At 37.3% G+C, this 576,716-nt stretch overlaps 2 protein-coding genes, 3 long non-coding RNA genes and 1 other non-coding gene across 6 annotated transcripts; 5 read left to right on the plus strand and 1 right to left on the minus strand.

Moving 5' to 3' along the window:
- Positions 1–20,276: 20,276 nt before the first annotated feature.
- LOC138828628 (uncharacterized) lies at positions 20,277–36,075 on the plus strand. Its single transcript, XR_011372297.1, has 4 exons — positions 20,277–20,344; positions 31,679–31,833; positions 32,602–32,706; positions 35,809–36,075. It is a non-coding gene; the product is annotated as an uncharacterized lncRNA (long non-coding RNA).
- Positions 36,076–57,250: 21,175 nt separating this feature from the next.
- Positions 57,251–317,516, minus strand: Nyap2 (neuronal tyrosine-phosphorylated phosphoinositide-3-kinase adaptor 2). The gene is made up of 8 exons (XM_070015900.1): positions 317,042–317,516; positions 316,145–316,631; positions 303,895–304,130; positions 204,905–205,173; positions 161,785–162,999; positions 126,354–126,563; positions 103,435–103,538; positions 57,251–62,463 (listed from the first exon to the last, which is right to left on the minus strand). The coding sequence occupies exons 3-8, from the start codon at positions 304,113–304,115 to the stop codon at positions 62,236–62,238; spliced, it is 2,247 nt and encodes a 748-aa protein (XP_069872001.1). The 5' UTR covers positions 304,116–304,130; positions 316,145–316,631; positions 317,042–317,516; the 3' UTR covers positions 57,251–62,235.
- Positions 162,805–166,828, plus strand: LOC138822951 (uncharacterized). Its single transcript, XR_011370696.1, has 3 exons — positions 162,805–162,889; positions 163,367–163,665; positions 166,604–166,828. It is a non-coding gene; the product is annotated as an uncharacterized lncRNA (long non-coding RNA).
- Positions 317,517–389,687: 72,171 nt separating the features above from the next.
- On the plus strand, positions 389,688–395,259 carry LOC138803070 (protein rtoA-like). Its single transcript, XM_070015474.1, has 3 exons — positions 389,688–389,756; positions 394,547–394,749; positions 394,872–395,259. Exons 1-3 carry the CDS (start codon positions 389,688–389,690, stop codon positions 395,257–395,259), a joined length of 660 nt encoding a protein of 219 aa, XP_069871575.1.
- A 15,604-nt stretch (positions 395,260–410,863) lies between these two features.
- Positions 410,864–410,969, plus strand: LOC138834967 (U6 spliceosomal RNA). Its single transcript, XR_011374318.1, has one exon. It is a non-coding gene; the product is annotated as a U6 spliceosomal RNA (small nuclear RNA).
- Positions 410,970–434,471: 23,502 nt separating this feature from the next.
- Positions 434,472–444,979, plus strand: LOC138828701 (uncharacterized). Its single transcript, XR_011372337.1, has 3 exons — positions 434,472–434,529; positions 437,255–437,422; positions 444,894–444,979. It is a non-coding gene; the product is annotated as an uncharacterized lncRNA (long non-coding RNA).
- Positions 444,980–576,716: the final 131,737 nt, after the last annotated feature.

Consider the following 576,716-nt stretch of genomic DNA (forward strand, 5'->3'; position numbering starts at 1 on the left):
AAAGGCTGAGACCTGAGGATCATACTTCGAAGCCAGCCTGAGCAAGAAAATCATGAGACTCATCTCCAATTAGCCTCCAAAATATGCCAGAGGTGGAGTTGTGGGTCAAGTGGTAGAGTGCTAGCTTTGAGCAACAGAACTCAGGGACAAAGCCCAGGACCTGAGTTCAAGCTCCAGGGCCAGCATCTAACAAGAAAATACTTTTCAAATACACGAAAGGTACACCTGTCCATATTATTGCCATTTGGGAAGTGCGAACTTGAGCTTGGAGAAGCAAAAGGCTTGTCTGTAGGCATGTCAGTCAAGAGAGTCAGATCTGGAATTCCTCATCTCTTACTCCAAATTCTACATTCTTTCAGTTCTCTAAATCAGATCTTCCAATACTTGAGACAAACAGCACTATTTCTGAAATCAACTGTGGTCCTTCTGGGACTCCAAGTGTCCCTCCTGGTGTTATTTTATGACTTGCCTGTCTCTGCTCTACAGTGCAGATGGAGGTAGCTGTGTTGATGAATGCCAGACACCTCAGTCCCAAAGCCAAAACTATGTTCTGGATGAGAGAGGTTGTGCCTTCCACAGGGTAAAGCCTAAAGGAGTTAAACATTAAGGGGTTACGAGAGAAATGTCCTGAGAAATAGAAGGAATAGTAGTTGACCATAGCTTGTAAAGAAAGATCTTAATGTATTGAGGTTTCGGTGAGAATCAGGGAGATTTCAGCATTCAAAAAGAATATCCTGCAGCACCCAGCAGAGAAGGAGGCAGACTGGGCACTGTGAATGTAAAAAAGCATCAGTGAATGATGGTCTTGCATCAGGTGCCTTGAATTAGAATCCCATCACAACCATTCTGCCAGGTGATCTCAAGCAAATCATTCACCTTCTCTAATCCACAGGGCCTGCATCTACATAATTGAGGTAACAATAATATCTGATTTACCTAAGATATTAAAGTCATATGAGAATTAAATAAGGAGCTATTTCCATAAGAATTGCATATTCAATAGAGTTATTTCTGATGGATGTGGGTGATATTAAGTATTCATTAATGATTCTAATGTCATTTCAAATGAAAGTTGTTCAGCTTTCTAATGTTCAGCCAAAGTTTATCTTTTCAGAGTCTATCTGCTGAACTGTAACAAGAGTTTATTAATTAGACACATTGATATGTAAACAAATTTACTATAAAAATGTAATGATCAAAGAGCATTTGGTGAAGTATAAATCCCTGTACGATCATTTTCTGTCAAGCTTTTATTGATAACCTTTTATTACTCCTCTTAGCTCTACTTTATTTCTCAGTTTCTGATTTACTGAGAAAAATCACAAATTGGGATTATCAGAATTACATTAATCCCTAACTAGGAATTTATGGTTGGGGGAGGAGGGTTGTCAATAGTGAGAAATTTGGCAAATAATAATAAAAATCATATCTAATTTAGTAGCTGGGAGAATGTTTTCAAAAAACAATTCTTTGAGCAGGATCTTGTAGTTCATGTCTGCAGTCTCAACATGCAGGAGGCTGAGGCAAATATAATGTTCAATGACAATTATGATTTCATATCACATCTGAAGTCAGCCTGGGCCGAGATCCTCTCTTAAAATATATAAAAAAAAATGTGTTATGTTCTGATGGGTGGACTAGATCGTACTGTTTTCCAGGTGAAGAATTATTACCATAACAAACATTCTTTTTTATGTTTTTATTGTGAAAATACTGTACAGAGAGGTTACAGTTACCTGAGCAAGATAATGAGTACATTTCTTATCAAGCATTGTTGCCTCCTCCTTTGTTTTTCCCCTACCATCCCTGCCCCCCCACCTCCTCAACTAGACTCCCCCCCCCACCTAAATTGTAAAGTTCGTTTTCCAACATAGCATCTTGTACATCTCATTGTTGCAATGGGTCCACCTGTATCCCTATTTTAAACAATTTGTTTTTGCCCTTCCCCTCCCCAAATTATGCCAACATCAAATACAGTGAAAACAGGGGTTATACCGTGGGGGAGGGACATACAAAGCCACAAAAAATTCACATGGTACCTTATAAATACGTTAAAAACAATAACAAGAAAGAGAAAACCACTCGTCCCTAACTTGGGGTTCATTGCACTTAACATCATCTTATCTGGTCATTGTCTCTTATATACGTGGCACCCTGCCTTTTCAAAATCACAACACAATATGCTAACAGATCCATGACAGAGTGGTGATGTTTATATTGATGAAGACAAGGAACTCGTGGTCTGGTAGGTCAAGAAGCACTAATGGGGGAATAGACGATCTTACCTCCAGTGCATTCTCTGAAGAATTTGAATGTCACAGCTCGCTATTCAGTTTGAAGGCAGCAGTCCTATGCTATTTACCTGCATTCGCCAACACTTAACATGAAATTCTTGAGGAGCAGACAGGAAAAGATGACGGAAGGGTAACACTCAGAGCAGGACAATTTATGACTCCTGGCCTCTGGCAAAGCTGGTGGTGCTCACTCTCATGCTGACTGTACTCACACAGATACCACAAACATAGCCTTGCCCGTGGCACTTTTCCTGGATTTGTGATTAAGGCCAAGGAGAGGCTATGACAAAACCTGCTTCACAAGGAGAATGAACTTCTCAAGAAGATACATTTTTTTTGGGGGGGGGGCTGATCTTCCTATTCCTTGGTATAGTAGAATAAGTAATGGTGCCCTCAATGATAGATTACTGTCATAGTTCCAGAATCATGGGTGACATCTTAATGTACAAAGGTCTTCAGCTGAAATAAGTAAGAAGATTGACACAAGGTATCTTCCTAGATGATCTCAGTGGTCCTAAATAAAATGACAGGTGTCCTCAGAAGAGAAAAGGAAAGATGGATAGAACAGGCCATAAACATCTTTAGAGGAGGAAACGTGACTACAGAGGCAGAGATTGAAGTCAAGCAGCCACAAGCCAAGGAGTGCCACCAACCGTCACAAAGAGGAAAAGGTAAGGAAATGAGTTTTTCCCCTAAAGGCGCAGTGGGAGGTCAGTTCTACCAGCATGTTGAATTTGCACCCCTGGTCTCCAGAACTGTGGAGAAATACATTTTGTTACCCTGAGCCATCCAATACATGGTAGTTAGTTTCCGTGATCACAGGAAACTAGCACACGGGCTCATGTAATGGCTTCCCCTCATGGCAGCAACAATGTATTCTCCTTATAGAATAGCTGCTCTCTCAGAGTTTGTGATTCCCACCATCTGTAGCATAAGAGTTTTAAAGCAGCATTGCTTTTGCTATGCTTTGTTTTGTTTAGGACATGTCTGCTTGAATCACAAAAACTTTGTAAGACATTTGAAAAGGGGAGTCTTATTAATAGTAGTAAAAGTGATGATAGTATCTGGCACTTGCGCACACACACATTTCAGAATCCATTGCTACTTACATTTGTGGACATTTTATGTCACCTAATCTGTAATTGTAAGGTACTAGCCTTATTATTCAATCTAGTGAGTATGGAATCCCATTGTCTTACAACCTCTGAGAATACAAAGTTAGTTTTTTTATCCGTAATGAGTTCTCCGCCTTTCTCCCATCTCCTCATCTCTTGTACTTCTTTGAGAACATGCCAGTTACTTGAGAAGTAATGTTTCTGCTTTACACTCTACATCCCTCTTAACAGTATTACAGCTCTAGCCACAGCTTGAAGATAAAGTTAGGGTTAGCCAACTTGTCCAGGGAGTTAGGTGTAGAAAATAGTGTTTGGGATGAAGGTCAATATGGTGGGGAACAAGGAGACAGACCAAATCACCTCTCTTGAGCCATTCATCCCCCGAGGCAAGGCAGAAGCCAAATCCTCCCACTTTGATCTTGTGCTAAGAGGTGTGTGGTAGGGAATCCAAGCAGAAAGGAACTTATCTTCCAAGGAGAATGAGCCAATCAGGTCTCTGGTAGGCTGTGGCCATCACTTAACCAATCAAACCAAAGATGCACGTCCCCAGGAGGGAGAAGAAGGGAGACCATATTACTGGTGGGCTTAGGCTAAGTGATTACAAGTACCCTGCTCTGGTTTTCTCTTCTCCTTAGAGAATCCTGTTAGCTGCTTTTCTTTCTTTCCTTTCACTTTTATGTAAACTTAACTCTGTTTAAATACTTTCCTGCCCTTGTAATTCTCTAACTGGTAGGAAAAAAAATGAACGACCCTATTGAATAGATTCATTTCTTTTCTACAAAGATGCTTTAAGTAATGATTCTGGGAACTCGCTGTATCTTCCTGGGCTTTTAAAAGGGAACAGAGAGAGTGGAGTGTGCATTTGCCAGGCTCAGTCCTTGACTGTGCACCAAAAATGTAAGTTGGGACTAGTGTGGAAATACTTTGAAGTGACACAGAATAGCTTGAATGCCATGATTAAAGAGGACTTGTTTACAAAACAAACATCCAGATTATAGGAACACATCCTCCGTGAATTTTTAGGCCTTTGATTCAATGGATTGGGACCTTTTCTTCCTCCCATGGGGTGAAGCTGACCTAGACCACAATAGAGAGAGTTTAGCAGATAAGCTTGCCAACTCCATTGCAGGATACAATTAGTGGGAAACAAACTTCATCCTTTAAAGAGCAGGTGGAGAAACGAACGCAAACAAAATCAGGTTTTGGCCCTATCTCCCTTTTCTTTGACCATTCATAACTTTTGCAAACATCTAATTAAAGGGAAGAGTTCTTATTTTTCATCTGAGAGCTATAAATATGGCAGTACCAATCACAGAGATTTGGGGAGCAGGTGATAAAACTACATTTTCTAACCAAAGAAGAGATCCTTTGAATGTTAGATGGAGTTAAGACTTCCTCTCACTTCTGTTATTTTGGAGTTTTTACTTTTTAGCAAAAATACTTATCACTGAACCCACACTCTCCATTCTTGAGGCTACATAATGTTTTAAAGCTGTTCTTAGAATTCCACCAAGAAAGCTACCTAGCTCATCTATGTGTTTCCAGCCTCTAGTCCACAGTATGAAATTGCACTTGATTAAAAAGTTGACGCATAAATGAAAGAGAAAATTTAGGCTTTGTTTCACCTGACTTGTTTCTTAGTTCAGTCGTGGTTCTTCTTCATGGACTAAATGAAATGGAATTTGGAGAAAGCTGTGAAGAAGTGAATGGCCATGCTTCCTGTCATCATTTATGAAAGGATTTTCTAAGATGTCCCACTATGGTCTCCCTCTACCACTACCAAACACCACTGCACTTATTTGCCATTGAATTAATACTTTCCTTCCCTTTGCCATGCGTAGTACTATTGCCAATGGAACATTTAACGGCTGTTTCTACCTCTAGAATGCAAGATATTCAGTCCAAGTAGGCAGATGTGTATCTCTTATCCAGCATTTTCTATGCAGCTACCATACTATTGTCAGGCTCATAGCAAGAACTTTATAAGTGTTAGTTCAAAATAAATCAGTAAAAAAACCACAAGTGTTAAATAATAACAGTAATTATGAGTAATTGGCAAGCAAGCATTTATTGAATGCATTGTGTACAATGAAATATCCCTTGTATAGCTAATATATGCTAATAAAAGTCTGTCTACCTATATTTATATATATGTTTCCATATATAGGGATATTGTTTATTTATAACTTCAGAAAAACATTAAAAAGACATTTTTACTTTTCTTAAAACTATATGATATTTAATCTGTCCTTTTCTGTTTTTTTGTTTTGTTTTGTTTTTGGTTTTTGGTCTGGGGCTTGAACTCTGAGCCTGAACGCTGTCCCTCAGCTCTTCAGCCCAAGGCGAGTGCTCTACCACTTGAGCCACAGAACCACTTCCAGTTTTCTAGTGGTTTATTGGAGGTAAGAATCTCATGGACTTTCCTGCCTGGGCTGGCTTTGAACCGCGATCCTCAGATCTCAGCCTCCTGAGTAGCTAGGATTACAGGCGTGAGCCACCAGTGCCCGGCTTAACCTGTCCTTTTCTGAGCCTGCTTTGTCATTTCTTTCAATTCGCATGTCCTGACAACTTTCTAAACATTTTTTTTTTCGGTTGGGAAGCCTGAACTCTGGGCCTGGGCGCTGTCCCTCAGCTCTTCATTTCAAGGCTAGCGCTCTACCACTTGAACCACAGCACCACTTCTGGCATTTTCTGCTTGTGTGGTGCTGAGGAATCGAACCCAGGGCCTCATGCATGCAAGGCAAGCACTCTACCCCTAAGCCACCTTCCCAGCTCCAACTTCCTAAACTTTTAAGTTCTCGTTCCACTTTGCCATTCTTTTCGCCTTTCTTATATATTTCTCCTATTTAATCATATTTCAGGAGGACCAACTTTAACTTTTCGGTTTTTAATTTCAGCTTCATATCCAATTGCAGGGCTCCACTAACACTGGAGCATTAGCAAGTTCAGCCAACTTTCTTGCAAGTTCTTAGTGGCAATCTCCTTTCCTGCAGTTGTTAACAGGATCCTGATTCCTATCTGAGACCTCACTGCTACTGTCTTCATTGTCCAGATTTCTTTCAGTGTTCTGTTCATAAGCCTTAGATATTCTTTTAAAAGACTGAGGTTTTCTCCAGGGCTATCTTCCTCTGTGAAACCCCAATGGAATTACCGTTAGAATTCTACTAATTACCACAGAACCTTAAAAAAAAATAGAAACAAGAACAATGAAGCATTTATTTATAGCAGAATTTATAGTGAAATTACAATACATATACACACATTTTGTGAAGACAGTTGTTGAACACTTACCAACACAACCAACCAACTATTGTTTGAATAGTATATCTACCATTTTTCTACCTCAAAATTTCTTTTTTTTTAATTGTGAAAATACCATAAAGAGGGGTTACAATTACATGGGCAAGGTAATGAGTACATTTCTTATCAAGCATTGTTGCCTCCTCCTTTGTTTCCCCTTCCCATCTGTTCCCATCTCCCCTCCTCCCCCACTTCTTCCACTCCCCCTCCCACACCAAAGTTGTAAAGTTCACAGAGACATTTTCTGGCGGGTACCTCCCAATTCTCTAGCCTTCTCCTATTACCCAAGTCCAAAGCTAGTTCTCTGTTCGGGTGATTCCTACAACAATTTGCTACTTTTCACTACCAGTTTGTGTGTTCATCAATCTTGAGCTGTTCTACCTGAGCACCATAGATTACAAGGCTACTGTACAGATAGGAGCATGAAGAGGTAGAGATGGCATGTTAGCTGCAGATATTTGCATCTCCCCCAAATACCTACATTAAACTTCTTCCTCCCAGCGGATGGTCCTAAGTAATGGAGACATTGGTTCTTGATTAGGCCATGGGGGTTCTGCTCTCATGAAAGGTATTGCTACTTATATAAAAGAGATTCTTCACCTTTCTTTCTTGTGAGAACAGGCTATGCATGAATTAAGGAGTAAGTCCTTCTTGGATTGAATTATCTGCTGCCTTGATCTTCCCAACCTCTAAAATGGAAAATAAACAAATAAACTGTTGCTTATCATAATAGAGTAGTCCCTTCTAGAAACATGAATTTAATAAGATAGTGCATTATGATACATTAAACTTGACTATTCACCTAAATGATATATTTTATTTAAAATAATTACCTAACTAAAAGCTTTCCCATGGAATGGAGTTTCAATATTGTATCATCAAATCCTCTGTTGTCACTGTATTCAATTTTGGTACCCTGGGTATTGTATCTGTGTTTATCTGAACATATCTGGTGAGACAAAGGGGAACCTATGCAACAGCAATACTCACAAGACAATATGTTGGAAATGATCTGTCCAGCTTGCGGGGGAGGAGGTGGGGGGAGGGGGAAAATAGGGGAGTTAGACAAGAAATGTAGGATGGGGTAGCAATGTATTCATTACTCATATAACTGTAACCTCTCTAAACCCCTCGGTACATCATCTTGATAATAAGTTTAAATTTTTAAAATGTGTATGATTTCTCAAGCATCTTAGCAGTTGGAATTTGTAAAACTTACAGAAACAAATGAGATAAACTATTGTCAGTACTGGAGGAATTGTGGTGAGAATAGTAGTTAAAACTTTTCATGTATTCTGTTTCTTTTTTTTGGGGGGGGGTCCAGTCGTGGGGCCTGAACTCTGGGCCTGGGCGCTGTCCCTCAGCTTTTCAGCTCAAGGCTAGCGCTCTACCACTTGAGCCACAGCACCACTTCCAGCTTTTTTCTTTTTGCTTATGTGGTGCTGGGGAATTGAACCCAGGGCCTCAGGCATGCAAGGCAAGCGCTCTACTACGTGTTGAACAAAGGTCTTTCAATTCCACATGTCAGTTCATGAGCACAATGCATCTTGATCAACATCAGTCTTACCATCATTCCACCCCCATTTGTCACAACCGTTTTCACATAGGTACATAAAGTATTCTGACAATGTTTGTCTGCTTGTCCTCTCTACATCTCTCTTCCTTTCCTAAATTTGCCTTTATTTATACTCCCCATATTATTCCGTTTTGTTAAGTGACATGTGCAGTAATATTTAATATAATTCAAGCAAAATTATTCATTTTGGTTACATAAAGATCACTGCCATCCAGAACCTATCTGAGATAATAGAGAAACCTTAATCATTTTTTGCACATTCTGGTAGCTACTGGCAACTGGCAACTCTGGAACACTTAAACTGTAGTTAGAGAAACCCAGGACGTAAAGCTTAATTGCATTTTACTTTTTAATTTAACTTTTAAAACACATGGCTCTTGAATATATAGGGTCTCTTGAACATATAAGGTATGACCAGTGAAATAGGGAAAATACTTTTAATTTTCTCAAGTTAAGTTTAAATAGATACACAAGACCAGTAGTTGCCATATTGGGTGTATGGCTTAGAACTCTCTTCTCGGCTTTGTTTTCTGCCAAACTAACAACAGATCAGTCACTTAAAGGCCAGGGTACTGGCAGGTTGTCAATAGCTCAGTTCATCTGGTAAAAGGACTACAAATACCTTCTACCAAGTTACAGAGCAAATACTTCCTATACAAGATTGCCCATAATCTCTCTTTTCCTAATTTTTACACTAAAATTCTGTCTGGGATGAGAACACAGAGAGTCAAAGTAGGACTGATGTCTCAAGAGTGCAGTTGAGAGAGGAAATAACGGTATGAATGCCAAATAGGCCATGCCTGCAGCCACAGCTCTTTTACCAGACAAGAAGAGAGAGAGAGGGAATCAAAACAATGCTAATGAAACAGCTTTGTCCAGCTAGTTATGGAAAAAAAGATTTTATGTCAACAAGATACTCCAAAGTAGATAGGAATCATACCATATAGCCAACATACATGTTCTTAATTCAAAACTTTGGTGATTCTTTCCTATAAGAAAATAACATGGGGAATTCAATATTTTTAAAGCTGTTGAAAAGTTTGTTGTTTTTCTTTCTTTCTTTCCAGCAGACAAATCTAATACTTTAGCTTTCTGTAAGTCATAAGGCTTGGAACAGAACTTATTATATTTGAAATTGGAAAGACTTGAATTCCAGATTTCCTATTTTCTTTGATATCATTAATCATTTACTTAAACTAAAACTGAAATTAAATTTGTAGACTTCCCATAAGTATAAAGAAATGATTTGATTATAAAAGAATTCAACTCACCATCGAGTATATCAGCCCTCAGTTCAATTAATTTCCAGTTCATCCTACCATATCCCAGCAGATGTGACCTAGCCATGAACCATGCTTCAGAGATTTGTTTTGAGAAATACAAACATTTTGCAAAAAGAAATAAAAATACCTTTGAAGATCATTTTTATGATGAATATCTTTTCTTTCAGTTGATCTTCAGAACACCAAGTAATAGAAATAGAGCTGCTTACTACCATATAATATAATGTATCTGTACAGGCACACAGTGAGATCATCACCACAAAGGCCTGCTATCTCCACTCTGAGTTGTGTGTAATCTATGTGATGGAATCTTGTGGACCCAAGACAAATAGTGTATGCTCTATATCCTATTTTCATATGGTTAGTTATGTTAGAAATAACACAGTATGAGAAAGCTTTTAAAAAGACCTAAAACACAAATCAAGAAAAGGTAGATATCTCAAAAGGTCTAGAGCTTATTAAAGTTTATAAAGGAGTCTCTCATAGGTCAGCATCTGCCTAATTTATCTTCCAAGCTGAGACACATGTATTGAAAAATGAAAGATGGTGCTGGTAATACTTTAGTGACCCTTCCACACAAGCCAACACATGAGGCCATACTAATAGAAGTTTCACCTTTTCTGTCCACAATTCACTCCTCCTGATAACTCTCTAGTACCCAAGCACCATCTATTATTTTTCAAAGATTGTTCAATATCCTTAGGTTTTGAGACTTTCACAACTCCTAAGTATGCTTTGACTTTTCTCCTCTGTTCAAAAATAGTATTTATAATTTTATAATATAATCATATTTATAATCATTCTTCTTACACTGATAATCACTATTATTCATATTATACTTATTAATCACTGTTATTGCTCATGTTATATTAGTTTTATTTCTAAAACTAGACTTCAAGTTCCTGGACTAACGATCAGTATGTCATTACAAAGAAATTTCTCTGGGGCCTAAAACAATACCTTGTAAAGAGTTACAGCACAAGCAGTGCACTTTTAATTTAGTTAATACACTTTTACAACTTCATTCAGATGTCTCTTTTCTACTCAAAGCAAAGATATTTCTGTGGATATTGCTGGATCAAGTGACCAGCCTTGAACACAGTTTCATTTGTTGACACTAATTGAAACGTTTTTTACATAGTCCTTCTAGCTGGAAAAGATGGCATAAAGATGATAGAAAGCAGGAAAGCAACACGACAGGCACAAAAATGGGACCCCCAGCTACTAAGTGAGCAATAATGATTTTCTGATGATAGAACCTGTTCTTAGGGAGTTGGCCATGTCCCATTTTCATTGCCTCTCCAGCCAGAAGGTCTATATTGGTGGCTGTTCTTCTCCAGCTACTTTAGTCTTCTAAGCACTACTTTGATCTACTTAAAGAGGACGTAATGCTATCATCTGTCTTTTATGGTCATGGTAATCATTCAATTAATATAACATTTAGCGTGTTATCTGACAAACTCCCAAAACTGAAAAAAGTTAATTATTTTTGTCTAGCACTAATGTCAAAGGTCCATGAGGATCCTGTGAGCCTTTCAACTCTGGGGTCTACCAGCCTTGTTGCTGCTAACTTGTAGGTGCTAACACAATGTCACATTGCCCTTCACATTTAGGATATAACAAAAAACAAAGACCCTTTCTTTCTCAAATATTACCTCTAAATTTTAAGGCCTTATATGTACTACATACTATATATAGCATGTACAAGGAGATATGTAGACTTGTTTGAGATGCTAATATGTAAGCTAAAATCCAGATTCTATTTTAGAAGAAAAGATAGAAGAGCTGAGTATTATATTTAGCACTCTCCATCACAAGAAAATTAATCCATCAAGCATTTAATAAGTTAAAACTTTCTTCTAATTGCATGAGAGAAAATGCCAACCTGTTAGTTTAGGTAATACAATTATACAATATTCAAGTTTTAAAATTGTAGTTCTTTTTTAATTGTTTTTTAATGTGAAACTATTGTACAGAGGGGTTACATTTAAATGAGCAAAGTAATGAGTACATTTCTTATCAAGCATTGTTGCCTCCTCCTTTGTTTTTCCCCTACCATCCCTTCCCTCCCATCTTCTCAGCTACACTCCCCACCCCAACCCCACCCTTCACCCTGCCTAAATTTTAAAGTTTGTTTTTCAACATAGCATTTTGTACACCTCATTGTTGCAATGGGTCAACCTGTATCCCTATTTAAACAATTAGTTTGTTCCCTTCCCCTCCCCAAATTATACCAACATCAAATACAGTGAAAACAGGGGTTATACTGTGGGGGAGGGACATACAAAGCAATAAAAAAAATCACATGGTACCTTATAAATACATTAGAAAATATAGCAAGAAAGAAAAAACACTTGTGTTCCTATTTTGAGGTTCATTTCGCTTAACATCATCTTATCTGACCTTTTCTGCTTGTCCCAGACATATACTAGTTATTGCACATAAGGGAAACCATGGGACCTATGTTTCTTTGGGCCTGGCTTACTTCACTTAATATAATTTTTTCCAAGTCTTTCCATTTCCTAACAAATAGGGCAATGACATTATTTCTGATGGAGGCATAGAATTCCATTGTGTATATATACCACATTTCCTTGATTCATACATCTACTAAGGGGCATCTGGGTTGGTTCCATATCTTAGCTGTGGTAAATAATGCTGCAATAAACATAGTATGGTCTTGTTTGTGATCATTCAGGTAAATGCCCAAAAGTGGGATTGCTGGGTCATAGGGGAGCTCTATGTGGAGTCTTTTGAGGAACCTCCATACTGCTTTCCAAAGTGGTTGAACAAGTTTACACTCCCACCAACAATGCAGTAGGGTTCCCTTCTGGCCACATCCCCTCCAGCATCTGTTGTTATTAGAGTTCTTGATTATAGCTATTCTAACTGGAGTGAGGTGGTATCTCAATGTTGTTTTGATTTGCGTTTCTTTTATGGCTAGAGAGGTTGAGCATTTCTTCATGTGCCTATTGGCCATTCTTCTTTCCTCTTCAGAGAAATTTCTCTTTAAGTCTTTAGCCCACTTATTTATTTGGCAGTTGTTTTTGAGGATTTGTTGTTGGTAGATTTAATTTTTTGAGTTCCAAGTATATTTTATATATGAGAATCTTGTCTGTTGTATGGCTAGTGAAGATCTCCCAATCCGTGGGCTTTCTAAAGGTTTTATTCACTTTTGTTAGGACTTACATTGATGACAATTCTAATTTACTCAGCCAAGTTTGCTATAGGAAATTTATCACATAACATAGTGAAAAGAGTAACACAGCCTTGTTATTGCAAGTGTCATCAATAAAACATAAAACAAGACAAAAGCTTTGATTAAAGAAATCCAAAGCTTAAAATACATAATTTTTGTGTACAAATACAATGAAGTACAGTCCATCAGAAACAAACCATATGCAAGACAGATAAAGAAGATCTTTGAAAATTCAGGACTAGCCTTTTAACATCTAGAAGCAAGGGATCCAAGGAGAATTGTCTACAATATTTTAAATATAATATTATTGTTATTATTATTGAGCTGTTGTACAAAGGGTTTACCATTTTGCAATTTGGGTGATGCAGTCATTTCTCTTTGGAACCATGTCACCACTTTCTTGGCTTTCCCTCAGACTCCTCTTCCCATCCATGCCTACAAGTTGCTTAGTTCATTCCCCACATCATTTATATTAAATACCATGGCTGCAGAGTCTGTTCATAACGAGCACAAAGTAACAGACTTGAAATCCTTTAGGAAATTCACAACTGTTCGCTCAGGTAATTGTTTCTGCTCATTCACAAAGACACATAGAATGTCCTAAAACAAAGATTTTACTATTGAAACTCAAGATGCACAGGAATTAAATCAAACTCTTTATAATAAGGAACATACCATCACATGAAAAGGAATATGTAATTGTAACTGTAGTGTGAGGAATTATTTTATACCCTTCCAAGGATGTGCTAGAGGTGCTACCACCCCCAGTTTTCCATAGTTTTTCTAACCTAACTTCTCCATGAAGCCGGCCAGTCAAAACACCAAGTTACAGGAATGTGACTTTCAGATACACTACTAACACCTGGAGAGACGAACATTATTCTTCGTGTATTATCTTAACATAGACAAGGTTTCCATAACAGAAAACATCCAATTGGCCTGGTTTATTGTCCATGAGATTCTATTATTGAGGGATACACTTTACTAAATGCACGGTCAGCCCAGTATCCAAAGGTGTTCTGGATCATTACATGAGTTTCCAAAGAAAACAACTTGAGTAAAGAAATTACCCTGACACACAGTTACAGACTTTAAAAGTTTTCAGCATAAGAATTGTGAGGAAAAAATTGATGTTTTGAGAAACTGAGTACTTGGCTGTATGATAAAATGAAAATAGTTCAAAGCTGATCATCTTCAATTAGAGTTAGGAGATGTAACTTGTTACCCACCTCCAAATCCTTCCATTCTTCTCTGATATTTGAGTTATTAAATTGGAAGGACTGGCTGGTGGTTGGCCATCAAGTCCTACTTCGCTGGGCTCCCTGAATTGCCAATTGAAGAAAAGGTAAACGTGATGGTTTCTAGAATACTTTCGAATAAAAAGAACACTATTTCTTTTAACTTCAGTTAAAATTTAAGATGCAAAAAGCTAGAATAATGTTCTAGTAAGTATTCCAACTAAAAGTGTTAATAAAAGTGTTAATACATTAACACTTTTATGTTTATAGTGTAAAAGATTCATTTCTCCTCCTCCTTTTTCCTTTCCTTCCTATTCCTCTTCCCCCTGCCTCTCCTCCTCCTCCTTCTTTCTTTTCCTTCCTCTTCCTCCTCCTCCTCCTCCTCCTTCTTTCTTTTCCTTCCTCTTCTTTGTCTCTCCTTCCTCTCTGTGTCCTGTCTCTGTTTCTCCTCTCTTTCTTTCTCTCTGACTCTGTCTCTTTCTCTTTCTGACTTAACACTCACAATCAGTTTATGAAATGTTGGGTTTATAGTCAAACACAATAACCAGATTCAGCTTTTTGCCAGCTTCTTAAAATTAGTTTTTAATCTTTTCTTGCAAGTTTAAGGATATTGTTGGATATATTTTCCTGGGAGCACTACTCTTTGTAATATATATTCTGAAAGAGATAGTGTGCAGTCATTAAATTCTTTTAAGTTTATTTTTGAATCACTTGAATTACTTTAATTAAGTAATCAGTGGTTTTAAAGACTTAATCTACTGAATATATCCTTTGACATTTTTTTGACCCAATAGTATTTTTTATTGTGAAAATACCGTAAAGAGGGGTTACAATTACATGGACAAGGTAATGAGTATATTTCTTATCAAGCATTGTTGCCTCCTCCTTTGTTTCCCCTTCCCATCCTTTCCCATCCCTCCCCCCACCCCCTGCAAAGTTGTAAAGTTTGTTTTTCGACATAATGTTGCAATGGGTCCACCTGTATCCCTATTTAAACAATTTGTTTTTTTCCCTTCCCCTCCACAAAGTATACCAACATCAAATACAGTGAAAACAGGGGTTATACTGTGGGGCAGGGAGCATTATTTACCATAGCTAAGATATGGAACCAACCCAGTTGCCCCTCAGTAGATGAATGGGTCAAGAAAATGTGGTATATATACAAAATGGAATTCTATGCCTCCATCAGAAAGAGTGGCACCCCATTTGTTAGGAAATGGAAAGACTTGGAAAAAATTATATTAAGTGAAGTAAGCCAGGGCCAAAGAACATAGGTCCCATGCTTTTCCTTATTTGCAATATTCTTTGACATTTTATTTACTGTACTTATGCATTTCCTTAAGGTCTAATTTGTCCTTTATTTTTTTCTTTCTTTTGTATTATTTTTTCTTATTTGATTTTTATTTGAAATATTTTATCTCATTTTTATTTGCCTTGTGGTTGTTGTTGAGATAGAATTTATCTTTTTTAAGTTCACATTGACACCCAGAATCAAGTGCTCCTCCTGTCTTAACAATCCAGTCCCCAGTAGCTGAAACAAAAGACATGATCCTCTATGCCCAACTTATTTCTTTGTAGCCTTTTGATCTATTCAAACTGCTGTATTTTTTCTTTGCATAGATAGTTTCTTAATAATTTGTGTTAATGAGATTGTAAAGATTTATATTTATTGTCAATTTTTATATTTTTGCAATTAAATATAATAAATGGCTTTGTGTATGTTTCTAAGGAGTGTTCCATGAATTTCAGTTGCTCCAAACATAGCTTATAATTTCTAAATATAGAAATAATAATTTAATATCAATTTGGTATGCATAACAATTTATGGTATAAGCTTACCTGCTTAGAAGAAACAGTCTTCCTTTAAGAAGCCCATCATAGGCAGCCTTTATTCTACGTCAAGGGCATATTTCATATATATATATATGTATATATATATATATATATGTATATATATATGTATATGTTAAAGCATGTGCTGCTATTATGAACCTCAGGAAAGGCATTTCTATTTGACAATAGATACTGCCTAGTGAAACTTACTTGCTTTATAGATAGCTGATTAGTATTTCATCCAGTTATTAATGATAGCTGTGCTGTAAGAAGTTCTTCAGAAACATATTTTGTCTTACAGATATCTTCAGAACGTAATACTCACAATATTTGCAGTGACTTCCTGCCATAATAAATCTTGCACAGGGCTTGCCAGGCCTAGGAAACTCGAGTTAAGTTGGAAAGGAATAGATATCATTTGAAATATTCTCCCTGTTGATTCTAATGACCATTAAAATTTTACTTGGATTCTTGCTCTGAATTAAGATTTAGCATATGCTTTTAATATTTATAGGAATTTTCCTCTTTTCAAGCTTTTCTACTCTCTTCAATGCCCTACTTAAATTATGCTGCTTCTGCAAACTCATTTCTTATTCATACCTCTGAAATTATTCTAGCCATTTATGCTCCTAAGCACTTTGTTCAAAACCCCAAATGGCATAGTATATATTGGAATCTTTTGTTTACATGGACATTTCCTAGAGTAGCAGAAGCCCTGTTGTATTCATCTTTACATCATCAGCTTGCATCTCATCGCATTGCCCAAAATAGACTGTCAATGAATATTCATGAAGAAGTAAAAAGCAAGAAGGCAGGTGCAGGCAAATGTCTTGATACTGATGTTAAGAAATCAAAACACCATTTTTGGCCAACAGACACACACACACACACACACACACACACACACACACACACACCTACATAAGTAGAAGGAAAATTTCTTCTGACTGTTGTATCAAGAACTTTGTCTTTTACTAAACATAAATACTTGTGTGTCTTTGACATTATAATTTTTTTTAATTATAGCCACTTTGAATTGACATGTTTGGATAAATTGTGTATTTTTCACTGATAGAAAGCATCCAGTCTATAACAACATTTGGTAAAGGAAATATAGTTTCAGAAATTTATTTTAGAACAAGAGATCTGGGAATATTATTTTGGCTGTGAAACTTGGGGGATGAAACTTGAGCCCTTGCTCAGGTAAGCAGGTCAAAGGAATATTTTACAAATAACAGTTAAAAAATAAAAGCTTCTCAAACTCATTCACTTGTGGGTACTTTCCTCATCACCATGTAAGAGGTTTGCAAATTTGTTTGTATTGATTAAAGTCTACAAAGGAAACACATTTATTTCAATTGATTTTGAGCTGGCTGTGGTAATGGAATACTGAATTAACCACTTGGTTCGGTATTGGCCCTTAAAAATCAATTGCAGGACCCAGAGGCCATTATTTTTCCCTTGTAAACATGGGTTCTTTAACTTCCAAGGAGTGTCCTGTAAGTCAGAGTTTAAAGACAAGGCCAGTGCACTTAAAGAGAATATGACAGCACTTGCCTGTTTTGATTAGCTGGTTGCCATAAAACTGATACTGGCGCACTCTGAAATTTTCAGTTCTATTTGTTTTAGGAGAAAAACAAGGGCAGCTCGATTTCTATATTCACAATGGCTCTCACTTAGACATCAGATGATAATATATGAGTTTAAAGTCATTTCAAAGAAATGTGCATTCTGTGAACTATCATCGCCGGAGTGTTTTGGAGCTCAATAGTCCCTTTCCCTCCATGTGTGCTACTTGGCTGAAGCAAAAGAATGTCATGGTTTTGTGGAATCCGGTTTTAGCCTCTTATAGTCTAACCAACCTTCAATCACCCAGGTTTCAGTGGTACTTACTAGGTTCTTTCAAAACAGAGTTGTTCTTTTTCTGGGAAGACCGTTTATAATTATATCCAAGGAACAATGCTGAGAGTTTATTTTTAAAAAAGGAAGTACAGGTCAAGATTAAAGTGTAACTCCCAGGAAGTCTCCACTCAAAAATGTTCTAATTTTAAAGCCTTTTCATTTTAACCTCCTCAGAAAGCAAAGACCAATGGTGTCTGCTCTACAACACATGATGAGGAATTTAGGGCAGAAGACTGAAAATTCAAACATGAACTCTTAAAACTCTTTACATTTTTAAATAGGGATTAAAAAAAATCTCCAAAATCCATCATGTGTTTGTGAGAAGGATGGTTAGTAAGGAATGCATCTACATATTAGTATTTCCTACCCATAAGGAGGGAGAATTGGTTAAAAAATACAAAAGGAAAATAATGCTTTTAAATACTGCAGAGATGTTCTTTTCCCATAAGAAGGATTTATTACCCACCAATGATAAAGACAGAACCTGCAATTATTCAAGGCAATATCGTATACATTGTTGCATTTTATTTTGCCAATAGCCTTAGGACATAGGGACTTAACTAATTTAGTGAAGTCTCTGAATTTCCCATTCACCATTTATAAGACTGTGATCATGTATACCAATGGTCCTGGGTAATAGTTTGCAGTATAGAAATTTAAAAAAATGTTTTTCCCAACAAACAAATAAACTAATTAAATTAAAATTAATATTAATTTTTGTCCTCAATATAAAGTAACAATTTGGATTTTCAAATTATTTGTGACACATATATGTATAGATATATATGCATGTGTTTCATGTTTATCCTTGCATATTTAATCTCTTGAAAAAATATTTAAATAAATGAATGAAGAATATGCCATAAAATAACTCAAACACAAACAAGTAGATCTAGAGATAGACTGCAGATCAACCCATGCAGTAGGCAAACAAAACTGAGCAGGCTGAGTTGGTGCACCATACATCACTAAATGCAAAAGAAGTCATTCTTTAATCCTTACAAGACCCTGAGAAGCCCAACGTCAAGTCATGAATCATAATTCACAAAACAACGAAGTTGTCAGTGTGCATTGCTGTAAACTGCTATAAACTGGTAACTTCTGCACTATTAGATTCCATTGCAACTTCTGCACTACATGGAAAACTTATTCAGAGATCTACCATACTTTTCTTGATTTTGTTTCTTACATTGTGTTTATGTACCACATAAAATTTTAGTAACATCTCATTCATGGATATTAACTACATATAACTTTCTGCATACATGGAATATTTTTTCTAAGTAAATTCCCAGTAGCAAGATATTGTATTAAATATGCACCCATTAGTATATTATGGCTATAAAAATATATGTCCCAAGAGTATATAATTCTATGCACCTCTAACATGATGTGAAATTTTTCATTCTCCTGGTAGCATTTTATTGCTATTTTTCTGTGTTTAAAATGTTATTATAAGCCGGGCACCAGTGGCTCACGCCTGTAATCCTAGCTACTGAGGAGGCTGAGATCTGAGGATTGTGGTTCAAAGCCAGCCCAGGCAAAGAAAGTCCGTGAGACTCTTATCCCCAATAAACCACAAGAAAACCAGAAGTGGTGCTGTGGCTCAAGTGGTAGAGCACTCGCCTTGAGCTGAAGAGCTGAGGGACAGCGCCCAAGCCCAGAGTTCAAGCCCCATGACTGACCAAAAAGAAAATGTTATTATAATATTTTACAATTTTACCTTTTATGTTAATCTTTTAACACCCTGACAAGTCCAACTTATATTGATAAATAGTGTAAATTATATCAACAAAAAGTCATCTCAAATTATACAAGTAAGTGAATATACTCACTCAAAAGACCTAAAATAGCAAAGTGACTGAGTAACTATTCTGTTCTTGACAGATATGACTAAATCTATCTGTTCTGTTGAACCACACCTGTCTTCAAAAGAGAGCCTTATTGTTTTATGACTCTAGTGTCACTTTTAATAGCAATATAAGCAGAAATATCAAGCGGTGTTGATACATGTCAAACAAAACCGCAATTTTAGTGAGCCTTTTCACTAAGAACATAAAAATGCGGTGCATTTTCAGTGCACTTATCTTTTAAACTCCCAGAAAAAGAGAGAACAAAAGATTTTTGGATAAATGCCCAGAATTACTAATATGATAAGAATCTTCAGTACAAAAATAACATTTGTTGTAACACACCACTTGCACACAAAGCATTTTTTTCCTCTTTCACAGTATTTTTTTTTACTGCATCCATGGCCTTTTTTTCTCATTTAAGTCAGAAAATATCTGATTACAGTTTTTAAAACACAAGAAATTATGTCTGGACCACACATATCTTTTTTTCATAATAAAGAAAATGATTGAAAAATTTTCAGAAGAGAGAAGATGGTAGAGGAGAGGCATTACCTATTGTATTTTATAAAGACAATGCTCTGTGTAATAAGAGACAGCAATGACCTCCCCATTGTGACAGAACAGCAAGACAGACAAGACAGAGCCCTTAAGTCCATATATTCAGAGAAATGTATCCAGGTCCTATTTGAGGGAGAGCTTCCTGATCAAAACTGAGATACATAAGGTATCAGAAGAAATGAACAACAAGCAAGTAGGTATGGGGATACAGGCACACATGGGAGTTTGGAAGCCAAGGAACAGTCAGTAATGAGGGAGTTCTGAGATGCTCAACAAGTGTTTAGAGGGTCAGGTCTCAACTCAAGTGAGCTGAGAGAACTCAGCATATAAATAGTGAGTCAGCAGTCCCACTCTTCCTAGTAATGGCATCATTAATACAGGAGGGCTAGCTCTAGAAAACTAAGCAGCTATTCTCTTCTCATAACTGATATTACAAAGTTTATATTACCAGCTCACAAACAGCTGGAAGCCTGAGACTTTGAAACTGAGCCACTGTTTCAAGTGCTTGGAAATCAAGGAAAAGCTACTGATACAAAATAAAGCAACTTGTGATCACTAAATCTGCACTAGTCAAAGACATATTACAGACAGAAGAAGAAGATAAACATAATTATTAAAGCAGGGGAGAAAAAAATCTTACAAGTTGATAAGCAAATGAAGAATTCAGGAAAGAATCAAACACAACAAAATCAACAAAATGGCAGGAAATTCTGCATAACTTTCAATAATAACACTCAATAGTCATGGCTTTTTCTCTCTGTTCCAAAGGCATCAAATAATGAGTTTGATTAAAAAACAAGATGTCACCATTTATACCTACTAGAAATGCATCTTACTGATAAAAACATCAATCAAGTGAGCTACCACACCAGGCAAGTGTAGCTATACTCATATCTGAAAAAGTAAACTTTAAACCAAAATTAGTTCAAAGAGCCTAGAAAAGTCATATCTTACTAATAAAAGTAGCATTCTATCAAGGGAAAACAACTGTTAATTCTTATGCACCAAATGTAAATGAAATCAATTTTATTGATCAAACATTACTGGACCCAATTAGAATTATAGTGGAACATGTCAATAACCCATTTTTACCAATAGACAGGTCACCAGAAAAAATATTAGTAAAACATTTCAGAATTAATTGAAAATATAGAGCAAATGAACTTAATAGACATCAACAGAATTTTTCATCCAATAGTTGAACAGTACATATTCTTTTCAGCAGCACATTGAACTTTCTTCAAAACATAATATTTTAACACCTATAAGAGCTCTCATTAAATGTCATAAATGTCATAAAACTGAAATAACTCCCTGTACTCTATCAGACCACAGTGGAAAAAGACTAAAATTCAATACCAAAGAAACCATCAAATAGATTCAAACACATGGAGATTGAACAGCACAAGATAACTGTTTAACTTAGAAAAAGTGTACAATACAAAGAAAATGAAAACACAACCTACCACAACCTTTGGGATATAGTAAAGGCCATCCAAAGAGGAAAATTTATAGCTATGATCTAATACAAAACAAATCAGAACAAAAAATGAAATTTTAAATAATAGTCTAATGAGGCAGTAAAGATCCTAGGAAAGAAAGAACAAGCCAAACTTAAACAGATCAAAATAAAAGATTAGCCAGGAAATTAATGAAGACTAAAAATTATGAATGAACATACAATATTATATATATGAATATATGTGTATATATATATATATAATGTGAGCATGTTCTGTTAAAATCTACTTTGAATTATAATTCACTGAGCTTTAGAGAGACAAGAAAACAGAATACTTAGAGATCTAAGGAAGACTTAATGTGAACAATATGCTTAAACAGGTAGGTCAACCTCTAGGAACCATTGTTGTGTTTCCATTACAAAATTACTGTATTAACAACATAGCAAGACCTGGAAAAGAAAAAGGATATCAGCTTTCTATTATCAGTTCAACATTATGAATCAAAGAAACTAGAAAATTATTTAACTGATAGTAAAAGAACTTGATAGTAAATTGAAACCAAACTCTATGAATTTAATTAAATCACAAATTGCTAGCTAAAAATTAAAATGTTAGTAAGAATTTAGAATTTAAAATAGAAAACTTCCATATGTTGCTTAAAAGTAATACTCATTCCTATTATTAGAGATCTTCAGTATCAGCCACATGCCATCAAGAGACTAAAAAAGATCAAGACTTGGCATAAAATGTATTTTGGAAATTTATTATGGAAATATGTAGAATATATAAAACACAAAGAGCAACGTTCTAAAAAGTGATGAGCTACTGTAAGTAGCAGTAGTAACAACCATCTAATATATTACAAATTCAGAGTGAAAACCAGGAAAATGTTACTAACCAAAGGAAAATGGGTACTAACCAAAGACAGTGCTTGTGGAACACTTATACACTGAAACTGAAGAATGATGTAAGACCTCTGAGCAATTCTTTACAAGTATTAATAAGCATGGGCTGAATTTCAAACCAAAGAGAAAGACAGATATGACTCACATGCTTTTGTACAGAGAAGCTGGTAATTATGACATTTAGCCCAGTAACTACAATGATAAATAGAAAAATTTCCACTTCCAGAAAATCAGCCAATCTGATTTTTATTAAAATGGATATTCTATTATACTCTCATTGCATTGGCCATCTTACTTTTGTGTCTGATAAGTAGTAAAGCATTTTAGGATATCTCCATTTTGTTAAGTGTCAGTGTGGGAAGATGTACATGGGTTCTTGGATGTACAGAGGCAGGTAACTGAATGAATGAAGGACCGTTCTTCTCCCTCAAAATATATTTGCCTTCTACACTCATTTTTGTTAGTTTTGGTGGTGGGGCTTGTAATTGGGGCCTGGGCGCTGTCCCTGAGCAAGTTTTGCTCAAGGCCTGTGCTCTATCACTTTGAATCAGCAGACCACTTTCAGTTTTCTCGTGGCTAATTGAAGACAAGAGTCTCACAAACTTTCCTGTCTGGGTTGGCTTTGAACAGTGATCCTCAGTTCTCAGCCTCTTGGGTAGCTAGGTTCACAGAAATGCACTATCACCTTTGATAATAGAGGATTAATGCCTCTAAATTTAAAACATATATATTATTTCCAAGGAGAATATCATTTTTCAGCTTCTTTTATAGTTGGTTCATGATTTTAGACTAAGAATTAGATAAGTTCCTTCTCCTTATTTATTCTTTAATAATTAAGGTAGAAATACAAAGGTAAGACATAAAGCAATTCTAACCCACAGAAATCAACTAAAATCATTATAGTGTTACATTGCAATCCTTTCAGTAGTAACTTAGCCTAATAGAGAAAAGAAATGTGAGATATGAGAGTGGTAAGAAAATATATAAATGATGATGAGGATAATGATGTTGATGACAATATGCCATGAACTGAAGCCCCAGATGGAAAGTTTTACAAAATAAAATGAATGTTAAACATAAAATTTTATCTGATATTTATTATCAATACTGCATTATAAAATCAAATTTTAGAAAACAACTAAGATACGTTTTAAAAAAACAAATTATCTCAAGAAGGCAAGGATGGCTAAATCTGAAGTGATTCATGAACACATATTGACAAATAAAAGAAATTTTTAAAAGATATGTTAGAGAAGAGCAAGTTAAGAAGTTAGAAGCAGCCTTGGATTTGACTGTGTAAGAGGGGACAGGTGAAAACATAGAGATTATTTTTCCATAGCAAAAAAGAGAGTAAGAGGATTGGAATCAAGAAATCAGTGCCCAAGACAGCAAAAAACATGGAGAACAGAAGCCACAGAGAAAAGTAACAAACACTAAGTTTCTGGTTACTTGGGACTGGGAAGGAAAGCTAAAAGCAAAACTCCAAGCAAAATTAGATGACTATGATAACAGGTTTGCAATTTAAGCTGTATAATGAGTCCACAATTACATATGTCAGGCAGGTCCAAGGCTTGGCCTCTCAAATCATGTGACTTCCTAACCCTTCTCTCTCCCACCTCCAAGTTCACAAGTTAGTGAAGTGATGGGTACAATCTAAAAGCAGTGAGACTTTCAGAGTATCTGTATCTCTCCATTCTTCCCTCCACCCACCCCCCGGCCACACCCTGCCCTAGCCAGTGTAAAACCCTGGGCTCTGTTTGTGTCTTCCACTCTCATACATTCAGTAGTCATTCCTAGGCTGGAATATTTTATTCCCCTTAGGACAGAAACATGGATGCCTGTGGAGCAAGTGGAAACTGGACCAGCTTACAGATTGTAGAGATCTTAATGGTTCAATATATACAAAGAAGGGACTTTCTATAGTTAAAATGGTTTGAATACAAAACCCAACCCCTTCTACAACAGATTCCCACTAATTGTCCTTGGTTTGAACAGTTCTTTAGATTAGGCATAGTGCCCAGAACATATGGGCAAATGTTTGACTATTGAATCATATGTTATAGAAGTTATTCAATAATAACATATAATCCTGTCTACTACTCTGTAGTGCCTGAACACAGATAATATTTTAACTGGAAGACTATAGTTAAAACTTAAATAATATGACTTAATACATCCAATTTCAAAGAAGCAATAAAAGAAATATGATAAAAGGCAACATGCCTCCTCCAAATCACAACAAATATAGAGTAACAAATTCTAATGACAGTAATGCTGGAGAAATCACAAAGAATTAAAAAGTGATTATAAGAATTACCAACTAAATTAAAGAAAAATAAATTTATGTATAAATTTCTGAAAAATATCCAAATACTAAAGAAAGCAAAATGAAATAAAGAAGTCAATGCAGGATAGGATGTAATAGAGGAATTCAATAAAGGTACAAATTCTGGGGAAAAATGAAATTCTATGACATATATAGTTTAAGTCAAAAAGAAACCTTAGTTGAAGGTCACTAAATTCGAATGGTACAAAGTGAACACAGACTACAAAGGCTTGAAGAAAAAGTAGATCCAATAGAACATGCTGATAAAGTTAAAGAATTATGACTGATCTGAGAGCCAGTGGCCCAAACCTGTTAGCCTAGCTGATACTCAGGAGACTGAGATCTGAGAATCATGGTACAAAGCCAGGTTGGGCAAGAAAATCTGTGAGCTTTTCTCCAATTAACCAGCAAAAAGCCAGAAGTGAAGCTGTGGCTCAAGTGGTTGTGGAACAATACGCTTGAGAACAAAGCTCAGTGACAATGTTCAAGCCCCAGGGCAAGCACACACATATGCTCACACCTGCACATGCGTGCATGAGTGCACACACACACATGCACGCACACACACACACACACACACATATACACACACACAAATTATGAATGATATATGAAAGCTCTTAGGAGAACTGTTAAAGACCAAAACTACGAATGGTAAGCATAGAAGATAGTTCTACACTAGATGCATAGAAAACTTTTCTGAAAATTATTTTCAAAATATATTTCATTGTTATTGGAAAGGTGCTATACAAAAAGGTTACAGTTACATGAGTCAGGTATTGAGTACATTTCTTTTTTTTTTTGGCAGGGGGGGTCCGGTCGTGGCGCCTGAACTCTGAGCCTGGGTGCTGCCCCTCAGCTCTTCAGCTCAAGGCTAGCGCTCTACCACTTGAGCCATAGTGCCACATCCGGCTTTTTTTTTGCTTATGGGTGCTGAGGAATCGAACCCAGGGCCTCAAGCATGCCAGGCAAGCACTTTACCACTGAGCCACCTTCCCAGCCCCAAGTACACTTCTTTTTGAGCCATATCTCTCCTGCTTCCTCCCAGATTTTCCCTCCAATCCCCACCTACAAGATGTATAGTTTGTTTTTTACAGTGTGTAGTGAGTAGCACTATTGTATTTGTTCACCATTCGTTTCACCTTTTAGGTGCCCCTTTGCTCTCCTAAAGGTAAACAAGCTAGCAAACACGACAAAAAGAAAATTCAACAGAAACACAAAGGAAAAACCAAAAATCTCATTTCCTTTACTTGGAGTTCTTTTTGTAAAATATTATTTTATATGATCATATGCACATAGCCATTGAGGCTTTGTGGTCTGCTCTTATGCATATCCCCCTTTGGTCTTAATGTGTAAATGTCTAGAGACCTGTATAACTTATAATATCCTAATGTATTTTTTTAAACAATTCAGCATGTTAACTTGTAGATTTATAGGCACATTTTTGTTACCACAATTGACGAAAACCATGCAACCTCTGTTTCTTTGGATTTGGCTTACTTTGCTTAATATAGTTTTTTTTTCCCCAAGTCTTTCCTTTTCCTCATGGATGGGAAAATATTCTTTCTGATGGAAGCATAGAATCCCATTGTGTATATACCACATTTTCTTAATCCATTTGTCCAGTGAAGGACATCTGGATTGATTTCTATCTTGTCTGTGGTAAACATTGCTTCAATGGACCTGGCTGTGCTGGTCACATTAGTGTGGCATTTTTTTGTATGTTCTATTGGAATGGGCTTGCTAGATTTTAAGGAAGCTCTATGTATAGTCTTTGGAGGAACCTCCATACTGCTTTCCAGAGTAGTTGAACAAGGTTACATTCCCACCAGCAGTGTAATAGAGTTCCCTTTGGGCCACATCCATACCAGCATCTGTTATTATTAGTTTTCTTGATAATGGCCATTCTAACTGGGGTGATATGGAATCTAAATATTGTTTTCTTTGGCATTTCTTTTTGGCCACAGATATTGAACACTTGTTCATGACCATTCTTATTTCTTTCTCTGACAAATCTCTCTTTAAATCTTTATCTTATTTAATCATTAGGATGTTGAGTTTTTGAGGGTTTATTTGGGGGATGAGGAGTTTTTTGGAGCACTAAGTATATTTTAGATACGAGTTCCTTGTCGGTTGGTAGCTGGTAAAAGTCTCTTCCCATTCTGGGTGCTTCCTATATATCTTGTTATCTCTGTCCTTTCCCATGCAGAATCTTTTCAGTCTGATGCAATTCCATTTATCCAGTTTTTCTTTGATTTGCTCTGGTTCTGGACCTTCACTTAGGAAGTTTGACTTATGCCTAGGAGCTCTAGTGTTTCCTCCATGCCTTCCTATACTATTATCATGGTATTTGGCCTTGCATTTAGGTCTTTGATTCATTTAGAATTGATTCTGGTGCAGGGTTTTATATTAAATTCTAACTACAAAATATAGTTAATAAAATAAAATAAAACTCCCTAACTCTTAAAAATGGGATGACACAGGAGCACAGAAACTTCCTGTGTTATTTATTAAAAAATACTAGTCATACAGAACAAGAAAAAATAATGAATGTTACAAGAGACAAGCATTCAATCACAAATAGTTGTGACCCCATCAGAATAATGATAGATTTCTCACTAGAAAGCTTAAAGGCAAGAAGGAATCTAGTAGTGGATTTCAAGCCCTAGAACAAAATAGGCAGTAACTTAAATAACTATAAACTGAAAATTATTCATGATAATTGAAAGCAAGAACAACTTTACAGAATTTTAAAAATGTAGGCATAGCAATTTATGATCACTAAATTAGTGTTGTAGACGATGCTGAGAAGAGTCTAACATACTGAAGAGTATAAATGTGAACGTGAAAACACAGGAAAGGGTAAGTCTCACCCAATAAGCAGATGAGTAAATGATGTAGAAGGAAGGCTTCAAGACCAAACCACAGAAATTATTACGTGGCTTTCAATACTACCTCAGAATGTTAATAATTGAAAATATTACATCAAAAGAAACAGATTAATTGAAAAAGAAATCAGTAAACAAAATTAAGAAAATAATAGCTTCACTAGACAACCCTGGAAGTACAAGATTTCTATGATGAAAACTGTAGTTTGCCGAAGAGTGAAATTGAAGATCATAAAAGATAAAACAATTTCTTATAACTATGGATTGACAAAATTAATATTTTGAAATGACACTACTGGTTAAGAGACTCTACAGATGCAATGCACTCAAATGCACTTCAAATAGCAAGGTCATTTTTCAAAACAGAATAAGTAGTTCTAAAATTAATTTGGAAGCACAAAAGATGATGAATAGCAAAAGTAGTTCTGAAATAGAAGAGCCATGCTAATATTATCATAATATCTTGTTTCAAGCTATACTACAGAGCCGTAGAATTAAACCAGCATGGTAGTGGCCACATACAGAAGTCAATTAAATTGAGTAGAATAGCCATATGATTTTCAGCAAAGATGCCTCCCAAAAAGATGTTAGAAAAAATACAGTATAATATTGACTGTTCTGTCATATATAATCTTTAGTACATTCAGGCATAAATCTTCTATCCCTGATTTCTTCAGAGATACTGATTTTTGTCAAAGTAATTTTTGCCAGCTTAGTTGATTATATTGTTAATATCTTTGTTCATATTTTTATCAATGATTGTATTAATTGAGTTATGTATATTGAGCCATTCTTTTGTTCCTGGAATGTAGCCAATCTGATCATGTTGTTAAATTCAGTTTACAATGTTTTATTAGTTCTTTTTCATCAAAGCCTATCAAAGAAACTGTCCCATAAGTTTTTGCTTTTATCTAGACTTTATGTAATTTGGGTAACACTGGCTTCATTGAATGAGTTTAGAATTGTTGTTTTCTTTCATATGTATGGAATAAATTGAGAGGAATTTGTGTAATTTTTTTAAGTCTGGTAGAATTTATAATCATCCACTTACTCTTGGGCTTTCCTTATTGCCTGGGAGATTCATTGTCTTGATAAGAGTCTGTATCCTTAGTGGTTTGCTGATGCTCTCTGAAGCTTGGATTTCAATCAGCCATAGGCCCGAGACTTCTGTTGGCTATCAGTGAATGGGTGGATTTTTGGTTGATGACCTTCCACTGATAGTAATAACTAGTGTTCTGTCTGATTCCAAGACTTTAACATTCTTACAAATGGCAATAAAATGCAGATTTCTTGACTCTAACCAGAGATAGGTTTTAAACAAACAGGTTTGGCTCTGGGCAGGAAATCTGCCTTTGGAGCAGCTGGGCTGATTCTGCTATGGACAGCTTGAAGATAACTGATAACATGTGTCCCTGGGAGGAAGCCATGACAGGGCAGAATGGAATGCTGTTTCCTTCATCAGTCCTGAAATCATTCTCTAGAATTCCTAGTAAAATGATGACTTCTAGCCCTCATGTTGTCCAACAAGGAAGGCATGCTGGATTTGCATCCTAAACAAGGGAAAGAAAGTGCAACTATTAGGTTGTTAGGGATATAAAGTGGCAGATGGCATGTGGCTAATCATGGCACTTCATGTTGTTCTAGTGTCTGAGTTCTGGATCAAATGTGGATTTTTCCCATAATGCCCTTTCAGCCAGTAAAAAGAGCCAGGATGATACATACATGAGCCACCAAGTCATCAGCAAAAAGCCCAAGAAAGGGGCTTTCTGAGAGGATATCCCCTTGCTATTAAATCAAAACAACAACAACAAAACAGCCCTCCAAGCGGACTCCATAGAACAACACTTTGGAATCTCATCTACTTTCTCTTTGTGACATTCCTTTCACATTCAATTTAACTTGCTATAAAGAGCTCCCTGCCGTATAATTCTTTAATGGGCGGAGAATAAAGTGAATTCATACCCTAGATGGCATCACTAGTGCCACCATCAGTGCCAGGCACTGGGGGCTTTAGAAAGCAGAAATTTATTCTCTGTTGATAGCTCTGAAGGCTGAAATTTGAAATCAAGATGTTGCCAAGGTCCTGATCCCTCCTAAGTATGTAGGACATGGAGGATTCTTCCTGCCTTTTCCAGTTTTGACAGACTCACTCACCTCTGGCTTGTGGTGACATAACCATCTCCACTTGAGCCTTCACAGGAGGATCTTCCTCTTTGTCTGTCTCTGAACTCTTGGTCTTACGAGGACACCCGTCACAGTGGATTAAGGGCCCACCTTGGTAGAGTATGACCTCATCTTAAGTAATTATATCTGCAATGATAATCATTTCCAAATAAGGTTACATGCTGAGGTTCCTAGAAGCACATGAATTTTGGAATCCAGTATACAAGAAGTGAACTATATTCATGAGGCATTACCTTGAAATAACCATCATTTGTTTATAAAGAAAATGAGAAAAAGTCCCATCTCCCCAAAATGTTTTGACTTCACTGCATTTATCTTTAATTCCTGTGGTAATTCTTTTTTTGTTTTTTGTTCAGTTGTTTTCCCCTTGTCTGTTTGTCAGAACACATGGCCATCATTCACTTTGGAATTACCTCATTATTCTCTGCAAGATTTGGCATGTCCTCAGAAACAGGGGATCGCTTCAAGAACATGTCTGTGTGTACTTGTACATGGGGGAAAAGAGAATGAAAATTCTCTGGGGAAACTAATGCTCTCTTAACGTTTGGTTGCCAAAAGGAAAAAAAAAAGCCTTTTGCAATTGAGGGAAATGGCCTATGAGGGGGCTGAGAAATAAATCTCCATAATCTCTCTTTTTTTAATCATTCAAGGCAGAGAATCATTACTTGTCAGCCTTCACAGAGTAAGAAGTTGGCTTAAAAAACACAAGAAAGTATTTTTTGTTTTAGGTCGGAAAGGGAAACTCTTGAAATTCCAGACCAGTTTTATGACCCGTAGCAAACATATTGCGATGGATAGCACCAGTCTCAAAGAACCAAATTCACACAGTTTTTAGGGTAGAAAGAGTTATCACAGTGAAGAATACCATTAACAAATAAGGGCTCATACTTCCCTTGATCTTGTCTCATTCCCATATAGCCTTACACATTTCCTTTGTTTAAAACAATAAAGTTGATGTTTGTTGACACATTGGAATGACTCCAATGGTTTTAGATTTCTATAAGGCAGACTGATGCCTTTGTTCTCCAGGAATGTATCTCTGTATAAACTTCGGTGGAGTCCTCAGGACCACAGCTTGCTCAGAATATCTCAGTTGTTCTGTGTATAAAACATCACCATAAGAAATTAAGCCACCGAAGCCTAAAAAAATTGTCCAGAACGTCATTTTGAGTCAAGAGGAGGGAGGTACTCTCATTGAAAAGTTAGTTCCTAGAATATTCCAGATCCTTTTACTTTTAAAGGAGAGGAGAGGCACAGATTTGACTGCCATAATCCAGAATTTATAGAAAAGGGCTGTGCCCACACAAATTGTTCTTCATTATAATTTATCAACCTAGGCACTGAAATATCATCATAATGCTTTCCATGTTAGAAAGTTTAATAGTCATGATTCCTGAAACTAATCTCTCTACAGACAAGAATTTTCCATTTGTGAGTAAGAGAAGATGACTTGAAATGTGAATAATTCCTTTGATGAATCTTCTGCCAATGTTTTGAAACCAACTATGGTTTATAGTTGGATGTGGGTGTATTAATTTACCATGCCATTGAAATTGTGTACATACTTAGTTATTGTCAAATAGAAAATAATTGTTAAGCAGTTATGAACTGTGAATTGTTTCCACATGTTTTAGTGTGGTCTACAAAAGAGTCTGACAATTCTAACTTGATGCATATAGAACATTAAATCTATGGGTGCATGTGTGAAAACTGAGATATATAAATGCTTTGATAAAATGAAATGTGATATTTATGTTTCAGTTTCTAGGATGAGGAACTCTAAAATCGATTGTTTTAAAATCAACTGTGGATACCGCTCAGTATTCATAATGGACTACGAATGGGCTATTGATAGATGGGACACCCAGTCCCATCCCAGTTGTGACAGAATTCAGGCAAGGAAAAACTCTCCTTGGGTGAGTCCAATTCTAGGGTTAAAACAAAAACTTCAGTTGGGCACCAGAATCCCACACCTATAATCCTAGCTAAAGAGAGAGCTGAGATTTGAGGATCCCAGTTCAAAGCCACCCAGGCAAGAAAGCCTACGAGACTCTTATCTCCAATTAACTACCCAAAACAGCTGAAGTGGAGCTGAGCTCGAGTGGTATTGTACTCACCTTTAGCCAAAAAGACTAAGAGACAGTGCTCAGGCTCTGAGTTCAAGCCCCATTTCCAACACACACACACACACACACACACACACACACACACACACACACACACACACAAATACACACATACACACACTTTATTGGTTAATTTTGGAAGTTCCAATCCTTCTTGACTTATGGGATCATGATTGTATGCAATAAAAGATAGCTACCAACAACAAATAGAAGCATATAAACTGGTCAAATCAATGAACGGACATTATTTGTTCATGTTGTAGTTATGACCCAATACAATGGCCGGCTAACATTATTTTTCTGTAAAGATTACATCTTGTTATTTAACTTCATGCAGGATCATTGGTAGACATGAGTGATCTCTGGGAAATGCACCTTGGTACCCTTCAAAACTCATGTACTTCATGATAATATGCTTTTGGTTTGATTGATACTAAGATCTCTAGAGAAGTCACAAGTTTGATATAATTGCTCAAATATCTGAGGAAATTTCAGTTAAGTGGAAAGATATATTGTCTATTATTTTTAAAATATCACTATTCCCTTCTTTTTTCCTAGGCACTTTCATTGTAGTATGAGAGATGGAAGGTATTATTCCTCTCAGGACTAGAATCCAGTGGAACTATTAGCTGGTACCAATCATCTCTACAGCCAGGGAGAAAGGTAAAATATCCCTACTCTTATCCTTGGGCTTGTATTCTTTTCCTTCCATTTATCCTGCATTCAATGTATTCATCACATTAATATCTGATTGAATTTCCTAATCTGTAAATCTCTCCAAGTGACGTCCCAGTCTGAAATCATTACATAATGTCTCTTCATAGAGAGTAAGCATAAAAATTCAACATCTCTGCATCATCACTGGCTCTTACAGTAGCTTCCTTCCACTAAATCCTGCTTCCTGAACCCCTTCCTTCCTGTTCATTTAGGATTAACTGTTCACTGCATTGGAGGGAAAACAGAGTGGAAACTGAAGGATGTTTGGGCATATGCTACATTCTGTATTGAAAACCCAGTTGAGTGTGTTGACCTTCTGAGCAGGAAACCAGTGCTGTCACCAAGGGCCTACCCTTAATTTGCTTGACACTGTACCAATTGGATCTGATTTTTTTAGGGTGTGTCTCACTGTGAGGTTCAGGCTGGTCTTGAACTTTCAAGATAGCCCACTTTTGCACTGAACTTAATGATCATCCTGTCTCAGTCTCCTGAGTGCTGGGATTACAAGTGCGTGTCACCACATGGGCTTTTGAAATTCTTAGTCATTACATCTTGACTTTGTATTTTCTAAATAATGTCCAATGGAACAATAGTGCATATAAATAAGCCAATGAAAAATTGTACCCATGCACTTGAAGGACTTCTTCAAGGACTGACATACAGGCTCCAACCCAGGAGCAGTCCTGAGCAATCTTTAGTGGTTTTGCCATGATGTTATTTCTGCTTAAATCACCCTTCATATTAGCTAACTAATCTTCCATTTCCTAAATTTGTACAAAATCCTGTACATGCTCCAAGACTTAAATGAACTATCATTTCTTCTATGAAGACTTCTCCAAGTCTTGTAGCAAGACTCTTGGAATCACCTTCAATTCCAACTTCAATTGCTCTCCCTCGCAACTTGTATCACAAATATTGCAGACATCGTAGCACTTATAAAACCATAATTCCTTGTAGGAAATTATTCCTTTTACTCCTGACATTTAGTAGGCATAGGTATTACCCTGCCATTTTCTCCTGGTCAATGTTTATATGATGAACATTGCCAGCACTTACTGGCAATATGTTTCTGGCTAATTGGAGGTGAAGGTGGTCATGCCAGCACCTGTATTCAGAAGAGCTCAGTATATTTGGGGTTTCCTAGCCTTCCCCACTGTCCACCCACACCCAGCCTGAGGAAACCTGCCCTTGTCTAAAACAATGAACCCTTTCTCCCCATCTTCCATGTTTATTTTTTCCTTGACCCCTATTCTCAGTCTTTTTTATAAAAAAAAAACTAAATTTCTGAAATCCACTGGAGTAGGTTTTTAGCAGTTGATTGGGTTTAATATTTCAGTGTTTACTTTCTGGATTTTTGTTGAGTATTTAAATCCAGGTGTTTACAATGTGGGTTTCTTCTTTTGTAATTCTGCTCTTTTTCACAAGTGTATTTTCTGAGGCAGCTGGTGGCATATACATAAACAAAATCAAAATATTTGCTTAAATTTTTCTAAGGTTATGCCTCTACTGGACCTAATGACAGAATATGTTTATCCTAAGTCTGACTGTGAATGATGCAACCAAGATTGTATTGCTTGGGAAATTTTAAACAATTGAAGTAGGAGTTATTGAATGACATTAACTATTAAGCGTAATTGCTCTAATTTTTGTAATAATTGTTGGGGTAGTCATGAATAAAGCTTGAAATGTACTGATAAGAGATAGCCCACTATATTAAGGAACCTATTACACATTAGACAGTAATTTCAAACTCACAGAATATACTTTACATTTTTTGTGTGTTTGTAAAAACCAAGTACATACTTGAGATCAAATGGTAAATTTTTAAATTATGTAGACCTAGAACATCTAGTATATTCTCTATCTGATTTATCTTTGGTGAGATAAAACTTGAATCTTAAGTCAGGTGCCTGTGGCTCACGCCTTTAAATCCTAGCTACTGAGGAGGCTGAGATCTGAGGATCACAGTTCAAAGCCAGCTCAGGCAGAAAAGTCCATGAGTCTCTTATCTCCAATTAACCACTAGAAAACCAGAAGTGGCACTCTGGCTCAAGTGGTAGAGTGCTCGCCTTGAGCTGAAGAGCACAGAGTTCAAGTCCCACGACCGGAAAAAAAACAAAACACTTGAATCTTAAGTTAGTTCAAACTTCAATCTTCCTTTAAGGAAGACTATTTGGCTTAGTGGATGGATGGGGGTGGGCAAAGACTCACAGAAAGGATGTGTGCAGGCAGGGTGAGCATGGAGGAGGGTTTCTTGACCACTGACTGAACTCAGCACACCCATTAACTTCATGTATCATGAACCAAAGCAGTCTGGTACACAACGAAAGGGCCATGGCTTGTGTCTGTGAGAGGGTCACGACATTTAATAAACAATCAAAAAGCTCTGCCAAAAATTTGCTTCTGGGAATAATGATAGGACAGAAAGTTGTGAGATGCTATAAAACCTGGGCTGGAAGAAGTTGATGCAATATGGAAATCTAAATGAAGGTAGCAGATAAGGAAAGGTGTGTGTGTGTGTGTGTGTGTGTGTGTGAGAGAGAGAGAGAGAGAGAGAGAGAGAGAGAGAGAGAGAGAGAGAGAGAGAGAGAGAGAGAGAGAGAGAGAGAGAGAGGAAGGGAGGGAGGGAGGGAGAGGGAGAGGGAGAGACAGAGGGAGAGAGGGAGAGAGAGAAGTCTACAGGTTAAAAATACTGGACCAGGGGAATATATAAGATCAGACCTAGGGAGAGTCTGAGGCCCATGGGTCAGTTATTATGTGACACACTCGGGAGTTCTGCAGGCTAAGCTGGTTCAGTTAGGCAGAACAGGAAAAGTTTTTTTTTTGGCTATAGAATGGGAAAGAGCGTGGAGAAAAGAGGACAAAAGAGGTCTCTCTGCCACCATTGTTCTTCTAAAGGGCTCTGTTCTGAACCCATCCAATTGTACTAGGTCAACTCTATCATTGTGTGTGCATGTGTGTATGTATGCATGTATGTATGTATGTATGTATGTATACATATATATATATATATATATCATATTAACATTTCCCATTTGAATTCTCTAGAAACAGCCCACACCCACTCATCATTGGTGAAGAAAACATCCACACCTACAGTCTAAATGAAACTCCAGGGACATCAAGGCCAAGGTTTGATAAGGTCACACAGCTGTTTAGCAGAAGGTCTTTGTCCTATAGGCCATGGCCCCAGTATAAAAACATGAAATCAACAACTTAGATCTTTGTGTTCCTTGGTTAACCTTGTGGAGTCTGGCAGCTGTGCACAGGGTAGGGCAGCCAGCTTCAAGGAGTATCCTTGTGTGTCAAGGAATGTATGGAAGTAGAAGCCAGCTAAGAACTTGATGAGCCTTTGTAGATGCTGACTGTGGGAGTCCCTATCTCTGTGACTGCGTATTTGTGCTTGCTGCTAATCAAAACCACCTGAGTGGAGGAAACACAGAAGTCTTTTCCTAATTGAAAGCAGTTTTGGAATCTAAACACTGGGGCTGATCCACTCCCACCAGCCCTAATGAAGTACATGGAGTTTTCCCAGCATATGGAACAAATAGCGAACACATGATAACATTCTGCTAAGCTAACGGTCAATGTCAGGCTGATCAGGAAGGAAGCGACTCAGCCCTAACTCTGGATCGTGTGGAGGGGAAGCCAGCCTGCCTGTGATTAATTACTAAAAATGCTGATAAGTTCAATATAGGAACTCTTACAATAGCATTGATTGAGTTTTCTGGCATTAACATTCTATGCCCACAAAATAATTGCCACATTTGTCTACTGAGTTGTTTCTTTCAGCTTGTATCTCTCCTAGGTGGCACATGAAAAGACACAATCTTTGCTAGGCCTGGAGACACAAACATATGTGACATGTGGTTCTTGCCTTTAAGGGGCTCCTGAAATAATAACAAAGACAAACTGGTAAGCAAGTAGGAAATTTGATAGACTGAGGCACAAAAGAGAAATTTGAATGCTCTGTCTCAACAAGGTGAGCATCTATTATCTTCTGTTTTCAGTATCAATTGTTTTCCTTAGATAAATGGCCTTATTTAAAATGGGTGTCCTTGCAGTCCATCAAGGCTTTGTTTCCAAGAACCAGAAGAGCTCAGAGAACAGGAATAAAACAAACATCTGAAATTCCTTCTCTTTTTGTGCACAGCTATCAGTCTTGTTAGATTGCCTGAGCATCTATATCTACTCTAGGCAGTCTCGAATTCTTTTCATTCCCCAAAATTCAAGAGTAGCATTCATTAACACTGGAAAAAATTATTGTCACTGAAAGTAAATTTAGAGCATTCTCTTAAAATGTTATTGACTGGGGCTGGGAAGGTGGCTCAGTGGTATAGCGCTTGCCTTGCATGCCTGAGGCCCTGGGTTCCATTCCTCAGCACCACATAAGCAAAAAGAAAAAGCTGGAAGTGGCCCTGTGGCTCAAGTGGTAGAGCACTAGCCTTGAGCTGAAGAGCTGAGGGACAGCACCCAGGCCCAGAGTTCAGGCCCCACAACCGGACCCAAGAAAACAAAATGTTATTGATTGCAAGACTTTGTCTTAACACACAGTAGAGAAACTAATCTCTAATTTAACTCCTTACGTAATTATATTTGTATATTTTCATCTGTGTATTTATCCCTATACACAAGAAACAAGCAAATTGAATCATAGTCTCCTGCCTAAATCAGTACATATTTGTATTCATCACCATAAAAGCAGAATTGCAAATGAGTATCCACTCAAAACAGTGAAAAATAGTTCAAATATGGCCTATAAACATTACTTGGAAGTGAAACACAAATAATATAAATATTGATGTATAAATCAACATTAATATATAGTCTATGTGTATACATGCTATGTGTATATTTTTTAAATTAATGCTTTGATTCTCTGACCTTATGTTTCCACCTCACCTTCTATACACACAGAAATAAGAAGAAATTATCATTACTTCAGTCATAGCATCTTATTTACTGCTAATTGTCTATTTGGGTACAACCTGTGCGTTCCTACATTTACCTGCTGTTTTAATCCCAAATCCGACCTATTGTTCTGGGACCTTGAAGATGGAGGACATAAGGCCTAATGAATGATGTTACTATACTCTTCACATTAAGAAGATTCATCCTTAAATATAACCCTTATGGAAATAACAAAATGCTAATAAAATAAGGATACAGGTTGACCCATTGTAACAATGAGATGTACAAGACGCTATGTTGAAAACAAACTTTACACCTGGGTGGGGGGGTAGTTAGGTAGGTGGGGAGGGAAAGGATGGTAGGGGAAAAACAAAGGAGGAGGTAACAATGCTTGATAAGACTTATTACTTTATTCATGTAACTATAACCCCTCTGCAGAGTACTTTTATTACATATATATATATGAACCCCTATATTCAAGGAAACATTTTTAGTGCATGCCTCTTCAGCTAATTCAAGAAGCGCTTCTGAAGGAAACTAATACACAGACTGGCCAAAAGCAAAGCCGAGTGAGATGCTAGTAGGTCACTATGTTAGACACTTGCCCTGAGGTCTGTCTTATTTTGTGTAAATGTCTGGTTGATTTGTGCCAATATGATTAATTTCCACCACATTCTCTCTATTACAAAACTGTCTTTCTTTCTTTCCCTTAATTTTTAACAGTCTGTGCTTAAACAGGAAAGCACCTGCATTTCCCATGCAGGTGACAGAATGATTCATTTCCCAGGGATGTTTAGACCTCATTTATCATAAAGAAAAGAAAGCTTTGGAATTACTTTTAGACACTCACCTCTTTCCCTGCTCCAAACATTTAATTGCCTGTTGACAGTCTCAGAGAACTATCCGTCACCAAAGATTAGGCTGATGGGAGAAAGGGGAGTTGAAAGGAGCATATATGACTTAACCTTTTATAAGGACGAATAAAGGAACTAATGGAATGGTGCATATATATATACCTCTGTGTGTGTGTGATGCAGATAAATAGGAAACTATTTTTTTAAATAGGGAGAATCCAAATTAAGTTAATTATCTTTAAAAACTTTGTTCTCCCAACAGACCAATCATTTTCATTTTGTGTTTAATTACCCACCCACCCCCCCCAAAAATGGTACTGAAGAAAACTATCTTTAGAATGTGCTTAACATTGAAGTAGCCAATTCCTCCATGACATTGACTCTGGAAGCAAAAACATGTGGGAAAGTTACATTTCAAACTCCTCTACTGACATTTAACACACTCTCCCAGTAAACCCAGCTTTCTCCAATCAAGGAGGAAATCAAATAGTCCTAAAGGAGTAGAAATAATTTCTCTATTCTGTTTTAGATGTTAAATGTCCCCTAAAGGCCCATTTGGTAAACCTAAATTCAAAGTTCATGTGCTAGAAAACCCTTATAGCATCTGGTGAAAATTGTCTGTTGAGTCAGAACTCATGGGTATGTGTGGAGAAATATGAACGTGAATGTGATTCTTATGTCTGATAAATCGTAAAACTCCTGATTTTCAAATCCTGATTAAAATTCCTACCTAGTGTGCATCTGTACTTCTCTAATTCCTAGTTCACTCCAGTAAATAAGTGTGGAAAATCAGTGCCATTATCTCCTATTATTTGTTTTGAAGCAATATTTTCATTCTAATGACCCTCTTTCTCCAAGCCAGGGGAATGATAGAGGCGTCCTAGAAGGTCCTCTCTAAGCACCAGCAGAATGGAGCTGTGTATATTACAGAAAACTTTGAGGGTGGCCCAACTGTGCGCTTTTGTCTCTTTGGCAGCAATCCCATCAGTTTGCCTGACTGAAGTTTGTGCCTATATTTTAATGACTCATATTATCCTCCTGCCTTGTCCCATGAATCACTTGGAAGAATTTCTGCTGATTTGAAATATTACGTAGCAAAGGGACAAATACTAAGTTGCAGGTATTTTGAGAGCAGCAGATGCAAATGTCCCACCTGTTCAATTTTTCTGAAGGCCTCTCAGAATGACCAAATGTTGCCCTGTCTTCAATTTAAAGTTACAACACTGATTATTTTTTACTATCTAATATCAATGGTAACTTTTAAAATTTCCAAAACAAACTGATAAAGTGACAAATATAGCAGGCATACTAAGATTATAAATTTTCTATGTGCTTTGGGAAAGAAAGAAAAAAGAAGGAAAGAAAGAAAGAAAGAAAGAAGAAAGAAAGAAAGAAAGAAAGAAAGAAAGAAAGAAAGAAAGAAAGAAAGAAAGAAAGAAAGAAAGAAAGAAAGAAAGAAAATAGAAAGGAAGAAAGAAAGAAAGAAAGAAAGAAAGAAAGAAAGAAAGAAAGAAAGAAAGAAAGAAAGAAAGAAAGAAAGAAAGAAAGAAAGAAGGAGAGAGAAAGAAAAGAGGGAGGGAGAGAAATCTTACTTGTTTAGCTCACAACACTTACTACTGTTTGAATTCTGCCCTTCAGAAGCTCATCTTCTCTGGGTATGAGACCTTATTAAAGGTCTAGGTAAAGAATGTAAGATGTAAATTCCTTAGATCAAGGAGTCATGAAGAAGGTAAAAAGATAAAATCCTCAAGGTAAATGTATGACTAAGCTGCAAACATGTTAGTATTCGTCAAGTCCTTTTTGATGCAATACGAAATATCTCCGTCTTCCCACCCTAAACTCCTAGTTACAACACAAATAGTCCTTTCACCATCTCAGGTCAAGGGGCAAGGCCTAGAAGAGTGGCTGAGTAGAAAAAAATAAGCAATGCAGAGTATTTCAACCTTTCCTTGTGAAGAAGTAAAATCATCTGAAAGTTCATCTGAAGCACAACAGATCCAAATTTTACCCTTTGGAAGAGTGAAGTTGAGAAAGTCTACCTTAGTGCTCATTATTTCGGCACTACTGGACATTGGAGACAGATGCTCTCTGCTGGAAGGGCTGTCTGAGCGCTGTGGGATGTCTGGCAGCCTCCCTGGCCTCCTCTCTACATTCTGACAACAAAAAATGTGTCATTGTAGTGTCAAATATTACACAGGGGACTCAATTCCTCCCTTCTGAAAACCCAGGGCTCAGTGGATGGGGCTGCCTATATGTGACTGTGAGAAGTTACTCAGCTTCTGTCCAGCTTGCGTCCCCGACCTGTGGGAAATCGGCTTCCCAATGCAGTTCAGTCTTCATGGCTGTTGAACTCTAGCTTACATCTGTCTCCTTCTTGTTGCTATTTATAAGTAAAACTTCTTATTGAATGTTAGACCTTGTGGCAGGACACCACTAGCCTGTAATCCTAGATACTCAGGAAGCTGAAAATGGGTGGACTGCATTTCAAAGTTGGAGTGGGGTGGAGGAGTATAATCTGTGAGGTCCCCCATCTCCTTCCAAACAACCAGAAAATGCCAGACTGGGAGTGTGGTTCAAATTGTTCAGTGCCAGCTATGAGCATGAAAGCCAAATGACAGTCTGAAGCCCTCAGTTTGGTTATGTGCTTGATACTAGGACAGACAGACAAACAGACAGACAGACAGACACACACACACACACACACACACACACACACACACGTTAGACATTTTGAAATTTGTGCTATAATTCAGCACAATATATAGACCACATTAATATTGAAAACTTGATATCACAGTTAATTCCATGAATTGGCCAACTCCTCCATTGAGAATGTCTCACATTTTATCCTCCTTCTTTGTCTTTGATATTGCTTTCAGTCTCTTCTCTGGCTCACTCTTCTTTGTAGCACACTACCTCTATGTTTTCTTGTTACCACTATACACTTTTACAGGCCATTGTAGCTCCAAATTTCAAGCCTCTGGCTCTACCTGTATGAGATGTAGATAGATAATAAATGTTAGATGTCAGATGATAGAGGATGATATTAGATCAATAGATAATAGAGAGGTGATAGATACATACACACGTGTTAAAATGTATCTTTGGGAAAGATGCATGGCTGCCTATGCATGTTCACAGCAAAACCAGTTTTAATTTTAAAAAACACAAATAAATAAAGGGAATGACTCCTAATCTGCATTTCCAGTAAAATCAGCACAATGTTTTCTCAACATATCTTAGGCAAATATGCCAGAAGACATACATTTTCCTTCAAGCAGAGGGAACCTCAGGGATTAAGGAGCCAGGGTAGTTGCTCTTTATATATAATGGGATGGGTAGGTTTTTCTTTTCTTTCACTTTCTATGTTGAATGTGAAGCCACAATATGCCCAGGTTAAGTCAATACAAAAAAAACATAAAAATATTTTTATGATGTAGTTCAAGGAAGCAAGGGGAAGAGATGGTTGTTAATGTAATAACTAAGATCAATCCTCATTGTATGAAAATCTAACTGGCATTTACAACCTTTGAATGTAAGTCAGGCCATGAGACCATAAGAATACTTTTGACCACTTTCCTTCTTCTTAACAATATCTAAAGCATTACCTCTGTCTCTGTCCATGGGGCCGTAGCTTTAGACTGGACTAGGAAAACAGAAGCAAGAACTCACACAGAAGAAATACGGAGAAAATGTGTATAAAGTGTCCCTCTGAACCACAAAATAGCTGCAGTCTACTTTTCCTACTCAGATTATAGGCATGGAAACAAAACTCAGAGAAGTATAATAGAACACAAAGCATTGTTGGGTAGGAATACATTGCCTGAACATGAAGGAAAGCACTGATTAATCAGCCTTTACATTTTTACCAGCAGTACCACACCATTTTATTGAGAAAGATGAAACCGCTCCTTTTCATAATTAGGGTGTTATTTCTGGAATCACATCACAAACTTTATATTACACCTGGAAAATCTTAGGAATTTTCTCATACTATAATAAAATGTTCAAGAACTGGGGTCTGGTTGGCAATGCGAATACCGCATGTGACAAACTAAACTGAAAATTAAAGGGTTTTATTTTTGCACTACACCTATGATAAATCCTTTAAGGCTAGGTTTAATGAGATTACTCAGGTTTTATGGCATCTTAAATACTGTTTTATTTGAAAGGCTGCAGGACCTGACTGGAAGAATTTTCCCTCTTCAAAATAATAAAATGCATTCCCAATGTGAGTTGAGAAGGAAAGAAGGATGCCAAGGGATGGTATTAGTTGGTGCAGCTCTGCAGGTTAGTGTCATAACTAAGCTTGTGTTTTATGCTTATTTTATCTTTCCATCAGCAGATGACTTCACTGGAGTTCTAGGGGTTAGGACTTTGAAGGCCCAGATGTTCTCTTATCAGTGTTGGAGAGGAATCAAAACTATAATCAAGAGAATATCATAAGTAGGCTTTAGCTCAAAATAGTTCACAGTTAAGCCAAAACATTTTCCATATATAACTGTGTATGCATGCATATATGTATATGTAACATATATGTGCAATTATACGTATGTACACATATATTCATGCCTGTATATGTGTATGTCTTTCTATTTATATATACTTACTATACACTTACTTCACTCTTGTGGACATCACATTGTTCAAATGATGTGAAATCTGGAAAAGGTACACAAAGGTCTAGTATCCCCGTGAGAATAATTAACAATTCTATATGTTGGAGATAAGGGCTCAAGTCTTAGTGTGGTTTATAATAATGAGTTTTAAAATGAACTGCAGAAGTGACTTTGAGTGGGTAAGTATTAAGTATTGAAGACTCTTTCCTTTGATTTTTCCATTCTACTTTTACTTCTGTGGATCCACTTTGTTCTTCTTCTTCTTCTTTTTTTTTTTTTTTTGTCGGTCATGGGGCCTGAACTCTGGGCCTGGGCGCTGTCCCTCAGCTCTTCAGCTCAAGGCTAGCGCTCTACCACTTGAGCCACAGACCCACTTACAGCTTTTTCTGCTTATGTGGTGCTGAGGAATCGAACCCAGGGACTAATGCATGCAAGGCAAGTGCTCTACCACTGAGCCACCTTCCCAGGCTCACTTGGTTCATCTTTATGTTGGAAGTCAACCCTTCCTTCGCCTACCTCCTATTTTCCTCCAATTCTCCCATCCACCTGTAACACACAGCGTCACCAGAGTATTGCCAAAATGCATTCATAGTAGTTTCATGCTGCAGGACTGGGCACACACCTTTACTCCTGTGGCCCTCTTTCTCCAAAGACCACACCCCAATGTCAGCTACCTGAAGATATTTCTCATCACATATCTCCTGTTTTTATCTTCTAATGTGCACCATCATATCCTGGTATGTAATGTGTTTAATAAGGACAAGATGGAAACTATCTTCTACAAATTCCTGATCATCTCCTAGATATTCTGAAAGTTTAACCTTCCCCCCCCCCAGGAGAATTTCCTGCCTTGAAGAAAATTACTTCATTGATTTTTCAAGAACATTACTATTGTCCCTTCACCCATATTTCCTGTTGCTGCCGAATGCCATCTTAAAAATAAAAAACTAAAAAAAAACAAGCATCAATTATTCTCCTAAATAAACCTTTCAATGGTTAGAATGGTTAGAACCTAGATTCAGAGCCTTGGCTTTCTCCTTATTCCTCTAAATGCAAATGATACCCAAATTATTTTCCTAGTGAAACCACAGAAAAATCTAAATTATAGAGTGACTTCTTTGGTGCTTCTAACAGCAGAGATGCAAATCAAATATTTTACCAAAACAGTTTATACTTTTGCTACAGTCAATGTGGACCAGGAAAAAAGATTCTCGATTTGTCCTGATTTCTTCATTCTACCTTGTACGGTTCAGTTCTTGTTCTGTACTTCAGTTGACTCCCTATAGGAAGGTTTCTTTCACATTTCCCTCAGGTTGAATTTGGTGTTTTATGTTCTTGTTGCCTCCATATGTATACACTTTGCATTATATTACATAGTTGCAAGGAGATGTATTTATTACATTCAATAAGTTGCTTGTTTCTCCAGTAACTGTATGCTGTTAATTTTGCATGTGTCCCTCCCATTGCACAGTGGATAGTCAATGAATGTTTATGGAAGAAAAACATATTCTTGTTTTTATTCAGTTTTCCCATGGCTGGGCTGTAAATTAAAGACAATTTCTTATCAATGAAGTATGAATTACAGGCTAAATGCAGGGAATATTTTCCCAAGGCCACAGAATCCTATCATGTTGCAGACCCACATTCCAGCCAATGTCAATCTCAGAAAATAGTGTTTTTCTAACAATCTCTATCCAAGGCCAGGACATCCTGACATGTTCACACTCTACTTGGAAATCTGTCAAACACACACTCATAACTGGATTTTTGCCACACCTGTCTCATTTGGTATCTGGAGAATGATTTAAATTATTTGATATTCTATAAATCAAATGTAAATGGAATTATGAAATGTGTACCCAGGGAATTCCAGGAAACATTAGTTCTCAAACAGGTACAGGCAAAAATCTTTGGACTCAAAACCTATGGAAACTAAACAATCAAATCATGACAAACTAACTTTAAAGTTTTAATTATATTTATTTTTGTCTAAGTCTCTTCATAGAAAAATATGTATCATAAAACTTGGTCCTGACACCAAGAATATTTATCCTAATTTATGTTACAAGCACATCCCCAATTATCAGATATTTCAGAATCTTAAAATGAATAAAAAATACATAGGAATATATTGGTTTATATTTATTGTTTCATCTTACCATGAACTTAGGTCATTTTAATAACAGGACTTAATCTAATCCTACCATAAATATTCAACTGCCTTATTATGGTATAATGTTCTCCTGGAGGAGATTTTGAATCCATTATCAGACTGAAATCGCTACATAATCCATCTTTACATCATTTGCATATCTTTAAATTAAGAAGTAGCCAATTTAAGCTATTGCAAGTCAAATGGTAAAGGAAACAACAACATAACAACATAACATTAGAAAGTAAGAAGATAGGATCAAGAGAACCTGAATACTTATTGGGTTAGTAACTAGAGTGGATGGACCAAGGTTTCAATGTGCCAAGTCATGAATTGTTCCTGACCACTATCAGGATCTATGTATACTTTTCATTATGTGAATAAGTAGCTAAGGAATTTATAAAAATTCTTAGTCCATAGAAAATATATGCCACTTTGGCTTAAATTTAGCCTAAAACTTTTTGGAAATCATTAACTCTCACTAATCGTCCTGTTCCCTAATGACATATTTATTTAGTTAGTTATTTCATTAGTTAGTTAGTTGGTTGGTTGTCGTTCTTGAACTCAGGGCCTGGGTGTGTCCTTGAGCTCTTTTGCTCAAGGCTAGCTCTCTACCACCTTGAGCCACAGCACTACCTCTGGTTTTTGAGTGGTTAACTGGAGTTAAGGGTCTTATGGGCACTTTTCTGCCTGGGCTGGCTTCGAACCACAATTCTTAGATTGCAGCCTCCTGAGTGGCTAAGATTACAGGAATAAGCCACCATCTCCCAGTTCTAATGACTTATTTTGTCATCCATTAAGGCTTCCAAGTCACATCATTTATCTTTTGTCCAACAACAATTAATTATGTATCAGTTATTCCAAAAATAGGAATATTCTCAGGAAACAAAGGAGGAGGCAACAATGCTTGATCAGAAATGTACTCACTATCTTGCCCATGTAATTGTAACCCCTCTGTATGGTATTTTCACAATAATAATAAAAATAGAAAAAAATATAGGGAGTATCACAAAATACACATGGCTTGAAGATATGATTGTTGCGCTAAATATAGAGTACAATCTATTTAATTGGCAAGGTTAAAGTTAAAATAATCTCTAAATGTAAAAAAAAAATCCCAGAATCTTGTTCATTTGTACTAGAGAATCTGTGAGAAATGTTAGCACCTAAACCAACTCCTAAGCCTGCTTTAGCATACAGTCATTCTATAGAGATTGGTTCTAGTAGCTTGCAAATTCAAAATATACAAATTTGCCATTCCTTTATATAAAAATAGGACTTTGTAGCTAACCTATAGGCATCCTGCTATACACTTGGAAACAGCTCCAGGTTAGTTATACTACCTAGAACAAAGTAAATACAAAATAACCATACTAAAAAACACAAGTCTGCTGTACAGACATGAATTTCACTGAGTAATTCCCATTTAGGCTTGGTTGAACCCCTGATTCACAACCCAAAGATACTGAGGAACAAATTGTAAACAAAAAGTTGTGATCTTAGCTAGAAATAGACCTGAGCTATTAGCTTCCATTTCCCCTAGAAACAAGAAATAAATGTTAAATAAATGTGATCTTATATACTCATGGGGTCCACTGGTTTTGACAAATTTAATCACTCAGCCATTCAGCAGTATTCTTCAATTGACTTAGAAAGGATACCTGGATTTTAACACTATTAATGAATGTCACAATTCTCCAGCTCTAAGCAATTAGATTGCTATAGTATCTCTGTATAAGTCAATGACAAACATAGGCTCTGTAATTGAAATGAGTTGAACTCACTTGCATACCTAAAGTACAAGCTATTTTCAATAGCATCAACCCCATTCCCAATGTTCATACCTAAAGCTGGAAGCCATGGATCCACTACTGATGTCTTTGGTGAGGTACTACCAAAATTAATTTTAATATTGAAAGATGGAGGAAGAAAAATCAAAGAAAACCAGAAACCAGAAGCCAGTTCATATATTCCTCAAGCTTTTGATTCCTGGTTGGCCTGGAATTTTCCGATCTTCCTTTTCCATTTACTCATGTCTTCCCTACTGAGCTTCTTTCCTGCTCTTGTTGGATTCCACCCAGTACTATTCATCACCCTACATTAGCCACATACCTGCTTTAGATTGTCCTACCTTTCCTTTACAGTAATCTGTTTTTCCAGCATCCATGTTCACAGGTAATCAGACTAACGATCCTCTGCCACTCCCGGTGAGCTGGGATTCTTCATCTTGTTACTCAAATAAGAACACACAAAGGCACTTCTGGAAAGGAATGCCTTTAAAAGAGAAAATAAACTCTTCATGGTAAATTATAGTTGATAAAAGATTGCACACAGAGTTTTTATCTCAAACGTTGCATTAAAATCTCATCTAATCTAAGAATACCCAGACATTTGACTTAGTAGAGAGAGAAGTTTTAATTCTGACATGAGACAGCTCAAATATAGCTGGCAGTTATATTCAATTAACTGAGTTTAATAGGAGTTCTTGAGCTCAGAAACAACTTGTATTAATTAATCCACCCATTTAGCCATTCATGTATGAACTCATTCTACAATTATGTATATAGGGAAATTTCTGGGTGAAACTATATTGTAATCAAAATGGAAAACATGTAGGGAAATATTAGTTTTTGTTGCAAAATATTAGGCTTACATATCAAAGATTACAGATAAATAGACAAATAATACATATATGTATATACTAGGTTTTAATTTTTAATTTTAATGCTTCATCCAAGTTGCTTTTACTTGTTTCAGGTAGTTCTCCAGGATTGCTTATAAGTTTATGACCCATCACACTAGCCTATTCATTTTAGGTAACCTAGAATGAATTTTGTTCATTATATTCTAACTTTTCCATCTAAAAAGCATTCTCGCCTGTCATTTTTAAAAATCGGACCCATAGTCTAAAATTGATTATGAGAACAAATTGCCCACAACATGTGATGATAGATCTTTTCTAAAGGAGTACATATAAAGAGTAAGATAAGAGTCCCTTCATTCTTAATTCCCTCCAGTCTGCTCTTTATTTGTTCCTGGTACCAGTTTTTCCTCTTCTATGCCCTGTTTTTGCTCATTAGCTTTGTACTCAACCATGATAGAAACTCAGTGCATTTTGTTTCACAAACTTTACAAATTGCTTTTCATTCTGATTCCCTTTAGATCTAATGGTTGTTACCTCTGCAGTTTTTTAATAAGTTTTTTATTGTGAAAATACCATACAGAGGAGTTACAATTACATGAGCAAGGTAATGAGTACGTTTCTTATCTAGCATTGTTGCCTCCTCCTTTGTTTTCCCCCCACCATCCCTGTCCTCCCATCTCCACAACTACAGTTTGTAGTTTTTGATGATGTGTTTTTTTGTTATTCTTCAAATGATATCTACTTTTTTCTCATACTCAAAGTGGATGATTTAGCTTATCTTAATCCACCCATATTCTGAATGGTTGGCAGTTGTATGAATGTTCTTCAGTCTTATATTAACCATCTATGATATTAGCCATAAATGATCCACAGAATCCCAGTTGTTTGGTAAGATTTGTATGACATGTCTGGCCTTGATTCACTTCTGACAATTATGTTGTTTTTAAGCCCTCCCCTTACCTTATAAATAATCTCTACAGTTCCCAAGGTCTCTCAAGTCTTACCTAGCCAGTGACATTTTCCTGACCGTGACAGCTCCACAGTACATTTCTAGATGCTGATGATCTATGTCAGACATTGTGTGGTTTATTGTATTGTAGATTTGTATAGAAAAAGACCACAACAAAATATCTTCTGGTTTTGAATGTGATAAACTCTATGGGCATTTTATATCACAACCTCAATTAAAACTCAAGGTGGGAAGTACTAGTAGGGATTGGTATTTGACAATGAATTTTGACCAACGCTAAACCTCCACATTTCCTGAAGCAAAACTTAGGTAGGCAAAAATATTTTCAGTATTGAATCTGACTCAAATCTATACATCTCCCTGGTTGCACACTTCAATGGTTCAGTTCAAAATGGAATCTCTGTGATTTTCAACTTCATCTCATGTTTGAAGATGGAAATTGTCAGCTTCAGGTCTTCCATAGGTACCAGACTGTGGTGTTCATCTCTGCCTGCTCGGGATGTGTTGGATGAAGATTCTTTTTGGATAAAGAGGGAGCTTTGCTGCACAGGGGAAGTTGGCTTCCCATGAGTTGCTGGTCCAGTTTTCTATTAGTGCCTCTGAAAGTATGTTCAGATGGAGACTTAACTCTCAGGCATCTTGCACAGATTGTGCGCAGAAAGCTAGGATGAGAAGCATGTGCCACTGTACTCAGCTGTGTATTGAGAAGGTGTTCTCATTATTTTCTGCCTGGTCTAACCTCAAACCATAATCCTCCCATTCTGAGCCTCCCAAGTAGCTAGGGTTATAAGCATGACCACCCAGTCCCTGGCTATTAATTAGCTTTAATAGCTAGAATTCCACTTGTAAATATTAAATACCATAAAATTGCTGCTTTAATGATTTTTTAAGTAAGCGCATCAATAAAAAATCCAGCTATATTTCCTGAGCAATGATCATTTAACTGAAATGTGTCTGGATACAGTACATTCCCACTTACTTCTGAATGTTAAGGTTTTCCATTTCATCTGTGATACAGGATAAAAAAGTAAACAAGTAAACATGGGCCAAAATTTTCACGCTATAGACTTAATATGAAGAGTAATCAGGGTCTCCCTTATTTGCAATAACTAGCATATATCTGACACAAACAGAAATGGTCAAATAAGTTGATGTTAGGTGAAATGAACCCCAAGATAAGGACTCAAATGTTTTCATTTTCTTTCTTGTGATTGTTTCTAACATATTTTTAAGATGATTTCTTTGTTGCTTTGTATGTCCCTCCCCCACGGTATAACCCCTGCTTTCACTTTATTTGATGCTGGTATAATTAGTGGTGGGGAAGGGAAAAAACAAATTATTTAAATAGAGATACAGGTGAACCCATTGCAACAATGAGATGTACAAGACATTATGTCAAAAATGAACTTTACAACTTTGGCGGGTAGGGGGCGTGGTGGGAGACCAGAAGGGATGGGAAGGGGTAACAAAAGAGGAGGCAACAATGCTTGATAAGAAATGTACTCGTTATCTTGCTCATGTAATTGTAACCCCTCTGTACAGTATTTTCACAATAAAAAAAAGAGTAATCAATAAGAACAGTCAGTAAAGACATCAAATTCAAGTATAGCTTAAAAATCAGGACACATATCTATTTTGTTAACCATAGTTTTGATAACTGGATAGCACAGGAGTATAAAAGAAAAGAAAACAAGGAATCAATTAACAACCCTGGTGCCTAATGTCACCAGACAAATTTTATAAAGGTCTATTAAAGGTTCCCACAAATTAGGAATCAAGTTAAGCATTACAGAGTAAAAATAATTGTTCTAACCAGTTAAATGAGATGTGCACACATGAAATTTGAGCAATTATTGATAGAGAATTTTATGCATGAATTCTATTGGCTCATAAAGTATCCACATGTAAGGTCAAATATTATTCTTGGTGCTTCTTTGAAGGTAGTTTTGGATGGCATGGCATTAAATTGATAAACAGTAAAATACGTTGCCCTGGTTATGGATGCAACCTTAAGTCAAACAACAACTCTCACCTTGTCTCACATAAACAGGAATTCTTCCACTTCATTTTCTGTCAAGCTCAGACTGCTTTCCTCCTATTACTGGGCTCATGTAGAACATCAGATCCTCGCGGTGTCTCTCCTGTCTGCCTTTGGATCAGAGCTGCATCCATGGTGCTCCCGTGTCTCTAATCTGTCAACTCAACCGGGACATACTGAGACTCACTCATTTCTAGAATAGCATCCCCAGAGTCCTTGTAATACATATCCTCATACAGATATACTGTTGGTTTTATCAGTCTGGAGAATCTTGGCTAATTGAGTTCCCACTCACAGGCTTTTCATTCATATCATTTTAGCTTAATTCCCTGTGCCACTGGGTGTTTGCTGAAATGATGTCTCTCTATTGGAAAGAACAAATTAGGGGAAATGGATGGGTTTACAACTGGATATAAATACAAATCCTAATGCTATTACTAAATACAGAAGGCTATTGATAGCCAAACAACTAAAGAGTTAAGACTTATTTTATCCTTAAGTAGTTGTACAGTTTTTCAATTCAACATGTCAAGTTTGTTAGAAGAAACAATTTTGTACCTTTATAATTTTGTGCTTTTGTAATTCTCCATCTTTCCCAAACCACTTATCCTTCAAAGAAGTCCTTGAGATTGGAGAAATTATTCTATGATAGTTAACAATTCCGTGTATTAATGTGTGTGTGTGTGTGTGTGTGTGTGTGTGTGTGTCTGTGTATACTTGCGTGTATGTGCATGCACATGAAATGAATGCTCTAGAGAAGTTTCATTAATAACTCATTTTTAAGAAGTGAGAAGGCTACCAAAGGGAAAACAAAAACAAAACTAATTGCTAAAGTTCTGTAGTAAATTATATTATGGTCTGATAAGACTAAATGATAATAAGTCTTTCATCTGGGAATAGCTAATCCCACCTGGATTTCTTCAGGGAAACACACAAATATTTCATGTTACATATGAGGTATAGAGAGTAATCCACACAAATACTTCTTGTGAAGGGAAAGAGATATAGATAACATATTTTTATTGCTGCTATTGATCTCTTGACAAATTGTTCCACATTTGAAGAAGTAACAGAAGATTTGAGAATTTGCTTTTTAAGTGGTTTGTAATCCACCAAATAATGTATTGATATATTTCTACCATTCCATAGTTTTTATTTATTATATTTAGGTAGCTGTACTAATGGGGTTTCTATTCAACAAACCAGTTTATAAGTAGAATACATTTTGATCAATGCTATGTCTTCCATTTTTCTCCCTGAATTTCCCAACCTCAAGTTGCAGGGTTCTATTTTCACCTATGCACATTGAATATAGTTGTATCCACCACCACCCCATCCATATCTCAATTCATTTTCTCTCTCTTACTCCCCCCCCCCCACAGACAGACAAAACACGCTTGGCATCCTGGTCGATGTTTATCATGGAAGGTTTTTTATTTTTCTCTCCTTCATGAAGGATAGCTTCATTGGATGCAATAGTCTACATTGGCAGTTATTGTCCTTTAGAATTTGAATTGTATCTTTCCTGGTCCTCCTTTGAACTCAGTGTTTGCTTTTGAGAAGTCTACAGTTGTTCTCATGGGCCTCGTACGTCACTTTCCTATTTACTTTTGCTGCCTTCAGCATTATTTCCTTATCTGTGCATGTCATATACATAATAATATGGCTAAGAGTATTTCTTCTCTAGTCTCATATTTGGATTTCTGTATGTGCCCATCAGGTGACTGTAACTCTATTGAGCTTGGGAAACTTTTCTGCTATTATTTTGTTAAATGGGTTCCTATTTCCTCTTCTTTATCTATTCTCATTATATTTAGAGTTGTTCTTTTGACGGACTCACAAGAAGACTTGCAATTCCCCTGGTATCTTCTGAGTATTTTTGCCATGACTTTGACTATTTGATCTAGTTCTTTTTTATATTCAACCTCTATGCTCTTCAACTGTCTAGGCTCTCAACTGAGCTTTTTATCAGGTAATTTAGTATTTCACAGTTTCCATTTCCTTATTGAACACCTCTCTGATATCTGACATTTACTTCTTTAGTTCAGTTACCTGTTTTACCATTGCATTTTAAACAGAATTATATTTTATATTAAGTAAAAGTATCAGAATATCTCTCAAAAGACAATGTACCTTGTTAATAGTTTTTCTGTTTCAAAACTTGGTCAACATACATGACTATATATAGAGATATAAATGTATGTTTTCAAAATAACAGTAGACTATCAAATAAATGTTAAATACGCAGAGATCCATGTAACTTTTTAACTAAATAGAAACCTCAGGGCCCAGGAGAGACCTTGAAAGAATATATAGAGAATGAATGATGCCAATGGAAAACCCTGGTAATGTAATTACTTAGCCTTAGTGTGTTTGACCTTATGCAGTAATCCTGTCAAAAGACAAGAATGAGTGTCTGATGGTATTTATCTTACTGCTGCCTAGTGTTCCAAAGATGTTACCAAAGCTACTTACTTATTAAGTTCCTGTTATTCTGCTATCTCCCTCTCATAATGTGTTGTTTTGACTTGTTCACTTAATCTAACCCCAGGGATAGTCTGAGTCTATAAAAGGTTTTTTTTATCATATCTGTGGGTTAAACCCATTTCTTGTCCTGTGTTGGTCTTTTAAGATTGATTATTTAATATTAAAGCATTAAACACCACATATCACTTTACATGGGCATTTCCTTATCCATCACCCCAGTATCTGCTGGATGGAACTGGCATGTGTACATGTATCTTTCAATTTCTCCTGGAAAACTTCCTATTTCATTGTAGAAGTTCCTTCATTTCTAGAATTTCAAAAAAAGCATCAGTGTGCATTGCTCCAAAGGTTATGTATGTCCTTATAAATGAAAGGTGCATTGCATGTGTGAGTCAGTATCCGCATGTGAAACATGTCATTCTCAGATGGTAGCTATAGGAGCTGTCTGCAAGCACCCCCCGCTTCTCTTCTGGGGCAACTCAGTATAATGCTCTAAATTGGTGAATTTTCCTATGAGAAAACACAAAGTAGAGGGTTCTGCTGAGTTGTGTGTGAGGAAATAGTCACTTGTGGTTTAGTTCACTGAGATATTTTTAGGTCCTATATTAACACAACATACAAATATTGTTGGTACAACTTTTTTTTCATTTCCACCTTTCCCCTAAATAACTTCTTGTTTCTCACACATACAGCATGGTAGAAATATATCTACTTACAATTATATTTGACAAATATACCCATGATAAGTATTATGTCATGTCATTTTTAACAATGGCTGCCAAATGGGCCTTCTACCAATACTTTTAACAATGTCTATGATTAGACATACACACTGGCTCATAATGTAGCCAATATCATATATGAAAATTAGTCATTTTAGTTGTGCATGATTTGATGAGCTATAAATATCCACCAGTGATATTGAATTCACATATTTGAATATTTGGCTCTACTTTTGTGCATGTTGTTTGTATCTACTCTATTGAATTGCCTAGTGATATCCTATATCCATGTCTTATTACTTTGCTTTTTACATATTGATTTTTAAGAACAATTATCTGTTCAGTCTTCTATATACAGTACCAATAACTTCTATTAGACAACCTTTAGTTTTTTAATTTGTGGTGTCTTTGATTACATACTTTGTATTTTCTTACAATAAAATCTATCAATCTTCTTAAGAGATATGTAATGGAGTTCTAGTTTCCTTTAAGAACTCTTTTTCCAGTCAGAAAAGCATTATAAAATGAATTCCAGTTTGTTACAAACTTGTCTTTTTTATAAAATGCCACTAATTGGGAGGGGGGCTTACTCTATGTTTACTTTTAATTCCACTATCTATATAGTATATAACATCAACTCAAAGTACACTTTTGATTTTAATGAATCATGAACTACACCCACATTCTTTTTGCATAATCCTTTTCTTCTACTGGTTTGACATACATTCATTTCATAGATTTGTTTGGTAGTTGCTGTGCTATACTGTTATTTTGATGTCTCTTAACCTGTCCTTTCTCATAACATGAAACAATATTATTACATTTTAATAGTATATTTTAAAGTGTAGCAGAGCAAGATCGATGAGACTGTTTACTTGTTTTCACAGATCTTATTTTACACATCCAAATGTTAGTGGCAGCTGATGAAATTTGAGAGAGAATTTTATTGAATATTGAAGATTTGGATTAATGTGCTAGGGATTGAGAAGTTCATATCAACTCCAGCTGTGGGTAATCTGACAAAATATTAATGCTATAATCAATAATTAAGAGCACTGGACACTAATTGCCAAGCAATATTCAAAATGTTTTATGCAAATTGTGTTCTGTGGAACACTGGCCTCCTCAATGAGCGAATGGATAACCAATCACAGGGAACTGATTTAATGAAAATCTTTCTTTCCCCAGTCTTTTACTTTCAACCGTCAAGTAATTTTCCTGAAGAGAAAGATGAAAACGTGAGTGCTTATGTTTTTCTTTGTGTATAAAATGTTGTTGCTGGGACAAATGATACAATTTCCAATATACATTACAGAACGGTTCTCTGGTCTAGATTTCTCAGTACCAGTTGCATATTTTAATCTTGTGAGAGTTCAGGGAAAGAAAAGAGATGGATAAAAGAGCAAGAAAGCGAAGGGAAAAGGAAAGTTGGTTCTGATCCTCAGCTGATATGCTGATAAGAGTAACACTTTGGGGAACATAAATCATCAGAATGTCTTGTTGAAACAAATTCATGATCTTCAACCCTCAAAATCACCAGAAATGGAGCACCAAGGTTTGTACTTCTAATAATTCCTAAAATAATACTAATAAACCCCTGAGTTCCACCTTGAGTAACAGTGCTCAGGCAAATGGTTTGCAACAGTTCCCAAAACACAGTCAGAGAAGTCAATTGAAGATGCTGTTCAAGCGATCTATGCATCTTATAGAATCTGGCTGGAATTGCCAAACTCCAGACTTTATGGAACCAGAGTCTCTATGCTAACCAGATCATCACATTTTGGAAAAGAAAAACAAAAACATTGCTTTTATTCTCAAACTTGTGTTCACCTGTCACCTGGGATATGTGAGAAAGCTACTAAGGCCTTCATACTTACTTCAGGTTGCCTTCTATACCTGAGTGAATTTTAGAATTGTTCACGCCATGTTTCTGAGTTTGAGAACTTCTTCCCTAGAGGAAATACATTGATTGATGTGATGCAGGACTTTTTTCTAAAATTCTCTTCTAGTCTCCTGGTCTGTCACATTGCCTGATGGCCACACCTGTATGTTAGGCAGACTTCTCTGAAACACTCAGTGTATATAGTAGGAGGATGGGCATTGTTTTATCTGTCTCTCACCTCTGAAAGCACAAAACTGAAATTAGTGAGGGTTCAGATGATGAGAGAAACAATTTAAAATACAGTGCTCTTCTTGTCAGAGCCTGTGTGTATAGATTCTCACAGTCTTAACACCAGGGAGACAATGAGTGGTTATTTATTTGTTCACCTATGAGGTGAGTGACATACTGAACATGTAAGTAGCTACAGGATTGAGGCTAAACAGTACAATGTATTAGTTTGCTTTAAGAAATAAACATGAGGGGCTGGGAAGGTGGCTTAGTGGTAGAGCGCTTGCCTTGCATGCATGAGGCCCTGGGTTCGATTCCTCAGCACCACATAAGCAAAAAGAAAAAAGCCGGAAGTGGCCTTGTGGCTCAAGTGGTAGAGCGCTAGCCTTGAGCTGAAGAGCTGAGGGACAGCGCCCAGGCCCAGAGTTCAGGCCCATGACCGGACCCCCCCCAAAAAAATAAACATGAAAAGAATTAGGGAAAAAATTATAAATTTCTAATTATATTGAAATTGAATATTTGGATGAAAATATAAGTGGTTGAAAGGAGTCATTAAGGCATATTCTATTCTTAGAGTTACCTATTTTTTAAGATCATTGACTTCCTAAATCTTCTCATATATTTCAGATGGTAAATAGCACATTATTTATTGCTATCTCAGTAACATTAAACATACTCACCACTCCTAATTTAATTTAATCAAGGTAAATGCTAAAAATAATACTTATCCTGGATATATTTGTAAAATATAATTGTAAGTCTAGAATGAGTCTTGTATGAACTAGAACTTACTTTCTGTCATACAAGTACACTTGTAGAACTGTAGACGCTGAAAAAGATTCAGATATTTCTTGATGAAAGAATTTCTTTAAAATTGTTTCTTGATGAATACATACATGGAACAGCAGTCAATGAATTTAAACTATTGCTTTTATTATAAGTACACGGGAGCACAAATAAATAAGCACAAAAGTATCGTAAAATATTGTCAATGCACTAAAGAAATCAATCTGTTTTCAAACAACATCTGGTTACTTCAGTAGTATCAAAGTACATATATAATTACATGTTACCTAAAAAAATCAAGTACAAAAATTAAGAGACATTAAAACATCAATGTTTATATTATTATGTATATAGAAATGGCTAATAACACATGAAGAGAGAAATCTGTTACCTAATGCTTATTTTCACAACTTTTCAGGCACATACCTGACATTTCTAATGAGTAATGAAAATTCAGTATGACATTCAAATTTTCAGATACAGTAAACATGTTATGTTGGAATGGATGTTAAATGGATTTTCTTTAAAAACCCTGTCTTTGAAAAATTAGTGCCATTATTCACTAGAAAACATATTATTTTATAACTTTTTTCCATAGCTATTTGTTTCAATCATTTGAAAGAGCAAGAAAGTAAACATACAATTGCTAAATACGTAAACACATTTTTAGTGCAAGATAACAAGACCTGTGACTTTACTGTGCTTTGTCTTTTAATAATCACAGGGCACTTTACACAAATTGCTACACTATGAATGTGAAGGAATTCCAAACAAAAGAAGTGCATACCAAACACTTTCATATATATTATATACAGTCTGTTTTGTGTGAGGGTGTTTACATGTGTCTAAGAAGAAGCTTTCAGGGTTAGCGAACCCAGTAATCTTTAGGAACAATCAAACATGAGGATTTTCACATATGCTTGGTTGACATAAATCAAACAATAGCTCTTTAAAACTATTTCCCCTTCAATTTGCAACATCGTAGTATTTAAAGGGAAATGGAGTTTGACACTTTTTTTTCAAGATTGCACATATTTTCCTAATAGATCCACACATTTGTGCAATTTGCTAATTACACACATTGGTAATTGATTCAAATATTGAAGGGCTTTATATCATTCAAGTCCCAAGCCATAATGTTCAAGTGTTATCATCATGATTTTTGTAGACAGCAGTATTTGTGTGTGTGTACATACAGAGATTTATACATAAACATATTTTATAATTAGATATTAAAGTTGATGTCTTTCAAAATTTTATAGTAACTGAAAACTTAATGTGAAAACAAAGCAAATGCTATATTTAATCATGTAAGAGCTGTCGGGCTTATGAAATTGTTTATCTTCTTAGAAACAAGTGGATATATTTTGAAAATATTAGTGATTGCATAATTTAGCTCCTTGAAGACAAGGACTACACATTTTCCAAGTACTTCAGAAACTTTTTTAAATGGCTGATACGAAAGTAGTTCAATGATAAACTGTTAAAGAAAGGATATGTTGATAGCTACTTGTCCACATTCTACAGTCAGTAATCTAGTCTCCTCTGAAAGGAAAGACACAGTGAGAAAATCATACATATTCCATGTACCATTTTAATTTTATTTCCATTTAAATTTAGGACAAAATTAATAGTAAGCTACTAGTCTATTCTACCTATATTCCTTGACAACAGTGAAGTCCCTCATCTCAGAATATTTACTGCTTAATAGGAATCTTTTTCTAGTTTCACACATAATCCTAGTTAATTTACAAGCACTGCTTTAGGAAACTCAGTTACTGTAAATTGTGAATGATGTACAAACTATATTTATATGTGCACTCTTCTGGCATCTTGCTTCGGTAATTAGAACAGTAACCCAATAGAGTAGCTTGGTTTTATTAATTTTGTCAACAACTTGTTCAAAGTAGTCAAGCTGAAATCTGTGTGTAGGCAGGAATCAATCCTTTCCTAAAACATGGCAAGAGAAAAGTTTCACTTTTTTTTCTAGAGACATTCAAAGAAAACTATCGCTATTGTGAAAAGTGAACTGATATCCAGTTGTAGCCAGAAAATCGGCCTGTATTAGAATGTGTCCATTCATTAAAAGTACAATTCTAATTATGGAATGTTTGGTTGTACTCTTCCAGTTCTTTTGATTGGATGATGCAAATCCATCACTTCTTTTACTCAACAAGGTGGAAATGCTGTGTCTATGTGAAGTCCAACTATAAGGTCTCAGAAGATGCTGGCTTTTGAGAGATTGGGGAAAATGTGGTATGCCATTCCTCTATCATTTCTAAAGAAATTTCCTTCTTCTCTGCTAAGAAGTATTTCACATATAAAAAAGTTTTGCTGACAGCCAATTAAACTCGGTGTCTAGAAACTTTACTTGGAAAAGACCATTTTTCATAGGTATGAGCTTTCTCGACCAGATAATCATGCTACAGTGTGATGTGTTCTTTGGAGCTGCTAGAAATATGAGCTTTACCTTCTGACTAAATTCACACATTGAAATGCCTGATTTATCACTGAGAGACAGCTTGTTTTTCTCTCTTAAGATTTCTTATTCTCCATATAGAGAAATACTACAAAAAGAGGATATGGACGATAGAATGACCATCACCAAAGTGGATGATTTTATATTGTGCAGGCACAGAAATACAGTTCCTAAATCATATCTAAGAGAAGCCACATTTTCAGGTATTATAAATACTTCCTATGTAGGAAGATATTTGAAGAAATAAGTGAAAATCATTGTCAATGGTCAAAATTTCTGATGTTACTTTCTAAAAATAGTACACTTTTGTAAAGAAAAAAAGTGCATGAAATGCGGCAGTCATATAAGTAAAACAGAGAAGTAAGAATCTGACATGTCATTCCAGTACCTCTGTTTCCTTCTAGAAAAGTGACCAGGATGAAACATTAATTTCTGTCTACTTCAAAGACAGATAAGAAGGGTAGCATCTGAGAAGCATTCTTGTTACTTAGGTGATACATTGGTTTGTGACCTAAATATGAATTTCAAGAGAGGGCTACCATTACCCTACTGTGCCTGCAGATACATTGGTACCAAGATTATAAAGATGCTGAGAATTGATGTCTTGTGTTTGATTGACTGGCTTGAGTTTATCTCTCGTCACGATAACTTAAATGAGGATAACAACTTGGGCCATAAGCACCATTTATTTTAAATAGGATTTGATCTTAAAACGTTTTCATCTCTCCATTGTGCTCCATTGATTGTTATATTTGAAATGTTACCATTAGCTGGTGAAATATGGCAACAGAAGTCACTTAATTCATTTAAGATACCCCTGTGGTTTCCTGTGTTTATACTTCTGCTTTTTCACCAGCTCGTTCTACAAGCAAGATCTAAAATGTCAGTAAGCAATTTTGTGTAAATTCTTCCACTGTGTATTCACTCACACACACACACACACACACACACACACACACACAACATACGTACACATGCTCCCACTTATCTTTTTCCTTATTTTTTCAGAATTATAACTGGACATCAAAATATACATTAATTATAAAACATTAAAAAAATTACATTATAACATTTTAAAGGCTCTTGAAAGGAACTATTATTGATAAAGCATTACTAAGTTACTTTTTATTAATATAGATTACAAAAATTCCCTAACTCCTGTAATATTTGGTTTTATTGAGCAGCAGAACAATATTGCTGTCAATACCCTCACAAAGACAACTACTATGACAAGAACTTCAATCACACACGTTGTCTCTCAGAAATATAATACTAAATCAGTTATTAATGAAGAACCACATACTGTCAGTTTTAGGAAGCATAAATAGTCATTTAAATATACAAAATATATGTGATAGTTTCCTTTTTATTTATCCGTGGCAATATTTATATTCAACTACCAAGTTACTTTTTAAAAGATATATAGGATTCTTTGAAAACTTAAATTTCACCACCACATAAAGTTGATTCCACCCGACCCCTCTGTCCCCTGCATTTCCTGTTTCTTCCTTGAAACAAAATAAGATAAAGAAGTGGTCATAACTCTTTGGTCATGGTGCCATAATTAGTAAGAATGGGTGGGATGGTCATACAAGATTATGACCCCAAAATATCATGCCTAGCTTGATGAACATGAAGGATCAGTAAGATTCAATTCCATGGACTGTACATTTTGAGAAAGGTTGGCATGTAGTGTACTGAAATATGCAAGCTGGTCTAGTTGAAGGTTGACTTCTCATTTTTAAGGGAAAAATCAGACACATGAAAAGTTTCTTAAAATTAAAAAACAAGAACATGATGATGGTGGCTGCGATGCTATTGGTCTCACCTCTGTGAAGCTGTCCTGCTCTTGGAGCTTCTGATTCCTTGCTCTTCCCATTGTCACAGTGAACCCTGGTCTCCTCCAATCAGTCCATGATACAAGGACACACATCCCAAAGTCATTTCTGAAGGAAATGGGCTAGGCTGGGATCTCCAAATGTACCCTACTGATTCTCTCTCTGATCTCTGACTAACCATGATTAAGTATAAACATGACATTATAGAAGACAAATTCTTACAAAGCCTCTGTAGCAAAAATATTGGTGGATGTAAGAAGAACATCCAAAGGAACATCACACTTGCATTCACTTCCTGTCAAATCCTTAAAAACTTAAGGAAAAAACAGCAGAATCTTTTAAATAATGTTTAACTTTTACAATGCTAGCACCAGATCGTATCGTTTGTGGCTGAATATGATTTGTAGCTCTGAACTCTTGTGCAGAAGCCAACTGTGGTCAGAGAGAAACAAAGAAAACAACAACCAAAAATAAACATTTTAAATGCAAAAATTAATAATAAAAGGCATCCAAGGATTACATATAAAAGAGATAACAAATTGGTTAAAAACGAAATGACATCGTATCGTAAACACTTGATATTTCTGAAATTTAAATACATAAGAGTATGTATTATGTCAGATCTCCGCTCAGAACTCATATGTACAAACTTAATATCTTCTGGATTCAAAATAATCCGAGATCAATTAGTACGTCTTCATGGCAAGAACATATACTTTTTTTTCCTTGAACTGCCACAGTAAGGTCAGCTTCCTGTGGTGTTTCCTCTGGCAGAGAAAGTATGTCACAATGAATTACCATAGGACCAGCTTGGCCTCCCTCTTCGTATTAAGCAACATGGAGGTGGAGGTCATTCTTTAAGTATTCATATGGCCGTATCCCAGAATACCGTGTGCTGTTTAGAATAGGGCGGAGGGCTGTACTTCTTTGCACCTGCGTTCTTCTTCCAGCTGGGCAGGATAGGCATGCTATCCTGTTTGCAAAGGCCCTTTTCCGTTTTCTGTCTAGCCTTTATTTCCTTGCACAAGCACCGCTTTTTCTCAATCATCTCAAGCATTGTATGGTCTCCATGAAACCACGGCATGCATGCCACCTAGCAGAAAAGAAAGAGTGAATGCAGAAGGGGGAAAAATGGAACAAAAGCATATGTTTGCACTGCTAGTAGTCATTTAGAAGTCAGCTACTTCTTCATTTCCTTTGAACTTTCCTAACATGTCTAGAGAAATACAATAATTCTTACAAAGGAAAAATGAGAGCATGGAAACTAGAAATAAACTTCGTATTAAAAAAATGAACGTCATGATACTTTTTAATAAGACTTGGAGCGTAAATGCATCTGATGTGATTATAGAATCTACAATATGAAAAAAGTTTTTTTATATTTTTAAACAACTTACCCAATAGTTACCCTTTTATTTTTATGTTAGTCCACCAATTGATCTCAATATGTCTCCATTCAGTTTCTGGAATTACTTTCTAGTGCAAAATCACATCAATGTGGAAGTTTATATTTGTTTGAGAAATCTATTCTATGAGTTGAAGGTTTACTATAGTTCATGTGAAGTCAAAAAATCAGATATGACAAATTTTAAGATGAAAATCAAAGAAAACATTTATTAAATTCTCCCTCTATAATGAATCTTATTGTAAGATTTGTTACAACAATGGTGCTCAAAAAGAAATTATATAGCATTGCCCGTTGTGCTAAATGAAAGATTTAAAGAAAGTTGATAATTTCTGCAAATACAAACATCCAAAAAACAACAGAGACAATATTTAAACATGGGCTGATTTCCAATACCTTTGTCTTTTGTGACTGTGTTACACTGTCTCTCGATGTGTATAACTTGATGGAAAGACAGATGAGTCCAATTGCCTTTAACAGATAGATGAGGAAACTAAGACTTCAACAGGTTATCTATCTTGCTTCAAAACAGTCAGGTAGGTTTTGATAAGTAGAATTATTTTGATTCTGAGCCATTTAAGTAACCACCAAAATCTAAAGCTATAAAACATAAATTAAAATCCTAGATGTGTTCAATTTCCATGTCACTCAAGTTATCTATCTATCTCTCTCTGTCTCTGTCTCTGTCTCTCTCTTTCTCTCGTTTTTTTTTTTTTTTTTGGGGGGGGGGTCGGTTGTGAGGCTTGAACTCTGGGCCTGAGCGCTGTCCCTCAGCATTTCTGCTCAAGGCAAGTACTCTACCACTTGAGCCATGGCGCCACTTCCTGTTTTCTGGTGGTTAACTGTAGATTAAGAGTCTCATGGATGTTCCTGCCTGGGATGGCTTTGAACCATGATCCTCAGCTCTCAGCTTTTTGAGTTGCTAGGATTACAGGCATAAGCCACCGGCACTGAGCTTCTTTGTCTCTTTTTTATGAATACTTTAATTGATAACATCATACATTTTTAAGTTGATATGAGACTTAAATGAGATAGTGAAAGTCAGTTCATTTCAAAATCAGTACAACACTGTCTAACTCTTATTATTCTAGTACAGAAAACACCTATACTCTACCAGAAGTGTGCAAAGACCTATGTCCAGTGGTGGATAACACTCCCAGATGCACTGAGAATTAGGATTTACCTACCAACTACAAGTAGAAAAACATGTTTCAAGAAAAAATTACGTGCAGGTCACAATAAATAAGTGAAGCTGGACCTGTCTGACACTCAGATCAGATACTGTTGTCTATAACCCACTCCATCTTGTGAATTTCACTCTGAAATTACAATGCTATTTATTTTCCATATGCCTTACTATTTCTATATGCTACACAAATTCAAATACATATGTGATTCTTACTCTATCATATCTAATTTGGATTTGAATATGGAACCAAACCATATAACTTAGACATGTAACTTGTATGTGCTTAACTTGTACGAAATACCTTGAAAAATTAACAGCGTATAGATGCCTTTTGATGTGGTTTAGACCCTCTCTTAGGACCTTGGCCCAGGAGGTTCACAATTTCAACAAATTTCCAGCTATTTATTGAGGTATTTAATGAACATATTTGGTCACAAAGGAGATCACCAGCTGCTCAGCCATATTACAAAAGGCTTAGGATATTTTATAACATGATAATCTATGCAAAAAATACATTAACCCTACTTGGGTAGAAATATAAGCAAAATTCATTGAAACTCTCATAATGCAATTTATAACACAGAATCCCCAAGAGGAAAACCTTATTCTCATTTATCTTAGGAGCACTAACATGTAGAACAGAGAGTAGGCTCTTAGCAAATGCTGTATGAATTTTCTGAATTGAGCAGGTTTAGTCGCTATTCAAAAAGTTCTCCAGATAATTTACTTCATAAGATTTTTACTTTTTTATATGAACCATTTTAGTTGGGAAATCTCCAAATTCTTGAGGGCATAAACATTTCTTATAGATTTATTTGCACATTTGCTTTTGATTTACTTGTCTACATAAACATTAAATCATTTATTACCTAATTTTCTTTGATATATTTATGATGTGAATCAGCATGTCCAACTACAAAAGTTATTCAGGACTGTTTTGACAGCATTATCAGCGATACATTTTGTAGTTGCAATAACACTTCCTTGTATTATCCATGATGAATTTGTGGTTTATATAAAGTAAAAAATGTGTGTCTTGAGTCTGTGTATTCAGTGATTAAAAATTAACAAGTTTATCTTTAAATTAAAAAAATAGAGGTATAAGAACAAAGGATTAGAAAGCATGGCTATTCATGTTTCTCATATTTTTCCTTTAAAACAGTTTTATGTCCACTTGATTGATAGAATACTTTGTAATCTTAGTAGAAGAAAATCACCACCTCTTTTATGGACTAGTTTGAGGCTGAGTCTCTACTTTCAGTGTCCAGATGTATCATCAGTGAGAATGCGTTTCCCAATACATGGAATCCCATGGGAAAGCATTTCACAATACACAAATGAGGACTAGGGAGTGGGAGACAACTGAAGTACAGATTGTTGGAAGGTCGCCAATTCAAAATTTAGAAAGAATGGAATACATTCACAAAAATGTGGAATGCACAATATAGACTATTCTCATATTATGTCTGCTGTAATACAGACTTTTTTCTTACTGAAAATATCCAAGTAAATTATTTCTATGTGAAGATGAAGTGAATGAATGAATACAGAATGTGGCTCATTCATGAGAAGATAAATCTGCTTGCATATATACTTTAAATAGCATATGTTTGGGTGCAGATCTTTTTTTAGTGCTCAAATTGGAATTCAGTGTTACTACTATGGTAATGTATGTGCTCCAATCTCCCCAAAATCTGACTTAATATTATTTTCAGGCTGATAGTGAGACATAATGTGTTCATTCAATGTGTTCATTCAATATTTTGGCAATTATATGGAGTGTGTTAAGACACTATCTATAAAGAGTTCTTCACTTTTTCTGATTTCTGTTTTATCACAAAATTCTCTACAGCTTATTCAAGTAAAAAGTCCATTCTATCTCTCCTGGTAGTTGAAATAAATTTGAGGATAAAATTACAACTAATTTTAAACAAACCAGAAAATACATTCTCCTAGTTCTGTTATTAAGTGATCTGTTATTAAGTAATCCAGATATTATACATAAATATATACATATACATAAATATGAAAAATAAATATAGAAGCTGCTAACTACACATTGAGAAATAGTTATAAAGCATTTATTCAGTTATCATGAACACACATTTCTTGGATAAGATTTTTATAGCAGCATGATTCATCAGAGATTATTTATTGAGTAATAACTTCATGGAAATAAAATCAAATGAAGGAGATGAATCAAAAATCTCCACCTCTGTGTGCTCCACAGTCATTTTCAGTCAGTACATACACAGAAGCGATGGAACAGGTTTATGGAAGGGAATCCCTGTTCTGGGACCTGATCATGTGTGCTCTTTTAAAACTCGCCAATGGAGCCCCTAACTCCCAAGGTGACAGCAGTAAGAAATGAGACCTTCTGTCTTCTGATTAGCCTGTTTCACAAGAAATTATAATTTTCCTGTATAGATGCACCCTGAATAAAAGAAGTTGGAGTTGTCAAAGATCTCTGGACTTCCTTTATAATTCACAGCAAGATTCTCTTGTAGGACAAGGCTGGTGCCCATGAAGAAATTAGACAGTCTGTGGGAAGGCCAGAGGCTGTGGTTCAAGGTGCCTTCTTAAAGAATTATAGAAGGCAGCAAGACACTGACAAAAAATGTTCTACCTAGCCTTAGAGACTCTGAGGTCAGCTATATATTTTCTTACTGAACAAATCTTTCCTCTTCCAATTGAGTGGACAGAGGCTGATTTTTATCCATGAAGCATACTGGAAATAATAAAATGTGAATTTTAACACATAATTTCAAGATGGTGAGCTAGGGTTGGGGAACTATAACTCACCACTCAAATAGAACCAACTACCTGTTCTTGTACAGCTCATAAGCAAGATTGTTTGTGACTTTTTGAACAGATGAAAGCAAAAATTAAAGGGAGAATACTTGGTCACTGACACACAAAAATTACATGAAATTTAAATGACAGTGTATATAAATAAAGATTTGTTGGCATACAAACGTGCTTATTTGTTGGCATATTGTCTGTGATCTAGAGTTCAGGAGTTGAGACAGAAATCTTGGCAGTCACAAAGCCTAAAATCTTTATAATCTGGTGCTTTACATAAAAAATAATAATGAGAAGTCCCTGAGATACCATGAAAAATGAATGAGCTGGTCATGGAGATGTACACTTAGAATCCTAGTTACTCAGAGGTAAAGAGGAGAAAGAGGAACAAGATCAACCCAGGCAAAAGTACACAGAGACTTCATCTGAAAACCATTTGAAAGCAGAACCACTGGAGACAAGGGTTGAGTTGCTGAGTAGCCTTGAAAACATGAGGCCCAGTACAGATAAACATTACAAATAACTATTACAATAATAGCTAATCACTGCATTATGATGTATATAATAACTAAAAAGGTCAAGTATATTGCATGCAAAGCCTATCAATATGTTTGTGTTTTTATTAGCACAAGTTAATTGTATGAAGGAGTTCCATGTTGATCTTTACAAAATTATTATTTTTATGTATGGGTGCTGGCATTGGGACTTGAATGCAGGACCCTATTTTCTCACTATGCTGTGCTCTATCACTTGGGCCAGGCTTCTACTTTTAGCTTTTTAATGATTAATTTAGGATAAAAGTCATACAGTTTTATCTACCTGGACTGATTTCAAATCACAATCCTTATATTGCAGCCTCCAGAGTCACTAGGATTACATATATATATATAGGATTACATATATATATATATGTATATATATATATACATATATGTGTATATATATATATATATGTAATCCTAGTGATATATATATGAGCCACTGACATCTGTCACCATCATCATCATCATCATCATCATCATCATCATCATTTTATTATTATTATTGTTGTTGTATGTGTTAGTCTTGAGGCTTGAAGTAAGAGCATGGATTCTGTTCCTGAGCTTTCTAGCTCAAAGCTAATGCTTCTATTACTTCATGGTTAATTGAGGAATTATATGAACTTTTTCTGCCCAAGGCTGGTTGCCTTTGAACTACAATCCACAGCCTCCTGAGTAGCTAGGATTACAGGTATGAGTCACCAGCTAATGTTTTAACAACACTGTTTTCAATGGATGAATTAAAAAAGAAAATTTGTTAAATCTATACTTATTTGTTACTATCACATATGGTCATTTGATCCAAGTCCTGCTGTTTTGTCCTCATACTTTCTCAAATATTCATTCAACTAAGCAATTGGTCATTTGGGCCTTTTAATAAGTGTATATTAGAACCCTCAAGCAAAATATGTCAACATTGGCACTATAAAATGAATATAAAACAAAATTAAGAAAATTGATTCACATGAATTTGTAATATTTTTCTATATATTTTATATCGTTTGACTCATTATGTAGAGTGAAAATTAGGAGAACCAGATTCTAGCATTACTTTAGAGAAATTAGTTGGCCATGATGACACTACATTTTGAAACTCCATCCTTATAAGAAAAAGTAGAATACTGGAGTCAGAAGGTACGTAACATGATTTATACTCTCCAGACAAGCGATTTCATATTAGTCCAACCCTTTTTAAACCATCTAGTTGCTTGTGATGTATTTGTCACTCTAATGACTCCACCTGAAAACAAAACTTTATTTTGGAAACATTTCCTCCAAAGTCTAGTGAATTATATTTCTTGTGTCTTTTTCCCTGCTATAATTTAGAACAAAGCAATCAACTTCATAAAGCTTAGACAAAAGTGTAACTCCAAAATAGCTATTGGAATTGATATAGAGAAAGAAGAGTTATAATTGCCTGATTATCAACACTTATTCAAATATTCATCTATAAATCTCTCAGCTCTCAAAACATGTGAATATAACTTAGTGATTGTCTCCTCAGAGTGCTTAGCATTCACAAAAAGTTTGAATACCTATAGCTAGCTCTGTTTTCCTGATAAAATAATTTGCATTTTGGAAATATTAAAAGGTGGTCCAGACAGGCATCAGACTGAGATCTGAGGATCACGATTCAAAGCCAGCCCGGGCAGCAAAGTCCGTGAGACTCTTATCTCTAATAAACCACCAGAAAACAGGAAGTGGTATGGTGGCTCAAGTGGTAGAGTGCTAGCCTTTAGCTGAAGAGTGCAGGGACAGAGCCCAAGCCTAGAGTTGAGGCCCCATGACCGACAACAACAACAAATAAAGGTGGCCCAGCATCATGGTATTTTTACACTGTCATTAAAAGATGCAGTCAAGGCTGGGTACTAGTGCCTGTAATTCAAGCTCTCAGAAGGCTGAAATCTGATGTTTGAGGTTTGAAATCAGTCCAGCTAAAAAACTTTGGGTTACTCTTAGCACCAACTAAGCATCAAAATGCCAGAAATGGAGCTGTGGCTCAAGTGGTAGAGTACCAGCTTTGAACAAAACAAAACAAAACAAACACACAAAAAACAGTTCACAGGCCCTGAGTTCAAGAAACATTATTATCAACAAAAAAATAAGTCAAACAAAAAATCTAAAAAGTAAAAAGCAAAATCAAATAATTCAAATGGTTTTAGTTACTTATAAGCACTTTTTACACAACTTTATACTACAGCAAGTAGAGAGAATTTTCAATTCCATTGGCTTGAATTTGATCCTGGGCTTCCAATATTGCTTTGATGATGTTGAGAAAGCTATAATAGTTTTCTTTTTTGTTTAATAATGAGAATTGAATGTCTTTATTAAAATTTCATTTTTATGTTTCACAAAAAATTATGTCATATTCATGTATCCCACCAAAACTGTTGTACTACATCACAGTTCGTATGTTATTTATAAAGGCAATGCCACTCATGAAAAAAAGAATGAGAATTAAATATTTTACAGAAAAATGAATATAACTTTTTTCCATGGCTGTTCACCTGAGATTTTTTATTTCAATTTTAATTCTAATCTATGTACCGTGTTTCTTTCATTTTTCTCCTATAATTTTTTCATTTTTCATCATGTTGACTCAGAATATGTGTTTTATGAGAGAATTGAGCAAGCTTTCACCTGAGAGATGTACTGGAATTCTGGCAGCTTTTCCCATGTCTAAGTTTACTTTGGATATATGGATACACTGACAAAATGAGAGTTGCTTTCCAGTGCAAAATCAAAGGTATGAATTGCCTCCTTGCTTTCTTTTACTAGATCTGAACATCACACATGATATTTAATATCTGTCACTTAATAGAAAACATCACATGTTGTATTATAAATCACATGTGATGTTTGCTTTCATATATCTGTGCATGCCTATATCTAATCAAGTATATGGAATGTATGTATCAAAATATTATGAAGATATGAATCAATCTATATTTGCCCAATGTATGTCCAACCAGTTGATGTAACCAAACAAGCGTTTCAAGTTAACAGTCACTGGCCATTTTCCTTGCTTGTAAAATGAGGGAAAACAAAGTCTCCCTTCAATTCCGTAGTAATGTTCTTTAATGAAAAATATTACCACATGTTGCTTTTTGAGAAAAGAAGGGGTTCCAACTTCCATTTAAACAGCATTCAAGCTATTCTATGTTCTAACATGTTCTTTAATAACTGTCCTATTGTGGGGATGTCTGCGTGTTTGATTTTCTGTTTTCTTAGGAGGCAGTATAACGTGTATCAATCAATGGATGAGGAAAAAGGGTTTAGTATTCATTGTGTCTGAAATCTGTGACTAGTTATTTAATTTCTGTTAGAACTTGTTCAGCTGTAAAACTTTAAAAAAAATTGAGACTTGAAAGAATTGAGTATTTCTATTTGGCATTTCTTCAAAAGTGGACAGACAGCCTTCTCGGTACAGGTGGCTCACATCTATAATCTCAGCCTCTCAGTAGTCTGAGATCTGAGGACTGTGTCCAAAGCTAGCCAGGGCAGAAAAGCCTGTGGGACTCTTATCTACAATTAACCACCAAAAAGTGGAGTTGTGGTTTAAGTAATAAAGCAGTAGCCTTGAACACAAAGGCTCAAGAGCAATACCAAGCCCTAAATTTAAGCCTGGAGAGCAGCGATCAAGCGCACACGTGCATGCGCACTAGCGCACACGTGCACACACACACACACACACACACACACACACACACTGTAGACAGTTTAAAAAATTATGTATAATCCTTGAGGGCAAGAATGGTCTTGTAATTCATCGTGTCTGCCATCTCCATCTCATCTGACTAAGTGCTTCAAAAGGAACAGAAAAGTAAATACATTCTTGACTATACAGGTAACATTGACTGAGCATTTTTAGGAACATCAGTTTTGAAGTCTTAGATATAATGAATTACTTCATGTCACTTTGGCTCACTTGAATTCAACCATATCTCAAAATATACAAGATTTAAAAATATTTTCCTAGGATTTATAGATCACTGAAGGCACCTAGCCTGAAACTCCCTCTCAACTATGTATGTGTCACTCATTAACCTGTTGCTCTACAGCCAAGAACAACAGGTTCCAGACATCATTCTGGGCCCTTTGGCTTATGTTGAATGACAACCCAATGCTCCCTAAGCCTTTGCCTGGCTCTAGATTTGAATGATGTCAGGCAAAGACAGCCACAGTTTTGTCTGGTTTCCCTGGGCACTCTTATGGAGGGAGAGTCAGATGGATTATGGGATAAAAGTTCATAAAAGGTTTGCCCAAGTCAAAATGAAAGAAAAGCAAATTCTGGCCATTTCTATACTCCATCCATACATAACAGGGCTAATATATAAGTAATGGATAGAGATTTGGGAAGGAAGAATTAGACAAATTATTTTTGTTTGCTCTATTACAAATATATTTCACCCATGCAGTATGCATGTACATGTATTTATATTTACACATATGCATGAATATCATACACATGTAATTTATTATGGAAACTGTCTTTGGGTCAATTAGCTACTATGGTTTTTAGAAACTAAAATGACAAAAATACTACAGAAGAATACATGTGTTTATAGCATCACTTAAGAAAATATAGTGAAAAAGTTAACATGTTCCAGGTATTGGGATTCTTGATTGAGGTAAAGTCATGGACTCCCAATGTTCCTCAAGAATTTTGTAATACTTCAAAAACAAGTTGGAAAATTATATGTACAACTTGGGTGTGTGACTTTGGAGTGGAAGACTGTTACAATCTACATGATAGTTACGACATGATAAAGCAATCCTAGTACTCATGATCTGCTTCATATAAACATGTTTCAGGCACTCTTTGGTCACACAATGTATCCATTTCTTTAAGCTTCATAACTCTCTAAAATGCTTTATTGCTATTTTTAGATGGTAAAGGGTTGAAACAGGTGTTGTAACAGGTTGTAACAGATGTAATATAGTATGTCCAGCAGAAGGCAGCGTTGGAATTAGAACTCACAGTACTGTTTACAAATGCTAAAATTTTATCAGACTAAATTGGCTATTACGTTTTGAAGCCTAGTAGTTATTCAAGTTGTCAAAACTGGCCACACACTCTTTCACACATACAGAGTCCGTTGTTATGTTGTTAGGTAAAAATCAGTAAAAATCTATAGGATTTAAAACTTATCAAAACTTTGAAGGCGAGACCAAAGTTGGTGGGTTTTTTTTTTTTTTATGTTTCTTAATTGTCACCACTCTCATTCTTTCTTCTGCTTAGCAAGGTACTGCTCACGTGAACTACTGCACTTCACTGGGGCAAAGTACTATGTTGTCCCGTGCAAGACAGTAAATCTCCCTTATCAGTCTCAGGAGACAGACTCCACCCAGGCTGTGAAAAACCATGGTCAGCAGTGCAAAACACAGTAACCTCTCTCCTTCCAATTACACTCACCGCCTATTGCTCATTTCCTGAACAAGAATACACTCATAAGGCCCAGCATATTTGGCATTGATTATTTCAAGTACCTATGCCCAAATAAAATTGCAAAGGTAGCTTGTCTTTGCTCTGTTATCCCTCCTTTCTTGTTTTCCTTATAAAGGTATTATTACTAAAACAATAATAGATACCCTATCATGATCGAGGACATGTTCAAGGAGTGAATGATAATTCTGCTTCCTTCCCTTCCTTTCTTCCTCTCTTTTCTTTCTTTCTTTCTCTTCCTTCCTTCCTTCCCTCCTTCCCCCCCCCCCTCGCTCGCTCACAGTGTTTGGGCACTGTCTCTGAGCTTCTTTGTGCTCAAGGCTAGCACTCTACCACTTGAACCACAGGGCCACTTCTGGCTTTTCCAAGTAGTTTATCAGAGATAGTCTCAAAGACTTTCTTGCCCTTGCTGGCTTTGAAATGCAAACCTCACATCTCAGCCTCCTAGGCTGAGGATCCTAACTAGGATTACAGGTGTGAGCCACTGGAGCCTGACTAATGATATATATTTTGCTATAAAAATACTTACTTTCTGTTACCTAAGAATAGCTCCTTTTCAATTCACTCTCAAACCACTCACTCACTGGCAGTTGCTCTGGGTAATTGGGTACTGAAAAGGATGACTCTCAGAAAGTGGTTTTCTCATTAGCTGCTTTGTTCATTTCAATGATCTTTCCTCTCCAGTCTGATGGTAGTGATATTTTCATGCACATTTTTGTGTATCCAGCTGTACTCACAATTATGGTGAGATATTAGTGTCTTTTGAGCAAGTTACCCGAAAGTGTGAGCTGAAATACTAGAAAGTTCTGTGAATGACGTCATAGGACAGAAGGCCAGGGATGGATTTCATGCCAGGTTGAAGGAAAATACTGACTGCATCAAGCCATCATTTACAAACTCAGGAGTAGGAAGAAGGAAGGAAGTCATTTGGGCAAGTTATATGATCTAACCAAATTGTGGTTAAATAGAAGTAAGAAGTTCTGGGGTGCTATTGGACAGTGACATGAAATAGAGATGAAAATTATATACTGTATGTATCAAAAAGTGAGAAGGAAGACTAGTGAATGCTTCAAATGTCGTGAAAAACACCATGACTAAAGATACCGGTAAGCTCAATTGAAATTCAGTGTTAGAAATTGCACGCATATATAGAGATAGCATAGCAACCCATTATTAGTATGTGCACCTTTCGTTTCATTAGCTACCATTTTAAAAATAAATTAAAAAAAAAAACCTTTAGTAAATAACAGAAAAAATTCCAAGTGTATGAAATGTATCACATTTCATCTAACAAGATGGCAAGAGAATGCAAAGCCAGTGTGCTGAAGAGGTTGCTAATCCGTATACTTCAGAACAAATGTATCTGCATGGTTGGCCAGTGTCTCTCGTGAAAGATGAGGCTCAGACACACATCAGACTTAGCTATGCAACTTCCAAAGTTGAGTGACACAGCGTGAGCATCTCATACATGTCCACAGAGCGAACATGCCAATGAGATGAGACATAGCACATTGTTCTTTGAAGAACATTTAGAGGACATAACTTTATATCAATCAAGAATCCCTATATATGGGAAAGGTCAGGTCTTGCAGTAACGATAGCACATGAGAAGAAGGTTAATTGTGATTTAATTACTAAATGTCTGGAAATGGTTTTAAATGTTGATGTGCTGAAACCTGTATAAAGTCGTGAAGGACATCTAATATAAACATCAACGGCCTAGGAGAAAATAGATTCACATGGTACAATATGAGATGAAGGTTTTCTTGCCCATGTCAACAGATAGAGCCATGTGGTAAACTTATAAAAGAAACAATATATGATTTTTACAATGTTATGTTTGTAAAATGTTTGGTCTCAGAAAGTAAAAGTGGCTATTGACAAACTGTGAGGTATTTTTTTTCACAACCAAGAAGACACAAAATGTTTCTCAGCCATTGAACTTGATCATGACTACACAGACCATGTCAGCTGTTAACTGGTAAAGCTAATGACTTATAATAAAGACAGCAAAAACTCTGAGGTTTCAGAGTTCCTTTATATGTTTTTAAAGGAGCAAGAAGTGTAGCAGCAGAAAGCCTTAAAGAGATATTCTCCCAAGGTGCAGGCAGAAAAAGCCCAGACAAGAATGCCTGGATTATGGATTGCCTGGAAAATTAGAAAAACATGACATCCATTAATTAGAGGTAAGTTTGCTCTCTCTTTTTTTTTTTAATTATTTTTCTGTCAGTGGTAGGGCTTGAACTCTGGGCCCGGGTACTGTCCCTCAGCTCTTCAGATCAAGGCTAGCACTCTACCACTTGAGCTTCAGCACCACTTCCGGTTTTCTGGTGGTTTATTGGAGATAAGAGTCTCAAGGACTTTCCTGGCTTTGAATCTGAGATCTCAGCCTCCTGAGTAGCTACGATTACAGGCGTGAGCCACCAGCGCCTGGCAAATTTGCTCTCTTTAAACATGCTGATCTATCCTGGTGAGCCTCAGCCTCAGCATCATTGTAATCTCAATGCTGGTTCAAATTCACCATTTCTCATTCCACTCTGAATGAAACTTTCATAGCATTGGAAAATATGTTTCCTACTCTTGATTGTGTCATGGTAAGATAGTACTCATCTGCAGCGCCTCGCAGGCAGCTGTGAGCACTAAGTCTGTCCCCTGGCTATGGCATCTAAAAACACACTCCTCGAGTCTGTAATTCCAAGCCTGAGCCATATCAGCCTAAAGCTGGAGGCTTTAGATCTAACTCAAACCCAGCCCTGTTCCTCAAGGAATGCAAATAGCACTTGTAATTTTGCTTCTTCATTAATTGGACTTCCTCAAAATATACTGATGGTTTGTTTCCTCCTAATCAAATTCTTCCCGCCTCTGTATGGGGGTTAATATAGAAAGGCAAGAAAAGAGCATGGATTCATGAAAAATCCAAAGTCAGCTAACAATCAACAGCAGCTCACTCTACACCAATGATCTACCAGCACGAGTTAATAACCTAGCTTGTGTCCATGCAGCCTTAGTATTTTCCTGCTTCCTTTCTTTTCCTGTATCTCTTCTGCTCTGTGTTCCATTTACTTTATATCTAGAAGACATACCACTATCTAGCAGACATTCCTCAGAGCAGCTAAATATGAGACTCGCTTAATATGAGAAAGACATCAAGACAGAGACTGCCATTCAAGTCTCATTTGAAAATCTTCATGTCCAATTTCATTAATTGAAGGTTTTTATTGCTTATTCACCTGGTTCCCGGGAGGGCAATTTGTTTGCTCAAGTACAAATAACATGAACATACTTTATTAAATGGTGATTAAGGTTTTCGGTACTAAGCCTAAATAGTTCCTAAATTAATATTTACAAACAGCTGCTAAAGTTGTGACAGAAACTCTTTCAGCCTGAAAAATCACTTCCAGTTTTACCTAGAAAATGCCTCTGCGATTCCAGGCCTTCTCAGTATTGATTCGCAAAGAACTGACTGCAGTGATATTGTATCCATACATAAGGCACAGAAGACAATTCAAAGCTGGTATGCAATGGGGAGTTTATACTATCCTTTTATACAGTGCTGCTATTCTAGCCCCAAAACAGCCTCTGTTTTCCCATCATGGCACCCTCTGCCGAATGCTTCAGAAAGAGGAGAATCAACACAAAAATAATGTTGAAAGCAACAAGAAGAGCTTGGTTTCATCATCTCATAGGTATCTATATTTATATCTATAACTATATCTCAATAGATAGATAGATAGACAGACAGACAGACAGACAGACAGACAGACAGACAGACAGACAGACAGGCAGGCAGGCAGGCAGGCAGGCAGGCAGATACCTAGCTATGTCAGTGACCCTCGTAGTCAAGGCATTATGTCACATATCCTAAGTTGCTATTCAAACCTATCAGCATTTTAATTGAGCCTGCCTTTGTGATCTGATTCCCTAAAGGAAAGCAGTGTCTCTCTTAGGAGGAATGTGGGCTCTCTCTAGCTCCTGGAAGTCCACATCAGTTCTATCCCACACTGAATGATCATTGCTTTTGAGCAAGACTGGTACAACACCTTCCATGATGAGCCTTTCTTGACTCCGGACCATTTTCTAAGCAGCTGAAGAGGTGGCCAATAGACCTTGGCAAAGTCATGCTTTCATAAACCTTATAAGGTTTCACTATAGTGAAACACCTGTCCCTCTTCAGTGCTTAACCAAGATTCATGCTCATAAGCTAGATGAAAAGAAAATACAAGCAGGGAGATGTGAAAAGCAGGACACAGGAAAGGGCAGAGCTCATGGAAGGGTCATGAAACTCTGTAAGTTACAGACAGGTTCAATTAAAGGCAAATAAAATCTTTGTGCTCTCCTACATTTCACCTGTCTCTCCAATTCAGTGAATATTCTCATAGGTCTCTGTACCCACCAGAATAAAGATGATCCCAAAGGAAGTCACTGCATTCTGGTAAGAAAATTCATAGATTGTTTAAATTAAAAAGCCTTCTATTTTCTCATGGCTAGACTTGGGATCACACAGGAAAGCAAGAAAGAGCCTTAATTTTTTAATATTATTTCCATGGACTGCCTTTCTTAACATCAATATATAGTGAAATTGCTTTAATGATATAAATATGACTTAGTAGGTTTTCCAAGTAAGAACAGTATGTAAACTCAAGCCCCATACCCTGTCGTAGTTGAAGGGTTAGTCTCTTTCAGTAAGGGCCAACAAACAAGGAATAGGGCAGGGTACGTCTTTGCAATGGTAATAATCACAGGAGTGCTACAATAATAGAAAGTGATTGATTTGAGCATAACCTGGGCACCTACCATGTCTCTGGTGCTCATAGATTCCTCTTCAAACTACTTTTATAACGTCAGTGAGGATGCTCACAAGACAGATGAAGAATGAACTGCAAGCAAGAACCCCCCAAGTTTGAGGGGGGAAAAATAGTTGGGATGAAAATCTGAGCTCCGTGGCAGTCACTGTGCCGCCTCTGGTTTGAAGTGTACCATCCGGGGCTCTGGCAGCCTTGTGAGGACTGTGAGGTCACCCCGGCTCTGCACGGTGCCCGTGTCTCCCGCCCTTCCCAAGAAAACAGTGCCGGCCACACGAGTAGAGCTTTGATTTGCTTCTTAGTTGTTGGGCAGGTTGTTTCTTTTTTCCTCTTGCTGTTTTGTTTCTTTCTTACCACCTCACAAGTTAAGAAACCGAGAAGGAAGTGACATCATTTGAGCTAAATAATACGACAATAATAATTCCACTGGAGAGTCCATCACGCTCCACAACCCTCTGAAGGCTAGAGCCCCCGGGGCCAAGCACAAGATTCTAGATCCTTCAGGAACCATTTCTCTCTTTGCGTCATGGCTGAAATGTTCATTATGAGTTTATATCTTTGTTTTTTTTTTGGGGGGGTGCGGTCGTGGGGCCTGAACTCTGGGCCTGGGCGCTGTCCCTCAGCTCTTGAGCTCAGGCTAATGCTCTACCACTTGAGCCACAGCGCTACTTCTGGCTTTTTTTTCTGCTTTTGTGGTACTGAGGAATCGAACCCACGGCCTCATACATTCAAGGCAAGCGCTCTACCACTGAGACACTTTCCCAGCCCATGAGTTTATATCTATAACAATAACAGAATAATGACTTACTTTTTTAAGATGTATGTGGCCTCATGAAAATTCTGACTGAGTGTCTGTCCTGGGACAGATAGATAAAAAATCATCCATGTGTCATTTTCTTTCTTTATCCCTAGCATCTTTCTGTCAGCCTGATCTGATTGTTTTATATGGTTATGTTCAGATTTAAAGTAGACCTACTTAGAATGGTATTTTCCAATGATCTATACCCTATTTAAAAAATGTACAGATGGAATATCACACAATATAATTGAGGAACTCTATATATAATATATATTTTATAGTACATATAACTTGTATTTATATATGAATAGTGGTTTCAGAATTCAAAAATAGCCCACTCTTTGTGACAGAAAAACAGTTAATTTCTAGTTTTCAAGAAACACAGTTCTAGCCGGGTGCTGGTGGCTCAAACCTGTAATCCTAGCTACTCAGGAGGCTGAGATCTGAGGTTCAAAGCCAGCCCAGGCAGGAAAGTCCATGAGACTTTTATTTCTAACAAACCACTAGAAAACCAGAAGTGGCACTGTGGCTCAAGTGGTAGAGCGCTCGCCTTGAGCTGAAGAGCGCAGGGACAGCGTCCAGGCTCAGAGTTCAAGCCCCAGGACCGACAAAAAAAAAAAAAAAAAGGAAATACAATTATAGTGGAGAAGATAGTGAGGAAGTTGTAGACTGCTTCATCTTTCCACTTTATTATACAGACATATTTGTGTTGATCACAATTTGGCTGTATGAGTTCTCTAAGTATATCACAGCTTTATAATCAAGTTATGGAAATATCAGATGTCATGTCTGTCACTGTAACATTTATTCGTACCATAACATTTCTTTATTTTGATTTTAATTGTTATAGTTAAGGTGATATACAGAAGGGGGTGCAGTTACATACGTCAGGTAATGAATACATTTCTTTTTCAACAGTCTCACCTCTTCTTGACTATTGAATCAATGATAGAGTCACAGGCAAATTCAAATAGTGTAATTCTTAGAAAGCCAAAATCAAAGTTCACCAAAATAACACATCAGGAAGTGAGTACTGGAAAGGTGTGGGGTGGGGTAGGGTCAAGTGCAAAGGGGTAGAAAAGGATGAGGAGGAGAGGGGAAACCAAGAGTCCAATGTATGTCCTATAAAAGATGAGGGAGGGAGGGAGGGAGGGAGGGAAGGAGAGAAGAAGGGGTGACATTGATCAAGAGATACTGCATTCATACACTGCTTTGTTAAACGGCATCTCCTTTGCACAACTGCTTAAAGATAATAAGAAAAAGAAAAACTGAAGTTCAGTCCTAGAACTTCAGGGAAAATGAAAACTTATTGGCTGAAAGGTATAATCCAAAGTTAGATTTCTTACCTAGTATAACATAAGAAAATAAAAGAAGCAGTGTCGGTAGAATAAGGCAGATAACAGGACATTGTTTGCCAATGCAATCAGAACAGAATCTACTTTTTTTCTTAAGCTACAGACCTTTGCTAGGTGTCAGAAACCCCTTCATCCACTGCATACAATAATGTTCCACCAGTATTGTCTTTCAAGGCAGGGCCTTTAACAAGCATGGAGCTTCACCCATGTTTCTAAATTGAGTAATAGTTTAACTCTAGCCAGGATGTCTTTGCTCAACAACAGAGAGTCTTGTTTTGTTAAGCTGGATAGTAACAACTCTTAAAGCTTCTATTGGCAATACAACTGGAAACCTTGGAGCAGGGCTGTGTTGACTCAGGAGAGGCTTGCAAAAGGAGATACGCCAACAGGTAAATGGAGTCATCAGTTATGTTAAATATCATGTTAGCTGCCTGGCAAATTACTTCATGTAGTCCTATGTATTTATGTAATCATCCTTGATAAAGTAGTTAAGAATATCTCCCTATTAGGAGGCATGAAACTGAAATCCCGGAGCTGAATGGGAAGAAGCAGGAAGTGTCAGGCCAGACCAGATTGCTTCTAAAAGCTGCCATTTTTTATATGCCAACACATCCTTTCAGAGCAGAAAATAAAGACAAAAGTCGACAATAAGGTAGATTTTAAACAGAAATTTCAACCATTAGTGAAAGTATAATACCAGTGCAGTTGATTTAGGGAATATTTAAATGCTGTTTGAAACCACATTGGATGGTAAGTGAAATTATTTTAAGGTAACATGATGGATAAACACTTTACTGAACATCTTAGACAATTTTTTTTGGGGGGGGTCCGGTTGTGGGGCTTGAACTCTGGGCCTGGGCGCTGTCCCTCAGCTCTTCAGCTCAAGGCTAGTGCTCTACCACTTGAGCCACAGCGCCACTTCCGGCTTTTTTCTTTTTGCTTATATGGTGCTGAGGAATCGAACCCAGGGCCTCATGCATGCAAGGCAAGCGCTCTACCACTGAGCCACCTTCCCAGCCCCTTAGACAATTTTTTGAAGCATCAAAGTACTATCTGTAATGTATACATATGTATATATAATTAGTCTATATTGTAGATACTATGTATATAACTAATGCAAAATAGTTCACTTCTTGGTACCAACTTCTTCTAGGATCCTGATTTATTATTATATGCTGGTATTAATATTTTCTGTTCTACCTCTTTCCTCTGAAACCAAGTCCTTGCTTTCTTAAAGCATTCTTCAAGAGTGAGAACATGCTTCCAATTGTAATTGTGTCCATACTTGCTAAGCTACCCTCTTTTTTTATCCTGAGCAACAACTTGCCAAGTTTCTCAAACAGTATATCTAATAACTTTCTCTTTGCTAGAATAGACATAAAATAATTTATTCATTACCCTTTGAGGATTGAGCAATGATACAAAAACCAATGACGTTGTCAATGCATTTTATCTCAAGTTACCATTATCCTCTACTCTGTAGGACTATAATTACAGCTCCTCTTAATTGCTACCATTTTTCAGATAAGGCACCTGAGTCAGAGAGGTTAAATAATTTGTCCATGGAACTCAGCAAGGCGATAATTGAGTCAGGATTAAGCCTGCAGCCTCCACACATCTGCACATTTCCATTTAATCTCACTACTTGGTGAGCAATGTATTTCATAAATTAAAACAGTCCATCCAGCGTCCCTCTGGGCCCCCTCAAGCTTCCAGCTCACACCTTCTCATGCAATTCTAACAAATACTGCATGCAGGGGAGAAAAAAAGACAAACTGTTCATTTTCACTTTTACTACCTTGAATAAAATAATGCATATCGAAGGTTGAAAATTTTCTCCTTCTTGGGAAATGTTAGGGAAAGATCAGGAAAGTGACTTCCAAAGATTTGAGCATGAATTTGTTCTAAATTCTGAGGAGAGTAATAGGAACTCTTTCAATATTAATAAACAACAAGTAACAAAAATAGCTAACATAAAATGGATTATGAAAAATTGATTTTCGATGATGAGAGAAGGTAGCAGGGACTGTCATTTATTTTGCTACAAAAGTTAAAGAATCCCATCATTTCTTTCATGTGAACACATAGAACTGGATGTCTGCTTTTCACCTTTCTGACCCTTAATCTACTCTAGCACGTTATTGGGAATATGATTTCCAAATGGTGCCCCCTTTGTGAGTTCCCGGAATTCTGGTGACCTTTTGTACACTTGGCAAACTTCAGCCAATCTTCCTCACACTCCCTAAGTGACCTTCTCTTCTGTCTCAACACCCAATCTGTCAATAGGTCAGATATAGATATAGATATAGATATATATACACACACATATATACATATATATATATATATATGTCCTATGATTTTCCACTGCCAAATGATAAATACTGAGAGGCTTTCTGATCTCAAATTGCCTAAGGACAAAACTCAGCAGAGTTCACAGTAATAGTACCATGCTTTGGGTTTAAAGGCACTTGGTCTTGATTCACTTCTTTTCTGCATTTCTGGTGGGTATGATGCACCACAGTGCACATAGATGCCTCTAAATACAAACTAGTCCCCCCACACAAAGCAGCAAATACAAACATAGATGTTTCCTGTTAATTATCCATCCAGGTACACTGGCCCTTTCCACTGCTCAAAAGAGCTTCTAGAAGAGAAAAAAAGAGTTTCTAGGTCAAACCATAATAAACTCATCATAGGGCAACTAACAAATACATACTAATTTTACATTAGCTTCACCAAGCATTTCATTTGCAAATGCCAGGAAACATATCTCTTTCTAACATGGCATACTAGAACACATTTTCAACCCACTCCAAAAGAACAACATCTCCGTTGCAGCAAACTCTGTGTGGGTTAGACTCATGAAAAGCCCATGTCTCTTCATCAAAGTCTTGCTAGGAGACGGGAAAGGTTTTCATTTAGGTTTTTTTTTCCTAGCTTCTTTTCTCTGCCCACAGCTCTCATAGCAGAAAGCTAATGACAGCAACTCTCTTATAGACACAACTCAGGAGAACCAAGACTATGCTGGGCGAGTCACCTGACTTCCTCAGCTCTGAATGGGAACTCTGCTCACCACATGACACAATTTTTTTTTTTTTTTTTTGAGCTTTAGTCCTGCAGCTCAGCTGGGCCAGGAGAGGGAGCTTACTTGTCATTGTGCACAACACAAAAGGGAAACAGAAGTGTTGGGAGTGACTACAGAGAGGCCTGGAGACTCTTTTCATCCTCCTGCTAGAGAGAACAGTGGGTAGGAGGAGTCAGTGCTAGAGTCACTCTTCTCATTTCATTTCTCAGAGGAGACTCAGCCTTTCCAATGTCCTGGGGGCCTCATAATGGCTCATTACACTAGAATCCTAGTGCTCCATAGGTTCCATGACCATTCATTTGATTCACCAGTTGCCAAAGTAAGGACTCCATCAACTATCACTGCCTGCAACAAAAGGCTGCTTTATCATCTATGCACAGAATAATGCAGGGGGTGCACCTGTTTGTTCTGAAGAAGAGAAAAAATAGTCTTAAGAAATTTGAAGAGACGTTTTAATCCAAATCTCTATCATTCCCAAAGGAAGATAAAAAGGATGAATTATGGCTATTGCTTCCAAAATGAGTACTGAAAATCTATTGTAGATTTTGTTTTTTAGGAAACATACTGAAAGCATGTGTCCCAGGAAGGAAATAAAGTGATGCAACAGTACCACTTAGTGGTTTCATTCATGTATTACAACTGATAATGAAGACTTTTTTTTTACTATCCTAGAACAAGGACCGCATATCTAAAATATACTTAAGAGCTCAAAAAATTCACCCCACCCAATCAAATGCTCAAAGAAGCAACAACCTTATTAATAGTATAAAATCTTAAAGAAAGCCTTCTTTCTAGACAATAGACATATGAAGAAATGTTAAACATCACTGGTCATAAAATAAATGCAAATCAAACCAACATTTAGATTCCACCTCGCCCTAGTTAGAATGTCCATTATCAAGAAAACTAAAAATAATAGATGCTGGCAGGGATATGGCCAAAAGGGAATTCTATTACACTGCTGGTGGAAATATAAACTTGTTCAACCACTCTGGAAAGTAGTATGGAGGTTCCTTAAGAGACTAAACATACAGCTTCCTTAAGACCTAGCAATTCCAACCCAATAGAACACAAAAAACGCCACACTAATATGACTAGTACAGCAAGGTCCACTGCGGCATTGTTTACCACAGACAAGACAGAAATCAATCCAGGTGCCCTTCAGTGGATACGTGGATTAAGAGAATGTAGTATAAATACTATGGAATTCTATACTTCTATCAGAAAGAATGATGTTGTCCCATTCATTAGGACATGGAAAGACTTATTAAAAAAAACTATATTAAGCGAAGCAAGCTAGATCCAAAGAATCATATATTGCATGGTTTTCGTCAATTGTGGTAACAATAATGTGCCTATAAATCTACAAATAAACACACTGAATGGTTAAAAATACACTGGAAAATAATAAATTATACAGGTCTCTAGATATTTACACGTTAAGACCAAAGGAGCACAAAGGAGTAGACCACAAAGGCTCAATGGCTATGTGCATATGATCATATAAAATAATATTTTCCAAAATGAACTCCAAGTAAAGGAAATGAGATTTGTGTTTTTGTTGTTTGTGTTTCTGTTGAATCCTCTTTCTTTCTTTTTTTTTGGGGGGGGGTGGTCCGGTGGTGGGGCCTGAACTCTGGGCCTGGGCGCTGTCCCTCAGCTCTTCAGCTCAAGGCTAGCTCTACCATTTGAACCACAGCGCCACTTTTGCCTTTTTCTTTTTGCTTATGTGGTGCTGAGGAATCGAACCCAGGGCCTCAGGCATGCAAGGCAAGTGCTCTACCACTGAGCCACCTTTCCAGCCCCTCTGTTGAATTTTCTTTTTGTTATGTTTGTTAGCTTATTTATCTTTAGGAAGGAAAAGGGCACCTAAAAGGTGGAACAAATAGTGAACAAATACAATAATGCTACTCACTAGACACTGTAAAAAACAAACTATACATCTTGTAGGTGGGGATTGGAGAGAAAAACTGGGAGAGAGCAAGAGAAGGGGAGATAAGGCTCAAAAAGAAGTGTACTCAATACCCTGCCTCATGTAACTGTAACCTTTTTGTATAGCACCTCTCCAATAACAATGAAATATATTTTGAAAACAATTTTCAAAAAAGTTTCTATTTAAACATTTTGTTTTTTCCTTTCCCCTCCTGGTTGACCCACTGTAACAATGAGATGTACAAGACACTATGTTGAAAAACAAACTTTACAATTAAGGCCGGTAGAGGGTGTAGTTGTAGAGGTGGGCGGGAAGGGAGGGGAGGGGAAAAACAAAGGAGGCAGCAACAATGCAAGGTAATGTACTCACTACCTTGTGCATGTAACTGTAACCCCTCTGTACAGTATTTTCACAATAAAAAACTTATTTTAAAAAAGTTTTATAGGGCTGGGAAGGTGGCTCAGTGGTGGAATGCCTGCTTTGCATGCATGTGGCCCTGGGTTTGAATTCTCAGTACCACATAAGCAGAAAAAGCTGGAAGTGGCTCTGTGGCTCACGTGGTAGGGTGCTAGCCTTGAGCTTAAGAGCTGAGGGACAGTGACTAAAAGCCCAGAATTCAGGCCTCACAACTGACAAAAAAAAAAAAAGTTTTTAGCATAGACCTATTCTTCTATGCTTATCATCCATAGTTTTGGTCTTTAACAGGTTTCCTAAGAGCGTTCATGTATCATTCATGACGTGTGTGTGTGTGTGTGTGTGTGTGTGTGTGTATGTGTGTGCGTGCGTGCGTGTGTGTGTGTGTGTGTGTGTGTGTGTGTGTGTGTGTGTGTGTGTGTGTGTGTGTGTGTGTGTGTGTGTGTGTGTGTGTGTGTGTGTGTGTGTGTGTGTCCTGGGGATTGAAGTAAGCATTTGGACACTGTCCCTGAGCATTATTTTCTCAAGCCTGTTCTTCTACCAACCACTTGAGCCACAGCTCCACTTCTAGCCTTCTGCTTTGTTGCTCAAAGTTAGTATTCTGCCTTTTGAGCCACAGCTCTATCTGGCTTGTTGGTGGTTACTTAAGATTTAAGAGTCTGACAGACTTTTTTGCCAGGCCTGACTTTGAACTGCAAGTCTCAGATCTTGGCCTTCTGAATAACTGGAATTGCAGGCATGAACCACCAGCATCTGGCTTGAATCTGGTTCTTTGTTTTCTTGTTGTTGTTGTTTTGGTTTTTTTGTTTTTAAGAAAATCTTTCAAGCAAATGAAGGTTTTTGAATAATATAATCAGTTAATTTAATCCTTTCACCCTGTACATGCCATGTGACTATTATACAGACATGAAATAAAAAATTTTCCTTTATTCTTTACTAGCGTTAGTTTAGCATCATTATGCTAAACTATGAAGACTACATAGCATTTCTCTATTTTGACACATTAAATATTTGTTGCTTTTGTTATTCACTTTACCACTTCCCAATGGCTTTGTATTCCCCAAATACAAAACAAATGGAGCTCTTTCCAGTACATTCTGTTTTCATAGGGCTGTGTATCTTTTCTCTACCCACACTCACTAAATGATTCTTATCTTGTTATGACTTTTAGTGTGAACAATTAAACTATGGACTTGTACTTTTATTTCCAAATCGGATTTTTTTAGAATATATAATCAGTAGAAATTTATAAAAGTTACTTGTGCCCTGTTTTCAAAAAGATGAATTTAAACTTAGGAAGTTTCATTTGTGGTAAGAAAATGATGCTGCATGAAGACATCTATTTTAGGATTTTTAATTATAAAGCAACAGTGTGTTGTGTAAGCTTCATTTGCAATCTACATTTCATAATGACTTCTCACCTCTTCTCTAAATAAGAAGAGACAGACTCATGGACAGTAATAACTGTAGCCACTTCATAAGTATATGTGCCTCATGCTTTATTATAGCAGGAAGATGATATGATGATCGTCTCTCTAAAACCTGACAATGAATCAAAACTGCACTGGGCACCCATTCTGTAATTGGTTACTGTTCATATTTATATTCATATGATCAAATTTCTAGGCTGTGATTTCCAGCCATGTCAACTTTAGAGATACTCTTTCTCCCCCTCTAGCGGTGATATACTGCATAGGAAATTGGCAAATCTGTTCAACAATATTCTTATGACTTTTTTTCCCCTCCAATACTTCCCACATTAATTTTGTTTCTTCTACAATGCTGCATTTCTTGCATCTCACCAATAAATCATATTGTTTCAGACTCCTGTCTCCTTTCCAACTTCTGCCCCTAACGGTCATCTACTCTCTCTTGTTAAAAATGTCCATCAGATATCAGTAAAGTACTGCTTGACCACCGCCAGTGTCATCCCCAACACAAAGGGTGACTAACCCTCTCCCTTCTGTCTACACACTTCTGAATTGCACTCACTTGCACATATACACCACACACACACACACACACACACACACACACACACACACACACACACACAGAGCACAGCACAGATAAGATGTGGCCTCTCGACTCGGCTAAAGTTCCTTTGGATACAAGCAGTTTGAATCGACCATCTAGCAAACACGAGCATCTAGCAGAAGGGAAATGAACTTTTGTTGACCAACCATATGAAAGCAATTTGGAAAGTCTGAAGTACTAATGAGAATGACTGCTCATTGTTAAAGGTAGTGCTAAGTGAGAGTTATCAGTTGGTGTGCAAGATAAGGTAACCTGTCTAAATGAGGGCATGGAAATCAGGAGGTGAGTAGCTGCATAAGAGATGTGATTTTAAAAAAGGGAAGCTTTGAAGAGAAAACAGACGGTAAATATAAACTAGTCATTTGTCCCATACTCCCACATACTTGCTTCAAAAAGGTATGCTAGGAGGGCACTGACCTCTAGCAGCATCCTGAAGGGACTTCTGCTGCCTCCCATCTAGCCACTGCCCCCAGGACTCAGCTGCCAGGGGAGGGGCAGGCTGAGGAGGGACTAGGTTCATGAATTCCCCAACTCTGGGCTAGTCCCTGTGCCCAGACCCTCACTGCATTATGTCCTAGCTCTGAAAATTGTCACTCCTGCTTGGTCCTGTCTAGTATTCTCATCCCTGCTTAGAAAAGAAGAGCCAGGCTTTATGGTACACATCTTCAATCACAGCTACTCTTTGTTTACATAGGAGAATCGCAGTCTGAAGCCAGTGCAGGTGAAAGATCATATTGGAATAAAATATAAATGTAAAGTAAAACCACTGGGGTCTTGGGCTCTGATCAGAGAGTTCCTGCAAGCGGGAAACCCTACTCGGCCGCCTGAAATTAAAGAAACGATGTAGGGCAAGGTGAAGTGCTGCCCTCTCCTGGCAGTTTCTGCGATTCCTAGCACAGCTCTCAACCATCTGGTAAGAGAAAGCTGACAGTACTGCAGAGTGACACAGCACATTGTAGTTTACTAGTTTCACAGCCAACACCTGCTGGCCACTGTGAGTTCAGCTTTTGCCTATGGCAAAATGCCTACTGGCACCTGTGTAGAAGTATTTTTAGAAATTCTAAAGGCATGTAATAAATGGAAAGGACTGTAATAAATGCTGTCCTGTAATAAGTGCTAAGTCCTTCAGTAAGTGCCAAGTCATGTTATAAATGCTAAGCCATGTAATGAGTGCTAAGTAGTCATATAATAAGTGCTAAGCCATATAATAAGTGCTAAGTCATGTAATCAGTGCTAAGCCATGTAATAAGTGCTAAGCCACGCAATAAGTTCCAAGCCATGTAATAAGGGCCAAGTCATGTAATAAATGCTAAGCCATGTAAGGAGTGCTATCAGTGCTAAGTCATGTAATAATTGCTAACCCATGCAATAAGTGCTAAGTCATGCAGTAGGTGCTAAGCCAGCCAATAGGCTGTCATTCGTTTAAGTTGCATTCATTTAAGGCAACTTTCCAGCAAATGCAGGAGAGTCGAAAAAATGAGAGAAAAGAATGCAGTTTTAGTAAAACTGCATGAAAATTGTGTGAAAAATCCTCTAAACAGGAAATCTAAATAAAGCTAAGTAGACTTTATACAATGTGTATATTTGTGAGAATTTTTTTAAAGGGGAAAATCCAAAATTGATCGTTTTTTCCAGAGGAAAAAGCTTCATAGTCATTTCAGTTCTCAGTGACTCTGAAGGTCTTGATTTGCTTCAACTCAGAATTAATGCCCTAATCCCAACACATAATTATATTATTTAAATATATTCTTCTAGAATGGTTCCTATGATCTATAGTTTCTCTTTTTTAACAAAAAACCAAAGCTGTTTTTAAAAATGACTCAGTTTTTAGGAATAGGCTTAATAAGTATTTTACTTTCGGTAAGAATTCTAGTGTTAATCCCGTACCAGGGTCTCCCACATATAATCCTAGATAGTCAGGAGGCTGAGATCTTAGCACCATAGTTCGAAGCCAGCTTGGGCAGGAAAGTCCATGAGACTCATCTCCAATAAACTATTCAGAAAAAGCCAGAAGTGAGGCTGTGGCTCAAGTGATACAGCACTAGCCTTGAGTGGAAGAAGCTTAGAATTAGCACCCAGGCTCTGTCTTCAAGTTCCAGGATCAGAAAAAAAAAAAGGAGTCTAATGCTGTGTGAACCCTGAGGGCTGCTTGCATTTTGTTCTGTAAGTTTTCTTCTTATTCATAACACGAAATACATTTAATAATTAACTAACTACACAAAGGGGCCATACGTGATGGCTTACCCATCCAGAGCCATGTCTCCATCCATTATTACAGCCGCCTGTAGCATGTTTATCTGTTCCCACCATCACCACCACTATTCAGTCCTTCACCACGCATTGAAATAGAAAGAGATTTCCAGGTTGCAAAGATTCAAAAGAAATGCTCCTTGAAAAAATGAAAACATTAGAGCCACAATAAAATACATTGGTGAAATGTGGAAATCTCTCTTACATTTTCTCTCTTTCTCTGCCATTTTCAGTGTACATCCACAATCAAAAATCTCTGATAGCAAAGGAAGTTATTACACCTGACTTTCCCCAGGTTTATATTCCGGGTAAGAAAACAGAGGACAGCATCTCTTAATGTCCCTCCTTGATAGAGAAAAAAGATTATTTATGATTCCGACCAGCAAGCCCAGGGGGAAGAAGGAGGATGTGTGTTGTGGAGACCACACATGATTCTGGACTTGAAAGGATGAGTCAGAATTTGCCAATAGTTCAGCACCAAGGAAGAGATGCCAAGAAGGAAGAGATGGGGAAGTCCTGGAGGCATTTCTGGAAAATTCCACAGTGAGCAGGTGTGTGTGTTGGGTACAAGAAGTAGGTGTGAGTGTTGGGTACGAGAAGTAGGTGATGGATAATGAAAGCGAAGCCCGAAGACCAGCGTGCACAGGGCCTTAAAATTCACATCGTTCTCAGTTCTTTCCATTCTGCAGGCCAGGCAGAATCCTTCTAGAATTTTCTACAAGGCAGGTCCATGCACCATGATATTCTTGTTGGTGTGAAGAACAGTTTGGATGTAAAAGAGTGACATGGAAGACTGGCGTGGGAGAAATGCCTGTCTCGCTGTGCATGGTCTCCCCTGAACAACAGATTGGGATTGAAGGGAAAGAAAGCCAAATGATTAAGCTTTTATGTGATCCCAAGCCCTCCTGTGTTGCTCCCATTCTCAGAGGCCCTTCAAGATGAGAGACAGTGCCCCACCATGTGCAAACAAGGTGGAATAAATAGCTGAAAATAAGCATTTGCATTTGAACTATTCAGCCCTATATTATTTCAGAGGGATGTAGAAATCAAAGTACCTGGAATTCCCACAGAGTGGGAGACCTACCCTAGCTAGGGTGAGGACCTGAGCTTTCCGTGTGTCTTTTGACTTTTATGTTAGACAAGTCACTGCTCTACTAAGCTCTTTCTACAGTAGTCCTTCATTGACAGGTGACTTAAGCCTCCCGGACTTCTTCAGAAAAGTGTCTTTCATATGCCAAACTGATTGGGAGTGGTAGGGTTCCTCTCTCTATGTTTTTTGGTCCGTCCAATAAAGTCCTCATTTTCTAAGAACCAAGTCATTGAGTATAGCATGTTAAATACTAAGTACTTTCCTTGTCAGAATACCTGAGGAGCAGGCATTCTTTGTAAGGCACTGATTGTTTTTGAAAAGAAATGTTTTGAACTGACCATACAGCACAATGATCCCATTAAGTGTCCATTTATAGGACTTCTGGGGAAATCTGAAAGTCACATAAGCCTCAGTTATATTGGCTAAGTCTATATACACTAGCAGTAGGCATTTCCAGGTATGTGATAGTATTTTCTTTTTCTTTTCATTTTTTTCTCTTCTTTATTTCTGTCATTGATTGTGGGGCTTGAACTCAGGGCCTGGACACTGTCCTTGAGCTTTTGTGCTCAGGGCTATTGCTCTACCACTTTGAGCCACAGCTCTACTTCGTGTGTGTGTGTGTGTGTGTGTGTGTGTTTTGTGTGTGTGTGTGTGTGTGTGTGTGTGTGTGTATGATTAATTGGAGATAAGAGTTTCATTGACTTTCCTGCCCAGGCTGGCTTTGAACCTTGATCCTTGAAGGTCAGCCTCCTGAGTAGCCACCAGCACTAGGCAGTATTTTCTTCTCAAACTGTGGAAAGGGTCAGTATGATTTGTTTTCAAAAGCACAAACACTCACATACATGTGCACACACGCTTGTGACACTCTCGCAAGCACACAAGGCTTCTCAAAATGAGTCAGTCCACATTCCACAAGAGAATGGAGCTACATTTCATATTCTTTTCACTCATTCTAAGATATTTCATTCTGAAGTGGTATTCTGGTTAGTTGAAGTCCTAGTTAAAGTCACTGTTTCCTAAGAAATTGTTAGTCTAGAAAAGTCAAAAGGCACCCTAAGATATGTATTCAAATGTTTTTTTTTTCTTTCATGCGATTGTTTCTAACGCATTTATAAGATAATTTCTTTGTTGCTTTGTATGTCCCTGCCCCACAGTATAACCCCTGCTTTCACTGTATTTGATGTCGGTATAATTTGTGGAGGGGAAGGGGAAAAACAAGTCGTTTAACTAGGGATACAGGTGGACCCATTGCAACAAGGAGAAGTACAAGTCGTTATGTCGAAAACGAACTTTACAACTTTGGTGGGGGGGGGCGGGGAGGATTGAGTTGGGGGGCAGGGGAGGATGGGAAAGGAAGGGAAGGTGAAACAAAGGAGGAGGCTACAATGCTTGATAAGAAATGTACTCATTATCTCGCCCATGTAATTGTAACCCTTCTGTATAGTATTTTCACAATTAAAAAAATTTAAAATCAATTCTAAAAAAAAAAAAAAGAAAAGGCAAAAGGCAAAATCTGGGCAATGACAATAACTAAGTAAGTGGAGGAATGAATGCAAGGGAAGAAAGCAAATTCAGAGAGGAAGGTCTGCAGAAGACAGCCATGTCTGAGAGAGATGTTTAATGGATCGTTGCCTACATTTGTACCACATTCACAGGCCACTTACCAGCTAACAACCCTTCATCAAGTAATAGAAACCCTTTAACCTCAGTTTCCCCATGAATAGAAATACTATGCTGGATGGTGTGGATATGATAACTCAACATACTGACACTGTGGCAAGCATTATGGAAGTTTATTGTATGTGGGAGATGTTTTAAAACTGAAGCATGATGTTTGCTGTCAGCACACACACACACACATACACACACACACACACACACACATGTGGCAAGATGCTTAGCACACAGACTAGGAAGAAAAACTAAGATCTCTAATGTTTCCTCAGTAAGGCACACATCATTTGGAAGAATTTGCCATTCTGAGTAAACATGTCATGCAACTGTGAGTTGATATTCACCCACTGTACGCTCTTGCTGAAAGGATCCATCACATCCATCCCAGAGGATCACACAGAGGCAGACAGGCAGAGGAGAAAGATTATTACAAGGTTTATTAGAGGAGCCATATTTCCCCCAGAGAGAGAGCACATGGCAGCTTCCACTATCTAGGTAGCAGCAGGGTCTGGGGGTAGGAAGTGAAGTAGATGGGAGCTCAGGTGGGTCTGGGCAGAGAGAGGGAGGGGCCAGCTGTATGGTGGGAACTCCAGGGCAGGGAGGAGCTCAGGTCTGGGTGGAGCTGAGGACCAAAGGTGGGCATAATGCTTACACTTCCATTCAGTCCACTGTAACTACCCATGAGTTAGAAAGATGGCTTGCTTCCAGAAGGCATCATAACCTGTATGTTTTAAAGATGTTAAGGGAAAGCACAACAAAAAAAGCAAGAAGGGATTTTCCTTTAGCCAATTAATCTGTTTCTTCTTTTCATATTTTTACTTTGCAAAAGAAGAGTAATGGTCTTTCCTGAGGTCTGGGGTTAAAGAAGGTTTTTTTGAACACATAGAAGACGTCATAAATCCTAAATCCTAATGAGCACAAACATATATATTCATAAATACACATAAAACTCAGAGCTTACTGATGGCATTCACTATTTCCCAGAAACATTAAAAGGATATATTTAAAGTGGAGATACACAGTACATTTTCTGTGTCATCCAACAAACTGCAGATTACAGATTGCAATCTGCACTTCAGATGCTAGGGGGTGCCATGTACTCATTTACTATATTACTCTTTCCAAGCTCAACTGACCCGCCCCATCGGGAGTCTAACATTCATTTTGACAGTTATATCGACACATATTTATAATGTACATGCTTATGGGTAAGAAAACAAGACAGTTAAAGCTGCCACCTGGGGAATTGTTAAGTAAACGCTGATGTTGGTGGAAAAATAAATCTGTCCTGCATCTCTGCATCTTTTGTTCTGACACCCACAGATGAAAGCTCCCTCCGCTAAATAGACAGTGTTTCGTTGCACGGATTCCTACTTCAATTCAAATAGGACAGAGATGGTACTGGGACAGATCAGTGGGAATTTCTAAGGTGATACATGGAGTCAGCTTTTCCTTACTTTGAATGAACATCACATGTGAGACTTACAAGGTGAGAGGAAGAAGAAAGGAAAGCAGTTAGACATGCAATCCTTTTCGCATGGTAAAAAATGCTGAGTATCTGCTTTCTCATCTTACAGAGAGGAAATAATGAACAAAATCAGATCCGGTGATGCCCCATGTTTGGAGTGGGTAAAGCCCAGCTCCTCTAGAATTAGGTAAAACAGAAATGGATTGTCTGGTAGAGAATTTAAAATCAGTAATAAAACTAATCATAACTCTGTCCTCTTTCCTCCATTGTAAACTAACTACCAATTCTATCCAAGGATTTTTTTTTTAATATAACGCAGCAGATCCAATTATGCCTTCTGGACCTATCTTTATCAAAACATCACAGACTAGAATTTGTCTCCTTAGAATTTTCTAACATGCTAAAAACTTGGATTTTTTTAAGGAGAAAAATCTATAAGGGAAAGGGGAGGGAATTAATATTTTTCAGCAAGTCGTGTGTGACAAGATCTTTACATACACACACATAGTGTCTCATTAATCCCTGAGAAATGTAATAGCAGAAAAATAACTCCTACTCGCTCCCTAAAATTTTACAGATAAGAAAAAATTTAAGGCCATTAATTTTTGGAACTAGGTTTTACAAGAAATTGAAGCCCTTCTCTAAAAGTCAGATTCTTACCCAGCTGACAGTTTAGATTACAGACACTGACACTTAATAAGTACAAAAGTAGACAAAGACCACAACTCCTCTTTAGCTCCTCAGGTGTCAGTGCAGTGTAGGGGGCGGGAATAATTGGACCATATTTATGATGGAGCTGGACCAATGCCAGCATACCTGTGTGAACCCTGCACACAAAATAACACATCAGAGAAGACAATTAGTGGCTTCTGATTATTACTGCCCAAACCGCACCTAAGAATCTTGAACAACTTTCTGCCTTGTCATGCATTACAGAATGCTGGAGTGCATAGCTCAGCTTCTATACACTTGGCACTTAACCTGACCTCTTTGGCTAATGACATGAAGAAGACAAATAAGAATGGAGGGGAGCAGACACCCAAAGAACTCTTGAACCTAATCTCTACCCCTACTTGTCAATTGGTTTAAGAATTCCTAGGGGGCTGAGAAGGTGGCTCAGTGGTAGAGGGCTTGCCTTGCATGCATGAGGCCCTGGGTTCGATTCCTCAGCACCACATAAGCAAAAAAGAAAAAAGCCGGAAGTGGCGCTGTGGCTCAAGTGGTAGAGCGCTAGCCTTGAGCTGAAGAGCTGAGGGACATTGCCCAGGCCCTGAGTTCAGGCCCCATGACTGGACCCCCCCCCCCAATTTTTGTACTCCAAGACAATAGACATTCAGATTACGGAAGGCTGAGATAAATTCTCAAGAGAATGGTTCTGAGACCAGTAGCCTTTAGTTGATGCCCAAACCTTCTATGGCTTCCAATATACAGAATTTCAGTCACACACCAGTGGCTCACTCCTGTAATTCTAACTACTCAGAGTGTAAGGAAACGTCCACCTCGCAGACCTAATCACCCTTGATGTCAGTGCCTGCACAGTAGATGAGGCACAGCCTCATCTGGCCCCTGACCATATAAAAGGGGCCTCCAAGGAGCCAGCCCACGCCATTTTTTCCCTTTCCTCATGAGAACTTGGCCTTGTCAGCTCTGCTGGCAATACATCTTTCCTTCTACTTGACTTCTTTCCAAGTGGTCTTCTGGATTACTTTCTTTGAGGTTACTTTCTGCCTAGGTTACATTTTTTTTTCTTCAAGGAGAACCAATGTTTGAAGTCAGACCCAGCAGACTCTTATCTCCAACTAACCTGCAAAAAGCCAGAAGTGAAGACTGGCTCAAGTGGTAAAAAACCAACTTGGTGTGAAAAAGTTCCGGGAAGGCTCTCTGGATCTGAATTCGTGTCCCAGCACTGGCACATAAATGTATGAACATACAGTGGATAAACAATACATCAACTGTCCTCAGATCATACGACAGTTGTTTGCAAGCATTATCTGAATACGTGTAGAAATGGAGAAATCAAACAACCCCAAAATTTCATTTAGATTCAACTGCTGCTTACAGACAATATCAAGTCTTTGGCTTTTCTTTCTTTCCTTCTTTCTTTCTTTCTTTCTTTCTTTCTTTCTTTCTTTCTTTCTTTCTTTCTTTCTTTCTTCCTTCCTTCCTTCCTTCCTTCCTTTCCTTTTATTGATCATTGGGGGCTTGAACTCTGTGCTTTGGTGCTGTCCCTGAGTTCTTCAGTTTAAGATAAGTGCTCTACCACTTGAGCCACAGTGCTACTTCCAGTTTTCTGGTGGTTAATTGGAGATACGAATATCACATACTTTCCTTCCCCAGGCTGGCTTTGAACTATGATCCTCAGATCTCAGCCTCCTGAGTAGCTAGGATTACAGGCTTGAACAACCAGCACCTGGCTGGCTTTCTTTAAATAGGACATTAGTCAAAGAGCCACACCAAAAATTTGAAGCCTCACATTTTTATGAACCAACCTGGCAGGATTGTGAGTTAACACCTAATAAGGGTTTTTCCTACTTGCATTGCTTTAAATGTAATCAAAGTAGAGCACTAGAATTCTTATTTATAATAGGTATTCTTTATTTCATATGAAAGTTAGACCTAATACTCAATAATAGTGTAATAAGCTGACACCAGTGGCTCACGCCTATAATCCTAGTTACTCAGGAAGCTGAGATCTGAGAATCAGTATTCAAAGCCATCCTGGATAAGAAGATCTATAAGACTCTTATCTCCAATTAAAAACACCAAAAACCCAGGACCAGCGGTATGGCCCAAGAGGTAGAGTGCTAGCTTTGAGCAAAAATCTTTTTTCCAAAAAACTTAGAAATAGTGCCCAGAGCCTGAGTTCAAACCCCAGGAAAGGCCCCCAAACCCTCACAATCATTTTATAATAAATGTTTATGTACTCATCTCAGTTAATGTACCCATTTATCTTATCATTTAAAGTTAATGTAAGTAAATATTCCTTTAATTATATGGTGACTTTGTGAACTTAGAGGGTTTTCCATGTCCCCTTCTTGGGCTTTTTCATATCTGGAACCAAGTAACAGAATTCATTTGTAAAATCTACTGCACTCCCTGGAGGATCGCTGTGGTGGTAGAGAACTGTGTATTATTAATGATGTGGGCTCAGCTTTGGTTGGTGGACCACAGCTCTAATTCTGCTGTTCCTTGATTTCTTCAGAATAATGTAACTGGGAACATGTATTCAGATCAGCTTTGAAGAGGGACAATGAGAGAAACAATATTTTTTCAACTCAGGTCTGATAGGACAAATTGGAGCATCGTAGTCTTAAATGATGTTTATTCAACATTGGAGGACAGAATAGTAAGATACGGGTCCCCTCCTCAAATACAGTCAAGGTGACCCCTGCTCCCCAAGCATGTATTCAATGGTCTTCCCCTTTCCAACATGAAAGTTAGTTTTCTAGATTGGAAGCATCTAGAAATGGACTGCCTGATCATGCTTGTACTAGAGATGCCTTAGGTCTATGAGACATGGGACTGAAATAAAAGATGAACAACTTTAGCCAAACAAGTCACATCTAGGCCATCTCTGGTGCCCTAAGAATTCTAAAGAGGAAATGTGGTTGATCCTTCTCTGCCTTTAGCTTTCATGCTGTGTTTGATTTGATTTTTCTCAGAGCAGTTTTAACTTCCTAACAAAGTTGAGAGGAACAAAGAGAGATTGGGTCAATATTCTCCTTGATTTTGTTTTTAATGTTTCTACCAATTGGATTGAGGGTTAAACTGAATGAGTTCATATCCCCTGGGGTTCATAGAAGCATTGATGGATGAATTAGATTTCTCTTCCATGTACTAATTGTTTGGTGTTGTACCCATTCTGGATTGAATTTATGGCTTGGGTGTTGTCCCTGAGCTTTTGGGCTAGTGCTCTACCACTTGAGCCACAGCTCCACTTCCGACTTTCCTCATTTTATAGCCCAAAATATCCATCAATTTGATTTTTGCTTGTGTTTAGCTTCCCTCCTCCTTCCAGGCTCTGCATATGTTTTATGTGCCAATATCCAGACAATCAGGGAAGTTCAATGAAGCCCCCAAGTCACGGAGATACTGAGAAAGAACTGGAGGATCTTCTCAAAGCATTAAAGGAAAATGCTACAAGACTTGGGCTTTGGGTCAAGTGGACAAAGCCTTATGATCTGAAGGCATTCGGGGCAGAAGAGCAGGAGCAAAGTCAGATCAAGGCTACAAGAGAAAGGCATGTATAGAGGGAGCTATTATTTCAATTAAGGGTTAATGAAAGCATCACATAGTGCCAGACACTGAAAGAATGTCTTTGAACTAGACCACCTCCCTGTCAAGGAACTCAGACCTAAGTCTTTGACTTTGGTCTTCTTCTATATTGACCTTCAATCCCTATTCAGAGTGCTTATCTTTCTTTAAAACAAAGCACCTTGATTTAGAAAACCATTTTGACACATGTAGAAATACATGCTAGATGCACATCAAGCTATGGTGAAAGCAAAAAGAGTGTTTCTTTTTCTTTTTTCTGTATCCACAACTTCTGGCTGAATGCCTAAGCACCGAGAGCTCAGGAGCCCCCAGGGAAGCTGAACCATTCTGCCCCAGAGCAGCTTAGCATGGGGTGTGTGGGGGCGGGGAGGCATGTTTATTATGCTCAGGTCATCATCCAAAAGCTGCACAGACCTTGAGGGAGAGGCCAGAGGGCTGCTGTCACAAACAGCACTGGATAGGGAATCTCGAGAGGACATGTGGAGAAGCCCCGGGCTTACCCTGAATAACAGATCTGAAGGATTCAGAAGGCACTGACTACAAGTTCCGTCCTGTGGGGGGAAGACACGGGTATCATGGCACCAGAGGGCAGAGGACCAAGAAAGGGTGACTCCGAAAGTCCAGGCGCTGCTTGTGTATTTCTGAGGGGACAGAAGACCGTGATGGTTTGAAATGTCTGTCCAGAGGAAATGACACATGGCCTTCGCTGACCCCATCTCCAATCAGATATGATCAGAAGTGATCCAAGATTAACAGAAGAATAATAAAGGAAGGTTTGATGAAATACTTGAACAATGTATGAAATGGGTGTATTCATGAGTGAGTGAAGGTTTTGTGTGTGTGTGTGTGTGTGTGTGTGTGTGTGTGCGCGTGCGCACGCACGCATGCATAGCGGGGCATTTTGTTTGCCTTCTTTCCAAGGAAAACTAGCTCAAATAAGTTTTTCCTGGGAATACGTTTCCAAGGAGAGCTTCTCTATCTGTAGAAACACCCTAGGTGCTGCACTCCTTTTTAAATTTTTTTTTGGTGCCTGTACTGGGGTTTGAACCCAGGGCTGCATATTCTTGCTTTGCTATTTTGGTCAAGCCTGGTGCTCTACCACTTGAGCCACATCCCTACTTCCTAACTGCTCTCCTCTTGGAGGAAGCAGTTTGGGTTTATTTGCCGGGGCATCAGTTGTTACTCTGTCACTGGCCCTAGCAGGACTCTACCTGGTCCCATCCACTGAGGAGCACTCCAAGGATCAGGCAGAAATGGGAAGCACATAAATGCCATCTGTCATGCCCAAAGTGCCCACAGCTCTGTCTTGCATCTACTCTCTTCTCTCTTCTCTATCCCCGACAGAGCAAAGGGCAAGTAGCATATGCCTTAGATGGAGACTCAGTTCTATGACTAAGAAATTAACTTTCTAGCAGGCACAGAAATCCTGTCTGATTTCCAAACATTTGCATTATGACAAATGTTGAAGCATTGATTGCTCAGCTATGAATTTCTAGAAAAAAGTTCTTCATGTGTCATCTACTTTACTTAAGCATAAATTAAGGAATGGTTCAATCTAACCTTTATCTTGGTGTTTCATGGAATAATAGGAGTTGTGGAATAAAACTCAGGACTCTCGCCATGGTTTCCCAGTGTGAAGGTCTAGTCCGAGAAGTGGACAGATCTGTACACATCTTAGCCCTGTGCTAGTTATCTGAAGCCAAAGGAAAGTAACATTTTTTCAAATTCAATCAAACATTATCTTTACCTTTTTTCTGACACAAATGGTGCTGGCAGGCTGTCAATATTGGCCTCAGCATGGCTGAGGGTGGTTAATGATTATTGGTTCTTGGCTCCCAGGGCAGGAGCAGTCAGTATTAGCCCCCTCTCTACTGAAGCAATGTCTAGCCTTTCTAGCTGCCTCCACCTGTATCACTGCTCAGAAAGCTCAGCCTATGACATGATATGGGTGAGTGACTGAGAAGGAGCTGAGAAAACAGAGACAGAGAATGTGGATGACACTGTTGGGAAACGTGGGCCCTCCTGTAAGCGGAATGTCCCCACAATGGGTGTGGGGGGAGGACAAAGCCTTCTTAAAGAAGGCCAGATTCAACTAGTATATGTCTGAGTCAAGCAGAAAAGGTCAGATAAGTTGATGTTAGGGGAATGAACCCCAAGTTAAGTATTCAAATACTTTCTTTGTTTTTTTCCTTTCATACAATTGTTTCTATCATATTTATAAGATGATTTCTATGTTGCTTTGTATGTCCCTCCCCCACAGTATAACCCATACTTTCACTGTATTTGATGTCGGTATAATTTGTGGAGGGAAAGGGGAAAAACAAATCGTTTAACTAGGGATACATGTGGACCCATTGCAACAATAAGGTGTATAAGTCCTTATGTGGAAAAACGAACTTAACAATTTTGGTGGGGGGTGGGGGGAAGACCGGGTGGGGGGAGGGGAGGAATATGGGAAAGGATGGGAAGGGGAAACAACCAGGAGGCAACAATGCTTGATACGAAATGTACTCGTTATCTTGCCCATGTAATTGTAACTCCTCTGTACAGTATTCTCACAATAAAAAATAAATAAAAATAAAAATAAAAGAAGGCCAGATTCCTCAATGGATGAATACTCTGGAAATTGTCCTAGAGATTAGTGACTGGTTCTGTTTGTTTGAAACAGATCCCATGCATTTCCAAAGGCATTCTAGTATCTATTTATCTTCTCATGAAAACGCTGGGTTTTCAAAACGCTAGGGAATCTGAGCATTGGACAAATTGCTTTACAAGTCAGCAGGGTAGCTAGTTGATACCAATGTTTGATAAGGCTATATACCTTCCTTATCCTAGCTGGCAGTAGAGTCTTTACTCTTCTATGCAATGGTTAATGTCTTCATTGGCTTACACTCCCAAGCTCAAGATGGTGCCATACTGGTTGTAAATTAAAGAGCCAGCTTGATCAAGAGGCATGGATACCAGGAGTCTTCATGAAGCTCTGTTCCTTTTGCTTGTGTTCTAAGTCAGCAGCACTTAAGAGTAAAGCCATTATCACCCCTTTATCTCAGGGCACAGGGATAAAGCATGCTCTACAGCTCATCATAAACTGAAGAGAAAGTCTAGAAGGTCACAATGTAATCAACCGTCTCCACCACACACAGCCCATCTATGGTCTGGCAATGAGCTGAAATTTCTGTCCATAGGTAAGGCATTAACCAAATACAACATGAGTGAAGGATTTTTGTTTGTTTGTTTTTGCATATTTCGATCTTTTAGAGAAGACCATCCCTTCGGGCTAACAAAGCGTTGATACAAAGGAGGAAGGTGTATTATATGGTCTCTAATCTGGAAGACTATACTAGAACTCTGCTTTCAAGGAGAGTTGAAGAAACCCAGGAGAAACAGGCATAAAGTTAATTAGGAAAAATCCCAAAGGAGGACATGATAACCAAACCATTTCTGAGATACTAAGAGGAATGTAATGTACATGAAAAATGGATGGTGTTAATGTAATTCTCTGACAATTCACACCCGCGCCCCCGCCCCCCCAATCTCTCTCTTTTCTGAATCACCTGATTTTGTCAGTACCAAGGTTTGAATTCAGGGTCTTGCATTTGTTTGGCTGGTGCTCTGACATTTGACTTACTGCTTTAGTCAAGATTTTTCTGGTTATTTTGGAAATGGAGTCTCCAGGACTTTTCACCTCAGGATAGCAGCAGTTCTAAGCCAGGTGTGAACAATTAGGACTTAGTTCTACCCAATGTTTTCAATCTTTTTTTGTTGTTGTTGTTCAGTTCTGGGGGCTGAACTTTTGGCCTGGAAGCTGTACCTCTGCTCTTACGCTCAAAACTAGTGTCCTACCACTTGAGCCACACAGCCACTTCCAGATTTTTTCTGCTTATGCTGTGCTGCGAAATCGAACCCAGGGCCTCAGGCATGCGAGGCAAGCACGCTACCACTGAGTCACCTTCCCAGCCCCTCAAACTAAATATTTTTCATACAATATTTTGGAATTGCTTTAATTAGCTAGGATGGTAGCTTCTTTCAGTAAGAGTGTCTTACTATTTATTTATCAGTGCCCTACTATTTCTATAATTTTATATGCCAATGTGTTTAACATGGCCTTTGTTAGTTATAAAGGCCTTTCCTGTTTAAGACATGAGAAATCCTAAATGATACTTGTAATGCCCTTGAAAGAAACTATTGTGTTTGTACATGCCTCATTTATTCACAAATCAAACACTGAATATTTAAGCCAGGTAAAACTACCAGGAACAATGTCCCTCATTATTTAAAAAATGCAATTATTCTGCTTAGTTATGTTTTAAAAATAGCTGACATTTAAAATAATTGATGAATATGTAATTTGCTAATCAGTAATGGGTAGTTCCCAGGGAGTTATCACCATTAATTTCATAATTTACTGTTTCAGAGGAGTTTCTTGAATGCAAAGATTAAAGCCAGGAAGCAGAGAGAAATCACTCTAGAATGACATTATCCTATTAAATACCCATAATACTTAACAGCAACAACAATTAAACCTCCAAAATGAAGTCAATGTATCGACAAGCCATTGGATGAGTTACAGATAGGACGTTTACATGTTGCAATTTTCTCCATACTAAATTCCACATTCACAGCCATATACTCAAATGAACATCGGCATAAAATACTATACTGTAAAGAATTAAATTATATGTTAGCTTTTGCCTTTATTTCTTGTCACTTTTCTCCAAGTGTTAAGAGAGATCCCATTTACCATGCATCAACACTCTTTCTGAGAACATTTCTGATTTGTTGGTGTAGAAAGAAAAGCCATTTATTTAAAGATTGCCTTATTAACCTACAGCTTTTGTTAAATATCTAGATTATCTGGTCAGTCAATTTGTTTCTATGGCCTAAGAAAAAAAGAAATACTAGCTGCCTTATTCAATCCAAATGAGTTGGTATATGAATATTTATAAAGACATCATTATTCACAGTATCTTACAATCATGCTCCAAGCTAAATAAAAATAAAAGTAAACTGCCAGAAATATTACAGTATCATAGGAGAAGAGCTAAAAGATATGTACAAATTCATTGACAACATCTTTGCAAGTATTATGGACAAAACATTTAAAAAGAAATTTACATAAAACACAGTAAATAAATTTATCAAATGTTGATAAATTTTTAGAGACAGTATAAAAGTACACAAAACATGGAAGAGAGAAAGAATATTTTTTAAAATAACCACTATGCCGATACAGAGAATACATTGTTACGTTCATATTACAGAACGATGGAACCAGACACAAACAGCAAAGGAAGTTTTGCCAGTCACAGGAAGGAAAGACATTCCTTTTGGGATGGAAACACAGACTACCAGGCCTCATTCCCCCAACCCATACACACGTAGAAAAATAAAAGCAAATGCAAACGTTGTCTACAGCAACACATGACAGACAGAGGTGAGAAGCATTTGGCATGTTGCATCACAGGAAGTCAATCACGATTGGCTAACGCTGATGGTACCTGGCTCTGTTGCAGGTCACTGGTTTGCCTGAGAGGAGTCACTGATGGAGGAGGCACGCCTGATGTAGAAGCAGATCGGCCTAGTTTGCAGCTGACTTTAGGTTCTGTGGACAAGGCAAGAAGACAAGGCATTTGCTGAGCAACACAGACAGTGAGGAAAGCTTTTGTTTTGTGACACATTCCGGGAACCTGCAAAATGTTCCTGATGCTTGCTAATAATTTAGTAGGAATTAACATAACAATTGGCTTTAAAGGGTCTTTATTCATAAAGTACCTTCTGGGGAAAACAGAACGAATACCCTTTTCATTTTATCCAATTTGGGGTTCATTTCTATGCTATGATTACTGGAACAATCATACCCCATTAGGACAGAAAGCAAGTAACCAGATTAGTTTGATACTTTATTTTCATCTCTGGTCTATAGATTCCTACATCCTAAACTCTTATCTGAGCTTCTCCAAGTTTGTTTGTTCCTTCCTTCCCTCCTTCCTTTCTTCTTTCCTTCCTACTTTCCTTCCTTCCTTCCTTCCTTCCTTCCTTCCTTCCTTCCTTCCTTCCTTCCTTGCTTCCCTCCCTCTCTCCTTCCTTCCTTTCCTTCCTAGTTTCTTCCTTCCATGACTACACCCATCATGCTTTAAATGTAACAGTTTACAGCTTATGTCTAATTTATATAAATGTGATAAATGCTTTTTAAGACCTTTGTAGTGTTTCAAATATTGATGTTGTACATATTATTTGCAAAGGACTTGCCTTAAGAGAGCACAGTCTATAAGAAACACACATCCCAAACAAAAATGATTCACTGATAATGGGTACAATACGCTCTCTGCACACCCAGCTCTGCTTGCTTCCTTACAATGAAAATCCAGATGCAGCTTCTTTCCAGTGTCTTGGATCCCCCTGTTTTCCCAAGAGATAGAAGGAATATCTGCCCGATTTTTCTGGAAAGATCTTGTACATTTCCTTTTCCTTCCTTAATAAACTTAGACCTACTTCCAGTCTGCCTTTTCTTTGTGATGGCTCTTATATTCACACCAGCCCCATGTTTCAGAAACCTCTTTGATGTTCTTTCACAATCTCTTTGCTTAAAACCAACCAAAAAAAATTCCCAGTTGTGCCATATCTAATGTCATAAAAAGTTTAGATTCTGAGATCATGCACCCTTGGGTTCAGTCAATCCCATTTCCCATGGTTTGATAATGCACAAGGTAAATAAGCAAATCTCTGCTCTCAGAATCCTCTCTGGTCTGTGTCTTTTCATCACCCAAGTTGTTCTGCTTGACGTTTAACACACTAAAACTCCCCTGTAGTCTAAGATGTGATTCACGGTACACTTCTATTATGAAGCAGCCTCTGATCTTGATGTCCTCTTTCTCTCTCCCACACAGCCTTGGCATGTAACTGGTGCTTACACAACTTCCTGTGGTTTTGACTACTTCTTTCCTCATAGGGTCTACATGGTGAGTGAATTATGCTGTACTTTTCCTTCACTAAAGATATTCACAGTAATCTAGTACAGGCCAACACAACTGCTACAAACCAAGGCAATCAAGTAACACCCTCATTTTATTAGACCTGGATTCAAGTTCTGACTTTTGTTCTTCTTGAAGGGGTACTTCTTATGTAGACTCACACTTTAAGAAAACCCCCACTTACTTTTGTATAAGTGAAGCAACAATCTGCTTACCCATTCTTCAAAATACCACTGGATTCTCACTGAGGCTGTTTATGTATGATATAATGATATAGCTTAAATATTGCTTTTGGCAATTAACCAGTAGAAAGAAATACACACAGGCCTGAAGGAGTTATTCCTCATTACATACAGCAGCAAGCACAGTGTCCACTGGAATCTTGGTGGATAAGTCTTCAAGAAGAGCCATTATTTCCATAGGTTCTATCATTGGATCAGCACCTTTAGTCACACTGAGGATGCCAGTTCAGTACGTTTGCTTATCAAAAGATGCCACAGCGTGTTCATTTACTGTAAGGGTGTTTTTTTTTTCAAATTTATGCTGAAGTTTTTATCTGATGAAAAGAGGTTACCAGATAGATTTGCAGGCCTTTTATGGGGCCTAATGTGCCTAAGGATTATTTTCCACTGCTGAGTTTTCCAGTGAGACCCTGGCTTAATCATCATCTTTCAAATATAGACAAGGATATCTCTAATGTGCAGATTGAGCCTCAGTGAAAGCCAAACAAGCTCAAAATGTCATCGTGACTTGGAGAGCTTTGGTTACTCGCCTGGATATCAGTCCAGATAAAGTCTAGGCTTGTGATGCTCCCTTGGCATTGTCATATAAACCACTAGATAAATACCCCCATGGACTAGCTCTAGCATCTGATCACTGAGAGCCTAGAAGTTCCATCCTAGCATGCTCATATAGGTAGGTTCTGACTCTATAGACCTAGATTATCCCCATAAATATATTATGTACATACGCATATACAGGGAGATATCTGTCCATGCACACACACACACACACACACACACACACACACACACACACACACACACAGTAACATTTACGTTTAGCAGTATCATACATTAGGGGCATTCTTTTTTTAATTGTGGGATTTTCCCCTTCTCTTGCAATGTCATACGACTTATAACTCAAATGCATCTGGAATTTATTGTGGTGTTTGTGGCCAGGTTGATGATGATACAAATCATTATGTAGTTGTATCCACTAAAGTTTCTTTGGCCAAAAGGACCCTAGGGGTGAAAAAAAGCCAATAAATCTCAAGAAAAGATCCTAATAATGATTAAGCTCCTTGAAGATTCTCTAGACTGGTAACATCAAAGTTTAACTTCCCAGTTCACCAACCTCAGGAAATGTAGTCTCTCTCAGATTTGAACAGTGAAATTTAGAACCATGACATTGGACACACAAATTGCTGCCTTGTATTTTAATGTAAAATTTGCCTAAGAATGCGGAGGGCCAAAATAAATAGTGAGTCAAGTATTTACCCATTCCTGAAACTGTCTCAAAAGATATACAAGATAGAGCTTTCCTCCCCTAAGAAAATCCGTTTCATCAAGAGATGATTATGAAGCTGTAACACACCTGCTCTTCCTATATCCAAGAAAAAGCTTTCTTTTGAAAACTATCAATAACATTCTAGACACAGAAGATGCTACAGTGAAGACCTTGGGTGTGTAAACATTAATAAAAAGAAGAAGCAAGAGCAACGTAGTAAATATGGAAACAGAGACAGAAATGGAGATAGGGAGGAAGGAAGACAAAATCAGAATGGAGGAAGGAGGAAGGGAGAGAAAGGAGGAGGAGGAGGGAGGGAGGGAAAGATACTCCTTTTGATTCCTAGGATTAACTGTTACCAAGTCATCATTATGAGATGTTTCTGGATTCATAACTAATCATTATTCTTTTTATTAATTGTGTATTCTCTGAACTGTGTTCACTTTTGAGTTCATTTTCCTTTTTAATGGATGCAATCGTTCAGTGGTTTGTTTATAATGTCTATTTTTTAAGATAATCGTGTCTGTGCCCAGGACCAGAGTTCAAGTCCTGGACAAAAAAAAAAAGATAATCATTTCTCATCTTCCCTTTGGTGGATTTTTAGTGAATGTCTGTTCAGGTTTATGCTCCTCCTATTGTTACAGGATGGGCTCCAAGTTTCCTGCTATTCTGCTGGGTTCTCTTCACTTTTGGAAAGCACACAGATGACTATTTTTCCTTAGTGCATCTGCACAGTCATAAGAAAGAAGTGCATTTTCACCAAAAACAAAGCAACCCACTTTCATCTAGCCTCACAGTAACAAATTGGTCAAAATGGGTGTAGAGCTAGCTCTTCTCCATCCATTTCTTTTTTCAATACAGAGTATTTTTTAACTGTATTATCAGCGGTAGAGAATGTTCCCTAGATGAGTCATCCTGCCAACAGGTTTACATAATGATTCAGGGCTACACAGGGATAGGAGTAGGCCATTCTTCCCAGTGTATCAACATACATATATTCTAAACTTTAATTTGCAGGAAGGCGTTTTTCAAAATATGACTTACATTAGTTAAGATGAACTTGTATCTGATTAAAAAGCAGAAGCTTAGTTTTGCATAACTTAACTATAGTCTTAACTATAGTCAGGTAGTTAAAATTTTGTTTCAAAAACCTGGTGACCACAAATTTCCAACAACAAAATTTTCTGCAGTTTCTGAGCTAGCACCTAGGTCAAGAAAGAAGTTAGACCATGAGAACCTATTTATCAGACATATTTGTGGAGGTTTTTGAGGTGTTTCTTACCCTGTACCTTCCCTTTAAATGCCTTTTCTGAACAAATCTTGAGAAACCTCTAAAATTTAACAACACCAACAACAAAATGAATTTAAGTCCAAACTTCAAGCTAGGACCCATTCCTTGACAGTGGACAAAGGAGAAAACAACCATCCCAAACATCTTATCACTACTCAAGCCCAGGTTCTATCTATCATATGGATTGTGACTCCTGGGTAATCATTTAGGCATATCAATAAAATATTGTAACCACAGTTTGAGACAAATGCCCTGTAAGAAACAAAGAAAGGAAAGAAAACTTTTTATCACATATATAATAATCATACACTATACTAAATGATTTTTGAGGCTTTTGTATTTTTATCATTTTGCTTGGAAATAATTGAAGTATGAGGAATCCCATTACTTCATTATAGGCTATGATTGCTGGATAGTAATCATGCATACTGAGACGTTCTTTTAATTTTTCTTCTCAGTTTTATTGGTACAGGATCTCTCTATGTAGCCCAGGATGAGCTTAAATTCACAAGCCGTCTGCTTCAGCTCCTTAATACCTAGGATTACAGACATAAACCACCATACCTGATCCTGCATTCAGGAATTCTTAAAGTACTGACAATCTAGTCTAGAAAGTATTCTCAACTGCAGTGGCATTATTCAGATCATAAACTAGACAATTAAGTTCACCTCATCCATACAATCTGTACTCATTTTTAAATTTTCATTAGTGTCAGTCTCGTCATTTCTTTTAGATATTTTTACTACTCTTTTACTATTAAATATTTTTATAGAATTTAGAGTAGGTGACAGGATTTGATACGGTGAGTACAGTTCAAAGGTGATCAATCAAATCTGATAAACATGGATCATCTTGTGACTACTGAGAAAATATGGAGCAGACACATCTGGAAGACGCTGTTCCCACCCCTTCCCACTGAGTTTTGCTTTGAGGAAGCAGCAGAGACTCCTGAAGCTTTGAATGACTTCCCTCTCCTGCAGCTATGAACGGAAGTCCTAATGAAGCAGATGCTGGGGCCCACCTCTTCCAGGGACTCTGGGACAGCAGTTTAGGTACTGTTACAACAACGTTAAAAATAAGCTTTTATTATATCTTGTACCTGCCTTTCCCCCATCATCCCCCACTCATCAACTGTTAGTATGTTAGTCCTGGACCTTGAACTCAGGTCTGGATTCTGTCCCTGAGCTTTTGTGTCAATACTCTATCCTTTGAGCCACCACTCCATTTCTAGCTTCTTTTGGTAGCTAATTGGAGATAAGAGTCTTAGAGACTTTCCTGCCCAGGCTGGCTTTGTTTGAACTGAGATCCTCAGATCTCAGCCATCTGAGTAGCTAGGATTATAGACATAAGCTACCCAACACCCAGCAGACACCTCTTTTTATATTTACTTTGTTTTTTCTTTAAATGTACTGAGATGTGGGGGGCTGGGAGATTTATTTCCCTGGTGGACAAATGTCAGTCTTTCTTGGATTCCTGTTCACCTTGAGTGAAGGACAATGAGCCAGCCAGCCAGCCTACTAAAATAACTGCCACACCAGCATCGGTTCAGCTGCTCTGAACACTGCACGGGTACCCTGAAGGAAGCTGGGTGCAAACCACAGCTTGCTACGGAAGCACAACTACGGTTCCTGAAGGCACTGTCTCATCAAACAGGTTTGCACCAGATCCTTTGTCAACTCTAGTTGACTTGGCAGCCATTGTCACCCAGCCAGAGAGAGGAGCACGTGTCCGGTGGACCAGCAGCAAGCCTGTGACTGGTGCACACACATCCATCACTTTAATACCTGCTTTGATTTGCACAAGGCATCTTGGCACCATCCTGCTCCTGGCTTGATAAGCAGATTGCCCAGCCATGAGCAGCTGGCAGATGTCCTCTGGGATTGCCCTCTGGTGTTTCAACAGTCTTCCCTCAAGTGCTCTTTCTATTATTGTTATTATTCCTAATCTTAGTGGAGGAGCTAACTTGGTAACAGAAAGGAAATAAGAGAAACGGCAGGGATGGATGGCAGCAGCGGCAGCTAGAGAGAACCACGTGATACCTGCAGATGAGAGACTTGCTGCCATAGGTCCCAACCCCAACACAGGAGAGAACGCTGCTACTTCCTGTTGGAGTCTTGTCCTCTGGGAAAGGGGAGCAACAGTACTTGTCATTGTCAAGACAGTGCGTCACCTGTCACCTGTCATGGTTCACTCAGGGTGACAAAGCAAAACAAAATAACGCCAAAGGCCCAGAGTAACTTGGGGAGCTTCTCCTGGGCTACCCACAATTTCTGTCTGGATAGTGCCGGTGGGACACCTACAGCTGATTTTTGACACTAGCATTTCTGAAAGGTCAGATAACAAAATCAATTTTGCTGGAGTAAAGAGTAATTCTTCTCCAGGAGCTGGTGGCTCACCCCTGTAATCCTAACTACTCAGGAGGCTGAGATCTGAGGATCATGGTTCAAAGCCAGCCCCAGAAGGAAAGCTCATAAGACTTTTATCTCCAAGAACTAGCAAAAAGCCAGAAGCCCAGGTGTGGCTCACATAGTAAAGCATTAGCTTTGAACAAAAGAAGCTCAGGGACAAGGGCCAGGCCCTGAGTTCAAGCCTTAGGACTGGCACACAAAAATGAAATAAATAAAAGAAAACTTCTTCTTGGAATCCTGATGAGGACTTAAAAGCCAGAGCAAGGTAAAGGGTAGTCTGTGATCCAATGACATGCATAGAGAATGACAGAAGCCTTTGAATAGATGAAGAAACATCATACACGTGCTGGGTTAGGAGTTTCCACTCTTATCCTTCCTGTGCTCTGGAGGGAGAGGATGTCTCTTGAGGGCCCCATTCTTCTGGGGGAGAATGTAAATCAATCTACGACTTGTGGAGAACACTCTTCAATGCACGCCTGGCTTCTTACATGTAGTGTACCATTCACTTTACCTTTTTTAAAAAAATGAAAGTGTTTTTATTGTAATATACAATTTCTAAAGTGCCCTTAGGGTCTCTATCCCTTTAACTGAGTCTAAAAATGTGCTCTAATTTTAAAAACAAACATTTTATCCCTCATTAAAAGTAAATTGAAATATATTCATGACAAACAAAATATTCCATCTGTTTAACAAGTAAAATATGATCCTTGATTGTCTCCAAAATAAAAACCAACATATAAAACTCAAGAAAGAGATATGAAGATTTGTATTTAGATTAAATGAATATTAACCCAGCAGGAATTGTTCTTTGTGTGATAGCAGAAATGCAATAATGAAACTAACAAGACAGATCTTGATATTAGAAGTAAACACAAAGCAATGATCATTTGAACTATATAAAATGATGATGTTTTGTTACTAAGTTGCAAAATAAGAAGGAAGTAGCAGACAAATTACATATAGCATTCAGCTTGCTCATGTGAAAACTCTTCCCTTCTAATAAATTCCAATCAAAGCCAGTCCTAATAATGGGCACCATTTCCGCTCATATCATTGGTTTCTATAGTTCGCTAATGTGAAAACATCTGGAATGGAAAGACGAGCAGTTATAAAGTTTGCAGTCCTCATGAGCATGTCCCATTTTTATGGCCACATTCTACTTACTGCTGCTTGATACACATTTTATAATTGAAATTCTGGGGTTTCTAACACTCTGTGGGACCGCAAATGTACTATAAAATATTAAAAATGCTACGTAAGAAGCAGTTGGCCTTTTCTCTCTGTGTTGACCACCGAACTGCAAGTCTCCAAGCAATGGCTGCCTCTGCTGTAACCGCCGCACATCAGGCAGTGGCACCAAATGAGAACATGAACCATGAGCCTTCCACTGTCCTGTGCACAAGGGAGCGTGACCTGTGCTTCACTCAGGATGAATGAAATGGTCTGTTCTCTCAAGGAAGATAACTGACACTATGTGTCATCAATTTAAAAAAATATAGAAGGCCTTCACAGGAAGTTAAAATTTTGAAAAACTCGCCTCTATCACTATGAGCCTGTGAGCATTCTAACACTTAAGGCTTTTCTTATGAGCACTCACGGGTGGATAGTATCAGTGAATGCAATTTATTGGCTTTTACAATAAAACATGTCAAGATATGGATGATCTTCATGACTCAGTGAACTGATGGATTTTTTTTTCCTAAATGCATGATATCATAAACCATGCTGGTGTAAATTACATTTGATTTTTCAAGATAAATCAATGGATTTAGTGTGACAAAGGATGATGAAATTATTGATAGGCAACTAAGGTTGAAATTAATCTTTATAGACTACCATTTACTGAATTTCTGAAGGATATTAAAGAAGAGACGCCATTATATAAAAAGGCTCATTCAATAATTCTCTGTATATGTTCAGATTTCATATTTATAGGTATATATGTCTCTTTCTATATGTATCCAAAGCATCACATAGCAATTAATTGCATTTGAAGCAGATGTGAGAATCTATCTTTGTTCTATGGAACTAGTTATTCAGTAAAGTTTCCAAATATAAAACAAGTTCAGTTTGCTCAGTATTTGTTACAGCTTTGAAAAAGTATAGTTATTTGTATTAACATATAATGGATTTATACTTTTGAATGGACAGGTACATTTTAACATTTATAATTTTAATTTCAGATAGCATGAATAGTTTTAGACTGACTTTGGACAAAGTGCTTTGGAATTTTCAATCATTTTAAGAATAATAGTCCTGAGTCTAGAACTGAGAATGCTGCTTTATGAAGACTCTAACTCCATTTTAAGTTTATAAAGTTCTCTTGAAGTAATAATTTTTGAACAGTTGTTGATTATTTTACTAACAATCAAAACAGAAGAAAATATCATGTTTAAGAACAGCACAAATGGCAAAACCTTTGAAAACTTCAAGAGTTTGGTAGCTACTATCTGGAAGTAAGGCTCTAGACAATTCTGTAAAGAAAGTACGGGAGAAGTTACTATTTGGAGTGAGACTAAAGGAAATGATCCAAATTTTCAAGGCATCTTTCAATCACCTGTAAGAAGCCAGCTCTAAGTTTATTGCTGATACTTTAATATTAATAAATGAAATATGTTGAACTAATTGAACAAACTCTTGAAACGATACTTTTTTGTGTGAGTCTTGACCTCTGGGCCTGGGTACTGTCCCAGAGCTCTTCAGCTCAACACCAGCACTCCACCCCTTGAGCCACAGCACCACTTCTAGTGGTTAACTGGAGATCAAGAGTCTCAAAGCTGGCTTTGAACCACAATCCTCAGATCTCAGCCTCCTGTGTAGCCAGGATTAGAGGTATGAGCCACTGACACCTAGCTAAAAGATACTTTTTATTGATCACAAGCTAGTTTATTAAGGGCACTGTTTTATTCTTCATTGCTAGTCGGTGTTTTGTGTTTTGTTTTTGTAAGCATTATGATCAAAATAAAGCATAACACAAGTCTAGTATCTGCTAAATGTTTCTGAAACTATTGAGATATGTGTTGGTAGTAGGCAATTTTAAAAAACACAGAATTTATGTAGAAATAAACTTCACGAGTAGTAATGGTCATCTGTCATACTTGCTATTTAGAATCCATTTTTTAAAATACTTCTAGAACAGTAAGTGAGCTATTCCCTGGAGAACCATCCATTGAAGCGTTTGTTTTCCCAAAGTATGGACTGACCTCAGCTCTAGCTCCACCTGTTATCACGTGATGCAGATGTACCCTCTCTGTTTCATTGATTGGTTCATGGGTAGACATGTGACCTACCTAAGTCAACAAATCAGAGTTGCCTTCGTGCTTTTGCTAAAAAATAAATAAATAAATAAAGAAGCATATCCCTCCAGGACTGTTTCCAGGATGTCTGCTAAGCTTCAGCTGGATAATGAGGGACAATTTGCTTGACCTCTTTAACCTTCAGTGTGCTCACAGGTGAAGTGGAAGGAACAGAGGTGGCTGTTTCATAAGATTACTTCAGGCATTCAATCGAACAATAAATGCTAAGACTTTCCCATGGCAACCAACATGAAAGAAGACCTTAAGTCATATTTGCTCTCTTTATTCTTAAAAAGGAAATTTGACCTCTCAGTTATTTTGCTTGTTAATCCAAACTTTTCCCTTGCAGGGCACACGTGGGTCATCTTCACAGCTATTCTAACCGCTCAAGGCCTGCGCAGCCCCGCCTGGGCTCTGCAAAGCTGCACACCTTCTCTCCCTGTGGGGCTTAATCGTCCCACCCCTCAGTCTGCCTGCTCCTTCCCTCCATCTGCCTCTTCCTCCCTTATTAAACTCTAGGTTCTTGTAGAGCAGAGGCTGTGCCCACGGCTTCCCCTTTTGATTTCCGAAGTAACACGATAATTACTGACTTCTAATAAAGACTCATTAAGTATCTGCTGAATGAATTCTTTTGAAACATATTTTAAAGAACGAAGTCAGTCTGAAAGATGAATTATTTTGTAGCTCACATTTATAAAGAAATGATTTTAAAAATCTTTTTAAAAAAGTAGTTTTAAAAATAAACATTTCTTGATCTTCTCCATGTGTAACACAGCGGCGGGGGCTGGGGAGAAAGGCTTCAGTTCAGGGGGAGAGAGAAGGAAGAGGGGAGTGGAGAGACAGACCAGAGTTGGGATTGCAGTTCTTATCATGGACAGTAGATGGCAGTATGAATATTAGTTGATAGTATTCCAGAAGGATTACAAAGCTTCCAGAACTAAGTCTTTGTAAATGCCTAGCATGTCAGGCAAGGCCTTCTGTTTTGTAATGTCTTCTGTGGCTTTTCACAGAAACAGTAAAGGGCATTCTCCATGAGTGCAGTGAATCCACAGGGACTTCCAAAGAAAGCCAAATGCTACCAACAAGAGCTGTGTCAAAAGCTGAGCCCCCAGAGGGAGACCAGGAGGAGCCTGGAGCCCTGCAGGTTGCTGCTCTCTTACTCCAAAGTCAGCCTGCATATTGACACCATGGACCTCAAGCAGGATTGATCACTTATAGAGAGACAAGCAAGATGAACCACTTCTGCTTATGCCTGCTTGGCTAATTATTCTCTATAGAATCAAGTAAGAAGTAGCTAAAATTCAGAATCTTCTTAATAAGAATATAAATACTGACAACTTGTAGCTTTATAACAGTGTTCAAAATATTCATATAGGGTGCAATATCATGTCTTGTGTATATGTTTAACAGAAACGAAATTCAACTATATACATGCAGACACACATAAGAGGGAGAAAGAGATTGGTCATAGGTAGTTAATTGGCTACAGATCTGATAAGACTCTATTTTAAAACCCATAAACACACACACACACACACACACACACACACACACACACACACACACATATCCCCCACTTACTTGACTTCAGTCTGCTTCCATAACTGTAGTTTTCTACAAAAAATAATGGGAATAGGAATTGAAATGGTTTGGGGGAAATTCTACAAAACGCCTGGAAAACAAAGACCAGTGTTTGTTTTACTGAATCAGCTACAGCAATGTCTCTTGCAGCACTAATGTCCACTAATGTCCCCTGTCCTGGAGGACAAAGTGTATCTCTTCTTCTCCACACATCCTGCTGGGCCCACAGTTGGGCTCCAGGAGTAAATTATACAATTAAGAAAGCCTACATAATGTCACTGCTTTCTGGAAAAAATAAAAATAAAAACCCAAACACATGTGAAACATAGTGTCCCAGGTATCCAAAAATACATTTTTGATACACTAACACCACCCATCATAAATATCTTCCTATTAGTTAGAGGAACACAGACATTTTATAGGCAAAAGAGCAAAGAACACATTTCTTTGGATTTATGCAGCCGGTTATTTAGGGCAGTGTACTGATCTCCATAATTCTGTTTCCTCTGGTTTAAGAGGATAATAAATTAGCTGTTTCTGTATAATACATGATTGCATAAGCTCTGGGTTTAAATCCATAAAAGGCTTCCTGTCATTTTTAGGTAACACTCAAGCCACAAGACGCTTCAGCTTTCTGGCTGCCTTGCTAGTGTGCATCCTCATCTCCCAAGGTCATGACCTTGATACTGCTTCCTTTGCTATATCTTGAGATCTCCATTTCCAGGTCAGCAGATTGTCAGGTACCACATTTGAAATAGGAGTTTTATGTCCTCTACTCAGTGGTTTTGGTCACAGATTGTCACAGATTACAGCTTTCCTTGCACTGATCTAAAGGAAACAGTTGAATATGTGAATGGATGGTGAACACTGAGTAATTTCAGGGTCATGGAGTTGGAAACAATAGGGAAAGCCAACCTAATAAAATCGTAGGACAAGAGCTCTGCTGAAGGGTGGCAGATGCTTGAAGTGTCTATTCCTTGGTTTGAAGCTACTACTTAACAAAGTCTGGGCAATTTACTTCTTGTCTTGAGCTTTGGGTTATCACTGGAAAAGTTCACAAAGTCATAGCTGTCCATCAATGCTGACTTTGTGAAATACAAATGTAACCCTCTTTAATAGCTAATATATAGTGTTTACATAAAAAGCATTCTTTTCAGTGGGTCATCTGTAATGTCCAAATTAAACTTAAAAATGTATAAGTCAGATTATATATTTTCAATAATCTTAGAGCGAATTTTGCCACTACCCCAGGTTCTGTTTTCTTTATAGAGTATTGACATTTTCACTTGACTACGTGTGATATTGTACGCAATCAGAAAACCATGTCATTCTTCTCTCCCCAGAAACAAGGTCTCACCTTCTCTTGGTAACTAGATTTTTTTTTTGCTTAACATAAATCTTAGCAAATTATTTTTCAATTTTAAATGAAAAAATCCTTCAGTTTCTACAATTTAGTGAAATTATTAAAATAATATTTCACAATTTAGTGAAAGTATTATTGAATTTGCCACTTAAATGCCCAGTGACTTACACTAATCAAACTTTTGAGCTTTATTTCAAGAAACTGCTTCTCCCTGGCCCAGTGTGAGCACACACCTGGCACAGAGAGATGGGTTTCTCTCTCGTCTCCTGTCCTTGCTCTTCCTGCTCTGCTCCCAATCAGCTGCATGATGGCAGCTTACACTAGGGCAGTGGGAGAAAGGAGGAGAAGAGATGACAGACCTAGGATGAGATGGCATCTCTCCCTCTCTGTCTGCCCCATCTTTGTCAATGAAATTCTCACTTCTTGGGACGTTTTCCAGGACCTTAGAAGGCCTCCTATGAGTGGCTGTCTCTCATCTGGAGAATCCGTGTCTTTGCTATGCACTGGGTCTTTCCTTAAATGCCCCCTGGGAAATGGGAAACTCACTCCATGAAAAATTACTGCATGTACATAGAATGAGAAAGCATGCACATGCACATACACACACACACACTCACATATGCTAAAATCCTTTATAGTATCTATTTCGTATCTCTTTCTCTCAAACCACATTCCTAGGCTAGAGATGAGAGTTCAGTTAAGGACACCAGTATTCATTCTGTTCACCTCCTTTGCAAGTTGTGCTTCTTTGGCCTGGCTTTCGGGCTTGGGATGTGAGAGCAATTATCTCTGAGCATTTTGTAATTAGCCTTTTGCATTTTATACTCTGTTTATTTACATTCGAACTCTATTAAGGCACACTTTGGCTATTGAAAATGTACTGCTCACTCCCAGTTTTCCTCTTATGGTTCATTCTCAAAGCTGTACCGCCAGCATCAAGAGAAATACAGAGTGCCTTTTCTTTGGTGAGTACACATTCTAGGCAGCAGAAGCCAGAGATTTCCACTGAGAAATAAGTGGATCCATTGGGAATATCACTTCCATTAGTCTCCAAATGAGAAGCTCTCCAAATGAGAATTCTGTTCTGTGTTTGCTACTCGATTTCGAAAAGGGAGAGTTAAACTCTACAGTGGGAAAACAGAGAGCAGAACCAAGCAGCAGGATCTGACAAATGTTCCCCAAGGAAGTACCTAGGCACCCAATCAGAACTGGGAAGCAAAGCAGATAAAGGGAATCATCCTCGGTGCCTGAGCCCACAGTGCAGAATAGCAGCCTGGAGGGCCGTAGACACCAGTGCTCCCAGATGTCTGGGGCTCGAGAGAAACCAGACAGGAAGTTAGTCAACACGCTACAGAGGAACGCAAATTACAGCAAGCACTTCAACTCTACCAGACGGGTCTGGTGTTCCTGTTGTACAACAAAAATGAATATCATGGAGAGCTCTCGGTCCCTATCAATGTATCAATGATCAATGATCATTCAACACAAATCTCTGAAAAATAGGATAGGGAGGGAAAGGGTATGGCTCTGCATTTTCACTCTACCAACCATTTTAGACACTGGGCATATGAGAAATAACATACATTTTAAACATATTTTCTCATAATGACCTATGCCTTTAACCTTAGAGAATTTAGGTTAACAGTTGTGTTGCCTAATTTGTTATTATCCAGGTATTCACTCATTCCTATTGTTGCCAAGTATGGATTACAAGAATGAGGAGGACTTCTGGAAGTTTATCAGTGGTCAGCCATACTAGCATTAGCCAGGACAATATGTTACAGTATTTTTAAGATTTAAAAAATGTGATGTTCCAAACATACTCAGATTCATTATCATTATATCCCTAAATTTCCATTCTGTTACTTTGTATTAAATGTACTCCATCCTAACAGATCTTCTTCCCAACTCCCTGGTCTTAGCTATAGAATGACATGGTAACATCCTGGTGATTTCTCTAGTGTCCAGTACAATGAGCAGAACAAGACTCACGAGTACAAATGCAGTTTAAACCATAGTTGATGGGAGTCTGTGAAGTATCTGTTAAACTGAAGATCAGAATTTTGTTTCCCTCAAAACAATCCATGGGTCTTCAAGCTATCTAGCCTGCTGAGCTCTTTTTTATAAATAAGTTTTTTATTGTGAAAACACTGTACAGAAGAGGGGTTCCAGTTACATGAGCAAGGTAGTGAGTACATTTCTTATCCAGCATTGTTGTCTTTCCTTTGTTTCCCCCTACCATCCCTTCCCTCCCATCTCCACACCATCCCCCTCCCACCTAAATTTCAAAGTTCATTTTTTGATATAGCGTCTTGTACATCTCATTGTTGCAATGGGTCAACTTGCTGAGTTCTTTTGGTTTGCTTGTTTGTTTTACTTTGCTTTGCTTCACTTTGCTTTACTTTGTTTGGAGATACTGAGGTTTGAACTCAAGTTTTCATGCTTTCTAACCAGGCACTATACCACTTGAGCCATGCCTCTGACATTTATTTATCTAGTTATTTATGAAACCTGGCTTATTTGCCCAGATCAGCCTATTCTACAATTGTTCTATTTATGCTTTCTTCCATAGCCTAGATGACAGGCAAGTATCACCATGCGCAGCTTTAACTGTTGAGATGGGGATTCTCACAAACTCTTTTTGCCTAAGCAATCCTAGAACCACAATCTTCCCAAATGCAGCCTTCCACCCAACTGGGAAAAATAGGCAATGGCCACTAGTGGTTTGCATATCTTGAGGAGTTTTTTTGGGTTGTTGGTTGTAGAGGGTATTGTTGTTTCTATTGCTGTTACTTTGGGGGCCTTAATTCTGCTTATTTCAAAGCTAAGTTCAAAGGGCAGTGTTTATGGGAATCCTTGCCATTCTAAACCCTGCTCTACTAAACTCTGCTCTGATGTAAAGACATCTGGAAATATCCCAAGAATCATAGGAATAAGTAGTACTTATTTAAAATTCATTTTTCCAAAATAACATTTCATCTTTCAAATATATTTATGAATTAGATACTATTACCAATGTTTTATAAACATTCTCACCATTCAGAGGTAATATTAGATATTATTGTTGATATATTTTATAAACACAGCTTAGAGGCATGAAAGGACAGACTCAACATTATCACTAAAAACACGGAATTGCTATTTCTCCCCAAATTTTCTGCTTGCCCTGTTAGCCATGCATGCCTTTATAAAATGTATTCTACAAATGTAATATACAGGAAATATCAAACTTTTTTTCCTTAAAATAAAATTAAACCTATATCCAGTTTTTACCTGTCTGCACTTGTGGACACAGAATTTCCTTTGGATATGAGTGACAAAATCATAAGTAGTGGCAGAAAATGCTCCCTGGCAATGGGCACAGAAAGGTCCAGAACTCTTCTGCCTAGCATTGTTTTTTTTTTTTTTTTGTCCAAGCACAAAGATCCTCTTGAATCACAGAATTTCATATTTTCCAGTATGGAACCATAATACCTCAAGTGCAGCCTCATTCATAGCCACAACCGAACTTTTCCCCATCTGTCCTCTCTCCATCCAGAGATCTTAATATTTTGCCAAGGTGTTATGAAGGACTCAACTGTGGGTGTTCCTCTGTTCCTCTCATAGAATCAAAACTCTCTCTCCCTGCATGGCCATTTAAGACCAGTTGCTTCTCTTTCCTATTCACTGCTCTTCTAATAGAGCTTTCTCAGATGACTGGGGCTTCTAGAAAGCAAAAGTTATGTGTGAGAAGTCTCCACTCACATCCGGTGCTTCCTTTGTAACTCAGCCTTCCTCTATTGCAGAATCAAATCCGTGTCTGTACCTAAAAGTCATTCCTGAATTTGATATCAGAGTCATAGGGTAGCTCTATGTAGAGTCTTTTGAGGAACCTCCATACTACTTTTCCAAACTGGTTGAACAAGTTTATACTCCCACTAACAATGCAGTAAGGCTCCCTTCTGGCCACATCCCCTCCAGCATCTGTTGTTATTAGAGTTCTTGATTATAGCCATTCTACCTGGGGTGAGGTGGTATCTCAATGTTTTGCAATAACTAGTTATATGTCTGAGACAAGCAGAAAAGGTCAGATAAGATGATGTTAGGCGAAATGAACCCCAAGAGAAGGACACAAGTAGATTTTTCTTTCTTGCTATTGTTCCTAACGTATTTATAAGGTATTTTTGTGTTGTTTTGTATGTCCCTCCCCCACAGAATAAGCCCTGTTTTCACTGTATTTGATGTTGGTATAATTTGTGGAGGGGAAGGGAAAAAAATAGTTTAAATAGGGATACAGGTGGACCCATTGCAACAATGAGATGTACAAAACATTACGTTGAAAAACAAACTTTACAACTTTGGTGGGGGGGATGACGGCAGGGAGTGGGGGATGGGAAGGGATGGGAAGGGGAAACAAAGGAGGATGCAACAATGCTTGATAAGCAATGTACTCATTTCTTGCCCATGTAACTGTAACCCTTCTGTCCGGTATTTTCACAATGAAAAAAAAAAAAAAAAGAAATCAGGAAGCAAAAAAGGCTGACCATAGAGAAGCTGACAACATTTTTAAGATCCTCCCTTATTTGTACAGTTTTAATTTTGATCTATGTTTGCTGTTCTCTCTCCCTTTCTCTCTCTCCCCATCTCTGCCATATTCCCATATTCCCTTACTTCCCTCTTTCCCTTTGTCTTTCTCTCCCTATCACTGGGCTTATAATCAAACATGAGAGTTTATTTCCATAAATGCTTTATCATTAAGGCCAATCATCACAGGGTGACTTTTTTTTGGAAAGTTGTAGCCTGTCCTGGTCTATTATCTGTTCAATTGATGATGATGATAACAGCAATGATTTTTAAGAACAAATGACATAATCCTGGTTTAAGATTAAATGTGTCCTATGAACCCTTCCATCACTTTATGTCAGCACCAATTTTTTGTTGTTAAGATGGTTTTAAATGCAAACAATACATCATAATAAAATAATATATTTAATTACAACCTACATGATGTATTTTCAATAGAGCTACTGCATAATGAGTCAGAGGAAGATCTCTGAGAGGTTGAGACTCTAATTTATTCAGTCTATTGTGCATATGTGTGTGTATGTGTGTGTGCATCCTCACCTAAGAAATATACCAGAGTTTGGTAAGAGTTGTGAATAAATTGATTTCATGATTGAAATCTGAGTTTTTTGTTATTGTCACGTGTACTTACATAATTTCCCTAGCTTCTCCTGTTATTTCCACAAGTATTTAGGTCCCAGTTCTCCACTGTCTCCAGGAATCACCCTCTGGAGAATCTCTGATTTACTAAACAACCGTAACTTTAATAAACCATGGCAGTAACCAATGGCAATGTTAATTAGAATTGAAATCTCCTGACATGTGTGCTCCACTCCAGCAACTCCTCCATGCCTCAGAAGAGCCATTACGGAGCAACCATTGCAAGTGACTAAACTACTTTTGGTAAAGCAATCGTCTGTGACTGGTAAAAGATTTTGTGTGAACGACAGCCAGCCAGAGAGAGACAGCCAGAGAGAGAGAGACAGAGAGACTGAGAGAGAGAGAGAGAGAGAGAGAGAGAGAGAGAGAGAGAGAGAGAGAGAGAGCCCTTGCGTAGGGAAGGTGACAGAATATGTGCATAACTTTCATCTCTGCGTTAGTTGTAATGAAAGAATAAGGCTATAGATTACTGATCTGGAAGGGAGTTGCTAGTTCCAAGGTCCAGGAGCAAAGACATAATAATAGAGAAGCTTGAAGATGAAGGAGAAACTGTTAATAATGGCTCTTTCTCTTCTGCAAAACAGCAAATCCAGAATGTTCTCTTTATGGATCTCTCATTCATTGTGGACCATTTTCCCTCTTATGGGTGAAAATACTGTACATAACTGGTTTAAAACATACATTCTACCTGTAATCCTAGCTACTCAGGAGGTTGAGATATGAGGATCATGGTTCAAAGCCAGCCTAGGCAGAAAAGTCCGTGAGACTCTTATCTCCAATAAACCACCATAAAAACTAGAAGTGGTGCTGTGGCTCAAGTGGTAGAGCACTAGCCTTGAGCTGAAGAACTGAGGGGCAGCGCCCAGGCCCAGAGTTCAAGCCCCACGACTGACAAAAAAATGAAAAAGGTACATTCTATTCATAAACTGCTTTGTTAAATGGAAACTCCATTTGTATAACTATTCAAAGATGCTATTTTTTAAAAAGCTATAAACAGTATAACATATTTTTTAAAACAAAAATATTTAAAAGTGAGATCATTCACCTTGAGTGCATTCGGATCCTCAATTTTATACATATTTACCCTAAGGGGAACTGGGGCAGTCGTAGTACAGTCTACCTTTAAGGTATTTTTCTTCAGGAAAATAAGCACTGATACCACACAGTTTGGCCTTTTCTTCTTTTTTTTCTTTTCCTGAAAACATGATAGAATGGCAAACTAAAGGTCCAAGTAATAGCAATGCTCATGTGAATTGCACTGCCAGCTAAGAAATCCTGACTCACGTGACCCTCTCTTTGCCTCTACAATTGGCTTTTCTTTTAGTATTGCTATACAAATTTCATGATCAAATTGTTAACCAAAATCCTCTCTACTTCCACTTTAATATAATGAACTCTTTCAAACCCTAAACTGGAGACTCTAAGCAAGTGAAAATATTTACGCCATTCCTTCTAGCCAGTAGACAATTTTCTACTCTGTAAACAGCTGAATACTCAGGAGAGCAGGTTCAAGGTGCTGTAGTCCAAAATAGATGATTGTGGTATTTGAGGCAAAAGAAAGTGAAAATACAGTGTACATTCTGCTTACCTTCAGAATGCCAACAACAATTCATGTCAAAGTGTTAGCAACATAGTTTTTATAAAATTTACTGTGCTCAATAAGAATTCAGTGGTAGGACTATATAATTGTGTCACTTCCATTCATCTTCCAGAATCTTCTTTTTGGACCCACATTATAGAATATCACTATTCACCAAAGTCCCACCTCAATTTTCGTCTCTTATTAGCTTTTTTAATTTTTAGGCCCATTTAATCTATAGTTGTTACCAATCCAAAGGTCTCCACTCTCAATCTCCAGCTCTACAAAATCTCATTAACTCAAGACCTAAAATTCCAGATGTCTACTGGCTTCTCAATTAGATGTGTTAGAGAACTTCCAACTAAGCACAGACAAAATTTAAATCTCAACTTTCCCTTGTAAACCTTACTCCACATCATGTATCAGCATTGGCCTCCCTGGCCCTCAAGCTTAGACCCTTTGACAAAGTCATCTTTAGGTCATCCAGGATGTAAACCAAATTAAATTGTTTCCTATCTTTAAAGAAATGACTATCAAATGTTCATCTCATCATGTTCAGAATTTAACCAAGATGTGACAGCTAATGCTCATTGCTTCTGTATATCATTGCCCTCTCATTTCTTCAAAGAGATAGTCTTTTTGACTTATAGGGTGGGGAAAACCTTTGATAAACTCACAGAAACCCCATCCCTCTTTGTTCAGTGGTTTGTTACAGAGACATGTTTCCAATTAGCTGAAAGGGAGAGAAAATACTGGAGCATTGTGTGCCTAACTGTGGTTAGCTGCTGGTCATGGATATAAGCTTCAATTCTAGTGCAGAAGAATTAGCAGCTTTGATGACATCTATGAGCATCTGCAAAACACCTAAAGCTGCCTGCTTCCAGACTCGATGGAGAGAGCTAATAAAGTTCATCATTGTGTAAGACAATGTCAATCACAGCTCCATAGCTGCAGTTATTTCTAGTTAATATACAGACCTTCTTGATCACCGCTTACATTTATAGGCTCTCTCATCAATCTCCCCACACAAAATATGTTGAGTTGCCTCCCATAGATCTTTAGCATTCATCCAGGAAGCAGACATTTTTCTTCTCATTTTTCCTAGTGAGAAAATTCCTATGCTCCAAGTTGTAGCTCAAAACTTACCTCTTTTAGTGATGATTATTTTTCCCTGATTAGTTATTGCAAAAGAATATAATCTCTCCAGAAGAGTTCACTGATTTCTCCTCTCTGCATGCTATGCTTTTTGTATAACATGGATAATTTTATGTGACAACTTACTTTAGGTGTGTCTATGAAGGTATTTCTGAAAGACACCAATATTTGAATTGATAGATTATAGAAAGAAAACTACTTTCACCCGTGTTGGTGAGCCACATCTGGAACAGTGAGGCCACACCAGAACCAAGAGGAAGATGGAGAATGAATTCACTCTCTCTTTTTTGAGCTTAGGCATCCGTCTTCTCCTGCTCTTGGTACTGATGGTTGAACTTCTGAACTCAGATTGTGACTTGTGCATTGGCCATGAACTTGAACTAAATTCCACCACTGGCTTCTCTGATCTTGTAGAAAGCAGATCATGAAATTCCTAAGTTTTAAGCCAAATACTTACAAAGAATCTCTTTGTGTGTCTGTATATCTCTCTCTATATATATGTAGATCTATCTATTTATCTATCTGTCTGTCTGTCTGTCTACCTACATACCTACCTACCTATTTATATTCCATGACATTATTTTTATTTTTTGGTGGTACCTTGACTAAAACACACAATATATTGCGTTATCTATCTCTCCTATGCTAGATTTTATTCCAAGTACAAACGTATTTTATTCATTATATTCACACACCACAACAATGTCTGTTACAACACAGGCATTTAAATATTTCCTCTAATTTTATTAATATATCTGTGGTCACAATTTATTATATTACCCACACATTTTATATAGAACTGGTACAAATTCACTAATTCTTTAAAAAACACTAACAAGCCCCAAACTAATCACAAGTCACAATTGATAACCAAACAATAAGTATGTGTATGTGTTAACTACTATCTGATAGAATGAATAAAGAGTCCCTTTATATATGTCTTTAGTAATTTATACTAGAGCATAAAATGTCTTCTAAAATTTATTCTAAATGCACTTAATGTTTCTTCTGCTGGCTTTAAATGTATGTTGTAAGGTTGGGTCTGCCTAGGCTACATGATACAACTCCATCATCAGAGCCATACGTTGCATTTGGAGTCTGTGGAAACTCTTGTGGATCCTTTCCCAGAGAAGTGTCCTCCAAGCTTCCTGTCTCCAAGGGAAGTCACTCATTTTGTTAAAATTACCATGCCCCCTCCCGACATGTTTCTGTCAGGAACGAGAGCACTGGCTAAAATGATGCAAATTGCTTTCTCATATGAGTACCAATGTTGGGAAGAACACTGGAGGACAGGTCTTTTCCTCAGAGCCTCCCAGTACTGCAGAATCAAAATCTGAAAACAACAGGAGGCTCCCCAATTATTTGTGTATTTCAATTGAGTCCGGCGTGTAAATTAATCAGCTTAGAGCAAGCATATGCTGCTTTTAAAAATTGATGTTTAATAATATTTATCTATTCCCCTTACAAATTGCATGGCATATTTTAATTTCAAGATACGAAATTTAGATGTGCATAGATAATGTTTTTCTCCTTTGACTAGTTCTAGAAACTTAGCATGGTACCTGATGGATCAGTAACTGATAGCTCAGCTCACTACTTCAGATGACTCAAATTACTCAAATTATCTGTTCTTTCTACTACCTTCAGATCACCTTTGATATATTTCTGTTCTCCATTCCCCTTTTGATCAAATTTTACCAACTGCCTGAAATATTATGTAAAATAACACAAGCACATACACAAAGTTAGCCAAACTTCATAAATGAATATTCCCTTATCTGAAGTTACTGATATTTCTGAAAGGCTTCAGTGCAAAAATCTTTAAAATTATCCAGCTATTTCACTGCAGAGCTCTAAGAAGTGTCAATTTCTTACCTATCATCTTTATGCACAGTCATAGCAGAGTGCAGTCCAAAGCACTGTTGTACTCTTTTATGTGAAGAACTAGTTATGTGTTTTCTCTGAGTGGAGACAGATTCATCAGAGAGGTATGCTGTGTTAAGGGTTCATTGCATGAAGTAATTTCTAGATTTCTGTCTGGAAGACTGCAATCCTACTTACCTGAACCATGGTTTCCTGCCAACAAGGTGGGGCTCACCGAACATCTTCCCATTCTGCTGGTGACCACAGGTGGCCCCGGGGTTCCGTCCCATTCCTGAGCTTTGACAGGCTCTCTGGAGGAAGATGCCCCATGGTGCATTCTCTCTTTGCTGTCCAACTTTGGTAAAGGCTCCGTGCTGTGGCTGCGGATTTTCAGTTCCTCTGTGGATTCTGCATATGCAACAAATTACTTTCTGTTAAACAAGAGTTAATTCTTCCCCCAATTCCTTTTAAGAAATTAGAGTAATTTTTTCCTAAAATATTTTCAATAGAGAGTTAAACATTTAGACTTGTGTTAGAGAAGGTAACCTAGGGACACAAATCCCACGGTAACATTTTGTTTCTGCCCCCCTGCTATGTCCAAGTCAATGGAAATACTGTTTTCTCTTTGGAAAAAAGAATACCTCAATGAGTTTTGAGTCTTTTTTTTTATCTTTTCTGAGTTTATCTTTAAAGGAATTTTTTTAATTTTTTCAAATTTTTATTGTGATTAAGTGGTTACATAATTTCCCAAATTCCACAGTATTGTGGTATAGTGAAGCTTAGTTAAAATCACAAACACATTCTAACTTTCATGGAGCAAATTGTCTATCATGGTCTATAACATTTATGAGTTCTATGAGCTCTGCGATACAGTTATTTCTTCCACATTGGGTGATATGTACATTTCTTTTGTTTTGCATAGCATCAGCTATTCCCTCTTTCCCACTTGTTCCCTCCCATCGCTGCCATTGAGTTGCTTAGTTCATTTTGGTCAATGTCCAGTGCAGCTGATGGGTCCCGCTGTTTTATGTTTTTCCCTGATTCCCTCTAGTTCTGTGTCATCCTCCTAACTAGTTTCCCTCTGGTGTGCACATATATACCATATACGTGATCAGCAGCATGGGGTTATTTAGTAGTGATTCGACCAGATGAGTGGAAATCCTTTGTTTCTTAAGTGCTGTTAATTTTGTGATATCTCCTAACATTTTGGATTTAACATCCACTTATCAGGGAGACCATGTGCCATTTGTCTCTTTGCACTTGGCTTACCTCGCTTAACGTGATTTCTTCTAACTCCATACATTTCCCTGCAAATGCCATTATTTTGTCTTTAAAGGAGTTTTTGAAGACATAATTCACCTTTATCCTCTTAGCACATCTTTCATTTAGTTTATTCCTTATGCCAAATAAATTATACTGCATGTTCTAAAATCACCTGGTACTTTTTAGCTGACTAAGTTAATGACATATTTCAGCATTTGAAAACTCATCCATTACTCATTTTTCTATATGTTCAGTTCTTTTGTTTGACCTGATCATTAACCTTCTTGTGTTTTATTCTAGCTCTAAGCTCATATCGTATTTATGCCTTCTGCTCTTTGTGCATGCCTTGCACATTGTTTGTGTCCTTTCTTGTTTGCTTTTCATTTAATCCACAGGATTCAGCTAAAATTTATTGTGGGGGACTTGGAGGGTGGCTCAGTGGTAGAGTGCTTGTCTTGAATACAGGAGGCCCTGGGTTTGATTCCTCTGCACCACATAAGCAGAAAAAGCTAGAAGTGTTGCTGTTGCTCAAGTTGTAGCGTGCTAGCTTTGAGCTGAAGAGCTGAGGGACAATGCCCAGGCCCAGAGTTCAGGCCCCACAACCGACCAAAAAAAAAGTTATTGTGTTGTTAGTGATTTCTAAACATTTTATCTGAAGTGCGGACCATTCTCTTCAGCCTTAAATTCATTTACCCAGTGGCTGTCCCATGAATAGCATCATTTTAACATTTCAAATACTGAACTGGTGGTTTCTTCTACCAATCACTCATTCAACCAATCACTAGAACCTCATTCCTCCCTTAACTTAAGACTTCCTAAATCCATCAATCAGGAGACATTATTTCTGAAAACCTTAATTCTCCTTTCTCTTCTACTTTGGACCATGCTTCTTTCAGTCCCTCTGGTTCAATCAAATCTTGTACTTTGAATTTTTGCAATGTGTCATGGAGATTTTGTCTTTGACTCCCCCAAAGTACAAGATCTTTATATACCAATATCATCTATTCAGAAAGTAAATGTGATCATAGTTTATGCTTGAACAAAGTACTTCCATAAGCCTCTTGCTTATACACAGAGTAACATACAAGCTCCCCACCACAGACCTTAAGTATTGTTCCCATCTTATTTTTCCTTTCTTCTTTAGCTTCATTCCTCTCTGATGTCCACTGTACTCAAGGGGCAGCACCAGTAGTTAAACCTTTTGCATCTTATCTCACCCCAGGAAAACAATTCTGTCTGAAATACTCCCTCCTCTGATGTTCACCTTAAGACTTCTTTGCACATAGAACTCCACCCAACCCTGATTATAGAACTGAGCATCCCTAAAAACCATCCAATTGTAGCCAGTTGACTACTCTTACTTACTAAATATGTGAATTGACATTTTCCCTTTCTTTCTCTCCCCCATGTTGGGAAGTTCAAGATTAACCAAACTGGGCACCTCTCCCATTTTAACAATTTGATTTCCTAGCATCTAGCATATTGTTATGTAGGTATTTCACTTTATTTATTTACTCAGTAGCTTTCTCTATTCCTCCAGCATCTACCTGGAATGTACAGGAAATACAAAGCAATTATATCCTTGCTTGCTTACTCTTCTTCTTTTACTTTCTCATAGGTAAGAGTCCATCACAGCTCTTGGATACCATTCAATTGCAAAAATATGTGCCATGAATTATAGCATATTATGAGGTGATCTGAGGCCAGGAAAGACAGACTTTTGACAGTCTCTGAGATGTCTCAACTTTCTAAGTGAACCTGTTCAGACACTGAAATTCCAATTATCCTGAAATCAAATATAAGAACTAAAAACATCTTGAAGGTAGCAAGACATTCCAGCATAATCATAAGAGTGGGAGAATTTAGCCAACTTGCTTTTCAGTGCCCTGAGCCAAATGAAATGAAACCAGTATCAGAAAAGAACACCATAGCAGAATATTCAAAATATGAAAGAAAATGCTGAGCTAGTTCTTCAAAGTCACAGTCTCATAACCTAAGGGTTCACCTGCTTCACCCCACTTTATATTGCATATTTTAACCAAAACTGTGAGAGAGTTTGCTTTAGAACCTGTATTTATATTTTTCTTTCATGGTATAAATCAAGACTTTCCTTCTATTTTCTTTGTTCATTTGTCACACACAGAAAATTCTCTTCTATTGAAATTGTAACTAGCCAAAACGAAGCTCTCAAACTTAAACTGGGTCTGAAAATTGTTTTATATAGATTGTTTTTTTTCACATCTGAAAGGCAGGGATATATGTCAAAGCATCTCAGCCAAAGTCAGTGTCTTTATTCTCATTCAAATTACAAGGATTTACAAGTCAGAAATCAGTGGAGTGTCATTTAGACCTCAAGATTCTACTATATAAAAGCCCAATACAGCTTTGAAAATAAAAAGAAGCACTGTTGCCTTTTTTCTTGTTTCTTTGTTTTCAAATGCCAAAGTCTTTGTCTTCACCCCATTTGTCAGGTACATTTAGAGAAACCTGAACAAAAGAATTGAGCAAATTGTAGTGTTCAGACTTGTGCTTTGTACCTTGATGTCTAGTTCCTTAATAGAATGCATAGTTGAAAAACTGGTGAGAGTATCATAAATGTATGACTGGACATTTATTCATAAATCAATCTTGTTTTCTCACATAGATGCTCAAGAACTGCATCCCAATCAAATATTTATTCTATCTCAAATAAATACAAAAATTAACAAAATAGTTGTCGAAAGGACCATCAGGATAAGAAACATCATTAAGACATATTGAAGTTGGGTGTCAGCAGCTTGTATCTGAGATCCTAACTATTCTGGAGGCCAAGACTTCGAGGATTGTGGTTCAAAGCCAGCTCAAACAGAAAAACCCTGGAGATTCTATCTCCAAATAGACAGCAAACTGCTGGACTAGAGACATTGCTCAGGTAATATAATGCCAACAGAGGGTCAGAAAGCCAAGTTTCTTAGTGCTCTAGCACACGCGTGCACACACACACACAAACACACACACACACACACACAAACCAATTGAAAACTCAAAGAAATATATTCATAGTTACTCATTTCTATATTTCTCAATGTTGTTTTAACGTGGTCTGAAAAGAAAATTGATTTTAGTAACACTCACGATAGGTGTTTACAAGAAGATTAATCTTATATGCTAGGTAGTAGTTAGCCATGAGCCACTGAGAAATGTAAAGGGAACCTAAAATAGAATAAACTTTATAATTCAACTTGTCTCACACATCTAAGAATGAAAAAACCTAAGGTGGGCAACTGACAGGTCTCAGAATAATAGATTTCTAACTTACGTGCCTAGATGAATGCGCCATGGCTAAGAGGTTAAACATAACTCAATAAACCTCCTTCATTGTTTGGACAGTGACTTTTCCCTATGGGATAGTCCTGGAGAAGGACTTAATGTTCTGATTCCCTTATACTCCAGTATAAACTAAAGCCAGGATCAAAAGCATTGTCATCCCAACAGCCTTTCTTTAAACTTCCACTACATTTTGATCTTGCCTGCATTCTTCTCTCCTTGGACACAGGAGTAAGGGGACTGTGTTGTTGATTTCTGGTAGCATTACATAGCAGTTTCCTGTGGAAGCCCAATTTCTCTGTGCTCCTACTTACAGCACCCACTTGTTTCTCACAGTGCTACATGAATAGACTATGCTTCTCATGATCTGTTCATCAAATTGATGAGTGAATGTTGACTATTGCTCTATGAATAGATACTTCCATTAAAATTTAATCTCAGAGGTCTTATGAATACATATAAGTATACACATACACATATAATATCCATTGTATGTATATAATAAACATATATGTATATACATATGTACATATATTTATATAACGTATATTATCTGCATACTTTATATATACATATAATATACATGATATGTCTTTTCCAGATCACATTTTTATATCGCATTGCTTTAATATTTGTGTTTTTAACCTGAGAAAGAACAAAAGGACAAGAGATATGAGGTGCCCTTCCAGAATCAAACCTTCTCTCCCAGGAGCCAGAATATCAAAACTCCTGCAGCTAACTTGAAAGTTTCATCTCAATGTGTATCCATTTGTTCCTCCTTGGTAGCATTCTAGGGTGCTTGGCCTTCTGTCTTCTTCCCTAACCTTCCCTCCTCCCAACCCTGGCCCAGCAGTGAACCGTAGCCCAGCTCTCTTGGTTTGGATGGTGTTTATAATCAGATCTACCTTGTCAGACACTGGGTCTTATCCACATGTCTTATTCACTGTTTCCCAAATATACTTACTCATCAAATCTACAAAACCTAAAGATCCATCTTCAGTTCTACAGACAAATAAAATACAGTACTTGTGGATTTTTACATATGGTTTCAGGGCTGGGGATGGGTGAAACATATTAGAACTGCCAATAATACCCTCTCTCCAAACTTGTTTTATCCCTAGCTAAAATAGTTATAATCTTCAGTAAAACAAACTTGATTTCATATTTATGCCACACTAAGTATTTGCTACTTAACCGTAGTCAAAATTCTGTAACCTGCATTTTCACAAGTATAAGACGTCATCAGTCATTCTTACCAAGGTGGGGGAAAATGCAGACAAAAATCTAATGTACATCCTTCAAAATTAAGAAGTGTAAGGGAAGGGTGGGGGGAGGGATGGACAAGAGTGTTGAAAGGGGTGACAGTGATCAAGATATAATATATTCACAAACTATTATGTTAAATGACAACTCTTTTGTACAACTATGTAAAGATGGTAATTTTAAAACAGTAAACAAGACAATACATTTAAAATACTTACACTGGATTGGAAGTAACGATTTTAATTTTTCCAAGTGTTCCTTTTCATATCTTCCATTCATTTTCTTAAAGTTTCTAGCATAGCTCTACGTTTCTCCCCAGCAGAATTTTTAATTGTGGGGCTGATGAATTATTTTCTTTGTTATTGCTATTCCTTTGACTTGATATACCTATTCTCCTTGACAAAATGATTACCTAATCAATCATGTCTTCTTTGGAAATACTTAGCCAAGGCACAATTATTTCAGGAAGTCTTCTCCTAATTCCTTAATTCAAGGTATGAACATAAGGTTAATATCAAACTTGGGCTAATCTAATCCTCTCTCCAGAAGTGAATGAGCTTGAAGCTTGTCATCTTGCAGTATCTTAGCTTTAATGATTATAATCAAATACAAGTATTACATTGTCCCTGTCATGTTAAACATAAACTCCTGGTTTTATATTTTCGTTTGCACTTGGATAGATGGACCAACCACTAGGTCAACTGTGGGTCAATGTAACAAAAATAATAATGAAAAAATCTGTAGGAGCCAAGGTCATGATTCCACATTGGAGATGGGCGATGGATACCAGTGGTGTATGGCTATACTTCTAGCTACACAGGAGGTTGATATCTAAGGCTCAAGGTTCAAAGTCAATCCTGGTAGGCAGGTACATCTATCCCCAATTAACCAACAAAAGAAGCTTGAGGTATTGTTCAAGGAATAGAATTCCAGCCATGAATAAAAAAATATGATCAAGAGCATAAGGGCCTGAGTTCAAGACACATCACACACACACACACACACACACACACACACACACACACACACACACACACACACACACACACACACTAACACACACACACATTTCCACATTGCTGTTTGGTTCTCATTACAGCAGTTGTGAACCCTTTATGTGACAATTATACATATGGAAACGCAGGTCACACCTGTAAGGTACAGAGTAAACTACATTTCTATAGGCTAAGTAGTATACTAAAATCCTCTCTACTTGTTGCTCCATCCTAGGCTCCCTAAAATGCAGCACATATAGTGTGTGCCTTGTGTTCCTGTATAATGTATCTCTGGCATCACCTGTCACTTATAATTACTGCTTTATTATGCTGCCTACCCCCTACACCTGACTATAGCTCTTTCTGACTGATAATCCCTACGAAAGAGAGTCCTAAATGCAAACCTATAGGATGAATAAATGTATGCAGGACAGTTAGCTTATTAGCTTTCACATGGTCTCTACCTACACCAGTCTCATACCTTCCTCTCCAATCTCTCCTCCCATGACAGTCATAAACCAATGACTCATGAATGTGAGTTACAGAATGTGGAGAAAAATTATTTTTGTGTTAAATTATAAACACTTCTAATTTATGTGCTAATGATGCATCAAAAAACTAACAATTTTACTGGGGAAAAATAAGCAGCATCTAAACATATGACAATTCACAACATTTTCCTGAGGGATTATAGATTGCATTCTCCTCTTTTTAAAGGATTAATTTGCTATATTCCATTTAGTTATTTCTCTGGGCTGGTAGACAACTAAGAAATTCATACTCCTTAAAAGAAATCTGTTGATGCCACTGATGAGCATGGAAGCCATCTGGAAACATAAAGAAGTTTCCAGGACTGTGCCTTCATATTGGCATAGTCAATAGGATCAAAGTTACTGTATTCTGCTCTAACCATTGAACAACGGCAATAATCAAAGTGGTCCACATAGATTACTTAAGCAGAAAAGATAATGTATTTGAAATACTAAAAGAGGTGCTGGACCAAATTATACCACCTGATGAGTATTAGATTCCAACATCACAGTTTAGGCTCCAAGGGAACTTTGGATATCACTAACTACAACCAGCGACTCCAAATCCAAGGTCACCTCCATGTGAACACTGTGGTCTTCTTCAACATACAGGTAACTCCAGGATGCAGGAGTTCTCACCTCATCTGGAAACTTAGTTCAATGTTGAACTTCTCTAATCACTATAAAGCACTTAATCAGCTTCCTTCCAACAATCATTTATTAGTTGCTGCTACATATTTAATCTATCTCCAGCACTTCCAGCTTTAGATTATCTTTCATGTAGGGTCCCATTCTTGTTCCACATTCTCTTCCATCATAGGATGTAGATCCTCCTATGTTTCTCTTCACAGAGCAGGAGCCTCAGACATGTACCATCACCTCCAAACATGTTGGTTTTATATTGGGCTCGCCTTGAAATGTGATCGTTCTAATCTCTACCTCCTGAATGGGTAAGTGTACCACATCTTCACATGATATATAAGGTGGAAGGGGAAGAGATCACATGAGAGAGAGAGAAACCAGGCACTAGTGTTGCACATCTGTAATCCTAGCTACTCAGGAGGCTGAGATCTGAGGATCCCATATACAAGCCATCTTGGCAGGAAAGTCCATGATACTCCTGTCTCCTATATGCTACTTAGAAAAAGCCAGATGGCATGGTTGCTCAAATAGTAGAATGCTAGCCTAGCAGCCTTGAGCAAAATAATCTCAGGGACAGAGCCCGGGCACGGAGTTAAGTCCCAGGACAGGCAAAAATAAAAAACCCAGAAATTAAAAGAGAGAGACAGACAGATAGACAGAAACTCACTTGTGAGGTAACCAATCCATTTCTGTGATAGTAGCATGAATCCATTAACAAGTAAAGAGCACCAGGCACTGGTAGCTCATGCCTGTAATCCTAACTACTCAGGAGGCTGAGATTGAGGATTGTGGTTCAAAGCTAGCCCAGGCAAGGATATTTGTGAGCTTCTTATATCCAATTAACCACCAGAAAACCAGAAGTGGTACTGTGGCTCAAGTGGCATAGTGCTACTCTTGAGCTGAAGCGCTCAGGGACAGCACCCAGGCCCAGAATTCAAGACCCATGACCAAGAGAAAAAAGAAAGAAAGTAGTAAAGAGCTCTGATGGCCCAGTAAGTTGCATGAGGCCCTTCCCTCCGTAATGCTGCAGATTGGGAATTAAGTTTCCAACACATGAGCTCTGAGGTATACTTTTCATTCACAGCAGTATTCCTGATTCTGGACACCTCTGAACCAGTCTGCTTTTCAATATGCACCAGAGTGAAGTAGGCTTTCTCTCCTTGGCTATATTTTCAGAATAAAAATCTAGAACTGTCACTGTTCCAGCCACCCTGACTTCTTGGACTGAATGTCATATCATCTTTTAAAACTGTGCTCTGGGGAGCGGAACAGAGCTAGTCACACACAGAGAGTTTTCTACAGAGACTGGGTAGGCAGGCAGCTGGATCCCTCCAGAGTCTGGAGGAAAGAGGACACAATCTCTGGTGTCTCTTTCATGAAAGGGCACTGGAGCAGGCAGGGACAATTTTGCACAATCAATTATTCCTTCTCTCTCATGTGAGCTTTGCCATTTGGAGTCTGTTATGGCAGGTGTTTTGTTTTACTTCGTTGTGTTTATTTTTATTTATTTAGTTATTTTTTGCTAGTCCTGGGGCTTGGGCCTGAGAATTATCCCTGAACTACTTTTGCTCATGGCTAGCACTCTACCACTTGACCCATAGTGCTACTTCCAGCTTTTTACTGTTACTAATTGGAGATAAGAGTCTCTCAAGACTCTTATCCTGCCCTAGCTGACTTCAAACTGAGATCCTCAGATATTGGCCTTCTGAGTAGCTAGAATTACAGTTGTGAGCCACCGGTACTCAGCTGGCTATGACAGTTTCTAAGGACACCTTTTCTTCAGATTACCATGATTTACATAAATCAGAAAAGAAGTCTAGGTTTGTGTAAGCTGGTACATAGGGTAAAACCTTGGAACAAAAGCTGAGGCAGTCCGAATGGAAGAGAATATGTCATAAATTCAAATCCTTCACAGAAAAAAAAACAGTTCAGAGCCTTTACATAATTTGCTTAAGATCACAAAAATGGCAGAAGGCAATAATTTCCTGGCCACTTTTCGGGGGTCACTTCTCACTCATTGGCTCTCTCATACTGTCTTTCTTCCTGGTTGTGGGTAAAAACACTTTAATAGTTCTGCTTATTATCTCAATAAATTCTATTTATCATCCCACTTTGGTCCTTTAAAATTTCTCAACCAAATATGCATACCATTTAACTATTCACTTGTTAGCAAAGTATGTGACAGTTGTAGAGATATTGCCACCAAATAATTTCTACCTAAAATTCATTTCTTTAAGTCATCCAAAAATGCTTATCTATTGGAAGATTTTTAGAAATTCTATCAATAAATTCTAACATGGCAGGAAGACAGATATGATTTATTTGAAGAACACAAATTACATTTTCATTTGTCCTTCTGTTATGAAACCAAGAAGATTGGTATGCAGAGATGCAAATGGACCAAATCCTTTCTGGCTTTCTCACCAAGATGTCATATCCAACCATCTTTGCAGCAATCCGGTGCTTACAGAGAGGCACATAGTGGGCCTAGATACTACTATGAGAAGAGATAAAGACTGGCACATATGACTTCCAGATCTGTATCCTTATCTTTTTGCTTTCTGAGGCTGGAATTTGTGGAGCTACTGGGAGCTGGCAGAGGCTCTGGATGGAAACTTCCCATTAACAACCGGAGGAGAGCTCATCTTTCCTGAACTTTCAAACTGATTCTCACTTTGTCTGTAACAAAAATTTCGACTATGACATGACCCAAAGATAAATGGTTTCTAACAAACTCAAGGATCTGATACTCTGGCTGTGATGTAGCACAATGATAACATTTTGTGATAATACAATGACAATATTTTCATTGGATTATTGACATAACTTCAAGGTGAAGGAATCAATTAGGCTTCCCAGTATAGCTCAAAATTGTAACACAGATGCCTTTCTCTTAGCTCTATTTTAGGAAAATTCCTTTATAAAACTGATATTCCCACTGAACTTGCAAATTGATATATACATTAACTGGAAACTCCTTTGTACCACAACTGAAATATAATAAAGAACTTAAAAAGTAAAAGTAGATAGATAAACTGGCATCTAAAGTAGATAAACTGGCATCTGTACTGAGTATTCAATAAATATTTTAAATGTGATTATTTCAGGAATATCTACTGAATATATAATTGATGAACTTTTGTGATGATCAGTCAAACAGTTTATATATTTTGTTTATATTAATTTAATTATAATAGTTCTATGCAATCCTTTTCTTACTAGTTCCTGTAGGAATAGGGTTGGAACATAAAAGGAAAGAAAGGTCAAAGATTATTTTATATCAAGAACAGGGACCCAATTGTGGATTTCACTCTAAGTTCTCTAGTCACATTTCTTTAAGTGTATAACACTGTGCCTAGAACTACAAACAGCGCAAATAAAACAGATTCTCCTTGCCATAAAAGCACTAGCCAAAGCATGTGCACACAGAAAATATATGAATCCAAATGCAGCAATATCTAGCATGATCAAACAGCACAGCCAATATTTCAATAGAGAGATAAAGAGAAGCAAACTTCTAGGCTCCACACTAAGGTTACTCTCTTGTTGAAAGGAAAGCTCGGTAAGAGAAAGAATGAAATCTGAATTTACATAGAAGAGAGACTGAGGTAAGGCTCATTTTTCCAAACACCCTTATTTCTAGTCTCATCAAACCCACAGAACTCCAGGTACTACCACCTCAACTTTAGTCTTTCAGGTCTAAAATCATCATTTGAAAAGGCCATATAGACTTGGATACTAAAATGTGGAAGAATGAAATATTTATTAGTATATCATCTTTCTCAATACTTTTTAGAGTTTGCATCCAACGTTGCAAACATGAAATTTTCTAACAAGTGAAGACCTCTTTTTTACAAAAAAAATTTTCAAAATCAATCAACTGTTCAATGACAGGATAATCATTTTTTGTTAAGCAATTTCATTGTGTGGTATTAATCTGATGCCAAGATTCAAGGAGAGAAATACCAAGCAAGGTTGTATTGAAAATTCATTAACAAACTACTCTGAACATAGAGTCAATTCCTTGCATATTAAAAATGGAACATAATTATGGAAAGTGTCCTTATTGTTCAACAATCCTTTATACTTGAAAATAGTGCATAAAATGCAAATGCCAGCCTATAATTTGCCACATTAAATATTTATGCCCACAGTTCTCAGAGGCCCCTGTGATGGAAATGGTGGGCTCTTTTAGTCCTTTTCCATTGAAGACCTGACAGGACTCAAGTTCAGTCACATCCTCCTCATAGAAGCTCTTCCCCTTGATAGAAAAACAATGGATAAAAATCTCCGATGGGAGAAAATGTAATTTATTTCACTCTACAAACAGGATTGTAGGGTGGCAAAATCTTATTAATTTGATCAGACCCAAATGTTCACTGCATGTGCTTTTTTGTTGATCTTTAGACAAATTTCATAATTATAGATCAAAATCTATAGAAGATATGCCACTAAAACCATCCTGAAGTGAGACACAAGGCAGCGAAAAAGCTAACAGCCTCTTCTCTTGACAAAGAAAGGCTACAGGGACACATACCTGGGTGACCTTAGATTTATTCTCCTCTCCATTGTCGCAGACATAGTAATGCTGACTAGAATCTAGCAAGGTACAAAGACTTCCTTTTCATTTATTTTGTGTGTGTGTGTGTGTGTGTGTGTGTGTGTGTGTGTGTGTGTGTGTGTGTGTGTGTGTGTGTGTGTGTGTGTGTGTGTGTGTGTGTGTGTGTGTGTGTGTGTCAAGGTACAAAGACTTCCTTTTCATTTATTTGTGTGTGTGTGTGTGTGTGTGTGTGTGTGTGTGTGTGTGTGTGTGTGTGTTGGTACTAGGACTCAGAGCCTGAGCACTATCCTTGTGATTCTCTTGCTCAAGGCTAGCACCTTACCACTTGAGCCAGTTAATTCAACATTGGAACCTCATGGAGGTTCCTGCCCAGGCTGGCCAGGAGCCCAGATCCTCAGATCTCAGCCTCCTGAGTAGCTAGGATTATAGGAATGGGCCGCTGGTATGTAGCCTAAGATCTTGTTTTAACTATTCAGGAACCTCAGCTGTGTCAATGGTTCTGCCCTTATCTGTGACATTGACTACCTGTGTTCTTTCTCTGCCTTTCTGTATTCAATTTTTCAAGTAAAGGATTTAGACTATACCATCTCACAGATGTTTCCTGGATATGAAATTGATGGGGAAAAAACACAAACAGATCAAGATTTAAAGATCATATACTTCATTTCCTCCTTCTAAAATGAAATTTCTGTCATCCTATGTATATTGTGGAAGTGATGTCTCATCAGATTTTCTTCCTCTTTAACTCCTCTTTGAGATTTTTCAAAGCAGTTAATGATATTTTGCTATAGAACAGAAGGAGGATATTTTTCCATACAGAATATCTTTAGGTACCGCTAACATCATAAACAAAGGCACACCCAAAGCACAGAAGAAATGATGCCAGGTCTTAAGAACAGTAACAATGGTGTGAACGGACTAAAGTCGCCATGGTTATAATTTGAATTGCCCATTTATGAGAAATTCAAAGGGATATGGCTCCATGGGAGGAATCTGTGCTTACTAAAGCCATGGGGAAAATGGAGACCAATTATTTAGTGAATGCCAGGACTCCAAATTTACCTTTTTCTTCTATAGGAAAAAAAGGAGGAACTTTATCAATTTTTTTATCATTTCTCTTTTCATCTAGTTTTAAGTGGTAATGCCAGAATAATCCTTTGAATAACAGAAGAGAAATAGAAGGAGGAGAAAAGTTGGGGAAGTCGTCTATTAAAAAGACCTCTTATAGACTAGGAAGACTTTTTTCATGTAGAACACTTTTGTGTCTCCTCAAGATTGAGTTACTACATGTAAGAAACTGCTAGTAGGTATTTGTGGTTGAAATTTCTCATTGCATATGTTCATTTGATTAGAAATGACCTAGATATTTGAAGATGTGAAATTGGTACTAATAATACAATGCATGTTTTATATTATCAGCTTGGAAACAAGAAGAGATAGTTCATACAGCTAAAGAGTGTGATATGGAGAATACAGACTGTGGCATAATACAGTAAAATTATTGTATACAGTTGTCTGTCATCAGCCCGTGACTACTTGCAGAAAGTTAGCCCCTAATTAACTTTGAGGCCTTGAGGAAATCCTTACCCTTTGAAGCATGCATTTTTGTTTATCTGTAAATGAATCAGTTAAGACTCTAAAATCTTCCACTCTAGGATTCTAACAAGTACAATAATCAATGCTATATAAAATGTTCCTATTCCTGATTGCATATTCTTCACATGGAGAGCCATCAAAAAAATGCTCATGCCCAAATCACAATTAAATTAGAATTGCTCAGAACTGGGCTTTTGTATCAATAACTTCTAAAAGCTTCTGTTGTTTCTAAAATAAAGTATCAGAAACATTATTAATGTTATGAAAAATTTTGCAATATTCAATATGCTTTGGATTACTAATTTTGTAGTTTGCCCCAACCTCTTCTTATTGTGGATTTCCCCATTTTTAGACGAAAATATCTTAATTAGCTTCTTTTCCTAAAGACAATTAAAAAATAAAAATTAATATAAAGGCTTATTTATAATATATTTATTAGAAAGCATTGAACTATGCCATGGGTGGAAAAAATGATTAACCCTTGCATGTTTGCAGATGATCTCATTGTTTATTATTTTAGTCATAATCCCGCCTCCACCTTTGTAACTAAGGAAGAATTAGGCTGCTAAATCTAAGCAGCAACCAGTGTTGAATTTTGATTCCTTCCAGTTACATTCTTCAGTTAAGCTGTCTTACAAATGAAAAAATTATCAGTACTTTAAGAAAGATAATATTTTCTGTTATGTCAATGGCAGTCATTAGAAAAGAAAAGCTCATTGACCTAAGATACCAAAGAAATATCTCATCTAACGTTTTTCAATGTTATCTGTCTTGTATATGTATGATAGTTTTAAAGGTCAGAGTTCCCTCTTTTAATTGTTGAACAAAAGACAAGCTTCTAAGTGGGAAGTGTGTGGGTAGGTGGATGTATGCACAGGTGCAATCAATTTTAATTAAGACTCAAATCATTTTAGCAGACAGATGAAAATATGCTTCAATCTGAAAGAATCAGAGACATTCAGGCACTAAAAATATTAATGCATAAGCAGAAAAAATATCGCTTCCATCTTTCCTGAAAGATGTTATTCTGAAAATACATTCATAAATGTTTTTGAACCAAACACTAAGTGCTAGGAAGAATAAGTCCTTCATTATTCAGGATAATAAGAATATTTTAGTTTCTATCAAAGCAAATGTAAAATGTCGCATTATTGGAATCATAGCTACTAATAGCCGGATTTGAGCAAGATGAAGATGTCATACATATTAAAATTTCATATGAGAAGCAAGGCAAGGGTATTAACCTTTTCAGTAGAAAATAGCTGATGACTACAGTCATAAACGCACACAATAATGTATTTCTTACTGATTGCACTTTACTGACTCCAGAAAATACAGCTAGGGTGAGTAATAATATTCATGAACAATTGAGGCCAATATGGAATTTGTCATGGTATTCCAGGTGGGGGAATAAACATAAATAATTTGAAGGGAGGTACACTAGATTTGACTTTTGTCTCCAAAATGACATTTTGAATGGAGTTATTTAAGAAAAGAAAATCAAGGTAGGCAAAAAAATATCAGTAGGAATATACTTCAATGTTGAAAGGCTGTTAATATTTAGGGTATGTTTGGAATGAGGGTTCTATTTCTGATTGTAATGTTTTTGTTTTTGTTTTTAATGTAACACAGTCTCAAGCAATTAGGAATCTTGGATTTACGTTTGTATGCAATTCAAAGAAGTTATCATTATTAGTCTATGATTATTTCTAAGGCCAAGTGAAACATCTACTGGTCTTTGGCTATACTTCTTAGTTTAAGAATGGATAGTGGGGAGGCTCTGATCTTATTTCTTCCTTGTCTTCATGGAAGCCAATGGAAGTATCAGAGCTCTGTTTTTATTTTGGCAATACCTCTTCTCCTTTTTCTTTTTTTCTCGTTTTTTAATTTATTTTTCAGATGAATGAGTATCATTTATAGTCTAAATGACTGTCATCATCTTTTCTTTAAAATTATAACCTTCACATACAAACAACATACATGGAAAACCTGTGGAACCACAGACAACAGGAACAGTCATTGTTTACTTGTTATTTAGTGTTTTTGTTTACCTTTTATGAATTACATTTGTAAAATAGAAACCCAGAACCTGAGTAAAATGTTACTTCATATTTCTGATACTGTTATTTTTTAATTCATGTTGTGTATTGTTTCATAAATTACCTGGTATCAGACTTGCTTGTGGCAAAATCAATCTGACTGATAAATAAGACTGTAGAAAGTTCCAGCATCTGTTCTTTTATGTTAGGCTCACAGGCCAACAAAAGCTAGCAGAAAAAAATGGAAGAAAATCAACAATAGAAGTGAAGGAGTAGAAAGAGAATAAGAAAAGAGCAGTGGTTTCAATGCCAAATTTTTCAAATGAGGCTATGATAAAGCCCTAAATAAAAAGCATCCATTTCCTGAGAGCCACTAGATACAGCCTGCTGGAATGAATGTGCAGACATCTAGGACTTAGTGTGTGTCAGTCTAAATGACTGTTGATCCAGAAAGGTTCACTGCTGGACTTCTTTCTAAAGTAGTCCACTCTAAGTTTGCCTGTCTCCTTTAATACTGATATCTTTAAAACAATGCTTCTGGATGTCATGTCTTTCTTCAGAAAGAAATTTTGACATTATCAACTATTATTGATCTCCAATTTTTAGCTTTTAATGCCAGAGACTTCAAAATAAAAATTCCAGCACCTGGAATAGGGCCTGAAGCATTATATGTTCTACAAATGTTCATTATCTAAAGATCTAAAGTGGTACATATCCCATTAGTGCTTATGTACTTAATAATACCAAGAAGAGTAAAATACTTATGGATAAACTTAATCTAGAAAGGAAAATTGCATACTGAAGACTTCAAAGCACCACTGGAAAAAATTCCAGTAAACATAAACTTTCCTAAAAATAAAGTTTAATATTTAAAAGTATTGATATGGGAAAGGTCTACACACTATCCAAAACAATCTACTGATTAATGTAATCCCTGTCAAAATTTGATTTTTTTATTTTTGGAAAAATAACAAAATGGTTTACATAATTGATAAGGAATATCATGTAATATTGATAAGAATAGCAAAAATGATCTTAAAAAAAGAGTAAAATTGGGGCTGGGAAGGTGACTAAGTGCTAGAGTGCTTGCCTTGCATACATGAGGCCCTGAGTTTGATTCCTTAGCACCACATGAGCAGAAAAAGCCAGGTGTGGCACTGTGGCTCAAGTAATAGAGCGCCAGCCTTGAGCTGAAGAGCTGAGGGACAGCGCCCAGGCCCAGAGTTCAGGCCCCACAACTGACAAAAAAAAAAAAAAAGAATAAAATTGGATGTTTCAAACATACTTATCTCAAAACTTACTACTAACCTGCTGCAGTGTTCAAACAAATAGATGAATGAAACTAAAGTCTCAGAAATAAACTCTCAAAAATGAGTTCAAATGATTTTCATCAAGAGTGCCAAGCTCACCCACTTGAAGAAGAACTGCAAGTCTCCCTGTGAAACAATAGGAGAAAGTTACCTTGCATTCCTACACAAACAAGAAATCAGAATGCATAAAACTAAATATAAGAATGAGAACCATAAAATTCTTGGAAAGTGAAGTGGGAAGTTGTCCTGGTATTTTAAAATCATTTCCAACTATGACAACAAAGCACAGGCCAAAAATGTAAAATAAAGACAAATCAGAATAAATTAATATTTAAAAATGTATGGGTCAATGGATATTATCAATGGAATGTAAACACAACCTATGCTGTGGAAGATAATTTTTTCATATATCTCATAAGGGACTAATATTATACACTAATACTATATATTATATTAGTATATACTATATACTAATACTAAAACTTCTCTAGCTCAATGACAAAAATCCCCAAACAATACAATTTAAAAATGAGCAAATGACTTGGGCAGATGTTTCACTTCAAGATTTATGCAAATAGAAATTTATCATATGAACAGTTGAGAAACATTAATAATCATGGAAATATCAAGCAAAGCTATATCATGATAAAACTTCATGCCCATTAGAATTGCTATTTGAAAGAATATGTATTGTCAAAATGTAGACAAATGAGCACTACTGTACATAGCTGGTAGGAATAAAAATACTAGCCATTAAGGAAAACAGTATGGTTGAGAAAATAAATACAGAATTAGCATATTAGCATAACACTTTTATTTCTGTGTTTATATTCTAAAGAATTGAGAGTAAGATGTCAAATGTATTTATACATCCATGAAAATGCTAATCACTGCATTACTCAAAGTAGCCAGAAAGTGAAAACAATCCAAATATACATTGATGGGTAATTAAAATTTATTGTGCATATATTGACATATATTTAAATAATTATATATGCATATATGTGTATATTCTCTCTATCATTATTTTTAGCCCTAAAAAGGAAGAAACCCTAAAGTATGTGATAACATGAATGGGGTAACATGACCCATCCATAAATAGGTAACACAAATGGATCTAAGAAAAGATATAATAAAGCAAAATAAGCCAAATACTTTTAAGAGCTGCCTAATACAACCCAAAGACCCAGGACAGAAACAGGAATGGCATCAAGGAGAATGGGAATGTGTTGTTTTCATTCTTGAGGTGGAAGGTGCAGACGGTTGTATATGGTATGAAATCATTTACTTATGGTGAAGTATGTACATTCTATTATAGTAAAATACTTCTATATTGCTTTTGTTAAATTCTCGGGCTTCCATGAACAACAGGAAAGCAGGAATACCAATCTCTAGCTTGGATCACCCACTTGAACATAAGCTAGACTGAACTGTTCTTATAAAAGATGGCTGTGTAGGCGAGTTTACCTTACCTTCTTCCATCAGATTTCCAGGCTCATCCCTACTGTGGCTTAGTATTGCGGAACTTGGCATGAAGAAGGCTCTCTAGGGACAAGAGCTGAGTCCTCACTAACCCTTCATATGGCTGTGCAATGACGCTGAAAGGAGCGTCTTGCTCATCCATAGGAGCAAGCCTTGGGCCAGGTTTGGACACATCGTACTCTTGCATGTCCTGGTGACTATTGCTTGTCTGTGTTGCTCCTTACTCATGTCCTACAATGCATGAATCTAACAATAAACCAGTTTTCAATACAAGTTTGCATCATAACATGTTTCTGATTCCAAAGTCTTAGAATGTTAAATATTAGAAGATCATATACCAAAGGATTCAATTTTGCTTTATTCATGGAGTGCACTTGAATGGAAGGGGGGATTTATGACTTTTTTCAGTATCAGACGTAGATATTCCTATTCATTTGAATCCATTCCAGACGTAGCTGCTACATCCACTTACAATCCCTCAGGGGCACAGAACTGCTATGGCTGCACTTATCTGCTTCAGCAGTTTTCATAGCCATCTCTGTTTATAGGATGATAAAGAGGAAGAAAGGAGGCAAGGAAGGGAGGGAGGAAGGGAGGGAGGGAGGGAGGAAGGAAGGGAGGGAGGGAGGGAGGGAGGGAGGGAGGGAAGGAAGGAAGGAGGGAAGGAAGTAGGGAGGGAGGGAGGGAGGGATAGGAGAAAGACAGACAGACAGGGAGGGAAGCACATTTCACACCAACGTACACCAACTGACTTCCTTAAATGTCAGCTACTCAAGAGTCTTTTGAAGCCCTCCATTGATTTCATGGGGAAGTAGGTCAGAACTGCTTTTAACTGGAAAAGCCTCATGCCACATGTTTCATTTAACTGTGAGGAGTGCACATTAAAAATGGATGGGCAAAGCAAACCTCTGCTTAATTAGCACTGGGATAAAGACTTTACTAGAAAGCTAGGGAAGTTAATACAAAGATGAGAAAATGCACAAAGTATTTCTACACTGCTTTCCCTCATGAAGAATATTCTAGATGGTCACTTTTCATGCAGGTCATCTGTGTGTGGCAGCTAATCTACATTTAGAAGTTTAGCATTCCTTCCTTCTGTCTTTGTGGTTGCATATATACTTTTAAATAAAATTTTACTATATTATAACTTTTTTCTAATGCTCTATTTTTTTCTAATGCTAACCTTAACTTTTGTTTTCTTACAGCTTAAGTAATCACATTAATGGTAAACAAGATCCTATTTGAATGTTCATAAAACACTTCACAAAATTTGCTTTTAAAAGTCTTCCCTCTACATACTAAGTACTTTTATACATTAAGTGTTCACAAGGCATTTTGGTTTCTACCTAATAATTTGGATAATATGTAATATCTTCTCAAAAGCAAATGTTTTATTTTAAAGGCTAAATCACCTGTAACCAGAGAATCAAAACATTCAGTGAATGTGAGAAAAGCATCAGCTATTGAGTTGTAATCATTTTCTCTCCTTTGTGAGTAAATCACATTTCACAATCAGATTGTCAGGACGCTAAGCGTGTATATAATGCTTCTCCATTCTCAAAGCTGTTCTTTGCACAGAAAGGGGGCTTCATCAGTGTAATCACCCTCTGCCTTCAAGTCTTAGATTCTGTTCAGCAACCTCAGAGCAGCTTCCTCTCAGGGGACGAGAGAGAGAGAGAAAGAGAAAGAGAGAGAGACAGAGAGAGACAGAGAGAGACAGAGACAGAGACAGAGACAGAGAGAGACAGAGACAGAGACAGAGAGACAGAGACAGAGACAGACAGAGACAGAGAGACAGAGAGAGACAGAAAGAGAGACAGAGACAGAGAGGCCTACATCCTCTCCAGTTCTTTATGCTGCTGATATCTGGCACCTGGAAGATTTACTTAACAGGTCAAAGCCTTCCTCCAACCTCAACTGAAGAGAAAGTTGTGCAAAAAAACCAACATGGACTCTCTGAAAAAGTAATTCATTTTTTATTTTTTTCTAAGTTAAATATTTATTCTTTCCACATGTACCTTGGGGTCTAACAACCACCATTAGAGTTCTATCGCACTTAATATTTAACAAGATATTCTCCTGCATATGATTGCTTTGTGCTTTAAAACACATTGTAAGGTAAATATTTTAAAAGTTAAGTCTCAGAAAATTTGGCTGTCCCTAAAAGAATAGTTGGTAGATAACCAATATTTTCTGCATTAGGGCTTTAGACTTCATTTTTAAATTTTATTTATCTCTATCTATCTGTCTATCTATCTATCTATCTTAATCTATCAGTCTATATATCTATCCAACTGTCTATTCCATGGCTCTCTAGATCTATCTTCCATTATTTATAATGTGACTGTTTTTAAGCTGTCTAAACCAAGAGAATTTTGAAAACAAACACAGTAATGGAAATTAAGATAGATACTTATTGCTCTTGTTTTCTTGTTTATAGTGTTCTAGCCTGTGAAAATGGTTGAAAACTGTTGATACTTCAGTTGTTTCTTAGCAATTTTGAGCACAGCTGAACTTGACATGCTGTACAACACTCAAGTTATTATTACTACTTGGTAATCATATTGATTCTGTTGGAGTTTGCTATTTAAAAACTTTGTTGAAAAAGCCAGGCACAACTGGCTCATGCCCATAATCCTAGCTACTCAGGAGGCTGAGAACTGAGGATCATAGTTCAAAACCTGAGCAGGCAGGAAAGTCTGTGAGATTCTCATCTCCAATTAACCACCAAAAAGCTGAAAGTGGAGCTGTACCTCAAGTGGGAGAGTGCTACTCTTGAGCAAAAAAGCTTAGATCCAGCATCCAAACCCTGAATTCAAACCCCAGGATTAGCACAAACAAACAAACAACAACAACCAAGTGATGAATGATGAAAGAAAATAGGGTCCATATGTACCATAGATTATTACTTAGCCATAAAGGGAAAAATGTCATCTGTAGGAGAAAGGATTGAATTGGCAATCATGATGTTTAACAAGATGAACTAAGGTCAAAAAGCCAAATATCACAAATATGAAAATTATAATGTGATGATAATGATAGGACATGTAAAAGAGGGGCTTTCTGGTGGGGAGTGATCAGTAGGAGGATGTAAGGGGAAAAGGAAGGTATACTGAACCCCTTTTAAAATCGATTAAAGATAACTTTGAAAATGGGCAAAAACAGTGTTTGAGAAGAGAAGTTGAGGGAGCATATGGGGATTTAATAAACAGAATGAACTTGCTCAGAATACCCTGTCCATATGCATAGAATATCACAATGAAATTTCCTTATCTATTAACACATAGTAATTTTTTTTATGTTAGCTGTGGAAAAATTTAAATCTACAAATATAAATTTACACAAAATATACTCATGAGCATTATGAGTACTCAGGACAAAACATACAGTCTTTAGCCTCAAAAATGTGTCATGAACTTTAGTTTGGATACACCATCATTAGTTTAGTCATTTGATTTTGCAACAGATATCTACTAAATGTGCAGTTTATAATAGAAAATATTTTAGTTGATGCAATTTAAAAGAGTCCCTAGGTTGCTCTTCTGGGGGCACATACCTGTAATTCTAGTTACCCAAAAGAATAAGAAAAAAAATCATACTTTGAAGGCAGCCTGGGAAAAAAATACACAAAACTCCCTTGCCAAAATAACAAGAAAAAGCCAGGCTGGAGACATTGCCCAACCATTTGAGTGACAGTGAGAAGCAAGTTAGAGATGCATAAATTAAAGGATTAAGAAAAACTAACTTTTGTTTTGATGTATATAAGTAAAATGGTAGAGGTCCAAAATAGAAAGATGAGGACCAAAGGGGGGGGGGAGGAGGAGGAGGATGACAAAGACAAGAATACATAAAGGATTACTAATGAACATATCACACTGCATGGACTTAAAAGTCTTTCTATGGAGTAATCAGCAAGGGAAGATATCCCACAAATATTTAAAGGAGTCAAGAGCATAAAGAGTCCCAAGTCACAGACCAGTTCAGAAACCTTGTCAACTTTGCATGAAAAGAACTGAGATTGTAGGAATCAAATATGAAATGGAAGGGGCATGTAGTGCAGAAATATACTTAAGTCATTTGTCCATGCAAGCATTCTACATAGACCCATGTGGAATGAAGCTTTGGCTTCATTATTTTGTTCCAATTTATATTAAAAATCATAGCCTGTTTCAGAAGCTAAATGAATGTTTCAGGCTTCAATATTATCAATCAACCAAGGAAGGACTGCTATGATATAGCTGGTGCTTTTTTTTTCTTTTCAGTTATTAGGCTTGAAACTTCTTTTAGGCTATTTTGACACTGATGACAAGCTTAAATTATTTTGACAGCTCCCGCTTATTGGCAATCATTAATAAGCAGTTAATAACTAGTCAGTCAAAAGAATAAAGTTAGTATGCAGATATAGAGCAATTTTGATGTCCGGTATACAATAATTTAAATAGAGCAATGCTTCACTTCAGCACTGATGGTTCTTTTGGGAGCTAAATCCTATCCCAGCATTATACCTCTTGGAATTATTTTAGTGGTATCATGGAAACTAAAAGACAAGTAAAATATCTACTCAGAACTGTGGGGCAGATCTAAGGTCAGATCAAACAAGTATCCGAGTCCCTATTTGATGATTCTTTCTAGGTATGGTTTTCCTGTCTTTGTTTTTTCTTGTCAGATATACATACTATCTATCTGTAATAAGGTATAATAAAGGAAATAGAGAAATGTTATTACATACAACTAAGAAATGATCAGTAGAAAATGCAGGAGAGAGTTTTTCAGTCATCAATAATCCTATGTATTGGAATGCTTTCCTTATATTCAACTGTTCTGCTTATTTCTGGCTAGACTGTGTATGCTGCTTCTAACATCAATATTAATATCACTCCTTACTTTCTTTGGTTCTTTTTAATATTACTTTTCACTTTGATTGTCCAGTTGGTTGGCCAATCTTCTAGGAACAGAATATTTAATTTACCTAGGCTCCAGTCAGCAACAATAATATCTGTTTCAATCAAGAAAGAGCATGAGTCACTACAGACACCTTATTCAACTTAGGATTGCTGATTCTTTATAATATTCTGATAAACCATTTTTTTTAAATTAAGAAAGGTTTTTCAAATATTTCATAAGTAAAACTCATCTTTACCTGGCAACACCTAGATTCAACATCACCAATGACATCATAATAGCTTCCTGAATTATTTCAATGCTTTTTGTCCAGAAAGGTTAAATGACTTCCTGGAATAGGTTTTCATTCTAGTTACTATTTGACTTCAATGATGCATAATGGTAAACAGATTATAACTACTGTTATAAAGAGTTAGTTTCTTGCTTTCTTTTTAAAATATTGTACCTTCTAATTCCCAGAGAACAAAAAGGGATTGATTTTGAAAGCCCATTCATTTATACAAAAGCTAATGGTGATTTGACATGTGTGAAATGCTCTACATTGAGATGCTTAATGGCTATATTCTTTTTTACCTTTTTCTCTAATAAATCTAACTGAAACAGAATGGCCGTTATTTGAAACATGCCCCATCAGTGCAGAAGCGGAGAATTCTGCATGCCACATAGCTGCTGTGTGCTAAAATGGTAATATTGATTGTAACGGGAAACTTTCTGGCGCATAGAAACTGACAGGTCTTCATTTAATGGTCAGACCTTTCTCATATGACTTTCTTTCTCTCAATCTTGGGCACATTTCTCAATCACTATGTGAATTAAGTCACCAAGTCCAATACCTATTTATCAGGTTTTGACTTTGAGAAAGATGGTTTCAGGAACTAAGATGATGAGAACCTCCTGCCCTTGTCTTTCTTGTTCCTTTGTTTTGATGAGAAAGCAAAGCTTCCTGTCATTGCAGAAGAACAAAGGAAGAATTCAAAGAAGTATCAGCTGGACAACTGAATTAGGTCTTCACTAATAGACTGCCATTGTTTTACAGAATTTTTTTTGGGGGGGAAGGGGAAGCCCTTTTAGCATCAGAGAGAAAAACTCAAAAGCTGTACATTGTTTGAGGATTTACACATCCAGTTATTTACAGGGACATCAAACCAGGAAGCAGGGGAAGTTGTGTTTGGATACCTAATATTTTATTTAGAAAATTGAGAAAGCTAAGGCATTAAAAGGTGATCAGAAACTGTGTGTGGTGGTAAACACTTGTGGTCCCAGCTGTTCCAGAGACTGGAGATAAAGATAGGAAGATGACAGATAAGACCCTTCAAACAATATCAAAAACCAAACTAAAAGCACAAGGCTGGTGGTAAGGGATCAAGTGTTTAGAGTGTTTGCCTAGCAAACACAATGAGGCCACTGAGTTTAATCCCCTGTACTAACAATAATAATAATAATAATAATAATAATAATAATAATAATAATAATGTTATCCCATTAGTTATTTAATGAACTGACTTCTCCTAAGTTTCAAGGCTTGTTTATTGTGGAGCAAAGATACAGATCACTTTTGTGCCATCCAGACTTGTGTTAAACTTCTAGATGTTATATGGATAGAACATAAGCCACACAAAAAACGATCATGAGGTGGCCGATAGGAATCTCCTTGCTTAAACCTAGTATTTAATTAATCTCAGTTGGCAAAGTGTTGAGAATCTATTATAGCAAACAGAAGTCACAAATAAAATCTATTTCAACTAAAGCAAAAGGAGGCGAATAAATCATTTCCAGTGTATTTCACTTGTGTAAAAGTAAATACGATTGAGAGAAGCTTGTTTTGTTTTGTTTTTCTCCAACAGCCCAGTGTAGTTCTCTTTCTGAATTAAAAATGTCTCTGCATTTTATAAGCCTAAAGCGAGGGAGTGCTTAATGGAACTGATTAAATTGCTGACAAGAAACTGCACTTAAAGATTCAGAAACCAGACAATATAAACACAGGGGATAAACATGTCTGCCTGCATCAATCAAAGACAGCTGTGGTCTGCCCCCAGAAAGGTGAGCAATTATTTATGAAATTATGTCTCTTTCAATGATTTTATATTACTGTTCTAGGAGCACCTGAATAGAAACAGGGTGGGACCAACTAACTAAGGTGTCTCATGGATTTTCAAAATCAAGAGATTTTTACTTATACTGGGTGTAACCTCATCATTTTGACTGGATATTTCTTTAGCTTTAAGAAAAAAGAATAATTAAAAGGGCTAGAAATATATGTGTGTGTGTGTGTGTGTGTGTGTGTGTGTGTGTGTGTGTGTGTGTGTGTGTGTGTGTGTGTGTGTGTGTGTGTGTGTGTGTGTGTGTGTGTGTGTGTGTGTGTGTGTATAAAATTTCATTATGGTCTAAAGTGAAACAAAGTGGTACTTAGACACACAGGGGGAACACTTTATAATTTTTCTTTTCTGAGTCAGTTTCCAGATCAGTGCTGCAGTAATTCTCACTTCCATTCAGCACTGGCTGGGATTTTCATTAGGGGATTTTATTTAGTCTTTGGTAGCCATGGCCATGAAGCTCCTTTATATATAATTATGACCAAGATGCAAGCAGCTGAAATTTTTTTAAAAAGTCAGTTTATGAGGTAGAGTTTCGGAGGGGGCATGTCAGTTCTGAGACAAAAGACACCTGTACAAATATCCTTAAGTTTTTCCTCAAGACCTGGTGGTCTGCACTCAGATCTGTTTGTCTACATCATTTCATACTGTGGAGACCCAATGGGCAAAGGCAGACCCATACCTTTAGACACAGCTCAGTCCCAGGAATCAAAACCCACTGTGACACTGAAGCATTCCAAAGGCATTATAGGGGAGTATTGCAAAGATCTGATACCTCCTTTACCAAATGATGACCACTATTAATTGGTCCATGTCATTCAAGCAGTTACGGCCTCTTCTTATAAAGCAGATATCCTTGGGAGTGATAGCATGGCCTCTTAGAATTTTGGCAACAATCAATGTACAGCCTATGAGATATACGTATATGATATGTGATATGTGCACAGATAATAAATATATGTATACATATATATACATTTACATATATGTCAACTCCTAAAACTTTTGTTAATATCTGTATTATCTTTAAGACGTTGTACAAGGAGTTGCCATTCAACAAAGCAATTTATAGATATAATACACCCTGATCGATGCCACCTTTCAATAGTCTCACTGATTCCTCTCAACCCAGCCTTCCCTCACTTATCTTAATTTTCTATTATATACATTGGATTTTGACTGCATTTCCCCCCACTTCTCTTCATTCCTTTACCTCTCTGTGCCTGATCACATCCCACAACTTTCCCGCTCCCATTTCCCAATGTAATTCCTTAAAAAGGCAAAAATCATAATCTCCATGCACCCAGAAATCCTTCCCCAAGTCAACATGCTTCTCAGTGTACAGTTACAGGCTGTTGAGTCATGTAGTCTCTTTAAATAAGAAATTGACAATTGTTCACTCTCTCTGCTTTTCCTTTTGTTTTTAGCCTACCCAATCTTCATCAGCAGCTGTTTACACAAGGGGAAAAATAAGGGATTTTAAGTAGGCTAAACACAATATGTAGATTCTTCTAAAAATAAATATCATTACATACTTCTCTAGGCAGTTTATGTTTCAAGAAGTCGGCATTTCAGACCTCTTAGGTTCAAATCCAAGAACTCTATCCATGCCATTAAAAAGTAAGTTAAAATGGCTTTTGGAAGCTAAGTATAGAAAGTCCTTATATGGAAGGTCACTCTCTTGATTTAGATGACATGTTTTGGTATTTGGTTTGTTGGCCCACAGCTGATAGCTCATGTAATATTACAAAGAACAAAAGAGTTAAAAGAGGAAAGGAGAGTTTCAGGAAGCTAGAACCACTTGTCAAAACTACCTCTAAGAGCAAGAAGACAAGAAGAAACAGACATAAGTGAATTTAAATAGTAGAAGTAGACTACTTAGCTCTATTTCCTCAAGCTACCCTGGAGACTAACCTTGCAAGGTTAATAAGAAATTAATGCTGCATCACTGTCATTATAAATGGCTTGGAACCCTGATGGCTCTGGCGGGAAGGCCTTTCCTGTCTGGACCACCACGTGACTCATTACCTTTGTACAAAGACATCAATGAGAATCCCACCAATGGTTCTGAATTCCTTAGATAGCCAGGACATAATGGGAGACTCCTCACTTTTTGCTAAAATTTGGGAAATAAATAAATATATATATATATATATATGTACATACTGTGTGTACATACATATAAGTACAGTATGTACATATATATATATGTATATATATATATATATATATATATATATAAAGAACAAGAACAACATATATTTAAAGTATGTTTAAAAAGTATTTCTTCCAAATAATTACTTTGGGGGAGTGCCAGTTCTGGGACTGAACACTGTCCCTGATCTCTTTCTTTGTTCGAGGCTAATGTTTTACCACTTGAGCGACACTTCCATTTCCAGCTCTTTAGTGGTTAATTGCTGATACAAGTCTCATGGACTTTCCTGCCTGTGCTGGCTCTAAACCACAATCTTCAGATCCCAGCCTCCTGAGAAGTTAGGTTTTTAGATGTGACCTGTAAGTGCCTGGCTCCAAATCATTATTTTTTAAGTTTAAAAGTTCCTTTTATTTATTTGAAAGTTCTTTTTTGGAGTAATGGCTTTACTAAAAATGCCAAATACTGAGTTTTGGCAGATTAATTTCCATTGAAAAACTCTTGAGAGGCAGAGCCAGGGAGAGGCTATTCGCTCACGGAGCTCCACCCTTCAGAGTCAGTTAATGTCATTGGGAGTAGAGGTTACTCATTGTGGGCCTGTAAAAATGAGTTTGGCCCTCTGTTGCTATTTTGATTTCATCTTGCCTTGCTTATCTACCTTCTGCCTTCAGGATGATGATGTAACATGAAGCCCTTGCTAGATGCCTGTGGCACATTCTACGATTTCCTAGCTTCCAATAGCATGATCTAAATATGTAATTAAAAGAATTAATTTCCCAGTCTCAGGAATTTTATTTTAGCAGAACAAAGCGAACTAACATGGAGGAAAGTATTTCTTTTCCCTTTTTCATTTGGTCTAATTTCTATGATTCATGGCTAGTGATTTATAATAAAATAGTTACTTCATGACCTAGGTGTTCTATCAATTCAAGTCAAAAGCATAAAGAATAGATAAAATAAGAACATGTTTCTGGATTGGGAGTATTAACATCATGAAAATGGGAATACTTCCAAAAGCTATCTACAAATCCAATGCAATACTTATCAAATTCCAACAACATTCTTCAATGATATAGAAAAAGTATTCCAAAAAATAATATGTAATAATAGAAGAGTCCCTGAATAGCAAAAACAATCCTTAGCAGAAAGAACAGTCCTGGAGGAATATCAAAACCAAACTTCAAAGCCGTAGTCATAAGAACAGCTTGGTTCCCTTCTGTCCACATCCCCTCCAACATCTGTTGTTATTAGAGCTCTTGATTATAGCCATTCTAACTAGGGTGAGGTGGTATCTCAATATTGTTTTGATTTGCATTTCTTTTTTGGCTAGGGAGTTCGAGCATTTCTTCATGTGTCTATTGGCCATCCTTCTTTCCTCTTTAGAGAAGTTTCTCTTTAAGTCTTTAGCCCACTTATTTATTGGGCAGTTGTTTCTTTGAGGATTTCTCTTTGGGAAATTTAATTTTTTGAGTTCCAGGTATATTTTAGATATGAGACCCTTGTCCGTTGTATGGTTAGTGAAGATCTTCTCCCAATCTGTGGGCTTTCTATTGATCTTGCTAGCTATGTCCTTTGCCACGCAGAAGCTCTGCAACTTCATGCAATTCTTTGATTTGTTGTGTTTCTGGATATCTATTAAGAACCCTAATGCATTGTTGGTGGGAGTGTAAACTTGTTCAACCACTTTGGAAAGTAGTATGGAGGTTCCTCAAAAGACTCCACATAGAGTTCCCCTATGACCCAGCAATCCCACTTTTGGGCAGTTACCTGAATGATCACAAACAAGACCATACTAAAGCTACTGGTACAACGATGTTTATTGCAGCATTATTTACCATAGCTAAGATATGGAACCAACCCAGATGCCCCTCAGTAGATGAATGGATCAAGAAAATGTGATATATATATATACATATATATACATATATATGTATATACATGTATATACATATATATGTATATACATGTATATATATATACATACATACATACACACAGAGTGGAATTCTGTGCCTCCATCAGAAAGAATGACATTGCCTCATTTGTTAGGAAATGGAGAGACTTGGAAAAAAAATTAAGTGAAGTAAGCCAGGCCCAAAGAAACATAGGTCCCATGGTTTCCCTTATTTGCAGTAACTAGTATATGTCTGAGACAAGCCTAAGAGGTCAGACAAGTTGATGTTAGGGAAATGAACCCCAAGATAAGGACTCAAATGTTTATTCTTTCTTGCTATTTTTTCTAACATATTTATAAGATAATTTCTTTGTTGCTTTGTATGTCCCTCCCCCATGGTATAACCCCTGTTTTCACTATATTTGATGTTGTTGTAATTTGTGGAGGGGAAGGAAAAAAACAAATTGTTTTAATAGGGATACAGGTAGACCCATTGCAACAATGAGATGAACAAGACGTTATGTCAAAAAACAAACTTTACAACTTTGGTGGGGGGGTGGTGGAGGTGGGGGTGATGGGAAGGGATGGGAAGGGGAAACAAAGGAGGAGGCAACAATGCTTGATAAGAAATGTACTCATTACCTTGCTCATGTAATTGTAACCCCTCTGTACAATATTTTCACATTAAAAAAACTTATTAATTAAAAAAAGGACATCTTGGTACTAGCATATGAACAGGTCTTTGGACCAATGGAATAGAACTGAAGACCTAGAAATGACCCCACAGACCTGTAGCCACCTAATACTTGATAAGGTAGACAAAAGCACAGGATGGAAGAAAGACAGCCTCTGCAACATATGGTGCTGGCAGAATTGGTTACAGACATGTAATAAACTGAAGTAAGATCCTTATGTATCACTCTGTACCAGAATCAATTCCAAATGGATCGATGAATGCAATGTAAGACCAGATACCTTGAAAATATTATAGGAAGGGATAGGGGAAACCCTAGAGCTTCTTGCCACAGGTTGAAACTTGGTAAGTAAGGATTCAGAAACCCAACAAATCAAAGAAAGGTTGTATGAATGAGATTGCATTAAACTGAAGTTTTTGCATGGCAAAGGACATAACTAGCAGGATAAATAGTCCACAGATTGAGAAAAGATCTTTACTAGCTATACATCAGACAAGGGCCTCATATCTAAAATATACTCAGAGATCCGAAAATTTAACCCCCCCCCAAAAAAAAACAAATCCTCAAAGAAACAAAAAACCCACCAATAAGTAGTCTAAAGACTTAAAGAGAATCCAGGTGCGGGTGGCTTATGTCTGTAATCCTAGCTACTCAGGAAGCTGAGATCTGAGGATCACATTTCAGAGCCAGCTTAGACAGGAAAGTCTGTGAGACTCTTATCCCAAAAAACCACCAGAAAACCAAAAGTGGTGCTATGGCTCAAGTGGTAGAGTGCTTACCTTGAGCTAAAGAGCTGAGGGACAGCGCCCAGGCCCAGAGGTCAAGCCTCACGACTGACAAAACAACAACAACAACAAAGACTTAAAGAGAGAATTATCTGGAGAAGAAATAAGAATGGCCAAGAGACACATTAAGAAATGTTCAACATCTCTAGTCATAAAAGAAAAGCAAATCAAAATAACACTGAAATTCCACCTCACCCCAGTAAGAATGGCCATTATCAAGAAAGCTAATAATAACAAATGCTAGCAGGGATGTGATCCAAAGGGAATTATACTATATTGATGATGGGAAAGAAACCTTGTTCAACCACTGTGGAAAGCAGTATGGAAGTTCTTCAAAAGACTAAATATAGAGTTACCCTATGACCCAGTAATCCCACTCCTGGGCATTTCCCCAAATGACTAAAAACAAGCCTACACTAACGCCACCAGTACAACCATGTTTATTACAACACTATATACCATAGCTAAGATATGAAATCAACCCAGATGACCCTTGGTGGTCAAGAAAATATGGCATACATACACAATGCGATTCTACGCTTCCATCAGAAAGAATGGCATTGCCCCATTCATAAGAAAATGGAAGGACTTGGAAAAATGTATTAAATGAAGTAAGCCAGAACCAAAGAAACATAAGCTGAGTTCAATCATCACTACCACCAAAATATTGAAATAAATAAACAATGGACTCTAGTGGTGAACTAAAAGGAACAGGGAAAAAGAGAAACTGGTTTTCCTCTATCTTTGAAATGTGAAACAATTCTTATAAAAGTAATGAATTTCCTAAGTCCTGGATGCAATACTATTTCATGTCTCTTACTCTGTTTCAAAGGTAAGCATAAGATTAAAAGGAGAGTTACAGCATTATGTTATGACAGCACCAACAATCAGGTGACTGTGAATTTTATCTTGCATTACAAAATACAAAAAGGTATCTAAGACCTGTGGATTTTTTTTTCTTTTTAGCATCTGATAGTACATTTTTATTTCCCTCTAGAGTCAAAAGAAAGTAGCAATTTAATTATTCATTTGTACCATTTCCATTTTTCTCCCCTCCCATTTTTGTAAAGCCAAAGTGCCAAGGCTAATGCAACCCAGGGCATGCTTGTCCTCCGAAGGGTTGATGCAACCTTAATAACACAGGGAAAGGAATCCGATCTTTGGCTCCCTAAAATCTATAAAGAGCCTGTATCATTTTCGCATAGAAGAACTGTTTTAGAAGCACCCAAAGCTCATTTTGAAGTCAGGAGAGGAGTCTGTGACATACAGCACATAGACCGATTATAACAGATGCATTTCTCCTGAAATAACTTCATTAATCCTTTCTTTTACATACAGTTTTTATAGCTAATTGGCAGATCTGCCAGATGGAGCTGTTAAGAATCCTCTAAAGAAGTTGATAGGTAGGGAGGAAATCTGGAAGTTTCACCGACTCTTAAGATGAAACAGCTATATATTTTCAAAGAAAATATGTGGTGCATAGTTTTTCTTTTTTGTCAAAACCTTGCTTTATATGGGCCAAGTAATTAGGTGCATCATAGTAAGCTATTAGGCTGCATCCTGGTCTCTATGCAATAAATGTTAGAGGTACCCCAGTGATGTTTCTGGACTTTGTCAACCATCCATGGGGGAAAAATTGTCCTAGCTGAAAACAAGTGTTCTATGAAGAGGTTCTTCCTAATTCTTAAAGCTATAGAATATACTTTCTGATGTATGCCTAAATTACTAAAAAACCACTGCCTTTTTGTTAGGTACAAAAATGTTCGGCATTATTTCAGTGACTAATGCTTTCACAAATCTCTCTAGAAAAAGGGAGGGAATACTGGGAAAATGATTATTATCTAAAAATGTCACTGTCATCCTCATCATTGCAAATACTGAGGAATTTTAATTTTTTTCAATTATGCTTAGTGGTGCAACAGAGAAGTCATTTAACAAAGCAGTGTATGAGTGCAATGCCTCTTGATCAATGTCACTCCTTTCAATATTCTCACCCATCCCTTGCTAGCCACTCCTTCCCTTACTCTTCTTAATTTTGTAGGACATACGTTGAAGTCTTGACTATTTTCCTCTTCTCATCATTCATCTACCCCTTTCCTCTTGACCACACCGCACTCCTTTCAAGTACCCACTTCCTGGAGATGTTTTTGTTGAACTGTGACTTTGCCTGTCTAAGGAATTACATTTCTGAGCTCTCTTTGGAATCTGCCATATTTCAGTTAATACATTTTTCTACAGTTGTCTACCCCCCAATGTTATTTGAGTTCCTAAGATAAATCTAGCTTTCACATATAAGGGAAAATATGCATCCTTTGTCTCTCGGGCCCTAAACTGCTTCACTTAACATGATGTTTGCCAGGTCTTTCCATTGAGGAGCATTTGAGCTGATTTTATACCTTGGCTTCATTTTCATTTCAGGAACTTTCTTCATAGAGTATGACAGAAGTAGAAGGGAAAATGATCTGATACATGGACGATTGCTAGTTGAAGTACCTAAGGCTTTTTAAAGTTTTTCTTTGTGCCAGTGTTGGGGTTTCAACTCAGAGGATCAAGCTCATGGAATTACGCTACCATTTGAGCCACACTTTCACGTCTAGCTTTCTGCTGGTAAACTGGAGACACAATCTCATGAATTTCAGTGTCCTTGCTGGCTCTCAGTCCCCATCCTCAGAACTCAGCCTCCTAAATACCTAGGATTCCAGATGTGAGCAATCCAGAATCTGGCTACCTAAGACATGCTGTTTTTTGTGCTAGTCTGGGACTTGAACTCAGAGTCTGGGACACTGTCTCTGAGCTTTTTTGTTTAAGGCTAAAGCTCTACCATTTGAGCCACATCTCTACTGTCAGCTTTTTTGCCTCTGAATTGAAAGTCAAGAATTTCACAAACTTTCCAGCCCAAGCTGGCTTCAAACTTCAATCCTCAGATCTCAGCCTTCTGAGTAGCTAAGATTACAGATGTGAGTCACTAGTGTCCAGCTAACTAAGACATTTGTATTTCTAATTTAATTTTCATTTATTTATTTTTTGGTTATGGAGCTTGAACTCAGGGCCTAGGTGCTATCCATGAGCTCTTTTGCTCAAGGCTAGTGCTCTAACACTTCAAGCCACAGCACTATTTCTCGTTTTTCTGGTGGTTAATTGGAGATAAGAGTCTTAAAAGTCTTTTCTGCCCCCACTGATTTTAAGTAGCAATCCTCAGATTTCAGCCTCCTGAGGAGCTAGGATTGTAGGTGTGTGCCATCAGTGCCTGGTTAAGACATTTTTAAATGAAAGAAACTGATGTTATTTAATGGACTATATACAGAGGAAACAGACCTGGATCTATTTTGACTTCAGCATGTACAACTGTGAAGTAATGTATTTAGGGCATACAATGGTTCATCGCCGATACAGAGAAATCGCCTCATCTTTGAAACTCAATGGTGGAAAAAAGCGCTCACCGAGTTGATGATTTCTCATAACTTATGTATCAATCAATAGATCTAAAAAGAGTACCATAAAATAAGATACGAATTATAGTGAGAAATAGTAAGTCTACTTTAGTTCTCTGTGAAGGAAAGAATATTGCAGCATGAACTATGTGGAGAAAATTATTCCATATTATTCCAATTATGCATGTTGTAAAGATCCTCAGCTAACCAAATTGCTTTCTTTCCTGCAGAGCTTTTTAAATATTTTTTTCATAGAGACTTAGGTGAGCTGGTTTCTCTTCATATAAGTTAAGATAATTCTTTTTTTTTTTTTTTACTATTTAACAATTTTGCAGGTCAATATTTAGGTTCACCCCCTCCTTCCCCTAGAGCGTTCTGTTTATTAGTTTCTTTTCTGCTCGATTTTTCCAGGACCATTGTTAAGAATTCTTATTTTACATGTGCTGTCTCCTCCCCCAATAAAAGGAGATACTTTGAGTGGGGTGCCGCTTGCTATCTGTAATTACTGCCAGTGACATCCCCAATCCATCCTTTCCTTAGGAATGCATTGTGCCTTTGCCTTTTGAGGGCGCAGGGCTGAAGATCAAGCCCCCTCCAGGCCTTACCTGGGCGGTGGTCCCTGTCCTTACTTCAGATTTTTGAGCCCCACCCCCACCCCGTCGGGGCCCAGGCCAGGCCTGGCACACTCACTCTCGGCTGGCTCTTTGGACCTCCGGCCGCTGGAGGACTTCCTCAGTAGGCTGCGTCCCGAGGTGAAGAGGCTGGTGAGTTCTTCCAGGGGGCTGGTGGGCGTCCTGGCCCGGGAGCCGCTCTGCGCCGCCGCCGCCGCCCCATAGGTGTTGACCGCGGCGTTGACCATCCTGGCCCCGTCTTGGGACAGGGGCCTGGGGCCGGTGGCCGCGGCGTGCGTCCCGGGCGGCGGGCCGCGGGCCAGGCCGGCCGCCGAGTGCACGGCGGCGTCGTAGGCCGGGAGCCGCTTGAGGCTCAGGGGCGTCAGCGACCGGCCCATGCTCACGGGGGACGGGGACGGGGAGTGGCTCTTGGGGTACCCGTGGGGAGACTGGGCGCGGTACAGCGTGCAGGGGGGCGGCGGCGGCGGGGAGGAGGACGAGGACGACGACGACGACGACAGCACCACCGACGACGGGGCCATGGCCGAGGCGGAGGCGGAGGCCGCCGGGCCCGGCGCGGCCCCCGGCGGGTCCTTCTCGGGCTTGTGGGCCTGGGGCGCCGGCAGCGCGGAGGAGGGCGACGAGCCCGCGGCCTGCTTCAGGTAGGACACGTTCTCCAACACGGGGAGCTTGGTGACCTCCAGCGGGGTGAGCGGGGACTCGTCGGAGTTGGGGGAGCAGTGCGCGGGGGCCGGGGGGAACACCAGCAGCGGGGGCCGGTGCGACAGCAGGTTGGGGAAGGGCGGGGGGATGTCGCAGAGCGGCGCCTTGGGGGTGGCGCCCGGCGGGGGCCCCGCGGCGGCCCGGGCCGCGTCCACGTCGGGCACGGTGGGCGTGGCGCACTGGGAAGAGCAGCTGTGGCGCTCCGGGTCCCAGCGCGGGTCCCAGCGCGGGTCGTGGGCCGCGTCGTCGAACAGCGGGTACTTCATCTCCTCGTAGACGGCCTCGCTCGGCTCGTCGTCGTCCCGCCGGAAGTCTCGCAGGATGTTGCCCACCATCTCGATGTACACGGGCTCCTCCTCCTGGTCGGGGCCCTCCCCGCCCGCCGCCGGCGGGGGGCTGCCCACCTGCGACAGCGAGCACTCCCGCGGCAGCGAGGTCCTCCGCGGGCCCGGCCTCCGGATGTAGGTTTCGTCGAAGGAGGTGCTCAGCTGCGTGTTGGGGTTCCGCTTGGGCTTGGGAGGAGGGATCTTCTTGGAGTACTCATCACTGTGCGGTCTGGGTTTGGCGGACACTGAAAGAAAGGGGGGGAGGAGGAAAATGGATGAATAGGGTAGGAAAGGCGGCCACGAAGGCTTTGCCTGGGGCTCCTGCCACGTAGACCTGAGGCTTAGATTATATATATATGATATATATATATTATATGTTATGTTATATAATATTACATGATATATAGTACATGTATATCATATATGGCATATCATATATCATATATGATCATAGATCATATATGATATATATATATATGTGATCATATACCCTATATATATCTATATCTATATATATCAGCCTGGGCATCACACATTTCCTCTAGGAAATTCTGGTGACCAGACCAGGGGAATTCTCATTGCTAGTTGCACTAACCGATCTCGTGCTCATAGACTCCTGTTTTAAGTCAGAACTACCTACCCTTCTCTCCTGCCTGAGAGTTTCCTGTGACTGTGTGAAAGCCGTGGGCCTGAACTCAGAACCTCGCCCTCTCCCTGGCTTTCTTTGCTCAAAGCTGGCACTCTATCACTTGAGCCACTTCCGTGACTTCTGACTATCTTCCTTTGACTTCTGACTTCTGGATTTGAAGAGCTCTCAAATCTCAGCCTTCTGAGCTGCAAAGATGACAAGCATCACCCACCATTGCCCGGCTGCCTAAAAATTTCTCAATGGAAACTTCCGCAAACTTCAGGTAAATTAGCTTGTAGGAATTAAGTAACACATTGGGGGGGGGAGCATCTATTAGTCCAAATGTTCCCCAAGTGCCACGGAGACTGAGCTCTCTTACTAATGAGGCTGTCAGACATGACCAAATCTTGCTTTCATTTAGGATACAAATCCCTTAGCCTGCTAGGCATACTAAATCTCTGTCACGATTCAAATAAACACCTTCTATGATAATACATCTGATAGTTTGTGGTATATTGATGTTAATCTCTCAATCCACAGGATTGTTGATCAATTTGGTGTTTCTGTTTCTGTTTACAGGATACCTTGGGATAAATTTACTAGCTGTGTTCCACTGACACATAACTCCTTAGAGTTTTAAAAGAGAATACACTAAAGAATGATACAGACGCTTTGAGAATATCTGCTGGAAACTCAAAGCAGATACGTGTTTCAGTGCATCCCACTGCCCTGACTGGAAGGCCCCATTTGACAGAATATAACACCTGACACTATTCAGTAGGGTGGAACAAACAGACAAATGTCTTCATGTGAAATTCATCATTTAAAATGCAGGGAAAGTTCAGGAGTCTTGTTATTATCCCATTTTCTCATTGTGTTGATATATGATTATAACAATCATTACCATTATGCAACATGACATAATGTAGTTACTTAGGCTAGTTGGTAGCATACAATGTGATTTGACAGGGCAGCTTATTGGTACAAATCTTGAGGAAGTAATCAGCCTTCTTTATGATTTTTAGCCTAAAGAGAGGAATCTCCAGCACAAATTAGGAAACATCTATTTTTTTTTTTTTTTTACCATATAGCGTAACTTAATGACATACAAGCTTTTCAAAAATACCCTGCAGGAGAAGGAAGGTGGCTGCACTATTCATTAATCACACCTTCAACAAGGGGAAAACAATTATGTACTCTAGTAGCATATAATTCATTTTGCTATATATTTCATTTTTGCCAGGTGATTGGTGATTTCAAATACTCTGTTCCATTGTATGCATGATGGTAATTGTAGTCATCAAATAGCTTTTTGAAGAGAGGGTAAAAAATGCATCTCAATGATTCTTTTAACCCGTACTACAAAAAAACTGGATGCCATTTTCTCCTAAGGGCTACAGCAATGGAGTCCTATAGTGTTCAAAGTAAAAAGCCTGAGAACATAATGGGGCAAAAATTATCTAGATAATTCTTCTTTAGGAGTGTCTCAAACAGCCATTTGCCCTTCCCTCTACCGCCCAAGTAGGTATCAATGTTACTGATTTTAAAATAAATAAAACAACAGATTATGCCTCAAAGTGTGAGTTGGAATTGTGTATAACTATACACTAATGAACAAAGTTTCCTTAGGATTTAAAAGAGCAAAACCTCACTTAGCCAATTCTAAAAAATTTGTTTTTAGTCATCCTTAGCCACTTCACTAACTCACACTCTGAGAAAACGCTAACCACTGAATGCTGAGTTCAAGGAACTAAGTAGGATCCAGAATAGTTAGAGACTCTATGAGTGGAAATCAGAGCAGAAACCAATAGTTTTTCTTTGCTTACCATATAACATTTGGTAACCCAATGCAAATGTATTCAAATATCATATATGGTCAAGCTTACATATATAAGGGAAATTTTAAATTTTTAGGTAACCCTGTTCCATAATTTATTCCATGTTAATCTCAGTTATTGAGAATTTAAAAATATAGAAAAAATAATTTGAAAAATGTAATTTCTTTTCAAGGCACTCAAAATAGTCTTGAGCTTAGTATAGAAGCTGAAACATTGCTAATAAAAGACAAAGAATTGCAATTCAAATTTCCACATTGAACCATATTCAACCATAATAAAAATGGTGATTTTTTTATCACTGTTAAAAGAATTTCAAATTATTTCTAATAAGTCCAAAGATAGAAGCAATAATTCCTGTTCAGCTCCAGAACACAAATTTTGATCCTTAAAATAGTAAAATGACAGAAGCATCGAATAAGCAGCAAGTGACATTTTTGAAACGAGATATGTGAGCACAAAGGTTAGGCATAGCTTTCAGTCATGCCTAGCTGATCTGTCTTTCACAGTTAATTTTGGAAATTCACCATGTCCTTTGTCAACCTATCCTTCAGAAATACATTTTTCTTATTAAAAAAAAAAGTAATATCTGTCAATGTTCTTAACCTAAGGGGTGAAAAGGAAGCATAGCGGAGGCCAGCATTTCCTATCATGAAAACACTCAGTAGCTACACAGTCCCAGAACTGGAAGAACTGTTAAAGATTCTCCACCAAAATTGCCTAAATTATCAAGAAAACAAAGGAACTTTTGAAGTAAACTTGATCATTTCAATTAATCTTTATACCCTTTTGAACAAAGAACGCAATGGGCGATTATATGTTATCCATTATTTTGTACATAGTGTCAAGTAACATTCCAGGTTCTATTCTGAGCCCTTGCTATTGAGGCAGTACCATAGGTCTGTGTATCAAATTAGATGTTTATGATACGTGATAAACTGGGAAATGTGTGCCTGATGTAGGTAAATAATGTCCACATTGTGTGATTCCAAACTGGCTGGTTTTGAAGGTGACAGACACATTTCCCACTTTTAGCAGAATTGTGCTCACAATAACTCTTTTCACAATTCACAATTCAAGGCTTTGAGGGATATTTTTATTTTCACAGTCACAAGCTCCACAATACTATCCACATTTTAGATGTTTGTGAAGGAATGCAAATACTCTGAGTTTGTTTAAAGTAGGAACAAGAAAGTGCTATAATGTACAAAAAGGACCAGGTTTCAAGCTGCTGTAGATTTGGTAAAAGTTAAAGAAGAAGATTCAAAATAAATTTGAAAAGAAGAATACAAAGTCAGGTATAGAAGCTGCCTTTCAGGTATGCTCTGCCCTTAACTGTTTGGTGAATACTAAACAACCTCTTTCTTTTCCCCTTAAATCTTGCAGTTTTCTCTGTTTTTGAAATGCAGCCAGCTACCATGGAACAAGAAGTTAAACCTCTCAAGATCACCACATTTTGATGGAGCCCAGGCTAGCTCTGGTGAAACGAGTTATAACCAAAATCAATAAGGGAAAATAAAATTCCAGCCATATGTGCTCAGTGAAGCTGCCCCAGTCACTGTGACCCCAGTGGTTTGAGTCATACCAGATGACATTTTGAATAAATGAAAGACCATTCCTACTGTCTGCTCTTGAATTTGTTTCACAGAATTAGGAACAATATAACCATGGCTTTTCATATCTCTATTTTTTGAGATAATTCATTACTCAGTTACACATACTTCAAACAGGCACCACAAGTATGACAGTATAATTTTGTTTTGCAAATGTAATCTTTGGTGTCAACATGGAGATAAAGTGAAAACTGTCCTGTCACTTTGGCAAAATGGGAGAAGATGGTTGCGTATAGTGATGTCAAAATCCCAAGATATGTCTGATAAAGTTTTAGATCTACCTAAAGAGAGTTCCAGAAGAATGGGAAAGTATAAACCTGCTTGTTTTAGCTACATGCCATAAAGAATGCAATTGAAAGAGATACTGGAGAAGAAGTACTCAGTGCTCAAACAGAAATGAAGGCAAAGAGCCAAGGCAGTATTTCCCTAGATGCTTTCTCTGGACAGTAAATGATTTCTTTAAAAAAGCCTTGGGGAAAAGTCAAATCCAGATTCTTACCAGTAAAATGTGGCCTTGGGGTAAAAAAAAATCAAATTAAGTTTACAGCTATAAAATCATTATTGAGAACTCTGAAAGATTTCAGGTCATGAACCTGGTGCTTTTAAGAATCTTATAGGTATTTTATAATACCCTAACCATATTCCTAAGTACAAAGGAAACTGTCTCAAATAAATTCCTGGTTCTATCTTCTATATGATGAAATTGAATACAAATTGATTCATTGAAAGCCCACAGACTTATAAAGGTGGCATCAAACTTGAATGTGCCAGAGAGAGTCCAAAATTTAAACTGAGCAAACAAAAATAATTGGGTACCAGAAAATTACCTACAGAAAGCAGGTGGTACCATTCCTTATGGACCAAAAAGAGTGATTTGGAAAGCAGATTCCAGAGTCCAGGCACAAAAGTCAAGAACTGCAGACATCTACAACCCAAGATCAGAACTGGACTAACTCTTCATCAATTCAAGTCTTCAGCCCTCACTTTGGGGAGAATGGCCCACATGTGTCAAAAATGGACTTCTGTGTTGTTATTGGTCAGTAAATTCTGTGTTCTTTTCCTCCTTTGGGCCATAACTCTTTATTTCTTTGAGCAAGACTATCTATACATTGTAGATTTCTTGCTCATGATATGAAGTGTATGTTAGTCTTGTGCAGTGCGGATAAGTTGGTTTGTTATTCAGAGCTTTTGCATTTGAGAAACTACAAAGAAATTTCTGCCTAAGACTTCGAACCCAGGGAACTTCATTACATGTGGGCACCGTAGAAATAATGAAATCTCAGATCTCAAGCTAATGTAGTATGCAGTGAAAGTTCTAGGGAACTGAATGTTAAATTTTTACCAACTGGAAATATTGTAGGTAAAACAGCCATTTCTTCCTTCCTGTTCTGTATTCATTTTTTTGGTTGGTCGTGGGGCTTGAACTCTGGACCTGGGCGCTGTCCCTGAGCTCTTCAGCTCAAGGTGAGCGCTCTACCACTTAAGCCACAGTATCACTTCCAGTTTTCTGGTGGTTTATTGAAGAGAAGAGTTTCATGGACTTTCCTATCCGAGCTGGCTTTGCATCACGATCCTCATATCTCAGCCTCCTGAGTAGCTAGGATTACAGGTGTGAGCCACCAGTGCCTGGTTTCTATATGCTTTCTACTACTGTCTCACCCAGAATCAGAGAAAAAAAGGCCTTCTAACTTGCCTTGATCAACAGAATGTGCCAAAAGTAAAATACTCGATTTCAGTTTTTCTATCTTGAAAGCCAATTCATATATAAGACCCCTTAAATCCATATACTGTGAAGAAACCCAATCTAGTCCTCCAAAGTTGCCATATGGGAAAGAATGATGCCCCAGACACTGGCATTAAATGTTTATCAATGTTTCAACTGCCAGTGGAGTATAATTCTAACCAGTGTTGAATAGGGCAAAGGAACAGCCCATAGAAGCAAAATAACCTCATAGGGTAATGAGAAAAAATACCCTGTTGTGGTTTTAAGCTGTGGTCTTTTGGGTGGACTTTTTTTTAAATAAAAAATAACTGACAAAACTTTTCAAAATTAATTTCTGGTGCATGTGGCTATGTTGTAATGATCATATTTATGGAACTAGGATATACATTGTACCCTGAGGATACAAAAAGTATTCTTGCAGACTCTCAAAATTAAAGGAGCAAGATTATTCCTGAGTATTATAAGATCACCACAGGATGATTCAGCAAACAGATATAAAAAAGATTGACAAAGGACTGGTCCAAAGAACTGGCTTAAAATCAGAATCAGGATAATCAACACATATAAAGGAAGAGATATACTGAGTAGAGCTTGCTTGCTCAAAAAAAAAATGCAACACTAGTAGAATCACAGAGTTCGATGTGGTGGCCCTGACTTCTGACCCCAGGATCTCTGGTCATCTGTTACCACTATAATGTGGAAATGAGCTGAACATAGGAGGCTGAAAGAGCCTGAATCCATCACCTCTGTATTTTTTATGACATCAAATTCACCAAGAGATATTGTAATAATTTTGATTACCAAGACACATGAACAAGTGTCTCATTAGGATCTAGCAAGGTCGAATTGTGGCTTCATGCAACAGTTCTTTAGAGCTCGGTTGCAGTGACACCTGATAAGATGAAGTTTCTGGGTTTGTAGATTGAGGCCAGTGCTATCCCAGGGCAAATCAGAAATCTGTCCAAGTAGGCAGTTACCTTTCTCAAGAAAATACAATCCTCTATTCACAGTGTTTATTCCAACTTTCTAATTTTGGTATTTCCATGACAGCAAAGTACCTCATTTCCAAATCATTTTCCTGCTTTAGACACAGGAAACCTATTAGGTGTGACCTACTCTTGTATGGGACAGAAGTGATGGCAGTGTGCAGGCACTGGCTTGGCTATACTAGTGCAGGCTTTCAGGGTAAACCTGCCCTTGCATCCCTTGCTGAGATACAGAAGTAGCAGAGAAAAGAACTGGAGATAATGCGTCCATCCTGGAGAGAAGCCATTTTACAGGGGGCAATACCAGTTGGAGGGTGTGTTAAAATATTAGTTTCAATCACTGAAAAGATGTAAAAATTAGAGAATAAGTGGGAGAAAAATACCAAAGTGCAGTTAAGAGAGATTAAATTCTGCAATCAGAGAGATGGAAATTCTAGTCCTATCTAGTATGCTCAAACCATTGTTTCTTTTACAAGAAGGAAATGTTTATAGGTCTGATTATAAGAACTAAGTGTGAAAATGAATATGTTCATTTACAACTCTTAGCAAAATGGCTACTATTTGGAATGGTCTCAAAACAGGTTTCTTTTATTATTTCTCTGTTCTGTGTATCGCAAGTTTGTTCCTGCTACCAAGAATGATCATGTCCCCTCTATAACACTCCTAACCTCCTTACACTCCTAACACATAAGTAACCCCTTTGGGAGGGAAGGGATGGTAGGGGAAAAACAAAGGAGGAGGCAACAATGCTTGATAAGAAATGTACTCATTACCTTGTTCATGTAACTGTAACCTCTCTGTACAGTATTTTCACAATAAAAACATAAAAAATTGAAAATATCATAAGATCAAAGTGTGTTTATTACACCTAACCTACAAACAATGAAACTTAGCCAGACAGTATCCTATTATATATCCATCATTTCCCTCCTGACTGAATGGCTGATTGTGAATCATTGGTCCCTTACATTGCTAAGCATCACAAGACAGTTTTACATATCACTAGCTAGGGATAAGTTGACAGTTCAAGGTATGTTTTCTACTGAATGTTCAACAAAGTCACACTTTTATGGAGTGAACCAATCATAAGCCAACCAACCAGAGAGCTGGAGACCATCTCCAGCTCTCTGACTCCTTTGTGTTACTCAGATCTCAATAGGTATGCCCCCTCTTCATAGAAATCCTCCATACAAGTCATGGAAGAGTTCATGAGCTTATCAATCTTGGATAAGTTTCTTGCTTTCTTCTCATCTTGTTTATGTGAGCTTCTAGGGGACGGTGTCATTATTTTGCTTTTCCAAATTTAACTATAATCTTCATGGCAGCAGCGAGTAGTTCCTTGTCAGACTCAGTCTTTGCCAAATCATTGAGATAATCTGACTGGAAAATGACAGTCATGGTAGATATTTATTCCCTGATGAATGAATGGGAGATCTGTGATGTTCTTAGAATAGGTGTTAAGATTTTCAGTTATTTTCCACTGATTTAAAGAGCCATGAATGATTCCATAATGTGTCATTTCCTTAGGCAAATAAGGAAAGATAACATGAATGAGACTTGTGAAAAGTAGCAAAAAATTTTAAAAAAAAAAAAAACAAAGTTCGGGTAAGGCAAGCAGCCAATGAAAAAATAATAAAACTATCCAGATAGAGAAATCAAAGTGGATTAAATATTGTGCCTGCCAAAAGGAAGATCAGAAACATGAAAAATCTTCACCTTTAAGCTCCCTTTGACTCTGAAAAAAAATGAAGATCATGAAGCAACGGGAAAGGGGAAAATCACATTAGCTTGTACAATGAATCAAGCGCTCAAGGTCTAATGATTGTAAGCATTGTCTCAGTCCTTAAGTCAGAGTCTTAGACATCATTCCCAGGAGAAAACTCCCTTTGTTGACATAAAGTTTAATGTAACAATGACATTCAAAACAATGTCACCTACACAGGACTTAAGAAACCAGTAGATTCTAAAATGCCATTTAAACTCTCATCCTGCCTGTGTAGGTAGGATGCTGCTGCACTAGGCTCTTGCTTCAGTGTAAGGAACTAATACAATGAATGCCATAGCTAGTTTAAGGTTTACTTCTGTAATAGCATCCAGACCTCTAATCATCCTAGACATATTGAACACTTAGGAAGAGCTGAGTTATTACATCACTGCTTACAACTCTTTCTCACTCTGACCAAATATTTCAAAGCCCTCAGATAGTTATCTAAGTTCCTAATAGTTGTTGTTTATAGCATCTCTGCCTACTGAAGAAGGAAGTTATCAAGTAATTTGATTTCCTATCTTGAGAGAAAAAATGTAATAAGATGCAAGTGCCAACAGAATACAAATGGGGCTGAGCACCCTAAAGAAGCTTAGGTAATTTAGCTACTACCCAAGAGGACATTATATTAAGGAAAAGAAGTTGGAAGAAAAATCCGATTAACCATTAAAGCATTTCTCCTACCCCATGGGCAGTCAACCCTGCAGAAACTGAATTCCTGCAGTTCCCTAGATAACAGGCCACTGGCAATGATCTTTTGTCAGTGTCCTGGCTGTAAAGACAGAAATGTTTGTGATCTTTGGAAGAATCTGAGATCACAGAGGAAGCAGGACAAAATTCCAAAGCCATGCACCATTTTTCCCCCACACTAAAGTTGTATCGATATGTGCTAACTTCTTTAAAAGAGCTATAACTTCAATAATAAGGATATAATTGATTATTATTCTTATTACAATTTATTCTAACTATTATAGTTAGAACACAGTAATTATTTTATTATATATCAGACAATAGGTTCTAGGGGACTGTTTATGAAAGTTTCATGCATTGCTATACACAACACAATTATAGACTCTATTATTCAGATGATACCAATTAATTCTATAGAATTTGAACTATTTTTCCAAATCCAGAATCTTGTTGTAAACACAGGTTCTCTAATTCAAGTTACCATACTGTAAAAAATAATAATTTGTCGTATCATATATTTTTCTACAGTATTTGTTTTATAAATATATACTTGAGTGTTTTAAATTATTTTTTAACAAAATATTATGAATAGTCTTCCATGAATTACTTTAGTCTTAGTTCAATACTCATATTACTATTTGTGTAGTATTAAGAAAGTCAATCCTAACTTCATTAAGCCTCTCTGAATTCAAAATTCAGAATATACTGATTTTATTCACAGAATATTGTGAAAATTTTAAAGACTACAATAAGGCGAGCATATGGTCTGTGATATCTGAGGAGCTTAACACATAGAGGTAATAGTATTATCAATTATTGCCACCGTAAAAATTTCTTTGGCTACATTAAAAACCATAATGAGGACATATGATTTTATATACATTTCACAGTATTTAGCACAGAACTATAAAAATTAATGGTGCCAATACAAAAAAGCCACTAACTCTAGGAAATTGTAAAATGAATGATTGCCCAAATAAATATAGATTTTATGTTCATTGAACTGTGAGATCAATATTTTACTTTCTTTCTATATTAGGTTTATATACCATGTGTATCCATATAACTGAATGACTTAACTTTGAAAAATATAACTTATAAAAAAATCTTTTAGGTGTTGGAATTTTCTGGCTATTCAGTGTTGGAGTTTAGATTTGTAGTATAAATTTATTTTTAAAACATGCTTTTCACCGGGCGACAGTGGCTCATGCCTGTAATCCTAGCTACTCAGGAGGCTGAGATCTGAGGATCACAGTTCAAAGCCAGCCCACGCAGGAAAGTCCATGAGACTCTTATCTTCAATAAACCACTAGAAAACCAGAAGTAGCACTGTGGCTCAAGCAGTAGAGCGCTCGCCTTGAGCTGAAGAGCACAGGGACAGCGCCTAAGACCAGAGTTCAAGTCCCACGACTGAACAAAAACAAAAACAAAAAAAAAGGCTGTTCACTTAAAGAGAAACTGGCCAATAGACACATGAAGAAATGCTCAACTTCTATAGCCATAAAAGATATGCAAATCAAAACACCATTGAAATACCACCTCACACCAGTTAGAATGGCTATAATCAAGAACTCTAATAACAACAGATGCTGGAGGGGATGTGGTGAGAAGGGAATCCTACTGCATTGTTGGTCGGAGTGTAAACTTGTTCAACCACTTTGGAAAGCAGTATGGAGGTTCCTCAAAAGACTCCACTTAGAGCTCCCCTATGACCCAGCAATCCCACTTTTGGGCATTTACCCAAATGATCACAAACAAGACCATACTAAAGCTACCAGCACAACTATGCTTATTGCAGTATTATTTACCATAGCTAAGATATGGAACCAACCCAGATGCCCCTCAGTAGATGAATGGATCAAGAGAATGTGGTATATATACACAATGGAATTCTATGCCTCCATCAGAAAGAATGGCATTGCCCCATTCATTAGGAAATGGAAAGACTTGGAAAAATTATATTAAGTGAAGTAAGCCAGGCCCAAAGAAACATAGTTCCCATGGTTTCCCTTATTTGCAATAACTAGTATATGTCTGAGACAAGCAGAAACGTTCAGATAAGTTGATGTTAGGCGAAATGAACCCTAAGATAAAGACTCAAATGTTTTGTCTTTTTTGCTATTGTTTCTAATATATTATAAGATGATTTCTTTGTTGCTTTTTATGTCCCTCCTCCATGGTATAACCCCTGTTTTCACTGTATTTGATGTTGGTATAATTTGGTGAGGAGAAGGAAAAAAAACTGTTTAAATAGGGATACAAGTGGATCCATTGCAATAATGAGATGTAGAAGACACTATATTGAAAAATAAACTTTACAATTTAGGCATGGGCAGGGAGCGTAGTTGTGGAGATGGGAGGGAAGGGATGGTAGGGAAAAAGCAAAGGAGGCAACAATGCTTGATAAGAAATGTACTCATTACCTTGCTCATGTAATTTTACCCCCTCTGTTCAGTATTTTCACTATAAAAAACTTATTTTAAATAAATAAATAAATAAAAATAAAACATGTTTTCATTACATTAGTTTTAATTGTAAAATGCAATTTAAGTAAAATAAAAGAATGAAGGATGTATTTATGTGTGTCAATGTAGAAAATTCAATCATATAGGAGCCTCTTATTTTTGCTAATCAAAGACAATCCCCTTATCTTGAGAAATAACATTCCTCGAACTAAGGAAAAGTATAAGTAGGTTGCAAATACATACAGAAAATATTTCTTTTCAAAAATGAGTGGCTCATCTAAGAGCATTCTGAAATTTTCTTCCATGAGCATGTGACAGACATGTAGACTTTTTTGTTTATAATTCAATTTTTGATGTTATATAGTCTGTCATCCTTGTATAATGTACTCCACATTCCTGAATAGTTGGCTTGGGTAATGGAAAGGATTTTTCTGTTGTTGTTATCTTGCATAATTTTAATTTGTTCCCAGTAGCCAACTTATGACTGACTTATTCTACTAGTTTTGTTGTTGTTGTTTAACATCTAAACTCATTTCTACTCTATTTATTCAGAGGAGGAAAATAGTTTCATCCAGACCAAAGTGGCTTGATCCACATCAAAATCTCTGGAACTAAGAAGGGCTCATGTTGGCACGTTTTGAAGCTAAGATCTTAGCAGTCCCAAATCACAGGAAAAACAAAGGCCCCATTTGTCAATGGAAGAGTATAAACCTTTAATTTTAAGCCCAATGCCTCGTACCGATTTTATCTGCTTTTGCTTCTATTAATTAGAAGCCATGAATTACCAAAGTAATTTCAGAGAAAAATAGTTGAGATCAGGGCCTGGCATATGTCCTGAAGGGCAGACTGAAGCCGCATCTCCTCTCTGGGACTGAAGCCAGCCTTGCCTTAGGTGAAATCTTGGGACTGATGAATCTTGGACTTTCTTAATTAGAATAGTTTTGACAATGGTAGGGACTGTTATTTAGTTGTAGTTTTAAATTTATATTTATTTATCTATTTTGTTGGCGTGGATCTTGAACTCTGTTCCTGGGCACTGTTTCTCAGCTTTTCAGCTTGAATCTAGCACTTTACCACTTGAGCCACAGCGCCCCTTCTGGCTTTCTGGTGGTTAACTGGAGATAAGAGTCACAAGGACTGTCCTGCCCAGGCTGGCTTTGTATCACAATCCTCAGATCTCAGCCTCCTCAGCAGCTAGAATTACAGGTATGAGCCACCAACACTTGGCTTTTAAATTTATATTTAAATTAAATGAGAGGGACATTATGATTTACCCAGGCTGCGTCATTCTCAGATTCTTGTCCTCAGATTACTCCTTGTAAGTCTTTCCACCTCCCACGTCACCTCTTAAATATCTCACTCAGTATCAGACTGGAATTTTAACTAAAAAGTCAGACTTCCATTTATAGACACTGTGATTAATGATAATTTAGAGCAATGGTCTGATACCTAATTTCAAGTATACTTTCTAACTTAAATTTGAGTATACATTGATATATATTTGAGTATTTAAATGATGTATCAATGTACAAATATTCATATGTGCATAAATGTAAACCTCTATGTACATGTCTCTTTTATGTCCCAAAGTATCTGGCTTTTGGTCATTAGTGTAAATATCCCTTATAAAGTTGTAATGATTAAATATAATTAATTCTGACCATGTCATAAACACTCTTCATTTCCTAATCAAAGCTTGGCAAAGTCTTCTGCTATGCTTAGGAAGTTTCCTACAAAGACTGATGAATTGAAGGCTTGGCCACCAGCTCATGGCTGTATTTTAAGATTCTGGAATACTTTGGAAGCCAAGTGTAGAGGAAGGAGGACAGGCCAGTGGCCTAGACCATGAAGCAGGTTATCAGGACTCTAACCCTCCTATCTTTCTCTTTCTGGTGCATGCTCTTAGCATGATGTTGTCTACCAGCACACAACCAGAGTGAAAGGACCACATTACTAAGGACTGGACCTTATAAGGCAAACTACATCTGTCTTCCTTTAAGTTACTTGCCTCAGATACTTTGTCCTCCTGCTGGCAAACTGACTAGCACATACTCTCAGAGTTATCAAGATAAATCTTGGCATGTTCTGATCTCTCGTCATTCTCTTCAGCCAGATAGCACAGAGACAGCCTTTTCCTGTTTCTTACTTTTCTCTCTTTTGTTGTGCTGTTTTTCTCTTCATTTCTAAGTAATTCAAATGAAACAGTATTCTCCAATCAAGATTTCCCTACCAAATGTTTTTTTCCAAGCATCCTTCATTTCTCTGGCCTTTTCTTATTTAACTTTCAGGACTTGGCTTAATTTTCACTTAGTGATAACTTCCTTAGAAATTCATTTTGAAAATTATCTGTGCTGCAACCCCCACCCAGGTTATTTATTATTTATTTACTTACTTTTTTAAAATTAATTCATTTTGGCTACTGTGTCTGTATGGATGCATATGGTATTTTTGTATATATTTTTAAAATACTGTACGGAGGGGTTACAGTTACATGAGTAAGGTAATGAGCACATTTCCTATCGAGTGTTATTACCTCCTCCTTTGTTTTGCCCCTACCATCACTCCCTCTCCCCTTCCTAACTCCTTCCTCTCCCCCCAAAGTTGAAAAGTTCATTTTCAACATAGTGTCTTGTACATCTCATTGTTACAATGGGTCAAACTATATCCTTATTTCAGTATTTTGTTATTTCCCTTCCTTTCCCAAATTTGAAAAATGTATATACAAGATTCAGGGCACTGGAATCAAATACAGTGACAACAGGGGTTATAACATAGGGGGAAAAACATACAAAAGAAACAAAAAAATCACATGGTACATATAAGTACATTCAAAACAACAGCAAGAAAGATAAAACCACTTGTGTCTCTATCTTGGGGTTCATTCTGCTTAGCATCATCTTATATGGTCATATGTACATAGCTTTTGACCTTTTCTGCTTGTCCTAGACATATACTAGTTATTGAAAATAAGGGAAACCATGGGACCTATGATTCTTGGGGCCTGGCTTACTTTACTTAATATAATTTTCTCCAAGTCTTTCCATTTCCTAACAAATGGGGTGGTGTGGTTCTTTCTGATGGAGGCATAGAATTCCATTGTATAAATATACCACATTTCCTTGATCCATTCATCTACTGAGGGGCCTCTGGGTTGGTTCCATATCTTAGCAATGGTAAATAATTCTGCAATAAACACAGTTGTGCTGGTAGCTTGAGTATGGCCTTGTTTGTGATCATTTGGGTAAATGCCCTAAATTGGGATTTGCTGGGTCATAGGGGAGCTCTGTGTGGAGTCTTTTGAGGAACCTCCAGACTGCTTTCCAAAATGGCTGAACATGGAGCTCCAACTCTTAACTGGGTGCCTAAGAATAAAATTAAAAATTTGGCAAGTTATAAATAATAAGATGTAAACTTTCATACTGCCCTTTCATCCTAAACACTTGTTTATTACTCACATTTCAGAGATACTTTGCAAAGAGGTAAATGGAGACACCTTGTCTTATCAAATATCTTATCCAAACAGGAAAAGAATACTGCAGTTTAAGAAGGTACATAGAACTGTCACAAGTTAAATAAAAGGCTCGAAGAATACCTACGTTAAGCTGGCAATTTAGGGGCAGACAAAGAGCACAAAGGAAATGTGTGGCACTGGAAATGTACCAGAAGAAAGATGGTTCCTGAGAAGATATTAACCCCAGTGGGAGCGAGATCTGAGGTGGAGTTCAGGTGGCTCTGCAGATACAAACTCTATAGAACAAGCACTCGAGCTGATTGGGAACAATGCTGCTTCTTCCATTTGCTCTCTGAATGTCCTCAAGCAAATGTATCACCACAATGCTTTCCAAATAGCACAAAGACCCAAACAGGGCAGAGACAAATTGTTCTCAGCCAACAGGAATTTTAGTTACCTTGGAGATACGAATCCTCTACTATCAAACTCATGGCCTCAAATTTTTCCACAATCACCCGAGAGTATACAGAGCTTCAGAGCAGTGAATAAAAGCTTGACTAAAGTAAAGCCCAGAAAATGGCTTGAAAATAAGAACCGAAAATCTGGAAATCAGGGAATAAATGACACGTTGGATGTTTACTGTAAACGCTGTTTAGAGTAAGTAGGAGCGCACGTGCCCTGGGTTTCTAGAATTTCCTTCTGTATTTCTGTGAACAGATTCTATTGGGAAGAATTGTTTTCCTCATTTACGTATCATTTGTCATATGCCCACGCAAGGCAAGAGTAGAAACTGTTCTTTCCCCCCAGTGAATTTACCACTTAAAGGGGAAACAGAACACATAATTTCTAACTATTTACCAGCAAGTGAGACCCACAACTGACAAAACAAGAAGGAAAAGCACTAGTGAATTCAAATTGTATCTCCCACTCCTTCCGCCCTACTGTCTTCAGATTGCTCATGAGCTTGTCCCAACATTCTAGTCTTCTAAATTGTACTTAGGATCATAACTTTCAAAAGACCAGAAGAGAGGCCTTTTGTGAAGAATTTCTTGCTCATCATAATAGGTTCATTGCTATAAAATGAAGGAAGCAATTGAAAAGTTGTGACTTCTATCCCAGAAAACAGTATCCTGGGAGTGAACAAATGACTTAACATTTAATGTCAAGATATACTACACAGGCAAGCAATGATTTTGCGGACTATTGCAAGCAAATAACTAAATATTATACTAAAATGTATTTGTGATGTTTGTGTGTGTATATGTGTGAGTGCGTGTGTGCGTTTGTGCGTGTGTGCGTTTGTGTGTGTGTGCGTTTGTGTGTGTGTGTGTGTGTGTGTGTGTGTGTGTGTGTGTGTGTGTGTGTGTGTATTCTTGAATTTAGGGGCTGGGAGCTACCCCTAAGCTTTTTTTTTTTCTGAAGGATAACACTCTACCACTTTATCCACGGCCCCACTTCCAGCTTGTTGGTTGTAAACTGGAGGTAAGAGTCTCACAGATTTTCCTGCCTCCACTGGTTTTGAACAGTAATCCTTACATCTCAACCTCCTGACCAGGTTGAATTATAGGCATAAACCACCAGCACTTAGTTTGTATTAATTTTCATATTGGAACAATATAGATATTTCAGATAACATTCTTACTTCACTCATAGTAACAGGACTCAGGAAACTCTAATGTTTTCTGTTAGTCTGTTTTGTTTTGTTTTGTTTTTCTCTCTCTCTCTCCTGGGATGCTTGTACTATAACAGCCCAACCTGTCTTCCTCTCTTTTTCTTTGCCCAAAATCTAATCAGAGTCCTGGAATATAGAAGGAACTTTTATTAATATGATGAATGGATGAATAAATATGGTGACTCAAAATTACAAGGTATTTTGTTCTGCAGTTCTGAGTATTCACTAACTCCTATTTAATCTTCCTAACTTAACTCCTATTTAATCTTCCTAATTTCATCTTCCCTCCATCTCTCCCAGGTTCACACTGCAAAGCCACAAGAGACAGCCCCTGCAGCCTACCTCTCTATTCTTGCACTGACTTCAGAGCCTTTGCACCTGCCCATTCTGTTGAGTGTACTCTGTCCCCAGACATAGATCTGCGTGAATTCTATTATTTCTTTCAATTCTGACTTAATCATTCAGGGCTTCTCCTGATCATCCCATCCAAAATAGCTGTGCCTCTATCTTGCTCCTCCCCACTATTCACTCATTTATTTTCTTAGTATTTATCATGAATTGTCATCTTATTTTCTGATGTTTCCTGGCTTGTCATCTGCCTCCCTTTATGGAACATCAAGCGCATGGCGGTAGGCCCCTCAGGCATAATCACACTTCCAGGCTGGCAGCAGTGCCTGTTGCTTACTAGTTGCTCAATGAATATTTGTTGCATTTATGAATTCATGAAAAGCTACACACACCAAAACCCCCAATATTGTGAAGGTATTTTTTGGCCAACATCTGTGTCTTCTATAGTAAATTTATTTATACAAGCGGTAATGAGATAGGCTTACAGTTAAAGATAATCGAAACAAATTAAATTAGAAGAGGTCAAACAGAAACAACTAGAATTGAAACCATTTTCTCTTCCCATTGTCCACACACACACACACACACACACACACACACACACACACACACACACACACACACACACACCAAATCCTATACGTTTGGTGAGCCAAGCTACGTATATAAAAATTCTGAACACATCATCAATCTCCTTCCAGTTCTTGCTTGCCCAAGAGAGTTTCTGATCCAATTGAACAATTATAACCTCTAAAAATATGCCCAATCATCTGAATGCAAATTCAATATTTTATTGGTAGGAATGATAGCACTCAATTACCCACACTATAGCTAGATTTTGCTACCATTATGACTTTCTCAAAGAAACCATATTTTTTGGTGTGTTTCCAAGTTGTTGGGTTTTTTTCTTGGTGTATAACTTAGTATCTTGTAACAAATTTCTTGTAAACTGCCTTGACTTTGGAAGACTGCACTTACAAGCATGGAATGGAAGGAGACCTTCAGTGATGTCTGAATACATGCCAAAGGCTCTACATCATAGACGCTTCTTTCAAAGTAACTTAAAAACAACATAACTATATAACAAAAGCATTATATATTTCAATTATACAACATTTCTAACTCTATACTGCAGCATTCTATGATTATTATGTGATAACAAGCCAATTAACACAAACTGGTCATGATTTACAAAGTTACATTTTTATAGTATATGTGTACACTGCACATTGTTTGTATATGAGATGTCCTCCATAGGCGCTTGAGTTGAATGCTTAGTTCCCAGCTGGTAGTGCTGTTTGGGAGGTTCTGGAACCGTAGGAGGTAAGGCCCACTTGGGTGAAAGTAGGTGACTGGAGGTATGCCTTCCTTTGAAGGATACATATGGTGTCCTGTCCATTATAGCTCTCTACTTCCTGTCTACATGAGATGAAGAATCTCCTCTGACACATACTTCTGCTACAATGATTCTCTAAGTGCATGGGCCAAGAATCCAGGGACTAAGTGTTTTGAGACCATGAGTTTATAGAAATCTTTCTACCATTAAGTTGTTTCTAGCAAGTATTTGGTAACAGAGATTATAAAACTGATTGCTTCAGTAAGGGTTGGGGCTATTATGTGTGTGTGGTGTGTATGTATTTGTGTGTGTGTAAATACACAGATTTAAGCTGAAAAATGTTTTGTATAATTAACCAGGTACAGAATTACTATTCTTTATCATTTTTTTATATTTTCAAGTATTGATCATTTTTGTATATATATCATATTATAAATTTTGCATATTTGTATATGATTTTATTGGAATATTCATGTCACAATGAGGTTTCATTTTTAAAATTTACAATTATTTGGTGATAAAATTGGAGAAGAGATAAAACATACCCCTTCATTTTACATCATGCATTTCTAATGAGGTTAATATCTTGCTCAAGGAGGTGAATATCAGTTCTCGGGATAGAAACAAAATGTCCTTTTTTCAAATTTAAATTATAAACTTATGGCATGTAAGTAGATATTTATTATATCAATTTTGTTTTTTAATTTCATGAGGGATATTTTATCTCCTTCTAGGAATAATAATGAAAAAGTACCTGAAACTTTCTTCTATTCCAATCCAAATATCTAAATGTTTATTCATTTAAAATTATATTGGATCTAAAATATACTTAGAACTCAAAAACCTAAATCCCCCCAAAACCAATCCTCAGAGAAACAATTGCCAGATTAAGAAGTGGGCTAAAGTCTTAAAAAGAGATGTCTCTGAAGAGAAATAAGAATGGCAATAGATACATGAAGAAATGCTGAACTTCTCTGGCCATAAAAGAAATGCAAATCAAAACACTGAGATTCTATCCCACCCCAGTTAGAATGGCTATAATCAAGAAATCTGAGAATAACAGATGCTGGAAGGGATGTGGCCAAAGGGTACCCTACTGCATTTCTGCTGGGAGTGTATACTTGTTCAACCACTTTGGTAAGTTGTATAGATGTTCCTTAAATGACTCCACATAGAGCTCTCCTATGACCCAGCAATCCAACTTCTGGGCATTTGCCCGAATGATCACAAACAAGGCTGTACTAAAGCTACTAGTACATCTATGTTTATTGCAGCATTATTCACCATAGCTAAGATATGGAACTAACCCAGATGCTCCTCAGTAGTTGAATGAATCAAGAAAATGTGGTATACAATGGAATTCTATGCTTCCATCAGAAAAAAATGGACATCAACCAATTTGTTAGGAAATGGAAAGACTTGAAAACATTATATTAAGTGTATTAAGCCAGATGCAAAGAAACATAGGTCCCATGGTTTCCCTTATTTGCAATAACTAGTATATGTCTAGAATAATCTTACCAGACAAGTAGAAAACGTCAAAAGCTATGCACATGTGACCATACAAGAAGGTGCTAATAAGAAAAATGAACCCCAAAATATGGACATAAGAGATTTTTCTTCTTGTTGTGATTTTAACTATGTGATTTTTTGTTTCTTTTGTATGTTCTTCCCTCTATGATATACCCCCCTGTTATAACTGTATTTGATTTTTATACCCTATATCTTGTATATACATTTATCCAATTTGGGGAGGGGAATAGGAATAACAAAATGCTAAAACAAGGACACAAGATGATTCATTGCAACAATTATATTCATTAGACAGTATGTTGGAAATGAACTTGACAACTTCGGGGGTGGGGCAGTGGGAGCGGTGGGGGAGGAAAGTGATAGTAGGAGAAAAAGGAAGGGGTAACAATATTTGACAAGAAATGTACTCATTACTTTACTCATGTAACTGTAACCCCTCATACAGCAGCTTTACAATAAAATGAAATTTTAAAATATTATATTGAAATTTTTAAGTTCTTTCACCTGTATTGCATTTAGCTCCTCCTCATTTCCAATAAGTGCAAGACCAAATTGAACCATAAACTCCGAGGAGAGAGCCTTTCCATAAATTCATGAGGAATTTCTGGTAATAAATAACAGAAGGAGGTCACTGGATCACAAATGGCAGACAGCTTCATTCAGCTTTAGGGGAGAGTTAACATCAACATTCTGTAAGCCATTTCAAGCATCTCAAAGACAATCCTTAGAAATATGACTGCTTTTCTAATTGAGGTCAGACAATGGAAGCTTTTTCAAATCCCCAGATATAGCACTTTAAAAAAAATTGGCATTTATACAATGCCTTCATTTAAGATCTTCCTTAAAAGCATCCGTTCAGTGATAAATGAGCAAACGACAGGGCTGGCAAGCCTTTTCTTTACTGACACTCATATTTCAGAAAGTCAGGATTATGATTAGAGAAGCACAATATCAAAGACAAGCCTCAAATCAGTCCCCAGAGCAAGAGCAGCAGAAATTAGAATTATCACCAGTGTTTCCCCCCAGGTACAATTTGGAATCCATCAAAAGGACAGAAGGGGATGATACTAAAACATAAACAGAGCGCGCGCGCACGCGAGAGAGAGAGAGAGAGAGAGAGAGAGAGAGAGAGAGAGACAGAGAGACAGAGAGACAGAGAGACAGAGAGACAGAGAGACAGAGAGACAGAGAGACAGAGAGAGACAGAGAGAGACAGAGAGAGAGAGAGACAGAGAGAGAGAGAGATAGAGAGAGACAGAGAGAGAGAGACAGAGAGAGAGAGACAGAGAGAGAGACAGAGAGAGAGACAGAGAGAGAGAAGAGAGGGGGGAAGGAAAGGAAGGAGAAGGGAAGAAAGGACAGCCTCCACTTCTCAATATAATTTGAAAAAAAACAACAACTATTTCTCCAGCTTGTCATAAAACCTCCTCAAGTATGACTCAAATTCTAGCTACAAAAATCAAACAGGCGGGAGCTTTCCATTAACATATCAGAGAGTACTCAGCCCCCAGTTGTGTTGAGTTGTTGGTAAGAAGCTGAGTTACATGATCATGCTGAGAAAACATTTTTGTTTTCCTTGCTCATTTCCAGGAATCAGATTAGTCTCATATAGTGAAAGCTATAGTCATACATTTAAATAGAAGCTGTGGTAGGCAGAATACGACAACCTCCAAGGTATTTATTTATATCATACAACCTGGAACTCAGGAACATCTACGTAGCAAAGGAGACACTGCAGCACACATGTGATGTTTATGAAGCTCAAGGTGATCATCTGAGTGTGATTTATTCAGCTGAATCCACTCTAGTCACAGAAATCTTTAAAACTGAGAATCTGTTGTTTTAGCAGTAATCAGAGAAAGAGAAAATGGCTGTTCAGCAATGGAACTCTGAGGACCAAACCTCAGAACATGATAGTGGAAGTAGAGGCAGAAAGATGTGATGAGAAGAGAATTCTATTTTCCACTGCTGATCTTTGAAGATTGAGAAAGAAAGTTGTCCATCAGGTCCATATATGGTCCTCAGAAGCTGGAAAAGAGGGCCTCTTCTGTGGTCCCCGGAAAATAATGCAGTCATGCTGATACCTTGATTGTAATTTGGTAAGACTCATGTCAGACAGAATTACTAGACAATAACTTTGTGTTGTTTTAATCTGTTTAATTTGTGGTAGTTCCTTCAGTAAAGAGAAAGGATTTCAAAGCTACTCACTTTATCGTAGCCAGCACAGTAGGGACTGATTTGGGCTTTGAGGGACTGTGATTCTCTCATCATGGTAACGAGCCTTTCTAATCTTCTAAGAGGAAGTCTTGCCTACTCCATTGTGCATGGATGACTGAGTGGCAGGTACTACCTTTACAAGAAATGGCGTCCAAGCACCTTAAATGTTGGTTCATGACATCAGTCCTTCTGGGACAATCAAAACATGCTGTTGGAGGGTCATATTATGGTGTGAACTAGTCAGTACTTGTATTAATTACTTTTGTATTGTTATAATGAAATTCATAGGCTACTTTGGAAGAAAAGTGGTTTACTTAGTCCACAGCTTGGAAATTGAAGTCCTAGATTGGGCAGTCCCATTGGCTCAGTCTCTGATGGGGACCAACAGGCTGATAGAATCACAGCAGCAGGAGTGTGTATGTGTAAAAGACGTCACCTCTCGAAACAGGAAGCCACAGAGACACTCCTTGCCCCACTCTCTTGGGGGAGCAGCATCTCCACTGACTTAAACACCTCTCCTTGCTAGGGCTCACCATTTCCACATTCTCACTGAGGAGCAAACCTCTGAAAGAGGAGCCCTTGGGGATAAATTATATCCAAACCACAGCAGTAAAAGCAGTACAGACGACAGTCAAACTAGAGTACAAAAGAAATATTCCTGAGATGTTTTCCACAGATCACTTAAATTAGTACTAAAATGCAATAGTCGACACCATTCTACTTTATTTATTCAACTATGTCTTCGTTAGAAAAATAAGAGACCTTCAAACAATGCAGTTCCACCTAATCTTTAAATTACTGGACTTGGAAAAAATTATATTAAGTGAAGTAAGCCAGGCCCAAAGAAACATAGGTCCCATGGTTTCCCTTATTTGCAACAACTAGTATATGTCTGAGTCAAGCAGAAAAGGTCAGATAAGTTGATGTTAGTGGAATGAACCCCAAGATAAGTATTCAAATGTCTTTTTGTTTTTTTTTCCCTTCATGCAATTGTTTCTATCATATTTATAAGATTATTTCTATGTTGCTTTGTACGTCCCTTCCCCACAGTATAACCCATACTTTCACTGTATTTGATGTTGGTATAATTTGTGGAGGGGAAGGGAAAAAAACAAATCGTTTAACTAGGGATACAGGTGGACCCATTGTAACAATGAGATCTACAAGCCGTTATGTCGAAAAACGAACTTAACAGCTTTGGTGGGGGGTGAGGGGAGGATAAGGTAGGGGGAGGGGTGGAGTATGGGAAGGGATGGGAAGGGGAAACAATGAGGAGGCAACAATGCTTGATAAGAAATGTACTCGTTATCTTGCCCAAGTAATTGTAACTCCTCTGTACGGTATTCTCACAATAAAAAATAAATAAATAAATAACTGGGCAAGGGCTGGGAAGGTGGCTGAGTGGTAGAGTGCTTGCCTCGCATGCATGAGGCCCTGGGTTTGATTCCTCAGCACCACATAAGCAGAAAAAGTTGGAAGTAGCAAGTGGTAGAGCACTAGCCTTGAGCTGAAGAGTTGAGGGACAGCGCCCAGGCCCAGAGTTCAAGCCCCACGACTGACAAACAACAACAACAACAACAAAACTGGGCAATCAGCCCATTATGCTACTTAGTTCCTTTTGAATATACCTGATAACTTAAATATAATAAATAAATGCCAGCGCTAAACAAAGGCAGAAAGCCAACAGGATTTTTGGTATGGTGACCCCAATGAGAAATACCTATTTGCTTATATATACATGGCTGCTTTGTTCTCAGCTTGACTTTTGAGAAAGCCCTCCATGACCACCTCGTTAATGTCTCACCCCTTTTACTTTCTCATTTCACAATCTGGAACTGTATTTGTGTTTCAGCTCATGTGTCTCTATTCTCTGCAAAAATATAAGCCCTAGGAAATTAAGGATCTCCTTTACCTAGTTTATATTGCATTCAGCCACATTTTGTAAGTGATCCTTGACACATAGTAGGCAGATGCTAAGAATCTATTGAAAGAATAAATGAATGGATGAATGGATGGTGCAAGAGGCAATGGAAAAATAAAGTATTTGATATCTAGGACATAAAGAATTTTTTAAAGAAAGTGACAGTCCAGAATCTTCAGCGGGTAGCTATTACTTAGCTGGAGAGAAGCAAGACTTCCAAGCACCTTTCTCCATGAAGATAATAGCATTAATAAAAAACCAGAAAAAAGATTGTTTTTTGTAGCTCTGGTACTATCCTCTAAATAGTGGAGCAAAAAGGGAAAGTTGAGATGGTTGCAGATTGTGGCTCAACCATCTTTTTTTTTCTAGGAAGTGGTACTGAATTAAAAATAAATAAGATTAAAAATTGGTTTCAAGGGCCTTACCTGTGATCTGGGATTCTTTACCTTAATGAATCCTCTATTCTAAGAGGAAACCACTTAACATTCTATATTGCACTGAAATTCCATATTTGGCTGTTTTAAGCCTGGAGAGTGTGTAATTTTTCATGAGATATTCATTCTCTTTTACACTACGCCTACCATAAACAAATAAGCTACTTGATTCTTCCTTTTTTTTTAACTTGGTCACTCAATGTGCATTAGCCAATAAAATTAACATAGATCTATTCAATTCTGTATCTAATAAAGACATTAAGCAAATGTGGGTTGAATTGGCCTCCTGCAATCATCTTCATGAAGAAACCATAGCCCAAGCACTGTAAGTTGTTTAACCTATTTACTGGTGAAATATTTAGTGTATGAACTGATTAATAGTCTATGTCAAGCAAAGCCATTGTAATCACCTGCATTATTATTGTGTGTGTGTGTGTGTGTGTGTGTGTGTTCTGTGTCTGTGTCTATGTCTCTGTGTGTCTGTGTATGTGTGGCTTGAACTCAGGGCCTAGTCATTGTTTCTGAGCTTTTGGACTCAAGGCTAGGGCTCTACCAATTTGAACCATACTTCCACTTCCAGAATTTTGGTGGTTAATTGGAGATAAATCTTATGGATTTAAAACCTAAACCAGAGCAGGACAAAATTCTCAAAAAGAATGACTTTATACCATTTGTAAGGAAATGGAAAGTCTTTGAGGTAAATTATATTAAGTAAGCCAGGCTCGAAGAAACATAGATTACATGGTTTTCCTCATTTGTGGTAACTAGAATGTGTCCATAAGTCTACAAGTAAACAAAATGGATGATTAAAGAGAGAACATACACTGGGACGTGATCAATTATACAGGGCTCTAGGCATTCACACAGTGAGACCAAAGGAGGATCTTCTTAGGAAAGGATCACATAAATACTATAGCTATGTGCATATGATCATATAATATATATTTTATTTAATTTTTATTGTAAAAATAGTGTACAAACGAGTTACATGAGTAGTAATTGAGTAATGAGTACATTTGAGTAATGAGTAATTGAGTAATGAGTAATTGAGGTAATGAGTACGTTTCCTATGGAGCATTGTTACCCTCTCCTCTGTTTTTCTCCTACCATCCCTTCCCTCCCCACTTCCCCAACTCCTCCTTCTCCCCAGATAATGGAAACAAGAGGGATTTTTTCTTCTTTGTTGATGATTTTGTTTTCATTTCCTATTGTCTTGTTTGTTCATTTATGTGTCTTTGGGATACAAAGAAATGGTGGGACAAAGGGGAACAAATGCAGCAGTGATACTCATTGGATATCATGGTTAAAATGAACTATGTAATTTGTGGGTGGGAACGAGACAGAAAAGCTGGTTGAGAATGAGGGAAGGGATTATATTGTCAAAAAAAGATATGCACTCCTTACCTGACTTATGTAAGTATCGCCCCTCTGCATGTCACCTTTACAATAACAATAAATAAATTTTAAAACAAAGTTCTATGGACTTTCTTGCCTAGGCTAGTTTGGAACCATGTTCCCAAATCTCAGTCATCAGAGTAGCTAGCATTACAAGCATGAGTCATCGGTGCTCATCAACCTACATCATTATTATAGCAAAACCTTACTAACAGACCTAGTTGATGGAGGTACATGCCATAGACAAACTTGATTATGAACTGTAGTGGAACACCTTTCTGTGCTTAGGATGATGATTCTGGAGTTTGGAGCTTTGCAAATTATGCTTCTGGTTATTGGGTGATGTTCTTAGATTGTTGTAGTTGCAGGCAATAGAAAAAGGGAGAGACAGATATTGTTGCTTCCTGGCCTGTTTCTTGTTTTTCACAAGGGTCACATTTGTCCCCCTTTCCACATTTTTTCTAGAAATGCTCTAGCAGTATCACACCACAGAAGCAGTTGCAGCAATAAAGCAACAATAAGACAGCTTCAGAGACTCTCCCTTTAAGAATCGAGGTATAATCTGTTTCATTTGCTTTCAAAGAATGTCTGATTTAAAAAGTACTCTGGACCAAGTTGCTTATGAATAATAGAAGTTTATTTCTCTCAGTTCTGGATGGTAAAGGTGTGAGATCGAAGCCAGTTGTGGTAATGACCCTCATTTAGATTGCAAATGTCTATTCTTGGTGAAGAACGGAGAAAAAGAGGATGTATCCCCTCTTATTGTAAGGGTATTAATCCACTTAGCAAGCTCAAGACCTAATCACCACTAAAAGGCCACCCTCTCAGAACATTATCACTAAAGAGACTAGAATTTTAAGGTATGGATATTAGAAGGAACACAGACCCTTAGTGTAGGACAAGACAGCAGTTACTCCCTATGCCTACTATTTTTTGGTTAACCTGGGTCCTTGCTTTTTATTTCCAGTCCTTCAAATCTATTGAATTCTTCCATATAGGAAAGAGTCCATACAGGAAAGTTCCAGTAGTCAAAGTTCAATGTATATATTTCTGTATGTCTTCTATATTCCATAAATATAAAAGTTTAAAAAACGTGAAGGAATGGTGGCCAATATTATTAAATTGTACAAATGAGACAAAATTGTATAGGAAATGAGTGAAAATTTAAAAAAAAATGTTTATGGAATTGATTTTCAACTACTTTTAAAATTTTGTAACTATTAAAAATAAACTTTAGCTGGGTACTAGTAGCTCATGACTAAATCCTAGCTACTCAGGATGCTGAGATCTGAAATTTATCTTTCAATACCAGCTTGGGAAGGAAAGCCCATGAGACTTTTATCTTCAATTAACCTCCAAAAAGCCAAAGAGGAGTTGCAGCTCAAGTAGTAGAGATCTAGCTTTGAGCAAAAAAAACTCAGGACAATGTCCAGGCTTTAGGTTCAAGCCCAAGACTGGCAAAAATAAAATAAAATACATTTCTGTGAGCCAATGATAGTGTTTAGTGCTTGTTATTTTGACACTATTGGGTTTGAACGCAGGGCCTCATTCTGGTTGTACAGATAGATGCTCTATTGCTGAAAGACATCTTTAATGCACTTATGTGCTAGTTATTTTTTTTTAATGAGACAGGGCTCGTTCCTCCTCAAGAGTGCACCTGGACTGTGATCTGCTTATTTTAGATTTCCATTGCATCTGGAACTGTTTCAACTGAGTTGGAGTCACCAACTTCTTCAACTGAGTTGGAGTCTGACAAACAGACTTTTCTGCTAGGGGCTGACTAAGAACCACCATCCTACTGATCTCAGACTCCTATAAAGCTAAGAAGATATGCACATGTGACTAGAACCTGCCTTCTACTACTACTACCTTTTTATTTTATTTTTAAATGAAAGCTTAAGGACACAATAGAATAGGCTCTTACATAATGTCTATTTAAATTTATTCTGATGAGACAATCCCTTCTTAAAGAGAAAAATAAGCTTTACAAAATAAAAATGGGTAGATATTCATGCAGTGTCCCTTTCCCATTGTCTACTTTTTTCTCCTAAGAAGAACAAGGCAATTACAAATGATTTCTCCAAACTGTCAGCTTCCTGTGTGCAGTACAGAGTGGCTGAAAGATATTACACACAGTTACAATATTAGACGATTGGTGCTATCATCTGTTATAAACATGAATACAATTGCAGGCACATAACACTGGCCCCAAAATATTATAATGTCTTCCAGTTTCCATGAGAGTCTAACATTTTGTATTTTTTCAGAACTAACATTTAGCAGAAAACTCTGATTTGCTTAAGCAAAAAAGCAACATGTGATAGTAACCTCTGTAGAACCAGTGAACATTGCTTCTTCATTTGTATATTCTTGTCCTCTCTTCCACATTGAAATTGGCTTTGGTCATGTGACTTGCTTGGTCAATGCAACAATAGCATAGATCCCAGGTCCAGAGTTCTAGCCCAGGAACTGGCAAAAAGTAAAAGGGAAAGAAAGAAAAGAAGAAAGAATTTAAGAAAGGAAGAAAGAAGAAAGAAAGAAAGAAAGAAAGAAAGAAAGAAAGAAAGAAAGAAAGAAAGAAAGAAAGAAAGAAAGAAAGAAAGAAAGAAAGGAGGGAGGAAGGAAGGAAGGAAGGAAGGAAGAAGAAAGGAAGGAAGGAAGGAAGGAAGGAGAGAGACAGGGAGAGAGAAAGAAGGGAGGGAGGAAGAAGGAAGGAGGGGAGGAAGAAGGAGGGAGGAAGGGAAGGAAAGAAAGAAAAAAGAAAGGAAAGAAAAAGGAGAGAAGGAAGGAAGTAGGGAAGGAGGAAAGAAAGAAAGTAGAAAGAGAAATGAAAAGATCTAGGAAAAAATGTAAGGTAAATGAAATAAGTCAGGCTCAGAGAGACAAGGGATGCTTGCCCTTGTGTCAGCTAGAATTAACTTTTAAATATATAAGTAAACATTTTGGATGATATGCAAGTGTGTGCAAATGTATTAACTGAAATATGGTAGATTCAAAGGAAAACTCAAATAGTGTAATTCCTTAGAAAAGCAAAGTCAAAGTTTAACAACATAAACACCAAGAAGTGGATATTTGAAAGGGTGAGGACAAGGGGAGAGAGGTAGATGAATGAAGAGGAAAAGGGGGAGATGAGCCAAGAACTCAAGAAGTGTGAGGAGAGGGGTGAGTAGGTGAGGTTTGTGTGAGAATGTTAAAAGGGGTGACATTGATAAAGATGCATTGTGCTAATAAACTACCTTGTTAAATGGCACCTCCTTTGTATGACAACTTAAAGAAAAGAAAAAAGGAAAATATATGTAAAAAAAGAAATCCGAACTCTGTGGATAATGATTATCCACAGTGAGTACAACTCTGGTTACTTAGAAAGAGAATAGTGTCCTTCAGTCTTGCTAGGCACATTTTCTAGAGACAAAAGAGTTCCCATTCAGAAGCACGTACCTTTTCATTTTAAGACTTTCTATAAGAGATATTCCTAAAATGCCTTGCATCCTTGCTTTCAGCAGTTTAAGAAAATTCCCTTGACAAGCCATGTCTAACGGCTACTTTGGAAGAAATGCCCTTGGCCCTTGTTAACATACTTTGTACAGCTTTTTGAAAAGCACAATCCCTCCTCATTGCAGTAGATTTAATGATCAGTGTCCTGGATGTGTTGTAAAGACTTTGAAGGAAAGGTGTTGTTTCTCCACATTGTGATGCTCAGTAAATACTAACAGCATACTCACGAGCACTATTATGAACACTACAAACAATACAGGAGGTCATAACCTTGATCTTTCAAATGGGTGGTGCTCTTGGTCTTCCAACTAGGTGTGTATAATTTCCTCAAATTTAGTATTAGGTAGCAGCCTTTTTTTGTTCTTGATCTCATGCTTATTAGTTGTCTATAATACACTATGGGGTTAGAGGCTTGAAAATAATTTTAGCCAGGTAAAAATAATGAAAGCAAACAACTAAAGAAACTAAAATTCACAAGCTTGAGTGCAAGGAAACCTGGGCTTTTTAAAAATTTATTATTCTAAGCTTTGAGTTGTTCTGCTTAGATGAAGTTGTCAGAAAGCAGAGGTTTCTGAAGGATGATGTGTTTCTGTGTTCCACTCCATGTGGAATGTAATTTAATGCATATTAATAGCAGAAATAAATAAATAAGAGCCAGTATTAAATCACTGCCCTCTCACTTAACAAGGAAAAAAATCATCAAAAGCAATTCATATCATAGGAACTCCCTATACAGAGGCCATAAAATCAAAGTATTCATTCTGCTGTAAGTGTATGCTCCATTGAGGTCAATTAAAAGCAAGATTTATGGACATGTGCAGTCACTTGCCCTTAAAAAATGGCTCCAGACACTCTCCTATAAGAGAGTAAACTGAAGAACTACTCAAAAGCTGGATGCTTAGAAAACCTATCTTTAACTTCCCCTCTAAGAATGTGATAGAAACAGCTAAGAAGAATCCTGAAATATAGAGGCTTAGAAAACATTAAAACTAGCATTCAAAGGTCATTTATGGAAATGAAATCTGATTTCTACTTCACATCTCCACTGAGATTTCCTTTTCCTTATTGAAATGGCACACATCAAACATTATTTGACATACATCCTTCATATTCAACTAAAAAGTGCATGGGCAAGTGACTTTTTAGTTTATGGCCAGTCAGCAGTATTCTTTGCTGCCACCTCTAATTAAATTGTATGCTGATCAAGATTTAAAATTCCAAAGCATCTTAGGAAACATAAGGTTCTATAAAGCTAAAAGCAGACAACACAATCTCATCTTGTAAATCATGTGCAGTAGAGTGGAGTGGTTACTAGATCGTAAACAAGGCTAGGACTCAAGAGATTGATGGGGGAACAATGGAATTGTTCTGTGAGGGTTATGAATCCCCCTGGAATTCCTCAGACTCCAAATGCTTGAGCTTCTTTCTGCTTTAAAAATGCCTGAAAGCACATTAAGTCTTCATTGAAATTAGTCTCTTATGTTTGGAAAGCTTTGACTCATTTGGACACAAAAAGACAATCAAATATTTGGAATAAAATATAGTATCAAGTGTGATGGATTTACACAAAAACATTTAAATCAATCACAGAAATAAATGGACTTAAGTATTATTGTAGAAAAGGTAGCAGACAATCTTTGACCTTGTAGAAAGAATAGAAACTTTTCATAAAGAACTGATTTAGCAAAGATATTCCAGAAAAAGGAATTTCATGTGCTAGAGTAGAGAGGCAGGAAGAAGTTGGATTTGTCTAGTGAAAATGCAATAGTTGGAGTTTTCTGTGAGCAATAAATGATGGAGCTATAGTTCTCTGGACAGGTGAAAGCAGATGATAAGACATGCTAAATGAATTCACCTGTATCAGTTAAAGAATGAACAGCTAGGTGGCAAGATCTGATGCAATCATGAGAAGAATAGAGCTATAACCAAATGTCACTGAGACAAAAATCCTCTCTGTAATAAATGGGAGGACGTGTTTGGGAAGGTGAGACTGTGGGAAAGGAGAACAATTAGGCATTTCTGGAACTTTCCAGGAGGAAGTGACTATGTCCTGAGAAAAGAGAAAGAGTGCAAACAGATGGAGAGACTGAGCCATAGGAGGAGCAGGGTGGCTAGATTTGCTCTCTGGTGAGCCGTCAGGGTTGAAGTAAGGAGCACCATGGCTCCTTGTGGCTTTGCAACTGGAAGATCAAGAAAGGAAACGTGGAGTTAACGATGAGGTCAGTGTGGACATGAAGTCTGTGAACCAATCCGCTCCGGGGAGAGCTGAAGGTCAGAGATTGAGTCAGGGATCTAGAGAGGATGTACAAAGATTTATTCCAGAAAGATTAGAATGAAAGGAGAGGATAGTCAAAGTCAGAGTCGAGAGAGATCCTTATTTAATAACCCAGCAGAGCCAAAGCTCCTCTGAAAGAGGATATGGAGAAGTAAAAGAAAAAAGAAAAACAGCAGAGGGAGCAATGCATAAAGCATCAAAGGACAGAGGGCGAGGAAGAATGGGGGTTCAAAAGCCAAATTGCCACAAAGAAACAGCAAAGGGTACCTGCAGATAGGTACCACAGAGAGTCAAACCTGGCTTCAAGTCTGGGCATGGTAAGGGTAGAGTTCGATAGCAAGCATGGATAGAAAACTATCTAGAAGCCATTGCACAAGAAAGGAGAGGAAAAGATTGGGTTTGAGGGGTCCACAAGGTCAGGGATTGAATCTGAAATGTGTTACTCCCATTTCCAACATGATAGGAGAACTTGATCCAGTAGAAAGACTCTTTCCCAGTCTGGAGCCTGTGGCGCATGCCTATACTACTCAGGAGGCTGAGACCTGAGGAATCAAAGTTGGAAAGTCCAAGACAGCCTATTTCCAATTAACTAATAAATGACCAGACTGTGGTAGAATATCAACTGTGAGTGCAAAAGCCAAGCAAGTCATGTGGCCTTAAATTCACACCTCAGTATAGGCACAAAAGAAAAATGAAGACAAAGAAAAGATTCCCATGAGATGGAGAAAATAGGTATAAATATGAAGAGAGTTTCTTTACGTAAAAGTATATTTTAAAGATTTAGCAAAATATCAGAATGCTTTATGTAATCCACAAGGAAAACTTATTTTTTTGCTGTTGTTTTTAAATTTTCTTTTGCTGTAAAAGTCATGTACAGAGGGGTTACAGTTACATAAGTAAAGTAATGAGTACATTTCTTTTCAAACAGTGTTACTCCCTCCCCTAGTTTTAATGAGAAATATTTGCATAAAGACAGCAAAGGAGCTTCAAAAGAATGGACATGGCCCAGGTTAACTCGTAGAAAGCATGGCTGTATTTCTGAAGAGAATAGAGAAGTGAGAACTTTGTGGAAAACAAAGTTGAAGTAAGCAATGAAGTAAGTCATTAAGGGAGGCTATGGATTTGTTTCCTCCCATTTTCCATTTTAAAATGTTAGGAATTGTCAGTTCAACAATTTATTGTGTTATCCTCTAAATGTTTTAGTAATGATGCAAAGAACAGATAGATAAATCCCTAGCTAAGCATTAGGCCAGACAAAATAGAGATCATGGAGAAAATCACATGAAGGTTGTGTTTAGTATTCTCTCTCTTTGTCTCTTTGATTCATTTGATCTCAAGTGACTTTTTTTTGTCAGTTTTGGGACTTGAACTAGGGCCTGGCGGCTGTCCCTGAGCTCTTTTCGTCCAAAGCCAGTGCTCTATCACATTGAGCCACACCACCATTTCCAGGTGCAGTTTTCTCCTGAGTCAAGTCAGCACACTGGTCAGCAGAGTTGGCCAAACAGAAAATTCCTCAGTGAGAATTAAATACACTAATGCATATGCATACTGCAATTTTAATATATGCATAGCACAGTTTTAATGCTGGAACCATTTTAGTGTCCGTGTTTTACTTGGATTTTTATGTCCTAGAATTTCTTCAGCCTAGATGCTACTGAGTTAGTTGTATATTTTCTCATGTCTTTCATATAAGACTCAAGCCACAATTTTTTTTTCTGCTTTCTACCTAATAAAATGATCCAGGCTTAGACAGAGAGATGACATAAATTGAATAGAAAATAAGAAGTCAAAGAATGAAAGGAGGGGGAAACTATGCTATTAAGTTACTGAACCTTTAGACTGTCCTGCAATACTTTTATAGGATTATGGTTCTTACATTTCAAATTAACTTTCTGTACTGTTAAAGTATCAAGTAGACTGCTCAGTGATTTCTGGGAAAGCAATGTGTCCCTATTCTCTATATCACGTTGAATTTGTCAGCATTCTAGGCTGTCCCTGAAGACTCTTAGTCTCTGACACTCCACCCTGAGCATTTTTCTCTCTTAAATAACAAGCAGGACTAGATATATGATGAGAGCTCACACCTATGATTTAGTTCAGCATATGTTTCACTCCTGGACATTCATCCAGTATAACATACAAGACCCCACTAATGTTACCAGCACAACCATCTTCATTGCAGCACTGTTTATCATAGCCAATGTATGGAAACAATCCAGATGCTCCTAAGTGGAGTAATGGATCAAGAAAATGCGGTGCATATATACACAATGGAATTCTACTCTTCCACCAGAAAGAATGATATTGTAACATTCATAAGGAAATGGAAAGATGTGGAAAAAATTATATTAGGCAAAGTAACCCAGATCCAAAGAAACATAGGCTGCATGTTTTCCTTCATTTGTGGTAAGTAGAATATGGCTATAAATTTACAAGTAAAGACAATGGATGGTAAAAGAAAAAAATATACTGGGGCATGATCAATTATATATTTATACTCTATCTATCTATCTATCTATCTATCTATCTATCTATCTATCTATCTATCTATCTATCTATAAGCATTCACACAATGAGACCAAAGAAGGATCTTAGGTGAGGATCACCTAAGTACTATAGCTTAGCTATGTGCATCTGATTATATAAAATATTATTTTTCAAATGAACTTCAGTTAATGGAAACAAGACTATTTTTCTTTTATTGCTGCCTTTGTTTTCATTTCCTTTTGTCTTTTGCAGGTATAGAGGGCATAGAAATAGTAGGACAAAGAATGAACAAATGAACCAGTGATACTGAGTAGATACTATGTTGAAAATGAACAATACAACTTGTGGGTGGAATTGGGAGGGAAAAACAGAAAGAGTGAAGGTAGGGGTGGCATTGTTCAAAAAGAAATATACTCTATCTGACTTATGTAATTGTAACCCCTCTGTATATCACCTTTATAATAAAGGATACTTAAAAATAAAGTTTTACAGCTATAGCTAATATTCCTAACTAAGCTAGTTAACCCTTTGTTTACCAACACGAAGATTATCCATGTGTTTAGCCTGTGTTGCTCAGATGAGCTCTTTGATACAAGGTCAGGTCTCCCTGAAGACAGAGCTGTGCAGAGGATTCTCCCATCCTCCTTGAAGAAGCAAGCTACTATGTGTTTTACAATGGCAAGAAAATAAATACAACCCACATGAGCTGTGCAGACAACCCAGAGTTTCTAGCCCCTGCTGGCATTCAGCAGACTTCTGGCTAAAGGAAATAAACAAAATAAACAAATTCTTGACAATTAACCTATCACCGAGAAATAGAACAACCTCAAACTGAATGCCTCAATTACAGTAGACACTCTTTGGAGTTGTCGAACTCTCATGGAAGAAGCCAACAACATGGATCATGACACTGCTTAGGGTTCTAAAAGCAGAGACAGATTAGGCCCATGAGAGTCTCACCGGAAGAGGCTGGATTAGACCATTAAAGAGAAAGGTAGCTCTGTGGTAAGACCACAATCAAGGCAACCTCTGAGACTTTCTTCTTAAAAAGTGTACTACATAAGGATTTGATTTGTAAACTGTTTAAACTCATTAGCCTTGGGGCATATTTAGGGGGGGAAATCACACATGGTAGATGTTCAACCCCATTTCCATCTGAGCAGTGCCTGGGTAACAGATGGATTTTATAGTAGGAAGCCAACCAGCTTCTGATTCTGCCAATCTGGAAAGAGAAATCGAGGAATTCGGGCTTCCTCTGCATCCACTCTTCACAAATACATGCAAGAGGGGAGAGGGAGAGGTTTCCTGAGCCTGCTTAAGACTTTCTTGTGCTTTATTTCTGTAGTGCTAAATGTGGCTTTGAGCACTTCTGGGGAACCTGCTGGAAAGGACAAGTGCCACTTGTTATGTGAACAAAAAGCACTAAGTAGGCAAGTTGCACTTAGCTAGGGGAATCAATCAATCAGCTACTGGAAAAGCCCTGCTGCCTCCTTTGAAGGTTTGAAGACTGTTGGTTGAGAAACGAAGATCCCATTTTTAAAATTTTATTTTACTGTAAATAAATAAGGTAATGAGTACATTCTTGTTGAACTGTGTTACCCTCTGAGGGGAAAAATAAAGAACAAGTGAATTCAGAAAAAGCTAAACAGATCCCCAAAAGTCCTACAACTTGAACTTGGAGCCTAAGCTCTATCTCTGAATTTTTTTGCTCAAGGCTAGCCACAGCCTCATTCCCAGCCTTCTGGTTAATTGGAGATCAGAGTCTCACAAACTTCCCTGTGGCAAGCTGACTCCGTAAGGCTTTGAGTCCATTTTACTTGCCACATGCCTCTGAGATCCTGTTTTTCTACTATGTGTCTCTAAGTGGTAAAAGAAATCATGTTTTAAGAATTTTCCCTGTTTATCAGGGCTTTATCTGGATTGAGGTGGGCCCGTTGGAGGATTTTTGCCCTTTTCTCTCATTTACTACAATCCTCAGATCTTCTCAGCCTCCTAAATAGCTGGAATTTCAGTTGTGAGCCATGGACATCTGGCTGTTTTAACATTTCTTGAGGCTCCAACTTTCCATTTATTTTCAAAGTATAGCCAAGGAGTTCTAAGCAATGACTGTCTTCAACAGCCTCTTAGTATCTGAAAAAAAAAGCCCAACTCTTAAGTGAGAAAGAATAGGAGATCACAGAATACCTGCTACTTGCTACATTACCAAGCAGATGTACAAGCTGTAAAAATGGACATCACCTTACTTCTTGGTTAGATAGAATCATTTTAAATTGATGCTTAACTCATTTCACAGATCTAGGAGCTTAAAAATTAACTCCCTTTCTTAGATCACACTTCTGTAGATTAGAAGTCTGTAACATTCAGATCCCAGAACCTGGGTTGTCTGTCTAGTGATTGATGAGCTAGAGTCAAAGCGACAACCAGCCTGAATTCCTGGGTGGAATCTGTGGGGAAGAACTCACTTTGGAAGTCATTTTTCTCATTATACCAGGTTCCTGTACTGTTGCTGACTTTCAGTTAGGGGAATGCTGTGGATTCCATAAGGCTGTGAGGGCCGATAGTACTTGCCAAATGCCTCTGGCATCCTGTTTTTCTACCATGCCTCTCTGAGTGGTAAAAGAAATCATATTTGAAAGATTTTCCCCTTCATATCTGGACTATATATGGTGGACTGAGGTAGACCTGTTGGAGGATTTTTTACCTCCTCCCCTTCCCTTCCCCTCCCCTCCCCTTCCCTTTCCTCCTCCTCCTCCTCCTCTTCCTCCTCCTCCTCCTCCTCTTCCTCCTCCTCCTCGTCCTCCTCCTCCTCCTCCTCTTCCTCCTCCTCCTCGTCCTCTTCCTCCTCCTCCTCTTCCTCCTCCTCCTGCTCTTCCTCCTCCTCCTCTTCCTGCTCCTCTTCCTCTTTCTCCTTCTTTTTCTTCTTTTCATTTACTTATTTAAGTGGTCAAAATGAACAACATGAACAAAATGAACACTACTGCTATGTATTTTGGAATGGCTAAAATGAAATAAATATGTTCCAAAACTATTTCACATTTTTCTTCATTTCTTGATGAGAACACTTAAAATCTGTTCTCACTTATTTTCAAGAACACAGTATTTTGGGGTGCTGATGTCTCACACCTACTCAGAAGGCTGAGATCTGAGAATCATGGTTCTAAGCCAGCCCAAGCAGACAAATCTAACTCTTAGCTTCAAATTTAATTAGCAAAAAGCCAGAAGTGGAAATATGGCTCAAGTGGTAGAGTGCCAGCCTTAGGCCAAAAAGCCAAGCAAAAATGCAAGGTTCTGAGTTCGAGTCCCAAAACCAATTCATGTGTATGTGTGTATGTGCATGCATGTGTATGTGTGTGCGCACATGTGTGCACATACACAGAAGACAATGTATCATTAGTAATTTTAGTCACTATAATACACAATAATACCCTTAATTTAATTTTTTTAATCTTTTGAGCAGCTTCTCACCAGCTCCTAGTTCCTGGAAACCATCCTTCTAGATTCTAATTCTATAAGTTCAACTACTTTATATTCCATTTAAGGTCATGTGGTATTTGTCTTTCAGTGCTTGTTTCATTTCTCTTAATAAAACATACTCCAGATCCATCTATGTTATTGAAAATTATTTCATAGCATCAAAACTATTCCACTCTGTAGATATATACTTTGTCTATATTTACCATTGGTTAGATAGTTTATCTCTGTAATATCCAGGGGAGGCGTATATCTCTTTAACATGCTCATGTTGTTTCCTTGGGATAAACAACCAATAGTGGGATTGCTCAATCATATCAAAGTTTTATTTTTAATTCTTTGAGAATCCACCATGCTGCTTTCCTAATAGCTATATCAATTTACAATTTACATTCCCACCAAGAGTGTGCAGATTCATTTTTTTCTACATCCCCACCAAGTCTTCTATCTTTTTTTCTTCTTGATAGTATCTGTATGTACAAGTTTTGAGAAGATAAGCTTCTATCTTCTTGTTATCTATCTTGTGTATTTTTAAAAAATGTGCAGCACCAAACCAAAATACATGTTATTCAAGATGATTAACAGATGGAAACTGTGTATTTTAAATACATTAATATCTTTTTCTATAGCAATTTGTTTTGCTTTGGTTTGTTATTGTTATTAGCATTAGGTTTTTTTCAGAAATCTGAGCCTCATGCATGCTGGGCAAATGCTCTTCCTCTTGAACCACCCCCCAAGTCCCCTTTTCACTTTAGCTGTTTATCACATAGAGTTTAGAGGGTTTACCAAGGCTGTCCTCCCACCTCAACCACCTGATCTCCACCTCGAGAGTAACTGGGATTCCAGGTATCAACCACTTCAACTTGTCTAGCTATTTTCACTTCCTTGCCCTCATTATTGATAACAGTTAATTCGTTTTCCATATGCTGTGAAATGGGGAAGGCATATTTCATTTCTCAGGACTTTATAATCATCTGAGATATAGAGAAACAGTCTCAGTGGAAGGCTCTCCTAAAGGCAATATATACTTCTTGACTTTAAGGGCATTCACCTTTGCCTGACTCTAGGAGAGTCCCCTAAGCCTGCTCCACAAAGTGCCTACCAATGAGAGTACTGGTGAGTGGGTTCTGTTTTTCCATGAGGAACCACAAGGGCTGAGGGGCCAATTAAGGTGAGATTTCACAGCCACTTCATCAGCTGGATCTTCCACAAAAGGCAGAGCCTACGGGGCTGCCTGCTCTTATCTTATTTCATGTAATAGTTCTGCAAAATAAGTAGGTAGCACACTGAGCATTAGTAAAGAGTAATTAAAATATTTATAGGTTAGTGATTACATTTCTGCTCTCAACTGATAAATGTTCAAGGTGTGACTATTGTAGAAGACCTTCACTTATCAAAGAAGTAAACATATTTTTAGTATGATAGAATTGCACTTTTTAAGCACTGAATTGTATTTTTTCTTGGCATGTGATCTTTTTTTGTGTTTATTTTTCCTTTTCTACTTTTTTTTTTTTTACTTCTGAAAAGCCATCTTGCTGTAAGTCCAGTTCTTTTTACTTTTATCCACAGGGAATGCTTAATCCTCTACTTAAATAGGAGCCAGTTACCATGGAAATCATTCTAATACCACTGAATCAATATTTTGATTTTGCTGGCATTTAATGTAAAAAGAAAAGACGGGCTAAGATTTATAAAAGTCACTTTTTATCCCTATTATAATGTTGATAGCTACAAAATTGTAAGGAAAACACATGTCCTATTCTAAACTCCAGTTAGGATTATCAAGAACTAAAAATTCATAAAGGAATCATCTCTATGTTTACATAATTTGGGCTTTGAATATATGCATACACATTTGGACTCAAGACTCTGTTTCCCTATCTCATATTGGAGTCCTAATTCCATCCTATTATTATTCAGATAAGAACTTATTAGAAGTCATTTGAATGTGTCTAGTTTTATAATTCCCCTTTCCTCCACTGTTCCAAAGAGAATGTAAGATCACTTTTCTATAGTCTACCACTTATGCATCAGTCTGAATGCACATCGAGTCCACTTGAGACTCTCATAGAAGTCATCAGAGTTTTGAGCTTCCCAGTGGGCCCTTCAAGTTCCTCGTGAAGAAAACTTCTGAGTGGTCCTCATATCTTATCTTATATCTCCTTTCAGAAGATTCTGTTTTCACTTCTGCTTTTGAATCATTCCAGACTTCATTCAGTCCCTAAGCATGCAAGGATCATTGTTATATAATTGTTAATCTTTCTTTTACAAACAAATGAGTGTAAATGATGGTGTAGTTTCTGGTAGCAGACCAGGTGATGTCTGGAGATAGAATCACAGAGAGCGAAGAGAACAGAATGAGTATAACAATATGAGGAAAAGCAAACCTGAGGATATGGGTTTAAAATTTAGGAAAGCCATGTCTCTAAAGTATTTGGGTATCTTAATAAATAAACTGAACATCTATGTTGCTTTTAAAACCATTGCTGTGCTATTGTATTACAAAGTCAGGCACATACCTGTAACCCTGACCATGAGAAAAAGAATCTTATAATATACTCTAAAAATGTACAGAAACAATAGTCACTCTAAAGTATACAAAGACATACACATACCACACACACAAACTGTGGTACTATTCCTTCTACCTCAACAAATTAGAATCAATGTATTTAACGTATGGTAATATATTCCTGTAATATATACTATTTTCCATAAAATGGGTTTTCCTTGACAAATTGAAAGCCATGGAAATGGTGTCAATAGAGTAAATGGAACTATAGAATAGAAAACTTCATGCTCTATGATTTAATTTTGCAAATGTACACATGCATACAAGTCACTTCCAAGTTCACTACCTGACATGATACACAGAATGTGTTTTTACACATAAATACATACATATGTATGAACATATGTGCACATAGTATATTATGTGTATATATATATGTATATATATACATATATATATATACCCACACATAATGCGTAGGAGGAGAGTTGTCTTTGTAGAATCAGTGGATAGCTCTATCTCCAGGCATTTATTTGTATTATTACATAATACAAAGAAACTATTGTCTTTAGGCTAAAGTAAAGCTACTTAGGTACTAGTAAGCAAGAAAGGAGAAAGGGGAGTGAAGGCAGAAATGGCATATACCTCTTGGCACCTTAACTCCTGGACTGCATTTGAGCTTCTGTGAAAAGATTCAGTCCAGAAAGCAAGACAGATTTAATGAGGACATGGGTGCCCAAGTGGCAAAGAATTACGCTAAGCTGAGCAAAGGGCCCTTTGGCTTCCATTCCTAGTACTCCATGGGCCATGCATGCTTCTGTGGACAGGTCAGTAAGGAGCAGAGATAGAGAGAAGGACTATGAGGCCAGGTGGAACTTTGCTCTCACATCCGCTACTGGTAACATCTGGAAGATTGAAGTGTTTTTTACACCTGAAATATAAAAAGCTGATGGGCCTTGTGTAGTGGCCTGCACAAGTCCATTTTGGGACTGAATGTCCATATCCCTAAAGTTAAAATCTTGGAACTGTGGTCCCAATGTGATGGTAATTGGAGGTGTAGCTTTTGAGAGTTATTAAATACTTGAAAGTAGAACCCTCCTAAAGGGAATTAACACCCATAACTTTGTTCCAACCCTCTCCACCCATCATTTAAGGATAAAAGGAAGACAGCCCTGTAGACATGAATTGTATTTCTTAATAAGCCACACTAGCATACAATAACAGACCACTCGTAGCAACCCTCATGGAACACTACTTTTCCATGTAGCTCTCGGAGGAGCTCAGGAAGGCTGACACCTCATTTATTGGAATAAGGGCTAAACTGGTGAGATTCTGGGTTAATATGACCTAACTTATTTATATTCATAGGCCAGTAAGGAGGCTGCTATATATTTGACTTGTGTATTTCATAGCTAAGAGAAAATATAGGTTAAGAGAGAAATATGAAATATGAATTGGGAATGGGCATATCGACTATAGACACACACATGCATCCATTCTCATTTACTGGGAGGAACCACTGTTGAAAATGATTATTTCATAAAGCTTGAAGTGCAATTCCTCATTATTTCCCTACATCAAAACATGCTTCTTTCAATTATAGAAATAGCATAAAAATACCTAGAAAATACAAATTCTATTTCTATGCAAAATGTTTAAATGATTCAAGCCTGAAGTGGGTAATACAGCTTATATAGTGCCTTCTCTCTTTCTGATGCACAAATGAAGTACAGTCTTCTGGGTGTAATTCATCATCCCACTAACAATGAAACCTTTCCCTCCGAGTTATCTTTTCTGGGACTTTCGGATTGGAGGACAGGGCTGGCCAGAGAAAGCAGGCTCCATGCAAGGTGGAGAGACTTAACCTCCCACCCTCCCGGGGCCTTTCCCACTCTTACTGGCTGCTGCAGTGTTGACTGTCTCTGAAGAGGTGCTCAGCTTGGTGCTGGGGTCCCGCTTGGGCTTGGGTGGCGGTTGCCTCCTGGAGCCACAGCTGCTGTCGTCCTCGGTGCCCCCGACGGAGTGGAGGGACTGCGATCTCACGGTGAAGCCACTGGAGCAGGGGTGGGGGAGTCGGTCCTGAGGAGCAGGCATGGTCATGAATCCCATGCGGAAGTGTTTGCCCGGGTAGCCTGCGTCGTGGCCTCGCCCCACGTCTCCACCTATGCTGTAGGAGGAAGTAGACAGTTTGTGAAGAGGCCAGCGATCCAGGATACACACCTGCGCACAGAGGGTCTCTTTCGAATGGGGGTGAGCTTCAAATGTTACCTCTAGACCCCTGAGAAACGTGTCATTTTACAACACGCGGAGTTTTCTTTTTTTTTAATGGGACTTATTGTTGTTTGATACAAGTTTGGCTTTTAAATATATTCTTAATTTTTATTGTCTATTATCCCCTTCCATTACCCGATATTTCCCTTCACGGTTATAACTCCTATTCTATGATAATATTTTCCTTTTCTCTTGAGAATTAAAAAAAAAAAAAGAATGAAGCTGGGAGCTGGTGGCTCATTCATGTAATCCTAGCTACTCAGGAAGTAGAGATCTGAGGATGGTGGTTCAAAGCCAGCCTGGGCAGGAAAGTCCGTGAGACTCTTATCTCCAATAAACCACTAGAAAACCAGAAGTGGCACTGTGGCTCAAGTGGTAGAGCACTAGCCTTGAGCTGAAGAGCTGAGGGACGGTGCCCAGGCCCAGAGATCAAGCCCCACAACCCACAAAAAAAAAAAAAAAGAGCTCTTCAGATAATGCACTAACTATAGTTTGTAGTCAAGGTGGTTTGGACAGTTTAATGGGATGCCAAATTTTGTCTGGTCAGGAGTTCTTAGTGAAGCAAGTGAGTTCATAATTATTAAGCATATAAGTTGAATTTATTTGGCTGCTTTAAACAAGTGTTTTTTTACAATAACTATTTAATCTCTTTATCCTTCTCTAGTTTTTTTTTCAAAAGAGATAAAGTTCCTGAGTTGATCGTGTCTTTTCTGAAGATGGTTTTTGAAGGTGTCATTTTGAGCCAGGGCAGTTTTATTGGGCCTGATCAGCTTTGGGTCTATGCTTGTGCACACAGCAGCTCCAGACACAGTTGCTTTGTGGATGAATTCTCTTGTGCCAGTGGTCCCAGCATTATCCATGAACCATGCTGTGACTCTCAACAGGACTGCTCTCATGGACATGATGAAGACCCAGTAACTTTTTGTAAGTGGATTAATGTTGTGCTCCTTTACCTGTTCTATTTCATGAATTGCATTGCAACAGTCTTTGTTTATCTCAAGGTTTAGGAAGCTGAGAAATAAAATTGATGTTCTTTCTCTTAAACGTGGCTTTAAAAAAAAATCCTCCAAGTAGCCTGCAAGCATTCTGTGCTTTTGCATGAAAATAGAAAAGAGAAGCAAAAGTAATTTGATTATTGTCGGAAGTCTTAGCACATAATTCTAGGTAGCTTGATTATCCAGTTATGCTTAGTGTCCCCAAAGGGGAAAATACTGCTCAACACACTATCTTCAGTTGCTTTACACTGAGATAACACTTATTAGGGGCTTAAAAATAAACCAGGAATGGTGACAACAGCTCCTAGTGGCTTGGAAATGGACCACTGAGTTCAAGTATCGTCTTTCATGACTTCATGAAACCCCTCCTTAATTTATTTGTTCAATAATATTGTTCGGAATGAAATAAAACCACAGCAAAGCAGCTATTGCCAATCATTAGACAGGAGGAGAAGGGTGGGGAGAGAAGGTCAGGGGTAGAAAGGGTGGGAAGGGAAGGGAAGGGAAGGGAGGAAAAGGAAGGGAAAGGAAGGAAAGGAAGGGAAGGTAAAATTCGAGAGAAGAAAGAAAAGGATAAATACATTCTTAAATAGGTGAAGGACTTATTGACCTCTCTGTTTTCCAAAGACCTTCAGATACATTAGAAGTTCAGTTGTACTGCATTAGCAAGTCTTAGAGAATAAAACTATAACATCTAGTAAAGTGAAGTATCTACTTCTGAGATATTTCTATTCCCTTAATATTCATTATAGACAAAATTTCCTACTTAATTTTCTTAACTGTTGATTCACCTAGTAAAGTTTGAAAAACTATTTTAAATAGAATTGTCTCTAAGGTAGAATTTAGGAGATGGTTCTTAGGTGCTTTCTATGCTATTTACAGTGGTGATTATGAAGGAAAGGACTAGGAGTGGCTTTGAACTGCAAAAAAGGAGATTTTTTTTTTCTAGACTTTGCTCCATCTCTCAATTTCATTTGTCAGTAGCAAACAATAACAAAATCCTTACAAAGTATCTGACTGGATTTCTCAGACATGTATGAATGGGGAAAACATGGATATATGGATTATGGAAGCTTGTTGATTCTGCCTTTGAAGATAGATTTCATTCCACTCTTTTTAACTTCCTCTGCCTTCATAACATAGTATTCAAGAAAGATTTTTTTTTAATTCTCTTCATTGTGTCTTGTATATTATTACAATGTTTGCCACAAGCTTAAAATTCCAGTTGGAACAATAATGAGAAAATGAGCTATTTTCCCTCCTCAACTGGAGACTTATCACAATTATAGGTCCATCGTGGATAAAAGCAGAAAAGAGTCAGCAAGACCATTAGACTATGATTCTGGCATTTAATTCCCACGATCACTTTCCAGTGAATCAAACTTTCTTTTAAATCTGTCCATTTTTTTCTGAATGTTTGAGTTGAGGTTCAGACACTAAGCATATCATCTTTCTCCTTTTTTATTGTCAAGGTGACAGACTGAGGGGTTACAGTTACAGAAGTCAGGTAATAAGTATATTTCTTCTCAAACTTGTTAGCCCTTCCTTCATTTGTCTCCTACTTTCCCTCTCCTTAACCCCTATACTCTCAAGTTGTACAGACCATTACCAACATAGTGTCTTGTGTATATCATTGTTGCATTGGTTCTCCCCTAGTCCTTTGTCCACCATTCTGTCATTCCCCTTCCCTTCCCTAATTCAAATAAAAATATATACATTACCAAGGTACCAAAATCAAATACAGTGACCACAGGGGATATAAGTGGGGCTGGCAGTTCAATGCATGGAGCAAAGAGGTGGATAGCCAGGATGCCAGGAGCATGAAGGAAGTCAAAGTAATGGCTTTGACTCTGATGGGAACATTCCCATCAGAGCAGGAAGCAACGTGTCTGTGCAATGTTTCCATGCAATCAATCATTACATTTACATAAGGAGAAGTTTACCCAAATGAGCAGAAAATGATTCGGGATTTAAGGAGGGGATGGACAGTCTTGATGATGTGGGGAGCTTTCTCTTCTCGTTGTGATGACTCTGGCCTTAACGTTTCTCTCCTAGACAATGAAAGAACTGATTTTATCTGACTCTGCTTTCAATTATTTTTCATCCACCTGTCTTTTCCTCATTTCTATTAGATCACTGAACAATAGGTACCTGAAAGATTTAGACAGCTAGCTCATGCCACCTGGGGAGATCCATGCATGCATTAATGCACATAAGCATTTATCGGAGAACTACTAGAAATAATTGTAGCAGCAATTTTTCTGTTACTTTTGACCTAAATAGGTCCTGTACCTCTTCCCGGACAGATAATTAGCTCTGCAGCTCCATTTCAGAATTAGCTTTTTATCAGTACAAAACAATCTCATTTGACTCTATCTGCTTTTTGTTCATAAATGTACTTTCACACACACACACACATACACACACACTTCTTTTAAGAGAAAATTAATGTGTGCTTCAAACAATAGCAAGCCTAAGTACAAGTTCAGTTTGACCTGTCTAGCAATACAAGACAAGGACATTCAAGAGTTTGATACAGAAAAGCCACTGTTCAAGTCAAGGCCAAAAGTAAGCAGTAAAAATGGTGGCTTATGTAGATCCAAGGGAACAGGAAAGATGAGAGTCCAAAGCAAACTGTACTCTGTGAAATGAAGTCTACAATCAGTTTCTAAATTTGTAAAAAGACTTGTGGAGTTTTCAAAATGTAGAGATTACGGGATCCAGTAGTGAGGATAATTGATTTATGTCTGTTGAATCAGAAACACTTAAGTGTGGCCAATGAGTTTGTTTTCAAAACAGTATCCATTTGTTTCTGATACTATTAATCGAGAGCCCCCTCCCCAAAATGTTCAAGCAATAAGAACAGTCAGAAGATATAGTTATCAGGCGAGGTGCCACAAATAAGCATATCTGCACTGCTTCAGTCAGATCTTCTCTAGGTTACCACATAGTAACAAAACAATCTCTAGGCCCCAGTGTTTTATTACAACATGGAAGTATTTCCTGCTTTTATTTATTGTATGGCCTGTCCTACAGCTGTAATTCTGTTCCACATGTTGTTTTTATTCTAGGTCTTGTCTAAATGGGAGTATATTATTTCCCTGACAAAGAAAGAAAATCATGACAGAAATGCACAATGTCTCTTAAAACTTCTGTTCAGCTGTGGCATATAATCTGTTATTCACATTCTATTGACTACAACCAGTCTAAAAGTAAGAACTTATGATGGCTGACATGACAACCAATAACCTATTCAGGGACTTTGTGCCTCCAATCTGCTGTGATTTGAATGTGTCCCCACAAAAAACAGCATGTGTTGGAAGCCTGTTTCCCGCACAAGTGTATTTGGGAGACAGGACCTGAGGAGCTCACCTTTGTAAGTGGATTAATCCTGATTAGAAAGGAGCTTAAGTCTTCCATTTTATTCTTTTGGTCACTCTTGTCATGTGATACCTTACACTGTATTCTCAGGGAGTAAGAAGATTGGACGCAGTCCTTTGATCTTGAACTTCTCAATCTCCAAAATCTGTTGAGCCAAATCAAAGTCTCCAGTTTGTAAATAACTGGGATTACGCTCTTCTTTCACAGTCAGAAAAACTTGCCTGCCATACTGTCATATCATCCTGGGCTCTGCCTCATTAAAAGTCCTAATCCCACATATGACATACTTGTTCTTGAAAAACAGAGCAATTGTATGCACTGAGGGGAGAATCAGGAGATTACACTCTTTTTATATAAAGAACTCCAGGTGAGAAGGGGCATGGCCGTGGTGGAAGAGATTACTGATGTACATCAGAAGAAGCTACAGCCTCTTTCATGGTGAAAGAAACATGGAGTGGACTGGGGTGAGGTTCTTCAGTGCCTTTGACACCTCCTACCCAGTTGTGACTTCTAAAGGTCACAGAACAGCATGGTCCCAAGAAGGGTGTGGTTACCAAGGGTCCTAACTTCTTATGAAAGAGAGATTAGGCCCACCCTCAGTATTAATGTAGGGGAGGTGACTTTGGGCTGATGGAGGCAGGGGATATGGAGTATCAGCCACAGTATCCACGCGAATTAACTGGAGTGAGGACTACATTTTAGCACATTAACTGCACTCTTTTCAGTTTCCCCTCAGTTGGAGTTGGATGGAAACCAAATAAACAGCTAGTCTCCAAACAGGAACACATCAGCTGCACCCTGAGAGATCAGCCAGGGAGGTATATGGCTCAGATTGCCCTCAAGAGAGAATCATCTCTGAGAAGAGCAGTCGGCTGCCAGCTGCCAGCTGTACTCTTCAAAACCTACCGCTATCCATAGCCAACTCTTAGCTAGAAGATAGGTGCAAGGAAATATCACACCTGGCTAAACAGCAATCCTGATTGTTATATCACAGTCAGAAGCTCTTTCTGTTCAGTCGGCTTTCCTTTCTCCTGCCCTCTTACAGATTCCAGACCTAGGCTGTAACTGAAGATTTGTCTACCATCCCCGCAACGTTCCTTCATACTTTCCCCAACTGGCATCCCCAATAAGCCTTTCACTTTTTGAACTCTATCTTCTTGTCTGATTCCTGTAGACTTGGTTTAATATGAAAGGGAGAAATTATACAATGTATGAATTAAGAACTCCAAAAAAGCAGGAAAGGGGAAGTCTAGAAATAAGTGTGAGACCCCAGAGAGAAGAAATGCCTGTGGAAATAGGTCACTGTCCATCCTCAGACTGAACATTTACAAGGCAGTTGGGGAGTCAGGAACCAACTCTACTGTGGGAATACTTGGCGCAAATTGAAAGTTACGTGGGCAGAAGAAAGCAGAGTCTTTTTGCAATTACACTTTACCACTCAAGATAGATTAAGCCTGACACATCTCATGTTATAAAAATAAAAACAAGTTTCATAATCCTGAATTTAAACAAGCATGCTTTCTCTCACCCAATGAAAGTAACAGTAGAATATCAAGCTGTCTATTGGTGAGATTTTTCCATTATAGAACATAAAGAAGAAAAGTATTGCTGAAATAAAGGTTAGGCATATTTTTCAAGATGTAATTGATAATATATTTGTAAACTTCTCCCCACATCAAGTTATTGGCTAATGTACATGTTGTGCCCTATACTCATTCATTATAGGCTCTATAATTTAGAGCTACTGAATCCCTCAGGACAATTTCTTACTTGTTAATTTGTGGTATAAACCTTGTAAAATTGTCAATATTCCTTCATAGCACATATGAAACACTTGGTTCAGAGTTTTTGTTTTTGCTTTTTTCAAGTCCTGGGCCTTGAACTCAGGGCCTGGATGCTGTCCCCAAGTCTCTTTGTACTCGAGGCTAGCACTCTACCACTTGAACTTCAGCACCACGTCCAGTTTCTTCTGAGTGGTTTATTGGAGATAAGAGTCTCATGGGCTTTCCTTCCCTGGCTGGCTTTGACTGAAATCCTCACATTTCAGCCTCCCAAGTAGCTAAGATTACAGGTGTGAGCCACTGGCATCTTGGTTAGTTCAAACTTTGATATGTAACATGCAGTCAATGTCAATAATTTTAGTTTTCAAAGGCTGTTTATGGTAAAGCTTTTAATTTTGTTAAGAAAATCATCATGCATAAGTCCACACCTGTAAAGCAAGGCATATGGTACCAGTGAACAGAGCCTCAAAAAAGAATTCACACAAAGAAAAATCAAAACAAGTGTTATATTTAACTCCAAGAGACAAGATAAGCTAGACACATATAGCCTTTGTCTTCTAAACTTTCTTAAATACTTACTCTATTCTTTCAAGACATTCACTGATCAGATTGATAAAGAAAGGGAAAAAATAGCAACTATGAAATTCTACAGATGCTAGTCAACAAGGATGGTCTCACTGTCTTAGACATTTTGCTCCTGGCACTGGTGGCTAAGGCCTGTGATACGACCTCTCACTTTCTCTTTCTTACATTCATAAAGCTAAATAGGGATCCCTACTACCAACTGAGAAACCTCTGTGGCCCACCAACCTTGGAGATTCTTGCTTCAAAACTCCCTCTCTTCTGGATAAATATCCACTTAAGCCCATGTACACTTAAGGTAGTTGAGCATAGAGCCAAGAAACCAGAAGTTTACATATTTTTCTCCTAAACAGGTAATATTTTTCAACTAAATGTGCTAGTTTTAGGATAAATGTATAGTTCATTACAATGGAAGTGTTATGGAATGTCATCATCATCACACACTAGGCATCCTGCCCAGAGGTTATTCCCATTCATTCACTTGCATGAGAAACTCTTTTCCTCCATATCCTGCTCTGTGGTTATTGTCACTGGTTGTATAAAGTGCAAAAGAAAAAAAAAAAGAAAGCAAGTCCACTTTGTAGACAGCTAAATAATGAGCCTAGTTAGATAATGCTGTGGACACAGGCTAGTTTTCCTTCCCTTCTCCTAGCATGGAATGTCTATCAGATAATCAGTTTTCTCCCTGTCAAATGCTAGATCCTCCTGGGCACCATGACTGTTTTAAAGGCTGGCAAATGTTTCTAGTCAGATTAATCAGAGTGAACACCGAGCACTGTGTGCAAGTTGCATTGGTTTGAAGCCCAGCTTGTGCTTGACATTCTAAGAAGGAATTCATAGGATCAGGTCTTACACCATTGTACAAGATCAGGAGGAAGTTCTACCTGCACATAGAATAATCCCAGGACTCTTTAGGTACATCACCAAATTCTAGTTTGTAGGAGACAATTGTGGATGGGTTTTCCGATTTTTGTAATGGGAAAAGCCCCAACCAAGCCAATCAAATACTCTCCAGACAGCCATCTTGGAATAAAAGCTGGTGGCTGACTTGTCAGGAAAGATCTGGTGATGGGGGAGAACAAGAAATGTTCTTCTATTCATTTCTCATTTGGGAATATTTTTTGTTTTAGCATTCTGAATGGAAATAATTATCTACCTTATACATTTGCCTATGATCTTTTTCTAATCATGCATAACACTTGCCTGCAGAAAGTTGGCTCCAGAAAAATTAAACTAAGTTCATATTTTCTTCCAAATGGTTTGCTCACTATTAGCTTTAATGTCTTGCCTCAGCCCTACTTGCTCATGCAAGCAGGAATCTCCAGATTTCTTGCCTTAGGATCATTTGTTTTCACCATTTCATATCTTTTATGATATCTGTTTTCTACTTTTATGTTGCTAATGTCTGAACAATGTTAGATTTTTTTCAGACATCAATTTCCTGTGTCTGGCCTTTTACTGATGCTTCTTGAATGTTAAGGTCAAGTGTTAAAACATGCTTTTTATTCCTTTTTTATTAACTGTTACGGTGAACAACTTTTAAAACATAATAAAGCAACAGGTGAAAAGAAAGTAAAACCCTATTCCAAAGGGCAGAAACTCAGCTTCAATTTTGTTCCTGATATCATATGCCATATTATTAAGTATCAAAGGTCCTTAACAGGATATTTTTTAAGTATGCCTAAAATTCTGTATCTTAAAAAGAAGGAGAAATATATAACCAATCATTTACTCAGTAGCTGTCTAGTTGGGGTAGATCTTCATTTACTCCTCTTTATCTGAGGCAAAGTTCTCTTTTGTCTTTGATTGTTGTAATGCATGTACATGATGTAAGACATTTTAAAGTCACCTAGCAAGGTGGCAGATCAGAGATGCTACAGATGGAATGTTTGTTTCCCCCCACATTCATAGTTCAAATCCCCACCTACAAGTAGATGATACTTCCAGGTGATCCTTTGGATGATAATTAAATCAGAACAGGTCTTTTGGAAGTGGAATTAGCACCTTTAGGAAAGAAGATGGTCATCTATTGCGCTGGAAGCAGTCTATCAGCAAGCACTGTATCTTCTGGATCCATGATTGTGGATTTCTCATCCTCTCGAATAATGTAAAACAAGTGTCTGGAGCTTTTAAGCCACTAAATCTACAGTGTATTGTGTTCAGCACATGAGTAGACTAAGACAAAAGCCAATATAAGCATTATCTTCTTGATCTCTCTTCCTGGCTTGCCATGCAACACTGTAGCAATTGCTACCTTTCTGTTCCAGCTATAAAGTAGTAAATTCAATAATTACTGTTCACCCCAAAATATCATGAAAGAAAATATATTCCAGCGAATAGACATATTTTGCTTATTTTTATAAACAGATGAAAATTAGAGCCCAGAAGAATCTTGAATAAGGAGAAATGCTTGAAAAACAAACACACCCCAAAGTGTTTAGCACCAAGTGTTTGAGGTATTAGTGCAACATATTACTCTGAAGACCAGTCTTTATAAAAAAAAGTTAGAAGGCAATTAAAAAAAGTTAGAAGGCTAGATCAGGAGGTAGAGATATATTTTTAAGTCTCTATCAAAATTCTTTTTATTCATTTCTGAATGTCTAAAGATTCAGGACTGAAATTTAATGCTTATTAAAGTCAGAAGAAATTCTGTGGAGCATCTATAAGAGACTTAATTTTACTTAAAATATGACAAGTCATTTTGAGATTAACATATGTTATTAGTTTGGGGACTTTGTAACCTAAAATTAAAAGATTTCTTATTTATATATGCAAATAGCATTTCCTGACCCCTTGAAGTGCTATGGCTTGAAGAATAGAAAAGTATATGGAAAATAACTCAAATCATAATATTCAGGTTCAGTTTAGAACCTAGTTTATAGAAGTTCACACTGTGGGAGATAGCTTCCAAAAATTCAGCCAAGAAGGGGAAGTTCTGGAAAATGTATTTTATTTGTGTCTTCAAAACTGACATAAGCTTTGAATATGATTTGAGAACCTGCCAAGTTTAGCTAACCATATGTGATTCTCTTTTTTTTCTAATCTAGAAGTAGATGCTAGAAATACAGAGTGTTAACGTACAATGGCCTTGACTTCCTCAGCAGAAGGGGCTAACTGAAAACCCTAGAATAATAGTCTAAAGTTTCTAAGAGTATCATTTTAAAGTAGGACGAAATAGCTGTTGAAGAATTTAATTCAGTGATTCACTAGTTGCTGACACTGGTCTCTGACTTTTTGTTGGGCAGAGAGGAAAGGCAAAGAAATGTTCCATGTCAGGAAAGAATGACAGACTAAGACTAGTATGAATACAACACCCTGTGATCAGATTTTCTCTTAGAGATGTTTCTCTTAGAGGAAGAACGAGGAGACTACAATGGAAGACATTTTAACCACTGACAAGGGCTGGGAAATCCCAGAGAGGAAGTGCTTCTTCAGCTGATGTATAACCTGAGTAAGACTTCATCAGAGGAGAGAGAAACATGGATGGAAGAGGATCAGGATACTGACAGAGACGGAAAGAATTGAGAAATGAGATAGGCATATTCAAGGGGAACTCAATCAGATCTTGTTTTCTTCTGTTTCCAATGGCTGAAACAGAGCTTGGCCCCAAATAAGCAACTAATATGTAACCATTACATAAATGAATATATACCTTCAAGAATGATGTGTGGGTTTCTCAAGTGCCTGGGCAGATGGTCGTGTGATTTAATGATACTATGCTCAGTTTCTTCCTTTCTGTCCGTTATCATTTGCTCGGGTTATGATGAAGGACAAAGGGAAACTCTGTGAATACTGAGGCAGTTAATTATCTCTCTCTTTTAAAAGTCAGTCATTTGAATGCAGGGATCAGCTTAATCCCTCCATCTTCATCTCTCTTGCCCTGCTTTGGCTTTTAGGAGCTCATTGTCACTTGGCTGAATGAAAGCCATTGCCTCTTAGCTCATCTTTCTACCCAGTCCTGCCAGACTTATCCTTCCAAATGCAGAGTTGTTCATGTCACTGTCTGAATTAAAACCCTTTGAGAGCTTTTCTGGTTCTTTTAACCAATAATTCAAATTTTCATGTGATAGCTGAGGTATTTTTACTATCTACATGCCAGAACTCATCTGCACAATTTTTCCCTTTCTTAACCTTAAAATCCCATACAAAGATGGATTCCCTCAATAGTGTTCCAGGTTGTTGACTGAAAGACAGAATTTAAGAGCCACCATGTATCAGAAATGATGAGTCTTAAGGACAGAAAAACAGGTTAAGTCAGAGCCTCACGGAGTCACTCTGACTAAATGGTGTCATTACATGTCATCAGATTTGATTTTCTTTGAGGAAACTTTTCACATCAGTAGGCTTTCTCCAAGCTGAGCTCAAGGTCTCACTTTGGCCTGTCTTAAATTACATAACAATTACCTTCTTACATTACATAATGATGTGTTATTTTACCCTGTCCCAATGGCCAATTTGAAAACTTAGCGTATTGGCTTCCTTGGTCAGTTCTTTGACATTGAATGCATTGATTCCTTTAGTTTTATTTTCAACTCAAAATGGGGACTGTCAATATCTATCTGTCATATTATTTTGTGGACAGTTCAAATGCTCAACATGAAACAATGGAGACTCAGCAAATCTTCAATGAACAAATCCCTAGATTGGACTGCATTCTGTATTAGCTTTGTCAAACATTTTTATTTTTATTTTTTGGTCAGTCGTGGGCCTGAAATCTGGGCCTGAGCGCTTTCACTGAGCAATTCAGCTCAATGTTAGCACTCTACCACTTGAGCCACAGCGCCACTTCCAGCTTTTTTCTACTTATGTTGTGCTGAGGAATCAAACCCAGGGCCTCATGCATGCAAGGCAAGCGCTCTACCACTGAGCCACCTTCCCAGCCCTGAGCTTTGTCACACATTTTGAATAAAAGCCATGAATTCTGACCATCACAGGCAGGAGGTCATTCTCTGGTCTGCTGCCACACTTATGTTCTAGAGAAAGAATTATATACTTAGTAGAATTATGTTTGGTCTTAAACATTAAGGCAGGTTAGAAATTGGCCTTGGAGACTGAATGCTCACAAACTTTGGATTAAAAAAAAAAACAGAAACAATTCAGAAAAGTAACAGATGACGATGCTCTTTGGAACAGTTTCAGTATATTTTCTCATCTGAAATGTTTTATGCCTCTAATAATGCACCTCAGGATTTTCTAGAAGACAATCAGTGAGGTAGGATTTGAAACTGAGACCACCATTGAGTGTTTCCTTTATTGTTATTGCTTTGTGTGCAAAACTAGACAAATATGAATACTATTTTGAAGAACTGAGATTCTATATAGTTTTGGCAGACAAGAATAGGTATAACCCAAACATAGTTCTGTCTTCATTTTTCACAGCCAGAAAGAAAAGTTTTCTTGGAATTTATAAAGTTCCCAATTACACCGCCAGACGTCCGCTGACCTTCTAGTTGAGAGATGGTATGATTTGCCTTGCCAAACAAAAATCACACGTTTGGAATAAAAAACATGTTAATGTCAGCTCTGTCTTAAACATAAAGCATTCCTCCTTCCCAAACACTTAGAGTACATGCTTATTCTGATCATGGTGTCCTAAGATTCAATGGGTACTCTCAATTATTGGATAAAAATCACCTTCAACTACACAAACAGTATTTGGAGATTTAGAGAACTTGCATAAACATTTACTGACCATGTCTTTCTTTTCCATTATAGTCTTAACTACTATGGATAACCCTTTGAAAAAGTCCCAAAATGATGATCTCAATTCTAAGTAATTGTTCCACGAATCACTCTCTGTATGTCTTATCAAGATTCTACCACCAAAGAACCTCCTAAAATAGTTGTCTTAAAAGTGACCTCTTCCTATATGTGTGTGTGTGTTTATACACATATTTACATATGCACATATGTAAATGTATACATAGATAATAAACTATTAAAGGATCAAAAACCTCTTGAAGTTTGTCCTCAAAAGAATAATTCTAGAAAGGCAAAACAGGTTATACTAGAAATCTGGTTTGGCACTGAAGTGATACAAGAAATAATACATCACCCAGAAATTCCCAATTTCTAAGAAGAACTAAACAGCCAAGCTACTCTTTTTCCAGGAATTGCCTTCAAAGATGAATAATAATGTATTTCTGTGGGAAAAGACACAATTGATCTCAGTCTCTGTCTCTGTCTGTCTTTCTCTCACACATGCACACAACCAAACACAGCACACACATTTGTTCCCATAGTTCCATTCCATATAGAAAGCCCTTCTTCTAACTGTGTAACCACTTAGTAAATTCATTTTCCAGATAGATTCATTCATTCATCTATCAAATGGGGTAGTAGTTACTTATCCAATAATCCCTTAGGGTATTTGTGAGATTAAAATGAGAATGTAAAACCTGCAGTGCTTTTCATGCTTAACAACAAAAACATTTCACAAATCCTACTGTTGCTGAGAACCATACTGTCTTACATTTGTGGAATCCATTAAAAAAATAAAACCTCATGCCTATAATTCTAAAATCTAGGCCTTTATCCTTACCATCAGAGTGACATGTAAATATGAATGACGGGAAAGACTGCTTCCAAGCCAAATATCCATTCATGGATGCATTAGTTACTCTAAGTGCAGCACCCAATGTGCTGTCTTTATGCACAACAGGTTGCATATCTGCTTAATGCATTCAACTGTAATGATGTGATAGATTGAATTATAGATGTTGTAGACTGCCAGACCCTACTTGGAGGTTAGAGAGGCCTGGCCCCTCCTGTTTTCCAGCCTGTCTTTCCCAGAACATTTTGCCTGATTGGTTTCCTTCAGACACCACAATTGAATCTCACTCTCTGTCAATGTAAGCGCTTGGATTATTGGCTTTATTCTGTAGTCCTGAGAAGATCCAGGGTCTGATGTCAAAATTTGCCTTTGATCAGACCTCATCTTCTCCTACACATCTTTATTCATTACAAATTAAAAGCTTTTATTGCAACAGATTAACCAGTTTTCATGTTTACAGTGCATAAAATGGAACAATTTCTCCAGTCTAATAGATGCAGTATCTTACGTATTATAATGTTTATCAGTTATTATTTGTTACACACAAATAACAGGTTGTTACACACAACAGCACCAAGAACCAGTGCTGTACAACAGAGAAATATTTCTCTAAAGGATCTAGGGAAATATGACTTCATGGTTACCTTGTCCCAAAAGGGTTTCCTTACATACTACAGCAGTTTCCCTTCAAAAGGACAGTGAGCCTACTGCTTCTTTTAACAAATTTGTGTGTGAAGATGTTGTCATTTTTTGTTTGTTTTTTGTATTCTCGGTTGTGGGGCTTGAACTTTGGGCTTGGGTGCTGTCCCTGTGCTCTTCAGCTCAAGGCAAGCACTCTACCGCTTGAGCCACAGTGCCACTTCTGGTTTTTTAGTGCTTTATTGGAGATAAGTCTCATGGACTTTCCTGCCTGGGCTGGCTTTGAACTGTGATCCTCAGATCTCAGCCTTCTGAGTAGCTAGGATTATAGATGTGAGCCATCAGCACCCGGCATTGTTATGGTTGTTTTGTTTTTCTTTCTTTCTTTCTTTTTTTGCTTTTGCTTTTTACATCTAAAATGTCATTTGAAGGTGTCAGTTGCAGCTTTCTCTTTAGAGAGTTTGCAAATTTTGGAAAATACAGAATTTGAATCTATGAAGAAGAGCATCAAAAGTTTTCATCTTTATGATCCATTGCACTTATAAAAGAGAGATTAAAGTTTTTAAGTAGATGAATTTAGGAATATGTGAAAGCCCTCTGTTAAACATGTCTGTATTTCTTGGGAAACCAATTTCTTAAAACACTTCTTGGAGGTAATGTTTCTATTTCCTCTCATAATCACTGTTCTTTTCATCATCATGGGAACCTTTTACTTAAACTTTATTCCTTATCACATCCATCTGAAATATCTGTATTATTGACTCCCAGCCTTGTTTCCCCAGCTCATTTCCTCTGTTTAACTTTCCCTTGCCTTTGCAATTATTTGGAACCTCCTCTCCATGGCCCCTACAATCTCTTCTGCGCTTCTCAGTTACTATAAATCTTGTCTTTCCATCAGCAGGTGACATCTTTATGGTCAAGCATTACTATCATTTCTTGGCATCTACCCTTGACACCCTTGTCCTTCTACTAAGTGTTAATGGGATGGGTGCAGCTGTGTCAAATGCAGAGGTCGTGATCAGCCAGCTTGAAGTTCCTGCAGATGAGATTGTCACTGTCACATGCACAGATGACCTCAGCCACCAACCAGATTTGGTTTCGAGCCACCTCCACTCATCAATCTTCCATAGCCTTGCCAAGTCAGCTACTGAGAATCCATTGAAAGAGAACCTTCCCTTGCTCAGTTACTCAAGTAGCAATGCCTGCAAACTATTTCATCATGTGGCAATACTACATGGTCATTTCCAGTCCCTGCTGATCAAAGTCACAAACACGTGATTGCTTACTAAATTCCTCATTAATGTAACTCCTGGTTAGCTGTACTGCTAGTGTGCTGAGTCCTATTCATTCTACCAGAAAACAAGACCTTCTCTCCTCAAAGCTTGGAGAGTAGATGATTAACACTGATGCGGCAAAGAAAGTTGAGTAATGGGTAAGAGAAAACCAAGTACTTAAGACAGATGTGGGGAGGGGATGAGTAAGTGAATATCACATTCTTCTGACAGAAAATATAATTTCCACTTCTTTCCTTCTTCTCCTTAAGATATAAAGTAAATTTATCCTCTAGTAGATTCCACCTTGTTCCTATTGATGATAATTGTTCTCTAAACCTTTTTACTACTAAATCTCCAAAAGTGCAAATTGGACATATTTTCATTTCATGTCACGATTTTAGGACATGTCATTTCATGATTTAAAGTATTTGTTCCTGAATACTTTTTTCATATATACATATACACATACATATTTATTTATTTTTGTCTGTTGTGGGACATGAATTCTGGGCCTGGGCGCTGTCCCTCAGCTCTTCAGCTCAAAACTAGCACTCTACCACTTGAGCCATAGCACCACTTCTGCTTTTCTGGTGGTTTATTGGAGATAAGAGTCTCATGGATGTTCCTGCCTGGGCTGGCTTTGAACAGTGATCCTCAGATATCAGTCTCCTAGGTCGTTATTATTACAGGCATGAGCCACTGGTGCTTGGCTTATTTCTTTATACTTAATAGTTGTACAAAGTGGTTTCAATTCAACATGTCCTTTTATAACAGCAATATGTCTTGATTAGTGTCACCCCTTCCATCAATCTCCCCTCATGTATCCTAACTCAACTTTTTTTTCTTTCTAAGATGGAATATTCCCATATTGTCCAGGCTTCTCACAACTGGCCTGCTAGGATCACATGATTCTTCTGTCTCAGCTGAGTGCTGGAACCCCTGAAACATTCTGTACCCAAATAAAGTAAACATTATTGAGGCAAGTCTTTTTTTTCTTACAATTTGTGTTAACCCCAACAGGCTTCACAGTAGCCCTGAGTATTGAAAATGTTGTTTCAACAAGACAATTGGCCTATTAATATCCTGTTATAAATTATTAAAATATGTAAATTGTGACTTTTACAAAACAATGGAGTCACACAGCATGACAAATTAATTCAGCATGATACACAGATAAGATATTATTTGTATTTTTTCAAACTTTAAAGAGTTTATATAAAGTTAGTGATATAGTTTTTGGTTAGTATTACTAGTTTTTGCTACATTACACAGGAAGAACAGATATAAAGAACTATATGCATTTCTCAAGTCTTACACTTATCAGGTCTATGGAATCTGTGTTGCAAAGATCTTTGGATGGAGGTAAAAATCCAACTGCAATGGGTTCACAAGCTCTGTAAGCAGTCATCAATCTATCCCTCTCCCTGCCCCATCTCAGTCTCTAAAACATCAATTTGATCAAGTTTAGAAACGTCGAAAACACCAAACCACATCTCCAGATTTTCAAGGCATATGGAAGACCTATTTGCAAATCAATTCCTTTCAAACCTCTCTTGCATTCTAGCACCTAATTTTCTGAGGGTAGTAGAATGACATACCTGGTATCTGGTCTCTTCACTCAAAAGCCAGTATAGAGTCTGGAGCAGAAATCAATGGTTAATTGGGAGATGATGGTGAGTCCAGCAGAACTGGTGGTCACCTCAGAGTAAAGTGCAAGTGAGTGATCTTGCACTGTGGAGAGGACTTGATATGACTAACTGCAGAAAGGCAACTGATTCATTCCATTGTAAGTCATCTTCAAAGTCAAACAAAGCAATACTTCCCCTTTCCCTGCAGAGATATAAGGCTATTCATAGTAAGTCAGGTGACAGAAACTTTGGTTCACATCCAGTTTTGTGGAGAGACAGAGCCATTGAGTAATTTGTCTAGCTCAATGAAAGACAATGATCTATGTGTCACATTCTCTCACATTAAGGGAACTGCCAGTATTCTCACCAACTTAGATTTATAAAACGTGCCTTCAGAGTGCAGAGTACTTTCATAAATTATATGGTATGTTGCAAAAGACAAATTCTCATTTCACAAATTAAAAAATAGAATATGTGAAGAATATCAAACTAGCAAGGAATGTATAGAATGTAACAAGAAACATAAACTTCATTCAGGGCCATTTCAAGGATTATGACTTTGAGTGGCTCAGGAAGACATTGGAGATATTTTTATTTGGAGACTAGAGGTAGGTAATTCTAATTTGACAACGCTGCTCATCCGTATCTTTCCAGCTCTTGAAAGTGCTCTCGGTGTAAGTGTATTTACAACAAAAAGCAGCCAATGCTACTGAGAAGTTTCTGTTTTCCTATATAGATTTATAAATTTCCTTTATAAATTTTCCTTTGCCCTTATCATTTGTTTGCTAGATTGGAACAAGGGCAGTGTAAACCAAGTTCCAAAGTAATAATGACAACGGAGAATAACAGCATAGCTGGGGAGCTCAATGGGAGCAGGCTCAGTCACTGATGCAAATGGCACTGCCCTCCCCACCCGTGACTTAGACTTCTCTCCAAGACTGAGGTTATAAAGAATTTCCTTTGAAATCCCATGCCAGAAGCGACTTCATCAGTCTTTTGGGAGAGTACAGAAATTCACATACTTAGGTAAAGTCTCTCACTTTACCCTGGATTGGTCACTGTGCACACAAGATAAATAGAGTTTTGAGCACACTTCCCTCTCCAACTCCAGCCGATGCCCACTATGCCAGTTCAGGATTCTTGTTGAGATAGTAAACAATGGCATCTCTAGTGAGTGATCTGCATTTAAAGAATGCCTTTTAAGTATACTTTTGAAACTCTAAAACATTCCTTTAAAATGTTTCATTTCAGCAGAACCTACTTTACACTAAATAAATGAAGACAAAATAAAACACCACAGAAATGCCTATCAGGACCTCTTCCATTTCATTTAAAAAAATACTTTTACTCTTCTTGTAGCAGGTCTGTCACAAGGTCCTTATGAAGATTAAGAATATATGAAGGAATATGTAATATGAAGGAATAAATGCAATTGGATCTTTAGAACACAGAACCAGGTCTGGGATATTCCACTTCTAAAACCATCAACTACCATGTAGTATCCCAATTGGTTACACAGAACTTGGACAAGATATCCTAGATACTTGATGTAAGGGTTCGGCACAGTGCAAATATTAAATTACTCATAATAATAGTGACAGTGATACCACAATTACAGTCATCAATGTTTAAGGCTTCATCAAAAAGTGAATGATCTCTAACTGTTCTTATGAATAAGAAATTATTACTGTCTCTGTTTTGCAAAAGGGAACATGATTATAAAGGACCTAACTTGTCCTATTATGTTCTCATGACTTAAAATGGAGTTTGTTCTAAAACAGTTCAGTTTATCTCCACTGTGTTATGATGGGGTATATGAGGTTTACTTTAAAAGAAAAAAATCTATAGAGTCTTGGAATATAAATATAATACTGAATGTTTCTCAGATAAACAAGAATGATTTTTAAAAATAAAGAACAATAATAGCTCTGATGATCCTGATTTAGAGGTTATAAATAATAAACAGCAAAGGAATAGTCACATAGTCACATGTGGGTCTGTGATGACTTGGTTCTTCCTTCTATATATCAGCAAACATGAAACTTAGCCACTCAGGGACAACTCCCTTCCCTTGGCCTCCTCCACTCTAGTTCTCCACCTGACCCACACTTATTTGACCCATACCACTCCTTTTCTTTACTTCTAGTCATCATCTTCTATTTCCATAGTTGATTTCAAAATCTCTACTTCTGACTAATGTTTAGAATAATGAAATAAGGGAAGTAAGTAAATGATTAGAGTGGGAGTATTTACAGCCTGAACATCTCATATTGCTTTAGAGGAAGTGTTATGTAATCAATGGTTTTAGAGAGAGGATGAGAATTTCTGAGATCATAGCTGGCCTGGAAATGTCTCATGCCAAAAGTCAAGGATGTAAGCAACAGCAATAATTTGAAATGGCTGTCACTACAAAGCAAAGGTCTCCAGTCCAATGTGCAGGACAGATGTCACCTGAAACAGTTTCACAATACTAGTGCTGGGGGAGGGGAAAGCTACATTCTATCCAAAGACAAACATTGTAGCAAAAAAAAATGCAGAGCTTAAGGCTAAGAAAAGGTTTATAACAGTGACTATTGGTGAAATTGATTATGCAAGCACCTATCCTCCTTCATAATGGCAACATTGAAGACAAAATTGGGCAATCCCACATTTGAAGAAAGACCAAGGCATAGCCACATTTTAATTTATACAATCACTGATCTCCATCTTATGCATCTAGAGTTCTGTTTAGCCTCAGCCCCACATGGGAACCCTTTACTCTCTGGATTAGTCATCTTGTATTTGGATTGTTTAATCTTCATAAATCTCATCCCATTTCTAGACTCCCCAACATTTCTTTCACTAAGAAAACTTCACACACACACATACATATATACACACACACACACACACACACACACACACACATACACAAATTACAAAGAGAACCACAGAGATGTATATATAGCAATAAGGAAAAATCTCCAATTTTCCTCCAAGACGGTTTTTCCTTTCATTAGTAGCATGCATTTTAGCTGAATGATCCAAAATAGCATCTGTGGAAATGAATTGAAATTTTTCTTAAAGGGATACTGATTATGGGTCTTGTATCACTGCAAAAGAAGTCAAACAAAAGTCTTTATGTTGTAAGTAATTAAAGAGCTACCTTTGGGACACTATTGCATGCTGAATAGTAAAGAATAGAAGGGTATAGGATGGGATGGGATGGAAATTGAGTCTCTGAACAAGAAGCTACCGAAAGTCTCTAGGGTATTTGGTTTGGAGTGCACAAAAAGAAACTCTTTACATGGGCTGCATATGAGTTCAAGGAATCTCACCAAGTTATTTGAAAAAAGCTGAGATAAAATAACCCAGCAGGTTTCTACTGAGGGTTCTATTTAGGAATAAAATACTAATAAGTATTTTGAACCTGTAACATGTCAGTGTTCCTCAAGCAATCAGGTCTCACAGAGCTATTGATGTGATTTGGGAAACAGGCTTGGACATCGGTGCCTCTCACCCATAGCTTCACGTTGGATTTACTTTGAGAGATTATTTTTTAAAATTCTAGTCCTGGAACCCATCACCAGAGGGATCTATTATTTGGTCTAATTTAGAGTTCTCAGACAATGATGTTTAGATAATTCTGCAGGGCCTTGTATAGGACCGGTAGAGTGGAGAGTCCTTGCAGGTTGTGAGATCTATGTCCATATTTACAACATGAGGCCTTCCTGCTCTGCTTGCTAACAACCAGATCCTGGCTGCATGAACCCCTGTTACTGGGGAAAGTTGGAGACTTCATCAAAGGGAAATTATTTATATATTGTGCTTTTGTTTATAAAGAAAGGAAAACTAGAAAGTAATTATGCTTATTTTATGCATAATCTTCCAATTAATGATAAGTCTTAGAAAAAAAGGAGCTTGAAACATATGAGGAAAACATCTTCACAAATATAAGTGTGGTGCTTAGAGTGTGGAATAAATGGTCTGTGAGTGAGTAAGGCATTATTCCCACTGCAAGGTGACATCATCAGGCATTGAATCATTTTATGAATGAAATCAAAGCAGTTCTTTCCCTTGGAGCCTCAACAAAGCTGTGCTAGAACCATTCATTTCCTTACCTGGGTGGCATAGTTCCTGTTTATTGTATGGTTCTGAGCTGGCTTGTTCTTTGAGTGAAGTCTTTGTTTCAGTATAACTGATCATAGACATGTTGACCAATTTAGTGAAATTCATCTCATGACACTTTTCTCTTAGAGTTCTGTAGATTATTTTTTCAGAAATTAAAATCAGTATGTACTGGAGAGGAACAAAGAGGCAGCTGCATACTCAAAAATTTGGGGGGAAATAAAAGTCATATTAAAGAAATAAAGCTAAAATCATTAAGTTGACATGACTGGTTTATACAATGAGCAGCTCAACTTCTTTATATTTCTAAAAGGCCAAGGACTATCACTCTTGCTTAGCACTTGTGACCTCATTTGCAATATGTTGTCAATAGTGTGTGTTCTACAATTAAGATTTTTCCTCTGTCAATCCTTTCTCCAAGCAGCATCAGGATTATTAACTGAAAATACATAAATCTGACTAAACTACTAGGATAGTGATGGGATATGGTCCAAAGAAACTTGGGAGGACTAAAGGAGCCTTGTCAATGTTGAGTCTGAACATTATTCTAAAACCAGTGGAACCTTTCCTTTCCTCTTGTACAACATTTCAGCAGCTGTGATGAACAGATGTAGTGTGTACACACAAATAGTTGTGTGTTACCTCAAAAACATTTAAATGTCATCTGTGCAACTGTGTATATGTAGGTATATGGAAAATTTAGACAATAATGTCTAAAAAAATCTTAGGATCAAATGACCCAACAACAATACTATTCCTCCCTCAAATAGTGCAATTCCTTAGAAAAGTAAATCAAAGTTCATCCAAATAAAACACCAGGAAGCAAGAGCTTGAAAGAGTTGGGGGAGGTCAAGGAGAAAGGGGTTGACAAACAGCTGGGGAGTGTAGTTGTGGAGGTGGGAGGGAAGGGAGGGTAAGGGAAAAACAAAGGAGGAAGTAACAATGCTTAATAGGAAATGTACTCATGACCTTGCTCATGTAACTGTAACCCCTCTGTACAGTATTTTTACAATAAAAATGTATTTTAAAAAAAAGAAAGCAGAAAAACAGTTGAAAGCTAAAGCAGTGATCAAGTACTGCTGTTACCTTAGGGACCAGCATCTAGAATCATACCAGGTACATACATAGTCTGTTCTCTTCTTGCCCAATTAGGAATTGTGGCCAGGAGCAGGGCAGACATTATTGTCTTCTAGTGTAAAGTAGATACTGGGAAGATACTCTTTCCAAGGTAAGAAGTAAGTTGAGCCAAAAGAAACCAATTCAAGAGCATCAGGAGACTGGCACTTGAGACCAGACAACAGGCAGGAATTGGTCTACCTAAGATCTTAGAGGTGTTGATCATGTTGTCTCCTATCCTAGCAATGGTTCTCCCACAATCTTGGTTATCTTAAGGCCCCTTAATGGAAGGGCCCCTTCCATTAAAATAGTTACACATTTTTGACAGAGGGAATTTTAGGGAACCATCACAGCTCAGATATGGCTAGGGACTTAATGGCTGCAATCAGATAGTCCTCCAAAGTGGAGGACCAAGGGAGGTTAAGCTAGGAACAAAGGAAGCATTGAAATAGGAACAAGAGAGTAACCTAACAGAACCTGTCCTGGAGCCACTCACCTCCAAAGTGGGCCCTAGTGAGTTTCTTCTTCTATATTTTAAAATAATCATGATTGCTTTGACTATAGGGCAATGAATTTAGATGAGCCTTGCACAATAGAAACCCAGAGGTTATTTCAAAGGTTATTTATGAGAGGCAAATGGGTCCCAAGAGAAAGTCAGTGGCTTTTGGCAGCAGAGATCACTTCTCTCTAAGACCATAAGCCCAGCTCAGTAGCAGCAAGGCTGAGTGCCTGTGCCTGCTTGCTTGTGTCTGCACAGGCCTTCAGAGAATTCTCGGCAGCATCAGAGCTGGGAACATTTACCTCCCACAGAAACACTAATCGCTGGCAGTTTTCTTTGCAGCTCATCTACTTTCACAGTTCCCACCCTTGGCTATTCTTTCAAAGTGGACTATTTTCAGGAGCACAGGAGGGCTGAACATACTCTTGGCTTTGCCAACTATCTCATTTCTAGTTTATATTCCAAGAAGAACAATCAACTATCTCAAGATTCGGGGGTCTCTCCTTAGTACAGTCCTAAAGTAACATCCAGGAAAAATAAGTTACAAGAGGTATTGGCTACTCTGTGATCTTTGCCCCAAAGTAAGCTTGTGAGAAAGGATATAAACCATGTTCTAGGAGACTCACACATTCTCAACCAAACCATAGGCGGTCAAGTTTCTCTCCCCTCACCTGGACATTTCACAATGACGGTTGGTTCTTTATATTAAATAATCTTACATTTTTATCTGTTTGTTTATGTTGAGGTACTGGAGATTAAACTCAGGGCCTCACAGTTGCTACACATGTACTCTACCATTTGAGCCATGCCTCTAATCCACTCAGCTTAATTATTTCCAAATAAGGTCTTGTACTTTCTTGCTCGGGTTAGACTTAAATCTTATACCTCCTCATCTCTATCTCCAGTGCATTCTGGACTACAGGCCTGAGCCACAGTGCCTGGTCTGGCAATGTTTCTGATGATCACATCTCAGCCACTAGCACCCAGGGAGAACAGGTCAAGGATGCTTCTAAACAACTTTCCAAAATATACCACTAAGACTTACCCAGTCCCAAATATCACCCACTCTTCTGCTGAGAGACCTTGACCTAAATTTAGGTTTTTGAAAGTGTGCAAGGTAAAGACATATCCTATCCTGTGTTACTGGAATTTTTCATTTATTTGAGTAAGTGGAAAAATATCCACCACCCCCCTCCTTCCTCGTGTTGTCCTGAAAAATGTGGCTTTGGGATTCAATACATGGAGCGGAAGCCAAGTACATTCTTTGAACTGAACCAGCAAAATTACCATTCCAACCAAATACACACTGACTGCTTCTGGCCTTTGCCTGCCTTCTCCATAACCTTCTGCAAATACCAAAATGCCAGGGACTGAAGAGGAAAAAAGTAATTTTAGAGACATTGAGCCATGCTTTCCAAGTAATCCTTCCAAATCTTTCTGTTGGGTCAAAAAGAATACAAGGTTGACTCAGGAAACAAGTTACTGCAGTGTTTGGAAAGTCAATGGTCAACTCTTCTGCACAACTCCATACAAGTGTGAGTAGTCCCGAGAACCACAAAATCACCCTCTGACTTTGAGGAGGCTTACGGTTTCCATTCCTAGCTGGCTCCTTGAAGATGCTGATGTGGCTAGTTAGAGACCACACTCTTGAAATCTAATGGAGGCAGCCGATCAAGTTTAATTCTAAATATTGAAGCAGGAAAATGAACAGGATTTTAGAGTAGGGACCACAGAGAACTCTACCCCTCCTTCCCCTGGTGAGGAAATCCAAAATGAAAGCCAAGCAGTCTTAAGCAAGAGGACTGTGGTAGAGAAAGAACAAAGATATCTCATCAGAAAATGGGAAATGAAGAGGGCAGTTCCTTATTTCATGGGTTAGTTGAACCAAGTAGTTTTGGTAAGTCATTTAAGTTCTGATCCTCACATCTTCACTCATAATGGAGAAAATGCTTGCCTTGCCAATTTCATGGTATTATGGAGATTATTAAATGAGATTTTAAAAGTGATAAATGATATCTTAGAAATTGAGGCCAATTAATGTAACAATGCCTATTATTCAGTCTTTTGCCTGAAGCCACAGGTATAAGGGACCAAGCCACTAATATGGCCCTTAGCTAACAAGTACAATTCACTTGAGCTTTATTAACTGGGAAAACATTGCTGGAACACCGCCCTACTTACATTCTGACTGAATGTTCTGCTTACAGAGAGAAGGAAGCGGAGCAAAATGGACAAAGACATGCAATTGTGGTTGGCTTCTTAAAAACCTTACCCAAGTCTTCTAATAGCAGCATGGTGGAATTCCTCATATAGCACTGAGCTAAAAACCTGATTTTTATACATATTTTGTAATTATTGACTATGGTAGTAGAGGAAAATAATACCCCAAACTGACCCTAGACTCTTCAAACCTTCAAAATTTCTTGAAAACCACAACCCCAAAACACTTCTGGCAAGTGTGAGTTCTTCAATTTACAGAAGTTGCATTAATATATAGTTTTGTATGTATTCAGAAGTAAATTATCTGTATATCTTTATCATTTGTCCTGTTTAAATGAAAGAGAGACTTGGACCCTATGAACATTTAAAATAATTTAAGATATAATAAAGGAATTTTTCTTTGCCTAAAATACAAGGAAAGCTGTAACACTTCCATGTGTTAAATAATTATGTCTCCAAATTAATTCCTTAAAATCCTTTTGGGGGGAGACTCAATTATAAGCAAATTTCTTTTTCAGTTATCCTTTATAAGATTAAGAATGTATTTGTATTTTGAACATAAAGTTAAATATTAGAATCAATGCCTTCATATTCTACTATTTACATTATTGTTGTAATTAGTGCACATGATGTGTGTATGTATATGATTCATTTTTTTGTAAAAGTGACTCATCAAAATTACAAGTAATTATAAATGAAGATGTTTCGCTCCATATTTTACAGTGTTTACCATTTCTATCAAAAGCTCTCAAACTGAGTTAAAAGTCAATATTTGTCCTTTCTAAGGTTTCTGCACAAACCAGGATGAACATTTTAGATAATGGAAAACGTATATTGTCCAACTTTTTAATTTTTTATATATTTTGTTTATTTTTTTGTGCCAGGCTTAAACTTGAGTTCTGGAGCTGTCTCAGTGCTTTTATTCTCAAGGCTAGCACTGTGCCACTTGAGCCATAGCTCCATTTCGGCTTTTTGAGTGCTTAATTGGAGAAAAGAGTCTCACGTACTTTCCTGTCTGGGCTAGCTTTGAATTGTAATCCTCAGATCTCAGCCTCCTGATTAGCTTGATACCTGGCTTAAAATTTATCTTTTGACATTCAAAATGCTGAACATGTATGCCACACGATGTAAAGACATTAAGTAGTACCCCTCCACAGCTCTTATTTATTATCATTACAATTGTTTTGATAAGAATACTGACCTAAGATCTACCCTCTTAGCAAGTTTTTCAGTGTTGATCGAGCATTGTTAATTGTAGACATTATGCTGTTACTTAATTCTTTAAATAGTTTAATATAAGACAGCTTTCACCACATTCATCATCGACATTTAAATTACCAGTGCAGAAAATCCACACAGGTGCACTATAGCAACCTGTTTGTTAGAAAGGCACAAGGCACAGGCTCTCAGAAGGGAATAAGATATTTACCAGCTGTCTGAAGAAGTCCTGAACAATCCCTGAGACAATGGATCCACAGGTTTCACCCTTCCTCTAGTTCGTATTTTCTCCATTTCTTCCCTTCTGTTGTTTTGCCCATTTGGAAGAAGACTGCACACTTGTTTACCTAAGTCATTTGCTAGGACAGGGCTGGCTGGGGAGAAGAGCCACCTAGGGAATCCAGCTAAGGGACCTGGAGGAGAGAATCTGAAGAGCCAGATGAGGAAGAAGGAGGTGGCAATGGAAAGAACAGGCAGTGAAGCAGCAAGAACATAATAGAACATTCTGGAAATTCTCCTGTTCTGCTTCAGGGAAAAAAAGGGGGAATAAAAAAAAGGCTACCCGAGTGTATTACAGAACTATTGAGAATTCTCCATGATTTCTTTCCACTGAAATCACTCGTGTGTCCATCCTTAATAGCTATGCTTTTTTATAGTGATTAAAGTTAGTTCAAATAATAAAGCAGATGAGATAGGTTAAATTGTATGATATAGAATGTTGACAAACCAAGGTGAGAATAAGAGAAACTGCAAAAGAACAAGAAAGAAATTGAGATAAGACAATATTCATATAGCACACTAACATCAGAACTCTATTTTCAGTTCTTAGTAGTTTAGGATCAGTTTTCACAGACATTTATCAACATAGCACTTAAAGATAGACCAACAAAAACAGTCTAAAGTTTTATAATCAGAAGCAGATAGATGTTTGACTGTTTATGGAATATTTTCCCCTAAAATTTCAGGTTGGAGAAGATTTAAGGGACTTAACTTAGAAAAATCACTGATAGAATTTTATTGTTAAGAGAAAGAACATTATAGGAAGAATATTCTCATCATGCTTTCAGTGTACAAGTAAGTGATTTTAGTCTCCCTTTGTCTCTCTCACGCATATTCATACAGGTTAATATATTTATTAATCTATTTTTTTCAAAGTCAAACTGACTCAAAGGCACAACACATGACTCTAAAATGCAACCATTAGGAAGACTCACAGTCATAAAGCTTTGCAAGCTAGCAAAATCTGTCCATGCTTTTCCTTTAGCTTCTGACCACAAGACAAATTGCTCAAACCAAACTTAACAAGTTACAATTATAAGTACAGAGGAAACAAAACCCAGCTAAATTTACCATCATTGTGAATCTGATATAATTTGCATGAGAATGAAAATTTTTATTTTACTAAAACAGGTTATACTTCCTTGAAAATATGAATTGTCCTCAACTAGTATGGCTCATTTTATTCAAGTATGCCAACATGATATGCTTAGTAAATGACCTTAGAGAGAAGACTTAATGAAAAAATTCAGACAATTGGAACCACACTAAATGACCCATTGGGATAGTTAAAAGACTTTGCTCTTTATGCGTATCGGAAGTCCCTTAATAAAACAGTGTATCATGCCAAAAACAAACAACCAAACGCCAACAACACATTTCTGTGGGTACTCAAAATCCAGCCAATGTAATAACCTATAATAGCTTTTCTGAATCTATTCCAATGCAATAAAAGAATGCTTAGAATTCCAAAGTACAAATTTTTCCTTTTTTTCAAAATTCAACAGAAATTACCAAAGATAGTTTTCTTTCACAGTCACCTTGTATGTATTTTAGTATCATAAGGATTTCCTTAAGGGTAAGTTTCAGAAGATTCAGAGGTTAAATTTAGCTAGGTAGTTAGCATATGGAAAGCATCTCATTTTTTTTTTAGAATATGTAATTTCATCAAATTTTCCCCAATGTAATTTCTTTCCCTATCCTGTTTGCTATAAAGTATGTTTCAGAATGCAAAAATATGATTCCACTTCCATTTTTCCTCTCTTCCATTTCTAGTCAATCTCAAAGGAAAAAGAATATAAATTAAGAAATGTTAGTTCTTTAGCTTGCCTACTGACAAGCTTTGGATTTCACCAGCCTATGTAACTTTGGTAAAAAATAAAGCACTCAAAGTATGAATTACTTTATAAGGAACTCTTTCAAAGATTTATAATCTTAGCCTGGAAAATGATTTCTAACAGTCTAAGACATTCTAAATTATTAATTAAACTATTTTCTAAAGTTACAGTTTTCTAAAGATTTCAGCAGAAAATACAAGTATTTTAATGATGAATGAATATGGAGAAACTCTATAGATCAAGAGAAGATCATCAGACGAGGATAAATGTGCAATAGGGAGTAAGGTATGGAAATTCTAGTGTAAAATAAATGTACTAAATTTTTAACAGATAGATAAAGTAAATGTTCTTCCCATAAGTGGAAGCACACGGTGCACACAGAAGGATCAGAGATGGAGACCAAAGGGACCTTAGAGAATATTTTGTAGATGAAAGGGCATGGAAGGAATGTGTATTCTTAACAGGACAGGTAAAGTCTCTTCAGAAGAAGGGAAACACTGTGAAGGAATGTTGAGGAATAAGGATTCAGATTGGGTTAAAGGACAAGGGACTTTGTATGACTGGCACAGAAGGTATGTCATGAGCCTGAGTGTAAACCAAGGAAGATTGTGACACTTTAAAAAATGGCAAAATGCAACACTGAGAATATTTAACTAAGAGAAGTATAGAGAGATCAATGTTTATGAAGATGATTGAAAAATTGTTTCCTATGATTAAAACGAGAGAATAATTTGTTTTTTTCTATGTAGTTAAGTTTTCAAGTTTAAACAAGTTGTTTTTACAAAGAGTTGCTGTTCTTAGCTTACTGACATTTGCCAGGCATCAAGTTTCCATATTAATGCTTAAATTTGAGTAAACAACCATCGTGCATTTTTATAATAGCTTGTATGGAATTTTATGTCCTTTCCTGCATTTTTCCATTAAGTAATTTCATGTTACTCCTTTGAAATTTTAGAATAATTCATGTTCAATGGGGCAGAAACTTTGGAGGATGTTTATCAATATTTTAAAATGCCTTTAAATATCATTTTTATATGTAATTCATCATCTCTTGTGGATCAGGGTATTCATGTTCCTCTTTTAACTTTTTGTTCTAGATAGGCTTTTACCACTTGTCCCTAGTTTAGGACAAACAACCATTAAATTCAATCTGGTATTATCCAAATTCAATCTGATAGCACAAGATTGAATTTCTTAGAAACCTATCTATCAGCTCATAATACATGTGTAAAATATTTCATATATAGTTGAATTAGTATATATTTATATATAACTTAAATACATAAGTGTAAGTATACATTTGTACTAATGGCTTATGTCCTGTAATTGCCTATAGAATTAAAGTGTTCCAGGCTGATACTAAGCTCTGGTGGCTCATGCCTATAATCCTGTTTTCTCAGGAAGCTGAGATTTGAGGATCTAACTTCAAAACCAGCTTATGTAGAAAAGTCTATGAAACTCTATCTCTAATTAACCAGCAAAAGACCTGAACTGAAGGCATGGCTCATGTGGTAGAGTCCCAGCCATAAGTGTAAAAGGTGGATGCCTAAATAATTCAAATTCTTACGGTTTCAGAATCATTTTACACATATATTGCATACAAATCAAAGTGCTGAACAGGATGTGAACTATATATGATAGATGATGTGTTTAAAAATATGGTTCTTCAAACATATATGCAGAAGTGTACCAAAGCTGATTCAAACAGGTTAGTAAACACCACTTACTAAAGTTCCAACCATGGGGTTGGGAAGGTGGCTCAGTGGTAGAGGGCTTTCCTCGCATGCATGAGGCCTTGGGTCTGATTCCTCAACACTACATAAGCAGAAAAAGCCAGAAATGGTGCTGTGGCTCAAGTAGTAGAGCACTAGCCTTGAGCTGAAGAGCTGAGGGACAACACCTACACCCAGAGTTCAGGCCCCACAATTGACAAAAAAAAATCCAACCGTAACCATTTTTAAACATTAAACTATATAAATTGAGGATTCAATAAATGGTATCAGAAAAATGATAACAAACATGAACTTAATCACATGATTTTAATACTTATTTTTCTGTTGCTTGCATTTTATTAGGTCTTAGGGTGTGTAATGCTATACAATGCTACATAGATCTATTTTTTCCATGACATGTTTGGGAACACTATTTATTGCAATAGAATCATCAAAATCATTCACACCAAGGAAATCCATACAGTCTATACATTGAGGTTTGATTTAGGAAGATTATGGTGAAAATGATAACACAGATTAAACTTAAAATAGGTCACAAAGTATATATTTGCATATAAATCTGTTTTAAGGCCTGTTAAAAACATTTACCAGTATGCTGCTAGGAAAGGAAAAACAAAAACAAAAACATGGAATATCCACACAATGAGCAGAGAGACCTAGTGTAATCTTCATGTTGAAAAATGCCCAGACAAGTATTGAAACTTATCTTCTTTAAAAACTTTACTTAAAGTCCTTTACCCTGTACTCAGAATTTTCTTGGCATTTCAGTTCATCTTTTCTAGCACCAACAAATTATGTTATTCCATTAATAGGTTGAGACCTTCTGCATTTATTGGAAATTACCTAATTTCTCTGAACCTGGAAGCTCTCCAGGATTCTAGTGTTTTGCTATAAAATGAAGAATTTATATCCTGGAAGGTTTCATGCTCTTTGGAACTATTATCTGAGGAGAATGTAGATTCTTGAGACAGAAACAGCTGCCCTTCAGGTAGTCATGGGGAAAGCTCTTCAGATTTACAAGCATATACTCCAAAGCTGGAGTAGGGAACTTCATTTTGAAAAAAAAAGTTCTGGTTTACCCTCTACTTCTATGTAGTCAATGGCATGATAGCTAAATATATCTAAAAAGCTTCATTGATCTCCCAGGTAATTCATTTATTCAAGGAGTAAGTCTCACATCTAAATGACTAAATTTTCAGTCTTGGTTTGTGACAAGGGTAGACACACAGAAACATGCCAAAATATTATTATTAATTTTCAGATGTGGGCAGAATTGTGTTTTGTTTTTTCCCAGTGTGACTGTGAATTTTTACTCATCATGGTTAAAACAAAGGCAAGTTAGTTCCACTTATGTTCCTGGATTTTGTGCTGATGTTAACATTATAGGAAGAACTAAGTGTCATCAAAGGGTGAAGCAATGGAGGTGTCCTTAGGGACAGAATGCACCTCACCAGTGCACGGTGGGCCATTGAACACAGTTTGGCTTTGAATTTGGTCCGTAACAAAACAAAAAGGTGAAATACTGCCAGCTTGGATAAGAACATTTATCATAATGAGATACCTCCAAATAGTGAATGTATTTACTTCTTCTACTCATTTCTAATTCGTGCTCCTTATGCTCTAGCTATACTTTTCAAAGGTTCCTGCCGCAGAAGATAGGTACGGTGGCTCGCATATGCCATTTCCTCTACTCTAGAAGCAAAGAGTAGGAGGATCATGGTTTGAGGGCAGGCTGGCCCAAAGTTAAAGATATCTTCTCTTTCTCACTCAAGCTGGGGGCTGTGATGCACATTGTGATTCCAGCAGTGGGGGAAGCTACAAGAAGGAGGATCAGAGTCTGAGGCCCTGACACTGGCGAAAATGTGATACCTTCCCTGAAAAATGCAGCAGCAAAAGGAGTAGGGGCATGAATTCAGTGACAGAGTGCTTGCCTAGCAAGCATAGGAGCTTGTGTTAACTCTGCACAATACGGCCCCAAACAAAACTAAAAATGTTTTGTTCATAAGCATGTATATATTGAGTATTTAGAAAAAAATGTCAATAAAGGTTTCTCCTAAACAATAGGGTACTGAGCTATCTGAAAATGGAGTAGCTTGCCAGAGATTATAGCTGATGTGAGGGGGAATTCAACAGTTGTACAGACTCCCACACTCATACATATATTCAGAAAATAAGAAACTTCTGAAACAGGTGATGTTTTGAAAAACAAATGAATAATGGTGTATTTTTAAAGAGATAGTCCATTTTATTTCCTTCCATGAGTGTTTCCATGTGAGCCAAAATTTAAAAATATAATTTCTATTCAAATATAAATGCATCTCAAACTGACAAACTTACTTGGGTAGTTTTTGTTGCTGTTGTTTTTTAATAGCCCTTAGTGAACATAGCCCAATCACTGATTCCTCCTTTGGTTATTCAGGGATGTAATTAAGAGCACAGACATTGTACCATGTTTGAAAATACACTGATGTCTTTTGGGATTATTTAATGTTGAATGCTTCTTGCCTCTACACATCTGGTCACAGGGTACCACTGTATTCTCAGCCGCCAGCCAATTCCATTTACTTTCTTCTAGAGACCATCGGGCCTCTACCCCCTTGCCCCATCTCTCACCCTGTAATTGTTAGAATCATATTTGCTTCCATTTAAACAAGCCAAGGAAAAGGTGATATTATTTCCACAGAGAAGTGAGGAATCCGCCAAGTGAAAACTTGAGAGGTATGCATAATTCTCAAAGTACAGGACATCAAATTTGGCTATTTTTTTAAAAAAATAATTTCTTCTATTGAGGAGAGAGCAGGGATCTTTGTTGCTGGCTACAACGGGTTTAAATTCCATAGACAAGTGGCAGATCAGTCATTTCCTGTCCTTAATCCTTCATGCATTGATAGAGGGATACATAGTTCCCCTTATATGTGGAAGCTAGGTTTAGCTTAGAAATTAATATGTAAATATGTTGAGTGGTATGCAAGTAAACACGAAGGTGTTAACTGAAATACAATAGATTCAAGGATGATCTCAGATAGTGTAATTCCTTACAAAGGCCAAGTTAAATTCAGCAAAATAAAATACCAGGAGGCAGTTACTCAAAAGGAGTGTAGAAGGGTCAGGGGAAAAAGGATAAACAAATGAAGAAGAGAGTTGGGGGAACTGGGAAGGTGGCTCAGTGGTAGAGTGCTTGCCTCGCATGCATGGGCTCTGGGTTTGATTCCTCAGCACCACATAAGCAGAAAAAAGCCAGAAATGGCACTGTGGCCCAAGTGGTAAAGAGCTACTCTTGAGCTGAAGAGCCGAGGGACAGCACCTAGGCCCAGAGTTCAGGCCCAATGACCAACGAGGGAGAGGGAGAGGGAGAGAGGGAGAGGGAAGGAGAGGAAGAGGGAGAGGGAGAGAGAGAGAGAGGGACAGGGACAGGGAGAGAGAGGGAGAGGGAGAGAGAGGGAGGAGGGAGAGGGAGAGAGGGAAAGGGAGAGGGAGAGGGAAGGAGAGGGCGAGGGCGAGGGCGAGGGGGAGAGAGAGAGAGAGAGAGAGAGAGAGAGAGAGAGAGAGAGAGAGAGAGAGAGAGAGAGAGAGAGAGGTGGGCTATAGGGATGAAGAGAATGCAGTCAAGAATCCAATGTGTATATCCGACAAAGTTAAGAAGAGTGAGGGAAGAAGTGGGTAGTAGAAGGGGGGTAAGAATGTTGAAAGGGGTGACATTGATTAAAACATATTGTATTCACGATCTGCTTTGTTAAATAGCAACTCCCTTGTAAAACTACGTAAAGATAAGAAAAAATGTTAAAAAAAAAGAACACTAATATCACTTGTGAGAGTGTGAGGGGGGCTAGTGAGGTGACCCCACACACCCTCTGCAGAGAATGGAATACACACTCGTCCAGGGAAAGGCGTTGACATTCATTTTGGCCTATATTTAAATTGTGTATGCTAAAATGAACACTAGGCAATCCTGGGGCAGATGTAGTGCTGTGGCACAGTAGTAGAGTGGGCTTCATGGGGCAATCTAGCTGTTGCAGAGAGGAAGTTGAAGGTGGCTTTTAGGTAAACAGAACCAGGGCCACTTGTGGCCTTGTCAATTCATATTTCTACTTGTGAGAAACTCATCCTTTTTCAGCATGCATTCTCTGTGTAAAATAAAGTAAAGCAACTTTCTAATGGGTCCTATGAATGTTATATATGATAATGCCTGTAGGAAACATTTCGCCTAAGACAAAAACCCTGCAAAAAGATGCACTTCAAATATGTGCCTACACCAACATAGCCAAGCGATGTATGTATGGAGTTTCCACCGAAGCGAATTCAATTACTACCGTAATACACGTTCAGTTTTGTGACCTTCCCCCCATACTAGATTAAGCTAAATTATTCCAAAACCATATCTCCGTTTCTTTCCTGTTTGTAGAAGATAAAAAAGTATTAAATAGAAACTCTTTTTCAAAGTGTTGATCTTCTTTATTGTGAAGATTACTGTATTTCTTTATTTTTGTGTTTTATTGTAAAGATGCTGTACAGAGGGGTTACATGAGTAAGGTAATGAGTACATTCTTTGTCAAGCGTTGTTACCCTCTTCTTTGTTTTTTTCCTACTATCCCTTCCCTTCCTACCTCCCCACCACCCCCTCCTGATGTTGTAAAGATCACTTCCAACAAAGTGTCTTTTTTATAGCGTTTTTTAATTGTGCATGAATTTCACAAATATCACAGTACTGTGAGATAGTGATACTTAATGTCACAAACACATTCTAACCTTCATGGGGCAAATTGTCTTTATCGTGGTCTACAAAGTTTGTGAATTCTATGAGCTTTGACAATACAGTTATTTATTCCACATCATGTGATATGTACATTTCTTTCCTTTTGCTTAGTGTCAGCTGTTCCCTCTTTCCCACTTATTCCCTCCCTCCCATCGCTGCCATTGAGTTGCTTAGTTCATTTTGATCGATGTCCAGTGCAGCTGATGGGTCCTACTATTTTATCTTTTTCCGTTTCCATCTGTTTCTGTGTCCTCCTCTTAGTTTACCTCTGATGTGCACATATATACCATATATGTGGTCAACAGCATGGGATCGTTTAGTAATGATATGACTGGATGAGTGGAGGTCCTTTGTTTCTTGAGTCTTATGTACTTTGTCATATCTCCTTATGTTTTGGATTTAACATCTGCATATCAGGGAGACCATGTGCCATTTGTTGCTTTGCTCCTGGCTTACCTCACTCAAAATGATTTCTTTTTTTAGTTTCATCCATTTCCCTGTGAATGCTATTATTTTGTCCTTTCTAATGGCTGCATAATATTCCATTGTATATAGGTGCCACAATTTTTGGATCCATTCATCTGCAGTGGGGCATCTGGGTTGTTTCCATATCTTAGCTATTGTGAACAGTGCTGCAATGAACATGGAGGTGCATGTATCCTTGTATCCTCGTTCTTGTTGCCCAGGGTAGATGACTAGATATGGCTGGGTCATAGGGGAGTTCTATATTTAGCTTTCTGAGGACCCTCCAGACTGCTTTCCAAAGTGGTTATATTAGTGTCCATTCCCACCAGCAATGCAGTAGGGTTTCTCTTTCTCTGCATCCCCTCCAGCATTTGACTTTGGCTGAATTTAGGATGTGGACCATTCTGACTGGGGTAAGGTGGTATCTCAGGGTTGTTTTTATGTGCATTTCCTTTACAACCAAGGATGGTGAACATTTCCTCATGTGTTTCTTCTTTTGAGACAACTCTCTTTAGTTCCCTTGCCCATTTAGTAGTTGGTTTGTTAGGTTTGGGAGGGATTAGTTTCTTGAGTTCCCTGTATATATTGGATATTAGTTCCTTGTCTGATATATTGCTGGTAAATATTTTTTCCCAGTTAGTTGGTTGTCTTTCTAGTTTGGTTGCTATGCCTTTAGCTGTGCAGAAACTTTTTATTTTAAGGTAGTCCCATTTGTCAAGTCTCTCTCCAATTTGTTGTGACCCTGGAACTCTGTTCAGGAAGTTCCTGCCTGTGCCTATAAGTTCTAGTGTCTCTCCTACTCTGTCCTGCAATAGTTTCAGAGTCTCCGGTTTGATGTTAAAGTCTTTAATCCATTTTGAATTGATGTTAGTGTATGGTGACAAGCTGGTATCCACTTTTAGTCTTCTGCATGTGGCCGCCCAGTTTTTCCAGCACCAGTAGTTAAAGAGGCTATACTTCTTCCACTGTATGTCTTTCGCTCCTTTGTCAAATGTCAGTTGACTATAAGTGTGTGGTTTTAGTTCTGGATCTTCTAATCTATTCCATTGGTCTTCGGGTCTGTTTTTGAGCCTGTACCAAGCTGTCTTTGTTATTATGGCTCTATAGTAGAGTTTGAAGTCCAGCATTGAGATCCCTCCTGTGTTGTCCATTTGGCCTAGAATTGTTTTGGCTATTCTTGGTCTTTCGTTGTTCCATGTGAATTTTTGGACTGTTTTCTGTATTTCAGTAATGAACATCATTAGGAATTTAATGGGAATTGTGTTGAATTTGTGTATCAATTTTGGCAATATGGCCATTTTCATTATATTAAGTCTGGCTATCCAAGAATACAACATAGTGTCTTGTGAGTATCATTGTTGCAATGGGTCATCATGTCCTTGTTTCAGCATTTTGTTTTTCCCCTTCCCCTTCCCAAATTAGATAAATGTATATGCTGAGTTCATGATAAGAATAATATAAGCAAGGATTAAGGTCAATCAAATTCACAAAATATATGGTATTACTAAGCAGCCAGAAAATTACAAAATTATCTAAACTGCCCTGGTTCTTGTGAATTTATATATATATATATATATATATATATATATATACATATATACACACACATATATATAATACACATATTTACTTGTATATGTGTTTATACACATATACACATAGATACGTAAAGCTGTTCAGACTTAATTTAAAACTGACAGTTTCATTGTTGAGGGCCAATTGGGTGTATAGGACACTCAGTGAGGCAGACATGATTCTGTTAGACATTTTAAATAAGCACCATTGGCTGATGTCTATTTGATTTTCACAACAATAGAAGTTTGTTTAAATCTTTCTTCCTTACACTGAAGGTCAAGTCTAAGTGTTGCTTTCACTTAAATTGTGAGCAAATTTTCAAAACTTGAGACACACATTAATAGCAACTTGGTGTCATTTTTAGCATTATCATCTCAAAAGAAATATTTCATGAAAAATTCATGCAAGGTTATGCATATGTAACATCTTACATAATAATTTTTATAGTCCTGAATTTCAGGCCACAGCTATTTTATATTTTCCACTTTGGCTTTTATTTTTTATAACCACAGCCCTGAGAGTTGGTTACTAATATTTTATAAAGCAAATCAGGCTGAATGCGTTTTGTGGGCAAGGGGAATTTCTCAGTAGACATATGCTGAGCCCTCTTGGGATGTGTTTCCTCCATTTGCTTTCCACTCACCAGAAATACTGAGCAAACTATTTCTCAAGCGTGACATAATTTTAGAAAGACCAACAGAAATTCAAAAAAGCTTGTTTCATACACACACAGAATTTATTCTCTCCTGAAATTTGGGTCTCCAAATTGTTCCAATGAATAGGTCAATGTGATATCTCATTTGAATGTACTATTATTTCTAGTAACTAGGAGAGTGTGTGCACATAGGATTGCTTATACTATAAGAATGAGCAGGAGGGAAGAAAATAGGAAAAGACAAGTTTTATATAGTAATCTTTCAAGGCCAGTGTCGTACCACATCTATTACTTCAGGTGTATACACACACACACACACACACACACACACACACACACACACACACACACACACACACACACACACACACACACACACACACACACACACACACACACACACACCATACCTAAATAGGTTACAAGCTTAAGAAAACATCCAGTTTTCCAAACTTTGTGCACATTCTAATTGGAAAATGCAGAAGGCAATTATTTGCCTTTTATATGGGGCCTAACAGATAAGACAACCGCAATTATTATGAACTGTCAGAACAGCATTGCTAGAAAGTAGCTGTTACTTAACACTGTTTTCTTTGTGCTAGTCTACTAGAATCCATTTTGATGCTACCACCTCTTCAACTGATGGAGAAATCCATAGCAGAAAGGCTAGAATTCAAATAGTCTGAACTCTGAAGTTCACAGATCACACAGAAATAGTATTACAGCAAGAAGGAAAGAACTCTATTTGTCCTTTGTTCTTCAGTCATTTCTCTTTCTCTCTCTATTTCTCTCTCAACTTCCATTTTGTCCCATTTCTCTCCCATCACTCAGGTATATGTTCTCCAGTCTGTGAGAATAATTGGATTGGTGTGTCACTGCTAGCTTAATCTCATACAGGCCTCTTTTATCCAATCTCTTTTCCTCAATGATTTTCTGTTGTCTAGAACTCCACCTCATCATCTATCATCCATTTGTAACCTTAATCTGAATGCCAATTCCTTCTAGAATATATGGCCTATTTCAAGGGTACCAGCATTTTGAACGATCTTTTGCTCCCTCTTCTTGCTGTTTCTGTTGTTTCCTGTTTCTTCTTCCTTTCTTACTGGGCTGACTTTGATTCCATATTAGTTTCCTATGGCTGGTATAGGAACTATCACCAATGGGTAGCTTAAAATGACTGGGCTTTGTTCTCTGACAGTTCTAGAGGCTAGAAATTTGTCAGTATGGGGCCAACAGTAAAATACTCTCCCTGAAGCCCTAGAGGAGAATTGCATAGTTCTATATTACATAATACTTGATTGCATACTTTACTTCGGTGTACTGGCAATTCTTGTAGACACATCAGTCTGATCTCTGAGTCTATACGGCTATGTGTCCTCCATGTCTCATTGCCTATTATAAGGAAATTAGTCAGATTATGGCTCACCTAATTTATGGTGATCTTATATCAACTTGATCGTATCTGTAAACACTCTTTTTCTAATAATATATTATAGGCACTAAGGTTACTTTAACGTATCTTTTTGTAGGACACATTTTTAACCAAAAGTTGTCCCTTTTAAAATGATTAATATACTCATCTCTGTGGGCTCAGTATTCTGTCCAAACTCTACCAGGAAATATATTCTCAGTTTTCCATCTCAGTTGATTTTGAATATCTATAGTGACATGGTACAGTGGTTAACATGTTGGAGGAATTTAATAAGAATGTGTTAAATAAGCAATTGTACTCAAGTGATTGAAGTTATACTATATAATTTGGTTATTTTTATACACAATGGTAATATGCTAATTTCTTTTCAAAGGTGAATTACTTCTCTAAAACAGTTGTGAAGGACCCTAGTTTACCTGTTTCATGACAGACTCATAGACAAGTGTGGAAGTTTTACATAAATGGTTATCTGAAAAAATTATGTGCTAATTCATTGGCCTAGAAAAATGAGATTGGAAGGCAATAGTCTCCATTGATAGTTTATCAGAAATATTGTAAAACAAACCAAGAAAGCTGAATGGCTATTTCAGGCAGGGACTGGGTCTTTGGAGATTAAAGTAATGTCAAGTAGATGGGTGATTAATGTTGTGCTTACATCAAACACAATATCTCTAAATATTATAAAAGACTCCAGATAGCTGTCTGACCAGAATTGTTTACATTACCATCTAGAAATATCTTTAAACTTCAAGTTTTGATATTTTTTGAAAGTAGGCAGCTCTCTCCATTGCTATATTTAAGTGTATATGAACTGCGAAAGCACATTTGAAACAGGAAGAAGGCAGCCTCCGTCCTCACTTGGCATAACTCCTAATCAGTTTCACCATGGGGAGCAGAACAAGGCTCACACCTGGGGTTTTAAATATGACACAAACGTTTGAAATGAAAGAATTAAAGCATTTCTTTCTATTAATATGTACAGCTATTTAATCCTTTATCCTCCAAGTAGTCCACAAATGCTCATTTTCTTTTTTAAGAAATATAAATAATAACCTTTACTGTAAAAATCTCAAGGGTATTTGTGGTTATACACTTACCAAATTATTACTTTCAATAAAGAAAGATTGTAAATAGATGAAATAAAAAAGCTGAATATCAGATAAAATAAGTATATCTGAGTATGAGAAGCAATTTTTGTTTCCATTTTTCAAATATATATATATATATATTTATTTTTATTTTTTTTTTTTGTCGGTCATGGGGCTTGAATTCTGGGCTTGGGCGCTGTCCCTCAGCTCTTCAGCTCAAGGCCAGCGCTCTACCACTTGAGCTACAGCGCCACTTCCGGTTTTCTGGTAGTTTATTGGAGATAGGAGTCTCATGGTCTCTCCTGCCGGGGCTGGCTTTGAACCGCGATCCTCAGATCTCAGCCTCCTGAGTAGCTAGGATTACAGGCGTGAGCCACCAGCGCCCGGCTCAAATATATATTTTTTTATTTCTTTAACAATGCCTCTTTTTTTTAAATTCTGAAAATACCATACAGAGGGTTTAAAATTACACGGGCAAGGTAATGAGTGCATTTCTTATCAAGCTTTGTTGCCTCCTCCTTTGTTTCCCCTCCCCATCCCTTCCCATCTCCATCCCCCATCTCCTCCCACTCATGCCAAAGTTATAAAGTTCATTTTCGACATAACATCTTGCACATCTCATCGTTGCAATGGGTCCACCTGTATCCCTATTTTAACAATTTGTTTTTTCCCTTCCCCTCCACAAATTATACCAACATCAAATACAGGGAAAACAGGGATTATACCGTGGGGGAGGGACATACAAACCAAAAAAGATATATCTTGTAAATATGTTATACACTTGATCACAAACAAGGTTACACTAAAGCTACCACCACAACCGTGTTTATTGAAACATTTTTTACCATAGCCAAAATATGGAAACAGCTCAGATGCCCTTCAATGGATGAATGGATCGAGAACCACAACCGTGTTTATTGAAACATTTTTTACCATAGCCAAAATATGGAAACAGCTCAGATGCCCTTCAATGGATGAATGGATCGAGAAAATGTGATATATATTATATATAAGTGTACATATACATATATATGCATGTGTATATGTATGTATATGTGTGTATATCTATATTATATATATTTATATATATTATATTTTATATATATATATATCTATTTGCAGGATATATATATATCCTGCAAATAGAGTAGAGAAGCAAAGCACGCTCTGTCAAAAAGATGTAAATCTTCTTGAAGTACATCAGGAAATTCATTTTTGGGGAAGTGGTATATTTTGCAGAGATGGCAATCATTATATGTAGGCCACTTTGTTCAATTTGTTGTACTTTGATATCACACAAAGAGAGCTAGCTCCTCCCAAAGGATATAAAGCACTCAAGCCCTTAAAGAGGCTAGTTAGGGCCACCAGGAAAACTTTTGCATTGCAAATTAAGGAAACCACATGGTGCCTTCAATTGTAGGTAAGCTTTAATAAGCCTGCTGATTACTTCTTCAGAGTGAGGTTATTTATGCATAAGAAATAGATGAATCCTAGAGAAAATACAGCATTGGGAAGGGCTACACAAAGGACAGAACTTATTGAGTGTGGAAGAGAAAATACACTCATGGTTGTTGAAAAAAGAATTTAGCTTTTTGTCTTCTGAAATGCATTCATGGAACATCAGACATAGTTTTCAGCAATGCCTGCAACTACACAGAATTGTTTTGGAATGTGCATAATGCTATCACTGGGTAGTGACAGAAATTCATTCATGAGTTTGCCCTCAAAGCTAAAACTAAAACTGGATTTTAAATAGTAATCCCATGGAGTCAGCCATTGAAGAAAATTAGATCCAAAGGGTAACTTTACTCCCTCTGCTTCCTACCCATTTGCTATTGGAAATAGTTGCTTTCCACTTTGACGTCATTAAAATTACATCTTTCCATTCTATTATTCCAAAATGAGATGGAAATACTCCTAATTTTAGATAAATTAAATGACACCTCTTGAACTAGACATGGTTGCACATGCCTGTAATCCCAGCATTTGGGAGACTAAAGCAGAAAGAGCATGACTTCTGGGCCAGCCTGGGCTACTTTAGCAAGGCCCTGCCCCCCAAACACAAGCAAAAGTAAAACAAAACAAAACAAAACAAAAAAACTCAACTTCTACTGAGATTGCTGCACCAATTCCATTCCAAGCAAGCAGTAAAGAGAGAGAATAACAATACTGAAAGCTAGGGATCAAGTTGCCTGATTCCCTATGGACTCTTTCCTTTATAAAATGAGGGATATATATATCACATGGCCCATAGTTACTTTCCTTTGCAAACCACTGATGGCAAGGAAACTTTTTATTTTTGGTCGGTCATGGGGCTTGAACTCTGGGCCTGGGCGCTGTCCCTCAGCTCTTCAGCTCAAGGCTAGCATTCTACCACTTGAGTTAGAGTGCCACTTCCGGTTTTCTGGTGGTTTATTGGAGATAAGAGTTTCACAGACATTCCTGCCCAGGCTGGCTTTGAACTGGGATCCTCAGATCTCAGCCTCCTGAGTAGCTAGGATTACAGGTGTGAGCCACCAGCGCCCGGCTAAGGAAACATTTTTAAATCTAAAACAGATAACTAATGTTAACCTCTCTCCTTCTATATATTTTATAAGAATTACAAATGTCCATTTATTTATTAATGGGTCAATATCATTCTTTCTAATAGAAGTATAGAATTTCATTGTGTATATATACCACATTTTCTTGATCCATTTATCCACTGAGGGGCATCTGAGTTGATTCCTTATCTTGGCCATGGTTAAAAAGGCTGCAATGAACATAGTTGTGCTGGTAGCTTTTGAAGTGGCCTGGTTGGAAATGATAAATTAAACAGGACTCTAAACATTCACAACATGAGAACAAAGGAGGATATTCTTAGGAGAGGACCACAAGTGCTCAATAGCTGTGTGTCTATGATGACATAAAATGATGCTTATAGAAATGAACTCAAGGAAATGGAAACAAGAGCTTTTTGATTTTACTTTTTGTGTTTTTTCCCCTTTTAGGACACCGTTTTTTAATTTGTGTATCTTTTGTCTTGTATGTAAGCTTATCTGATTTGGGGAGGGTGAGAGGAAGCACAGCAATGGTGAACAAATGCAGCCGTGATTGAAACTAGACCATATGTTGAAAAGGAACTGTAGCAACTTGTGGGGGGTTGGGGAGGAAGGTCAAGAAGGGACACCTGGGAGAACACAAGGGAAGAGGTGACACTGTTCAAAAAGAAATGTACTTATTACCTGGTTTATGTAACTGCAATCCCTTTATCCATCATTTTTACAATAAAATTATTTTTAAAGAAGAATAAGAAACATCTATGAATAGTTGTTTAGCTTGTAATCTAAAAATTTTTGGGCAGCAATAGATGCTGAAACTTCTACCACAGTAAGACTGGAGCTTTGTGGCCTGTGACTGGGACCACAAGTTCTCCGGATCCATGAAGTTGGTACCTTTCACTATTGGCATTTGTGGACTCTTATATCATTCCTTCTTTCTTCCTGGCCCTTCAAGGTAATTCCTTGATCTAGAGATCTTGGCCTCAATCAATCCCTACATGTTGGAATATCCATAGTAATCAATAAGCCCAACTATTGAGCAGACATTTTTTTTTCTCAAAGGAGCTTCAGGCAGAAAATCTCTGTGAGCGCCATGTTTTCAAACGACTTTGCTTTGCCTTTTTCCTGAAATCTCATCTGATAAGATCTTTGGCCAGGCTCTTCTTTGTAGCTCACTAGCTGGTTTTGGTGCACGTGTTTTAAGGACCTCAGACTTCTGCAGGTACAGAGTCGCTGGGAGGGTTCCAGCTGTCAGTACCTATAAGCAGCCCCACCCCCAAGAGTCCCAATGAGGCACCCTGATCATGATACAAAGCAAATAAGTTGCCCTGCGTTCCTGCTATTCTCTACATCCTCTGAATGCATTCTACTTGTCCTGAAATAAACCTGGACAGGGGAACAAGTGAGATGGTGTGGAAGAAAATGACTACAAATGACTGCATTGAAAACATTTTGTCCATACAGAACAATTTGTCCAAACAATACAAGTCCAACATTGGTTAACACAGGATTAACAAGAAAATAAGCCCAGCATTTGTGGTTGGTAACTTTAGAGAACATTGGGAGCTGGTTCCCAGGTCATAAAGTGTTTACTGCTATAAACATAAGCGGAATAAGATGATGATGATGATGTGTGTGTGTGTGTGCGCATGTGTGTGTGTGTGTGTGTGTGTGTGTGTGTGTGTGTGTGTGTGTTTAAGGATCACCTGAATAACAGATCAGATGACTTACAAAGCAGTCACCCAGAACCCATCAATGTTAGAAACAGATAAAAGTATATGATTGAAGGATGGGTGAGTTATTCCATTTGATAAAATTATTTCTGTGCATTTGTGTACCATGAAATAATCTGCTGCAAAGAATTCCAACTTCCTGACACAGGAGTGAGCCTGATTGAATCTCAACCCTAACATATGGCTTTTACCTTAAGATGATGTCTAAACTCAAGTCCCAGGTGTGCTGACAGGTGCATGAGCCTCCCCTGAGCAATGCTCGTTTGTAGTTCCCACGTCACGAAATATTATACAGATAATATGTATGTGTGTATTTTTTATGGTTTGAGTCTAAGATGTCTGCAAAGACTCAGATCTTGAAGGTTTGATGTCAAGCTTGTGACACTATTGGGAGATGATTGTATCATTAGGGTGCTTCCTCCATTGAGGAGTTCATAGTTTAAGGGCTTTGAGGAGGTGTATCCTATTGGAGCAAGTAGTAACTGAAGATATGTCCCTGAAGTATATGCATTGCTCCTGACCCTTCCACTTGCTCTCTTTTTGCTTGATGAGGAGTCTAGCTTCCTCTGTCATATGCTGTCACTGTCAGCCATGATGTCCTGCCTTATCTCACCCCAGAGCACTGGAGCCTGTCCATCTTGACTGACACATCTGAAAACATGAGCCACAGCAAATATTTCCTTCTTTGAGGTGATTTCTTGGGTGTTTTGTCACCAGGACAGAAAATTGACTAACACATATATTATAATAGTGGAGAGTCAACTGAAAGATTGAAGGAGGTCAGTCTCCTCTAATCACCTCTCTCTACATATCCTGCTTACGTCCCTCTTGCCTGGTTGTTCACGCAAGTTCTCATGGGTTGTCTGACTTTGAATGTCCTGTTGCCAATCGTGAGCAAACAGGAGTCTGATAATGATAACCACATCAAAATGTATAAATCAGTAAGACTGGCTGGATGAAGCAATCCAAATCAGTAGTTTCCAATATTCTTAGGGTATTCTCTCATGCTACTGGAAGATGATGGGTCATTTTTTGTAAAATGTACCAATGATGCTCTTAATGGGGGTTTTAATGATAGTCTGATCTAACCAGAACTCAGAATTACTGAAAATACCGCTGTGTCTGACATGCTTATTATACTTTGTTCAGTCCATTCTCATTTGCAGAGTCAGGGGTTTTACTGTGGTTATGGGGATCACATTTCTTTGGCACTGGCCTGGAAATGTATGATCTAATAAGATCAAGAAGATGAATAGCGGACCTGCTTCTTCTCTGACCCATACATAACATCATCCAAGCTACAAAGCCACTCACTGGAATGGAAGAATTGGAAATCGGAGTCACTTAGTCTGGGTGGATGTGCATAGTCAGGAAACAGGTAAAAATTATCAAGACACAAAAGAAGGATGAACTCAGGTCTTGGGATGATGGGAAGAAGAGAGAGGCCTAAAGAAAATGCATAGAAAAAATGTGTTAAGAATGAGAAGGGAAGAGACAATTATCTCCTTCCATTCCATTCCTTAAATACAAATTTCGTTATTTGTACAGCTTGAACATTGAACTTTTTCTTCCTGTGTCTTGTAGCCATAACATGACATATTATTTACTTAGAAATATACGTAGACTAGAGAATCTAAAGAATTAAACTTAGTAAATATACCTCATGAAAATATACATAGAAATATGCACACAATACTCCTTTATAAGTACAAGTTTACTTAAGTAGATATATAGTTAACATGATGCATACAAATTTCAGGGAGGAATCTGTATAATTAGACTCAAGCATTTCTGAAATTTGCATTTCTAATTAATTAGTGTTGATGTTGAAATACCCATATTTAATTATACTTCAATCTGTGGCAGAAGAAACCCCGTGGTTTCATACAAATAAATATTAAAACCCAAGCATATATTGTCTCATTGTGTAACTTTTATGTTAATAACTTTTAACCTATAAAAATGGCTGCTATTATCAATATTCCATAGCCTAGGAAATCTTTGTCTAATATGTCTACTTGGTATTAATTATTTACTAAAACCATGAAGTTTTGCTTTTATCCATGAGCCTTTTCCAATCTTCAATCTATATAGAATAGTGCAATTGTGGGAGTAAGGTGGTAAGTTAAAGGATCATTGGATTCTATTTTTTTTTTGCCCTATCATTGTCCCTCAAATAAAAATACTATTGAAACTAAAAAGCAAGATGCAAAGCAGAGACATCTGGACCGAAAGAAGACAAATGAAGGTGGCATGGAATGAGACTAATTTATCTTCCAAATCCATTCAGTCCTCCATTCCTCTAAGCTTATTTTAATACGGACTTCTCTGTACAGATTCTGTATTTGGCAGTTAATTCTCATCTCTAAAATGTACTTCTCATATTTTGTCCAGTGTTAGAATGCCACTTTATGGGAAGTGATTGCATAAGGAGACAAGATGTATGTCCAGGACTGTGCATTTTAGTCTGAATAAAATTGTTGGTGCTGTACACTTAAGGAAAAATATGTTCCCCATTCCCTGAGAGTGTTCAACACAGGTGTATGTGGACCAGAATCTAAGATAGCTCAGGTAGGGAATTCTACCTACAGAATACATGGATGGGCAGAGTATATCAGGCATTTATACAGGGGACACTACCCTTTAACTTTAAGCAGACCATTTGTATGAGGCAGACAATGGAACACCTTCTACCATGCTGGTGTGCAAATGGTCATTGATGGTTTCTTTTATAAACAATCTTACTCTTTTTGCAAATGAACTAATCTCTTTATGAGTTACCTGAATAGATTTGTGTCTCTTAGCACTAAACACAGTGAATCCATGACACCAAAGCTACATTTTCATCTTCTTTGTAATTGTCAGCTTTCAGTTCCAAAGAGGTGGTCTACTGTAGAAAAACATCTTTCACCACTGGCAATCTTACTTCAGAAAGAAAATCAGACAGAACTGAAATAAATAAACTTAGATCATCCTTCCCAGTTGGAAAAAAATTAGAGAGCCTAGAGATATTGAGATTAAAACACTATAAACATATATGAAATTTGACTTTACTGCATGTGTCTTTCAATGAAATGAAATATATGTGTGTATAGATACATAGATGTATATGTATATATGAGTGTGTGAAGAAAATTGATAGATTGTAAGTACAGTGGTACATGAATATTTTTATTGAAGTAAGTCCATTAAAGTAATCTTCAGTTTACCAATGCTATAGACAATTGATCAAAAATGTGTCTGTATTATTGATTATTGATTATCTGTAAGGATAATAGTTTCCCTTTTGGAATATCTTAAGGGCTTATATATAGATGATAAACATTCATATACAAAAATATTGTCAGCTCTTTGGTTAGCTAACTGATTGGTTAGAGTCAACTTTATACCTAAAAAATGTTGAAGAGTAGACATTGTCATCCTGAATCTTTTCACCCATTTAAATTGTTATTACTTCCCAATTGCAACCATCTACTACAACTGCCTTACCAAAGCAGAAATATGAAAGGAGAATTTACCCGTCTCTCCTAAGTAATGTAGGTGTTCGTAACATCTTAATGTAGGTGTGCATGGTCATTTAATTTAAATTTAAATTTAATTTTAATTTAAATTACAAAGCCAGAAATAATTAGATGGAAGTTTATGCTAGCCTGAAGACATGCTTTGCCTACTGGTAGAGGAAGCTATTATTTTGTTACTTATCAGATACTTAGTGTTTTTAAAGAAAAACATACTGAGACAATGTCAGGTGGAAAAGTTACTATGTTAGATATTTGGAGGAACAAACTTGAGCACCTTGACTATCAGCATAACTCCAACCTTATTTTCACCATTACATTTGCATGAAAAGACAGTTGTCTTTACTTCTAAAGGATTAAAGGTAAACTAACATTGATTTGTTTAAAAGGTAATCTAATAAATCGTGTATATAGATTCTGATAGGCATTTATAAATATTAAACAAAGCTAAGAAGAATTTTTTAAACTACATTTACTTGGGTACTATATGATGACTCTGGGTCTCACACACTCTTTGCTTGATTATTCAGCTGGCACTGTCCCATTTGAGTCATGGCTCCAGCTCAGCTTTTTCTAATTATTTTTGGATGTGGAGTTTTTTAGACTTTCTTCTCACAGTAGGCTTAGAACCTCTGGATGTCAGCCTCCTGAGTAGTTTGAGAGTGACGACCCATCAGCACCCAATTATATATATATATATATATATTATATATATATATATATATATATATATTCTTAGATGATCCTTTAGCTGGATCACCTTGCTACCTTGGCTATTATATTTTTTCCTTAAGTATGAATGAAAACAAGACTGCTTACACATAACTAAGTAACTAAAGAAAAAATAGAGAGAACTAAAGACCAACAAATTAGCTTCCACAAATATTATCTTAGGAATGAGTCCAAATCATTTTTGCCTGATCAAACATTTTTGTGGTGGAAAACATTACCTTACTTATGAGCATTTTTCCCACTGTCTGCCTTTTGGGGGGAAGGAAGGTTGTTGTTTTCCCCTTGTGATGTTTAATTTAGTAAAGCAAATGTTTCATTAAAGCACTATCTTTTCCTACCTATCTACTATATGACCTTTGGTTTTGATTAACATAATAATGAATTGCATTTATCTCCACATATTCACAACTAACCTCTTGAGGCCAATAAAATGGCATATGGCATAATTGGGTCATCTGTTCAATCATAATTATTATTAGCTAAACACATCCAGCCTGGTGAAAATTGACACATGTTTCTTGTTTTCTGGACTCTGGGTTAAGATGTTTCACTGTTTCATGTTTTAGGTTTAATTACATTCAGATTTCCCTTCTTTTAAGTAACGACATGTATATTAGTGGCTTCTATAGTTCTAGCATTTGATTCTCAAAAATAATCACATTTGAAATTATGGGATGATTCCAAAGTGATTTTTGTTTTTCTTTTACAAGCAAGAGAACATTTTATTTCCACAAAATATTCTGGTAAAATTGTGTATGTTTTGCCAATAAACATTTCTAAACCTTCAAGTAATAAACTTGGTGGCTCTTTCAAAGAATATTGACCTTTGCTAAAGTATTTTCCTGTGATAGTTTCAAGGACAGTGTAGGAAAGCAAAGGGTATATATTCATTTATTCTAGAATAACATTTGACTAGTTCCTAGCATATAATAGGGATTTGTAAATTCATATTGAGTCAATAAGGGGAGCAACTAAATAATGAAAGGCAAAAGGTGACACAGGAATCAAAGCCAAATTCATATTGTGGGTCTCAGAGTAGAACCTGGTCACTAGTCAGGACAAATATCAAATTAGCATGGAGACAATCTGAAAAAGTAATAGTGAGACATTCTTCATCACATGTAGAAAAATCTGGGCAAGAATGATTGAATGACTAAGATTCATTCATTGGGTCATTTCTCATTGGTTACAAGCATTTTTTTTTTTTTTTTTTTTTTTTGGCTAGTCATGGGGCCTGAACTCTGGGCCTGGGTGCTGTCCCTCAGCTCTTCAGCTCAAGGCTAGCACTCTACCACTGGAGCCACAGCGCCACTTCTGGCTTTTTTCTTTTTGCTTATGTGGTGCTGAGGAATCGAACCCAGGACCTCATGCATACAAGGCAATCACTCTACCACTGAGCCACCTTCCTAGCCCCGGTTACAAGCATTTTTAAAAGAATATGATAAAGCCATTTTTAATTACTTGGTGGACTCATATGCAAATATATTTGTGACAACTTCCGGTGATCTGAGAACTTTTCACAAAAACTCTTGTGAATAATTCTTATCTGGTTATATTTGAAGACCAACCAGGATAGTGAATGGATATGGTAATTATTGCATTACAGTGTTCTAGCAATCCTGAACTATTCATGTGGTTTCTGATGACAAAAATGGCCCATCACAATACTCTAAAACTAATTTCCTAATGATAGGGTTATGTTAACCAACACTAAGATTTGAAGGGCTTTTCAATATTTTTTTAAAAGCTGAGTGACAGTTCAAACTTCTGTCAAAGTAATTAGCAATTAGTATCTCCAATATTTCTACCCCATAGCATTAGAACTACAGAAAGGGGTCAGTATGTTTTTCAAAAAGGAAATAGTGGCATGAGAAAAGCTTCCAACTCATCAATATTTTCTGTTTCTTCTTAAAATTCACATTCCTGTTGCATCTTCTTTATATAAACTCTACTTAAATATATTAAAGTAAGTATATAAAAGTAAATATATAAAATATATAAAAGTAAATATATAAAAATAAGCCAGGTGCCACTGGCTCCCACTTGTCATCCTACCTATTCATTGGCTGAAAACTGAGGATAGTAATTCAAACTTTGATCAGGAAAGTCCTCTAGATTCTTATCTTGAATTAACTAGCAATTAGCCACAAGTGAAGGCCTGTTTTGAGGGGTAGAATGCTAACCTTGAGCACAAAAAGCTTAGGGACAGCAAACCAGGACCTGAGTTCAAGTCCCAGGACCCCCACAAAAACTGAATCAGCAGTAGCAGCAGCAACATAGGAAATATAGTATGTAAATGCTCACTTTATGTACTCTTGACTTCTTGAGTAGAAGGTCATAGAGATTCTTCAGATTCTTCAGTTTCTGAACAAATCATCTGGCCAAATGCCAACAGTTATATGATTAATTATGAGGCAATCTTCATAGATAATGCACAGACAAGGTTTTCCAATCACTGTTTCTCACGTTGTTTAATATTGAGTTATCTTAAACATAGAGGGCAATGTCTAGGGTGAGGACATGAGTATTAAGATGAATACACATTAGAGTTGAACAATTCGGAACGTGTGATAGATAGAGTTCAAATCGTTATTCAGCAAGGGACAAATGTACTAGTTTCCTGTTGCTGCTATGACAAATGGCCACCAACTTAACAGCTTAAACAGAAATATAGCTCCTTACAGTTCTGGAGTATGGTCTAAAACTGGACATCTCTAAAACTAAGGCAATTAGCAGATTTTTTTTTTCCTGGAGGCTCAGGAAAATCTTTTTACTTGCTTCTCCAGTAAGGCTGCCTATACTCTGGTTCCTGGCCCCTTCCTTCATCTTCAAAATCAGCAATCTGCTCTCCTCTTCTCCATTAAATGACTTCAAGAATACCCACCAACCCAGGATAATCTCCACATTTTGCAGTCAGCTAATTAGAAAGCTTAATTCCCTCTGTAATCTCAGCTTCCCCATACTCTGTATCATAGCACAGTCACAAGTGTGAAGATTATGATGTGAACATATTTGGTGAGTCATTCATCAGTCTACCGAGCTATTATCACCATCAAAACTGAATTCCTCTAACATTAGAAAACATTTGTCATTTTTGCCCAAAAAAGCTTCTCATGGAGATTTATTGATAAAATATAATAATCACATCTTTAAAGTTTTACATCATAACACAAGGACAACAATCGGTCTCTAAAACTTGATAGAGACTTAACAGATTTGAACTATAGTTCTGCCTTTCTATGTGGGTTCTTTATATCCAAAGGAAGGATTTCATATTGTTCAAGAACGCATCACTTGGCAGCTAACAAAAGACAACAGAGTTTGGAGGTCAATCCCACTAAATTGGGATATTTACAATATTCCTAGCCAATGTCTTAGCAGAGTACATTCAGAGAAGCAATGATACAAAGAACAAAACAAACAAATCAGTCCCTTACTTAAAATAAAGATTTGTATTAGCTGTCAATATGTTACCCTGTTTGTTTAACTATTTGAAAGGCCTTCACTAATGTTGTGGTGCATGAAATTAACAGCTTTCATAATCATAGTTTTATTTGTGCAATGATGAATAAACATTTATATATCAAATCACTGGTAGAATTTTAATCTCTGAAGCCAGAAGAAGCTTTATATCCTGAGTTACATCTAGAATTTGTTTGCATTTGAAAATGAATATTCAGATGTAGCCATAAGGTTTGTCTTGTTTAATTACTGAACTAAGCATGCTTATTGAATATGAAAGTCTAAAAATTTTGTAAGGTTGATTATGTATAAATTTAGGAATCCCTAAATAGGAATTTTGCTACTCTACCTGTCAAGACCAAGAATAAAGAAAGCCAAAACTAACAAGTAGATTTTAGACATTCAAGTGTGTGTGTGTGTGTGTGTGTGTGTGTGTGTGTGTGTGTGTAAGAGTGATGTTACTGCCTTTTAACATTAAGTTGGAAAGAAAACAAATCCAAATAAACAATTAACATTGCATTCTAGGCTCTCTTGGGTTGATTAGCTTAGAACAAACAAAAGTTGCTGGTTATATTTAATTATTTGAAACATTGTCAAAGGCAAGCAGAATGATGGGTATACAATGAAGCCCTCGGGAGACAAACTGACACCTATGTAAAAAAGCTATGGAGAAATAATTTTATTTTTTCCCAAGAACTAATCTTCTGGCCATTAAAAAACTACATAAAGATAAAAAGGGCTGCTTTGGGAACCAAAGAAATATCATCTGTCTTTATTTGGTGTTTAGCTCTAGACAGAGGAAGCATTTGACATGAGCAATGCAAAGAACATTCCTTCAGCAAGACAACCTTGAGCTAGTACCTCCTGTGTGTCTGTACAGTACTACTTCAATCTTTAATACCTCTCTTTATTTCCTAACCCATTAAGATAGGGGTTCCTCTTTTCTCCATTTAAAACACAATGTGTTTTATGTAAGTGATGTGTGACAAAAGTGGAATTTGTATCCAAAAATGATCCTAGAGTTATGAACAGATTTTCACCTTCATCTCCTTCTCCACTGCTCAATGCTTCCTGGTAATTAGTGCTAAGTAACCTAATATTACTTTCATTTTAAAGAAAGGATCATTCTTTATGGGCCTTCCAAGTCATTCAATATTTAGTGATCACAGGTTGGGAATATATTTGTTGACAGTTAGAGGAGAATGTAAGGAGTTAGCACTCTCAATAGAATGGCTTTTTTTTTTTTTTTTTACTATCACTTGGTAACAGAGTTTGGAAACTAAGAAAGGCATTTTCTTGTCCATTTTTTAAATTTTATTTTATTTTTTTGTAAAGGTGTTCCATAATGTTAGCTAACTTTTCTTTTGATATATCCAATGCCACAGAGTAAAATGTGTAACAAAGGGAGGTGTTATATGGTTTGAAGTAGAATTAGCCAGCAACTTTTAGCAGTTATAAAGTTACTTTAAATTACAATTTCAGTAATGGTTTCTGTAAAGAATATAGATCATCTGCTGGGTCTGGAAAATGCATTCATCCTGTATTACATGCATATGGTTTTCAAGAAAGCAGAGTAATAATTTCCCCATCTAAATTATTCTTACAGGTAATGATGGTGTTTGCATTGTGCCAGATCTAAATCATCACAGTGTCATAAAAAAGAAAGAAAATCCTACTGCTCCTCTAGCTACAATAATAATAATAATAATAATAATAATAATAATTTTCCCTATAAAAAGGTTTGTTTCTGCTCCTCCATATGTATTTTCTAAGACAAGGAACATATAAATTTTGAAACGTCAAGCACATTGAGAAGGAAATAGAAGTTTTTGTCAGATATCATAGGTATAAACTGGAGAGCAGTTTCTTATCCTTGTGGCACCTGGCGGCTACACTGGGTCTTGTGCCGAAAGCTTTCTATATTTTGTTCACTTGTCTCCTCTGTCGCTGTGGATGGAACCTCTCCCAGACCCTTTCCCCCTCTTCCCCTTTCACTTTTACCTGCTCATTTCTCTCATTCTTGTTACAGCCTGAAGTAACAAAATTTCTTTTAATTGTTTTTGGGTTTGCTATGTTTTTTTTTTCTTTTGCAAATCTCTCCTCCTTGAACCTAAAAGGGGGGAGAGGGGAGAGAGTTCTGGGGCTTGAATTCAGGGCCTGGGCACTATCCCTGAGAGTTTATTTGTGCTCAAGTATAGGGCTTTATCACTTGAGCCACAGCTCTATTTATGGCTTTTTTGCAGGTTTATTAGAGAGGAGTCTCATGGACTTTACTGCCTTGGCTGGTTTTGATCCAAAGTCCTCAGATCTCTGCCTCTTGAGTAGTTAGAATTACAGACATGAGCCATCAGCACCCAGTCATGAGTATTCTCATAAGAGCATCTGTGCTTATTTTGATTTGGGCATATTCTGGTCATAGCAGTTAATTTAAGGAAGGCCAGACAGGTGTGACCCAAAGCAAGACATCCTTTCCTCTTAGCCCTCAAACTAGGAGGCTTTAGACACTCGTTGGTCCCTGAGAGATGGGAAGAAGTACCAGATCTAGAGAAAAACAGCGTCCTGGGAATCAGAGAGAACACTGTGAAGTGCCACAGGCTGGCAGTTTTGAATGCACTATATGCGTGTAAATACTGATCTGTTAGTCTTCAGGCTCCTACTTCCATTTAAAAACTAAGGAAATGGAGGCCTACAATGTTAAGGAATGATCAAGGACAAGCAGTTACAACAGTCACAAAGTAGCAGAGTTGTGGTGTGAACATGAGGTGTAACTCCCAGAAATGTGTGATCAGTGATCTTTCCTGCTGCCTCTTCAGGAGCAATCATTTGAGTCTGAAGCCAGTTCTTACGCTGTGACTTTCATTTGAGCTGAAAAAAAATTAAGTTCTAAGGATGAAACCAGTCCTGCTGGATAGTTGCTGATGACTCATGCCTATAATCCTTACTACTAAGGAAGCTGAGGTCTGAGGAGCCTAGTACTCAGGAGACTGAGGTCCAGAGGATTGTAGTTCAAAGCCAGTCTCAGTGGAAAAGAAATCTGCAAAATTCCACCTCCCAAATAACCGGAAAAATGCCAGCTGGGCAAGAGTCACATGGTAGAGTGCCAGGCTGTGGGCAAGAAAACAGCAGTGGCAGGGACTCAGAATTCAAGCCAGGTACCAAAAAGAAAAAGAAAGGAAGAAAAAGAAAGAAAAGAAAGTAAGAAGGAAGGAAGGAAGGAAGGAGAGAGAGAGAGAGAGAGAGAGAGAAAGAAAGAAAGAAAGAAAGAAAGAAAGAAAGAAAGAAAGAAAGAAAGAAAGAAAGAAAGAAAGAAAGAAAGAAAGAAAAGAAAAGAAAAGAAAAGAAAAGAAAAGAAAAGAAAAGAAAAAGATAAGCCAGGCACCCACGGCTCATGTCTGTAATCCTAGTTACTCAAGAGGTTGAGATCTGAGGATTGCAGTTTGAAGCCAACCCAGGCAGGAAAGACTGTGAGTCTCTTATCTCCAACTAATCACCAGAAAACCAGAAGTGGTGGAGCTGCAGCTCAAAGTGGTAGAGTGCTCGCCTTGAGCAAAGACCTCGGGCAAAGTGCCCAGACCCTGAATTCAAACACCAGGATGGACAAAAAAAAAAAAAAAAAGCCCACCACAACACCACCACCCAAAGCATATTTTATGTGTCTCTCTTCATATTTACTGCCTTTACAAATCATCTAATAACTTATGTTTTGCAGTTGAGAATTTTCTCCCGAAGCCACATTTTAAGCCTGAGGGCATTCTTATCCATTCCAGCTAGGAGTGCTACCTGACCTACACTCTTCCAAGCTAGGTCAAGTAACATTCTTGCTTGACAATGTAGAATTCTGTCTATTTGTCATCTTTTACCTAAATTAAATATTTGCCCTTAATAGAGGGATTAAGACCATGGATTATCTTTTTTTTTTATTCTGCAGATTCTCCCAACTATGAAACGATGCCTGATGAGTAATTTCTAGGTGTCAGATAAAATTACTTCATAATCCTTAGGGGGGGAAATCATGTGTATAGCTTAAGGGCTGTGAATGAATTTCCTTTCCTTGGATGCAAAGCAGAAGAGGAATCATATTTTACAATGAAAATGCACTTGTAAAAGACTTGTCTAGATTTTGTTTTGCTTTATGTTTAGATATTACCGATCTCATAATATTGTTCACGTTACATAATTGTTTTTGCTATCTCAAGATCTCAAAGTACTTAGTAAAGCTTTCCTGGGAGACAGGATCTCATATCACTAATGCTTATGAAGTCTTCATATTTGCATAGTACATGGTGAAGGAAGCTAGCATCAAAGATAAGTGACTGTTACTGAGTGGCCATCTAAACATTTCAGTGCAGTGTTTCCATACAGATACATGAGCGTCACACATTTCTATGGTTTTATTTCATGGTCCTGGGAATGCCAGTGAGTGGGTACTCAGAAAGACATATTTCTTTGACTCTTACATTTCCTACTCGTTAACAACATGGGCATTCATTTGTGTAGAATAACTCAATGTGCCATGGGGATGTTAAGATGAAGAGATGGTTTTGTGGTCCCTAGGAGTTCACGGTACACTTTTCACCCACCAGAGTGGGTGCAGTTCTCCATGTACACCGACCACGAGGGTAATGGACAGAAACGCAGCTCACAGTTTGCAAACTGATTTGAAAATTAACAACCTAAACTTAGAACTCACTCACTGAATCCCCGCTGGCTCATACTGATTGTGGAGCATAGCAAAACGATAGTGTGTCACCATTCAGTGCTTCTAAATAGCAATGATAATTTGAAACTTTTGGAATTTGCTGCTTAAACTGTTCATGCTCTGACAGTGTTAATGGTGATACTTAAACCTGGATGTGCTGTGTGCCCATCTACAGGAGGGGTAAATGCCACAATAGTGTGGTTCCAAAATCATTCATACCTTGGTATCATTGATTGAAGACTAATTGATCTCCATAGTTCTTTTTCAATCAACATGTAAAGAATAAGTATATCATATATTTCATTAAATACCGTGAAGTCTTTCTCCATCCACTCACTTATTATTTCTTAATATATTTTTTCATTTTCTTTACATAGTTGTATAAAGTAGTTGCCATCAAATGGAGCAGTTTATGAATACATTGCCTCTGGATTGATGTCTCACCCCTTTTAACATTCTCACCCATCCCTCCTACCCTACCCTCTCCCTCACTTTTCTTAATTTTTAAATTATATATTGAATTTTTTGCCATTTCAAAAAGATATGAATGTATATAGTACATCTTGATCTGGGTCATCTCTTCAATATCTTCACTCCCTCTTGGACCCACCCCTTCCCTTACTTTTCTCAGTTCTGTGGCACACACGATGCATTCTTGATTGCATTTTACTTATTTCCCCTATCCACCCTTCTACCCTTCGCCCATTGCTGCCCACCTTTCCAAATACCCATTTCCTGGTATTTGTTTTGTTGGGCTTTGACCTAGTCTTTCTGAAGAATCATATCATTTTCTCTCTGAATAGAGACTATTATAGTTCAGTTAATTTATAACCACTTGGGCACCACCCAGTGTGTTTACTTACAGATCTGTAGGCACATTCTAGCTCTCACAAATGAGGGAAACCATGCAAGCTATGTTTCTGTGGGTCTAGCTTACTTCACTTAATATAATTTTTCCAATTCTTTCCATTTCCTTAATAATGGTACAATACCATTATTTCTGATGGATGAGTAAAATTCCATTCTGTGTGTAAGTGTGTGTGTAGCTCTCATTTTTAAATTTTAATTTTATTGTCAAGGTGGTGTACAGAGGGGTTACAGTTACATATAAAAGGGAGTGAGTACATTTCTTGTCAAACATTGTTACCCTCTCCCTCATTCATCTCCCACTTTTCCTTCCCCCAATGCACCCCCCCCAAGTTGTAAAGTTTATTTCCAACATGTTGTCTTCTGTATATCTTACATATTTATTGTGTTATTAATTATTATAGCCAAGATATAGCATCATATGTCCCTCAATAGACAAATAGATCAAGAAAATATTGTATGTACCCACTTACTATTTCTATTTAAGTAAATCTCTGTTTTCTAGTCTTCCTCTAGTCTTCTTTAAGCCCCAAATTCCCCAATCATAACCATGTCCCTTTCTCTCGATCTGTAATGGTTATTGATATCTATCATTGAATTTTAGCTCTTGACTTCAAAAGAAGGAGGTGGTGTGAGAATTGGAAGACAAGGTTCTGTGTCCTCCACTTGCTCTTCTGCCTTTCTCTTTGTCTTCCTGCACACAGGCTTTCTTGACTCTGATTCCCTTAAGCTGACTCTCTTACCAGCCTTAGCCCTGGGCTTGTGTTTTGGCCAGCAGAGCTAGGAAGGCCAATCTCAGGTGGCAACACACTGAGACAGCTTCTAGGTTCATTTGCTTTTCGATCACAAGTACAATCTTCTTAAATTCCACTCCAAATAGAATCCCCACCTGAGTTCTTTTTAAACTAAAGATCAGACCCAAGAACATGAGGAACATTCACAAAAAAAAATGTATTTGTTTGAAGAGCTCTTTGGAAATGCTATAGCTATGTTCAGGGTCATCTGCTATGATATTTGGTCAGAGAGTTATAAGTTCAAATTGCTTGCATTATTGAATTAAGCATAAATGAGCTAGTGAAATGTTGAGGACATTGATTTTACCATTCCCCAGCCATTTCCAAGTTCTTGCACGTTAGTGCTTTGAGTACCATAGATTTACAACAGTTGATCTTTCTGCCTTTTAATCTAATCATCTGATACTTTCATCCATCCTATACTAATTTAAAGCATTTGACCATAGATTTGAAATTCTAACCACTAAGTTTCACATCTACTTGACATTATATTTGATTACATTTTCTTTATTTATATGTCCTTATCATTGCTACTGCCCTGTATTACAGTTAGGGTTTATAATTCAAATTATTTGGTTCATACACAATGCCTAATGCTTTAATATATAACTCACTAGGTATATGTGACAGAGCTGTTCTATACTTTGGGTTAGTATCAAGTATATTGCAATGTTTATAATAACCTATTGCATAATTCTAATGATTGATAGACATTATATTACAGTAAAGGGACAGTAATGAAACTTGAGAGGAGTAATGACTGTTACAGAAACCAAAGAATAATGGGGTACAATGCAGGGGAGGAGGCTGAATGACTGATTTCACATAAGCTATAAAAACAGAAGTGGATCACAATTCTTTGGACTCTTGACACCCTGAAAATTCTGCTAGATCAGAGAGAGGTCAGCCATCTCTTGATACGGCATCATGAGGTAGAATATAATCAACCTGTATTTTCCCACTCCCTGAAGCTATAGATACAGAATTCTTGTGAGTCTATAAAATGGCTTGATTTAAGTGCTGGTTTCTCAGTGAAGAAGATACTGCACGGTTGCTCACTTGAGCTCTTTGGAGATGCACTGGGAGGACCCAGAAAGCTAACACCACTGCGATCTTGCTTTTGTTGTCATTGTGAATAGCAAACTGTCTGAACCCAGTGAGGCTCATTTCTCTCCTCGATAGGAAATTGAACAGCTGCAAAATTAATCCTCATTGCCCTGTTAATCACCTAACTGCCATGTTCAGATGGTTTTGCCACTTACCAGGGAAATTTCAACTGCCTTGAAGTATATAATGTTTTTAATAAATCAGTAGTGCATAATTGGATTTTACAATGAATTTTAAGTTAACCAAAACAGATTACCATTTGTAAGTACTACAGTAGAGGGGCTTCCTGTTTTGACTTTCTTTGGTGGGTATACATTCTATGTGTCTCTGTATGACATTACCTTGAACAATGTATCTTTTTTAAATCACCTTTTTAACTGAATGGAAATAGTGATAGTTTCTTGCATCCTTTTTTTTATTATTGTGAAAACACCATACAATTACATGGGCAAGGTAATGAGTGCATTTCTTATCAAGCATTGTTGCCTTATACCCAATGAAATAATTGACACCAGAGTGGATTGTTTATTTAAGCAATCCAGATTCATTTTTGTGAGTAAGTTAGATGAGAGTAATTAATAAGTAACCTATTCCTAGCTAGGTTAGTAATGAGAATATAGATGTTTTCATTCAACATCATTTATGCTGATAGGGAAAGAGCAAATGAAATGGTCCCAGGGTTTCAGCGTGTCTTCCTTTAACTTTAGGTGAGACATTGATCCATAACAAAAACAAGTGGCATCTACTGACATTATTGTTAACATTTTTAACATTTCCAAAGTGGAATAGAGAAATATTTGAGTTTCTCAGGTACTTTGTTGTTTTAATAATTATATAAAATAGCAAACAAGTAGTTTGGGAGGTTAGATTGTCCCAGTTACCCCTGAATGAGCTCAGAAATACAATTCTCCCTTCTCACCATAACATAAATAACAAATGTTGCAGTGATGCTCACTATGTTGAAAATGAACTATACAACTTGTGGGGGAAGGGAATCAGAAGGAAAAAACTGTGAGAAAACAAGGGAAGAAGTGACATTGTTCAGAGAGAACTATAGATCACCTTTATAATAATATTTATGCATATATTATTTATATATCTATCTATATGTATAAATATATTTATATCTATCTATATTTACAGATAAATAGATTCTCCAAAACTTTCATTGCCAAAAAGAGAACCATATCTCACAGAACATTCTCTCCCGGCAAATGAATGAACACACATGGTTGCTTTAATTTTGATCCTTATCTTTTAAATTGCCAGGATGTACTAAAAAAACTTTAATAAATCACATATCACAGGAATATATAGGCTTCTCTGCAATTCTCTATGGAAAGATTTTACATCTTAATATATTCCTGTCATATCTAACTTTGCATTCCCACTGCAATCAGTTCAGATACAGATGGCATGTGTGAAAAGAAAAGAAAAAAACACAAACTCAGAATGAGCATAGTCTCTACTGAGCAGCTTATAATTTAACTTGCATTGTTTTTGCCTGTGTTGGTATAGGAAGTGTTAGCCCACATGCTGAGCGTCTATAGGAAATGCCAGTGCCATAATGAGGAGAAGAAACAAAGCTCTGTGGGAAATCAATGGCTTCTATAGCAATTCGTTCTTATGTGCTGGTATATGAAGATATACCATTTCGACCTTTAAAAATAATCCCAAGATTACCTGAAAAACACTGCAGCATCTGCGGGTAATTATTACTACATAGTTAATTCCTTCAGTATAGAAATGTCCAGAAATGTACTAGAGGTTATTAGCTTGACACAAGACCATACAAAGGAACATGAAAAGCTTCATGTTAGCCATAAATTACATCTCTGCAAATATTTGAGAATTTATTTGAGCCTGTGGTCAGTCACCCTTGCTTTTGAGTCTGAGCAATCATCTTGTAAACTTTAATAGAACAAAAGCAAAGGGAAACAACCATATGGAACAATATGCCAAAAGTTGTTTCTCAAAAAAAAGAAAAAAAAACAAATAAATTCAACATTCTATGTCTCACAGTTTATAATTCCAAGATATAAAATAATTGGTTAGGTGATTAACAGAGGTTTATTATTTTTCAGGTATTTTAAGTTGGTTGACCATAGTCTATTTCTTTCAATCCTTTGAAGATATCTATCTATCTAGATATAGATATCTAATTAGCAATGTATAGATAGATAGTATAGATAGGAGAGAGAAAGAGAGAGAGAGAGAGAGAGAGAGAGAGAGAGAGAGAGAGAGAGAGAGAGAGAGAGAGAGAGAGAGAGAGAGAGTCCAGACCAGTGGATTGCTTTTGGTTCTGTTCCAGCAAGAATTATTGATATACTGCCCAAAGAAACATAGGTCCCATGGTTTCCCTTATTTGCAATAACTAGTATATGTCTGAGTCAAGCAGAAATGGTCAGATAAGTTGATGTTAGGTGAAATGAACCCCAAGATAAATATTCAAATGTTTTTTTTTCTTTCTTGCGATCATCTCTAACATATTTATAAGATGATTTTTTTGTTGCTTTGTATGTCCCTCCCCCATGATATAACCCCTGTTTTCACTGCATTTGATATTGGTATAATTTGTGGAGGGAAAGGGAAAAAACAAATCGTTTAACTAGGGATACAGATGGACCCATTGCAACAATGAGATGTACAAGTCATTATGTCGAAAAACGAACTTTACAACTTTGGTTGGGGGGAGCGGGGAGGATCGGGTTGGGGGGGTGGGGAGAGTATGGGAAGGGATGGGAAGGGGAAATAAAGAGGAGGCAACAATGCTTGATAGGAAATATACTTGTTATCTTGCCCATGTAATTGTAACTCCTCTGTACGGTATTTTCACAATAAAAAAAAGAAATAGGGATACAGGTAGATCCATTGCAACAATGAGAAGTACAAGTCATTATGTCGAAAAACAAACTTTACAACTTTGGCCGAGAGGAGGTGGGGGGGGGGATATGGGAAGGGATTGGAAGGGGAATCAAAGGAGGAGGCTCGATAAAGAAATGTACTCATTATCTTGCCCCTCTGTACAGTATTTTCACAATAAAAAAGAAAGAAAGAAAGAAAGAAAGAAAGAAAGAAAGAAAGAAAGAAAGAAAGAAAGAAAGAAAGAAAGAAAGAAAGAAAGAAAAATAATTATTGATATACCAAGAAATCTCCATTTATATCACCAGCATAGTATCCTTTTCCTTTGAACCTTTTATTTCTAGGGATGTATCATTAGTTTGTTTTTGTTTTTTTTTAATGATGCCAATGTTACATCAAGAATACATCATCATCTCATTTAAACCTTGCTACAACTGTCAGAGTGGTCTCCAGAAACAGTTAGTAGATGTGGCAGACAAGCCCAGGGTTTTCTCCTTGGAGGAAGCATTTTCCAAACAGCAATATTGTTAGAATGCTGGTTGATCAACAATGATTAAGTTGAGAGACTACCTGAATCCAGGATAAAAATGGTTATCTCATACATGGTTTCTCAAAAGTCCTGGTGGTGGCCTATGCATCATGAATAGCAAAGATGAGATGGTATTTGGTACATTCTCCATACATGAAAAGCAGGGAGACTTTATAAATATGGACTATTCCTGAAGAACTAGTACTCCACAGAACACATTGGAAAAAAAATGCCATTTTTTTGTCTTGTAACAACAACCAGATGAATTTCCCCAATTAAACCTATGTGTACTCTGAGGTTATTTTGTTATGAGCAAGAAACTATACTAATCAGATTAGGCTTATACAATTACAAACTAGGTTATTATTACCTGTACCTGCTACTCATCTCTGCTTTTCTTGCCTGGATGCCAGCTTGTATAAGGATGCAAGCTTGTTCCTTTCCTTTATGGGATCTGAGTTCCTGCATACCCTATCTTGGTTGGGAGTCAGGGTAGACAAGGGTTAGCAAGTCTTTCTTTAAATTATTATTATCTTCAAGTACTTGTGCAAAGGGGTTGTCATTTAACAAAGCAGTTTATGAATACAGTGCATCTTGATCAATGTCACCCTTTGATCCCTGATCAAATAATCATTGGATTATTGTAGACATGTAATGAAGCTATCTATCTTTTCTCATTAAAGTCTCAGTCATAGTTTCACCTGATGCAATGACATTCAAGTCCTGTTATTTCATGCTGACCTTTGTTCCTGTTGTATTTCTGGTTCCTGGTTGTTTTTCAAAACATTTTCTCAGTAGCATTCAATAATTATGCCTTTGGGGTTCTTCCCTACCTTTAATCCATCATCATCTTTTGACTTAAGGTATGCTGAGTTCTCTTTCTCTAACCTTTAGCCAGACACTGACTGCATTCTTGATAGGGTCTTGCTAATTGCCCATCCCTCATTCATCCTCTAGCCTTAGATTCATTATGTGATCCTATCTCTCTGCCCTGTGTCTCCAAATCATTGTATCACAGGATTCTAATGCAAATATCATGCCTGTGGATTTTTTTGAGATTTTTCACTAATTGAAATACTTTTATTAGAGTGTAATATTTTACCACTAAACTGGCTTTTTAGTTTTTTTTAAAGAATGTATGTGTGATTAAAAAAAACTGTAGCTGCTTTATAAAGTACCTTGTCTGAGATAAGTCAGTTACTTCTCAGTGCCACCATTCCATACAGTATTATGGAAAGCATCTGTGCCATCTGTGGAGATACACATCTACTCTTAAAGAAGAATTGAGAAACTTGTATAGGAATTGTCTTTTAGCTACAAATGCTGGGCCAGGGTCTGACTAAATATTCCATCATCTTTTCTGAATTGACATTAGGTGAAGTCCACTCAGATATACTAATATTCCTCTTTTAAAAACTTTCTTGGCAGGAGCAACCCATTTACATGCCAGTTTTTTTAATGCAGTTCTTTAATCAAATCAGTATTCTATGCAAAAATATGGTAGACGGAACCTGTTGCTAGACATTAGTTGAGGGTTTTTTGTTTTTTGTTGTTTGTTTTTTCGGTTGTGGGGGTGGGTACTGAACTCTGGGCCTGATGCTGTCCCTCAGCTCTTCAGCTCAAGGTGAACACCCTACCATTTGAGCCACAGTGCCACTTCTGGCTTTTTCTGCTTAAGTGGTGCAGGGGAATTGAACCTAGGGCCTCATGCATGCAAGGCAAGCACTCTACCACTGAGCCACCTTCCCAGCCCCTACATGCCAGTTTGAAGAGAGATGCAAGTGGGTCATGAGCAAAAAGGACATTTGGGAAGGAATCGTAACACTGGATCAAGACATAAACATCAACTGCTTACATATATAATCTAAAAAAAAATCACAGGACAAACCTGGGACATAATTGAGAGCTCATACACATCCAAGTTGTAGAGTTGTACTAGAAATTTCTTAAGGAACATATAAAAATCCAGAAGGTCACTATCTCAGACAGGCTTGATGCTTAGCCAGATACATCCTCATAAGGTGGCCTGGGAAGGCTTGGTGAATTCAACCCAGTAAAGGGAAAGAATCTCTTTTATATGATTTATCTCCTAGAAGCAAACCCTATTTTCAGTGGGAAACTAGGCTACAAGTGATTCCCAAATACTGAAGCTGTAGTTGGGATTCAAAGCCTTCCTTCAACACAGGTATATTCCAGGCCTCTGGTGAAGGATCTTGTCCTCCTTGTAGAACTTTCAGATCCTAACATATTCATACACAGGAGTAAATTTGTCCCATAGACTGATGTATAAAATAAAGCAAACATCTTTATGACCCATCCTTCCCACAAACCAAAACAAAAATCCTACATACACCTTTACAGTAAAAACTAGAACTGCCAAAGAAGAAGAGAACTGCTTTCTACTCCCACACTAAGCCATCACCAGATGGGAGACAAATTGCCACTGGAATGAAGAGTTATATTAGTTTTCCATCACTTTGACCAAGTAATTGAGAAAGTCAAATTAACAGAAAAAGATGATGTACTTTTGTTCATCTTTTAAAAAATATTTTACTTTATTGTAAAGGTGATATACAGAGGGATTACAGTTACATAAGTAAGGTAATGAGTATATTTCTTGTTGAACACTGTTATCCCCTCCCTCATTTCCCCCCATTTTCCTTTACCCCTTCCCTCCCCTCCCCCTCCTTGCAAGTTGTAAAGTTCATTTCCAACATAGTGTCTTGTGACTGTCGCTCTGTTTGGTTCCCCCTTTAACCTTTGACTCACCATTTTGTTATTCCCGTTCCCTTCCACAAATCATATAAACATACATACAAGACACAGGGTACCAAAATAAAAAATAGTAACAACAGGGATCCCTTGTCCATTGTTTAAATGGTCTCTGGACTGTGGTAAGACAGAACATCGTGGAGGAAGGATATGGTGGAGTACAGCTTTCCAGCCCATTATGACCAGGAAGTTGAGAGAGAAAGGGCCAAATATAAGATACACCAAATACCCACCTCCTCCCTACACACGCTGACAAGGTGCCATCTCCACTAATTTCTACCATCTCTATCTACTGCCATCAAATTACAAAATCATCTGTAGATTAATTTCTTGATTGGTCAGAGCTCTCATGATCCAACCATCTTTCACAATCAATAGAATTTTTAGAAACTCGGAAGTGAAATAATCTTTATTTTCCTGTAAAGAATAGAATAGAAATCTAAGTAGCAATATAAGCAATTTGGAGATTGGCTTTCACTCTTTGCTGACCTCAGATTTTGATAATATTTCAATGGGTGATAGCAACATTTTCCTCTGTGCTCTAAGTGTTCAGTACTTAAATAGCTAATCAACTATTCTTATCACCATAGTCCTCTGTTTTGGAACAAATGTGAATTATTTCAATCAGTTTAAGGTCAAATCATACAGGCTATTTGATACTTTATGAGAATTTCTTAGCTCTGAACAGTTGAATGTTGACTTTAAAACATTGTCCGACAAAACCTTTATCTTCTTTATTTCTATGCCTATAGTCTTGGCTCCAAATGCTTTCTGGTTACTTTATTGATAAAAATGGTGGTTACATTATTGATAATGATGGTGGTGATAATAGCCTACAGAAATTACTAAATACTAGCCAGTGAGTTACATAGGTATAGATGGCATGGTATTCATAGCTTTTACAATTAATAATAAGTGGAGATTTAGGTTAACAAAATGGTCTATGATTATCTTATTATGCTGTTATACAGTTGGTTGCTAAAACAAGACTATCATACTGTGGAAGCAACATGTTATTCTAGTTAAACTCTATTGTGTCTTAAAAAAGATAAGCCAAAATTCCCATTGTGTCTTTTCCTCATTAAGGATTAGAGTTTGTTTATTGTATTATAAGCATTTATTCTATCATTGTCTTAGTTTTGTTTGTGAGATGTTGCACTATGGAGATAGAGACAGTTGACTAGGCATAAGTCTGTAGGAAAGGTCGCTGATTTGCAGATCTTCATATTTGCCTGTGTAGACATGCAAGACTTCTCCCCGGTTTACAGCAGTTCTCACTAACCTGATGCTTGGGCCTAGAATGACGATCACCCACATGGGATATGGTTGTGACACATTTGCATCACAAAAGGGATGTAGTGAGAAGATATCATTCATAGATCTGTATATATATATGAATGCATATACATATATATACATCTATATGAATACACACATATGTGTGATGACTGATTCATGGCAGAGCAGTATGATGTACATGACTCAGAGAGGGCAACACTGCCTATCAATATTCCTGGTCACCACTTTCCAGAAGTTTAGGCCAGGGAGTCTCCACTCTCAGCAGCCAGATCTTACTTGGTATCTCTCATAGAAGGAGTGTTTCATCTACTATCAAGTCAAATCACTCAATTCCATCTTGCTTGTTTCCACAGCTACTGCCCTAGATATAACTCTGCCACTCCAAAATAATGTCCTCATGTCCAAATGTTTTGTCATTCTACAAGTCTTTGCCTTACATCGTGCATTTCGATTTGTTCTCTTTCCTCCTTGACCTGGCCCTGACTTCACATCATAACTTTGACTCTGAACTCATTCTCTTCTGTACTCATTAATTGTGATAATCATAATGGTCTTCTGCATACTCTAATGCTTTACTGAAGACTGATGAATGCTCCTCAACCTTCAATGGCCACAGCTCTTCTGGGAGGCAGCCATTTTGTTATGTCATTCTGCTGAGATTTGAACCCAAACCATTATATTCCAGATTCTGCATGTTTCATCCCACATCATTTAGCCAGCCTTATTTGAAATCATCTGCAAATATTTTGTTGTATCAACCTTTCATTTGTATTCCTTCAGCCTCAAATGGAACCTCTTTTCTTAATCTACCCAAGGGGTACTCTCTTCTGGAAGTGGAATCCAATTTCTCTGCCTGCATAACGCTATGGCTAGGCACTTAGTACCCCAGCTTCACAGAAAGCAATGCTGATCCCTGGAGCTTTACAATACTGGCTTAGTTTTTCTTATTTTCATACTTCACCATTAATGGAATATAAAGTAAGTGGGACCCTTTCACTCTGAATCTTGCCATCATTCTGTGTATTGTCAGTGTCTAATGGATCCTGTTTCATACAATATTCTTGCATTTGATCTTACTGTACTCATTTCCCAGCAATACCTTCTTTTCTTTATATTCAGTGACCTACCTCGATAGCCCAAGCCCCTAATCTGTAGTGATCTCCAGCACCTAGAGGATAACTTTATGCACCTTATTCTGTTATTCATAATTCTGTGTCCTGTTAGTTTTTTAAATCTTTCCCTGTGTTCTACTACCTACCTTGTTCTTTAATCTCAGTGAACCTAATTGTAGGCTGTCTTTCTAAAGTCTCCCTTGTAAAGAGATCATTACTGGCTTAAGTTCCATAATCTCTGTTTTCAGCTATTCTATTTTTTGGATGGTTATCTTTCTTTCACCAAGTACACCTACCTTCTAATCTACTGTTCTTGAACCAAACATTTATTTGTGAGAGTCTTCTATTAGCCTAACCCAAGAAATCCTATTCATTGCTAGAAAGCCCATCAATTCAGAGACAATTTATCAAGATAATGTATTCAGGATTCCAAGTCTGATCTCAGTCCTCAGTAATGTCAAGGCTCGTTTTCACTGTTAAATAATTCTCACATTCTGTATACCAGCAAAATCAAATTTTCTCCACCATCCTCAACACATCAGATACCACCTGCCCACACTCCAGTGTCTTCTTTTTGGGTGGGGATATCAGTTATGAGTCTTGAACTTGGGAGCCTGGACACTGTTCCCTGAGCTTTTTTGCTCAAGGCTAGCATTCTACCACTTTGAGCCACAGGACCACTTACAGCTTTTCTGGTGGTTAGTTAGAGAGAAGACTCTCATGGCCTTTCCGGCTGGCTTTGAACATTGATCCTCAGATCTCAGCCTTCTAAGTAGCTAGGATTACAGGTGAGAGCTACCAGCACCCAGCTTCCAATATCTTTTAATATTGACATACAACTGTGTGCATCACATGACCACTGCTTTCTTCAGCAGACCTCAGTAATCTCGTACATTCTTCAACTTTTTTGAGTCTTAAGTAGACTATGTTTGGGGACCACTAAGTAGGCTTATCCCTTTAATCTAGAATATATTCTTATCCCAATTTTATGCTGGATAACTTGAAGTGATCATATAGGTTGTGATTTGCATATTGCTTCTCTGAGAAAACTTTCCGCTTTAGATGTACAAGCCACGTCCTTTCAAAACACGTCCATTTCACCAACATGATTCCAGGTGCAAAAAATAATGTTTGATGTGAAGGCACAATTGGCTGAGTGAATTATTAATAGATGGATGACTAAATCATTTAGATTGTATTCTTGTCTCATCTTTGTACTTCTGAGGGTATTAGTTGGAGTATACATTCCATCTTTATTTCTTAGTTATTTCATTTAAACATTGAGAAAGATATTATGTAAGTTACTAGCTACAGAAATATTCTGATCTTTGTGTCTCCACAAAGCAAATCAATACAAGTTCCCATAGAAAAGTGCCAGCCATTTGTTAATAATTGTTATACTACTTGCCAAAGAGAGCTTTTCAATCCCAGTCAAGAGCATGGAAGACGAGCTACCACTGTGGTGCTATAGCAGAGGTAATGTGGCGTGAAGCATGGGAGGATGTGTCTATCTGTGATAAAGCTAAGGCATTTATCAGAATTTTCAGTTTGTGACAGTCTGTTCAGACCATTGCAATAGCATTATAAATGTACCTAGGTTTATTAATGCGTTCTTAATGTGGTGATTTTTCAGGTGAAATTCATCTATACACAATGAAATTAAACATTCAGATGTAACAAGTAAGAGTTTTGACTACAATATACAGAGTACTGTGGTAGGAATGGTGGTGAAGTATACAGAAAACATATACCAAGATCAGATATGAGACTTGATATTAGGAAATACTTCAAAATGGAAACTTACAGCATAAAATAGCAAGTAAACATTCAAGCTCTAAGCCACAATAATTCAATAGTATAAGTTATGCAGTTCAGGGAGTAGGAGATAGAGAGATCATTATGAGTCAGCGTAAATAGAGATGTCTTGCCATCAATTAGTCCATGAACATTTGAATTGAAATCTCTAGCCTTGATTTGTTTCAAGATGAAGAGCTAAAATAATGCAGGAGTTAGAAAGGGCTCTGGAGTCCAATAGAATTAGATTTGATTCTATGGCTGAAATTAATTGGTTGGCATAGGGCACCCTACTTATTTGTTAAACCTCAGCTTCTTCATCTGAAAGAATCACAGAAGCATTAAAAACAAAACCTGAAAAACCATGTATCCCAGTCATCAAGGCAAATGAAGGATCTTATTCAGAATTGCAGATACATTGATCTCCATTTATTTGGCATGGTAAGCTAAGTATCCTTTTCTTTCTTAAAGAAATTCAAAAATTACCATATGGTGTGATTTTTACTCTGTTTAGCAGGCAGACAAGGAACAACATAATCAATAAGCTGTGCTCTGAGAACAGAGACGGTGACCACAAAATCCCCCCATGCTAGAGCCAGCTGTGAAGGATTTCATTTGTAGACGGACAGCCTGGCGATCACCTGGTTCATGCTGATGGTTCCCATTACTTCTTCTCTTCAGATTTTAACACACAGAAACAATCTCTCCTTTACCCTTTCACATACTGAGTCCTCCTACACTGTCCCCATATATATTACCATGAAGATCTTGAGATGGTCTTGCCATACCATCTTTGACAGAATCTCCTGCCCTTATTCTGGGAAACTAGATGCATAATAACAAGACTTCTAATGTCTACTATTCCTTGGGTCAGCTCATTTTTCTTTGGCATACCTCATTCCATTTGGCAATAGGTAGAATGACTTTCTGATTTAGCAGAAGTTAAGAAGAAAGAGAATTAAGAGGATACAATGCAGAAAGAATTGGTATTAGAACTATAAATACAGAAGAGCACTCTAACTTCTTTTTTCTTTACAAAAGATGGAAAGGCAGGAAACTATAATGAGGTTACAGAGTTGAGACAGGGACCAGATTGTGACTTTTAATTGTGTTGAATATTCCACATGAAACTTCCTGAATCAAGGAATTTATGTTGGAAGTGAGTTAAGTAATAAGTTATTATGAATTGAATTATGCCACCCCTAAGTTCATGTGTTAAAGTCATAACTCTTGGTACTTCCAAATATGACTTTATTTAGATATAGGATTTTTGAAGGTGTAATTGGTTAAGATGTGGTGATAGAAAAGGTTATGCCCCTAAGCCAATATAACTGATGTCCTGATGAGAGATTTAGACAGACACACAAGAAGCACAGTGTGCAAAGATATCAGAGTGATACTTGAAGAAACCAGAAATACCAGGGGTCTCCAGCAAAGCAATTTTAGCCAGGGAGGAGAAAGAAGACAGATTGTTCCTTAGTCCTCAGGAAGAGGTAACACTATCACTACTTCGATTGTTTAATTTTACCCTCCAGAATGGTGAGCCAATACATTTCCAGGGATCAAGTCATGGATTATGGCACTATGTTATGGCATCCTTTGAAACCACATTTGAGGTTGGAGTTAAGCATTGCTTGACCTTTGTTTTTTGGCAAAAAGAAAGAATACATCAGAGATGTTAACAAACCAGCAGGTTTAGCTGTCAAGTGTTGAATTGACTTAATATAAGACAAAGGGTCTAGAGAAAGGAAGATCAATAAGCTGTATACCTTATAGTATAAATCATAGTAGCTACTATCCAATCCATAGACAATTGCATCTTACATTTATGGACATTTCATATCTGGACGATTATGTCTTGCAACTGCTCCTTAAGGGAAATTATATTTCTTTTCTATAATCAAGCAAGCTGATAAACCAAAATGGCCAGCACTGAAGGCACAAATTAAATCTTGTTTCCTGTTTTAAAGGCTTTATATTATTTACCACTATCCAATATTTTCCTATAGTTAATACCTGTTTACTTGAATGAACTGAATGATTGTGTCTGCATTTGTGTGAATATGTATAAGTGAGAAATAAGGACAAGAAGGGTTACTGCTAACAAATGAAGCCATCATTCTATGATACTGAAGTGGATACTGCACGGAGAAATTCATGAGTAAAGAAACACCTAGAAGTATTTAAGAAAGTAGGAATTATATACAACTTATTTTCCTTACCTAAAATGAAATCCACTAAGTAGGCCATAGCTATAGGTATAAGGAAATATTTGAATCTTTGAGCAATCAAGTGCAAACTTAAAAAATGAAATCCACTTAAGTAAATCAGTTTTAAAATTAAATCCATTCCTTCTGACTACTTGTTTTGAAAACAAACTGATATTTAAAGCATCATTTGACTGACAAAAAAGTATCATTTCAACTCAGTCTCACTTGTATTCTAAACAGTTGAATTTGGGGAGATCTATGCCTTCTGTCTCTTTACATGGGTCATTTTATGTTAGCTAATATTTTCTTCCTTATGAACTGAAGAAAGTTCAGGAACACTGGTACTTAGTGAGCAGTGCCTTGGTTTGCTTTATTTTCAGTGCTTATTTGATTATTGGAGATCTTTGAGGGCGAATGACAACTCTCTGGGTAGTAAATTAGGAGAAGAAATGTCATGAAATCAAAGACCTGGGCTAGTAAACAAATTATAAATTATGACTAACTTTGAGTCAAGATACAGACAGAATAGTAAGGTGATATAAAATAACTTTGCCTCTCCCAGGACATACTTCATGATAGTCCCAGTGTACATACCCAGCAAATCGTACAACAGCTTTCAAGAACAATAGTGTCCTGTTAAAAATCTGGTGCAGATAGAAAAGTGTCATATCTGAAGTGTTATATCTGAAGGGTCTCAAGTTGTATCCGTTTTCCCATATTGAGGGCACATGTGTATGCATATAGCCTTGAATAATCTACACAATGTCATCACATATAGCTCTATTATGAAATAATAGTGTATAGTTTACAGGAGAGAAGTTTACAAGTTTTGAAGTATCACAAAATATTAGCTGGTACATTATAGCACATCCAATTTCATGTTATCATATTATATACCCCACTGTTTACCAGTAATTTTGGCACAGAATAGCAATTGATATTGGTGGAATGTGTGTGCATTTGCAAAAAGAAAAAATAAGTGATGTTTCCCATTCTGAAAACCCAAAGAATTAGTTTCCCCTCCCCCCAATTGTCTTTGCTTCTTGAATTCTAAGAACAGCTATGCTTTGCTTCCAACTGCTCAGATTTAAGCTAAATTCCACAAAGAAGGTTTATTCCTTCAATTTATATATAAACACTAATAGAAATTGACTAATGGAAAATTCTAAGCAGGTGTCAAGCTCTCTAAGATTCTATTATGGCTGAGGTCAGAGTGGCTGTCAGACAAAGCTGTCCTTGATGCTGGTCAGCAGCTCCCACCCCAAGCCTTGCATCAGCTCTCCTGCTAAGTCCTCCATGGTTTCAAGCAACACCAGTTACACCCCAGCAGACCTTGCCCATCCTCTTCCTTGACTGTTCTGATGGTAATATAGGAACTACTTTTATACAGCATTAAAAACACTCACAAAATCCTTTCCTGATCACTAGTAGGAGAAACTCACAAGCTGTTATGATGATCCTAGGTCACGCTGTTAAAATGCATTTGCCTGTGGTTTGCTAATTACAATGATATATGTGATCCTCATTTATTCTCTACATGGTCAAGAGCACATCCCGGAAACCCAGCCTAATAAAATGGCTGATGCCTTAACACATCAGCTGCTGAGAGTAACAATTTTTAAATCATTTATTTAAGACAATTTAAAGACACGGAAAGACCTCTATGCACTTACTTATGGAACTTTCTTATTTTACTCACACCAAGCAAGCTAAAATATTATAATAAACATTGCTGTTAATACAATAGTGTTCTAGATAATTTTAAAATATGTGAAAATTGTCTCTGAAAATATTTGACTTTTTATGTTTAATTTACCATGGATCATAGGTTTTCAGTAGATATTCATGTTCAATAGATTTGATGAAAGTAAAATGTCCAAAGTTAATATAGTTTTCAGAAGAAATGACTTTTTATGAGATTAAATGATTCACTTTTATGACAATAAATGATTACTCATCATGGATGCTATTAGATATTTGTTAAAGTTTTACTTATTTATTATCTCTAAGTGGTTGTACTACAGGGTTGGCATTTAATAAAATAGTTTATGAATACATGGGTAAGTTAATCAATGTCATCTCTTTAAGATTCTCAGCCATCCCTCTCTTATCCTCTCCTTCTCTTACTCTTCTTAATTTTGTAGGATATACATTAAATTATTAACTACATTCCCCCATATTCTCTTCTTCATTAAGTTTTATTTTACAGATATATATTGCTAATCTCAAATATTCTTTTAGGCATAGAGATACCCTCAGCACTGGACATTTTTTCCTACACTTAACAATAGCTGTAGAAGAAACTTTAAAGTCTCAATCAGTAACTATTTTCATGTCCAGCTAAACTTTCCTTTTTGCAGCTTTCCTTGAAGCTCATGTGTTAAGGAAAGGCTGTACAAGAACATGAGGAAGTCTGGAGGCAAACATGATAAAATGCCATCCTGGACTGTTCATGTTTCAACTATCATAGCTGTGATAAAGGAAGGAGTCTTATAACTATTTAAGTCAAGTTGTTTTTCCCTTTGCTGCAATTAAACTATCAACAAACAAACTATCAAGTAATAGTTTGTAAGCTATAAGAGTTGTATTATTGTGGGAGCCAGTGGCTCATGCCTGTTATCATAGTGACTCAGGAGCCAGCCTAGGCAGGAAAGTCTTGGAGACTCTTATGTCTAATAACTACTCCAGAAAAGCCAGAAGTGGCGTTGTAGCTTAAGTGGTAGAGTGCCAGCCTTGAGTACAAAGTGGCTCAGGGACAGCATTTCTTAGCTCAAGCCCCAGGACCAGCCAACACCCCCCCCCAACAAAACCCAGGATTGTATTAGATAAATTGTATATTATATTTAATATATGTAACTGTAATACATAATATATGTTATATAAACATAATACTTTTGTATTATATAATATGTAAATATCATATATTTCACATACTTTATATATGCATGATTATAACATATTACATATATATTTATTATATAGTATTATATTACACATATATCACACATATATTATATATGTGTAATATATATTATATATGGCATAGTTAATATAATGCATGTTACATATATGTGCATATGTGAATATGTATGCAATAACATATGTGTATGCATATTATATGCATATGTCTAATGTGTATGTGTATAATATATATACACATATTCACATATGTATGCAATATACATGCCATGTATTATATACATGTATTATATACATGTATATATATTATATACATGTATATAATGTATAATGCATGTATATACATGTATTATATACATGGCATGTATATAATATAAAATCCATATATATTTATATGTAATATATACATATATGTATTTGTATGTATGTACACAAATGTATGCACTTAATATACATACATTAATTTATATTTTGGTGTTTACATTACCCTTTAAACAAGTCTGAAATGTATGTATTACATAGTATAAATGCATATAAAAATCACTGAATAGTCCCAGGAGCCAAAACTTGTAAAAGGTATTATCATTATAAGTGATATAGCCACAATACACATAATACATGTTGAAGATATTATTTATTATCACACATTGTATGTAAATCCATTGGGTTTAAAAAAATCTATTGGGTTTGCTAAGTGATAGGAACATTTTGTGGTGAATACTTAGGATGTCTGACTCCTCAAGACTTCCTTTTCTTAGTGGATGCAACATGGTTTGCCTTGAATGTGGGCTTCTTAACGCACAAATGCATTTGCAAATGAGTTCCTGGAACATACTAATGACATTTGGTTCTGGATCATTTCCAAAATGGTTGCAAGTAAACAAGCTCATTTGAGAGAGAGACAGAGAGAGAGAGAGAGAGAGACAGAGAGAGAGAGAGAGAGAGAGAGACAGAGACAGAGAGACAGAGTCAGAGACAGAGACAGAGAGACAGAGACAGAGACTGATACAGAGACAGAGACAGAGAGACAGAGACAGAGACAGAGAGACAGAGAGAGACACACACACAGAGAAGACAGAGATATGGAGTTACTATAGAGTCAGACAATTATTCAATGACATAAATCATTTGCACATAAATGTGATTAGCTAGGAAAAATCACTGGAGTCTGATTGATTGACATCAAAAATTGAAAATGGGCTCCTTGAAGTTCAAAGCTTTATCAGAAATCACAAGAATCTTTAATTACACCACACAGGATCTTGGGAGTTGCCTGTTTGTAAAATCTTCTGCCGTTAGGTTCTTGAAGCTAAACTTGAAAAGCTGAATCCCAGCAAGAAGTGGAAAGTGGAATTTTGTTAATTAAACCAATATGTAAACAGAACAACTGAAAGAATGTTGGGGGATTCTGATTCCTTTATCTCAGCAGCATATGGAGATCATGTAAGTGTGATATGTTTAATTCAGGTGAGTTAAACCACTTTTAATCCACACTGTTTTTAAATAGCCTTTAAAAATGTGTCATCAGGTCCAAGAGGTAGAAATTATTTTTCATCACAGAGTTACAATATACTTGTTTAACTTAATTTGTACTTTATTTACCTTTGTTTTGGTTTCAAAGGATTAGTATCCTGGTTTTAGGTAACAACTTTAAGTTCACATTCCTGAGGTGTTGTTTACGAAGTAAAATCCTATACTTTGGTTTCTGTATGGATAGGATGGAGATGGTGGTAGTAACTACAGGTATTTCCTATTATGTTGATGTCTGAGCTAACAGTTGCACCTCACATTGTACAGTGTGATGCTAATAAGCCATCATAACAGAAGCTTCTTAAAGAAGCAAGTAGCAAGAATGAACATTTGATTAATTGTTTTTATTCACTTATCAAATAAGCTTGATGCTGTCAAAATAATGATTAAATAAAAATATCTATGAATTTGAAGAGAAACATCTACAAATGTTGCATAGATCTCAAAGATTTATGAATTTTCTGGCTTTTTTTCTCCATCTCTGCAAATGTTTCATGAGACTTATATACCAAGACAGTGATGACGAAACAAAAAACAAAATGTCCTGAATGTTGCAAAAACACTCAATTTCTTATTGTGGAGATTCTAATAAAAAGAATAATTTGAAGAAAAATATAACCTGGTAAGTAGCTTTCATCTATTGCAATCTCTCTCTAAATAAAGAATAAAAATCAGAAAGAGGGAGAGAGGAGAGGGAATGAAAGAGCCTCCCCCACCAAATAAAGAACAGATCAGAAAAAAAAAATCACAGGAGTCATGCTAACCCAGCATATCAGTTTACACTGACACATTTTCCTGGCAAAGGCTACTGATTACAGACAGGATCATGTGACCAGGTATATGAGTGAGTGAGTGAGTGAGTGAATGCGTGTGTGTGTGTGTGTGTGTGTGTGTTCTTAAGAGCCCATGGGTCTCTCTGGCTCCAGACTACTTTGTGTACCATGTGATGCTGAGGTTGCCATGGCAAATAGATAGTGTGCAACTGATTCCTTTTTTTCCGATATACTCGTCTGTCATTAATGCACCTGAATTCAAAATAATACTGAAAGGATTCCACTGCATTAGCAAGCTTTATGAGACTTTGCTTAAACATTCAGCACTTATGCATGGAATCATTGTAGCAAAATTCTGTAAACAAATACATTATATCCATATATTAGTTTACCATAAATAATCACTGGATTGTTAACAGACATATATAAACCAAAGACTCATTCTTTCCTCTTGTTGGATTAAATCTTACAGCAACAACTTTGTTTAGGACTCTGAGTATTAGAAGATAAGTTTTTAATTATCTCTCAAAAGAGGAATAAATTTCCCAGAGATTCAAGACATTCTAGTACTGAGCTTTGTTCTTTTTTTTTTTTTTTTGAAAATCTGAATACAACATTATACACTTGACCTAAAACCTGCCCTATAGGCCAGATCTTTTTATATGTTTTTATTGTAGAAATACTGTACAGAGGGGTTACAGTTACATGAGTAAGGTAAATGAGTACATTTCTTATAGAACATTGTTCCTCTTCCTTTGTTTTCCCCCTACCATCTATTCCCTCTCCACTTCCCTAACTCTTCCTTCTCACCCCCCAAGTTGTAAAGTTCATTTTCAAAATAGTGTCTTGCATTTCATTGTTACAATGGGTCAACCTGTATCCTTATTTCAACATTGTGTAATTTCCCTTACCCTCCCCAAATTAAAAAAAAATGTACATACAAGATGCAGGGCACCAGAATTAAATACAGTGACAACAGGGGCTATACCATGGGGGAAGAACATACAAATGAAACAAAAAAAAATCGCACAGTGCATTTTAAATACGTTAAAAACAATAGCAAGAAAGAAAAAAGCAGTTGTGTTCCTATCTTGGGGTTCATTTCACTTAACATCACCTTTTATGGTCATACGTACATAGCTTTTGACTTTTCCTGTTTGTTGTAGACAAATAAGGGAAATAAGGGAAACCATGGGACCTATGTTTCTTTGGGCCTGGCTTACTGCACTTTGGTTTGGCTTTCTGGATGCACTGGCTAGCCACAGTGTCACAAAATTAAAGAGAAGTATTTTATTTAGATAATAAATCTAGAATCTCACTAAAGTTTCATTTGTGATCTGCTTTAATCTGGCTTTGACTGAAGTAGAAGCAACTGAATATGTAGGCTATTGCATATACCAAAATGTTTCCCCTGAAATAATTCATTCTTCCACACTATTTTTTATCTCTGTTCTTTTTCAAAACTATTCTTTGGAATCAGATATACTGGAGCAATATCCCAAACCCTGCCACTCACTAACCCTGTGATTTGGCAAATTTCTTGCACTCGCTAAGTCTTAGCTCAACATAAAGCAAAGGATATCTACTTCAAGAAAATATTGTCTGGATTATGTAACTATAATCTGTGACATATTTCATGTTATGGATTGTAATAAGCACCAAATCAAAGTCAGATGCCCTGTTGGTTCTATCTTTTCTTCTTTATGCAACATCTTGAAAGCTAGCTATACTATAACCTCAAAAAGTAAGCCAGGCCCAAAGAAGCATAGGTCCCATGGTTTCCCTTAGTTGCAATAGCTAGTATATGTCTAAAACAAACAGAAAAGGTCAAAAGCTATATACATATGACCATATAAGATAATGGTAAGCAAAATGAACCCCAAGATAGACACAACTGTTTTTTTCTTTCTTGCTGTTGTTTTTAATGTATTTATTATGAACCATATATTTTTTTTGTTTCTTTTGTATGTTTTTCTCCCATGATATAACCCATGATATAACTGTATTTGATTCCAGTGCCCTGCATGTTGTAAACACATTTTTCAAATTTGGGGAGGGGAAGGGAAATAACAAAATGCTGAAATAAGGATACAGGTTGACCCATTGTAACAATGAGATGTATAAGATACTATGTTGAAAACAAACTTTACAAGCAACTTATCAAGCAACAATGCCTGATAAGAAATGTACTCATTACCTTGTCCATGTAATTGTAACCCCTCTGTACGGTATTTTCACAATAATAAAAAAAAGAAAACAAACTTTATAACTTGGCGGGGGTGGGGTTAGGGGAGCAAGGGAGGAGGAGATGGGGAGGTGGGGAGGGAAGGGATGGTAGAGGAAAAACAGAGGAGGTAACTATGTTTGATAGGAAATGTACTCATTATCTTACTCATGTAACTGTAGCCTCTCTATACAGTATTTTTACAATAAAAATATATACAAAAAAGAAAGTCTCTCATGTGTTCTTGACTTATTATTGTGCATCTGTATCAGCCATCCAACAAGAGACCGCAGCATCTAGTATAGTTCGACAGCCCAATTTCCTAGTGCATTCTCAAATAACACATATGTGAAAAGCAAAACATGTGAAACCCTTCTGAAGAATTCACCTGAGTAGTGATAATTAGGTCACTAAAAGGAATGACGTGACTACCAGGTGTCAGAAAACTGTCACTCATAGGCTGGCCTGGCCACCTGTTTTTAAAGTAATGTCTTATTGGAATAGATCCACATATTCATTCATTTAGGTGTTCTTGGGGGTGATTTCATACTACAAAAGCAGATTTTTTTCAGCACTGAATTTGAACTCAGTGCTTCATGCTTGCTAAAAAAGCACTCTACCCTCTGAGACATGACTCCAATCCCTTTATACTCTGGTAATTTCTTTTGAAGATAGGGTCTCCCTTTTATCCAGCCTAGCCTAGATTCACCTATTTACTCTTCCCACTGTAGCTGTGAGGACAAGCACAATGCAACAATACTAAGCATTTTCTGTTGAGATGAATATCTCATGAGTATATTTTATTCATAATTACATCAACCTTCCAAATAGCTAGGATTATAGGCTTGAGACACCCTTGAAACAATGTGTTCTCTCTATTTCTTAATATCATTTCTTTCTCAAAACTATCCCTCGACCTAGCCATGGTGGTTCATGCTTATAATCTCAGCTACAGAGGAAGCTGAAATCAAGGATCATGGTGTAAAGTGTGGCTCAAGTGGTAGAGCATCAGCTTTGAGCACAAAGAGGCTCAGGGACAATGCCCAGGCCCTGAATTCAAGCCCCAGGACTGGAAACAAACCAACAAACAACAAAATACCTATCCTTTGGAGTCAGGTACACCTGAACTCTATGCTAGATGTGGGCTCCAAAACAGAATTTAAGTAGCTATAACAGAAACCTTATGGAATACAAAACCTAAAGCAAACTTTGTCTTAAACTGTTTATTAGCCTTTTGAATAGAAGTTACCTGAGTAAGAAAATGCACCAAGAAGATTCTTTTTTTTCAGTTTGGAGGTTTTTTAATAAGTTTTTTTTTTGTTGTGAAAATACCATACAGAGGGGTTACAATTACATGAGCATTGTTGCCTCCTCCTTTGTTTCTCCTTACCATCTCTGCCCTCCCATCTCCACCCCTCCCCTCATCCCCCCCACCAAAGTTGTAAAGTTCGTTTTTCGACATAACGTCTTGTACATCTCATTGTTACAATGGGTCCACCTGTATCCCTATTTAAACAATTCGTTTTTTTCCCTTCTCCACAAATTATACCAACATCAAATACAGTGAAAACAGGGTTTATACCATGGGGGAGGGACATACAAAGCAACAAAGAAATCATCTTATAAATATGTTAGAAAGAATAGCAAGAAAGAAAAACAATTTGAGTCCTTATCTTGGGTTCATTTCGCCTAACATCAACTTATCTGACTATTTCTGCTTGTCTCAGACATATACTAGTTATTGCAAATAAGGGAAACCATGGGACCTGTTTCTTAAGTGAAGTATGCCAGGCCCAAAGAAGATTCTGAAAAGAGAAGGGCAGCTGAATACATTCACACCCCAAGTATTAAAATCTTTCTAGGGTTCATCTTGATGATCAAGACAAATGACAATCTAACATTGAAAAATGAGGAAGAGACCAAAATGACTGGACTAAAAATGGAGATTTTAAAATAGTGTACTTCTCTCCATTTCCAGAGGAAGAACAAAGATTTTCTTGCTAGGTTATCCACGCAGAGCTTTGGAACTTCAGACACTGAAGAAGAAAGAAAATCAACATCCCTTGTATCTACAGCAGACACACTGAGTCCAAAAAAGTAACTTTGATTTACCGAATCAAAGCCTAGCTAGAGAGAGGGGAGTGAAGGTAGCTTGTGGAGAGAGTGTCCTGAAGTGTGGATTATCAACACTTTGTCAGTGGTTGAGTTATTGTGCTGGGTCTTCAGAGCAAAATGCTCCTAAGGACAATTCCTCAACAGATGCCAGCAAACATCTGACTCACTTCACAAATACTTTAGGTCATTGACTTTGATTTGTTTGAATGGGATTCTATGCCAGGCTGTGGTCCAGTTTTAATTAGGACCAGAAATAATGACAAGAGACACATTATAATAAAGAATTGAGTTATGTAGAGAGTACTATGGAACAAAGAAAAGACAAATCATGGTGGATATGAAAAGCAGAGATGGTTTCAGAGAGATTCTACTTTGGCTGAATCTTATAGGAACCAGTAAAACCTGTCCAAGACATGGGTGGTGAGTGGTCAGAAGTCAGAAATGATCTACGACCCTATGGGGGTAACTCTATATCCCCTTTGAATGGAATGCTGACATCTCATCTAGCAACACGGACACTCTACTCACTTGGCACCAATATCTGGTTTTATAGATGAGGAGACATGAGATACTCCCTGAAGAAATTAATGCAATTAAAAGAACTTGATGGAATACCATTATTTGTATCTTATTATCACTTGCACAGGTTGACCTTGTGGTCAACAATTTCCTAAGTGTTGTCAACTGAATGGTGATTATCTTGGTAACATTGAACATTCAGGCCAATCTAGCCATTTGGGAATTGCTATCATCCATTTTGTTGTTGGTGGTGGTAGTCATGGGTCTTGAACTCTGGGTCGAGGCACTATCCCTGAGCTCTTCAGCTCAAGGCTAGCTCTCTACTACTTGAGCCACAGTGCCACCAGGGCCCCACTGCTATTATCCATTTTGAAGTTGGCGTAGAAAGAATCTTAGAAAGGAAAGTTTTTCTGTTCAATGACTTTTATAAAAACTTTCACACTTTTTTCTTTTACTCACAAGATTTCAGATATGATTGTCTGACTTATTTCTGTCTCCTACAAAAATTGTAAAAGGCTAATTTAAGTCAGTAATACCAGGAAACCAATCTTACCTTTTAAAATTTATCAGTGCTCTTTTACATGACCTAAGGGAATCACTTTTCCTAACTGGATAACATTTCATATTAATCCAAATCTGAGAAAATGTATGAAACAGGGGGTAGGTTTCAGTTCATGGCAGCTCTTTACATTTCACTTTTTTTCCTGCTTTTTGGAGGAACTGGGGATTGAAAGCAGGAACTTATGCTTGTAAGGCAAACACTCTACCATTTCAGCCACAGTTCAGTCATTTTACTTTTAGGTTGTTTATTGGATAGGATCTTGTACTATTGCTTGGAATGGCCTTGGACCATGATCCTCCTACCACTGCCTCTTAGTAGTCTCGTTACAGTCCTCTTGATACTATATACCTCAGTCTAAGCTATCTTCTCTCTTTTCATATGCACCTGTCAATAAGTACATGCACACACACACACACACACACACACACACACACACACACACACACACCCCACAAACTTTTTTCTTTCTCCTAATCTGGTCATCAAATGGAAATTAGGCCAATAGTAACAATTTCATTATTTGAAACAAATAGTTTGCCTTTGAAATTATCTTCACTAAAATGCCTGCTGGTTGTATAAACTCTAAATCTCAAGCAAAAACATCCATTTCTGTTGATTATGCTCTACAAAACAGCTACTTTCCATCCTATCACCGAGCATGAATATCTTAAGGAAAGGATTCACAAGCCGTAGGGATGTCCATTTTCATTCTGAAACTTGAGAAGAGAAAGTCCTCTTCAGATTTGCCATTCCAAGACTGTGCCAAGAATTTAATTGTAGCATGAAATTAACCAGTTATAAAATACTGTCCCTGTGCCCTTGCCTTCCAAAGCAATATGCACTAAATAATTTGCTTAATGGCTTCTAACATGAGACCTCAATTTAATAACCAAAGTGCCCTTACTTGTTGGATGAATTCCTGGTGAGAAATGCTCTGTGTGTAATCCATCAAAACATTAATGGATCACACACACACACACACACACACACACACACACACACACACACACACACACACACACACACACACACAAATAAAAACAAAAGCTCCGCTATGCCAAGATGAAAAATTTCAAGCAAACTTGTCTAGTAGATGAGCGTATCTTTGTGTGAATGCACCTATTTCCTTCTTCATAGCTGTGTGAAGTGTTATCACTGTGATTAAGTTAAGGGAGCGCACAGGACTGCTCTAAACATGAGATGGCCAGACGCCCTGCTATGTACCTGTCTTCCTTTATGGACATTGTCTTTTAAAACATCAATTTCTGCATTTTCTTCAGTCTTAATTGCCAGCATATATTAATATTTTAAACATGGTGGTGATGTTCACGCCTATGACCAGGTTGCAGTCACAGCAATACGTGTGGAAGCTTTTGGAGCACAGGTGAGCTGCACCAAGGAGACAAGCAACAAGTCCATGCTCTGCAGATTCACGCCTCCAGAGCTGATGTCCCAGCAGGCCTCATTGATGAGGTCCTTGGGAACCTCCAGCCCTTTCCTCAGGATGGAGCCCTGGGCCAAGCACGCCTTGAACAGAGTGGTGCATTCTCAACAACAACTACACTGATGAGGAGTGAGGCCTAGCTGGTTTAGGTGTCCCAGGTATCTGAACTAAGGCAGCAAACATGAGAATCTGAAAGTCTGGGCGGCAGCCTAGCCTGGGAAGATGGCTTAGTGGTACAGTGCTTGCCTAGCATCCATGAAGCCCTGGGTTTGATTCCTCAGTACCACATCAACAGGAAAAAAAACCAGAGTGGGCTGTGGCTCAAGTGGTAGAGTGCTAGCCTTGAGCAAAAAGAAGCTCAGGGGCAGTGCCCAGGCCCTGAGTTCAAGCTCCATGACTGTTAAAAATAAAATAAAATATCAGTGTTAATGGTTCTCAGTGCCAAACATTTGGCTTGTAGAAAAGCTACATCACATTGTGATTAATGGGTGACTTTTTTGGAAAACTTTTACAATAAGGGAAATAGAGTCAAAAGGTTTTGTGTTATTTTTTACTTTGTAAAATGTCAAGGGTTTCTTCTCATATTTACTCCTTAGAAGCATTTTGCAAACATGCACATTCAAAGACTAAGGAAGTGGTTTTATGGTAAACTGACTAAAATAGTTTAAGCCTTCCTCTCCTTATGTATTTTAATCTGAATTTTCAGTTTAATTTATTTCCACTCAGTGTTTTGGTTTTGTGAGGACTTAGGCACTCAGGATGGCAGAAAGGTTAATATAAAAGAGAAAATTATAATTTGAAGGATTTCTAACCCCTTAATTTGACCACTTTGTTTTTTACTTTTATACTTTAAAAACCTGAGAACAAGTGATTAAATTGTTCACCTATGTATAGTATTTATAGTGAAGATGATTAAATATAAAGATTTGATAATAGAACATAACTTGCACTCCGTATTTCAAAAGCAAATGTTCAAAAATTGTCTATTAATTTTTAAGCTGCAAAAAGTGGAAGGCTTTTTTTTGATGCATTTAAGCGATGTCTCATGCTATTCGTGTGGTAATTGACTGCCTAAATATGACAATTAGGGTTTGAATAATATAAATCAAGACTGTAGAATATTTTAAAAGGTTTGTAAATTAGGTATTTGATTAACTTGAATTACTTATACAGGAGAAGAAATATAATTTGATACCAAACTTTAATTATAATTAGTTCATTGCCCTGTTAACATTTTAAATGTTAAATTTTCTTGGTTCAGTTTTTCTTTTTCACTCCATCTTAATGAACATGAAAGTGATGAGGGGTAATACTCTCTTCTTTCCAAAGTTCAGTTATGTATACATATAACTTAAATAAAGTTTGTACTTTGCCCAATCTAGACTTAACCTTAAATGCAAGATATCATGTTTCATCAAGTTACCAAGAACTAGGTTATGCCCATGATGAATAGATCATCTCCTCATCTTCTCCTTGGAGAGCTTTGTACAAAAAGGGTGTGGCTCAAGTGGCAGAGCATGCACTTAGCATGTGTGAAGATTATAATGATAATGCCTTCAGAATTCATTTAGCAGAATGATGAATGTTTTATTCACCAAATTGCTCAAGGAGTTACAACTTGTAAATGTGTCTATTCCATATTATTCCTCATCTATTAAAATTCAATACAGTCTTGTCAGAAACTCACAAGAGAAGCTGGTTGTCCATAGGGATAGCCCTGTTCTGTCAGGTTCACTGTCACCTGTTCAGTGAATCAGAGTTTGATCTGTGTGACTGAGGTAACAAAGCATGCATCCATTATTGAAAGTCATGATTAAAAATAAATACATTCATGCATTTGCTTGGGAGAGCATCAAGAGGCAATAGGAAGGACTCATTCATTCCTCCTCATGCTCAATGAGACCATTTTATTTTTTTTCCTCCAGGTTATCTCTCCTACAATAGTTCATATATGCCATCCAGCCTGAAGTGAACTTTTCATTCAACTCCAGGGTGACAGAGGTCATTCTGTCTTCATGTTAACTAAATCACAGTCTGTTTCAAATCCATATTGCCAATTGTGCTGAATTAAAGATAGAGGTTCTTTGTTAAAGGCAATGCACACAGGGGACTATGTTGATACCTTTAAGCTGACTTTTCTGTAGAATTCTAAGTCGCATTGAAATGGAAAGACTTGGAATGATAGGCTCCCTGCATTAATGACAAATCCACAAGCGGCATTCCTTCTTAAAACCCAATACCAAACTAATCTTTCATTCTTCTACTTTAATGCAATAATATAACTGCCCAGGCTTAGTGTTTCCACCTCATTTCAAAATGCTCTGTTACATGTACACGATCTCCTTGGAGACTTCTAATCTTATAAGAAGTGACCACATACGTTCCCTTTGACTACGGGTTCAAAAGCAGGTCCTTTTATTTTCAGGTCGTATGTGAAACTGATGGACATCTTTAGAAAAATCATGAGGTGTCAATCTCAACCAGAGCCTCACAAAGGCATATTATCTCAAGTCTTTACAAAGAGTCTGTTTATCATAAGGAACGCTTCTGTCAGCTTGTCATTGGGAATGATATCATCATGGTACCCATCATTAAGGAGAATTGTTTGTGGTTATAAAACAGACTAAGACACTGTAATTAAAATATTCATGGAAGTATCTGGTTGTTGTGCTTACCCTTCCCTTGTATCGTCCTTCTGTTAGTCTCTGGCTTTTCCAAGTAATGGATATTATCTCTGCCCTGCAACAATGCACTACAGCTGAGCATTCCTGCGCTCTACCAACTACGTTTCTCCGATTTTATTTTTAGCTGACACACTTGGCCATGATGTTTAGTTGGATTGTTCTCTGCCAGTTTATTTTTGGTAGACTGGATCACAGCACCTTGTCTGTTGCTTCTCTCTCTAGTTATCTACCCTGCTATTTTATTATTTTGCTGTTGTCGGAGATGTTCATTCAGACAGACATAATCACTCTTCTCCTATACCTGTGTAGCCCATTCTTAGTTTGTGGAAAAACTTTACGTGAGTCAGGGGAAATGTAGCATAGCAAGTATTGCTTGTATTTTTATCTGAGTGGCAGCCGACTAACACTTAGAGGACAATTTATCTACCTGAATTGGAATAGACATCACTAATATACATGGCAGATTGATTGATTGCTCAGCTTTAGTGGACCTATTCTTTATTAATGAGATTCAGTATGATTTGCTAACAAGGTTTTACTGGCCAGTCATTCCCCACTTCCCCATCACTTTATCCCATTTAATCTCTTAGATTTTGTACCATGTTTTGAACATGTGTGTGTCTTTTCTGTTTTGACTTTAAACGAATGTGGGCTAACTGAAATAAATCAACACAATATTAAAATATAAAAAGAATTGAAATGGACAACAAAATATGCAAAGCCAGAAAATAAAATCCTTGAAAATGATTACCAAGTAAAAATTACACAGGAAGGAAGAAAGTAATCCAACAATAAAAAATGACATTTGAAAGAACTAGTTCTGGAAAGAATGTGTTTGTACTAACAAAAGCATCATGTGAGGTTTCTTCCAGACTTAAATATACTATTTTCGCTAATTTGATTGGAGTTGCATGGAGTTCAATCAGGGCACAACCAAATTCATGAGAAAAGTCATAAACTATATGTCTCTTAGTCTTTTGTTTCATTGCTCATTGGTCCATTTATGAAACATAATTCATTGATTATGGTCTTCTTCTCAATTAGTAGAAAGGAAATATAAAGAGTTATTTAAGGTACTAGCTTCATCCTGAACAAGTATCCCCTACTATAAAATGTCAGATTGAGTGTGAGAGAGAATCAAAGGAAATACTTTCCCTTCTCCATGTACTCACTATCGATACTTCCTTACCATTTGTCTTTTTAATTTCTCTAGTATTGTTCATTTATTGTAAATCACAAAACATTATTCCTCTTCTACAGAAAACACTAGCTGCTGAAAAAACCAACAATGTTCTCCTAATGATGACCTCAAAAACAATTTGATTGGCAAGTGATATCCAACCCCATTTTGTCCCTCATTTAAACACAGGGTTACAGTTTTGTATTATAAACAGACAGACAAACATGTTTTTAATCATATGTGAAATGACAACAAGCATCCCCATAAGTTAAGCTTTCCTCCAGGAAAATTGCTAAGAGCTCAAGTTTCCCCATGGAAGCCTGGCTCCCTTTGTAAAAGAGCTGGACATGCTTGAGTTATAATTACTGCATCATGGTGATTGAGACAGAAGAGGTCTTTCCCAAGCAAAGGGCAGCTGGAGTCCATCCGCCCAGCCTTCCCAGAGTCCCCCAAAGCCATACAAAAGAATTTACAGCATGATGCTAAACATGAATCGTTCTCTAGCACAGAAATCAAACTACAAAGAATCCAAAAAATGTTGGATTTTTAGCTCATGTAGACAGAAGATAGAGTCATTTTATCATTGTTTCAATATTTTTAATTCTCTTTGGCCCAAAAAAGTGACAGTAATTTAATGGGTAAGTTTCATAGAAAGAAAATTTTAAAATTAAATGTGTCAGAATAGAATACTTTCAAGGTATTTCCTTTTAAATATCTACAGGTCTGTTAGTCAATCATACTATAAATGTCACCTGCTCTAACAGTTTATTAACTGTTCCTTTGGCAAAACCATGCTCATGATACTGAATGTGAGGTAACAGCAATTTGGTTTGACAAGTGTTTGAAAACCTACTCTTCAGAAGAGAAAGTAACTTTGCACTTAGAAGCCAGTTTAATGGCTAAAAGCCCAAACTACCAATAATTATATTTTTTATTACCTTTTCTATTGTCAAGGTTATGTCCAGAGGGGTTACAGTTCCGCAAGTAAGGTAGTAAGTACATTTCCTGTCAAACTTGTTTCACATTCCCTCATTTTCTCCTACTCTTTTGGAATCTATTTATATTCAAAATTTTATCATATAGTTTTAATTATTTCAACACAAAGAATGAAATACGTGCTTGAGAAAATGAAATACAGTGATGAAGTACCCTCAGATGGAGGCTAGGTATGTGTGTCATTTGCAGATACTCACAGCAATCTCTCTCTCTCTCTCTCTCTTTCTCTCTCTCTCTCTCTCTCTCTCTCTCTCTCTCTCTCTCTCTCTCTCTCTCTCTCTCTCTCTCTCTCTCTTTCTCTCTCCCCCCCCCCTCTGTGAATGTGTAAGTAAGTATGTGTATGTGTGTGTGTGTGTGTGTCTTTAGCATGTGTGCCTGTGCATTTGTGTTTGATGGTTCTGCGGGCCTGTTGCTCTTGCTCAGCCTTTTTGCTCATGGCTGGCATTCTACCACTGGAGTTTCTTCTCCAGCTGGACCCTTTGCTGCTTAATTAGAGATAGCTTCTCACAGGTTTGTCTGCCTGGGCTAGTTTTGAAATTTGATCCTCAGTTCTTAAGCTTTCTGAGTAGCTAGTAAAACAGTCATGAGATACCAGTGCTGAGCTCCTTTTCCTTTCTTACACAGGTTTCTACCCTAGCTAAATTAGAACCTTTTGAACATGGAACCATCGGTCATTATGGTACCATGTCTCATAATGAAGAGAAACATTGCAACAGTGACAGTATAGGCAGAAATAGTAGCAATGCTAATAATATTATCACTTAACCAACTCAAACCCATATGTCGTCAATGCTATTGGCCAATGTGTCACATGTGTGGTGTTATTCTTTCTTTTAACAATTGAACAAATGAATATTAAGCTTGTACAAAACTGAACAAAATGAATTTAAGAGTTAAGGAAGTTTCACTAACACTAGCAAATGAAGCAAACAATTCCAGCTTGTATTCAGGTAATAAGATTTCTCTACTGCCAGTCTCTGTTCTTCACCACTCACAACCATAGAAGCACTCCAAAGTTCTTACAATGCAATAGCAATCTACTGGTTTATCAAAATAGCTTAAAATAGGAAAAGTATCCTATATGCATTATTTCACTAATTAGGTATGTCCCCATCATTTCCAAATGACCATGAGTAAATATTGCCAGTAATTGAATCTACTGTTATCAGAGATTTTCACCAGTGCACATGTCAAGCATGTGTAGATCCACATCGCTCTTTTATTTTGCTTCTTAAGTTTCAGTCTGGGACTGTTCGTTCTGAGCTACACTGGAAGTCCCCTAGTGTGTAGATCATAAAGGTATTAGAATCAAGATCTCTCACAGATCTGCTAGCTGCACAAAGGCTTTGTCCTCCAGGCAATTGTTCATTGGCTCTGATGAATATACGTGATTTCCCTCCATTTGCTATTCAGTGATAAGAAGTTTCAGTGACCCAAACAGAGGAAGTTCTAGACATCTGCTGAACGCATTGGGTTATTCATTTACAAGTTGTTAAGAGTGTAGATCGTGCATTTATTGTTTTGAAGAGAGCAAAAGCTCTCCTCAAATGTATATACATGTCTGCATGTAATATAGTTTTATGAGAGTATTTGAAATTTCTCTGTAGTTTTCAATTTCCTGTTTAAAAATCATTCCAAATGAACCACAAAACTCTAACAAATATTGTGAAATCTTCATACCTCTAATAGACACCTCAGACTTCATGTTTCTCCCAAACTAATTATGCTGCCTTCCCCATATCAGTTAATAGAAATACTGCTCTTAAACATTTCTCTCACAGTCCATATTCAATCTGTTACCAAATTCTGTCTATTTTACCTTTAAAATGACCTCTAATTCTACAACATCCCACACCTGTCGCCTTGTTATTGGGATCCAAGACACCGTCTTCCCTCGCCTTCGATGTTTCTACAGCCTCTGGATTCATGTGAGTATTTATGCACTTTTTAATCTCACAGAACAACCAGAAAGATCACTCTTCAAATTATAGTAATTAGATTATGCTGTTCTTCCTCCTCATATACTTCAATGGCCTCTTAACTCATCCCAATTTCACCTTTAAAATGAAGACCCTGTGGGTAACTTCCCTGGCCCTACAGGATTGGTCACCATTTCCTCTAATGTGTCATCTAATCTACACCTCATACTACTGCTCTGTTCTAGTCACACAGTGGGTCTTGATGTTCTTCCCATGTGCCATTCACAGCTCTCTTGTTAGTTTTCCTATTTCCTGGAAGTCTGTTATCTCAGAATACAGGGCTGCCTCCCTAATTTGTGTCAGGTTGTCACTCCAGTGTGACATTATCCCTGAGATCCCTTTAGCAATTGACTTTTTTTAATTTTAAAGGTGATATACAGAAGCATTACACAAGTCAGGTAATGGGTACATTTCCTTTTGAGCAGTGTCATCCCCTCCTACATTATGTTTTTCATCTCCCTACGTCCCTCCCCTCCCCCTGTTGCATAGTTCATTTCCAACATAGTATCCAGTGGCCTTTGCTGCTGAATTGCTTCACCCTTTGTCCCACTGTTTCTGTGTTTCCTTTTCCCCTCCTCAAATCAGACAAACTTATATGCAAGACACAGGGTACAGAAATAAAACACCACAGTGGCAGAGGGAATAAACGAAAGGGAAAAAAGAATGAAGAAAAGAAAAATAACCACAAACAGTGCAATAAAAATAAAACCTCTTACTTCCATTTCTTGGAGTTCGTTTGGATAAGCCTCATTTTATATGATTATGGACACGTAGCTACTGAGCCCTTGCAATCCTCACCTAAGAAAACCCTCCTTTGTTCTTAATAAGCTGCATGCTTTCCCTCAGTTGTCATAATTAGAATGTGCCTATAAACCTGCAAAGTAAACTCAATGAATAGTAAAAGACAAATAACTACACCTGGACCTGATTAATTAAGCAATGGACTTTGAATCGTACCATGTTCATGTCCCTAGCATTCAATGTCCCTAGTCAATTTTCTTCATACAACTTTGTACATTTTAACTTAGTCTGTACTCACATCTTTAAGTCTGTCTTCCCATACCTCTGTTCCCATACCTCTGTTTTACTATTTACTATTTTGCTGTTTTGTCACTGCTTTATTCTAGGCACCTGGAGAAATGCCTGTCATAATATAGACTCAATATATGCTTAAGGAGAAACTTCATATAGGAATAAAATAGCAATACCCAACCCATAAACATCAGCCTAACAGAAAATTAAATCTCCTTAGTAATGCTCTCCATTCAGTGCAGAACCACTTCATTTCTTATTCCAACATCAGAAATATGCTGAGTGGTGTACTTAGCTCTAAATCAGAGACTAAGTGCAATTTACTAATTAAAATAATGGATTTTAAATGCTGGTGTTTCATTTAAAAAAAAAGTTGGACATCTGACTGAAAGTGATTTTCTTTCAAGACAAAGAAAATGAAATATCCTTTTATTAATTTTTCTGCATCCTGGTGAGGGAGCAACACTCATATGTGCTATTTATCATGTAAGAGTACTCTGTGTGTATTTCCTCACATTAGCTTTGCTGAGAGTAACTTTTAACTAGAGTCATGTGTTTCAAGAAGGGACTCATTTCAGGGAGGGGGTACTGATTTGCCTTCTATCAATTTGTGATTAAAATTAATTTGAAAATAACTCATACATTTATAATGAAAATATTTTATTTAAGCAACCTCAGAGTTAGAAACCTTGGAGCAATTTTATTAGCATACTCAAGTTCTACTCCAGTGGTTTCATTTGGACATGATCTCTCTGATATCTATATCCATATCTGTCTATATATCATCATATATTCTTTGACTCAAACTTTGCTCTATAACAATTAGAAAAAGGCTTATTTAGATATTCATTAACAACATTAAGTCTCAGCACTAGCATGTTTTGTTTTGTTTTCAAAATTTCAGGATGGCCACCTTAGTTACAAGACTGAGAAAACCCACCAGCAATCTAAGCAGCATGAAACAACATCGTTAGACAAAACATCATACCTCAAATATCCATAAACATCTCTTCAGATCTGACACTCTATGAAAGTAAACAATATCTTCAATTTTCCAATGGAGTTCTTGAGAGTTATTCAGTTGTCTCGGGGCTGGGTCTTAGGAAGATCCATTCCTTGCTGTGATTTCTCCTGCACTGGAGAACTCGGATCGCATGCTGACTGACTGCCCATATGCCACTCTGTCCTGAAAAATCCCTTTCTCCTGCTAACATCTGTCTGTTTATTTCAGATATAGGTCAGCCATTGAGCTTCTTAAACCATAAAGCCAGTGCTAGATCCAGTATATAATTACAGCAAAATAACTAAAATATATAAGTTACTCTGGGAAAGCTACATGAGGAGATTCTTGGGGATGCTTAACTTTAACATGGCCCTTGGAAGGACCCTTCTTATAGTCTCTAATCTGGGTTAGCAGGTGACAAAGAAGCCCTCGGTCATGGCTGATACAAATATGAATGTAATGCAAATTGTAAACTGATGCTTTCTGAAGTTCATACTAATCATCTTAGGACAGCAGGTGACTCCTGAAAACAATGAACCAGAAGAACCAATGCCATTTGACTCACAAAGAATTGCCCTTAGATATACACTGAACAACATTAACTTTCTACACATGCATCAAAAGAATAGATAGAGCAACTTTACTAATTTAATTGACCTAGAGCCAAGCTGTAAAAGGAGTTGAGGGATGGCCAACGCAAGTTTCTGAATTTTTCTCTCCTAGTCTTACACTTCTATAAATTAAAAAAAAAACCACTACCCATGAGTTTGATATTCTAACCAAAATTACTGCCATGTCTGAATATCTTGTTTAGCTTTAAAAAAATCAATCTGGATGGCCAGTTTTAACATAGAAACAAGCAAAGCAGCTTGTTTTCCTCTGGAAAGTGATTGGAATTAATCACAAACACAAGAGGAAGCCAAAATTTGTGAGGGTTATTAAGATACTGTTTAATCTCCCCCCTTATCAACACATTAACCTTGTTTTCTCTGCCTGAGCACTAACTTCTACAGCAAAACTAGGTCAGAAACTCACAGCAGATCAGATCAGCAGATTCCCAGCCGTCAGACCCCCACACACGGCTGCTTTGAGATCATCGCTTCTACAGGCTATGGCTGAGGGCCTTTGTCCTGTGCTTCTCCATAGCACAGGCGCTATGGCTAACAAAGGAGATTTCTATGCTACCTGCAGATCATTTGTCTATACTCCCAGGCTATCTGTCAACTGTTCATTTTTCTGAACCTTTGTTCATTTACCTGTCTTGCTTCACTTGTATGATGATGCTTCAGCACACTTTGATATACAAATAGGGTTGTTCCTTTTTGTTCATTCCTTCAGTGAAAACAAATCCAGTGAGATGAGTTGCTTGTGACCAAAGTAGTTATTCACACCGTGTTGGGTTGGTGTATCATTTACTAAAATGCACATCATCCTAGTACTCAAGAGGCTAAGATCTGAGGATCACAGTTCAAAGCCAGCCCAGGCAGGAAAGTCTGTGAAACTTTTATCTCCATTTAAGCACCAGAAAACTCTGGGAGTGGAGTTATGGCTCTAGTGGTAGAGAACTAGTCTTGAGCAAAGAAGCTAAGAAAGTGCCCGGGTCCTGAGTTCAAGTTCCAGGACTCCCACTAAAAAAATAGTAATAATAAATGAAATGCACATCAATACATGTTCTTAGTATGATAAAGTCTTCTGTCACAAACTGTGTGTATGATACTAGATGTCATAGCCACACAAAGAGAATTCAAACAGCTGTTAATATTCTCTATTAATAACTCCCTGTGTAATTATGTATTTTTGGTAATCATCCAGAATATTAACCAACTCATACCTTGCTAGCATAAGCATTTGTTTGGGGGACAACAAAATGGTAGTAAAAAGAAAAGCAATTTGCATTTATATTTTTATTTCTCTTCTATAAACTTTGGTGTGTTTTTTTGGGTTCTCTTTGGATTATGGAAATTCTGAAACCCTGAAGTATAAATAGCTTTCAAGTGCACATACTAATATGCAATTGCAATTTTTTTACAGAGCTGTAAGTAATCTAATTCCATTTCTGACTGTCATTTTAAAAGAGGAAATATAACCTCATATAGATCCCTTGAGGGCATCCACAGGGAATAGAGACATTGCTAATCAGCCTAAGTAGTCCTTTGTGTCAGAACCACTTTGCTAAAATCCAGAGTTGTCTTCCAGACTCACAATGTTTAGGGAAATTTCACTAACATTGCATCTGTTTCATTAGGATTAAGAAAAGCCCCATCCTATAGTAGAAATTATGCTCGGAAAAACATGAACTGGGAATAAATTTTCTTGATGCTTTTTAATTTAGAAGATATATCTTACATTGTTTTGTAAGATGTTATGACTCTTAGCAAAATAAGAAAGAAACATTTGCTTAAAGGGTATCCTGGAGCCCAATTGTAACCTGATAGGGATTGGGATATAGGATAGTATTCTTTTAATTTATTTTATTATTATTTTTTGCTTATGTAGTACTAAGGAATTGAACTCAAGGCTTCATGCATGCTAGGCAAACACTCTATACCACTAAGCCACACTCCCAGCCCCTAGGGAAATATTTTGATTGCTCCTGTTTTCTGAGTCTCCATACTTGATGGCCTAACAAAGGGATTGCCTATAAATAGTGAATCTCCAAGGAAAGTTAAAGTTCAGAGGTACCAGCAGTTTCTGCCTTACAGAATGTATTACTGGTGATCCCTTACTGCCTTCTTATTGGAGGATCCTAGAGTCACATCAGTGGTTTAATACACTGACTCTCTACCTTTTCCCTTTTTCGTATGACATTTTAGGATTTTGCAACCTATCCAGGCTGAATTCACTTGTCAGAAGCTATAGGTTTTGCATGCTTGTTTTCCCATAGCCATTTTAATAAAAGAAAAGAAAATCTCATTTAACGACACCTGCACAAAACCATTAGAATTTAAAATAGCAGAAGAGAAGGAGCCACTGGAAGAATTCTTTCCTTCTTCATGACTTTTTCCTATTTAGATTTTTTTTCTCTCTTTTTCTCTCACCGAATGTTCTGGAAGCAGTTAAGGAAAACACTAACAGCATCACTTTTCATTTATTTAGTATGTTTCCACCCCACAAACCTTTAAAGGAAAATCCCAGGTGAGAAATGGATGTGAACGAACATGAGAGTGAATAGTGACAGGAGGCCTCAAGTTGCTTTAAAAATAAGGAACTGGGCTCAGAAAGCCTAAGTGCTGTGGATGACTGAGAAAGTCAGGAGACTATTCCTTTGCTAAGAGCTCAGTGTTTTAAGCTTTCCAGGCTTTAGCACAAAAGGCATTTCAGCAGCACATATGTGATCCAGAAGGTCAATCATATGAAATCCTATTTCCATTTTTTAAGCAATCTTTGGCAGCCTGCACATTTCTGAAATTGCAACTGGCATATTTCATAGAGAATTACCATCAATGCCTTTCCAAGGTCAAACACACTTTATGTTAAGAGCTTCAATATTTATATCCTATATATTAAATCACAGTATATAGTTAAGCAGGCAATCTTCGCACACATTAAGTAATTTTAATTAGCCTGTGTTCATTAATGCCCTTGTGAATTTTTTCTACTAGACATACATTGCATGATAAAAAAAATATTGGAATGTGGGTTAAAGTTAGATGTGGCTATTCTCTGTCACCATCCCGGGACCCCCTCCCCACCAAACACACGCAGGACTCGAATTTTGTTATGGGTTTTCTTAAAATACTAAAGAAACATATTTCTTATCAGGAAAGTTAAAGCAATTCCCTCCAAAATTGTGCTCTGATGAGAGAGTCTATTAATATCTATAAATTGTCAGAACCCCTGTGCACTGGACATCATATGAAAAAAATAAAACTGTATTTGGCTGGATGCTAGTGGCTTATGCTTATAATCCTAGCTACTCAGGAGGATGAAATCTGAGGATCACAGTGTGAAGTCAACTTGAGCAAAGAAAAAAAGTCAGTGAGACTCTTACCTCCAATTAACCAGTGAAAAGCTGAAGTGGAGATGTGGCTTACGGGGTAGAACATCAGCCTTGAGTGAGAAAGCCAAGTAAGCACTCAGGGCACTGAGTTAAAGTGCCAGGACCAGCACATGAATGTGCATTTAACCCCTGCCTCCAATAATAACTCTGCATTTGGACATTTGGTGCCAAGACAGGATCTCTTGAGATGGTACCCACTGTCATCTGCCACAGTGCAACGAGGGAGTGCTTTCATTTCCTCTGGTCTAGTGATCTCTTGTTTGGTTTTACACTTTTCTATTTCCCCCTTCTCTCTTGACAATATCTAGAGACATCTCTACTGTCATATTTTCAGAAAAGAACATATTAGGGAAGTTGCAACAACATTGGAAGCTCCATTGCTATTCTAGGTATCTACACACTGGGAATTAACTGTCTAGAAAATGGTGGGGGAGGGGAGGGAAAGAGAGGAACTGTTGAAAGTACCAGCACAAGAGACAAGGATACAATGTTGTTTAAGGTGTGATTGACCTTTTCTCCATGTTCACTAGATCCCACAAATGATTGTCACTAATATATACACTTGGTAATTTTCATTGTTATCATCTGAATGACTACCTGGCATTACTGAATTTATAAAACACAGACTCAAAGTTCAAGTGCTCAACACAAGCTGAAGTCAATCAGAAGAATTCCACAGAAAATTATTAATATATAATAGAAAGGAATCTTACAACATTATAGTTACATATATAAGTGTGAAAATGTTTACCAACTATACATTTCTATTTTAATAGTCCCAATGAAAAGCATGCACTCTCAAATCAGTGTTCTCAACTATTGTTTTCTGGTTTTGTTTATCTTTCTCACACACAAAATTACTTTCCTTTGAATTGTTGCATAGGGTGACATTACTTGGTTTCTTAATAAGCCTGAATAGTTCATAAGAATACTTTCTGTTCCTTAATATCACAACATTCACAGATAATAAGCAACAGTACAAAACAGATGAAAAATCTATAATGAGCTGTCAAAATGTCCAGTTATCCAGCAAATTGATATGAAACCATTTCCCATGATTTTACACCGTTGAAAATAGATTACAATGTAAAAGCAGGACCTCATCCAACCCAACATGCTTCCACCTGTATCACTAGAAAACACATGTGTGTGTGTGTGTGTGTGTGTGTGTGTGTGTGGGTGTGGGTGTGGGTGTGCGTGCACACCCACACACGCACACTGAAAACACTGCAACGCTTCTTTTGAAAAACCATGTGATGTTTACCCTTTTTAGGTGTTCATGCTCCAATAAATTTAACCTCCATTTGGAGGGCTGCAATCTAGGGCTGATTAGCTTGCAGCTGGTTTAGGTTTTGCATCATAAAAGTAATTTCCTTTGAACAAACCTGGAGCATTTGGTGCCAAACAAAAGACTTAATAACCATACAACTCTGCACTGAGAGCAAACACCACAATTCCACCTGCCTATAGCCTCACAGGCCTGTGATTATTGATGAATCTAGGTCAGATACTAGGAAGATGATGAACTTTATTTAAGGTAAGAACTAGAAGCCACAGCCATTGGTGAGTCATCAGACTTTGCCTATTAAAATCTATATACTCCTCTGTGCTTGAACCAAGATGTTGTTGAGCATGAGCCTTTATTTGCAGGAAATTAAATCCTGTCCCCAGCCCATTGGTAATCCCATACCTTCTCCTTATCAAGTCTAAAGGAATCTGACAAGACTCTGGTTGGCCAGGTGATCACATCACGGCCTCAGTCCCGCTCATGGATTTCTGAAAGTACAAAAGGCTCAGTGTTTTAATTTATTATACTCACCGCTTTATTGCTTCCTCTTGTCTTCGCCGTTTTTCGTTCTTCTCCTTCAGATAGGCCATGTTTGTTTCATTTCTCAAGCGATCATTCTCACGAGCAATGTCAGATGCATTCTGAATCACCAGGCCATCATAGGCCTTCATCCCCATGTCTTCAATGTACTGGAGAAAGCCCTCCAACGGGTCTTGCTCAGGGTTGGCATTCATCATCTTGGAGGGTATCATGTAGAGGGTCGCGTCCTGCAGAGCGAAAACACATCGTATACCTTTACCTAAGGTGAAGGATCACAGCAAGGTGACAGCTGTTATCTTTAATACTGGGTCGGTTGAAATCTCCAGAGAGTTAGTAGTGTGGTTAGGATGTATTTGGTCCTGCTGAGTTACAATATTTGTGTTCTAGTAAGCAATAGAAAGAAAGCCATTTACTGAAGATCATTATGGAAAATAATAATCAAAGGGGACTGTGTTTTATTCAAGATTTTATTAGAAATGAGTTTTTCCTGGGTGGCTGCTGAACTGTGCATCACTGGGCTAAGATTTATACATTTTAATTTAGATTCTCCAATTGGGGAAATGTCTCATTAGATATTACAGGCCCCATAGTACTTAAGGAAATATTAAACGGGTATTACCTGAACATCAAACTCCCTAAAAACAGCAAAAATATTAGAAAGACAAAAGACAAAAGTCCTGTTGTGAAAAATAATATGAAAGTACAATTGAAGTGCATGTGGAAAACTATCAGGCTTAAATAATTAATCATGAGTTTGTTTCACAAAAATGTGCTCTTTTATCCAGATTGAGCAGATCCGAGTTTCATCTATTTTTCATTGTCATGAAGATTCTTCTGTACATCTAAAAATGAGTGATGAAATTATTTTTAAACTCATTTGTATTGTCTGTATTCTCCTTAAAAATTTAAATGAAAATTGATTCATCTGAAGTACTCATAAAAATATAACACCAATTGAGGAGAGACACTTCTAATAAAATTTGCATAAAACGGAATCTTTGCAAACCTCATTATTTTCGATAATGGTCTTCTATAATGGCTTCATACTATACCTTGCAGTAACACAAATATTATAAATAATCAGGACAACATAAATCCTGAGCAGATTGGTAGTTCCAGCAGTGAGAAATTGTTATTTCATTGCAACATGGAGATTTAAAAATTCAAGCCAGAGAAGTAATTATTGAGAAATCAAAACCAAGTTAAAACAAGATGAAACAAAATTTATACACATGAGTGTATATCTTACTCTCAACTGTAAATTAGAGGCAGTACCTACTCCTCCATCCTACTGATGGGACAATTAAAAAGGGGTGCCAATCTACAGGAGTTTGAATACAGTTCAAAACTTGAATGCTCATAGAGGTAACTAATATCCAATAAAAATGAGATAAGAAGATGGGCAAGAGTAGTAATGGTGAGTGGATGCAAGTGGTTGGATGGGTGAATGGATGGATGGTTGGATGAATACATGGATGGATGAGTGGTTGGATGGATGAATGGATGGATGAATGAATGGGTGGACAAATAGGCCATGAAACTCATTATTCCTTGAAGTGCAAGTTTCCAAATTATTTAATACAGGGCTTAAAAAATATGCTTTACAATCCTCCTTTTGGGCATTTACCCAAATGATCACAAACAAGACCATACTAAAGTTACCAGCACAACGATGTTTATTGCAACATTATTTACCATAGCTAAGATATGGAACCAACCCAGATGCCCCTCAGTAGATGAATGGATCAAGAAAATATTGTATAAATACACAATGGAATTCTATGCCTCCATCAGAAAGAATGACATTGCCCCATTTGTTAGGAAATGGAAAGACTTGGAAAAAACTATAAAGTGAAGTAGGCCAGGCCCAAAGAAACATAGGTCCCATGGTTTCCCTTATTTGCAATAACTATGCAATAAATTTGCAATAATATATCTGAGAGAAGCAGAATAGGTCAGACAAGTTGATGTTAGGTGAAATGAACCCCAAGATAAGGACTCAGATGATTTCTTTGTTGCTTTGTATGTCCCTCTCCCATGGTATAACCCCTGTTTTCACTGTATTTGATGTTGGTATAATTTGTGGAGGAGAAGGGAAAAAACAAATTGTTTAAATAGGGTGTTTAAACAGGTGGATCCATTGCAACAATGAGATGTACAAGATGTTATGTCGAAAAACGAACTTTGCAACTTTGTCCTGGGGGAGGGTGGGAGGGCGGGGTGGGGAGTGGGGTGGGAGATGGGAAGGAATGGGGAGGGGAAACAAAGGAGGAGGCAACAATGCTTGATAAAAAAATGTACTCATTACCTTGTTCATGTAATTGTAACCCCTCTGTATATTTTCATAATTAAAAAAATTAAAAAAATTAAAATTAAAACGAAGTAAAACTGATTGCAGAAAAGACAAGTATATTTCTCTTCCAACTTAAAAAAGCTTTCTGTTTTCAATTGCACATTCTCTATCAGAAAGAAAATTGTAGCTTTAGTTAGTTTTAGTATGGCCTTGTTTGTGATCATTTGGGTAAATGCCCCAAAGTGGGATTTCTGGGTTATAGGAGAGCTCTATGTAGAGACTTTTCAGGAACCTCCATACTCTTTTCCAAAGTAGGTGAACAAGTTTACACTCCCACCAACAATGCAGTAGGTATCTCTTTTGGCCACATCCCCTCCAGCTTCTGTTGTTATTAAAGTTCTTGATTACAGCCATTCTAACTGGAGGAGGTGGAATCTCAATGTTGTTTTGATTGGCATTTCTTTTATGGCCAGAGAAGTTGAGCATTTCTTCATGTGTCTATTGGCCATTCTTATTTCCTCTTCAGAGAAGTCTCTCTTTAAGTCTTTAGCCCACTTATTAATCGGGTGGTTGTTTCTTTGAAGAACCAACCCAGATGCCCCTCGGTATATGAATGGATCAAGCAAATGTAACACACACACACACACACACACACACACATACACACACAATGGAATTCTATGCCTCCTTCAGAAAGAATGACATTGGCCCAATTTGTTAGGAAATGGAAAGACTTGGAAAAATTATATTAAGTGAAGTAAGCCAGGCCCAAAGAAACATAGATCCCATAGTTTCCCTTATTTTCAATAACTAGTATATGTCTACAACAAGCAGAAAAGTTCAAAAGTTATGTACATATGACCACAAAAGATGATGCTAAGTGAAATGAACCCCAAGTTAGGGACACAAGAGGTTTTATCTTTCTTGCTGTTGTTTTGAATTTATTTATAATGTACTATGTGATTTGTTTTGTTTCATTTGTATGTTCTTCCCCCATGGTATAACCCCTTGTTTTCACTGTATTTGATTCTGGTGTCCTGCATCTTGTATATACATTTTTCTAATTTGGGAGGGGAAGGGAAATAACAAAATGCTGAAATATACAGTTTGGCCCATTGTAATAATGAGATGTACAAGACACTATGTTGAAAATGAACTTTACAACTTCGGGGTGGGGGAGGGAGGAGTTGGGGAGGTTGGGAGGGAAGGGATGGTAGGGGACAAACAAAGGAGGGGGTAACAATGCTTGATAGGAAATGTACTCATTACCTTGCTCATGTAATTGTAAACCCTCCATACAGTATCTTTACAATAAAAAATATATAATAGAAAAAAAGAAAATTGTAATAATTGAGCCAGAAAGAAAAAGGGAAAGCAAAAGCAATTAACATTAGGAAAAATAGTATTTAAAGTTATAAAACTCCCCCTGCTAGGACTAATGAAATTCATATAAAAATATATATTGTTGGGCATGGTGGCTCACATCTCCGACAAGGAGCTCAAAGCCAGTCTGAGCTAGCTCTGGAGATTCACACATCCCTGTTGATCATGGAAAATCTAATCTCTCTTAATACAAACAAAACAAAACCAAAAGATCTAAATTATCATGCACCTTATACTTTCTTCCAAAGCTCAGAAATGTATTATGCAAATAATAAACTGTTGAACGTAAAAGTTCTAGCCTTTCATTCTTTTCAATTATAAATCATTACCATTCTGGCTTTTATAAGAATAATCATGATCTGAGCTACAGGTATGGGAATTTTACCACATGGTAGAGTTTATTGGCATTGCAGCAGTCAGTCCATGATTGAAACTCAGTGAAGAATCGCTACAATCCAACAAATCTTTGAAACTGGAGGCTTAGAAAGGGTTATTTGTTGATAGGAATTTTTGGTATGTTAAATTTTTTTATCATGCTTTGATTTTAAGCTCTAGTGGGTTTGAGATTAAATGGGTCTTTTCATTCTAGCTACCTAATGTAATTGAATTGTATTTTAATATTGGTCCATCTGATTAGATTCTTCAATGGTAGATCCGCAGAGGGATAGGAAATTACTGCTACAAATGATCTCTATTTAGGGGGAAAAGGATGAAAGAACCATAATTAAATTATTACCACAATCAGGAGTTTACTTCCATGGAGGACTTTAGCATTAGATGTGATTGGGTTAAAAACTTTATAGCAATTAATGTTGCCCAAAGTAGAGTAGCCAAGTCAATAATCAAAGATGCTAGAGATCATGCTTCAGGCAGGAAATTATTACACTCACTCTGTCCTCTAGCATAACTCCATATTTCCAAGTGACATAAGGCATTGTAATCCAAAGCCTTGCCAATTCTCCTTGAAGTGTTTTAATTTGGAAATACAATTCAAATGGTCTTTAATGATTAGCATAAAGTTTTTACAGCTATTTGTCAACAAGGTTTTTTTTAATCTTTGGATATTAATTAATTTTGAATCACTTTTTCAAAATGCCCACATTTTAAAATCTTCCTATTCTAAGAAAACAGTCAGTAGTATTATGGTGTCGTATTTAGGCTGTGGAAAGTTTTGCTTTTAAAGAAAAGTTTCAGGGGTTATACTGTGGGGGAGTTTGTGGAGGGGAAGGGGAAAAACAAATCATTGAAATAGGGATACAGGAGGACCCATTGCAACAATGAGATGTACAAGTCGTTATGTCGAAAACGAACTTTACAACTTTGGTGCGGGGAGGGGGGGCGGTGGGGGAGGAGGATTGGGTGGGGGGGTGGGGGGAGGATGGGAAGGGGAAACAAAGGAGGAGGCAACAATGCTTGATAAGAAATGTACTCATTATCTTGCCCATGTAATTGTTAACACCTCTGTACAGTATTTTCACAATAAAAAATAAAAATAAAAATAAAAGAAAAGTTTCATTGCCTGGCACTGGTGGCTCATTCCTGTAATCCTAGCAACTCAGGAGGCTGAGATCTGAAGATCATGGTTCAAAGCCAGCCTGGGAAGCAAAGTCTGTGAGACTCTTAGCTTCAATAAACCACCAGAAAACCTGAAGTGGATTGTGGCTCAAGTGGTAGAGCGCTAGTCTTGAGTTGAAGAGCTGGGGGACAGTGCCTGGGCCCAGAGTTCAGGCCCTACAACCGACCAAAAAAAGAAAAAAGAAAAGAAAAAGAAAAGTTTCACTTTTGTTTATCTAAGTGTCTAGTGTGTCTGGATCAGTCATTTCTTTCTTCATTCTCCCCCATCCCAACTGTTCCTTCCCCACAAACTCTTTTCACATTTACACACACACACACACACACACACACACACACACACACACACACACACACACACACACACACACAGAGTATTCTTGTATTTGTCCATGGCACCATTTTTCATTCATTCACCCCTTCTCATTAACCTTTACCTTTACAGTCTTAGTTCTGGTGTTTGTTTTGCTTAGTTATCTGTTGAGTCATACTTTGTTTTAGCTGAAAGAAATATTTTAGGTGAATCAAGCATAGAATGTAGTGAAAGTTTCATGGGATGAGCATGGGCAAATGCTTGGGTACTTGTGCACATTCCCTGGGTACTTGTGCACGTTCCCTGGGTACTTGTGCACGTCCCCCTGGGTGCTTGTGCATGTCCCCAGGGTACTTGTGCACATTCCCTGGTTTTAGAAATATGCTTAACTTTATTAGTAGTTATTAAACACCTGTTAGGAGCCAGGTAATAATAAAGATTAAATTATGACCTAGGTTCCATCCCACACTGGAAAAGCTAATAAGTAAAACAATTTCATAGTCTACGATTAGAGTCCTGATTATATCACATTTGGCATGTACCCTTCTTTTTCATCCTTGTTTGACTAAAAAAATTTAATAATTGTGTAAATCTTCAAAACTAGAGAACAGTAAATAGGGACTTGTCAATGTTGCCATGTCACACTATTTTGCTTACTTCTCCATTACAGAAGAACATTTAGAATGTAGGAGAAGTTCGGAGACCATCTTGCGAGGGCACAGGTAAGAAGTATTGCAGTTTGGCTAACAAGTCCCAACTAAGCAGCTTCTGGCTCAATCACTTGTGTAAGTTAAATAGCATCTTTAAGCCTCAGTTTTCACAATTTTAAAAAAGTGTTTGGAATAGACATGTCATATGGACTCAGAAAAACACATATGCATGGTTAACAAATCAGATGATAATGATTACTGAACACATTAATATTATCAGAATTAAGATATTAATGTTTTAAATTTACATTTATACTCAGGAGGCTGGGATCTGAGGATCGCGGTTCAAAGCTAGCGTCAGCAGGAAAGTCTGTGAAACTCTTATCTCCAGTTAACCACCAGAAAACCAGAAGTGGTGCTGTGGCTCTTATTGTAGAGCACTTGCTTTGAGCTGAAGAGCTCAGAGACAACACTCAGGCCCAGAGTTCAAGCCTCATGACCAACAACCCCCCCAAAAAAAACTAAACCCCCAAAATATTTGTAGTTAATACTATTAATATATCCATTAATCATAATATTAACTATTAATAATTCCCCAATTTTTCTATGTGAAAAAAGTAATATTTAACAAGATTATAACACCTTTTGTGTGCCAGGATCTATTTTTACTCAAGGATAGCACTCTGTGACTTGAGCTTTTTTCTGGATAGCTGGAGATAAGTGTCTCTCAGATTTGTCTGCCTGGGCTGGCTTCAAGCCTTGAACCTCACACCTTGGCCTCCTAAGTAGCTGGGATTACAAGCATGAGTCACCACAGAATACCCAGCTAAAATAACTTCTTGGCAAATATTACTTTACTTTGGAACAGATAAGTGTAATCTTTGAGACAGTTCATCTTCTTCAACAATAGATATGTAAACACAGGCCAAGTTAGGTGTCCACACCTTTTCCTGCTAACAAAAAATGATTATGAGGAGTCCTTATCTATTTTCCCCATTGTCTGCATCTGGGACTTAAAACCCTCACAATAAGCTAAAGAACATTTCACAGGCAACTGGACCATAGTTCAAACACACAGAAAACACATCCATGGCCTCACTGAAGAAAAGAGAACTTTGTTCATTATCTACTGCAGTGTACAACTGCATACATTTGATGCAAGGAGAATACACAGTGAAGTCAAATCATAAATTTCTTTGTCTTTCAGAAATGCACATTAGCGACTAAGATACATGTTGAATAAGGCATGCCCTATACCATCAAGTTTGGCCATTGAATATAAAATCAAATTCATTTCTGCTCCTTGAATGACAATCCTGTATATGATCATTTTTACAAAGGCTTGTCTTCAGTACCTCATTCTTCAGTTGGCACCTTAGAGATTGAGAGGAAAAGAAAGGCATTTCTTTCATGTAACACCTTTCCACACAACTCTATAATATTCTACTTTGTGACCTCTAATCAGTTTATGTGAGAGTGACTCCAGAGTTGGTGATTTGAAGGGGAACTTCTGCTTTGCTATGGGAAGTCCTTTTACTGAACTAATATAAAACTATAGCCATTTTTATTTTTTTTTTTTATTTTTGGGTCCAGTCGTGGGGCCTGAACTCTGGGCCTGGGCGCTGTCCCTCAGCTCTTCAGCTCAAGGCTAGCACTCTACCACTTGAGCCACAGTGCCACTTCCGGCTTTTTCTTTTTGCTTATATGGTGCTGAGGAATCGAACCCAGGGCCTCAGGCATGCAAGGCAAGCGCTCTATCACTGAGCCACCTTCCCAGCCCTATAGCCATTTTTATAAGGGACACTGAGGAAGAGGGAGGGGGGGAAGAAGGGAGGGAGAGGGAGAATGAGAATGATATTCTAGCCTTACATATCTATTACCTACTATCCAGAAACTTTGCTTGAAAGTTGGTATCTATGGTCATCATTTGAAAGGCAAATAAAGACATTTTTCAACTAAATGCATGGTACTGGGACACACAATGGAATATCATAGGTAGGCGAGTTTCTTGGAATTTATGCACAACACTCAAAATTCAGGTGAGGAATTCTTTTGGGAAAGTAGCAGACAACAGAATCAGAATCACCAGGCAATCAACAGATATTGATATGTTCCCCATTTAATACCTTTTTTCCCACTGCGGTATCCTGTATTCACCAGTGACTCCTTTTGTCTACATTTTAGATTACTGTGTCTAGAATCATGATCATTTCTATGAAAGGCACCTATGTTAGCTAAATATAACTGGATGACTAATTAGTCAGCTTTTTCTTTTAAGCTCTGTTCTTTTGTTACTTATATCCTGTTGGCTACACCCTTTATAAAAGTACTTGGTATAATGTAGTGCCATGTCTCAATTTTTTTAATTTCTTTCTATTAGCAAAGAGGCAACAATTTAAACTGGGGAAGTATTTATCATGCTGAAATTACTATACATTTAACTTCATATTGCATTTATTAACATTTTATTTTTTCCTTTTTGCAAAACTCTTATCATTCCTTACCAATGCTGAAACTAGAGCTGAAAGCAATATTAATTTTTCCTATAATTTCTCCTACAGAAATAATACTGTTCCCATACATATTTGGAACATAAATTAAGTATGTCCAAGTGGAATCCATAGACACATAAAGTAAGTGTTGTTTTTTCTGTTTTTCCTTTTAGTAGTTTCTTTGTCCAAGGGTCTCAAGCAGTTAAGAGACTCCTTAATGTTAAAAAAAAAAAAAAGCTAGGTAGAATTTTTCAGAAATAGGTGTATCTAACAAAATGAAGGTCAGACATTTCTGTGGATTATTTCTATTGTCCTTTAAGATATTGGGTTACAGAGGGTTTTTTAAGGTGGGCACAAATAAGTCAGATGGATATTCAGAATGCTTACTTCTCTTCAGGATATGTGTAAGTATTTTTATTTTCATTTGCTTAAAATTCAGAACAAGCTCCTTCTGTAGAATAATTTCATATGTTGTGCTACTAAACCACTCTAGCGCCCCAGGAGTGGCTGAGAAGAATGTGATACTGACCTGTCAGGCAGAGCCTACAATGACCTTGCATCTTCATTCACTTAAAACCAAGTTCTACAAGTCCTATTCATATCTGAGTAAAATATTCCATAAGCCTCAGGAGTATTCATTGCTTTGTAATTCTAAGGTCCTTATGGAAAAATTCCTGGAATAAAATCATTCTCCACTTACTTTGCATTTTCAATATAGAAAGTTGTGACCACTTCATTAACCAGAATTCTGAATAATATAGCAGAAATAGCTCTGTTTGGGGAGAGAATTACTCCTCAGTATTCCAAGTTTCCTGGGAAACTTTCTAAGTTTTAGATCACAGTGGTCCTTGCAAGAAAACCCAATAAGTAAGATTTATTTCTGTGTCATTTCTTATAATGCTATTTGTGATAATCAAGGAGATCATATTACAAAAATGGGAATTGCTTTCCTGGAGAATGTCTGGATATTTGACTGTTACTCCACAGTTATTTTCTTGCACTTCATTTGTTAATGGTAAAGCTTTTGAGTTTCTACCATTTATATGTTTTTGAAGTTTACAAATGACACCTGTATTAACATAGTAAAGACATTATGAGAATTTGAGTTACTATAATTTTGAGTTCCCTCATAATCTAGTCATTACATCTTGCCTGATATAGAGATCCTAGTAGTATTGATTCAATACATTTTTCCAAGACAATTTTGACTATTTTTAAATGTGTAAAAACGTTATAAACCTTTCACATTATTTACATACATTTAGGTCAATTTAAAAACACATTGTGTCTGAAAATGTGCTTCAAGCAGGATTCATATACACACACACACACATATATATATATATTCACTTATAACTTATGTATAAAATTGGTATTTAAATTTTTCTAATTTCCTGTAGTAGGACCAAATCAACAGATTAATTCATGTGGTTATAACCCATATCCCATGTAAGTCGAATTATGTTTCTGATAAAGCAAAAGCTTACAATCTATTAAACGTTAGTCCTATAATTTCACTTTGAATATGTTCAAAATCCTATCCCAACCTCACAAATGCTTGTGTTCACTTCTTTCATTCTCTGTGTGATCCCAATGCAGATGTGCTGCCCCAAATGGGAAATTTTGAAGCTACAAGCAAGACAGCTTTCTGGAAAGACTACAAAGACACTGATTGCTTTTTCTTTGGAAAGATTACTTTGCAGTTAGTTTTTTTGCACTATCTCTCTTTCCCCAAATGGCTAAAATTGATATAGATCATGTAAATGTAGTAGCACTGCAAATGAAGTATTTTCCTCAACTTTGTGGAGTCATGTGCTCTTTGCCTGTGGTCTGAAGAGATTGCACATTCCAACTCACATTAGAAGCTCATGCAAAGTGCCAGTCGAGCCTTGAACCAATTGGTTTCAGGTGCTTGCAAGGCAATATTTTCAAAGTATGCTCAGTTTAACAAATTGCTGACCATAGTTACAATAGAAAACATCTAATGGAATTGAGTGCTTTTCCAAACAATAACTGACCTTCCCTCGCTCTTTCTTATGTTTTTCTTTCTTTCTTTCTTTCTTTCTTTCTTTCTTTCTTTCTTTCTTTCTTTCTTTCTTTCTTTCTTTCTTCCTTCCTTCCTTCCTTTCCTTTCCTTTCCTTTCCTTCTTTCCTTTCCTTTCCTTCTTTCCTTTCCTTTCCTTTCCTTCCTTCCTTCCTTCCTTCCTTCCTTCCTTCCTTCCTTCCTTCCTTCTTTCTTTCTTTCTTTCTTTCTTTCTTTCTTTCTTTCTTTCTTTCTTTCTTTCTTTCTTTCTTTCCTCTTCTTCTCCCTCTAAACTGCATACTTATTTCAAATTGTTGGGCCTCCCTTTAGCACCTTATGAAGATTGTAGTGTTTTCTCGAGTTTGTCTCCACTAATTGCATGAATTGTTCCTGTTCTTCACAGAGTTCCTTTCTTTGATGAGTTGTGTAACATATGTTTTATTCCTATAAAACAACATAATTTCTACATAAGGGGCTAGCTTAGTTTTCTCATTCACTTATGCAATTGGCAATATATAAAAATAAATAACACCATTTGGAGTATTGTCTAAAATGTGAAACATTAGGAAGGGGGTTAATTTTCATACTTGCTCACTATTTATTATTCCATAATACTTAATTAGAAACTTTTTGCAATTTAAAGATGAGCAAAACTAAAACATGTACCTTTTTCAATTGGATGCCTTTATTGTTTAGTATATTTAGAAAATATACAGTGCCAAACAACTTTAGGAGTTCTCAATGAGGGAAATGAGACTCCATCATATTGTTTAAGGTAACAGCTCATCTGGGTGCAAAATATCTACATTGCTAGTATGTGAAATATTGCAATGTAGCTGGGGAAAATAGAAAGGAGATACTTCAACAGGACAGGACATGTCCCAAGTAAAACAAGTTCACCTAAAGTTCTGCAGGAGATAGTCATTCGGATGACAGTAAGGAAAGCTTCCTGCAATTGATAGATACTAAAATATATTTTTCCAAACAGTTTTATGTCTCATTAGTCAGAAAGAAGTGGTTTCAGCTTTGGTGGATCACTGGTAATTTGGCATTTTGGGGGTAGTATGTCTGGGGTTTATTTTTTTCTTAGTGCAAAATTGGGCTTTCGCTGTTAACACAGATGTGCCATGAGATAGTTGTAAAATATTTATGGTATGGAATTGTGGATAAATAGCTAGGTTGCACAACATGAATGCCAATTAATATCCTGGAAAATATTTCCAGGGTTTTTAATAATTCAACATGGCTTATTTTACTAATGAAAAAATCTAATTTAACCATTTCCATGGTAATGGAACTAAATGGGTAAAGGAGTAAAAATAGCCCGAGGCTTCCTCTAGCCCAGAATGCCATCCGTGTGGCTTTAATTCTGCTCCGCCTAATAAAACATGCAAACTTCAGCATTAAGTATCTTTAACTAAAATTCATTCCATGTCATAGCCAGATTGCTCGAGCTACTTTGTGCTGGATTCAATGAGCATGCTTAGAATATCTGGAAAAAAAAGAAATACATACCAAAAATGTAAGTCCCCAGAGAGAGCTAAGTGCAATAAATGAGAAGGTGACTTGTGTCAGTCAGAGCCCTCTCTCTCGGCTGACCGCAGGGCAGCTCCGGAGGAGCAATCCAGCACCATAAGAAACAGACTTGTAGTTCAGCTCAGGGTTTCTTCAGTTAAAGTGCATTGTATCTGGATGGGGAACGTGTCGAATCCCAGATTCTTCATCATTAGAGATCAGAGCATTCTTGATGTTCTTCCTATCAGATAAAATGGCCTTTAAAGTTTTCTGGGAGGATGCAGGAGCAGAAGACAGGTGCTTGCTTCCTTACAACGACATTCGGAGGAAAGAGGGCATCGCTAATGGGTGGGGATGCGCACACAGCCCCTCTCCTTCCAGGTCCAGCGGGGAAGAAATTGAATGATGTTACCTACTTTGCTATACAGATGATTACAAGACCCGAAGCAATCACCAGGCTGACTAGGGTGCCTCATTTGATTATATTCTGTGTAGACAAAAATGAATGAATACAAAAAATCAGAAACATCCCCTCTAAATGTCGCTTTTCGGCCAAAAAAAGATGCTCTTTCTCGTTGCCACTTATACACAGGAGGTTTGGAGCAGCCTAGCTTGTGTGTGGCATCGTCCCTCCGTGACAACCAGCTCTCTCTCTCTCTCTCTCTCTCTCTCTCTCTCTCTCTCTCTCTCTCTCTCTCTCTCTCTCTCTCTCTCTCTCTCTCTCTCTCTCTCTCTCTCTCTCTCTCTCTCTCTCTCTCTCTCTCTCTCTCTCTCTCTCTCCCTCCCTCCTCCCTGCTCCCGACTCCCTCCCTTCCTGCTTCTCTCTCTCCTCTCCAGCTGCCTTAGTCTGTTGATGCCGCTGATGATTAATCAGGGATTCTGAAACAAAGAACCTACCTTCGGAAATAAGCAGCAATCCCTCTCCTCTGCTTCTGCCATCCGTCTGCTTTTGAACGGCAAAGATGCCAGCTTCCTAGCACCTTGGAGAGTTCCTGCTCCCTGGGCCCATTGGAACCGGGAGAAGCAACTGAAGAAATGACAAGAAACCCGAAAACAGCATCTGCCGACTTGGAATTTGGGCTGGGGGTGGGGAAGGGGGACTCCCATTCTCACGAGGGCCTTACATTCCGGCCAACAGAACCTCTCTTTTATCTAACTGAGCTGAAGTCCGACTAGGAATAATAAAGATGATAAAAGAGTGACGAACCTCGCACCCCCACCTTTTTTTCTCTCTCTCTTACATCTGCTAAATAGCACTAATTCTGTCTTTGTGGAGAAGAAAAATACAAATCCATCAAAAATCTCTGCTCTTACCACCAAGGATGTTCAAGTTGTGGGCTGTTAACCCCTGGTGGAGCTAATAAAAATGAGCAACAACTTAAATGGAACATCCGGATCACAGTTGGAGAGCCTTATTTGATATCAGTTTTGGTCCCCTCCCCCCCCCCCCCCCAGCACAGCCCAGCCATGCACACAATTACTGCTGACGTACTTCAGGCTGCTGCTTGGGGAAGGAGGGGAGGAGCCTTTTAACCTCGTCAAAACAGCTTCGTGCCACCTGCTCCTGTGGCATGAGAATAAAACTAGTCCACTTGCAAAGAACAAGCACAGTGTACGCGTATATGGAACAAAGGTCTCACTCGGAGTGCCTGGGTAGTTGGGTTTTTTTAAAACTAAAATAAATGTAAAAAAAATTATGCCATATGTGCCCTTAACTCCTACAAACCCACAGCTGAAATTATTTAAAGTCCTTCTATTTTCTGCTTTTCTTAAAGACTCTCCGCATTCTGTTCTTAGAGCTGTGCTAAATATATCCCCTTGGCCCATGTAATATCACAATTTACAGATATGCCAGTGAACATGCGTGTTCATGCGTGCATTAAAATGTGTGCATATATGTGTGCATATGTGTGTATATATAGTTATCAATTTCTAAATTTTAATCAAGCCTGTTTTTCCACAGAAAAAAAGAGTAAAATATTGATTTTAAACATCCCAAATTTGCACAGTCATAGGAGAAGCAATTAACAGTAGTTCCCTGCGTAATTTGGGCTAACATATCAATTCTGAGAAGGAAATTCTGAGAGATTTCTACACTTCATTTTTCCCCCAACAACTCTTATTTTAAATGCCCCTTGCGTGGCAAGCTGATTCTCCTAAGAATTAAACTTCCAGATGCATAACTAATTTCTGAGAAAAAAATATGTTCTGTATATAAAGTACGTTTTCGTGCATAAACAGACCATAAAAATAGGAACCTTAAGTTTATGTTCCTAACTCTTAAATACCATCTGGGATTGTACTGTGACTTTTGTCAAATTTGTTTCTTTAACTTGTAAGTCTCTTGGGGAAGACAAAAATCAACACATTACATTACTCTAAGGTTTGACAGGCTCTGAAGTGTGTTTCTAATGCTCATTGCTTATTCCCTAATCTTCCTGTACCTAATATTCAACAGTTGAAGTGGAAGTTTTGCTTAATGTTATAAAATAGTCTGGAAGATTAGTTAGAAACAAAGAAGGAAGGAAAACATAACTGAGGAAGAGTCTCCTTTACATTTATTCTCCTCCCCCTCCTTTGTTTTCTTTTTCTTCTTTCTTAAAAAGTTTACCTCATGGCAAAAAGATTCTTCTTCAGATAACACCTACAATTTAGCAACAGCCACTAGACTGTGATCGAGAGCTTCACTAATGCATCATTTTTACTTTTATTTTTACAGTAGTAGGAATTGAACTCAGGGCTTCCTTGAACTCAGGGCCTTATGCTCACAGGGAATACTCCAATGCTTGAGCCATACTCTCAGTCCCTTTTGGTCTTGGTTATTTTCCAGGTAGGGTGTCACTTTATACCCAGGGGCATTGGACTGCAACTCCAGGTACACTCTACTGACTGAGCCTGACTATATGTGAGATAAAAAGACAGGAACATCTTATGCCTTTAACCATAGCCTCAATTGTCCACCTCCTAAGAGGCTTGGATTATAGGCTTGAGCTACCATACTCAGCTGTCGGTTTTTTATCAGTGAGGTTCTCAGTATTGTTATCTTTTGTCCTTTGATGAAGGGTTGGAAATATTGTCTATGGGAGAGCCATAGGAGAGACATTTTAGGAAGTAGAAGTATTACATCAGGACTGATTTTTCATGGGGTTAAAGTGATTATATTTTGAGCTATAGTAAGCTTTGAATAAATAAGAAGGTAACCTATTTCTGCACACGGGGAAAATAAAATGCAGATAAAGAAAATGACTTGTTTCTGGCCTCACACACAGTAGCTCATTAGGGTTAGGAACCAAGATCACTGTGTGAGCTACAAGTCCCACACGTGGCTCACACCATGACTCGTTGTTAGCCTTGACTCTGTGAACTAGAATAACTCAAAGTGAGGAGAGACGGACACAGAGTTGTCAAGTGTGAAAAAGACTTGGTGAGTTTTACCACAAAAACTCCAAAACTAAAAGATATTTTTTATTCCTAAAGAATATTTATATAAATGCTCTAATCTCCACTTTAAGGAATATATATATATATATGTATGTATATATATATATGTATATATATATATATATATATATATATATATAGTCATTTTACTCCTTGCCTCACACCTCACTGTCCTCTCTCCATCTGTGACTTACCTTCCTATTTCCTGCCTGTCTTCATCTTGCCTTCCCAATTTCCTTCTTTCTCCCCTCTTCTATCTGCTCCTCTCCCTATCTTCCTTCATATCACAGTACAAGGTGTAGGAACCATAATGTCTTCATCCCGGGCCTCATTGCCTGCTAATTGGTTAATTTCTTTTCCGGGGGTATAATGTGTAGTATTGTATGACACCCATGGGGCCTGGGGCTTAGGAATGTTTCTTCAGGTTCTACAAAGTAAAATAGAAGACTTTTCTCAATAATCTTAGAAGCAAATGCAGAGCCCATACCTATTCCTTTCAGTAGTAACTGAAGAAAACTACATTGAGCAAAATTAAAGTTGGAAATCCTTATATTGATAGTCAAGTGATAATAAAGAAGCAACAATTCAAATCATACTTATGATGTTGGCTTATTGCTTGCGTGTCATCATAAAAGTACAAATGTTTCTCTATAGGAAACAAGCCATTGCGAGGCTGCCTGGCTGATATATGTCTATTAAGTCAGGGTAAGTGTGCCTTTTTCTGCTATACCGATGAAAGGAATTGATGTCTTAGGGGGAGAGGTTAAACAGGTCTATTGTATGAAATCAGAGAGGAGATGCAGAGCCCTTGAATTGATTCTTGGACTATAAATCTATGGGGGGGGGTACTTTTGGTATAAAATTTATATAAATGAGAAAAGACTCAGCAGGGTGCATCTAGTTACCTAAATTTCAAAGCATTTATGCAAATTCAGCAAGAAGTAATCTCTAAAATCATTCCATAATTTAAAGCAAAGATTTTCTAGGTTTTTAAAAAGATTTGTAGTGATCTGTAATCTTTCTATTATTCACATTTATATGGAGGTAACTCCTGTTTTAATGAAATTATGTCACTAGGGAAAAATCTGATCTGTTTCTTATCCAATCAGGATGGCTAAACCGTCTGGCAACAGCATGAGATAAAAATCTTGGTACAATGTGCCTCATGATTATGTCTACAACAACATAGATGTGATCAGAGGTACACAGAGGACTTATTGGTTGTGCAACAGCAGATGGTGATATAGGTGCTTTAAGATCCAGAGTTCTCAGTGACCATGAAATGGATTTATGGACTAATTAGACATACAAATTGACCTTTGCAGTATTAGAGGCAAAATGAACAATGAATGACAAGAAACCTACTAAAAGACTCAAACATCCCTCATTTGTTTTGTCCAGAAATATTGACTTGTGATGGTTTCTGAAATATTACTATCTCAATACTCAAAAGAAGTTTGTAAGTTCTACTGAAGAGAGACCTGCACATTGAATGAATCAGACAGCCCCACTCCACCCAACCAGATCCATTCCATGAATGGATAATACCTTCCTCAAGTTTTAAACCTCAAAGCTTTTCTTATTGATTTGCTACAGTGAAAAGAGAGTGCTGGTTCTCTGTGTTAGGAAACAGCTAATAAATAATAAATAAAATCATTAGATATTCATTTTTTCATATTCTGTTGCCTAAGTCTATTTTGTCGTTCATATTGCTTGTGGAATTCTTCATTTGTTGTGTCATTTACTGGATACTGAACTATGTTTTGCCCACTCTGAACTTCTAAATGCTCAAATGCTACAGTATGTCAACTAAATGGGACAAGATAGTCTTATCTACGTTCACAGAGAGTTAAAAATATTTGAAAATAACCAGCAGTAATTAGAGAGAATAGTGGAAGAAACAAATAAAAGCTGCAGCCTACAATATATGTTCCTCCCAGACTATTTTTCTAACCTAATTTAGGAAATCCAAGTTTAGCTATGGAGAAAAGATGGAAGGAATGGAAACTAATCTCTTAAAACAAGAGATTTCCACATACTTTTTAAACAAGACAAGTGAGAAAAAATAATAAACTATGGGGATGGGAAGGTGGTAGAGCACCTGCCTTGCATGCATGAGGCCCTGGGTTCGATTCCTCAGCATCACATAAGCAGGGGGAAAAAAAGCTGGAAGTGGCGCTGTGGTTCAAGTGGTAGAGTGCTAGCCTTGAGCTGAAGAGCTGAGGGACAGCGCCCAGGCCTAGAGTTCAGACCCACAACCGGACCCCCCCAAAAAATAATAATAATAAACTCATGATTATGGTTCTAACTGCCTCTCCTCCTGAGGTTCTTCTAACTCTAAATTGATTATGCATTGAAACTTAAAGTATGTTTAGGTAGAGTTTCAATTGCTTGTACTCCTATAACCTCTCACCTATGTGTCCATCCTGCTGTCACTTTCATTCTGCCCAGCTGGCAGTGGATGGAGATTCACTTAGACTAGCAACTCATCTTTAGTTATTAGTGGTGTGTACTTCAACAATTATTGCCTTCTTTGAGGTTCAGAATACTCTCTGGGACAATTGTAATAGTGTCTCTCTTTTCATGTTGTGATAATTGAATGAATTAATATTTGCAAAGTGCAAATCCTTAGCTCCTATTGCCCTGTTTTATCATCTTTCATGTATTTTAATTATGAATTATTACATTAATAATGCATTTAGTTGTGAATGTATTGTTAGCCTTTGCTGTTACAAAAAAAATTCTGAGAGAGAAGAAAACTTGATTTTTTTTGTTGTCTAGTTTATAATTCCAAGTATCCAGAAGGTTTCTTCAGCAAACAGAAGGCCCTCAGGAAATACAAAAGTAACCATAGTTATTTTCTTTTTATGGGAGATTTTGGTGGGTGGTGAGGCTTCTGCAAACTCAACCTTATTTCTAACCACTGAATTAAGCTTTATTTTTGGAAAAGGAATGCCAGGCCCCAGTGCAGTGGATCTACTGCCAGGCAGGCATGCGTCTGCATGGGTGACCTGTGAAACTGGAAATGTCTTCCATCAAGGGATTATCCTTTCAGAATTACCTTCATTTCTGAAGTTCTGTTCCTTATTTCATTCCTCACTTAACTTCTGGCTATATCAGAATACTACTAAATGCCCACGCCAACTATTTGTGTTAATATAAGAGTAGATTCTGACTTTAACTTATCAAGCAACTTCATAGATGGATGGTTTTTGCACCATAAGTCAATCTCTCCCAACCAAAGTAAAAGTGTGTTTATAACTCCCAACTTTTGTACTTTGTAAGTATCTCCGCAGCCACACCAACAAAATGGTAGGAATGAGACATGGAAGGAGAATGATTTATTACTTTATCTATATGAAAGACTCCTTTTCTTGTTTTTATTTTTTTACTAGACATATTTGGCCATTTTTAATCAGCCTTTGGTGTAATAATCAAATAAATTTAAATGGTAACTAATTGAAACACAGCATGTTTAGACTACCTATCAAAACAATAATCCTTTTCTAAGAAAGGAATAATGAAAGCATGGTCAAAATCATGTTAAAAAATTTGGGTTCATTAGTCACTTGAATATGATTTTGTGGGTATGCTGGCAATATGTTGAAATATAAACCCATTAAATTTATATTTTAGAAAAGTTTATGTCTGAAACTAAAGAAAAATATCCATCAAGTACTACAATAGATTTTTTTTAGCCAGTCCTGGGGCTTGAAACCTGGGTCCTGTGCTGTCCTGGAGCTTCTTTGGCAAAAGGTTAGCACTCTATTACTTGAGCTACAGAGCCATTTCTGGCTTTTTCTAAGTAGTTTAGTGGAGATAAGAGTCTCACAGACTTTCCTGCCTGGACTGGCTTTGAACCGTGATCCTCAGAACTCAGCCTTTTGAGTGTCTAGGATTATAGGTGTGAGAAAATGGTGCCCAGCTATAAAAGATCTTTTAATGATATGTTTGTTTCTAACATTAAGGTTGTTGTTTGGGGGAAACATCTTTTCTCTTTAAACATATTGCATATTACATAATTTGTAGAGCAAAGTATGTGCTGTACAAACTAAGGGACCCATTTTGACACATGTCTCTCTCTGCCAGAGCTCTCCCAGAAAATAACAGTTTAGTAAGACAAAATCCATAGAAGTATGGAAGTTTACAAAGCCCATCCTGCCATCATTTTTTTCTAACAAAAAAGGTCACAATGAAAGAACGATCAGAATATAGAATGCTTGTGCATGACTGCATTGTTCTTGCTATATAATAGGAGTAAAACTAAGAAACACACATTGAAAATAACCTACTGGTGGAGACTCTTAGATTTCAAACAACAGGAAGTCTACCTGCTACTAAACATTGAAAGGAAATGTGACACAATGAACAGCAGGAGCAACAGATGATTAGGCCATTATGTCAGGTGAGAAGGTAGCACTAGAATAAGCCCAAGTCTATCTCCAATACAGCCATCCACCTAATAGCTTGGAAATCACTGTCAGTCTTCAAACTCACCCCATGTCTTTATCCTGGAACTTGTAGGACATAAAGGAATGTTTGACTAAGTCTCTTCCTTCCCTGCTAAGAGTGTTTCTCATATCCCTGGTCATCCTTAAAAGAGTTGAATTATAGACTCTCTGGGTTGAACTACACCAATTCATTTCACTGGAGTCCGAAGGTCATCTTCAACGAATCTGCAAGCACTTCCTGCTGTTACAGGTAGTTCTTCAAATGTCCTTGCCGTTGATATGTCCATATTCCATCCTAGGAGAGTCTTGTATCAGACCTCAACTTTATTTAAGACATCACGGTTTGCTGGGAAATGAGGTATGATCTCACCCTCTAACTTGTAAACAACTCCGACTTTGATTTCTGTAAACATGTCCAAAATATCTCTGTTTTTGAAAGGTTTTATTTTTTCCTTTCCTTTATGCCAGAGAGGAATTAATATGGAATAGAATGTCAAAGGGATCAAAGAATATAGAGAAAGCCTTGTCTTAGGAAATGAAATAAACTAGCTTTAGAGAAAAGCCCAAGATGAAAGCAAATCAGCTACTTTCTCAGCTAAGATCACAGTTGCCCTAAAATTTGAGAGAATAGCAACCTTAGTAGAATATCAGCACAAGCAAACACAACCATTGGAGGTAAGGAAAGGTGAACCACTACTTTTAGAAGGATAGAAACAAAGAAGTAACAAAATGAGTGTTTTCCAAAAGCCACAGATTTTAGAAAACATTCTTCAAAGAAAAACTATTTTGATATTGAAAATAAGGCTTTCCTTTCAAAGTATTTTATAACATATTTAACCAATTAAAATCAAGAAAATTTCATTTAACATCTTTTTTCAGGTTCATCCATTTCCCTTCAAAGGATATCATTCTTCCTAATGGATAAGTAAAATTCCATTGTATACATGTATAACAGATTTTCTTGATCCTTTTGTCCACTGAAGGGCATCTGAGTTCATAACTTGACCGTAGCGAATAGTGCAGCAATGTACATGGATGTGTAAGAATTCTTACTGTATCTTCAGGTATCATCTTTTGGAGACATGTCCAAGAGTGTATTGCAGGATCATAGGGTAGTTCTGTGTTTAGTTTTTTGAGGTATCTGCAAACTGCCTTTCATATTGGCTATAACAACTTATATTTCCACTAACAATTTATTAGGAAGATTGATGACTCTTCTTCCCGAGGTCAGACAGTTATGTTGAATTGATGCCTTTTTATAAAACTACTTAAAGATTATGTATGTGTGTGTGTGTGTGTATGTGTGTGTGTGTGTGTGTGTGTGTGTGTATAGTGTGTATTTTAGAAAACACTTATTTTCTTTCCTCTTTGTTTCAATCCTTCTAAAATCAGTATTTTACCTTTCCTTACCTTCAATGATTGTGTTTGCTTATGCTGATACTCTGTACTACATATATATGAATTTGAATCTAAGGCATCTCAAAAATATTCATCAGTATGGGAACATCCATCATGTGACCACAATGTTTACTAACAGAGATGTTTTTATTTTGTCTGCCTAAATACCTTTCACATGTAAAATCTGATGACTAATCCTCTATTTCACTTCCTATTGTATATTTTACTGGGAGAGGATGGTTGCTACACAGTGAAATTGGAAGCCTGGGTATTTTTAGTGTTTGGTGAAAAGACTTACATAAAGAGCAACTCTATCTACCCTATTGGGATTTTCTTATGTAAAAGGCCTGGCATGCATGGAAGGTATTATTATGACTGTAAAAGCTCCTCACGTTGCAATCATAGGAAAGGCAGTACTTATGGAGAATACCAGGCAGTTGCATGGCAACTGAATCCTAGTGGAGTTAGTTACCACGCAGAGGAGTTATTATGAGACCTTCAAAACAGGCCAGGGAAAGAGTGCCCAGACCACAAGCAGGTAAACACTCACCTGTTGCCCAAGAACATTTTCTCTGGTAAAGGCATTGAAAGGAAGGTGCAGTTTTGCTTCCTTGTTGCCAAATCAGAATACCAGTTAGGATGCTTTGCTCGACAGATTCCTAGCCATTTTTCCATTGTGTAAAAAAAGGGGGGGGAGGCGCATGTTGTAAAGTGTCAGCAACAGAGAAACATGCACAGCTACAGCTTGTGCCAAATCCAGATGTTTCTAGAAATGTAAATGCAATCTACCAATCCCTAACATCAACTCAGTCTTTCAAGGGTTTCTCTAGTTAACAAACAGAAACAAAATATAAGTGGATTTGGGGGGAAGATTATTACATTGTAGCCTGCCAGCTCACCATTTAGAATTAATAACAACTTACCCTAGGAGAACTACTCTTTCTTCCACTGATCCAAGTGTTTGCAAGACTGAATCCATTCTACCACACCAAAAGGCAAGCAATCCACCTCAACTAACTTCTTTTCCCGGGTAACATGAAATGGGTTCCTGTTTGAACAGATGACAAAGCTGTATAATGACATGGGTTCCGGGCATTGTGGAACAAGGAGCTTTGCTTCCGTGGGGCTGGCTTACACTGTTGATGGCTGAGCAGACAAGTGTGGTGGTCACCTTTGCTCCTTTGAACCAGCAGAGAGAAACCAGTAGAGGAATGTCCTAGAATGCAGAGCCACAGATGGAGACGACAGACTACCACCTACATCACCTGGACTCTTTTTTTGGGGGGGGGTTCGTATATATTTTTGATTGTAAAGATGCTGTATAGAGGGGTTACAGTTGCATGAGTAAGGTAATGAGTACAGTTCCTATCGAGCATTGAGTCTACTAGGATAAAAATGTCATCTTCAAACATTCTTAAAGACTTTGTCTTTTGATTTAAAACTAGTGTGGACTAAGTTTCTCTTTAGTACGCAATGAGAAACCTCACTACTAAGTTGTAGGCTGAGTTTGGGCTTTAGAATGTATACATATTTTCTGACTGTAGATAGCTATGTAATTTTGAGCAAGCTACACACTGTCTAGATGCTATAGTTTTTGATTTAAAAAATAAGCATCATGCTGGGCACTGGTGGGTCACACCTGTAATCCTACCTACTCAGAAGGCTGAGATCTGAAGATTGAAGTTCAAAGCCAGCCAAGGCAGGAAAGTCCATGAAACTCTTATCTCCAATAAATCACTAGAAAACTGGAAGTGGCGCTGTAGCTCAAGTGGTAAAGCGCTGGCCCAGCTCTTCAGCTGAGGGACAATGCTCAGGCCCAGAGTTCAAGCCCATGATGGGGGCGGGGGGGGGGCAGGGAGAGGCAGGGAGAGGCAGGGGGAAGGAAGACATTATATCTAGGTGTTGTTGATTCATGCCTACAATGCTAACTACTCAGGAGGCAGAGATCGGGAAGATCATAGTTTGAGGCTAGTACAGGCAAAATGTTCTGGAGCATTTGGTAGGGATCTCAGAAAATAGCCAGATATAGATGCATGCAGGAGGCTGAGACTGGGATTATTGAAGTTTCAGTCCCATTCAGGCAAAAAGGTTTGTGTGAAATCTGATCTCATCAGTAAAAATCTGGGTCTGATTGGTTTGTGCCAGAAAATATGAAATAGGAAGAATGCTATACAGGCCATTTTGGGGGGGAGGTGAAGGGTAATATCTCAAAAGTAGCCAGATCCAAAAATCTAACGGCATGACTTGAATGGTAGAGCACTTGTCTCCACAAATATGAAGCCTGAGTTCAAATCTACTTCTTCCAAAAGACAAAGTGAGCATATTAATGGTACTCTTACTCAGTATTGTTTGTGTTACATGGAACCATGATGGTGCAGAACTTAAGTGTCTTGCATAAAAGATGATCTCAGTATATAGTATGTATAGTTTGCAGAGGTCTCAGGGAAGTGAATGGAGTATTCAGGTATTCAGAGAACTTGATCCTGTTAGGGAAACCTTCATTCATTCCTGCTTTCTGAGCCATTCATTCTGGGAGTTCATTAGCCTAAGACATACTAGTTGGCTTTTAATCGGTTCTACAGTGTTCCTATGGTACCTACTTTTTTTGGAGCATGAAGGGGGCAGTGTAGACTATTTAGGGGAGCTAGAGAATATCAACTTTGTCCAGTAATTTGAATAACCCTGCCCCCATACAACTCAATCCTCTTTGCTGAAACAGCTGACATACTGTCCATCCTGAGAAGCTGTCTGTATAAGACTTTGTGCTCTTCCATGCAAAAATCTTTCCTGTAGAAATAAAACAGAAGGTGCCTGGATACATGTTTGGGAAGAGAATGAAGTAGGAGAAAAAAAAGACAAAAAGCACAAACCCCAAATTAACCTCTCATTATATTGTCCCCACAAATGTGGGTAATATTCACCAAGTTGTCACAACACTTGCTGCACTAAGCAAAAGCACTCAAACTTCCTTAGTTCTCGGAGCCCTTCTTAGTTCATTAATTTTTCAAGTGCCTGAGAGCCAAGAGAAGTATGCTACAGTCTTCTTGATCAAATAATGGGCTCCAACACCTAAGTAACTCTATTTTAACAGCTTGGTTGCCATTAGGGGGAAAAATGATACATACGTATCCGAACAAAGTATTTTTATTTATTATTCCAAGATATCCCAGTGACAAAAATTTGTGCCAATACCTAGCGTTCACTCAAAATGTTCCTCCTAGGAATTTTTGACAATACTCTGGAATACTTCAGCATAGTTTGGGAGCCAAGACATTAAGCCATTTCCAAGAGGTGCACTATGTTATCTTTAGAAAAATCCTATCAGGATAGGGACTTTAATTAATCAGCTTTTAAGAAAAGGAAACTAGGCTTTCAAGTTTACTAACTTGTTTAAGGGGTCAGCTAGAAGAGGGAGGGCAGGTACCTGATTAGGGATCTCCTGGTTCAGAAGTTCCTTCATGGTCAATTCTCTCCAATGACTAAAGTAAGGGGAAAATGTGTTCATCTCACATGACTGATTAATTGTATTCCTTCCATGAACACAAACTTTGTGCTCACTGCTGAGTCTGGAACTGGAAATCCAGAATGAATATTAGCTCAGAAAGCTTCAGGGAGAACTAAGGACTATAAAGTTTGTAAGTATGTTTCCTGTTGACTTTTAGAGCATGTATATCACATGACATACACCACCACAACCCTTTTCCCAATCATGAAAAGCCTTATAGAATATCTGAAGCTGGAGATAAAGAAGTGTCAAGCTATCACCACCCGGACTCTTCATAAAATACATCCTCCAGCAGCAGACAAAATTGAAAACATCTTAATTGTGCATGACAATCTCCACAGTGATATTTCCATACATGTATACAGTGTGCATTGATTATATCTATCCACTCTTCTTTTGCCCTTGACAGTCCCTTGCCTTATAATCACTATTCAACTTTAACGTCAGGGTTTTTAAGTTTCCATGCATGAGAGAGAACCTATGACCCTTGTACTTCTATGTCTAACTTATTCATCTGAAAGTGATATTGTTCCATTCCATTCCTTTGGTAGCAAGAGCCCCAATTTTACTAAATGAGCCGCAAGATGAATCTTAACAAATGGATCTTGTGACAGTTTGAGAAGCTCTCCCAAATTCTAGAACAAATTTAGAATTATAAATGCTTCGTGAATATTTTCTACATAACACAGAGACAACAACAAGCCTTTGGCTCCTGAGTTTCTATTTCCCAGAAATAATGCTCATCTGGGTAGTGAAAGCTGACATGTTGAAGCCCCTTAGTAAGATAACACTAAAAGCGAAAGGTATATCATAGAGTTCTTTTACCTTCTCACTTGCTTCAAGTAATAAACTTCCCTCAGTCCACTGCAGATTAACCTTGTTTGGGTTTTTAAAAACACACAAAATCTAACTTGGCCTATTTGGCCTTTATTGGAAGGTGGAGAAGAGATGACTGGACTTTTAATCCCAGTGTTTCCATGCTGATAATTTATAGACCAGGCTTTCAAATAACCTGCAGAACTAATAGGCATAACAATGAGTTTGCAACCTGAGATGCTCCTATTTAGTGTTGAACAGAAGCCCAAGTGACTTCAGTTAAAAATTCTGTCCAAAAGAAAAAAAACAAGCAGAGCCCAGCAGACAGGGTGGAGCTGAAATAAATATGTATGCCAAACTCTGCTTCAAGGGGAGACAAGGTTGTCTCTACTCAAGGGTACAATTGGCTCTGTTACAATTCAAACATATCATAAAAATGCTTAATGATGCATTTTCACCAACCATGCCCATCAAACTCCCCACGCGCCTGATCTTACAATTGCAATGCTAATGGACCTGGGTTTGGAGAAGATTTATTACCAAATTAATGGGGAAATGGTCATCTACTGATAATGCTTATAATATATTGAGCATTTATAATGCACTGAGACCTGTGTGAAATATTTTGCATGCATCTGCTCAACTCTCAAACATTTCTGAAGAGTAGATATTAGCAGTCTCAGTTTCACAGACAAGGATCTGAATTGCAGCTCATCACATTGTTATATATTGGCTAAATAAAGAAGTATGAGCTGGGCGCCAGTGGCTTACACCTGTAATCCTAGCTACTCAGGAGGCTGAGATCTGAGGATCAAGGTTCGAAGCCAGTCTTGACAGGAAAGTCTGTGAGACTCTTACTCCAATAAACAATTCAAAAAATCCAGAAGTGGTGCTGTGGCTCAAATGATAGTGTGTTCACCTTGAGCAAAATGAAGTTTAGGGGATAGCACCCAAGCCCAGAGTTCAAGCCTCAGGACTAGCAAAAAAGAAATGTGGTTAAACAAAAGCCCATGACCTTAGACAAGACTTCTCTTGCTTAAACAATCAACAATAAGACAATTTCCCACAAATTTTGTGCTCCCGTTTTAAACATGGTAGCAAGAGATTTCGGTGCTAAGATCTCAATGGAGCATTGATTTTCTTTTCCTTTCTTCCCCCCCTAGTATGAATTGAACCCAAAGCTTTGTGATTGCTAGACACATGCTTCTAGGTGTTTTCTGGAAGTACATGCTAACTACCTAAGCTCTCCTGAAACCAAAGTCTTCCTACCTCCACCTCGCACATACCTGAATAACGAGCATGTGTCACCAGCCCCAGCATCTTTGAAACATTGATTCTTTATTGAAGCAATAGTTTGGATGCCTTTATCAGTAGCCAGCACCATTGGATGAAAGAGAAGGCAAGCTGGCTTCTTTATGTTTTCCTGAAGTTCTCTACAATCCATCTCACAATAGTGGCTGTGATTAAGAATTCTTCATTTCAATGTGGCCTTCATTGAGGTTTTAGACACTTGAACTCTGAAATACTTCACTAAACTTAGATGGGAATGGATTCCTGGCCTCTTCTGTGTGATGAAATTATAATTAGCAAGCTGTTCTAATCTGCATTTCGTCAAGTCAAGCCCTTCAGATTGTAAGGACAGCAATAGTTTCACATAAAAAGGAAAGAAATAGAACAGCTGTATCTATTGTATTTGCATCATGAGAACTGAGAAACTGGGGCGGGGGGTAACCCAACAATTTAAGGTGAAAAATATGGTTTATAGCTCATGGCTACCGTGGTTTTAGTTCATAGTCTTGTCTCAGTGATGTTGGGCCTGTGGTGAGGTAGAACAGAAGAATCTTGGGAGCTTGGGACAGATGAGGTTGTTAGCATGCTTTCAAAGTCACACCCCTTGTTGTCTACTTCCCGCATCTTCCACAATTCCCATCACCTTCCTACACAATGCCACCGCTGAGGACCAACTATTCATCACGTGATCCCGTAAAGGAGATTCAATATTCAAATGATAGCAAATAAATAAACTACCTGTGAGGGAGAGTTAGGGAGAGACAAGGACTGGGTGCAGGTGACAATCCCTCCTCTTCCAGGGGACACAGGGAAAATGGAGACAATACATGGCGCCTGTCCCTCCTCCTCTTCCAAAAGGTGCTCATTGGTGCTTATATTCCCTGCTCTTGTAAAGTTGAAATATGGCTTTGAGAAAGCAAAGGCTTGGCTGTTCTGTAGAAGGTAAGGGTGAGGTTGGTGATGGGCTAACCAGATGACAGGAAGGTCAAGACTCAGCAAAACAACTGTACAAGGGGGACTGCATGAACCTACACAGAGCTTCTGAATTCCAGGATCTGATTCTTACTCTCTTAAGCTGAGAAATCTGTACTCTCCCCCTCGTCCTCCCTACCTTGGAAGCAGGTGGATAAGAACTCATATAGAAAAAAGTATTCCAACCTCATTCTTCAAGGAAATAGAAGAAGCAATCCAAAAATTCATATGAAACAATAAAAACCCCGAATAGCAAAAATGATCTGTAACAGAAAGAACAATTCTGGAGGAATAACAATACCAAATTTCAGACTCTACTACAAAGCCATAGTAATCAAAACAGCTTGGTACTGTCACAAGAACAGACCTCAGGACCAATGGAATAGAACTGAAAACAAGAAATGAACCCACAGACCTATAGCCATCTAATCTTCGATAAGGGAGCTAAAAAATTTAGAATGGAAGAAAGACAGCCTCTTCAGTAAATGGTGCTGACAAAATTGGTTAATCACCTGTAGAAAACTAAAGCTAGGTCCTTCTATAACACCCTGCACCAGAATCAACTCAAAATGGATCAAAGACCTCTGAGTCAAGGCACACACCGTGAAAACATTACAGGACAGAATAGGAGAAACCCTAGGTATCCTTGGCACAGGCCGAAATTTTCTTAATAGAGACCCAGAAACACAACAAATCAAAGAAAGGTTGGACAAATGGGATTGCATGAAATTGCAGAGCTTCTGCATGGCAAAGGACATAGCTAGCAAGATCAATAGAAAGTCCACGGGTTGGGAGAAGATCTTCACTAGCCATACAATGGACAAGGGTCTCATATCTAGAATATACCTGGAACTCAAAAAATTAAATCCCCCAAAAACAAATCTTCAAAGAAACAACTGCCGAATAAATAAGTAGACTAAAGACTTAAAGAGAAACTTCTCTGAAGAGGAAAGAAGGATGGACAATAGACACATGAAAAAATGCTCAACCTCCCTAGCCATAAAAGAAATGCAAATCAAAACAACACTGAGATACCACCTCACCCCAGTTAGAATGGCTATAATCAAAAACTCTAATAACAACAGATGCTGGAGGGGATGTGGCATTGTTGGTGGGAGTGTAAACTTTTTCAACCACTTTGGAAAGCAGTATGGAGGTTCCTCAAAAGACTCCACATAGAGCTCTCCTATGACCCAGCAATCCCACTTTTGGGCATTTACCCAAATGATCACAAACAAGACCATACTAAAGCTACCAGCACAACGATGTTTATTGCAGCATTATTTACCATAGCTAAGATATGGAACCAATCCAGATGCCTCTCAGTAGATGAATGGATCAAGAAAATGTGGTATATATACACAATGGAATTCTATGCTTCCATCAGAAAGAATGACATTGCCCCGTTTGTTAGGAAATGGAAAGGCTTGGAGAAATTCTATTAAATGAAGTAACCCAGGCCCAAAGAAACATAGGTCCCATGTTTTCCCTTATTTGCAATATCTAGTATATGTCTGAGATAAGCAGAAACGGTCAGACAAGTTGATGTTAGGCAAAATGAACCCCAAGATAAGGACTCAAATGTTTTTTCTTTCTTGCGATTGTTTCTAACATATTTATAAGATGATTTCTTTGTTGCTTTGTATGTCCCTCCCCCATGGTATAAGTCCTGTTTTTACTGTATTTGATGTTGATATAATTTGTGGAGAGGAAGGAAAAAAAGCAAATCATTTAAAGAGGGATACAGGTGGTCCCATTGCAACAATGAGATATACAAGACAGTATGTCGAAAAACAAACTTTACAACTTTGGAGTGGGGGTTGGGGAGAGATGGGAAGGGTTGAGAAGGGGAAACAAAGGAGGAGGCAATGATGCTTGATAAGAAATGCACTCATTACCTTGCTCACGTAATTGTAACCCCTCTCTCTGTACAGTAGTTTCACAATAAAAAAATAATAATAAAAAGTTGGTATCTGGAAAAAAAAAAAGAAAAGGTAGTCTTTCTGGTCAGGGGTCTAGGTTGGGGAATTACATCAACATGCCCATAGTTAGGAGGATTTTTCTCTGTTTCCATTGATGTCTTTTTCTTAATTTCAACCTTGTCTCTACTCCTACTCTTCCTGCCTTTTAATTCTTTGATCGACGCAGAAGAACCCAAGCCCTAAATGGTATCATATGCATTTTCACGTTTTGGTTACCATTTACATAAAATGTTAGGAAGCAACAGATTTTTGAGTTATCTTTGATGTTGTTTGTATGTCCATACAAATCTAAAACTGTCACAGCCTTGGCCAAGACATGCAATACTAAGTGACCTTTAAAATTAGGAAAAGAAAAATTAAAAAAACTTTATTATAACACTTATCAGCAGTGTTAAAGGCCTACCAGAATTTTCACTAGCCTGTTTTCCAAATGCTGCTAACGTTCTTCATAATTACGATTAAATAACATGGTGCTTACATTCCGTCATACAGAAAAATCCTACACTAAAGACTGAAATAAACTATGGATCAGAATATTCTTATAAATATCCAGGCATATGACATGTAAAGTAGGTATAAAGCTGTCTCAAGGAAATATGAAATATAATAAATAAAAATTGCTCTAAGAATTAAGTATTTTGTATTGATTCTGTGTGAATCTGCCCATCATGAGTAGAGTAGAATTACTGTTCATTCAATATTCAATCCTTTACTCTTATTTTGAGGTAGAATACTACTCTATTCTAATAACCTTGGGTTGAGCCAGGAAACTTGAATTGGTCTTTAGGCAGCAAATATGTTGTAAGCAGAGACTTTGTTCCTGTGAAGTGTGGCTTGTCTTCATGAAATTCTTGGATGGCCATAAGGAAAGATTATGCCTATAATCACTGCTTCTTTTCAGGAAAGAATGAATCTAAACATGTCTGGGTGTTACACAGGTTTCTAAAGTATCACTTTTCATGATGATTCCTATATTAATGACTGAACGGGTGCATGTTTTTGCATTGTGCTTTGGTTTGTGAAAAGGAATTGATGTGAATAACACCATATCTTATTTCCCAGTACATCTGAGAATTTATTCTAGGTGATGATCACAAACTCTATTTGATCAAGCCATTTGTGATGTCAAATTTTTATTTTTGTCTCTAGCCTATACAAAATTTCCACTTTGTAAATTTATCTCTATTGACAAGCTTTCTCTTCTTGTTTCTGTTTTCTTCAAATTTAACATAACTTGTGTGAGATCCTCACTTAGTAGGTAAAAGAGAGACTGGACAGTCTGTGTATGTGATTATCAGCATATCAGCATGGGCAGGGTTCAGATTTGATTCCATACAATTACCTCAGTTTACTGTCTCAAAGCCTCCCATCTCTAGTCTTGAATGCTAGATGGTTTAGATATTCAGGTCTTCTTACTGGCTCTCTGGTTTTGGTAACTTTACTTCTGTAGTTGATAGATTAGATAGTCTCCAGGTGCTAAATAAGCATCTACACTGCATTGCACTGTGAAGGTCTGGGTGATTGTTATATACCTAATATAGGGGTCTGCCTGTTTGCTCTATAACTACCGGATAAAATGTTCCAGGAACTCCCTTTAACTGGCTTTTTGGGGAGGATAAAAAAGCCATAAAACATTCCTGTAAAATATCTGTAGACTATCTTCTAGAGGAAAAGAAAATGTGAATACTTCAGAATCTTACTCTTCTCATAGATCACAAATAACATTAGAGTAAAGCCACCAGCACAACCACATTCATTGCATCACTATGCACCATATCCAAGATAGGGAATCAATTCAGATGCCCCTTAATGGATGAATAGATCAAGAAAAATTGTATGTGGAATTTTATTCATGTATTAGAAAGAATGATATTATACTATTCATAAAGAAATGGAAAGATTAGGAAAAATTATATTAAGTGAAAGAAGCCAGACCCAGAGAAACAATGGTGCATGGTTTCTCTCATTTGAGATAGCTGGAATGTAATTTTGTTGAGTAATATGCAAGTGGTTACAAATTAACTGAAACATAATAGACTATTGGAACTCAAATAGTATACATTTTTTTAGAAAGGCTAAATCAAAGCCCAACAAAATAACCATCAGGAAATTAGTATATGCAAAGGCGATGGGGCCAATATGAGAAGGGTAGACTAGTGACTCCAGGGAGGAAGAAAAATGCAGTTAAGCATTCATTGTGTTTACCACAAAACTAAGAAAAGTAAGGGAAGTGGTGGCCCAAAGGGGGTGAAAATGTTGACTGTGGTAACAATGATCCAGAGGCATTATACTCATAAACTGCTTTATTAAATGTCACCTCCTTTGTACAACTACTTAAAGATAATTCTTTTTTCCCTCACCATGCAGATGAAGTTTAATTTGCTTTAGATCTCTATTTTTTTGTATCCCATGTTCCTCATTCTCTTATTTTTTATTTTTATTTTTATTTTCAAGGTGTTATACAAAGGGGTTACAGGTATATAAGTAAGGTAATAAGCATATTTCTTGTCAAACTTGTTACCCCTTCCCTCATTTTTCTCCCTTTCCCTCCTCTTCATCCTCCCACCAAGTTGTACAGATCATTTCCAACATATTGTCTTGTGAAAATCACTGTTGCATTGGTTCCCACCTTTCCTTTCTCTTACCATTCTGTTGTTCCCCTTCCCTTCCCTAATTCATATATTTGTATATACAATACCAGGGTATCAAAATCAAATACAGTGACAACAGGGCACAAACCACTGGAAAAAGAACACACACACACACACACACACACACACACACACATACACACACACACAAAGAAATAACATAGTACATTACAAACAACAATAACAAAGAAAGATCTTTTGTGTTCATGTCTTGGAGTTCACTTCACTTACCATCATCTTATATGGTCATATGTATATAGCTATTGAGCTATTCTGCTCATCTGCTGAGATTATCTTAGACATATACTAATTATTGCAGATAAGAAAAACCATGGGACCTATGTTTCTTTGGGTCTGACTTCACTTAATATGATTTTTTTCTAAGTCTTTCCATTTCTTAACAAATGGGGCAGTGCCATTCTTTCTTTCTAATGGAAGCACAGAATTCACAAACACACACACACACACACACACACACACACACACGTGTCACATTTTCTTGGTCTGTTCATGTACTGAGGGCCACCTCATCCAAGTTAGAATGGCTACAATCAGGAAATCTAACAACAGATGCTGGAGGGGATGTGGGCAAAAAGGGGAACCCTACTGCACTGTTGGTGGGAGTGTAAACTTGTTCAATCACTCTGAAAAGCAGTATGGAGGTTCCTCAAAAGACTAAGCATAGAGCTCTCCTATGACCCAGCAATCCCACTTCTGGGCATTTACCCAAATGATCACAAACAAGGCCATACTAATGTTACCAGCACAACTATGTTTATTGCAGCATTATTCACCATAGCTAAGATATGAATAATTCTTTTTAACTATAAGAATAGACGGGGAGGGGAAAGATGGGAAGGACTGGTAAGGGGAAACAAAGGAGGAGCCAACAATGCTTGATAAGAAATATACTCGTTACCTTGCTCATGTGATTGTAACTCCTCTGTATGGTATTTTCACAATAAAAAATGTATATTAAAAAAGAATGGAACTCCTGATGAATTTCTCAGCTCAAATTTTTCACCAAGGAATTCTCCCACATTTACTCTAATAATTTCCCTCTTTGTTGTCCAGACAAGAAATTTCAACAAGGAAGATCAAGACTGGACCATTTCTGGGAGATTCTCAGGGATAATATCAAAATTTCAAGTCTCATTCTCTTCAAGAATGAATCTGGGGAGTCAGGTTCAGGAATGTAAAACTTAGAATGTAGAAAACATATGTATAGTAAATTAATACAGAATGTAGTGTTCCCAGTTGTTTTGTACAGCAGGTGGTTAGAGAAATAGAGGAAAGACTTAGCATACTATATTTGACATTGTTACCATGTTTTGCATAACTCCAACTTTCCTTTGAAGTGAATCAAACCAGAGAATAAATTTGACTGACAGTTTGGGTCTGAACTCCTGAGTGATTATCCACAGAATGTAAATTCTGTGAGAACAGGGACTTCATTTTACTCACTATAGTGAAACAGTATCATGAACTAAAAAATAACTTAAAGTATTAGTCAAGTGAAGTAACATGAATGTCAAAAGATGTTTTTCCAATTTCATTTTGATTTAGATATAAAAGAAACAGAGACAGCTTAAATATAAAAGCCTGGACATTACTTTTGTGGGTGTTTTTTTTTTAAATTTCAAAATTTTACCTAGGCAAATTCAAACTCTACACATTATTAGGGAAATGTAAAACAGTACATAAATTCCTCTATCTCCTTGTTATGCAAATCCTCACATTGTTTTTATTAAACATGGGTGTGAGTCTTATTAAAAATTAACATATCCATCATACTTAACAGTTTTTATTCATGAAAAACAAATAATCCATTTTCAGTAACCAAACTTACAAGGTTCCTCTTTCTTAACCAAACGAAATAAAATAAAATAAAAAATGCCTAAGCATTTGACATTAATTTGTCCATTCAATCACTTCACAATCTATGTACTGACTTAATTTTTACACAGGTTGGTTTGGGTTGAAAGCATTGGTTAATTTCTGATGGAAATAACAAAAAGTCTGTGGGAAGAGCAGATTGAAAAGGCAACTTTGTGGCCATTAAAAGGAAAAAATAGACTATTCAGACACTTTGGGAGACAAACATTCATATCAGTGACTAAGTTGAAAATACAGTCTGTCAAAGTCTTCTTTGAGCCTTTCATTTCTATCTCCATCCCATAAGCTCCAAAGATTACAGACCCCCTGGAGGAATGAAGGAAATCAAAACTCCTTTCAAATTCTTTCTTCATTCTTCTTGTACATATTAGCCCAAAACCTGGGTTGAAAAAAAGAAATACTAAATTCCAGCCATTTGAAAATTCAAAGTGGGTGAATAAAATGAGCTTATACCTAACTGCATGGGGCGAGAGAGTATAGACACACAGTTCTGGTTGGCATAGCACTCTACAAATGTGGGTGTCCCTCAAAGATATACTTGTCCCTACCAAATTGATTTATGTAGCTTTTCTCTATCAGCAAGATAATCGTAATGGCAAGTGACAGAAAACATCAACCTGAATCCGTTTTGACAACATCTGGTCTTGGTACATCACTGTAGGGAGGTAACCCTGACTGGTTCTCCTGTTCTTCTATATTGACTGTCTCCATGAGCAGAGACAAGCACTTTCAAGCATGATTTTCATAGTAGTCTGAAGGGACCACACAGATGTAGAGTATAGCCAATAGAAAGTCTTCAGTACTGGCCAGAACTACACTGGGCTCTCGGGCGTCCAAAAGTGCAATGCCAAGCCTGACCTAATGGTCCTTTTAAAAGCCGAAAACCCACCTCATTTGCTTGGGGTGGAAAGTCCCTAACAATTCTTTCATGTAGGTGCAAGCAAGTGCTTAGACAATGCTGTAAGCAAGCATGGAGCGAGGGCAACATGACCTGTTTCTATGATTATCTCTGATTGTTACCTAGAGATCAGAAATGAAACAGTGGACAATAGATACATGTGTCTTTAAATATCAGACTATAAGGAACTAGTCTCATGGGTGGGGGTGCACTCCATTCTTTAAGATGGAGTCACAAAAGCAAAATGGAGTTACAGGGGTTAAGAGTAAACTCTTAAGCCCTATCATGAGTCCCTTTTTGAAGATAGGATGTTCTCCTCCAAGTTCAACAAGAAATGTACTCACTATCTTACTTATGTAACCATAACCCCTCTGTATATCACCTTGAGAATACAATTTAAAAAAAAGAACAGGCTATTTAGTGCACAAAAAAATAAAAACATGTCCCCTGTAAGCAAAGAATAAGAATAATTACTGTCCTTCATAAAATTTGGGTTTCTCAAGCTAAGACATTGCCTGCTCTGTAATCCAAACAACAGTGAGAGCCTGAATCACATGGTCCTCTTCATATCAACCTTCAGGAACTAAGGGCTCAGGGAAATGGTGCAAATGTCAATAAGCGGGCAACTGGTAATGGGCTTAAGAATTAAATAACCATTTGCTATTTACTCAGAGATTTCATTCCCATCTCAATTTAAGACAGGTTAAGTTTCTGGTATATCCCAGGTCCTGAGACTGTCATAAAAGAAGAGTAAAATTAGAGTAGATTCAAATTTTCCAGGTCCTCTAACTACTTCTCTATGATTCTTCTTGTTATGTCTTGCTGTGGTGTGTTGGCTTTAGCCTAAGTATGGTGGTAAGGTGGCTATAGAAGTTCCAGAAGAATCAACAAAATAAGCAAAGTGCCTACCCAAAATAAGAGATGATGCATTTCTGTATAATTTTAAGGTGAGAACTAAAAAGGTCCCCCAGAAGAGAATTGCTTCACTATCCCTGAGTTGGCCATTTCTGGTACATTCATAAACAAAATGAAAACAGTAGAGAAAATAAGAATAGCCAATAGACACATGAAGAAATGCTCAACCTCTATAACCATAAAAGAAATGCAAATCAAAACGGGGGCAGGGGTGGGAGATGGGAAGGGATGGGAAGGGGAAACAAAGGAGGAGGCAACAATGCTTGATAAGAAATGTACTCATTATCTTGCCCGTGTAATTGTAACCCCTCTATATGGTATTTTCACAATAAAAAAATTATTCAAACAACAACCACAACATTGAGATACCACCTCACCCCAGTTAGAATGGCTATAATCAAGAACTCTAATAACAACAGATGCTGGAGGGGATGTGCCAGAAGGAAACCCTAAGGATACAGGTAGACCCATTGCAACAATGAGATGTGCAAGATGCTATGTTGAAAAATGAACTTTACAATATAGGTGGTGGGAGGGAGTGTAGTTGTGGAGATAGGAGGGAAGGGATGGTAGGGAAAAGGAGGAGGCAACAATGCTTGATAAGAAATGTACTCTTTACCTTGCTCATGTGATTGTAAGCCCTCTGTACAGTATTTTCACAATAAAAAATTATTTAAAAAATAAATAAAATAAAAGTCTGCTGCATACATTAAAAAAAAACAGTAGAGAAATAGCTCATTAGCTAGCAACAGTGCTGGAGAAAGCCACATACTCTTTCTAACAAATCATGTGAAACTCAGAGAGAGAGAGACAAAGAAGTGTGAACTTGGCTGGTTGACTTTCTGAGTGGTGCCAGTTTGGGAATGGAGAAGACAGAGATTCTTCTGAGCAGGAATACTATCCTTTGCTTTAATTGGGATAAAAATGGGATGGATTAAGACTAAGTCTATGACCCTTTTCTACAGCAGTGCCTTTGAACACTAAATATGAATTGATCTTGTTTTCAGTATTAGATATTAGGTTTTTGAACTTTTATATCCCCTCCCACAGGGGGAGATTTATAGAAGGTTAAAAATGATATGTAATTGATCACTTGTTGAAATACAGAGGAAATGTTTAAAAATAAGTATTTCTTTTTTAGAGTGTGATTTTTTTAATTCACAAGGTGATGTACAGAGTGATAACAGTTACATAATAAGGTAATAAGTACATTTCTTGTCAAACTTGTTACCCCTCTCTCATTTTTCTCTTACTTCCCCACTCCCAGTAGATGAATGGATGAAGAAAATATTAGATGTGTATATATATATATATATATGGAATTCTATGCTTCCATCAGAAAGAGTGACACCACTCCATTTGTAAGGACATGGAAAAATAAATATTTCAAAAAATATGCCATAGTGATTAATAATTTGTTTACAACTAGAATAAATGTACATTTGAAGATTTAGCTAACTTGTCTAGGTCAACAAATTGGGATGCATAGGAAGGGGTTAAGGAATTAGAAAATAAAAAGACCAAAATCCTTTGGTTATTATTATTATGTTAGAATGGAAATGACGTCTATTGAACAACTTTTCCAGAGTAGACATATATACAACTTCATCTCATTTCTTTTCTCTTACAATTTTTAATTAGCATATATTAGTTGCATAAAGGAGTTTCATTGTGATATTTCTGTACATGCATACAATGTACCCTCACCAAATTTACATCTTCTATCACTCCTCCTCATGTCCCTCCCCTGCTTCCTAAAACAGTTCCAACCAGTTTTCTTGTACTGATTCCACATATGTGTGCAAAGTACTTCAACCATATTTGCCTTCTTCACCTTATTATTTCACCCTCCCACATGCTACCTACAAACAGAACCTGTTTTTCATTCTTGTACTTTGGAAACATTACTTTGACCAGCACATAAATCATTTGCCTTCCTATTTACAGATCAGAAAAGTTGCAGACACATTTTGTCTTTTTGTCTTGCCTGTAGCCTAAATTTCCCACAATAATCTGCTTCTGTAAAACTAAAATGGAAGTGTTTTGTAATGGCTTATCTGCCAACATGACTTAAGTCCTCTGTCCAGATGGTTGATCACTCATTATTCTGTGTGTATCAGTGAAGTTGTCTCTATGTGAGAGTAAAAATTGAATTGTTATACTGATTAAAGCAGATCTCCCTTAATAATGTGGGTCCCATCTGATCAATTAAAGATTTGAGTAGAATCAGAAGGTTGGGTAAGAGGGATCTCTTCATATCTAGCTATTTGAACTAAGACTTTGATCTTTCTCAGCCTTCAGATTGAGATTGAAACATCAGCTCTTTGTGGTTTTCCAGCCAATTGGTTTTTGCACTGGCATTTACACGGTGGTCTCTCCCGGTTTTCAGGACTTTGGACTCAAGCCATAACTTAAACATAAGCTCCTCAAGTTCTCTAGCTAGCCAACTGTCAAGTAAAGTACTTGAATCTTTTCAGGCTCTATAATTGTCTGAGCAATTCCTTATCAGAAAGAAAAAGAACACACATGAACACATATGTGCATATGTGTGTGTGCGTAAATATTGTCTATGTGTGTACACTATAATTAATAAAATATACTTCTATGAAAGCTTTATGTAGTGCCTATACATGAATATTCAAAGAGTGTCAGTTACATAGTTGGCCACTTTGGAATTTATATCACTCATTACACCACTAATAGGATAATCAACATCATAAAACTGTCTTTAATATATCAGACACTCACTAGATAAGGCTATTTCCAATCACTTTAGAAATTTTTAAATTAACCAATAGTTAATACTCTGTCCCTTGGTTATACTAGCACATTTCAAATGTTCAGTAGTTTGTGGCTACAACCCTAGATAACATAAAAGCACAACATATGATTGAATGATCATAGAATGTTCCTTTTCATGGCACTGAGCTATTCAAATGGCATTTTTATTCTATTGGCAACTGAGATGATTTAAAAGAGCTGTGTGTCTGGAGTTGGGAATGAGTAGGGTATAGATTCTGGAATATATAAACTGCTTCAGTCAGATCTGAATTCTTCCTTATTCTTTAACACATCAGTTTCTCATTTTCTCTCCTAATCTTTTGCATTTGTTCTCTGTATAACACTCTGAAAATTCCTTACAAGTTCTTACTCCCTTCTCAACAACTCTTAATGTGTACTTTTACATAGACTTGTCAGTCTCTTGTAGGCAATCAGACACCCACCCTTCTACATTCTTATGGTCCATTTTCCTTTATCTTTTCCTAGCTAAATATTCATACACCACTCTGCAAATTCTGAAAGGCAAGAGGCATGTATGGGTCTCATTAAATCTTATGTTTCAGATCCTCAAACAATGACACATATATAATACTTTGAAAAAGAATAAATTAATGAGTGAATAAAAGAAAAAAAAGAATAAGAAATGGATGACAAAGAGAAAAAGTACCTACGCAAATCAATTATTCACTCAGTGAATAATTATACTCTGAGTAGAAGACATGAAATGCTATATGGATATCAGAAACCTCTTCTACTTTTTGCTGTCTCTGTGTTGATCAGATAACATTGTTTATAAAGAACAAAAATCTAACTCAAAGTGGAATGAGCATCTGAAGGTGATCTTAGCTCTTGTGCATGATAAGCTAGGAGTAGAAGCATGGGTATGGTTGGATCTAAATGAGTGACAGAAGTCCAACCAGCTCTTAGCTGCATATTCTAGACTGTTCTAGAAACGTTATCTGTGTGAAGACTTTCCAGCTCCAAGATGACATGTCACTGATCCACAAGTCCTCATGAGATGAAAGTCTCTTTTTCCCTATTGTGCCTGTTGAATTCAATGTGAGCCAGTCTTTGGGGCAGTGTAGACTATTTCCAGCTATATGGTATGGAGTGCGGGGTATACAATATTCTATTGTCCAGAGTCTGCAGGAATCTGCAAAAATGATTGATCTTCCTAGTAGAAGAGAGAGGATAATACACTGGAATACCAAAATGAATCATATGTCAAGTGTGACTTCTTTTTATTATGTTCCAGCTTCAAGATGAAGATATTGTGGTTCAATATCTGCCTTTGGTATATTCTTTTATGCAATTGCTTCCCCCATTGCTGTGTCCGTATCACAAGTCGCTAAATGAGAGCAAGGAAACAAGTGCCACTCCACTCATTGACATGTTCATGAACCTCCTACGCATCATTTGTCACATATGCTCATCAGGACACCACCGTTCTCCCAGCTCTAATCTACTATTACTCACCTATTAGGGTGGCCTATTCAGGAGGGTTGTCTCATTATTTCCCTTTTCTCATAGAGCAATGTACCTGTCAAATTTCTTTCCTCTCTTCTTTCTGATGGAACTCACCAAAATCCCTCCAAATGGGTTTTTCTCTTTTGCAGATTGTACTGAATGCATTAAATTAAGGTGAGATTTAAAGGGCGATGATTCACATGGTTAAAATCTTATTGGTTTTTTTAAATTTAATTTTATTGTCGAGGTGATGTACAGAGGGGTTACAGTTACATATGTAAGGCAGTACTGAGTACTCTCTTGTCAAACATTACTATTTCTCCCTCATTTTCTCCCACTTTTCCTCCACTTCAATGTTCCCCCCAAGCTGAAAAGTTCATTTCCAGCTTATTGTCTTGTGAGTTGAGTATCACTGTTACGTTGGTTCACCCTTTGTCCTTCATATCACCATTTTATTGTTCCCCTTCCCTAATGTCATTTGCAGGGAAATGGATGTACTTAGAACAAATCATGTTAGGTAAAATAAGCCAAGCTCAGAGAGACAACATTGCATGTGTTTCCTCCTGTGCAGAAGCTAGTTCTAAAATACACCAAGACACAATAAATTATACAAGTCTCTAGGCACTCACACACAATGAGACCAAAGGATACTCTTTGGAAAGGAACACAAAGGCACAATAGCTATGTGCATATGATTATACCAAATAATATTTATAAAAATGAACTCCAGGAAATGGAAATGAGTTTTTTTTATCTGTTTTTTTCCCCTTTCTTTTTGTTCTAAACAGAACTTTTTGGGGGGGGAGTATAACTTTGGGAGTATAAGGAGAGGCACAGAAATTGAGACACAAAGGGTGAGTAAATGCAGCAGTGGTACTCACTGGACACTATGTTGAAAATGAACTATACAACTTGTGGGTGGGAATGGTAGGGAAAAACAGGAAGAAAGTGAGGGACGGAAGGAGCGACATTGTCCAAAAAGAAATGTACTCTTACCGGACTCATGTCACCTTAGCCCCTCTGTACATCACCTTTATAATAACAATAAAAACTAAAGAAATGCTAATCTCTCTTATTATAGGTTCTGCATTCCTTTCTAATTGCATCACTCAGAAAATCTCCATTTGAATGTAGTATTTTCTTTAATATTTGCTTTACATTAACAAGAGCAAGTTCACTCAAATTCTTTAGCAGAGTCTGGTACCTCTTTGAAAATCAGCAATATCGTATGATTTTGTTACCTTTGGTTGTGCTGATAATATCTATGTGGGCCAAACAATGGGATAAATGATTAAAAAAATAAAAAATGTTTTTAAAATATACTTACAAATGAATTTGTATTTTTTTACTGAGCTACTTAAAATACAGAAGTATAACTACTGATGAGACAAATGTTGGTCTAATTTGAAGTAATTACAAGTCTTGGAAATGTTGGAAAGCTCCATTTAGAGTCTTAACTGGTTGATTTTGCTTATTACATTATTTGCTATCTAAAAGTAAAAGATTTTATGTTTCTAATTTTTTTTAGGACGGAGATGAAGACTGGGACTCAGTATCTGACACTTTTGTTTATTGGCGAGTACTCGATCACCTGAGTCACATCTACAACACCCCCAATTGTTTTTTTAAATATAATTTTATTGTAAGCTTCCAAATTGTTAAAGAATGTGTTTCAGTATACGGTAAATATAGAATGGCATATACATTAATATTTTAGTGGTGTGAATTTTAACATGAGGCCATGTTTTATTGAATCAGCAGGCAAGTGCCACCTGATTTATGTCAATTTCTACAGAGTTAACAGGGTAAGGTTCCTTCACACCAAAGTCTTACTGTTCAGTGTGAAATAGACAGTAAACCATATTTTCTGAGTTCCAAAATAACAACTCAGGACCACAGACATTGTCCTGAGCATCCAAACCATCAATTTTCCAAAATGAAGCTTAGGCAATCACAACTCTCATTGATTTAGCATGGATTGGGGCCACAGACATCAGATTAGGTGCAATCTGACAACCTTATTTATAGGAAAAATTCCAAATTCATGATAGAAACAACCTCTCCCTGGGAATAGCAAAGAGATGACAATATGTGACACACATTTTCCTAGATAATAAAAATGGATCAACCAAATGATGAGTCACTAGCTAAATACCTCGATCTCTTATAGTTCAAAATCATTCACTTTTCACTAAGGGCAATAGACTTCATAATTAAAGCTTACTGTATTTACACTCATACTTACAATTACTCACAAATATATGTTTTTATATTATCTATCATTTCCCTACTAGACTAAAGCAGTAAATTTTAAAGACTAATAATAAAAATAACTACAGTAATGGTTACACTGATAAGAAGAAACAGAGAGAAGTAAAACAATGAGTAATTCTCTGTCTGAGGCATTGTTTATTAGCACATATACTCTTTCAAATGTTAGCTGAAACAGGCAACATATTTCCAATCATTTCATTCTAGCTTTATTTTGGATTTACGACAATATCGTAAAGCTAAAAATTCCATGCAACTCTGTGAAATTAATGCACTTTACCATTCAGTACAAAATTATCTTGACATGGTTGAAACTAAATATAAAAAGGCAAGCTATGTTGTTACCTTTAACTAACTAGGGTTATAATAATAATTCTATTATTGACAGTAACTTTTCAATGATAGGCCTATATATCAATTTTCCACTAGATTCTGAAGATTAATGAAATTCACATTTGTAGTGTAAATTGATTCTTGAGAATCTAAATTCTAGATGTGCTCTTTCTCTCTCTCTCTCTCTGTTCTTTTCTAGCTCTCTCTGCTCTCTTGCTCTCTCTCTGCTCTCTCTTGCTGCTCTTTTCTAACTCTCTCTGTTAGCCCTCTCTCTCTGCTCTCTCTCTAGCTCTCTTGCTGCTTTTTTCTAGCTCTCTCTATCTCTCTCTCTGTTCTTTTCTAGCTCTTTCTACCTCTCTTGCTGTTCTTTTCTAGCTCTTTTCTCTTTCTTTTCTCTCTCTCTTTCCTCTCTCTCTTTCCCAGCGCTCTCTCTTTCCTAGGCCTTTCCCAGCCACGTGGAGTGCCAACCTTGCCTGGTCCCAGCAGGTCTACTGAATAAACCTACCCCTTACCTGAAAAAAAAAAATTCTAGAGGTGCATCAACTTTGGTTTGTTTTTTTGTTAGTTTGTTTAAAGAATTTGGCTTCCTTTGCAAATACACTCAAGCTTTGGCAACATAAATCACTAGTGGATTGCAGCAGTAATCATAGCTACTTAAGAGACTGAGCTTGAAATTATTATCTCAGTCTGAGCAGAAAACTGTAAAGTCTGCTCCTGGATGGCTAGCAGACTCCACCCTCCTCACAGTGAAGTCTCCACCCAGTACCTGTGTTACCTAGGCAACTGGGACACCTGCAAGAGGTCACATCTGCATCCGCTGAGATCACATCTGAATTTTATGTGGCCACACCTTTCTCTGCCCATATGCTAGATAAGGCCTAGCCCAGGCCCAGACTCTCTCTCTCTGCTCTTTTCTAGCTCTTTCTCAGCTCTTTTCCACCTTTCCCAGATGCTCTCTTTTCTAGCTTTTTTCTAGCTCTTTTCTAGCTCTTTCCCAGCTCGTTCCCAGCTCTCTCTATTTCCCAGCTCTCTTTCCCAAGCCTTTCCAGCCACGTGGAGGGCCAACCTTGCCTGGTCCCAGCAGGTCTACTGAATAAATCTACCCCTTACCTGAATACCATGTGCGTGGTGCTATTCTTCCTCAGCTACCTCTTTTTAAAAACCTAACATAAATGGTGCCGTGACTCGGAAAAAGGGCTTAAAGTCAGGATAGGTGGGATTCCTCTCTGGTTTTTTTCCTCTTTTTTCTTTTTCATTTGTTCTTCCCTTTTTGCTCTAAGAAATACCACAGTTCTGACAGCCTTTTGCAAACTGGTCTGTCTGCTGCGGACACAGCGCATTGATATCATTGCTGGCCTTCACATCCACGTCCACACCACTTCTCTACTCTGGTGAGTGAAACTTCTCTCTACAGCTCTCTGTTGCTCAGTCTCTGTCCAGATGTGGGGACATGCCAGAGAGCAACTAAGGCCTTTACCTAAAAGGTGGGAAACCTCTCAAGCCGATGACGCTTGGCTTTGGGGACTTGGCCATTTCTCTCTAGAGGGCTCTGGGGGAAGTCGGGACACCGCTTCTGCCTGGTCAGCTCTCCTTCACTCACCAGAATGACTCACCGACAGATTTAATGGAGTGCTGCAAATCACACCTGGGCGGTGAAACCCCTTTAAAATGCCTCCTGTGCTCCCTGGAAAGCCAGAGCACCTCATTTTTATGCCATTTTCAGATGTAGACAGTTTTTGCCACTGCAATGGTAAATGGTCAGAAGTCTGTTACTTTCAGGCTCTCTTTGCTCTCTCTCTGCCTTTCATGTCCAACTTTCCCTATCTCTTCCTTTCTCTTTTCCATATTTTGGCTTGTGCCCTGAAGAGTGTGATGCAGCCTGGGTCCCGGGGACCCCCCTCTAGGTTCCCTTCCAAAGGCTAGCCAATGTAGGCTTGATCTATTTGTTCAGGGATTCTTTGCATTTTTTTCAGAAATTCGCCATCTTGAGTTCACCATCTTGGCCACATGGTGGGTTAAGGGTTTGGCCCCATCTGACCCTTAACCTTCCACCAACATTACTATTCCATCCAGCTATTCTAAGGTGCCTTGCTAACAAGTTGCTCTTTTCAAAGGCCCTGGTAACTGAGGCCCAACCATGTGATGTGCTTTGTTAGCAAAGATGTCTAAACATTGTTGTCAAAATTTTAGGTTTTGGGTTTTGCCTTTTTTGTTTTGTGTTGTGTATTCTACTGACTACATGGTTCTAAAATACTGGGCATATCTGTGCTAAAATTCTCATCACATCTAATGTTTTGTCATTTCAGAATATTTGTCGATCAATTCTTGATAAGAACCAGGTAAGCTCTACTTATTCTACTTGATCTCCTTGTTGCTTTAATTGGAAATAATAAAAGACTTTTGTGGCAAAGATTTCAGTTCAAAGCCAACCCGGGCTGAAAAATCCCTAAGACTCCATCTCTCAACTAACCTGCAAAGAGCCAGGCTAGAAGCATGGCTCAAGACTCTTACCTCTAACCAGCCAAACTCTACAAGTGGTACTATACCTCAAAGTGGTTCAGTGCTGGCCTTGAGCAGAAGTGCTCAGGGATAGTGCCCAGGCCTTGAGTTCACTCCTTGAATACCAACTGGGACAAGCCATCCCAGCAACGAGCACCTAGATTCAGCCAGTCTGGGGAACGAGGGAACATGGAGAGGAGTAAGAGGAGATTATGTCACATCAGCCACTTTGTCCCTGGCCTTTCAAAATTAATCAGAGCCGGGAGGTCAGTAGAAGTAAGAAGCCTGCCCATCCAATGTCTATACCTGTCTACCTATTAACTGAACAGGAATTTATATTCTTGCCTTTGTCACCTGACTTCTCTACTTAGTCGCCAGATGTCAGAAGTAGCTAGGGACATTTCTACCAACATTTTCAGCCCCAAGTCCTTCCTCTTGCCATTTATTTGCTCTCTAGTATTTTTTTCCAGCCCCTTAATGCTCATAAGACTTCTCCAGACTTCATCTAAGGACTCACGCCACCAAGGGACAGCTGCTGCTCACTGCCTTCTCTGGGAGGGGACCAAATTCCAGCCTTTTACCCCTATTGTCGATGCCCCTTGTCAGCAGGAAGTAGCCAGAGAGAATCCCCACCCTATTTCATGATTATTAAAAGGCTGGAATGTAAGGTCCACTCCTGGATGGCTACGATGGCTAGCAGACTCCACCTCGCAGCGAAGTCTCCACCCAGTACCTGTGTTACCTAGGCAACTGGGACACCTGCAAGAGGTCACATCTGCATCTGCTGAGGTCACATCTGAATTTGATGTGGCCACACCTTTCTCCACCCATACCCTAGATAAGGCCTAGCCCAGGCCCAGACTCTCTCTCTCTGCTCTTTTCTAGCTTTTTCTCAACTCTTTCCCACCTTTCCCAGATGCTCTCTTTTCTAGTTTTTTTCTAGCTCTTTTCTCAGCTCTTTCTTTCTCTTCTCTTTCCCAGCTCTCTTCTCTTTCCTAGCTCTCTCTTTCCCACCTCTTTCCCAGATGCTCTCTCTGTTCTTTTCTAGCTCTTCTCTAGCTCTTTTTAAAAAACCTAACAAAAACCAGTTTGTGCAACCACTTCTAAAAGAAGAATTAAACAGTGTCACTCACCTGTCACCAGAAAACCTATCGGGAAATCTATCATAGGCAAATTACACCAACGTATGCATGGGGACAAGTATCAAGACCATATATCCCAAATGGCAAACAAAAGTAAAGGCTAAAATTGTTGCTCACTCTCACTCAGAGAAGTACTGCTTAACAAGAATGACTCCCTAAGTTCAAACACCAGTAATAGGAAAAATAAGCACCAGTTATTTTTCAGTAAAGAGAGAGAATTAATTAGCATATGCAACAGCAACAAGTCCAATTAAATTAAAAATATAATATATATATAAAATATTTAGATTAAAACAGAAGGATTCTTATGTCTCTGAAAATAATTAACATTGTGTAGAGTCTGGAGAAATGCTAACCATTAAAATTGATTCCTATATTAAATAACAGAATTGAAATAAGGAGGTCTGTAATAGATACCAATATTTCATGTTAGAAAAAATTGACTTCAGTTAGAGAATAGTAAAACAAATATATTTGTAAATTCAACCTTGTAAATTCTTAAATAAAAAAGAATTTCATATTATATAGCCTGGATCAGAATAAAAATTCTAATTTTGTTAATTCATATTGTGAGCATAATTTTGCAAATATACTGTAAAAATCATTAGGGCATTTTTACTAATTAAAGGGAAATCATGAACATGGGAGTAAAAGTTGAGTCAAAATCATTCTTTTATAATTCTATAACCAATAATATTTGAATGAAAAAGTTCATATCATATTCCTATTTCATTTAAAATTTTACTATGAAATTATATTAGCATGTGCATATATGTCGCTTTTTCTCCATATAGCTTTGTATATATGTATGTATAACATCTTTAGAGCCAGAATTCCACATATTTTCATATTCATTTTTTCTAATTGAAGGATTGAAGGAGACAGAGTTCTAAGGAAATAGTTTGAAGAACAAATAAAAGGAACAAATTCTAAAGGCAAGTAAAGAAAGGCAAAAAAAAAAATAAAAAAGAAACAGTATTCTTAACATGATCTTGAATAATCAACTTAGCCAACCAAAATAAGGTTCTTACAAGACTAATGTCAAATTGCTTAATAAAAACAATATGTTTCAAGATTTTATTCACATCTAAAAATTACCTTGGAATGGGATAATGCTTGAAACTTGGCCTTAACAAATGGCATTCCAAAATAAATGCAGTGGCTTAATTATGTAAGATTTGGCTAAGCTTCTTTATATGTACCATTTTAGATGTTGACAATAAATCCCAGAAACTTAAACACTGGTAAATAACTCAAAATTACCCACAAAAGAGTACAAATCATGGAATGTTTGTAGTGAACAGAAAATTAGCCTGTAATTTGTTATATTTCTGGAATTGCCTGTTATTGGTTGTATTCCTGGATTGGCATGTTATTGGTGGTAGTTCTGGATTCTTCACCAATGCCTGCATCGTCAGCGATAATTCATTTGAACTCAGTGAGGTTCAGTTCTCTGATCTGAAAAATAAAGAGCTGGATGCAATATGTTTGAAGTCCCTTTTCTAAAGGGACTGAAGAGAAGTCTGAAATTTTAAGGAGTTTACATCAAATATGTTTTAGATAAATGACCTCTATTACCACTGAGAAATATTAAAATCAGTATGCTTCATCTTTTATTGAGGAGAGATATAATAAAAGTATTAAATTCAACATCAATATCCTTAAAGTAGACTATATTATCGGTGCTGCAATTAATAAACTAAACTCTTGAATCCCAAAGAAATCAACCGGCCAGTATTCTCAAACTGTCAATAACTACATGTTCAAAAAAATGAAAAAGTTGAAGTAATTGGTTTTTCACCAAATATAAAATAAAATGTATTTATAAAGATCCTTCCATAGGAATCATTCTTCAAGCCAGGACAGCTTTAGACCTTGATGTTTTCCAGATAACAATTTTAATCGCTCTTTCCCTGTCTCTGTCTCTAACACAAATCTAATGAAAGAAAACAGACATTTAAACAACACATTTTTTTAATTTCCACCCAAATAACGATAAAATCTTTAATAAAGTCCACTTGGAAATTCAGAGAAATAATTTATTCTGACTTTCTAAATTATCCAAAATGTACAATGTCTGATAAAGCTCTACAATTTTGAAGAGGAAAGATAATTTCTAGAAGGCCTAAATATAAAATATAATGGTAATATATATTGTTCATATACACATATATATTGTTCATATAATAACATACAATTTTTATGTTTATATATTGGATTCTTATAATACTTTTAATATCCATAATACTGAAATGTGAGCTATGTTTGTTCAAGTACCCTGCTCTGTATAAATCCCCAGGGTTAGGAACATAGAAGATACTTAGTACCTGCTGTAAAATTGATGGTGAATGAACAAAATCCCAATATTATTTTTTATTTAATGCATATTCATTTACTGTTTATGGTATTGTTTATTTTTATCTAAACACAGTGTCATCTCCCATAGTTTTTAACATTTTGATAGTATATCCTGGCAATTTTAGCATCACAGATTTGTTTGATGGTAAAATAGTGTTTATGAAGGGGTTTTTAATTGTACAGAGCATGTCTAATGGATTTTTATTATATGTACTAATTGGCATAATATAGGAGTAAAGGAAAACCTAAAACTCAACAAAGAAGCCTCTCCATTAGTTCTGATGTCACCTGGCAGTTCCTGGAAAAATACAAAACCTTTCATTTTCCTACAAAGGCAAAATTAAAGCACAAACACTCTTTGGAGGTCTAGCAGAATGGTGTGCTGATAAACTATGGTCAGTCTTTCCCTCTCCCTCCCACCCTCCTCCCCCACAAGCCCAGCACGCAGAGTGAATAAAGTGGTGATAGGCTGGGACATGGAATGGTAAAGTGAAGTCCTGTGAGAATGAGAATCCCTACCATTCCTTACAAGAGGCAAAGTCTCCTGTTGCCCAAACTGACTCAAGTCCCAGTGCCTTGAGTTCTTTGCTCAGGAATGTTTACAAAGTGCCTTTTTCATGGCCTATTTTTAATTGAGATAATTTGAAATTTCTTCCTCACCCTAACTCGCAGCAGAAGGAATATACTCTACAATGACGAGGTATATAAATTATGTTATGTAATCACATGCTCTCACAGATTGAAGGCTTGATTCTATGCTTCCTGCTTGAGTGACACCAATCCAAACACTGTTTCCTGAGATGAGTCTGGCACCTCAGAAGGCAGTTTGTTTAGTGTTAGTATTCTACTCACTGTTCCTCCTCCTACTTGAGTAGAACAATTAAATGGGCTGCGTAGTTTATTAAATGTGACACTGAAATTAGTGTAGTAATCATGCTCAAATAAATAATAGAATCTTATAACAAAAATAGGCTTCATATTAGGATGATGCTGTAGTCCTAGAAGAGCAAGCTCTTTAACACCAGCCTTTCTCAGTTGTTACTTTATGCCACATTCCAAAGAATGAGTTTTTAATACAGTATTTAGAAGGAAATTACTTTGGCACATGAATGATAAACCCTTATAGTAGTGTAACTTTCTTTTTTTAATGGCAGATATTCATGAATAATCTATCCACAGATGGAGATATAGGTTTTTCAATCTCTAGAGAGGTACAAAGATTTAATATTCTCTAGAATATTGTTTTGAAAGTAAACAAGACATAGAAAAGAGTTTGATTGGGAGATTTTTTTTTGCAAAACCTCTTATTTTATTAATAGAGCTCTTATTTCATTTGAACTCATGCTGCAATGTTTGCTAAATAGTTCTCTTGAAAATAGCTATTATAAGTATATCATCATACTTCCTGCTAGAAAGGAAAAGGCTTAATTGGGAAAAACATCTAAAAAGATTTTTGGTGATATTAAAAACATAAAGCACTAGAACGAAGTAGTTTTTCTAAGTAATTCATTATGAAACCAAGAGTATCTCATTCAGGCTAATGTTCTACATAATAGGTTTGGTAGTCACATGACAAACGTTCTGTGTATTAGAAATAAGAAAAGTAAGAAGTCACTTGTCTTTGACTTGAGGGGATTTTTTAAAATAAAAATCATATTATCAACTGGCCCTAGTGGCCCACACCTCTAATCCTAGCAATTTTCCAGGTGGTGTTTCAGAGAATCACAGGTCACAGCCCGTCCAAGCATGCTTATAAGACTCCTTCTCATAACTAAGAGCAGCCACATCTGTCTTCCAAGTTATTTGTGAAGCTGCAATTGGACAAATTATAGTCCTAGTCTAGCTTGAGCAGAAAAGTCCATGAGAGGTAAGGAAAACAATGTTAGATTACCTACAACCACAATTTTGTGTCTCCAGGGGCCAACACAGATGTAGGTCTTCAGCAAGGAAAGCTACCTTAGGTGAGACAAAGTTTAAACAGATAGAATCTAATGGAAATTAGAAGAAATGTCGAATGTTAAACCTTTAAGAGAGGAAAAACAAACAAAAATATGTGTCATTAGCCATAACCATGGCAGGAGTCATAACCTTCTTGGGGGTTGCAATTTATGGTAATAATACACAAGACTTAGACGATTTGTGCAAGTCCTATACAGCTAATATACTCATGGAACAATACAACTCTACAGAAAAATGCAAACCTGGCTTGGGAAAAAGACACAGAAGAATAGGAAATCTGAACTGTGCACTTCAACACCTACCTCCTGAGGGCACCAGGAAGCCAGCCCTGCTACACAAAAATAACCAACACAGGTAACTTACTCCACCTCATTCTTCCCAAATTCCTCCTCTTATGTATTTTATTCATATTCAACTCAATGAAATTTATAGCTAAAATGAATATTATCCACCTATACCCATCAGGTTCCATTCTCTGAGTCATAATCTTCCTCATTCAATGTCTCTTCCCTCCTGATTTTCCTAATAGCCTAGTTCTTACGGTACTGGAGAATGACTGTATGTAATCATGTTGCTGGTAGTATCCTGCTCTATGTAAATACTTCACAATTAAAACTGGAAAAGCTACTAGATCTGGGATATACCTTACAGCAGCATCATGAAGTGGTTTTATCAACTCAGGTAACATCCAGTCCAGTGATAATTAAGAAAATAACTTATCAGGAACAGTTTAGGCAACTAAAAAACCCCAAACCAAAGAGTCCTCACATGAGTTAAAGTGCAGCACAGAAAAATAAGGAACAGGAGAAAGACTGGAGATACAATACCAATTATACAAACATAAATTATACAATGAACCAAAATGACAGTGAAGTAGAGGAAATTCATATACTGAATTCTAAGGACTGTTGTTAAGAATTTTCAATGAAATGAAAGAGGGCCTCTACAAGTAAGGATGTAGACAATAAGAGTATAAAATGATGAAATAAGGAAAATAATAACAAGAATACAGATGAAAAGTTAATTGAACACCAAGTGAATACAAATAAAGAGCTAAATGAGTTAATAATACAATTACATGGCTACGAGAGATAAAAAGAAAACATTGATAAATTGATAAGAATATAAAAATCTGGAATGATTGAATGCCAAAAGTTGAAAAATAAAGTAGAAAGCCTCCTAATCAGAAAGGATGATTTGGAATATGGAATTTCTAGGCTTAAAGACAGAATACATATCCAGAAAGAGTAAAGAAAAACACAGAAAAATATAAAAATAATTGAATGAAAGAAGATGAAAGAGCTTCAAAACTCAAATAACTCAGTACCTGTCATTTTCATTCACTGCATGGTGCTCCACCAACTGAGCCATACCTCCAACCTCCAATTTTACATCTTATGAATACAGAAGAAGAAGGAAGAGGAGGAAGAAGAAGAGAACTGCAGCTATAGGAAATACACTCAGCAATGTCAAAGCACAGAGAGTCCCCAATCTTCAAAGAAGTACATTGAGGAACAAGAAGGTTTTAGAAGATGCAACATTTCTCATAGGAAAAAAAAAACCTTCTTTAGAATATTTTATAATTGAAACATCAAGTACAGAGAAATAAGAAAGACCAATAAAAGCTGTAAGAGAGAACAGACAGATCATTTACATGGGAAAATTTAGAAGAATAACAGCAGATTTTGTCAACAGCAACTATGAAAGCTAGTTGTACTTAGACTAGGGAATTTCACACACTGACTGTGAACAACTGCCACCCCAGCGTATTATACCCAGAGCAATTCCACTCATAACTTTTGGGTGAATATAGACATTCCATGATAAACAAAAACTTAGACAATTTGTTAACACTATACAAGCACTATAGAAAATATTCAAAGATAGTCTGCACATAGAAAATATCATACCCCTTTCAAAAAAGTGAAGAGAACATATCCCATCCGAGTAGGCAAATAGAGAGAGAATAGAAAGAAATATAAAACTAAAATTTAGGGGGAAATGCTAGGAACTACTACATACTTCTCAATTGTATCACTTAAAAGCAGTGAATTCATTTCTCATATCAAAAGATAAAATGGCTAGTTGGAGTAAAAAGCAAGAGTCAGTGATCTGTTGTCTGTAAGAAACACATATATCTGAGAAAAAAACAAGCACAGGTTAAGGTAAAAGGTTGGACAAACATCTCTCAAGCAAATGGAAACTGAAAGCAAGCAAAGAAGTAGCTATACTGATGTTCAAAAAATATATCTCAAATAAAAATCAGTCACAAGAGACATAGGTGATTTTTACTTATTAATAAAGGGAACTCTCCAAAAAGAAAACACAATAATCCTCACTATTTATATTCCAAATGCCAGGATACCCAACCTTTGAAAATAAATATTATTTAGTTAAATAACACATACACTCCAACATAATGATGAGTGGAAATTTCAATACCCCACTCTCAGCTAGACAAAAACTCGACAAAGAAATCTCAAATTGAAATGATAACCTAGAACAAATTGGACTTCACAGACACCGACAGAATATTTTATTCAATCTCTTTTTTAAAATGATATACTGAGGGGTCGCAGTCATATAAGTACCTCCCACTTTCCCTCTCTCCAGCACCACCCTCCCCCAGTAGTACAGATCATTTCCGACATATTGTCTTGTGTGTCTCGCTGTTGCATTGGTTCCCCCTTTGTCCTTTTGTCTCACTATTTGTTGTTCCCTTCCCTCCCCTAATTCAGATAAGTGTATATTCAATACCCAGGGTACCAAAATCAAATACAGTGACTACAGGAGATAAACAATAGGGGGAAAATAAAACAAAAAAGAAACCAGTCTCTTTAGAATACACATTCTGCTCAAAAGCCCATGAAACATTCTTCAAAACAAACCATATTTTCAGTCATAACGCAAGTCTCACCAAATAGTAGGAAAGGGAACAAATCACTACATCCTGCCACACCATAATGGAATACAATGAGAGGTTAATGCATTGTACATAAAAACTCTACTAGAAATAGTTTGCTAGTGAATGACATCTAGCAACAAGTTGTAAGAGGTAGAAACAACCATAGGGATATTAACTTTTAATTCGATCTTGTATCTAAATGGATTGTTGAGTGAGTGGAATTATAGCAGGCAAATGTGCCATTGCATTTAGTAGCTATATTTAAACCCAATCCTAGTAATTATCTGTGAAGAGTAGAAGTCAATAGCTCTTCCAATGACCTTGAACAAATTGTCTAATTACTGACGTTAAATGTTTTCATAGTCTGTAAAACAGGGTGGGGACTCTTTTCCTTTGACTGGCCTCAATGATATGTCCTAATTCTAAGATTTTCCTATACATTTTCAACCTTAATAGAAAAACATTTTGTTGAAAATTAATACAATCTGGATTATTGTGTAGCAACTCAAAGGGTTGAAAATAATCTTCCCTCTTAATTCACAAAGAAGAGCTCAGGTTCTGCAAATCCCCAATAGTTATTAGTATGCATGTTTGTAATATGAGGCTTTTTTGCATTAAGACCCTTATATATTATACTTTTACCCTCACTTATGAATAGAGAAGCATCTAATTTAGTATCATTAGCAACAAGCACTTCAATTAACATTTCTTTCGAGCAATAATGATGTTAACATTATTGCTACAATGAGATTAAAGTCAGGCCTTTTGTTGGAGATCATTTTCATTGGGGAGATATTGGACACTGTTGCAAAATGTTAAACAAAGAGCCTCTTATAGCAAGTAGGGAAGAAATGGAAGGGCCTACTTGTGATTATATTCAATCTGAAGACCAGGGCATTTATTAAAATTCAGAAGCACTGGGGTGGCAGAACAATCATTTCTTTGGTTCTATGAAGTCAGCAATAGAAATATTGCTGTTATATTTAAGAAAAGTTTCTGTGTCACTTGCTGTTTTGGGATCACAATAATTACCTGATAAAGACCTGATAAATGCAATAAATTATTGAGGAAAACAGAAAACATGACTGGCAATTTTAGGAAACACACATTGTGCATGCAACTTAGAGGTATACAGTTAATTTTACTCCAAAATACAAAGTGCAAATGGCTCATTCACCATAGAGATGATTGAACTGGTTGAGTAAGTAGGGGACCTTATAGTAGGGGATAAATACTATATGAATTCAGCTACTAAATAAGAACTAATCAGTGGAAAACAAGAAGAAATTCCTCCAAGAGAATGTTGTATATGTTTTCTATGGCATTTGGAAGTGCCAGTTATTGGAACAAAATTCTTACAAAAAGGCAAGTTTCAGCTACTTGGGAGGTAGATATCTAGAAGATCATGGCTCAAGGTCAGCCTGGGCAAAAAGCTAGTGAGACCATCCTCTAGCCATGTGAACAAACAAACAAAACAAGCATAAGTAAAATGATCATGGTCAAAGGTCAGCACCAAACCTGAAACACTCTGAGAAAACAGAAACACTATCTGCAAATAACTACAGTACCAAAGGCTCAAGTGAACAGCTATGTTGGAAGTATAAAACCTTGAGTTAAAACCCCCAAATCCTACACAAAATAAAAGCAGAAATAACAATCATCATTTTTTTTTGTTTCTCTTTTATTTTGAAAACCATCTGAAGTTGATCCTGAGGACAAATGGACGAGGACTTAGGTCAGCATAAAATTTAACTCTGAGAATTCATTTCATTGATTAATCAATCTTTTGTAAACTGGACTGTTGTACTAAGAAAATTTCAATCCAGTCCTAACATTTAGGGTTTCTAACCATTTTAATAGAAGTTATGGTCTTCAACTGCAATAAATAAATATACAAACTAAATCCTACACAATATGGACATGTATATGAGTTTGGATATTGATTTTTCTTCCTTTTCTGAGCAGAAAATTACTAGCACAATAATATAATTACTTCCACTAAAGTGAAAGTATACAGCTATTATAAAGTTACAACTTACTAAATTGTTCAATATAGCATTAGTGTCCTCTAAATTTTCTACTGGCAAGGATCCTTTTATTTAACATATATACCTGGCTTTCATTAATTTAGCAATAACTTAACTAACTCAAGTAGTGCAGTGCTTGCCTAGAAATAATTAACAAGGCTTTTATTGGAGCTTTAAGCTGTTCTCCTAGAAAACATTTCTAAATAATTTATATTTGCATTTTATGAAACATAATTAATATATTATTGCTGATGTCAATTTTGTGCTTAAACTTGAAACATGAGTATCATTTGACATTGCTATTTAAATACAGATATTAGCACAAAAGAAAACTATCTGGGGATACACCCTTGAAAAATTATAAGCTTTAAGGATACTAACTTTGATTGTGAGAAATAGAAAGTAAAAAAAATTAGGGCTTTAAACTAATAATGCCAAGTACAGTATCACCTCAATGTTAAATTATAAATGTAGGTTTGCTCAATGAATGAATGAACCTTTGTTTAAACCACTTGAATGTCAATTGATGAAATATATGACCATTAACCATTTTACTGACAGCTGTTCACGATTTCCCTGAGGCTTACAACAGTTGTCAGTAGTTATTAAGCACTTATAAAGATTTAGACACTAAACACACCCTGTGCATTAAGGCCCTCTTCTCTTAGAGGTTTACCTTCTGTTAAGATGTTACCTGGCTTTTACCGCATGTAAAAATGAAGTCAGTCCCCCTTAAGCATTCATTCAAGTTCTAGTCTTTACTTTTCCGTGGGCACCAGGAACTATGCTATATGCTTGAGATAAATATACAGCCAGGGACTGAAAAATAGGAAAAATGTGCCCTCTGCTTTCATTACCCATCTATAAAGCCAGGCACTTAGCAGTTACTTATGTAACTGCTAAGAGAATTAGGAAAACAGGCTATGGTGTACACAGCAAGGCCTTAGATTAACTTTGAGAGTAAACCAATTTCACTACTTATAGTTCCTTTAGTTTTGCACTGGTAACTTATTTTTTTAGACATATTGTTGGGACCACACATTCACTCTATCAAAATTAGTATTTTACTATAATGCCACTGGGTTGGTGGTGAGTGATTTTTAATTAAAAGTTTCTATGCAAGAAACACGTTATTTCTAAATCTGAAATTAGAACATTTTTCAAGGCATTATCTATGTTAATTTTTTGCATCCTAATCTATACACAGTTCTTGCAGCAATCAACTCAGTCTGGAAATTAAAGGCATTATGGGTCAATATTTTAATAGATATCTCAAGAGGAAAAAAAGTTCATGTAGCTCCTTCATCAGAATTTCTATCATGACTGTTCACTCCAGGAGGATGTGATATTAAAAGTGAAGTGAATTTTCCTCTCTATGCAAAAGTAGTAATAAAAATGAAGGTGACATTATTACTTCTTATCAGTCTGCTAGGATTCATTATTCATCTGTCTTTTGTCATTATCCATTGCTCTTTCCTTAGGTGTCTCTGATACTTAACAATGGTTTAATTATTGTAGTTACCCAGAATAATACAGAGAACAAAATGATTTTTGCAGTGTAAAGGATATTTAATTTCCCAGTGTTGGCCCTAAAGCAAATTTGTCTAAATGACTATTTGGAACATAAGTATGGTCTCAGCTCGATACCAATGCATTGATACCAATATACTGGGGCTTGACTGATATAGTGTGAGATAAAGCTTATAGCCAAGAAGGTGGAGACATGAATGATACCATGAGTGCCTTCTACCATGTTCACTTCCTCTTCGTGCACAGACTCTCCTTTCCTTTTTGTATTGTGATCCATGACTAATTTATAGCAGCTTAAAGTTGACCTCAAAGGAAAAACAAACTTCCTTTCTATTCTACTTTGATCACTGGGGCAGCTATAAACTAAAACAGTTTGCAAATCTTTACATCTGGGCATCCAGCGACAGACTGTCAGTCAAACGGTAACCTTTATTGAGAACTAGAATGCATGCAGAACACTGGTCTACAAGCTCAGAGACATTACAAAGGTACTCAACTTCCTGCAGAGGCCTTAGAGGGAAAGACACTAATCACTTCCAGGATGAATCTATGGCTACGTGAAGGAGATTATTTCTGCCACAAATGTCCCATTAAACTTTTTTTATTCTTCAACCTCTAAATTTGAAGGGATGCTGATAGAATAATACATGATATCATTTTATCATTTACCTACTGGATCAATCTCACCTAGAGAAGTCAATAATTCCAGAGAAAAACTAATGAATGCAATTCCTTATAAAATGAAAAAAAACCCTTCACACACTAGAGAAAATAGATTCTTTTTGACAAAGACAGTTGCACTTAAGTTGTCAACATGTTTATAATTTTTTGCTTTGTTTTTTTAGCAGCTAACTATTGCATAAGAACATATTTGAGATACACACACACACACAAACCACACACACAGACAGATACACATACTTCCCATGTGTGAAGAGAAAAGCTTAGATTAGGGAATGATGAGAAATGGTTTCTTTCTATAATGATAAAAACTGAGTATGATGATATAAAGTTATGAATGTACTATATTCTAGTGAACAGAACCCTTTAAATAGTGAATTTAATTATATAAAGCTAATTTTAAAACAACAACCACCTCTTTCTTTTTGTTAGGAAATAGAGCTAACAAGCATCTTGCTCCTTTCTTGATTTTATTTTACTGTTTACAAAATTGTTTACTTATATCCCTCATTAACAGAAAACAGAAAAGACTTTGCAAGCTGAGCTTTTAAAAGTCTGAATCAGATACTACCCAACATGCTTTTCTAAATGAAACCCAACCTTTTAAATTACCCACCTGCATTCAATTACTCAAAATGCAGACATAACATGTAGTCATTCTCATTTCTCTACCTTGGGGAAGTACTATTTTGTTCTGCTGTATCTCTAGTTTTTGCATGTGTGTTACTGAGGGTTTTCCTTTCTCCATTTTTCTCCCAAATAATTCTCAGCAATGCAATTACTCTGGTATTAGGCTTAAGAGAGCAATTGGGAACTAGTTCTGTGTAGGTACTGCTGTTCTACAAGTCCTCTTTCTTTTAGTAGAGAAGTACACAAAAGATACCTGGAAAGGTATAATATACATGTGTGTGTGTGTGTGTGTGTGTGTGTGTGTGTGTGTGTGTGTGTGTGTGTGTGTGTGTGTGTGTGTGTGTGTGTGTGTGTGTGTGTGCATGTGTTATTCCTAAGTAAGTTATAGTAAGGGCAAGTGATTTATTTATTTTCCTCCATTCTCAAATGGCCAAAAAACCCCCCCAAAAATAGTTTGTTCATAAAAAAGGACTTTATAGAACTATAACAAGATATAAATAAACTAAATAAGTTCAAACAATGTTACAGTTCTGGCTAAGGGAATAAAGCAAAAGACTAGGAAGAAATGAAAAGATGCTGATATTTATGGCTACTGGGTTACATAGCTATCAGACAAAACCTGAATCATGGCCTTCATTTCCCCAAAGCAACTTCCTATTCCAAATTTCTTTCTGTAATTTCTTTGGCAATCTCTCATTTTTCTCATGTGTATGCCGTTAATTTAGAAGATGTTGGTTTCACTAATCATCAGATCTCTCACTCTGCTGCTTTTGACTTCTCACCCATTATACTTCAAAACACTTAGGTCAAGGAGTTGCATCTCAGACATTACACACTAGTTTAGCTTTTTCCCCTCAGGGACTTAGTGTTCTACCACTTGAGCTGAAGCTCCAGTTCTAGCGTTTTGGATGGTTATTTGAAGAGTGTTTCTGATTGGCTTGCCTGAGTTGACATTGAACATAAGTTCTCAGATCTCAGCCTCCTTGGTAGCTATTTTATTAGCATAAGCCACTAATTGGTTTCCAGCTTCCTCAAACTCTGCAGTTAGCCTCTAGCAGTGGTCTTGCTTCGTTTTTTTTTTTTTTTAATTTTCTCGTTGAATCAGCAAGCATCTTTATGACAGTATCAAAATCATCTTCAGTATTGTTCCCTTACTTAAAAGCCAGGACCCAAATGTTAGTCAAGCACTGCTTTGTAGATGTTTTTATGAACGTCTGAAACTTAACATTCCACTCTCCCCTGTACCCCGGAGAACCTCCTATACTAACTACTTCTTCTTTTCACAGGCTCTTACCATATGTTCAATTTCCTGATTTCAAAGTGTTAATGTTATCCTAATCATCATTTGTCTTAATTTCCTATGTCCATCCAATCTGCCTTTTACTGATGCTCTCATTCAATTATTGCATAGCCATCTAAAGTTTTCTATTTCTCTACACCAATCTGTATTTTTCCCTAACAGCTGAAAACATCAAGTAATTTCCACTTCTCTGAATTATTACAGAAGGTACAATTTATATAACCTGTATCATTAGCTCATTTCAAGGAGTGTACTAATATTTTTTTCTTAAGTATGAGTTGAGGTCTTTGATGGCTCAATAGTAAGAACAGTGGTAGAATGCTTCTCACCCAATGGAAGTGGTTCCAGACTGGTTTCCATTATACATTCCTGATTTCTTGTCTTTCTCTTTCTTCTTGGTCAAGGTATGAAGTAAAAACCCTGATGGTGGATGGTCACTGGCCCATGTTGATTAGTGAGGGACAAAAACATAAAATTCATGCTGCTCATAAGTTTTATATCATTTTACTATGTATTTAGCTCTTTTTCTACATGTATCCATCTATCTATATTTATATAAATATTTATCTATTCCTATCTATATGTAAAAAGTTAGAGATTTATAGATATGTAGACAGATATCTAATCTACATATATCACAAGTCTACTAATATAGTAATAGATATGTGTTAAATAACCATTCAAGTTGTCATACATATAATGCAACCCTAAGATTCATTCAAAAGCTAAAATAAGTACAGTTTCAAGTGAAAATCATTATAGGAAATTATTTTATATGGTTAATTATTTAGGGGATGGTCAGTGTGGGCTTGAACTCTGAGCCTGGGCACTGTCCCTGAGCTCTTCAGCTCAAGGCAAGCACTCTACCACTTGAGCCAAAGCACCACTTCTAATGTGGTTAAATTTTAAAAATTAATAAGATAAATAACCAAGGGAAAATAATAACTCTAGAGAAAAGCACTATCTTAGCTAAGTCATCTGAGCTAGTGTCACCAATCAAGAAACAGTTTGAGATACCAAAGATTCCTGTGCAGTTGATGAAAAACTTCACCTTTCATTTAATCATAGCCAACTAACTCAGCTGGACATAATTCTGCAAAATAACCAACTTTTACTTTTCAGAAATACCAAACTGAAAGAAGAAAAGAAAGGTTTAAAGAAGCTCACTACTCAGTTGAGAATTCTCAGCATTCTTGAAAAATTGTAGAAAAGATGTTACTTAAAGTTGATATTACAATAAAATTCTTAGTAGAAAAAAATCAACTAAGAAGTCTTGAAAACTTAATGAAACATATAAAAAAATTACACCCTGAAGCCAGAGAAGAATGTGTGAGGAAAAACATTATAGATAATAATTATAAATTCGTGAAAACTGGCTATAGATAAATAATGATAATATAATACCAGTGTTAAATGTTCTTGTTTTGGTAATGGTGCTTGTGTATCTTAGAGCAAGCACTTTTTCTTAGAAAACACTGTAAGTGTAGGAGAGAAAAAGAAAAGATCTGCCACTTATCCTACAGTGGTTATAAAAAAAGGTAAACAATAGATAGTCAAGAGGAGTAAATAGAGGAATGATTCAAAGAAACTTTCAATCTTTAACATTTATCAAGATTCAGGTAAATATATATATGAGAATTCTTTATATAATTCTTTAAGGTTTTCTGTAAGTTTTCAATTATTTAAAAACATTTAAAAATATTGAACTCATAAAGTAGTTACAGGATTGTTCTAATTTTGTTGTTTGCTTTCAGAGTCAAAGACATCATGAAAATAACAATACAGATACATCCTTTAATAACTAGCAGAAGGACAATTAAGAAAACATATGGAAGCTATTTTTCAACATGAGATGTTAGGTCTGGCAGAAGTTTTTCTATGCAAGCAACTCCTTGCACATTTTAATATATTAACATCAAAATCCTTTCTGTTTTGATCAAAACCGTATTTGCAATTGTTTCAGTACTCTACAACGAAATTAATTCAGTAGAATGTCACAGGGACAATTGCCAAAATCGAATCTTTCTAGAAGCTAAATTATTTGGTCCCTGATTTTCTTTTTGAAGTAAAGGGGGAAAATATGTAGTGACTCATCTATTTTATTCAGTTCTCAATTCTCGCTCTATAATTTGGCATTGTCACCTTTTCAATTTTTTGGATATTTATATATTATATTTATAAATATTTAAGTATAGATTCATATCATCAGCATAAAAATAACATGCAATCTCTTCATAAAAATTGTCATGCTACTCAAGTTTATTCTTAGGAAATTTAAACTAATTTTCATTTTCACTCACAAGGTTATGTGGCTCAAAACTGATGACATGTTGCTTCACAAAAATAATAGTATTATGCAGAAATTTTCTTTCAGTCTTGTAAAAGGCTAGAATTTTAGCTCAAGTAATAAAGTGCCAGCTTATGGAGCTTGAAGTACTGAGCTCAAATTCCAGTACCAAAATCTCTAAAATACTAAAATCTACATAAAATTATATTTCCTCATTTTTTCTTTTTAAGGACTCAATTTCTTATATTTAATTGACAACAATTCTATAGCACAATAATTATAAGCCTTCCCTACCAAATAACTATCCTCTGCTCCATTACCTAATGATACAGTCTTGACTTAGAGTTTCCTTTGAGTTTGTTAAAATGAAATTTTCATTTTTGCACATATATAAGAACACTATAGAAAATATTATTCTGTTTTATTACCTTGAATACATTTTTATTTTCACTTATTTCTTGTCTCCTTGTAATAGCCAATTAGCAAATTGACATCTTATTCCACATTTGAATTACATATAGAATTATGCCTCCAAAGATCTTTTGTCATGATCAGAATTGGTAGTTATTGAATAAATTGCCAGAATAAACTGACAATATGTCATTTTAATACATTAATTTCTTCGAATTTATTTTTGAAAATGCTAAACACAGAAGGGTTACAGTTGAATAAGTCAAACAAAGAGTAATTTCCTTGTGGATAATGTCATCCCTTCCCTCCCTCCTTCCCTAGTTTTCCCTCCAGTCCCACCCACTTTCATTTTCAAGACTGACCAGTGAGTACTATTGCTGCACTTGTTTACTCTTTTTCCCTCCATTTTCATGGCTCCAATAATCCTCCCAAAGACACATGGATAAACAAACAAGACAAAAAAGAAGACAATTAAAAAAAACCTTTTGTTTCCATTTCCTGGAGTTTGTTTTGAAAAGTATTATTTTGCATGATCAGATGCACATAGGCATTGCACTTTTCTGTTCCTCTCCTAAAAATATCCTCCTCAGGTTTAAAGTCCTCCTTTGCCCAGAGTCCTGTATAATTTATTATGACCCTGAGTATTTTAGAACTAGCCTTTGCACATGAGAGAAAAAATGCTGTTTGTCTCTCTGAGCTTGGCTTACCTCACTTAACATAATTTGTTGTACGTCCATCCATTTCCCTGCAAAAGACATACTATTATTCTTTTAAATGGCTGTGTAAAATTCCATTGTGTGTAAGTACCACATTTTCTGTACTCATTCATTGTAGGGCATACAGTCTGTTCCCATAACATGGATGGACAAGTGTCTTTATCATATTCAAGTTCAAGATGTTCTGATATGGCTAGGTCATGGGAAAGATCTACATTTCATTTTTTTGAGGAACCTACAGAGAGGTTGTATTATTTTATATTTCCCAACGGTGCAGTTGGGTTTCTTTTCCCCACATCTCTGCCAACAATTGCTGTTGTTGTTCAAATTCATGATGTTGGTCAATCTAACTAGGGTAAGACAGAATCTTAGAGCATTTGATTTGCATTTCTTTTATGGCCAGGAGTGATGAGCTTTTCCTCATGTTTCTTTGCCATTCTTACATCTTCTTTTGAGAAGTCTCTCCTTAGTTCCTTTGCTCGGTTAGTTATTGGTTATTAGCTTTGGGGTTAGTTTCTTGAGCTCCTTGTATAGTTTGGATCTCAAGGCTTTATTTGATGTTCTCCTGGTTATTAGAAAGCTACCATAGCATGTCAAGGATAATGTCAACCAAGAGTGTTACTATCATTAATACATGGAATCTTCTCTATGCTTCAGCATATATATCTGCTAAGATGCATTGTCTTTGACTGCCTATTGACTGTCCTAGTTTGGTAACTATGTTATACTTTCTATAACATGAGGCATAAGATTTTTAAACTTCCTTGCATAAAACACACCTAACTTCCAATCTGTGTTTTCCAAAGTTTTATAATTTTCTTCCTTACTTTTTCATGGTTATTTTACCCACCGAAAAATATATAGTTTAGTTTTTCATCTATGTGATCTCTCTAAATTTTTTAATTGTGCTTTTGTAAAAAAGGAACAACTCTTCACCTCATTTATTTATAATTTGTATAGTATTTAATTACATCATAATCACAGCAACAAGAACAAATGACAGAAAGGTGTTTGGCAGCAACTGACCCTTATCAAGTGAATGCTTAATGATAGGAGCAAAACCATACATAATTAGATCATAATTTTTAGAAAGCAGTTTAAATGCTTTCTCTGCATTTTTTAAGAGGAATAGTGAAAGTGATGGTTTGAATGATTATGTGATAAATGTCTAGGAAAATGGCCTTATATGTGTTTAAGTCTTTGTTCTATGTCAGTGAAATTGTTCAATATACATTCAGCACCAACTTGTTTATATCACTTAAGAAATGTTCAACCTCTCTAGCTATAAAAGAAATGCAAATCAAGACAACATTGAGATACCACCTCACCCCAGTTAGAATGGCTATAATCAAGAACTCTAATAACAACAGATGCTGGAGGGGATGTGGACAAAAGGGAACCTTTTGTTGGTGGGAGTGTAAACTTGTTCAACCACTTTGGAAAGCAGTATGGAGGTTCCTCAAAAGACTCCACTTTTGGGCATTTACCCAAATGTTCACAAACAAGACCACACTAAAGCTACCAGCACGACTATGTTTATTGCAGCCTTATTTACCATAGCTAAGATATGGAACCAACCCAGATGCCCCTCAGTAGAATGGATCAAGAATGGATCAAGAAAATGCTGTATATATACAATATGGAATTCTGTACCTCCATCAGAAAGAATGACATTGCCCCATTTGTTAGGAAATGGAAAGACTTGGAAAAAATTCTATTAAGTGAAGTATGCCAGGCCCAAAGAAACATAGTTCCCATGGGTTTCCATTATTTTCAATAACTAGTATATATCTGAGTCAAGCAGAAAAGGTCAGATAAGTTGATGTTAGGGGAATGAACCCCAAGATAAGTATTCAATTTTTTTGTTTTTTTTCCTTTCATGCAATTGTTTCTATCATGTTTATAAGATGATTTCTATGTTGCTTTGTATGTCCCTCTCCCACAGTATAACACATAATTTCACTGTATTTGATGTTGTTATAATTTGTGGAGGGGAAGGAAAAAAAACAAATCATTCAACTAGGGATACAGGTGGACCCATTGCAACAATGAGATGTACAAGTCGTTATGTCGAAAAACTTACTTAACAGTTTTGGTGGGGATGGGGGGAGAATTGGGTGGAGGGAGGGGTGGAGTATGGGAAGGGATGGGAAGGGGAAAAAGGAGGAGGCAACAATGCTTGATAAGAAATGTACTCATTATCTTTCCCATGTAATTGTAACTCCTCTGTACGGTATCCTCACAATAAAAAAAATTAAGTTAAATTTAAAAAAATAAACTAAAAAAATCTAAAAAAAAGATTAAATGACACATAATTGCTACTTTTCCAAAACAACAGATGGATTTGAAATATTCTTTTCAATACGGACTTAAGCTGATCATGCAGGTGTTGTACCACTTGCATCACAGCTCCAGCCTTCTTTTTGTATTAGCTAGTTTTGAGATGGGGGGATCTCACTTTATGCTCAGGTTGGTCTAGACTGCAATCCTTCTACTTGTGTTTACCCCTGTCTCTGTGGATGATGGGTACAACTAACTTCTAGCCCTTGGCTGCGATGGAGACTCAAAACTTCATTTTGCCTAGACTGGGTCACAAACTTGGATCTATGGCTCCCAAGAAGCAGTGATTACAAGCTTGAACCACTACTATATCTGGTCTGAGTATTTAAAACAACATTTTAATTAATACAAATATCACCGATTATAGCAGCTATTTATTTTATGTTCACTCTCTCAAGCATGTTTCTATTGTTTTTCAAATTCTTTTTAATAGATTTGTAATTCAACATTATAAATATTATTATAAAATATTTCAAAGGCCAGACTCTCAGGTGGATACTTGTAACTCATGTATCACATAGTAGATATAAACAAGATTTTCACCAGTTAGAAATTTTCAAACCACTTATGGAGGAACTACTGGTGATTCTGAGTCAGCCATGACATTCAGCTAGCCTATAATCTTATTACTGTTAAGTAACTTCTCAGTAAATTCCTTTAGTTCCTAAACCTCCAAAGCAGAGTGCCACCTTTAGAACAGTTCTTAGTGATGTCTGTGATTTCATCCACTGCTACATCTATCAATACAAGGGATAAAAATAAAATTTAGTCTGTACTAAGATGACAGAGGAAATAAGAAGACTTACACTCATGAAATGTTAATATAAAAAACATTTAAGAACATGATTTCCATTTCATGTATGATTTTAGTATCTTGAATTTTATGGTTTTTATGAGACAGCAGTCTATAACACCCATCCCTATTAATACAGTGATTGGCAAAGCTACTTTGTTCAGATTCAAGACTCATAAAAATCTCAGAAAAGGATCAGGACCAGCAAGTTAGATGAATCTTCTTTATCTCTGATCACTGCTACATCAGCTACACCAATCATTGCTATAGCAGCCGTGCAAGAGCATCTAATGACATCTGATTGCTGGTTCTGCTAGGATGCACTGCTATATGCTGAACCATAGAGGAGACAATGTATTAATGATAGTAACACTCTTGGTTATCAGTATCTTTGAAATGCTGTGAAAATTTGCTAATAACCAGAAATTGGGCAGTTGAGCTTGCTATAAGACTTTCTTTTCTCATTTGATCTATCTATTATATATGTAGGCCAGGGATAACGGTGGTAAGAAACACACAGACTATGAAAATATTTGCATTTTTGTTGTAAAATATTTCTTGTGTGTTCAGATCTTTTAAAGAAGTGTAATACATAGAGTTTAAAGGAAATTGTGGGAATCTTTTTCCTTCGGCCTCAGAAATTCTTCTTAGAAAAAAACAATGAAGATGTCTATGTAAAGGTGTTCATCAAAGCCTGGAAGACACTAATTAGCTATGAGTTTGTGTAAAGTTTGCAGTGTATGCACATAAAGTGATTGCATAGGTACATAACAAATACACTGTTTATGCAATATTGTTGTTATGTTATGCTAGAACATTAATATCAAAGGGCAAAAGGAATCTTCACCCTATGAATTTCTGTACTAACAAAAAATAAGGTTTATATCTTTATTTAGGGAATTGCTTATTAAGGAGGCCAAGTCATAATTTTATGACCCAGTATTTCCTGGCTGTGATCTTCACATCATTTCCCACTCATTCTTTATGTCAAAATCTTAGATGTGACATCTATGGGAGCCAATGGAGAGAAGCAGAGTAGAAAGTAGGAAGGGCTTCTCCACATCTTCAACATTGAATATAATCTCATGTTTCTCAACATCCAAGTCTCAAGAACAAAGCACTCTAATTCACTGCATATGTAGATTTTCTTATTTCCACTGTGGATTACTTCTAGTTATCAACATCATGTCACTAAATAAGCATTTAGGAAGAAGGTGTCAAAGCAACACACATTCCTACCAAAGAGCCAATTTAAAATGATTTTATTCTCCCTTACCTTGCTACATTTTTATTGTTATTATAAAGGTGATATAAGGAAGAGTTACAGTTACATAAGCCAGCTAAAGAGTACATTTTTTCCTTTTGGACAGTGTTACCATTCCCTTTCTCTTTCCCAGTTTTTCCTTATCCTACCAAGTTTTATAGTTAATTTTCAATAAAGTGTGCAGTTAGCATCACTGATGGCTGCATTTGGCCACCCTTGGTCCTTCCATGTCTGTGCCCCACCTACCCTCCCAAACACAGATAAATGAACAAATATGACAGAAAGAAAAGAAAGCAAAACCAGCAACAAAGAATAAAAGCCTCTTGTTTCCATTCCTTGGAGGGAAAGGGAAAAGTATCATTGTAGATGAACAAATGTAGATAGGCATTGTGCCTTTTTGTTCATCTCCTGAGTGTCCTCCTTTGGTCTCACTGTATGTTAATGCCTAGAGTCCTGTATAACTCATCACGTCCTAGTGCATTTTAGATCTAGCTTCCCCATATGAGAGAAAACATGTGCCATTAGTCTTTCTGTGCTTGGCTTCCCTCACTTAACATGATTTATTGTAGGTCTATCCATTTCCCTGCAAATAGGCATAATATCCTTTTTAATGGCTGTGTAAAATTCCATTGTGTATAGATACCATCTTTTCTGAATTCACTCATCTAGTGTAGGGCATCTGAGTTATTTGTATAGCTTGGCTATTATGAATAGTGCAGCAATGCATATGGATGAGCAAGTGTCTTTATGGTATCCTGGTTTGTGATGTTCTGGGTAGGTGCCCAGAAGTGGTGTGGTTGGGTCAAAGGGAAGATCCATGTTTAGTTTTAGGAACCTCTAAAAACATTGGTGAAGATAATCTCCTAGTCTTTTCTAGTCCTTTGCTGTGTATAAATTTATTTGGTGTTTATTTATATCTTTTATACTAAAATACTGTACAGAGGGTTACAGTTACATGAATGGGTAATGAATACATTTCCTATTGAGCATTGTTATCTCCTCCTTTGTTTTTCCCCTAAGTTTGATGCAATCCCATTTGTCAATTCTCGGTACTATTTGCTTTGCCTTTGAACTCTTTTCAAAACGTTTCTGCCGATGCCTATGAATCCTGCTGTTTACTCCTTCTTGCAGCAATTTCAGTTTCAGGTCTGATGTTTAGGTCTTTGATCCACTTTGAATTGATATTTGTGCATACCCACCAGGGATCCACTTTTAATTTTCTGCAGATAGATGCCCAGTTTTCCCAATACCAATTACTGAAGCGGACATCTTTTATCCACCATATATCTTTGGTTCCTTTACCGAATATCAGATAAACTGCAAGTGTATGGTTTTATTTATGGGTCTACTAACCTGTTCCATTGATCCTTAGGTTTATTGTGCCAATATGAAGCTGTTTTTGTGATTTTTACTCTATAGTAGAGCTTGAGTTCTGACCACATTGCCTAGAATTGCTTGGGTTATAAGTCTCTTGTTGTTTCATATGAATCTTTGGATTGTTTTCTCCATCTTGGTAAAGAACTTCATTGGGATTTTGATGGGTATTTCATTAAACTTATAGATCAAATCTGAACAGTATGGCTATTTTTCCTCTTTTTTTATTGTGAAAATACTATACAGAAGGGTTAGAATTACATGGACCAGATAATGAGTATATTTCTTTCTTTTTAATTTTTATTTCTTTTTATTGTGAAAATACTGTACAGAGGGGTTACAATTACATGGGCAAGATAATGAGTACATTTCTTATCAAGCATTGTAGCCTCCTCCTTTGTTTCCCCTTCCCATCCCATCCTTCCCACTGCCCCCTCAACCAACCCTCCACCCCCCCACACCAAACTTGTAAAGTTCGGTTTCCACATAACGACTTGTACATCTCATTGCTGCAATGGGTCCACTTGTATCCCTATTTAAACGATTTGTTTTTTCCTTTCCCCTCCACAAATTATAACAACATCAAATACAGTGAAAGCAGGGGTTATACCATGGGGTAGGGACATACAAAGCAACAAAGAAATCATCTTATAAATGTGTTAGAAACAATTGCATGAAAGAAAAAAACATTTGAATACACATCTTAGGATTCATTTCCCTAACATCAACTTATCTGATCTTTTCTGCTTGACTCAGACATATACTAGTTATTGCAAATAATGGAAACCCATGGGACCTATGTTTCTTTGGGCCTGGCTTACTTCACTTAATAGAATTTTTTCCAAGCCTTTCCATTTCCTAACAATTGGGGCAATGTCATTCTTTCTGATGGAGGCATAGAATTCCATTGTGTATATATACAGCATTTTCTTGATCCATTCATCTACTGAAGGGCATCTGGCTTGGTTCCATATCTTAGCTATGGTAAATAAGGCTGCAATAAACATCTTTGTGCTGGTAGCTTTAGTGTGGTCTTGTTTGTGAACATTTGGGTAAATGCCCAAAAGTGGGATTGCTGGGTCATAGGGGAGCTCTATGTGGAGTCTTTTGATGAACGTAGTATGGCTATTTTTTACACTATTAATTCTACCTATCCATGAACATGGGAAGTTTTTCCATTTCCTGATGTTATCTTTGATTTCTTCCTTCAGATTTGAATAGTTTTCCTATAAAGGTATTTTCTTTCTTTCATTTACTTCATACTTAGGTGTTTTTTGAGTCTATTGCAAATGAATTATTTTCATAATTTACCTTGTTGTATTTAATCAAAACTGTGTAGGTATATAGTCAGGCATGGTGGTAAACATCTGTAATCTCAGCCACTGGAGAAATAGAGATAGAAGAATTCTGGTTGTTAGCTGTGAGACAAAAGCACAAGATCTTATCTGAAAACTTAAAGCAAAGGGATTTGGGGCCTGACTTAAGTGGTAGAGCTGGCTCCAGATTTGTTCTATAGTAGTAAAAAAAAGAAAAATGGTAGTCCATTGTAAACAACTCATTCCCAAATAGCTAGCTGACTGATGTGAGAAGTGGTATTGAGGAAGTGGCACTGTGGCTTATGTGGTAGAGCGCTAGCCTTGAGCTGAAGAGCTCAGAGACAGTGCCCAGGCCCAGAGTTCAAGACCCATGACCAAGGGGTTGGGGGAGGGGAGAGGGGGGAGGGAGGGGAAGGGAGAAAAAGAGAAGTGGTATTAAGAATTCTTCTGCTAGCAAATGGGCCCTCAGTACTATGCACAGCGAGGTATGGAAGCCCATTTATTGCATAAACTGCTACTCTTCAATGATGGCTTCTTTGTTCATGTGTCTTCCCATTGAATGATTCCTGGTGGCCAAGGAAAGACATTAATTGACTTCTGTAATCTTGTCCATGATTATCAAAATCTTCCTCTGATAAGAGGTGAGAGAGATTGGTGAGCAAGAGGTGATAAGATTGGTGAGCAATCACACACAAAGCAAATACCTTCTCTCTCTTTTTTTGGTCTGATTAGTGAGGTCTTACATGCATACCTATTCTCTATATCCCTTATCACCAATTTCTCATTCATATACCTTTGAATCTCTAGCTAACCAAATCATCTGCTACATCATAGTTTGGTATTTAACCACATATGCAGACATTTTTTTTCTACCTTGGCAAGGTGAACAACAACCAGGTACTTCTGGAAATACTGCTACCAAGGAAAAGTTTCCTTCTAACATTGTTTTTGTTGTTGTTGTTGTTGAAATTGTGGTAGTAGTAGTAAACCTTTCTGCTTTCAAGAAATGTTAAAATGAAGAATAATCTATACACCAGGACCTAATGCTTCTAAGAGAGCTCACATAGATGCTCAGGCAGAAAGACAGCAGTAGAGAAACATAAAGAGAATGGGTTAAGCTGGGTGCTGGTGGCTCATGCCTGTAATCCTAGCTACTCAGGAGGCTGAGATCTGAGGATCATAGTTCAAAGCCAGCCCAGGCAAGAAAGTCCATGAGACTCTTGTCTCCAATAAACCAATAGTAAACAGGAAGTGGTGCTGTGGCTCAAGTGGTAGAGCACTCATCTTGAGCTGAAGAGCTGAGGAACAGCGCCCAAGCCCAGAGTTCAAGCCCCATGACCAACAGAAAAAAAGAAACAAATGGCAGAAGTAACATGTCTGTAACTTATTTGTGCCTCAGGTCCTGCTCAGGGCTAGCGACCTACATGTTCCATCCACTTCACAAGGAGCGCTGCCGGACAGGCCCAAGTTGACAGCTTACTGGGCCAGATAATAAGTTAATGGTAGACAGATCAGATCATGCAATGACTTAGTGCTCCACATTTAAACATTCATTCTTTGAAGGCATACTAGTTCTATATAACCCAATTCACACACACAAATCCCTTAAATGAATGGAAAGCTGGATTACTGACTCTTCTTTTTCAGCAACAATGTGAATATTGTTTCGTACTGGCAAATGCAGAGAAAAAATTATTTATATTCCACAAGTAATGACTGGGTCAGAATTTTAAATGCCATTTAAGTTAAAATATTTTGAATACTAAAACTCTCCTAAGGCAAAATTCAAAAAAAAAAAATTTTAGAAAATTTGTATTTGCAAAAAATATCTATTCTAAAACTCCAGTTAAGTTTTGTTTTAAGGACCCATGCAATTTTTTTTTTTTTTTGGGTCCGGTCGTGGGGCCTGAACTCTGGGCCTGGCTGCTGTCCCTCAGCTCTTCAGCTCAAGGCTAGCGCTCTACCACTATGAGCCACAGCGCCACTTCCGGCTTTTTTCTTTTTGCTTATGTGGTGCTGAGGAATCGAACCCAGGGCCTCGAGCATGCAAGGCAAGCACTCTACCACTGAGCCACCTTCCCAGCCCCCCATGCAATTTTTACAAAGCTTATTCAATGATGTTTATAAATGTACATTTACAATGCTTTCTGATGTACAAAGTACATTTTCAGTGCACAGATTATCAGAGAATTTCATTTCCTTTCACAACATAAATATCAAACATAGATGCCAACTTACCTACAAGAAAATAGAACAGATATTAGAAGTAAACAAAAATATGGAGAACAAATACTTAAATCTTTACTTCTTTAAACTAATAAAAAACCAATACAGGTGCTTATTCTTCTATCATTAATTTTAAAAAATGTTTTGTTGTAAAGTTATTTAACACGAAAGTATATGAAACTTCATCTTAAAAACCTGCAGTTAAAATTTAGTGAAGAACAATTTAAAATTTATTTTATATTATTATATTATAAAATTTAATTTTACTTTTAGATGTACCTATTAGTCTGTTTCTCCTAAATAATCAAAATATCTTCTTTTATTCCAGACCACTTTTGCACTCAGATAAATAAAATAAAAGACAGTAATACAAATTTCTGCAGTTCAAATGATTGACTATGGTTTCACAGCTATTTTTAAAACTACATTATTTTCATTTCCCAGAAAAGTTAGTAACCTATCTAAATCATATACCTAATAGATAATAGGCTTCTTGTTAACCTGTCCTAGAAAAGCTTTGTAAAAAGTCCACCTAGTTCCTTTAATGAAAATGTCAACACTAAACACAAAACAGTTTGGCTGGTCTGCAGGGTAACAAGGAAGCACAGGTTCAGTTTAATTCATTCTTCTGAAGGGACAATTGACAAGCTTTCATTGAATTCAGTCCATACTCAAAAGTATAATTGATGTCTGCTCAAATGCTCAGCCAACAGCCAATGACGATCATTGAATCTGCTGCTTTTGGCTCGGTCTGTCTGGCTTTCACATGCCGGAACCCTGCCATATGGTATCCTCGAGGGAGAGTTTTTGTTATGGTGTTTGTAATGTGTGTCTGTTGTGTGTCTTTGTGTGTGTACTACTTTTAGATATTGTAAAGATTTTTCGTTTGTAAAGAAAACAAATAAAAGGCAATCTACTTTGCCTATAACTACTATAGACCCCTGACAGCTTGGCATTACTAAATCTACACAGGGCATTAGACAAATGAGAGTTCCTTTCTGAGATACTCTTCATCAATACATTCATTTGCCTTTGACATCTTGTTTTCTTTACACTACCAAATGGCTGTGCATTTATAATTAATCAATTGACACTGTATTATTAATTTTAAAAAATTCAAGACATTTTGCAACACATCAGTATATTTTTCTAAGTTTTACACCCAAAGTATTCATTGTATTACCATTGCCTATGACAGTTGTGTGTGTATGTATGTATGTATATATATATATATATATATAATATATATACATATATATATCTGTGCATGTGTGCTCATGTATATACACATAATTTTTAAATTATAAGTCCTTTGAACTAAATTATAAATGAATATGTGAATAAATTAATTCAAGGAAGAAACTATTGTTTAAGTAAAATTGTGAATTTCTCCAGTATCATAAATATATTCTATTAAATTTAATTGATTTAAAATACTTTGTCATTTCTTTGCTTATATGGTTATAATCCTAACTCTTCACTTAAGTTCTATTAGTTGAAGACATCTTAAAATTTTGGTTTGCAGAAAACAAAATTCTTGCAGTCAAGAAGGAAAATACATGACACAACATTGGATAATTCTAATCAAAATATAATTATTAAGCATAAATAATATAGGATTTAAAGGCCAAGGATAAAAAAAATAAATCCCAAGAGACTGAATAAAGGAGCTGGGACTTAATGTGATTCTGTAGATTTTATATAGAGCAGTCAGTTATCAGATATTTCCCAGCAACAAATAATAGGATGAAAAAACTAAAGAATTGAGAAGGAACTGCTGAACTGTTGGTAATTTTAGATTCCAGTTAAGACTAGAGAAGAGGAGAGAATATTTCCAGATACTTAATCTTTCAGTGTTTGTAAAAACCTAGTTTTTAGGCATTCAGATTTATTGCAATAGGAAAAGGATCTCAATAAAACTTGAGGTTGCAGATTAGCTCCTGACAGTATCTGAATATACCATGATTGTGGGCTTATTAGATATTCTCCAGTTTCATTTGTTCTTGATGTGGAAAGACATTGTAAATTTTTATTGCATAAAATGTTTCATTTAAATAAAAGACAGTATTAAGTTACTTCTGCCAGATACTTCTGAAAAACCATTTTTTTCTAATACAATTACTGATTAGACTTCTTTCTATCATTCCTCCTAGCTCTCAAGAGTTCAAACATAGTTTCATCTAGGTCTTCATCTTCTTTTTTCTTCCTACATCTCACAATCTAAGAGATGAATGCAAGATATGTGATGATTCAACCTGCAGCTCATAGAAGACATTTGGTCTTAGTCACTGAAATCATCCTAGTCTTCAAAATATATAGTATGATATCTTTGTGAGATCATCTGCACATACTTCTCCAGCAGTTCCCAAAGTCTATGCTTCCAATAAATATCCTACCTTATCAACAAGAACAGCATGCTGACTAAATGATCTGTTTGTGTTAACATTACAGACAACGAATTGGAACTGATTTCCAGGTGTGGCACAGTCAATGCAGACCTGATCTTTCCAGTGTGCTTTGTTGAGGGGTCCTTCCAAGGGTCAAGGGACAAGCAGTGCTTGCTTGCTTGCTTTCTCTCTCTCTCTTTCTTTCTTTCTTTCTTTCTTTCTTTCTTTCTTTCTTTCTTCCTTTCTTTCTTTCTTTCTTCCTTCCTTCTTTTCTTTCTCTCTCTCTTTCTTTCTTTCTTTCTTTCTTTCTTTCTTTCTTTCTTTCTTTCTTTCTTTCTTTCTCTCTCTCTCTCTCTCTTTCTTTCTTTCTTTCTTTCTTTCTCTCTCTCTCTCTCTTTCTTTCTTTCCTTTCTTTCTTTCTTTCTTTCTTTCCTTTCTTTCTTTCTTTCCTTTCTTTCATTGGTTCCTTTCTTTCATTCTTTCTTTTGTTTTTTTCTGTAGACTGTTGAATTTGACCTGTGGAGGGCTGAGCCCTACTTTTGGATCTTCCTCCTAGATACACATTTTCTCTGCATTTCCTTGAAACATGGTGAGCATGCTGTTAGTCATTAGAAAAGGCTTTGTGGCAGGTTTGTGAATGCCATGGATTCCAGATGAGATACTTTCCATACTGGAGTAACATTTGCACCCTATCTGCAGCTTTTCCCTAGTAGACACTCATTCCTTTCAAACAGGGATTCTCAGCCTGGGCTTCCTCTGGAAAATCCCCTAGGGAGCTTGTGTACCATTTCCAGAGCCCAGCCCAGAGTCTCACACCAATTAAATGGGAACCTCCAGCCTTTGGACCACAACGTAGCATGTTATGAATAACTTCCCGGGAGATTTCAGAAGGCTGCCTAGGCTGAGAACTGTTGTGGCAAAGGGTTTGTTATCTTATCAGTTCCTTGTCTGAAGACTCTGAGGAGCAATTTCACATTGCCCAGTCTCCAGTTTCTCCATCTGGAAGTTGAACTGGGTCATGGTTATGTGCCTCTAGTTTGTAGCAGATTTTAAGGTATGGTGCTCCACCATACCTTACCATTTCTCCAAGTTATCTTAACTCAATTTTTTTTTAACTAAGCACTGTAGAGAATCAGAGAAATTAACTTGTGACTAGCATCTACTGTCATTTTTCTTTGTCATATGAGAGAAACTTCATGCAAGTATATTGACTGAGACATAGTAAATTCAAGAAAGAACTCAAATAGTAAAATTCCTTAGAGGCAAAGTCAAAGTTCAGCAAAATAAAACACCAGAAAGTGAGTACATGAAAAGGGTGAGATTGGGTTCAAGGGAAAAAATGGTAGAAGGATGAAGAGAAGAAGGAGGAAATACCAACACAAATCCACTGTATATCCTACAGAATTAAGAAGAGTGAGGGAAGTCAGGTGCTGGTGGCTCAAGCCTGTAATCCTAGCTACTCAGGAGGCTGAGATATGAGGTTCATGGTTCAAAGCCAGCCAGGGTAGGAAAGTCTGTGAGACTCTTATCTCCAATTAACTACCAGAAAACCAGAAGTGGTGCTATGGCTCAAGTGGAAGAGCGGTAGCCTTGAGCTGAGCACTGAGGGACAGTATCCAGGCCCAGAGTTCAAGCCCCACGACTGGAAAAAAAAATATAAGGGAAGGTGTGGGTAAGGGAGGTTAAGTGAGAATGTTGAAAGCAGTGAAATTGATCAGGATAGATTGCATTCATAAACTGTTTTGTTAAATGGCAACTACTTTGTATTACTACTTCAAGGAAAAAACATAAATGAAGAAAAGCATACATTTACTTAATCATATAATTAAATATTTTAGGATAAAATTGATAAAGGTATGGCTTGATTCCAGAATGATATCAATAAGATATCATTCATGGTTTTCTTCCATCTCTTAACTTTCTCTTAACTTCTGTTGTGTTGGCTTTGTATTCACATCTCAATTTGAACCCCTTTTGTTCCCAGGTTAATTATTCTAAATATAACTTAAATAGCAGGTTCTCTTCAGACAGGCTATATTAATAATCTATCCATTATTGTAGTTAGCTTACCTGGGTCCCACAGTCCTGAAACTCTCCTTGAGCCAATTTTAATAGAGAAGAGAACTTAAAGTTTACAGTTAAGCCTACTTATACACACAAAGGAAAAAAGAAACAGTGGTCCATAGATATGTCATTAAATTTAAGTATACTAAAACTTCTAAATCATAGACCCAAAATACAACCGCCCAGGTAAATACACAGAGGGGCACATCTTACCAAAATGACAAAGTATAACATATGCAGAAGTGAAACTCCTCGGTAAAAAACCTTTTTTTCTTACTTGATTTAAAATTTTTATTTTAAATTTATTTTTGTTATTGTTAACTTATAACGGCGATGTACAGAAGGGTTAATAGGGACAAAAGTCAAGTAATGAGTACATTCATTTTATGGACAATGTCACCCCTTCTCTGGCTATCTCCCAGTTTTTCCTTCCCATCCCCACCCACAAGATGTATAGTTCATTTTCAACATAGTGTCTAGTGAGTTGTCCCTCAATGTCTGTGCTCCTTCTTACCCTGCCAAAGACAGATAAAGCAACAGGACAAGACAAAAAGAAAAGAAAAGAAAAACCACGGAGCAAAAGACTGGGAATAGTTTCTTATACTACTATGCTAGGAGTGCACTAGGATGCTCTCCACTTCCGTGTTGGAATGTGGGATCCCCTATAGTCCTGCCCATGTACACAATAGCTGGTCTCTCCTTAAGCCCTCTCTTCAGCATCACTAGGATATCAACCTAATGCTTTTCTTCAATAGTATACTAGTAGAGTCAGGTCGTATCCACTTGTGCTTTAGTTTATTTTTCAGGTATTACCTTTCCCACCCCCCCAGGATTGGCCTCAACCCCTGATTTTCCTGACTCTGTTGTAAGTAGCTGAGATTGTGGGCATGAGATAATGGACATGATTGAGGATATGCCCCATTTGTTTCCTGAGGTGAGGAAGTGCTGATTTCCTGCACACACATAGACATCTACAAGGGTTGGCATCATTTTTGTCTCCCACGGGCTGGGATCATACCGGTATGTAGCATCAGGCTTGGATGTGTTTTCTTTTCAAATGCCAAATAGAGAAACACATTCTGGAGGGGAACGTGCCTCCTAGGGGCATAAAAGCCATTGTTGAGGCAGAATACAGATTCATAACTTTCCCTGAAAGATTTAGATTATAAAATCAACCTATGACCCTAGACTACATTATTACATAAATTTCTTGTAAGATCAAAAATTGTTTAAAAGAACTTGCTGATACTTGGACTATACCAGCTTCTAGATAACAAGGTTTGACACCTGATGAGTACATAATAAAATGAAGCCAGTGTAAAGGTTTTAAAATGATCAAAATATTTTTCTTGGCATCTTATTATAAAATCCGTCAACTTTTTTGCATGAAAGTGCTATAAACTCCACGGGACAGCTGGAAAGAAGAAGGAGTACCAGTATGAATACACAAAATACTGGCATCCAATAACCTTTGTCAAATCGACTTAATATTCCTGTACACTGGCACTAGACAAAGAAGTCCTCATTTTTCATGAGGTAGACTTTGTGAAGAGACTGACTCACCAAAATCGAGCTTGCCAGTTTTGCCTTTTGTCTTTTCAGCTTTTGTTGGAAATAAATCAATTTTCTTTGCTTTTATGTCTATGGTAGCTTTCAATGGGAAACTTTGAAGTGCAAACCTACCAGGCAGGTTGTGAAAATAATTATTCCCACATATCCAATTTAAAATTTTTCATGTAATTCTGAACAAGGTTCTAAGTAAATTGTTATAGAAATTCAGAAATATCTCAAAAGGTTTAGTAACTATAATTTTGTTTCATATACAATGTACAAAGTGATGAATGATTTTAAATGTTAGGCACATATATTGTTTCTCCTTTTGTTCTATTGTGGATCCTACTCAAGGCTTCCTTTGGCCAAAGCATCTTCCCAATTATTGAGCTCATTCCCAAACCCTCAGTTATGCATTTCTAGTAACTCAAATGTAGTTTCTCTGGCTTGACACAGGTGTATGTCATTCAAGCTGCTTCAAGTTGTACTTTTGCATTTCATCTTCTCTTGCTGCCTTTTGGACAGCCTCTGTGTGTCCATCCTTTCCTTCTTGCAACTAAAAGAGAGATCAGAAAAATGTTAGTGATATTCCGGTACATTTCTGTCCACCAACTGTTTTAGTGCTGGAATGTTTCAAATGCTGCCAGATCCTTCATCTTCATGCTGTTTGGGGCTACTTTAGGGCTCTCGATGTATAGTTCACTGGGGAAGTTTCAACAGAGATCACATGGTCTGCAAAGCCTAAAATTATACTGTCCAGCCCTTTACAGAAGTGATTATTGACCCTGCTCTAGAACTGAAACACATTGTTCCTTTATATCATAAAATTGTAGTGTGTTTTAATTGTTCAGAATGATGGGTTTCTTTCCTCATGTCATGTTACTCATATATCCCATTATCTTCTCCTGTCTCATTCCCCATGATCCCACTCCTTTTCCTTAGTAGATCTCTCTCTTACTTTTTGCTCCATTATGTTGTTTTGAAGTTTTATTTTTATCAGATACCCTAATGGGTAAAAGGGTAAGCAAGGGAAAATGTGTTTATAGGAAGCATTTATATTTTTCTATTAGGATCACCAACTCACTGAATAGAATATGACACTTTCATGTATACAAACGTGCAGGGCTAAGCCACTGGTGACAAGCAATAACATGTTATTCCATAATAAGTGTCAAAGTGTGGGAGACAGTATGTTCATAGTTATCAGAGTGACCAGCTCCAAACCACAGTCTTATCAGCTACGTGGGTGTGGTATGGCACAAGGTAATGTACTAAGTCTTCAATTCTCCATTGGTGCCATGAAAATTAGAATACTATGGAATTCACAGGCTGTGGAAACATTGAACTAGGAACATCCATGAAGTATTCCAAGGTCCTGTGGCACAGTGAGCTCTCTGAACAATTTTTGAACGATTAATAGTTTAAGAAAATAAATATTAGGAAGCATCAGCATGTTTTGAATGAGGGGGAGTTAGTAGGAGAAGGATGGACAAATAGAAAGGGAGGCATGTACAAATATAGTAATAATACTCAGGGTACATGTGTGAAAAGGGAAGTGGAACACAGTGTGATTAGTGGGGAACGCGAGGTTAAAGAGTGATTGATCCATATGTACTGAAACATAAATGAATATGTTCAATTGTCACTCCACACAATCAGGTGTACATTTAAAAATAAATAAAAGACCTAGTGTTTTTCTTTCCTTTACTTTCTTCCATGTAGTTTTAGCATACTAAATTTTATTTAGACTTTTGTTTTCCTACCACTCTCATCTCAGCATATCATGTACTACTAATTACTAATCAGATAAGATTTCCAGATTTCCTTCTAATCTACTTATCCCATCCCATTCCATTCCATTCTGTTCTACTCTAGGCTAATATTCTCCTGTTCTATCTTATTATTCTCAGTTTTTTTTCCTATTCCATTTGATTCCATTCCTCCTTTTCTACTCTATTTCTTCTAATTCTTTTTCACTCTTTCTTCTGGTAGAAGTTTGGTCACTCTAATCCATTCCTCCAGTGTGATTGCCTCTCTATGTACTCCCAGCATGATTTGTCTGATTGTAAATATGACCATCTAATTGTTTCCCCTTTTTTTCAAAAAGCAAACAAACAAAATTTTCATTGTGTATTGGTATTGATGTATTGATGATATTGATACAAACTGGCTGACACAGATGTCTTTGCATGGCAAAAAACTACCAGAATGTCATCTCAACTATCATCCCTTTTGCTTTATCCCCTCTCTCACTATGCCTGTTTTATTTTCCAGTAATCTAGATCTTCTACCAAATTCCTCAACACTTTTCCTTTCCTGGCCCACATGCACTGGGAGGAATATAAAATTATAGCAATTGTTTAATACACAATTATCTAAGTGTGTTACCTGCATAGCATTGTCAAGATGTACAAATTACTACCTTTACTTCATAGGATAAAAAGTTGGGTAAAGGAAATGGCCCATGCCTAAGGCAGTGATCAATAATATCACCTAACTTAAAAACATTTGTCTTCTGGGGCTGGGAAGGTGGCTCAGTGGTAGAGCGCTTGCCTTGCATGCATGAGGCCCACATAAGCAGAAAAAAAAGCTGGAAGTGGCACTGTGGCTCAAGTGGTAGAGCGCTAGCCTTGAGCTGAAGAGCTAAGGGACAGCACCCAGGCCCAAAGTTCAGGCCCCACGATGGGACCCCCCCCAAAAAATATTTGTCTTCTGTCCACATCCCAATGCTTGATAAGAAATGTACTCATTATCTTGCCCATGTAATTGTAACCCCTCTGTACAGGAGTTTCACAATAAAAAAACATTTGTCTTTCCCTCTGGGTATAATTTTCTATTCTTTGTTTTTTTAAAAAAGAAGAACTTTTCATTTGGAACTGAAAGATCACTTGAGCTGTTAGCTCTTCTCCAAAGCCCTTAAACACAGCACAATCTGTTGTGTTCATAACAAGTCAAGAAGATGTTGTGTTCATAACAAGTCAAGAGTGTTTCAGTAAGGTGAGCTCAGAAGAACAATGCCATGTGGAAGGCAAGGACAGTGGAGAACACTAGGAACTCATCTTGGAGCTTCATTTGCATTTGTTTCATTTACAGAAAGCTCCCACTGCTCTTACTCTATACTCTCTGTTGATGTTGTATGAAGGTATTGGGCTCTTGACACTTCTTACAACACAGTTGTACTTTAATTGTTCCTACTAAAACTACCTCCCAGAATCAAAGTGAGTCCTAAAAATTCTGGAATGATATCCTATTCATGGTTCTCTCTCATGCCCTGTTTCATTAAGCTTTAGGCAGAATGGGAGAAGCAGTAAAGAAATTGGTCATTTCCTCCAATAACCGTACTTTGGAATCATTTTAGTGAACTTAGCAACAATCAGTTAGGAAGTTTGGTGTTTTCTATCACCAGAAACTAAGGCTCTAACTATCAGTTAATAGCATGCACAACTATTTTAGTAATTAGGTTGTAATACTTTTAAACAAATAGGTCAATTTAATACCCCAAGTCAATGATCCATTCACCCAAGTAAGTGCCATCATTTGCTACTACAAAGATAACTTCACAGTTCATTCACTTCAATCTTGATAATGGCTCCATTTCTCTTCTTGTAATTAAATTATAATTAAACAAACATTGGTAAAATTTGTTTGATATGTGCATAATTTAGTTGAAAGTAAAAATTATAAGTTATAAACTTCTGTGAAAATATGTAACTTGCTCTTTCATCACTTCAAGCTGGGCCCATAAGACACAGATCTGTTACTTCTAAATGGAAACCTAAGAGCCAATATAAGAAGCAGTTAAAAGCTGCTATTTTGGGGCCCACTAATTAACTAAAATCAGGAGGGAAAGAGCTAGGCATCCCTGCTTCCATTTTGTATGTGTCTTTGTTCGAACCCATTTCCCTGCAGTCACTTTACAATCATCTTGGAACTTAGGAAGATTTGAACTGATGGAGACTTTTTTGTTACAAGGGACATAACTACCCCTAAAGAGTAGTAAAGTCTTCTCAGGATCAACCACCCACCAAGCAACTGTGATTTGTTTATCCTGGCCAGTGACAACAACAATAACAACGTTTCCCAACCCTTCTCAAAACAAGGAATAAAATAATGATCAACCTGTTTCTGCCTCAGACAGGACTGATCGATAATTGTGCATATCTCCTGCTTGTCCCAGTTCTTCTTTATGCGATGTATAGCCCAACAACAACGGAAGAGGCACAACAATGTCATCTTCCTATGGCTGTCTACGACATTTGCTTACACTCAGTAACCTGATGATGATAGTGATGGAGATAGTGGTGAGAATGGTGAGAATGATTTCGTCTCAAGTGGCCATGATTTGATGATTCAATGAGAAACTGCCTTGCAGAAATCGAATGTCAAGGATTTACAGGAAAATGCCTTATCCTTACTCCTCTATGGGGCTAGCTTACTCAGAGATTGTTTGATGATATATTAAGAATATTGTTAAGTATATCTTCACATGCAAGTTTAAAAAACAAAGCAAGATGATCTTCTGTAGGCACAGGATGATGCACTGCATTGCTGTTCCCTGCGTGCTCACAAAGCAGCAGCAGCACCATTGGGAAGCTAACTAAAAAGCACAGTCTCAGGCTGCTCCCAGACTTGTATAATTAGAATCTCCACTTTAGAAAATTCCCAGTGACCCATCATCTCATTAAAGATGAGAACCACTGATGCAACAGTCAGTCTAAAACAAAACAAAGCTTAGTGAGATGCTTCACAGAGGGGGATCCCAGAGCCCTCAGACTCTGCAGCATTACATCCCAGACCTTGAGTGGGTTCTCATGAGGTTAGATCAGTAATATAGTAAAAGCACCTCGTAGAGTACACTCATTTTCAACGACCATAACATTAAAAAAAAAGCAAGACAATATTTGTGAGAGCAAATATATATGGCTCTGTACTTTGATATTTCAAATCAAATGAGAATAAAAGACATAAAGAACATTTTAAGAGCAGTTGTGAAATATCTAAGTTTAGTTCTTATCTAAGTGGTTCATGGGTATAATTCTGGTTACTTGGGAGGCAGAAATTGAGAGGCCAGCCAAATAAAAAAGTAAGTGAGACTTTATTTCAATAAACAAGATTGGCAAAATAATTCTTTTCTGTAATTCCAGATACATGGGAAGACTTAGGGTGATCATGGTTAGATGTTAGCAAGGACCTTATCTGAAAAATAACAAAAATAGCTAAAGCAAAAAAGAGTGACTTAAGTGGTGGAGAGTGGAGTGTGCTTAGCAAGAATGAAACTGGAAGGCCAAGCCCAAGTACTTCTAAGAAATTGTATTGTAATATATACCTAAGCATATGTATAAAATAGGTAATGTCCTGGCTTGCTATATAATGTTAATTATCCTTCCCAGGTACAGATCATATTTTTGCATGAAAGACAAATGCTTCTTGGATGTGCAGTTTGGATTTTTTCCACTAGCCCTGGCTAGACCCTTAATTGACCAGCTTCTTGTATCATAAATTGGATTGCATTGTAAAAGGATATTTTTCATTGAAGGAGTAAGAAATTAACTTAATGTTAAAATTTATCTTATTAATTCTCATGTTAATAACAGTGGAATATTAATGAAATGAGCACTTCCTTAACATTTTAACAACCTTTAAGTAAAGTCACAGTAAACCCAGATGGGTTTTAAGGCAGGATGTATCATAGCAAAAGGTAAAATAAACCAAGAAAGTGATGCCTATGGATTCTGGAGAGCTTAATTTCTCTCCAGAAAATGGAAAGTTTTTTTTCTTTTGCAAATGGACTTTACTTTCAGAGTACCATTCTCTGCATTCATAGATAATTATGTAAGGATGGCCAGTGGTGAATGCTATTGTCAAGCAGATTGGGAAATAAATTATTTTACCCCTAATGTCATATGATTAAACTGAGTCTGTGTAAACCACAGCCCTGTGTAGAGAGCTAAGAAAGAGATACTTTTTAAATGAACATGGAAACTTTCTTCCCCTACCAACCCTGCCTGTACATCCATCTGCCATCACAAAACCAAAACAGGGGCTTTTCTTTTTAGTTTAGTTGGTTTATAAATGAGATATGAACGTTCCTAAGCCTCTGTGATCACCAGATGCCCTAAGGATAGACTGGGGATAATGGAATAATATTATTACAATTTTTCCAGGGCACATATTTCCCCCTATGTAAATAATGATGATATCTTCTTCATCTAATTGTTTCTCTGAAAATCATAAGGCAATTATAAATTAGTGCCTGTAATTGTCAGATTCTAGTCTGCATTTTTTTTCACTACTCAATTTTGGTTTTTAAGGATTCTATATGTAGTTGGGATATGAAGGTTAAGGCCTAATTGGGGACACCTAATCTAGGTTATTGATGGAAGAAATCTAAAGTCATATAGACAGATTGGTTGGGGTTATTGAAAATTATTTCGACCTTTCCTTTTAAGTTACAAAGAAGCGTAGTTTGTGACTGTTCATCAATAATATTTAAGACATAATTTTTCATTATTATTGTAGCCTGTCTTTCCAATATTACCAGCCTACCATGTGGACTGTATGGAATCTCTTGTCAGTCCTGATTTTGGGTCACTCCAGAGACCCTTGAAATATTATGTTGGATAGCCACCCTAAGACCTTATTAAATTGCTTGAAGTACTACCCTTTTTTCTACCACACCAGCCAAGGAGCTAAGCACTCTACAAGCAGTTAAGAGCATGTCAGAATCACTCTCATCGTTCATCCATAATCAAGGCCTGCATAAATCTCCTTGTTCCGATTTTAAGGTCAGTCTTGATACAATGTGTTCTACCCTTAATAATGTGTTGCACTCCTCTATAATATTATGCTCTTCTCTTGCTCAAGGCATTTAATTTCGGCTATTCTTGAGAAAATATTTGAAAATATCCCTGACTTTAAGGTTATAATAACTTAGAGTCAAAAATTTTCATTAATGACCCCAGGTTTTGAAATTTATATATATATATATATATATATATATAAAATGCATATGTTTATATATATAACACTTGCTTCATATTATATAAAACATTTTCTTCTAGTTTAGCATCTATAATAAGACATAAAAAGGATTTTTAATTCATCTCCTGGTCTCACTTGCAAACATATTATACTTAACTATTTCCAAAGACAATTATTGATTTACCTCTTTTTCTGTCTCTTTCATCCATTATATGTACTAACTCATATTGTTTCCTGGTATTCAGCATATACTTTCACCTGAGTTCTAAAAGTATGAAAGGCTGTAAGAGACATAATTTCTATCCTCTACAAAAACTTAGCAGCAGGTAAGATAATAGAATCAATCAAACTACAAAATATATTGTTATTAAGTTGAATGGTGTGAAGCAATGAATTTTCTGCCAGGATGAGAAGGGTAAGATCGATGCTTTCCTAGGAGGTTTGAGCTTGATCCCAGGTCAGGGGAAGGCTCTCTGGGGAATGCTATTTCAGCTGAGACCTAAATAATGACTAAGGATTTTCTTGGCAATGGGCAAGGAAGTGCAATATAGGAAGTGTGTAGAGCTCTTACAAAGACCCTTTAAAGAAGGGATTAAGAAAGAGATGGCAGAGGTAATCCACTGCATAGCCTGCACAAGGAGAGTTCTGGGCAGGCTGTTGACATGATGAGAAAAAAGGAACACTTGGATTTTATTAGTGAAGGGACAAGTTTTGCCTTTATCCTAGATTGAGAGCAGTACAGCAGCTGAGGACATTGGGATAGTAAATTCACTTGATTTCTCTCCTGGTTTCATGTGGGTGGTGCGGTGGTAGAAGAGATCCAGGTAAATACTTTGGTGTTCCTAAACTATCCCATATATGGGATGGGAGAATATGTGTGTGTGTGTGTGTGTGTGTGTGTGTGTGTGTGTGTGTGTGTGTGTGTGTGTGTGTGTACACACACGTATATGTAGTGGATAGCTGGAAATAAGAAGAGAGGTAAATGGCAGCAAATATGATCGCAAAATACAGGAGTCAATTAGATGATGAAGTTTACTTCTGATCTATTCTTCTTTCCCAGAGCAGAACTAAGGGACGCTTTCTCTTCTCTAGACTGACAGCACATCTTCCTTTTTCCTCAGGGTTGCCAAGGATGTGAATGTGTGTGATTCGTTGGTCCTTTTGTTTCTCCAGAGATCTTGGACCTGAAATCTGCAGCCTACATTGCCAAGAGTTGCTTTTGTCCTCTCCTTCTGGCAAGGAGTCGTCTTTTCCACTAACAATGGTAACCACAAGATGAGAAAAGGGCTTTTCATGACTACATCCCGGCCCCTCCCCCACCCAATGCAGGAAAGGCTGAAATCAACCAAACACCTCCTGCAGATCTCCACCACCATACCTTACTCACTCTCTTCTGTTTCTTTTTGGGTTTTGCTGTTGTTTTTTGTAATCATGACCTCGGACATGATCTACCCTTCCTGGCTTCACCACCCTTAGATATTTCCTTTAAGTCTCTTTATAAAGATGTTTTAAGTCGTCCATCTTGTTATCGTCTAATGCATCTTTGACTTATTTCATGTATGTCACCAGCCTTTCATCCAGTCTTAATATTTATCTGATAGTGTGTTCTTCCAATCCAAATGTTATATCATAGTTTGCTCCTAATCTTTATTCCTTATCTCTTTTCTCCCTAAATATTTCTTTTTTCTGGTACTATTTTGTTATAGTCCCATATTGACATTTTAAGTTATTTAAACATAATGATGGCATTGAAAATTAAAGGGGCTATTCCTCTTGATTCCTCTATGAAATCAAACCTTCCATTTTCCATTTATTCATTTTCTGAACATCTCCCTCTTTTGATTCTCCCATATCCTGATATCCAGGACAAACAACCAAAATGACTGATACCCAGAAAGCATCTGACACTAGTTTAAGCAGACCACACAATAAGAGTTAACAGGAAAGAAAAAAAAGTATGGTAATGTCATGCTTCATTTAAAATGAGTCTCCAGATTAAATAATTCATATTTGGATACCCTCTTAAGGATACCTCCATAATCATGCCTATGTACAAAAACATTATTAGCAGAAGGCAACACAGACACTTTCCGGCTGCGATGAAAAGATATAGCAAGCCTGCCCTGGGCAAGTTCAGGTTCCTGCCTTCTTCAATCTACTGTTTATCAAAGAGATTGCTCCCTTCCTTAATGATGCCAAACAGTTGAAGGAATTTCCAAATCCTTATGAATAAAGGTTACCAACCATTTTTTTTCTCACATCCCGTGCTCCACCATAGCTCTACTTCAGCCTTTTTTTTGGTGGGGTCTCACAGACTCTTTTTCCCCAGTCCAGCTTTTGATCATGATCCTGATATCTCAGCCTCTTGAGTAACCAGGATTACAGACATGAGCCACTGACAAACCAGCTTACAGGTTATTGATGAACTCTCCTGGACTTTCAATAAGCAGCAAATAGAAATTCTCAGACTGCTTAGTAAAGAGTCTCATTTTAGGATTCTAGATATCACAGTATTTTTCCCAGAAGATATTTAGTAAAATCAAATAAAAGGGTTGAAATACAGAAGTTTTGAGAAAGTGGATAACTAATTAGAATGAAAGAAATCAGTGGGTGAGATTCCAGTTCAGTCAGTCACTGTAAACCACAGTGGCTTTCTAAAGACTCCATTGCATACATTTCACCCTACGATCTCTTTGACCCACTTGAGAAACTATGTATTTTCTCTCTTTATTTATGAATTCCTACAACAATACAGAGCATACTTAATACAAGAATCGCTATAGAGGCAAATGTACATCTGTTTATATAGTTATTAACCTTTTATTCTGTTTTTGAGTATATATTTTTATTTCTGTATTTCAATGACTATCTTATATTCTCAAAGGAGGAATTTATATGCAATGATATGAGCTAATTTAATATGTTTATAAGATCATACTATATTGTTTAACCTTTTATTCTAAGATGTTCAAAATCAGATACAACTCAAAACAGGCAAAGGAGCCTCTCCATAAAGCCTTACTGCATTTTTTTATGATGAAAGAGCCCTTTTCCAATTCTATGGTTTTGTGTGTGTGTTTGTTTACTCACTTGTGTGTTTATTCCTATTTCTATTCTTTACCCATCACAGGAAAACACTTGTTTGATGTGTGCTTGATTTATACCTGTTTTAGTCTACATAGTATGTACTGCCCTGCGTATCTTCTATTTAGTTCACTACTTGACTTTGTTTTCCATCCAGTGCTATGATTTTTAACACCTATCCATTTTTCTGTATTGATCTAGCCTGGTGCTTCTAACACTGTATTAATTTCCTATTGCTGCTGCACAGAATTAATACAAATACACCAGCTTAAAACAACATGAATTTATTCTTATACAATTTTGAAGTTCAGATTTTTTATCCACCCACATATATACATATACAAGTATTCGTCTGGTGAAGCACCCCAAAGCTGAATGATAATCTTATAGTTAAGAACTTGAAACAAGAGGAGATGGTAATCATTTATGGAGTAATCTTTAGAATTGCTTTGGCATTTCACAATTTTCAGTAAATTATGTGATATGTATATGTGTATATTATATATTTACACATATAATATATATTATGCATATTATATAATACATAACATATTACCCATATAATAATACATAATCATATAATAAAATATTATATTACCCATAATATTAATATATAATTATATTGCTATATAAAATATGCATAATATATATTATGTATAGTGTATTTGCACACATAAAAGACACATATACATATGTGTACACACATGTCTGTATATGCGTAATAATCTGTTTTTGGTTGGTTTTTGTTATAATGTCTATATAGGCCAAGAGGCCAAGCCGTCCTCAAACTTACCCTTCATTTACCTCATTTTCCCAAGTGCTAGGATTGCAGTCTATATATTTTCTCTGAGCTCTAAACCTAATTTTTAAAGATACAAACATTCAGGATTGAGTCTGTCTTTATATTGAATTTCTGGGCCATTTTTCAAGCTTAATTTACTCTAGCATGCAAACCTGGCCTGTACCCTTGGCCTTGGCTCAAGCTAGCATGGCTGATTATTTACAGTCTTTTATTTTTAGCTACTTGTAAATACAAACTTTGAACCACATCATTGAGTGCATCAGCTTACATCAGAATAAGCACACAGCCAGTAATTCACTTTGTCAACCTATGACATCTTTGCACATGAATCAAGCACAACTTTGGTAGCATGTGTATTCCATATACCCACAGTTTTCAAGCACTTACATTTCCTGGATTATTTTAGGTTAAAAGACAAAAAACTTAAATTCAACAAATTTTTTTCTCAGTACCACCTTTCATCCCCATTGTTATTTACAAGGCAAGTCTATGCATGTATTATGAAAGTATATTTGAAATCTGAAATATCAATGAATTTAATTTGAAGCCATTCATTTATCATGTTTACACTCTGAATGCTTTCTCTCACCATGAACTTCTGTGATGTTGGTTAATTTCACATGAAATCAATTAATATAATGTGGACTACACAGGAAGAATTGGAGGGAAAATTAGCAAAAAGAGAGAACTACTGTTTTCCCATTTTAGGTTAAAAGCCTACAAAATATTGTAAACACAGATAGTAAAGAAGAAATTATTACTACGAACAGTAATAGTAGAAATTATACTAATTGTACTTGTAATAACAGTAGTAACAATAGCAGTAGTAGTAGCAGCAGCAGCAGCAGTAGTACTGGTAGTAACAGTGGCGATACTGGCCTTAGTACTAATGGCATAGTGGTAATAAAAGAGTAAGACTAGAAGTAGTAGTAGAAAAAAGTAGTGGTAGGAATAGAAGTAATAATAATAGTTATAGGAAAAGTAGTAGCAGCAGCAGTGGCCATAATATTAATATTAATGTTTGTATTAATAGGAGTACCAGTAGTAGTGGTGATAGGAACATTAGCAGTAAGAGTAAGAGTAGTGGCAATAGAAGTAGCAGAAGTACCCATAATATTAATATTAATAGTAGTATTAAAAGTAATATCATTAGTAGTGGTGGTATGAACAGTAGTAGCAATTGTAGTGCTAATAGCAACAGCAGTGCTAATAGTAACAGCAAAGTTAATAGTAATGGTAGAAATATTAGCAATAATAGTGGTAGCAATAGTAGCAATAGCAGTAGTGGCTATAGCATTAATAGTAGTACTGGTAGTAGTAGTGGTCTGCATGGGAGTATTGGTAGTAGTGGTAGTGTGAATCATAGTGATATTAGTGGTAGTAACAGTAGCAGCAGCAGCAGTGGTAACCATATTAATTAATATTAATACTAGTGTTAATAGTAGTATTAGGAGTGGTGGTAGAACCAGTAGTAATAGTAGTAATAATAGTGGTAGTAATAGCTATAGTTGTAACAGTAGGAGCACCAATAATAGTGGTAGTGGTAGGAATAGTAGCAGAAGTAATAGGAGTAATAAATAGTAATATTAGTTGTACTAGCAGTTATAGTAGTAGTAGTAGTAGTAGTAGTAGTAGTAGTAGTTTTGTCCATTGCTTTGAATCTAGGGCTTTGCACATGATAAGTATATGCTTTATTGCTGAGTTATATCTCCAGCCCTTAATAAATCTATTTTCAGAGTTTCTTCTAATTCAGAATAATCAGGAAATAGGAAGAAGCAAGATTCTGGAAGCAATGTGGAGTGATACTGACCTAGAACATTGTTGCTCTAGTTCCTAAATGTTTTCTTAAAATCTTTGAGAAAGGTAGAGCTGCTATATAAAACACATGTTTAATATTAGGCAGAGAAATTGAGAAAACCATCTAGCTTGAATTTATCACATCTCTGCCATGCATCTCTTTTTGGAGGAATAGAGATAAATAAATGGTTCCAGTGTTCCTCAAAATTTTCTGCTGGTTTACTTAATGAGTTCTCTTTTGTTTTTGCTTCGATTTGGTTTTACCATTCACTTACTTGTCATATATTAAGTAAAATATTCTAGGTACTGATAGACCAGACTCAAGTATGGAGGAAAAGATAATTGACTTTCTGACAAGACCTCAGTACCTTTATAATAATAGGTCCAAATAATGTAGCCAACTTACTATGCTTGATAAGTACAGAGCTGGAAGTGCTCACATTTCATCCTTCGATTGTTTCATTGCTCACAGGTATTTTAGCATATTCCATAGCATTTGATGGTTTTTTTCATTCTTTTTAATTTTCCTCAGAAGGATGCACATTCAACCTGAAGAGTTTAGAAAGTAGATAATGCTGTTAGCGAAGCTGATGCCAGATGGAGAAAGCAGATTAGTTACCAGTTTGTGATTTGCTTCAAGGGGACACCAGGCCGGCACAGTCAGGAACTATACATGCAGTGATAGATTCCTTATACTCATTTCCTTGTTGAAAAAAAGTGATAATACAAATCATATTTAGGACTGGCTTTTAACATGATGTCCTAGTTGAAGCAAAACAAACCCATCAATAATTTAAAAAAATAAAAGATTTTGAGGAGCCAGCTCACCCTCAGGCTACTTGATTGCTTATCCAAGACAGCCTGGATGGCTAAGATATATGTGGAATTTCTAGTGATTGAAGCTGGTCCTTCCCTATAGAGATACAGCTCTTTTATTCGGCATGCTTAAGTTTTCAGTGGAATCAATAATAAATGCATGGATGGAGGATAACAGAGATTGCAAAGAGACCCAGCGGAGAACAGGATTGATCTGTGCCGAATTTGGCTATCTCCATGGGCATCCGTGTATATAGTGACTTCCATGCATCACGGGCATCTTCTCATCTTCAAGGTCACCATAGCCCCAGTTTATTTACTTCTTTTCTGAACTTCTAAAACAGTTGCCTGTGAGTGTCATGAATAAACCTCTCACCGCTCAACCCATGGACTCGGCCTATCTCTAAGCCTTCCTATGAAGTTGAAGTACAAGATATATAAGATCTACTCAGTGAAACTTAACACACATTAAGAATTTAACAACTTAGCTGGGTGCCAGTGGCTCACGTCTGTAATCCGAGCTACTCAGGAAGCTGAGATCTGAGGATCACGGTTCAAAGCCTGCCTGGACAGGAAAGTCCATGACACTCTTATCTCCAATAAACCACCAGAAACCTGGAAGTGGCACTGTGGCTCAAGTGGTAGAACACTAACCTTGAGCTGAAGAGCTGAGGGACAGCACCCAGTCCCAGAGTTCAAGCCTCACAACTGACAAAAGAAAAATAAGTCAAGAATTTAACAACTTTAAAAATGTTATTGTTATTATAAAGGTAATATAGAGAAAGGTTACAATTACATAGCTTTTTTTTTCATTTTTGCCAGTGCTGGGGCTTCAACTCAGGGCCTAGTCACTGTCACTGAGCTTTTGCTCAAAGCTAGCACTCTATCACTTGAGCCACAGCTCCACTTCTGGCTTATTCTGTTTATGTGGTACTGAGGATTTGAACCCAGGGCTTCATGCATGCTAGGCAAGCACTCTACCACTAAGCCACATTCTCTGCCCCCAAACAACTATTTTTTAAATTAATTTTTTAACTTTGGATACTGCCTGTCACTCTAAGCCTTTCTATGTAGTTGAGGTACAATATATATGAGATCTATTCAGTAGAAATTAAGACACAGTAAGGATTTACTTACTTAAGTACTTAATTGAATAATTATTTAATTATTCTTTTTTTATTAATTTTTATTTTATAAAATGGGTTTAATTCTGACATTTTATGTATGTATATTGTATATTTTATCACATTCCCAATCATCTCCAGTCACACTAATAGCTCCTACTACCCTACATTTATGACAATACTCTTCTATGCCTTACTTTTAAAAAATAGATTCCTTATATAAATGAGAGAAAAATATACAATATTTGTCTTTGTGAGTCTGTGTTATTTCACTTAATATGACAATTTCTAGTTGCATTCACTTTCCTGTAAGCAACATCATATCATTGTGCACACATACCAGCAGATACAAGTACATAGATTAAAGAGACAAACTAGTACATCACAAGCAGTATTTCAGTGAGGGCTGCCAAATCAAAGATGGATGCTAAAGTAAGTATCAAGTTGAGAGATCAAAGGACTACACAGATAAGAAGAAAAGTATTGGTTAAGATGTCAAGAAGACAGAAGACTGGAGGAGTTTTAGAAGAAGACAGCACACTAGAATTGTCTTATAATATCCATTACATAAAAGAAAAGAAGACTGGAAAATGGGCACTGGTAGCTCATGTTTGTGATCCTACCTACTCAGGAGGCTGAGATCTGAGGATCAAAGTTCCTAGCCAGTCCAAACAGACAAAGCTAAGTGACTCTTATCTCTAATTACCCAGCAAAAAGCAGGAAATAAAAGTGTGGTTCCATAAGAGAGGACATGACCTGACTGAAAAAGCTAACTAGCCCTAGTCCTGACATTCACAACAAATAAATAAGACCAATTGGTTTTGTTAAAAAGACCAGTGACCAGATGGCTTCAATGAGCTCTTCACTTTGACTGAATACAATGAAGATGCACAATCATGTTCAGATATATTGGGCTCTAAGGAAATAATGAAAACGGAAGAGTACAAAATGCAAGTCAGTCAGCTTCTTACATTTTGATATCTGGTTTACAAAAGTATTCAACACACTGTTCTCTTCAGTACTTCTGTCCTAACTTCAACAACACCTACAAAATAGGTGATACTCAGGACTACAGAGAAGGAGAAAGGCCTTCTACAAATGGTTTCCTTGAGAATGTAGAGGTAAAAGCACTTCTGATCAACACAGCTCCTCAAATGGAATTTAGGATCATTAAAAGTACTTGTTACTAACCATGCTAAGCATGTGAAATATTACTTTATCATCCACAGAGCTCAAATCCTTTCTTCCATTATATTCAATGACTGAAAGAATGTAAAATTTTAGGAACTGAACAGGATATTATATAACTCAGTCTGTTATTACTGATTTAGTAGACAAGGAGCATAGGGTATTTTAGTGGAGGTTCTTGTTGGATTCCTAAGAATTCTTAAAATGCATTCATGGTCCTGAGCCTTTGGGCGTTTGGCATGTGCAGTATGCTGAACTGCTAAGACTCATGCTCTCTCTTCCAGTGCTGAGGCCATCTGTGATTGGAATTCACAGTCATTTGAAATTTTAAAGCAAATTAAAAATAAAAACAACAGAAACCCAACTGATCAACAAAAACTTAAGACAGAAAAATCCAGACAGAACCGAATCTCAACAGAATGAATTAAAACGTATTTGTAGAATTAAAAATGCATTACCTTTACTCGTGGTAATCATATACTATTGCTTTTATCCCATTGAAAACTCTTTCAAAATGATTACATGTATGATCTTACTGAAAAAGAAGGAAGGAAGGAAAGTGACAAATTTAAGAAGGAAAAAAGTAAAAAGTGAATCAAATTCTGGCATCAGTCACTAGATATGTGTAAATTCAAATACACCTTTCATAAAATGACGTTAGAATGGTGTAAAACAATAAAAAACATTTCTTTTGCTTTTTATCTTTCTTTTTTAGTTATACTTTTGTTTATAACATGTTGTCCTTCAGTAGTGCTAGAGTTTAGTTGACTTCCAATGTAAGATGAATCTTTTTTAAGTTATTCAAATTTCTGAACAACATATTAGTATGCATATGAGACAAACGAGAGAAAATACACTAAGAGAGATCTTCTTTTCACCTTCCCAAGCATTTCTGTACTTCAAAAGTGTCACAAGTACAAACATTTCTATATGAAAGATTTTTATACCTCTGAGCATAAAACCCACTTCCAAAAATATAGAAAATCTAGCTGGGCATGGGAATGCATGCAAGATGCTGAAGGTAGAGGGCTGAGTGGTAAAGTTCCTTTAGAATCATCATCATCAGCTGAAATTTTTGGTGTAGACAGAGACCCTGTACTTTGTGTGTGTGTGTGTGTGTGTGTGTGTGTGTGTGTGTGTGTGTGTGTGTGCGCGTGCGCGTGCGCGTGCGTGCATGCGCACACATGAGCACGCTTGTCGGGCTTGAACTCAGGACCTGTCCACTCTCTAGGCTAGAGTTCTACACTTGAGTCACTCCATTTCTAGCTTTTTTGTTGTTGTTGTTGTTGGTCATGGGCCTGAACTCTGGGCCTGGGCACTGTCCCTCAGCTCTTCAACTCAAGGCAAGAACTCTACCATTTGAGCCACAGTGCCACTTCTGCTTATGTGGTGCCAAAGAATCGAACCCAGTACCTCATGCATGCAAGGCAAGCACTCTACCACTGAGCCACCTTCCCAGCCCATCTTTTTTTTTCTTTTTTGTGGTGGTGGTTATTGGAGATAAGGTCTCACCAACTTTACTGCCCAGCCTGAACCATTATTTGAACCATTATTTTCAGATTTTAGCCTCCTGAGTAGCTAAATTTACAGGTAGAGGCCACCAGTGCTCAGTGGGCCCGTGGCTTGGCTTGGTTAACCTGTGTGCAGGGTGAACAATGGAATGCTAAAGAGATGTGAGTAATTTTTGTCTTCTTCAGATAGGGCTTAAGTACACATATGTTTGCAATTCCTGATTCATACCAGTTGGCTTCGTTATATTATCTTAAACAGCATATGCACTGAAACTGAATGCTATTTTCATAAAGTATCTCTGTCCTTCAAGAACTCTGATAGAACCTAATTTATGGTATCTTAAATTATCTATTTAATTTGCATATTAAATTGAGCTCATGAAGTGAGTTTCTGAGTTTTAACTCTCCAAAACCTGCTTTCTAAATCTTATCATGTTTCATAATAAGCTGAAAAATTTTGTATAATATACATCTCTTGGCTCCATTGATACAAATTTATATTTCTTGTTTGGGGATAGTGCCTAAGAACATGAATTTCTGGTCAGCAATGGTAAATGCCAAATGGGGCTAATGCTTCATGCCCAAGAGTGACTCAGAATAACCAGGGCTTTCAATAATTTTAACAATGAAGTCTATACTATCTGAAGAAAAATTTTAGACTTCAATAGTTACTGAGTTTTATTAAACCTAAAGTATTAGGGTTTAATGTATTGCACATTTCATTGAAATTTAAACATGTTTTACATTAAAATTTAAGCATCTAAAAATTAAATGAGAAACTGCTTGTGACTGCTGAAGCACAAACATATATAGAAGTTCTCTAAATAACAGCTTTATTTGTATTTTGTATGCAGGTTGAGAGTTATACATATACAGTCATGTTAACAGCTCAAGGGAAACAATAAATTGTTTCAGGATCAATATGTATATTAAAACACACACATACACACACATCAACAAAGCCAGGTGCTGGTGGCTCACACCTATAATCCTAGCTACTTGGGAGATCTGAGGATCGTGGTTCAAAGCCAGCCTGGGCAGAAAAGTCTCCATGAGACGCTTACCTCTAATTAACCACTGAAAAACCAAAAGTGGGATTGTGGCTCAAAATGGTAGAGCACTAGCCTTGAGCAAAAGAGCTCAGGGACAGCCCTCAGGCTCTGAGTTCAAGCCTCACAACTGACCAAAAAATAATAAAAAGAATTCAGCAATACTAGTATATTTCTGATGCCCCTCCTCCTCTTCCTCTTTCTCTTCTTCCTTCTTATTCTTTTGCCAACATCTTTCTAAGGGACTTACTGTGTGGTGATGCTTTTTGGCTTTATGAATAACACTGATCCAACATTTCAGGGAGGAATCATCCCATTAATGGAAATGTGACCCTGTACCACAACTATGTCTCAAAGCACAGAAAAGTATAGATGGCCTAGCATGGCAAGGTAATGAATGAAGAGATGTTTTTAATCTGGAGGAGTAACTAAAGCAACATACTGGAGCAGTTGGACAAGAACATGGAATTCAGAATATATTCAATAAATCATTGTTGAATTGAGATGACATTTAGTATTAAGAATAAATACAAGCCAAATGTTGAAAACTTGAATATGAAGAAATTGAGACGGTAATAGTCCAAGAGTAGGTAACTTTCAATGGCAGAAGAAGACTCTGAAGCCTGGAATTGAGATGCAGGAGTTAAATTTAGTTGTATAGCAATATAATGTTCCCAAATGAAATCTTGGTAGTTTATTGACTTAGGAATCAGGAGAAATTTTAGTTTCAACACTAAGTACATTGATAACTCTGGTGGAGTGTTCAAAACTATTGGCTATTATGGGTAGAAATTTTTTAAATAAAAGTTAGAAGAGTAGAGTACAAGAAGAAAAAATACAATGGATAGACTAAGTTATGAGTCCAGGTACTAGCAGTGTACTTGATAGGGAAATGGGTGTGAAGAAGGCACAGGTCTGATTTAACACTGGAAATGTAGAGATTATGACACACAAAAGCTAGTGTCTGTGTATGACAAGAGAAGGACTTATTACTAAGGACCAGGCTTCAATCTCTGTTACCAAGATATATGAATGCAATGTAATGATGATGCGCTAACTTAGAGACAAAGATTATTAGAATTATTACTTAGTAGTTATACTTATTTCCTATTTTTTCTAATGAATGGGCTTCTCTTCTGTGCCAGTTTCTTTTATCTCTACTCCAAATTAAGTTTCAAAGACACATACTTCTAACCCAAAGATTTCTTTGGCCAAAATAGAATCACAAGCAATTAAACCTATTAATGACCAAATTTACTGGCGATTAAAATTGCTAAAATGAAATTTCTGGCAAGCAAGTACATTTTCAGGAATAAACAAGTGTGCCATGGTTCCTAGTAATTGCTGACACTCTAGTGAGTTTCAGTGGCATGCCAGTGTTGCTGCAGCTCCAACAATCTGTTCCTTTTGGTACTTTCCACAATCAACGGAGTGAGATCATTCATATGGCACTTGTCACTGAGCATGAAAATGACAGAAGTTAGCACACTAGCAAAGCCGTCATCCATTCATTTTCCTTCTTGAAACGTATTGTGTTTGGCTTTTGTAACCTAGCTCTTCCTCCTGATTCATTTTTCTAGTTTATTATTCAAATCAAAATAAAACAGCTATCAGCAGGTACATTTACTTGATCAATAAGTGGTTTTTGAAAGACTAAACTGTGTAGATCAGTATTTCTGAAAGGTCAATAATTGAGTTGGCTAGGATTAGAAATGTGGAATTTGTGTCTTCTGTGACCATGACAAATAGAAAAATTAATCTGGGGATAATTCTCATTGGGAATTATGAAGACTTCAATACTTCTCTTCTACTTAGACAACAAAATTTTGTCATAGTATATGCTTTCCTTGCATATATTGTAATTGTGGCTTTCACTTTTTACCTAAGACTTACAAGGTCCTTTATATTCCATTTATATCCAGAGGATGAACAATTTCACCCCTTCCGTTCCAGGACAGTACAAACAGCATGAAAAAGGTGAGCTTGAAAAATACTTTCAAAATAGTGCAGTTCCTGTTGATGATACCTTTTGTCTATGGGTCATCGAGCACCGCGCATAAGGGTGTTCTTTCTTATTCCTCATAAGGTAAGAATATATTACCTGTGGGCTTCTTTTTTTTACAGTTGGGTAAGCAGGAGCTCAATCAAATTTAGAATTACACGGTGGGAGAGCTGGGAGAAGAGCCTAGAAGATCAGATTCCCAGTTAGTGGCCAGAATCATTAGTGTTGCTCTAAATACACTCTTCTCCTTGTCAAATAACAGTGACCCTAGAAACTAGAGACAGAGTAGAGAAAAGAAAATCCAAGGAAAAGAGAAGGGAAATGAGGGATGCCTATAGATCTTCTTTGGATATATATATATATATATATATATTATATATATGTTTTATATATATATTATATATATATGTTATATATATAATATATATACGTTTATTGTGAAAATGATAGATATGACTCAATCTGGTCTAGAAAATAAAGAACATGAACCATAAACATCACAAGTACATGAATACACACATACAAACACAGTCACACACACACATACTATTGAGCAAAAAGGAAACAAAAAGTGCTGGTTTTATTCTCCTTCACCAAAAGCTGCCATTGTAGTGAATATTTTCTTTTCTTTTTTGGGGGGGGGGTCCAGTCGTGGGGCCTGAACTCTGGGCCCGGGGGCTGTCCCTCAGCTCTTCAGCTCAAGGCTTGCTCTCTACCACTTGAGCCACAGCACCACTTCCGGCTTTTTTCTTTTTGCTTATGTGGTGCTGAGGAATCGAACCCAGGGCCTCAGGCATGCAAGGCAAGCGCTCTACCACTGAGCCACCTTCCCAGCCCTGTAGTGAATATTTTCTAACTTGAACATAATTAAAAAGTAAACTCGATTCTAAAAACAAATCGAGGTTCAGTTTTGACTCAAAAGAGTTGTATTTTCCCTTAATTGCAAATTTCATCAACATGTGCTTTTATATCTTCTTGTATTACTTCATTTTATATATATATATATATTTTTATTTTATTTGTGAACATACTGTACAGAGGGGTTACAATTACATGGGCAGGATAATGTGTACATTTCTTACCAAGCATTGCAGCCTCCTCCTTTTGTTTACTTATGTTCAAGTAAGAAAACCAGGTCTGGCCGGCGCCATATTGACCACATGGTGGAGTTTAGGGTGTGGCATCTTGTCTTCATGCTGGAGGAAGGAACCCCACCCCCATCACCTGTGTCCCAGGTAATGGGAGTACCAGGACCCCTGGAAGCAGGGCCAGGCTCTTGGCTGATAGGTTATTGAATCTGTCAGTTCTGTGCCTAGGACTGGGAATTTCCTGAGGATCTGCCGGCTTTGCAGACCTATTTAGGCCCAGACCAGGCTGCAGGAGACCACGCCACCTGTGTTCGCTGTGATCGTGTCCTGTGTCCTGTCTCTTGACCCATCTCCAGTCATCATGGTGTCCCAATTCAACTCTCCATTGGAGATGAATTGGCTTATTGGTATTGTTTTTGTTAGATTTTTTCCTCTTTAGCATGTTTCCTAGCTGTGTTATTGTATTTGCGTGTGGCAGGCCTTTGTAACAACTGGAGGCCTACAGCCTAATAACTGTATAATAAAGACTTCAATATTCTATATTTTAAAATGTGGCTTCTGAGATGATTCACCTTACAACAGTATATATGACCTAGTTGTTGTATCTGACCTTCTAATCCTTCAATGCTATAAATAAATACCTTAGCTTGCTGGTGGTATGCATTCAGACAAATGTAAATATGGTGAAAGACTAAATTGATAGATTTAGAAAACTAAAATTTATTGAAAAGAGAAATAGGATGAAGAATCATAGTCACAAATAAATATGTGCAGAAAAAGTAAAAAAGGGCCTGCAAAGCTACTAGATTACCCAAGAATGCAAATGGGTCCAGGAATTAAGTTGAAAACCTTAGCCCATGACATGTTTGAGATTCACCAGAAATCAAAAGAGAACACTCATGAGCATTTGAGTTGACAAAAATAAATGAAAAAGATATATTGGGGAACGCTTAAATGGGATGTAGGCTGATCCATATGTGATGAGATGTACAGGACACTATGTTGAAAATGAACTTTACACTGTTAGGGTCGGGGGGAGGGAGGAGCTGGGGAAGTAGGGAGGGAAGTGATGGTAGGGGGAAAACAAAGGAGGAGGTAACAATGCTCGCTACGAAATGTACCCATTACCCTACTCATGTAACTGTAACCCTTCTGTACATTTTTTTTACTATATATATATATATATATATATATATATAAACATGTTTTTACTATTAAAACAGAAACAGAAACTTAAAAGCTGTAAGGAAAATAATTTTTTTAACTCTGAAAAAAAATTTAATGAAAAATAGGTGTTGGGAAGGTGGCTCAGTGCTTGCCTTGTATGCATGAGGCCCTGGGTTCGATTCCTCAGCACCACATAAGCACAAAAAGCCAGAAGTGGTGCTGTGGTTCAAGTGGTAGAGTGCTAGCCTTGAACTGAAGAGCTGAGGGACAGCACCTAGGCCCAGAGTTCAAGCGCCACGACTGACCAAAATATAATAAATAAATAAATAAATAAATAAATGCAAATTATTTTAATTGAATACATCTATACATGTGTTTATTCCTATAAATACAACAATAGTAGATATGCCCATATATATATATATACATATACATATATATATATATATATATATATCCCTTTGGTTATGTTACTCATCAGCCATATCCCATACAGGAATTTAGAATAGACTCATCCATCCATCTTCTATCCCCAAATCTCAGTAAAAGTCACATACCTAGCACAAGGACAGTATTAAAAGCAATGGGTAGGCACTTAAGATCCAAAAGTTGTTAGTACCCAACTCAGCTACTTCTAGCCCTGGTAGCCCTAAATAATGAGTTAATTTGTTTTCACTTTAAAAAACATTGATACATGTATGTTTTCTCTATTAAGCTTCTATTTGAGAGTGAGAACATTTTCCTCCATTACTGTGTCATTGCATATTTCCTCCCAATAAGATGAACTGCTATTTATAAAATACCTGTTATGACCTGTCTTGCCTATTTTCATATACAATTTTAATTCCTTGCATTTCTATAAGTCTATTATCCCTTTGTTCTACAGTGGTATTAAATAAAATGCCCCAACAGAACAAACTTGTAGGAGAAAACCACATTGGCTGAGATTTTGCCAGTTGATGTTTCTTGGATGGAAGCCATCATATCTCCTAAAAGAAGCATTCTAAAATGTGTGCAGTTGATTCACATGATAACTATAACATACTCCCAATGTTCAATGGAGACAAACTGGAACGCTAACTGCCCAGAAAATGTGAGACATTCCCTCTCTCCATAAAGAATGGTTTCATCTCAAATGACAAGGGGACTCATTGAAAATTGTTGGCAGTAAGTCCTTTGTTCATTTTTCTTGGATGAGTCTCCTTTTCTGTATGGAAAAAAAACCAAACCCCAGCATCCTGCTACTATAATGCATCCTAAAATAGTACTAGTGAGAAAGCATAACAAAACAAAAGGCATTCAGAGAAAATAAAGGAAATGGATTAGATTCTATTAGATTGGAGCTTTCCACAGTCAACGTCATATCTTCACAGCAGGTGATTTCTAGTCACTTAATTCGGGTGTGTTTTTCTTTCTCCCTTGACCCCATTAGTTATCTGATAGCTCAGAATTTGTTACTTGTAATGTATCTTTCTCTGGACGTTCCTCACACTGTGCGCAAATGAAGACAGTTCTCTTTACATCCTTCTTTACTGAGGAGCTCCACGTGTGTTTTATGTACTGTATGGAATAAATCATTTGCAAATGATGCGACATGATGCTCATATCTGTCTTCCCTGACAACTGAGTTGTTTGCTGTGCTGCAGACTGGAAATAACACTAAAAGCGCATGGTGATTTAAGAGGTTGATTGCTTCATGTACGAGCTATGCCAGAGTTGATGGACCGACAGAGGCAAAAAGTCAGCTTGGAATATATGTATATTTCCATTGCCCTACAAAGTTAAAGCCAAAAACAAACTTTAAAATAAACTTTTATGTATTTCATTTATCCTTGATTTATAACTAGCTTAGTAAACAATGTACTCATAGGTTTTAGTCTGGACGATGAAAACCCCTCCAGTTTTCATGTTTTAACATGGAGCAGCAAAAATGTCCTGGCCTTAAAGTGGATGAATGATAGAAAGATCATAAATGGCACAATCAAAAGCAAAAATCTACACCCTCCCTCAGAAGTAGCCCCACCTTGGGGAGCTGGAAAGTGGCTCCCTAGCTTCAAGTGAAGGAGTGTCTCTGCTCTATCACGCCCTCTGCTGGCTGATAGAGAAACAGTTCTTGGTTGGTCAGTCCTCATGGTAATGTACGACAGCAAGTGATTGTTTAGTATATTTGGTCCCTACAGTGACGAGCCTAAGAGTCATAGGGGAAAGAATATCAAAATATGTGCTAGAAATTTGTCTTTCTTCTTCACATGTCCCCTGATCTTGAGCCTCACTCCATATTTATTTTTAGTTTAAGGAGGAAATCAGGTAGTTATTGTTAGTTACTCCTTCCTCCCTTCCTTTCTCCCTTTCTCCCCTCCTTCCTTCCATCCCTCCCTCTGCCTTCTCCTTCCTTGATTTGTGATGTTTTAGAAGACCCAGAAATAATCATTCAGCTGTTCTACATTAATTAACTGTGCAATATTCATCAAGCACTCTGCTAGTCCTGGAGAGAACATTTAGTGGCATTTATCACATTTCAATTATCTGATGTCAACTACAACCAACATTTAGTGAGTAGAAACTGTGTTAAGCTCTTAGGCAGATATTCTTTATGAATAATACAACATCCTTCTTGCTGTGCAGGAGTTTCATTCTATGGCAGATAGATAAATAAAGGATTTCAAACTAGAATGATTCATATGATAGGGTCATACTTATAGAACAGGAAAAGCTTAATGCTCCCCAAGGGACAGACAGAATTTTTTGGAGTGTGTTCTGTTTAAATTTCAGTGCTAAGTAGCTAACAAATAATAATATGTACCTGGCTCCAAGCAGAGGGTAAACACTGCATAAAAGTGAACTGGAATAAATAAATTATATGCAGAAGCATACAATTCAGAGTTGATTCTGTGCTACATTCAAGGTCAAAGGAAGGAAAGGGAACTAACACAGAGGCCAAACCAAAGTAAGCCATATGTTCTTTCTCCTTCAGGGATCAAACCCAAAGCTCTGCACTTGTAAGTGTTCTCCCACATGAGCACCCTAGTCCTCAAAGTTAGTTTGCTGCTCAGAGAACCTGTTTCTAATGCAGTTACATGTAGGCTATAGACAATTAGTTAGAATACCATTGTAATGTGGAGGATTTGAGGGGTAACAAATGAAGGCAAAAGTTTTATGATCTTCCTAGTGAAAATGATGGAAGCTTACATAGCAGAGAGAGAAGCATATCAATTCCTGAAACATTTAGGGTTTGTTCTTAGAATTGGCGTGGTAATATTGCTGGAGGAAGAAGGACTCAAAGACAATTTCCAATCCTTCACTGGGATGGACAATGTTTCCATCAGGTGAGACAGGTAACAGGGAATGAGGAAGACATTTAGGATAATTTCAGTTTTCATCCTGTAGAGTTGATATAAGAAAGTCCATGAGACTCTTACTTCCAATAATCACCAAAAAAGCCCAAAGTGCACCTGGTTTCTCCAATGTTAGAAGGGCATCCCTGAATCCAAAAGCTCAGGGACAGTAACCAGGTCTTGAGTTCCAGGCCCAGAACCAGCACACACACACAGACACACACACACACACACAGACATACAGACACACACACACACACACACACACACACACACACACACAATGTCAACATTTAATATTTATAATATAGAAAATGATGAAAAGCTTTTTGTTTGTTTAATTAGCTGGCTAGCTGGGCTAGCTAGTTCCTTAGATTTTAATGCCTACAGTTAAGGCAAATAGAAATAGTCACATAACCTAAGTTCAAAGATATTGTAGTAGATGATTTATAACTATGAAGATTATTGGTAGAGAAAAGGAGTTTAAACAAGCATTCAGATCTTCAGTTAAGTGGATGGAACAATTGGAAATTTGGTAAATGAAGACAAACAGAGAAAGTAATGTCATAAGCATCAAGAGAAGTATAATTCTCCCAGATTCTCCTAGACTTATGGAGTTTAAGGAAATTCAATTCGATAGATATTTACTCTTCATAATATTATACCAGATTTTCTATCAGATGGGAATGAAAACTTGATAATGAGAAATTTAAATCTTCATATGAAAAAATATAGATATATATGTATTCTTCTTAAACATATAAGCATTGAAAATTAAATGTGTAGTAGGAATAGAAGAATAATTTATCTTAAAATATTGTTCTATGGATCCTGTTGGTTAAACCTTATTTATTGGAACTTTGTTAAAATATAGAGCATAGGGAAATACAAGTTTTTCAATACCTTTGATGATCACTGGAAAACAATGCTTTTTCAAAGAGAAGGTTAAAAAAAGTCATAATATTGTCATACTATTTGCTCCCAGATGAGGGCTGGTAGCTTTGAGATAAATATTTGTCACATTGAATTGAATCTCAATGATTATTCTTCCCTTTGGAAGATTTTTAATGAATTATAGCCTTTATTAATTTTAATGAACCAGTTTTAATTTTGACTATGATTTAGTTTACTTGGTTGTAGTTATTCCTCTCTCAGTTTTTCTCCTCTTGGTGAAAAGGCAGAGAAATTCTGAAAAAAGAGAAAAGGCAGCTTCTATTGGCACAAGAAGAAGAAAACTTGGAAGTAGATTTCATCTGACATCTTGAAGGCCATCATCTTATCAGGCCTAGCTAAATAGCTACCTTTTTAGCTATTTTGGAGTGTCAGTCCCTATCAGGATGTAATACACCCAGCTCTCACTTGCGCATATTAGAAGAAACAATACCTGTTTCTCAGTAGTACTTTTAACTGTATCCATTCTGTACTAAATACCTGAGCCCTTTCTCTTTCTCTGCCATCCATGTTCATTAGCTACTTGAGACCCTCACTTCACGCTACTGCTGATGCTTGGCACCTTGTACTAGCAGTCTCCTTCCCAATCCAAATTCTAGGTCTCCAAGCAAAAGAACTCCTAGATTTTACTTTGCAGATATCCTCCAGGCACAGGATCAGCCAAGTGTAGGGCTGTGCAGGTCCCTTGATCCTTGCTCAGCTTCTTGCTGTCAATAAAAAGAAAGAACATCGTGCTGTGGGCCCTTGCCTACTATCTTCTCATGGAAACAATTCTGTCCATTCTCATTTTTCGCTCTCCTCTACCTACCCCCAAAGACTCACATGCAAGGGAAATATATTACTTTCCTCCACCCCACCTTTACTCAAGGCAAAAGCGTTTTTACCTCTCTAAAACAGAATGTTCCCTCTTACTTCCAACCAGAAGATTATTCATGAAAGTTATGAAAACAGAACATGGAAAGACCTAAGACTGAGCCAACAAAATACACAAAAGAATGCTCGCTTCAATAGAACATGTACTAGAATTCAAAACAACATGGAGAAGATTAGTCTGGCCCCTGTGCAAGAATGACATGCACGTTTGGAAACTGCTCGATATTTTTAAATAAAAGAAAACAGAAGAATGCTTCACTGGAAGCCATTTGGAAGAGATACAATTCTAGGACATAAAACTAATTAAGTACCAATAGACTAGGTTTCCTGCTAACTTACTATACACTTATTATATATTGGGAAAAGCAACAACATGAAGTCAAACATTAATGATACTTTCTATTAAAACTTATTCTGTTTTACTTACAACTTCCATCCTAAATACTGATTTAACCTACTTTATCAAATAATAATTAGATGGGGCTGGGAAGGTGGCTCAGTGGTAGAGCGCTTGCCTTGCATGCTCGAGGCCCTGGGTTCGATTCCTCAGCACCACATAAGCAAAAAGAAAAAAGCCGGAAGTGGCGCTGTGGCTCATAGTGGTAGAGCGCTAGCCTTGAGCTGAAGAGCTGAGGGACAGCGCCCAGGCCCAGAGTTCAGGCCCCACGACCGGACCCAAAAAAAAAAAATAATAATAATTAGAAAGTTATGATGAGAGATGCATGTATCATAGGCATTAATATTTTGAAATGCATAAGTACTACAAATTGCAAATGATCTTAAAAGTATTGTCTATATATTATAAACTAGTTTAGCATAGTTACTACATATTTTGCAAATAAATAAAATGATAACCTATCTCTAGCACATTAATACCAGATCAATTATCAAATAACATGATTTAAAAAGCTGATTTAAATATAGATAGCTATCTCATGGACCTAGAAGGTGGACAATTTTAAGAATGATAGTGAAATGTAAAATACAAGGGGAAATGGATGTAGTATTTTAAGATATCACATTTTTAAATGTATGAAGATAGAAAAGATCTATGCTTGTTTTGTACACAGGGTATGGCTATTACTTTGCTACCAAAATTTACTGTAAGCCATGGACATCACCAACAAAATTAGGGTCCATATTGCTTCTGTCTTTCTTTCCTTCTCTCTCTTTCTCTCTCTCTCTCTCTCTTTCTCTGTCTCTCTCTCTTCACAGAGTATGTGTGTATATATATATGTATAAGTTGTTGTCTATTTGAATTGTTACACACTAAAACAGATAAGAAACAAAAATCTGAAGTTGATATCATTCTCAGGACACTAATTATGGAAAATTTTCAGAAACATTAAAACTTTTCCAGACTCTTTCCCAGGAAAATGAAATTCTTCCCAGTTACAGATTTCAAAATGATACGTTCACTTATGGCAGCCACACACCCCAGGGACTTACCACTGCTTGATCAATTGGACATCTGCCAAGATATCTTGGTATCTTAAGGGAGGTGAGGGAATGTCCCCAAGCTGTAATTTACTGCTGTCACCAGAAGGGACCCTCAGAGCTGCTGAGGAAGTTTTCCACCCATAAATGCCAAGATGCTGAACACCAAGCTTGAACTTGCACGTTGGTAAACAGAAATGTGCGCATTAGTGTTAAATAACATTGCCTACACATTTCTAAGTATGAAAAAGAAATGATACTAATAATTGAGCTTATTGTCAGCTATCTAAAATAAATGTTTCTTTGTATATGAAGGAGTCTATTATGTTATCACTACATAAGCCATGAAAAAAATACATTGATCCTGGAATAAATATATTAACTTGTTTCTTTGGATTAGCAAAATATTGGTGGGATTCAAATGTAAGCTATTTCTATTCTAATAGTGTATCATACTAACTTCACTCTCTCAGTACAACTGCCTTTGACTTCCTTTCAATATATGCAGCGCATTGTTTATACATTTACGTACTTTTATTGACATGACAAGACTCTATATGATTGGAGTGGCTTTCTTAGATTGGAAATGCATCAGGAAATCTATAAGGTTATATGTCACATAAAAGACTTAAAAATGACTAGAAATAGTGAAGACTGAAAATTTTATATTTACACAGATTTTATGCTTCCTGAGTATTGTGAACTGTTTGCACTTCATACTTACAAAGCAAAAGGTGTGAATGAATCCAAAATTCTGCCTTTCAAATGGGACAACACAGAGTCAGGAATTTGCCAGTGATCCAAAATTTGTGCTTAATAAGACCTACGTACATATATTCTATGCTGCCTTGTCTTTGCTCCTTCAATACAGGTGACCTTGAAATAGATGATCTTCCACTGGCAGAATTTTGTGTTTAATATGAATAATGAATATTTATTGGCTTTCCAGATAGCATTTTAGCAAATCAGCCCTGAGTGAGGCAGTTATTTACTTAACGGTAGAAATAACCTCTGCATGTAATTTATCATGCTTTATAATTATAGTCTGCATACAGTGAGTTCATTTTTACCATGTGCCATCAAGTTGCTTATTGCTAACATTGTTTTAGGCCAGCAATTCAATTAGCTGTACATATCATTGGTTTCTAAGGATGCCCCAATTTTAATCATGAAAACAGTGTTTCATTGTAGATTTTAATTTAGCATACGGAATAAACATTTTTTGCTGTTATTCATCTATTTGATGCAAAAGCCAAGAATGATATCAAGTGCCAAATAATTACTTGAGTAAAAATTAATCCACTCTCTACCTAGTATGAAGAATTTTGGAAGTTCAGTCTCCAGCTGAAAAGTAGAATCACCACCATGCTGGAATCATAATGTGACACCTATAACAACAAAATATCCATTAATATAGGGATCCAAAATATGCAAAAAAAAGTCCTCCGTATGCATCTTGTCTCTGAGTCCTGACAAGAGCAGACAATTCAGGAAGAGAGACACTTTGCTGTGGTACAGTTCAAAAGGCTCTCTGGATGCTTTTTTATGGCTTAGGATAAGTTTGCAAAGAAATATGAATCCAATGCCTCGAGTCTAAGAAAAAAATCTACTTTATTATAAAATCTAACAAAACCCTGTTAGGAGTCTTCTTAAGTCTTCTCAGCACTGCACTTTGCTCGCCAGAACTTACAGAATTAATTTCTACATGTTGAACACAATGCATGGAATTTAGACATGGAACATGAAGGTAAGTTCTAGCCTAGGGTTCAAGAATCAGGGAGGTAATGTGACACAAAATAGAGCACATTGTTGTACAATTGTGGCAGGAGTGACATTAAAAACTGGGTGATTTTCAGGTCTAACACAGGGGAATATGTAGGTAAAGCAACGCCCAACTAATGTTCTGGATAAGTCGAAAATCTGGGAAGACACCAAAAGAAGAAGATGTTAAGATTTAAGTAACAAGTGAACATCAGAGCCAAAGCCTTGATGATTGTGTGGCATCAGAGCCAAAGGGAATGGATGGAGGAGAAAGGTAAAAGGATAGAAAGATCCTTTCTCTATTCCTTTGTTAACCTCAACTTCTATGTGCTCAGTGGGTTTCCTTTATATGTTGCATGATGAGGGCTTAAAGATAGGTTTTACTCATTTAATGTTTTATTCATTGCAAAAAGAACAAAAAATCCAAAGCAAAATTTAATAGGTTTTATTAGATCAATAAATACCAATAATAATAGATGTACTGAGAGATTAATGACATGACATTACGTGTGAGTGTGTGTGTATCTGCACAAATGTATGTGCTTATCTGTCTTGACTTATACTTTCTTTTTGTTTTTGTTTTTGTTTTTTTTGGTCCAGTTGTGGGGCCTGAACTCTGGGCCTGGCCGCTGTCCCTCAGGTCTTCAGCTCAAGGCTAGTGCTCTACCACTTGAGCCACAGCGCCACTTCCGGCTTTTTTCTTTTTGCTTATGTGGTGCTGAGGAATCGAACCCAGGGCCTCATGCATGCAAGGCAAGTGCTCTACCACTGAGCCACCTTCCCAGCCCTTGACTTATACTTTCATCATCAGAGTATGAGAGAGTTCCTTGGATATATACTTAATTGCAAAAAGTTTTGTTTCTCAATCTTAGATGTAACCTGATAAGTGAAAAACTACATTACCCAAACATTCATTTCTTTAATAATTAGAAATGAACATTCATTTACACTTTACAGTTACTCTTAAGATTTTATTTACTTTTTATTTGAAGAATAACCATTTTATATATATATACATATATATTGTAATATAAAGTGATGTTTGCGTACATAAAATAGTATGTTTAAATCAGCTAATTATTGACTATATCATACTATATATTCATTCTGTTGCAGTGAAAATATTTAAAATACAGTGTTTTAGAAGTTTCAAAGTTGAAAACAATATTGAGTTTGGTACATTGTAATTTTTGTAATTTTTGATGAATAGGTATAATTGGTACATACCCATGGGGTCCAGTATGTATTTCAGCATATAAACATAACAGGCACTGATCAAATCACTTTTTTCACCTACTTCCAAGAGAAATTCACCTCTCTGGGCACCTTTGGCTCATGCCTGTAATCCAAGGTACTCAAGAGGCTGAGATCTGAGGATCATAGTTCATAGCCAACTCAGGTAGGAAAGAAGCGACTCTCATCTACAATTAAGCACCAAAACAAAAAGGCAGATGTGGAGCTGTGGCTCAAATGGTAGAGCATTAGCTTTGAGCAATATAGCACAGAGGCCTTGAGTTCAAGCCCCAGAGCCAGCACCACAAACAAACAAACCATCAAACAATCATTTAACCTCTAGTAATCGCTATTCCAGATTCTGGTTGAATTTGTTTTTTCTTTTAGCTTCTACAGGAGACAAAATCCACTATTCTTCATCCTGTGTCTGTTTCATTTCACTTAATATAGTGTCTTCCAGTTCCACTCATTTTGCAGCAAAAGACAGGATTTCTTTCTTCTGTAAGAATTTGCCCTGAAAGCAGAAGTGAATGGAATCAGTGAACATTGTTGGCCAACCAGGGAATGCCTGAAAGCTAAGGAAGTGACAAAAGGAAGTGACAGTTGTCAGGGTCTGCTTTAGATTCACACAAACTTCTCACACATGGGCTGGAAGGCTGAAATGCTTCTAACGTGGCTCCTCTCCTTCCGTCCTTCGGCCGATCAGAGGCAATGGGGAAATGGAAATCCACTCTGGTGCACTGTACCACACACAACCATTGGCATACCCAGGTGAGAAGCCAACACTGAATTCATCGCAACAGCATGAGATAGGGAGAGCAGAGTGACATCAGCCTTCTCTGCTACAAGAAAGATTGTTAGTTTTGTTACTGGGTAACAATCTTGATTTTGAAGAGTATTAATTCTTCCTTATTTTCTTGCAACAATTTTCCCAATTTATATTTGACAAAGGATCCTTTAGCATTGTGTAGTTAAGATGATAGGAAACCAATCTGTAGAAGGAAAGGAAAATTCTTGGAAAGACATCTATAATTTAAGAGCCTGTAAGTTATTTATGATACAAAGAAGGAAAAATATGTATGGGCATTAAGTGTAAATACACTTAGTTTGTGACAAGAAAGTCTTGCAACACAGTACTTCAGATATCTGAAGTACTTATTCTTTATCTTGAAATGGTTCCTTTATTTAACATATAACTTTTCTATATATTATAGAAAAATATGACTAATAACAGACTGAACTCATAATTATTGAGTTTTAATAAACTCTAAATAGCTGGTAATTTTGTTCAATGGTAGATCACTTGTATATTTCAATCTTCAGTACCATAAGAAATTAAAATTACAATAAATTTAGTCAAACTAAATAATAAAGAAACTAAAATCCATGAAGTCTATGCTAACTGTTCTCATAGTTTCTCAACTACTGGTACAATAGTGACAAACCAAGCCTCTGAAGTCTAATATTTTCTGTATTTTAATTAAAATGTGACTTCCTTCTGGACAAAGAAAATTTCTGCATATCCCTGAAAACACTTGTGGCTTCTTCACTGACTTTTTATTCTCCTTGAGTTATGATTAAAAAAAATGTTTGTTCTGTTGAGATTAATAATACAAGGCAATTAAATATTCATACACTTGTCTTTGGGCCATATTTCTGTACCAAGTAGTTTTGTGCCTTTTTTTTTTTTTGTGGGTCATGGGGCCTGAACTCTGGGCCTGGGCGCTGTCCCTCAGCTCTTCAGCTCAAGGCTAGCGCTCTACCACTTAAGCCACAGTGCCACTTCGGCTTTTTCTGTTTATGTGGCGCTGAGGAATCGAACCCAGGGCCTCAGGCATGTGAGGCAAGCACTCTACCACTGAGCCACCTTCCCAGCCCGGTTTTGTGACTTTTTACAAAAGTATTTCCTAAAACTTAAAAGGGGATAATTATAATCAACAAAATAATCAAATGATAAATTCATTAATGAATTCATTTATTCAATCATTTGGTGTTTTGCAGAACAATTGTATAAAGTGAGTGCATTCTGTATGTTATGTAATTAATGCAAATATATATGCTTTACAAATTACTCATCTGCATTTTCTAGTTTTTTCCAGATATCCTTAGTTTAAAGCCAAGCAAGGGTAAGCCCCAGTACCAGCACATGTGCCCTGCCCCCCCCCACACACGTAGTGTGCTTCATGTTTTATGTATTTGAGATTAAACTCCTATCAGGTTTGTGTATAAATATATTATCAATAGCCACATTAATCAGAATTCTTAGGTGTCAAATTTTGTATTTATAGTTTTTCTGTAGATTTCTTGGTCTGTTGTTTCCCACACTTGCATGCGGAATCTCTTAAATATTAGTAATGAATATGTTTCATTTCCATGTAATAAATACCATCAGGTTTGAATGATAAATAATCTTCTCAAAGGCACAACAGATTATTAATCATGTTGTTCTGTGTACTCACTACTATTCAAAATCTTTGAGCCCTTTTAATGTTATAAAAACTAAATTGAGGTTTTAAGATTTAAAGGTGGATATGACATGATTTATACATTTTAAAATTTCTCTGACCATCTCAATTTATCTTGAAAAGTTGTAACTGTAGCAAAAAAAAAAAAAAGGAAGCATCCTTGCCCATGTAACTGTAACCCCTCTGTATGGTATTTTCACAATTAAAATTAGATAGATAGATAGATAGATAGATAGATAGATAGATAGATAGATAGATAGATAGATAGATAGATTAGAATAAAAAATGAAGCATATTAAAAGAGGTGAGGTTGAGAATGTGGCTTACTGGTGGAGTGCTTGGCTAGCATGTATGAAACAACCCTGGATTCAATTCTTCAGTATTACGTAAACAAAATAAGCCAAAAGTGGTGCTGTGGCTCAAGAGGTAGAGTGCTAGCCTTGAGCAAAAGAAGCTCAGGGACAGTGCCCAGGCCCTGAGTTCAAGTCCCAGGACTGGCCAAAAAAAAAAAATAGAGAGAAGGTAAAAAAATTGATTTCTAGCTTTTTTGGAGCCTTATATATGAGGGAAAAATTACTTTAGAAAGAAAGATTGCTAGTTTTGGAGTTAGCTCCTATTTGTGTGTTACATACTTCACAGACACTCAGAAGGAATCACCTAGAGAAAAGTGTGGAAAAGAATAGCAATAGTTACAGAAAAGAGAATGTTTGTAACTCATCTGTATAGTCCACAAAGGATTTTACTTAATTGTACCATTGAGTGACCAAAATTCCCTTCATCCTAACTTTTCATAGATCAACTTTTTGGTTAGATTTCTACTGCTGTGTGAACTATTAGAAAATACTTAATCCCATAGCCGGCAGTGCTATAGACAAAAGTCTGTCACCGAATCAATAGGTTATTATTAATGTATTAGAGTATCCCAAGCCAAAATCAAGCTATCAGCCAGCGCTGAGTACTCATATGGACAAACGAAGGAGAAATCAATTTCCAATGTACTCAAGTTGTTAGCAGAATTCAGTTCCTTGCAGTTGTAAAACTGAAGTCCATGTTCCCTTGCTAACTGTTGACCAGTGGGTCTTTCTCAGCTTTGCCATAGAGAAAGAGACAGACAGACAGACAGACAGAGAATTTGTTGCCTGTTTTTCATATTTGAGGTAGAAATAGTGCATAAAAATATGTATTCTGGCTTACATAGGTCCCATGGTTTCCCTTATTTGCAATAACTAGTATATGTCTGAGCCAAGCAGAAACTGTCAGATAAGTTGATGTTAGGCGAAATGAACCCCAAGATAAGGACTCAAATTTTTTTTCTTTCTTGCTATTGTTTCTAACATATTTATATGATTTCTTTGTTGCTTTGTATGTCCCTCCCCCACAGGATAACTCCTGTTTTCACTGTATTTGATGTTGGTATAATTTGTGGAGGGGAAGGGAAAAACAAATTGTTTAAATAGGGTAGACCCATTGCAACAATGAGATGTACAGACGTTATGTTAAAAAACGAACTTTACAACTTTGGCATGGGGAGGGGAAGGGGGGATGGGAAGGGGAAACAAAGGAGGAAGCAACAATGCTTGATAAGAAATGTACTCATTACCTTGCCCATATAATTGTAACCCCTCTGTACATTATTTTCACAATTAAAAAATATTTATGCTACCAACTTCTCTGACTTCCTCTTCTGCTACAAACAAGAGAACAGTGTCTGCTTTTAAAAGTTCCCATCGTTCCTTAAGTATTAAGCATATCTGAATAATCTCACAGATTATAGACTCCACCATTAGAAACCAATGCAACTACTTCTAGTATAGATTCAGAAACTATTGGGACCATCATGCCTCCTTTTGCAAAGTGTGTGCTGTGAGCTCTGTTTGTAGTGCGCCACGGACCTCAGTGCCTGTGGTCACCTCCCCTGATCTTGTAATTGGTCTTGACTCAGAACTCTTGACCTTTCGTGGACTGATGCTTTGCTTTTCAAGGTAAAAAGACAAAATTAGGCAAAACCATTCATTCTATTCCATGCCATGTAAGTCTTCATGTTTATGTATGCCAGCTTGCACTGACATGTTCAAGAATTACAATGAAGTGTAGAATTCTTCTCAGGAGAGCATTTTCAAAGACAAGATCTGGACCAGCAGTGGCACAAAAGGCACAGAGAGAAAGCAAAAATTAAGGAAATGTCACATCATTGGAAGCGCCAACTCTGCTCATCAATTCTGCTCAGCACAGATCTGAGAGTAAACACTCTCCCTTTTCCCTCAAAACTGCACTTCCCAAAGGTAATCATGTTCTTCTTTACAAAGGTACAGGATGCTGGTCCCAGCCTGGGTCAAAACATCATAGAAGGTACGTGAAATGGTATGGAAATTGAATCTTATTAGACTATGATTAATAAGGAAATGAAAAATGTAATGTTGTAATATATGTGCTTCCTTATGATTGTAGTAATTTAAAAGAGTCCAATGCTTTTGAAAATCTGTAGAAGTTCTGTATGACTTGAAAATATGTGCAATTTCCATAATCAGAAACTGTTGAGGAATATTGATATGGGGACTAACAAGAGAATGCTTTAACTTCTAACAAACAATTACCTGTGAGGAAATTATACTTTTATTTTTAGCAAAGTTTAGAGATTTCTTTAATTGTAGCCACTCACTAGAGTTTAGAATGTATGTATATAACGATAGACACCATTCAGAATATTAAAAGGAGATGGGAAATGGAAAAGAAGCAAAGGTCATCTGCTGACCCAACAGAGATAAAATTTAAATCCAGTTTGTAGATGGGTTCTGAGAACTGTGCATAGGACATTAGTTGAAAAAAGAGGTGAAGAAAAAGGAGAACATGATTAAATACAAATTAAAAACTCAACCCCAGAAGAGTTTTTGTCTGTCAAGGCACAACACAAGCTTTACAATAACGTTTTAACTGTCCCCAGAGGGAATCCAGCTTTAATTATTTAGACTTATATTTGATCTAGTTTAAGGAACCTACTTTCAGCCAGTCTGGGCTAGGAAGGAAGCAGAAGATGCAAACAATAAAATTGTTTTATCAAGCAATTTTTGTGATAATTCAAAATATATAACCAATTCATCAAAGATTAATAAAACGGAAGGTTTCTGAACAGTAGTGAATATTTAAAGCTCACAGTGAAATGGAACTAGAAGTAGTAATTAAGTTGTCTAGTCCCTTTACCTGCTCAGATACAAGCAAGGTTTAATGAGGTGAATGCTGGTACTTTTGCTGAGGGCATACTTGTGAACTTTCCTCCCATTACTGAACACGTGGAGAGACTAATTTTTCTCAGATTGACATTTAGTTTTAAGAATGGTTTCCTGTGTGAAATTCAACAAACACAACAAACCCATCATTTTAAAAGAGGTAAAGAGCAGTACGGTTCTGCATGCCAGGAAAATAATATTATCTTATCAAACGCATGATGTCAAAGCATGATAAGCCTTCTGCATATTATCTGAAGCTTTTTCTAAAATGAAATCTGAGGGACTAACCTCATCGCCCCCTTTCCAGCTTGTAGGAATCCTCACAAGACTGTTAAAAAGAATTAGAATAGGTGGCATGTTTGATTATGTGCCTTCATAAGTTGGATTGCTGTTCATTTCACAAATTATTTCCCCAAACAGGTCTTTGGCATCCTGGGAATAGAGCACAAAGTGGATGCATACAGAGGATGTGAAAAAGAAAGATTTGAGTACAAATTTGATGTGTGTGTGTGTGTGTGTGTGTGTGTGTGTGTGTGTGTGTATCCAGGGCAACAACACCCTTATCAAAGTAATGAATTAGAGCATGTTCTTATTGAACAAAGTATAGCTTTCATTCAATACTTTTTCCAATTTTAAAATATGTAGTACAGATTAAACAAACTAAGAGTGAAAAAATCTCTAGAGTGTTTTATGTTATATTTAAAATTTTATAAATCCAATATATATCCTACAAAATTAAGAAGAGTAAGGAAAGGGATGGATAGGGTAAGTGAGACTGTTGTAAGGACTGACATGGATCAAGATACATTGTACTCTAAACTGTTTTGCTATATGGAAACTCCTACTTATGGAAACAACTACTTAACTTTGAACAACTATTTAAACAACAAGTTTGTACAACTGCTTAACTCCTTTGTACAACTGCTTATCATAATAATAAAAAGAACAAACAAACCTTCATTTTCCTCCTTCAATAGGATTTTATTTTGTTTTTGGCTTAGCAAAGAGTATCCACATTTATAAGTAGCCAGATTCATGGTTTTATAACATGACTCATTATATATAGTGAGTTTCACACACATGTATCTGCAAAGAGACCTGTGTTTCAGATAAATAAAGAACTATTGAGGTTCGGCAATGAGAAAATATCAAATTTTTAAGTGGATAGAATATTTGAGCAGAAACTTCATCAAAGAAGCTATAAAAACTGGAAAAAAATCCAGAAAAAAATGATACTTGCTACCATTAGTCATGAAAGTATGAATAAATGAAATAACATGTCTAATTTCTTAAAAAATATTTATTATACCAAATACTGGTAAGAATGTAAAGCAATTAAAATGCCATTCCTCAATCAGAGGGGATATACAGTATAGAATTATTATTACAAGCCAATGTCCAAAATGAAACAAGCCCAGTAATTAAGAAGAAAAAAAAAAGAATAAAATGTGGCTCATCCATGGTATGCAGTACTACTTAATAATAGAAATCATGCAGCAATAAGCAATACCACAATCATCCTTCTAAGTGACAGGAATTGTACTCTGTGATGCCTAGAGGATGTTCTAGATCTAAACTATGGTAGAAAATCATCCTAACAGTAGTTTTTGTTTCAGGAGTAGATTAGGAGGTTGACAGAAATGACATCTCAGGGAACTTTCTGAGGATATAAAGAGGTGTCATTTACAAGCATTTATACAGTTGTGTCAAACTTGGCAAATGCACCTTAAATATTTCATTGTCTCTAAATTCACATTAAAATAAATAAAACACACTCAAAAATAGCAAGTTGTATTCAGCTGCCCTCAGAAGTAGTTAAGGAAAACAATAGTGATGTCTGCAATTCACAAAATGCTTCAGACATAGGAAAGACTGATGGATTTGTAGAGATGAATAGGGATGTGTCACAGTCATATAGCAAATGTTAAATTTACAAGACAGAACTATAAATATTCACTGCAAACCTATTTTTTCAACCTTACTAGTAATATATTTGAAACCTTTATCGTAACATTTTGAACTGAAATTGTGAAATCATGCACAGCTCTGCTACCATCTGGGAATACACGTTGTTGGAATCCTGAAGTTCTGATTTAGGGGATAGAAGATATTCCTTACTTTCCTATCCTGAAAGAAAGCCAGGCACCAAAAGGTCACAGTGAAACTGTGCCTCTCACTCCTAATTCAGATTCATTTTTTACATTTTTAACTGCTTGTGGCTTTATTTTTCCTTGGAGAATGCATTTGTCATGGAGCAGAGCTAGGATCATATTTTCACTACCCCCAGAGCAAACACTACCATTCAGTGTTTCTTGGACTAAGTCAAAAAGCAGAGTAATGTTGGCTGAGACTGAGCTTTATGGTTTCCCTCATTTGTGGGAACTAGAAAGAGCCTAGAAGTAAACAGTCAGGGTGGTATAGATGTAGTTACAAATGAATTAACTGAAAGATAATAGAAGTCATAGAGGAAGTGCACAAATAGTATAGTTCTTTAGAAAGAATAAGTCAACAAAGCACAACAAAATAAGTACCAGGAAATGGGTACTTGCTTGGGGGAAGGGGAAGCCAAGGAGAGAGAGGTAAAAGAATGAAGGAAGAAGGGAGGAGAACACAGGCAAGAATTCATTGTATATACCAGAGAATTGAGAACAATAAGGGAAAGGGTAGGTGGAAGAAGGGTAAAGATGTTGAAGGGATGACACAGATCAGCAGGTCCGTAGGCATTCACACTGAGTGAGACCAAAGGAGTATATTCTTAGGAGAGGAACACAAAGGCAAAATAGCTATGTGCACCTGGTCATACTAAATAAACTCCAAGAAATGGAAACATGAGGATTTTTTTTCTCTGTTGCTGTTTTTGTTTTATTTTCCTTTTGTCTTGTTTTTTCATTTATTTGTCTTTGGGAGCATAAAGGTGGGGCACAGAAATGGTGGAGCAAAGAGGTAACAAATTTAGCAGTGGTACTCATTAGATACTAAGTTGAAAATGAACTATACAAGGTGTGGGTAGGATGGGAGAGAGTAAGGGAAGGGGTGACCCTGTTCAAAAGAAACTGTATTCTTTTCTGACTTAGGTAACTATAACCCCCTTACATTATGTTGACAATGACAATAAACAAATTTTAAAAATAAAGATTCATTGTACATGAACTGCTTTGTTAAAGGGCAAAATAATTCATGTACATAGCCTTAAACATTAAGACAAGAGTGATGGAGAGGGTGGGTAGGAAGAGGTGGGTGAAAGCAGTGAAATGGGTGACATTGATTAAGACACACTGGTTTCATAAACTGCTTTGTTGAATGGAAACTCTCTTGTACAACTACTTAAAGATAATTAAAAAAATTTTAAAAAAAGAATGATAGGTTAGTAGGTTAGTGCCTGGAGAGAGCCCAAGCAGTGTTTTGTTTCACTTCTAAATTTTTAATTTAATTTAATTTAAATGTCTATCACTAGATCACTCATTGTCTTATTCAAAAAGTCTATTATTTCTCATATTTGTCTTTCACGTGCCCAGATTTAAACAAACACCTCAGCAACTCCCACACCCATCTCTACACCCCTAATTCCCATAAGAGACTGAATTAGATTGAGTTATTCATCAATTCTTAAGCAGACATCTTGGTAACATTTTATTTTATCATTTTTTCCTTCTTATTTTGTAATAGTAATGGATCCAATTGTTGTCAGCTTAAAATGACCTCACTGTGGTTGTTGAATTATTGGCGGGTTCACATGAACAATTTATCCCAAACATGGCAGAATATAGTTTGTGAGCTCTAAATCCAGCCTGAGCTGCAGATGCTAGGCCTCCTCCTGCAGCAGTAGCTGCTATGTGGTGCAGTGATGCAAAAGTTGTATGCCATTTCTTTGGCATGATAAACACGAAGATGTCACACTACAGAAACATGAAGAGACAGATGCCTCCAAGACTAGTTAGTTCAAAACATGCTCAGCAATTCTACTCTCTACCAGATAGTGAAAAAACAGTGTAACTGGAATTTCCCCCTTACAAAATATAAACAAGTGATCCTATCAAAGGTGGACATGTAGAGTGTGAATCTTACCTTTAAAAACCAGTATGTGTTGTCTTTTTTAAAGATTCTTGGAACAGGAAGTGGCGCTGTAGCTCAAGTGGTAGAGTGCTTGCCTTGAGCTGAAGAGCTGAGAGACAGCGCTTAGGCCCAGAGTTCAAGCCCCATGCCCAACAAAAAGAAAAGAAAAAGATTCTTGGTACAAATAATAGTACTAACCTTGAGTGCCTCGGTCCACTGTCCATATATACTCACATTACCTCACATGTCAGTACAACCAAACACCATTGGCAAAGACAATCTGTAGGTGGCTGATTCTTCAATCCCAACAACATTATGTAAATTCTCTAGGCACACATGAGTATATATCAGCGTAGAATCAAATATTTGTCACGATATCATCAGAGACAATCAACTGACCAGCTTTTAACAAGGGTCGAATTCATTGAGCAAATTCTTTCAAAAGGTTTTGGCTACCTTGCTACTGACCAGAAAGACCAACCTGCCCAAAACATATTTAATACATAAATGAATACTTTTTCACAACAACACTAGGACATGTTTGGAGCTCACATTAGACTGCATTTTAGAGACTGTTTCAGAACCCAACCAGTAAAACAAGTAGAATTTAAAAATCACAAAATCTTGGGAGATCTTTGGATGAGAATTATTCTCTCCACCTCCTGATAAGACAGACAGCAATTACTCATGAAAAGCAAAGATCTCAAGATAGGTATATTATAAGGTCAAAAGAGTTGTCTCCAAATGCAAATGTTTGTATGACACAGAGGGCAATTTACATCATTCCTCAATTCAAGACCAGAAAAAAAATCGATTATAGAGGAAATAATTTCATAAATGTTTTCTCAGAATCGAATATAATATGAACAAGTGTTGTGTTGCTTATTACCAAAACAGGAAAAGGTTACTGCTCAACAATTCAGTTCAAAGTAATTGGCCTCAAAGAGGTTGTGATTTAGAAATGTTGCCCATAACACCCATTAGCTTTAATTGAGTTTATAGTGCATGTGGAAATAAAGGGATACCATAGTGCTCCCTTTTAAAATTGAATTTAGAATAAATTCTAGAATTATAGCTTCTTGTTGACCTGGTTTGCCTTCTGCAATCATTCCCCAAATTTGTTTATGCCCATTTTCATGTCATTAATTTTATGGTTTTTTGTTAAGCCACTACATGTTTATTCTTCCAAGTTTCTTCCATTGTAGACCTCAAAAATCATTTCAGAGTGGTTAATTATTTCCCAGTTGCCCTATTCCTTCCTAAGTCAGTCCTTGTCAGTACCACTAGATGACTGCTGTTTGGCAGCTCATTCCCCTTCTCTTGGAGCTCCACTCTTTGTAGACTTACTTCCTGATTCTTTCCTTAGTGAGGTATTTGCCATGTGTAAATTTCTTAGTGGAACTATCTATTGCTTTACTTGAGCTTTTCCAAAAAGACAATGGCATTTTTTCATATGGGATACATGCCATGGGCTAGAGACATAGCTCAATTGGTTGAGCACATGACTACTAAGCTGTGAGTTCAATTCCCAGTACCACAATCACCACATAACTGAAATACCACATAACCACAGAACAGATTTTACCTTGAAATCTAGACTTAAACTTAAGCAAATTATTAGATCAAACCATGTTTGGCATGGCATTACTGCAATGTGGAAGCCGAATCTGGAGTGGCAGAAGGCAAGGGCTGGGAAATCTAGTATCACTTTCCATAACACACATCAGCCTGTTCATCCCAAACATCATGGTATTCTTGAATTCTCTATTAGGGAAGTTTCTAGATATTTCCTCTCAATGTTACAGTCTCAACTTCTTTCTCATAAAGTGTTTTCCAAACATAGGCAGCATATCCAATTTTAAGTTTCCCATTAGTGCTCAGATTCTTTTTCTTTTGCTGTGTCACATATGACTTGTGACACAAGATGCAGTTCGGATTCTGTCCACAGCTCAAGGTGGGGGCTGGTCCACATTCTCATCCGGAACTTCTATGCACTGCCAACAGGCTTCCAACCCCTTTCATTTCTGGACAGTTTCAATTCCCTTTGCTTACGGGACTGAGGTTCCTTCCTGCTTTTTCCAGACAGGGTTCTCATCCCATCTTAAAGCTAGCAAGAGTACTAGGATCCAACCTTCTTGTATTTTAAATCTCTTACTGCTTTTGATCGTTCATGTGACAAAATATTTGAGAAGATCAACTGAAATAAAAGAAAAAAGACTTCGTTTTGGCTGAGTTTCAAGGTTGCAGTACAAGGACACTGCATCCCCTGTCCCTTCATTTGGCTTTGTTGAGAGGCAGAATATCATGGGGAGAGTTAAACCATAATGATTTCTCTATCTCTGATTTCTAGGCCCACATTTAAGGACCATTCTGTTCCAGTCATATAGTCATGAGGGCTCGGAGAAGTTTTGTGTGTCTTGGGTTTTTATTGGTAGGTTAGCTATGTTCTATGAGTTTGTCTGGTCAGGAACTCGAATTCATTTGTATTCAGAGTTTTGACACTATTTAGAGCGTACAAAGCAGTCAGAAATCTCAGGAATCAACTTAGAATTCTGCCTAGACACTACTTCAGCAATTTCTTAAATGATATACTGCAAATGTACAAAAGCTTACCACATAGCAGTTGAAAGTCAAAGAAGTTTCATATAGATCAATATGGATCAATTTTTTACAGAATAAATAGGAAAAGAAATTTTCATATGGTATGAATACTATATTACTATTCCTGTAAGGTTGATAACTGATTCTCTCTTTTATTAATAACAGAAACAAGTTTCCTAATCATGGTACATAAGGAACTATATGTGTAAATTCTATAAATGAGATAACATATATAAATATATGCTACAATTCTTGACACTTAATAGATCCTCAGGAAATATCAATTCTCTTCCCTGACTTCTAATTGAAAATCCTTAATATATAAAAATATAATTTCACTTCCCATTTCATCCCTATTTCCTTTAATTAAAATGATTTCTTTTCCTCTATGCGCTAAAATCCCATATATAGTTTCCAAAGCAAAACCATCAAAATGTAATAACCCATTTGCAAAGTGGGTAATTAACTTGGTTCATGTTTGCAAAATGAGTTCTAGTGTGCAAGTCAATTTGCAAGAGTTATTCTTATTAAGTTCAAGTTTTATTCACAAAAGGGCTATATAGAGGATTAGATTAAAGCTTTGGTTACTACTAATAGTAGAGGTACCCAAAATAGCTATGATTAAAGCATATAATAAAAATGAAATAAAATAACAAAACTTTTCTGATAAAAGTGTAGTGCAGTTGGTACCATTTATTTAAGACCAGTGGAAATATCTGTCCAAAAATTGAAGATTTTAGACATTGTGAAATTTTTCATGGTGTTTATGACACATATTACTTTTCTGTGCAGTTGTTCAACTGATCATTCAGATACACAGAGGAGATAATGATGGCATTGAAGGAAACACGCACTTTTTGATTAATGCAAGATGTTTCTGTTATATTTATGTCACGGCATCATCACCATCATCAATCATGTTCCTTTCTGGGATTTAGCATTTCTATTTTCAGACTCTATTCAGCCACTAATACTCTATTATGAGATGGCCTATTGGCTAAAATTGGTATTTGCACAGGCAATAAGCTTAGCAGCCAAATGAATATTAAATTTAGTCTCTGAATGACACCCTTTGCCTATTTTGCTATGCATTCTTTCTATTATGCATGCTTACGTTGGCAAATAAATTCCAACATGGTTTTGAGTCTCTTAATAAATGTACTAATTAATGAGAATGGCTGCTGTGATCTAGGCATTTATATTGCCATTTACCTCCATTCACAAACCTATTTATCATCTCCCAATATGGAGTACTATTTGCTTGCAAAGACATAATCTGAAATATTATGAAGCCATTACCTGATATACAACGTCTTGACCCACTTGTCTCACTGACACTTCATCAAATGCTTAAAAAAAGTCTATTACTGAAATTTGACTAGAGAGAAAAAGAAAAGAAGAGTAAGGAAACAATCAGGAGAGGCACGCGAGACATCTTCCTCAGGTGCTCATGCCTGAACCTTCTTTCTAAGTCAGTCAGAATGTGTGGTGACTTGAGTAGTATGACTTTTCATATTCTCCACATAATAGGAAATTGTAAAAGGAATTCTATAAAAAAATGAAATAACATAAAATAAATTTTAAAAAATAGGAAAAAATGGGGCTGGGAAGGTGGCTCAGTGGTAGAGCGTTTGCCTTGCATGCATGAAGCTCTGGGTTCAATTGCTCAGCACCACATAAGAAAAAAGAAAAAAGCTGGAAGTAGCGCTGTGGCTCAAGTGGTAGAGCACTAGCCTTGAGCTGAAGAGCTGAGGGACAGCACCTAGGCCCAGAATACAGGCCCCACAATCGGACCCCCCCCCCAAAAAAAAAGGAAAAACTAAAACAACTAAAGTGAGATTCAACTTTCTGTTTACCCATTACTGTAAGCTAAGAATTGTATTAAACACTAAAGATCAGATTATAAGTAACTATCATGGAAAGTAAAGAACTTATAAAGCCACTTTAAAATATGAATATAATTTTTTACATAGCAAATGTCCTATACCCCCAAATATTTTCAATGTTCAGATAGAAGGCTGGGGATGTAATTACATTCGATGACCAATTTCTTTTTTAATATGTTCATTATTTTTCAAAGTTTATGAAATTCACATGACCTCTTTTCAAAAACTAAAACTTATAGCAGAATGAGCTGAAAATAGCAGGAGCCTGTGGGATTTGACTCTAGAAAGTTGCCTTAAAAAGAAAATTTCTAAGCATTGGTTTTATACCAGCTTCTTTCTGTAAAGAACCTTCTTGACCATTTGCATGAGTTTATTTTTCAAATATAGTACATGAAATGGCATTTCCCCCAATATCAGGTTTATAGCAGAATGAAATGACAGATACTTCCAAAGTAGAAGTTTTCCTTCTGAAACTCATTTTGAAAATAAATATATGCTCTTTGTTATGACTCATTTCCCCTTAGGTAATGTGGAGATGAATAAAGTTCTATTATTGCACACCTGCAAGATTAATATCTCTGTAGCTACTGATATTCCAGGAGTAACTGTAATAAACCAAAATGAAAAGAGCAGGGCTGATAACAACTTTAGCAGACTTCTCAAGTGCACACTGAGCCCAGATGAGTTTATTCACAAGGTGTCTTTTTCTGCCATCATGCTGGAGCATCCATGTTGAAACCAAACAGACATAAACTTAACAAACATATGTTAACCTACTTGACTTGATGAGAGAATCATTTTTCTCAGTTCAAACCATCTTGAAAGGTCATGATCCATACTCTGCTGGGAAATTCAAAGAGATACACCACCTAGCTGCAAGCTCTATAAATTCTGCAACTTGTTTGGGAAATTAGGACTCAACTATTGAAGAACAGAACTGGTAATGAGACGCAGTAAGTACAAGGTCCCTTCACGTGTGAAAAACAAAGCATGAGGAAATAAAAAACTGAGTATAACCAGGACTCAGATCTAGGTTAATTCCACGACACCACATTTACCTTCTTAAGGAAGCAATTTTCTTTTGTGTATATTGCATGTGTTTGGCTATTATGTTGTCCCACTATCATTAAAATGTCACCACAATAGTTTTCTGTAAAATATGTGAACCTGGGTATAGAATCATTTCATTGAAAGCCAGTGGATGATGGCTTACTGAGACAATTTCTTTTTCTTTTTCTTTTTCTTTTTGTCAGTCATGGGGGTTTGTACTCTGGGCTTGTCCCCCAGCTCTTCAGTTCAAGGCCAGTGCTCTACCACTGGAATCGTAGCACTGCTTCTGGTCTTCTGGTGGTTAATTAGAGATAAGAGTCTCACGGACTTTCCTGCTTGGGCTAGCTTTGAACCATGATCCTCAGATCTCAGTCTCCTGAGTAGCTAGGATTACAGGTGTGAGCCATTGGCGCCCGGCTAGACAATTTCTTTTTTTTTTTTAATTTAATTTAATTTTATTTGTGAACATACTGTACAGAAGAGTTACAATTACATGGGCAGGATAATGCATACATTTCTTACCAAGCATTGCAGCCTCCTCCTTTGTTTACCCTTCACATCCCTTCCCAGCCTCCCCCCTCCCCCCCAATCCCAATCCCAATCCTTCTCCTTCCCCCCCTTCCCCCCCCCCCACACCGACGTTGTAAAGCTCGTTTTGGACATGACAACTTGTACTTCTCATTGTTGCAACAGGTCCACCTGTATCCTTAAACAACTGGTTTTTCCCCATCTCCTCCACAAGTTATACTGACATCAAATATAGTGAAAGCAGGGGTTATACTGTGGGGGAGGGACATACAAAGCAACAAAGAGATAATCTTATAAATGCGTTAGAAACACATGCATAAAAGAAAAAAACATTAAAATACATATCTAAGGGTTCATTTTCCTGACATCACATTATCTGACCTTTTCCACTTGACTCATACATCTACTAGATATTACAAATATGGGAAACCATGGGACCTATGTTTCTTTGGGCCTGGCTATGTTTATTGCAGCATTATTTACCATAGCTAAGATATGGAACCAACCCAGATGCCCCTCAGTAGATGAATGGATCAAGAAAATGTGGTATATATACACAATGGAATTCTATGCCTCCATCAGAAAGAATGACATTGCCCCATTTGTTAGGAAATGGAAAGGTTTGGAAAAAAATTATATTAAGTGAAGTAAGCCGGCTAGACAATTTCTTTTGTATGACACTAATTCACTCAATTCCTACTTTAGTTGAGTAATTTCAAGTACACAGATTCAGGTCTCACAACCTGAATAGTTAAGAGTACGATAGATTTCCCATGAAACCTTATATTAGAGTTGGCAATATGTAATGCAAGCAGACAGCACAGACCATTTGGATTTGGCAATGTTCTCTAGATAGGCAAGAGTATGTTCATAAATTTAAATTCATGATGTACATTATCTCATTTATCTGTACACTAGTCATCAGGGATAGATATTATCATATGAGTCCCCTGTTTATCTGTAAGGAGATTATAGCTCCAGGAGTTTTCTAGACTTGCTCATGATTCCATGTTTGGTTTATAGTCTTGATCATTGAGTCGGCAGCTCTAGGGATCCATATAATAGCTATAATTAAGTTAAACTTTGGAAATAAACAGAAATTATAATAGCACAACTATTAAATGTTGAAACACATTGATGATTCCCAGGTCTTTCCTCAAGCTAGTCTTGTGTTACCTTACAACAAATGGATTCAACAAATGTAATTACTCTGAAAATGCTAGACCTTGGCAGCTAAAGGAATGCTGATGCTACGTGCTTCACTTGACCTATCCCATAATAAAAGAAAATTGCTTGTACTATTGGTTCGATGAGGTTCAGTATAGATAATAATAAAATAAGGCACACAGTGCAAAGATTCTGCCATGGTTATAAAAAGTAAGTCCCTGAGTAATACCAATACTTACTGGTAGTGCTCTTATAGTCTCTGTGAAACCTTTAACTTTCCCATAGGTCTTTTAATGTCATCAGAATTAATTTTTTAAAAAATCTCCTTAGAGGCTAGTAAATATCCATGTTATTTCAAGGCTTTTAGTCCTGTGCCAAGCTACTTCATCTACCTATGCATTGTTCCCTCCATTGTAGTCAAAGAAAACTCTGTATTTTTTTTATTTTATTTTATTATTGTGAAAATACTGTACAGAGGGGTTACAATTACATGGGCAAGATAATGAGTACATTTCTTATCAAGCATTATAGCCTCTTCCTTTGTTTCCCCTTCCCATCCCTTCCCATCCTCTCCCCTCATCCCCCCACGAAAACTCTGTATTTTTAAAACATTAACTTAGACATTGTTTTCCTCAAACCAAATTCTCACTCTTGTAACCCATCACCCTTAGGTTTTCTTCTTCATTCATGTCTCTCATTCATGCTTCATGCATGTATATGTTCATCCTTTCATTCATTTAACAAAATGTATTCCCCATCCCATACATTGTTCTAAACACAGATGATATAACAAAGAACAAACCAGATAAAGTTATCACCCATAGATCATTTATTATCCAGTGTAAGAATAGATAAAATAGATGAGAAAAGAGCCAATATTAATTAACAGTAATATAAATATTAAAAGGGAAATAATGGGGATAATAGAATGTTATAGGCTACTCATAGAGGAAAGGTTAAATGGTAATATCTCTAATGGCTCTCCAAGAACAAAATTGACCTACAATACAGTCTAGCTAACAATTGAAGATAGGCTAAGCACCATCCTGTGAGAGTTTCATAAAAACTTTCAAAAAGAGAAATTTGGTTTGTCCCAGAATTAGAAAGTATTGTGAAGGCGAAGTCTTCATAATGTACTACCAATATTTTATTTAGTGAGTCTGGAACACATTTAGAATCTGGACTGTACAAGAACTATTGAAATAGAAATAAAGTGAATAGTTTCTATAGGATTAGTATAATATTCTTATTTAAAAGTATGATGGCAAAAAACTTGAGTTTAAATTTCCAAGTAAGCAGAGGAACAGTTGGTTCCTCTTCTCTTTCTGTGGTCTTCCTTCTCTCTTCTCTCATATTTTGTCATTAGATCAGGTATATAGTTATCCGTGGAATTCCTTTTATCTAACATTTTAATAATCACCGTTTATCTTCTCTTAAATATAATTAGCTGTTTAATTTGTAATTTCAGTTTTTATTTGGATCCCTTAACTACATGTGGTGTGGTGGATTGTATAACTGATTGTATAACTAGTTCATAGTTATCTATTCTCAATTTACCATACCTAACTTTGAGAAGAATATAATCCTCCATTTCACTGGCTTGGAGATTCTTTTGATCAATGGAATGTGAACAGCCACAGGACCCAAGAGAAATTTTAAATATACACACCTGGTTTGCTTCACTTCTGTTTTGGAAAAAATTTTCCTGTATCATATCTTAACTAGTTATCTTTATTCTGCAATTCTCATTAGTGAGATCACTGATTTTCAGCATTTACTGTCTAACTCCTTTAATTTTTATCCCACTGATCTCATTACTTCCTCTTTCTCAGAATTTACTAAATTTTGTGAATTCAATAAATTAAAATTTTGATATGACAATTAAGTCAAATGCATTGGCATTACTAAGCTTCCTAAGCCTGTTAAAGGTACAGCTTTTTGCGAGAGAGCTGACAATCATATTTCATGTGTGTTAAATTTAACTGTTCCCAGAGATAGTAAAATCCTGGACTTTGACTCAAGGTGTTAGTAAAAGATACAAATTTTTGTCATAAACATCTATATGGTACTAAAAACAAAATGAATAGATGGGATTACTGAAAAGGAAATTTGGTTAGAGAAATTTCTACAACCAAGCAGCATTTGTAGCTCCAAGGGGAGCTGAAGAAATTATTTTGAAACAGCCACAAATTGAGAAGCAGATGTGAATTAGCTAAGAATGTATATGGCACAGCCGAAAGATGTACCCCAAAATGATGGCACATTCCTGTAGTTCCAGAATTCAGAAGGTTGAGACAGAAGGACTGTGATTTTAGAACCATCCGCAACTAAAGAGCAAGACTCTGCCTTCATGACAACAAAAGAAAACATCAAAATCACCAAAAGGTGCAGTTATCAATCATCACACTTGAGATTTTTGTCCCCCCAATCACACCCAGCTGAATGGCAATGATGCTCTTGGCACAAGCAACTTCAGGGTATTAGCTGGTAAGGAAGCAGGATGTAAAAGGGTGGGTGAGAAAAGTTCATTGGAGAAAGCTTTCTGAAGGGAAGAAATTAAATAAAGCAGAGCTCCCAAAAACTTTAGAGGTAGAGGACATTTGGGGGACTCTACAGCTTTCCTTTCACTTGTGCAAATATTTAGCAGAACATTATTTCCTAGGATAGTAGCTAGTGCAAATACCCTTACCAAGATTCTGTGCTTCCAGTGAGCCATTTTGTCCCTTGAGCAATGTAATTACAATTGACTTGTTAAATGCTGTAATGCATATATATGCAAAGTGCTCTCACACCACAGAGAAGAAAGCCATCAATTCTGCCTAAGTAGATTAGATTTTTTTTCACAAAATGGTGACATTTTCTTACTACGTTGAAGGATCTGAATTATAATACATGAGAAGTAATTGGGATGGAAAGGAAAGGCGTACTGTGTAGGAAAAATAACGTAAGCAATGTGCCAAGATGGTGGAAGACAAAGCATCCAGGTGGAGAATTTCCATGGATTAGGACGCAATGGAGAAATAAGAGAAATGTTAGGTGATATAAAGAGTAAGTCTGGGAATCAGGCTGGAAGAGAAAGGTGGTATATGATAATGAAGGACCTTGTATGTCCTTTTGATAATAACAGCAAGAACAGAATCCTTCAATAGTTGGCTTTCATAAGACATTTACAAGCAGTTGCAATTACTATGTTATCTGAGTGAATGTAAACTCTATTTTTAGAATTAGAGTATACAACAAGATTGACACAGTAACTGTATTAGGGAATGTTTGGTGCTGAAACTAATAGCCAAATATTTTAGTAACCTAACACAGGAAATTTATTACTCACTCAGTACCCATAGTATGTGCACAAAAAGACACATTCCACCCAGAAGTTCAGAATTTAACCTTACTCCAGCTGTGGTTCTAACATCCTGTACATTCTCAGAACATTTTACATTTATCTGATAAAGGGAAAGGACCATGAGATCGACATTTTCTACTATTACACACTAAACAACTTGATGCATTTTGCTCATTGTATTAATGATTATTGGCCAATTTCTTCCACTTTTCATGGAACAATGACAACTTAATAGAAGACTAGAATATGTTTGGGAGTTTATTGCAAGTGAGTTTTTTTTTTTAATCAATGTCACCTCATACACACAAACATCAGTAAGACCAACTCTCTAGAATGCCCTTCATCTCTTAAGAAGAAAATACTGTATAACTCAGGTCCTGGGATGTTGTGGGTATTTAATTCCATTTAGGCTGTCTCCTCTGGGCATCTGATAAGGGTCAGGATTTTCTCCAGGTAGAATATTTCACCTACTGTCTCCACATTTTTTACTTTCAACATTTCTAGGAGATCTCTCATATGCAAAATTTGGTAGAGAATGCCTCCCAGTGGAAGAGGCAGTGTTTACTGTAAGTTACTGGTATATGCCCTGTGGAAAATCCATATACAATCAGAAACTAAGAACATCTGTTCCTGTGAAGTCCTATATATTCTTCTATATTCCAGATGTTGCTGGAATTGTAGCATTTTCTGTTTTCACTCTTTCTGTAAACCCCCTTTGTAAGCACAATTTCTTTTTCTTTCTCCTTTCTTCCTTTTCTTCCTTCCTTCCTTCTTTCCTTCTTTCCTTCCTTCCTTCCTTCCTTCCTTCCTTCCTTCCTTCCTTCCTTCCTTCCTTCCTTCCTTCCTTCCTCCCTCCCTTCCTCTGTCCTTCATTCCTTTCTTTTTTTCTTTTCCGGAATTGAAGATTTTTCCTCTATGAACTAGCAAGTGATCAAACCCAATACATGTCAAGGCTAGTTTAATGCAATAATGTTATGTTTTCTATAACTTAGTATCTTTGTGGATAACAAAATAAAATTCTCCTAAATTTAGATCCCATAGTCTACCTAGGCAGCTCTCTTATTTGATTTCATGACTTTCAAGGCAATGTGGCAATGAGGGGTTGGTTAGTTTGTGTAACTCCTTTCTAGGGCCATGGTAACAAATGACTACTGTGTGGTACAGCACTAGAAATCAATCCCATAGTTTTCATGAGAAGATTTTGGGACCTGGAGTCAGAAAGACCTGCCTCCAAATGTTTATTCCTCTTTCTTTAGGACATCGAGCAATACACTTGAATTCTCTTACTCTCAGACTCAAATTTTCTATGAATCAGGAATAATTCATTCTTAATCCATATAAGGTTTAAGGAGCTTAAAGAAGATAATCCAAGAGAAAAAAACACAGCTCAACAGCTTGCAAGAACTCTGTAAGCACAAGTTGTTGGTAACATTTAGCACAGCAAGCAATCATGAATATTAGCATTGTACATTAATAGACATAAAGTACTCATTCCTATAATACACAAGACACCAGTATAAATAAAATACCATGCTTTAGGTGAGTGAAATCAACTTGAACCTTGGCTCTACCAGAACTTCCTTGGATTAGTTCAGCTTTTGTTGTATCTAAAATGTGATTTTTAAATTACACCAGCCTCACAAGATAACCATAAATGCTTAAGGAGCAAAGGTAAGTAAAGCAGTTTATATAGACCTTATACATAATAAACAACTACAGAATGATAACTACCTCTTCATTAAAGTAATACCACCACTTATTCAGTTTCTCCAAGGTCTTGGTCTTGTGCAAAATCCTTCTGAAGAATATTTTCCTGATGTCTCAGAACAAGTTGATGTGATAAACAGTCACAATGCTCATCTCATAGCTGGAAATCCAAAACTCCTCAGCAATGAGTTCAAACTCAGTAATTGAGAGCTTCTGAATCAGGAGGTTAGTAGTTTTATCTGGTACTTCAGAGCTTTGTAAAGATTGATGAGCAAGCCAAGAAAGTACTTTGAGTCTCTCTCTCTCTCTCTCTCTCTCTCTCTCTCTCTCTCTCACACACACACACACACACACACACACACATACACACACACAATCTGGAAAGAAACATAGGGATTTCATGTTACCCCAAACCAAGAACCCAGGATACAAAAATTATATCAACAATCTATAAAGTAAATTTTCTCTGAATATAGGCCTCCTTATTGTTACAAAACTAAAATAGTTCCTAGAATATCTATAGAAAGTTACTGAAAAAAGTGTCAGGACATTACAATATTTTAATTATAGATTTAAAAGATTTATCAAATCTGCATTTTAAAGAAAAATAGTACATAAAATAAAAATGTACAGCATGAAATTGCCTACCTAAGTGTCAATTTTTATTTTGTAGATATAAAAGGAAGGAATGTAAGAGTATGACTTTATGTATCAGAATAGAAATCACATAATTTCTCCTTGCTGCTTTCCCCAATCTGTGTATGCCACTGAACTGCATATTTACATTAGGAAAGCCAGTTCCTGTCTATTCACAAACTAGCATTTTCTTTTACTAATTTCCAAAGTATCTTTCTCACCATGACATTGCACAAGAAGCCAGAAAATATTCCCTCTGCTAATCCCTGTTTCTAAAGGCAAAGTTCCCAATACTATTTAGCACCAGCTGAGCTACCACCAAGTAACTTGAGGCAGTTGATTCCTGAAGGGTTCTGTTCACGAAAATCACTGAAGCCATCAGGCAGCTGTATCCTGGGAAGTTGCCATGGTAACACATGAGCATGGCCCCACAAATGCAGATGCAAGATTGGTTACATCCAGCACAGTCAACAAAAAAGATGACACCCAACACCTGGCTGTCACTGTGTAAAATCACCAGTGTGGGTTTGAAAGAGATGGCAAAAGGGAAAAACACAATCCTAGGCTAGTTTCACTAGCCTAGGATTGCCTTCAAACTTGTCTCAACTTTAATAGGTAATGTTTGTCAGAATTCCTATATTTAATTAAATACTTGTGTGTGTGTGTGTGTGTGTGTGTGTGTGTGTGTGTGTCTGTGTGTGTGTGTGTGCATACTTATTCCCCCCTCTTCACTTTCATCGCCTCAGACCAATTTATTGTAAACTTTCAGGCAAATGACAAAAACCGTTTCTGGCCAACTAGCTCCTAACCTGCAATCTTCCAAAAGTTGATGATGAAACATTATTCTCTACTATCGAAACCAGATTGAAAAGGGCCAGGATGTTTATAACTCACACTCAAGATAGTTTGTCAATAGCAAAAATAGTGGTAGTAGCAGGTAGAAACAGGAAACACAGGATAGATGCCCATTGAACATTGGTGCTTTAAGAGAAATTAAGAAAAAACAGGTACTGGTGGCTTATACCTACAATCCTAGTTACTCAGGAGGCTGAGATCTGAGAATCATGGTTCAAGACTAACCAGGGAAAGAAAGTCTGTGAGACTAGTTCCAATTAACCACTAGAAAACTGAAAGTGGTGGTGTAGCTCAAAGTGGTTAAGTGCTAGTCTTGAACAAAAGAGCTCAAGGACAACACTCAGGCCCTGAGTTCAAGCCCCACAACCAACAAAAAAAATGTTAATGAATTAAGAGCATAGGGCCCCCAAATATATATAAACATGTGTTAACATGTTAAAACAAAAAATGACCAACCTTAAAGAGTTTTCGCTGGCCAACTCTCAGGATCTATACTTCAAAGTGAATAAAAATAGGGACATATTTTAAACCCACTGACAAAACCAGAATCTATATAGAGATTAGATAAGTAAATGCATATAGTTGTAAACACATATAGATGTTTTAAAAAATAAATAAGTAAATGAGAATGAGGACTAGCATAAGCAGAATTTAAGAATTATAAAAATCTTACAGCAAGAAGCTAACAAAACATGCTAGATACAGACTGTCGCTGTGTCTCCCACAAAAAGAAAAATTGATACCTTTCTGTAGTAAAACATAGTATATCCATCCACCTTAGATAAATGTCCTTCAGTCAACATTTCTAATTAATGGGACACAGTAATATCAAACATCATCTGATGTGATTCAGAAAGGTCATAATTTCTGAATCATTCTTATAATAAAAGACATTCTTATGATAAAGGACATAATTCCAGCCACCAATGCACTACCTGAATCTCATCCTGGTGAAGAATCATGATGAAGCAACCCCAAATTGAAGAACTTCCAGTAGGTACCCCAGTTGAACTCTACTCTCTAAAACATAAATATTCTGAAAGACATAAGTTGCAACCTCTTCCCATCCAAAGACAGAGTGCATACACAGTAATGCAACCTAATGTCAGAACAACTGGAATGGCTGCCAGAAAATAAAAGCACAATTAATTACTACAAAGAGCTTTAAAGAAATGTGTGGGAAGTCAAATATAATCTGTGTGCTAGATGATGGAGTATCAGCATTATAATCATTAAGCCTGGCAACTTCATTGGGGTTTTTAAAGTGAAAATCCTTTATTTTTTCTTGAAGATACTGAAATACTTAAGGGCAAAGGGTCAGGATGTTTATGACTCACATTCAGATAGTTTGTCAATAACAAAAATAGTGGTAGTAGCAGCAACAACAATAATAACAACAACAGTTTTGTCTCAACATAGAATAAATGATCAAATGACAAGTGAAGAGTACTAAAATTCATTGTAACAGTCTCATCTACGTTTAAAAATTCCCTTTCCAAATTTTAAATTTTAAATATCATTTTCACAAAATACAGATTTTTCTGATTCTTTTCATAACCTTTTCCCATAGCTTTTCATTTCTCTTAGTATAAAATTAAGTTCTTACCATGTCCCAACTTCAATTCTAGCCTCATGCAAACCAACTCCTATGACCATGAAACAATTTTCTTTTCCTAATTTTAGGATTGAAGAAAGTGTTCCCACCTCTAAGTGATCTTCCACTCCCTATTGCAAAGCTGGCTTTCTATCTGTCTTCTTTCTCCTTTCTTTCCTTTTATTTCTATTTGTAAAGATCAAACTCCTTAGAACAGGTTGAGAGAAGACTTTTATACTCTCATTCCCTCCATCACTGACCATCACCTGCCTACTTCACAGCACTTTCTGTGAATAATACTGACAATCATTCTAGTAACCATCTTCTTACTTATTTGCCCTCCATCTCCAAGCCTACATTTCTCTAAAGGTCAGGAAACACAAATGACTCATTCAGTGCCTTCCTTGCCTCCCCAGTGCCTTTTACAGAGTAGAACTGTGATAAAGAATGTCTATGTTTGAATTCTACATGCAGTCCCCAGTAAGAGTGTGGAAGGTCAATGTCCTCCTAACAGTAGGTTCTGTCCCACCACTTGAACAGCTCAGTACTTGCAAGGGGGCTCTTACTGTACCGGGCTCTATAATGTCATTTGATGAGTTTGATGCCTTGCTTTGCAGATCAACTTGTCTAAGGCTCACATCTCTTAATGCTTGGATTCTTGATAACACTAAACATGTTTCAGTCCTCTGATAGTTGAACCAACCACATCCTGATACAGTCACTCTCACCCAAGAACTTTTCAGGAGATGAGAGCTCCTTCCATTACCTGTTTTCCATAATTTTTGGCCCACTTTTTGAAGAGATTCAAGCATTCCATATGTTATTATTTCAATTACTTGTAGGCAGCTCCTCTTCCATATCCAAGGTTTGTTAGTGTTTTTCTTCTTTGGTCTTGTGAAAAAAACATCTCTGTTCCTCTTTAACAAAGTCAGGTGGATGTTTCTTCAGTGCTAGAATATTTTCCCAGGATAGAAGGCTTTTTCCTTGCGGTTATGTTCAAAAGGAAAACAAAAAGAATGTGATCTAATCCTTTCCTTTTAAGTCAGTTAAATAGGTCTTTTCCTAAAGAACTAGCTTTATATTCCCTTTTGAAAGATTTCCTGCTGCTAAATTATCTTTCAAATTAAGCTTTCTCCTGTTGGAATTTAGTGCACACACGGTAAATGAATGCAACTCATTTTGAACACTATCACTATATCAATTACAGATTGGTATGACATATCTCCCTTCCTGTCATACCTGCCATCTAGGTATAATAATCTTCATTTTCCATGATAAAGAATTAGGAGTATAATAATTTGTCCATAGGCAGGTAACTTAGTAATAGAGATTTGATTTTTCATCTTTATTTTTGTATCATGTTGATTTCTAAACCCTTCTGACAAGTGTATAACTGCACCTATTTTTTAGTACAGTTTGGTATTTCAGTGAATAACTACATGAATTTTCCAAATTAGAGAAATTGACATTTTTATTTCATCATTCCTTTATGTTTGGAGCTGTCAACTCTCTTCTATCTGTCAACTCTCTTCTTTCCTAGGTAGGGTGAGTTACAGCATACCACTGTGCCATGGAATGATAGAATCTGTTTCTTCTATGTAACTCTGTTTTAAATTCATTAAAGAAAAGATGAAGAAAATGTGTGTTTAGGCAGCAGAATATTAATCAGACATAAAAAAGAATGAAATGCTTCCATTGGCCACATCACAAAATAAGGAAGACATTGCCTTACCACAAGTGAAATAAGCCACTCACAGGAAGGCAAATATTGCATGCTTCTCCCTCATGTGGATTCTGAAAATGTGGAAATGAATGGAAAAAATTAACACTGGATCCTGGGAATGGTGAAGTGTAGTGAGGATAAAAGGAAATTGGATACTTGGTACCAAGATGATTTTAAATAAAGAAAAATAGAATATTTTTTTTTTTGTCAGTCGTGGGGCTTGAACTCTGGGCCTGGGCATTGTCCCTCAGCTCTTCAACTCAAGGCGAGCGCTCTACCACTTGAGCTACAGCGCCACTTCCGAAAAATAGAAATTTAAAGAAAATAATTTGAATCAAATTATTCAGATAGTGGTATTAAGATTCCAAAATTTGACAGACATGTAACAGCCACTAACATAAATTACTAAATGTAACTTAGAGAAGCAGAAAAGATATAGTAGCAATGTGTGGTCACAAGTAAAATATTGTCACTTTTTTTTGGGGGGGGGTCCGGTCATGAGGCCTGAACCGTGGGCCTGGGCACAGTCCCTCAGCTCTTCAGCTCAAGGCTAGTGCTCTACCACTTGAGCCACAGCACCACTTCCAGCTTTTTTTTCTTTTTGCTTATGTGGTGCTGAAGAATCGAACCCAGGGCCTAAGGCATGCAAGGCAAGCGCTCTACCACTGAGCCACCTTCCCAGCCCTATTGTCACCTTCTTGGCAATACTTGGCACAGGTTGGCATTAGCAGGTAGAGTTAAGAAGTGGAGAAGATATAATATTTCAGAGAGTAGTAGAACATGAAAAGAAAAGAGTATCCTATCCTACTAAGTCAGATTTTTGTTGTAAGAGTATTTAATATTGAACATCAGCTTTTAAAGGTTCCAGAACAACTGGAGAGAGTCCAAGAAAGACAAACAGAAATTATTAAACTGGAAAAAATCTGGTATAATAAGGCACTAAAATTATTTGCTAAATGAATACACAAATTAATGAATAAAATTGGCTCTTTATGTTGGAACAGAAATACAATAGAATGACCCAATTACAATATTCAGGGATTCAATAAAGTTTTCCTCTACATCTGTGGAGATTTTCAAAGAGACCTCAAAAAGGAATCTTGTCATTAGATTTTAAGAATAACTTCTCTTTCAACAAAATGACCTACCAGTGGAATAAATTGTCATGTAAGTGGTGGACAGATGTTCCTAAATGATGAAGGAAATAATAGAAAGTGATTGTTTATAGATGATTTGGTTTAAGGGTCAGAACACTTAGATTTTAGGCCACTATGATCCCTTCCACTCCTAGTATAACCATTAAACTTGATTTAGAATCATAAGAGTAAAAAAAATGTTTGAGATATTAACCCTGGAAGTTCTCAAATCTTCCATTCTAAAGGTTCTGTAAATATCTGGGTTCTGTTTACCATTCTCTCTCTCTCTCTCTCTCTCTCTCTCTCTCTCTCTCTCTCTCTCTCTCTCTCTCTCTCTCTCTCTCTCTCTGTCTGTCTCTCTCTCTCTCTCTCTCTCTGTCTCTTTGTCTCTCCCTTTCTTTCCCAAATCACATCAATCCTTTCATTGCTTACTCTCTAAATCAACAAATAAACATCTGAAAAGTGGGATTAAAAATTTCTCTCTTGGTCTAAAAAGAGAAAGAATAGAACCAAGAAAAGTAAAAGGAATTCATATGTAATTAATTGGACTTCTCTTATATCTTCCCCTCTATTTAATTCTTTGAGCATGACTAGAAAGACACACCCCAAACCTTTTCCTCAAGGATATCCCCGTATAATTCCCCCAACTACCTACTTTTAAAATCCCCATTCAAAATCTCCATGGAAGCCCCACTGAATTTACCTGTAAGTTGACTCCTGCAAAAGTCAGGAGTACATTCCACGTGCAAGAAAATACTTGGAGAAATCGCTGCGGGAAAAACTAGGCACAAAACCTGGAGATGCGGGGTATTATATTCGATCAGAAAACATTTGGGATGCCGAGTGAAGAACCGGAATGGGAAAGGCAGTTTGGGTGCAAACACCTTGGAGTTTCGAGGAAAATTCAGCAAGACTCAGGGAGTTCTGGGGCCGAAAGTCCCTTGTCACCGAAGCTTGCCTATCACCGGGTCTCCATCACGCTTCCATGGCACAAATGCAGTAGATCCTCTAGGGAACCCTGAATTATTTTCATTCGGGCCACTCTCTGATTTGAGTGGGTCATTTCCACATCCACCAAGCAAAGGTGTCTTGGGTCCTAACCCTGGGCAACTCGCCAACTCATGTAACTCTGAGAAGAACTGAATCTCCAGAGAAGTAGTCTGATGGCCCAGAGAGACAAGGTGGGAAAAATCTGGCTGCCAATCCTCGTCTCTCTGACTTAGTCTCTGCTCTTAAACCCCTCTGCCAACCCCCTTCGGTGCCAGGGCTACCTTTTATAAAATATCCTGCATGAATCACCTAGGCTGTAATTTAGAGCTTTTTCTACTTGCTTTTTATTGCAACAGAAAGGGAAAGAACAGCTTAATCTAACCTTTCAAATACTTAGAAAGTACATTGTGTCCATTTGTTCTCTTTGATGAACAATCACAAATTCTCCGAATAGGTTAAAACAGGATTTGTGAGCCGGCTCTCCCATTATCACTGTTTACCTGTAGCTAGATGTTCAGTCACACCTCTGCCTACCGGGTACATTCACGTTGCTGACTCATTGCTGTACATTTTTTCTATTTCTGGAAGTCTTGAACACTGCCAGCATGTATCTCCTGCTGTCCTTAAGTGTGTTTTACTTTTGCCCATTCCAAAGTCACTTCAAGTTCTTCATCATATACTTTTAGTGAATATTGTTGCTCTTCTTGCTTCATGTCATGTCTCGATCTCATTTGGAACTTCTGAAAAAATGTTCTCCCTCAGCAAGCCAGCTACCATCATGAGGACCAAGTAGCAAATCTGCAAACCAATGGTGTGAAGATGTTTTCTCAGTTCGTTTCCTGACTCTTCTCCAGACACAACTTCATCAAGTATTGTTCTTTTTTTAATTCAAAAACTATTTTTGTGAAGGTCTAGTTTACTCACAACAAATAAAATATTTTAAAATTTTAGGTCTGGGGTCTGAGTATATGATGTGTAATACCATCAACACCAAACCAGTTCTATCAAGACAAAAACTAGTCTTGTAACCCCCTTCCAATCCTCTAGGGATGGGTACGATTATTTGTGCCCTGATCTTCCCAGCTTCTACAAACCACGTATCTTTTTCTGCCTCTGTAATATATTAGATAAAGGGCATTATAAGTTATGCAATTATTGTATGTGACCACTTTCTTCTCGTTTCATAAGATTCATCTCCGTGGGGCTGGGAAGTTGGCTCAGTGGTAGAGTGCTTGCCTTGCATGCCTGCGGCCCTGGGTTCGATTCCTCAGCACCACATAAGCAAAAAGAAAAAAAGCCAGAAGTGGTGCTGTGGCTCAAGTGGTAGAGCGCTAGCCTTGAGGTGAAGAGCTGAGGGACAGCACCCAGGCCCAGAGTTCAGACCCCACGACCGGACCCAAAAACAAACAAACAAACAAACAAAAAAGATTCATCTCCATGAATAACTCGGAATAGGCAGAAAAGAAGAAAGTTACATCTGTCACAAAAGAGATTGATTTTGGCAAGTTTATTTCCATCTCCATTCCCCGTAATTTATTGAATTTCTACTGTATGCCATGCTATAGCCTTTCTGCTTTCTATATACCTTCTCATGATTACAATCTAATAACAATCTAATAATGCCCATTTTACCGATGATAAGCCTAACTACCAGATATACTAAGCAACTTGCTCCAAATTAAACCTAGTAAGTGACAGATATACAATTCTCACCCAGAACTGGCAAAATTCAAACTCTGTGACATGTTTCATTGAAGTCTTGGGTCCATCTTAACTCCAGTTTAGAAAACAGAATGCAGAATAGCTTAACTGGGGAGAACTGGAGAACCTCATGCATGTTAAGGGTAGGCAGGCACCATACTCCTTGAGCCACATTTCCAACCCCTTTTTGAATTAGTTATTTTCCAGCAAGAGTCAGGCCCACCTGGCCTGCCATTTTCTTTTTTTTTTTTTTTCGGGTCCGGTCGTGGGGCTTGAACTCTGGGCTTGGACGCTGTCCCTCAGCTCTTCAGCTCAAGGCTAGCGCTCTACCACTTGAGCCACAGCGCCACTTCCAGCTTTTTCCCCTTATGTGGTGCTGAGGAATTGAACCCAGGGCCTCATGCATGCAAAGCAAGTGCTCTACCACTGAGCCACCATCCCAGCTCCTGGCCTGCTATTTTCTTACATGTGCTTCTCTGTATCACAGGGGAAGATAAGTGCGTGCCACTGTGCCCAGACATTGTGCTTCTATAGCCAGGATGACAAGTACATGCAAATACACCCAGCCACTGGTTGAGATGGAGCTTCTTGAAGTTTATGTCCTACTGGAATCCTCACATCTACACTTCACAAGTAGCTAGGATTATAAGTTTGAGTTACTGAACCTAGCCAAAATTGTCATTATATATATATATATGTTATATATCTTTTATATGAGATATATATAGATAGTATCTATCTATCTATCTATATCTATCTATCTATATCTATCTATCTATATCTATATCTATCTATATCTATAGATATAGATATAGCTATACATATATATACTGGTTCTTGGGCTTGAACTCAGGACCTGGGTTTTGTCCCTGAGCCTCTTTGTGCTCAAGCTAGTGCTCTACCACTAGAGTCACAGCATCCTTTCTGGCTTTTTTCTGAGTAATTTATTGGAGAAAAGAGCCTCACAGACTTTTCTGCCCAGGCTAGCTTTGAAACGCAATTTTCAGAGCTCAGCCTCCTGGGTAGCTAGGATTAGAGGCTTGAGCCACCAGCACCTGGCAGCTTTAATATTTTAAAGACAAAAATGTATCTCTCTACCATCTAATCATCATATGAATTCAGTTTTTTATATTGTAACTGCTATAAAAAAGTTTGAAGGTTACAAAATATTTATTCTATTTTATACTGCTTTGTTTCTTGACAGTACAACACCTATTTTTAATACTATTCAGTGTAAAAATATTCTTGTCATTATCAGTAGATCTATTGTCTGTGTACAATATAAAGAAGAGATTTTCTACTTAGTTTGTATTTGAGCCCATTTGTTTTGAATCTATTTAATGATATCTGAATATAAACATTGAATATACATTAGGAGGTTATGAAATACCATGTTTAAATCATATTTAAAAATCTCATAGGAGATAATATCCCAACTAGAAACTTTTAAAATAAATAACAGGTAAAAAATAAATATTGGAGGCATAATTGAATATGACTTTAGTATAAATACATACATGGCAGTGGAATAAATAAATAGCCCTAAAAACTGAGGGGCTGTTTGATAGTGGACTTCATTCCTAGCATTTGTGGACCGTGGGAATCAATCCCTAGAGAAAGAGAGAAAGAGAGTTAGTGAGCAAGAAAGACAGAGAAAGAGGAGGGAAGAAAGGAGGGAGGAAAGAAGCAAGGAGGAGAAGGAGGGAAGCAGACAAGCAAAGAAAGAGAGAGAAAAAAAACCTTAAAGTGAAAAAATAGAAAGCAGAAAACCTTTGCACTTCCGTCATAGCTAACCTTAAACTGTTATACAAGGCGAACCACAGCACTTCCCCTCTGCAATCACAGCTACTCAAGAGGTCAAAGATAAGGGAGCATGAATCCAAGGCCAGCCCCAACAGTCATCAACAATCACTCTCAAAATACTAACAAAAGATCTGGGGATGTGGTTCAAGTGATAGAATTCTTGCCTAAGATGTGCAAGATCCTGAGTTCAATCCCCAATACCACAAAAAGAAAAATATTTTATATAATCCTTCTTTCGTATTTCACATAATATTTCATGAACTCAGATACATCTGCAATCCCCATTAATATTATAGCTTGGACTCTGAAGTTAGCATCATTCATTCAACTCCTAGCTTTTTTGCCCTTATTTTGTACCTTTATATTTAAATAATACACTTTAATTGTTTTCACACATACACACTCACACACACAAACATGCACTGTGTCAACATGTTATTATTTCTCACTTTCATGATTTTAAAAATCATCATCATGAAACCTTTATCATTCATTTTGTAGTCTAGCATTTTGACACAGAGCAGAGAAGTAAAACTGGACAACTTCAAGTTTATGTCTGTGATTTCAGTTTTGCTTCCACAGCATAAGTCTGAGTATGAATTACAAGATAAAGAGTGGTAAGTAGATTTTTTTGTGGTATTTGCTTTTCTATTAACATATATTTTTATTGTAAGTATACTGTACAGAGGTGTTACAGTTACATGAGTAAGGTAATGAGTACATTTCCTATCAAGCATTGTGACCCCCCTCCTTTGTTTTTCCCCTATCATCCCTTCCCTCCCCACCTCTTCAACTCCTCCCTCCCCTCCACCGAAGATGTAAAGTTCATTTTCAACATAGTGTCTTGTATATCTCATTGTAACAATAGGTCAACCTGTATCCTGGTTTCAGCATTTTGTTATTTCCCCTTCTCCTTCCTGAATTAGAAAAATGCATATACAAGATTCAGGGCCCTGGAATCAAATACAGTGACAACAGGCGTTATTCCATGGGAGAAGAACATTCAAAAGAAACAAAATAATCACCGAGTACATAGTTATAAGTAGATTTTTTCTAGTCCAACATGCTCATTTCTATCTCCTTTGGCTCCACCTCCAAGGCTCTTAAGCCTCCCACAGGTCTCGGAGTCTTTCAACGCAGTGTCATCCAAAACAAATAAGGCTTCTACAGTTCCCACAGCATTCTGGCTCTGTCCTTTCCCCTCCATCGCCATGTTTTTCTCCTCCCCTAGAGTTTGATTTCAGTCCTTATGGTTCTACCACAGCTTTGAAACTTTCTGGAAAGTAAAGTTGACTAGCTCTTACTTTTCATGAGCACATAGCTGTAGGGACCTTGGTGCTGTAATTTTATGATGTTACTATTTGAGATTTAGTTCTTCCACATGTATTTCTGTCAACATGAATACAATGGTGGGAACAGATCAACACATCATTGACAGCCCTGTGACCACCACCACCAGTTCTTTTTAACCCTAAGGTTTCATTTCCTAACCTCTTTTTCCCTGAAAACAAGCTCTTCAAGTGTGATGCCCGCCTTTGTGGTTTCTGAGTGTGTGCTCTTCTCCATTATTATAGTCACCTGCCTTTTCCTTATACTTGTGACTAGACTGATTAAAAATATGGTGTTAACCATGAATGGTGGCTCATACCTATAATCTCAACTGCATGGGAGAAACAGATTATGGTTTAAGGCCAACCCTGGAAAATCTCAACACACAAGCCACGCATAGTGGCTCTCTCCAGCTTTACTGAAGGTATAAGTAGCTGAATCAAGGTGCAAGTCTCTATTGGAGAGATAAGGCAAATGAGAAGAGGACTGGCAACTCAGTCCCATCGCAAATTAGATATCTTCCATACAAAGCATCTCTGAGTATGTGTATGTGAATATGTTTCTAGAAACAATGCTTCAACTTAAAGCAGTTTTCTTCCCTTGCTTTCTCTTCTATCTGGTGGGAAAGAGGAACAGAGCTTGAACTTAAGGCCTGGGTTTGTTCAGCACTTGAGCCATGGCTCCAGTCCTCATTTTACTGGAGATGGGAGTCTGAAGCATGTTTCTGCTTAGGCGTCTTTCAGATCTCAGCATCCTGAGTAGCCAAGATTACAGGCGTGAGCCACCAATGACTGTCTCATTTATTACATTGCTAGACTCAAAGATAATCAATGATGGTTTACTGAGTAAATGAATAAAAACTCAAGTAAGATGATAAAGCTAAATAAGCAGACAAATAAAAATCATACCTACCCAAAAATCTAACCACTTAAGTAATTGTGTCTCATCTTCTAAAATATACAATGAAAACAGCAAGATAGATAATACTTTTCTGGTTCCCTTACTTTGTAAAAAAAAATTACATTAACTATATAAATATAGGCAAAAATTAAATGTTATAGTCTAAGCAATGACTTTCAAAGTTGGATCAATATTAAAGATACATTTTATAAATAATGATTGAAATCATAATTATAAAGGTAAAATAGTCAATTAGATTAAAAACTTATAATTTGACTGCATGTAAAAGGAATCTGAGTCTCTCAGATTCAATATTTGCTTTGAAATAACACAGTTGTTTTTTTTCATTTTGCATTATTCATTAAGGCAAGATATATTTCTGCGATATTTTCATTATGTATCCAAATAACTTTGCCTTGTAAGAAATGCCATTTCAAAATTAGCAATTACAAAAGATGAAGAGATTTAATATTTCCATCTCAAAGATGGCTTGAACGTGCTGCATTTTATCAAGATTTTTATATGATTCTATCAAGTTTCTTATGTGAATAGAATCATAATCTCTTTAGAATTATAATTCAGATTCTCACAATTGCAGTAAACTCCATCCATTTTTAGAGCAGGAGAAATGTAATTAATATTATAACCACAAGAAAATGTCTTCATATTTTTAGCAAACAGACTCAGTTGGCACTTGCTGATGTTAGCTCTCAAGATTTCCTTATTTGTTGTATTAGACTCTATGCAAATAATTAGATTCATTTTCTATCATTAAATGGTCAGATAAACTATAGTTTCTCATCCTAACTTGATACTAAATTGTATCAAATTACAATCTAATTTAAAGAAAAGTCAGGTTACTATACTTAGAAAAGGCACGTGTGTTTATTGCTAATATTTGGAGTCTTTATTTAGCATATGATTCAAATGAAGTCAGATGTACTTCACATTGATTTCCTCATTTTTTTGTCATTTTTAAGAAACAGTAACGTGAGGGCATGGTTTTGTTTTTAGAATTTCTGTAAAAGAAACAACGCAGGAGGGAATCACGATACTGACTTTCAAGCTCTACTATACAGCCATAATAGCAAAGACAGCCTGGTACTAGTACAAGAAGAGACCAGAAGACCAATGGAGCAGACTAGAGGACCCAGAAATAAAGCTGCATATGTACAGTCAGTTGATATTTGGCAAAGTAGTCAAAGACATACAGTGGAAGAAGCATAACCTCTTCAACTATTGGTGCTGGGAAAATTGGGTGGCCACATGCAGAAAAATTAAAGTGGACCCCAGCCTATCACCATGTACCAACATCAACTCAAAATGGATTAAAGACCTTAACATCAAACCTGAATCTCTGAAACTACTGCAGGACAGAATAGGAGAGACACTTGAACTTATAGGCACAGGCAGAAACTTCCTGAACAGAGTCCCAGGGTCACAACAAATTGGAGAGAGACTCAACAAATGGGACTATCTTAAAATAAAAAAGTTTCTGCACAGATAAAGCTATAGCAACCAAGCTAGAAAGACAACCAACTAATTGGGGAAAAAATTTACCAGCAATATATCAGAAAAGGGTCTAATATCCATGATATACAGGAAACTCAAAAAATAACCCCTCACAAATTTAACAAACCAATTATGAAATGGGCAAGGGAGCTAAAGAGAGATGTCTCAGAAGAAGAGATAAAAATGGCAAAGAAACACATAAGGAAATGTTGATCATCCCTGGCTGTAAAGAAAATGCAAATAAGGACAACCCTGAGATACCACCTTACCCCAGTCAGAATGGCCCACATCCTAAAATCAGCTGGAGGAATGCGGAAAAAGAGGAACCCTATTGCATTGCTGGTGGGAATGTATACTAATACACCCACTTTGGAAAACAGTCTGGAGGGTCCACAGAAAGCTAAATATAAATAGACCTCCCTTATGACCCAGTCATACCACTCCTAGGCATCTACCCTGAGCAACAGGAACCAGTATACAAAGACACATGCACCTCCATGTTCATTGCAGCACTGTTCACAATAGCCAAGATTTGGAAACAACCCAGATGCCCCACTACTGATGAATGAATCCAAAAATTGTGGTACCTTTATACAATGGAATATTATGCAGCCATTAGAAAGGACAAAATAATGGCATTTGCAGGGAAATGGGCGGAAATAGAGCAGATTATTTTGAGCAAAGTAAGACAAGAATAAAGAGACAAATGGCACATGGTCTCCCTGATATGTGTATGTTAAAGCCAAAATACAAGAAGATATGGCAAAGAAACAGGACTCAAGAAACAAAGGACAGCCACCCATTTTGTTATATCATCACTAAATGACTCCATGTTCTAGATCATATATATGGTAGATATATGCATGCAATGGAGGGAAGCCAGGAGGAGGAACAGAATAAGTAGGAACAGCCCACACTAAGCAACAGAAAAGAAATGTAAACATCACCTGATGTGGAAAAAATCACTTGTATTGTCAAAGCTCATAGAATTCACACACTGTATAGACCATGATCATGACAATTTGCCTTGTGAAAGTTAAAATGTGTTTGTGACTCTAAGTATCACTATTCCACAATACTGTGAAATCTGTGAAATTTATGTAATCACCTAATCTCAATTAAAGAAAAAAAGTGAGAGAAGGGATGGGTTAATAGAGATGGTGACAATGTTGTCAGACACTTTGTACTCATACAGTTTTGTAGAATGGGAACTTCTTTGTACAACTACTTAAAGATAATAAAAAAAGTAAGTAAATAAAGAAGTTCTGTAACATTGCTACATGTGATTACACTCAACTTCAAATACACTTATTAGTTGATTCAAGATGGTATGATTCCTAGGAGCAAGAAATTACTAAAGTGGAGCTGAGGGATAGGAAAATAGGTTCTATTAAATAAATTTATCCTAATGTGAAAAAACTGGGAAATATGAGACTTCATAACTGAAATTGTTGTATAACTTCTACCCACACTCATTGGAACAAATGATATATTGGAAACCAAGACCCTTATTTAATGGAAACCTAAATATTTGCCCTTTGTTCTTTTATAATAAAATATTCTCATGCATTGGATTATGTCCCTTAGATGATTTTTGTATTCCTTTTCCTTGTTCATCATATGGACCCATTTTCCGAGAGCCTTTGTCACGAAGTGGTCTCCCTAAGTTCAGCAAGGCATATATGCCTCTGGAGGACAAGTATCAACCACACTCGCCTCTGCTCAGCTGACAGAAGTACTGTTTGGTTATATACTCCTTTTTGTTTTGTTTTAATCACCCTACTGTCCAGGGTCCAACACCCATGACAAGTATGTAAGCAAAAAAGATTAAGGATCACAACCTTTAAGCAGAAAATGTTTTCAAGCATGATGACTCATGCTTGTCATCTTAGCTACTCATGAAACAGATGTAAGGATTATGGTTAGAAGCTAGTGTGGGCAGGAAAGTCTATGAGATTCTTACTTCCAATAAACTAAAAGAAAAAAAAAAAAAAAGAGCCAGACATGGAGTTGTGGCTCTAATGGTAGAGGATTAGCTCAGGGACAGAGCCCAGGCCCTGAGTTCAAGCCTCAGTATTGGCACTCACAAAAAAAAAAAAAAAAAGAGAAGAAAAGAAAAGAAAAACTAAAAGAAACCATGAGAATACAAGCTAATAAGGCAACATCATTACGCCAGATAATGATGTGAACATTCATTATGTGAATGATTCATGATTCACATAATGATGTATTCACAAATATGATAAAACTTAAAGTAAATTTTATGTACCTATAAAGTATTATGTATCTAAATTGTTGGATTCACATTTACTGAGCCATTATGAAAGAACAAAAGTACTGAGATAGTATCCAAAATTATGTGATGCTTCATTCTGTTTATTATGATAGTAGTATGTCTCAACATAACTGTTTTATAATTATTAGTTGCTGTTATCTGAGTCATTACAATACAGATTCAAAAGTAGTGATTTGCACATAGAAATAAATATTTTAACATTCAATTACTTGTCAAATCTTTTAACATATCTTACATATCTCCAATTTACTAAGCATTAACTTCAGGATCCAAGAAAGCTTTGCCTTGGGACTTTAACATATTTATTTTCAGTCTTCACCCCTAATTCTGTGAGTGAATATCTAGTTCTAAGGGCCACTAAAACAATTTAATTGAGCTGGAGGAAGGGATTATGAAAACCCTCCATTTTAGTTGGTTGGTGTGAATCACAAGTAAGATACCATATAGCTTGCAACTGGAATCTGCTACAGGGTAGTGAGGGGCAGTCCAGAAAAGATGCTCTTTGCCTGTGGAACCCGATCCCACCCCCAGGAGGAATTAGACTGGGGTCACCCAGCTAATATCCAGTGCAGAATTGTTTGCTTGCTTGGTGCACAAGACAAATCCTAGTCATTGGGTCAATGTCCACTGTGGGATAAGAAAGCAAGAAAAACAAAACAAATGCTTTATCTTTTCTACACAGAATACTCAAGTTATGGAGGGGTTGTTTCGGAAGTCCCAAAGAAGCTTGCTAGGCTAGTGAGATTTAACATCTCAGAATAAGCCCTTCCCTCAACACCAAAAGTTGTTTCATTCTGAAGAGTTATATGAAATCATCTGAAAAAAGCTGAGCACTGTTACACCTATTAGAGATAATAGCATTGTAATTACTGGTAGTCATTAGTAGTCCAAGTTGCTCAAAAAATGACCTATATAACAAGCTGCAGCATGAGTGAAGTGAAACATGAAGAGATCTGCTGAGCATGAAAGGCGAGGATTTTCTCAAGGTTTCACATGATAAGGAATATTCAGATTGTTTAATGAAGATCACACAAAATGATAGCATCTCCAAGGTCCCACTAAGTGTAAAATTCAAAGCATCAGCTAGGCACAGTGGCTCACGCCTGTAATCCTAGCTACTCAGGAGGCTGAACTCTGAAGATCTCGGTTCAAAGCCAGCCTAGGCAGGAAAGACTCTGAGACTCTTATCTCCAATTAACTACTTAAGGAAGCCAAAAATGGCACTGTGGCTCAAGTGTAGGGTGCTCTTCCTTGAGCAAAAGAAGCTCAGGAATAGTACTCAGACACAGAGTTCAAGCCCCAGGTCTGGGAAATAAACAAACAAATAAATAAAAATTAACAATAATAACAGATTCTAAAGGGCTCCTCCCACTACATGCTCCTGAACTCCTGCCTCTATCTCTGCCTACTATCTCTATTTCAAAATGTACTGTGAAAGTAAAATGAGAGTTCTATCAGAAAATAGAGCTTTAAAAACATTTCTTATAATTTGTACTTCTTCAGAAGCAAAAAGAGGACATTAGTTAGTACAGCTAGTTTATAACACCAGTAGACATATCCTTAATTTGTGCTATTTTATTTCCACTCATTTGACCAATTGGTATCTTCCTAGAAGGTAAAGGACTCACTCAATTATTTTAATAAAGTTTGCACTTTATTTGCTTAATGGTACACTAGGGAATAGTGCCTGTATTAGAGCACAGAGTACTCATCTCACACTGCAGACTGATCTTGCCGATCACTCTAGTACAGCTTTGTATTACAGAGTTTAATGAACAGAAGCAGCTACACTTAGTAGAGGTTTGTCAGGGAGTACACAGGTTGTATATGGAGGTCTGGAATGATCAGTCAGATCAATCTTCAAATGCTCTTCCAGGAGCCTGTCCATCAAATAACACACACTTTCTTTAGAATTCCAACAATTCTTGTAAGTCAATTCAAATTTCCTATGAATTCTATTCTCTTTGAGTAGTCTACTATTCTTGTTCTTATAAAATTAGGCTGACCAATTACCCTCACCCATGCAATCCTATTGTCCCAGAATAATTATTAATACTGCCCAATTTTCCTCAAAAATTTGACTGATAAATATTAATGTGTATCCTGCCTGTAAGTTGCCTTCAGAAATGCTTGGGGGAAAGGCTGTGCACAATGATGTCTTTAAAAATGCAGAAGCCACTACTACCACGCGCACAGAGAGAAAGAAAAAGTAATCAAGCTCATGAGCAATTACTTCAGCCTGTGCCCCAGGAAATGAGAGTTTAATGCAAAGACAGGCAGATACCCAAAAACAACATGGAGCAATTCTGCAAGCCATGAGCAGGTCTCACAGAGAGCAGGAATGCCTTTCAGTAATGCGACGTAACTCTGGCACTCTAATTTTCTTAATACCATTCTACCTACTTCATCCCAGTAGTTAGCGTCCCCTGCTAGCAAAGCTAATGTCCTGCTATAATGATGGCCCAGACACTAGAGTTGTGATGGTAATGACCGCCTCTACTATTAAGTCCTTCAAGAGAGCTTCACCAATCAATGAGATGGCCTTTCAGGGAAACGAAGGTTTCTCTCCACTCTTTGTTTGACCTTCTTTCAACTTCTTCCTTACTCCAGGCCCTGCCTGTGTATAGCCAGGAGGTGCGAAAAGAGCCCAACTGGCTAGAAGTGAGGACAGGGACATACCTATACTTTCAGCAAGTGAAACTTCTAAAGAACTTTTAATTCAGTGAGGCCCATATTCCCTAAAGCCTACTCTCTCAGCTCCTCTCTCTCCCTCCTCCTCCAAATTCCTCTTCCAGTTTCCTTTCCATAATTGAATTGTTTCATGTGACCCTTTTTTTTCCCCCAGGCTACTTTTAAAGGGTCCCTCTACTACCATGAACAGTAGCTACCACGTTTGTCAGGGCTGACCGGAGCCACCTACACCAGCTGTAGTGTAGATCTTGTGGTATCTAGTGCTATCACCAATATGACAAGATTTCAGACTACATGTTTCACTGGAAGCTTTTCATATAGCTTCTTAGTGACCCCATGGTGTGGTCTTACTATTAACTTGGCAGGAGAGGAATGATTTTTGGTCTGAAGCTATTTGAGCTTTCTTAAATATGGGAAAATAAGCCAAGCACCCGTTGGCTCATGTCTGTAATCCTATCTACTGGGAGGGATGAGATCTAAGGATTATGGTTCAAAGCTATCCAAGGCAGGAAAGTCCATGAGACTCTTTAATTAACCACCAAAGAGCCAGGAGTGGAGCTGTAGCTCAAGCGGTAGAGTGCCAACATTAAGTGAAAAAGCTTAACAACAGCACCCTGAGTACAAGCCTCAGGACTGACCCAACAAAAAAGGGGCAGAGGAATGAAAACCTCCATAGAGTTCCCACTCTCTTCTTCCAGATACTTAGAACAATATCCATAGCTTATCAGAAAGATGGTTTAAAATGATAGCAAAAAGGAGACATTCCTACTCATGTGATGATCTCAAGATGGTTTCTCCCGGATCTTGAAAACTCATCATCATAGTTTCAGGAATTTGCAGGCTAGTCGTTTTAACAGCTATTACTGTGAATCACCTAGTACTAAAGTTAAATGGTGCATATTTAGAACAAAGGGAACAAATGCTACAAGATCACCATGTTCGCTCTTAAAATTATGGACAAATCTATAAAGTAGGAACAACTATGTCGGGGCTGTTACATGTTGGTGTCCTTTCTCAATAAAACCAGTTACAACCAGTGGCTCCCCAAGTTTAATGTACAACAAAAGTATGGAAGAGTTTTGCTTGTTTGACATAAACTCAAAATGCCCATCTTGGGACCTCTGATTTGATAGGACCCAAGGAGGTGGAGAATCTCTACCATGAGCTTTCCAGGTACTGTGAAGAACACAATGAGAATTACTAGTTGAATACAGCCTGCACCACAGTCATCACTGTCTTAAAGGGAGATATACAGATGTAGAGAATTAAGGCATCACACTCATCTTCATCTAGGACATGGACTAATTATTATTTAAGTCTCAATTATGTACATATATTCATACTGTAGCTGTCACTTAACCATCCCCACACTCTGACATAGAGCACTGGGATTATAGCACATGACCAAGCTTACTTACAATGGGAAAATAGCCTCGTGTCATTTCATTGGCATAGGCACACAATACATGCTTATCTGTAAATAAAATTCTTAGCTCTTAGCTTCTAGACTGTCTTTTATATATGAAGATTCCGTGGTGCATAGAAATTCATGATTGCCAAGACATTTTGCTATGGAATTCTTGTCACAATCAATAATTATTTTACATTGACTTATAGTTTATTTTGACTTTATCGCCAAACATGTCCAGCCCAAACAGTAAATTCCAGAGTAAATAACTCCGAAGTACTTAACTTTTCTCAGGTACCCAGCCTTCTGGATTATTCCCATGGAATGACTATGCTATACCTCAGATATATTTTTTTTAACGTCTTTTTATCTTTTCTCACAATCAGTGATTTTTCTAACTGTTCTCAGCAATGAAGTATCAGTACAATCAAAGATTATTTAAACTGGTGGGTGGTATATGACAGAAAATGCAAATTCTCCTTTGCCACTCAGATGAGTAATACCTCAGCTTTCAATCAGACTCCACTATGAGAGACCAAAGGAGTAGGTTATACATGGGTTTCTTTTTAAGAGATTGGCTGTAAAGGGTAATTCACTGAAATCGCAAGAAAAGTAAGAACGGTCAGTCAATAAAATAGAGGCTGATTTCATTTTGCATAGTTCTATTGAAATCAGGAAACTCTTAACTTACTACAGGTAATACATTCAGGACCACAAGAAGCTGTGAGCAAAAATGAGCAAGTTGAAGACACTGATTGTGACAAGTCACAATCACCTAAGACTGTAGGAAGACATTTCTCATTGAATATAATGCAAGTCAGATTCAGATAATGGAATTATACAGAGAGATGTGTGAAATTAGAATAATTTCAATAGGATGGTAAGCATGGAAAGAGAAGGCTTATAGTTTTAAAATTCTGATAGATCTGGTTTCTTTTAAGTTAAACTGTCAAGGAAGTAGAAAATGAAGTGTAGATCATAGAACAAAAGAAATTAGTAAACCAATACATGTAGATTGGAAAGGTAATCACCAACGTATCCTGAGATGTTTAAAAGTGGGAAAGCAAGCAGTTTGTCACACAGAGAAGCCAAACCATTGTCTAGAGGAAATGGAAGTGCACACCCGTGGATGTGAACTGAAGAGTCCAAGTATGGGAAAAGCCTTACTTCACGGGAACACCGAGCTCAGAATTTCATTCAAACCCAACTGCTCATTCCTGTCTTACGTTCTATCTGTGCTGGCATGTCTGTGACATATTTTCTGTTGTTTTGGAAATTCTGAACATGGTTAAAGGAGACATTGTGCCACAAAATTAAATTGTATACAATAATTCTTGGCATAAACAAACAAGCATTTACATGCATAAACAATAGCATTTGCATACTTACCCTTCAAGAATTAAGAATACTTCCACATCATTTCTCTTACCCTGGCCAGACTCTCTTTCTTCCTCCTTGCTCACTTCCCTTGGAATTTCTTTCAAAGAATTTCTTTGAATATATATTCCAGACCAAATGCTATTTCTTGCTGACCCTACAACTTATAACTAAGCATTCTGTCTTCCACACTTTCAATGAACACTGAAAAGGAACATAGGGTAAATCAGAATCATGAGTCCCCCAAAAGATGTGGGGGCTAATGCTGCATATCCTTCAATGTCTTCTTAAATATAAAGTGTTTATAAGTATCAAGTTATCTTCACTCCTTTCATATCTATGTATGTGTGTGTATCACACTGTTTTTAAGCATAATTGTTTCCAAAAATGTCTACCAAGATTTTAAAAATAGAGTGACATGAGTACTAGGTGTTTTTTGGAAAATTATGAGTGTTCATTCCTGATTAATTTTTATAAGAAACATCTTGTTGGTTGTTTCAAGTTTAAATTGAAATGTATATGGGACAACTGAAATCTTTAGATGTTCTTTAGCTTTAGTCTGGACTTTTGTCATATGAAGATAATGAATGCTAAAGGATGAGTGGAGACTAATAAAGCATCTATTATATAAAAACACAGTATCAAGAGTTTGTCTCATGATATCAGAAACTAATTGCTATTTTAGTAAGCCATGAGACTGATTTTTGTCACCATTTTAATGAAAGTTTGAGAAAAACTGTTCTCAGGCAGAGTACGGAAAAGTATTATACACTGGTGTGATTCAGTAGAAAGCACTTTAGAATATTTAGAAGAAAGCACTTCCCTGTTTCTATCCTTGAAAAGATAGTCCATCCTTGCAAAGATGGTTCAAGCATGTGAACCAAATTGCAGAAAAAATTCTCCTCATTTTTAACTCCCACTTCTACAATTGGGGTTCAAATATATGAACAAATGGGACAACTGAGGTCATTCTCCCTGCTCTAACAATTTGGTGGGCTTTTTAAATTCCATGTGATTAAATAATGCATAAAGAGCATAATACAATAAAGTTTTTAAAGAAGACATAACCAGCACATGGCCAGCCCTTGAACTGTACAGCTGACTACCCTCTCCAGCCCATAGAATTTCAGGTCTTTAGTTTTATTCAAATTTCCTATGGAATGTGTAAGTGATGGATGTGTCTGGGGCATTTCAACCAGTCTTCTAAGGCTCCATCTGCCAGGCCATCTGGATTTTGCATCCACACAGAACTCCTTGGGAAATGATTATAGACTGTGGCTTTAAAAAAGAAAGAGAGAGAAGAAAAGAAAGGAATGAAAAGAAAATATTAAATTGTCACATAAACACAAGTGGAACTAAAAATCATTTTTTGTGCAGTCTTCTATGAAAGGGAAAAGTTGGCAAGTAGGAGAGAGAAACGTATTTCCTGTTGTTTTATTCCCTGTCATTCACATGAATTACGATGAGTACTTGACCTTTTCAGCAAGATGTTTAAATGGTAGCTGTTAGGGCTGCAGTATGCCATTCTATCAAAAGCTTTTGAGGACAATAGTTGATTTTGCAAAGGTCACATTTCTTATATACTTGTGAATGTGTTCAAAAGGATTACTAACTAAATATACAAGATTGTTGCTGAGAATAAATTAGAGAACATCTTTCAAAGTAAATGCAAACCAAGAAATCTATAGAGAATAAGAGAACTTTGAAATCCATCTTGTAGTCCATGTTGGATATTTTTAAAAAGTTAATGGGAATTGATAAAGCATGTAGGAAATTTATAGCAAATGATTTATTAAGACTAATATATAGAAACAAGATATTCATTAAATCTCCTTATGTCACACAAAATGTAGGTGAAAATATTTTAATAGAAAAGTATGATCTATGTCTAGCATAAAATAGGGGAGGAGAAAAGTTAGGAATTTTCTCAGTTTTTTCAGTACTGAGAATTTCAGTGTGTGTGTGTGTGTGTGTGTGTGTGTGTGTGTGTGTGTGTGTGTGTGTGTGTGTGTGTGTGTGTGTGTATGCATTCACATGTGCCAATACTGGGCTTCGAGACTAGGCACTGTCTCCCGGCTTTTTGACTGAAGGCTAGCATTCTACCAATTAAGGAACACCTCCACTTCCCACCTTTTAGAGGTTAATTGGAGAAAAAATTTTCATGGACTTGCCTGCGCAGCTGACTTTGCATCATGAACCTCAGATCTCAGCCTCCTCCCTAGCCATGATTACAGGCATGTGCCATCCACGCCTAACACTTTCTTCATTCTTGATGAAAGCTCTCCAACATGTGTAGCTCAGATCCAAGAATAACAGAAATTCAAAATACACTATTTAAGGAATGCTCACAGATTGATCTTAATAATAATAGTTGTCTTGTTTTATGTTTTGAATTATCTAGAAGTCTAGTCCCTGCTGAATAGGGTTCATTTGTTTCAAGAATATAACATGGAAAGTTTTAATTGATATATATATATATATATATATATCATTGTATAATGGCTACAACAGTTAATATGTAAACCAGTTTTGTTAACCTGCAATGGTTTGATATGACTTGAACATATTCCCTCCAAATTGCATGTCCTAGAAACTTGGCCACTGGTCTATTAGCATTAAGAGATGATGGAACTTTAGGAAATGGAGTCTTAGTGAGAGGGTTTAGATCAGTCATTAACAACAGCCCTGCCGGGAGCCTAGTTACTCAGAAGGCTGCATCATGGTTCAAAACCAGCCCTGGTAGGAACATCCATGAGAATTTATTTCCAATTAACCAACAGAAAACTGGAAATGGTGGTGTTGCTCAAACTGGTAGAATGCTAGCCTTGAGTAGCAAATCTCAGGGGCAACACCCAGGCCCTGACTTCAAGCCCCACAACTGAACAAACAACACACACACAAAAAAAAAAAAAAAAAACCTGGAAGTTCTCTTCTAATTCTTCTGGTACACTGGTTAGTTCCCTTTAGAACAGATTTATATAAAAAGAGCAAGGTTGGTCCTTTCTCTAGTACCTGACTTGTACCTCACCACGTGATTTATTTCTCATGTGCTCACACTGATGTGAAGCATCCACCATTAGGTTCCCCTCCAACATGCTTCTGAACCTCAAAAAAGGTGAGTGGAATTATGTTTTTCCTTTGTGCATTACTCACAGTGAATACCCTGTTACAGCAAGAGAATTCATCTGTTAGATGCTCGGATGGTCCTTTTTAGACAGTTCTCACTCATCCAAGCCACTTGCTCTTGTGTTTACATTCCTGATAGTTTTACCTCGTCTAACACATCACACAAATGAAAGCCTTCAGTGTGTAATCTTAGTGTAATTAATGTCACTAGACTTGCCAAAACAATTTTGAAAAAGAAGAGAAAAATGTCCTTCACATCTTTCCTGAATTCAAGACTGAACTAATCCATATTATATGATTTAAGCATGAGCACAAACACATAGATAAATAACAGAATAGACTAAAAATCAATCCTTCAAGTGTATATTCAATGGATTTTTAACACAGATCCCAAGGAAATTCAATGGGAAAGGATTTTCTTAAACTATACGCTAGTTAAGTTGACCCTCAGATCTAAATATAGCAGTTGAAATTTTAAACTTACAGGGGAAAATTTACCCCCAAAGAGTTTTTTGACTTTGGATTAAGCATTGAATTCCTAAATATAATACAAAAACTATGAAATATAAAAACAAAAAAGAGTTCAGACTTCATCAACAAAAAGTGTTATTAAGAAAATGAAATCAGAGTAGAAAATAGTATCTGCATACATAGAACTAATAAGTTATTCCAGAATATATAAAGAATTCTTGCACAAACTCAATTAGGTAAATAGATTAATAAAAATTTTCCTAAGATTTACATAGAAATGTCAACAAAGAAAAAGTAAATTACAAATAAGCACCTGAAAAGATAATGTGACTTAACCTCATAGTCATTTGGGTGAGATGCAGAGTAATAAGAGTTACTACTGAAAATTATTTTTAAATATTCTTCTTTGAAAGAATAATATTATGCCATTTGAAGGGAAAAGGATGGGTCTCAGCAATCATGTTAAGTCAGGTAAGCCAAGCTCAGAGCTAGAAAAGCACATGGTTTCTCTTGTATGTGGAAGCTAGATCTACAATACAACTGGACATGATAACTTATACAAGACCCTTGGCATTCACACACAGTCAAGACTGAAGAGGAAGAACCCAAAGGCATAACTCCTTTGAACATTTAATGTTCTGTTTATCACAATATATTCCAGGAAATAGAAATGTAGCTATTGGTGGTAGTGATGGTGGTAGTGATGGTGGTAGTCGTATTTTTTTTTTTGCTATGGGGTTTTGTCCTTTTATAGGGTGCAAAGATGGAGTACAGAAAGAGGAGGAAATACGAACAAATACAGTCATAGTATTCAGTATGCACTATGTAGAAAATCAAATGTGTAACTTGTGAAGGGTCAAGGGAGGAAATAAGGGAAAGTGAAAGAGGGAGAGACACTGTCCAGCAAAGAAATATACTCAATATTTGACATATGAAATGGAATCCTCTGTACTACACCTTAATAACAATGAAATTGTATTCAAAATATTTTTCTTTGAGAATAATGAAATGAAAAATTAGGGAAGAAAAAGCTGTATATTTCTTGCATATTATTATTATTATTATTATTATTATTATTATTATTATTATTATTATTATTATTATTATTGGGCGTGGTACCTGAATTCTGGGCCTGGGCGCTGTCCCTCAGCTTGTCAGCTCAAGGGTAGCACTCTACCATTTCAGCCACAGTGCCACTTCCGGCTTTTTCTGCGTATGTGGTGCTGAGGAATCGAATCCAGGGCCTCATGCATACAAGGCAAACACTCTACCACTGATCCACCTTCCCAGCCCGTCTTGCATATTATTACACAAAATAATAATCACCACAACACAGCTAAGACATATAACTCATATTTTAATTGTGAGTTAAATTGGGTTTTGTAATTCTTTCTATTCCTATATTTTTTTTAATTGGGTAGGTGTACAATTAGATTTTCAAAATGATAAAATATTTTAAATTCTAACTTAATTTTCATAAGAAATGGTATTGGTTCTTATACTAACCAATAGCCAAGGGTATAAAAATTTAATAAGAGAAATGGAACAAAAGTACAGTAGGTTACAGAGTTCAAGCCCCATGACCGACCAAAAAAAAAAAGTACAGTAGGTTAAATATAAATTAGCAAAGAAAAATTAGTAACCTGCATTTTTCAATTATGAAGCTAAATATTTTTCTCAAAGATATAGTTATTTATGTATATTCTACTACAATGTCCACACACATTTTTGGTTGTAATTTTCACAATTTTTTCTAGTTTCCTTTCCACAGTTGTTTTTGACAGATTATTCTGAAGCAAGTCCTTATCTCAACATTATAAAGGAGTAAATCATTTTCCATAATTTTTAGAGTTGTTTCCTATATAATGTCAAAACAGCTGGCTGAAAGCAGAAAACTAGAAAGCAGCTTAATGTTTCTCTTAAAGACGGCTGAAACTGAGCACTTTTGATGCACTGTTTTAATTTGCATGAGGCTGACTACAGGAAATCCATGTTGTACTTTTTAATTTAGTACTTTTTTTGCCAGATACATACATAATTTTACCCACTACTCATCATAAATATAAAATCTCATGCTCATATTATAGGCGGTTCAGAATCTCTTTAAACTGTAATATTTGCAATCCAAAATGAAGGGTTATATGTGCTTAGATAGATGGAGCCTGGCATCTATTTTATAAGTGCCTGAGATTCCCATATCATCAAATATATCAAATTATCATTTTACTTCAAATGTTCATTCCCAGCCAATACGGAGTAAAATGAGCTGGATTCACACTTTTACCTCTGAAACCACATGCTTTTTATTTTTTAGTACATTCACATCAAATGTTCAGAATATGAAAATCCTAAAGAAAGACAGTAGATTGAGAGATGGGCACATGGAGGACTCCAGTGATTAATAATTGTTACAATTTTTTTGTGGTGATGGAAATAATCTAAAACAAGACAGTAGTTATGATAGCAGTAGTCTCTAAACAGATGCATACCGAAGCTGTTGAACCAATTGCTTACTAAAAGATGAATTTTTGAGGCCGGGCTCACGCCTATAATCCTAGCTACTCAGGAGGCTGAGATCTGAGGATCATGGTTCACAGCCAGCCCAGGCAGGAAAGTCAGTGAGACTCTTATCTTCAATAAACCACTCAGGAAACCAGTAGTGGTGCTGTGGCTCAAGTGGTAGAGCTGTTTCCTTGAGTTGAAGAGCTGAGGGACAGCTTCCAGGCCCAGAGTTCAGGCCCAATGACCGACAAAAAAAGAATGTACTTATGTAACTGTAACCCCTCTATACATCACCTTTACAATAATAATAAAGAAAAATTTAAAAACAAAAATCCAATACTCGACCTCCTGAGAAGCTAAAATTACAGGCTTGTACCCTGGTACCCAGCTCGTAGCCTTTCAAGTAACAAAAATGTCAAGTCATTGATAGATGAAAAACACTTTGTAATATATATTTAACTAATCAGTTGTATCTACAATAGATGAAGAAATCATAAAATTCAGTCATTAAAAGTCAAACAAGTCAAGTTTTGAAAAAGGAGAAGAAAATTGAACCAACCTATAACTAAACATACTATACAGATGATAAATAAGAACAAATGGTCAACATCATTGTAAATTTGGTGCTGTACATTTGTGACCATTCCATATTAACTGAGTGTCATTTACATTCGCATAGTACCAATAAATATTGAGCAAAATGGAGAAAATTAAAAAGGCTGAGTTCACAAGTTTCAATAATACCTGTGAAGGAGGAATGGAAGCTCCATGCTCTACTGAGGAGAGAAAACAGCACTAACACTTGAGCTGTTTTGCTCTTGAATTTGAGAAAAGTGAAGAAAAACGTCCACATATAATCACATAATTCTCTCCGTATTGTCACAATTTAGGAATGACTCAACTGTCCAAGGCATTGTAAAATCGTTAATAAACATGATGTACTCTTACAGTGGAAACTGCTCAAGTTCATTTCCAGGAGGAACTGGAAACTTATCTTTACTAATGTTCAGTGTGGGGTCTATAGTCAATTATTATCCACCAATAGGAAAAGAATGTCGAGATCTTCCAGAAATATCTTCTTCGTGGACCAAGAATGGAGCTAGGATTTCATGTTTGTAATCTTAGTCACAAAGGAGAACAGGAGGCAGAGAGGTGAATCTTCATCTGAGACTGAAACTGTGAGTCCACTCAAAAAATTAAAACTAAAACCTAGAAGGCAGGGCTATAGCTCATATGGTAGAGCACTTGCCCAGCAAGCACAATGCCTTGACTTTAAACCTCAGTACAATCAAAAGAATTTTTTTTCTCCAGAAGTTAAACATGAACAATAAACAAAGGGCCAATAAGAATTATGATCCCTTTTTGATCTCCAGGCTTTCTAATATGAAAATAAAATTGGGTTATGATAATCATGAGAATGCACCCATATGCCAAGGATGGCAGTACTGAATCACCTAAACATCACAATGCTGATAGAATCATAGCAATCGCTGAATTAGCCAAACCTACCCCTATAGAAATGTCCTGTATTTTGAAAGAGTCAGTCTGGAATTTTTAACATCCTAAATATCTAGTGTTAATTGCTACCATAAAACATCCACCAGCATTTGAAAGCTATTGTTTCCGTGATGTCATTACTGATCTACACTACAAATCATAGTTGGTTTTATTGAAATATTTCTTAAGTGAGTCCTAAGAGGCCTCAGGGATGCCTCTGGCTTTGGTAGCTCAGCCTCTATCGCAGGTATCAACAATCCAAATGACTGCCACACATGTCTCCGCCCACCTCTTAGGCCCTCCCACCAACCAGGACCCTGACCCAGTGAGGTATTGAGCCAGATTTCACCTGTGGGCATTCCCTGGAGAGACAGCAGCTGCCAACAAGCTGGGCAACTCTGAGCAGGGGCATCTGGAGATGTCTTCCTCTCCCCTCCTCTATTTTGAGGTGATGATTACAGCTGTTAGGAAAGGCCCTTGGGAACTGAAAATGTAGACAAGTGCCTTTAGCAGTCTATAAGCAAAGTCACAGCGAGCCATGACAGTTTGGACAGCAGAGATATCCATCCACAGCGCCTTCCTCCATTTCTCTGTCACGGCAACCTAACTCTCATTGAACATATAAAAATGCAATGACATGACAGACAAAAACCTGGGTACTAACAAGGCTTTAGAGGTGCCAATTATATTGCATTTTAACAGATACCCAAATTTTTCTCACTGATCAAAAGAAAAGGATAGGAGAACCACCTATCGTATGAGATATATTCCTTCAGGAATTTGTGGATTTATTTCCATTTATTTCTCCTTTCTCTGCCTCTTTGCTGACACACGTGCAGAAGTATACAGCGTCATCTTTTAAGCCATGGGAATTATTTCTGAATGGCACAGAAATAGGGGTTGCCATACATATGTATTCTGCTCACAAAATTAGGGCTCTTCCCCAAACTATCTCTCTTCTTGAACACTTAAAATCTTAATATGTTCAGTCAGGTTCCATATTGTGCTAATCATCTGTTCTCCTTGCTACCTAGTAACTTTAAACTCCTCTTGTCTTCACCTCAAGATTGAGGATGATGATGATGATGATGATGATATGTGCGTGTGCATGCATGTGCACCAGCAGTGCACATATGCCAATACAGAAACAGGAGGATGTTATCTTCTATGTGATCTTATTCCCTGTTTACATTTCCCAGACCTGCAGAAAATCTGGAAATGCTGCTTGATACAAATATCAAATGCTGGAACTATTTAATATTTACATCAAAGCAGATCATATTATAGAAAAGAAGTCAAAAAATCTGAATGAAGTCTATAGCTTATGCAGTGTGCAGCTGTGTGTGATTTGAAGTGGGAGAGAGATTGAATCATCAGAGCTATTACAAGTTCAATATGTCAATTTTTAAGCTCACCCTGAATTAATAAAAATCCAGCAAACATGATTGTTAGCTATTCCTGATTTATCTGCCAGAATGGGGAAGAGAAAGTCATCAGGAAAGCAGTTCAATAATTGTCAAGAGGAACAATTAAAGCTCATTTGTGACATTTCCCATTTCAGCTACTTATATCATGCTGCCTGGTTGATTTGGTCTCAAGCAGTAGCTTAGTAATATACACTGACTTCTCCTAAAAATAGTATTAGACTATTGACTGACCCCAGGAACTGAGAAACACAGATTGATTTCTACTAATAAACAATCTGTCTTTTTTTTTTATTCTGAAGTAGGTTTACTAACAACTCAGAGAGATAAGCAATGAAATAGGACTGGGAGTGAATTATTACACTGAGGCCATAGACAAAGTATACAAACCAATCAAATAGTGTTTTGCCCAAAAAGAGGTAAAGGTCTTGCTGAGATTAGATTTCTCATTGGTCTGGGTTGAGCATACTATCCTTATCTGATCTTGCCTTTAGCAAACTCAGTGAAAATCTTAGATTTACAAGGCATAATCTTATTAGTAAAAGTACTTTAAAAACATGCATATAATGCCTTAAAATAATTTAAATAATCTTGTTACTGTTCACCTCTGCTGGTAGTAGAACTTAGGGTCTCACCCTTTTGTTCAGCTTTCTTGCTCATAACTGGTAATCTACCATATGAGCCACACCTCCAGCCCAGATTTTCAGCTAGTTATTTGGGATCTCATGGACTTTTTGACCATGCTAGCTTCAAACAGAAAACTTCAGCTCTCATCTCTTAATTTAGGATTACAGGCATGAGCCACCAGCACCCAGCCACATTTTATCCAGAGAGTTGATTAATTGTAATCTTCTAGATAAAAGAATACAGTTGCTATAGTTGAATAGGAATCAGCTAATTTTCATGTAGTGCATCTTCATTCTATGGACGGAACTAACTGGGGAAATGGCTAGAATGAAACCAAAATTGAAATATGAAAACAATAACTTCACAGATGTCCAGGCTAATCTATCACCTTCAGAGAAGATAAGAGGAAGTTCAGTTCTAATTAAGATTTCCTGTGTGCAATTTCCACATGCTCAAACAAGTTCTTTTATTTTCAAAAGCCCTAAATTTCTATTCTGAAATATAATAATCTTCATTATGTGCCACACAACTGTTTGTATATCTATGACTGACTTTATGAAATAAAAGGTAAACCAAATTGTCTTCAAATGTAGTAACATGGATGAGTTATAATGCAATGTGTGCACATTGTCCTAAATTAGCACCAGGTGATGGCACATTACTCCCTCAGCTCTGTGAAGTGGAACTTAATTCTGTATCTAGATCCAATCTCATTGCAAACTTGAATATGCCTCAGTGTAGAATTGATGTGTTTCTCTTTTTACAGCTGAGACACCTAAGCTTTCCAATTATTTGTTAAGAGCACCATAAAATTACAGTTTCCATAAATTTGATTTCTATTTTAAATTCTTCTGCATTCTAAATTCCAATTACATTCACACACACACACACACACACACACACACACACACACACACACACACACACACTCCTATGAAGAAGTAGTTAACACTATGCTTTTTGAAAGTTAAGCATTTTGAAATGAAATCTCTTTGTAAATGACCATTTGCAAGTCTAGAAATGCATTTGGAGTCATAGTTTCTGTTTATGCCTGTGACCAGATAGCTCCCCAAGCCATCTGAATTTTTAAAAATAGACAAATGGAAAAGACCAGTTTTTTTAATTCCAAAGCAAACCAGGGAAGTATTTATGTAGTGGTGCCCACCACGAAGCAGGGCTTTAAAGGTAGTTCCTATGTATGATTTCTTCAGTTCCATGTACTAACTCGGGTGGGTGGTCACCCTGTTAGCAGAGAGGAAAAGATGCCCCACAAACATTAAAGGATGGACTGCACATCAGAAGCCTGGCTGGAAAGGAATGCGCCTGACCTCAGCATCCTGACAAGTAATCGAGTAAAGTAATATCGACACGGAGAGGAATTTCAGTGAGACCTTTGCTGTATGAATTAAGATGATAATTTCACCCCAGTACAGAGAATCCAACACATTTAACTTCTAAGCTGTGTTTTTCCTGCATAAATTTGAGAAAAGGGGGGATGAAAGTCATGCCTTCCTCTCATCCCTGCTGGTACTTCTGAGCCCTGGGGGTTTTAATTTTCAGTGTCACCCTACTAAAAAAATTCCCATGAATGTCTGCAGAATTCAGACACAGTGGAAAAAGAACAGGAGTTTCTTTTCTTGTAATTCATGTGCTGATTCTTATACTGATTTATGTTATTGGAACTGAATTCCAAGGTGCTAAGCATAGCAGGTTCAAGGTTACCTGGGATTCTCATTTTCAAGAATTGGAAGTATCTGCATTTTCTTATATAAACAGTTAGCTATCAAGAGCATCTTTGGTCCCTGCAAAATCCCTCCAACTGTTTGTCGTCATGTTTTCATAAATATGGTTTAGCCTTTTTAAAAAAGATAATAGTGCTATTCTATGTTCCTGAACTTGCTAGTGATACTTCTGACATTCCCCATGTGAAATATTACCTGGGGTTAAGGAAGCATTATGCATTGTTAAATATACTTTTTGTTCTCGACATGCTATTTTGCCAACTCAGTGTTTCCTGTATTAGCGGTCTTATCTGCCACTACCTTCCTTTCTACATTTCTGAAGCTAAAATACCTCCAAATGTTATCTTGTAATCAACTAACATTTTATTTATTTATTGTTGGTGTCAATCCTGCGGCTTGAACACTGGGGCCTGTGTGCTGCCCCTGAGCATCTTTTGGTGAAGGATAGCTCTCTACCACTTGAATCATAGCTCCATTTCTGGATTTTGGGTAGTGTACTGGAGATAAGACTTTCCTACCCAGGCTGGCTTTGAACACTTTAACTTACATGTACAAATACATGTATATTTTATTCTTTTCAGATCTCTAGGAATGAAAATTACATATTTTTGTAACAAAAGTGTAGCCTATCATCTTTTCAAGCAAAATAAGCATGCTATGAAAAAGAGAAAAATACATAAATAATTAACAGGATCATCATTAAACATTTAAGGGGCTGAATATAGATTCTTCAAGGAAGTATATGTGCTATGACTACTAAAACATGGATGCTCTTCTAGAAAAGCAGAATTACAACTATTTTTTAATCACTTCAGGTAATTAGCACTTTAAGGCACAAATACTTAAAGAGTTAGTTGTTTCTTTTTCTAGCAAAAACGTGGTGGGTAGTAAATATTAAAACACTATAAATTCCAAACTCATATCAAACCATGGCACCTACTGAAAATTTATCATCTCAAATATATCTCCAAATAATCATTTTTTCCCCGACCTACTAAAAGTATATCTCCACAATGGGTCAGAACAAAAGTCTACCTGGGAAGAAACACAATCTGCTTCATCTAGAATGTGATTTCGAGTTCCAAAATCAGTGTTAGACACATGACAAATAATCCCATGATTGCATTAATGAAAAAAACACAGCAATCAATGACTCAAAGTAATGGGAAGTGGGTGTCAAACTATGGTGTTCTGATCTATTTACCCTCTTACACAATTTTGATTACCCTAGAGTCTTTGTTTGTATGGGATATGTGTATTAATGCTTCTATCATGTACATTAAATGTTTAAAGTATTTATCATTACAAAATAAGAAATCCATAACATATTAAGAGATCCGGGGTTTTTTTTATTGTAAAAATACCTTACAGGGGGGTTACAATTACATGGGCAAGTTAATGAGTACATTTCTTATCAAGCATTGTTGCCTCCTCCTTTGTTTCCCCTACCCATCCCTTCCCCCTCACCCCACCCCCACCCCGGGGACAAAGTTGTCAAGTTCCTTTTTCGATTTAAGGACTTGTACGTCTCATTGCTGTAATGGGTCCACCTGTATCACTAATTAAACAATTTGTTTTTTCCCTTCCCCTCCACAAATTATACCAACATCAAATACAGTGAAAACAGGGGTTATACGGTGGGGGGGCGACATACAAAGCAACAAAGAAATTATCTTATAAATAAATTAGAAACAATCACAAGAAAGAAAAAAACATTTGAATACTTATCTTGGGGTTCATTTCTCCTAACATCACCTTATCTGACCTTTTCTGCTTGACTCAGACGTATACTAGATATTGCAAATAAGGGAAATCATGGGACCTATGTTTCTTTGCGCCTGGCTTACTTCACTTAATATAATTTTTTCCAAGACTTTCCATTTCCTAACAAATAGGGAGATGTCATTCTTTCTGATGGAGACATAGAATTACATTGTGTATATATACCACAAGTTTCCAAAAATTTTATCCACTCTTAATTTTATGCCATCTACAAAAATTCAACTCAGTGAATATAGCAACTAATATTTTATTAGTATAATGAAAACAGTAGTTTGGTTTCATGAATCTTTATTGGAGTTTCAGAGACCCTCAAGGCTTTAGAGATTACAGAAATTACAGAAAGTGATTTTATTTAATATGATTAAATATTATTAAATCATATTAAATAAATATTATTAAATATTATTAAAACAATGTTTTCTAAAGCAAATATTTAGTAAGAAGAGTATCATTAATTTATATTTCTGAGAATCTTAATTCTGGCTTAAAACAAGACAGCTGGCTTCCAGATTTCATTCTGCAATCAGTTTATTGAGCTATGTTATTGGAAACAGAAGCATGACTTAACAGCCTTTTGAAATAAATGTGAATATTTTGCTTTACTCTTTCAACTAAACCACAACCTTTCCTAAAAGTTGGTTTGGTGTAGAATCTACATCAATACATATATTTTATATGTGAATATGTATACAAATATCTACTTGTTTATGTTGTGATTGTGTGGATTTTGTACCCAGCGATTTTTTTATACCACACATTAGTAACGTGAAAAAATCGGCCCACTAAGATAAATGAGCCTTCCAAATTTTGACACATTTATTAGATAATATAACTTTTGAAAACATGCTTGATATTATTCTCATAAGATTCATCAAGAAAACTCAAAATTCTAATTTTAGGGAAATGCCTGATTTCTGTCAGGAACCTGTAATTAAATGTTTGCCTTAAAAATCTGACTTGTTTTACTCATTTCAGAGAAAGTATTTCTGAATATGCATAGTTTGTTACTCATCTTCTCAAGTAAAAATAGTGTTTCCATCATATTACTTTTTATCATAAACTTGATATGCAACAGAAATGCTCCATATCAAGTCTTTATTTGACTGTAAAGATCATTTAAAATATTTTTACAGTTTGGATTTAAAACAGTTATAACTTTATTGTTTCTTTAAGGATACTCATCCATGTAAGACTGTATTTTTCTTCCTTTACCAGTGCTATTTGGCTTTTGCTGTTTCCAAAAAAAAAAAAAAAATTATTGTAAAAATACCGTACAGAGGGGTTACAATTACATGAACAAGGTAATGAGTATATTTCTTATGAATCATTGTTGCCTCCTCTGTTTCCCCTTACCATGTCTTCCCATCATCCCTCCTCTCCCCCTGGCCAGTCCAGCGCCAAAGTTGTAAAGTTCCTTTTTGACAGTGTCTTGTACATTTCATTGTTGCAATGGGTCTACCTGTACCCCTATTTAAACAATTTGTTTTTTCCCTTCCCCTCCACAAATTATACCAACATCAAATTCAGTGAAAGCAGGGGTTATACTGTGGGGGAGCGACATACAAAGCAACAAAGAAATCATCTTATAAATATGTTAGAAACAATAGCAAGAAAGAAAAAACATTTAGGTCCTTATCTTGGGGTTCATTTCGCCTAACATCAACTTATCTGACCTTTTCTGATTGTCTCAGACATATGCTAGTTATTGCAAATAAGGGAAACCGTGGGATCTTTGTGCCTGGCTTACTTCACTTAATATAATTTTTTCCAAGACTTTCCATTTCCTAACAAATGGAGCGATGTCATTCTTTCTGATGAAGGCATAGAATTCCATTGTGTATATATACCACAAGTTTCCAAAAATTTTATCCACTCTTAATTTTATGCCATCTACAAAAAATCAACTCAGTGAATATAGCAACTAATATTTTATTAGTATAATGAAAACAGTAGTTTGATGTCATGAATCTCTATTGGAGTTTCAGAGACCCTCAAGGCTTTAGAGATTACAGACATTATTTGTACAGAAAATGATTTTATTTAATATTATTTTCATAAAATTGGTCTGAACATATGCAGTTTCTGTGAAGGTTAATATTATTATTTGATATTCTCCATTATATTATATATAAAATGCTTTAGGACACTGTACATTGTCAACTGTTTAAATAGTGTAAATATGTTTTATCACAGTCTACACTGGTCAATGCAATGTAATTATATTTTATGAAATATACACTTCCTATAAATACAATTTATCTGAAACTTAGGTCCCAGCCTACTCAGGCAGTGATGTAATTAAAATCAGCAGTTAACACATGCATCATAGTTAATTCGGAAGACATGTGTGGAGATTCCCACTCAAGTATTGTTCCAAAGTGAACAGAGTGATTTAAGTGGAACTCAGACTAGCAGTTAAAATTCTTCTATATGTGATTCTCCCATAGCAATGTGGGAATCATTCAGTTTACCTCAAGTTGCTTAACAAGGAATAGCTTTTGAAAACTTTAGAATAAATGAAAATTAAACATGACTTTTGAACATTTCAAGTACGTTGATACTTAGAGTGGAACATAAGAGAACCCTTTGTATAAATATCTGAACATAAGAACAAACCGTTTAAAGGCTAAAAACTATATAATAAAGAAAAAAAGAAAGATGGAGTGAAGTGACTTTGGTTTGAATCTTACCATATGCAATCTCTGAGGCTTAGAGCATCAATAAACTGAGAGAACAATAGGAATTCCTTATATTATTATGTTATCACTATCATTAACAAAATATGGAATAATAAATAAATATAAATAATAAAATCAATACACATAGTGTTGTTAGAACAGTGCCAGCAATAGAATTAAGAAATATTTTTTCCTTGTTTAGAAAAAAAAGTAAGAGATCAGAATGGGTGAAAAGAAGATTCCAGGTTATCGATAGTCCACCCCATTGGGTTTTGTTAATCTTTACTTGTCCCTGAGTTTCTCCAGTTCATTCCATTTTGGGTTTGGTTAACTAGTTTTTATTTGTCTTTGAACCATCTTTGAAGGTGTTTGTCTTTAAACAATTTCTAAATTACACTAAAATATTCTTATGGGCTGGAAAACTGTTACCCTCTATGTCCTGATGAATTATAAAGACCCCTCCATTACTTTGTTCACTCCAAACTGTAATTGTGCACCTGTGTTCATTGAGCTCTTCTTTGAACAAGTTAGCATCCCTTCCTAGTCACCACATTCATTACTGAATCACAAATCTTTAACAAGGGTTCAATTTATAACTGTATCAGTGTCACAATTGGAATATTCTTTGGTATCATTCTTTAACATATAACTCATGCAAAGAAATATGAGATTGATTAAAGTGGAAAACATATACCCTGAGGAAAATTAGTATAATTTTGGAATATGACAGGACCAGGTGGCGTGGCTTATTGGAGACAGCCCTGGAAGTCCTCAGAGACCATCAAGTTAATGACAGTGAGCTATGAAATCACAAGTAATCAGGTTAGTTTATTACTATTGGAAAAAGCCAAAGAAGTAAAAAGACTCATTTCAAAAATCAACTATAGTTAAATATTTAGGCCTAGTTATCCAGAATATTTGCTTACGTAAGAGTCCCTTTCATTTCCTGACATGGTTCCAAATATAAAAGGTTATCTACAAAACTGTAGGATATTTCTGTCCTCCTGCTATGCCACAGCAATTTAAGCTGATGCCCTGGGTGTTCAGTCCAAGGTTATAATTCTGGAACGAAAGCAGCAAATCATTGTTTGTTCCCTCCCACTCTGTATCCACAGTTGGCCTAAAAATGCACAGAACTACCACACTGTTTTTTCACTCCATTATAAGATATTTTTCTCAATTAGAAGTTTTAAAATTCACTTTCTTTCATACACAATTTTAAATCAAATTATTAAGAATGCATAAATATATTTTCCACTAAGGTGTATCTTTGATTATTCTTTTAAAGATGCTCCTGCATTTTGAAATACCAGTATGAAATTTTTTAAATAGGAAGGCAGACAGAGGCTAATAATTTGTAGGTCATCATAATTTATACAAGGAAGGATGGCTACTGGCATTTACCTTAATATAGCCATTCATTTTAGAAAATGACTTTCTGACTACAATTGGTGCAAACTAGCTGAGATGTCTGTTTTATTTATTAAAGGGATATTTCAAGGAGTGTGAACATCTCTTCACAACATAAGCATTGTGATAATAAATGATAACTTGTTTACCAGTTTAATGTATTAGCTATCAAGTTTAACATACTCTGAGTTTATCTTATATAGTAACTACAGTTTATGTGCTTTTTCTGGCAAAAATTCCATATTTCATACTAATCTTTCTGATAGATACTTAAAAGCATTATGTGTCTCTTCATGTATGTATAAATGGAAGCATATTTATATCCTAATAGATCTGACTAAATCTTCATTTCTACCAATTTATTAAACACTTTAGATTACCTGTTTTATAGTAAGAACTTATTGTCTGACTTTTTGTCACTTTTTTATTCCAAGAAGTAATTGAGTTACATCCTCCAGGACATACAAAAAGTAAAGCCTGATTCATCAATGTGGCAGAATCAGGCTGCAAAGGAAATGGGGAGCTTTGCCAACATTGTTTGTCCAACTATCACAAAACAGGAACGTGTAATATAGATTTACACCATCATGCCAAAGGTCTGGCATGCAATAACGATGAAAGTAAATCTAAAACCTTCTGGAAAACTAGGGTTTAATCAACATAAAAATGAATGTCTCCCAAATGACCAGTCTATTTATTTGCCTATGTCTTCCTCCAAAGCAATGCACAGCCCTGCTATGCACTAGCACCATCCTTCTCATTCTGGACTTCTCCGTCTGCTCAAAAGATTTTTGTTCCAATTAAACTCAGTAGCTCTTAATACAAAAATTTAAAAATGCAGAATGAAAGTCTTAGAAAGAAAGATGGGAAAGAGATCCTTATTTGGCGAAAGACACTAATGAGATAACCTGGGGCTTTTTAAAATTAACTTATAAAAATATCCTTCAAAGGGTGCTTGGGATCAACCTATAAACATCAAGTATGCAAGCTTGCGGCCAGTCAAGAGTAATGACCTGAGGAAATCTGCCAGGCAATTATGACCTATGTGAACTGGACACAGGAAGATACTTCACATACTAGCATACTAGTTACATGTGTCACACACTAGCTCTGTGGTCTGCGATTACATTCAGATATTTTCATATACATTTACATTTTCAGTGATGATGTTTTAGTAACTTGATTTACTGAAATTTAGTGTGTCTTTTTTCTTCTTGAAATTTGGTGTGTCTTTTAATGTAACCAAAATAATATCTCCTTTTTAAAAGGTAGTATCAAAAAGGTAGGTGGCAAGAGAACATTAACGATATTTTTGAATTTGCATAAAATATTTGAGATCCTTAGGAAAGAGATATAAAGTTTTGTTGCATAAACAACAGCTGGGTCCATTAGGGAGAAGAAAGGTGTCTATTTTAAAATATTAATTTAAATAATTTCAAGATGAGAAGCAAGATAATTTTGTGTATCTGTCTGTGTGTGTGTGTCTCTCTCTCTGTCTCTTCTTCCTCTTCTTCTGCTTCTTTACTCTTGCTGTACATACCCTATGGTTATTAATTCCAATCATAACCTTATGCTGCATTTAAAGTTTAAAGCTAGAGTCTCCACATAATTAGGCACCTCAAAAAGATAATGTTTCCCCTGAATTCCCTCTAGGATATATTTAATACCTCTGGGATTAAATAAAAAATGAAATAGAATAATTTTTGTTAAAATATATTTACTTAAAGTTTAAACAAGACACGATGTTATGAATTCAGAAAGTAATACTAATTACATTCTTGAATCTTACATGAATATTCATTTTAATATTGATAGTTTTAATATTTTCATTTAACATACACTAGAGTTCAATGAGTAAAATAATTTAAAAAATTGAAGTTTGATGATGTTAAAGCATCAACAAGAAAGTTTTCATTTGGTCTACCAGTTCTTTTAACTCAACTGCTAACATCATGGTAAAAAGGAAAAGAACACAGTAATAGATATTTTTAATGTGGTGAGAATTCTAGAATGTTTTCTGTGACCTTCCTAGATCAAGTCTGGAAAACAGAAATCTCTGTCTTCCCCAGCAATGTAGTTTATCCCTGGCTTTGAAAATGTCAAGATCAAAAGTGAGAGAATCTAACTCAAATCAATTTGTTGAAGTGGACAGGAGAGATGTTCTTTTATTTGAATTGATTTTTTTTAAGCTATAGTATTTCTTTCTTGTTGGACACATACTTCAGTTTATGAACTGCTCTGAAATTTCTTTGCTGATCAGCTAGTCAGATTTAAATAAGAGACTAAAAATTAAGTACTTAACAAATTTTTTGTCCAAAAAGAAGTAGTTGATTATGACTTTGACAATGAATAGAAAGAACTACCTTGTGAGATTCTGTTCCTCTCAAAATCTTGGATGAGGGAGGGGGGACCAAGACGGCAACGGGGCAGTAGGGAAACGCCACAGCTCTCCCCAACCAAAAAGAGAGTTCGAGTTCCACTGCTTAATCTCCCCAAGAGATGGACAACAACAAAAAGACAAACACTCAGAGAAAAACAGGAGGTGGAAAATAACAAAAAAGAAAGAGACGAAAAGAAGAATTTCAGAACAGAGAAGAGCGAAGACCCTTCCCCCAACCTTCACTGGCTGCGCGGCAGTGGCCAGCCTGGCCCGGTGGGGGCTGCCTGAACCCCAGAGACACAGGGGGTCGCCTGCAGGTCACCCGCGCAGAAGCCGCCTGAGGTACCAGTTTGCAGACCCACTGATGGCCACGAACAGAGAAACCTACCAGCTGGGAGTCTCCACCAAGATCCCACCCCCACCCCTCACTCACTCTCCATTGGAGCAGAAAGGCTCCATCCCGCCAAAGCCATGGGCACCAGAAGTGTGTCAAGCTTCCAGCTTCCGCCAGCCACCTGGCGGGGGCTGCTGGAGTCTTAGAGACACAGGTAGCTGCCTACAGATAGCGCAGAAGCCACCTGAGGTACCGGTGTCAGACCCAGCGATTGCAATGACCGGGCCGGGGCTGCCGGGGTCCCAGAGACACACGGGGTGGTCTGCAGATAACCTGCACAGAAGCCACCTGAGGTACCAGTGTCAGACCCACCGATTGCAACGACCCGGTGGGGGCCACTGGGGTCCCAGAGACACAGGGAGCTGTCTGCAGATAACTCGCACAGAAGCCGCCTGAGGTACCAGTGTCAGACCCACTGACTACGATAAACAGAGAAACCCCCGAACCCAGAACTTGGTCTCACCACGGAAGCCCCCAGAGCTACACAGGACGCCCACAGAACAGCAAAGCAAACAAAGGACCTACAAGGAACTGGTGCTGATCCAGAGAGTGCAAACCCCAGCGCTCAGAACCTGTACAGAGGCCCCACCCCTCGCCCACGGAGTGGACACTGTGGACCCGACAGCTCCGACAGAGGCAGAGACAGGAGAGAATCACACAGAGCCACCACCGCCCAGCCCAGCCCGCAAACACCCCAACTGAATTTGGATTGCAACAGCAACTGACGACCTACACCACACAGAAACAGCTAGCTCCAGGGTGAGTACCCCATAGGGGACAGTGTATCCCTCAAGGGAGACCAGAGCTGGAGGGAATCCCCAGACCCTGACCCAGACTCCCTACCCCAACACCTGGACCACAGGACCCACTAAAACTGGGAACTGTTTGAGAGCTCCACCAGCCTGTGTAGCACACTCCGCTGCCCAGGCTAGAGCAAGAGCACCCCTGGAAGGGAGCTTAAACGCCCAAGCCAGGAACAGCGCCCCTGGGTCAAGACAACCAACAGTAGAAGAAATTTGAACGGTGTACCCCAGGCTGCATAACCTAGGTGGTATACACAGCAGCACAGGCCCAACCGGTGTGCCCCAGGCGGGGGCTGGGACCAGGCCTGGGGATCCAGCACCTGAACAACACAACCAACTCCTCCCAACTGAAGTCAAAAGCTGAGCATAGAGGAGAAAGCTGAGCATAGAGTCAAAAGCTCAGCAGAGAGGAGAAAAACAGGGAACTGCACCCCCTGGGAAGCATGCCTGTGACAACAAAAGACCTGGAGGCTCAGGACAAGAGAAGCCCAAACCCCACCAAAACCCAATCCATATACTCTAGGCTGAGAATTGGGCAACACAGGCCACCAGCACCTGATAGTAGGCAGGAGCTCAGGCTGGTAAGGTGGCTCAGCAGTAGAGTGATAGTCTTGGGTGCATGAGGCCCTGGATCTGATTCTTCAGCATCACATAAGCAGAAAGGGTCAGAAGTGGTGCTGTAGCTCAAATGGTAGGGTGCCAGCCTTGAGCTGAAGAGCTGAGGGACAGCACCCGAACCTAGAGTTCAAGCCCACAACCGGCCAAAAACAAAAAAACAAAACAAAACAAAAACATCAGGAGCCCATAGCAGACTCCAGCATCTGGGAGAGTGCATCCAGAGCATTCAATCTTGCCAAGAGCACCCATAGGAGCAAACACGAGCAGTCTAGGCTGCTCAACCCTTCTAAAGGCAGAATTGCCAGCGATATACAGCAGAGAGCAGAGAATCCTATGTAGGTCAGACCAGCAGCTGGAGGTAGGCCCCCAACAGAACCCAGATCAGGCACAGACTCTCTCTACCAATACAAAATCAGCAACCAAGCAAAGACAGACAGACCAAAACAAAATTGTAGATTTGTCTCCAATAATCCCCGAACCCCCATGCGAAAATCACAGAGAAAAATTACAAGGTTTACCCATGATAGCAAGCTATCCTCAATAGCCAGCAGCCATGCAGGGGAGAGCCCCAGTGGGAGCAAAGCAGGAATGGAAGACAAAAGCTACATCCAAGGAATGGTGGATGCAATGACTCAAGAAATAAAGTGAGAAATAGACCAGAAATTGAAAGAGCACACGGATGAACTATCAAAAGAGATACAGGATATCAAACAGGAGATGCATGCAAAACTAGAGGCAGCAGAAACCTCAATAAGAAATGAGATAAATGCCAAAGTAGAGGCAGTACATACCTCATTAAGAGGTGAGATCAGTACTTTGAGAACCAACATCGAATCCATAAAGGAGTCCATGTCCTCCATGCAAACCACAATAGAAGTCACGGTCAACAGAGTGAACGAAATGGAATGTAGAGTGTCAGATAGAGAAGACAGAATACACCAACTGGACCAAAAAGTGACAGATATGAAAAAATCACTCAAATTAAGCCAAAGGGAAATTCAAGAGCAAGCAGATAATGCCAAGAAATTTAACCTTCGTATAATTGGAGTGGACGAAGGTGAGGAATTTCAGAGCAAGGGAATGCAACACCTATTCAACAAGATAACCAGTGAAAATTTTCCCCATCTCAAAAAAGAACATCTTACCTACATAACAGAAGCAAGATCCCAGGAGAAACACTTCTAGACACATTATAGTAAAAATGATAGAGCTGAATAATAAGGAAACAATCTTGCATGCAGCAAAAAATGAAGAAGGAGCTATACTACAATGGGAAAAAATTAGAATCACTGCAGATCTCTCCTCACAAACACTGAATGCAAGAAAGGTCTGGGAAAGTACCATACCAGCCCTGAGAGCCAATAACTGCCAACCAGATTGATATACCCGGCAAAACAAGCATTCACATTCGATGGAGAACTGAAAAATTTTAATAGCAAAAATAAAAACCTAAATGAATACATAAATATTAATCCAGCATTACAAAGAATACCAAGAGGGGGCACACAACCTGAAGAAAGCAACCAGGAATTGGGACCTGCACCCAGACAGGCATTAATCAAAGTCTAACTGAGCAAGCACAGGAGGAAAGGAAAGAAGAAAAACTTAGGAAAACAAGAAATGACAGGGACAACAATGTATCTCTCTATACTTTCTCTTAATATTAATGGGCTTAATTTGCCAATCAAAAGAAAAAGAACTGCAGACTGGATCAGAAAACATGACCCATCCATCTGTTGCCTTCAGGAGACCCACCTCTCAGCCAAACACACAAATAAATTCGGAGTAAAGGGTTGGAAAAGGATCTACCAATCAAATGCCCCCACTAAGAAAGCAGGTGTAGCTATCCTCATATCTGACAAAATAAACTTTGCATTAAAATCAGTACAGAAAGACAAGGACAGACACTACATATAACAGGGAATGATCCAAGAGGAGGATATTACCATCATCAACTTATATGCCCTAAATATCGGTGCACGCAGATATGTTAAACAAATACTCTCACACTTACAGAATAAAATAGATCCCAATACGATAATACTAGGAGACTTTAACACACCACTCTCACCAAAGGACAGGTCTAACAACCAGAGGATTGTCAAAGAAGCTAGCGAATTAAGTGAGGCCATACTTCAAGCAGAATTAACTGACATCTACCGAGTATTTCACCCTAAAACAACACAGTACACATTCTTCTCAGCAGCTAATGGAACTTTCTCCAAAATAGACCATATCATAGTTCATGCAAGGAACTTCTTAAGCAAATACAAAGGGATCGACATAATCCCCTGTATCCTATCTGACCACAGTGGAATCAAGCTAGTTCTCAATAACAAAGCATACTGCAGAAATTTCTCTAATACATGGAACAGCACACTCCTTAGCAATGCCTGAAGAGATCAGAGAAGAAATAAAACATTTCCTACAACTCAATGAAAATGAAAACACCTTGCAAAGAAACTTGTGGGACACAGCAAAAGCAGTCCTGAGAGGCAAATTTATTGCCCTCAGTGCCCACATCAAGAAAATGGAGATAGACCAAGTAAATAATCTCATGTTGCAATTAAAACAGCTAGAAAAACAAGAAAAAATGGAACCTAAAGTTACTAGACGGAGCCAGATAACCAAATTAAGAGCAGAGATTAACCAATTAGAAAATCAGAAAATTATAGCCAAAATTAACCAAACAAAAAGCTGATTCTTTGAAAAAATAAACAAAATTGATGGACCATTGGCAAGATTAATTTAAAAAAAAGAGAGGAAACCCATATTAACAGGATTAGGGATGCCATGGGAAAAATCACAACACGTACCCAAGATATCCAAACAATCCTAATGGACTACTTTCAAAAGTTATACTCTCTAAAGGACAAAAATCTGGCAGAAATGGATGCATTTTTAGAGAAATACAAGTTGCCCAAACTGAGCAAAGAAGAAGTAAACCAATTAAATAAGCCAATATCCTACAACGAGATACAGGAAGCTATCAAAAGTCTTCCAACAAACAAAAGCAAGGACCAGATGGATTCCCAGCAGAATTCTATGAGACCTTTAAAGAAGAACTAATACAGTACTCCTCAAGCTCTTCAGAGAAACAGAGAAGGAGGGAGTTATCCCAAACTCATTCTATGAAGCCAATATCACACTCATCCCCAAACCAGGCAAAGACCCAACCAAAAAGGAGAATTACAGATCAATTTCCTTGATGAACACAGATGCAAAGATCCTAGCTAACAGAATCCAGAAACACATAAAAAAATCGTACACTATGAACAGGTAGGCTTCATCCCAGAGATGCAGGGATGGTTTAACTTACATAAGTCAATAAATGTAATCCAACACATCAACAGAACCAAGGTCAAGAATCACATGATTATCACCACAGATGCAGAAAAAGCCTTTGATAAAATTCAACATTCATTCATGTTAAAAGCTCTGGAGAAAATAGGAATAGAAGGAACATTTCTAAAAACAATAAAAGCCATTTATGACAGACCAATAGCCAATATTATACTTAATGGGGGAAAGCTACAACCAATTCTCCTAAAATCAGGAACAAGGCAATGATGCCCACTGTCTCCACTCCTCTTCAATATAGTCCTGGAACCCTCAGCCAGGGCAATAAGGCAAGAAAAAGACATTAAAGGGATCCGCATAGGGAAAGAAGTTAAACTATCCCTTTTTGCAGACAATATGATACTATACCTTCACGATCCCTAAAACTCCATCCCCAAACTCTCAGAAATCATAAATCACTTCAGCAAAGTAGCAGGATACAAAATAAACCCACAAAACTCAGTTGCCTTCCTGTACACTGACAAGAAGAGAGGGAAATAAAGGGAGCAACCCCATTCACAATAACCTCCCCAAAAATAAAATATTTAGGAATTCACCTAACCAAAGATGTAAAAGAACTATATAATGAAAACTATAAAAACTGAAAGAAAGAAATTGCAGAAGACACTAGGAAATGGAAAGACCTCACATGCTCTTGCATAGGCCCACTTAATATAGTGAAGATGGTAATACTGCCAAAATTAATATATAAATTCAATGCAATTCCTATTAAAATCCCAATGACGTACATCACTGAAATACAGAAAACAGTCCAAAAATTCATATGGAACAACAAAAGACCTAGAATAGCCAAAACTATTCTAGGGAATAAAGACAACATGGGAGGGATATCCATGACGAACTTCAAACTCTACTACAGAGCTATAATAACAAAGACAGCATGGTACTGGCACAAAAACAGACCCGAAGACCAATGGAACAGAATAGAAGATCCAGAAATAAATCCACAGGCCTACAGCCAGCTGATATTCGACAAAGGAGCCAAAGACATACAATGGAAGAAACACAGCCTGTTCAACCACTGGTGCTGGGAAAACTGGGCGGCCACATGCAGAAAACTAAAAGTGAACCCCAGCCTATCACCTTGTACCAACATCAACTCAAAATGGATTAAAGACCTTAACATTAAACCTGAATCTCTGAAAATACTGCAGGATAGAGTAGGAGAGACACTTGAACTAATAGGCACAGGAAGGAACTTCCTGAACAGAGTCCCAGGGTCACAACAAATTGGAGAGACACAAATGGGACTACCTTAAAATAAAAAGCTTCTGCACAGCTAAATCTATTGCAACCAAGCTGGAAAGACAACCAACTAACTGGGAAAAAATATTTACCAGCAATATATCAGACAAGGTGTTAACATTCAGTATATACAGGGAACTCAAGAAACTAATCCCTCCCAAACCTAACAAACCAATTACTAAATGGCAAGGGAACTAAAGAAGGACTTCTCAGATGAAGAAATAAAAATGGCAAAGAAACACATGAAGAAATGTTCATCATCCCTGGTGGTGAAGGAAATGCAAATAAAGACAACCCTGAGATACCACCTTAGCCCAGTCAGAATGTCCCACATCCACAAATCAGCCAACGACAAATGCTGGAGAGGATGTGGAGAAAGAGGAACCCTATTACACTGCTGGTGGGAATGTACACTTACATAACCACTTTGGAAAGCAGTCTGGAGGGTCCTTAGAAAGCTAAAGATTGACCTCCCTTATGACCCAGTCATACTACTTCTAGGCATCTACCCTGAACAACAGGAACCAATATACAAGGACACGTGCACCTCCATGTTTATTGCAGCACTGTTCACAATAGCTAGGATATGGAAACAACCCAGATGCCCCACCACAGATGAATGGATCCAAAAATTGTGGTATCTATACACAATGGAATATTATACAGCCATTAGAAATGACAAAATAATGGCATTTGCAGGGAAATGGATGGAGCTAGAAGGAATCATGTTGAGAGAGGTAAGCCAAGAGCAAAGAGACAAACGGTACATGGTCTCCCTGATAAGTGGATGCTAAATCCAAAATGTTAGGTGATACAACAAAATTAACAGGACTTAAGAAACAAAGAACTCCCACTCATCTGCTCGAACCACTACTAAATATCTCCATGCTGCTGATCACATGTATGGTGTATATGTGTACACCATTATATGTTATAGACTGTGATAGACAATTTGCTCCAGGAAAGTTAGAATGAACTTGTGACTTCAAATGAGCATCGTTATTCCACAATACTGTGAAATTTGGGAAATTATGAAATCACTTAATCACAATTAAAAAAAAAGAATCTAGGGGAAGGTAGGGAGGAAAGGGATGGTAGGGGAAAAACAATGGAGGGGGTAACAATGCTCAATAGGAAGTGTACTCAATACCTTGCTCATGTAACTGTAACCCTCTGTAAAGTATCTTTACAATAAAATTTTTTTTAAAAGACTTGGATGATGTTAGGGTTGTACCATTTATTTAGATCTGTGAGCTGAGAAGAACACACATGCACACACACACACTCACATTCACACTCACATTTACATAGTGTCAAGTGTCAATAAACAGCTTATTTATCCAAAATCAAAGGACTGTCTTCATGAGCATCTTTTGAGAACCAAATACGAGAATGAAAAGTTTTGATAAAAGAATTAATTACCTAAAGAGTAGCTTCCCCACTGATGTTTCCTAAGGTGAGGAGAAATCTCATCATCTTGTACACAAACAAGTTAGTGGTACACACCAAGTCTAGCCACATCATGAGAAAACAAAGAGAAGAAATAAACTTGAAAATATAAATTATAGTAAAAATTTAAATAAGGAATTGGGAGAGTGTAATTCAATTACTGTGAGACACTTGGGAAAATATGAGGATTTGATACAAATGTGAGACTCTAGGAAAATACAGATGCATCATGGCAGCCTGCCTGAAATGTGGTCCTTCACCATATCCAAAATGGCTTCCTAAATGTCAACCCGCAACCTTTCAGTCTTGTTGCTAGGAGGTCCAGGAAGCCATCAGGGATCTCATCTTTTGGGCACTTTAGTATCAGTTGGAGAGCTCTTACAAAGTGCATACATCTGAATCTCTTTCCTTAGCAAAGTAGGTCTTGGGGTTGCACCAGAACAAAGACATTGTTTAAATCTTGCCAGGAGAAATTCTAAAATGTCAAATCCAAGCTTTCCAACAATGGATTAATAGAGAATAGGAAAGATAAATATAGAACAAGCAATTTCAGAAGTAGGTAAGTGAATGCATCCTAGTAGTCCATCAGAAAAACTAAAAGGACATCCCAAGTCATTAAAAATAAGTACTCTTAGAAAGAAAAGAATCTGGTGATACAAAGTGACCAAATACCAAAGAAGGGAAAATGTATGCAGATATTTACAGTATGGAGAGTGCGAATAAAGTGAAAAGAGCAGAAGTACAAACTCAACACACCAACAGACTTTAAATTAGGAATAAAAACTTGGGAAGGGCAGCAAGTCTCATTCAGCCCAGTTGAACAGGTGGCCTGCTTCCCTTACAACTAGGGTCCATTTTTATCAGGCAGAAAAGGAAATTCAGGCAGGGTAGAGAGCACGGGTGGTTTGTTTCACACAGGGTGGGAGCAGAGTAGGAGCAGGGGTGGGGGCTCATCCCGCAAAGATGGAGGCAAGGTGGGAGAATAATCGTATCTTGAATCACACAGGATATGGGGTTTCAACATTATTTGTGTCCTCAGGTGTGGCCTTTGGTCACAGGTTATCTCTTTGAAAGCAGCATGTGTCTGGGGAGGGGAGATAATTCAGCAAGTTGGGTAGCAAGGGCAGTTCTGGCACTTTTTCAAGATGTGTCTGTCAATGGGGATATGAGTGTTTCTAGTTCTATGTATTTTACACGAGGAAGTGTAGAAGAAAGGAGCAACTACAAGGAGCTCAAAGCAGCTGGGAACATGGAGCAAGTACCTGTTCTCCTTTCTGGGAGGCAAACTGAACATCAGGACTCTTGATGCCCAGAGGATGGAAGCAAGAATTGATCATTGAGATTTCATCAAATTAAAGTGTTTTGGCACAGCAAAAGAGTCACTAGACCAACACATAATCCACGGAATGGGAGAGAAATCTTTGCCAGCTAGTCGACCGATAAATATACAAAGAATCCTTTCCAGAATAAACAGATAAATTAATCAATAAATGGACAACCAAACAGAACAGACAGTTCTGATAAGAAGAAATACAAATAGCTAAAAATCAATGAAGAAACTAACATTTGTATCCATAAAGAAAATGCAAATAAACAGTCCACTAAGATTCAATCTGACCCCAGTCAAAGTGTAAGCCATCACAGAAGCAAAGGAATGCTGCCAAGAATGCAGGAGAATGGAAGGGAAGAAATCTTTATACTCTGCTCATGGGAAGGTAAACTGCTGCAATCACTATGGAAATCAGTATGAAGTTTCCTCAAAAGACTAAAAATATACCTTCCTTATGAGCCTACTATATCACTATTGGGCAAATACTGAAAAAGGGTAAATCAGTATATCAGAAAGACACCTACATAACTATACGGTAACATTATTCACAAAAGCCAGAGAAAGAAATTAACAGAGATGTCCAACAACCAATGAATGGATAAAGAAAATGTGGAATATTTTCACATAGAATATTGTGCAGTCATAATGAAAAATAAAATTATTCCATTTGCAGGAAAATGAATACAGTTGAAAGACATCCTACTTAGCAAGACTAGCAAAATGCAAAAATACAAAATCCTGTATTTTTCAATCTATATGTGGAAAAAGACATACATGTTCTGTACCTTCATGAGCATGTGAACATAGACATGCATACACATGTTCATATATAGTGTATGTAACATATATGGTACATATGTGTGTATGTGTATGTGTGTGTAAAACTGTCTATACAGAAATACAGAACATGAACCTAAGGGACTACTTAGAACACAGGAAAAGAGGAAAGGAAAAAGAAGAATAAAGGATGAAGAACTTTTAAAGTAGATGAATATGGTCAAACTAAATCATTTGCAACTATGAAAATCAAACAAGTAAATCTATTCAAATTGGTCAAAGGAAGGTCAAAATGGGAAGTAATAGAGGGGGTGAGATTTATTGAAATATATTGCAAGCATGTAGCTCCCAGTGACCCTTTTAAATAAACTTTGTTGTTTTGTCTCTTTCCATTTATAATTTTCATTTTAAATAGGAATTAAACCATTGATATTACATTATGCATCAAAATTCCATACATTCATTTATTATATTCCTTTGTTAGCATCATAAGTGTTGGTTTGACTACAATTAAAATTGACTAAATTTTTTGTTGTTGTTTAGGTTGGGGGGAAATGGGAGGTGTGTGTGTGTGTGTGTGTGTGTGTGTGTGTGTGTGTGTGTGTGTGTGTGTGTGTGTGTGTGTGTGTGTGTGTGTGTGTGTGTGTGTGTGTATGTTTGGGGGTGGTGCTGATTCTGGGGCTTAAACTCTGTCTTGAATACTGTCTCTTAGCTTCTTTGTTCATGGCTAGTATACTACTACATGAGTACATAGCTCCACTTTGGCTTTTTGGTGGTTATTGAAAGGTAAGAGTCTCATGGAATTTCCTGCTTGGACTGTTTTTGAACTGTGATAATCAGATCTCAGCCTCCTAAGTAACTAGAATTAGAGGCCTGAGTTACCAGTGTCCTTTAGTTTAACTCTAAAGTAAGAGCTTTATTTATTTTTATTTATGTATGCATTTTTAAAACAAAAACACATTTCTCGGGGGAAATTTACAGTGAGTGATAAAGAGATTGAGTCTCTGTAGTAGGTGTACCTCCTAAAATTAAAATTAAAATCATCAGGCATCAAGTCATGAGAAGAGTTATGAAGGATAATGGAAAACAGTGGCCTTATTTCCATTTCTATGAAATAAGGCAAAGAAGTGCTTTAAGAGTGCTTTAAGAGTATGCTCTGAGAATAATCCAAAAGTTACAAGTACTTAATCAGCTATGTTTCCCTAGGTAGTAGAAGTAATCATACAATTGCTTTCCTGTCATAGTACCAAGAGAATAGAATAAATGTGTTTTAAGCATCACCTGAAAAAGGAAATAGAAACAATTTGAAAACATTCTCATTAAGTTTAGAATGATTTCATTGTCCTTCAGCAATAGGGAACTCTATTTCACTATTCTCTTGAAACCAGTTTGGAGAGGGGGACAAAACAGCCTGAATAATTCCTGCCAACGATCTGCTACTATTTTCTTACTAGAGCCTGTCAGATTTTTCTATAAAAGGAGATTTGCTATTACCTAAAACATGTTGTGCTGGTGTGTTTATGAATTGATCCACACTGAACAATTTTTAAGACCACATTGAACTTGCTAGTAACAAGAAAGAAAAATTTTGCAATGCAAATAAGTAGCACTTGATGTATTTACTGCAGACTTGGAGAAAGATGCTAAAAACTCTGCTTTAGGTAGAAGGAACCCATTAAGGACTGCTGTGAAAAGGCCAGTAGCAAAAACGGAAAAGAGAAGGCGACAATGGAGTTGCTAACCATGGATAATGAGACTATTCATTGCATTGCTCCCATAGACTTTCCAGCTCCTGGAAACCTCTGAGAACCTGAATTTTCCCGCTAGAAGGCCCCTAAGCAGAAAACGGTAGAATAGGCAGGCGTTCTACCACTTGAGCCATAGTGCCCACTTCCTGTCAGTCTTAATCTACAGATACCATTGCTTAAGGTCCAGATGCAAGTTTATCTCTCAGGCTTTTAAATAATAAAGTTAGAAGGGGAAAACGAAGATTGAATTGAAGTTGGTATGAACTAACATTTAATCTGGGCTTCCTGACATTACACGATCAGTGCCCGCCATTTACTGGAATGGAACCAGCAGGCCTCCAAACAACCTCCAGGCAGCCAATGGGAGAGGGAAAGTGGTATCTGGGGAATCAAACACGATTTACTTGTCCACATGTCCAATAGCACATAGTCTCTATTCACTGTAAAGTCATTGAGTAGCTATTTTGGGAACCATTAATGTTTTCCTAGTTACCTATGGTCCATTTCTCCCTTAACTGAAAGAGCAGCAAGCTTTCCTTTGGGGAGCTACAGCTGCACCCCACTGGGTGCTGTCTTGTTCACATGGTAAAGCAAGGAGCCCTCCTACAATGAAAAACAAGGAGAACCCCAGGGGACTTGGCAGATCCCACACCTCCCCGCTATTAAGCAGGCCATGATGCTAACTAACACTGCTGGCATCTATTCCCAACCACTTCACGATTTGAACATAACAAATTAAGAACTCAAGAAACAGACAGTTGATTCTTGTGCTGACATGATCAGAACTATTACATCAAATGGTTCCCCTGTTGAGATCTGTCAAGTTTATTATAACAAATCATTATTTCCAATCACTATTCTATTTCTCATTCTCTCCTGAGGCTCTGTATATTCATCCATGAGTTCACTATCTGTTAAATGAGATAGTTTCTACAATTTGTGATAAAACATGAAAAGGTTATTATACATTTGTAAGACAACAGTCATGATTGTCATACATTTAGAAAGCTAGTGTGATACAGCAATGTTTCCCTCTGTATAATATGATATTAATAAAAAATAATTTTTTAACCAGTCAGCACAACATCTTCTGCGACAGGACCTTGATCATATGTCCTAGTTACATCTCCTCTGCTGCAGAGCAGGTCCCCTGAGTTCAGATGATGGTATGTAGTACTCAGAGTACTCAGTGTCAAAGCCAATCAGTGGATCACATACTAGAATCTCTCAAATAAAAGTGCTGGCAAAGGGAAGAACAAAGACACACCCATTTCCCAAAAATATATCATGTTCAGATGGGATACTATCCATTCAAGAGTGGGTGGAGTCTTGCCACGGTGCTGGTGCTTCTTGGTGGCATGGGTAGATACGAGAGGGAGTGTTTTATGCAATAGCTGTTTCTCTATCAACTCTTTCATGGAGACATGGGGCCATCCCCTCTTTTCATCAGTGTGCTCGCTATCTGAAAACTGAGTCAAGTTAGAACTCAGACAGAGGATTGTGACTTTCATCCTAGGTTCCTTTTACCTATCTTTGACTTCATTTGACTATACGTATTGAACAAAACTCTGGTGTGCCCATCCATTTTGCCTCAGACAAAGGCTAATCTTCTATACATTTCTAGACCTTTCTACAAGACAAGATGAGGGTAGAATTCTCCATGCTTTGATTTTTGTCCTAGTTACAATCGTTGTGCATATCTTGTTTCTGAGAATTAAATACCGCCGCTTGTTTCTAGTGTTCGGGGACAGAATTAGCTCATCTTGATTGGAGATCCTACCTCTACTACTGTGCCTCCTTACAGCCACTAATGAGATGCTTTTTGAGACTGATGCTCCTCTCACCATGCAGTCATAAATTGATAAAGGCCATATTTCTGGGCCTTCGGTAGAATAGCAATGGTTTTCTGGCCTTAGCTAGTATATACGCTTGTACACTCCACTCTTAGGACCTTGTATTTTCCCCTCCAATGTTCACATAGTGTTTCTGGCATTTCTTCTTCATTTTTGCAAGCATTTGTTTGATCAAACTGCTAAAAGCCAACATAGCAGCATGTATGCATTGCTTCCTAGAGTCCTTGCCAGGGTATAAAACCCTGCATTAAACAGAGGGTCCTCAAATTAATAAACACTTCCTTATCTACTGCTGCCTCTGCCTCCCACACCCACCAATACAATCCTGTGCCCTCAGGAGTCAGCCCCACTCACATGTTCCTGGATTTCGCTTTAGTCTGTTGACATCATTCTAAAGCTCTTTCAGAAGCAGCTCTCCCTCTGTAGCAGAACTCATTAGAACACACTGCACAGGTTAGCTTGTAATAACTTCAGTTATTAGCTTAGCATCCAGCAGGAAAGATGGATTCTCATGCAATGCAAGATCATATATGTCCTTACCTCTGTATCCCATGCTCACAGAGGCTCTCTAAAGTTTGCTTAATTATGTGATTTATTTCCCAAATAGGCAGTTTTACATATATCTAGTTGCTTTGTCTGTGTTCAAATTCTGTATTCTAATTTTGATCATTTTGTCTTATGACAATTTTCTTATTATGCGTTTAATTGCTTCTACTGATTTTCTTCTTGTTTAATCATGGAAATCACTGATTTCCCATAGAATTTGAGTTTTGAGATACATGTTCTTTCTATAGGCAAAATGTTTATTAACTAGAAAAGAAACAATGGGAAAATTTGGTTGTAATACACAATGTACACGTGTAAAAAATACAAGTAGGAAACAAGGGCAATGCAGAGGCAGTGAGTAGAAAATGATGGAAGGGATGACACCGACCACGATGCATTGTACTCATAATTGGTAAGTCGACTGTACAAACCCACATGTGCAACTATTTACAGGTCATAAAAATAAATTTAAAAAATAAATAAAAAGAAAATATCTCCGAAAAAGAGAAAACATCATTTTGAGTGAAACACGCTTACATGGATTTAAAATTTATACCATTTTAAAAAGATTGTAAAATTTACAAATTTTGAAATATGTTGTTATTTTTGTGTGTTTAAAGGTATCATGTGGATATCCAAATAAAATGTATAGCTTCTAATTCAAGATAAATATCCATAATTCATTTATTATAACTGATACGCTATTACCACAAATGTTTTCATTCTTCCTGGATTATTTTCCCTTTTGTATTTCCTAGTATTCTTCATTATATAGAAATTATCTAGGGCTAGGAAGTTGGCTCAGTGGTAGAGTGCTTGCCTTGCATGCCTGAAGCCCTGGGTTCAATTCCTCAGCACCACATAAGCAAAAAGAAAAAAGCCGGAAGTGGTGTTGTGGCTCAAGTGGTAGAGCGCTAGCCTTGAGCTGAAGAGCTAAGGGACAGCACCCAGGCCCAGAGTTCAGGCCCCACAACCAGACCCAAAAAAACCCAACAACAACAAGAAATTATCTAGCATCCCCTATATGGCAAATGGACTCTTTTCATTAGTTTGTTCGATGGCTTTACAAAAGGAACCATGCATAGTGGTATACATCTTCAAACTCAGCACCCAGGAGTCTGAGATAGGAAGATTGTGACTATGTCTCTAAATAAAGTTTATATCAAGATTTTAATACAATATTTAATACAATATTATTCAATTGATATATAAATTTAGTCTTTACAAATGAAACTTTCTCATAAACAGGAAAATTTTAAACCAGATTTAATTGGTTCTCTAAAATAAGATGCAAACATTTTATGTTTTTATTTCTTTCTACTTTACCTCTTCACTTCTGAAATTTTGTTCTGAGAGCTGAAAGACAGCTGTGAATATTAACACTGAAAAAGAAGAGAGGATAACAATGTTTGTATTGAAGATGTTGTAGATTTTTATAGTGTGATAGCAATTTTCCAGCAGGTTATGACAATGATTCTTTTGCTACCAAAATTATCTTACAGTGATTTGCCTGAAGAACAAAGAGTATCATTTTTCTAATTCACACAAATTCATCATATAGGCTACTGATATCCCTCTTTAATAAAATATTTCATCTTAAATCTTTCTTCAAAAAGTATTGCCTATATTTATCTAAAGTTCCATGTTTTCATTAAGAATAATATAAGTAAAAAAATAAAAGCAGAAATTTAAAGTCCAGCAGAGATGGAGTGCTGGGTACCAAACTTAACCTTCTTACAAAGAGAAATAGTGTTCAAATACTAAGCAATGAGCAGCTTTTTAGCATGCAGGAGATGAAGCAGAGATGTAAGACTTAGTGCAGTGGTTGACCCAGGTCTCTATGCGAAGGACTTTCAGTCTAAGGTAAGAAGGGAGAAACTGAATAAAATAACCTTGAGAGTTAAGTAAAGCCAAAGCAGCTAGAATGTGTGGGACAGATAATCCGAATGGAGAGACATACATAACAGTGAGGAAAGAACTTGGTTGATGTTCAGAGGGCCTTCCTTAGCATTCAGCGCAGTGGTCAGCATGTTCATTTGAGAAAGCTTGAAAAGACTAAGGTAAACACCAACAGATGCTCGAAAGCCAATGGAAACAATCACTAACAAAACAACTGCACCACAAGATATTTTGTATAAAGGAAGTACTTCAGGCAGGAGAGTGTATCCAATGCTCAGATCCTGGTTTATGTATACCATCCTTTAATTGCAGGAGCCAGGGTTGCTTAGAGCATCGCTAATTGTTAAGTCTGGAACTCAGAAAGTACAAGATGAGCTAGACTCATCTTATAGTCTGGGAAAATGAAGAAATACTCTAGAAAGGAAAGAATGGAGTCATTTCAGAATGAAAAAGAACCAACCTGTGAAAGTTTCCTGCGACCATCATTGAAATCACTTGTGCAGATAAGTAGTGTAGCACTGAGTTATAACCCACAGTATAAAATAAACACACCAAAGTCCATAAGGACATAAAAAAGTAATTGAGTAAACAAGAAAGAAGAAAGTCTTTCTCACAGAAAAGTTGTTAGTGACACAAACTTTAAATAATGCAATAGTTGTCTTCTGAGTTTCCACATATTACGTGAGAAACTTTGAGCACTCATAGTTCCCACTAATTAGGAAAAAAGTATCTTTTCTATTCCTATGGGAGTTGAGGTGATATAAGTCTATGTTGGGTTCCTTAAGTACCCCAGTGGAATAAATCCAGGAGAGAAAAGTCAAAATTATTTCTGTAGTCTCCAGGCAGCATCACTGCAAAGGAAAGCCTACCCAAACTAACCTATCTCAACAGAAATAGCAAAAGCAGCCTGAAAGGCAATACTACATTATGTGTTATTCTGTATGCTTGGGCTCTTCAGCTCAGCTTGAGTGTTTTCGGGTGGTCCTTCCCCTCATGAACAGACTTCCAGAGACAGCTTAGCAAAGCTTTGCTGTAACTGCTTCTATTGCAGGTGTCTGAGATTGTAATCACAGACTAAGAGCCCATGGTCACACAAATTCTTTCCTATGAAGCAAAAAATACGTGGAACCATTTTCAGCAGCCAAAGGGAATTTCTTGCCATCTCATATGTCAGAAGAGGCTCTTGGGAGTTATCACTTAGGACCTATTGCAAGAAGAACCTCCATGGCTCTGAGAAGCCCACAATAAATAGGGAGCAGTTGCTGGCTGTTACAACCATTGCTGATGGTTGTTAGCAAAGAACACCTGTCAACAGTCATCAGACACGTAGGTGGGAAGTATGGCTTAGTATGTATCTTCAACTCTGCATGTCCTGAACCAAAGTCAAAACCTACCTCCAGAACAGCTGCCTTGCCTAGAATTGTTTGTGATGCACTATTTCCTACCTCAGTGGATGACAAGAGAAATCCCTAAACTCCATAATTTTATCACAACTGTATTTGCCTAAAATCAAATGTCTGGATAAAGGAAGCTTTCAGGAGTAAAGTAATGGTTGATGTAGATATCATTTTGTACAAGTGCACTGGAGGAATTGGAGTAAGAAAATGACAAGTTAAATTCTTGGTTCAATTCAGAGTGAAGGACCATAGAGTCTATGACTTTCCTGACGGAATGATCTATTCCTTGAATCCACATAATGAGATTTGGGAAAAATACAATCTGACCCTAGAAATGGGAAAATTAAAAAAAAAAACAAGTGGAATTTATGGCTTTTGTAGCATCATCAGTGCAAAATTATGGCATATGTGGGAGGAGGAAGAGTGAGATTTCAATAATTGCTATGAATATATTTGTCTATTTTATTGAATCCAATAACTTTAATCTCCCCTTGGGTTTTCTGCCTTCCTTGACCAACAAAAAGCAGCTTTTTCTTCCCTCCCTTGCATGAAATAAGTAGCTACCACTGACCTGGAGACCACATAGTTACCACATGGTAAGTGATTGGCTTGCAGGGTTATGCTGAACTCATTCTACCTTATATAGTTTCCAGAGTCATAAGTATTTTTAAATTCTTGCATTCTACCACAAAACGTAAACTCTAAGGATGCACTGTGCATAGGAAAAGAGTGGTATGATTTTTACCAACATATATTAGTGGAACCTAAAAACATGCATATAAGGGTATTTCAAAAGTCTTCAGCCTAGGAGAAATGGCTGTGATATCGAAATAATCTAAAGTGAAATAATCTAAATTGTATGTGAATATTAACCTGGGCTTATAGGTATAGACAGAACACAATTCCTAAAAATTCTGAGTAGTGTTACTCAATACCACTATTCAAGTCAACAGTTCTCTGCCCTATACAAGGTGCTCAAACTTTCTTGGTATCTTAAAAAATAAAAAAAATACTGAAGGAGATACCTCATGTGTTACTAATTGCTCAAAAGGGGCCACCACTTTGAAGATCTCTGGCTACTCTGGCTATTCAAGCCAGACTTTAGAAAGGGATCAAAAGGGATTCCTTGAATTCAATAGAGATGATGGAATATTAGAGTGGGAGAACTCAGTACATTTCCCATGTCTACTTGCATCTATGCATCTAAGGTATGCTAAGAATGATTAACTTGGTAGTTTAAGGCTTAAGTGTAAAGATAGAATATGTGCATTATATCAGAGCTAGCAGAGAAATGGATATTATAAAAGACAAGCTGGGTATGAATACTTGCAGAGCAAGAGAGGCATTCTGAAGACAGGACATAAATCAACAAAACTTTGGGCCACAGCTAGTTCATCATGAAGTCACTAAGACTAAAATAAAGTACAGCCTACTTGATGCACATCAGTAAAATAGAGAGACCTCATGGTTTATATGGTTTATAACTTGAGCCATCACAACACAGAATTGCACTTTTTACCCAATTGCTGGAACAATCTCTTGAATAAAGAGGAAGATAAATTTACAGGGTAATTCTCTACTTTTCTGCATATATATATATATATATATATATATATATATATATTCCATCCATGGATAATAGGAATGAAATATATATATGAGACTCACATGATTCTCTGGCGTTCCTTTTAATATTTTTATGCCAACTAGGAAAATTTAATGGAAAATTACAGAAAACGGGTAGAACCAAGATGGCTAATGACACAAAACTTTTCAGAAGGAGAATTTGGGTCAATCTACTAATCACAAGCTGAACTACTAGGTAAAAGCAAGAGGAATGTGGGAAGTATGGTGTTAGAAAGTTACAAATACTGTCGTCACATGACCAATCACACAAATGAAGAATATCATATGGTACATATTATTCCCTGATTTATTTATACGTGTAAACATAGCTAGAAAATACATTCTGTACTGGTCAGATAAGTTGATGTTAAGTGAAATGAACCCCAAGATAAGGATTCAAATGTTTTTTCTTTCTTGCTATTGTTTCTAACATATTTATAAGGTATTTCTTTGTTGCTTTGTATGTCCTTCCCCCACAGTATAACTCATTTTCACTGTATCTGATGTTGGTATAATTTGTTGAGGGAAAGGGAAAAAACAAATTGTTTAAATAAGGCTGCAGGTGGACCCATTGCAACAATAAGATGTATAAGATGTTACATCGAAAATGAATTTACAACTTTGGTGCAGGGGAGGGGGGTAAGGGGGATGGGGGGTAGGGGAAGATAGGAAGAGATGGGAAGGGGAAACAAAGGAGGAGGCAACAATGCTTGATGAGAAGCACACTCGTTACCTTGCCCATGTAATTGTAACCCCTCTGTACAGTATTTTCACAATAAAAAAGAAAGACATACATCTGCATATGTTATGTTTAAATATGCATAGATAGCATTTTCTTGTTTTGTGTTTCTTCAATCAACATAAAATCTACTGACTCTGCTAATCCTGCAATTTAGTATTTAATTTGTACATATCAGTTGTACATTGTGACTAAGTTAACAGTGAAATGATCACCAGAGGTGCATAACTGTATGTCTATCATTAGGAGTGTGAGTAAATCTTAAATTTTATTCAGGGTAATTATTCTATCATGTTAGTGAACATGTAATGATATATTTGTCTTCACTTGGAAATGAAAGATACGTGAAGAGTTTTTTTTTTCCTGAAATGCAAAATGGATGAAAATAATTTTGTTTTCTAGAATCTCTCATATGTTTCCAAGGAGAGGCCCTCATGTGAGACTTAAGTGCACACAAACAGGGAAAATCCCTTATTAATTTATGCCACTTGCAGGAAACCTTTCGTACAGATCTAACAATCAATCAAAGTGGTTTTACAGTGAGCTCCTTTACATCTAAATTCAACATTTATTGTGACAAAATATATATAACCATAAAATCTACCACTTTAACAAGTCTTAACTGCTTAGATCTGTAGCATCAGGCATATTCATATTTTTATTTCACTGTTAACATCAGTCATCAGCTTTTCAAACTAAAACACCATATGACTTAAATAACAAGATCCCATACCTACTTCTCCCAGTCCTGGCAACCACCATCCTGTTTTCTCCTATTCATTTTACCCTGGAAATTTTTTAATGTAGAATCATGCAATTACTGTAATGTCTTTGACATTTTCCCATACTTAACATGTGATAGAATTCCATTCCCTAAAAATGAATAATACCTCATTGTATGTGTATACTATATTCCATTTATCCATTCATTAAGATCTGCTTTCACCTCTTGGTCGTTGTGAATAATACTGCTATTTTCCTTGATCTATAAAACTTGTTTGGGTCCCTGCTTTCCATGGGGGAGGGGGTATCATGTGGTTCTCTGAGTTTTTCTGATATTAGGTGGTATTTGATGGATATTCTTCTAGCTCGCTCATAATTACATATGAAAGGATGCCTTTATGTTTTGTGTTCCATCTTCCACATTGCCTGGACTACATTGTTTCTGGCTTTCTTTAGAATAAATTTGCCCAACAGGTTCCTTTCTATCCCATTCTGTCCCAGGTTTAAAGAAATTGTTTCTATGGATGTTTTTGACACTGTTCATCCACCCCATTTTTTTCTTGGTTTGTTATGATACTGATCATTGTTACCTTTGTAGGAATGAACTTTTCTCCTTGCATATCTTCGGGCACCATGAGTTACTTCCTTAAATCACTTAACTGGGCTGCTAATTTGACATTTGACATTCTTATGTATTAAGATTTATACAATCTTCCTTAAGATCAGAGGACCTAGCACCAAATTACTGTCCTCAGCAGCAATTATTCTCTCTGATTTTAAGTGAAAAGAAAGAGGAAAAATACCCTGAGTCTTAGGTTCTTTGGAGAGAAAAGGGGGGATTCAGGAAAGATAAAAACACATGGTTCTGGTTTCAGACTGAATTCAGAGCTGCAAGTAGGTGTCAGATGAAGCATACACACTCACAGTGTTGATAAAAATGGGAAATAATTTGGCTTGGGAAGTCATTGGGTCTGGTGTTGATGATGAGAGACATTTGGGTTGGCACTTTACTTTCTGGAGGTAAGACATAATTTAACACCTTACAAAAATTTGAGTCAGCATAGACACATAAATTCTAGAACATCTGAACCAATCAGAAAATCCTCAAAATGAAATCCCACCTTCTCACAGGAGGATGTGGAAGAGGAGAGAAGAGTATGGTAAGTCTATTTCTTCTCCAAGTGTTTCCAGACTAGATGACAAATTTCAGCCTTCTGAGCTTCAGAAAGAAGGAACCAGTGCAGTAGAATAGAATAAAAAGCAAAACACAAATATGTCAAGAGGAAATACGTATTTTGTACTTTTAAAGGAAATGGATGGTTTTATTTTCTTGTGTACATTGCAGATAATTTTCAGAGCTCATGCTCTAATTTTCAAGCTGGAAAGATAATTTCCAACTTGAAATCCTAAGTAAGTATAAATAAAATATTAGCCATATACATGTTCCTTATGGAGTCATATAAATAAGCATGAATATAAAAATATGTACATATAGATATAAACACCCAATCTCAAATCTTGTTTTAACAAAATCTAAACCTTAAAACTTATATTCTCTCCAAAATTAAGAATTGAGTCATGAGATTCTAATCACATTTTCACCAGGCTAGACATGAAAAAGAAAAGTGCTATCCATTTGTTCTAAAAGATTCTTGGGGGAAAAACACTTAATTATAGCTCCCCAGATACTACTTTTTCTCCTGACTCACCCAAATTTTTAAAGTGACTAATGCTTTGATGATAGTGAGGGAGAGATTCTAAATAATGAATTTGGTCACCATCTTTTGAAGTCCTGATTGAGGAAAGCAAGCTCTAATGATACAGTAAACACATGGTAATTGAACACAACCCATGGCAATTCAGAGTTTCTGCAAGGGTTGGTTTTCATTGTTGCCTTTTGTTACTCAGAGTCTAAAGACTCTAGTTGATGGGTGGAAACAAGACAATGTGCTACGAACAGGGCACAGGACGTTCAGCATGAGGGGAAAGCACATGAGTTATTATATTTTCCAATAGTAACAGGATCAGAACACAGATAAATTGGAGAAAGACAAGAGACCACAGGAACTAAGAAATAGAAGGGCAAAAACACTGAGTACTTGCAGCAAACTGCACATTGTCAGGCATTGAGGGAAAATGGGAAGGCAGAGTGGGATGTCAACACAATTGTTAAGAGCCCAGAGACAAGACAAGTGAACGCAGAAATTCTGCACAGGAGCTACAATACAGAAAGGAGAAAGCCGCCCAGGAGTGGACCAAACCTACAGGTTTTAAGTGTTGCGAGTGGATATCAGAGGGCGACCTATTAAATGTGCACATGGAGAGCAGATACCATTCTGTGACAAAAAAAAGACACTTGTTTGAAAAAGAGTTTTCCCCGGCTATGTTATTTTCAGGGTCTGTATTGACAGTGGATGTTACAAACAAGACCCTGTGATAACGAGAATCTCTGTGAACACTTCTGAGAACTCGAAACCTCCTTGGAGGGACTCCAAGATTAGCCCAATGCTCATTTATAGTCTTCTAGATTTCCTGTAAAAGTGTAGATCTATGAATATGAAACTTTCAGTCATAATGCAGGATGTATGTGACATGATAGCTCTATCTGACATGAAAACATGGGGAAAGTGAGAATTCCTTCAACCGCCCAGACATGGAGGTTCTAAACAGAAATCAAGTGAATCGTGAGCACCAGGTTCAGAGTGTTGGATTTGTAGACTCTTTTTTCACTGTAGTATTCCTGGGGTACAGATGCAAGCTTACACTGAAACATGAGAGTTCATTTTTAAAACAGAGATCATTCTTGGAATATCTCTAACTATTCAGTTAACTGTTTTAAGGCAAATAAAAGCTTAAATGCTTCTATTTGGCGTCTAGTTTCTTCTACTTAACAACTCCCTATTCAAATGGTTGGGTCATATACAGGTATGTGCAATGATAATTCATATATTTCTCCTAATCCTGTGCTATGTCACCACCATTCTGCCACAAACTACCTTGGGGACGTTTGACAAGAGAAAAAACAAAAGAAAGGGAAATCTGGAAAGAGTGGATGTGAACAAAAGAAGAAGAAACTATACTACAGCACCAAGTCACAGGTCCTCAGGCACAGTGATGCTAATCTGGGGCAATTGCTTTGATTTGTTCAAATTTAGTCCAATATGATCATTGCATGTCAGAAACTTCAAATCCCCATCAGCACTTGCTAATATGAGAAAAGAACATTCTCTAATACTTCAATAAACTGAAACATCAGAACCATCAGAAGCTTTATGTAATGCAAATCCCATAATATGACTTTGTGTTAATGTTTTCTACAGCTATCCAGAGAACCCATCGGGCAAGGAACAATGGCTCGAGCTTGTAATTCCAGCTCCTTGGGAGAAAGAGATGTAGAGGAATGTGGTTTGAGGCCAGCCTGGGGAAAAAAGTGTTGAGAGGATGTATCTCAATAAATAATCCAGGTGTAGGGATGTGTATTTATAATCCCTGCTACAGAGGAGGCATGAGTAGGATAACTAGAGTCTGAGTCTCGTCCAGGGTGAAAACCCCTTCTGAAAAAATAAAAAGCAAGACATTTGGGGAAAAAGCAATTGTTTAGCAAGCTCAACTTGAGTTCAGACCCAAGTAATACACACACACACACACACACACACACACACACACACACACACACACACACACAACTAGCGATGGATTTCCAAAACAAGTACCTGGAAACCACTGCAAAATATGTAGCTAGAACAGTACTGAACACCTACTATGTCCTCAACATTGAACTTACTGCATGCAAACTTCCATCTGACAGCAGTTACACCCTCACAGAAATTCTGCCATGGCCCATGCCCTTTATTGAAACTCTAAGCAATTAGTCCACATGACTTCAATCTTCCTCACACATGAGGCTTGTGATATGGCACATATCTATGACCTAGATAAAGCCTTAAAATAAGTGGCTTAAAGGAGAAAACATGTAGAAAAAAAAAAGATGCTTCCTTAGATGATTCTGTTCATATATTGAATCTCTTAGGTTTCCTACCAGATAGCAATGTCTTCTCAGATGTAGGACAAATCAGACAACATTCAAATGGCATCAGCAGGCAAACGGTCTGTGGAAGCAAGGTTGCATGGACTCCAGCACTCTCCTGTGCTCCTCAAGCGTCCATGAAGAACTGGCTGCCCAGTACAGACACAATTGCTATAGAGACGGACTCCTGCGAGTACTCCATCTGCTCCCAAATGGGACAGCTTGGAAAGCTCTCCCAGGTCTTGAGAAGAAATGAAGGAAAGGAATGGTTCATCTGGTTAGGAAGTCTGATTGGACTAGGCAGGTCTTTCAGCAGATTTCAAGCATATGCATGCAGCGAATCTCAGGTCAAAGGAGGAAACATCTTTTATTAATTGAAAAATAATTCAAATTTCAGCCAGTTACTTTGAAAGCATGCATGTTAACCAAGCACCAAGCATTGCAACATTTTCATGTTAAATTTAGCAAATTCACTTTGTTCCAATGGTCAGTCCACATTTTCTAGAACAATTAATACTAATTTGTGAATGAAATTAATGATTCATTTAATAGCTCATCTTATGGGAACACAGCAAAGACAGATTATCATTATGAGTTCACATGCAATGTTGGAGTATCATCCAGGCTGAAAAGAAGGCATTTTTCTGCAACTGTACGTTAGCTATTGTTCTTCATCTTATTACTAAAGGTTGATAGTCATCTTGGACATGCACAAAGTAAATTTCACTTTTATACACATTCATTTACCCAATATTAGAGACTTAAATAAAATCCACTGTAGAACATTTTTAAAAACCAGTAAAAATATATTTTGTTTCATACCAGGAAACTGAATATCCCAAAAGGAAATTGAACTATTGAACAATGACATCTGCAGAGTCATGAGTGGGAATGCCATTAGATTGTGATTTTTTGACGAATTAGAATAAGGTTTTGATCACTTATTTATAAATTAAGTCCCACAGTTTCTGAGTCATGCAAAGCTTATTTTGCATAAACTTGAAATTCTATGATCCAATGAATGTGCCAACCAATGTGGTAAGTTGAAATGAAGAATTTCCTAAGGAAAGGGAGTATCTGAGTACCTGAGTTGAAGTTGTCTTTAGCAGCCTAACTATTGAAACACTTCAATACAGAAATTAAGTGTCTAATCCTGTTACTCAAAGTGGCAATTCCACATGTCAAATATCTAAACAAAAATCCCTGAACCAGTTCTATGGCTACCTGCCTTTTGCACTGGGTCAGAAAAGAGAGCAAGGAGCCTGTGAAATAACCTGTAAAGATCTTTGTTGACTCAGATGAAAATGTTGAAGAGATTAAATTCCATATGGAATTCACAATGCATTCAGTTGGTCAGTCCTCTTCCCCTTCTACTGCAGGTCTCCATTGGCTTCCATCCTTTCCACCACCCCACCATCAAAACAGGTAATCACCATCTTCCAGAATTCCGATGAGACATCATCTACTTCCTGCTAAACTGATCATAGCTGGTAACTATATTTCTACAGCATCTTTCCACAAGATATATTTGAAGTTGTTAGCTGAAGCCTTTTTTTTGAGGTGCTAATGATATTAACAAAGAGTATATTCAGGGCTCCTTGCAGAAGAGTCTGAACGTTTGGAGCTAGGCGTGGGAACGGAGGAGGTTGTCAGTCCTTCTGATGTTGACACATGCAAGACCCTCTGTTCTATTTAAATTCAGTATTGGACCATTCCTTATCTTGCATACAATGTGTGATTAAGATATCAAATGTAGTAGTTTTTTATATAATGAGTTTATTTTCAAATCATTTGAGGAGTAGTTTCTGAACATCTTTACAAGTGCAGCTTACATGTTACATTTTATTTCCTCATTCTCTGAAAATTCACAATCTGCTTATGACTTAATGGAGCTTAGCCTGTTTAATGGGAAAGAAAATCAGAATGACAAGGCTTAGGATAAACAGGCACTGACAGGCAAGGACCACATCATTGGCTTGACAGTTTTACAAATATCGAAGTGAAAGACTAAAGGAGAAGAGCAGCCAACTAGGAAGCAATGTGAAAGACACCAATTTTATGAGATTTTATTTTGAACAAATATACTTGAACTTCTTTAAGAATCAAAACACTAGCAAAGCACTCTAAGTAAGGTTTAAATACGCCAACACTGTCTAAGCCAAGATGCAGATGTCTCAAAATCATATTACCCAATCAAAGTTTCATAATATGACTGAGAAGCAGAAACAAGAAAGAGCCAAGGACAAAGTAACCTTCAGAACCACATTCCCAGTGGCCTACTTCCTCCAGCCAGGCCCCGCCTCCCAAGGCTTCTACCACCTCCCAAAATTGCACCACCAGCTGTGGATCCAGTATTGAGCACAGCATCCTGTGGGGACCGTGCATACTCAGACAATCACAAAGGGCTTTGGCTTCCAAGCGTCTCTGGCATATTTGACTTATTGATTGATACTTAGAACATTTATTTTTGAACTATCAATCAGAGATGCGATTCAGTAATCTTGTGTGCAAATAAACAATGGAGAATTAAGGGTATAAAAACATTTTCCCAGGAGCATTTCAAAGCAAAAAGAAGACATTGACAACAAGAGAGAACAATGGAGTATGACAGTTGAGTAATTTTACTGAAAAACAAAATTTGGACAGCACTATTTCATTTATATTTGAAGTAAAAACATTTACTGAGAAGGCAATATTTTTTAAACTCCTTAAAAATAGAGAAAGCTGTTTTTAATCAATCCTCAACTGCATAAAAAATAAACATAAGCTGTTGATGTTTACTTATAAGGCAAAATGTATAAGATGGATAAAATATCAGTTGTCATTTAAGCTATCATTTACTACTCTACATTCATCTTGGCAATTAATCCCATAACAGTGTGGAGAGCACCCAATTACTGATGTCAACCAAAGCATCAAAGTGACATGTAAGCTTTCATTTGTATTTATGACTAGACATGACCATGAAATCTCTGACATCAAGAATATTTGCAGTTGGCTAGGTGCTAATGGTATGTACAATTAATAACTTGTAAGAAAATACTAAAACCTAAACAATATAAAAGAAAATCAATTAAATTTCCAACAGAAATACAAAACAGCCATCTCCCCCCCAAAAATATATAGATAGAAATAACCACATGAAAAAGTGTTCCACATAAGATAGTATCAGAAAGTTGCAAGTTAGAATAACAATTAGGCATTATGCATATGTATTAGGGTGATGGATGATTTTGACTGTGGAAAACAATGGAAGCTGCTGGTAAGATTGGAGAGTCTAGGATCTCTCAGATGTAGCAGGCAGGACTGAAAATTGGTAATGTCTTCTTATAAGAAGGTTGAGGTTTCTTTCACAGGTAAACATAGTCTAGGTGTAGTAGAAAACCTTCTTAATCCACACAGTCAGGAGACAGAGGCAAGAGGTTTGCAAGTTCAAGAATAGCTTGAGCCATATAATGAAATTCTCTCAAAAAGAGAAAAGAAGAAAAGAAAAATAGAGAAATATCCTAGTATAGAATATAGCAACTGTGCCTCTTTGAAATTAACAGAGGACCCTGTACACAAATGTTTTTTGTAATTTTATTGATAATCTCTAAAACCTGAAGCAGCCAAGCTTTCAGTAGCTTGAATGGACAGACTGTGTTACATCCATAATATGGAATATTAATCATTGATTTTAAGGGATTATTTTTTGTCGGTTGTGGGGCTTGAACTCTGAGCCTGGGCACTGTCCTTCAGCTCTTCAGCTCAAGACTAGCGCTCTAGCACTTGAGCCACAGTGACACTTCTTGATTTTTCTGCTTACATGGTGCCTAGGAATCGAACCCAGGGCCTCATGCATGCAAGGCAAGCACTCTACCATTGAACCACATTCCCAGCCCATAATCATTGATTTTAAAAGAGTCCTAGCAAGCCACAAAATGATATGAAGGAGGCTTAAATGTTGTTGTAAAAAATGCTTAACATAAACAATTTAGGGGAAGAAAATGTCAATTGGGGGACTTATTATTTCAGAATCAGTGCAAGATCAGATCACGGACACCACAATTCTAGCTCATGGTAAGGCTGAAAATCATGAAGGAAATAAGTGACAGAAGAATGCTCCTCACCTAGTCTAGCCCAGGCAGCAGAGAGAATCAGGACAAGATATATTCCCATAGGCCATACCCCAGTGGCTCCTCCCACTGAGCTGAAAGTTTCCATCAGCTCCCACAAGGTCTTCAATTTATGAATTTATCAGTGTGGTAATCCATTTATTAGCTTTGAGCCCTCAAGGTCCAATCAGATCTCAAAGATCGGCTCCACCAGCTGAGGACCCAGCCTTTGGGTGAATTTCATAGCCACGTCACAGCACGAAATGAAAATGTATGAAAGAACTTCACTGAATGGACCAGGGCAGGGGGAGCGAGGTGGGGGGTGGGGGGAAGAAGAATATAATGACTTCAGTATGTTAGAAAGGACTAAACACCAAACTCTGGTCTCTGGTTGATAACTTGATTCCTATTGGAGCATAAGTGAACAAAATTGTTGCTGCTATACATGTATAATGAAAAGCAAGAATAGGTAAATGTGCCATCTTTTGAATTTGTAAAGAGAAAGAGTCAAAAGGATGGTGTGGTCTTGCATGAGAGTTGGAGAAGTCATCAGTACAAACTCATGTTTAGAAAATTGTATGTGTGTGTGCATGTGCATGCTTGTGTGGTTCCCTATAGAAATATATATCCACACAAGTGAATATAAACCATACCTTACTTCTCTCAGCTAAGAAGACCTAAAATAAATGATAGCCCACCCACTTCACCAGAAGTGCCTGAAATATTCAGATCTTAGCTGTAATATAATAGCTCAAGAAAGGAACCCAGGTTGTTTGGGAAAATGCCCATGTGCAAGACAAGTAAGAATTGCCAAGGAAGATGTTGGAGGACTACTAGTGACCATGAATTTTCATGGAACCTTTCAAGATTGTTGTCCCATAGAGCAGAATATGAAGATATGAGAGCTGACGGCTTAGGAAAGCAAACATGTTTGGATCCCTTTTCTGTCTTCCAAGTTGAAAACCTAGGTCTCATATTACTATTGTGGCTTTTGTGAAAATGTTTGAGTGTTTTCTATGTTTAAAAAAGTGATATTGTTTAGGTGATGCAGAGTAAGAAGATTGGGCACAGAAGACAATATATTCCTAAAGGCACGAGGAAAGCAGATAATTTGATATGAACAGTGTGTGACTTTGTTTCCCTTTTCTGTTTACATCCCATCTCACTCCTTTGGAAAAGAGAAAAATCTCAAAAGCAAGCCCTCTGTATTGCAGGGAATGGGGGCTAAAAATACCAGTCACAGGAAGAAGAGAGGTTCCCTGTTTATCTACTGAGAGTTTGTGAAGTGTCCCTTCATGCTCTGATATCTAAATTCATATAGGAAAGTCACATGTTACTTATTATCTACACTAATTGGGCAAAATTAGTGTATGAAGTCTCTGTGTACTCCTGAAAGTAGTCATTTTATACATATGATGCACTCTTTCCCAGTGAGCTCATGAGGACACAATGCTCTGAACACAGGGAAAAAGTCATGACAGTAATCATGGTGTACCCTTCCCAAAATATGTCTTCATGTGTGATTCATTTTGTATAGTAAACAATGGTAAGGATAATGTATTTGCGGCTGGAAATTTGTTCCCCTTTTCCTGCACATTTCTTTGAGAAATCATCCCGTCCACACAGATGGGTATTTTGTTTCATGTTATTTCTACAACCATTAGATGAGAGCCAAATACTATCAATCATAGCACTACAGCTCCTTTCCAACTGTGATTGGTTCAAGAGATGAATGTATAGCACAACCAGGACCAATCAGAGAACTGCAGTTTCATTTGTTGTCCCTAAGAGTTGCTGAGTTTCTCTTCATCTTAGATTTATTTTACATGATAAAATATAATCTTGAGATTCTCCATAATGTCCTCTTATTATTAGAGAGTATGAAGTTAGCCTGGAAAAGGAAATCTGAAGTGGAAAGAAAAATACCTTGCATAATGCCATCTTGATTTAGACATTGAAGGAATTCTGTTTCAGCTTCCAGGAAATAGGCTATGTTAGAGAAAGTCTATAGCTGTAATTTTATTTGTTTCTGTTTGTTTATGCCACAACTGAGTCTTGCACCCTGAGATTTTCCACTCAAGACTGGCACTCTACCACTTAAGCCACAGCTCCACTTCAAATTTTTTGTTGGTTAATAGGAGATAAGAGTCTTGCAGGCTTAGAACCAAAATTCTCAGGTCTCAGCCTACTAAATAGCTAGGATTACAGATGTGAGCCACCAGCACCTGTCTAACGTCTATGGTTTTGCTTTTATGTTGCAGTTATTTTAGTATGTTGCGTTTGTTTTGGCTTTGCTTGAGCCAATTTGAGTTTAGTTTGTCACTGGCAACTAAAACTATCCTGATAAAAACATGTGTTTTGCTTGAAAATCTGACTTCAATAAGCAGGATAACAAAAGCTCTTTTAAAAGGATAATTATAGAAAAACAAACCTCAGAACTGATTCTGTAGCTAATCATTACAGCTGACATCTCTCCTAAATAGAATAACTAATTATATAAGTACTTTAATATCATATCTCTTAATAAATATAAACTTGAAGAGGTCAAAGAGATAAGGGTACGTAAATGTGAAAATCCTTTGTAAAACATAAAATGCTATAGAATATGTCATGAGCATACTCTATCACTTTTGTTATGTTCCCAGTCCTTTGTTTTCCTTTTGTCCCTTAAACAAGGGACTAACTTCATTCAGGCTGACCAAACTCATGTCAACAGATAAACATTACTTAGCTAGGATTATAGGTATACATCACCATGCCCAGCTCAGAAACATTCATTTTGGTTATTTCTATCATATATCCCACGAGACTTTGCACATTTATGTTTGTTGTAATTGTGCAAAGGAAATGGAATTCCAACAAGGATCAAGTTTCTCTTGCAACATTTTCCCTGTTCTTGTGGAAAAGGCTCCGTGATTATTCATGTGAGACATATGAGAACATATAGAAAGGACTGTTAATCACAAGTGGATATGTGGATAACTTGGAGCCAAAAGAATCTACTGAATTTTTCTGTGTTCTGCTCTTTGAAGCATACCTCAATAGCTCATCAGTGTCCAAAAAATATCTGGGAAATTAACACATCCCATAAAGTCAGATAATAGCACCCTAAGTCATAACTGTACATCAGGGAGTATACACAGTCTTTTACTGGAATAAGCATTCTATTAACATATTTGCTTCATTTTTATGGCCTTTTGGTGGTACAATGGTTTGAATGTAGGACCTTACACTTCCAAGGCCAGCCATGACCTCAGACATTTTTGTTGTAGTTATTTTTCAGATCGATCTCATACTTCTTGTCTGCGGTTAGATTTGAACCTGAATCCTCCAATCTATATCACTCATGTAGTTGGATTCAGTCACCTGCCCCATATCCAGCTTGTTCTTTGAGATAATGTTTGCCCAAACTGGCCTTGAACTATGATTTCTATCACTGCCACACAAGTAACTGGGATTACAGATATGAGCCGACACTCTAAGCCATAGTTGTAAATTTTTATCTTAGTAATGTTAGCAGATTTGTCTAATGATTTCTGTTTCTGTCTATACCTTTTAAACCTCCATGTGTAATTTTTCTATTTTTTCACTGATAAGGTTAAAAATACTTTCATGTTTTCCACAATTTAGCACATACAAAATCACTTTGTCTCATCCTAATGTCATTTTAAACTACTTTTGTATGCTTCTGTATATTTCATTTGTTCCTTATATTTACATAAAACACGTTCTTAGATTTTACTTTTTGCAAGTCCATAGATTGTTACTAAGTGTTGAACTCCAAGAATTATGCTTGCTTGGTAGGTATACTACCACAGATTCCTGTCTCCATTCTTTCATGAGCACTGGTTCTTTTTTAGGTAGATTACTGCTTCCTTACCAGGTATGCAGCTAGACTGTGAACCTCCCATTTATCCTTACCAGAAATCCAGGATGACAGCTCACACCACTGCATCGGTTATAAGCCAAAGGAAGATCTCATGAACTTTTCTGTCCAGGCTGGCTACAAACCAGGATCCTATCTCCCAAGGCATGAGCCATTGGTACTTGGAAGCATTTTTTTATAACTAGATGAAATGTTTATTTAAAATGCTTTTTATACAAATGAACAATTCTTATAGCTTTCTAGTGGTAGCCAACTTCATAAAAATACATTAGGGTTAGCTGTATCCATGCATTCCAGCTACCTGATTAGTTGTTGCCCATTTCTCTCTTTCTTTTCTTCCCAAGTAGATATGGCTCCAGAGAGAATTTCTCATGTTCATAGTTTGTACACTGCTTTTTTTTTTTCAAACAAGAGCTGATACCTTGTGGTCAGATGCAGTGTTCTCATAATGCAGAACTTTCTGGCATTGTCAGTTCTTAAGAAATCTCTGGATTCTTTCACATCCTCATCTTCAAATGTTGAATTAGATCATATCACCCAAAGTTTATCAAATTCTGAAGCACTAACACCATTCTTTAATATCATGCAAACACTGGCTGGATACTACAACATCGTGAGTGTTCATTATTTTGACATGTCTCCCAACTTTTTCAAGTCTACTTTGTATGTTTCCAAAATTTCAGTTATGAATATTTCAATCCAACTTTTACATAAATTTATAGTGTGGTCTTAATGATTTATTTATACAGGACAAACACAATTTAAAGCCTTCTCCTGAAGTTACTGTTAAGCTGCTAACATGTACTCCTTTATCTATTTTTACAGAAAAGTAATCTTTCTCAATAAGATAAATGCCACACTTAAGTAATTCAATGCACTTTTCTCTACAACCATGCACAGCTGTAAATGTACTTGTAGTGTTTATCTGTCTCCTTCAGAGTCTTTATGCTCAACTTGAAAGACTGACAATAGTACCACCTGAGCCTTGTCTCACCAATAGTCAATACTCAGCTTGATTTTTGAGCTTACAGACACTGAAAATCAAGCCTATAACCAACCATGTTGTGCCTGTGAGACAGGAGGCTAAGATATTGAATAAAAAAGTCTTTAGCACACAGAAATTCAAAATCCAGAGAGCTTTTAAATGTCTTTAAATCAGAACAAAAAATGATGTCAAATCTCAGAAACACTGATGAGAATATGGATGATTATAAACACATGGAAGAAAATCCCTGATGGGTTTCTGAATATGAATTCAGGTTTTTGCCAGCATATACAAATAGGGGAATCAAGTTCTCTTCCCACTGCCACTCATACTTTTCCCAGAAAGTAAATATTAGACCATGATCCATGGATTATTTATGTATCTAGATCTGTTAGTTGAAGATACTCCTTGCTACCTTTAACTAAATTAAATAAATGAAATAATATGAACAAATGAAAGCTCTCATCTATGTTGTTAGTTTGAAGTTAATCTACAGACCATTAAAACAATTGAATAACGAACTTCCTTGTTTTGTATTAGAAAATACAAGAGCAGTCTTGCATAAGGGCCTCTTTCATAATACACGGCATATTTAAGGGTCTACTTCTACCACTAAACTAATGTTTTCAAGAAATATCTAGCCAGGCATCAGTGGCTCATGCCTGTAATCCTAGCTACTCAAGGGGCTGAGATCTGAGGATTGTGGTTCAAAGCCAGCCCAGGCAGGAAAGTCCGTAAGACTCTTATTTCCAATTAACCACCAGAAAACCAGAGGACCCACTGTGGTCTAAGTGGTAGAGCGCTCACTTTGAGTTGAAGAGCTCAGGGACAACTCCCAGGTCCAGAGTTCAAGCCCCACATCCAAAAGAAAGAAAAAAAAAGAAATATTTATATAAGACATTAACTTCTCCTTCAGTAAGGTGCCTGATTAATAGCAAATGCTGTAGAATTTGCCACTAGATGGTTGAATGAATAAGTGAAATGCTACTGTCAACATTCCAGATATTTTAAGCTAAATTTTGTCTATATTTTTACATCTAGTCTCAGTCTAGAATTTTACTAACATGACATTCTGCACAGAGGCTAACATGCTAATGGGCTTGAGTAAACATTTCAGAATGTTTTTCAGAATGTGAATGCCACAGTGAAGTAAAAGTTAAAAACCCCAAGCACCTGCATCACGTTATACAGAATATACTTTTCTATATTTCACTAGCAATAAAAAAGGGAAAGCAATGTTTTAAAAGTCTCATCTTTAAACAAATCAAATATGAGAGCTTCACTGGGGTTCTATTTAAAAAGGAAATTGTCTTCTGTGACCTTTGCAAAGTCCATGAAAGGTAAATATACTCAAGGTATCAGAAAGATTAAAGGTGAGTGTATGGAGAATTAAGACTACTGGCAAAACATCATTTTACTTTCAAACTTCGTTTCTTAAAGAGACCATTTCACTTCAACTTAGAGAACATTGAATTACAGAAGACCGTACTTGTCATTGACTAGCATAGAGGTCACAGAATGCAAAGCACAATGACACGTAAATATGGCATATTTAGAGAGAGGAAATTTAAAAGATAATCAGTCAGTCTGACCTTTTAAAATGCCTATTCATTTTACATATTTTAAAAACACCAATGGATGGATATTTATTTCCTTTTTGCATTCAGGTAGAATATTTATAATAAGTGGAAGACAAGAGGACACCTCCTTTGTAGCAAATTTCCTACATTGGAAATGTTGATAGACTTTATAATTCTTCAAGTTGACACATAGGCCCAGAGAGAGAGAGAGAGAGAGAGAGAGAGAGAGAGAGAGAGAGAGAGAGAGAGAGAGAGAGAGAGAGAGAGAGAGAGAGAGAGAGAGAGAGAGAGAGAGAGAGAGAGAGAGAGAGAGAGAAACTAGCAAAGAATAAGAAGTTTTAATTCTCTAAACTAAAATCATAGCAAGATCTGTCTCCTCTTCCAGCCAAAAGCTTCTTGGGAAAGAAATGTTTTCTCATTCCCTATGCTGTCTATAATTCATTCATTCAATGAATATTTATTTTGGATCTAATCTAAGCCAGAAATTATTGTATGAGCTTCAAAATCAGCAGTAGCATAATAGATAAAAATTCCTTAGACATAAATATTGTACATTCTGGAGTTGTCAAGTGAGACAATAAACATCATGAATAAGTAAATCACACACTGCTTCCCTGAATAAAAAAATAATCATAGTATGTTGAAATTTTGAGTAAGGGATCAACTATTAAGGAAATGATTAGAAGATGAACAAAGAATGGATGAAGGTAGAGCCAGCACAGAGGTCTTGATGTAAGGAACAGTAGAATGACAATTCTACGAATGTAGGACTTGAGCAAGAAGAGTGACTGGAAATGAGGCAGAGGTGTAGCAGGTCCAGAACACCAACAGCCTTGCTAGTCACCAGCTTTCTAAGGTTTTAAGTTGAGGAATGATACAATTCAACTGAAAACTTTAAACACTTTACAATTTAATTCATAACAAGATACCTTTGTATGCCTATTATGTTTTGTTCCCTGTGTCATTATTTTTCACAGACATTGCTTCATGAGAAACCTCTCTCAGCTGGGCACTGGTGGCTCATGCTTGTAGATCAGGAGGCTGGAATCTGAGAATCACAGCTCAAAGCCAGCCCAAGAAGGAAAATCCATGAGACTGTTATCGTCAATGAACCCCCAGAAAACCGTAAGAGCTGTGGCTCAAAGTGGTAGAGTGCTAGCCTTGAGTAAACAGAGCTCAGGGACAGCCCTGAGCTGCGTTCAAGCCACAACTGACAAAATAAAAAGAAGCTTCTCTCAGTTCTCCTTCCAGAAAATCCAAACTGATACACCAACCCACCAACAGAATACCCACATGCACATAACAAAAATGGGCCACCTTTAATAATTTCTAACTTCTGGAAAATCTCCATAGAAAACTTTACATATTTGAACTAATATCTTTACATGAAGACATACCTGTCAAACCATCAAGATAAACCATATTATATTCAACTATATTTTTGTTTGATTTATTAATTTCAACTATCATATGTGTATTTCTATTTATACTCTAGCTAGCTTTTGGGCCTAAATATTTGAGGTTATCAGGTAACAGAGAGAAAAGGAAAAGCATTATTAATAACCATGGCATTACAAATGGAACTCAAGCACACTCCATTGTCCATTGTCATATTTTACAGATGTTTTACATTCTACCAGCCATTTCTCCATGCATGAAAAATACCTGGACAATCAGTCACACCAGTGTCTAGGGAAAATACGATACAAACAAGACAGATCCCAGGATGCCTTTTTTTGAATTAACAAATCTGAAGCTGCTAGCGATTACGTTGCATAGCATACTGTGATAGGTGCAATTAAGTATCTAGAAGATGTATGAATTGCAGAATTGAGAAAGGAACAAGAACAGCAACAAAAAAATCCAAAGAAAGAAACAGAAAAAAAGAGGGTTATATTCTGGCTGGGAAGAGCAGTTATGAATGAGGCAACAAATTAGTGAATGACATGGGAGGTGCTGGACCCTCAGCTAGAGTCACTACACAGCCAGCTGTGAAGATCATCCCCCTGGATTAAGGTCACACCCGTGCTGAGGTCTGCAGAAGGTGCTGACTTCCTTGGTCACATGCACAACAGATGTGCACACTCTCCGCCTCCTTGAAGAATTCAGAGGTCAATCCAACCCTCCAAGCAACACTTTTATTTTGCTCCAAATCTGGAGATTCCCACTCGTAAGCTGAAGGGAAGAGTGGGCTTCAGAAAGCAGGAATGACACCTTTTCTGGAACACACTTACATTAGCCTCTTTATTTATCATCTCAGGAGCGCAAAGGAATTTGTTTCACAGACAATTTGAGTCCTTTCCAGGAAAAGTTTCAGGTAATGGTAGCATTTTGCTGACCGCAGTAGAACTTTCTCAGACACGAGCACTTACTTATCTCACATTAAATGAATTAAGATTTAAAACGTATGCATTAAAGCAACCAGATAGCTTCAGTAACTGTTGGATACCCAGCCATGATTCTAGTAGCATCTTTACCAATGTCCCTGTCATCACCCTAGCAGGAATATGAGCCAAAAGCACTTCTCCAGAACCTTCTTTATCTTTGCAATCATTGTCCCAGTCTACATCCAAGTCTGAAATCCTATGACCATTAGTATTGTTCACAAAATATCCAATGAGTATTTCTTCTCATGGAGAATAGCGAATGGTGCAAACCTAAGGTGCCACAATTCCATAGCATCCCACTGGTCTCCAGCATAGGAGACAGGGACTATAACTGGTATTTTCCAAAGGAATGGCTGCATTTCCTTCACAGAAGCTTCTCTTACACCCAGCTGCTATATGAAATCATTCAGGGGCACAGTTAGGAACAGGGAGCTTTTTAAGTCTTAATATACCAAATTGCTTGCAATTAACCGTATTCCATTAAGCTCTGAACAACTTTGAGAAGTCCAGTATTCTTGGCTAAAATCTGAGGCAAATTGCTAGCATGTTACCAAAAAATATCTCAGAGTCACAACACTAAAATCACATGTAATCCTGCCCCCATTCTAACCCATGGGGCAGTAAAACCAGGTTGGATTTTTTCCATATCCTTGATCAAGATGCCAGAAAAATGAGTCTCTGCCTCTTGCTGGTATGAGACTCCTGACTGACTATGTATTTTCTAGATAGTATTACCAATGATAGAACCAAGAGATTATATGAATAAACTTCTACGGCATTTATTACATATGCTGAATTAGCCAAGACCCAAAAAAGCAGCGTATCGTTGATATAACAAAACTTTTTCTTTGGCCCAGTTTTCCAATATCCTGACTCAGCCCTAATATTATGGGGTTCAGTTACTAAATAACAGTATGACATTATCTATGGATATTTATCTGGAATATACATCACCTCAGTTTTAAGAAAAGTAGCAAGAAGGGGCTGGGCACAGTGGCCACGTGTATAATCCCAGTACTTGGAGGCAGAAATCAGGAGATTCACATTTACAGGCCAGCTGAGACAAAAGGTTACTGAGACTGCATCTCAGCAAATAAACTAGGCAGGGTGGGGACACATCTAGAAGGGCTCTTCAGACTCTTCTTTTTTCCTTTGCACTGAACTTTGCTTGATACATCAGCCTATTAGACAGCTCTTGCTCTCCTCACACCATGAATATAAAGACAGAACTTGGAGACTCCAGTCTACAAGGGAGAAAGTGAGGGGTACCTGTGGTAAAGAAACAACACAAAAAATTTCACCCCTTGAAGGAACAGATTTTTGCCAATTATGATCAACTACAAAATGACAGAAAAGGAATGATGGTCTAAAAATTGCCGAGAAAGCTTCAACCCCTCTTTTCTGACTTGTTCTATCATAAAAGTAAAATAACCATTTGTTGCAGCTTCCATGTTCTTCTGCTAAAGGCAAACCTCATAAGCTAAAACCAGTGTGGACGTCTCTCTCTGTCCCTCTTTGCCTATCATAGATTGTGTGAATGATAGTCTTGACACTCAGCCTAAAGAACATGTCTACAATGAGACAAATCTTTAAAACTCACAGAGAATTTTGCTGGTATGGAGAAGATTTTATTTTACTAGGTCTAAGAAATGCACACACCAAGATGTATTGATAAATGTAGTCTTGTACTTGCCTCTTTGTTTATCCCTGGACAAGTCATCCACAAGCCCTTCTCTGGAATTTGTCTGTGTTGGCACAGCATATATCTGTTTTCCTATTGTGTTTATTGTGGGTTGAACTGTGTCATTCCCAAAAGAAGCCCTAGCATCTGAATAGGAGCTTCTGTGGTAATAAAAATCATTGCAGATGCAATCATGTTACAACAAAGTCTTGTGGGACTAAGGTGAGACCAAATCTTATGTCTGGTTCCTTTGAAGGAAAGAGAGATACAAAAACACCAGGATGGAAGAATCCATGAGAAGATGAAGGCAGAGAGGCAGAGAGTAATGCTGTGGCGGTCAGTGTTGCTAAGGGCAACTACAGTCCACCAGAAGCTAAAGGGGGGGAAAAAAGACTCCCCTCAAGACCTTCAGAAGGTGCTCTCCTTGACAGTATCTTGGCATCAACAGAAAAAATGATTTTCTATTGTGTCAAGTCATCTATTTTATGGTAGCTTTTTAAAACAGTTCTAGGAAAATCATGAATACCAAATGATCAAAAGATATTTTCCTACAGCGATGTAAGAAAAAGATAAATGAGTATACCGCCCATAGAGTATACTATAGATTGCATCTGTAATCAATGTTTTAACGGTATCTGTATATATGTATGTATGTGCAGATAAGTATATGCATATGTGGTAAGATAGATAAATAAGCCTGGAACTTGTGGTTCATGTCTATAGTTCTAGCTACTCAGGAGGCTGAGATCTGAGGATCATGGTTTGAGGCTAGCTCAGGCAGCATAGTCCATGAGACGCTCATCTCCGATTAACCACCAAAAGGCCAGAAGTGGAGCTGTAGTTCAAGTCGTAGGATGATAGCCTTGAGCCAAACAAAACAAAACAAAACTCTGTGACTAAATTTTCTAAGATTACAAAGATCAATTCCATTCATTTTCAAAGAAAAAAAATCACAACAAGGATAGAGGAAAAAGAACAAGCCATAGATACGTTATCTATTTCACTTTATTTTTATCTGCATATTCACTAACACTGGAAATTCTAAGAGTAATGTACGTTTTGTAAGTGCTTTCCACTACCACTCTGAGCAATTGTAGCCAAATTGCTATAAAGAATACAGCCTAAATCTCATGATACATTCTGATCTTTTTATAAGCTATTATATCTCATATTTTTATATTGTCCCTCTCCTTCAGAGGTTAAAATATTAATGGATGCAAGGAGAGACCTGACATTAATTTTTAATTGGTTTGAAAACTCAGGAAACTTTATGTCTCCTCATTTGCTGACATTTGCATAATGGTTTTCTTTTGTTCCTTTTATTCCCAGATAATTGGTTAGAATATCTCTGTTAAACAAATAATCTTTCTGAAAGACCCTTGGACTTAATTATAATTTTTGGTAAAATAAGACTTCATAGCAAAGTACCAGAATGTCAGTGTTCCCCTGTCTGAGACATTAGTCTAGAATTTAAGGCTTGAAAACTTGACATGAGAAATAAGTCTTATTGCAGCTCATTTGACAGAAGTTACAAAATGGCATGTGTCAGGCCAGGTCGGCTAATGAAGCCTGTGAAGTCCCCAGCGTCCATGGGAGGTGGTGTGGAAGTATTGGAGTGGATTATTGATAGATTCCATTGGAAAAACTTACTCTACTTTTCTGACATTCAAGTTTGGGACCACCAACAGATCCCAACATAAGAAAATGCAGCTAGAATCAGAGGCTTCAATAGCTGCTCATTATTAAAATTCTGAACCATGTTTGTATAGCTTGGAATAAATGTGTCATTAGTTTGTGTTTCATGTTATCTGTTCATTTTAGATTGTATTTGCCTTTGTATTTTTCTCATGCCAACCTTCTCATGAAAAATACCACATCCTTTGCCTTTAGCAATTTTCCTCTTGAAGCACTTTGATCATTTTGTTCGCAAATTTTGTTGTTTTCTAGTCCTAATATTTTTCTCTCTGGGCTGGGAAGGTGGCTCAGTGGTAGAGTGCTTGCCTTGCATATCTGAGGCCCTGGGTTCAATTCCTCAGCACCACATAAGCAAAAAGAAAAAAGCCGGAAGTGGCTCTGTAGCTCAAGTGGTAGAGCGCTAGCCTTGGGCTGAAGAGCTGAGGGACAGCGCCCAAGCCCAGAGTTCAGGCCCCACGACCAGACAAAAAAAAAAAATATTTTTCTCTCATTTTTGTACTTCTCTAGTATTTTTATATCTTTCTTTATCTTCATAAATGATTGCCAATATAATCACTTGTTTTGCTCTTTTTCTTTAATATAAAAAATAATATGCTGGACCATTTTTAAAAGCTATAAGAAAGGATTTGAATGTTGTTTTGGCCCTAAAGGAAAGATCAATGCCTACGTGCATTGAAACTTTTATGGTACTTTTAATATGTACATTTATTTTGTTTCGTGTTTTCAGTCAAGAAAAAAAATTTACAGGAAAATTTATGCTGGGTGCCAGTGGTTCACTCCTATAATCCTAGCTACATAGGAAACTGAGATCTGAGGACCACAGTTTAAATCCAGCCCAGTCAGGAAAGTCCACAAGACTCTTCTCCAATAAATTACTCAGAGAAAGCCAGACATGGCACTGTGGTTCAAGTGATAGAGAGCTAGCCTTGAGCAAAAGAAGCTCAGAGTTCAAGCCCAGGACCAGCAAAAAAATAAATAAATAATATAATATATATATATATATATATATACATATATACACACAGACACACATATATATATAGAGAGAGAGCATATATATCCAAAATTAGTGCCAGCTTTAACTGAACAAAGAATGACGAAACTCCTGTGAACAACAGTTGAACCAGATGAACATGAAGAAACTGGAGGTGGGAGGGAGAGGTCAGGAGGACGAGGACAGACAAATGGAGAGGGGAAGACTGAGCGAATACAATCATAATATTCAATGTACCCATGTGAAAATGGAACCAGGTAAACTGAGGTAGGGGTGGAGTTGGGAGCAATGGGGGAGAAAGATGAAAGGGTGACACTTGGCAAAGTGCATGAACTGACATGTCAAAAGCTGACACTCTTTTGTAAACTACTTAAAGATAATAAAGATAGGTAAATAAAAATAAATGCACTAACAAAAGAAAATTCTAGCAGAATGGAAATGAACGATAAGCAAAATTTTGAAATCTGTAGAAGAATATTGTTTTATATCAAAATGAGATCTGTGATATTTCTTGTTCATGGTTTTATATTCCCCAATGGCCCAATAAGACTTTCAGAACAACAACAACAAAAAAGACTTTCAGAACAAAACCACACCTATGAATAACCACAATTTTGGTGGGCTGGGAAGGTGGCTCAGTGGTAGAGCGCTTGCCCTGCATGCATGAGGCCCTGGGTTCGATTCCTCAGCACCACATAAGCAGAAAAAAAAGCCAGAAGTGGCGCTGTGGCTCAAGTGGTAGAGCACTAGCCTTGAGCTGAAGAACTGAGGGACAGTGCCCAGGCCCAGAGCTCAGGCCTTACAACAGGACCCAAAAATAATAATAATAATAACCACAATTTTAAAGGTATGTAGTCTTTCCTTGGGTAAACAGTAAATGGATTCACCATAAGAAAGATAAGTTTTTTTTAAAATACCATTGAAGATGTTACTAGTCACACAAAAGTACTGTGTCAAAACATTACCACTTACCATAATGATTATCTCATACAATAAACTAATGTGCTACATTGCTTAAGGTTTTGCTAATTCTAGTTTCTCCCATTTAATTACAAATTAAAGACAATAATCAAAGCTCATTCTGAACTGCTGTCTAGGACTAATGAATTTTCAGATCTGTCATGCAGAGAAGTTTCTCTAATCCATTTCTCAACCCAAGGCAAGGTCAAGTGCTTTTCTTATATGTCCTCATAACCTATGTCCTTATTCTTTGAAACACTTAACATTATCTTAATTATCTGAAAGATCAATATAATTATCAGCTGAGGTCTCTCTTCCTCCTGTTCCATTCTGAACGCCATGGAGAGTTAAGGCTTGAACTGGTTAAAGCATGCCAACAACAGTACTAATAGCTCAGTAAATATTCATTGAATAAATATGTAATGCACTCTGGCCTTATATGCTCACACTATTTCTAAGCAACTATTACAGAATACTGTAGAAGCTATGGATGATAATTTTATGAACTAAACCACAGAATCAAAGCACTTCCTACTTAACAATGACCACTCAACCTCAAATACCATAGCAAAATGTCTGCACCAGCATATTTTTCTTGTTGTTGGGAAGGCTTTAGGTAAATGCTCTTCAGCAGTTGAAGCAAATAAATTGAGAGGAAGACAAATTTGGACTGAGGGATCTGTTTTAGTTGATCCTAGAGATGGACACTGATTGTCTGCAAGTAAAGACATTGATATCTGAAAGAGGAAGTAGGAATACACCTTGAAATGATCACCTTCTGGGCTATATATTCCATTTCTATTCCATTGTATTCCATTACGGAATACAAATCAGGCCTTACAGCTGGCCACTACAAAACCATTTGTAGAGAGATTCCTGAGTTCTTTGTATGGTTTTGCAATGGGCCAAGCAGTATTCTTGCTGTTTTTCTCTCTCTTTTATGTTATGTGTGTGTGAAATCTCAATATAGATGTGTATATAGTTCACTCTACAAAGCACAGCTGCAGGATTATTGCTTACTGTTACATTCAAGAAAGAACCACAATCGAGAGGCCTGGATACAGTGAATAACTGATGAGCGAGTGATTGAAATGCCTTTTTTTCCCTCTTCTACAGTTCCAAATGTAGTAGCAAAAAGGAGGTCATTTGCATATGCTACGCAAAGGGAATGCAATCTTAATAATTGGTATATTTAAACCAAATCTAGATTTTGATAGCATCTTTATTAATCAGACTATCAGCTCATTATCAGTTTCTGTTTTCATTTATACTTAAACTTCTATATCTAGAGTCTTTTAAATATTGATTCTTAAGAACCTAGAAAATGAATATTACTAATATTGATATTTCCTTTTACATATATATATATTTATATATATAAAACTACCAAGTAAAGTATACTTTTACATTTACCAATCATAGCTAAGTATCACAATTTTTTGTAAGAAAGAAAGGAAATGGGGAAATAAAGATGAAAGATAGAAATGAAGGACAGAGAGAGACAAGTGAAAAAGGAAGGAAGGAATAAAAGAAAAGGAGAAAGGAAGGAATACCAAGAAAAAAGGAGGGAGAGATGAAGGGAGGGAGGGAGGAAGGAGGGAAGAAGGGAAGGGAAGAGAAGGGAAGGAAGGAAGGAAGGAAGGAATTAATTTAAATGTGAATTTAAAACTGAAGCTAGCCCTCTGCTGCCACCTGCTGATAGACAGAAGAACTGCATATGAGAAAAAGTTTAATACTGGCAACAACAAAACAAAATGAACCCTTAAATATGTATTTTAATGTTTTCGTTTCTTTCATGCATGTATTTCTAATGCATTTATAAGATTATTCCTTTATTGCTTTGTATGTCCCTCCCCCACAGTGTAACCCCCGCTTTCACTATATTTGATATCAGTATATCATGTGGAGGAGATGGGGACAAACAAATCGTTTAAGGATTCAGGTGGACCTGTTGCAACAATGAGAAGTACAAAATGTCATGTCAAAACCAGCTTTACAATTTCGGTGTGGGGGGGGGGAGGGGGGTATAATTGGGTGGGGGGAGGGGGGTAAAATTGGGTGGGGGGAGGGGGGAGGCAGGGAAGGGAAGTGAAGGGTAAACAAAGGAGGAGGCTGCAATGCTTGGTAAGAAATGTATGCATTATTCTGCCCATGTAATTGTAGCCCCTCTGTACAGTATGTTCTCAAATAAAATAAAATACAATTTAAAAAAAAAAATAAATAAAAAAATAAAATCCAATAGTCTTCCGGGTTTCATTTAAAAAAAAAAATAACCAAATTGAGATATGTCTGAAGCAAAGTATCCATATTGTCTCTCCTTTGGAAAACAAGAATAAGTAACTCTGAAATAGATGGTATAAAATTGATATTATTCTTCCTCATGTGGCCTATAGATGGATATTCTAAACCAAATAGTTGTAATCTGGCTCCTAATCAATCCTTAGTCAGGTAAAAACCCTCCAGGGAAGCCCATTTTCCCACAGAAATAACGTACAAATAGATCTCCTCATCTGGGAGACTGGCCTTAACATCCTCCCAAGGCAAAAGATTTAGGAGTATTTAAAATATATTGTAGTTAGGCAAAATTATATATATGGTATTTTATAATAGAATTGTGAAGTACTGTGATTTACTATTTATGAGCTGTCTTCTGCTTTTGTTTTTCTACAGCAATTTTCATGAAGAGTACTTTAGCAACTTGGGAGACTGAGACCTGTTGCGCAGGCAGAAAAGTTTCCAAGATGAATTGGGATGTATCTGCTCTCTTAGCATCTAAACAACCTCACACAGGTGTTCTGTCTCAAAAACAATGAGCCAAAATTAACTGTGGACACACAACTCAGCCTTCAGACTGTAAAGCCCAGAGTTGAAACCACAGGTGCAAAAGTAGAATAGGATTTCAGGGTTTCTGGAAAAAGAAAAGTTGAATGTTAAAGAAAAATGACAATGGGAGGTCTTTACATTTTTTCATGTCTTCTTCAATATCGTTCATTGGTGCTTTGTATTTTGTGATTTTCATTATAGAGGTCTTACACTTCCTTAGTTTAATTTCTTTATAGATACTTTGGTAGCAATCATAAATTGGATTTTTTCAGACCCTTTTACAAGGTATATTTACAAGATAATATGTTGGAAATGAACTTTACAACTTGGGCGCTAGGAAAAGTGGGAGAAAAATGAGGGAGGGGTAACAATGTTCGACAAGAAATGTACTCATTACCTTACTCATGTAACTCTAATCCCTCTATACATCACCTTGACAATAAAATTAAATTAAAAATAAATAAATAAAATTTCCTCCAACAGGGTTTATTTGATTCATTTATTTATTTATTGTGGGTCGTGGGCTTGAACTCTGGGCTTGGGCACTATCCCTCAGCTCTTCAGCTCAAGATGGGCCCTCTACCACTTTTGCCACAGCATCACTTCTGGTTTTCTAGTGGTTTCTTGGAGATAAGAGTCTCACAGACTTTCCTGCCCATGCTGGCTTTGAACTATGATCCTCAGATCTCAGCCTCCTGAGTAGCTAGGATTACAGGCATGAGCCACTGGTGCCCAGCTCTCCAACATGATTTAGAATAAAAAGTGATGTATAAATGGCTAAGGGACATAAATAACATATGTATATGTGTTGAAGTATTATAGTGCCTATAAATAATTTCTAAAAAACTAATAGCAAAATGAATTCAAACAAACTGTGAAGGAAAACATCCAAAATTTACTTTTAAGCAACAGCTTATAGCTAGTAAAATATTATAAAAGTGTAGAAAACAAATTAGAAGACTGGTAGCTTTATGGTTTTCTTTCTATCAAATTTTTATCTAATGTGATAATAGCTCTTCACTAAGTAAGTGTGTACATAGGTATCCATTCTTCAGCTCTTGGATCCAGATGTTCATATTTTCAACGCACAAGCAATTTAGGAATGGGTGGTTAGCTCAGTGGCAGAGCATTTGCCCAGGATTCCCCCATCCCTGATTTTCAGCACCAGAATCAAGGAAAACAAAGAAATGATACAAAGGGTGTTTATAAGGATGAGGTAATGCTAGAGTAACAAAACAGAGTGGGGGAAAGGGCCAATGTAGAGAAAAGGAGAAGGAGGTAAAAAGTCTCCACCTCCTGCATCATCCTAAGGAAGTATAGACCATGTTAATGGTGAGTTCTTGGGCCATCATTTTCCTTTTCAAAAAGAATGGACTTCGCTTATTTACCATGCTATGTTTAGTCATTGGCGCAGAAACTGCCCTGTGAATTATAGTTTCAGTGCAAATATTAGTGACAGATCTAAAAGAGAAACTGAGCCTTTCAGCCAACAGTGCTTTCCAACAACAACACACACACAAAAAAAAAACTGGGCAGTGCACCCCCCCCCAGAGTGCACATATGCATATGAAATGTGTCCTGCCTCTTCTAGCATTATTTTTTCTTTAAAATTTAAATCCTTTTCCATTATGATTTTACAGAGCAACAGACATTTAGTATACTATGTACCAGTAATTCTTGTTCTATTCTGTGCCTTTTAAATCTTGTGAAATGGGCATAACAATAATGATCATTTATTTTGAAAATTTTATCTTATTCATAGATGTTCTGGTGGTATGGGGGGGAGGGGACTTGAAGTCTATTGAAAAGGGAGACAAACCAAGAAATAAAGTGAAAAATGACACGTTATGTCCCTTGAGTCTTTCATTCCTTACTTCTGATACTTTACCCTTACAGAAATTCTTTTGCCACGTTCAAGTAAGGAAGTACATCTATGTTCTCTGAGCCTTAGAGTAACATCCATCAAGTAACAGTGATGACTGGGAAATACCTTACAAAGTACATGGGCTGCCAAGTGTGGTGATGCATACCTGTAATCCCAGGTACTCAGGAGGCAAAGGGAGATGGGATCGTGGCTACAGATGATGGATCTGAGACAAGCCTTTCAAAAATAAGTAAAGTTTGGGGCTGGGAAGGTGGCTCCCTGGTAGAGTGTTTGCCTTGCATGCATGAGGCCTCAGCACCCCACAAGCAGAAAAGGCAGGAGGTGGCACTGTGGCTCAAGTGGTAGAACCCTAGCCTTGAACTGAAGAGCTGAGGGACAAATCCCAGGCCCAGAGTTCAGGCCCCATAACCAACAAAAATAAATATATATAAATAAGTAAAATTAGAGGCAAAATTTGCTTCGAAGGTAGCTACACCAGCTGAAAGACATCTGTCTTCACATGACAAGTGTAAAGCTGAGGACTGGGAACAGGGCCTCTCTCAAAAATCCCCCTTGGTACCGGGGTAGAAAAATCTTTCCCAGAGGAATCTTAGAAAAATTTCCTCTTCTATCCCCTTGTGAGTAAGCGTACCACTCCCAATAACTGGAAAGTGAGTCTGGGAACATCTCAATCTGTTTAGACTGCTGGTGATTAGGCCTTTCTTCTGTGGTCACTGCCCAGACTTACCTGTACAGAACCAAGTGTCTGGAGGTATGGGATTTGGCAAACAACCTTTGTACAGAAAACAAAGGTGTCTTCAAAGCAGAGTCAGTGTGCAAATATTTTGTACATCAGTTCAACATCAACCCAATGCGGTTTTTTTCAAGCATTACACTGATTATGCTTACATGGGAACTAGTGAGTGATCTATAATGTCATAAGAAAATAGGATGGAAAAAATGGACTGTGGTAGCTAAAAATCCATAATATAGCCCCCCAAAATGTGTAGAAGTATCCTAGGGGTAACATGAAATAGGCTACTCATTGAAGTCAGATTTGGTCTCCAATAATCATGCTATGGCTAAACTGGATGCATACCATGAATTAGTAACTACAACTATGCTTTGCCTAGCCCCAGATGGCTTACAGTTTATGATTTCCAGAGTTTCTATAAGAAAACCAATACAGAGCTAAATGTAAACATCTAGAAAATCACATCAGTTGGTGAATTTGCAAAACTATCACTTTAAGTTGATAATTCTACGATAGTGGCCTCAGATTTTCTTGGTTTCTAAGCAATTAAGTATTAAATCTGGTTAACATGAGGGACTTGACATGAAATTATTAAATTTAACAGTGTCAGTTGCCATTCTGTTGGGTTCAAGGCAGGAGAAAGACATAACCTTGGGGAAAATAAGACTTTTCAAAGGAGAAAACAGGCTGCCGAGGCTGTTACCAGCTCTGAAATACAGATTATTCGCAGGCAGAAAAAATTCATATCAAAAAACTGCTTAAACATAATACAAAGAAACCTCCAGTCCTTATGGTTCAAATGACCCAATAGACTTGGAAAGTAAATGCAAAAAGAATTAACAGGATTTTCTAGCTTTATATTCATCCTGGCCTTGAATCGTTGTTTCCAGCTATTTTCTCTTTTCCTTCTCTTCAGAACAACTGACAGCTAAAATTGGCCTACAAGCCCCCTCCCATCTGACTCCTCTGTGACCCAGTTGAGGCTTCCTAGGGAGAAAGGCACCGAAGGCTCCCCAGTGCAGAGCAGGCATTGGGCATTTGTTTACTTCTTTGTGTCTGAGCACAAATGATGACACCACTAGAAAGAATCTGGGGAATAATGTTTCTTTGTTGTGGGGAGGCCGGCACACCTGCAGGTCAGTGGTTGCGTTGTTTTGTGGTTCTTCTCATATGCCAGACCAAATGAGAAAGCCATTCTTGTTATTACTTTGTGAGCCAAGATATCACCAGTCCATTCTGATCCCCACAGCATTCCAGCAGGAATGTGCATGCAGTTTAAGACTCTAGGAAGTTATTAAGCTTGTCTGTTTTACATTTTCTACCAGATGTTGATTAGGAAAATTTCTCCACTCAAGGGTTCATGGGGATGTGGCATGACTTTAGCAAGTTCTGGTTTCACCATTATGCTATGAAAAGCTCCCTCGACGCATAAATTACTGAGAGCATTGGCAGTGAATTCTTCACTATTCTTCAGGAATATATTTTTTTCTTGTTTCTCCCCTTGTGACTGATCAAAGAGAAAAAAATTTCAGGCTCCAACAAAATTACCTAGAAAAATCTATTACTGAAAAATAGCTTGGAAATGTTGCTAATTTACTCCTCTAATAATACATTACCTATTTTAGACAGTGTACTGCCCTATAGGATTAAAACATATATTGCTTCTAATTTGCCATTTATGTGGAAGCTCACTGGAGGTGAACCAATTATAGTTAATAAGCTGCATGTATTAGTAGTAATTAAGAATGCAGAATTAGTGTGTTTTTATGAGTAATAACACTTTGCCCTTCAAAAACACCATTAGTGTGACAAGACGGCAGAATAGAATTCCAGATGGGTTTCTCAGGAAGAATATTCCTTATCAATAATTATTACAATTGGTTTGCCTAGGAGAGACAGTCTTAGTCATTTTTACAGTCTGAACAATTCTTTTATGAGTTGGAATTCTGTGCTATAAATTACTGTCCTCTCAGGGGGACTGGAAATTAATAGTTGTCATATTTTTGGCAGTTTGGGAGAAGCACCAGGAAATACAGTCTCACATAATCCGATGCTGACTGCCAACATTTATTCAGCGCATTTCATAAACAATGAAACATCTATTTCATTTGTACCACTGTTGGATCAACTCAGAGCCTCAGGGAGTTCTGGTTCACAGATGTGAGAGAAATCATATTTCAACAAGCTTTTGAAACCAAAATGTTCTTTTATATGAGTACAAACTCCTATCATGTATGTAGGTCTATATTTCCATGTAAGCACTTTAAAAATTAAGTAGCAATTCTTTATATGTGTGTGTGTGTGTTTCTATAGTAAAAATACTGTACAGAGGGGTTACAGTTACATGAGTAAGGTAATGAGTATATTTCCTATTGAGCATTGTTTCCTCCTTTGTTTTTCCTCTATCATTCCTTCCCTCCCTACCTCCACAACTCCTCCCTTCCCCCCACCCCCACCCCTGAAGTTGTAAAGTTTGTTTTCAACATAGTGTCTTGTACATCTTATTGTTACAATGGGTCAACCTGTATCCCTATTTAAGCATTTTGGTTTTTCCCTTCCCCTCCCCAAATAGAAAAGAGTATATATAAGATTCAGGGCACCAGAATCAAATACAGTGAAAACAGGAGTTTTCCTCCCTGGAGGAGGAACATACCAAAGAAACAAAAAAATCACATAGTACATTATAAATACGTTAAAAACAATAGCAAGCAGACAAAACCATTTGTGTCCCTATCTTGGGGTACATTTCGCTTAACATCATCTTATATGGTCATATGTACATAACTTTTGACCTTTTCTGTTTTGTCCTAGACATGTAAGAAGGATGATAAAGATAAGCAGCAATTCTTTAATTTTGTTAAGGACTTCAATATCAAGGACACTCTGATTTATTTGCAATTATTTTAGATTCATGACAATTGTACAGAAAATAATCCCAAAATGCAGTTTAGTGTGGCAGCAGGATGCAAGCTGAAAGTGGGCTCTCACACTTAGAACGTTCTTTTATTCCTTAGTCAAAATGGTTAAACTTTCAGAACTTTTAAGCCATTTCATTTTTAATCTGTTTTTAATGCATAACAGGTTTAAGAGGTTGGTACAGTAGTACATGAAAATGTGCAGTGCACTGAAAACACGTAGTCCATACCACAACTAGCAGGAATCTAAATGAGTAGCACACACACACACACACACACACACACACACGTGTGTATATGCATGAGAGTATGTATATGTGTGCAAGCATGTGTGCACAGAGCATGCCTAGAGTCAATGTCTGCATTGGAGAAGAAAGGGTTGCCATGGGAACTGGCACTCACCAGATGCTCCCTCCCCCTTTCTTAAAACTGGATTCTACAAAGAGCTCTCTCAATCCTCAGTTCTGCATTTCACATTATACTGTGACTTCAACCCCACTTGGTGGATACATAATTTTGGCAGCGCAGGACACCTGAGAAGGTAAAAGTCACGCTTCCCTACAACACAACTGGCCGTCCTCTGCCTACTGAGAAAGAAATGGGCAGGCACTAACCTGAGGAGCAGAGGTTCACACTACCTGAGGAATAAAAGTAGGAAAAGTCAGGAACTTGCTGGAACTTGCATTATCCACACTGTTTCGACACTGCAATGCACTGAAAAACATCAGCCATCATTAGTAAGTCATTCTAAGACTTTCTGTCTCCTTTATACTTGCGCTCCCATCATTCTGGATGTGTCAGTATTTATGGTGGCATTTAAAAGAGTAGCTTGATTTAGAAAAAAACTGTGATTAGGAGATGTGTCAGGAGGTAACCTAGAAAGGAGTAGTTAAACTAAAACAAGCAATAAAAAAATGGATAGACCACCTGTACTATTAATCATGCAGATATTTTTACCAAGGGTACCAATTTTATGTTAATAAATTCTGGTAATTATGGGCTGGAGTTAAATATAATTCCATGGTTCTCAAAGGAAAAGTTACATGTACATAATAAAGTTTTGGAATGCTTTAAAAATAAAGTTTTCTTTAAGATGCAGAATGTCTGTCTTCTAAAGCACTGTTTGCCTGCATCCAGTCATTGGAGACCAAGGCTGGAGATACATTTTTACTTTCCTGCTATGTTTGATCTGCTATGGTTTGGATGTGTCCACTGACTGAAAGCTTGGTCATCAAGAATGTCTCTGTTGGGATTTTTAGAAGGTAGGTCTAGTGGGAGCTCCTGAGTCATGCTCATGTGGGATATCGTGGTAATTCTCCAGGGACGCCTCAGTAGTTCACCTGGCCCCATCCACCTCTCAAGCTGAAATCTCTGCTCACTCAAGTATCCCCACCATAGCCATCTGTATCATACGGTGATGTACCAATGGGAAGTTCTCCCTGTAAGAGCTTGTGCTACCGAGGCAAACAACAAATTAACCTGTTTTATTCTTTGGACTATGTCAAATATTTTATTACAGTGACACAAAACAGACTAATACAGAAACCTGTATTTCCTAACACATGCCCCTAAGCAAACCCTAAAGTTCACTGATTTATTCCAATGGATAACTGGCAGAAATATGGCCTGGTGTAAATGTTTGTGTATTGACAGATAATGACCCATTGTGTATCAAAGTAAGTATGCATGATCTTTAGGCAGAGGAAAGAAAGGATGATGTTTTGGAGAAACATCATTTCATAATGTTGAGCATACTAATGAATCTTGAAAAGTACAGTCTTAACAAAATTCTCTACTAACATTGCTAAATATGCCAAATAAAAATTCACTAATGCCACCTCCATGTCTGGTGATGATATATTCCAATTTTCCAGGTATTGAGTGAGTTGCACAAATATTAAAATGAAAACAATCTTTAAAAAGAAAACAACAACAACAACAACTTGAACTGCAAATTACTGCAAAAGGATTAATGATCAAAACTACCTAAATAAAGTTTGTACATCAGCAAAGGAGGCAAAGCCCAGGAAATACAAAAATGTACAGGGCAAACTTTGTATTAAAAAAATTTAAGTAGTCAGGATAGAAAAGCTTAGAACTATGTTGAACTTCCTTATACTTAAAAATTTCAAAATCAATTTTCCTTTGACCTACAAGGGAGTAGATAGGACTGCCATTATTGAGCCGTGTTCTCTAAATGCCTGGCAAAGACATAAAATGTGGAGGGAAACTGAGGAAATTTGCAACCTTATAATTTTCCCTGGAATAATGAGAAATGGATTCCATAGAAAAAAAGATAATCAACAGGTATAATAAAAGTATCTGTGAGCATTTCATCCTCAGCTTATTCTAGTACAGCATTACAACAGTCTTTCTTGAATTTTAAGGAAGTAAAAGAGTAGTCTGAGATAATAATAAACAGTAAGTTAATAATCCAAATTTCACACACATATTATTAAGCATTTCAAATTAAAAGGGGAGTAGAACTTTTGCTTAGCAACTACAAAAACATACCACAAAGTTGGGGCTGGGAAGGTGGTTCAGGGGTAGAGTGCTTGCCTTGCATGCTTGAGACCCTAGGTTCAATTCCTTGGCACACACACACACAAAAAGCCAGAAGTGGCATTGTGGCTCAAGTGGTAGAGCGCGAGCCTTGAGATGAAATGCTGAGGGACAGCACCCAGGCCCAGAGTTCAGGCCCATGACCAACAATATATATATCACAAAATTGTAAAAGTATGAACAAAGTCAGAGAATATATATGAGATGATATTCATTGTGACTTCTAATTGTCTAAGAAGTATTTTGCATCAAAATGCTTAAATTAAAGCTTCTACATATTTTTAAGTAACATTTAAATTTTTGGTGTTTCTTTGAAATATACTCTGAGTCACTAATTGGAACACTTTGTAAACACTTATTCATCAAAGTCATTGTCACAGGACAGTATATTGGAAACGAACTTTACAACTTGGAAGGGAGGGATGGGGGTGGGGAGGAGTGTGGGAGGTGGGGGAGGGAAGGGGTAGTGGAACAACAACAAGGGAAGGGCTTACTTCACTTAATATAACTGTTTCCAAGCCTTTCCATTTCCTAACAAATGTGGCAATGTCATTCTTTCTGATGGAAGCATAGAATTCCAGTTTTCTTTCTTGTGATTGTTTCTAACATATTTATAAGATGATTTCTATGTTGCTTTGTATGTCCCTCCCCCACGATATAACCCCTGTTTTCACTGTATTTGATGTTGGCATAATTTGTGGAGGGAAAGGAAAAAACAAATCGTTTAAATAGAGATACAGGTGGACCCATTGCAACAGTGAGATGTCCAAGACGCTATGTCGAAAAAAGAATTTTACAACTTAGGCGGGGAGGGGGGGGGAGGGGGAAGGGGGGAGAGGGAGGGGGAAAGAGAAAGCAGGGGAAGGGGGGAATGGGAAGGGATGGGAAGGGAAAAACAAAGGAGGAGGCAACAATGCTTGATAAGAAATGTACTCATTACTTTGCCCATGTAATTGTAACCCCTCTGTACGGTATTTTTCACAATTAAACAAACAAACAAACAAACAAGGGAAGGGGTAACTATGATTGACAAATAACGTGCTCATTGCCTCATTCATGTAGCTGTGATCCCTCTGTACAGCATCTTCACAATAAAATAAATAAAAAGAAGTTGATTTTAGAGATTTATAGCACCTTAAATCATAACATCAATCCTATGCGCTAATAGAAAGTATCCCGCAAACTGACCGCTTAGCTCCCTCTCAAGATTCAGCTCAGTTCCTGACAAATGAAGTGTGTAGTAGAATTCAGGGAAAAAATGACGGGTACAAAGCCTCACTAAGTTTAAGGGGATTCAAGATGTCTCCTGCGGGTGAAAGGACAAAGGCATGAAAATTATCAGAACAAGAGAGCATAACTATCAATCTAGTTAGAACTTTTGCTAAAGAAGTCCCAAGCCTCCAAGAGGATATCAGGAAGAAGCTGGATGTCCGGCTTACCTGACCCTTCCCCAGCAGCTTTTAAAACTTGAGAAAGATATTTTTGCACTGTGGAATTTGGTTAATACCATGATTAAAATACTTACACCTAAAAAATTTTTGAATATATTTGCCTTTAAATCTAGCTTTTTTGAGATCACTGTTAGCTCCTTGACCTTGGAAGTGTACCTCTTCATAGGTTATACACTGGAGCAGCCATCTGACCTATAAAGACCCCACCCATTTTTATTCTTGACAGAATTCAGATTTTTCCACATACCCAAAATTTCTACATATTGTTAAAAAGTTAATTAGGTGACAGTGCCAGGAATGCTTCAAGAAAGTATAACTTAAAAAAAAAACACTAGTGAAAATCCATTATAAAAGTATGCACAAAGCAAATAAAATTTAGAAAATTCAGACAACATGCAGCATAGTGCATTAGATAAGAACACAGAAATAAATGTCAAAATATGTGTGATTTATTCCTGGTATTCTGCAAATAATTAGCTCTGTGCTTTTTGGAATTTTCAATACTCCTAGCATCAATTTAAAGAAAGAAAAAACTTATGTATATACATGTATAATTGTATATATATATTTGTATATATATTGTTATATATACAATTGTATATATACTTACATATATTTATATGTATATATTTATGTATATTTATATATAGTATATATATAGAGAGAAAGCACGTGTGTGTGTGTGTGTGTGTGTGTGTGTGTGTGTATGGGTGTGTGACTTAAAACCCTCCTACAAGCTCCCGCTACTCAGATTCTCTCCAGAATTTGAGTAATGTTTGCCTCATATCTCATTCATGTACTTGGCATAGCTGGATTGTGATGGTTGTATCTAATACTAACATATGCATAGACATTTTTATTATTCCTTAACAATACAGTATAATAATGATTCATATAGCATTAATTTAACTGACTTAATTAACTGTAAACAAGTTTCACTAACTTAGCATATTTAAAAATATCCAAAGTAAAGTCATTCCCATTCTACCAATAAGAAATAATGAAGCGTGCCATGGGAACTAACTAATTTGCAAGCCTGTTGAAGAGGTGACATCTCAGGCAACCAGATGTACTGAACCTCACAGGGCACAAGCCCTCCTCAGATCACACAGGGAATCATTCCACCTCAGAAGCACACAAGAAATGGCAGTCATTAAAACAGGTATAAAATTATGTTCTTAGCCAGGCACCAGTGGCTCATGCCTGTAATCCTAGCTACTCAGGAAGCTAAGATCTGCAGATCCCAATTCCAAACCAGCTCTTTCAGAAAAGTCCATGAGACTTATTTCCAATAAACTATTCAGAAAAAGCTGGAAATGGTGTTGTGGCTCAAATGAACACAAATAGGCTCAAAGACAGCACCCAGGCCTATACTGGCAAATACTTATTCTTTACTATAAATTTTATGTAGTATACAATATGAAACCAAATATTTTCCTTACAATGCTTCCATTTTTAATAGAAAGTATAAAACATGGAAACAGACTATCAAAAGTCCCCCTAACTGTTAAAACTAATGGGTCATCTTTACTCTACCCAAGATAGTTTTATGGAGATTTAAACATTTCTGTAATAAAAAAGCAATTTATGAAATTTGAAATCAAAATATATATACAGAGTTAGAGGTGGATTTTTTTAAATTATAAGGATGTTCAGATTCTGAACATCTTTACAGTCGATGTTCATAATCTCAGCATGAGAGTGATGTCTATTAATTTCAACACTTTCAGCAGAGAAGGCTCTCTCATGACTCTTGTAAAAGCTTCCAATAAAACCACAAGTCATCCCTGCTTCCCCTGCTATCTATACCAATGTGAACAAACACATCCTGGCATGTAGAAACCACTCTTCTCCCAGCTTAGCATTGCAAACGCTCTTAACTTTCTCTCCAACTGAAAAAGGAGCTGCCATGGTCAGAACTAAAATCTGTGACCCACAACGACACAGTTTGTTTTCATCCCATCAATGGGCTCTCCACAGAACTGTCAGATAACAGTTGGGAAGGAAGAGTAACTTGTACAGCTATTTCCTCCGCATACAACTAAATGTAGTGTTACATTTCACTGCTCCAGGGAATTCTAATTCAAGAAATGCCACTACAAACAGCAATATTGAACAAAAAATGCTTTTTTAAATTACTCAATTCTACAAAAATATGTGCAAGTGTGAAGTCTTTTGTATGCTTATAAACAGAACTAAGTAAAGAAAAAAAATATCTTCAAGTTTTGAGCCATGGTTTTAACAATCACCCTGTTGGATATTAATAATGGTTCATCCATGGAAGGGATTTGCCATATAATAGCACACGCATCTAGTCATTTGGTGGTTATCATCCATTCCATATGGTCATTTATAGGTGATCCAAGAAAAAGAGATAAAGATAGAGGAGTTGTTTCTACAAGTTAGTTTAAAACAAACATTGAAATGAACTGCTCATCTCAGTTTTCTACACAGATTACATATGTCCACTTCTTCAGCAGTGCCTAAGTTCACTATAATTAACTATAGATACTATATATAAATATATAAATAATTATATATAAATTAACTATAATTAACTAGACTTTCTAATCATCAACAAAATCTTCATCTTTTTAGAGTTATTTTACTTCAATGCAAAGAAGTACTTCCAACCCTTGGCCAGTTATTCTAATAGTATATCACTCCGAAACCTTTATTGCACAGCTTAAAATAAGAAGTTTATACATAAAAATCTTCTTTTACCCCAAAATTGAATATTCTGTGTCACATGACCAAATATTACACATATATGTTACTGTTCAAATAGGAAAAAACAAAAAAATCAGAGATTCACATTTTCAAGGTGACATAATTGCTATTCAGCATTAGCAATCTTATGATTTCTCTTTCAAAGCATGTAAATGAGAAGGCAAGTTTGGACTTAACCGCCTCTATCAAATGGAAGACATCTTAACAGGAAGGAGTCAGGTTCTAGCAGGAAAATAGGACACTCATACCATGCGCTTAAAGAAATTACTGTATGAGGCTAATTCCACAGATGTGTTGAGAGCTGAACAAGCGGAGAGAGGAGGGTGGAAAACCCCAGAGCATAACAGCTGCACACAGCTGCTTGCCCGAAAGCCTGGAGGGACAGAGAATAGAAGTACTCCTGACTCCAGAAACTGCCCAACAGAAACCAGATCCACTCAGCATGAGCTCCCCAGCAGGCTTAGAACAACTGACAAGAAGCAGGTACTATTTCAATAACCACACTCAGTGAAAAGAGGAAATATATGCTGATTTTTTTTTCTACAGCTTTCTGTCAGAATACTTTCTTTGCCAAATATAGCCAGAAGTTAGTTGGCAATGCTGGCTGGAAAAAGTCCATTTCACATGGCTTATTACAATGCAGAAGAGAGCAAGGAAGGCATAGATGGATGTGAGGACTGAGAACCCAGTAGTCAGAAGATTAAGGTATCAAATCCAAGTTCCTTATTTATTTTAATTATTGTATTGCTGCACCTAGCATAAGACAAAAATATTAATGATTATCAATTATGTTGTATACATAATGGAGTGTTATGCTTCCATCAGAAAGAAAGACAATGACCCATTCATAAGGAAATGGAAAGTCTTGGAAAAAAATCCTAAGTGAACTAAGCCAGACCCAAAGAAACATAGGTTTCATGTTTTCCCTCATTTATAATGGTTAGTATATGCCTAGGATTGTCCTAAAAGAGGGTAACAATAACTCAATAGCTTTGTATATATGACCATAGAAGTGATGCTAATGGAAATAAATTCCAAGAAGATAGAGAAACAAAAGGGTTTTTTTTTGTTTCTTTGTTTTTGTTTTGTAATGTACTGTTTGACATTATTTCTTGTCTCTTTCATTATTTTTTCCTTTGGTTTATCCCCTGTTTTTTATTTTGGTACCCTGTGTCTTATAGACACTTATTTATCTGATTTGGGGAAGGGTAGAGGAATAACAAAATGGTGGGGGGAAAAAGAAACAGTGGATACTCACAAGCTGGAAATGAACTTTACAACTTGGGGAGGAAGGACAGGGCGGAGGGAAAGTGGGAGAAAACAAGGGAGGGGTAACAGTATTAAACAAGAAATGTACTCATTACCTTATTTATGTAACTGTAACCCCTCTGACATCACCTTACAATAAAATTAAATTCAATTTTAAAAGAATTCTCATTGTATAACTCTAATGGATAACAATATGTTATACATATGGAAGACATGTAAAATTCCACTGTGTGTGTATGTGCGTGTGTGTGTGTGTGTATATATATGTATATATATATATATATATATATATATATATATATATATATACATTATCACATTTTTTTGATCATTCATCCACTGAGGGATGTCTGGGCTGATTCTGTATCTTGGCTGTGGTGAACAGTGCTGCAATGAACATGGTTGTTCTGATGGGTTTACCCTAACCTTCTTTGTGTTCTATTTTGTGTAACTCTAACTCTTCAGATACTTAAACATTTTCAAAGGCACATATTTTTGTGAATATTACTTTTCCTTTTCCAAAATACCAGATAAACCAATATGAAAATCCAAGTTCAAAGCAATACAATAGGAATTACTTATTGCATTCTGAACTTTTTTATTCACGATTCATACTGCTCTACAGTTTTCCAAATGTATCTGAATTAGTGAAAAACAGACAAAGTAGTTATTTAAAAATTAAGTTTCAGAGAGCTTTACATTTCAAATTAAATATCTCATCGGTAAACATTGGGACAAACAAGCTCTGGCTTTTCTTTTCTATCTAACTTGGAAGTAATTTGCAAGATTAGATTCCATAGCCTAGCCTTTGCAGGTGCTAGAATATCTGTAGATATATGTAGAGTGTTGAGAAGTTTCAGCTTGGATCTGTTCATGTCAGGGTTTCATTTGTTTTTTCAGTAACTGTTTTCTAATCGTGTTATATCCATCCTACCTTTCCCATCGGGTATTTAATGGAACTTTGGTAAGATTCATTATTTTTCTTTTCCATTTCACTTGTTGGAGATTCTCATTTTGAGCAATAAAGAGTCAGGACTGGTAGTTTATGAGTGAGGCTAATGAGTGAGTTTCTGGGACAGAGGGTACTTTAAATTGGAAGGAAGGAACTGCTATGACCCATCTTTGGCCAGGCCATTGCATTGGCAGGATGAGGAGGAAGTGTGCAAAAGCAGAACCTCTCATCTGACTTGACAAGGAGCAACCCTCTCTTGACTGAATAACACATTCATCTACAAAGGGCCTTCATGAGTCTGGTTTGCAAATGTTGGCATTCTTACACATGTGGATTTTCGGAGGAGCCCTGAAAGAGTGTTTCCATTGCATTAGGTATTTCTACTCCTAGAAAGGCCTTCCACCAATATCTCTTATCTACCTAAGGTTGCCTGGCCCCAGCCTCGAGATAATGAGCTTTTCTTATTCAACCAGTGACCACATGACCAGGATATTTGAGTAAAGGCTCAAACTTGACTCTGTGTGCAGCACCCACTTAATGTACAGTGAATTTACATACTCCTGGCACATCAGACAGAGGAGCACAGGTGTTCCACTGCCTTCCCCTTTTCTCCCTCAGATCCATCATTTGCCTCTTTTCCTCTGCTCAGTGAACACAAAGCAAAGCTGTTTCATGGCTATGTAACCAGTGCAACCCTCCAAACCAGGAAGTGGGGTTCTTTACCTAGATTCTGTGTTTTACCAAAACCCACTTACTCTCCCTTGTCTCCTGAGCCTATCCCTCTCTTTAGAAAAGGAATCTCTGACATGTACCTCTCTGGAGGCTACAAAACACAGCCTCCAGTTTGAGTCAATGGCTCTGTTCTCTAGGCCCTGTTCAAGGATTTAATCCTAAACCCATCGTCCCAAGAGAAGACAGATCACCACTGAGCTCACTCCCACTCCAGAAGGGTAGCCAAAGATGGATTGTGACACAGTGTTGAAGAATGGAAAGTGAAGTAATTGATGAAGAAGTCTAAGCTTGGTCAGTTCTACTTCAAATCTTGTCCTGAACAAGCAGAAAAGGTCAAAAGCTACCATAGAAGATGATGTTAAGCAAAATGAACCCCAAGATAGGGACACAGTGTTTTTTTTTCTTGCTTGCTATTGTTTTTAGTGTACTTATAATGCACTATGTGATTTTTTGTTTCTTTTGTATGTTCTCCCCCCACAGTATAACCCCTGTTTTCACTGTATTTGATTCCGGTGCCCTGAATCTTGTATATACATTTTTCTAATTTGGGAAGGGGAAGGGAAATAACAAAATGCTGAAATAAGAATACAGGTTGACCCATTGTAACAATGAGATGTACAAGACACTATGTTGAAAACAAACTTTACAACTTCGGGGGCAGGGAAGGGGGGAAAGAGGAGTTGGGGAGGTAGGGAGGTAAGGGATGGTAGGGGGAAAACAGAGGAGGAAGTAACAATGCTCATTATCTTACTCATGTAACTGTAACCCCTCTGTACAGTATTTTTACAATAAAAAACATATTTTAAGAAATCTTGTCCTGCTGGTCCTCAAATGCTTATTGGCAGCCAGCAGCAGGTTTTCAGTTGAAGAATGTTGAAATGATTCACATTTCCAGACATTCAAAATCCCAAGTACTACTCCTTCCTTTTCGATATGGAGAAGAGTAGCTACTGCCACAAGCTTTGCTCTTCCTACCAGGATAAAAGACCTACCTTCTATCCTTTCTTCCCTTATAACGGAACAGGGAATTATCTTACATAGCAGCCCTCAGCTCTATGTACCCACCAGAACACTACCTGTTCATGGAGCAAATGTGCTTCCAGTTTGTAACAATACACATACTAAAGATACGGCCAAAGAGGAATCATGGAGACACAATCCACTACCCCAGAGGGAACCTGGCAGTATATACAACACCATCCATACTTCCAGGGCCATAACTGAATATGAGAAGAAAAATATGAGAACTGAATATGAGAGAAGGCTTTGCAGATGTGGCCTATAATCTTTCACGAAGGCACCATTGAATGCCTCACACCGTCAGTGAGGAGCAGTAAGGAAATCGTAGAGCTGAATTCAGGATTCCTCCCGAGGAGAATGAAAATAATGAAGCCTATATCCAATATAAACCAATATCAACTAACTCCACACCATTGCACTGAATATAAATTCTACCAATGTGGTTTGAAGCTGCAAAAGAAAAAATTTATTAAGTCCTAGTTTGCACTCCCTTCCAATATGCCATGTCAGATAAAAATCTGACCTGTCTGGCAACAATTTTTTATTTGCATTTGTGTTCAGTTAATGCCTTCTCTAAGCCACTCACGCTCAGCTCTCTGTGCTTCATAATAATTTCCCTTTTCCCAATATAAAGATCTCACACAAAAAAGAAGTAAGAACTTCTGAATTTTTGTAGGAGATTCTTGCTTCTTTGCCAAGAAGAAGAAAAATCTACCTTCTTAGGTAGAACTAATTTCCCCTAATGCTCTTCACTGATTTCTCTTAAAGTTTAGTTCACAAGACTTTTGTATCTTCAATTACTGGATTCCTGGGCAAAGTATACAGATGAAGCAACACCACCCAGCAGGATCTCTTCAAGTGGTTGTTTAGGGATGGGAAATCTGATCCTGTACAGCCAGAGAGCAAATGGATACGTGGACTTCCATGAGCAATATCAAAAAGAATTGCTCCTCTGATTGCTGACTGGAAGAGGAGCAGGGTTAGGGCAGCTGTAGGCTTCTTGTGGTCCAAGTTCAGAATCGCATCATCCAGCTTCTTAAATGAGCCAAGATGGAAAAAGAATGGCTGAAATGTAAAGAGAAACACAGTCTGAAGTTGGATATGCTCCTCATCTTGTCAACTAGGTGAGTCCAGTGCATTTTTCTTTTTGCCTGATTCAGTTCAGATTGATATTTCTGTCATTTGTATGAGAAAATATCTGAACTGATATAGCAATCAGCGAGGGTGAAAGCATCCACCAGACATTACCTCCCATTGTCTCATTTACATGGAACCCATTATATGCAAGCCATAGTCCTCAATGAAATACCCCATTAGGAAAAGGGCGCATGGCATATAGAATAAACTGCAATGCAGGCCAATGTAGGTAAATGAAAAATCACAAATGAAATATGCCAGGACTGTGGTGCACACAAGGGGCCTAGAGCAGTATAGCCTGGGGGTTATGATACACCTGTACCCTTCAAAATAACACTTTCCATTGCTATTTGTAGGACCTTGTGTTTATTCTGATTCAAGTGTCAATAAATCAACTATTGTTCACATGCAATTGAACAATATTACAGATTATAATCTGAATCCACAACAATTATCTATAACCAAAATGATAAAATAGTGCATAGTGAGAACTTGGGGTTTCACTTCCCTAGAGCAGCTTTTGACTACTACTATGAGGAAAAAGGAATATTTTGCATATAAATTTCTATCCTCTAATTATTGACAAGAAGTTGTAAAAACAGAAGTCTCGCATATTTCCTACTCTTTTTTTTTCTGGTCCTGGGGCTTGAACTCAGAGCCTGAATGCTGTCCCTGAGCCTCTTTGTGCTCAATGCTAGCACTCTTATCACTTGAGCCACAGCACTACTTCCTGATTTTTCTGAGTAGTTTATTGGAAGTAAGAGTCTCTTGGACTTTTCTGCCCAGTCTGCTTTAAACCTCAATCATCAGGTCTCAGCCTTTGAGTAGCTAGGATTACAGGCCTTAGCCATTGGCGCCTGGCTTTATTTCCCACTCTTGCTCAACTGAAGCACAATGTCTACAGCAGGAAGTTGACATTGGTGCTATCCAACGGGTTCCTTCCAAAGTGACCTGTATACTCACCGTGTGTGTGTGTGTGTGTGTGTGTGTGTGTGTGTGTGTGTGGTGCATGCAATTTTATAATCCTTGTAGGCACAAGGCACAGAACTGTTCCATCATGACCAGATCCCATAGCACGTCCTCAGCCCTGGTTGCCACCAATCATTTTATGTCCCTGTAATTGAGACTTTTCAAGAAGGTCATGCAAGTGGAATCACGCACTGTATTACCCTTTGAAATAGACCTCATTCATTCCCTATAACTCCTTAAGATCCAGCCAAGCTGCCACATGCATCATTTTTTTTCTTCCTGTTGCTGAGCAGCAAGCCATGGATCCAGCCCATTCCATCAATCATTCCTCGAAAGGCAGTTGGACTCCTTCCACTTTTAGGCTAATACAAATAAAGCTTCTATGCACTTTTGTGTACATGCTCTTGTGTGAAAATAAAGTTTTATTTCTCTGAGATTGCACCCAAGAATACAATTGAGAAATGGCTTTTTTAGACTGAACTTTCAACCAGTCGACACATCCCAAAGACTTAACTTCTCTACTGCCTGCCTTTGACACATTTCTGAACTAAAGGACAATAATGCCATTTCTGTTCTCTTTCATATCTATCCAATGCAGCATCTAAGCCTGAGTTGAGTTGGATAGCATGTTTTTTTCTGATTTTGAACTTAGTAGATGGAACATTTTCTAAACCTACTGCCTGGAAACAATGAGCTGAGAGAAGAATAACCAGAACTCTTAGTCACACAGATGAGTTTCAGAAGCCAACTAGGCCCACTTTGGTGGCTGGAAACAGCTTCCCAGCTGTGATTCATGTTTCATAAGCTAGTAAATAGTTCGTCAAATTGAGATGGATAAGGTATCATTGAGGTCTTTCTTCCAAACAAATTGTTAATATTTAAATTATCATAAAATATACCAGCTAGCAAGAAAACGTGTTAGTTCTCTATCCCATAATATTCCACTGCCCCTAAAAGTCATATTTGTGAGGAAAGGAAGCAAGTCATTGAGCTGTGACGCCACTGATGAAGTTCAACGAATTTCTCCTCTTTGTAATGTCAAACCTTCCATTGCAATACCAAAAATACCCCCTTGCATTTCAGGGAAAACCTTTAACCATCCAAAGGAGGAAGAAAAATGCCTTTGTGGCAGTGTACACCACTTTTCTACTTCATTTACATGAAACAAAGATTTTCTGTGTGTTTTTCACAGGAGTCTGAAGAAAAACACATCACAAGAGGGCCTGGGAAAGAACCTATCCAGTCAAACTCCAAGATTCAGAATTACCTGAAGTTTACATTGTGCAGCATACTGTACAGGAAAAGAGCAAAACACAAACTCAACCATTTATTCCAGGATGAATGTGAAAACACTTATGACACAGAGGCCTTATGTACAAAACGGTTGAAAGGATAAATAAAACCTGTTTCCATGCAAACTAGCTGGGGACAACGGTAACATATTTAAATATGTAGTAATAAGCACAGAACAGGAATGAGCACAACCTTGGCCTGGACCATTGAGAGCCTGGATGAAATGTTAGCTGATTTTGGAGAAATGAGAAGGATAAGGAGCTAAGGAATGGAGGAAAAAATGGTGCAGCAAGCAGCATCGCAGGCAGAGGAGGTATAGAATGTGCTTGTCAGGAGAGTGGACTTTCAGAAATTGGGAGTGGACTAGATTATCTCCTGCCTTGACTGTGAGGAACTTTCATAAGCTGATGATGGAAGGGGTGTGGGAACTAGGCCGTGGAGGGTTGCTTGGGTCGATCAGAAGTTCAAGAGCAACTGACAGATAGAGAAAGTTTTCTTGACTGTCTATTTTATTATTTTCCTTAAAAATTCTGCTTTTTGTTTTGTTTTGTTTTTAACTTTGTATTTATTTTTAATCATTCAAAGCAAGGAGTTTCATTCACCCTTACTATTATTTTTTTTCCTGCCAGTATTAGAGTAGTAACTTTGGGCCTTGTGCTCTTGCTCTGCTTTTCTGCTCACAGAGGGTTGGGAGGATATTCTACCACTTGAGCCATATCTCCAGTCTGGATGTTGTTACTTTTTCTTATTGCTCCTCTTTCTTCCCTTCCTTGTTTCTAGTAGCCTTCTTATGTTCATATCCTCTCCCCCTCACCAAGAGTCTACAAGTCTAAAAGTAAACAATGCTTGTCTTTGTGAACTAGCTTCTTTTGCTTAATATGCTGACTTAGAGACCACCCATTTTTTTCTGCAAATCAAGTCACTTCATTCTTCTTTATGGCTGAATAAAATTCCCTTGTTTATACATACTCACCCATCTGTGGATGGGTACCTAGGCTGATTCTAACCTGACTATTGTGAACAGTACAGTGATGAACTTCATATCCATGCATCTTTATGGTAAGCTTTGATTCCTTGGGGTATATACACAGTAGTTGTAGAAACAGATCATGTAGAGGTTCTATTTTTAATGTTTTGAGAAATCCCGTAGTGGCTGGACTAATTTACATTCCCACCAACATTGTTCAAGGGGCTCTTTTTCCTTACATTTTTGCCAGCGTGGGTTATTTCTCAGTTGTCTTGATTACAGCCTTTCTGACTGGGATGAGATGGAATCTCAATGATGCATGGATTTGCATGTGTAGGGCTAAGAAGGATGAATAATTTTCATGTGTTTTTTTCATCATTTGTACTCTTGTCTTTGAAAATGATCTGTTCAGTTCATTTGCCCACTTCTTGATTGAATTATTTGCCCGTTTTGTAGTTAATATGTCTTTAACATGTTCTTGTAAAAATGAAACACTTATTAGAAAAGAATTCAAACAACATAACATTAGATGATCAGTTAAGGTTTTAAAAACAAAGAGTTCACATTTTTAAAAGAATTTAAAGCATGAGCCACTGGGAAAATTCTTGCAAGGGAAAGGCCCTAGAAACTCTAGTCTTCCTGAACCCTCAAAAAGCTTTCATTTCCCCACATACACACTCTCTCCTTGGCATTCAGACCTGTCGTTCCTACCACCCCACCACCATTCACAATCCATAGCTTCTTCTGGTTCACTGCCGGAGGTCTTGATATGTTACTATGTGTGCCTTGCCTGCTGGGCTGAGCTCTGTGAAAAGAAATCACATCCATTCATTGTTTTCATTGAATAAATATTTATGGAGAGCCTACTGCATGTCCCAAACACTAGGCCCCCAGCAACATAAGCTAGTGAACAAAGCAGCTAACATTTCTTGCCTTCCTGGAATCTAGGTTATAAGAAGTACAGCAGTTGGTAACTGAGGCCTCCGGTGGTTTCCTGGTTTCTAAAAAGAGAATCCAGAAGGATTCCCAGTTAACCAGTGCTGCTGATGGACCGCTTTTGGAGGAGCTTTGTGTCTGGAAACCTCCTGAAGTTATTCTGTCTGGAGTTATTCTAAAGGTTGATTTAGATTCTTCTATAAGGGAGCAACTCTTTTATCCCCACACTCCTGCCTCTTTCATTCCTCCCTTGACGATGCCCTTTTTTCACTATGTAACTTAATTTCAGAGACTTCGCTACCATTCCCTGTCACTCGGCCCTGTAAGTATTCAATGGATTCATCACTACACGTTTTTCTGTATATCTCACTTTTAACATCTCCTGATTGAAAGCTTGAGCATTTCATCCTGCACACTAGGGTTCCTCGTGACTCCTGGATTTCACCTAACCCCTCTCCAAACGTTTACATTGTACTAATAGGGCAACAATAAATGTCAGCTCTTATCCTTGCATAACAAATCAGGCCACCTGAAATATTCTTGTCCCTAATGTGTCTTCTCCGATCCAGACTTACCTCCTCTTGTGGGATTCTCATCGCCATGCAGGTTTGGCATCTTTCCTCAGCCAATGACACACAGCATCGATTTCCTATTTGTAACAGGAATTATCATTAGGGTAGGAAATAATTATGTACTTCATGCACATTTGCTAGCTTATCACAGAGCCCAAGTAACATTGGCCCTGCAGGAGATTCAGAAAGCAAGCAACACCTATATGTTATATGTGATAGAATGGAATCTTAGGCCAGTCAGAAAAATTTACAGAGAGATCCAGAAATACTTCCAAAAGGAAGTGATAGTTCCACTAATCCATTGACTCTCTTGAGCCTCTTTCTTCATTTTGCAAAATGGGTGTCAAAGTAGTCCTTCTGCATATTCACAAATGTTAAATGCTCACCTTCTTTTATTTTTTTTGGTTGTTGTTAAATAATTTTTTTAATGGGAAGAAATACAGAGACTGTAACAAAGCCTCTGTAAGTATAATGGAGTATCAAGCAATTGTAACTAATGTACCTTAACCTATTATTCTAAATATAAACCAAAATATCCCCAGGTACCAGCTCCTCCATTTGGTCTTCATTTAATCTACATTGCTTCTGAGCAGAAATTTTCTTCCCTGTGTTCTCTGTTATTCCTTACTCTGTGTCCAATGTGCAGTTGTCTGGGACTAATTATATTCTACTTAAATTAAACTGACACACACAGAGGTCTCTATTTTGCAAGCCAGGTATGTATAACCATTAACACAATCAAGAACCCAGTGATGAGGTTATATTCTTCCCATTTAATTATCCAGGGTTTAGAAGATTGAAGACTTTCTACTGGCCTAATCAGTAGTAGCTAATGAAGAATTAAAATAAAGGCTTCTTAAAATAAAGGTCTCCTTCACTACAATGGAGACACAATTCCATCTTTCTAGTAAATGGCTAATTTATTAAGAAAAACCATGTAAAGGAATTAAAAATTCCTTATTGTCCTCTGATACACACATATTATATTTTAGAAGGAGATACTGTGTTATGTCTGATACTAACAATAAATACCTTTATTCGCTTACATCATAGACAGTTGCAGTGAACTTGAAAGTTGAATTTTTCCCACTCTGGGTAAAAAAAGAAAACTCAGCTTTAAACATATATATATATATATATATATATATATATATATATATATATACATATATATATGTATATATATATATATATATATACACACACATATATATGTGTGTATATATATGTATATATATACACACATATATATATAGGCATTTGACATAGTTGAGGGTTTGATATTTTATTTACATACGGTTTTAGCTTTTTTGATGTGACAATATTTGAAAGATATGTCATAGGATTAAAGGAAGCATTTTGGGGGGCTGTGGAGGGGTGTGTGTGCTTGCATGCCTGCCTGCCTGCCTTCACTAGGGATTAAACGCAGGGACTGCGTGCAATCCCTTAACTTGCTCCTTCACTGCTAGTACTGTACACCTTGAGCCACAGCTCCACTTCTAGTTTTTTGTTGATTAATTGAAGAGTCTCATTGACTTTTCGGCCTAGGCTGACTTTGAACTCCAATCCTCAGATCTCAGCCTCCCCAAATAGCTAGCAGTATAGGCATGAGCCACTGGTGCTCAGCTGGTATGTATTTTTAAAGGAGAACCTTGCTGAGGTCACTATAAAGTAAAGGCACTTAGGATAATGTAAAGCATAAAATAAATTTTCATTGAGTCTACTGATTACAGAAATTCAACCCAATAAGAACTTACAGATTATAGTCTAAAAAGTTTGTTAAGAATGCTCATATATACATAAATGACATGTTATATAATGTTCATATATGTGCTAGATGATCTGTGTGATAAATATCACATATAAGAATGGTCATATATATTATATACCATATAGAGAAGATATAAGAATTGTCATACATTTGATATTAGTAAATATCATATACATGAATGATCATATATTATGTATGATATATATGATATACATATAAGATATCATGTATCATATATCTTGTATATATGATGCTGTGTGGATATATAATATATATAATCTTCTCTATAATATATATACTATCTTCTATATATGTGTGTAAATATACAAATATACTTATACATATACATTAGATCCTGAAATTAAAGTCCAAATTTTAAAAATTCAGAATATTTGACCTTCTATCATACATATGCAAACTTGGCAATACATTCCTGCAAATCACTTTTGACTGGCAGCAGCCCTCTTTCATGGAGGAGGGTTGTATGATTTCTTCAAAGACCACCTTCCTTCCCGCATTTACTTTTCCTTTCTACCCTGAAGGCTAGTACGAATTAGGAACAGTAGCCCCATCATAATACTTTCATGATAACAAAGAAGGAAATGTATCCAGAAAGCAAAGCAAATGAGTTCTGATGGTGCCGCATAATAAACACAAAAAGCTTCTCAGCATAGCACAATAAGCATTTGTTCGGCTCACATGGCTGGCGGTCAGCTGGTCTTGTCTGGGTGGCTTCACTTTGCATCATTCATTCTCCTCCTAGCACGAGCAGATTAATATGACAACTTCTTGTGTCAGTGACTGGAATGGAAAAGTGGAAGGAGAATCCATTACCCTTCTTATGCATATCACAGCACACCAACATGATTGCTTTTGTCAAGTGAACCAAACAGGTAAGTCCCATGGCTGAACTAAAGCCAAGGGATAGGGAAATGTATGTGGTCACTTTCCTGGGAGACAGTTTACAATCCTAGAATGGAAGGTGTAGGGATAAAGGAAAATAATTAAGGTAGTAGAACTGGACATGGTAACGCATCTGTAATCCCAGCACTGGAAGAATGAGGCAGAAAGAGACAGAGTTTGAGGTTAGTCTTGGGTAATAGAGTGAGGCCTTGTCATACAACAAACCAAATAAAAGCTTAGTGAGGCTGTCAACCACTGAGCAGGTTTGGAAGCCTCATTGGGCAGCCTCCAGGAAGCCCACGTTCACTCGTGTACCCCTTATTATTGGGATTCAGCTTGTCTAATTTTACCCCACAGCACTCCTTTTCCAAGTAAAACAGCATCAGAGCCTGAGGAGAATCTGCTTCATAGAATAATGTATTTTTACATCTCAGTTTGGTGATAGAGATGTACCATCTTACTTACTTGACATAAAGCAATCATGTATGCCTTTGTCAGATATAATCCTAAATTTCAAAAGAGCTGTCTTAGATGGACTGATAGATTGATCAATGGATAGATCTTTGCACATGTGAAACCCACATTCCACTCGAAGCTGCACACTCTGAAAGAGCTTTTATTAAAGCTTCAATGGCAATACAAAACTAAGCTGTCCATCTCTCATTGGTCACATTTTAAGTTCTGAAGGCAATCCCTCCCTTAATAATTCTTAGTCTAATTGCATTGTGTATAATATTATAGCAATACAGCACCAGAGACTTCCATTAGAGGAAGTGAGAGCATTGTACATATTAGACACCCTTGTTTTCTTTAGACTGGAGAATCTCAGCACTCACTTGTCAGTCAGAATTGAATTTTTTTTCTGCTTCTAAGACTTGATGGTTTTTTTTCAAATAAACCTTCTATACTCAAAATGCTAATAAACCACTGAATCTCTAGTGAGTGGACAAAAGAGAAGCAAAGCTTAGTAAGTGAATTTTAATATGCTAATTTGAATATCCTCCATACCACAAATGGCCTTTTGGGATGTCTTACTATCTTACAATAGAAGCATCATTCAATAAGGAGCTCATATTTTCTCGACCCAGTCTACTCATCAAGCCCAGCCTCCTCTCTTAGCACATAGGCCTCTGTGAGCACCATATTTAAATGTAGCCATCTGAAGATCCTTCTGGTTATGTTTCCTAAGCCTACAAGCCAAGCTCTCGAGTTCAGATCCCATCATCTTTCCAGGACTCCACATTGGTAGCTCTAGCTTCCCAGGAGTACAAGTGTGATCTACCTACCACCTAGAAAAGTGAAGGAACAAGTCATTCGTGTTTGTCATTACAGCACTAGAAAAATTGATAGGAGGATTATGAGTTCAAGGGCAGCCTCAGATGCATAGCAACACCCTGTCTCAAAAACAAATACAGAAAAAAGCAAGACAGAAAGAAAAAGAAGTATATGTCTAGGACAAGCAGAAAAGGTCAAAAGCTATATACATATGACCATATAAGATGATGTTAAACGAAAAGAACCTCAAGACAGGGACACAAGTGGTCTTTTCTTTCTTGCTATTGTTTTTAACGTACTTATAATGTACTATGTGATTTTTGTTGTTGTTTCTTTAGTATGTTCCTCCCTGGTATAACTCCTGTTTTCACTGTATTTGATTCCGGTGCCCTGCATCTTGTATATACATTTTTCTAATTTGGGGAGGGGAAGGGAAAAAACAAAATGCTTAAATAGGGATATAGGTTGACCCATTGTAACAATGAGATGTACAAAACACTATGTTGAAAACTAACTTGGGGGGGGGGAGTTGGAGAGGTGGGAGGGGAGGGATGGCAGAGGAAAAACAAAAGAGGAGGTAAAAATGCTTGATAGGCAATGTACACATTACCTTACTCATGTAACTGTAACCCCTCTACACTATTTTTGCAATAAAAATGTATTTTAAAAAAGAAGTACAAATGTGGAAATCACAAACTTCAAACATGCTAGCAACTCAAAAGGTGCATTGCTCCCTAAGCTGCCTTGTCTGAAGCTGCTCTATGGGAATGCTCACTGTTTCAGCTTTCTCCATCAGCAGGTCTGCAGCCACATGCATGCACACACATGCACAGCAAAGGGTTCAAATCTGTTCATTTATTATAGGGAAAGAAGGTGTGAGAAGGAAAGGAGACAAATCAGAGCTTTCCTGTCTCTCCCTTCCTCCTTCCACTCTCACATTTTTCCCCCCTAAAACCTTTCCTGCCTATACCACAAATATTTGATGATAGCTTTATTGGTTTGAGCCTTTCCTCAGTAGCCAACCAGTTTGGCTGCAAGTGTCTCATTGGCCCTCACTACATACCTTTGTGTTCTGTGGATACTTCCTGAGATTCATGACACTTAGCCAAGGAGAGTAAAATGAATGGGGCAGAGATCTTCTAATCACTAGATAACAAAAAGGTCCATAAACAATGTGCATCTCCATAAATTTCTATATATCCAGCAAGGGCGAGAAATACCATTATAGATCAAGCATTTTGTATGTACTTTCATGGACCTATCATCAGGTAAGCCATGCAACTATGTTAACTTTGGGGGTTTTGTGTGGTACCTAAGGGATGAGAGGAAACTTGATATTGAAAGGAAGGGGTTCTTACTTCTTTTATGGTACGAAGGGTTGAACTCAGGATATGGTGCTTGCTAGGCAGGATCTCTACCACTTGAACCATATTTTCAGTCCTGTTTGCTCTTGTTATTTTTTCAAATAGCCTCTCAAATTATGTTCTAGAGGCCTGGAACATGAGTCTCCTGTTCATGGCTCCCATGCATATACCCAGCACAGTAGACATGTACCACCATGCTCAGTGTTTTGGGTGAAAATGAGGGTTCAAAATTTTTTTCCAAGCTGGTCTTGAGCCACAATTTCAATCTCCACTTCCCAAGCAGCTAGAAGCACCAACACGATCCACTGCCTGTATGAAGTCATTACTTGAAAGCCAGGTACTTAAGTTGCTGTGCTTTTGTCCTGATTTGGGGAAACATAGACCCACCATCATAATGTCCCTATGGTTTTAGTTAAATATTTTCATCATAACTCCCTTTAAGTCTTCCTTGAAGTGCCTGTAAATATACATGAGGAATAAAATCAAAATCATCTTTCTCACAGAATGGTTGAATTTGCTCCGGCACACTTATGATTTTGCTTGTTTGTTCCTCTGAGATGGTTTCTGAGCATATTTTAAAGATGTATGTGTAAGCAGGAAAAACTACTAGACTGTATTTTCCAACAGAATTTTTTTTAGGACAAATTGGTTCTAAGACACACAGAGTCCAAGGGCAGGGCACATTGCTAATGCTCTCATCTTCTGGATAATTCCAGAGGTTCTACCAAAGAGGATCAAACCTATCTCCCTCATTGACCCGTGAGAGAAATACATGGGGGCGGCGGGGGGGTCGAGTTTGAGAGTTTGAGCAGGCAGAATCTAAGGGAACTTGCCACAGAGCACGTACTATATTTCAAATTTTCCAGTTGCTCTTTAGCTCTGAGAGTGAGTGATCAGGGACACTAGAAGCCAAGCTCCTCTTAGCAGAGTTACAACAACACTTTTTTTAAACCACTGCATTTTCCTTCTTTTCTCTTCCATTTAAAGATTTCAGTAATAATTATTTCCATTACTTATCAGAAATAAATTTTGCCAAAGTAACAAGAAACACAACTCTGAATTTCTAGACCTTGTCCTAGACCTTAGTGCAATTGGAATTCTTGTTTAAAACATAATCTGATGCCAGGTACCAGTGGCTTAAGCCTGTAATCCTATTACTAAAGAGGCTAAGATCTGAAGATTGTGGTGTTTGAGGCCAGCCTGGGCAGGAAGGCCTGAGACTCTTATCTTCAATTAATCACAGAAAAATCTGAAGGTGGCATTGTGGCAAGTGATAGAGTTCTAGACTTGAGAAAAAGGAACTTAGGGACAGCGTCCAGGTACAGAGTTCAAGCTTCAGGACTGACATAAAACAAACAAATAAAACAACAACAACAACATAAACTGAGCCTATACATCTCTTACAGTATTACAAGTCTATTAATAACAATAAAGTCTGTCATCATGCATATGCCCTAGGTAATCCTCTCCTTTTGGGTGTGTGATTACTTCTGACCAAACAACAAACATAATGATGAAGTTTGCCTTTATGATTATACATCAGAAGTTAGTTCTATGGTTTGGATAAGCATACTCAAGTAGTCCATGGGTAAAATGTTGGTTGCAAAGTAGAGCCATTCGAAGATGCTGTGGATATTTAGGCAATAATTCTGCAGGAGAAACGGCAGTGGGGAGAATACAGAACCACTGAGTCCAAAAGTGCAGCTCAGAACTGTGACCCAGATATCCGGAAGCCTCCATGGTTGCTACAACCTTTGCCACCACAGCAGCTTCTCAAACCTCAGTGTAGAAGAGAACACACTGGATCTCAAGCCTGGCTTCTACTATCCCTAAAACACATCTCTTTCTGCTTTGATTTCCAAAAGCTCCCATAGCTGGGCTGTGCCTGACATTGACCCACAGGATAGTTTTCTAATATCATTGGTGAGAAATGGAGTTGAATGGACAATAAGGGAAATCTAGAAATTGCCACCATCATGACAAACCCATAATCAATTCATTAGGACACACACAAAAATGAGACTTGGAGCCTTATAAACATAATTTTAACTACTCACCCATCTGAATTACAGTTTCCTAGTCTCAGACTTCATTTGGAGAGTTTGAAAGCACTCAATAAGCCTCTTAAAACATCCCTGGTAAAAGATCTTGTACATAATAGGTACCCAGAGTTGAAGAAATGAACATGAAATCACAATTCACAAAGAGTAGTATCTGAACATACAGGAGGAATATCTGACAAATTCGTATGGAGAAAAGGCATCCTAAGGAATCTGTGTTCTTATCTGAATCTTGAAATATAAAAAAAGGTTAGTACCTCCTGAAATACATGGCAGGGAAGGAAATTACAAGTATTACAAGTATTACTGCTTCTCCCCAGCTCCAGCCATGATTCAGTAGTAGCTCTGTAGATCTCTACACTGTTCACACTAAATCCTTTGTATATTTGTGCCTTCATAGTACATTAAACACTTCTTTCATCTACCTGTGACATCATGCAGTCACTAACTAGGAAATCAGTGATACAGCCATTAACATCTAGGTTTTCTTTTATAAATAAGAACACCAACAGGGCCTGAACATAGGGTGCCTCACAGTTACACTTCCTTGGTCACAGCTGGTACTCTTCTACTTGAGTCAGGTCTCCAGCCTGTCTTTGTGCTGGTTCTTTTGCAGATGGAATCCTGTGGACTTTTCTGCCTGGGATGGCTTCAAACCATGATCCTTCAGATCAACACATCCTGAGATGCTATGATTATAAGCATAAGCCACCAGCTCCCCACTTGGCTTAAATTATTTCTATGCCATTTTTTATTTTCTTTTTTTTTGTCTCATTATGATTTCTTTTTTTTATTTTTTTATTTTTTGTGAACATACTGTACAGAGGGGTTACAATTACATGGGCAAGATAATGAGTACATTTCTTATCAAGCTTAACATTTTTATTGTAAAGATGATGCACAGAGAGGTTACTGTCACCTAAGTCAGGTAATGTGTACATTGCTTTTTGAAAAGTGTCTCCCCCCTCCCTCATTTCCTCCCAGTTTCTTTCCCTCCCGAGCCCCCTCTCCCACTAAGTTGTATAGTTCATTTACAACATAGTGAGTATCACTGCTGAATTAATTCACCCTTTGCCCACCATTTCTGTGCTCTCCCTTCCTCTCTCCCAAATCAGATCAACTTACATATAAGAGGAAAGGTGTTTTCTATGCCTCTTCCATCTTTGTCAATCTTTGGCATACCTCAACTCTTTTATACACAAGCATGGCTCCAGAAGACTTTAACTAGCAGAGTCAGTAATCCCTACATCCCTACATTTCTGCCCCAAAATGTGAATCCAACAAGAGCATACAGTCAATGACTGGATTAAAGTCTATCCACATATACATATCCACATAAAACATATCCACATGCTAATCACTTAGTCTTTCCCCCTCAAACTGATCCACACTGTTTGGATAAATGTTGGTGCAAATTGAACTTCAACAATCAGAGTTCTGTGCTGGAAGCATGGCTCAAGGGGTAGAAAGTCTTTCTAGCAAGCACAAGTCACTTAGTTCAAACTCCGGTATTAATAACAACAATGCAATCTGGCTTGTGTTCTTTTCAGTAGCAAAACTTCTTTGCAAGCATTTCTTTGGTAGAAGGCAGGCTACAGGGCAGTGTAAGAAAAATTTCTTGTTAATTTGAGCTTGGAGCGTCATGCATTTGATGATACTAATAGTCCTCATTTAAAAACTACAAAAGGTACTTTGATTTTATTAGAAATTGTAGACTAGTTGCAGAATAACTCTCCTCTTGCTTTTAAGACTATAAAAATAGCTATTTGTTCCTTTTGTTGTCCTTCTAGCAAATAAACAGACAAAGAGAAAGGAGACAATATTCATGATTAGCTCAGAACAGAGCAAATTTTTAAAGTCTACACAAGAGAAATTGATAGAAGATAAAAGCTATGAGAAACCCTAATCTAGTTGTATTAATAAATTCTAATGATCATGTAGGGAAGAACAAAAGCCCATTGGTTTTTATTTGAATAGACATCATCAAGACCAGTCAACCTGCCATTTTTGCTCTGGGCTTCCAGAAAAAGCAAGCACATATCTATGGCTTTCTCTGCTCTGCCTTCTCTCCTCTCAAAAACTGAGCTCTGGGCCATGCTGTGATAATTTCTATTCTATTTCACATCTTCTTACCACAGCCTGAGCAGAAGCAGGCAGAAAGTGTGCACAGGAAATGGGTTAGTACAAATACGAGTGTGCACCAAAACCACAGGCCAGAAAAAGGCCCGTGACAACTGACATCGTTGTTTTACAAAAAAAAAAAATCCTGGAAATAAAGCTTCTTTATGTCAGCTAGACAATACCAAAAAATGTCTGTTCTCCATCTCTTCTACACGTACATAATCAGAGTGCAAAATTAATGCTAAAACTTTACAAGTATTATAGCTATTATAAAATTTATAGCACCAATCTAAAACTTAAGAAACATTTTGCTTCTTTCTGAGACTGCTAGAAAGAAGCATCCTCCCTCTTGGAAAGCAAGCTTTTGATAAATATATGTTTGGTGTGACATTCTCTAAATTCTGTTAAGAAAACTATTTAAGATTCTGTGATTTCTGATTAGTTAGTAATGTACAGTACTTATAGACAAATTATGTATACATAAATTATCCAAAGAACACATATATATAATGCACATACATTACAATTTAAAAATCAGAAAGGAAAGACTATAAACACATTTCAAAAATTGGAAAAAATGTGAGTTTGTGAGTTTGAGTAGATCTCATTCTTTTTCAAAATGTTTATTTGCTTGTAGGAAATTGCCTTTTTTGTATTTTTGTACATTGGTAAGAGACTTTTGCAATCTTTGTTTTTTTGTTACAGTGGCTTTTCTTGTTCATGTATATTGTAAATGTTTAGCCAATTATATCATTTGAGTATGACTTTTAATTTTGCTTTTGTCATAATCAGGATTAAGCATTGAACATTACTATTTTTTCTTCTGTAAAATAGAAGATCTCTCACTTGATAAGAGACTATCAGCCTTTTATCAACAACTACCAAGAAACAATAAAGCATGGTCAAACTAATGAAAGTGAAACTAATTGCTTAAGTAGACTAATCAGTAGATAATCTCCTTGAAAACCCCACTGTAGAGCTGAGGAAGGAAGTAAAATAATTCCAGATCAGACATGAGAAAAATGATTTAGTCACTGAATGAATAATTATATTTAAAACCTTTAAAGAAAAAGGAACACACTATAAATGTCTACAAGGAGAAAAACTAAGACTTGGGACAATTCACTTTGTCTTGCCAATAAGTCAATGTCATCACCAAAAAGGAGAGAGGTAGTTTACATTGAGAATGTGAGAGATATGACATTCAAATCAACACATCATTGATGGTGGAACTCTCTCGTAAAGAAAGAAATCTGAGAACAACTGGAGAAATTTGAATGTGACCTGGTGACAAAAGATATAAAGGGGTGCTATGTTCAGTATGATAAATCATATTGCAGTAATGTTTTTTAGCTTTCAGAGGATAAATTCTGAACTGGTTGGAGCCAAAAGTTCATGACTTACATAATCATTTTAAATTATGGGTATAAACTGCAATCTTTGGTAATCTTTTGACACATTTTCGACATGTTTAAACTACTTATAACAAAATGCAATAGAATACACGATAAAAAGGAACACATAATTTTATGCAACATAAAATTCTAAGGCAAATACGTTTACATTATTAGAGAAAATGGTGGTACTCTCAGTAAAATATAAATTATTAACAAAATAAAAGAAGATGTAGAAATCATGAATAAACCAATTACCATAGAAGTGATTTGAAACTGATTATAGATCTCCCATTAAAATGCACCAAGACCAGATGGTTCCAAGGTTGGAGTCCATCCAACTTCTAGAGAACAAATACTCCCAATGTTATTTAAATTGTTGTAGCCATGGAAAGAGGTAGAAAGCTCCCCAATCCAAGTTCGTAAGCCAGAAAAAGATTCCTAGCAAAATGTAATAAGGTTAATTCCAAAGAAGAAAAGAAAGAGCAACCTTATTTGTATAGAGTGGCAAAATACTCACCAGAATGCTACAAGATGAATTTATATTTTGTGTGTTGCTCTCATTCAAACCTAAAAAAAACTATTATAATTTTATTAGATAGTGAGATGTAAAACTTTGAGAAATGAGAGAGATTAGGAATGACCAACAGGTTGAACAAGAACAGGAGAAAATCAGAATACCCAAGTAAGTGATCTTTAAGAGTTTACCTCTGTCAGGTAAGAAACTAAAATTTCTCTTGGCATTCACTAACCATTTTCTTCAACCTCATATTACACCCAGATCTGCATTTGCAGCTTTTACAGATGGAGAAAAAAAGGTGGTATGACATGAATTCCCTGATATCAAACTACAGATTAATGTCAAAATAAAATAGAGAAACTCAGAGACTGGTATCCAATCAAAACTGTTCCTTTTTTTTTTTTTTGTCATGGGGCCTGAGCTCTGGGCCTGGGCACTGTCCCTCAGCTCTTCAGCTCAAGGCTAGCGCTCTACCACTTGAGCCACAGCACCACTTTCAGCCTTTTCTGCTTATGGGGTGCTGAGGAATCGAACCCAGGGTCTCATGCATGCAAGGCAAGCACTCTACCACTGAGCCACCTTCCCAGCCCCAGTAATGGGCTTTTCTTTGAATCATACCTGCAACGATTCTGGTGGAAGTGTATAAGAGAATGTGCTACTGCCTGGGTATTGGGCCAAATCCTGCAGCCTGGTGGAGTTTCACACTGATATCCCATTACTCCAAGACTAAGTCTCACCAGGGTAGTGATCTGTCTTCTAAACACAGTAATGAATATGTATCACATTTAATGCTTTTGCCCACAAGCAACACAGAGGCATGTGGCTCTAGCTCTGGCAAGATCTGATGGATCTCTATTAATATTGCTTCTTTCAAATTGTAGTTTTGTCCACCTTTTAATATTCCCTACGTGAAATGGTAGAACAATGTACCTTATAAGAAGGACCTAAACAAACAAAAGATGGCAAATTCAATTGATTTTTTTTCTTAGAATTAAAAAATAAGAAAGTTATACCATCAAAATAGTTTCCTTACTTTTTGGCTTACAATTCTGATAACTTATTTTCTTAATGCAGAGGGAAACAGGTTCCATATTCTTAGTTCCTGGCTGAAATTAATTCGCACCTCCCAGTTATGGTACTGCATTATCGGGCCCCGTGACTCTATTGACCTTGTTCCCTGTTGTTAAAAGGGAGCACATATGCTTTCCCTCAGAAGGCAATAAGAAAGGAGGGGTTGATATCCTGTATATTCTCATCCCAATCCCTTTCTATGTTAATTAGTGATAGTTTTCCTTAGTAGGGCCAGCACAGAGGTCTGAACTCAGGTTCTTCGTGCTTGATAGGCAGGTACTCTATATTTAAGCCATATGTCCATCCCTTCTATGCTAGTTACTGTTGAGTTAGGTGTCACTCATTTTTCCATTTGGCCTGGATAGTGGTCCTCTTATTTCATATTTATCCACATAGCTTGATGATGAGTGTGTACCACGTATGCCAAACTCTTTCCTGTTAAGATGAAATCTTGCTTTTTTGGGGGGTGGGGAGAGATGCACGGCAGAAGATGACTTGGAATAGTGATCCTCTTGATTTCAGTCACCTGCTTTGCTAGGATAACAGTTTAGTGTCACTATGCCCAGCTCTTGAATGAGGTGGTGGAGTCTGCCAAACTTTTTGTTCTTGTTTGCCTAAAATTGTGATCCTCCTGATCCCTCTTTTCTAAGTAGCTAGGATTATAGTCTTGAACCATCCACACCCAGCTTCACACTCTTTCCTTTGATGTCCATTCTATTAAATTCTATCTGGGCTTTCCTTTACGTACAGGAAGGCAATGGTCAGAGTCCCAGTTCCCTTTTAGAATGAATAATCTGAGAATCGAGTGAAAGAAATGAGGGTTCTGTCTAACACACATGACAGTAGACAGACATGAAACTGGTAAACCTTGACACATGCTGACAACAAAGTTCAACCCCGGGATGCCCTTGATCGGTTATCATTTGGGAAAGGGTCTCCATGCGGTGGCAAGGAGCATTCCTATGTGTTCCTATTATCTCGGAACTTACATTCAGCAGTATTTTCACAATAAAAAACTTTAAAAATAGCCACACAATAAAAAACAAAATAAGAGCTCTCTATGAATGTAGATCCAAAGAGAGAGAAGGGAGGGAGAGAGAGAGAGAGAGAGAGAGAGAGAGAGAGAGAGAGAGAGAGAGAGAGACAGAGAGACAGAGAGACAGAGAGACAGAGAGACAGAGAGACAGAGAGACAGAGAGAGAGACAGAGAGACAGAGAGACAGAGAGACAGAGAGATAGACAGAGAGAGAGAGACAGAGAGAGAGACAGAGAGACAGAGAGAGAGAGAGAGAGAGAGAGAGAGAGAGAGAGAGAGAGAGAAAGTGTGTGTAGGAGATGAAGAGGAGGAGGGATAATGACGGTGAGAGGGTAAAGGAGAGGGAGAGGGAACAGCATCAACACAGGTTGCATTCAGAGGGACTGTTGCTGCAGAGACCTTCCTATACTCTCACACAAAGCCAACCACCCACACCGTAACACACATTGTTGAGTAGCAATGTAAAAGTACATGATGCAGGCTACAGTATTTTGTTATGTAAGTTATCCTGAAACCAGATGCTGTTACAAAGTCATCTGGAGTCTTCCATAGCTTCTGCCCATCACGATTTCTACAATAGGCTGAAATGCTTTGCTGTCCAATCAGTGTTGAATCCAGTACTGCACTGGTTAATTGAATTTCAGGTAGCAGGTAGTAAAGCGCTGCCCAAGTGCATTTATCAAGCGCTTTAAAATTCTTTAAACCCCAAATGTGACCTTGTGCTAAAAATGTGTTACTGGCTTTAGAAAAATGTCAGAGTCATTAAGGAACCCAGAATACTTAGAAGAGTGGGTGCAGAAAAACAGCACAAATCTAAGGCCCATCCTCCACTCCTGACCCATCCTACCCAGCAACCCTACAACTCAGATCTGTCCTGGTCACAAGAATACTGCCTTTTACACCACAGTACCCTGCTGTGTTATTTTTAGTTCATAATGCTTCTGAATGGTCTGGCTCATTTTTGTACTAATTGCACTTGGTAACTGCCTCTCATCTACATCTTCCCCCTCTCCCTCCCCCAGCCCCATACAGCCTTGAAGGTGGGGCTAGTAAATAACCATCCCCATCCTCATTTTCCCTGCTGGAAATGGTAACTTAACCAGTCCCACCTTAGGGCTGAGTGGAGCTAAGCTTATAGGGTTGGTAAATAGCCCAAGGACTACTTCACTGGTTGCAGGTGTGAATCCAGAAGGAACCCTTACTCCCAGGGTCTGAATAAGGGCTGGGAGGCTAAGCTTAGGAGGATTCCAGCTGCCCAGACTCTTAATCATCCGGTGACCTCTTCTTAAGCATGGAAAAGGGGAACTGGGCTCCCATTTCCCAGACCCAGAAAGCAGGAATCTAACCTGCAAATTTGGCCCGCGCTGGAACCTGCTGGGCATACTCCTAAAAAGGATGCTGACCCGGGCCGGGCCTGGCCTGGAGCCCCCGCGTGGGCCTCTCTGCGCCCTCCCCTGTGGGTGGAAGCCCCTGCCCCCGGTGGGCGGCAGGCGGTCCGGGCTCGGGTGGGTGGCGCGGGCTGGAGCCGCCCCCACCCCGCGCTCGCGCGTGTCCAGATCAGGGGGAAAGAGGGGCAGGGGAGCAGGGGACAGGGGGACAGAGGGCAGGGGGGGGGGCAGGGGGGCGGGCGGCCCGCCGAGTTAGCCTGGCGCGCGCGCGCGCTGGGGGCCGCGGAGAGTTTGGAAAGTCGTCGTGGTCGCGCGCGGAGGAGCTGGAGGGGAGAGCAGGGGGTGGGAAGAGTGGGGGTGCGAGAGAGCAAAACCCGCCTCTTGTGAGTTGAGCGAGGAAGAGGGGGTGTGTGTGGTGGCGGCGGGGGGGGGGGGGGAGAAGGCTCCGAGTTCCGCTTCCTGAACGGCGGCGAGTGGGTAGAGCCGGCTGGGAGCGGGCAGGACCAGCGGGACGCACGGCTCGGAGGGGGCCGGGGCCAGGCTCGCGTCCGCGGCGTGGAGCAGCGCGCCGGGCCATGGCCAGCGAGCGGACCCGCAGGTTCACCCGGAGCCTGCTGCGCCCCGGGCAGGCGGCCGAGCTCCGGCACAGCGCCGCGTCCGCCGCCGCCGTGGCCGTCAGCAGCCGGCAGCAGCAGCAGCAGCAGCGGGTGAGTGCGGGGCGCCCACCGCGCCCGGTGGTGCCAGGGGGCGGCGGCGGGGGGACAGAGATGAAGCCGGGGTGGGGGGATCGGGACGCCCCAGGGCTCGGTGCGCCCCTGCGGCTGGCGGGTCCTCCCTCCCTCCGCGCTCCCGCCTCTCGCCGGGGCGCCCCTGGTGCCGCCCTCGCCCGCCCGGGCAGTGCCGCCACCGACGCGCGCGAGGACCGGGGCGCTTTGGGGGACTCGGTGAACAGCTGCGTGGGCAGCTCGAGTGCGGCGTGGGAGCGGAGGCGTCTAGGTGCGAAGGAGAGGGGAGGGGAGGAGAGGGTGGGAATTGGAATTGTTCTTCACTCTGGGGGTGGCGGGGACCCCAAGGGCAGGGTAGGTGGGGGGGGAGAATCTGTGGAATGAAATCCTTAATGCCCTACAGGTTTACGCACCCCTCTCACCCCCTCCCACGGTGAACTAGGGAGCATCGTGGGGAGGATGTGCTCTGAGCTTCCCACTAGGGAATCCCGCACCCAATAGCTGGAGCTTGGTAATAAATGCACTTCGCCTAGCCCTCCTGCCGCAAAGCGAGGGTAGGAGTGCAGAAAGAGCTGGGGAAAACAGGCTGGAGGACACATGGGTCATTCTTAATACCCAGTGGTTGGTTGGTTTCTGGTATTTTTTTTTTTGGAAGATGTTTTCATGGGGTTCTCCCTCCAAATAAAAAATAAAAGGCCTTGGGGTAACTTCCTCATTGAAATGCCTTCTAAATGCGGGGTGATTTCCACGGGAAGTCCCTGGGGGCAGCAGCCATCCATGCCCGAATCATATCCATACATCTCCAGATGTTCCTCAATTCCAGTAAGTGTCACACTGCAGGATGGAGGGGAATAAGCAGGGAAGAGTAGGAGAATCAGACTTCTAGCAAGGCAAGAGCTCAGCCGCAGGGAGGTTTTTTTGGTTTTTGGTTTTTTTTTAATGCCTGACTTTGGCCGGGCCAGAGTCCCTGTTGTACGTTTCATTTTCCCCTTTGCCAGTAAATATCATTAGGAATTAAACAGCTCTCTCCTTTAAAAAAAAAAAAAAAGTGTCAAAGAAAGTGGTTGCTGTTGCCAGTCACCAGCGAAGAGGAAGCCAAATGCTGGCCAAAGCCAATTCCCACAGCCAGGACCATTTTCTTAAGCCAGGGGTCGGAAAGTTGAACAGAACGGAAGCAAATTGCCTGGCAGAGGAGAGATGAGACATCAGATGCACATCACCTCCCCCCCCCTCCCCGAGAGGGAGGGGGCCATCTGGGTGTGAAAGGATCTGGGGGCCTGGGTACCACCTCTTTCACTTTCCACCAGCTACAGTCTGTAGTCACCCTGGGCTGATTCAACTGTGAGCCAACACATTGCTGCTTGCAACCCCGCATGTGGTTCTCATGATCAGTTTGCACATTTTCAGGGCAGGCAGGACAAACTGTCAAAAGGGAGATTGGGGAAAGACAAGTGGTAGAGATAGGAAGCGCATCTTTCCGTGCATAGAAATTGTGGTCATTATCTGCTCAAGAAGTATAGTGGTAGCAGCTTTCAGAGGGAATCATCAGCACAGGTATTTTTGATAGGTGTTTGGTGTTGGTGACTTCTAGATTTTGTCATGCTGGAATTTTTGAAAAGAATATCCCAGATACACTGCTACACACATATGCACACACACACACACACACACTCACAAACACACATTACTTTCTCCAAAATTATGTCACCTATGAAATCCTACTGGGATCTTGTCATCGTGAATGAGCTCATTGTCTTAAAGGGCCATGGGGGAAGGGAGAGGAACTGGCAAAGGTGCCCTTGTCTTCTCAATCTCCTCACTTCAGCACCTTGGCCAACACTCTCCGCTAGCTTCTGCCAAGACCTTTCATGGCATCTTACACATCCAGGCAGGCTGTCTTGGCAGCGACTTTTTTTTCTTTTTTGTCAGCAACACATGAGCACTGCTCTCCTCCCCATCAGACCTCCAAGAGAATCAGGAAGGTAGTAAGTAAGCTCTCTGAGTCAGCACCCAACTCAGTGTAGTCGCCAAGAGAAGAGCACCCTTTTGGAAAGTAAGACTCTATCATGGAAGAGATTAATCATAGTTTACACGGATATAATTCCTCTGTTGTTGGTTTAAGTCTTCAATCCCTGGTTGTCAAGGGAGATAATAGACCAATGTGGATGTGGGAGTGAAGATTATGGGTAGTTTATGTCTATACAGGCTGGTAGAATGACATGTACACTGGAGTAAGCTCTTAGTTATTGAATATTTGAGGGATATCAGAAAGTTCTGCTGAGAAAAACTACTTCACTGGTATGTGTATATATGAAAGCTCAGTTTCAGGAAGTGAATCCTCTAGAAGGTTACAGAGTTTATTATAGAGTTTGACCTGGGGTGTCAGATTAACCAAGCAGATTTGCACTATGAGAATAGGATGTAGTGTGTGTGTGTGTGTGTGTGTGTGTGTGTGTGTGTGTGTGTGTGCGTGTGCGTGTGTACAGAGACCAGTATTTGTGGAGTGTGGATAGCAAAGAAGGCAACCTCACAGGACCCAATTTTGAAGGTTAATAAAAGTAGGGTAGGAAAGTAGAATGAGGGAATGGAAGACACTGTATGAAAGGAAATGTGCTCAGTACCTGACTGGTGTAATTGTAATCCCTCTGTACATCACCTCTATAATAACAATAAAGTAAAAAATTTAAAAAGTAGGTTTGATGACCAAAAAGGTATTTCAGTTTAACTCAAGTCACTGGAATAGGCTCTTATTCACACACACTCCTGGGAAGATACACTCTATTGTACATCTCTTCCAAGAACAATTATGAAGAGAGGATAAATAGATATTCCATTGGGTTATTGTCAGTTTTTGTTCAAAATAAATGGTTAACAACTCAGGCAAGGACCAAGTCATAGGATTTTTCCCAAATCATGTTTCTGGTTGTCTTAATAGAGCAAGTTTCTCTAGTGTAAGATCCCAGCTCTAAGATTAGAAATGTTTCTATTTAGAAAGGTTTCTAATGTGAGCATTTTTTAGTACTTTAATACTTTGTTGAATATGTATATCATGTTATCTTCAAAATGGTGAATGCCACGTCTTGATAAGAAATAATGAAGCGTATATACATATATATTAATGTAGGTATATATATGGATATATATATATATATATACTTTAACATGAGTTATCACCTTTAGGTAGATTTCTACATTACATTAAAATTTAAACTAAAAAAAGTTGTGCAATTTTCTGCCAGTGAATATATTGTCATTTCCACAGTGTGGGAGGGAAATAATCCTTCAAAGTATAGGCAACATGTATGCAGGCACAGCATGGTCTCTGTCACTTTGAGAGAAATGGAGCTATGTGTATGGCATGTTTTAGGTGGTTGCAGCAATGGAAGATTGGGTAACAGTGAAGAAAGGACTTCAATGTATTTATGATGGCTTCTCTGTTGTTAGGCAAAATACTCTGCAAGTAATGCTGAATTGTACCTCATTTAGTTCTCAACTCCTTTTAAAGGGGAAAAGTTCTTCCCCAACTTGGAGCTAATTAGTATGTTTTCTACCTGCCCACCCACCAATATTTCAGTATAACACAATTGTACATTCCTGCTTGGATCTTAAGTCTTCTGACCCAATGTAATGCTACTTTTGATATTTAAGGGAACTCTGAAGACAGTAGAACCTTTGACCTACCAAAGAACTTCCATTGAGAAGAAATGCATGTGTGTACATATTTGCATGAGCAGTTCCTAAAAGGAGGAATTTCCTTCCTTCTGAACTTTGTGACATTTAAATAGTTGAGAGTGGGAAGGGTTTTTAAACATTGGGGGAGACTGGAATTTCCAAAAAGTCTTGGTGCAAACTAGTGAAAAGATGTAGATAGTGATAGGAAATGAAAGGCAAAAGCTTGTTCAAGTAGCAGTGTCCAGACTTGAAAGCAATATGCCAAGTAAAGTCCTTTTTTTTTTTTTTTTTTTTTTTTTTGGCATTCGAGGTACAAACTGCCTTTCTTCCTTTGTTTCCTTCTTTCTTTTCTTCCTTTCTTCTTTCTCTCCCTTACCTCCTCTCCTCTCTTCTCCTCCCCTCTCCCTCCTCTCCTCTCCCTTCTTCTGCCCTCCCCTTTCCTCTCCTCCCCTTTCCTTTCCTCTCCTTCCCTCCCTTCTCCTGCCCTCCTCTCTCCTGCTCTGCTCTCTCCTCTTCTCACCTCTCTCCTCACCTATTCCCCACCTCTCCCCTCCCTGCCTCTGCCCTCTCCTCTCCTCTCTTCCCCTCCCCTCTCCTCTCTTCTCTCCTCTCCTCTCCTTCCCTCCCCTCTTCTCCTTTGACCTCCCCTCCCCTCTCCTCTCTCTCCACTTCTCCACCTCTCCCCTCCCTACCTCTGCCCTCTCCTCTCTTCTCTTCTTCTCTCTGCTTCTTTCTTCTCCTCTCCTTGATTCCATGGTAAAGGTGTTTATGTTTTAGCAGAAATCCTACATCTACATTTTCAGATGAGAAGATTCCTTTGACCTCTTTGCTTGGGGAATTAGTCAACAGAAACTTACTTTACACGGTCAAGTTTGAGTATTACTGAATGTATCAATGTATCGATGTTGGTGTTGGTGTTTTTTCTTTTTTTCTTTTTTTTTTCTTTCTCAAGGGCACTTGGGGAAGAAACTTTGAAAACAAATGGTTACAGTAACAGCAGTAAAGTTCTAGGAAACTTCTAGAAAGGTGTAAAAATGAAACAGTGAGTCAGCCTAAAGGGGATTAGACTGTTTATTCCTTCTGATTCATTTTTCTCAAAAGACTTAGCGTAGAAAAGCAGAGAATTCATAAATGTATTATGGTCAAGAACTTGTTGAGAATGTATGAAACACACAATGTTAAAGGGTTTATTTAATTCTCAGAGCAGTCCTGTGAGGAAATTATTACTGCAGGTTACAGAAGAGCCCAGTGAGACTCATGGGGTTAAATACCTTGCTCAGTGCTCAGTAACCAGTAACCACAGTGTTGGTGCTTATTTGCATCTTGAATAGTAACTGCCCAGAATAACAATTCCAGTAAATCCTTAGTTGGTATACAGTTTCATAATTGCCTCTGGTAGCATCTCCAAATTAGGGAGCTTAAAATGCTGACCTTGAGCACTTTGGCCTTCTAACCTAAGACTCAACTCTACCTAACAAACAGGAAATGGTTCTTCCCACATGAGCTTCAGATTAGCCATTAGAATTCACTTCAGTGTTCCTACAAGGTTTGTAACAGCAGTAGACTTGTTCCCAGGTGCCCTCTTAATAAAAGACTAGTCAAAGAATTAGACGCTCAGTTGTGAAGTCCTTAAAAGTACCAACTCACCACAGTCTTCTCTCTCTTGTCTGAAAAGCAAAGCATAGGGGCAAAGGATAAGTTTAATCTTTCTCAAGTCTACTTCTAGAGCTGCTTGCTTTTCCACTGTTTTCTTATCCCATCCCACCATGTGTCTAAAATCTCTCAGTGCTGTGGGTGTGCTTGAACATGTATTTCCATCACTCTAGGTTGCATTTTTCTCACTTTCTATCTTATTCACAGAGGTGATTCTAAGTGTCTTACAAAGATCCCTGTAAGATAACAACCACAAATATGGTTAAGTAAAAGGGTGGGGGCAAAAGGCAATCTTAACAAAGGTAAAGAGTATTAAGAGATTTAAAGTCAGATATAGAACAATACAATGGAATCAGTACCTATAATAAATAACCTTTAACCTATAGACTTGCTAAAGCTACCTTCTTTTACTAAGTACAAAGGAAAATGCCATGGGATTTAACAAGTCCAGAAGATAAAAGGAAGTCATTTGCCCTGTACATATTCAACTCTTAACATTTCTGAAAATGGAAACAATTTATTTGCTGTTGTTTTTCATAGAGGAATAATATATGGCTCTAAGTTTAAGCCACTTTTTGCTTGGGAACCACCTATTTTCCATGAGTGAAATGAGATGATCGCATGCTCTGGTCCTTTCATGTGCCATTCTTCTGCCCCAGAGTTTTCACAGCTTTCTCTCCTTGTCCTCCTAGATGAATAAATGAAGTATTCTTCCAGCTCTGTCTTGTACATCAACCTCTCTGCTTGCTCTTCTTCATACTCAGCACCACCTAACATGGTCCTTTGAACCTATTTTCCTAACCTGTTTACTACATAACAAGTTTGCAGGGGTGGGGAGGGAGTTGTTTCACTGAAAATGGAATGCTTAAGTCAAGACAGTGGAATGAGTGTTGCCAATGCTAGATTAGAATGGAGGTACTGACTTGCTGGCAGTGTCGCATAATGATTCTCCTAGATTCAACCTCTCCATCTTCTACTGGTATAGCTTGGTAAGCCTGGACATGCGATCATACAGGGGAGACACCAGGCATTTTACCTGTGCCACATCCTTTCATCTTTGGAAGAGTTATCTACAATGTAGACGGAAAGAGATGTCTGGAGACCAGGAACATGCCCCAGAAAGCGCGAGGCATGAATGATGAATTGGAATCCCATGCAAGCAGTCTAATAATACCATAGTCCACGGTCTCCTGACTCATCTCTACCTGCCCCAGTAGACAGGAATGGCCTCCATAGACAGGAAGTTGGCCTCCATCCAAGAGATCAGGAAGAGAGAAAGAGACTTCAGAGAGCCAGCCACAGGAAGAAGAATTAAAAAAAAAGATTCATGCAAAAGGAGCAACAGGATGAGGTCTTTTTCTTTGCTGAACAATGTTTTTCTCTGCAGCATTACAGCAACATGGGAGATCCATGACACCCATCCTGGATACCATTTTGGTGCTCTGTCATTTCCCAAGAATGGGCATTGGGGCAGAATGTCTTAAGCTTTGCAAAGTCTCTTCGAATTCAGAAAGGGACACCACTTGATTCCCCTTCAACCATATACTGATGGCAAGATAAGCCTGTGGTAGTTGGACTGTAATATTGTATCTGTTACACTATCCCTTTTAGTATTGGAATATTCATGTTTACAAACAAGAGAATTTTTTTTCATTGAAGTGGTATTTGTTTGCTTCTTCTCATTCACAACAGTGTTAGTGGACTGGAAGTAGATACTGATGTTTGCTGGACTCTTGACCTGTTGACCTACATTCAGTGACACAGAAATAGAACATGTCAATGATGGTGACTGAGTTAATGGCAATAAAGATATTTACTTTTGAGAACATTAAGATCTTGCAATTAGATTGATGTGACTCTGCCTGCCTCTGAAATTAGAAGAATTAACAAACCTATGTCCTGAAAAGTTCCTTTAGTCTGTACTTTCAAAATGGGAAAATAGTCAGTGTTTCTGATTAAATTCCAACATAACTCTGCTCCTTACACAGGATTTAGGAGGGTAGCAGCACATTAAGTTAAATGCCAAATTGGCAGAGTTAACAAAAGAACCAGGAAGAAAGTCAATTTGCAAAGATGACACCATTTATGATGAGGACAATGAGCTTTTCTTCATGTAATGATTTGAATAATTACCAATTTAAATGACTAATTAAGACTGTCAAAATGACCAATGATTTTTGGCCTTTCAACCCACATATTCTATAAAAAAATAACTCTGGCATGAACATTTGACTTGGCGAACAAGCCAACCAAAAACTTAACAAAACTTACTATTCAATGAAATATGATCATTACATTATTCTTGAACACCCATTGTTTATTTGATAAGCTCGTCAACGTCTCTTTGTTCTAGCTCTTTAGAATGAGAAAATGAAAATTAAAGGAAGCTGAAAAATCTTCACAAAATAAATGTGATGTTGGAGCTCAGTCACTTTTTTTTGGAAGAAGAAAATGTAAATATAGAGAACTAATACATTTACTGCCTATAATTTTTACTTTATTTCTTTAAGAGTCAGGCATTTATTCAAAATAAGATTTCAGTTTTGAGTGAAAAAAGTCTATTAAATTTGTTTAAAACATCCATATGGAGAACTATAAATTTGACCTCTATCTGGAACTTCTAGTAGTAAAATTTATTGCATACCAACACACAAAGATAAGATTCTTTGAAGACATCTGAATGTTGACAGGGAAAGTTTATTCATTAACTTAAAGTTTATAAAAAAAAATCACTATGTGGCAGCGATCCAATAGGAAAAATGTATCTTTTCATGACTTGGAAGCAAGGTTTTCTAGGCAGTGTGACCTTTTCCAAGTCAGTTGTTTCTGAAGCAGGAAGACTAGACACAAAGATGTTCAAGGATGATTTTAAATCCTAATGAATCTAGGACTTATTACTATTTTGAGGATATTAAAACATTGGTCTCCATTGTAATAACACTTTTATTGATTAAAAAATACCTGATGTTAGCCTAGAAGAATTGGTTCAAATGATCTAAAACCACATTTGCATATCACTCGTTGAAGTGATTGTGTGAAAGATGATAATTTGAAGATATAATGGAGGACTTCATGACACCTTGGCTGTTTCGATGTCCTGTGGACAGAGAAGGCATGGCAGAAGGTTTACCAAAAGGGTGACCATGGCAACAGGCTTGTACTCCTCAGATTCTGCCAGACTTTATAGAGCCTCAGAAGCAAGCACAACTCCCCAGTTTGTCTTTCTTACTGTAAAAAGAAGAAGGAAAAGAAGAAGAAGAAGAGGAAGAAGAAGAGAAGGAGGAGGAGGAGGAGGAAGAGGAGGAGGAGGAAAAAGAAGAGGAAAAAGAAGGAGAAAGGAAAGTCCCATTTGCTCTCTGAGAACAGGCTTTCTAATTCTCATGCTATCTGTGTATTTTTTTGTTTTGTTTTTTACTGCAGTCTTCTGCTTTAAGATTCAAGCCTAGTGTTGGTATGTTTATTTGAAGCATTTGTCTCTTCTCCAAAGTGTCCGTTAACACACATTTTGAGTTAATATTTACTGTTTAAATTTCTGTGTGTGTGTTAAATGATTTAAGGTCAATTCTGTTCTGAAAATTCTTTCTATATCAACACAGTGTGAAATTTAGGATGAGATTAAGGGAAGAGATGTTGTGCTACTTTTCTTGCTGTGCTACCTACGCTCATAAACCTCTAGATGCAAAGGAAAATTTCATCTGGATACAAATAGGAAGTCACGGGGAGGTTTATGGAAATGTGATCAGGGTCATGAGGCAAACATGGGCTATCTCAGTTTCAGCTCGGAGATATCCCAACCCCTGGTGCTGAACTATCTCAAACCCTTTCTCAGTCCCAGTGCAGAGCTATCTTACCCTTCCTTTCTGCCTTCTACATCCATTGTTGAGGACTCGCGGTCAGATTAAGCAGCCTCAGATAGGATACCAGGATAATCTTCCAGTATTCACATCCTTAATCCTAATTATATTTGCTAAGTCTCTTCTTCCATGGAAATGAGCATATGTGTAAGTTTGGGGAAATATTTGTGGGCCCAGAAGAAATGCACCCCCAAACATTATTAAAAAGAACAAATCCTTCCCACACATTGCTTTCTGATCCTAACACAGAGCAGAAGAAAAAGTGTGTAGGAGCCCAGAATTCAGTTCTTATACCTGTCTCTACTCGTGACATTAGTGAGTGAACCTTAGATTTTTCTCCTTATTAAATGGGGAGGGACAAAACACTTGGCAACATTCTCATTTATTGTCACAGATGTCACCTAGCCAGGACTTGCTGCTCCAGTTGCCTTTGTGTCTCTGTGCCTGCGAATAGAGCTTCTTGGCACATAGACTCATGTCAATAATCTTCATGGTGACCAAAGACTGCCATGGGTCCTGGTTTGTGTATTCAGGCATTCATGAAATCTGCATAGGATATGTATAGGCCTTCTCCCAGACTAGACCTTATTTTACTTAAGTGAGAGGAGCATTTATCCATGATGAATCTCAGAACATTTTCTGTTTTCCTTAAGGAGGCTGGAGGGCAAGACAAAATTCCGTGTACCTGAGCTGAACAAGCTGTCTACCACTTACATTCATGCATCCAGTAACCATTACCCAGAATTATAGGGACATTTCATTCAAAATAGCATCCCTGTTCAGTGATAGGACTCTATACAATTTGGTCACAGAAGAGTGGATTGTTGTCTTTCAATTCATGGAATACCTTGAGAGGAATGTTGTGTTTTACCAAGGATCTATTCTTAGCTCCTCTTATCTCTGCATCCCATCATACCTCTTTGGGTGCTGTCATCTTGTCCCACAGCTTCAGCTCTTACTGTTTTGCTGATACTTCCAAAAACTAAGCCCACTCTGAACTCTGCCCAGCGGTGTTTTCATCTGGGGTCTCGCTACTCCTTCTAAAGCAATAGGATTCTTATCTAACACATTTTCTTGCTCATCAAACCTGATTTTCTTTTTTCCTCAGTTTTTTATCTCAGTTGGTATACTAGATCCAAACTAAAGCCGTACTTCCTTTTTTCCATTCCCTGTTACCATATGTGGGATCATGTGTCAAGGATTGGCAATGCAACCTAAAATATTTCATCGTTCTCTTTCTTTAGTGATTAAGTAAGGGGCTCAAGTACTCTTCCTCACACTGTCTTTTGCAATGTCTTTGTTTTTCCTTTCAGCCTTCTGACTGATTGCTTCCTGTCTCTGGTCTCACTACACATGACAATTTATCTTCCAGAGTGTAGCTGACCTTATCTGGTGGTCACACAGGTCTATCATAAGAAAGCCCTGCCTGAATGCTGTTACATTCTTGGTTACTTCTCTCAAAAGAGTAAGTCTTACCTAGAACCAACCTAATTTTTCAGACTCACTTTTTTTTTTTTTTGGTCAGTCCTGGGGCTTGAACTCTGGGCTTAGGCACTGTCCCTCTGCTCTTCAGCTCAAGGCGAGTGCTCTACGACTTGAGCCACAGCACCACTTTTGGTTTTCTGGTGGTTAATTGGAGATTCTTAGAGCGTCATGGATTTTCCTGTCCTGGCTGGCTTTGAACCATGATCCTCAGATCTCAGCCTCTCGAGTAGCTAGGATTACAGGTGTGAGCAACCAGCACCTTGCTCAGTCTCACTTTCTAATAAGTTCCTTCCTTATCCTTCTTGCTTCTGGTCATTTCCCAATTGTGCCATGAACTCTTCTGCCTTCAGCTGCCCAAAGGGACCCTTCCTTCCATCTTTATGTTCAGCAGCTACTTGCTTCAAGACTCAACTCATCTTTTCCACCTTGTGTTACCTCTTCTGATTCCATAGGCATAGGCATACTTACTTTCTTCTTGTGGTGTGTCTGGAGTACTATCTAAATACATTAATTACTTTTATTGTAAATATTTAAGTATATCTCACTTCATCATGAAGTTATAGTTTTCTTATAGCATGATAAGATTTTTGGCTAGGTAGAAAGCCAGGCCTGTTCTGTCTGTCTGTCTGTCTGTATGTATGTATATATGCATGGCTTTTTAAAATGTTCAACCAATTTTATTTTATTTTCTAAAGAGAAAGGCTTTGTAAATATTGTAGCATGGTATTAATTTCTCAAGGCTTGCTTAAATGCTTTTAACTGTTACCTACTTTTGGAAACAGATCTCAGGTATTCAGATTCAATACATGTGGGAAAAAATGGAATAGGTTCAGATACTTCTTTAAAAGGCCTCATTTTAATTATTGCCTTTCTGTGAAATGATGTGCATAAGGAAAAATGCATTTTAAGTATATGATTGCTTTAGTTTTTTGAAGTGCACAACCTATCATTTCTAATTGTAATTTTTAGCACTAGAACATTTCTTTCATTTCAAAATATTTTTTTCTAGTTGTGGTGACTCATATTAAATTGACATTAATTATTTTATGAATTTCCTCCATTTGGGGGAAATATAAGGACATATTAAATTTTCCCATTGCTATTGCAAAGAACTCTTTGATATAGGAGTTTCTATGCCAACTTGTTTCCTGGATTAAAGGTCCTGGGGTCACTTTTGCACACCTGTATATAACATAGACCTATAAGCCAGAATTTCTCCTACCTACAATGCTTCTTTCACTTGGGTGCATCTTACTCAAAATTTTTTCTCATTGTCATCTGAAGCATGTGAATTATGAAGTTTTTCCTTCTCACAATGGTAATTTAACCTTGGGATATTTGAATTCATTTATCAGCTGGGTAAAAAATGAAAGGCTAGATAGCAGTTGTTAGAAGTTGTAGGAAGAAAATTATGAAATTATTCAAGTTGTGTTTTGAAATTTTGTTCTCAGAACTGTTAGTAATTAGAAACAGCACCCTTCCTTCATCACATACATGGACTTTATTACTCACTACATAAATGTCCCATAAAAAATTCTCATAATGAGATTCATAACAGTAAACACAAGCAAGTGTCTCTAGTTAAGAAAATCTTAAACATTTCAACTTTTGGCCAACTCTAAGGACAAAATGGCTGTTTCAGCTGCATAGTTTCTTGCCCCAAGGATTTCTTGGGTAAATGTTGCTTGGTTTAGATCAAGATTCAATTATATAGAACATTCCACTTAAGTAGTTGTGTCAAATACTGAGTCTGAAAGGCAGATTGTAATTTCAAGGTCTCTGAAATTTTCCAGGGACTAAATCTATTGGTAGTAATTTGTTCTTGATATATAGAGATAGATAGATAGATAGATAGATAGATAGATAGATAGATAGATAGATAGATAGATAGATAGATGATAGATAGATAGATAGATAGATAGATAGATAGATAGATAGATAGATAGATAGATAGATATTTGTAAATATGGTGTGGCAGTGCATTTGATGTACGTGTGTTTACTAACACAGTTGCTAAAGATAAGCATTGTGACTTAGAGCTGATCATGGGGCTCCATTTTATAGGCTTTGGGGGATCGGTGAAACAAAATGTTCAAGGAAGAGGTGAAAGTCAAAGTAAGACTGGCAGCTCAACTGTGACCCAGCAGGAGGAAAGGACACAAAGTGGTTGTGTTACTGAACATGGTGGCATTCTAAATGGTAGTGCAGTGATTTAAGTTCCCCAGCTCACTCTGTGTGTGTGAGAGATAGACAGCAAGAAGTGACAGCAAAGCAGAGGGGGGGAGGTAGAGAGAGGGAGAGAGAGAAAGTGAGAGAGTCCATCAAGATTCTTGGGAATCTAAATCAATTCCATTTTCTTACAGAGAGTATCTGCCCTAATGTTTGTCAGAAATGCAGAGTTCTGAAAGTGGAAATTGTAGCTGGGCGCTGGTGGCTCACACCTGTAATCCCAGCTACTGAGGAGGCTGAGTTCTGAGGATCGTGGTTCAAAGCCAGTCCAGGCAAGGAAAGTCTGTGAGACTCTTTATCTCCAATAAACCACTAGAAAACTGGAAGTGGCGCTGGGGCTCAAGTGGTAGAGTGCTCGCCTTGAGCTGAAGAGCTGAGGGATAGTGCCCAAACCCAGAGTTCAACCCCATGACCGACAAAAAAAAAAGTGGAAATTGTTCTAAATCATGGCAAGTATTGTTTCATGTATCTTGAGTTGAGAGGCTTGCATATAGCTATAGACAATTACATCATCTTAGGATTGCCATGAAGTTGACAAACTGTCTCTTCAATTCTTAAAATAGCTTCCTCTACATTGAAAGGAAGTCCCTAGGATACATCACATGTTCTCCAAGATAATGTAATCAAATGTCTTTTTTTTTTTGGAGAATGAACATAATAAACAAAATAAAGGGAACAGTTGCTTTTTGATGATTATAAGTTGTCAGTTAAGTTGTTTAGCAGGAAACAGACTGTACTTCATAGTTACCTCATTGTTTCTCTGCTACTTGGCCAATGTGTTTTCCACATTTCATATGATTCTTTGCTGAAGCAAATTGAGTCATCCGTTCTGCTCTATAGGCTATATTGACAACAGATGGGCATTAGTGTGTATATCATCTGCAATAAAATGTCTAGGACATCTAGTAAAATTGTTATGATTCCCTTTTAAAAATATTATATACTTTAATGTCTATTTTAAGACACTTTGCTTATGAATCATTAATGTGAGTGTTTCAGAATGGGAAAAGAAAATGGCATTAAAGTGTTAGAGGCTCTCAAATTATGTAGGTACGTGTTCTATTCTAACAGGGGTATATTGAGTCTTATGTATCTGGATTCCTAAGGAATTATAGCTCACAAACAACATGTGGATGGCAAGTAGGTTTGTCATTTATACCCATGTGCCAAAGGATTCAGCTTATTGGTTCAGCTTTCCCGATTGGTCATATAGCTGGACAGAAAGCATGGGAATTTGCTTAACTTCTACTCCAATGTGGGCTGCTAATCCTTAGCTTAATGATCACAAAATCTCTGGAATATGCTGTGCAGAATGAAGACTGAACATGTTCAGTCTTTCTCTTCATTCTCGTATTCCAGCCTGGTTATCAAAGTCACAGGTAAAGACCGTGTTGACAGAGGAGTTTCTAGTGGGGAAGGAAGACATTATTTCTGAATGGAAGATGGGTATCATGGTGTTTGACATGAACTAACAGACACTGAAGGGTGACAACCCACTGAGAATATTTTTTTTAAATGGATACAAAGAAGGGAACCAAGTAGGATCGTGGGACTCTGGAGTGGGATTGGCTTGAGGATTTGTAATTTAGCCAGGAAAATAAATTAAACCACACTCTTCTGCGCTTTGAAGTTGCCTTTCCCTAAATTTACAGTTGTCTTCTTTTAT

This window comes from Dipodomys merriami, unplaced genomic scaffold, assembly GCF_024711535.1.
Source record: "Dipodomys merriami isolate MVZ:Mamm:240054 unplaced genomic scaffold, mDipMer1.0.p SCAF_1, whole genome shotgun sequence".
NCBI classification, from domain to species: Eukaryota; Metazoa; Chordata; class Mammalia; order Rodentia; family Heteromyidae; genus Dipodomys; species Dipodomys merriami.

Coding starts and splice junctions, on each gene's coding strand:
- Nyap2 (XM_070015900.1), bottom strand. CDS start 304,115: ATGATACCCTCCAAGATGATGAATGCCAACCCTGAGCAAGACCCGTTG. Junction 205,174..303,894: donor CAAGAGGAAGCAATAAAGCG/GTGAGTATAATA, acceptor TTCCTCCTACAG/CATAGGTGGAGACGTGGGGC. Junction 103,539..126,353: donor GGCAGGAAACCATGGTTCAG/GTAAGTAGGATT, acceptor CCTTGTCCACAG/AACCTAAAGTCAGCTGCAAA.
- LOC138803070 (XM_070015474.1), top strand. CDS start 389,688: ATGTCAGAATCACTCTCATCGTTCATCCATAATCAAGGCCTGCATAAA. Junction 389,757..394,546: donor CTCCTTGTTCCGATTTTAAG/GTCAGTCTTGAT, acceptor TTCCCATTTTAG/GTTAAAAGCCTACAAAATAT. Junction 394,750..394,871: donor GGCATAGTGGTAATAAAAGA/GTAAGACTAGAA, acceptor TTGTATTAATAG/GAGTACCAGTAGTAGTGGTG.